Consider the following 549,002-nt stretch of genomic DNA (forward strand, 5'->3'; position numbering starts at 1 on the left):
ATGTCTATCCACATTACTCTCATTACCTCAAGGTATCTAACCAGGGTCACACAACCTCTACAAAGAATTGCAATTCCCTAATCAAAGGACAACTAGGCCAGGACTTCTCAGTATTGACAGTGTGACATTTGGGTAATTCATTGTTGTGGCAGGTTGTCCTGTGTATTGTAGGTTGTTTAGGAGCATCCCTGGTATTTGTCCACTAAATGCTAGTAGCACCTTCCCAGTAATGACAAGCAAAAATATTTTCAGATATTACCAAATGTTGGGTCAGAATTATCCCCAGTTAATAACCACCGAACTAGACTAACTAAAGGATTTGAATAACTGGCAAACATACCACTAGAGATGAGGGGAAGTCATGTGAGAGTGACTGTTTAGAGTGTTAATATAGAGGAATCAGATTATAAGGATGAATAGGGAAGAATTTGTCATATAGGGCCATTTACCTGTGATTGTGAATTTAATATTTGCCGAGGACATCTGGAGTTAGTCCTAATACAAAGCATTCTCATCTCCTAAAAGCTTGGTTCTGATGAAGGCCTATGTTAAATGAGATGTTAGAACAATTTTGAACAAGTATTGAGAAAAGACTCGAAAGATTCAGGGAAGCAGGAATGTTATAATGAATTTATTATGTGAGACTAAAGAACCACCATTAGAACATTTTTCCCAGAAGTAAGGATGTTAGTAATGAACTTATTATGAAACTAAAGTATCCATTACTTGGATATGTTGCCCAGAACAGCTATGATGCAAGTTGCCTAATGCTTAGGCCATTTGTTCTAGCAGAAGTAATGGTCCTAGAGGGATCTCTGATGGATAAGAGCACTGGATGAAATTTCTGGAAAGCCCCAAGTAAGAAAGTTGCAGCACAAATTTGTAGCATTCTGCAAGTCATGCCTTTTGAGGCAGAGAACTTTTCTCCATTGGGAAAAATAGAGCTGTTTTTCATGAGCTAAATATTATCAGATCCACCAAGTCATAAGTGCATGGGGGTAGTGGTAATCAATTGAAGTATGAAATAGTATAGGGTTGAATCTGTCCAGAGCAGGTGCAGAAAACACAAATATCATGAGTAGGTAACTCAGACTCCCCTCGCACTTACTTCTATAGCAGTGACATCTCTTCCTCAACTCACTCCTATGGACTCTTGGGAGTTTCCTGTGACTACCTAACACAGAATCAAAAAATCAAGGTGGCACACACATGGCATATTATGTTGACTGTTGAGCAAAATTGGTCTGCTGATGCACTATATTCCCACTCACTGCAAGCTCTAAAGAACAAAGGTGAAGGGGAATTCCTAGTAGACAGAGCGTGGAGCAATATTCTTCATTGTTTGTTTTATGTATAGAAAATATTAACCTAAAATAAAAACATTTACAGGGTTTGCAAGAAATGTGCTGAAATGGACACCTTCTGTGTCCTTCTGTGTACCTCCTGTCATTACTTCAAATCCCTGCGGTCTCACTTCAACTACTGCTGTAGCACCTGTTCTAAACAGTTTCATGAGCTGATTCAGCAAGTGCAACACGACAGAACCTCTCCTCTCACTTCCTGCCTCTGGATTCCTTTGATATGAGAGTCAGCATGACATTCATAATTGTGCAATTTGAAGGTGTGGAGTAGTTAATATTCAGAGAAGTAACTTTTGACCAAAGATGGACAGGAAGTAACAGATAGAAGCTCTGGTAAGGCAATCGGTTAGTGAATGGTACTTACGCAGGAGCTAAAAGGTAAAGGCTTCCACCATTCCAGTTTTCAGTGGATAGTTTTGAGATTTATGTCAGAATGCTTCTCAAATGGTTGTAAAGGATAGAGATAACATTCAAACATGCTAGCAGCCAACTCAGTAATACATCCTTATATGACCTTTCCCTCTTCCTTATTTTACTATCCTTCCCTTTCTCTCACTTTTGCTCCCTTGGGCCAGTGTCCCAATGAAATTACTGCATGTAAGTTTGTTTTAACCTCTACTTTTGGGGAAATCCAGGAGGAGAAAGGAGAATTTAATTTTTAATTTTTGGACATGTAAGTTTATGATACCTAACAGATACCCCAGTGGAAATATTGTAGAGGCAGTGGATACACAAATCTGGAGTTTTGAGAAGATGTCCAGGCTTCTGAAATGCAATTCACCCCCCAACATACCGTGGGGGGAGGGAGGATCTCAAGGGTCTCTGTAGAGACAGGACTAGATACAGATCCTGCTTTTAAAAAGAAGTCATTCAATGAAATTGAAAAGCATCCCAAGCAGTGTTGACTACAGCATGTTTATCTCAATAGCAAACAGGCCCCCACTATTTCTGCTGATTTTCTCAGCATATTATATCTCAGATAAACACTGAAAGATACTTTGCATAGTTCATATATCGCTTTCTCAATGACATTTTTTACAGTGTTACTCCCTCTCTTGTATTCTCATGGCATTTAGCCTTTTTTGTTGTTGTTGAGTTTGCCTCACTGGATTGTAATTTATCCATTTAATTAACACTGTCTCCCTAAAGAGAAAGCCCTCCCTTCTGAGTGGAATTCCTGTCTTTGTATCTTCAGCAGTTAATACAGGGTTTGGCACAAATGCAGCACTGGTTGGTTGTAAAATAAATGAATGCTTGCATGAAACGATCCCTGCAGAACCCTTGCAAAGCAGAAACCCTGGAAAGGACTGTGAAGCAAAGAAAACACTCCTTTGAATTTTCAACCCTCATCTGACTTGTAACTCTCTCTGGCCACTTATTTTGTACATATTATATGTATATGTATCTACACCTTGTTTAACCCTACTGTATTGTTAACTTGTTCAGGGTTGGATTCAGTCAATTCACCTTTGGATCTGGAAGTGCCTTGCATAATATAGGTGCCAGACATATGGAATAAATGAATCACTTGCTTTGCAGCCAGCAACATCATGTGCTTTTCAAATAAATGTGCATAGGCATCATTTTTTTAAGATTCAGATTCCAATTCAGTGTATTTGAAATAAGCTCTAGTCTTTTTTGTTGTTGCAAAACCCTCAGATGATGCCCAAGCAGCTGGTTTACACTTTGAATATCAAGGTCACTACACCTTCTCAACCTTAGCTACATATTAGAATCATCTTGGACTATATAAAAAACATTGATGTCTGGGTCCCTCTCCTACAGATTTTTTTTAGATTTATTTATTCATTCATACAAGATCCCGGGTACAGGCCAGATGTGCGGGAGGGTGAGAGGATTCACCAGAGACAGAGCAGGGAACAGAACAGGCAGAAGGACCGATATACACTGCTGAGGGGAGCAGCGGGCTAGACAGGAGAGGTCTGCCGCGCCATGTGGGTATCTCCCCGGCTGGTCGGGATTCGAACCAGTGCTGCAGAGGCTGCGGACAGCTTCACAGCACTGTGCTCAACCACCTACGCCACCAGGGAAGCCTCTCCTAGAGATTTTTAACTCATTTACGCTTCCCATGACAAAAGTAACAAGGATCTAGAATCAACAAAGCTCTACATATACAAAAAAGAAAACAACTGCCGAAAAGCTCAACAAGTAACTTCTAGAGACCGTCCCGTCACACCAAATCCCCAAGGCCCCAGTCAGACTCCACGGGAAAGGCGCCCGCTCCTCCTTTACACACCCCTCCCGCGAGGACTGGCCTGACCTCGCCACGCCCATTGGGCGGAGCCCCGCCCCCTCCGCGTGTATTGGTCGCTGCCTTTTTCCCACCGCCTCCCCGCCCTTCTTTGCGGGGTCACTTCCGGCATGGAGCCCTGTCACGTGCCCGGATATGGGAAGTGGTGGCGGAACGGTCGCTTCCCGTTTACCGTTCCATTAAGGGGACGCAGCTTAGTAGCGGTGGCCGTCCCAGCCCCACCCGTTCTCCGTCTTAGAGGACCCGCCTCGGCACAGCCGGGCTCGGTCCGGCCTTGCGGGTAAGCGATGGGCCGCGGCTGCCCAGAAGTCCTGGCGGCGGCGGACCGGCGGGCGCCAGGTTCTGACGTGCAGCCTCGACGGCCCTGCTGCCCTGCGCCCGGCTTGGTGCCTCTCCGCCCGCCGTCAGGCCCCGTCCCCTTCCCCGCCGGTCTGGCTAAAGCACAGATTCCGGCGGGAGCATCCCCCGCCCCTTTGCCGCCCTGGGGGCTGCGGGGCCACCTTCACAGGTCCGTTTTCAGTTCCGCGGTGGGAGCCAGATTTCGTTTGTGCAAACCAGCCTTAAGGCGTTTGTTCTTTGATGTGGACCAGGACAGGAAGACGGGACAGCGTTTTGCCTTTTATTTTCCAAATCCCCATTTTTTTCTTAACCTCTGAAGTCCCTGTTTGCGTGCCCCGCTGTCTCTTCTGGAGGACAGTGTTCCATGCGTGAAGACGTCTCGATGTAGATACGGGGCTCAGTCCACACGGGGACTGACATTGACAGGCTATTTGTCACGCAGTGTGATGGCCCGGCTGAATGAATTTAAGGAAACAAGAACACTGGGAAGCAGTGGCTCACAGGCTCAGGAACTGGGTCAGAAATGGGTTCTTAAACCTAGAATATAGTTTTAAAGGACCTCTAGTGACTTGTTCACTGACTTAATAGAGAAGCACTGTAAAGACGGGAGAATTAATCACTGCATCCTTGGAATGCAAATGCAGAATGTAAATGCCCTTTCTGTCTTTATGAACATAGTCTGTCATACTCAGCACAGTAACCTGGAACATAGTGCTGCACACTCAGTAGGCATCAATATTTGCGGAGTGAATGAGAGTCATAGTGTTTTTCATCATGCCTTACTCCTTTGTGAGGTATGCCCTGTCCTCTTTTTTTTTTTTTTTTTTTTTTTTAACACCACCTAACATTCACCGTGTTTGCATTTGACTACTGTGTGGTAAAGGTTGGACACTATTTATTTGACTTTTTGATTCATTTTACTTTTCAGTTCAGGTTACTTCAGGAGGTTATGTTGAGTTCCTACTAATACTAAGAACACAATACAGAGCATCTTTCTCTCTGTCTCTCCTGTCACTGTCTCTCTGTCCTCCCCTACCCCCACTCCCAGGGGAGTTCTTGAGATCCAGGAGCTTGTGATCAGGCAGGAAGTGCTTGACTTTTTAGTAAATGCAGTAAGTGCTGTAGCAACTGAGAGGAGACATCAATTTTGAGTAAGGTTTTTATTGATTCCATATAAATCATGACGTGTAATCACAGTTTGGATGGGGAGAGGATGATAATCCCTACATGGAAAAGCATCTAAGCAAAGATTTAACTCCCAGAAAAAATAAGAGGGCTTGGAGTGGAAGGTTTGTGTTTGGGAACGTTTGAAAATATTGAATAACAGTGTTTTGTGATGAAAACTATATTTTAATATGTATCAAGGGATTGGGGATTGTGGAAGCTTGCAAAGAGATAGCCAGATACTTTAATGTTAGATAGATATAGTTGTGAACCTGGGTTAGTGTTTTGGTATGAGAAATAAGAAAGACAGAATAAATTATGTATAGATGAGAAATTAGCAGAATATGATAGCAGATCTCCTATATACAAAGATAGAGATTTTGAACATGGACGTACAGATATGAGAGTTGGAAAGGGAGAATCTTAGGGGAACTAGTGGTGTTATTTGGTGCTATCATTTTCATTAATTTATTAAATGTTTGCTGTGTCTTTACCAAGGAATACAAAGATGAATAAGACATGGTCCTTGCCTGAAAAGAACTATATTTAAAGGGGTGGGGAGGTTGAGAGGAAGAATATAACTGGCTAGAAAAATATGGCCTGTAAGTGTTATGTTAGCTGAGTGGAAGGAAAATGTTGGAGAAGTAGAAAAGTATTTAACTTTTTTTGTACATGTGTGACTGCTTCAAAGAAGAGGTGAGATCTTGGTAGGATCTTGAGGAATGAGTTGGAATTTCCCAGGGAGAAAAGAATTCCAGGAAGTGGAAATTGCAAGAACAAAAGCCCAGAGATGCAAAGTAAACTGGCCAGAATCCAGTGTGTCTTGAGCATAAGATGGAGCAGAGTTTATAACACAATACCAAGACCCTAGAACATATCAAGGGATCAGTAACATGAACATTTTGTGTTGGGTAGAATAGAAGTTTGGATGAGTGGAGAGTAGAGAGATGGAGAAAATAGCAAATGGGGAGAATTGTACTTATGGCTTCTATGTTTTCTGCAGGGTAGAAGGTGATCATTTGCATAGAGGGAGGAGGCTGGCCCTACATTTGGGTGCTAAAGGGGAGAAGTAAGGGCTTGCAGCAACACTGATGGGGAAAAAGAGAAGGAATCATTAAAGAAATTGTTAAACTTTTGATTAACATAAAAGTTTGGATTTAGTATTTGGTTTTGTTGTTGTTATTAAATATTTATTTATGCATACAAGAACCGAGGTACAGGCCAGAGGTGTGGTGGGGAGGTGAGAGGATTCACCAGAGACAGATTGGGGAACAGAACAGGCAGATTAACTGAAATATGCTGTGGAGGGGAGCAGCGGGCAAGTTAGGAGAGGTCTGCTGCACCATGTGGGTAGCTCCCTGGCTGGGGATGGAACTCATGCAGCAGAGGCTGCAGATAGTATTTGTAATGAAGCAGTGAACGTGGACATGGGGCCTTTTTAAGTGGCATATGATAGGTTGCCCAAGAGAAGTGGAGAGAAAAATACTTTATAGAGATTGATAAACTGGTGAACTAGTCCTGTTAGCCATAAATAAGGTCATTTTTAAAATCATAAGTTGAATAATACAAGATAGACTCATTCTAAGAATGCACCTCTTACCTGTATTTCTGAATTCTTTAGCTGAGTAAAGATGACAGCTATCAAGCATGCACTACAAAGAGACATTTTTACACCCAATGATGAGCGCTTGCTGAGTATTGTCAATGTCTGCAAAGCAGGAAAAAAGAAAAAAAACTGTTTTTTGTGTGCCACAGGTGGGTATCTAGTAAGAAAAAGTTCTCAAATTCCCTATGAGGACATTGTGTTCCTTATGTGGACATGTTTTCAACTCTTTTCGGTAAATAAATACCAAGGGGCACAGTTGCTGAATCATATAATAAGAGTATGTTTAGTTTTATAAGAAATTGCCAAACTATCTTCCAAAGTGACTGTGCCATTTTGCATTCCCATCAGCAATGTATAAGAGTTCCTGCTGCTCCATTTGGGGTGTCAGTGTTCTGGAATTTCCCTATACTAACAGGTTTTTGTTTTATTTTGCCTTTCCCTGATAGCACATGATAATGAGTGTCATTACATACGCTTAGTTGCCATCTGCATGTATTTTAGTGAGGAATCTGTTAAGGCCTCTGGCTCATTTTTAAATCTGGTTTCTTGTTTTCTTATTGTTGAATTTTAAGAGTTTTTTTTTATATATTCTGGATATAGTTCTTTATCAAATGTATCTTTGGAAAATATTTTGTCTTCATCTGTGGGTTGTCTTATAATTCTTTTGATACTGTCTTACTCAAAGCAGGACGCTTAAATTTTAATGAATGTTAATATACTTTTACAATTATTTATTGTTAGAATCTAGACATACAGTTGTTTTTTATATCAATTTCTTTATTAGTCTTGCTGAATCTATTACAATTACCTATAGACTCTGTAAGTAGTGATGTTTTCTTCCTTTATAGCCTTTATACATTTTATTTATTTTTGTTACTTTAGTCTGCTGGTTAGGACCATCAATAGTTTTGGATTTCACAGGAATGACTTCACCTTTTAGCATGACAGTTACTCCAAGGTTTTTTTTTTTTTTTTTTTTTTGTAGCTATCCTTTACAAGGCTAAGGAAGTTCCCTTCATTCCTACTGTCTTACCTTTTTTCCTTCTTTTTTTTATCAAGAGTGGATGCTAAATTTTATCTTTTTTCCAAATCATTAGGATTATCATATACTTTTCTCCTTTAATTTGTTAGTGTGTTGAATAATTACACTTGGTTTGTCAAATACAAATTAACATCCTGGAATAAGCTCATGTACCTCATGTCAGCACATATTATTTTATGTACCACTACAAATATGCTATGGTACTGCATCAGTTTTCAAACTTCTCCTGATTTTAGGGGTTTTTAAGTGTGAAAAGAAATGTACATCTTGGAATTAAAGAATTGAAATATTGTCTTTGTGTATATCCTTGCATTAAGTTTGTCAATATAGTATTTAAGATTTTTCATCCATGTTCTTTATCTTTAGTTCAAGGTCCTGTAATTTTCTTTTTCACATGATCTTTGTCTGACTTTATAACCAAAGTTATAAAGTAGTTGGGAATGTTCATTTGTTTTTGTACCCTGGAATAGTTGTGTATATTTGGCACTTTTCATTCCTTGAAAAGCTTGGCAAAAGATACCAATAAAATTGTTTGACTAGTTTTGGAGATGGGGAGGAGTTTTTTACTTAGTGACACATTTCTTTAATGTTTATAGAACTTTCCATATTTTCTATTACTTTTTTTTTTTTTTAGAAATTCAGCCATTTTATCTGAGTTTTCAAAGGTATTGGCATTCACTTCAGTCCATCTGTATTCTGCCTCCAGAGTAATTTTTTAAAAACTGAAAATTAGGGCATGTCATTTCCCTAGTGAAAAATCCTCTTAGAGCATTTCCATAACTTCAAATAAAGGTTCTTTATGATCTGACCTTCTATCTTTTTCAGTAATTTCATTTCCATCCACTTTATTACATGTATAATTTATCTTGAACTACTTAACTACTTTTCTCTGATGTGGTGTTATGCTTTTCCAAACCCCTCTGGCTATACATTTGTCATTCATCTTTTAGACCTCTCTTTATCTTACTGTTCCTTTAAAACTGGTCTGAAACTTTTACTTTTCAAGAAATCTGCCTACTACCCTCTAGTATGATTTAGGTGCTCCTATTAGTATTCTGTACATTCCTCAGTTATAGTATGTGTTATAAAATACAGCTCTGTTTTGGTATCACATAAAGCCACCTGACAGCTGTATTTGCAATAAGTGAAAGAATAAAGAATGAGTGAATAATATTTCTAATGAAATTGTATGTTTTGCTCCACAGTGACTACTGAACGCCCTGTGCAGGTGAAGGTGGTTAAAGTCAAAAAATCTGATAAAGGAGATTTCTACAAAAGACAGATTGCATGGGCTCTTCGAGATCTTGCTGTGGTAGATGCTAAGGATGCCATTAAAGTATGTTTTTCATAGTTATTTGACCTGTGTCAGAAAGTGTCTTTCATTTTATAACATAGTATTATGCCTTCTAAGGTGATCTAAACTTGTTTTGTGATCTACTGTTACACCAACTAACCAAGAATTAGTTTAAAAATGTATTATTCAATCTTTCATTTTCCCATTCTCCACTCTCAGACTATTAAAAATTAGTATATATGTATATATACTTGATTATTGATTTTGCTTTTTGTGGACTACAATTATGTTTGTACATAAGCTACATAAACTAGAGCAAAATAACCAGGATTATATATGCACACACACACACACACACACACACTCTTATATGTATATTCTACACATATAAATTTATGGATTATATATAAATTTATATATAAATTTATATTATATATAAATTTAGTATGAATTTTTTTAATTATACAATTTTAATAACCACTTTTTTTTTAAAAGATTTATTTATTTATTTATACAAGCACTGGGTATAGTCAGAAGCATGGGAGGGTGAGAGGATTCACCAGAGCCAGAGCAGGGAGCAGAGCAGGCAGAAGGACCGAAGTACACTGCTGAGGGGAGCAGCGGGCAGCAGGAGAGGTCTGTGAGCCATGTGGGACCCTCACCCAGCGGCCGCGGATCAAACCGGCGCTGCAGAGGCTGTGGGCAGCTTCTCAACCCAGTGCTCAACCGCTGCGCCACCGGGGAGGCCCTAGTATGAATTTTAAAGTGGTGTGTTATGTAAGTGGTTTTTAAAAAAAAATCATTGATTTGGTAAAACCTAGTTGAGAATCTTGTTTATACTATAACCAAAGTGAGTCTTCCTTAGCTCTCACAGTTTAATGTAGGCAACCAGGCTGACCTTTTGAGGCCATAGTTTGATGGTTGATGACTCAAGTAAAGGAAGTAATAGTAAATTACCCCCCTTAATTTAAGAAATATAAATAACAAGAGATAAGAATGTAAATCTTACACCTTTCACTTAACCTATACTCAAACCACAAAAAGGTTGGATATGATACTGCTAAAGAACTACCCTTATTCCTGATAATTTAAGGCTTTTCACAGTAATACCTTGTTTTCTAAGGTATCAGGTAGCACTCGTCTGGTTAAATTAAGTGCCTCCTCCTCCTCCTCTTAATTCTGTTCTTCATCTTCCTTTGCAGCCCAAAACACATCCAGAATTCTAGGAACTGTTCCCATGTGTACTACTGGGGGGACTAATAGCAAGATTTACATTTATGTAGTGATAGGTATACTTTGTAGAGCAATCTAGTGAAATAAGAGTCTGTCTTTACCCTTAACCTGGTGCAAACCTCTGAGGAGCTAAAAGCAGGAGAAAAATGACAAGTAGTTAAGTCAGATGTCATTTTTTAAATGAAGGAAACAAAAACTTTAGGAGAATCCTGCATATCTATAGAATTCAGATTTCTTCCAGGTATAGAGCTGTCTTTTGGTATTTTAGACAAACTGGGTTTTTGCTTTATCCCTAAAGAAATTTGGAGAGTGGAACAGGATTTGACGGGTGCTTTGAGTGTGTGTGTTATTTGGAAAGAATATGGGATTTTTTTTTAACACTTACTAAATTAGTAATTCCCGTTACCAAAAAGGAAAGTTCAAGAGTAGACACCTTTTTGGTAGATATGTGTTTAAGAGACAGGACTTTAAGGACTTTTTGGAAATGCATCTTTATTAAAAAGCCTTTTCCTCCTCAATAGTTTTGCACTTCATAACCCCATTGACTTTGCATAATTCACTAATGGTTACAGAATGCTTACTTGAATGATTTCTTACAGCTAACTTTGCTTTGTTGCTGACTTGCTTAATGGACTTTGTTTTGTTGTTGTTGTTTTTTCCTTCATTTTATGTAGACACCCTTGGGTGAGTACACTATATATGGATATAAAACATAAAATTTTTATAAGTAACCTAACATTAGCCATTTAGTATCACACATTGATTTGTGTAAGTGTTGCCACTGGAGCACTCAACTTCTTTTATGGCATTATGGGAAATATTCCCAGGGAAGAGATCATTTCCCATCAAGATTCTTATTAGTTGCCAATACTCTTAGATTTTTTTGTAAGTAATAATGCAATTACCTTTTCATTGTAAATGAGACTTTTTCATCTTTTGACACATCAGTTCTGCCTATTGAGCTATAAATTAAACTAATTAGTAGTTCCAGGCTACTGTAATACCTTATTGTACCAAAGATCAGGTCCTGATCCCTAAATTACCCCTGCCCTTCATAGTAAAAGTCTGATATAACATCCCTTTCTTTTAAGGCCTATATCAATACATTTTGTTGTCCTCAAGTAACACTTTAACGCAACATATTATTAGTCTTCTATTATTTATTGTATATATATTATATATTACAATGCATATATGTATATATAAGATATATTACATATAATAACGTAATGTTTATTTTATCCACATTAAGAACATTTGATCCTCAAAAAAGATAAATTCATGCCCTTTGTGGCAACAGGGATGGAGCTTGAAAGGATAATGTTAAGCAAAACAATCGGAGAAAAAATACTGGATGGTATCACTAGTATGTGGAATATAAAGTAACTAAATAGTCAGATAAAGACAAGCTGAAAAACTAACCTTAGATAACTGACTGTAGGACTGAGGCACAAAGGGGAGGGGTTGAGTCAGGGAAAGAACAGGTAGGGAGGTGGGCATAATGGTCTGTGGTGGTGGAATATGGCTGAGTTGGTAGTGGGTTCACTATGGTGGTAGTACTTGATGGGGATACCCCTGTGCTACCTCAGCTAAAAGTAAATATTTTTTAAAAAACATTTGATCATATTTTTCCTCAAATGTGATAGAAAGTATCCATTTATATGTATTTATCCATTATGTAATAATCAAGTCATTCTACTCAAGGGAGAATTACTAGCTTGGCATGAAATTATTACTAAGAAGTATGTGGAGAGCATACTGCAGTTCTTTTACATCTTTTTTCATTTGAAAAAACTTTTAAGGACCTCAGTATTATTATTATTTTTTAAGATTTTATTTATTTATTTATTTTTATTTATTTATTTATTTATTTATTTATGTACACAAGAGCTGAGGTACAGCCCAGAGATGTGAGGGGTGAGAGGACTCACCAGAGACAGAGTGAGTAACAGAACAGGCAGATCAACTGAAAATACACTGCTGAGGAGAGAGTGGGCGAGACAGGAGAGGTCCTCTGCGCTGTGTGGGTTGCTCCCTGGCCGCTGGGGATCTAACTCATGCTGCAGAGGCTGCAGACTGCCTCACAGTGCTGCGCTTAACCCCCTGTGCCACCAGGGAGGCCCCCTCAGTATTATTTTTACTTTTGTAATACCCTTAATCATTCTGAATTTTCAAAATTGAAACTAGGAGCAGTCCCTGCTTTCACATTATTTGTTCTTGGAAACCACATCAGGGTATAGATTGTATTTTTTTCTCATATGTTATAATTAGAATATATACTCTTTATCATGAAGTTATTATCAACTTACTGTTATTAATAATAGTACATTATTAAAGAAGAGATATAACTCTAAAACCTTATAGGCAATTTAAACAGAAAAATTAGGTCCACATTCAATACTGGAGACCACTGTCAACTTACAGAGTAGGAAGCTGATACATAAAGCAATTAAATAGATATCCTATATTTCCTCTCACAGAGTTAAGGGTATAGAAAGGAAATTACTAAATACTGTGTTTTGTTGTTTTTTTTTTTTTATCTAGCATCTTTTGCTAAGCAATCAAAGTTTTTACTATAAGTTGAATTCTTTGAATACATCTCTGCAAATAGAAATCTTTAATAGTGATTTTTCCAATAACAGTTTCAACTTCATTTTATTAAAATACAGTTTTCAGAATAATGAAAAGGATATGAGAAAAAACAGTATCTTTGTATATTTTTATTTCAGGAAAATCCAGAATTTGATTTACATTTTGAAAAAATATATAAATGGGTTGCCAGCAGTACAGCTGAAAAGAATACATTCATTTCATGTATTTGGAAATTAAATCAGCGATATCTCCGGAAGAAAATTGATTTTGTCAATGTTAGCTCACAGCTATTAGAAGGTAAAGTTAAATAAAAATGTATTTCTAAATTTTATGTATATAAATGTATATATAGTGTATATAAATGTAATCAAGTGTTTCTATACGTGAATTTATAATTTGATATTATTCATAGTAATTAGAATACTGCATTATTTTTGTAAAGGAATTTAAAATACATTTTTCTTATTGCAGAAGTGATGCTTGTTCATTATCGAAAATCAATGTTAAATAAAAATCACCCGTAGACTTAATCCTTAGAGGTAACTAGTATAACATTTTGTTAAATCTTTTTCTAGTCTTTTATCTATGTGTATTTAAATTTTTATGTAAAGAAATTTACATTCTGTTGCCTCACAGTTCACATAATATAGCATGAACATTTTTCCATGTTATCAAATACTTCTTCTATCTTTATTTTTAATGGTACCATAGTATTCCATTGTATGATATACCATAATTCATCATTTTTAATTTTCCAATCTTTGCTTATTTTAACCAACACTGAAACGAATATCCTTGTAGCTGTATTTTGTGCCAGTTATAGGTGTAAAGGTTAAGAACACAACTCTGGCTGAGTTCAAATCCTGTTTGTCACATAGTAACTATGAGGCCTTGAATAACTCCATGTTTTGGTTTTCTTTATCTCAGAAATAGAGATGATAATAGTACCTACCCCTTAGGGTTGTTGTGAGGGTTGAATTAATTAATGAATGTGATCAGAACAATGTTAAGTATATAGTGAGTACTCTTTAAATGTCAGCCATTATTATATTATCAGGGTAAAATCCTTACACATGAGGTTTTTAGGTATTTTTGATCTGTATTATGTATGTTATAAAATATTTTGTTGTTAGATAAAAATGTTAATGTTAATTATTGAAAATGTATGCTGAGGTTTTATTCTTTTGAAATATCTTTCATAAACATTGTAAGAAAATGATTCTGTATGCCGTGTGGATGCTATTTGTGTATATTCCTTATCTCAAAGAAAGCAGTTAAAATAACAATATGCAGGTGAGCAGGGTTAAAATTTAGTTTTACTGAGAAATAATTATTGCTCCTTATTATTGAGGAAAAAAACTTAAATTTGCTAAGTTATAAAAATATGCTACCAAGTTGAAACATTTTGACCTAAAAAATAACAGTTTCAGACACTTCAAGCTCTCATTTACTCATTGACTCTGTCCTCTCTATTTCGTTTTACTTTTTTCTTTTCTGTATGGCCATAGGTCTTTTTCTCTCTGTATTCTTTTCCAACACTTATTAACTGGTGAACCCATTGTTGAACTCAGGCTTTAAGCTTGTACCTGGCAGAGGCAAATCACATCTGTCAGTACCTGTGTTCCTTCTGCCAATGGGGATGGCTTTGTGTAGGAACCCTCAGTTGCCGTCTTAGCATCATATGGCCCTAAATCTGGACTACTGAGTATGTTAAAGGAATGACCTTTAAATTTGTAGTTATTTTTCATGCGTTGATTGGTGCTTTAATTTGCTTTGAGTGGTTTATATATTTTTACTATCTCAAGGTTGAATATTTTGACGAGTGAATGATTCGCAAATTTGCTGTTTAGTTTTTCAAATATTGTATTTTCAATGCTTTCTTACTGCCTAAGATGTATTTTAAGCTAGTATATTTTACTAAACTTATAATATGGAAAAATACATCACCCTATCTGTGTTTACTTCATTAAAAAATATTGCCAAAATCAAAGGGATTATTGCTGTTTTTGAGAAAAATAAAATAATTGTTCAGGATATAAAGCAAAATTGTGGGCATCTTCATAAACAACATGAGCTAAGATCACTTTCTATAAGTCTGTAACTGTTGCTAAGGTTCAGTAGAGTTTAGAAAATAGCTTTTTTATATCTACAAACTTGTTTTAATGAAATATGAAATTATGGCCATTAAGACCTATTTATAAAAAATAATAAATGTCTCTATGCTTTGGGTGATGTTAGAAAACAAATGAGAAATTACCACCATCTTTTAAGAGATCCAAGTGAGGGTGTTCGTAGTGAATGCTAGCAGTAACAGCGTCAGTGTTTTTTATTGGTAACAATTGAAGTTTCCTTCTAATAATTGGGGCTTCCCAATAGAATAAGGTTTTTAAAAGTAAACTTGTTTAGCAACTGAAGTAGAGTGAAGTTTTTGTTTGGCCTTTCATTTTTACTATTACAACCAAATGTTTAAGAAGTCTCTGATTTGAATCCTTAAAAGCCAGCTTGAACTGATATTTTGTGTGTTTTAAAATCACCTCAATCTTGTTCTTTCTAACAGTGTGTCATAACTAATCCACTGTGAAGGAATGTCTGGGTTAAGGTTTGGGGCCTTGAGTGAAAATATCTTATCTGGATTAAATGCATGAGTCACAACTCACCTAAAAATAATATCAAGGAAGTCACCTGTTTCCCAGTTTCCTTCTCCAAAGACTAGTCAGTACTGTTTCTTGAAAAGACTGAGAGAAAATAGAAATATAACTGTATTTTTCGTAACTGTCAAGAAAGTGAATTTTAAAAAAAAATATGAACTGTGGAAATTTAACCTCTATGAATCTTTCCATTTTGTACTTGATTTTGACATTGTCTTTTAGATCTTAATTTAGCATGAAGCTCAAATGAAATATGGGTAGTATTTTAAAATTATAAGCCTGTATACTTTTCTACCCAGCTAATATTCTTTGCTTACTTTCCTCTGCTTTTTTCATACCTTTTTACTCTCCAGAACTGCCTAAAGTTACTGAAGGTGCGTAACACCTTTTCTTCTTACTCTATTCCATATATTTTTATTACTTGCCATTGTTATGTACTGTCGGTTGCATTATTTTATGAATTGTGTACAGGGGTAAGTTTTATGGCTACAAAATCCATATAGTAATAAAGTTAATTCATTATTGACTTCCAAAGAACTGTGTTGTGGGTAAGAAAATACTTTGGAAGCAGTTATGATCATTTAAAATACTTGTTGATTTGCCCACTAGAAGCTAATAGCTGTCACACATGACAGTTTAACATTTCCACAATGAACTAAAATGCACTTACTCAAGGGACTAGAAGCTAGGTGATACTTCTCGAAATAATTTGTATTTATACACTGTAATCTGTAATTGTCTGCGTCAAAGGTTTTAGTCCCCTTTTTTTTCTTCAGGGATGTTATCTACACCTGCCTAATTACCTTTTTTCTTTTTGAATTATTCTTTTTTTAATAAAGATTTATTTATTTATGCATACAAGAGCTGGGGTACAGGCCAGAGGTGCAGGGGGTGAGAGACAGAGTGGGGAACAGAACAGGCAGACTGACTGAAATACACTATTGAGGGGAGCAGTGGGCTAGTTAGGAGAGGTCTGCTGTGCCTTGTGGGTAGCTCCCTGGCCGGGGATCGAACTCGTGCTGCAGAGGCTGCAGACAGCTTCCCGTTCTAACCCCTTGCGCCACCAGGGAGGCCCATCTTTTTGAATTATTCTTAAGAATAAATCTTTTGTTGCTTTGAATTAGCTTTTTTTTTTTTTTGGTTTGTTTTAGGATAAATTAACATGTCAAGTCATGCTAATTATAAAGATTCATTTTCATACAAAATAATGATAAAGCATCAGTGTTTGTGATTTTAATCATGTTCCATTAAGTTTATGAAAATCGGTAACTTTATTTTGAAATTTAGTTAGGGGTTAAAATTTATTTTTTTATCACTTTATCTCTCCAAACGTCAAGCCTTATATAAAATCCCCACATGCTAAATGTATTCTCTCAAAGAACTGAACAGAAACTTTTATCAGAAAGTACCTCAGATTTGGCCTCTTGGTCTTTCATTATGAAGCATTCAATTTTTTCATTTCAAACAACCTAGTTTCTGTTTCTCTTACTATATAGCATTATTGAGAAAACTTCAATAGCTGATCTGTAGCAATTTTAATCAATGAATGTGAAGATTTTCTAAACAAAGTGGGAGATTTCATTAATATTTTTTCAGTGCCCAAAATAAGTTGTGAATTATAGCTACGTTTTTTCATTTTAATTAAGTTATTTTCAAAAAATAGCAAAGATGGACAAAAAGAGAAAAAGTTTACCTAGGAGAAAAAGGAAAGCAAATTGTTTTCTTGTGTTTTGAATTTATAATCTGTTAGAACATTAATCACCTCAGGGAGGAAAAAATGTTAGGATTGTTTCCATGTGCTTGTTTTTGTTTTTGTATTTTAGTTTATATTCGGAGAAGTTGTAACTAACACCTGTTTTAACATTAGTCAGTGATTTAGATTGCATGCTTTTTGTTATAATAAACATATTAACATATACAGTTTATTATAAAAATAAGGATTTTATTTTTCATATATTTTGAACCATTCTTTCCTATTTTTCAGCTACTAAATTTGACCTGTGCTTATAACTGGCCTTATCTATAAGTACCATGTTTATTGTTCCTCCTACTTTTTCTTACTACTTTAATTTTTACCTTTAAGAATCTGTTCCAAGTGGAGAAAATCAGAGTGTCACAGGAGGTGATGAAGAAGCAGTAGATGAATACCAGGAACTAAATGCAAGAGAAGAGCAGGATATTGAAATAATGATGGAAGGCTGTGAATATGCAATCTCTAATGCTGAGGCCTTTGCAGAAAGGTTGTCCAGAGAGCTGCAGGTGCTAGATGGGGTAAGACTCTCCTATAATCTATGAATGAGTACTTCACAGTGGATCAAGAAGACAGGTTTTGTTCCTATTTGACTGACTCAGCTCTTAAGGCTTCACAGTGGGAATATTACTGCATTGCCATCAGTCTTTCACTGTTGTTCTAAAGACAGAGCCATTCCTATTAGTCAGCTCAGTGCAGGCAGTTGGCTGAGGAAAATTCTGGATAAGAAGTCATAGGAGAAAAAAGTGGCCTGCCAGTAACCAGCTTGGGGGTAGGTTTCTCCCAGCCTCTGAAATACCTCAGAATGTAAAAGAATAGCATTTTTGTGGTTTATGAAAAATAGGTACAAGTTAGAAAAAGACAAATTGGGCTGAAATAAATGAATCACTTGTCCAAAGGAACCAGAATAAATGTGGTGAAAACAGGAGAACCAGGAGAAACTTCTCTGCTTAAATGTTTTGGGATTGATCCTTTAAATTTGTAGTATACACAGTTTCTAGGTCTGTAAGTGTCATCTTCAGAAAGCAAAGAACTAAGAGTAGTACCACTTAGGTGAGAAACATCTAAAACAAGAACTTTGTGGTTTTGTTTCACTTTATGTAAACAAGCACTAAAGAAAAATTTTCAGAGAATATTTTTAAAGACTTTAGGAATTTTGGCAGTTTATACATGGAAGGCAGAGAAGTTATGAAGTTGAACTGAGGCCCAGTGATTACATGAAATGTCCAAGTTTACAAGTTTCAAAACTCATTGGAAGCAAAGCTTAGAAGAGACTTCAAAATATGAAGGTGGAAATTGAATCTGAACAGTTTCAAGTTTCAGCTTTACTACTTAATAGCATATTCAGTGTTTCTGAGCCCTGCTGCTCACTCTTACAGTTTGGCGGCACTTACAGTGGAATTATTATGAATAGTGTATGAAAGAACATGTGAGACTTCAGCTCAGTTGTACAGTGATATGCTTTTAATTCCTTGTATACAGTTTTTTTCTCATGCCAGTTTACCTGCCTTCTTAATTAGGTTAGTGGGTTATATTTTCTAATTAATATTGCATATATTTCTAAATCATTATATTGCTTTGCAGTTTAATTTTGGGTTTGTCAGCTTCCATTTCAGGGAATTGAGAATCAATAGAGTCATTTAGAAAGCAGTGATAAAGTGATGGTGGCTTTTTACTGCTTTGCCTGGGAAAAATGTACTTGTAAATGAAAGAGAAAAGAAAAAAGACACTGGAACCAGCTGTCCAGTGGCCATATGCTCTTCAGTATCCTGTTACATAAATAAAACTACAGTTACAAATTAGTTCCATGTAATCTTAAAAAGCTGATATGTCACTGCTGCCCTCTTAAGATAGTACATAGATGATTATGCTTCTATTTAGAATTTTACGTAAACGTTTTTAAGAAGTGTGGGAAATTCTATAGCTGTACAATTGAAAGAAATATTAGCAATGACATAGTCTAAATGCCCCTTAATTTATAGAAGTTAGATTATACAGTTCTTGATGTTATCTTTGGGGGCAGAACCCTGTTTGCACATGGTCCCTAACCATGATAGAGGCAAAAGTGTATTTTCTTGAAATACTATGTAAAAAGAAGAACTTTAACATAATAAATATTAACATTATAAAATAGATGTGTTGGTGTGTATCAATCTTTGTTACTCTGCTGCTAAAGAGATTTAGCAGTCTTTCATCTTTACATTTCTTGTACACGTTTAAATATGAAGTAATACTTTTGTTTTTTATTTCATAGGCCAACATCCAGTCCATCATGGCCTCTGAAAAGCAAGTGAACATCCTCATGAAGTTGCTGGATGAGGCTCTAAAGGAGGTGGATCAAATTGAATCGAAACTGAGCAGTTATGAGGAAATGCTCCAAAGTGTCAAAGAACAAATGGATCAGATCTCTGAAAGCAACCACCTAATTCATCTTAGCAACACTAATAACGTAAAACTCCTGTCTGAGATAGAGTTCCTTGTAGTAAGTCTGATTCTAAATTATCAATAACATAGAAACCATTTGTAAACATTTTCTTATTTTTCTCATGAAACCAAGATTTAAAATAACCCCCCACCAATAATAAAATAATTCCAAAGACCTACTGATAGAATTGAATACCGTCTTACCTATAAATATCCTAAAACTACATGTGCAAATGCTATATTTACATATATTCCAGAACCACATGGACTTGGCCAAAGGTCATATAAAGGCACTTCAGGATGGAGATCTTGCTTCTTCCAGAGGCATTGAGGCCTGCACCAATGCTGCTGATGCCCTCCTGCAGTGTATGAATGTAGCTCTTCGACCAGGTATGCTCATTGGAAATGATAAAATCTGAGACTAAGCCTGAACTTGGTATCAGACTTTAAATGAGAAATATTTGGGGCAAGAGGTTTAAAGTTCTGTTATCAATTACTCAAGTTTTATTTATTTCCATACATTTTTCTTTTGCCAATAAGTTTTTCATTTCAATTTCTCCTAATTAACCATCAATGACTAGTTAACACCATGATTCTTCTTTAGTACTATCCTTAGGACAAAGTAGATGCTTTGGTTAGGCAAAAGAGCATAAGGTTTTGCTGGACCAGTAGATCCAAAAGTTGAGTTTGCATCAGAATCACTTAGAGAGCTTGCTAAAATATAGATGGCCTGGCCTATCCCTCAGATTCAGTCTGTCTGGGCTGAGGCCTTCAAATCCACATTTCTAACAAATTCCCAGATGATACTGAATGAAGCAGGACCACACTTGGAGAAGACTGTGCTATGTATTCTTTTTTTCCCTCCTGCTTACCTTTCTTTTATTAAGCAAATGAATAAGCCAGCAAGACTAGATTCTTCAAAACTGAAATATGGATGCCAGCATAAATGTAATAAACAGCAAGGAAATCTTTTTTTTTAATTTTTTTTTTTAAGATTTTTTTTTTAAAGATTTATGCATACAAGGACTGAGGTACAGGTCAGAAGTGGGGTGGGGGGGCGGTGAGAGGATTCACCAGAGACAGAGTAGGGAGCAGAACAGGCAGATTAACCGAAGTACACTGCTGAGAAAAGCAGCGGGAGAGTCAGGAGAGGTCTGCTGCGCCATGTGAGTAGCTCCCTGGCCAGGGATCAAACTCGTGCTGCAGTGGCTGTGGATAGCTTCATAGGTCACGTCTTAATTCCTTGCACCACCAGGGAGGCCAAGGAAATCCTTTTACCCAGTAAATCAGTCAAAAAATATTCTAATTTCAGGTCATGACATGCTTCTGGCAGTCAAAGACCAACAGCAGCTTTTCAGTGATTTGAGAGAGCAATTTGCCCGGAGATTGGCCAGTCACCTCAACAACGTTTTTGTTCAACAGGTAATTTATCTTATTTTAAAACTAACATATTCTTACTATTAAGATCATTTACCTTAAGCTTAAATTCCCAAACAGGAAAAAAATTAATTTGTTTAATTGAGGTCACAGTGTATTCCTTCACACATTTATATGACTTTAAAATTTTAAGTATGTGTATGATTACTCATAGATGTATTTTGGACCTCAGCTTCCTCCTTAGGTAGTCTAGTTCCTTTCAGCTAAAACTGTTAATTCTAGAAATTAAATAAATAGCTATGCTTACTTATTGTATATACCATTTAGACATTCTTATTTATAAAAATAAGTTCAAACTTACTGCATATTTACAACTTGGCCTGTTTCATTTTTCAAAATTTTGAGGTAAAAACTAAGACTTGATTCAGTGTTACTTATGTTTCATTTACTTTGTGTACTTGCATACATGAAAAAGGAACCTTCTTTCATAAGCAAAAAAATTGAGGGAAATCTTATTAGGAAATGTTGTCTAAAACATTTGATTGTTACTTTGTTTTCATATTGCAGTATTCTGAAACAATTGTATTCACTGTATTTTATTTCTGATTAGTTTACTCAGGCCCTCCTTCAACTCTATAACAGGTCCTACTTTCTTTCCGTGCCTGTGAGTACATGAATTTGGCTCAATCTTCTCTTATTTATTTTTCTATATTATTTGCTAAACTTAACAGCAGCAGAATCTCTAGAGATTATAGCTTGCTGATTTAAACTACCTGTTAACCATATTTATAGCAGTTTTTATTTATGTCCCATGCCAAAAGCTTATTTGGGCCAAAAAGGCATTTAATATCTTTCTGCTTGCCTTTCTTCCTGTCATTTTTTCACTCACTCACTTACTCCTTCATTTATTTAGATATTATTTGTCAATTGATAGGGATGCATATCAGACATTTACTGAGAGGCTGAATCTGCCCTTGAGTAATTCCCAGGCTAGGAAAGAGAGACGGACAAGTATACGCAGGAAGAATAAATTTTATGATAGTAATACTGTGGGAACATAAAGGAAGACTACCTAACTAAGCTTGTGGGGGGATGTCAGGGAAGACTTTTAACATTTTACTTGACCTTAAGAGTATTAAGAAAAGAGTAAATTCCTGAGAAAGATTCACATTTTTATTATATTATCATTTGAGTAATATCTACTTCTACATCATTTCTTAGATTTTTAAAATGACATTGATTTTTTTTAACATTAACACTGTCAGTGATCCTGACAGTGATATTATCCACACTTACAGGTGATACAAAAATACCCCTAGTCTGTTCTGCACCCATTGTTGTTTGTTGTAACTTGCAGTTCATGATTTTGCTTCTTTGCCTTGTACACTAATGGTTTTGATAAAAATGAATGCTTCCCAGTTCTGCAAATCTAACATGTATTCTTACATGTGAGTGATGCATGTTAAAACCTGAATGTTGCAACAACCTGAGATGTGCTGAACAATGTGGGGGAGGTTTTCCCAAGCATAGAAAAGATATTTTCTTTGTGTTGAATTCATTATAAAAGTGTTGGGAAACATGGGTATTTCTTTCCCCAATTATGGGATGAACTAGCCGAAAATTTTACTTACTACATTATGGTAATCTCTTTGTCAGTCTCTGAGTTAGTTTTTTTGTGCTCACCATTGTCCTTATGTAAGAATAAGAAAGAAAGGGAAAAAAAAAAACACCAAGAATAAGAACTGTCTTCCACCCTGAAGATCCCAGCTTTAAGGAGGCATTAAAGCTAATGTACTTAAGAGCTCTACAGCAATATGTACATTAATTTGTACAAATACACATAGATAGTATTCATATGTATAAGAGAAAGAGAGATTTACCCAAAAGTGAGTTTCCTGGGGATTTAAATAGTCATATATGGCATTATAGCTAATACAGTTAGGACAGGACTGAACAGTCTGTGAAATACAGTTTATAGTAAATGCATAGATGTGATGACATAACTATGGTACAGAAGAATTCAGTGGAAATTATCTATTGAACACAGCATAACAGTAACTTAAAAGCATTGATTCCCAGACTTTTTAAAATTCACAAATCAATAAAATTAAAAGAAAATTAGTAGGCTAACCAAGTCACCATTTTTTACTTGCCAAGTTAAAACTTTCAGAAATAAATACTTGACTTTGACTCTCACTATCTTTTCATTTTTAAAGTAATATTTTGGCACTAAAAGACAGGGGAGAACATCATCAGAGTTTTAAAACTCTCTATCCTTATGAAAAATTCACTCCCATCATTTACTTTTTCTCTTATTACTATGGTCAGTAAAAACATCTCTGCATATGAAATCCCTGATCCAAAGTGTGCTATCTGTGATGCGACTCTCATTAATACTTCTATTTAGGTATATTTTAGTAAAACTTAAAATGCAGTTTTTATTTAATATTTCCTTTTTCCTATAATATAGTATGAGAATAATTGGCTAGATTCTTTTGGCTTTTTTAGCTCTTCTTATGCACTCAGCTTCCATTGAAAGAATATTTTTATCCATAATTTTTGCATTTATTAGGATTCAGATGTCTAGAAAGATATTCATCTAAGAGAATCATCAGGTCAGTCACACTAATTAGGAGATTGATGTTAAAAGCAGGCTGTCTTATTAAGGCTAGTAAATTTGAGGATATATTTGCATAGAGAATATGTGCTTTTATAAAGATTTGTCTTAAAAGGATTACTGGTCTGTACTCTTTCCACTTCCCCACCTTTTGTTCTACAGAGACCTCCTGACTTCATACTTTCCTTTAGCAACATGATGAGACTGATTGATTATGACATAACCTAAATATGTATCCAGGAAAAAACTAAAGTGGCAGGCGTTCTTTGCTATATGTATAAGTTTAGAAATTTTTTCAACATATATTTATAGAAAAATCATAGTAAAATAAAACCTATGTAACAGACCACCAACATTCAGTTTATTTCACAAAAATTCTTTCCTTAAGCACATTTTACAGTTTTTTTTAAGTGACTTTTTTTTTTTAAAGATTTATTTATTTATTCAAGCATTGGGTACAGTCAGAAGCGTGGGAGGGTGAGAGAATTCACCAGAGCCAGAGTGGGGAACAGAACAGGCAGACTGACGAAATACACTGCTGAGGGGAGCAGTGGGCAGCAGGAGAGTCTGCGCGTCATGTAGGACCCTCGCCGGTGGCCGGGGATCGAACCGGTGCTGCAGAGGTTGCACACAGCTTCGCAGCCCAGCGCTCAACCACTGTGCCACCAGGAGAGGCCCACATTTTACAGTTTTCTAAACATAGATTGGTAATCTGTTGTTAAAAGTTTGGAAAGAATTGTGGTTATTTAACATCGGTTTCTGTGATGTTTGCTGAAATTTTCTTCAAGAAAACAAAATAAGGGCCTCCCTGGTGGCGCAGCGGTTGAGCGCTGGGTTGCGAAGCTGCCCGTGGCCTCTGCGACGCCGGTTCGATCCCCGGCTGCTCCCCGGCCACCAGAGGAGGGTCCCACATGGCGTGCAGACCTCTCCTGCCGCCCGCTGCTCCCCTCAGCAGTGTACTTCGGTCCTTCTGCCTGCTCTGCTCCCCGCTCTGGCTCTGGTGAATTCTCTCACCCTCCCGCGCTTCTGACTGTACCCAGTGCATGTATAAACAAAACAAACAAACAAACAAATAAATAAAACATGCTTCTATAAAAAAAAAATTAAAAAAAAAAGAAAACAAAATAAACATAATATAGAAAGAAAGAGATTTCAGAACTTGAAAATTTATTCAACATTTGATGTCAATGTATGATTTTGCTAGAAAGTAAGTATAGCTAAGTGATTAAGGGTCTATATATACTGGAGCCAAACTTCCTGGATTTGAAATCCTGATTTTGCTACTTCCTTCCTGATGAGCTTGGGCAAGTTAATTAATCTCTTTGTGCTATCTTAGTTGCCTTATTTAAATACTGGGACTAATAAAAATAGGATTGTTATGCAGATTAATGTTCAGCACTTTGAATAGTGTTTAGCACTTTGAATAGTGTTTGGTTATGGTAAAAGTACATAAAGAATGACATTCCTTGCACATTAAAGCTCTAGATTTGATAGTTATCTATACTGTTGATTAAATTAAACAATTTAAATATTTGATTTTCCTGTAATAATCTCTATCTTAGAAGTTAATTTTTCAGGTGATGGTGATCTTAAAATACTGTTTGCAGAAAAAGCTTTTGGTAGTAAACTATTTCAAAGTTTTATATGCTATTTCTACAAATGTTAATGAGTAATTATTATGTTTTTCAGGAGAAAAGCTTTTAATTGAAGAGCCTTCTTGACACTAAATTAAATAACTCAACATATTATGGTCCTGAGTAAACAGGCCATCAAGAAAAACATACAATAACTTTTGTGTCTTGAATCGTTCAGGAAAATTAATAAGATTCTTTTGAATAATGAGAAAGTATCTAATATTGATATTAATAATGACAGAATATTTAAAAAACATCTATAAGCTAAAACAAGTCTGTCAAATATTCTTTCCTTTTAATCACTGGAACTGATTAAGACACAATTTGGCAACATGAAGACAACTAAACTATAGTATCTCTCTGATTAATATCTAATACTTGTGATTTAATGCAATCTAAATCATCCTTCTGATGTGACAATTAAAAAATATTTATAATGTAATGTTTTGACCTTTTGTAACTATAGAGATAAAGTATATAGTTCAGTGTAATTCCTATATGTTTTATTTAGTATCAATTTTATTCATATTTATTGTTTATAGTCTTTACAGAAAAGATGTATAGGTACCTAGGCATTTCAATAGGTACTAGGCATTACAGAATAGTTCCATTTTTCAGTAGTATATAGCTCTTAGACCTTCGATAGCTCTTCCATTCTTTTGGAAAATATGATCATTTGATATTCAATCAGCTCTCCAATTCTCATATCCAAAGCTCTTAGAGTTAGCTTTGTTTTAAAGACATCTTCCTTTTAGAAAAAAGTACTATAGTGCATATACTGTGCATTATATAACCATCCCAGCAGGGTCTAGAGCAGGGCTCTCTAGCCAAGCACGTGATGTCTCTATAGTGAAAAATGTGAATAGTCGCCTTATACGCTATAAAAAAACCTCTTGTCAGTTAAGGTCACTTCTGCTATCAAAATAGTTTTGGCACCAATCGTAAACTGAAGTTTCAGAGATTTTTATATTTTAGAATTGTATGCAAAGGGATTGTGGTCCTTTATACATATTATATCTTGTATGTCTGAATACTTACTGCTGTTGTCGCTACTTTCTGGTTCTTGTTATTTTGAATTAATCTAGTTTCCTATACTTTTCTTGTATCTTTGGTTTGATTTCCCAAGTTAAACTAAGTAGATATTAGTAAAATTAATCTTGTAACTACATTGATTGTTCTACACAGTTTCATATGTAATTTCTATATAATGGGTCCTTGTTTTTCTTTTTTTCATTTTAAATTGGGGATATAGTCTTACAAGAAAATTCCCCAACAGACCAATTGGATAATGTTAACGAAGAAAGAGACTTGGAAAATGTTAGTTTCACTACTTGGTATATCTTGTACTTCCATCTTTCTTACTCTAAAGATACTTCTCCATTGATAGAGAATTCTTCATTTCTCTAGGCCAGAAACTTTTCTTTTTGTATTCTATGTCTTTGAAAGAACTTGCTTATTAAAAAAAAATCTATAACCACTATGTCCTTATTTTGTGTATATAGAAAACATATTAATTAGATTGAAGAAAAAAATCTCTTTTACATTAAAAGAATTTAAATTTAAATCCAGAATTTTATAAGGTAATGCATTCCAACTAGTATAATACACATTTAGTTAACTTTTGGTAGCTTTGCCAAGAAATGAGTTAACCAACCCAAAACTCTAAGCCTGTCATTTTAACAGTTTTCACAAATGCTAACAAATAACTTCTGACTATGTAGGCAAATCAGATAGAATCAGAATGACTTATAAATAAATCTGTCTCTCTCTTTTTTTTTACTTTTTCCTTAATCTTGGGAACTTCTATTTTTAGGAGGAACCTGCTACTTTAATCTTTCCACTCCCCATCTCTTAGACACTGGCTTTAGATCCCCTGACAAATGTTGACTAAGTCACAGAGAAGAGAGCAGATTGTTTCAAAAGACAGCTAGGAGGAATTTTTTTTTTTGTAGATATTAATAACCAATAGGCAGTTGACATATTTGGTTACATTGATTTTGTTTGACATGTTTTTTTTAAAGAAAACACAAGTGAGACTCACACAATTCTCGCTTCCCCTCAGTGTTACCTGAGCAAATCAGTTATCCCTTTGAAGTTTCAATTTCTTCTTCTGTAACTAGAAAATAACTAGTTCTTCTTCAATAATTGAAAAATAGTTACTGGATCAGATGATTTACTGGGTTTGTATTTTCCAAAGGAAAAGTCAGGATAAGTCATCTAAGACTGTTTGATAACTTATTAACATGCTTATAGAGTTAAGTCTTTCAAGATTTAAAAATAAAATCAGGGGCTCCCCGGTGGTGCAGCGGTTGAGCACTTGGTTGCAAAGCGGCCCACAGCCTCTGCAGCGCCGTTTTGATCCCCGGCTGCTTCCGGCCACCGGAGGAGGGTCCCACATGGCGCGCAGACCTCTCCTGCCGCCCGCTGCTCCCCTCAGCAGTGTGCTTCGGTCCTTCTGCCTGCTCTGCTCCCTGCTCTGGCTCTGATGAATTCTCTCACCCTCTCGCACTTCTGACTGCACCCAGTGCTTGCATAAATAAATAAATAAATAAACAAACAAATAAATAAATAAATCTTTTTTAAAATAAATAAATAAAAATAAAATCAGGTGTAGTTTTTTTTTTTTTTTAACAAATTCTTTTAAAGGACAATTAAAATTGCTTTCTTATTAGGGAGTATCCTGAAAAGCCCAGGATATAGTCATCCTATAGATCTTATTTCTAAAATTCTTTTATCCTTCATATTTTTTGTCTGTTGTTCTATAAACTCCATTGGAAATAGTAAATGTAGCTGACATGTTTGAAATGACTTCCCTGTTTGGTGGTATCTTAATAGCTTTTGTATCATAATTTATTTTAGTAAAATTATTATTCTTAGTAAATTATAAAATGATAAAGTATGGGAGACACAACTTTGATTAAAAACATTCAATCGCAAGTCCTTTAGAAGATGAAATGAGTAATTGACTTAAGAGTGCCATTGTCGTGATTTTGATTATTTTATGGTGATTATGTTCATTTGATTTACACAGGATGATAAAAGATAAGTACTTGGTTTTTATTTCTCTATGTTCAGTCAGTTTTGCTTCGCCACATTTAATTGTTGTTTAGAATTTTCACTAACAGCAGTTTGTATTGTCAATGATATTTATTTACATATTTACTCATTGTAGGGTCATGATCAGAGTTCAACTCTTGCTCAACACTCAATTGAACTCACTTTACCCAATCATCATCCATTTCATAGAGACTTGCTCCGGTATGCCAAGCTAATGGAGTGGTTAAAGAGTACAGACTATGGAAAATATGAGGGACTAACAAAGGTATGGATTCAACATTAATTACTGACCATAGAGCAGAATCTTCAATAATCAAGAGGTTATATGTTCAGTTCTCCAAGTGATATTTGATATTTGTAGTACATTCTTAATAAAGCAGGAAGTAAATTTTTGAGTGCTTACTAACCAGGTAGAACATTTATTTTATTTACTTGAATAAAGAAGAGCTAAATTTTGAACTTAAGTTTAATAAATATTAGGTCATGCTGTAGCTTAAAGCATCATTCAATTTAGCTGCATACTGTGATTGTTTTCTGAGTGTCTTTATGTGCAATATAGAAACTAGGGAGATAGTATGAAAGGTGTGTGAGTGAGGCATTTTCCCTCTAAGAATGTATTATCTCTTTGGTTAAGCAAGTACAGAGTGCCTCTTTATTAAACAAGCATTCCACTACTTCAAGCACATGGGGCCTAACAAACAAGCCTCTAATTCTAAGGAGCTTTAAGCCTAAATGAAAAGAGCAGTTACACATATAAAACTTGTGCCAGTTTTATGTCAATTTGAAAAAATTCAAATTGAAATGAATTTAAGGATATAGCAATTTGAAGAAGGGAAACACTATACCCTGAAGCCATGGTGGGGAAACCTTCATTAGATATTGGACTTAAATTGAGTTTTAAATAATGAGTGAAATTAAATAAACCAAAATAAGAGAAAGGGTAAGGAGCAAGATGTGCAGACAATGGTGCAAAAATAAGCGTTTTTCCCAGGGCAAATGAGGAGGCAGGCCTAACTAAAGCAGAAATTTCATGTTCTGGAGCAGTGAGAAATTATGTTGGAAAAGATCAGCCATGAGACCTCACACATGGGAAAAGACTAGATGGAGGTGATTAATTCATGTAATAATTTAGTGAAATAAAATCTTGAGCCAGGAAGATGGTAGTAAGGATAGGGAGAGAATATAAGCAAAAAGAGAGATTCCAAAGACAGAAGGTACTGGATGATGCCATACTTGCTAGGGTTGGAGATGAGTAGAGCCATAGTATATATCACTGACTAAATATCAGCAGTTGGGGAAGAGAAGAATCATTCATTCATCCATACGTTGAACAAAACAGTTGAGCACCTGTTAAATGCTAATACTAAGTGAGTATTGGAGTTTCAGCACTGTAGGAAAAAGGCAAATATCGACTTCTCAGAATGTATGTTCTGATGGAGAAAGACTAACCAAAAAGTCAACTACAAAGTATATTAGAAGGTGCTGCTGAATGCTCTGGAGAAAATGAAGCAGGGACTGACAGAACTTGGGGTTCAAATAGGATGGGCAGCGAAGGCATCATGTGAAATTAATATTTGAGCACATATTTTAGAAATAAGCAGCAGTGAGCAGTAGTACTAGTAGGAAGTTGTAGGCACAGTGCATGTGCCCTACAGCAAGAGCTTGCCTGGAATGCTTAAGGAACAGCAACACTAGTGTAGTTGGAGCACAGCTATCTTGGGGTGTGCCTTAGAAGGCCAGGAGAAAGAGATCAGGAGAAGATTAGGCAGGGCAGATCTGGAAGGGACCGTGCACCATTGTAAGAATTTGGCTTTCACTGTGAGAGAGGTAAGGGAAAGGGAGTGCTGGTGGACTTTCAACAGTGGAATGACATGATCTGACTTAGACTTAATAAGTGGCCTTTATAGCAGGAAACCATGAGTACAGTACTTTTCTGGCATGTATTCTGTGACCTTTAGTATTGGGATTGACTATGTCACTTATGGAGCTAAAGAATTGCTATTTGACTTAAACTTAGAAATGGTGATATACATATAAATATATATATTTTTTATATATAAGATCAGTATATTTAAAATTCTGAAATATCCTGAGAAACATTTAAAATATTTTATCTATGTTTTTATGAATTTGAAATTTTAAAATACAAAATCCAAGTAATGCATAAGGTATTTTAGAAATCAGCAATAATTTAGTTAGGTGGAACATATGACCTTAAATGATGTTCTTGAATTAGAAAGAGTGATGTGGTTTGTCTCTCTGGAGTGAAAATATTGGAATGTTAATGTAAAAAGACTCTTCTGCCCCGTTCTAGTGTTTATAACCAAAATTTCATACTGAGAATTTAAATAGTAAAGTCATTTTATTTGTTGGGATTTTTTTCCTTAATTTTTGCTTAGTTTTATTAAGAAAATGGTGCTTTTTTTGAGAGTGCTAATTATTTCAACTCTTACCCAGTCTCATAGGTTTGTGCTTCATGAGAAGGCAGAGAGTTAGGTAGAAATTTATGGAGTGTGATAGTAAGAAAAGGGCAGATGGCATATTCCTATCAGTGTATCAATATCAACTTATTTGGCAATATGACTTTCACTATGTATCAGTTTTCAAGTATTCTCTCTTCAAAGTGCATTTTCCATTTAAGGTAAAATCTGGCTCCCTCTACTTCTAAACTGATGTTACAAGAAAAGGGACATAAACCTTGGTAAAATAAATTATATTTTTAAATTATAATTAAAAAATACTTTTCAAAAAGAATATAAATATCCTGAGGTGTCTATATTACATCTTATCTGGCTAGCTATTTTAGATAAGATTGTTTTTGTTCCTCAGAATTAGTTAAAGTGTTATGCAACTCTACTGTTGTGTTATATTTTGTTTTGTTTTGTTTTCATTCAACAGAATTCTGATTTGGAGATATCTTAAGGAAAAATATTTACATTACTGGAATTGTTTGCCTTTTGAAGTTTTAGGAGGATTATTATTTTGAATAATTAAACATTATTATATCTCCTTAAGAGTTTTGTGCCAGCATGTACTTTGTCCCCTAGTGAATATTCAAATAAGTAATCAATAAGCTTTTTGCCTAATTGTGTTCTCAGTGAGTATTACTGCCTATCCTTATATGTAATGCAGTATTCATGAATGTAATTTAAAGTAAAGAAATAAGATTATAGCCAACCTAGTGATAATTTATGGAATGATCTCTGCTCACAGTACACTTTTGATTGACAATATTAATGAGCTTTTTTTTTTTTTAATGAAATTGACTTTGTTTCCCAGGAATGTTACTTGATCTTGTGGTTTGAACTTTTGACAGACTATGTATTTTAACTCATAATCTAATTTGGTTGCAAAACTATTATCAAAGAGAGAAATTTTATTTAAAAAGAACAAGGAAAAAAGATATGAAAAAAGAAAACAGACAAACCAGTGTTTCTGTAGTAAGAAAAAAAAAACCAGTTAAATCTAGGTAGTTTATTTGTGCTTGGTTGGGTGTATGCAGATCACACTTCTAGGGGTGAGGGGTGGGCTTGTTTTTGTTCTTTAAGAGTTTAATCAGTAAGATTTAAATTTTATAGTTGTTTTCAGCAGAGGCACTTTCAACAATAAAAACTACCTCCAAACTGGAAATAATATATCTGTTACCATACGGTATTTCCTGTTTCATCAGCATAAACTACTCAAGCAAAGACTGCAAAGTGTGAGGCAAGACCAATGCTTTAGTTCCAAAAAGATTCTGCAATAAACTGGGGAGGGTTTGTACCTAAAGAGAGATTTAAAAAGCTGGCTTTGTTATTCATAAATCACACTTTTTGGCAGGGACTAGGAAAAGCTTGTTCCACAGTATTTAGCCAAAAGTTATCACTAACCATTGCCCCCATTCTACTTATGACTGAATCTAAGTAAGTTCTGATTTTTGGTATATGTAACTAGAGCCAATGAAAAAATAGGGGTGGCTTGGTCACGTATGAGCAGTAATTCCCAGATTATTGCCTCCCGGGACTATGACCCTTCTCCATGGTTCTGTGTTATGCATGTAGAGGAACTAATATAGAGAAGGTTCATCCTTGCTTGGGTAGGAAGTGCACGTTCCTCTCCTACTAACCTGTGGATAACAGTTAGTCTTGAAGATTACTTAGACATCTCTTAACCACGGTTCTACATCTGTGGAATTTTCCCCATGATATAAAGAAAAGGTAAAACATGGAGCTTTGGTGTAAGACTCTACAGTCCAGGGCCTCTCTGGTGGCCTAGAGATTAAGTCTCAGAGCTATCACTGCTAAGGCCTCACTTTGATCCCCAGCCAGGGAGCTAATCCACATATGGTGCAGCAGACATGTCTCACCACTGCTTCGCTTAGTAGTATATTTCAGTGAATCTGCCTGTTCTCCTCCCTACTCTGTCTCTGGTGAATCCTCTCCCCCCACTCCCCCGCTATACCCCCACCCCGTACCTCTGGCCTATATCCCAGTTCTTCTATGCAATAAATAAATAAATATTTTTTGAAAAAGACTCTGTAGTCCACAGAAAGTAAAGTTGAAAAGACTGAGATAACAATATTTAAATTCATGGTAGTTAAATTTTAAATTAGGTTAGGTGCTATATACAAGGTGCTAAGAGGACTACATATGCACACTAAGATGTATATCAGAATTTACTAAATGAATGAATGGCCACACCTCTCTGTGCCCTTTCCCACCACTGAGTTCTGTTGCATACTGAGGAAAAGGTATCCAGTCATTTGAGTCCCATTGGAAAAGGGGATGATTGTCAGTAATTTGCCCAAGTCACTCTCTACTAGATTCTAAGGTAATTTGAAATTACTCTCTTGAAATTGTTTAAATTGCTTGGGTGGTAATGTACACTTTAAACAATTAGGGTATCAAATGCAATCTCCATGTTGAGTGATTTGAGTGGAAACCATTGATGAGGATTTTACAAATGGCATGAAGCTAATTTCCCATTTATCAGTCATTTACTGATTTACAGTGATCAATATTTTTATGAGAATTTGAACTTGAAAAATTGAGTCATTGAAAAAATAAGGCAGCCCAATGAAATAGCAATTTTAGGGTATATTTTTATTTACATTTGCTTTTAAAATCATGCAAAGATCATAGAAAGAATTGCCCTTTTGATTAACTTTTCTTGCAGACACGGTTTGGGAAATTATATATGGCCTGTGATTTGAAAAATGGATCTGTATTATATTTGTTCCAAGTGCTATTTTATAATGATCTATCTATAAAATACCTAAGAATATTAGTGATGAACTAACAAACAGTCAAAATACAAATTTTGCATAGTATGCCTTTTGAAAGGAGCGCCACCAGGGAGGCCCCAGATAAATAAATCTTTAAAAAAAATAAAATAAATATTCTTCTTCATTACCATTGACACTGTCTATTCGTTTAAAGCACTGTGATAGTACGCAGGAAGAGTTATCAAGATTCCTATACTTTTTCGCCCTATAATTCCACCCTTCAGAAATTATTCCAAGAAAACAATTCATTAGACAGGAAAAACTTATTGTAACATTTTCTATCATAGCAAAACATTAAACTACTTAATTGGCTTGTATTATGGAGATTGGTTTACTAGATTGTGGTATATTAGCAAAATATAATAATATTGTGCAGCCATTAAAGTGTGAGCTAGAGAAATGTGATTGCTCTGACTCAGATATCCAACACAGTAAGGCTGCAATTATATTTAAAATATCTGAAATTTTATGCATAAAAATAAAAATGTTTGCTTATATTCAATTTTGTGTTTTTATGAGTTGTTAATATTATGATGGCTGCTCAATAGAAAATAGCGTACATTTTCTATCTTGTGAAATAGATCAAGCACAAAAATTTAAAACAGACACGGTTTGGGAGATGGATGAAATGTGGAAATTGTAATATTTGTCTAATTAATAAGAACATGTTACTTTTATTTTAAGAATTACATGGATTATTTGTCACGACTGTATGAGAGAGAAATTAAAGATTTCTTTGAAGTTGCAAAGATCAAGATGACTGGGACAACTAAAGAAAGCAAGAAGTTTGGTAAGCTTAGTCGCCTGTTATTGTTTCCTATTAAAATGGTTTTATTTATGATAATTGTAAGACTTTTTCAGCAAGGTGGAAGAAGATACAAAAAAAGATTTAATGAAAGTAAGCCTAATGCATTGGTTTGATCTAGTAGGTATTTAATAGAATAAATATTTATATGTAAGTATGGTTTTTATTAATTAAAATTCTGGTGTGTGAATCTGACAGCAGTTAGGAAAAACAGTTGGTCAGAAAATAAGTGCAACTTGTTAGAGAGTGTTAGACTAAGCGACACATGTTGAGGGTTCAGTTTCTGACATTCTAAAAGGCCTTTATTGTAGCTGAGATCAAGTCACTGATCTAAGTCATCGCTCTCCACAGGGAAATGAAAATGATTCCTGGCTTCTTACTTCACTGGCTATTTTGGTTCAAAAAAAAAAAAAAAAGTTTGCAAATATTTTCTCCCCTGCTTAGGGACTATAAAAATATTACCAAATTTTCTCCTGTAATTACACATTGTTACCTCCAAACATGTACTTGTTTGTACATGTAACATGTTTGTTAAATTTGAGTTCAAAACCTGATGTGAAAGGATAGCCAGTGAAAGTATCAAGTTGTGAGGAAGATGATTTGCTGAGGCCACATTCTGTTCCTGCATGTACCCATCTCTGGACTTCCTTTTGGATGGAGTTCTGTGCCTATTCAAGTCAAAACCTGGCCTTAAATGGCTAAAATGTGTACTCTTCAGTGTGTCTGCATAGCTCCCCTTTAGAATCATGAGTTTAGCATTTGCTTGTTGAAAGGAACCTATGCCCTAAGTAACTTCAGTAAAAAGAAATCAAGGTTGAAAATTTGCTAGCACATCTTTTCATCCTTTTCTTTAATACAAAGAGTTATTATTTTGTAAATCATTGGTGGTGGCATTTTTTTAATGCAGCACTGGATTATATTAGTCTACTTTTGAAAAAGTTCTAATTTATGTATGAATATGTTACACTTAGGTAAAGATACTAATGAAAATCTTGGGGCAATAGGCTTTTGGAAGCGGAAATGCTAACTCATCCTAAAGGTTGATTGTTCTCAAACAGCAGTGTGTTTATATCCTTGTTAATGTTTCACTGTGGATATGTTACGCTTTTTTTTTTTTTTGAGTAAATAGCATACTATTAATGCAGTTACATGTTTAATGTTTTCATTAAGTATATTTGTCACCACTTGTTAGTGAACCATTTTAAGAGAACTCTACAATTTATGAAAACTGGAGGTAAAAGAGCAAACTTTCTAAAAGAAAGTCATTAATCCCAGTATCATCATAGTTTATCAAGCCTAATATTTACATTGAGATAAATAGCATAATAACAATATAATTTAAATCAACCACAATATTATCTTAATGGTATTGTTGCATTAACCTGAAGTCCAAATTTTCTCCTCCTTTGACTTTTTGAGCATTTCTTAAATTATCTTATTAAATTATCTAAAACATTTTTAAATTAACCTAATACATGATTAAAAGGCTCTTGTATAGTTTTAAACAGTGTTAAAATAGTCCTTTGTGTATTTGTTAAATAATAAGGCATAGGAGAGTAATTTGCGATGGTTGATAGCACCAGAAAATTAGTTTCAGTTATTATATTATCAGTTATAAAGGCAGAAAAACTAAATAATGCAGAGCATTTAAAGGATTGAAAACTGTGGTTCATCTTTGAAGACTAACTTAAAGTCCACATTTAAAAATAATCCACAAATGACTTAAGTTCTAAATAAACAAGGATTTTTGAAAAGATATTTTTTCAGTGATTCAAATTATGCTTAAATTAATTTTTAATAGTAATTATAAATTAAAACTGAAATTTTAGAAAGATGACTTTTCAATGAATCAAAAGTAAGTAATTATAAATAGAAGTTTTATTTTTTTACTGGGTCTGAAAATTTTGGTTGATAGAGGTTAATAAGAATAGAAAGTCAGATTGAATGTATTTTATAAAAAGTTGTGTAGGCAGTATAAATCATAGAGGTGTAGGGGAATAATCTCTTTTGAACCGCTCTTGACTCTTTAACAGCTATTTAGTCCAAATAATTCAAAATAATGTTTAAAATGCCAGGAAAATCTTTACTTTATAATGTAGGTCCTTGCCTTTTTTTGATTGATAGGTTTACTTTGATATCCTCAGGAGTATGGAATTTTCTCCCCCACGATTGATATTTTGGTAATTTTTTTTCTCTTTGTATTCTACAAGTGTATTTTATGAAGTGGCAGAGAGGGGAAATATAGTAATTGTTTTTAAAATCACCATTTTTTTTCTTTCTATGTCTAAAATAACACAGATACAGATATATAGATATTATTTTAGTCTATTAGCATATGTAGTTACATAATTATTGCCTCCCTCATATTTAATATTCCAAATTCTTTAAAACTTATGTCAAAATCATTTAAAAAAATTTTTTTCTTCACTAAACTAAGAGATTTTGTTGATTTACATAGGGAATCTTGAATACAAGACTGAGTTCAGTGCTGACTAGAAATTAAGTCAATAAATATTTATCAATTACCTACTATATAATAAGCATTGCTGGTGATCAGAATACAGTAATGAACAAAGACCTTTGCAATGGGATACTTAAAGAGAGAAAGAAGCAAATGAAATATTAGGCTTTGTGAACACAGTGACTCTTCCAGCCACCAGTAGATACCATCAGCACTGGGAATCTGGCAGTTCCAGCACGATCTCTAATCGCCACTTTAGTGTCCAACCTTATTGTTTCATATTCCCTTGAGCTTCAGGGAGGCAAGGCTGGGAAGATAGACATTTCGCTGATATGACAAGTTAGAGCTTATATTTGGGTTTTAACCTTGACATTTGGCAAGAATAGTGAGAGCTGACACATTGTTCTCAGTTTTTATATTTTTAGGTTTTACTCTTTAGTTTTCTGTTTCATTCTATGAGTTCTTTCTTTGCTTTTCACATTAACTTCTAATTTCAGTTCAGAATGTTTCACAAAATGGTCTCTACAATTGCTCTAAAATATTATATAGTTTTAGGATAAAAGAGATGTCAAATGAGGGTCTCCTCAGTGGCGCAGCGGGTTGAGCACAGTGCTGTGAATCTGTCCGCACCCTTTACAGCACGGGTTTGATTCCTGGCTGGCCAGGGAGATACCCACATGGCACAGCAGACCTCTTCTGTCTCGTCCACTGCTCCCCTCAGCAGTGTATTTCGGTCACTCTGCCAGTTCTGTTCCCCTCTCCGTCTCTGGTGAGTTCTCTCACCCTCCTGCGCCTCTGGCCTGTACCCCAGTTCTTGTATAAATAAAAAAAAATCAATCTTAAAAAAGAATGTCAAATGACCCTTAAAAAGCTCAAACTCCTATAGTAAACTTGTTCCGGCAGCTTTACTCTTCCCTTCCTCCATCTCCTGATAATAAGTATTATTATGGTAGACACGTTTCCTTTTGGGTGTTCAAAAAACCCATTACTAAGTAGTTCAAATTGATATTTTGAAATGTTCTTAAAGCCCTATTTGTATTTTTTTAATCAGATATAGTAGAAAATCATTTAGTGCAGTGGGGATTCCCAGGAGCTTTCAGGGAATACAAGATTATTGATGCACTTAATGTCTAAATCTACAACTTCATTCTAATAAATTCCCACTGTATTAAATTATTTACTTGAACTATGTTTTTTTCAGAAACTAAAACTTTCAGTCTTTTAAATTTAAGTAAACAGCTTCAAACACTTTTTAAAAAGTAATTTAAAAGTATGGGGGGGTTACAAATACATTTTTACCTGAATATTTGAGTAAAAGCTGTACATTAAAAGACTTTTAAAGTTTTTTCTCATATTTCAAACCGTAGCTGACCAACTAAACATACGTTTGCACCTCTCGTTACTTGATGCTCATGGTTCTTTGCATGTGTCTTTTAAACTAGAGCTTTAACTTCCTCTTGTGCATGGTTTGTGCAAATTGCAGTTTATTAACTTGTCTTTGTCTTTGATGCTTGCAACCTAATCCATCACAGCTACACTGCCTCGAAAAGAGAGTGCTGTCAAACAGGAAACAGAGAGTGAGTATGCTTAGTGTATCAGTAGGTATTGTCAATGCATGTCCGTTTAATGTCTAGAAATTCGTTGTTTGTCTTGAAAAAAGTTACACCAAAAATATTGATTGGTCTGAGTTGCCAGGTATTGGTGAAAGAAAACCAACATGATAGCATTGGTATGGCCACAGCCAAGAAATTCATATATACACATAGTTCATAATATATGGCAGATGGTAAAACTTTTCATCAAAAATTTATGAAAGGCTTAATCATTATAGTTTTGTTTTCAGGCTGTATCTAGAAACTATAAATATCTTTTAGATGTGGTCAGATTTTGCATAAAGAATCCTTATCATCTCTTCATTTGTCCCTTATGATCATCAGCAAATAATACATGTTAACTGAGACATATTCAAGAATAATAAAAAAAAGTGTTGTTGAATTTAAATGTTGAGCAAAACATCATATTTTCTTATAAAATTTGAATCCTTTAATTCCTTGATGTGTGGAGGATATTATTCAGCCACATTGTTCTTATTTTTCCTCATGGCTATGATGGATACCTCAGATTATACCAAAACACAGATGACTTTCATATTAATGTGATTAAAAATGTATCATTTTAATTGTATTTTAAGTATAACAAGTTTTCAGTGTGTTTTTTTCTTTTCATTTTGTTTAGCTTTTAAAGAACTGTAATCTCTTCAATTACTGTAAAAGCAGAGTTTCTGTATTAAGTTGAATCATGTGTAATTGACTTTTTTTATATTTATAGAGCAAGAATGACCGAGTATTGGCAGTTTCATGTGATTCAACCTAATATATTGATTTAAAATGGCAACAAGTAATATTGGGGTATAACATTTCTTAAGGTCATGTTAGCAAATACTACTCATAGGGGGTCAGTGACCTGCATCCATACTCATGTCTTTCGAAAGGGAAAGAAACCCTCATATACTTTACTTTAGAGATAACATGTTACTGATGAGACTGGGCGGGACATAGAGTGTATGATCTTTATGGTTCCTCTCAATCCTATTCAATGGATCTGTGTGATTTCACCACTCATCACAATATTCTCAGGAACAGGACACAAATATTAATGAAAGATTAGGACACTTTATAACCTGTCCCTGTTGTAGACATGTGCACTAATATAGGCCCTAGCAGACAGTGGGAGATAACCCTGAATTATGCTGTGGCTTTTTAATTCATGCAGGTCACAACTTTCAAAGTTTTATTATTTCTTAGGTCTTCATGGAAGTTCTGGGAAATTAACTGGATCAACTTCTAGTCTAAATAAACTCAGTGTTCAGAGTTCAGGGAATCGCAGATCTCAGTCATCTTCCTTGTTGGATATGGGAAACATGTCGGCCTCTGATCTGGATGTTGCTGACAGAACTAAATTTGACAAGGTAAAATAATGAGTAATAATTAAACATGAATATTAGTTTTCTAACAGAAGTTTATTGTTAAGTGTATTCAAATGTTTGGCATCTGTTGGCTCTCTTAAATATTAACCATGTCTAACTTACCAGTTCTGAATCTGAAAAAAAAATACTAGTCACATGGCAACTAAAATGTAAAGAATTAAATAACAGAACAGCTTTATTAAAATTTGTTATAAATCATAAAGTGCTTGCACTCAAATTTCTTTCAACAACTACAAAGTAAAGAGGACATAACAGCTTTTATGAAGCCAGCTGTTCTCTACAATGCATTAAATAAATTTTAAAAATTTATCTCTGGTTCCTATTTCTAGCTTTGAAGTGAGTAATTGGTGTGGTTTTATTTTGGGTAAGTTCTGGCACTGTTATCCCCTGATAACATTGCCCTGTCAGTCATAGAAAACTTTGTCTTTAGGGTTTATTGAAATTATAGAGAATGTATCTACGGTCCCTGCAGCAAAGTGAATTTTCATTATAAGATCATTTTGGTTTTCTTCAGATCTTTGAACAGGTACTAAGTGAACTGGAGCCCCTATGTCTGGCGGAACAAGACTTCATAAGTAAATTTTTCAAACTACAGCAACATCAAAGTATGCCTGGAACCATGGTATGGTTTGAGTTTATTCGTTGGTATTTATGATTTCTAGTGTAATTAACCCAATTGATATGTTGTCACAATTTCAGTATTAAGACAAGAAAAGGAAATAATTTACAATGTAAGGATTTTTAAAATAATTTTTCATACCACAAGGTAATAAAAACAAGGATAGAGTTTGAGTATCTTATTTAATACTTCTCATTATCATAGACCTTAATATTCTCTAAATTAGTAAGGGAGAGAAAAATACCTGCATTAACTTTGGGGAAAAAATTTAAAAGCAGTTTTAACATTTGAGTCATTATCAAGAAAAAAGTATAATTTTCAAAAAAGAAAGATGTGGTTGAGAAAAAAAGGTGAGACCTCATATCTGAATCTTTTTCATGACGTTGTTACTAACTACTATGAGACTTTAACCCAATGCTTTTCCTCATCTGTAAAATGTATACAGTAATGCCTCTTCAGCATGCCTCTCTGGTGGCATAAATGTAGGAAGATAAAATAAGATTTGTGAACTATTTTAAAGAATTAAGCATAATGCAAATAGAATAGTTTTTAAAGTAAGGTCATCTCAAAAAATTAAGCCTCAACATATAAAAAGCAGTCATAAAATGAATGAAAAATTCTTATCGCAAATGGTTGGGAACTTATCAGTGGCACTTGTGGTAAATTTGCTTGCTGGCTTATGTAAAAATTCTTGATAACATTCTTTTAAATACTGAAGTTGTATTAGAGTGGTTGATGGGATTTATTTAAATTTTAAAATTCTCTCATGTTGTTTCTAGATATTTTCTAATTTTTGTTCAACTTCCTCCCAATCCCACCCTCCTCTTTTCCTCCTGTTCCTTCCTTCCCTCATATGCACACACACAAACACAACTTTACATCCCACAGTAAAATCTAAGTATTTAATGAACATTCTTAAATAGCCCATACTAAATTATATAGCTTTATAGGTAGTACCACCTTTATAAATCATTATTTTTTCATAATATATTCTCTCCTAGGAATTATAAGACTGAGCAGCCTTTTGCTGTATAAACTAGTCAAATTGTTGATCTTTTATTATGTAAAGTACCTGAATGATTTTTGCAGACTGAAGCAGAGGACCTTGATGGAGGCGCATTTTCACGGCAATATAATTCTGGTGCACCACTGCCTGTTTCATCTGAGTATGTTTTTGTTACAATCTATTGTTTCTCTTGGAAAAAAATAAACTTTAAGTGGGGTATAGAGGAGTGCTTGCCAATAAGAGTTCAGATGACTGTCAGTAACCTGAAGCACAAAGCTCTGACCAAGTCCATTATGTTTTGGAACATTTTATGGGATTAAAATGGGTCCCACTTATGACTCTTAAACTTTTTTTTGTTCATGAAATGTGTGGCAAATTCTGGTGTTTGCTAGTAGGAAGCAGTATTTGAGTTGCAGTGTATCTCTCAGAAATCACAAAGTACATTTCAACACCCACCTTTACAAATAACAAAGTTATTTTGAGTGATGAAACTTCAAAAAAAAATTTTTTTAAAGATTTATTTATTTATGCATACAAGAATGGGGGTACATGCCAGAGGTGTGGGGGCGGGGGGTAAGAGGATTCACCAGCAACAGAGTAGGGAACAGAACAGGCAGATTAACTGAAATACACTGCTGAGGGGAGCAGCCGGCAAGTCAAGAGAGGTCTGCCGCGCCATGTGGGTTGCTCCCTGGCCGGGGATCCAATTCATTCTGCAGTTAGTTTCATAGGTTGCGTCTTAACCCCGTGTGCCACCAGGGAGGCCCCTCAAAAAATATTTTATATTGAAAACTATTATAGATAATTAGTTCATCATATTTGGACATTTTTAATTGAAATCAAGAATTATTTTATATATACTCAGAGGATTAAAGTTAAAGATGAATACACCTGAAGCATATAATAACTTTCTATGTATGTCTTTTGAACAGGAAAGATATGATCCGCCAAATGATGATTAAAATATTTCGCTGCATTGAGCCAGAACTGAATAACCTAATTGCACTAGGAGACAAAATTGATAGCTTTAACTCCCTTTACATGCTAGTCAAAATGAGTCATCATGTGTGGACTGCACAAAATGTGGACCCTGCTTCTTTTCTGAGTACTACATTAGGAAATGTGTTGGTGACCGTCAAAAGAAACTTTGACAAATGCATTGTAAGTTTTTTTAAATAACTCAGAATTTTAATCATTGTAAAAAGAAAATAGGTAAATGTATTTAAATCAAGAGATTTCCAACTTTCCTTTGGGGATCTTTTGTTCACATCCACCAAAGTTTTGAAGCAAGATGTTGGCTACAATATATACATGAACTGAATTTGTTGGATGGTACTGTTTCTATTCTATTTTCTTTACTAGTTTCATAGAGCTTTATAATATCAATGCCTGTAGCCTAAAAGCCATTTCTTTTCTAATCCATATGTCATGGTTTTCAAGTTATACTTTCAAAATCTCAAAACGAGGAAATTTCAAGTAGAAGATGAAAAATCATTCAACAATATTTGCGAGTATAATTCTTGCTGTGACTAAGACTAAATTTCCCAAGAAGTATGCAGGACCATAATTGATCCCATGGATCTTTTTGAACCTCCATGTCTGGATTCTGTCTACATGAAATAGGTCTTTTACACTGTGTCACTATCCTACATAACTACTTTGTTGAACTAATATAGAATAAGTAACTAATAGGTACATGGAAAGCTGTATAATGCAAATCCATAGTAGAAATGCCTATTCTCCCTCTCCTATCTCTTCTTAAACGTCCCAAAAATATCCAGAATTTATCTATCCAAACAAATTTTAAGCTGCTGAAAACTGAAAATAGCTATTTTTTTTTTTTTTTTAATAAATTTTATTGTTATATTCCCCATACAATTGCAGCCCCCCCATTCTGACCCCAATCCCTCCCCTCCCACCCCCGCCCCCCTAAAAGTGTCTCTGGTTCATAGTTTTTTGTTGATTTTGATTTTCACTTTCTTATAGTTATTCATTTTCCTGGTCCCTTATTTAAGTTTTCTAGATTCCTGCTATGAGTGAGACCATCCGGTATTTTTCTTTTTCTTTTTGGCTTATTTCGCTGAGCATGATCCCTTCCAGCGCCATCCATGTTGCTGCAAATTGCATGTGTTTATCTTTTTTGAATGCTGAGTAATATTCCATGGTATATATGTACCACATCTTCTTGATCCAGTCATCTGTTTTTGGGCATTTGGGTTGTTTCCAAAGCTTAGCTATTGTAAACAGTGCTGCTATAAACATAGGGGTGCAGGTGTTCTTTGGAATTGATGTTTCTGTGTCCTTTGGGTAAATACCTAGGAGTGGAATTGCTGGATCATATGGAAGCTCTATGTTTAGTAGGTCCAGAAATCTCCATACAGCTTTCCACAGTGGTTGGACCAGTTTGCACTCCACCAACAGTGCAGAAGAGTTCCTTTTTCTCCACACCCTCGCCAACATTTGTTGTTGCTAGTTTTTTTAATATGTGCCATTCTCACTGGTGTAAGATGGTATCTCATGGTAGTTTTGATTTGCATTTCCCTGATGACAAGTGATGTTGAACATTTTTTCATATGCCTGTTGGCCATTTGCATTTCCTCTTCAGAGAAGTTTCTTTTAAGCTCTTCTGCCCATTTTTTGACTGGATTATTTTCTTTGTTGTTGTTGAGTCTCATCAGCTCTTTGCAGATTTTTGTGATCAGTCCTTTATCATTAGTGTTGGGTGCAAAAATGTTCTCCCAGTTGGTGGGGTTTCTCTTTGTTTTTGTTATTGTCTCTTTTGCTGTGCAAAAGCTCTTTAATTTGATGTAGTCCCAGCTGTTTATCTTTGCCTTCACTATCACTGCTTTGGGTGATGTGTCTGTAAAGATGTCTTTGATGTGCAAATCACGTAGTGTTTCGCCTATATTTCCTTCTATATATTTTATGGTTTCAGGTCTTATGTCTAGTTCTTTAATCCATTTTGAGTTGATTTTTGTGTATGGTGTGAGGTAGTGGTCAAGCTTCATTCTTTTGCATGTAGCGACCCAGTTTTCCCAGCACCATTTATTGAACAAACTTTCTTTGCTCCAATGCATATTCTTTGCTCCTTTGTCAAAGATTAGTTGACCATAAATCTGTGGGTTTATTTCTGGATTTTCTATTCGATTCCATTGGTCTGTATGTCTGTTCTTGTTCCAATACCATGCAGTTTTGATGATTATGGCTTTGTAGTATAGTTTGAAGTCTGGGAGTCTGATGCCTCCATTCCCTTCTTTTTTTTTCAGGAGAGCTTTGGCTATTCGGGGTTTTTGGTGATTCCATATGAATTTCATCAATAATTGTTCTATTTCTTTGAAGAATGACATTGAAATTTTGATTGGAATAGCATTGAATCTGTATATTGCTTTTGGTAGGATGGCCATTTTAATAATGTTTATTCTTCCAATCCATGAGCAGGGGATGTCTCTCCATTTCTTTGTGTCTTCTTCTGAAAATAGCTATTGTTCCCAATCTTAGCCACATGGCCACCAGCCAAAAGTAACCTGGAGAGATCCTGTGTGCACTCTGGTATCTGCCCTGCCCAGATGGGCAATTACCTTATACTTATCTTTCATAAATGGTAGAAATGTTTATTATTTTTATTTTGAATGAAGACTTGAGACATCTTGTTTTAAATAATTTGCTTTTTTTCCTTGACAATTATGTACTTAAATAAGACAGATGTACTTTTTAACCGATAGAAAGTTATTCTTAGTTATCCCTATTGTATTAATCTTTATTAGTAAATATCCAAGATGTTATGGTTACTAAATTGTGTCCTGCCTCTGTGCTGTATATTGTTTATAATTATAGGCTGTGTCTGAATTGCTTGACTTTCTCTCTGTCACTTTTGCCTAACCTAGAGTAACCAAATAAGGCAAATGGAAGAAGTAAAGATCTCAAAGAAGAGTAAAGTAGGAATTCTTCCATTTGTTGCTGAATTTGAAGAATTTGCTGGACTTGCAGAATCAATCTTTAAAAATGCTGAGCGTCGTGGAGATCTGGATAAAGCTTACACAAAACTTATCAGAGGAGTTTTTGTTAATGGTAAGCTTTGTTCTAAACAAATTTTGGTTGCTTGTTTTCATTATTTTTGTTAATTCAGAAGTTGTGGGGACAGATATCTTCAATTATTTTCCATATTCTGTAATCTTGTTTAAATTTTCTGAAATTAAAGACTTCTTAAATTTGAAAAAATAAAAACCCATTCATATTTGTCAAGAACCACTTATATTTTAGGGTTCATATGGGCTTATCACTGCAAAATTGAAACAGTTTCTTAAACACAAAAATGATTTCCCGAACTATATTTGCATTTCACTAAGAATCTTTTGGAGAGGATAGGCAGTGACATCTGTTTTACCTTTTGCAAATCAATTCACTTCTTTTGTTCTCAGTTTTCATATATGTCTTGTAAGATAGATCAATGCTTACTTTAATTCACTATCTTCCTGTCTTATCCTACTATTAAATTACGAAAGTGTGGACATACATGTCATTTAATTTGAAATAAATGATCTGATTGCATATATATTCGGGAATTTTTAAAGCTAAAAAATTGACATGACATGGAATCATCTTGTCAGTTACATATGTTTTCAATGGAAGCAAACCTATGAGAAAAATAGATAAATTACATGATTCAATGTTTGTATGGTCATTTCTCTTAAAATTCAAAGTAACTTTTGGCCTGTTTGTAAAGAAATGTTCATTACACAATCCCAAAAGTCATAAAACAGATTTTAAAAATCAAGAAGAAACAATGTAATTTGTAATCTCATTATACAGAGATGATGTTTCATTTTTATCCTTTCAAAACTTTCTGTATCTGTCCCTCACATATATGTATTATTTGGTTTATATGTGTGTGTTCTTCAGTATAAAATATTTTATCATATCTTTTTTTTTTGTTTTGTTTTGTTTTTTAAGATTTATTTATTTATTTGTTTGTTTATTTATTTATATTTATACAAGCACTGGGTACAGTCAGAAGCGTGGGAGGGTGAGAGAATTCACCAGAGCCAGAGCAGGGAGCAGAGCAGGCAGAAGGACCGAAGTACACTGCTGAGGGGAGCAGCGGGCGGCAGAAGAGGTCTGCGCACCTTGTAGGACCCTCCTCCGGTGGCCAGGGAGCAGCTGGAGATCGAACAGGCGCCTCAGAGTCCGCGGGCAGCTTCGCAACCCAGTGCTCAACGCTGCGCCACCGGGGAGGCCCTATTTTATCATATCTTAACATAGTTTTGGAACTCACTAGAGCTATAATCCCTCTGTTTTTTTTTTCTTGTCATTTAATATAACCATAATAATTTTAATGATTGCATAGTACTCAATGTATTATTTATCAAATTTCCTATTAATCAGCATTTAGCTTGTGTCCAATTTCTTGTATATCTCTTTCTGTATACTTGTCCAATAATGTCCTTAGAGTAAATTACTAGAAATAAAATTACTAGGCCAAAACATTTATGTGTATCTCATGGTTTTTGCTAAATTGACATATAGAGATTATACTATGAGCAGTTGGTGAAAGTGCCCATTGCATCTATTCCAATGCTGACTATTACTAGGTGTTCTCAATCTTTTCATTCTTTGTAAACCTAATCAGCTATAAAATTGATTTTGTTTAAAGTACTTTTTACTTTGCAAAAACTTTGAAATTTATGTCAATTTTATCTCTTTCCCTTTATGAGTTTTGAGTTTTGTACCATTTTTTAAAAGGTCATATGATCACAATATTTTTTTAAATTGGCTTTATTTTCCTAAGTATTTATGATTGTGTTCATTTACTTATTTACCTTTTAATAATTAGAATTTGTTTGTCTGAAAAATGTGGAAATAGGAATCCAAATTTTGTGTATTCAGAAGGACTAACTGGTTTTTCTAATGCATTTTGAGTAATTCATCATTTCTCTACTGATTTGAAAAGCAATCTTTATTACATATTGTTTCCATAGGTACATGGGACTTTTTATTAGGCTTTGGTAGATGTAAAGAACCTTCAATACACTATATTTTATTAAGCCTAGAATTGTTTTTACTTCTTAAACTTACAAATGAAAAAAATCAATCATTTAACTATTTTTTTTTTTAAAGATTTATTTGTTTATTTATTTATACCAGCACTGGGTACAGTCAGAGGCGCGGGAGGGTAAGAGAATTCACCAGAGCCAGAGCGGGGAGCAGAGCAGGCAGAAGGACCGAAGTACACTGCTGAGGGGAGCAGCGAGCGGCAGGAGAGGTCTGCGCGCCATGCGGGACCCTCCTCCAGTGGCTGGGGAGCAGCCGGGGATCGCACTGGCGCTGCAGAGGCTGCTGTCAGCTTCGCAACCCAGCGCTCAACCGCTGCGCCACTGGGGAGGCCCCATTTAACTATTTCTAAAGCAAAATATAGCCATACTCATACTCAGGATTTTATTAATTTTTTTCTTTTTGATTTTAGTGGAGAAAGTAGCAAATGAAAGCCAGAAGACCCCCAGGGATGTTGTTATGATGGAAAACTTTCACCATATTTTTGCAACACTTTCTCGTTTGAAAATCTCATGTCTGGAAGCTGAAAAAAAAGAAGCCAAGCAAAAATACACAGATCACCTTCAGTCTTATGTCATTTACTCTTTAGGACAACCTCTTGAAAAATTAAATGTATGTATGTTTTCATTCACTATTTTTTTTCCTGGTTTTAAACCTGTATACATTATTTATATATGAATAACATTTATGTTAAATTTACACATATATTGATGCAGGAGGATAATGAAGGAGAGAAACTCAATTACAGAAGCTGCCTTTGTGCCAAGACACTGCTAGATACTCTGAACACATTACTTCTTTTAATTCTTATAAGTCATGAAGAAACTGAAAATAAATAAACATGATTGAAATTATAGTAGCCAATACAGAACATAGCTGAGGGAATGGTGTAAAGCAGCTTTTCCTTTACACCAGAGTCTCCTATCTCTTAACCTTGTAAACAGCCAGCCTACATCCCAAGTTCAGATGGCAACTTCAAAAGTTTTTTTTAAGATCAAAGGAAGACCAAAATTGTTTTGTTAGTTGCCTTTTCTTTTCTCTTTCTGTCTTGACTTAAGTCATTCCCTAGAGCAAGTCTGATCTTTAAGAAATGATGATTTTAGAGAACTTCATAATATAGTGGAAGCTTAAATGGTTCCGTGTTATTGACTTTGTTTACAGTGAGATTAGTTGTCTTTCATAGGTTCATAGGTTTTTAACTTAAAATTACTGTCAAATAAAAAGTATGTATCTATTCTCAACAATTTGAAGAAATAAACATTTAATGAAATGTAGAATCAATTCCTTATAAAACATTAAAACAGATGTTCCTTCAAGGTAAAAAAAAAAAAGTCTCATAAGATACTTAACTGCAACATCAGAGGCATTCCCTTTAAAGTCAAATTTAACAGAAACATTGCTAGATCCTTTATTATTTAGCAGTTATAGAACTTTAGGCAGTGCAATAAGATGTGAGACATAAAAATACAGAGAGTCAAGATTATAATTACCTGGATTGGACATTTGATGGTGTGGTGTGATATGAAGTATGCAATTACTGAGATGAGAAATTATACCTGAAACCAATACAGTGCTGTAAAGTAATGTTGCCGCAATTAAAAAGTAGGGGGGGAAAACCTAAACTCTAAAAACATTAAAACAATTAAGAAAAAAGATTAGAATTGCTACATGTGATATGTTGAAATTATTGGTATCTGATAAAGTAGCAAGAGTCAAAGTAAATATACCAAAAAATACCAGTTTATTTCTTGTGTTTGTCAGCTATAACTAGTTAAAAACTTAGGTGGAAATAAAAACTTAAAAGCAGCAGGAATAGACTTATCAAAAATTTATTATCAAAAAGCTAATACTTTAATGAAAAATAAATAGTAATCGCTAAAAAATTCTAGAGAAAAGTAGTGAAAGGGTATTTGACTTGTCAGTATTAAATCATTATATAGTGTTCAAATAAAGGCATACGAGTCAATAAAGTGTGTATTAAAAAGATAAATATACTGAAAGGACAACCTGAGAAGATTTGTGATAATATAGCAAAGGCAGTATATTTCTGTAAAAGGTATGTTTGTGTGTTTTAAATCAGTAAGAAAGGCATTAAAATCCCTGTATATAAATGGACAAGCATTCTGAATGTACTGCTAAACACGAAAGCAGGTTAATGTCAGCCAAAGAATTGCGAACTAAAACAACAAATAAACATTTTTCACTGATCAAAATAGCAACAATTTTTCTGTAATTGAGATAATGCTGTTGATGATATGGTAAGGTAGTAGTCTGATAGGACTGTTGACAGAAATATAAATTGAACTTTTCTGGGAAGCAATCTGTAATATGAAAAATTTTCAGAATACTTGTAATTACAATCCTTAGGAATTATAGTCCTAGAAATTTGTGGCAACTGTATTTATAATAGATGTTTTTAAATCTTAGTAGATTTTACCAACTCTGAACAAGTAAAAATATTAAATATCTAATATTGAAGGAGTGAATAAATACATTGACTCAGTCATTGGACAGACTATCAAGCAGCATTAAAATTTGTATATAGGAAAAATATAGTATTAAATGGAAACCTCTAAAAATGTAAAATTATAGTTCATTTGTATATACATCAAAAGAGCAAAAGGAAATTGAAAATGTTAACAGTGGATGTTTAAGTGGTATGATGGTAGGTGATGCTTTATCCTTCATGCTACTATGCATTGTCTTGTTTTTACTCAGTAAGTATTTACTTTTTTATAATCAGATTTTTAAAAATTTAGCGATAATAAAAGCAGTTCTCAGCCATTATTTCTTTTCATTTCCTTAAAGCATTTCTTTGAAGGTGTTGAAGCTCGTGTAGCCCAGGGTATCAGAGAGGAAGAAGTAAGCTATCAACTTGCATTTAACAAGCAAGAACTTCGTAAAGTTATTAAAGAATATCCTGGAAAGGAAGTGAAAAAAGGTTTAGATAACCTCTACAAGAAGGTTGATAAACACTTATGTGAAGAGGAGAATTTACTTCAGGTATGCTTAATTTTTTTTTTAAGATTTATTTATGCATACAAGAACTGGGGTACAGGCCAGAGGTGTGGGGCGGGGGTGAGAGGATTCACCAGAGACAGAGTGGGGAGCAGAACAGGCAGACTCACTGAAATACACTGCTGAGGGGAGCAGCGGGCGAGTCAGGGAAGTTCTGCTGCGCCATGTGGTTTGCTCCTTGGCCGGGGATCCAACTTGTGCTGCAGTGGCTGTGGATAGCTTATAGGTTGCGTGTTAACCCCTTGTGCCACCAGGGAGGCCCCCAGAATGTATATTCTTAACTACTGTCCCATGCTAAATTCCTAGAATATGTCTTGACATTATTTCTACATACTTGATTATGTGTTATTTCCTAACACAGTTTAACAACTTTTATTTTCATTTTTATAATAGGTAGTGTGGCATTCCATGCAGGATGAATTTATACGCCAATACAAGCACTTTGAAGGTCTGATAGCTCGCTGTTATCCCGGATCTGGTGTTACAATGGAATTCACTATTCAAGATATTCTGGATTATTTCTCCAGCATTGCACAGTCCCACTAAACCTTATGAAAGAAAAAAAAATGATAAATGAAAAAAGCACTCCTAAGTACACTATACATCGTTCAAAAATATCAAGCAGCTGTTTAAGAACCCAGACCTGAAATCTTGTGTGTAAAGTGTCAGATAAATGAGTGATAACATACTACGAACTTTCAAGAGCAAAAGTACCAACATGCGTAGCAATTTTATTTGCCCGATAGGTTGTGTACTAACTTAAAGCACTTATCACATCATAACATGCGTTTAGCATTTTTCTATGACTAAACAGGAAATTTTTCTTTATTGCCTACCTTCTTGTATTTGAGAGTGGTTATCCTATGTAAATGTAGTAGGAATTCAACTTTCACTAATTCAGTATTGCTTACAAATCATGTAACCACTATAATATTGTACAGAATTTTTTTCTCTCTAACTCGTGTATGTGGATAAGGGATCTTGTAATGATCAGTTATAAAATTTGATTTTAAGGATTATGTGACTATGTAGCAATGAATCTGAAATAAAGAAATTTTCCAAAAAGTTGAAATTTGATAGTATTTTTAGATGTTATATGCTATCTTTTAGATAAAAGAAGTTCTTATAAAAATAAGTGCATGAAAATTAATTACATGTCTACCATAAGACATTTAAAAATATCAGAAAAATAAAGCCATTAATATTAATGTCTAGACTAAATCAATCAAAATATGCTCTGGACTGAATTGTATGCTCCCAAATTCACAGGTGGAAGCTCTAACTACCCCTGCCCACCCAGGACTGTATTAGAGAGAGGGTCTTTTTAAGTGTGTCATTAAATGAGGTCATAAGGATAGAACCCTGATCCAATAGAACTGGTACCCTTAGAAAAGACAGACCAGCTCTCTGTGCATGTGAGAACACAGGGAGAAGATAGCCATGTGCAAGTCAGGAAGAGAACCCAACCATGCTGGCACCCTGATCTCAGACTGCCAGCCTCAAAGCTGTGAGAAAATAAAGTTCTGTTTTTTAAGCCACCCAATCTGGTATTTTCTTTTGGCAGTCTAAGCTGTCTAATATAAGAGGTATAAGACCTTTTGTGGAAACAATTATATAGACAGTTAAAAAGCTGTTAAAAGATACTAAAGAGGCCTAAGAGTTAAGAGTTCTTTAAAAGAAAGTTTACATTGTTTCATTAGACTGTAACATAACTTGCATTTGCTATATTTTAAAAGAGCTCTTTATCCTTGAATGGTTTTTCTGGACCAGTAGCTCTTATTAGTTTACCCGTTGTGCTTTTGCCAAGCTGTAACTAAGCCACTATTGATTTTGTGCTGACCTACTTTGAGGTCAGCAATGACCAGTCAATATTATAGCACTTAGGGAAAGAGAACTTTCTAAAAGGATTTCTAAGTAGTGGAATGATACATTTAATTCAAAACACTTCATGTTTTTATAAGAAAGTTTGTAGGGTCTAAAATTGAATTTGAAAAAAAAAGTCTTGAAGTGGTTTGCATTATAATTTACTTTTTATAACTTTACTTGGAATTTATAAACCAAGTTTACTTTAAATTAACTATGGTTATAAATGTGCTACTTCTGGGGCCTCCCTGGTGCCACAGGGGTTAAAGTCTCAGCACTATCAAGCTATTGCCAGCCACTGCAGCACAAGTTCAATCCCCGGCCAGGGAGCTGACCCACATGGCGCAGCAGACCTCTTTTGTCTCGCCTGCTGCTCCCCTCAGCAGTGTATTTCAGTAGATCCGCCTGTTCTGCTCCCTACTCTGTCTCTGGTGAATACTCTCACCCCCCACACCTCTGGCCTACACCCCAGCTCTTGTATGGATAAATAAAATAAATCTTTAAAAAAGATATTTTTAAATGTGCTACTTCTAAGTACTACTCATAAAAAATCATTTCCATAATTGTTTATTCAGAAGTAATCTTGTAAAATTGATCAAACCATAAAATTCATCACAGTAAGTAGAAGAGAGAGGAGGTATAGTTACTGAGATACTATGTACTGAATACCTGAACCTTGATGAAGCCTGAAATGATATACCTTTCTTAGGGCATCCTCCTAAGAATTGTGATTTCTTGCTTATTCTCAGGGTCCCTTGTCTTTCAAATAAATGTCTCTTAGCCCTGTCTTCGCACCATAGTTTATTTTTATTTCCGAAAAAAAAAATGACTCTTCATCAGGGAGTATGAAATTTATTTTTAAAAATGCTCTAGAAGTGAATTGAACTGTTGTTCATTCTATATCATAGAATTGTATCAGTAGATCACTCTGGATTCTGGTGAGAACTACCCATCATAGTTTTCATGCTTTATAAGAATTAGACATACAAATATAATAAGAACTGGACCAATCAGGATCTGATTCTACCAGGAACCTGACATTAGGGATGAGACACTTGGAGCTAAACCATATTCCAATGGTCCTATCAAATGATCTAAAAAGAGCTCCAGAGTTGTCCTGGTTTCTATTCCTCCCAAGGTTAAGTGGTTCTGTTTTCCTTTGATTTTTTTTAATCACCCAATATTCTTTCCACATTGGGGTCAGGGAGGAGCGGGGAGCACTTATATTTGCTGAAATTAGCTTTAGTACCTTGTAAACAGACCTTTGTGCCTTTGATGCAGGCACAAAACATCTATATACACAAAAACCAAATAAGTGATATTAGATCATAAATGATAGATGCCAGGTAAATGACACAGACAGCAGGTATCAAGGAAAACTTTGTAAAGGAAGTGGGACACGAGTCACTGTGCTACTGGCATCCACATGGCAGCACCCACGAAGATCACCATAATAACACTGAGCTAAGTGTTCACAATAAAGCAAAACTGCACTCTAATCCTGGATGTTTGCAAAGTGTTTATTAGCACAGTGCTAACAAGCGTTCAATGTTTTTATTTTTTTAAGCGTTCAGTTTTTTTAAAGAAATGAATTGACTGCATTTCAATGGCTAAGAGATCAAACCTAATGCTCCATGGTGAATGGATGAAATGGAGCAACATCCTTGGTTCAAGAAAATGGCAACACGTGAAAGGGAGCCACCTCTCACCACAACCATGCCTCCCAACACACACACACACACACACACACACACACACACACACACACACGCTTCTCCAAGTGAGGTCTCTGTGAGACTAGCATGGTGGCTAGGTTCCAAGAGAAAGTGGAGGAGGAGAGGAAAGGGGACAGGAAAGGAGAAAGAAAAAGAAGGAAGCAGGGGGGAAATTGCTTTTTTTATGACCTACCTGCAAGAGTCACATAACCTCGTTTCTGCTTCATGCTAATAGTCAGAGAAGTGACAAACCCCTTGCCTAGATTCAAATTGAGGGAACACAGATCACACCTCTCAACAGGAGAGTTTCAGTCACTTAATAAGAAGAGTATGTGAATGGTATAGATATTGGTGTAGCTATCTTTTTATTTATTTTTTTAAGATATCTTTTTAAGATTTATTTATCTATGCATACAAGAGCTGGGGGGTACAGGCAGAGATGCAGGGGGTGAGAGGATTCACCAGAGACAGAGCAGGGAGCAGAACAGGCAGACTGACTGAAATACACTGCTGAGGGGAGCAGCAGGCAAGACAGGAGAGGTCTGCTGCACCATGTGGGTTGCTTCCTGGCTGGCCAACTGGGATCGAATTTGTGCTGCAGAGGCTGTGGGGTGCTTCACAGTGCAGTGCTCAATCCCTTGCGCCACCAGGGAGGCCCTATCTTTATATATATATATATATATTTTTTTTTTAATATATATATAAGGGTAAACACGAACTCAGTCTCCCACTATGACAAATTATGCAGTCGTGTTTCCTACCGTTGGGGAAATGGCAAGGATCAGCACTTCTAGAATACAATGGATGAGCCCTGCTCTGGGAAACCATCTTTGTGATCATAGTTTAGCTATCTTTGGAAATTTCCATTTTCTATACTTCTAATCGGCTCCTCATTGTTCTTAAAAAAATTTCAAAGTGGGCCTCCCCGGTGGCGCAGTGGTTGAGGTCTGGGTTGCAAAGCTGCCCGCAGCCTCTGCAGCGCCGGTTCGATCCCCGGCTGCTCCCCCGCCACCGGAGGAGGGTCCCACATGGCGCGCAGACCCCTCCTGCCGCCCGCTGCTCCCCTCAGCAGTGTACTTCGGTCCTTCTGCCTGCTCTGCTCCCCGCTCTGGCTCTGGTGAATTCTCTCACCCTCCCGCGCTTCTGACTGTACCCACCGCTTGTATAAATAAATAAATAATTCTTTAAAAAAATTTTTTTCAAACAATGTCTCATGGCCTGTAGGGCCCTGTGTGTTCTGGATCCGCCCCCTGCTCCTCCTAGCTCCTTCCCTACCTCCCTCCCTTATTTGCTATACTCCAATCACACTTGTCTTCTTCCTCTTTCATGAACCTACTGAATGAAACCCATTTCCTCCACTGGAGCGACTCTGATTCCAGAACTTTCTAAGTGTGCTTCTTTGTCATCACCTTAGCTCACATGCCATTTCTCAGGGAGGCCTTTCCTGGCCACCCAATCTAAAGCAGTGCTCTCCTCCTATTGTTCTTTTCCACATTGTTCATTCCACATTTTTGTACGCTATCTATCATAAATTAAAATCATCCTCTTATTTATTTTCTGTCTTCCACCCAACTTCCCATTAGAAGATAAGCCTTTGAGAGCAGGGATCTTGCCTGTCTTCTTTACTCTCTATTTCCAGAGTCTAGACCAGCACAGAACAAATATCAGGACATCTTTGATGTGAGAATCACCTCTGAGATAGTGGCAGGGAAGGAGGCAGGTACTCGTTTAGATGACTGGGTCCAGAAAGTGGAGATTTACTCCTTCACGTAGCAACCCAGAAATACCTCATTAGAAGACCAGCCTTTGTTTCCAGGTGGCCAATGGGTTGTCACTCACTTTGAACACTGCACAAAGCAACACGGTCAGAAGTGATCTAGTTTGATTCTCACAACAAGCCCACTTAGTGAGGTTAACTACTGTCCCAAGGTCACACTGCTAAGAAATGATGGCATCACAATTCCAAACCAGACCTGTCAGCCTTCACCTGGGCTTCTCTGCCATTGACCAGGACAGAGACATCTGCTTCTTGCCCACTTGGGACAAAGCAGCAATTTGTCAGCAGCCAAAAACTGGTTTAAAATTCTCCAAAATGGGGACGATCCCATCTTCAGTCCTGGAAGTGAGCATAAGCTGGTTCCGTTTTCTTATTCATAGGCCAGTATCTGTTCATTAGACTTGGCATGTCTTTCCCATTTTAATCAGACTGCCTTTTATAGCTTTGAAAAGAATCATTTTACTACCTTTTAAAACACTGACAAATCCAGTGGATCAATCACCAGTGCATCCCTTTTTATTCTATGTTAGATAGCAGAGAGTGTATTGGCTGTACTTTATAACACATCAAAAGTAAAATAAGCCATGAATGCTTTGGGCATCACTGTCATGGGATCTGATATTCACAATTAAAAACGTAAAGCTTTGATGAAATGCCTTGTCATTATTCAGTCTTCTCATTCCTTTGCTTTATAAGGTCTCTGAAGCACAATAGGAAATATTTATAGGAAAATTGTAAATAAAACCTCATAATTAATGTCTGTTTTATTTCTATCAAGTGTATTTCCACCAAGAAAGCTCAAAAAATAATGCAGTTGTATTTTAAGTTTATAAAACAGTAAATTTTTCCTAAAGATATTTCATTTACTTCATATTACCTGTTAATTCATTATTCAATCACTTATTCATTCATCAAACATCTTCTGCTGGCCTATGGGGCTACAGAGACAAGCTCAAAAAAACTCATAGTATAATGGGGCAGATGAGCACAAAAAATTTCCAACCAAATACTTACAGACATTAACCTTAGGGAAAGTTTCACATGAGGGTTGGGCAAGACAGGAGAAAAGTTAGAAGTGAAATGGGGACTTTCACCTTGAAATCATCCTCCTATATTATTTTAATTCTTCAGTGAGCATATACTAGTTGATAAGTTTGAAATATAGTAAAGTGTAAATGTTAATAAAATTAATATCTTAGACATTAGTCATGATTTTTTTTTCTTTTTCTATTAACATTTTTTTTCTTGGTTAGCATGAGATACCAACCAGTCTTAGGAGACTGAGAGATGTGTTATGGCAACAAAATAATTCTTATTTTATAATACTGGTTACTAGAGAGGATGGAGGGATAGAAGAGGGGGTGGGGGGAAGGGGATGGACTATTAGCCCAGGCATTGTGGAAAATGAAGTATGTTCACCTAGGGAGGAATGAAGTTGCATTCCCTAAATGATGTAGTTATGTCAATAATTGCCAAATTAATAAAAATTGAGAAAAAAAAGACTGTGTGACAGATTGTTCACATCACTTGCATACTCTACGTCAGACACTGTCCTGAACAATTTACATGGGATCCAAAGAGAAAGCTGGAATTAATATTCAGTTCCCAACTTTCAAAATAAAATTGTGTGGCCAAACAATTGCCTCAAAAAACCAGGCTATTGTGTTGGGTGGGGGTGTTATAAATTCTCTTATTCACCATCCTCAATTCATTAGAAACCAAGCCCCGACAATTCTATTCAGAGCGTTCTTTCCTGATGGGCGAAGACACCCCATGAAGAAGGTGGGATGGAGGTCATTCCTCTTCAGCCCCAGGATAGTGGGGAGGGCAGAGCAAGTGAGGTGCAGAGCAGTCATGTGAGGAGCAGTAGGTGACTGAGGGAGACACCAGAGCAGAAGGGGTCCTTGTCCCCCACTCCCCATTTGAGACTCAGAGAAGCAGTCTTATTGCAGGAACCTCGTGTCAGCCTAGTGGGGCCAGCATGACCAGGAGGGTGTACTTCACTTTACAGGGTCACGAGTAATTTCCACAGGGGTCCAGTAACTGAGAAGATCTGAAGATCTGACTGGGGATCTGTAGTGACAGTGAGGTGGTTGAAGGACTGCAAGATGGGCAAGGGTGAAATTCAAGTCACACCAGATGCCAGAGCCTATAGTCTGGGAGGAGCCTGAAGGCAGAGTGAGCCAGAGCAGGGGCATGCAATGGGGGCAGGTGGGTGGGGAGACAGAGATTCGGCATCACAACAGCTTCAGTTGCAATGTCAGCAAAATAGAGTGATGAGGTGGACAAAAGCAACAAGGACCACAAGCTAGAAAATGTTCCTGAAAAACAAGATTTTTCCTTAAACTACAAGGTCAGGTAACACCATGCCTCCCCACATGCATGCACCCAGTTAACATCTCGCAGCTGAAAGAGTGAGAAATCTGGGGTCTCCCCCGGTGGCGCAGCGGTTGAGTGCTGGGCTGCGAAGCTGCTCACAGCCTCTGCAGCGCCAGTTCGATCCCCGGCCGCTGGGGAGAGTCCCATATGGCGCGACAGACCTCTCTCGCCCCGCTAAGCAGTGTACTTCGGTCTTTCTTCCTGTTCTGCTCCCCACTCTGGCTCTGAATTCTCTCACGCTCCCGGGCATCTGACTGTACCCAGTGCTTGTATAAATAAATAAAGCTTTAAAAAAAAAAAAAAGAGTGAGCAATCTAACAGACTGAGCTTTTATTCTCCTACACAGATTAACCTCACCTAAAGGGATGGTTTAAATTATTGAATTAGATTATGTTTAAACCAGGAAGGATTTAAAATTTACATTGTTTTTACTCTCCACCAGCAGTGGGAACAGAGGAAGAAGGGTGGATTAGTTAACAAAGGGGTTACAATTTCTCCATACTTCCAAGATGTGGCGTGAATTAAATTTACAGTCTTGGTAAATAAATTTAAAAATCAATTACAATACGGAGTATTAAATGCTATGAAATGGAGCAGAAGGTGCTATGGGAGCTCTGTGCAGCAAAAGTAATTGCTATATTGGATCAAACCCATTAGCATCCAGCCCAGGACTTGGTCTTCCAGTAAAACCAGGGCAAGTTCGCTGAGAAGTGGTGCGAAGGAGCACAGTTGTATTTGACTTTGCATTTTGCCAACTGGAAAAGTAAGGGTATTCCTTGAAATAGCTCCAGCTTCTCATCATATCCCATTACTAATTTGGCACCCATTGATTTCTCCAGTTCTTCTTGAACATTTTTATCCCTATGTAACCTCTCGGAGGCTTTGTTTTTTTTTTTTTTTTTAGTTAATAACATATCATTATTTTACATCCTTGTAGTTTGCTTTGTTTTCCACAATAAAGGATTTCTCCCCTCAGGTGTGGTCACCACAATTTTCCCACCACCAAAGCACCCATAGTCCTGCATCATAGGCCACTGTGCTCTCCTGTCCTCCTTTAGCCAGTTCCCTAAAGCTTATCTCACGTGAGCCAAACAGTAGTGGAACCACCTCCATGAAGTTCCTGATACACAATGCTTAGCTTGCCAGTCTCTCTCTTTTTTTTAAACATTATTTGTTTCTTTTTTTTTTTTTTTAAGATTTATTTTATTTATATAAGAACCGGGGCACAGGCCAGATGCGCGGCAGGGTGAGAAGATTCACCAGAGACAGAGCAGGGAACAGAACAAACAGACTGATGAAACACACTGCTGAGGGGAGCAGCAGGCGAGACAGGAGAGGTCTGCTGCACCATGTGGGTTACTCAGAGGCTGGCGGGGATCGAACCAGCACTGCAGAGGCTGCGGACAGCTTCACAGAACTGTGCTCAACTGCCTGTGCCACCAGGGAGGTCCCCGCCAGTCTCTTGTACAGTCTTGTACAGCCCTGCAGGCTGCCCAGGGGCCCACCCCACCGTTTGAAACTGAGAACTTCTCTCACGTGCCATGCCTCTCTGGGTGAAAAGATCATATGCACCTCAGAAGCCATCCTCAACTCAGGATTCTCTCCTTCACTCAGGAGATACATACTAACTGGTCTCTTAAAATCCTCTCTCTCGATTTGAGATGAAGTGAGAAGCTCTCCAAAAATTTCTGGATCGATTTTAACATTCTGTTACACTTGTTAATAGAACACTAATTTGGTCTGGGAATAAATTGTAATTCAGGGTTCTGTGTCAGTGACTGCTATAGGGATAGGCACAGAACCCAGGTCTAGTCAATAAAGGGATTGCTACTGGGAGACATTTTTCTCTGACGGGAAGAGACTTTGAGGTTAAGCCTTTTTTTTTTTTTGCCCTTGTCATGCAATCCCTGCTTGTTCTCACTTCTTGTTTTGGGTGCTGTTGCAAGTAGAACTGTTTCTCAGAGCTGTGACAACCATCCTGTGACCTTGACCTAAAAGGTCTAAGGATAAAAACCATCCACTGAGGAATGAGTAGAAGGACAAAATGTGGTCATGGCAACCTTGAACCACAAACCAAACTAGGACCTGCTACTGCTGGTCACTTTGTCAAGTGAGACCATGAAATGTTTTTATTGCTTAACTAATTATTAGGCAGGCATTCTGATAACTTTCTGGCAATGCACATAGACTGTGAAGCAGCCTGAGTCCTTGGAACCTGTAATAAGTGGGTTGAAGCGGGAAGAGTTCTTGAAGGGGTTGGGAGAGAGTCCTCGTTTAGGCTTAGGAAAAAGATTTGACTCAGGTCCAAGTCAGCAAATGAGTATTTTCTCGTTTCTGCACAGTTAGGCTTTCTGATCAAGTTTTACTGGAATCTGGGTTAAAGAACAAGACTTGGAAATTAAATTATGACTCTGAATAGTGAGAGAACTCTGAAGAGATTTATGTCCCTGGATGTATGATTTACATCCCAAAGCAGGCAAAACCTGGAAGCAAGGAGACATCCCAGGTGCTATAAACCAGAAGATGCTTCTCTTTTCATCCCCCTGGAGATATTTATTGCTATCCCAGAAGGTACGAATCCAGGAGCTTTCCCTTCTCTTCTCAAGGAAAATTAGTACATACCAGGCCGCAAAAGTTTCTCTCCCTTCAGCAGAAGGGGATGGAAGAGAGTGATTCCTCTCATATATAAGCTCTTACTTGGGGGAAGGGAGCCTCCTGCAGTACAGAACCTGGTACAGATAAGGCGACTCCTTCCTGCCTTTCATCATATCACCCTGCAAGACTGGGCAAGGGAACTGATAGTCATTGATATAAGTAACAATAACTGATCTCTGTTCCAAAACCTCATATTTGCATTCATGATAATATAAATAAATAAAGATTTTAACAGCAATCAACCAGAGAAAGAGGCTCACGTATGCTTCTTCACTGGAGAGCGTGTGACTCAATTTGCTCAAAGGGTTACTGCAATACTGTACTGCACTGATAACATTGAATGTACTGCATATACTAAGCAAAGTAGATATATTCCGGTCCTTAGCCCCATTCTGATGCAATTATTTCTAGGAATAAATTTCAACAAGAAAACTAAGAAACTAAGTATTTCTACTCCAGAGAGGGCAGGCAGATTAGTAATAGATGTGAGTGAAGCTTGAAGGATCTGGTGTATTTATTCTGAAGGATCATCACATACTTGTAGGGAAAAATTCACATTTTAGCTTTTTATGAAGAATTTTTTTTTTCTAATAAAGATTCCAACAATGCAATGAGCTGCTTCAAAAAGTAGTAAATTCTCTCACTGGAAGTAGCTAGGACCTTCCTAGCAGCCTAGGGGTTAATTAAATAACTACTATGGCCTGTGTTGGATCCATATGCCAGGGAGCTAAATCACATCTGGTGCAGCAGACTGCTCTGTCTCGCCTGCTTCTCCCCTTAGCCATGTTTTTCAGTAAATCTGCCTGTTCCACTCACCACTCTGTCTCTGGTGAATCCTCTCACTCCTCTCCCACCCCTCCCCACCCACACATACACCTCTGGCCTACACCCCAGTTCTTCTTTTTTTAAGGAAGGAGTTAGATGTCAACTAGGCTAGCCATCATTTGGAAAGGTTGCACAGAGAATCTATGTTTTATGTGAGAGATTGGTCTAATTGAGTTTGTAGGATCCTGGTGACTCTATGACCCCACAAAGTTAAATTGATTACTATGTAAATATTCTCTGCTTTTTTGGCTATTATCCTGCAGAGTTCCCTTCCAAGAGAGTCTGCCAAATTCAGAGTTGGTTTAACTTCCAGAGTTGAAGTCACGGCTCTATCACTTGGTGACTTCTGGTAAATTACTGAATCTCATATGTAAAATGGGGATAGTTCCTACTTTAGAGAGTTATATGGTGACTCAATGTAATAATATCTGTTAAGCATGCATGACACGTGGAACAGAACCTAAAAGGCACTCAGTACTCAGTGACTGTTAATAATTAATATCTATGCTTATTGTTTTTCTCCACTTTTCACTTGGCCATCTACTGAGCCTTCACATCTCAGTTTTCATTTACATTTAAGCATTTATTTATTTACATTTATTTATAAGCATCATTTATTTACAGTAAAATTGCAAAGAAGCACCGTTCTTTTCCCATGTATTCGGCGATACATTTTCACACCTTTGCCCAAATTATATTTAGTTTCTTAATATATTCTATTATTTGTTGGTCATTTGATTCTATTCTATTAAAAAATTTTTCTTAATGTAGTCTATTATTTGTTAGACATTTTACTGTCAATTTGTAGGGACCCTTTATAGAGTAGGTCTATGATAATTGTTGTGAATATTTTTCAAACATGTCCTTTATCTTTTGGTCATAGTAGTTCTGACATGTCAAAGGTTTGTTTGTTTGTTTTTTTTAATGTATTTGTGTTTCACAATCTTCTCATTCATACAGAGTACCCACTCTCATCTCTATTCTTACTGACTCCAAATGGTGACTAAAAGGTGTAACTAGCATTATGAAAAGAACATTTCAGAAGTTTTTATAGAGCCAATGAGCTGCTAAATCATCAAAGTGCTTCAGCATTGTTCTTTTAAAGGGGACCCTTTCTGAAGATGAATTTTCCAGTGTCTCTGCTGCTAAAAAACAGCTTCTTGTAACATCTGGTCATTTACACAGCTTGAGTGTCTTTTGTACCCAAGTAACTATGGAGTTTCCACTGCCAGGCTCCAGACAGACTGGAACTGTGGTAATTTTATCCTTATCTGCCAGTAATAATCACATTGCCTGCCAAACCATACACCTGTGGCAAGAGGGAAATGGAGTCCCTCTTGCTTAAATGAAAGGACCAGAATTAACTGGCAATCATATTGACATTTTAGCTCCATCTCTGGACCAGTCACTAAAGAGAAGCAACTGAAGAGAAGCAACAATGCTGTCCTGAACTTGGTGTCTTCAGAAGGCCCTATTCACTCAGTTCAGTTGTGTTTAGTGCCACTCAATTCAATTCACTCTTCCTGGCCTTTATTAAGTGCATACAATCTGCTTGTCACAAGGTTTTTAGTTGTGTCATTTGCTGCAAGTTTCTTCTCACAAAAGCTGAAGGGGAGTTTTTCCTTCCATTCCCTTGATCAGATCATTAAACAGGTAACTGGATCAAAGTATCTTTCCCTTAATTCCAATTCTAAGATTTTTCTATATTTTAATTTTTTATTGCGGTAACATTGGTTTACCACACAGTATATTATTTAGAGGCATAAGAAGGATCATATGCTTCAGATGTATGTTACCTCACCACACTCACCCCCAGGGCACCCAGAGCCCTCTATGGTTCATTGGTCCCCTCCCCACTTTGTTTTAACGCCTTCGCTCCCCCTCTGCTAGCTTCAGTTATATATTCAGATTTCTGAGTTTGTTATTAGTTTGATTTTATCTGATTCTTTGTTTTATTTCTCTATATCTATACATAAATGAAACCATCCATATGTCTTTCTCCTTATTTCACTTACCATTATCCTCTCCAGTTCCATCCATGCTGTTGCAAATGGCAGGCGTTAATCTTTTTTTTTTTTTAAGATTTATTTATTTATTTATTTATACAAGCACTGGGTACAGTCAGAAGCGCGGGAGGGTGAGAGAATTCACCAGAGCCAGAGGGGAGAGCAGAGCAGGCAGACTGACGAAGTACACTGCTGAGGGGATTGAACCGGCGCTGCAGAGGCTGTGGGCAGCTTCGCAACCCAGCGCTCAACCGCTGTGCCACCGGGGAGGCCCTATCTTTTTTATATCTGTTTAAGTGATACTCACCCTCCTAATCCACTCATCTGTCCTTGGGCACTTAAATTGTTTCCATAATTTGGCTGTTGTGAATAGTGCTGCAATGAACATAGGAGTGCCCATGTCCCTTCAAATTAGTGTTTTGCATTCGTTGGGAAGTTGCCTAGGAATGGTGATTTTGCCTTCCAAGGACATTGGCTGTATCTATAGACCATTTTGGTTGTTATAACTCAGAGGATACCACTGACATCTAGTGGGTAGAAGCCAGGAATGCTGCTAAACACTCTACAATACCCAGGCAGATACTTCATAACAAGGAAATTACCCAGCTCAAACTGTCAAAAGTACTAAGGTTGAGAAAGGTTGAGAAACCTTGATTTAGATCATCTTAGACATATTCATTTTAAAGACTTCCACTAGCATCAGATTTCTTCATTGGTAGGTCATTTTTGTTTGCAAATTCATTTTCAGTGAAAGGTTATTTCTTTTTCACTCTATATTTAGCTCTGTATTATCGATTTTAAGGGTGACCTCACCAGGCACACCCCAATCAAGAACCAAGTCTTACCAGAGCACTTCAGACCTTTTGGGCCATAGTGATTTTGGAGAACTATGGAGAGCCTAGCAGGTTGTTTCTGTTGCCAGGCATGTTCCTTTTCCTTCTGCCTTCCTAGCCCTACAGAAACTCAGTGCCCTAGGATCGGCTTGGTGAGCAGCAGCTATTTTGTGTGTGTGTGTGATCCAGGAGCCCTCACCTGAGGTGCTAGAGTCCCGCAGTGAGCCTGACTCCCTTCCTCCAAGGCACTGGCCTTGGAGCAAAACTCTCCCATGACTTCAGTGTCTGAATCATCTTCTCACATTTCTTTTTTTGATTTTTACTTTGTCTAATAGCTATGTGTTTAAGGCAAAGGGAAGTCAGAGTCATGTGGACAACGTAGCTGTTGCAAAGTCATTTTGATATGGTATTAATTTATTCATGGCTACCTGTTTTCAAAATAGCTATGTATTTCAAATTTTTAATTTTTTTGGTATTGAATACAAAAAAGCATATAAATTATTTCATGGCTTTCTTTCATTGTTCAGCCAAAATGTGTCTGTTGTACATGTTCACGAGTACAAAACCACTTACAGAATCTAACACATCACCTTCTAGATATCTCAGAAGACAACTCTTTAGGTACACAGAAAACAGACAAGGCACACACAGTGGGAATGTTAAAGCAATAAATGAATGGCTATCAGTTATTCACAATCCATAGCGCAGTTACATGACAAAAAGTAAGTACATTTTCAGAAAGGATGGCCCAGTTGGGGGAGCAGTAAACAGAAAGGAAATGAGTTTTTCTCTAATAAAGAAATTTTTAGAGGAGAAAAGTAATTCTAGGCTTTGATCGTATGTTTTTTTGTGTGCGAGCAGGTTCTCTAGCACTAGTTTATTTCAATTTAATTCCATCCATAAATGTTTATTGTGGTAGGTACTCAGTTAATATAGCTGACTAAAATAATCTTCCAGAAATTTAGTGCTGGGGTGCCAGGGAGGCATGTGTGAACAATTCTGTTTTGATTTCATGAGTTAAAAACAAAGGTGGCATACTGTGTTGACTATAATTTAAGATTCTACACAGAGCCTCAAGGGGACATGAGTGCAGGAACAACAATTACTGTATTGAGTACTTGTCAGTGCAAGTTGCAAAGACAACAGATTCCTGACAAGTGGCGGTTGGCCTTGCGGGTGAAGCCTAAGGCACTGCAGAGACCAGGACTGGGGCGGCATTTTTTTTAGTCAAATGATGAATTTATTGCCCCAAAATTAAAATTTTTTTTTTATTTATTTGTTTGTTTGTTTTGTTTATACATGCACTGGGTACAGTCAGAAGTGCGGGAGGGTGAGAGAATTCACCAGAGCCAGAGCGGGGAGCAGAGCAGGCAGAAGGACCGAAGTACACTGCTGAGGGGAGCAGCGGGCGGCAGGAGAGGTCTGCGCGCCATGTGGGACCCTCCTCTGGTGGCCGGGGAGCAGCCGGGGATCGAACCGGCACTGCAGAGGCTGCGGGCAGCTTCACAACCCAGCGCTCAACCGCTGCGCCACCGGGGAGGCCCAAAATTAAAATTTTTTATTTAATGTTTTATTTTATATAATTCTGACATCATTTTTCATTTTGCACAATGTATACATTTTCATTTTGGTTATATTCTCCATACAATTCCATCCCCCTTATTTTGACCCTAATCCCTCCTCTTCCCCTCCACCCCACAGTGTGTCTCTGTTTTATAGTCACTTGTTGCTTTTGATTTTTTTCTTTATTACCATCAGTCTTTTTCCCGGTTGGGGCGGCATTTGAACCACGAGCACCATAGATGGTCAAAACGCGGCCCGCGGCAAAGCCCGTCGCGGGCGCCCGGGGAGGTTGGGCGCCCGAGGAGGTTAGGCTCTCGCGTTCCGCTAGGGGGCGCCCTAGCTCGCGCCTCCGGGGCTGTTTGCGTTTCCGGGTACCGGGACCCTGCGCCGCCATAGCCGTCGGGCGCGTCCCCGCTGCGCGCCGCGACCGTCCGCCGCTCCCGTTACCGAGGCAACCGCGGCGCCTCCGCCGCGCCGGCCCAGACCGTCTCTCCGCGCCATTTTCAAACTGTCCTAGCGCCGGAGCCGGTTTCTGGGGCGGAAGGAGCCTGTGCGGGAGGCGAGGCCCGAGGGCGATGCGGCCGCGGGCGGAGGGAGCGGCTGCGGGAGTCGGGGGTGAGCGCGGCCGGGCGGGGGGCCGGGCGAGGCGGGGCGCCTTCGCGGGCCGAGCGGTCCCCGCGGGCCGGCCGGGCGCTGCCGGGAGGGAGGCCGCGCGGCCGCTGGAGGAAGTGGGGCGCGGGCGGGGCGGGGAACGGAGACTCCCCGCGGCATCCGCTCCCGACCCCCCTTCTGTTCAGCACCCCATGTAAAGCTGCGGGCTGGGGGTGCTGCTTGAACCCCCAAATTTCCGGGGTCCCGCCAGCCCCCCGCGCCTGCGCGGGCCGGGGAAACCCGGCTACTGCTGATGGGTCGATTTAAAAGTTAAAATGCTTCCTGACTCTAAGCCGCACATGCCCTGGGGCAGAACAAAAATGTCGCAAAACGTAGACGAGAGCCGTTTATTAACGTTTGCTTGGCACCGCTGCGCGTACCCTTAAATTGCAGGCTCTGTTGTTGGGAGTAGGGAAGAACGCCAGGATCAGCTGAGCTAACGGGTTTGTTTCCAGGCCCCTGTGGGTGCAGAACGAGGCACGGGAGCTGATGTTAAAATAAGATTTACCGACTTCACGTTGTCAGTTTCCCAGGGTTAAGTCGGTGGCCAGTTCTCAAAACGTTTGTGTGTGTATTGGGGCGCCGGGCGGCAGTGGGCCTCCAAATCTACCCTTTTATTTTGTTTTGTTGGTAGTTTACAGTATAGCCATGTTTGGATGATGGAGGATAAGGACGGGGGATTGGGGCCGAGAGACAATATCCCAGAGTGGGAGGGCCTTACTTATTTATTTATTTTTTATCCTTCCTGGGAGGATTTTAATCTGATCTTGTCCTGAGTGTTGAAACCCAGGCCGCAATTTTGGGCTTGTTTTTTTTTTTTTTTTAAAAATATCTGTTCTCTCTTTTATCTCTCTCTTAGGATGTGAGGAAGCATTTCTTTCTGGGTAAACAAAGTTGGTGCCAGCAGGAGAAATAGTTTAAATGATGAGACTCTGCTAGTTCTTGCTATGACAGATGTACTTTTTAAAAATTTTTTTTAAAGATTTATTTATGCATACAAGAGCTGGGGTACAGGCCAGAGGGTTGGGGGGGTGGTAAGAGGAGTCACCAGAGACAGAGTGGGAAACAGAACAGGTGGATCTACTGAAATACATCCCTGAGGGGAGCAGCGGTGCATCAGGAGAGGTCTGCTATGCCATGTGGGCTTTTCCCTGGCTGGCTGGGGATGGAACTGGTGCTGCAGTGGCTACCAACAGCTTCATAGGTTGTGTCTTAACCCTTGCACCACCAGGGAGGCCTGACAGGTGTATTTCTGATGTCTCCAGGAGCGTCTCTAAAACACCCTGTGTTGGCCAACAGGAGTGGGAGAAGGAAAGATTTGTAGACAGGAGTAACCGAGGAGAGGTGCTGATATAGAAGTGACTGGATACTTTGCAGCAGCGGGTACAGAAACCAGGATGTTGGGCCTGTTCTCAGAACACTTGACAGCCCACTTGCTGTGGCTGTATAGTTTGGGGCAAGTTATTCTTTTGAGACATCCTTTCCTCATCTTTAAATAGGGAGAACATATTTAGCTCTCTTTCCCTTACAGGGTCTTTGTGAGAATAAAATTTTGCTTGTATTCACATGCTTTCATATTTTATAAATTGCAAAGAAAAATAGAACTGTAAAATAAAGTTTCTGTTTGGTTTAGATATATGAGAACTAAGACTACCTTTTAGTTGGCTAAGGGCAGAAAAGACCAAAGTTTGCAAAGAAATGATTTTTGGATAATGACATGTTAAGAAAAATTAATAGAGAATATATTTGTAAATATTTTAAAATACAAGGAATAAGCATACACAGAGATACTTATGTGTGTGTGTCATTTTTAGTGGAAGTAAAATTACATGGTGAAATGCATGGATCTAAAGTGCACTGTTGGAAATCTTTGGTAAATGCAGACACTTTTTGTGTAATGACTGTCCCATTCAGTATAATATTTTCATCACCACAGAAAGTTTTCACTGAACCCTTCCAGGCATTCTACACGCACGCCCATCTTTTTAGGTGACTCCACTTCTAATTTCTGTCCACATAGTTTGATTTGGCCTCTTCTGAACTTCATATAATGGAATTACACAAGATATGTGTCTGGCTTCTGTTGGTCAAATTTTTTGAAGTCCATCCATGAGGTTAACATGTAGCAGTAGTAGTTCCTTCCCTTTTTATTACTAAGTAGTATTACATAGTATAAATATATCATGGTTTGTTTATCTTTCAACTTTGGTGGATATTTAGATTGTTTCTAGTTTGGGACTATTATGAATGATGCTCCTGTGAATATTTTTGTAGACATTTTTATGGATGTTTATTTCATTTCCCTAGGAATAGAATTACAGAGCTAGGGTGTAGAATTTTTTTAACTTTGAAAGAAACTGCCATACTTTTTCCACATTGATTTTATTTTACACTTCTCTCAGCAATGTGTGAAGATTCCAGTTGCTCCAAATTCTTGATAACATTTAGTATTGTCAGACTTTTTAATTTTAGCCATTTTAGTTATGGGCAAAATTATAGCTCATTGTAGTTTTCATTTATATTTCCATGGTGATTAATAACTAACATTAATCTTCTCATATGGTTATTCCCATCCAGCTATCTTTTATAAGGTGCTTATTCAGGTTTTTAGCTCATTTTTGTGGGTTATCTTACTGTTGAGTTCTAAGAATTCTTTGTATCTTTCTTTGTCAGATGTTATGGATATTTTCTTCCACTCTTGTTAATCCTTTTTTATATGTTATTTATGCATAGAGGAACTGGGGTATAGGCCAGAGGTTCCAGGGTAAGAGGATTCATCAGAGACAGTGGGAAGCAGAACAGGCAGATCTACTGAATTACACTGTGGAGGGGAGCAGGGAGTGAGACAGCAGAGGTCTGCTGCGGCCATATGTGGGTTTGCTCCCTGGCAGGGGATTGAACTAAGGCCACAGCAGTGATAGCATGACAGTGCTGAGACTTCACCCCTGTGACACCTGGGAGGCCCCCCTTTTGTTTCCTTAATGGACTATTTTCAGCAGAAATTTTTAATTCAATGAAGTCCAATTTATTAAGTTTTTCTTTCATATTGAGTGCTTTCAAAAGAGGTTTTTCTAAGAATTCTCTGCCTATATCAATTTTGGGAAAATACTTTCTTCTAGAAGCTTAATTGTTTACTTTCTTCTAGAAGCTTAACATTTACATGTAGTGTTATGAAGGGATAATTTCAATACACCAATGTGAATACCATAAGCATTGGATTTAAATATTCTAGAAGACTGCCTATTAGAAGAGAAATAAAAGATAATTGCATCATATAAGAAGAAACTTTTCCTCTTATCATGAGACAATAATAACACTACAATGATGTAATGATGTTTTACTTTTTTCTTTTAGGACTTTAATATTTTTAAGCAAATCAAACTGGTTTTGGAAGACAAGATGACTACAGCTGCAGAAAGAAAGTATATTAATATTCGAAAAAGATTGGATCAGTTGGGCTATCGCCAGACTCTGACAGTTGAGTGTTTACCTTTGGTAGAAAAACTTTTCAGGTAAGGTAAACTTTTCACTTGTAAACCTGTACGGGCCTTAATCCCATGTCTAGTTTTCAATTGAACTTCTTGCTTCAGTAAAGAAGTGGTTAAATTCTTTGTTTAGTCCTTAAATCATCTGAAGTTCCTCTGCTCTTCTTTGGTCCTACTTCCCTACCATCAAGTCAGGTCCTCCATATGGACCTCTAGGGGTCACCATTACACTATTCCCCTCAGAATAAAACCTTTTAAGGATTTTTCTTTTTCTTTTTTTTTTTTTTTAAAGATTTATTTATTTATTTATGCAAGCACTGGGTACAGTCAGAAGCGCTGGAGGGTGAGAGAATTCACTAGAGCCAGAGTGGGGAGCAGAGCAGGCAGAGGGACTGAAGTACACTGCTGAGGGGAGCAGCGGGCGGCAGGAGAGGTCTGCGCGCCATGTGGGACCCCCCTCCGGTGGCCGGGGAGCAGCCGGGGATCGAACCGGCGCTGCGGAGGCTGCGGGCAGCTTTGCAACCCAGCGCTCAACCACTGCGCCACCGGGGAGGCCCCTTTTACAGATTTTTCTGAGCAGCATTATACATTTTTTTTTGTTGTCATGCTGATGTAGGTGAAAGTTCTGTGTCTATTTCCCTGACTGGTTTCTCATTACTATTATGTTAATAATGGTTCTCTGCTATGCAATTTGGCCAGTTCTTTAACTTGCTACCTTTTTTTTTTTTTTTTTTTTTTTTAAATTTATTTATTTATTTATTTTACATGCACTGGGTACAGTCAGAAATTTGAAGCCACTGCTGAGGGGAGCAGTCTGGCAGGAGAGGTTATGTGGGACCCTTGCTACCGGGGATCGAACCGGCGTAGGCTGCGGGCAGCTTTGCAACCCAGCGCTCAACTGCTGCGCCACCAGGGAGGCCCTAACTTGCTACCTTAACTGAAAAATTCTTTGTGATTTTTGTTCTTTTCCACCTGAGCTTTGTTATTGTGGTTTGAGACTTGGAGTAGGAAAGCTTAGGAAACTTTTTCAGAAGGACTGCAAGTGATAATGATGGAACAGAGAAAGTGGATAGAAGATAATTTGTGGTGTTTAGTATGGCCTCCAAAACTCTTAATGATCCAGGACCTGCAGCTGCTTCTCCTGTGTTTTGAACCACTGGAAGCTCTGTAAACATATGAGTGCTCTTTGCTCTCATCCGTGGTCTCTCCATGCACTGTTCTCTCTGCTTATAAAGTCCCTTTCGCCTCTCTCTCCGACGTGTGCTTGGCTAGCTCACTGGTTTGCAAGACTCTTGTCCGGCCTGTTACACTCTACTATAACTGCTTGCTATTGGACACTTAATTTTGTTTTCTCTTTAGAATGCAAACTACGAGACTACAGATTGACTTTATTCCTGTTTCATGTAGGACAGGTGGACTATGTAGTTGGCATTGAAGTGTATGTTGAGTTCATCACCTACACAGTATTGTAGCATTTTGACTGTCACAAAATACGCTCTGTGACAGTGGGTTCTTTGTTGTGTTCCCGGTTTAGTAAAGTTTGGTGGAGCGGATATGCCACTGCTCTGTTGTCTGAGAAGGAGCTGATCCTTATTTGTTATGTTCCTGGCACTTTGCATATTATAGCAGACATTTAATAAGTATTTGCAAAATGAACAAATAAGTTTCATCAATTCTACAGGATCAAATCACTTGTTGGCCATGGATGAGCAAAAAAGGAGACTCCAAGATGATTCTAACTGTTAGAATCTAACAAAGATGAATCTGTATTTCATAACTCTGTAACTTTTAATTAATTTTTAATTAATCTTGGTACTTTGAAAAGCTCTTAGTGGTTTTGTTTGGTTTTAGATTTGGGCTCACTTAGCATTAATATGTACTTTAAACTTTTTTAGAAATATATTTTTAGTTACTAGAAAGTTAATGGAATACCTCCTTATATTTACATTTTCTGTTCTTTAGTGACCTAGTTCATACAACAGAAAGTCTTCGGAAATCAAAATTATCTGCTGTGAAAGCTGAAAAAGAAAGTGCCAATTTTGATTTTGTTTTGGAACCTTATAAACTTGAAAATGCAAAATTAAGCAAGGAAAATAATGAATTATACCTGGAATTAATGAAACTAAAAGAGCAGTCAGGTCAACAGATTAAAGGTAAATTTTGTGATTTTTAAAATGCAATTGTTTTTTGCCCTTTTCATTTTATATGTAGCAACAATTAATCTAATTTTAAAACAATTGATTAGAAAATGTTATAATCTTCCTTCTAGTAGCATTCGAAATACTGTAGATTATGTTGAAGAATTCCCCAGATGGAAAATAAATTTGCCTTTTGCAATTATATTTATCTTCACTATATGTGGATGAAATTTTTAGAATAAAGTTACTACAGGTAATATTAAATGCTAGAACTGAAGAAATGTTCCTAAGCAGCATTTGTTTTTCTCTTACTGAAAAGGAGGAGTAAAACAAGGTAAAAACTAAGTATCATTCTGATTTTTTTATATTCCATCTTTGAACTAGAAGTTGGAATAGAATGATTTCAAAGGTATGTGGCAAAGGCTAATTATGACTATCTTACTGTAACTTCTTCTTATATTCGGTAGAAAGCCCTAGCCAATACCTGTTGTGAATTCATAATCCTCATATCAAATATTTATCATACTCAATTTACTGGATCAAAAGTCTTGATTTGTATTATACTCATGCAGTAGAAGAAAACTATAATTCCCTTTTGTGCTTAGGGAGTTATTTGAAGTTTTGTTCTTAGCAGTGGAAAAGGTAATAATGTTTCACACAAAGCATGCACAAGAATGAGGTAGACTCTTTTGGTTATTTTTATCCAAAAAAGATTTATTGATAAGGGAGCAAAATTTACAGTATAATGCATAATAATATTTGTGTTTTCATATAAAATTGTGTATGTCTATAATGGAGAAGTAGATTTTTTAAGACTTTCCGATTACGTGACTTCTTGTATTTTGTTACGTAGAAGAACTTCATAGACTTCTTGATCGATAAAATAGTCTTGTAATCTTTTTCATTTTAAGAGTTGAAAACTACTTTGAAGAAGTGTGCACGTGAAACAGCTGATCTGAAATTTTTAAATAACCAGTATGTTCATAAAGTCAAACTTTTGGAGAAAGAGAGCAAAGCTAAGAATGAAAAAATTCAGCAACTTCAAGAAAAGAATTTGCATGCTGTAGTACAAACTCCAGGTAAGCCTGTTCCTTCTCAGAACAAATTTTATACATCTTATCTTTCGAGATATTAAAATTGTTGCCCTTGGACTTTCATGCTTAGATTTTGTTTTTAAAAACTTGTGTTGAAATTGTCATGTTAACTTTCTAATTTTTTTCCTGAAGATCCACAAGTATTTTATGAATGTGCTTAGAAACATAGAGAAATAACTAGTCTAGTGACAATGCCCAGAATTATACATTATTAATCATTTTTTAAATTACTTTTTTTAAAACTATATAATTGCATTTTAGTTATATAAGTAATCCATACTCAAAGAATTTGGAAATGATGTACTTTTCTTAGTTTATTTTACTATTTTTAGCTTTATGCTCATTAGTTCTCGAGCAAGAGAAAAGAAATGATGGGGCATACCCAGAGTTGATGTTGTCCAGTCATAAGTTTGCTTGAAGAATCGCCAGTACTAGTGACAAGATCATTGAGATGTCTGAAGCTTGGGATCAAGATATGGAAGTAAGTGAGGTGTAGGGAAGTGCTGAATTATGAGACGAGATAGTGTCCAAGAGAATTGGTCAGAACAAAGATTATGAGCAAGGGAGCTGAAGATCTGGATGCTAGCACCGTTCTGTGTGCTGACGAGTCCCTGAACAGTTGCATTACTGTGTGCCTGATGTTAAGTGGAGAGGAGACCCAAGACTGTTGTGGGATCAGAAATTGATTGCCAGGGTGAGAGAACAATCAGTGCAGCTCAAGGTGGCAGGAAATGAGAGGGAGGGGCCTGTCAGCCAAAGGCAGAAAAGTGGGCAATCTTGGGAGTAACTGGAAGATTAAGAAAAACAGATAATCGAGCTTCCTAAGAAAATAGTGGACCAATTTAAGTGAGGTTTAGGTGGTATGATCTATAGAATTTAGTGACTGTGGTAGGCATGAGAAGTAGAGAATTCCCAGACTTTTATTTAAAATGAATGAATGGAGTCAATGAGGATGTTGTTTCTTAATATAGAAAATGTGGAAAGCAGGGCAGGAATCCACTGTTGGATGATTCGAGTTTGTTTTACCCACAGGACACTCACACTGAGGTTTCTAGTAGGCAGTGGGATAGCTGTTCTCAAAAGTGTTGCTGTAGGTGGAGATTCAAATTTGAGAGTCATCATAGTATCATGGGAAGTGAAGCTATGGCTGTGGTAGGAGTTACAGACTGGAAAGAGAGGAAAGCCAGAGGTAGTCCTTAGGAAAGTTTGCCTGTAAGGAACTGAGGAACAACCATGGAAGAAAATCAGGACATAAGGGGAGAACAATACAGTGTGCAGATCATTTAAAGTACTTAAGTGGCCTGCTTTTGAACAGTTTTTTATTCTCAAAATGAGAGATAGGAGTATACAAAATGTGTTGGGATTCTAGTGGAAACAAAGTTGTGGTTGCAGTTTGGTTTTTATAAGGATCGATTAGTTTTTCAATTACAGATCTAATTTTAAATAGATGCTAGAAAGAAATTATCCATGCAATTTAGACCAAGACAGCATACATCTCTTAATAAAAGGCAATTACTCCTGTTAGTTTCAAGGATAATTAAGAGAACATGCCCCACTAATCCAGGTTATAGTGTGATTTTATATTTCAGATGACACTCCATTGCATATTAATTTTGCTACTTAAAGTTTCAGTTACCTGCTTTTTTGGCATTGCTTAGTAAGCGTGTGTACATTTAAGCTCCTGGGTGATGATTTCCTGAGCTCATAACACCATCAGAGACACTCAAGTTTTAATCCTCCCAAAAACTAGTCATAATCTAGTAGAGGAATAGATTAAAGCCAGGCATATGTGCCAAGCATGGAGAAACTAAAACTTGTTTTACAGCCATGTTTTGTTGAAGTTTTCAGGAATTCATGGTTTAGTTAAAGATCCATATATATGAGGGAGAAAATGTATCAGTATATACAAACTTTATAGCCTTTTCAAATATCTAAATCTTAGGCAATGTTTTGATTCTTTTTAAGAACACTTTTGCTTTTTTAGGTGGCAAAAAAAGAAGCATTGCTTTTAGGCGCCAGCGTATGCAAATTGATGAGCCAGTCCCTCCCTCTGAAGTTAGCTCCTACCCAGTTCCTCAGCCAGATGACCCTTACATCGCAGACCTCCTTCAAGTGGCAGATAATAGGTGCATTAAATATTTTTTTGTTGGCATTAGTTAACAGTGATCTCTTAACTGTAAGTTTCTTGATAGTGGGACTTTTGTTTTCTAAACTGTTACATCTGCCTGATTCAGAACTTTGCACAGGCACTCAGTAAATACTTTCTGAAGGTATTCTGAATATAGAATGTTTTTACTTGTTTTGAAACTTTGATTTCAAATAGATCACATAACTGATGTTTCTCTCCATGTTTGCCTTAAAATAGTTTAATGCTTACCTTCTTTTGTATGTTTGACTTTTCTTACATTGGGATCTGATATAAATTTTGTTTTAATTAAAACTTCATTAAGCTCGCTGGACAAAAGCACCATGTAAGTATTTTGGGGATGTAAAGATGAGTAAGATGGTGTTGCTGCTTTTGAGAAGTTTATAACACAGTAGTGAAGATGAAACAAAAGAAATAAAAAAGATAAAAGGCTATTAAGAAAATTATAGGGGCTCAAGGAAGCGAGAGAGCCCTCAAGGAAGTGACAGCTACCAGCCAATAGCTGGACAAACGTTTCAAATAAGGAATATGCTAGTGGAAATGGATAGCACACATAACTTCTTATTTTGTAGATTATGCAGAGAAAATGGGGGAACTTTTCAACTTTATTAATCTCCATAACAACAATAAAGAGCATATTAGGTAGTGATTAGGATCTCTTAGCTCATTTCTTCTCACATAGTATTACCTACCTGTATATTTACAGTTGTATGACCTTAGACATGAAATATTTTGTTCTTCTTTTAGAAACTATATACTATTATTTCTCAGATGATATTTAGTAGCATTTTTAAGAAGTTTTACAGCTGCATATACATTATTTTCTCTCTTTTTTTCCCTTAACTTTTTTCCATCAAGCCATCACAGGTGGTATTAGTCTCTTGATTATCTTTTTTGTTTTAGTTTGGACATGCACATTTTGTCTGTATTCAGAGTTTTCATGCACAAATCTGATGGCAGTTACATGTATAAAACTAGGTTAGTAAAAAACGGTTCCATGAGTAGCAGGGACTAACTGCCTTAGCCCATGCAAAATCTCTCTTAAAAGCAGACATGGCTCCAGACTTTATCTTTTTTAGTATGAAAGTGGTTGTGTCATCTTTATGTTAATGGGTTGGAAAATTTGATGTAGTTTAAATACATTTGAGCAATTGTAGAATTCATATAATTTGGACAGATCTCGATTCTGTTAGAATTAATGGGTTCCAGAAAGAAGTGGTTTTTTTGCTATAGTTACTTGGAAAACTGTAGTATTTCTTTTTTTTTTTTTTTTTTATAGAGGCATGCTTTATTTATTTGTTTGCTGGTTTGTTTGTTTGTTTTGTTTATACATGCACTGGGTACAGTCAGAAGCGCGGGAGGGTGAGAGAATTCACCAGAGCCAGAGCGGGGAGCAGAGCAGGCAGAAGGACCGAAGTACACTGCTGAGGGGAGCAGCGGGCGGCAGGAGAGGTCTGCGCGCCATGTGGGACCCTCCTCCGGTGGCCGGGGAGCAGCCGGGGATCGAACCGGCGCTACCGAGGCTGCGGGCAGCTTCGCAACCCAGCGCTCAACCGCTGCGCCACCGGGGAGGCCCAATTGTAGTATTTCTTAATATTTTTTTTTTTCTTTCCAGGATTTCAGAGTAGTTTATTAGAAAATACTGAGTCAGTTTTGGTCAGAAAACATATTTTGGTCCTTTATTTCACTTAATACTGTTAGGGAGTTTGGACTAGAACCTCAGTTTCCTGAACCTAAGAATTGGCAACAGTAACTCAGAGAGTTGTCCTAACAATGAATGCAGTTTGCATAATATATGTGTTTTTCATTATTTATTTTTGTTTTTTTAATCTATTTTTATAAAATTAAATTTCTCAGATGATGTGTCCTAACAATGAATGCAGTTTGCGTAATATATGTGAGTTTCTAATTATTTGTTTTTTTAATCTATTTTTATAAAATTAAATTTCTCAGATGATGTGCTCTGTCCATTCTGTGGCTTTGGAACCCAGTGGCAAAGCACCTCCTATCTCATAGAGAAACAGAAAGTAGAGATTTTATAAAAGAATGCATTCTTCTTAATTTGTAATTTTTAATGAAAGTATATTGACATTAGTTATAATGTGTTTCAGAATTCAAGAACTTCAACAAGAAGTCCACCAGTTACAAGAAAAGTTAGCAATGATGGAAAGTGGACTGAGAGATTATAACAAGCAGGTAGAATTTCTGTTTACTTACATAGTAGGGATTGTGATGGGTATGCTATGATTATATATAGAACTGGATTATATTTGACATTACTGAGTTTTTATACCTCAATTACTTAATACAGTTAATAACTGAAGTGGCTTAGATGGCTCTAGGGCACTCTAGGTTATTGCTTTCATTATGCTTTGAAGTGCATAGTACTTTTTTGTTTTGGTTGTTATTTTACATATAGGTGAATAATTATCTCCCCAAGTATAATTTTATAACCATATTACTATTTCCATCACAGAAAGTATTTTATTGATGTATGCTATACTTTATTATTTTTTAAAGATTTATTTTATTTATGCATACAAGAGATAGGGTGCCGCCCAGAGGTGGGGGTGGGAGGTTGTGAGAGGATTCTCCAGAGACAGAGTGGGGAGCAGAACAGGTAGATTGACTCAAATACACTGTTGAGGGGAGCAGTGGGCAAGACAGGAGAAGTCTGTTGCGCCATGTGGGTTAGCTCCCTGGCTGGGGATCGAACTTGTGCTGCAGTGGCTGTGGATATCTTTATAGTGCTGAGACTTAACCCCTTGCACTACCAGGGAGAACCTGCTATACTTTATAATGATACTTTAAATTATTTCTTAACACTAGCAATATTACAGATTTTTATCATTTTGAACATAAGTGTTTTTGAAAGTTACTCTTCCATGTTACATATTTGTTGTGTGTTTTCTCTACAGATACTAGTATTCTACAAAACTAGTTTTCTGAGGCACGGAAGTTGATAAATGTGGAATTAAATATAACAAGCTTTGTTCTTTTATACTTTTGTTGTCTAAATTCTAATTTGGTTAATTATAGGCATTTTTTTCTTGATATGCTTACTGGAGTTTAAATTTGGGTAACATGTTTTCATTTTCTATACATGACTGCATTTTTTTTTTGAGTGAAGTGATATGTGCATACAATTATAGATGTAACTTTCATCTTGGTATAACTGTTAAGTTTGAAAAGTACTTTGAATGTTATTTGGATAAAAATGAAGTGAAAAGAAAAGGAATCATAATGTCAGCCAAAAAGCTCACACTATGGAGAGATGTTGAAAATACCAAATTTGCATGAATAGAGTATTATTGGTATTTTTCAATTTATAACCACATTTTTATCCCATTTTTTTCCAACATAAACAGACTAGTTTTTAACATCTGTGAGGGGACTCAAATGTTTGGAGAAAAATAGCCTGACCATTTTGATTGAAACCACCAATTAATTGTGTTTATCTATCTTAGTTGAGCCTACTTTGCCGCCTATAATTTTTATTTTTTTTTGGCTTGAGTTTATACTGTTTTTCTTAGCATTTATTTATCAAATTTTGCTTTTTTCTTCAAGTTCTGTCCCCAACCTATAATACCTTCCTTCTCAGGATGTTGCCTTTTCTCAACTTCCTAGCTCTACCTTTAAAATTACCAGTATTCACTTTCTGCCTCTCCTTACCGACTTAGTGGATAATTTAGCCCTGTTTCCTTCCTTTTTCTTAGAACTTTGCTTTAATCAATTTTTCTTTATTTCTTTAACAAACACTTTGCCACTTTACAGTTACTCTTTTAATCTTCATAATAGATCTGTCACTGATAATCTCCTAAAAAAAATCTCTTTTAACTACCTCTCTCTTGCTAATGCCTTCTCCTTCCTCTTTAGGCAGACTTCCTGAAAGGGTATCTTTTTTTTTTTTAATTTAATTTAAGTATTTATATATCTTTTACATTTTTTTTAACAGTGTTTACTTTCTTTTCTCAGTTGTAGAATCCCTCAGTTGTAGAATTCTCAGTTATAGAATCCTCCTATCTTATTTACCTCCAGCTCAGCCCTTAACCACTTGCAGTCTGCTTCTGTCCCCATTCCCCCCATATATAAATTGGTCTAATAATACCAGTGACTTAATTGCTAGATCCAAAAGGATACCTTTAATATTTATTCTCTTGACTCACTCTGTAGTACTTTCCATTATTGGCATTTCCTCTTTGGAACTCCTCTATGACTTCATTTTCTTTCCTTTTCTTGCTAACCTGTTAGAGTGTCTTCCTTGCTTTTTTCCCCTCTGCCTGAAGTATCACTATTTTCCAGAACTCTGTCTTTGACCCTTCTCCTTTCTCTGTATGTTTCCTCAGCTGTTCTTATCCGTTTGCTTGGTTCAGAATACTGCCTGTATATTGATGACTCTCCATTCTCTCTCTGGCTCAAACCTCTCTGCTGAGCTCCAGGTCCTGTATACCCAAATTCACAGTGGTCGTTGCTGCTTGAAGGTTTCTCATGCTTCTACGCCTAGTACTGAATGTATTATCTTCTGCCTCAAATCTGTTTTTCCTTCTATATTCTCTTCTTTAGTTAGTGGCATCACCATCTGTCCAAGACATCTTTCTGTAGCCTTTCTAGGTATCATTCTTGTCCTTTCAGATGTCACACACAAGTTCTGTCAGTTGTCCTGCCTAAGTAGTACTTAAACTTCTTTCTTCTGCTCTGTCCCATCTTACTGTTTTGTTTTTTGTATTAATTTTATCTCTCATACATTTCTACAGAAGATGTCCCTACCTCTGGTTTTCTTCTTATAATTCATTCTTTAGTTCAGTGTGATATTTCTCCTTAACAAAGTATTCAATAATTATCATAATTAGTTCCTGCTTAATTCTTCAGACTCATTTCCAACCAGTAATTCTTTTGTACGTTACAATTCAGTTATACTGAGCCATTTCTACTTCCTCAAATGTGCCATGTGATTTTATGCTTCTGTGTTGCTGCCTGAAACATCCTTTCTTCTGTTCATAGATCATATGACCATTTGGACATATTTATTTGAAAAGGCCTTCGCTAATTTTCGTGGTCATAAATATTATGGAAATGATTATCTACTTCGATGCTATATACCTGTTTCTTTATCACTAAACAACATATTATACAGCAGTCATTGGTTTACTTGCTAGTTTTCCTTATAATAAACTGTGTGTTCTAAAAGTCAGGGAATTCGTTTTATTTATCTTAGTGTATCTAGAACTGTATTGAATAATTACTGAATTTGATGGTTTGATATTTGTTTAAATTCTTTTGGAAAAGAAAACCAAAACTTTAAAAGTGCTGGGTTTTTGGTTTTTCTTTCTTTTTTTTTTTTCAAATTTTTGCATGTGAATTAGTGTAAATTCATGGTTGATAGTGATGCTGTCATGGTTGAAGCTTTTTTGCTTATAAATGCCTCTTGTTTTCCAAATAATAGATAATTAAATTCACTCCAGTCTCCTATCTTTTAATATTGAGCTTTAGTGGCAATTCACTTTTCTTTGTGTATTACATTAATTCATTTATCTACATTTACTCTACCAGGCATAGGAGTAGCGTAGTCTTAGTTTCAATATTCAATAGTTTATTTTTATGTTAACATAGGCTAGTCTTAAAGGAAGGAAAAAATTAAATTAGGAAGAATTTATTCAATAGCAATACTTATGAAAGCAGGGCTGACAGATCTTATGTTGACATTTTCTGTGTTGCTTATTTTTGCTTTGTTTAAATGCATTTCCTAATCCCATATGTTTATATATATATTGAATGTTATATCTTATATACATTGTAGGATGTAAGAAAAGTGAAAGTACATCTAAATAAATATTCAGCATTAATCATTTTGGCTCAAAATCAGATTTTTTAAATAATAGCACAACTTTATGTCTTCAGATTGAGCTAAGAGAACGAGAAATAGAACGACTGTCAATTGCACTGGATGGTGGTCGCTCTTCTGATATCCTCTCTCTGGAGACTAGAAATAAAAGCAATGAAAAACTTATTGCTCATTTAAATATTCAGGTAACTACTTCTATAATTATTTCCCTGACTGTGTAAAATCAGTAAGTGTTTATAATGATCCATGGCTTTGTAAAAGCGACAGGGCTGGTCATTGAAGTATTACTTAGAGTGGGAAAAATTTATAGAACTCTGTTGAAACCAAGGTCACACAAACTTAGCATCTCCTTCCATGCCTAAAAATCAAAATGCATGTATATCTACTTTTATTAAACTACACATTATCAGTTTTACAAATCAAAACAGTATTTTTGCAAATGTATAATACCTATGGTTTTAATTTTGAATATTTTTTAAATATATTTTGAAAGTTTAGTATTTTAAGATTATTTTCCAATTCATATATCTCATGGATTACATATTCAATTTAGGTTGACTTTCTTCAGCAAGCTAATAAAGATCTGGAGAGGCATATACAAGAGCTTATGGAAACCAAGGAAACAGTGACTACTGAAGTTGTTAACTTAAGTAACAAAAATGAAAAACTTTGCCAAGAATTAACTGAAATAGACCAGTTAGCTCAGCAGTTGGAAAGACATAAAGAAGAAGTGCTCGAGACTGCTGATAAGGAACTTGGGGAAGCAAAGGTACGTCTAAATTGTAGGAGTGTTTGTTGAGTCTTCTAGAAGATAGTGAGCTTCAGCCCTTTGATATCTGTATACAGGTCTTGTGGTTTGTCTTTCCGTTTTGTAATTCTAGGCTTTCTAAAGTTTTTATATCCTCTAAATGCTTGTGCTTGCTGTAGGTGTTTAATGTCTTTCTAAGGCACACCTTTCTTTAGGCTAGCTCTCCAGATCCTGTTAATTTTTCTTCAAGATTTTCATCTCTATTCTTTTATTTTTGCATTGTGAGCAAGTTTTAGAAGCTTGTCCTCTGTCATTTTGTGGGTATGTCTTTAAACTATGTACGTCCTTGCACACTTTAAGTTGGCAGCTAACATTTTACAAAGTCTTTGTTTAAATAGATGTAAATGATGTAATTTCCAGTTTGTTGTAAATACTGATTTCTTAAAATAGAACTGTCACATGATTCTTTTAAATGTAGCCAGTGAAATCCAAATGACCATTTCTCCTTGAAATCTTCAAAATTTTATTCTGTTTTAACATTTTATGCTTGAATATGTTTTATGATCATTCAACCAAACATCTGCAATAAAAAAATACTTAAATTGAAATTTTTTGTTTTTTTGTAAGTCCTGTGACTGCAAGGTTCATGTGTTAGTATTTTTGTCTGAATAGTGTTAGTTAAAATGATTAGTACTCAGTGGATCAAAATGACAAATATGGAACACATGTTAATAAAGACTTGCTAAATAAAAAATAAAATTTTATTGGAAATGCACCTCTTCATGAGACATAATGGGAGAAAATATATTTTAATTAAAGACTTCACATAGCACCTAACCTTTCAGATTATTTTTTTGTCTGATGCCTCTAAGGACTTTTGTCTTAAGACAATATGCAATGAAATGTATGCCTTTGTTTTGAAAGGTGGTAAAAAGGCATTTGTGAAAGAGAAAGTGGGAAAGGGGAACTCACATGATACCTAGACCACAAGCAGATTTAAAGATACTTTTTTTTTAATTAATAAATTTTTTTTAATTGAGGTAACATTAGGATATCCTTTATCAAGGATCACCATCAGGTAGACAATGTTTAAGAAAGACCGTGTATGCAAAATTAAGAATCTAGTGATTGATTCCTTAAAACTATGGTTTAACTTAATATTTGGAAAATCTTCATGTTATTCCAGGATTTAGTATAAGCCAGTTGAAAGACTATACCATTCTACATCACTGAATTAATTTTAAACATGTCACCTCTACTAATTTGTTGCATAGAAGAAAACTACCTGAACATTGAGGGGCTATATGAAAAGCTTACAGCTAACATCATACTCCGTGGTGAAAGGCTGGAAACTTTTCCTCTAAGACTAAGAACAAAACAGAGATGCCTAATCTTACCACTTCTGTTGAACATAGTACTGGAAGTCTGGCTGGAGCAGTTAGGAAAGAAAAGACATGAAAATTGGCAAGAAGTAAAATTGTTTTCTGATAACATGATCTTATTTGAGGAATTCCTAAAGATGCCACACCAAAAAACCTATAATCCTGTATTTCTGAGTCATATACAATATTGTAAACCAATGTTACTGTAACAACCTGATCCTATAGACAAATTTAGCCAAATTGCAGCATACAAAATCAGTGAACACCAAAAAATCAGGTGTATTTATACACTGATAATTAACAATCCAAAAAGGAAATTAAGAAAATAATCCTATTGGGCCTTCCCTGGTGGCGCAGCGGTTGAGCGCTGGGCTGCGAAGCTGCCTGCAGCCTATGCAGCACCGGTTCAATGCCCGGCCGCTGGGGAGGGTCCCACATGGTGCGACAGACCTCTCCTGCTGCACCCGCTGCTCCCCTCAGCAGTGTATTTCGTCAGTCTGCCTGTTCTGTTCCCAGCTAAGGTTCTGGTGATTTCTCTCACCCTCCCGCATTTCTGACTGTACCCAGTGCTTGTATAAATAAATAAATAAATCTTTAAAAAAAGAAAAAGAAAGAAAATAATCCCATTTTCAGTAGCATCAAAAAGAATAAAATGCTTCACAGTAATTTAACCACAGAGGCAATAGACTCCAGCAGTGAAAACTACAAAACATTGCAAGAAATTAAAGAAGACAAATAAGTAGAAACACAATCCTGTATTTGTAGATTGGAAGACCTAATATTGTTCAACTGTCCATTCTACTCAAAGCATTCCACAGATTGTGTGCAATTCCTTTCTAAATCTCAATGCCAATTTTTGGTGGAAATGAAAAAAAAGGTCCTAAAATTTCTATAAAACCTAAAGGGGCCTCAAATAGCCAAAACACTCTCAAGAACAAGGAACATAATTAGTGCAGTCTTAAGTCTATGTCTGTGGCTTTAGTTCCACTGCAACATTCCTGTCTCTCATCATTCTCCCTTTACTTCCTTTTACCACTCTTATGCTCATGCACAAACCATGCTGAATATGGCTTCTCATGTGCCATTGGAAGTGCTCAGGAATGACAGTGTGGTTCAACCAGAACCTTGACATTCAACGTTTTTAGTTGCAATGTGAAGGATACAGGTTGATAGTAGCAAGTGAGGGAAAAGCAAATAGGATAGTAAAATCAGGAAATGATAGTACTATAAAATGAATCCTCAAAATCAAGGCTCAAGGAATATCCTGCAAGTAAGCAGCAAAAAATGGTTTTCAAGTTGCCCTTACGTTTCAGGGGTTACAAATAGGTATTCGGGATCCCAAGAAATTGAAATGCAAACTTTGCCTCTTCATTGAAGTTGAGGCTTAGTGTGCTAAAGCCTCAGATCTCAGTGGTGAGAGGTAGGGAGTCTGAACTACTTAAAAATGGCTGATCTTATTTGTAATGTGACTTATGATATAGTCTCAACTTTCAGACGTTTACCTAATAGGCTTTTTATTCCTAGAAAGAGATTAAAAGAAAGCTCTCTGAAATGCGGAATCTTGAGGAAACAATGGCAAAACTTCAACTAGTAAGTAGATGTATAGAATTGTCAGAATTTTCAGTAAGATAATTTAATCCTTTATTTTACATTTTTTTAATTGAAGATATAATTTACACATCATCATATTTACTCTTTTAAGTATACAATTCAGTGGTTCTGTTACAGCTTTGAAGTAGTGCAACCATCACTCCTGTCTAATCCCAGGACATTTTCATCACTCACAAAATAAACCTCACACCCATTAGCAGTCACTCCTCCATCTCCTCCTCTGCCCAGCCCCTGACAACTATTGATCTCTTTTGTGTTTTTGTAGATTTGCCTATTCTGGACATTCTGTATAGATGGACTCATACAATATGTGATCTTTTGGCTTCTTTCACTTAGCATGATGTTGTTAAGTGATTTAATTATAGCCTCTATCAGTACATGCTACTTATGACTGAATAATGCTCTGTTTTATGGATACGTTTAGTTTCAATTATATTTTTATAATTCTGTAATCTCATGTAGTAGATGGCAAGTTCAATTTATATTTGGAAAACCTGTTGGGGATTTTATGTTCTTTGAATTACTTCTTCCTTGGCACTTTACAAATATTAAAACTAAGAATTGATGATTTTTTGATAAAATTGTTAACTTTTTTATTAAAAGCCCTCAGTTCTCTTTTAATAACTTTGTTTGGTAGTGCAAAAACATTTTTATAGTCATGTTGTTTATTCTGGTAGTCTTCAGATGAGAAAAATAGTAGTCATTCCAACTTAAGCCTAATCCAAGCTGGTATAGTTTAAAACTGAAGAAAGAATGTTGCTTACAGGTAGAAACTCCTGGGTAGCTACTCAAAAGATTATTAAAGATTTTTTTTTTGATAGCCTCTTAAATTGGTTGAGTTTCTTCTAAGATTGAAAACAAGGACTAGTATTAACTTCCAAGTTTTCTCATTTTCTGTACTCTGTATCGTCCAGCCGCAATGTTCTAATGGCATAAGGAGAATCAAAAAACCCTTGTGATATGCAGGCACATAGTAGGTGCCTAAATACTTAACAAAATTTTGCATGCTCACAGTGACCAGCATATCAACTGCTTTAGCAGGTATTTGGTTCAACTTAGTTCACTATTGAATAATTGAATTAGCTAAACCCGCTAAATGTTGCTCAGCCTGAATCTCATAGATATTGTAATTTTCTCCCATGTGGTCAGTAAACATCAAGTAGATGTTGTGGTGTTTTTACTATAATATAAGCTCCTTGAGGGCAGGAATTTCTGCTGTTAGTTTATGCTATTTTTATGCACACTATAGAGTGCAATATGATTCGTTATGCATGTCAGTCTTAGAACTGTAACCATATTTTGGTAGTGTGGACTGATAGTAAAATGTTGGTGTAGTTACTTTCTTATCATTTATTTTGTATTTTTAAGATAAATGCTAATGATATTTATAGCTAACATAAAGCACATGCCACATGCTGGAAACTGTAGTACCATGTTTCACATTTATCGATTCATTTTTCCTAGTGAATCCTCCGTGTCACAGCTACCGCATCCCCACAATGCTGAGGACCCTGAGAGAACAACCAGTATAGTTACAGTTATCGTGGGCAATCTTAAAGCACTGGGTCTTGCTATTGCCCTCCTTTAAATATAAACTTTTTAAAGATTTTTGTTGTTCAAGTCCATATTCATTTTTAAAAATAGAACAATATGCTAATCAAATTAAAAGAAAGGAAAAGATATTCTACTCAAAGACACATTGACATTTGAATTTTAAGTACTTTTAGTCACAGTTGATAATTTTAACAGAAACCATATATTTGACGGAAAATGTGTATGTGTACATTGTTCTTAAATGTGTTTACGAGAACACCTACTTTTGTAAGCTATAATATTTTATGAAGTTGTTAGAAATCTTAATTATGATGTTAAAATTTGCAGGAATTAAGTTTATGTCATAAAGAAAAAGAAAGACTGAGTGATGAACTTCTTATAAAATCAGACCTGGAAACTGTTGTTCATCAGCTTGAAGAAGAAAAGCAAAGACTTACCAAAAAAATTGAAAGTTTTTCAGTTACAGGTAAATTATAAATTGTTGATCATTCAAAAAGCCTGGTAATTTCTCTTTAAAGTATTCTTTTACTTGGTAGAAGATTTTTCATTCATTCATTCAGTAAATATTTGTTGAATGTTGCTCTAGACCAGCAACCAGAGTAGGCACTGAGATATAGTAGAAAATCTATCTTCACCTCCCTTATAGGATACTTGTATTATGACTGCTTTGTACAGGAACCCTGCTTGAATAGTTTTCAATAGAAGCGTATTCTTCTTTGAGGCAAACTTGTAATAGAATTAAGATTAAGAGGAAGACCGTTTTGGTTTTTTGTTGTTGTTTTTTATTTTTTAAAAGATTTATTTATTTATTTATACAAGCACTGGGTAGTCAGAAGCGCGGGAGGGTGAGAGAATTCACCAGAGCCAGAGCGGGGAACAGAACAGGCAGACTGACGAAATACACTGCTGAGGGGAGCAGCGGGCGCTGCAGGAGAGGTCTGTGCGCCATGTGGGACCCTCACAAGCGGCTGGGGATTGAACCGGTGCTGCAGAGGCTGCGGGCAGCTTCGCAGCCCAGCGCTCACTGCTGCGCCACTAGCGGAGGCCTGAGGAAGACCATTTTGAAATAGTAGAAAATTGAAGTACAGAATCTTTTTAAGGAAATGCTGTTCTGTCACCTAAACTACACAAACACACACACCATTTAAATGGACTTTCTGCCATTTAAAAGACTTAAATGAGTTAGTTTAAGGAGCATATATTCATTCATTCGTTTGACAGGTGAGTTTTGGAACCTGTTTTGTGCCAGGCTCTTTTCTGGGTGCTGGAGTATATAATGATAAATAAGATACATTGGGCCCCAACTCTTAAGGAGCCTTTAATCTAATTAGGGAGACAAACCAGTAGCACATAGATACAGAAGTTACTTTTAGTTGATAAGAGGTATCAAAATACCTGGAAATTGGAATGCATGATATTGGATATTTCCTCTTTCCAGCCTTTATCTTCAGTATCAGCTCATTTTCTCTGGAAGTAGAGTGACTGTATCTATATGACAGTCACCTCACCTCACCAACAAAACTGCTCTTGTTAAAGTTATCACTTACCTCCTTTCTGAATGCAGTGGACACTTTTCATGTTTGTTTGTTTGATTCCTTAACATATGACAGAATTTCCCATTCCTTCTTACTCTTCTTTCTTCTTCTTTTCTGGTCACTCCTTCCTTCCTACCTTCTGCCAATTTATCCTCCAGATTGTATTACATTTAATTCTTTTGTAGTGCTTATTCAACCACATTTGGAGTAATTGTTTCACCTTGGCTATGTTTTTCAGAGTTGTATTTTTAGATAGTGTGGGGCATATAGTAAATGCTCAGTATATATCTGTTGAATGAGTGAAAGAAGAGATGGGAATGAATCAGAATATATCTTTTTTTTTTAATTTTTTTTTTAAAGATTTATTTATTTATACAAGCACTGGGTACAAGTCAGAAGTGCGGGAGGGTGAGAGAATTCTCCAGAGCCAGAGCGGGGAGCAGAACAGGCAGAAGGACCAAAGTATACAGCTGGGGGGAGCAGCGGGCAGCAGGAAAGGTCTGTGCGCCATGTGGGACCCTCCTCCGGTGGCCGGGGAGCAGCCGGGGATCGAACCGGCACTGCAAGGTGCATGCAGCTTCACAACCCAGCGCTCAACCGCTGCGCCACCTGGGAGGCCCTGAATCAGAATCTATCTTACAGATCATTTCATGCCTCATGAAATGGTTGTAATAAACCATCAGTTAAATTAGGTTGAACTGTAGGAAATTGCCAATGTAACTAGTTTTTGACTCATGAAAAGGTGATTTCTGTGGTAAAAATTAGTCATTTTTCTTATTTGCTGAAAGACTTGTATGTATGCTGTGTTAAATTCAAACTTAATTTTAAAATCATGCATAGTATGACTGTAAATTTTCTTTTAGTCCATTTTCAGGTCACCAGAAAGTACTGTGTAATGACTTAACTCTTGGATTCAACAGTAGTGATTAGTACCCATCCTTGTGATAAGACAAACGCAGGACGATTTTTTAAAAACTTGAAGTTTTGTTTTTTAATTCCTTTCCTTTCAATGTTTTCCTCTTTGATACCTTTCAGTGTTTATAGGCAGTATATAAAACAGCTAATGATTTTTAGTAGCTTGCATTTCAAAAGTTATTGATATAATTTATTTGGCTAATTATATATTTTTCATGTGAAATTGCTGTAAGATTTAATTACTTTAATTTGCAGAAAGAGAACTTACTTTGGAAGTTGAGAGAATGAGGCTAGAACATGGAATAAAACGTCGAGACAAGTCACCTTCTCGTTTAGATACATTTCTGAAAGGTATAGAAGAAGAACGAGACTATTATAAGAAAGAGCTAGAAAGACTCCAACATATAATACAGCGAAGATCTTGTTCTGCAAATTATTCTGCACGTGAAAAAATGTCAATATTTAAAGCACCAGAAAAGGTAGTATCTTCTTAAATGAATAACTAACTGATAAGGCAAGATAATATCTTTATGAACAAACTTTTCTGATTTATTGTATTAAATGTAACCTTCATACTTGTTTTTTTTTAAGATTTATTTTTATTTATACAAGAGCTGGGGTACAGGCTAGAGTCGTGGGAGGGTGAGAGGATTCACCAGAGACAGAGCAGGGAGCAGAATAAGCAGACAGACCAAAGACACTGCTGAGGAGAGCAGCGGGTGAGGCAGGAGAGGTCTGCCACACCATGTGGGATTCTCCCTGGCTGGCTGGGAATCGAACTGGCGCTGCAGAGGCTGTGGACAGCTCCACAGCGCTGTGCTCAACCCACTGCACCACTGGGGAGGCCCCATACTTGCTTTTAAGTGTTTCTTAATTTTGATTTTTGTTTTCCTCAGTGACCTTTACTATAGAACATTGTGTTGCTGAGGAAAGCTGCTTGATGAATAAAGCATAACAGAATCAAATGCTAATGTTAAAGAAATTAAGGAAAAATTAAACAGCTTTTTATACATACGGGAGGAGTTTAGGGATGTATGAATTTACAGAAACTGGATCAGGAATGAGTGCTACTGGACATTATCTGTCTTTCAAAGCCTTCGCTTTTAGTACCAGCTACATTTTTTCTCTCAAAGCAGAGTGACTGTCTGCATGGCAAGCTATATGACTTCATGCCACTCTCAGCTGTGGACCAGTCTTGGAAAGGTGGTCACATGTACAGATCAGGCATCTTACATACTAACATCACAGTGGGAGAAAGTAGAAAATGGAAGCGGATATTGAGCAGATCATCCCATTTGTGCACTGTAACCACATTTACAAGTTGGTTGTCTAAAGACATAATGTAAAATTAACCATGATTCATGACAGAGTAAAATCAGGTGTCCCTACTTTAGGTCTTAGTTATTTTCAAAGCTTTATAAATATCATTTGAATTCTTAAGGTTTTTCTTTCTAAAAAATTTTTGGAGCTATGGAAATCATGGAGGCTTATATGATCTTAACATTATCTATACACTGGATTAAATTAGGGCAAGTTAGGAATAATATCATTAAAACTCAAAACATTTGGTTTAGTTTTGGTTAAATTTACCAATTCCATCTTTTTTCTGAAGGTCCTGTGTATATTGTGAAATGATTTTATCTTCTGATAGATTTTATTTTTTTTTAACCTTACTGGCTAATGGCTTAATTTAATTTATAGTTGTTAGTATAAACAGTATGCTTTGTTATCCATGTTATCTGTTATAAAGGAAAAGAATTGGGGGCAGATACAGCATAAGTTACTTTATGTGTTACTGAGTTGTCTTTTAAGCTCCATGTATTCTTAGGACTCATGAGAAAGAATTGATCACCTTGATTGTAAAGGAGAATCCTCAGCAAACTATTTGGCCAGTTGAATCAAGTATTCATTAAATAGAGCTGAGTAAATAAATCTCTCGAAGCTTTTTTTTTTTTTTTTTTTTTTTTGTGGGACCCTCACCTGCAGCCGGGGAATGAACTGGTGCTGCAGAGGCTGCTGGCAGCCTCTGCAGCCCAGCGCTTAACCGCTGCGCCACCAGGGGAGGCACTAAATCTCTCAAAGCTTTTTTTTTAATTTAAATATTTTATTTTATATAATTCTTACATCTTTTTTCATCTTTGCACAATGTATGCATTTTCATTTTGGTTATATTCCCCATACAATTGCACTTCCCCCCTTATTTTGACTCTAGCCCTTCCTTTCCCCGCCCCTCCCTCCCTACGCACCCCTCCCCCCGCCCCCCCCCCAGGGTGTCTCTGGTTTATAGTTGCTTGTTGATTTTGATTTTTACTTTGTATTGATTAGTCTTTTTCCTGATCTCTTATTTAGGTTTTCTAAATTCCTGCTATGAGTGAGACTATCTGGTATTTTTCTTTTTCTTTCTGAGTTATTTCTCAAAGCTTTTAACCTAAATACTTGATTCAGTTGTGTGATGTAGACTCATAATTGAAAGACAAATAAGGTATTGGTAAGGTTCTGGGTAAAATTAGGAAATACTTTCTACCCCCCACCCCCCCACCTTAATTACTGTCTTGAAATGTTTTTTTTTTTTTTTTTTTAAAGATTTATTTATTTATTTATACAAGCACTGGGTACAGTCAGAAGCACGGGAGGGTGAGAGAATTCACCGGAGCCAGAGTGGGGAACAGAACAGGCAGACCAACAAAGTACACTGCTGAAGGGAGCAGCAGGCGGCAGGAGAGGTCTGCATGCCATGTTGGATCCTCTCCTGGCAGCCGGGGATGGAACCGGTGCTGCAGAGGCTGTGGGCAGCTTCGCAACCCAGCACTCAACCACTATGCCACCGGGGAGGCCCACTTTCTTGAAATGTTTTGATGTTACCTAGTATACATAAATAATTTGTTCCTGTCCTCATAGCTTTGTGTGTTGTCTATGTAGGTGCATGAGTAAGTATGTTTATGTGTGTGTGTTGGGAACAATGGAGGAGTAAAGGGCGTTATTAACAATTATATTCATACTAATACAAAATATCTACATATAATATGTCTAGAGAAAAGCTATAGTTTCTGCTTAAGAAGGCTAGTCAGTAAATGTTAGGGTCATACACTTTGCAGGGTACCATGCTAGCACTGAAGATGCAGTTACTAAGATCACACACCTAGTATGTCCTACAGGGTTTACGTTTTAGAGGTAAAGGAATACATTAAACAAATGATCGTATAAATAACTTTATATTCTCACTTATAATAAGTGTTAATGAAGAAAGAATATAGGAAAGATTCAGAATGCTATGAGAGTAATATAGAGGGAGATCTATTTAGATTGGAGAATTTGTAAGAACTCCCTGGAGAAAGTAGCATGTAAGTTGAGACCTGTATTGAAAATTGACTGTCAAGTCCTTATTCACTAAGCTCTTCTTTCCTTAAATTTGTGCAGACCACCTCCTTTCTCTAAGATTAATTTTAATTTACATTATGGCTAGGTCAGATTTTCTTTTACAGGCATTTATGCCTTAATTCATCAGACCTTAATCTGTTTTTGTCTTGAAAAACATACTGTCCTTTGAAGGTGTTCAGATACCTAATCTCATCCATTATGCCCTGATTTTGCTTGTTTAATCAAGAAAATATCTTATTTCCAAGTGGGAGATAAGAGGCACCTCAAAGAGATCTATCATTTATTAGTCTACGTTGGACATTATAGTTGTATAACTGATATTAAGGAAGATAGGTGAGGATGCTTTCCATTGTATCAAGATAGGATCAGATCCCTACCTGGAACTTCTGTATTTAGTACTTTGGTGTACCATACATTCCAAGTCTACATTTACCATCTTTATTTTCCACAATGATTGTGAAATTAGTGGAACTTTTTTTTTTTTAAGATTTTTTTATTTATACCAGAGCTGGGGTACAGGTCAGAGGCGCAGGAGGGTGAGAGGATTCCCCAGAGACAGAGCGGGAAACAGAACAGGCAGACGGACCTAAAGCACTGCTGAAGGGAGCAGCGGGCGCGAGACAGAAGAGGTCTGTTGTGCTATGTGGGAATCTCCCTAGCCGGCCGGGAATTGAACCCGCACTGCAGAGGCTGTGGACAGCTTCACAGCTCTTTGCTCAACCCGTTGCGCCACCAGGGAGGCCCCGAAACTTTTTGATTTAACTAGAGCTATAGACACAATCTTGTTTTTAGAAATGTTGGAAGTAGTTGCTTACTCAGTGAACTGAACATCACTAATGTTCACTGCCTCATAGAAATATTTGCATTAATCTGATTATAAAAATAGGCCTCTCATAGATTTGTTGGGAATTGGTGTGCATGTGAAGTTATTTGGATTCAGCCACAGAGAACACAGAAATGTGCTAGATTTGGTCATGGTTGTTTGTACTGGGTGAGCAGGCATACACACACCCTTCCCTGGAAAGGGTTATAACCTAGTGGCTCCTGGTATTAATGTACATCAGAACGATCTGGAGGACTTGATAAGCCACAGTAATTGGGCCCTAGCCCCAAAGTTTCTGATCGAGTAGATTTGGGGTAGGCCCTAAAATTTGCATGTCTTACAAGTTCCTAGATGTTGCTGAAGCTTCTGGCCTGGTGATTACACTTTAGTTACCACGAGTTTAAACAATTCCAGGAAAATAACAGTTGAAACATCCAATGGGATCTGACCAAGTAGTATCACTGATACCTGGGTCACTCCTGGGAGCTTGTAGGTCAGGAAATTTACCTCAGTACTGCCAGTTCTCTCATCTCCTGCTCTCATTATAGATCATAAATTGTATTCTTTAATTACATAAAAGGAATTTATATCTTTTGTCTATTAGCATCTTTCAGTCTCATCATCAGCATCCTTGTGACAACCATGTAGTAATATTTATGACAAATGATAACTTCTATTTTTAAATTGTTTCAGGGTGATTACAATTCAGAAATTCATCTGATCACAAGAGATGAACCTCAGCATATGTTTAGAGAGATTTGAAAAACATGGAAGATATATACAGTCCAGTGTTAAATTTTTTTCAGAGACAACTTTGGCTTAATAAATAACTAGTAACTAGAGTTCTCTAGTAATAAAATAATATTATTTTGTAATGTAGTGGGTACCTTTTCACTAGAAATGTTTCAAGAGAGGCTGAATAACCATCAGTCAGTGATGTCATAGAAAAGATCAAAACTTAGATCTCAGGGGCCTCCCTGGTGGCGCAAGGGGTTAAGACGCAACCTGTGAAGCTAACTGTAGCCACCGCAGCCACCACAGCACGAGTTCGATCCCCGGCCAGGGAGCAACCCACATGGTACAGCAGACCTCTCTTGACTCGCCCGCTGCTACCCTCAGCAGTGTATTTCAGTCAATCTGCTTGTTCTGTTCTCCACTCTGTCACTGGTGGATCCTCTCACCGCCTACACCTCTGTCCTGTACACTCCCATTCTCGTATGCATAAATAAACAATCTTTAAAAAAAAAAAACAACTTAGATCTCAGGACTCAAAAAAGTTCATTGTCATTCAGCTTTCCTTCTAACACATGAATTCTTCATAAATTCCCTGCCTAGTGATCACTTAATTGATGAGGGTGCATGTCCACCAACAGAAAAGACAACTCTTTGGAGAAAGATGGAGTCAGACATGTATTTCTTACAATGTGGTTGCAGGTTATCTGCTTCAGCTTATGTGATTTGATTATCAAAAAGCTATAGATTCCCTGCCTCCCTCCATCACCAACCCCCAGGAGTCTGCATTTCTTTTTTATTACTTATAATTGACATGTGACTTTATATTAGTTTCAGGTATGCAACATGGTGGTTCAGTGTTTGTGTTTTTGTGAAACAGTCACAGCAGTAAGTCTAGTTAACATCAACCACTGTACAGTTACAAATTTGTGGTGTGTATAATGAAAACTTCTAAGATTTACTCTTTTAGTAGCAACTTTCAATATACAATTTCATGTTACTATAATGTACTGCTGTACATTACATCTCTGTGACTTATTTTATAGTACGACATTTGTGCTTTGCAACTCCCTTCACCTATTTTGCCTAGCCTGCTCCTGCTTACCTCCACTTCTTGTAACCACCAATCTTTGTACTCACGAGCTTGTTTTATGTTTGTGTTTTTTATGTTTGTTATAACATGATCACTTTTGTTTTTAACTTATGTTTCAGGGTGATTACAATTCAGAAATTCATCTGATTGCAAAGGAAAGGGATGAACTTCAGTATATGCTAGAAAGATTTGAAAAACATATGGAAGATATACAGTGTAATGTTAAATTATTGACAGCAGAAAGAGATAAACTAAGCCTCTTATATAAAGAAGTAAGTAACTGATTATAATTAAACCAGCATATTGTATACAATCAGATTAACTATAAAGGAACCAGTGTATATCCTTAGAATTACTGTACTATATGGATATATGGACCTTGTGGTATTTCTTCATAATTAGAATTATAAGTAGTAGTTTCTACTGTCACTCTGTTCCCAAAGCAGAGATTTCTCTTATTTTTCCATATTTATTCTTCCTCTTTTCCAGCCTATCTATGAGTTATATAAAGAAGTAAGAAACAAAATTATAATTAAACCAGCATGACCTTGAGCCAAGTTTATCCTAGAATTCAGGCATGGGTTATATCTATCAAACGGTGGGTGGTGCTCACTATTTGGATATACAGGATAGTAAGGACTTAGCCTCTACTGAAAAAACTCTAGAGAAAATAATCAATACAGTTTGGTCCAGTTAACAAAACTGCAGTTGTGAGAGCAGAGTCTGTGGAAACATGGTGTCTAACACTAAATTTGTGCCCGTCAATCTCCTCTTAGTCTACTGCTACTTCAAGAGGGACAGATGGATGTGAAGTTAAAAAGTCAAGTCGAGAAGTTATTTTCACTTTTGGCACTTTTTGCAGGATTCTGTAGTGCAAATTGATACACTTCTGTGCTTTCCCCATTGTTGGCTTAGATTTCAGCTTTCTTGGGTCTGCTTAGTTAATTACTAGTTGCCCATCTGCTCTCTGGTTTCCAGAATTTGGTAGCAGGCACTTTTTCAACCTCCTTGTCTTTTCTTTTTGTTGTTGCTATTATTTTAGTCCTTTTACTCTCATTTTCTGAAGATTTGGGAAGAAAGCAAAAGAACATGTTAGTTTGCCTTTTTTTTTAACTGGAGTTTATCCAGATGTTTTCTTTATATCTTTTAATTCTTTAAGGCTCAGGAAGAATTATCGGTACTAAGACAAGAATCTTCCCAAACCGCAGTCTCCCAGAATATTATTAGTCTTATGGAAAAGGAAAAAGAACTTGCAGTATCTGACTTAAGGAGGATTATGGCAGAAAAAGAAGCTTTAAAAGAAAAATTAAGAGTAAGTATTGAGATTGACTTATTTTTGAAAGATAATTTATTAAGAAAAGGGGAGGTTATATGTTTCCCTATGAAGTGACTTTACAGTGTAGTGGGCTTGACAGACAATGCGCATGAGTCAAATCTACACCAATATTTTTGCATGGCCTGTGTGCTAACAATAGTTTTTGAATTTTTAAGGAATTAAGAAAATATCAAAAGAATATTTCATGACACATGAAGGTTATGAAATTGAAATTTCATTGTCAACAAATTGTTATTGGAATACTATGCTCATTTGTTTATGTATTCTATATAGCTGCTTTTGTGCTGCAGTGGCAGAATTGAGTTACAACAGAAACTGGATGGCCCACAGAGCCTAAAATATCTATTCTCTGGTTCTTTATAGAAAATAAAAAACCCCTCATCTCAATAGAAGTTCCTCATGTGGAAGAACATGATCTTGTTTTATAAAACAGCTTTATGAAGATAGCCACATACCATACAATTCACCCATTTAAGGTGTGTAGTTCAGTGGCTTTAGTATATTCATAGACTTGCTAATCATCAACACAATCCATTTTAGAGCATTTTCATTACCCTAAAAAAGAAACCTGATGCCCATTAGCAATTATTCTCCATTTCTCCCCTAGTCTCCTCAACCCTAAGCAACCACTGCTCAACTTTCTCTGGATATATCTACTCTGGCCATTTCTTTTAAATAATATCATTCAGTATGTCATTTCTTATATCTGACTTCTCTCACTTAACATAATGTTTTCAAGATTCATCCATGTTAGCATATGTATCAATACTTCATTCCTTTTTACTGTGGAATAATATCCCATTATATGGATAGACTGGGCAGTTGCCACTTTTTGGCTGTCATGAATTGTGCTAGGAACAATCAGGTACAACTTTTATTGTGTAGATATTTTCATTTATCTTGGCTGTGTACCTCTTTTTAACAATTTGAACAACTGCAAGGCTGTTTTTCAAAGTACCTGTACTATTTGTATTCTCCCCAGCACTGGTGTAAGATTTCTCATTTCTCTATATCATCACCAATCCTTGTTACCTGTCTTTTTTATTTTCATTATGCTAGTAAGTGTGAAATAGTATCGTTGCGATTTTGATTTGCCTTTTCCCAATGGCTGCTGATGTCTCCCCTCTTACCATAATCGTGTTTGGCCTCTTGTATATCTTGAAGAATTGTCTGTTCAGATCCTTTCCCGATTTTTAAATTGGGTAATTTATATCGTGATTTTTGAGTTGTAAGAATTCTTTATTATTCTCAATACAAGTCCCTTATCTGATGTATGATTTGCAAATATTTAACCTTTATTCTGTGCATTGTGTTTTATTTTCTTAATGTGTCTTTTGAAGCACAAAAGTTTTTAATTTTGATGAAGTTTAATTTATTTTTTCTTTTGTTGCTTGTTCTTGTCGTGTGATATCTAGGAACAGTCTTTTTATGTTTTCTTTTCACAGGCTTCAAAAAAAATAATACACAGCTTAAGACACACAAAGCATTTAATGCCCAGCACATTCTAGGAACTCAGTATTAATTGTTACAGGTTTTATTATGGAGTGCCTAGTTTACTTCCAGTAAATAGTACTAGATAAATGCTTTGAAAGTAGTACCTAAATTTGGGAGTAAGAACATTTAAGCATGATAAAGATGGTCTTTATGTCATACACTTTTAGTTAAAGTTTTACTCCAATTATTCAGTTTAAGAATGCTTTTAATTGCGATCTTTTGGAATACTGTCTTCCAGAAAATGTTTTCTTATAAAAAATAAGTGTTAAAATTACCAAATGGAATAATTCTGTGCACAATATGGCAACTTTTTGCACTACTACTGATTTATTCCTTTCCATATCTGCTCAAATGACCAGGGAATGCAAAATAGAAATGAAAAATGCAATAGTACTAAATAAAAACTTGGGAAAAAGTGACATTTTCTTAGAATCTTTCTGCATTGTAGGAGACAGCATTTATGAGTTTATACTAGGTCTTTTACTTAAAAGCTGAACTAATTAGCTCAATCCATAAGCCTCCTTTGGTATTTTCCTGTTATCCCATTGTCCACCCGGTGGATCACTGACTCCTCTCTGAAAGTTAGTATATCTCTCTCAGTTAACTGCCAAATCCTAGTGATGCCACCTCTTAAATAATATGTGACATCTGTTAAACCCCTCCCATGTGAGAGGCTCTCTTCTAAGTGCATTTTACGTGGACTGTTTTAGTAAATTTTCACAGGTCACTTATCAAATTGGATTTGGAGTATACTGTGTTATATGACTGACTATTTCAAATATAGCTTTAAAATTATAAAATAGTATGCTTGAGAAGCTGTGTAACAGTGGTCTTTTTTCAGGTAGGTAATACAGAGACCTCTGAGTTACAATGAGTTTCAATAATTTAACCAATACTATCCAGCTATGAAGTTATAGGAAATCTGTATCCTGAGCTCACATTCATTTCTCTTGAATCTATTTCTTTCCATTCCCTCTGCTATCATGTTCTGGCCATTACTCTCTCTTACCTGCATTACTGTATTCATATTCTCATAACTTCTAGGCTTGCCCCTCTCAAAAATATATTTCACACTGAAGTCAGAATCATCTTTCAGAGATCTAAATCCTGTCACATCACTTACTACTTAAAATTTATTTACTGTTTCAAGGACTTCCATGATTGGCCCCTGCCTGCTATGAGGTTTAGCTTCTTTCCTACAGATCCTACCACTCTTTCTCAATACTCAACACTTAATGGACTTTTCTAGCCTGCAAATTTCAAAATAGACTTATTAAAAAATTCCTTTATTACTTCCAGTCCATTCACCTAGCTGATTCCTGTTCATCCTTTAAAGCCAGCTTAAACATCATTTCCCTCAGACAGAAAACAAATCATAGATTTCAGACTTACTTTTGGTATGTTGTTATACAGTTCCTTTTTCTAGCAGATTATTCATGGATTTTAACTCATAAGTTTGTCTTTTCTATTAAGCTATACTATCTATAAGGTCAGATACTGTTCATTTTACTGACTGCTAAATTCCTATTACCTGTGTGGTGCTTGGCATATAGTATGTGCTTAATACTGGTTGAATGACTTAACAAATGAATAAATTTGTACAGTGCAGTGACCCTTTCAACTAAATACATAATCCAAATATCAAATGTCTTTATTTTTTAATGAATAACCTGGATGGAAGTATAATGCTGCATTAGAAAACCTCAGCAAGAATTGAAAACGCTAGTATAAGCAAAAACAGCACTTGTGTTTATACTGTTGATCAGCTCATACTTGAAAGTCTGATCTTTTATATGGCGTTGTAGTATTCTGTTTTCTGTGTCTTTCTGAGCTCATTTTTTCTTCCTTATACTCTTTCTTTTCTCTGTCATGAAGGCCCATTCTTGAGCTTATTTAATTTCCTGGTACTCAAGGATTAACCTGTATAAATATTTATAGATGAACCCATACCAATCTATATGTTTTGTTACAATCATATATGAGGTTAGAGTGTAAAAGATGAAACCCCATTTTGCATTTTTTCTAATCTAAAGCATCATTTTTATAAACCATCTAATGATTTTTTTCTAAAAACATTGTTTTATGGAAAGACAAAGTAATAGTATCATAAACTTGCATTCCTTACTTTTCCTAATTCTTTATAATCTCATACAAGTAAACATCTATAAAATTATCTTTCAGAGTCTCCAGGAAATGAGTCATTTTGGAAACTCAGAATTAGAGAAAATTGTTGAACATTTGACATGTGTTAATCACCAGGTAATTTATTAAACATGGTGTGGGACTTGCACTTCTAGATATGAAGACTTCAGTGTCATGGGTGATTAGGAAAGGGTGGTATAGTGCACAGAGATTAAGAGAGAATGATAAAAGCCAGTGGAAGAAACACCCAAATATATGGACACTTGATCTATAAAGAACATAGATCAATGGGGAGAAAGGAAAGATTATTCAGTAATTATTTTGGGAATAGTTAGCTATTCATATGAATGTATATAAAAAGAAGTTAGATCCTACCTCAAATATACCATACCTAAAAATCAATTTAAGGTTACTAAAGTTCTTGAAAGATAAAACATGGGAAGACCTTGGAGAAATAATTTGTATTATATTACTATCAGATACTTGTCTCAATATTATATATGTATATATAACATTTGTTGTATTTTATGATGTTAACTCTCTCAACAACCATATAGCATATAAAATGCTAATAATATTGTCCTCATTTCACAGATGAGGACACTGAGGTGGTAGAAAAACTTGCCCAAGATCAAACAGCTCACAAGTGTTAGTGCCAGAGAGTGCTCCTAGATAAGACACAATAAGTTTATTCCTTAAAGGAAAACAGTTAAATAGTATTGCATTAACAAGAACATCTTTGCCAAATACCCATAAATTCAAATGACAAGTATTTGAGGAGATTTTAATATATTTATGATATTGTGTTATTATTCAGGGGCATGATATGTCTTTATATTAAATCAGGGGTGGTTTTTTTTTTTTTGCAGTTAAGGAAAATTTTATAATTTTTTCATATATGTCTGGCTTATTGTATGTTTGGTTTACAGTGTTTTCTGCTCTGATGTTTCTTCAGTTCAGTGCTTTCTACTTATTGCTTTTTAGGAATGCCTCAAAATTTTTGCTCTATTGATGGTTTCCCTTCCCGCTTCATTAATATTATGAATATTATGTTCTTTTTTCCCTTTTTGTGAGGGTATCTTTTCTTTCAATAATATTGAGGGAGGAGTTAAGTATGTGAATTCATCCTCACATCAAGAGCCTAAAATAGATTTTAGGCTTGACAGTATTTTTAAGTAAGTCTAACTTATTTCCTTAGTTTTCTTCCAGAAATATCAAAGACTTTTAAAAACTGAGACATATACCTATTAATTTTCAAAATTTAAATTGTAGCTTGAAAAAGAAAAATGTGAATTAAAGTCTAAAATGTTGATAATGAGAGAAACAATAGAGTCATTAGAGAATAAAGCAAAATTCCAAGCCCACAAACTCAGCCACGTGGCTGGTGACTCCTCTCTTCAGAAAACAGAGATGAACTCACTCAGGTAAGTATATTCAAAGTTTTGTTACTACACTTTTGGGGACATGTTTGTGGTTATATAAGGTTCAGAATCATGGCTTTTTAGACCAGGGCTCTGAGCAGTAATTCCCAAAGTTGGCCTTTCAGCAGAATCACCTAATTGAGCTTTTAAAAAGCATAGATTAAAGGGCAGATTGTTGCAGCTTCTTAGTCACTGAATAAATCTGGGAGGTTTTAATTATGTGTGATTTTTAAGACTTTTATAGGTTGATTGGATTGTAGGCAAGTTTTTGGACTACAAAATCTTTCTGATCAGTTGTACTCCATCATGTAGGGTTACTGAAAATTATAGAATTTTTCCCTACGTATATTATTTTCCTTCTCTTTCTTCTTTCAAAGAAATGTAAAATCAGAATATTCACATATCAGTTTAAAAAGGTGGTATATCTGAAGAATGGTAAGAGGTCAGTATGTAAACAATAGATGCTGTCAGCAGATTGGAATTAGGTTATGAAAAACTTAGCAGGATAACCCATATTATCTGGACTTATAAACATAGAGAATAAAATGAAATTTTTCATCAAGGGAATGATACTAGGAAACTGGTAGAAATAGGGAAGATGTCCTTGGAGTCTTAGGCAACTGAAGGCACACAATGACAGTGAACTTGGAGAACACAGACCAGATTTAGAAAACATTTCTTACATAAAATCACACAAACTGAATAGCTTATTATATGGGATTGAGAGAACAATGGAGTAATGCAGAACATTTGTCTTAAGGAGATTGGGTTATTGGTTAGCACATAATCAGTTTAGAATTCAAACAACTAAAGGAACAAAGAAACTATGAAGTTGGTTTTTTCCAGGACTGGTAGCTGCGTAAGCAAAAAGATGTTTAAAGATCAAGAGAATAGGGGTTTGATTCTAAAGAATCAGAAAATACTATATTTATAATAAGAATCTAAAAAAGATTTCAGCTATCACATGACATTGCATATGTGGAACTAAATCAGTCATGAAGCAGTAGCAACTTCTATTGGAAAGGATTATGTTTATGATCATTAGAAAAAGATTGATAAATTAAAACTGAAAATGTTAGTGAACAGTTAATTGGATATTGCCGAAAACTGAGTTGGTGAAATAGAAAACAAACTCAAAAAAATTCACCTGGAATTCAGACTCAGAAGAATAAAAAGAAATGAGAGGAAAAAAAAAGACACTGGTCTAAATGCAAACACTAAAAATCCCCAAAATATATAATAAAATAAACAGAAATGAAAATTGAAGGAGTGATTGGGAAAAGAAAAGTCTGAGATTATATTCAGATGGGATCCCTGGTTATCAAGCAAAGTTAATGAAATAAGACTGAGAGCTAAATATGTCTAATTAATTAAGGAATATTGTATTAGTGACTGATAGTCACTCTGATTTTTGCCCCATTGTTACTCTGACTAAACATCTTGAAAATAGACTTTAGAAAGAACTAGGGTTGAAGCTGATTTTACTGGGGGGGAGCATTGTAAGCACTGTATATTCCCTATGAAGGAGAGCTAGCTGAATAGCCAGCCCTCCTGCTGGTTCATGTCTGTGTTCAGCTCCCAGTACAGACACAGTGGTGTATTTCTGTTACCAGAATTGCTAGTCTACCCTTCTCTCTTGTGTCCAGCTGACTGGGTTCGGCATTTAATCTGTGCTTTTTCTTCAGACTATATCTGCAGCTCCCTTTTCCTTTCTTTATAGGATCTTCTTTACTTTTAAATGGCAGAAATTTCAGTGCCTTCTCTTGGATCCCCTAGCCTACAACTCTTTGGGGCATTTTCTTTCTTAAACTGATATCTTTTTGTCTTGCAAGCTCAATTTCTCATTTCCCTCACTTAGGGGTAACTCAGTCTCTGTGCTTGAGGAAAGGATTGTGAGAATTTTTCTCTCTACCTTGCATAACCTGGGAAAATTGCATGATTCTATAACTGTTTCGTTTCGACAGAAACTTGTCTCTGAGAAAAGCGTGTCAGTCAGCCACCATATCTGTAAACATTGGTAGAACCACAAGATCAAGCTGTCAGGTTCAAATCCAAAGCTAAACCCAATAAAAACTGTAATGGCATTCTGTGGAAGCAAAGCCACATTATCCAAACCTTATGTTGCTTTGGATATGCTGTTCCTTTATTCACATCAAATTCTCTTACCTTGACATGAAGTTGTTTAAGAAGCTGGTACTCAGATAGTTGAAGCAGTCCTTTCCGTTTACCCATTGAACCCATCTCCGTTTCCTTCCTGGGGCAGGCATCTTCCATCAAATTCAGCACCATTAGTCTTTTTTATATCAAGCACAGTCTCTAATTGTCCAAATAGAAGATCTTTTGTCAGGTCTTTTGGTGCAGCACCAGAGGACATAATACAGAATGCCACCACATAGTCACTTGTTAAGGGCCTCCCTGGTGGCGCAGGGGTTAAAGTCTTAGTGCTATCAAGTTATCGCTAGTCATTATGGCATGAGTTCTACCCTCTGCCAGGGAGCTAACCCACATGGACAGCTGACCTCTCCTGTCTCACCCACTGTTCCCCCTCAGCAGTGTATTTCAGTAGATCTGCCTCTTCTGCTCCTTATTCTGTCTCTGGTCAATCCTCTCACCCCCCACACCTCTGGTCTACACCCCAGTTCTTGTATGCAAAAATAAATAAAATAAATCTTTTAAAAAATGACAACTTGTTAAACAAATAACTTGAATTTTAGCATTTAATGAGACCTGGCATTTTATACCCCAAACCTAACCTTTATAATGCTATAAAGCAGCTTTTTCTCAACCAAGGAAAGATTGTATATTAGTCTTTCACACTAGCACCTAGAACTGGGGTCAGTAAAGTTCTTTAGTAAAGGGACAGAGTCAATTTGTTAGACTCTGCAGGTCGTACAGTATATTTCACCTACACAACACTGTCTTTGTAGCACAAAAACTGCTATACACAGTATATAAATGAAGAAATGTGTTGGTGGTCCAGTATAACTTTATGGACACTGAAATTTGAACTTCTCATAATATTCATGTCACAAAATATTAATCTGTTGATTTTTGCCCCCCATCATTTAAGCATGTAAACCATTCATGGTATTCATGGTACCTTACAGAAACAGTTTGCAGACCATAGATTGCTAACCCCTGCTTAAAGACAGTTTCCAGCCAACTTAGACATTAACTTTTCTCAATCAACAACCTTAATCCTCACAACTGCTAGATGTGAGACTCTAAACATTTAGATTTCTGCAGTTGAAAATACCTCAGACTGTTTTCAGTTTGCCTGAGGTTATATACTTAGCCAGAATAAAATGAATGCATTAGCAGATTTTCCAGGAAATGCCCATAAACTCTAGTTAGAGTAATTATTATGGCAATAGGTATCAGTTGTTATAGTAGGAGTTGTTTAGTTGTATTGAGAAAACCAAACTTGATAGCTGCTTCCCCTTCAATAGTATTTATTTGTTAAGGCAGTTGAAAGGGAAAGAAGGCTTGTCTCCTTAGGAGGCCTAAGAACTCTCTTCTGGGCATGCCTAACACTTTTTTCTACTAAGACAGGAAGAGGAGCCAGGGTCTAAGTAAGGACAACTGAGCTCATTGAGCTGAACTTGATAGGGCCGTCGATACAGATCATCATCCCTTTACAGAAGGTAAAAAGAAAGACCATTCCTGATTCCTCTCCCCTCTCTGACCACCAAGAGATGATACTTATTTGAAGCCTTTCACAAACTCTTATGAGCCATCTAAAATATAACAAGGACACCATATTGGTTTCTCTTTAATAGGCCATCACTTTCCAAAGCCCTTCTTAGAGCTTCAATTCTATTTTAGAGCTTGAACACTTACAAATAAAGAATGCTTTAAGATGCTGTCTTTGTTTAAAATATATCCCATCATGAAGGGAAATAATTATTTTTGTCCCCTAAAATAAGAGCATGCCTACATTTATGTAATGTAATATAACTGAGAAACTTGAAACACACAGATAGTCTTTATCCATCCACATGGTTGGTGAGTAGAGAGCTAGAACTTTGAGTCTAAGATTCTAACTTAAGTTTTATTCTTCACTCTGCAGTGAAAAGTCATCACTTCCCTTTGCTATGTTTTTAGTACTTTCAAAATTTAGAAATTGATTCATTTTCTTAACAACTTAGTTCACAAAATTTTCTTTCCAAACACCAGGATAAACAATAATATGATAATCACACAACTCTTCTTCCTTATGAATTTTGTACCTCAATTCTTCCATTGAAAAGACCTTCCTTCATCTTGATACTCTCAGAAAAGTTACTATCCAAAGTCAGCTATAGAATATGTTATTCCTTTCCCTGTCTACACTAGAATATGAAAAAGCAGAGCTATTTTTAGGACTCAGTAAAGGCCTCCTTTATATGTATAATCAATCACGTGTTATCCTGTCTTTCTTTATCAGCCCCACTTTCATTAGGAATTAATCTGGGGCCTCCCTGGTGGCGCAGCGGTTGAGCGCTGGGTTGCGAAGCTGCCCGCAGCCTCTGCGGTGCGGGTTCCATCCCCGGCTGCTCCCCGGCCACGGGAGGAGGATCCCACATGGCGCGCAGACCTCTCCTGCCGCCCGCTGCTCCCCTCAGCAGTGTGCTTCGGTCCTTCTACCTGCTCTGCTTCCTGCTCTGGCTCTGGTGAACTCTCTCATCCTCCCGTGCTTCTGACTGTACCCAGTGCTTGTAAAAATAAATAAATAAATAAATAAATAAATAAATAAATAAATAAATAAATCTATCTTTAAAAAAAAAAGGAATTAATCTGCTATGAACTTAGATGTAAGAGATCTTTCTATCTAGGATTGCAAGCACTTGATAGACTTCATTAGGGACACTGGGTCATTCCATATTTAAGAGCATCCCATATAATGTCCTGGCAGACATTTTCCCTTTCTCATAGAAATGTTAATTTCTCTGAATCTACATAGAAGACAATGTGATGTGATTGACATCTGACTAGACTAGCCTAGATTTCTATCTCCTCTTTGTCTCAATAGGTTTGTACCTTGCAATAGTTATTTGTTTCTATAAAATTGGGATGGTAGTTCTAATTATGGAACTGTTGTAGGAACAAATGAGTTAATGTATATAAAATTTTAAACAATTTGAGTATTCCTTTTCTTTTTCTTTTTTTTTTTTTAAATATTAAATTTTATTTTTATATTCCCCCATACAATTGCAAACGCCGCATTCTGACCCCAATCCTTCCCCTCCCGCCCCCCACTCCCCAAAAAGTGTCTCTGGTTCATAGTTTTTTGTTGATTTTGATTTTCACTTTCTTATATTCATTTTCCTGGTCCCTTATTTAAGTTTTCTAGATTCCTGCTATGAGTGAGACCATCCGGTATTTTTCTTTTTCTTTTTGGCTTATTTCGCTGAGCATGATCCCTTCCAGTGCCATCCATGTTGCTGCAAATTGCATGTGTTTATCTTTTTTGAATGCTGAGTAATATTCCATGGTATATATGTACCACATCTTCTTGATCCAGTCATCTATTTTTGGGCATTTGGGTTGTTTCCAAAGCTTAGCTATTGTAAACAGTGCTGCTATAAACATAGGAGTGCAGGTGCTCTTTGGAATTGATGTTTCTGTGTCCTTTGGGTAAATACCTAGGAGTGGAATTGCTGGATCATATGGAAGCTCTATGTTTAGTAGGTCCAGAAATCTCCACACAGCTCTCCATAGTGGTTGGACCAGTTTGCACTCCCACCAACAGTGCACAAGAGTTCCTTTTTCTCCACATCCTCGCCAACATTTGTTGTTGCTAGTTTTTTTAATATGTGCCATTCTCACTGGTGTGAGATGGTATCTCATGGTAGTTTTGATTTGCATTTCCCTGATTACAAGTGATGTTGAACATTTTTTCATATGTCTGTTGGCCATTTGCATTTCCTCTTCAGAGAAGTTTCTTTTTAGCTCTTCTGCCCATTTTTTGACTGGATTATTTTCTTTGTTGTTGCTGAGTCTCATCAGCTCTTTGCAGATTTTTGTGATCAGTCCTTTATCATTAGTGTTGGGTGCAAAAATGTTCTCCCAGTTGGTGGGGTTTCTCTTTGTTTTTGTTATTGTCTCTTTTGCTGTGCAGAAGCTCTTTAATTTGATGTAGTCCCAGCTGTTTATCTTTCTCTTCACTATCACTGCTTTGGGTGATGTGTCTGTAAAGATGTCTTTGATGTGCAAATCCCGTAGTGTTTCGCCTATATTTCCTTCTATGTATTTTATGGTTTCAGGTCTTATGTCTAGTTCTTTAATCCATTTTGAGTTGATTTTTGTGTATGGTGTGAGGTAGTGGTCAAGCTTCATTCTTTTGCATGTAGCGACCCAGTTTTCCCAGCACCATTTATTGAACAAACTTTCTTTGCTCCAATGCATAGTCTTTGCTCCTTTGTCAAAGATTAGTTGACCATAAATCTGTGGGTTTATTTCTGGATTTTCTATTCGATTCCATTGGTCTGTATGTCTGTTCTTGTTCCAATACCATGCAGTTTTGATGATTATGGCTTTGTAGTATAGTTTGAAGTCTGGGAGTGTGATGCCTCCATTTCCTTCTTTTTTTTTCAGTAGAGCTTTGGCTATTCGGGGTTTTTGGTGATTCCATATGAATTTCATCAATAATTGTTCTATTTCTTTGAAGAATGCCATTGAGATTTTGATTGGAATAGCATTGAATCTGTATATTGCTTTTGGTAGGATGGCCATTTTAATAATGTTTATTCTTCCAATCCATGAGCAGGGGATGTCTTTCCATTTCTTTGTGTCTTCTTCTATTTCTTTTAACAGTGTTTTATAGTTTTCTTTGTATAGGTCCTTTACCTCTTTTGTTAGATTTATTCCCAAATATTTGATTTTTTTTGTTTCGATAATAAAAGGGGTGGTTTTTTTGATTTCATCTTCTTCAGATTTATTGTTTGTGTATAGGAAGGCTACTGACTTTTGCGTGTTGATTTTGTATCCTGCCACTTTACTGAATTGATTGATGAGTTGAATTAGTTTTTCTGTGGAGATTTTGGGGTTCTCTATGTATATTATCATATCATCTGCAAATAGTGATAGTTTGACTTCTTCTTTTCCTATTTGGATTCCTTGGATGTCTTTCTCTTGTCTTATTGCTCTGGCTAGGACTTCCAGTATTATATTGAAAAGCAGTGGTGAGAGTGGACATCCTTGTCTTGTTCCAGATCTTAATGGAATTGCTTTCAGCTTTTCACCATTGAGAATGATACTGGCTGTTGGCTTGTCATAGATGGCCTTTATGATGTTGAGGTATGTTCCTTGTATCCCAAGAATTTCAAGGGCTTTTATCATGAATGGGTGTTGCACTTTGTCGAAAGCTTTCTCAGCATCTATTGATATTATCATATGGTTTTTATATTTCTTTTTGTTGATGTGTTGGATAACGTTGATTGATTTTCGGATGTTAAACCATCCTTGTGCCCCTGGAATGAATCCAACTTGGTCGTGGTGAATTATCTTATGGATACATTGTTGGATTCTGATAGCTAAAATTTTATTGAGGATTTTTGCATCAGTGTTCATTAGGGAGATTGGCCTATAGTTTTCCTTTTTTGTGTTGTCCTTATTCGGTTTTGGTATTAGTGTAATATTGGCTTCATAGAACGTGTTTGGTATTGTCCCTTCCTTCTCAATTTTTTGGAAGAGTTTGTGAAGGATAGGCACTAATTCGTCTCTGAATGTTTGGTAGAATTCATTTGTAAATCCATCAGGTCCTGGGCTTTTGTTTTTGGGGAGGTTTTTAATTACCATTTCAATTTCGCTGCTTGTAATTGGTCTGTTTAGGTGTTCTATTTCTTCTTTATCTAGCTTTGGGTGATTGTAGAGTTGTAGGAATTTGTCCATCTCCTCTAGATTGTTGAACTTGTTTCCATATAACTGTTCATAGTAGTTACTGATTATTCTTTTGATTTCTGCTGTGTCCGTTGTGATTTCTCCTCTTTCATTTATGATTCTGTGTATTTGTGCTTTCTCCCTTTTTTCCTTTGTGAGCCTGGCTAGGGGTTTGTCTATTTTATTTATTTTTTCAAAGAACCAGCTCTTGGTTTCATTGATCTTTTGGATTGTTTTTTTAGTTTCAATTTCATTTATTTCTGCTTTGGTTTTTATTATTTCTTTTCTTCTACTGGTTCTGGGGTTTTTTTGTTGTTCTTTTTCTAGATCTTTGAGCTTCGAGATTAGGTTGTTTCTTTGAGTTCTTTCTTGTTTTTTGATGTGAGCTTCTATTGCTATATATTTTCCTCTTATTACTGCTTTTGCTGCATCCCATACATTTAGGATATTGGTGTCCTCCTTGTCATTCAATTCAAAGAATTTTTTAATTTCTTCTTTGATCTCCTCGTTAGTCCAGTGGTCTTCCAGTAGTGTGGCTTTTAATCTCCATGAGGTAGGATAGTTCCTTGCCTTCTTTTTATGATTTATTTCTAGTTTGATGCCTTCGTGGTCAGAAAAGATGGTTGGTATGATTTCAATCTTGGTGTATCTGTTGATGTTTGTCTTGTGCCCCAGTATGTGATCGATCCTGGAGAATGATCCGTGTGCGCTTGAGAAAAATGTGTACTCCGTTTTTTTTGGGTTTAGTGTTCTATAGATGTCTGTTAAGCCCAAATGCTCTAGGTCCTTATTTAGAGCTTTAGTTTCTTTACTTATTTTTTGTCTTGTTGATCTATCCATTGTTGATAGTGGTGTGTTGAAGTCTCCCACTACATATGTGTTTTCTCTGATGTCTGTTTTCAGAGAGGACAACAGTTGTCTGATATATTTTGGTGCTCTTTCGTTTGGTGAGTATATGTTAATGAGTGTTATTTCTTCTTGAAGTATTGTCCCCTTAATCATAATGTAGTGACCATTGGGGTCTCTTTTTATTTTTTTGAGTTTGAAGTCTGTTTTATCTGATATAAGTATAGCTGTTCCTGCTTTCTTTTTTGGCCCATTTGCTTGTAGGATTGTTTTCCATCCTTTGACTTTGAGCCTATTTTTATCTTTTGTAGCTAAATGTGTTTCCTGGAGACAGCAAAAGGTTGGGTTTTGTTTCTTAATCCAGGCTGCAACTCTGTGTCTTTTTATTGAAGAGTTTAGTCCATTTACATTTAGAGTTAATATTGATATGTTAGCATCTGTATTTGCCATTATGTTTGTCTTTCCTTTGATTTTATTTATTTATTCTTTTAATAACTTTTTTTTTTTTTTTTGGTCTTCTTTCGTTGTTATTCGTCCCTCTGAGGTTCTGGCTTTAGGATTCCTTGTAGTATTTTTTGGAGTGGGGGTTTAGTCGCAATGAAATTCCGGAGTTTCTCTTTGTCTGGGAAGGTCCATATTCTTTCTTCATGGAGGAAAGAGAGCTTTGCGGGATAGAGTATTCTTGGTTGGCATCTGTTTTCTTGGAGTCTGTTGACTATGTCCCTCCACTCTCTCCTTGCCCGTAGTGTTTCTTCAGAGAAGTCTGATGTCAGCCTGATTGGTTTTCCTTTGAATGTTATCTGTTTCTTCCCTCTTGTCAGCTTCATTATTTTTTCCTTGTCCTGGATTCTTGGGAGCTTTACTATTATGTGTCTTGCTGTGTTTTTCCTTTCGTCGTGGAAGTTTGGTGTTCTTCTTGCTTCTTGTATATCAATTTTCAGCTCCTTCTTCTCATTTGGGAAGTTCTCTTCAATTATATCCATGAATATTTTCTCTGTTCCTACATCTCTCTCCTCTCCTTCTGGAATTCCTATAACTCTTATATTTCCTTTCCTCATGGAGTCAGATAGTTCCCGAAGTCTTTCTTCATTCTTTTTCCTTCGTACTTCTCTTTCCTTTTCTGTTTTGGTTCTTTTTATTTCTGTGTCTTCAAGATTACTTATTCGTTCTTCCATTTCATCTATTCTGCTTTCATTGCTTTTCCCAGAGTTCTTTAGTTCCTCCATTAATTCTTTGATCTCCTGCATTTCTCTTACTTCCCTCTTTAGGGACTCAATTTCCTTCTTCTGATCTATCACTTTTTTAATCATGGCAATTTTAAATTCTCTTTCTGGAAGGCTCAGAAGTTCTTCCAAGTTGCTGTCGTTGCAATCTGGGGAGTGGTTTTCTTTTTGTGGTGTGCTTCTTTCCTGAGGAGTTGTTAGGTTGCGTGTGGTTCTTCTACTCCCTACTGTCTGTTTTCTAATTTGTCGTATGCGTTGGGACACTGTGTTGCTCGGACTGACTGACATCTTGGGTGAACTTCTCCGCTCCCCTCTGGCTCTTCCAGGAGCCATCTCTGTCTTCTGGGGGAGCTTTCTGCTGGTTTTAGGCAGTTTTTACTGAAGAAATGTCCCTGTTCTCAAATGGCGAAGCGGGATGCAGTCCCTGCGCCTCCGGTTTCAGGCACACTCTTCTGCGCCCCCGGTCTGCCCCGGACGTGGGTGCCTGCTCCCTCTGTGGGCTCAGACTGCTGGTCGGAAGGGGCCTGGCGTGGAATAACTTCCCGGCTGGCCACTGGGTCCTCCAGAAACCTTCTGCCCTTTTCAAGCAGTCTTAAGAAATGTCCTGTTTTATAGGGTGTTAGTGACTTTTTTTTTTCCTGGTCGCTAGGTGGCGCCAGAGATCTCTCCTATTGTCCTTGGGGGGCTGTTTTTCGCCTCCCCCCACCCCGTGGGACAGAGAACAGAGCGGGAATGGTAGGGTACACCTCAACAGCTTTGGGGTGCTGTGTCTGCCTTGTGCCCCACCGTCGTGGAGAAACCACGCCCCGAATTTTCGTGCCCCGGGTCTCAGTTCAAAGCCCTCAGTTCCAGGACGCGGGCTGTAGCCCAGTTCAGTGGCGCGGGAATGGCGCCTTTTGCACAGCTCCCGTGCCTGGGCGCCTGGTTCCTGCTCACTCAGGGAGGGACCTTCACCTCAGTGAGGACCTCCGTGCGTCTCCCCGCAAGCCTAGGTCGCAGGCGCGGGGACCTGGGCAGCCGCGATCCAGGTCTGCACTTGCTTTTCAAGCTCCCCGAGCGAGCCGCGTTTCCGCGCCAGCTTACCGGCAGCCCGGGCTGTGTGCGCGTCTCCCGGGGTCTTTGTTCTTCTCTAATGGCGCCCGGAGCCGTTCGCTCACCGCCGCGGCGGATCCTGCAGGGTTCGCCTCAGCTCCCGTTCACGGGGTGTGGTGGCTGCAATAGTTCCTTTCCACGCACAGTCCCGCTTGCTGCGTCGTTTGTTCTTGTGGGCCGTTTTGGTTTGTTGTTTCCTCCTCTCTGCAGGTCGGAGAGTGCCGCCTCTGTGGGCGGGGGAGGGGAGCAGGGTTCTGTGCTTCCCTCCCTTCTAGTCCTCTTTTATGGCCACTTTCTTCTTCGGGTAGTTTGCTGGCGTCACCCGTTTATCTTCCGTGTCCCGGTTCTCACTGGGACCTGCCGCTTTTCCTCCCTATTCACTTTTTTTAATGGGAGATCTTACTCGCAGCCTCTCCTCGCCGCCATGTTGCTCCTCCTTTTCTTCTTTCTTTCACTCCTTGTAGTTATATTTCTCAGAGCAACAGCTGCAGCTTTTAGAAGCAGCTTAATATAGTGCAGTAATCTGGACTGCACAGGTAATTTTATGGAGTAAAATTGCCTGAACCTAGTGTAGTTCTAATGTGGGTTCTGTTTGTATACTTCTAAAGAAGTCAGTCTCAGCTTAACTTTCCTTCCTACCTCTGGGTCATCATTCACTTGCTATTAAGACATGGTCATTTCTTTTGTTTTTCAGAATACCTCAGTATTGCCAGTAAAACATCTTCATTTCTATGAGAATGTCCCATCTTCCTAGTGGCTTCAGAATCCAAACCTCCTCTACCAAGTATACCAAGGCATCCTTGGTATCTTTGTCTTGGTCTTATTTTCAGATGAACCCTAAAGGGTCCTATGGCACTTCTTGGTAAATAGCTTAAGTGAGAGCCTTGTCTTGCCAGCAAGGCAGGTTAAGAACTCCTTAGTCAGGACTAAAAGCATTTTGAAGGTTCTAGGTAATATTAGAGCAGATTCTTGTTACTTCTGAAAAGTAATGTGACTGATAAGTAACAGATTAATCTGAAGCCATCTTTATTTCCAGTACATCCCTTTCTTTTGAAACCAGTCTTTAGTCTTGAAGTCCCCCCTACACTATGAGAAATGCCTTCCTTCCCTGTTTACTGTTGTTAGGGGAGTGGATGCTTGTGGGTCCAGGTGTGTACGCCGGTTGAAGAGTAACAGCCGCCACACCAGACTTGAGAGCAAGCAAGTGTGGATTTATTGACGCAAATGGAAAGAACTCCTGACAGCAGGAGGGGGTCCAAGGGAGGGTGCCCAGCCCTGTCTATGACTATATACTGTCAGACTTCCGGTTGTCCAATGTGCCAGATTATCGATTAGGCACTAGGTGGTTGGGAAGTTTTTTAGTGGTTGTTTTCTGTCCAGAGGTAGTGGCTGCTCAACAACATTTCAGTAAAACACTTGTGTTTTCCTGGGAGCTGTTTTGTTCCTTCTGATCCTATATTGTTTAAATCACTGTCTCGTGTCTCAGCCTTTCCTGTTCTCCAAGTTCTCCTGGTATCAGTTCCTCTCATTATAACCTCCAGTTGATTACCCAGCAGAGATTTCAGAATAGGAAGCAAAGTTAAAAGTTCACTGGTTAGAATGGTCAGGATTTATGAATATTCCTTTGACGTTGTCAGGCTGTACTGTAAAAGCAGGATTTTAGAAATAGATTTTTTTTTAAAGATTTATTTATTTATGCAAGCACGGGGTACAGTCAGAAGCGTGGGAGGGTGAGAGAATTCACTAGAGCTAGAGCAGGGAGCAGAACAGGTGACGGACCGAAGACACTACTGAGGGGAGCAGCGGGTGCAGCAGGAGAGGTCTGTGCACCGTGTGGGACCCTCGCCCCGCGGCTGGAGGTTGAACCGGCACTGCAGAGGCTGTGGACAGCTTCACAGCCCAACACTCAACCGCTGTGCCACCCGGGGAGGCCCTTTAGAAATAGATTTTAAGAAAAGAAAGTTGACATTAGGATACAGAGAAGAGCTTTAAAGCTACCAGGAAGTCTCTGAGAGTATGCCATTAATTTGATGTTTATACTATATTATTTTGGGGAAGGTACAGCCATATGAAGAAGAATGAGTGGCAGTAAGGAATAATATTTAATACTATTAATTGTTTTTCTGGAAGAGCTTTAAAATAAATAAACTTTAAAAATAAGAAAAAAAGTTTTTAAGAGCTCTCATTTTTAAAAAACTATTCCTCCCAGAGATAAAGAGTGCCATTGTTTTATCTCTAGGATAGTAAATGAGCAGCTGCAGCGGTCACTTGATGATTATCAGCATCGACTTTCCGCACAAAGAGGTGAAGTTGAATTAGCCCAAGCACAAATTAAAACACTGGAGGAGAAAATAGGTAAGTGTTTTTAAATTTTGTTTTTGCTAACCTGAAGTTACTTTGTCTAACAAACAAATCTTCATTTACAGGTAAACTACACCTTAAGATGACTTCACAGAATGAGGAGGCTCATGTAATGAAAAAGACCATTGGTGCTATTGATAAAGAGAAGGACTTTCTCCAGGAGACTGTAGATGAAAAGACAGAAAAGATTGCAAACTTGCAAGAAAACCTAGCTAATAAAGTATGTAACTGTTAAATATCTTCTAGTATCTGAAAAGAAAAGATGATTTCATTCTCTGTGTCAAAAATGCCATTCTTATTATCCGTGTACAAGGTCCTAATGCCAGGACTTTATTAGAATATATTTAAATTTCATTTTATCCCAGTTATTTGAATCAAAAGTTCTTGACATATTGAATGTGATTTTTATCAGATATGATTACATTAAATTCAAGGAAACCAAGTTATCAAGGTGGGTAGAAACATGCCAATATGTGTATCTCCATCTGGGTGATGAAAACATGCTTACTTGTAGCTTTCATTATAGGGTAATTTATATAATTGGATTTGAACTATGTAAGTTTGATAAATTATGGAAATTAAACTAAAGATTTCTATGGGAATGGATTAGAATCATATTTTTAAATTTTCTGTAGGACAGAACTATTGCTCAGATGAAGATAACAGTCTCAGAATATGACTCTTCTATGAAGTAAGTAATCAATGAAATAGTATCAAACTTTTAAAAAAATTTTCAGTGAATGCTAATTTGGTCTATTTAAGTAACAGACAGCAGCAGGAAAATTTCCTTGTTCAGTTTTTCCAGTTTTGCCTATGGCAACATACTTTTCTGTCTTCTATGTGAAATTATATTATCCTTTTTAATTTTCCCTCATTCTCTCATCCCCACCTTGAAATCATTATAACTTACTAGTTATTCTTTAACATTTCTACTTGCCCTTTCTTTCTACTGTAATTACCCTTATCAGGACTTAATCATTAAAACTTAGATTACTTTAGTCATCAGTCTTGAATTTATTGTACCTCTAAACCTATCTTAAACACTATTAACAAAATTTTACATTTTTTATGTGTTGTATCTCAAGACAAGTCATTAATTTTATTTAAATACCTTTGCATTGTATGTAGTAGTGAGGAATAAAATATTAAATAAAGTATCTCCCAATTGAATTTGTTGTTTTTACTCCTAACACTTGCAAGTTTTCTGTTTTTACTTTAGGAATAATTTAATTTTTTACTTCATTTGCATATGGTGATTGGTAGAGATTTCATATAGCTGCTTTATCTAATTAATGAGTATCCTAGTTGAGTTACTAGAATTTCTTGTATTGTTAGCATGCTTAATTCCAGTTATAACAATTATCTTTTAAATGAACTAAATCCAAAAAGTTTCCTTTATTATTTCCATATCACTCATTTAACAGTCAGCTAAAGGAAACTTTGTCTAATCGGGACCGGGAGATAAACAGCCTCCGGCGGCAGCTAGATACAACTCACAAAGAACTTGATGAAGTAGGAAAATCTAAAGAAATATCTTTTAAGGAAAACAGACGATTACAAGATGATCTGGCTACAATGGCAAGAGAAAACCAAGTATGAACACAATGTATAAACTTTGACAGCTTGCAGTATACAGTTTTACAGTATATTTGTTGTTTGCTGAATTTTAAAGCTCTATGTTTCCTAAAATTTGATAACACAAATAATTACATGAGAAATAATTATCTAAGGAGAATAGTATTTGTAAGAGTCTTTTAAAATGTGGTTTAGAATGCTGCTATTATGTATTACAGGATGTCTAATGGATGCAACTGTAGTGGTCTCCTCACCATTTAGACCTTTGTTACAAAGCATCCTAAAACTGGAAGCACGGAATTCTTTTTTTTTTTTAAAGATTTATTAATTTATGCATATAAGAATTGGGGGGTAGGCCAGAGGTACGAGTGGTGAGAGAATTCACTAGAGACAGAATGGGGAGCAGAACAGGCAGCTCTACTGAAATACTGCAAGGGGAGCAGCGGGCAAGACAAGGAGAGGTCTGCTGTGCCCAAAGCATGGAATTCTTTATGAGCAAAATCATTGTTACTTTACTGGGTGAGAACCCAGCATCACTCCCAGGACCAAGTTGCCTGATTGTAAAGACCCACAATAGATTTAATTATTCATACTTATTTCTAGTGACTTAGAAATATACCTGTAAGTTAATGAGTATTAGAATGGAAAGTACTGAAAGGTACTGGTTTTTATTGTGCTAGTTTGTTAAAGGATTAAAAAATTAATTTCAGTATTCAGTATAAAGAATATTGCTGAAATATGAATTTAAAATATGTAATCCCTGAGCATAGCTAGCCCTTAATAAAAATGCCAGCATGGTCAGAACTATTGCAAGAGATGTATAATAAGGTTTGGTTAAAAAGCCGGATTCGGCCAAGAAAAATACTTGAAAATAACACCTACGAGCAGTTTTACTTTTTTTCCTATTCTCTTTTATTCCAAATTCAAAAGAAGCAATATGAATATAAATAGAACTCCTTAGGTACTGCATTCATTTTAGATTTATCTTTAATATTTGGATTTATAGGAAATTTCATTGGAATTGGAAGCTGCAGTGCAAGAAAAAGAAGACATGAAGAGTAGAGTTCATAATTACATAACTGAGGTGTCACGATGGGAGAGCTTAATGGCTGCTAAGGTGAAAAAGCACTATTTAGGTTGGATTTAAGACTGATTTTTTTCAACTTTTTCGTGTTTGTTAAATCTGTCTTCTTAGAGATTTACTTATGAGACTAGATAGAGGTCTTGCCTACTGTCTTCTAGTATTTTCCCACAGATGTTACTTCCTATTGTATCTACACATCGTTTATGCTTCCTAAATTAAAACAAAACTACCATTTTGTGTATATGTTTATGGCATGGGTATTTCAGTGAGTGACAATTACTAATCTAGAAACAATTACATTTAAACCAGGAAAAAGAAAATCAAGATTTGTTAGATAAATTTCAGATGCTTCATAATCGTGCTGAAGACTGGGAGGTCAAAGCCCATCAAGCTGAGGGAGAGAGCAGCTCAGTTCGACTGGAACTTCTTTCTATTGACACAGAGAGGAGACACCTACGAGAAAGAGTGGAACTATTAGAAAAAGAAATTCAGGAGGTAATACATTCATTTGTCTTGTGAAGATGATATTTAGAAAACACTCAAAGATACTTGAGGTTTAAGCATTGATAAAATCAATTTGATGATAATCATTATCATCAAACTTTTTTTAATTGTGGTAAAGTACATATACCATCAAATTTCAGCCATTTTATGTATGTAGTTCTGTGGTAATTAGTACCTTCATATTGTTAAACAGTCTTTACCACCATCCATCAGAACTTTTTCAGCTTCCTAAATTGAAATTTCGTATCTGTTAAGCACTAACTCTCTATGGTCTCTTCCCCTAATCCCTGGCAACCACCATTCCACTTCCTCTCTTATGAATTTAACTTGCATATATAAATGGAATCATAAAAATTTTTGTCTTTTTTTGTGACAAGTTTATTTCACTTAACCTTAAGTTTCACTCAAGATTCATCTGTGGTGTAGAATGTGTCCAATTTATTTTTTTCTCTAGTTCCCTGTATTTTTGGTGTCATCCAACAAATTGTTGCTAAAGCTTTTCTCTTGACTTTTCTTCTAAGAGTTTTATAAATTTAGCATTTAAGTTTAGTTATTTGGTCCATTTTGAGTTAATTTTTGTCTAAGGTAAAAAATTCAGTTTCTTTTGCTAGGATTAAAAATAAGCTTTTGTCATGAAGATGGTTTAATAAATACTAAAAGTTTCAGCCTGGTTTCTCCTTGCTGCTCATAATAAAATGTAAAGGAAAGATATACATTGAGGAAGAAAATGCTAAGCAAAAAAGGAAACAGGACTTAATGATTTGAAAAATTTTTAGTCTGTCCAAATAGTATCCTCTGAAGACAGGACCAAGATTGACTAGACAACACCTGGGTGAAAAGACTAGGTATGTGACTCATGAATCCAATCTGTCATCTCAACAAAAACACTGCCATTGTGAACTGAAAGGAACAGAAACAGGCTGAAGTGAAAGAAAGATCTTAAACTTTTGGGATTTTGCTAAATAAAAACCAGGCCACTTTTCTGCCAACATGCATTCTCCATCAAGTTAAAAATAGAATGACTCTGAAGGTGGCTCAGAGACTAGTAGGACTGCTCAAAGGCTGGTGAGGCTGCTTTTTGCCCCACAGACCCGGAGGGCCCACACACACAATGGGATAGGGCTACTGCTTCCTCCATTCCAGAAGACAAGGCTGGCACTATAGCTAAGGGCTAAGAAGGAAGGGCCACCCTCACAGGCCTGGAGAACAGAGCATCATGCCACAGATAATTAGTCTTAGGTCTTGAACTCTAATGGAATTTGCCTGCTTGGTTGCGAGCTTACTTTTGACTACCTACCCTTTTACTCCTTCTAGTTTCTCTCTTTCAGAACAGGGTTGCCTATTTTATACTTGTGTTTTGGAACTTGCTTTCTAGTGTCACAGATCTGTGGAGGGGGAGGAGTTTTGCCCTAGATGGACTATACCTTAGCGTCCTACCCATTTCTTATTAGATGATGTTTCTGTAAAACTTTGTGCTTAGTGTTAATATTAGAATGTTGGAAGAATGGAGTGAGTGTATTTTGCACATGGGAAGAACATGAATTTGGGAGAGCCAGGGGTAGGTAGAATTATGGCCCCCTAAAATATGTGTTGAAACCCTAACTCCCCAGTAGGTGACCTTATTTAGAAATGGACCCTTTACAGGTGTAATAAGTTAAGATAAGGGTATACACCATAACCCAGTTACTTTATATGACATGAGAAATCTGAACACAAGAAACACAAGGGAAAACAAAAGATGAAGACAAATCAAAGATTAGTATATAAGGTAAAGAATGCCAAGGATTGCCAGCAACTACCAGAAGCTGGCAGAGTCATGGAACAGATTGTCCCCCAGAAAAAAGCTATTTGAACTCTGTGGACATCTAAATTTCAGACTTATAATTTTCATATTTGTGAAGGAAAAAATTTCTGTTTTCAGCCCTGCAGTAATTGGCAGTAATTTGTTACAATTTGAGGAAACTAATACACTGTAAGTTTCTCTATTAGGAGTATAATAACTAAAGAAAAAACTAAATGCTTTTCAACTTTCAAGAATTCTCGGGAGTATTAGAAGTATTATTAGTTCTTTTGTTCTTTGTCATTGTCTGTATTCTTATATGGTATATGAAATTGACTTTTATGTATTTATATTTTGTTTCTTATAGGGAAGATTCCAATATTTTTCTGTATACATTTTCTGTATGCATTTTCACAGCACAGTATTAGATTTTTAATGTTGATAATTTCATTAAAGCCTATTAAAATATTATTTTTCAGGTGTGGAATTCTTATCAAATACTAGAAGTGTAGATTATAGTGTTTTGTATTTATCACTCACAATTTAAATTGTGAGAAATTGAAAATGTGGGTTATTCTAGGAAAAATATCTATTCAGTATTTCACACTTTATGTACTATTTCTATTAGGAATTTCATAAAGTTGGGTATTTATTTTTAGGTTAAATTAAATTTGAATATGGTTTCAGATATTTAGTTCTAAAGCAAACTCCACTTTTAAAATACAGAATTTAAAGACAATTTAATGGTAAGTATATGTGTTACATTTTCTTAAAAATGCATTATCATAGTAGAATTTTTTTTTTTTAAAGATTTATTTATTTGTTTGTTTGTTTGTTTATTTATTTATTTCTTTATACAACCACTGGGTACAGTCAGAAGCGCGGGAGGGTGAGAGAATTCACCAGAGCCAGAGCGGGAAGCAGAGCAGGCAGAAGGACCGAAGTACACTGCTGAGGGGAGCAGCGGGCGGCAGGAGAGGTCTGCGCGCCATGTGGGACCCTCCTCCGGTGGCCGGGGAGCAGATGGGGATCGAACCAGGCCGCAGAGGCTGCGGGCAGCTTCGCAATCCAGCGCTCAACCACTGCGCCACCGGGGAGGCCCATCATAGTAGAATTTATAAAAGAAAAGTTAATATTACTTCAAAGAGCCCTCATAATTCATAACACCCTAAAACAATTTCCATCTTTGCATTTCCAAATATATACATGAGTTACTTAATTACCATGATTAATGATTATACAGAATTCATTGTGTTAAGCATTAAATAGGGTCTTTAAATAGCAGACAACTTCCTGAGACTATGTTAATATATTCACAAATCGACTTATATTTATAAAGTGAGTTTGTGGCTACATATTCAAGCCTTTAAAATTGTCAGAATACTTTAACTTTTTACCTATTTATTTTTCTTTTTTCAGCACATAAATGCGCATCATGCTTATGAATCTCAGATCTCATCAATGGCAAAAGCTATATCTACATTAGAAGAACATCTGAGACAACAAGAAGATGAGAAAGCATCAACATTAAGTGATTTGTCATCTCTTAGAGAACTATGCATTAAGCTTGACTCAGGCAAAGATATTATGACTCAACAGTTGAATGCCAAAAGCCTTGAGTTGGAGAGGGTAAGATTAAAGATATTGTTTCAGGGTTTTGTTTTATTGAGTCCTACTCTTAACTGTTTTGCTTTATCAGTTACTATCCAATATATTTCTTTCCTTTTGGAGCATTTTTGACTACAGAATTTTAACAACTAGATTTGACTACTAGATTTCTCTGGCAAACAGCGATGAAATTACATGCTCTCTGGTTTAGAGTAAATGGAGAATACAAGTCCTAGTTATAGAAGAGGAACATAAACTAATACATTCTTTCTCTGTTTAAAGATAAAATATAAATGAATTATCAAGCACTATCATTACTTCCTAAGTGAAATATTTTTTTCTGATTAAAATCTCATGGCATTTAAATCTTTCTTACTTGTAAAAGTTTCCATCCACAAAGAGAGACATTGCTTTTAAATAACTTAGTATTTGTATTCAAATGTGGGTGTTTTCATTTTGTTAATTTTATACTATCTTTGTGTTCAAGTAGCTGAGAAATACTAATACTGACTTGACTGTGTGGTCAGAGATACATATTTAATAGGCTAGAAGGGCCTCCTTGCTGATAAGGTGGCCACATTTTAGAATTTCAAGTTAATGACCCTCTCTTGACAATATAGTATGAGTGAAAACTATTAGAGGGTTGTGGTAGGTCGTATGGCCAAATAAGCCCTGACTAAAATGGCAAAAATTATTTTGAAAATAAGGTGATTTTCTTACATTTGAAGTAGTAGCTCAAAATCTTAAGCTGGTCCCCAAAATAGAGCAACTGATGGGCATATAGTTCTGCAGATAATTTTGGAGCATATCTAAACTCATACTGAAGTGATCTACTTTGTTTTTCTTATAGGTTATAGCAGAATTAGAAAATGTAAAATCAGAATCAGACCTGTTAAAAAAACAACTCTTAAGTGAGAGACATACAATTAAAAACCTTGAATCATTGTTGGCTACAAATAGAGATAAAGAATTTCAGTCTCATTTAACCTCCCACGAGAAGGATACAGAAATTCAGCTACTTAAAGAGAAGCTAACCCTTTCAGAAAGCAAATTGTAAGTGTCATAAGTCAACCTACATGAGGAAATAGCTGATCAAAAACAACTTCTTGATTTGTGGAACAGAGGAGGATGGAAATGTGAAGGATGGTACAAAACCAAAATATTTTAACTATATGGCTGCTGCTTTTAGAAATTCAGGGGTTTATTTCAGGAGATACAGAGTATTTGGAGATGTATTGAATATTGGTAGATTTGTATATCTTCACAGAAAGGTGTGGTATTCCTGGAAGTGAATGAGTGAACTTTAAATAAATGCCTCAGTTTTAGGAAGAAAAAAGATGTTCAGCAAAGGCAAGAGCATTTCAGGATGGGGAATGAGTCTGCTCTCTCTCATTGTGTGGATTAGGAAAAAGACGTCATACATGCTGTGAGGTTTGAGCCTCATAAGTATATTCTTTATCTTTTAGGAGATTGATGATGGTATCTCTTTAGGATGGAGAAATGGGTACATATTTGTTTAAAAAGAGGAGGAAACACAGTAGATAGATAACACAAGTGGAATAATTACCTTTTTTAAGAAGTTAGGAATATTTTTCTGAAGCAGGAGTCAAGAAAGAGCCAATGAAAATACATATTTTCTGATGTTACAATTCATGTCTTGTTCAAATTTGTATCTCTGGCATCACTGCAGTGCCTGCCACATACTATAGGAGCTCAGTAAATGTTAAATAAATGAGATAAATGAAAAAGAAAACTTAGTGTTAGAAGCTCCAAAAGATTTGAAAATTAATATTGAAGTCTTGGTCATCTCTTTTATCATCCTTAAGGATCACTTCCACTTGTGTTTATTCATAACAAAAATAAAAATTTGTCACAGTTGACTCTACAACACAGAATATATATTTATTTAATTTTAAATCTGTTTTTCAAGAACTAGCCAAAGCCGGGAAAATACCATGCTTCGGGCTAAAGTGGCACAATTCCAAACTGATCTTGATAGTCTCAAGAGGCAGATTTCAACTGAAAGATACGAACGGTAAGAAAAATTTTTTAATACTGGAATGTGTTTTTATTTATTCCCTGTCCTATTCCAGAAAGGATTTACCGTGGCTTAAAAATAGCATAGTTCTTGGGTCTCTCCAGTGGCGCAGCGGTTGAGCGCTGGGTTGCGAAGCTGTCCGCAGCCTCTGCAGCGCCAGTTCGATCCCCAGCTGCTTCCTGGCCACCGGAGGAGGGTCCCGCATGGCACGCAGACCTCTCCTACCGCCCGCTGCTTCCCTCAGCAGTGTACTTCGGTCCTTCTGCCTGCTCTGCTCCCCGCTCTGGCTCTGGTGAATTCTCTCACCCTCCCACGCTTCTGACTATACTCAGTGCTTGTAGACATAAATAAATAAATAAATCTTTAAAAAAAAAAAAAAGCATAGTTCTTTCTAAAAAGACAAGTATTGTAGAGATAATATCCTTACAGTAAATAAAGTATGAAATATATAGGTTTTTGTTTTTTTTTTTTTTTTTTTAAAGATTTATTTATTTATTTATACAAGCACTGGGTACAGTCAGAAGCGTGGAGGGTGAGAGAATTCACCAGAGCCAGAGCGGGGAGCAGAGCAGGCAGAAGGACCGAGGTACACTGCTGAGGGGAGCAGCGGGCAGCAGGAGAGGTCTGCGCGCCATGCGGGACCCTCCTCCGGTGGCCGGGGAGCAGCCGGGGATCAAACCGGCGCTGCAGAGGCTGCGGGCAGCTTTGCAACCCAGTGCTCAACCGCTGCGCCACTGGGGAGGCCCTATATAGGTGTTTTTAATAGTCTTCAGAGAGAAATTCTTCAGAGAGAATTATTTCAAAGGTATAGTTAGGAAATCAACAAGCTAGTAAGGATTCTACAGGAGGCGTAATAGGAAAGTCCAAATACAAATCATCATGAAAGTGATGATGATCAAGTGCAGTTAACAATATGTGCCAGATATCATACATGTATCTGATTAATCTTACCAACAACGTATTATTATGTGTATTATAGGAAACCAAGATCAAACAAATAGTTAATTGCAGAGCCAAGATTAAAATCCAGGCGCACACTACCTAATTTTAAAACCTGTGCTCTTAACCACTACAATATATTCCATTCAATTTGATAATTTTTATACTGACTTATATTTTAGTTCCTTTGCTTTATTATGTTGAAAATTATAATCTCCAGGCATTACAAACAGGCATCAGATCTGCCTTTAACAGTTAAAATTGAAAACTATATGTTACTTTTCTTTGGGTGCTCTTTCCTTGTATATTAATACTATTGACACCAACATTATTGAGATTTGATTCTTAAGTAGTGGCCAAATTGCTTGTTAGGTCTTCTTTTTAGCTCTCTTATTCTTATATTTGCAACAAAACTTGAGAGTGATAGGTTTTTTGGAGTATAGGTGGACATTTCCTAGGAAATTTTTTTTCCGTGATTTCAAAGAGAAAACCCAAGGTTGTATCAATCTTGTGAAAGTTATGTTACTTCCTTGTAACTTAAAAGATTAGTTTCTTTCTTTTTTTAAGATTTATTTTATTTATTTATGCATACAAGAACTGGGATGTAGGCTAGAGGTGCAGGGGTGATGAGAGGATTCACTAGAGACAGAGTAGGGAACAGAACAGGCAGATCTACTGAAATACACTGCTGAGGGGAGCAGCGGGCGAAGCAGCAGAAGTCAGCTGAGTCACGTGGGTCAGCTCCCTGGCTGGCTGGGGATCAAACTCATGCTGTAGTGGCTGGCGATAGCTTGATAGTGCTGAGACTTAACCCCTTGTACCACCACGGAAGCCCCTAGAACATTAGTTTCTTAATGTGCTGAACTATACATATATAATGACTTCCATATCTTACTGATAACTTAAATTCCCTTCAAATCCTAAAGCAAGCTCTCTATAACCTAGGCCTATAAACTCCTTAACTTCCCCTTTTTCCTAGACCCTCGTTCTCAAAGAAACCTTGAGCCACTTGAGCATGTTCTTACCACTCTTTAAGGAGCCATAAATAGTGTGAATGAATGAAAACTTCATTGGGTAGGGGATGTAGCTAAAAAAGTTCTTGTAGGAATATAATAATGAAATGTTTATGAAACGCCGAACTAGGAAGCAGTCTGGATGCAAAAGAACTCAAGGTAGAAAACATCTAGAGATACAAGACCCTGAATACCCTACAGAGGAGATGACAGCACCGTCACCAAGCTTGTGGGGCTGACCCAGATACAGGAAAGGAAAGCATAGCAGAGAATGGATTATTCCCTATATGGCACTTAGGAGTTTAAGATCGGAAAAAGAAGAAAGATAGATTATTGTGCAAGAAGAGTGGGAAAGGATGGGGCAGAGGAGGTAAATGACCAGCTTTGAAAATCTGTACTCAGAGAACTGATATGTAGTCCTAGGATTTTGAAGAGTCTTTTTTATTACATGATCTTTTAGTTAAATCTGTTATCAGTTACTTAAAAATCATAATAGTACTGAGGATTTAAATTTAGTAGAAATATTAATTGAGTAGAGATTGCATTAATTATAATAACAGCACCTTATATTTATATCCTGCTTTTTTTTTTAAAGATTTATTTTTATTTATATAAGGAACTGGGATACAGACCAGAGGCGTGGGAGGGTGAGAAGATTCACCAGAGACAGAGTAGGGAGCAGAACAGGCAGATGGACCGAAGACACTGATGAGGGTAGCTGTGGGCGTGACAGGAGAGGTCTGCCGTGCCATGTGGGTAGCCCCCTGGCCAGCTGGAATCAAACCTGCGCTATAGACAGCTTCACAGAGCTGCGCTCAACCTGCTGTGCCACCAGAGAGGCCCTTTTGGGTTTTTTAATAGTGTTTACATATCACCTCTTTACTGATGTTTATTTTTGCTTTGATCTTTACTGACAGAGAGCGAGCAATCCAAGAGATGCGTCGGCATGGTCTTCCTACACCACCTCTTAGTTCTACTCTAAGGTCTCCTTTACATTCTCCTGAGCATATGAATTAATACTTATCAGAAAGGTATGTATGTAATACCACAGGCAGATAAAACTAATCTATAGTTATAAAAATTTAGGAAGTAATTTTCTGTGCAGGGAGAGAGCTAGTTACCTTGAAAGGTGGTCAGGAGAACTCTCTAAAATAACAGAATGTTTTATATCTTGGTGCTAATGGCTACATGGGTATAATTAATTGTAAAATCTCAATGAATTGAATAATACAACCTGTGCATTTTATTGTACATAAATTATACCACATTTCCAAAAGAAGACATTCACAACAAAACCTTAAATGGCAATATGAGATTTGATGACGTGCCAGCTTCAAGGATTAAATAACAGATAGTAGGGTGTGAGCATGGACGTAGAAACAGGAACACATGCAGCATAATATATTCAGTCTGGCAGAAATGTTAGCTTGTTGAAAAATAATGAGGGAGAAAATAATGGAAAGTAGAATGAAACATATGGAATATATTAAATATATTAGTGATTATAGACTTTATTCCATAAGTCAGGGGAACCTTTGAAGGACATGCTAAGCATAGGATGGGTGCACTTGAAGGGTTAAAGTGTAGGAACTATTCTGGCAGATTAACTTTACAGCTGTATTTGTGGGTACTGTGGGGAAGGTAGAAACCAGAAACAGGGAAGTAAGGGATATGAACTGAACAGCAGAATCAGTTCAAGATCAATATAATAATATTGAAAGCTAGGATTATAATTATAAATTATAAATTATAATATACACATAGAAAGTACCCTATCATAAATACCAGCTCAGTGAGTTTTTACGAATTGAACGCACCACTGTAATCTGTACCCACATCAAGAAACAAGACGTCACCCCTCTTAGACTCCCTTATGGTTATGACCTCTTCTCTAAAAATGTAGATTCCTTTTTGTCTATTTTTGGATGTTTTATAAATGATTTCTTTTCCTCAGCAGTACATTTGTGAGATTCATCCATATTGTTCCTCTTCTAGATTGTTTAGTCTTGTCCTGCATAGTATTCCATTATGGGACTTCATTGTTCTGCTATGCATTTCATTAAGTAATTTCTAGTTGAGCTATTCCAAATAAGTTATGATGATCATTCTAGTACCTGATTTTGGTAAACAGATGTGTACATTTCTTTTGGGTATATACATGGGAGTGAAATTGTCAAATCACTGGACATGCATTTCAGTGCACATCAAGTCATTGGACGGGCATGTGTTCAAGCTTGAGCAGATAGAGCAACACAGTTTTCCAAAGGGCTTATAAAGAACTAGGACACATTTGACTGGGGCAGGGTAAGAGGGATGGGTCGATTCTTCGAGATGAGAATAAATGGGAAAGAATTATGAGTCAGAGCCACTGTTTGAAAGGTAGTTGACTGAAAAACACTCATTGGCAGAAAATAGTTAAGTCAATCTTTTTAAAAATTATGTATCTCTGCCTCTTTTAGTAGAAGTATGTAGTAGATAATTAAGTGTTAAGCATTCCCTCCATGACTCAGCATTCTCATTATGAACATTAGTGCTGTACTTTAACATGCTGATTTCCCCAGTGTTTATTGGTGTTTGTATGGCCTCCGTTTAAATAGTTCCTGATTGCTGTACTTTTGCTTGTTTGTTGTTTTTTGTTTGATTGATTAAAAATTTATTTTCCACTTTCACTCTGAGGTCTTCTTCTCAGTGCTGGCTGCAATCACTGTGTCTTCACACCTTTTAAACTGCTGCATTAATTTGAATGTGATTAGATGGAGGTTCAGCTTCTCATTATAAAGCCTTGTAACAGTTGTGACACATTTTCTCATGCTTGACTCGTAGCTGCATTTAGTTCAGGTATTGGAAAACTAGGGTCATGGGCCAAATCTACCCTGCTGCATATTTTTGCAAATTAAGCTTTACTGGAGCATAGCTACACTTGTTTGTCTATATATTATCTGAGACTGCTTTTCTGCAGTGGTAGAATTCAGTAGTTGTCACAGAGAACTGTGGCCTGCAAATCTAAAATATTTACTAATTGGCTCATCGTACATGTAACTTCTGGAAAAATAAAAACTTATTTGAAAAAGCAAATAATTTCTTAGTTTTATGAATATAGGCTTGACCTTGTAGACCCCCTTAAAGGGCCTTGGGGAGTCCTAGGGATCCCCAGACTATAATTTAGGTACCACTAATATAGTCAGTTTCACAATCTCTAAAGCTGTAGTAAATTAAAAAATCTTTTTTAATTGTGATAGAATATATATAACATGAACGTTGACATCTTAACTATTTTTAAGTGTATACCTTATATAGATCAAATTCACAGCATTATATAACCATCAGCAACCACCATTTCCACAAGTTTTCATCACCCCATACAGAAACTCTGTGCGCATTACACATTAACTCTTCGCAGCCCTGATCTACCCTTTCTCCAGCCCTGGTAACTTCTCGTTTACTTTTCTGTCTATGAATTTGCCTTTTCTAGATTTTCATATGAATGAAATCATACGTATTTGTCTTTTTTTGTCTGGCTTATTTTACTTAGAGAAATGTTTTTAAGGTTCATCATGTTGTAGTATGTATTAGAACTTCATTCCTTTTTTATGCCTGATGATATTCCATTGTATGTATATACCTCATTTTGTAAGTTGATGGACATTTGAGTTGCTGCTATGAACATGGATGTGTAAATAAAAATCACTTATAATCCTACAACTCAGAAAAGATATCAGATAGCACTTGGTGTATTTCCTTCTCATATTTAATTGATAATGGGCACATACATACTTGTATATACAATTCTAATAGTGCTCATACTCAAAGTAACTTTTATCCTGTCTTTCGTTTGTTGGGATTTTTCCCTTTAATATTGTCATAAGCATTTATTCTTGTTATTAAAAGTTTTTTCAAAAATGTCATTTAAAAATAGTGATCTAATGGTTTGTCATATTAGATCACTATTTCTGAGACTACCAGAGGGGAGGGAAAAGGGGGAGAGCAAAGTGAGGATGCACAGTCGACTAGGGTAGAAGATTATAGGTGTCTTCATGGTGGTTGTGGTGTGCTAACAATACGGCAGGGGACATGTAGCTTGTTACTCTTTTTTTTTTTTTAAGATTTATTTATTTATTATTTATACATGCACTGGGTACAGTCAGAAGCGTGGGAGGGTGAGAGAATTCACCAGAGCCAGAGCGGGGAGCAGAGCAGGCAGAAGGACCGAAGTACACTGCTGAGGGGAGCAGCGGGCAGCAGGAGAGGTCTGCACGCCATACGGGACCCTCCTCCGGTGGCCGGGGAGCAGCCGGGGATCGAACCGGTGCTGCAGAGGCTGCGGGCAGTTTCGTAACCCAGCGCTCAACCGCAGCGCCACCGGGGAGGCCCTAGCTTGTTACTCTTTTTCCCCTTATATTTTACAGTAGTGTTGGCAGCATATCTGATAATTTCTTCTGTAGCATGTCTTCCTAGGTACAGAAAAATCTTTTTTTTTTTTTTCATTGTTTCCATTGTGAAATTTTTCATATTTGAATTTGTGTATGGTTTAATTGGTAAACATATCAAAATCAAAATATTTGGCTATCCATAATATGCTATTTTTCAGACTCAGACAAGCCTGGATATTGTATTGTCCATTCTTCTATGTGATTTTTCTCAATTAGCATACTATATTATTCCATTCTTTTCACTTTAATTCATTTAGTTCTCATGTACTTTGATGTACTTTGGTCGTTTGAGGGGACTATGTCTTCGAAGTATAAAGCAGTACTTAACTATTAAATAGAACTTGACTGTGGGTAAAGATTTTATTAGAGATTGTAATTTCAGTTAGTAAAACACTACTGCATTTCAGGTTTTTTGTGAACACATTGAGTGATTTTGTTTATCATTTTTCTCTTAATTTACCTTTCTTCGCCCTTTTTCAGAATGATGGTTTTTCAGTCGTTGGCTGTGTGGATTTTTAAAAGGACAGAACAGTAATGAAATAATTCAAGTACTTGTTCCTGAAAATCATGAACATTGACACAAATTCTACCTCTGTCAACTTTTATTTAAATCAGTGAATATTTATGTAAAAAATTTTGGTTTTAAAGAGCTATATATATGTATATATGTGACAAACAAAATACGCATTAATATTGCTAACTGATATTATATCTGTGTTTTTATTATTCCTGACTTAACTTACTCCTCGAAGTGTGTTTACACTGTGAATTGACACAATGTATTGTTCACATTATGCTTTAGTTTTCTTTTTCTTAATGAGCCATGATATGTATGTGTAAATATTCTTACAGTACTTGTTTTTTACATGTATTTAGTTTTCATACCTATGTTTATAACCCATATCCTTAATACATTAACAGGAATTATCAATTTGGATACTATGCTGTCATGCTTAAGTTTTTCTTGTTAGTCTAAAATTAATTTTTTACCAGTTTGCTATCACTGAGGGGAATATATTTAAGTCAGTCTTACATTCAAAAAGAGCTTTACAAAATAATGGCTACCACATGTAATTTATTGTCAAGTAAGAGAACTGTAATGGGAAAGATACATTTATATATTATATACAATATTTTGGCTGTCACATGGACTGTTTTCATAATACAAGTTCTATCAAATTTATAATTTTGTGGAAAAAAAGAACAGAAATTTGGTACATTTTTTCAATAAATAAAATTTCTGAGTGTATTAATCTAAAATTTCAGAATATGAAAGTATACAGGTTAAATATAGTAAAACATTTTGTTAAAATTCAAATACATATTCAGTATCAGTTTTTTGCTTCGTAAAGCTGAATGTTGTAATTTATCAGTCTTCCAGAACAGTATGTAAGCACTAAACTATGGCATCTAAAATAGAAAACAACTTTTTATAATTAATTTTCAAACTTGTCATTTTGAAGATTTTAGGCATATGTATTAATGAAAGAATAAAAGTACAAAATAGAATGTCACCTACAAAGACTAATCGTGTTTGAACTGAACACAGGTGAAAATCCTATTTTTAATAGATTTCATTATGATTGAAAAAGAATTTAAAAACTGACTAAAGAAATTGGAAGACCAGTTATTCAGAATACATTTTGGTTCCCCCTGTGGTTTTATAAAGTAGTATATTTGTGTGTGTGTGTGTGTGTGTGTGTGTGTGTAGTGTATACATACATATTGGGGGGACAGTGCTCTTTTTCTAAAACTAATATGCCTTATATTTCAGGTTATGCCCTTTGAATAATTCAGGGTGTATTTGGGTATGATGTGACTTACTGTTCACCACCTTTGTAATTTAATGTATTACACTTCCTATGTGTGAATTCATGTATTATAGCGAAGTATAAGAGAATGGGACTATTTGCAATGTCATGTGGAAAATCTTTCAATAAATATTTGTAAATAAATTTAAAAATATTTGTTCCCACCTTTTCCCCCAAAGTAACTACAAGTCATTTTGATACTGTTTTCAGTCTTTCTATAATTAAAAAATTTATAGCTCACCATAGTTGTTATTTTCATAACCATGATACTACAATTTTTAAAATCAGTTTTATCATAAACTTCTGAATGTTCTCATTTGGATAGATGTCTTTAATTTTTTTAAATAATTTTAAATTGTGGGGCTTGATACAGATTTTCCAATAAACTTTCCAGTTAATTTATCTTCTTTTTCTTACAAATAGTTTTTAAAATAATTGTAATAGTATACTTCTACAATTAAGTAAAAATTTACTCAAATCAAGATTTATAGTGGAAAGATAGGAGAAATCACTGAACTTAGATACTAAACACTTTTTTTTAAAAACTGACATCTATTTATTTCCATTTAGCTCAAAAATATAAGGAAATCAAAGTTTGTGATCTGTCTACAAAATCCAAGTTTTTCTCACTTGCAGATGCACTTTGTTGACATTAATTATCATTAACTGTGCCACCTGTTGTCCCAGTTGCTGCAGTTTACCACACGTCTGAACTCAACCCCTCTCCCCAACTCTTAGAAGATTTTAGTTCCTGATTTACATGACTGTCACCAACCTTTGCATTTCAGTATCTGCTTGGACCAGTGGTTATTGACCAGGCACGCACATTGGCATTATCTGGACAATTTAATTGAAAAAAATTGATGTCTGAATGCTACAGCAGTCCAAATGAGAACCTCTAGGAGTGAGGTGTGGGCATTATCTTTTTTTAGATACTCTATTATAATGTGTTGCCAGTGTTTTAAAATACTAATTTAGAAACTGACCCACCAAATGGATTTCATGACCTAGGACTCAACCTATAGTTTGAAAACAAGAAAGATCTTGTCATAACGTCCAAAAATCCGAACTGCTAGCTTCCCACTCATCCCTCTTTCTAGAACTCTAATTATTAAATCTATCACAGTAGCCTTTGACTCTACTAGGATCTCCAAACAATGTATTCTTTCACCTATCCCTTTGTAATTTCATCACTCTCACTTTTCTCTTTATCTGGCGTAGACGTTTCCTCGCATGTACCCTTTATTCTCTTGTCCCTCTGAACTTAGAATTCAAGCTACTCCAACCACCCTGCATCTGTATCTAAGCAGCTGAATATGGCTGGAGAGAAAACCACCATGTCCATTTCACTTTACATTTATAGCCCTGAAAATCTAGGGCTTGCAGCATTGTGTGACAATTCCTATCCTTGACCTCTCCCCAGGTACTTCACACCTTCTCTTGACTGAGACCTTCTAATCCCTCCTCACTGTTTCTTTTTACACTGAGAAAATGGTGACAGTAAGAACTCTCACCATCCAAATCTTTTAACATCAAATCTATGTCTATAATTTCCTTCCCTCCTATTATAACATGACTATCTCTGACCTCTAGCCATTCCATCTAGTTGTGACCAGTTATCTCCTCAACTATTCAAAATACTCCTGTAATTCACGCTACATTTCTGAATCATTTTTACTATTGACTTGGTTCTAGTTTTATGCATACCTCCCATTTTTGGCTCCCTGTATTGCAAAAATTTCTCTAAAAGTCATCTATGCTACCTATTTCATCCCCCACCTTCCAGCCCTTTCCTCCTTAAACCACAGTTATGGGCCTCCCTGGTGGCGCAGTGGTTAAAGACAGCGCTATCAAGCTATCCCCAGCCATTGCAGCACTAGTTCAATCCCCGGCGGGTCAGGGAGCAACCCACATGGCACAGCAGACCTCTCCTGCCTCGCCTGCTGCTCCCCTCAGCAGTGTATTTCAGTCTGCCTGTTCTGTTCCCCACTATGTCTCTGGTGAATCCTCTTGCCCCTCACAACTCTGGCCTGTACCCCAGTTCTTGTATGCATAAATAAACTAAATCTTCAAAAAAAAAAACCCAAAAAAAACCAGGAAAATGGGATATTCCTGGGTTAGAGACCAAGACATTTCATGGCAGAGCAAGTAGCATAAGCATTGTGCTTGTATTGGTTCCCTTGACTCCAGTCCTCTGGGGCAAGTTGAACAGGCTTAGATGAATACCATGCATGCAGACGTTCATGTCACAGCCTAGAAAGACAGTGCTTAGGCAATCACCTGTATTATTGCAAGTAATAAATAAGGCCACTCTTTGTCCTAGAAGGAGACATTACCCTCATTCCTCAAGACTTACCATTTCAAACATAATGCTGAGAAATAATGTGAATAAAGATTAATCAGGTCCCTGTATTGTTGGCATACCCACAACATAAATGTATGGGGATGCTTGGGCTCCCTGGCAAATTGCCTATACCATGCCATGCCTTTACCCTTGTGTTTTTATCCAAACTTAAGTTTTCAAACTTGAGTGCCACTCCATTGGCCACCCTGCTTAATCTGACCAACAGAGGCTGGGACCAAGCCTGTTTTACTCGTCTCAGACAGCATCCATTAATACTAAAATCAATGGGATGTCAATAGCAGAAGACGTTGACCAGCAAGACTGACCTCAAATATGGCTCCAAGGATCCCAGACACAGCCAACTGTGAGTACCTATCATACGGTGCAGTGGATGTAGTGATGTAGTCTGCAGCCAATTTGTCATCCATTAGGTCTCAGACAATTTAGTATCGCTTGCTAATCTCTTGTGTCATTGCCAATGGCTCAATAGAAGAGGCATAAGCAACCCTTATCTCCCCCCTACATATAGACAGACAGCTGAAAGGCACACAGGTCACTCCAGTTTGGGGTCGCTTGTTAAATTGAATTTGAATCATTATTACATTGGTTTGGTTTAAGAGATACTTACTGTGTCACTGAGTAGTTGCAGCCTGAGAGCCATGTGTGGCATAACTCAAGGCTGCTCAGCCTTCAGGAGAAGCATATGAACTGGCATCAATCAGATTTTTACAAGTTGTGCTGGTCTGTGTGTTAATACATGTTCAAGGCAGAACCCATGTTCTAGAGCTGCCACCGACAGCATCAGGCAAAGCAAAATGATACGCCCTCATGAGGTTTTTTGTTTCCAAACATAGCATGTGGACAGGGATGGCAGCAGGTCAGATTGCCAGCCACTGCAATTTCTGGACTCAGGCAGACGTTAGGATGCTTTCATCAGGCTGCTATATAGGTAGGGACAAAGAGTATTCATGGGTATCAGTTTGGGTCCCACTCAAAGAATGCTAATTTATGGGTTAGCTGATAGAAAAGTCTAAGAATGTCCAAGTGAGGCACATACTGGCATCAGATCCTAAAATGTCCAACAAGGAGCTGAACTTCCCTTTGGGTGGATGTCAGCAGGAGGACTTGAGTACTGTGAATCTGCCCACTTCACCCCACGAAACTTCATAAGGCAAGCAGAGCTCTGAATTTTGTTGGGGCTTATCAGACACCCCTGATTATCAAGGAATTTAAGGCTGAGGCTTCAGATTTGTCAACCAACAAGACATTATCTATTATCGACAGGGTGAAGTCTTTGAAATTGGAGGGCAGAGGCTCACGTGCTCACTTGTAGCCCATCCACTGCTAACATATAGCAGGGAGTTTGTCCCACTAGTTCTTCCCTGATTGGCATGATCCCCTCTGACACAGGATTCGAGCATGAGCATATAACATGTCAATTCCTACTATATATTTAGATATATAAGTAACAACAGTACAAAGATTCATCCAAAAGTTCCCACCCATAGGGTCATATTAGCTTCTCATCACACACTTTGAATCCTGTCCAAATCCCATCAGTTAAATCCAAGACCACTGGACCAGATAAGCTGCCTATATCAGAGGGAGCCATAGAAATTTAAGTCCAGTCCAGCCAACCCCCTAGAAATTCCCCAATGTATTTATACAGTCCATATGGTTTTCAGTCCTCCTTGGGGACAGGGAAACATTGACTCAATCATTTGGTTCCATACAGTTGCAGGATTTTTGTGGAGTCAGGAAAGTGAGAGGGGGGCATGGAGGGGGAGGTTAACAGGTGTAGCAGGAAAGGTCAGCTTCTCCCCAGTAAACAAAGCTTGGCATTGACTTTTGATTTTAAGTGGCTGACTGTTGGCCTGTTGGCCGGATTCAACTAAATGTTACCCAAATTCTGTATCCTTACGGTTGACACCATTTCTTTCAGCTTTGGAGACCCATTGACTCAGCAACCAGAGTCACGTTATCTTGTGACTAGGACCCTAGGGCTGGCAGGCCCCTTGTCATGAAGACATCACTTTCTTATCCCACCTGAGGAGGACACCATTCACACAGCTTGTTTTAATCCTGCCTCTCTTTGCTCAGTCTCTAAATATTCCTTAACAGGTAGGACATTCGGGGACCCATTTTTCTTGCCCCTCATGCAGCATTTGGGCGAAAGCATTCACTATTACTTCACTTCCTGAACTGTAATATCATCTGTAATGCACCCTGATGCTTACAGGGTGTTGAGCAACCCTGGTGTTGAGCATCTTCTCACTTGTTAGTTGCCCATTCATATATCTACGCTGGAGAAATGTCTATTGAGATCCTCTGCCCATTTTTAAATTGGGTTTCAAGTCTTTTTAATTACTGACTTGTATGAGTTCTTTATATATTCTGTACAGAAGTCCCTTACCAGATATATGATTTACAAATATATTTGCTCATTTTGTGGGTCTTAATTTGCATTTGTATTTGCAACACAAAAGTTTTTAACTTTGATAAAGCTTTTTTTTAATCTTTTGTTGCTTGTGCCTTTGGTGTCATATCTAAGAAACCGTAGTCTAACCCAACGGCTTGATCTCCTCCCAGGTTTTTTTTTTTTTTAAGATTTTTATTTATTTATACAAGCACTGGGCACAGTCAGAAGCGCGGGAGGGCGAGAGAATTCACCAGAGCCAGAGCGGAGAGCAGAACAGGCAGAAGGGCGGAAGTACGCTGCTGAGGGGAGCAGCGGGCGGCAGGAGAGGTCTGTGTGCCATGTGGGACCCTCGCCTAGCGGCCGGGGATCGAACTGGCGCTGCAGAGGCTGCGGGCAGCCTCGCAACCCAGCGCTCAACCGCTGTGCCACCGGGGAGGCCCTCCTCCCAGGTTTTCATCTAAGCATTTTACAATTTTACCTCTTTGGCTCCATTTTGAATTAATTCTTGTATATGGCTTGAAATAACGGTTCAGTGTGAATTCTTTCCTCTCCCTACCCCCTAGTTTTTGTTCTTTTGCAAATAGACATCCAGTTTCTTTTTGCCTAATATATTTCCCATTATTTTCTTTTTAATTTATATTTTAGGGGACAGCATGAATGCAGTCTCCCATTACCACATATTTAGGGAAATTGCAGGGGTCAGCACATCCAGAGTGCAATGGCTAAGCCTCACCCTTTATTTTCAGATATCATAATTTTGTAATCTATATCTAAGATATGTGAGATACAATGATTATCCCCACTTTCAAGATCTGAGAAAAATGTCTGAAGTTCAGTGAATTATCCACAGACCATGTTTAGGGACAAAAGGTCAGTATAGAAATGATGTGCGTTCTGGCTGGATGAATGGCTGGATGGATGGCTGGATGGGTGTGCTAGGTGTTTTGATTCTCATCCTATCCTTTCTTTTAAGAAAACCCACCTCTGGGAGCCTGCCTGGTGGTTCAAGGGGTAAGTCTCAGCACTCTGAAGGTATTGGCAGCCACTGTAGCATGAATTCAATCCCTGGCCAGGGAGCTAATCCACATGGCACAGCAGACCTCTCCTGTCTCGCCCACTGCTTCCCTCAGCAGTGTGTTTCATTCAATCTACCTGTTCTGCACCCCACTGTCTCTGGTGAATCCTCTCAACCCCCCTGCCCCACCCCACCCCGCCGCACCTCTGGCATACACCTCAGCTCTTGTATGCATAAATAAAACTTAAAAAAAAAAAAAAAGAAAACCCACCTCACTCACGTTGAACCTTGAATAGAAATAATAGCCTCTCCCCTAGAGTGTCAGGGATAACCCTTGATTCCTAACTTTATGCCTGGCTAATGGAAACATTCAAAATGATGGTATACTTCAATTTTCTCACTCTGGAGGTCAAGGATGTTGGGGAGATAAAATAAGGTTCTGAAGCAGTCACAAGAGACAATTAAAATACTTCCTATACAACCATATCTTTACTTCAGCTTAATTTTTTTTTATCTACATGGTTTTTATTTGCAGTTACTTATGCTCTACTCAGTTCATTAGTCCAGTCTCGCAGTGAAAGATTTTACTGTTGTATTCTTTTCTTAAGCACTAAGAAAATGTGATGTGATTACACAGGGAAAGGAATGATAAGCAGCCAGGTGGAATATAGAATCAAGGGGTTTTGGAAGTTTTTAGTCTAAGAACAGGGTTTTTCAGTCTAGGCACTACTGATATTTTGAGCTGGATAGTTCTTGGTTGGGGGGTATCCCTTGCATTGCACATGTTTAGCAGCATCTCTGGCCTCTACCCACTAGATGCCAGTAGCAGCACCTGCCAACCAGTTGTGATAACCAAAAATGTCTTCAGACACTGTCCAAGGTCTCCTAGAGGACAAAGCTACCCATGGCTGAGAATTACTGGTGTAATTATATAATTTCTTTCTCACATGCTTTCTATAACCTGTAATAAAACTCTTAAGTGGTTAAATATTTTAAAAATTCCTAATGTTCTGCATCTTTCCTTTGGGTTGTATTATGGTCTCTGGAAATCTATGACTTAATTGAAAGGCAGTTAGCTGTTTCAAAAGTAGAATGATGTGCCACACTGTTATTATAGCCCTGTTTATAGTAATTATAAACCAGTGTGTTTAAAAAGAGAGGGGAAAAAAATAGTGCCTATCACCTCCCTGGTGGTGCAAGGGGTAAGTCTCAGCACTCTGAAGGTATTGGCAGCCACTGTAGTATGAATTCAATCCCTGGCCAGGGAGCTACCCACATGGCACAGCAGACCTCTCCTGTTTCCCTGCTGCTCCCCTCAGCAGTGTATTTCAGTCAGTCTGCCCGTTCTGTTCCCCACTCTGTCTCTGGTGACTCCTTTCACCCCCCAACACCTCTGGCCTGTACCCCAGTTCTTATATGCATACATAAATAAATAGTTTAAAAAATAGTGCCTGTCAAAAGTGCACCTGATCATTTCTGATTTCTGAGGCCAATGAGACCTAAGTCCAACTAGAATTTTCTAAGGTGAACAGAAATTCTCCAAAACGCTTTCAATATTTTAAAGGAATATTCATTGGGCTACCTGTCCCCATGAAACTAAAAGACATAGGTGCCTCCCTGGTGTAGCAAGGGGTTAAGACTCAGCACTATGAAGCTATAAGCAGCTACTGCAGCTCAAGTTCAATTCCAAGCCAGGGAGCAGACCTCTCCTGTCCAGCCCCCTGTTCCCCTCAGCAGTGTATTTCCATCAGTTGGCCTAATTCTGCTCCCCACTCTGTCTTTGGTGAATCCTCTTCTCCCCACCCCCCCACCTCTGGCTTACACCCTAGCTCTTATATGCGCAAGTAAATAAAATAAATCTTAAAAAAAAAAAACCCTAAAAGTCATAGAACTACGCTTAATTTATGTAAGTTTTGATTTTTTATAGAATGTGTTTTCATGTCGCTGGAACAACTACAATATATCAAGAAAAATATTCCAGTTACATTGTCTACATAGATTTAATTTTTGGATTCTGGAAACTTACAGTGCCACTGAATCCAATGAAGAGAACTTGCTCAACTCCTTATAAAATTCTTCATTTCTTCTTTTTTGGAATAAAGCATAGTTTAGGATATATAAGCACTGAAAAATGGAATAGTATCTTTGGTCACAAAAGGACAACCATAATTTGTACTGGTATTTGTTAAAATGTTTAGAAAAGTCTAGTTGCACTAGATTCTCCCAGTAGTAAAGTTTTTCCTTCAAAGTCATGCACCTGCATTTACTGATTAGTCCCATTTTGGGCATTGGACAACTGGCTCAATATTGAATACCTACTAGGGAATCATCTTTTGTCACTGAGGATTTTTTTTGGGCGGGCTGCTTTGTTTTAAATATCCTGATTAAATAATGACATTAAGGTTTTTTTGTTTATTTGCTTTTAGCATTTTTACATGCGTGGTGAAGGAGTCAGAAATGGGACTCAATGAGATCCATCAAAATAGTGACAGCAGAAAGTAAGGAAAAAACTCAGTAATTCCAGTTAGGTCACAAAAGAAAAAGACAATTTTCTCTCTTAAGACATCAAAGTCAATATCTAGTTTCATTATGACTGCGAACAATAATGCCCAATTGTCGATGTGACTCTGCTCCCCTGGACGGTCTCAACAAAGCAACTTCGAGTCTTTTTTTCTCGGGGCATCTTCCAGCGATTCCACTTCCAGGGGTCCCACTACCCGGGCTCGCTGCGGGCCCTCCGCTCTGCGCAACGCGGGCGTCCAGGTCGCTCCCGTGTGTCTCCGGCTCATCCAGGTGCGTCCTGGCTCGTCCAGGACCCCTGTGTGTCCCGTGGGGCGCTGCCCGACCGCCCGGTTCTCGCCCCCGCGGAGGCGCCCCGGGGAGCCCACTGACAGCCGCCGCTCGGGTCCTCCCCGCCGAGGGGGTGGGCGTGATCCACCCCGCGCGCTTCTCCGGGGCACCCCAGGGAGGGGCGCCGTCCCGGGCACGTCCCCGCGGGAAGGGACGCGGGGAGCTCGCGGCTGGGGACGGCGCGGGCGGGGCGGCGCGGCGGGTCCGAGCGCCCGAGGCGCGGGCGGAGCATGTGACCACGCGGCGCGGGGCCCGGCGCGCAGTGCCGCGCGGTGGCGGCGGCGGGGAGAGCAATGGAGGCCGCGGCCGCCTGAGAGGCGGGTGCGTCGCGGGTGCTGCTGCGGAGGCTGCCGGTGCCGGTGCCGGGGCAGCCGCGCCCGCCGCCCGCGCGGGAACGCCCGTCGCCGTCCAGCGCGCGGCCCACCCCGGCGCCCGCCCCGGGCCTCAGGTGAGCGGCCCCTCGGCCGGCGGCCGGAGCCAGACAATGGGGGGCAGCGGGCGGCTGCTCTAGACCCTCGCGACCCCCGGGCCGGGCCCCCGCGCCCCCCCGCCGGACCCCACCTTGCCCTTGCCCCGGGGGCGTGGGCTCGGCGAGGGCTCGGCGGACTTTGGGGCGGTGTCCCCGCGCGCGCGGCGCGGACCCTCCCGGAGGCGCCTGTGCGCGGCGCGCGCCCTTGGAGCCCACGCAGGGGAACCTGCAGACGGGCTGCGCCCGGGGAACTTGGCCACAGGGTGGGACCTTCTCCTCCCCGCTCGCCTCCCCGCCTCGCATCCCGGCGCGGGTCCTCGGCGCGGGCTCGGCGGCCGCGGGGTGGCCCTGGCCGGCTGCGGTCTAGGGCGCTGACCGGCCGGCTCAGCCCAGACCCCCCGGCAGAGCTGCATCGCTTTGTCTAACCTCTGCCAGGCCATTTCGTACAAACTCTTGTTGCCCCAATTCTGAGGAGCCGCCAGTTTGATGGCTGTGGCAAGACAAAGGTTTCCCCTGTTTACCGCGGGCTGGGACCGAAACACTGCGCGTTGCCAGTGGTGGGAAATGTGCTTTCCTTGTCTGCTCCCAGGGGTTCTCGAGATGCTTTTCCTGGTCCTGTAACCTTCTTTCTTGTAGAGCTCTGTAGTGGCGAGGCTGGACCTCCTAACCCTATGGACACGGTGGGTGGGGTATGACTTTTATTCATGGTTATCGGTAAATAGATGGGCAGACGTTTGCATTTTATATTAGATATTCTCAGAATAGAAGCATCGGGATCATTGTATAAATTCTGTATTTTAAGAGAGAAGATGTATATTTAAGGACACAATGATTCAGTGAATTGGGGGAGGGGGGAGAAAGCCTAGTAACTAAGACCATGTGTTGTGAAATTTTAATGTTTTTAGGAATAATGGAGCAGAAACTGATCTGGTGCTGGTAAGGGAGGGTGTGTGTTTGTGTGCGTGTGTTTGTGTGTGTGTGTGTGTGTGTGTGTTGGGGTGAGGTGGTGATGGAGAGGGAGTGGTTAGAATACAAAGGATAAGGCAGTTACTAAAAGGTTCTTAGTAAATACCCTGTAGCAAAATTTTAATTCAGTAAGTTGTCATTAAATCAATGTTTGCTTGTAAAAATCACATATAGTAGGTGTTACATTATATGTAAAACGGGTAATAATTATTTGGCATTGTATGTGACTCTTGAATCTGAATACAGCAATCACTTTTGGGTAATTAAAAAGTCAACAAAGAAAAGACACCTTTCACCACTGCCACCTTTATTCTGAGAAAACTGAATCTTTGTTCAATATATTGATCTGAGAATTGCCTGTAAGGAAAAAAAATCAAAGGCAGAGTGTTTTTTTTTTTTTTTTTAAGAAACATTTGGAAAAAAATGCATCTCTCCTATAGGCAATATGGTTGCCTTATGGATTACTTCAATTCAGAAAAGTGAAGGGAAAATAGAAGAGTGTGGCTAAATTGACCCATTCCAGTATTATTTAAAATGTACTTTATTCAAAACCTCATTTTTACAGTCACCTCTGACATCAGGGAAACTTTCATTCTAAAGACTTTATAGAACTAAGCAGCAAATTGGGAGTCAGGAAGATGATGATATTGACTTAATATACTTAGGCAAATGGTGGGAGAAATAAAAGCTACCACAAAGTTCTTCACAAACAAGAAAGCACTTTAAGTGTATGTTATCATTATTGCTAGAGAAAGAATCTGTATTTTACAATATTCTACACGATTCTGGAAAAATTACTTGAAATTGTTGTTAAATTCACCCATACAAGGCACGATCTTTTGGTCTTTTTTTTTTTTTTTTTTTTGGTAGCGTGCACCTCTAATCTGGCCTATAATAAAATTGTCATGGAAGGAATGAATTAATGAAAAATAAAATACAAGTGGATAAATTATACATATGGATCAAATTGGTTTATTTTAATGATCATTTCCTGAAGACCTACTTTCTGTCAAGAAATTTGCAAACTGTTTTTGCATACAACTTATAAAAGCCTGCTCACCTTCCTTTTTTAAATCATATTTGATGTATGTTTCTATGAAAAATATTTCTGTGAAATATGCCTTAGGTGGTATTAATGATCATCTCACATAACTGGTTAGCAGAAGAGAACTGTCCCCCTTGTTTTATGTACATATACTGTCTTACAATGGCCTGTCTGAGGTAGGGCAGATGTTACCACTCCGTTTTGTAGATGAGGAAATCCAGACCCATGGAGATTAAATGACTTGCCAGCTCCTTGCCACTGAAGCAGCAATGCCCAGGGCAGAAGCTGCCTTTCACTCCTAGTGCCTTCACCTATGAATCACACTGCCTTCTCCAGGATAAGCTGCACCTCCAGAAAATCACCCTCAAATTAGGCCTCATGAAAAAGTCTACCTTTGGAGTGACTTTTATATAAGAACAAGTTATATTTTACAAGCTACTACTTAGTAAAGTGGCTAAATGTGTAAGTTCTGTAGTCAGGTGACTAAATTTGAACTTTGGATTTACCTGTTACTAGTTCTGCGACCTTGTCAAGTGACCTGATCTTCTAAGTAAAGTGGTATAAGTAATACTACCTATATTATAGGATTTGGGGGAAGATCAGGTGAAGTAAAGTATGTATTTAGTGTCTAGCAATATCTTGCATTTTGTGTCACCTAGTTATTTTAATTTACATTATTAATGTAAAGCAGTTATTTTTAAACTTTGTTAGATTACAATAAGAGGTGTGTTTTACATTATCATCCAGAATACAGACATTTCAAATGTTTAATTTTTTTAAGGATTCATGAAACAATGCATAGACCTATTTTTCATTCTATTTTATTTATAAATACTGGGTGTGATCCACTAAATGATTACACATCCTGTTTATGGGTTAGGACCTAAAAATTGAAAAGCAGAAATGTAAAGGTTCATTGGGCTAAGTACTTTAAAGAAAATTCTGTAATTGAATCTTTATATTTTTCTTTCTAATGCATAACCATCATTTAGAATTTGAATATTAAATTATACCTGGATGGGTTCTTAAATGTTTTTAGTAATTACAGTCATATACTGAATAATTATTAATTATGATCTAGATATTGTACTAAACAGTCTGTTTATATATGTTTAGTGTTCAGAACAGCCCTATAAGTTGGCCCTGTGTTTCCATTTGATAACTGAAAATAAGACTCAAAGAGGTTTTATTAACTTGCCCAAAGTCATAAAGTTAGTGAGAGATGAAGCAGGAATTCAAACTGAATTCTGTTTGACCTCTGCTCACTTTTCCCCCACACCATTCCTTCTTTTGGGTAAGTTTGAATGGCAGTATTACCCATTGTGATCTATCTTTTGTAGTTTCCTTTGAAAGGATTCATTTGAAGATGTTTAACTTAGTGAAGCAAGAAAGCATATTAAGTATACTAGTAATTCATTTTGACTTTGGCTCTTCTTTGATGTAAACATTTTGGAATTGCTTCTCAGGTTTTTATGATAGAATCAATTAATTGGTCAGTTTTATCGAGTACTCAAAGGTTTAATATATCTTCAGAAGAGACATGAAATAGCTGTGTAACTATAAAAAGACTTCATTATGAACTAGTGTGGACTTTTGTTAAGGTACAAAATGAAGACTTAAGAGCTACAAAGAATACTTTATAGTCTATTGATTTGTTTTAAAATCACCAGGCAATAAAAATAATTTATTTTGTGAAGTACTTGTAAGAAACTGCCATTAGCTGTCCTATTATTTTTGTTTGTTTTTCTGCTCTTTGCAAATGTTTAATTTTTTGCAGAGTTTTGATTTTTTGATAATTCTGAGACTTTCTTCCCCTTTAAAATCATTGTCAGAAAGAATTAAAGGATGTTTTATGGAAATGTATTTTGTAAATAGTACTTGGAATATACAAATAGATCATTTTTAAAGTGTCTATGAGAAGGTAAATTTTAATATTTCTCTCACATGTTTATCTTTCAGAATCATACTATTATACTGTCTGATTTGGGTAATGCTGTTGACATGTAGGTGTGTATCTTATAAATAAAATGATTGCCAAGTATTAAGGATATATAAATATATACTCCTGTTTTTGCATTATAGTTTCTATGTGCATAGAGCTTTAAACTTTTAACCATATATTTAAACAGTTTATTCATTGAATTAAAGTCATTCTTTTGAAACTAATAATTTTAAAATCAAAGGTTGCATAGATAATGATGATATATTAAAGAATAACCATTTCATAGTTTGAAAATTTGTATGCTTCTGTTCATTGGTCATTTTCTACTAAGATTAGATGAAAGTGAATGTATTATTTATTTTGTGCATCAGACCTCATTAAGTTAGTCCTCAAAAAATCATTTTGCTCCTAATGAGATTGTATACAAATGTTAGTAAGCTTACATTTTATATTCATTTATTTATTTATTCCTTTTATCTAACACTTGCCCCTTAATGGGTTGGCATAGTTTCTGTGAGCATCCAAAAACACTGCAGCTATTGAATGGTCAATGTAATTTGTATGTTCAGGCAGTTACTAAATTTGGTTACCATTATATTTTCTACTAATTTTATTCTTGTGAAAATTCATAGATACAAGAATAGCAAAGTCAACTTAGATATTTACTTGTAGTAGTGAGGCAGATATACATGCATATTTTAGATTTACATATATCAATGGTTTTCACAGGTCTTAGAAGTTCAAGGTTACAAACTCTTAATCCATATGTAAAAGAATTACCTTAAGTAACTGAAAATAAAAAAAGCTGAGTACAAACACTTAAGGGATGTGAATGCCTCATAGTCAGATATTGTCAGAAATATTTAAGAAGCCAAATACCGCAGGAATATGTAATTGCTTTTATGTTCTGGTAAATTTGTGTGTGGAAATGTGATTCCATTTAAAATGTCAAAACTGAAAAGCTGAAATATTATCAATCACTTTAAAATGTTCACCAGCTCTTCCAGATGTTTGTAGACTATTTCAAATAGCGTATTTTGAGGCATAAATGGAAATTCCAATAAACTTTCCCTTGAAACTGGTACTATATCAAATATTAGGTATTTGAGAAAAAGATACAGATATTGCATCCCTAACACATGACAGATATTTAAATCAAATATAAGTACTCAGCCCATTAGAGACAAATTTTTAGACTAGAGCAGATTGCAGCTGCTAAGTGGAATTGTTCTCAGGAAAAGGAAGGAAGGACAACTTTCTTAAAAAGGTGCTGAGCTTTTACCAGGGAAGGTAAGAACAACCCACTCAAAGGCCCTTTGGCCTCACCGCTCTCACTAGGTGAAGGATTGGCTGGACCAGGAGAGGCAAGGGGTATAGCAGAGGAGGTGCAACAGAGAAATTTCATTATTGTTTAAATCTAGGATAAGCTGGAATCAAAAAATCATTTGTGAAAATTCATTTTTTCAAATTATTAATGCATGGTTTCTTAACCAGGGAGAAATGAAATGATAAGGCATTGGTCCTAAGATCACTGTTTTGCAAAAAGAAAGCTCATCAATTCCGTTGTCAGATCCTTTTATGGTCTCAGGTGGAGCCATAGCTGATGTTTTTAAGGAAGCTTTTGACAGATCAAACAGAGCTCATAAGACTGCTGGTGAATTCTTGGCTGCCCTGAATGATCACATTCAGGATTTTCTTCATTTTGAAAAGTTCTTCATACATTTAAAGTGACTTTGTCTCTACTGGAGAGCCATTGAAACAGTTGCACAGGGCTTTCTTGGTGCTATTTATAATGCAGCTGCCCAGGCATGTTTGTGATGGGTTAACTGTTTTCTAGAGTTAATGAGGTCAGGGTCACAGGTTCAGTTCCCAGGAAGGCCAGTTAGCTTTGCTTTGTTCTCTGATCTCACATTGTACTCTTAACCCAGACCAGCCATCTGGCTAAGGCAGATCTTTGATCACAAAGGGATTAATAAGCATGACAGTGTGGGAGGAGCAGCATGGATCTTTCTCAGCCCATGTTGAGTAATTAGTGAAACAATTCCAAAAGCATGTGCAAATTCGCATTTGATAGCATTATCTTAATATGCAAGAGAAAATGTGGTTATCAAATATTTTTCTTTGTCATTTCTGTTGAACTCCATTGTAAGTTTTTTTTTCTAGTTAGTTTTTTAGAAATCCCATTCATTCAGCAATTGTTCTTTGTCCTGAATGTTCTTAACCTCCTAGATTTGTAGGTCAGTGGCTTTAGTAGCAAGAATGGGTTAAGTCTGAAAGTAGTAGAGCAAACCCTAACTCAGTTGTTTATAGATCCAGCTCCACTGAATTAAAAAATGAAAGTTAAAAAAAGTAAAACATCATTTTGAATGAGAATAAATAGACTAAGAATATCCAGGGAGGCACTCTTTAGTTTTTCTAAGTTTGTTGATTTGATCTACAAATCTATTATTCTTTTTATTAAAATTCTCATGTTTGAGAAAAGTATCAGAGATTGTTTAGGCATGTTGTCTTGTATAGTAGCTACTGGTGCTGTGTGGTTATTGATCATTTGAAATGTGGCTTATCCAATTTGATAAATGCTGTGAGCTTAAAATACACAATGGATTTCAAACACTAGGTGTGAAAAAAAGAATGTCAAATACATTATTAATAATTTTTAAATATTGATTTCATGTTGAAATATTTTCGCTGTTAGATTGATGAAAACATTATTAAAATAGATTTGACCTATTTCTTTTTACTTTTTAAAATATTCCTGCTAGAATGTTAAAAACTACATGAGGCTTGCATTTGTAGCTGGCATTGTCTGTCTATGGGCAGTACTGTTCTAGACCAAAACCTCACTTTGCAGATGAGAAGGCTAAGGTTCAGAGGTTAAGTAACTGAGCTGAGTTCTTTCCATTGCTTGTACTCTCTCCTTTCTTTATTAGGTGAGATGCTTAGGAAGATGGGAACTCTTTGAATCATTAGAGGACCATTTAATACATGGCAGTTATTCTAAGCTGCAAGATCTGTGCCTGATGATTGCCTATTAGTTGTTATGTTAGTATGAGTGTGTGTGTGTACTGATATAGGTGAAGGCTTTTTTTTTTTTTTTTTTTAGGCGGAGGCTTTATATTGTCTACAATGTTCATAGGCTCAATTTTACACCTCCCTTTATAGATCAGAGATTCTATAACTTTATTTAGTCCTGAGAAAGACACATTAACATTTTAGACATCAACAGTCTAACTGTGGAATAAATGAGATATGGTGCTCATCCCAGTGGAAATTATGATTCAGCTTTTCTCTCTTTTTTTTAAAAATAATAAATATTGCAAATATTGTTACAGTTAACAACACACATTTAAAATTTTTATTTTATTTGCGATAACATTGTATTATAATAGAATGTAAATTTCAGGTGTGCTTTGTTGAGAACCCACATGTGTATGTACTGCGATTATGTTTACCTCTGAACATGGAATTGTCCTTCACAAAGATGCTTTTAGGTAATTTTGAGTGAACCTTGATGGACAAAGCAGCAAGGTTTTCAGGATGTTTCTCTTATCGGAAGGAGAGAGCAAAAGTGAATGGAAGAGAGAGATTTAGTCTGTGTTATGGAAAAAGGTCTCATGCGCTTTTAGCAAATCTTAGCCATACGACTTAGGTTCTAAGTGAGGAACAAAGAGCCAGGGTAGCTGGTATGAAAACAGTGGCCTCATAATATGTACTTCCTGTCAGTTTTGTGAGCGTCATGTTTTTTAATTGGCAAAGGTAGAAGGAAGAAAACCTTGAACCAATATTGTTGTCTGTTATTTTTAATTGAGACTTTTGTTTTCCAAATCAATATAGGTAGTGAAATTAACATCTTAGAATTGTTTCCTTTGTGCAGCTTTAGATGTAATTTTTCCTTTTGTGTCCCACAGAATTCTAAGTCACTATCAGTTTCTTACCAGTGACCTGATGACAACTAGGGAGCAACTGTGCCATTGTCAGGCAGTCTCTGACACTTTAATTAATCTCATCGTCCTTACTAGTGAGTAAAGTACATGAATTTATCCTTTGATAGGGATAGTGTGGGGGTTGAAAGAAGATATGTAATTCTAGTGAGAATGATAATTTATCTTATTATTTTTTGAAAGATTAATTTTTTTATGCATACAAGTGCTAGGGTACAGGTCAAAGTTGTGGGGGGAGGTGAGAGGATTCCTCAGAGACTGAGCGGGAAACAGAACAGGCTGACTGACTGAAATACACTGCTGAGGGGAGCAGCGGGCCAGACAGGAGAGGTCTGCTGCCATGTGGGTCACCTTCCTGGCTGGGGATCGAACTCATGCTGTGGTAGCTGTGGACAGCTTCATAGTGCTGACACTTAACCCCTTGTGCCACCAGGGAGGCCCTGAGAATGATAATTTATAAAAATATTTTCGAATTATCATTTTTCTATGCATTTTTGTCTCTTACAAATAATCCAGGCTGATTCTAGGTACAAAGAAATAAACCAGTCTCTGAATGGTGACCTTCAAGTAGGCCAAAATAAATAGCTGTCCTGTGGTATGAAACTTAATGAGAAGTTCCATGTCCATCCACATCCTGTTCAACCAGAGGCAGTGTAGACACAGTTAATCATTTGTCAACAAACATGTTGAGCCTGCTTTGTGAGCTGTGGGCATAGCTCGGATAAGACAAAGGTTGGAGAGTACAGAGTCCTTGGATGTAATGGTGGTAGAACTCTACCCGAAGTATTCGTAACTTTTTTGGAGATTATACTTTGAGAAAAGAATGGGGCATTTTTCTTTCGTTGCAAAACAAATGCATAATGATTTATGTTCTGACATTCACTGGCTGATTTTATGTGCTGTCATGTTTAATGTCATCTCATTTCCAGCAGTAACTGATTTTTTTGGCCTTTAGATTATTGGGGCCATCAGTCAGGATGCCGGGAAGCATGTTGTCATGTGAGGCATGTTACTGAACATGGAAGGGTAGCACGTGTGTCCACCCTTCTTCCCCTGCTCCCGCTGTGTATGCCAAGCATTATGGAGTTGGTAGTAAATATGAAAGTGGAGACCTTGCGGTTTAGTAAAGAAGAGAGACCAGGCAGAATGAAAAATAGAAGGCCAGTGTGCCGTGGAAACTCAGAATAGGGTGGTTCTTCTGATGAAGAAATTGAGAATGAGGAAAGATAAAGCGGAAGCTCATAGACGAGGTGGTATTGGGCTGGGTCTTAAGGATGGGCAGAACATTAACATAAGAAGATGGAGCAGATAGGTCTTCGAGAGACAGGGAGTCATGAACAAAGTTATGGCAAACCTAGGAGGCAGGATAGGCTGAGATGGCAAGAACATCAGGTGTGAAAGGTAGTGGCAGGAGACAAGACTGGAAAAATGGGTCATATAAAACTTGAAGCGATTTGAAAGGCTGTAGAATGCTGGCATTTTTAAGGCAGTGGGAGCAATCAGAAGCAAAGAGTGGCATAATTCCATTTACGTTGAATGATGAGAGGTAAAAGGCCTGGTTCTATGATCAGCTTTTCCTCTAGTAAACCTAGTGGCAACCCACTTTACTTGATGGGCCTTAAATAATCTCATTTTTAAGATAAACGGGTGGGACAGGAGTTACCTAGTCATTTAGTAACCACACCCAAGTAGTTACCAAGTCTGTGCCAGGTGGTGGTGTTAGCACTGGGATTCAGAAGCAAGCACACAGATAGGGCCCATGTACTGAAGCAGGAAGTTTCCTAAGGCTGCTGCTTGGGGGAGTCTGCTGCTTAGATTCTGCTGCTTGCTGGAGTGGAGAAGTTGCTGGGTGTACTGCACTGCTTGTCCACAATAGCAGCCAGGCTACCTTGACCCCCTTCCCAAACAATAAATGCTTATGCTATGATGGATGGGGTGACCAGTTTCCTCATACAAACTGTATAAAACCTTACCATGCCTGCAATTTGGGCCTCAGCCTTTTGGGAGCGATCCCATTGAACCCGCCAGTGTGACAAGTAAATCTCTCTCTCCACTTCTCTGAGTGCCACCTGATTTCTCTGGGAAATTGCTGTAATAGTACAATGAAGATGATATTCTGGTGAAAGAGATATACAATAAATAGTGAAAATAATATATAATACAATGTCAGGGGGTGCTTAGTGCTATAAATAAAGAGAGTGGAGTGAGAAGTAGTACAGTTTCTAGGTAAAGAAGCTCAGAGAACTTTGAAGTGGAAGAAGCCTGGGAATATTTGGAATGTCATCCAGATCTCAAACGCAAGTATAATTAAGTGAAAAGCTATGGGAGTTCCACCTCTTCAGCACTGATTAACATAAATTCCCAAATAGATGTTCATACTGTTTCCATTAGTTCTACCGATATGGTTATTGATGGGCAGAATCTTTTTAGCACTCTATCTTTTAAATAGCTCACTGAGTACAGCACATTTTCATTTTAGAAAGCAATTTCTTCCATGTTCTAAAACAGTGCCACTTATGTTGGTAATTTGGATCTTTCCCTTAGCACATTATCAATCTCAAACCTTGTGGCTTATGGAAATGGGAAGATGCAACCAGATTTAAGGCAGTTGCTCAATATACTAAATAGCTCTTCTGTGTTATCTTAATATAAATTAAAATTAAGTGGGAGCTCTGGGACAGCCCTGTTTTAATTAGAGTTGGAATGCATCTTAGGAGACCATTCTGCCAGTTATAATCATAACAGTGGTATTAAGATTTTTTTAAAAAGAATCATTAATAGGCTGGGTCTATTAATGGGTCTATTGGTAATGCTTGTCAAATCAAGTAAAAGGCTGAAGAATGTCCACTTTTCTCTTTGACCTAAACCTGATGTGAAACAGTTGAGTGGTAATCTGCAGCAGAAGGATATGGACTGGCCATTTAGTGAGGACCAGTGACTTAGAGTTTTAAGTTGCTGTCCACAGATTCTGTCTGTAGATGGGGGAGCTTGAGTGGCAGACTATACTTTCATGGAGAGTGTAAGTGAGATGTGCTCCCTGACCTGATGCTGGCACAGAATCCAAGCTATCTTCCTGTGCTTCCTTGCCTGGTAGTTCACAGCCAGTGAAGCTAGCCCTGCCTGAATTATTTAACTCATCTTATCCTAACAAGAAGTTGTTATAGAACTGAATGCCCGACAAATTTGGGGCTTGTACATGTCTTTTTGGTTCTTTATTTTCCCTTTGACCGAAGAGAGAAGGAATCTTTTGGATTTTTGGTTCTGCCTGCTGGTTGTTTATAATCCCTGCTTTCACTGACCTCATTCTGCCAGTCCCTGTCATAATATGATTTATCTTTTTGAAATTAAATTCTCTTTGTAATTCCCTCCTGTATCTATCTTCTGCAGAATCTTTAGTTATTTGATACAGAGCTTAAGTAAGGAAAGATTTAAGAAAGAAAGAAAAGAAAAGAAGAGGAAAGGAGGGAAAGAAAGAAGATGGAGAGAAAGAAGACAGGGAATTCTGTCTGGACACTGGTAGCAAGTCATGTTAGTATTTGATTTGCATATTATATCTGAATCTCCAATATACTGTTGTTTTCCCCCAGTGTTAACATATAATTATGGTAAAATTTTTTCTTACCTTTTTAACTGTTTTTAGGTGGACAGTTCATTGGCATTATGTACATTCAGAATAGCATGCAACCATCACCACTGTCCATGTCCAAAACGTTTTCATCATCCCCAGCAGAAACTCCATACCTGTAAATAATCTCTCCTCATTCCCTGCAGCCCCTGATAAACTTTATTCTCCTTTTTGTCTCTATGCATTTGCCTGTTGTAGGTGAATTATAGGTGCGATCATACAGTATTTGTCCTTTTCAGTTTGATTTGTTTCATTTAGCATAGTGTTTACAAGGTCCGTCCATGTTCTAGCACATAGGAAATATTTATTCCTTTTTATGATTGAATAAAATTCCATTATGTATATAGCAGATTTTTAAAAACCCATTCATCTGCTGATAGCTTCTGTTTTTCTACCTTTTTTTTTTTAAGATTTATTTATTTATGCATACAAGACCTGGGGTACAGGCCAGAGACATGGGGGGGGTGAGAGGATCCATCAGAGACAGAGTGGGGAACAGAACAGGCAGAGTGGGGAACAGAAATACACTGCCGAGGGGAGCAGCGGGCGAGTCAGGAGAGGTCTGCTTCGCCATGTGGATTGCTCCCTGGCTGGCCGGGATCGAACTCGTGCTGCAGAGGCTGTGGATTGCTTCATAGTGCGCTGTTTAACGCCTTGTGCCACCAGGGAGGCCCTGTTTTTTCTACCCTTTCACTATTGTGAATAATGCTGCTATGAATGTCGATGTATAAGTATTTACCTGTTTGACTCTGCTTTCTATTCTTTTGGGTAAATATCTTGAGGTGCAATTGTTCGATCATATGGTAATCCTTTTTAATAACCTGTTGTTCTTGTGACCATACCATTTTACATTCCCACCAGTGATGAACAAATGTTCCAATTTCTCCACACTCTCACTTGTTGTTACTTGTTATAACAAGCAATATTCTATCATATGTTTGTACCATATTTTGCTTATCCCTTCATCAGCTGATGAACACTTGGGTTGCTTCCTTGTTTTAGCTATTGTAAATAATGCTTCTGTGAACATGGGTGTACAAATATTTCTCCATGACCCTGCTTTCAATTCTTTTGGGTATACCTACAATTGGAAATATTGGGTCACATTTTTGAGGGTCTGCCATTTTGTTCCCCACAGTGGACACACTGTGTTCCCACCAAAGGTGTACAAAGGTTTCAGTTTCTCTACATCCTCTCCAACACCTTTTGTTTTTTTTTTTTATAATAGCCATCCTGACAAGTGTGAAGCAATATCCCTCAAGTGGTTTCATTTGCATTTTTTTTGAAGGAACAGTTTTATTTATTATTTTTTTCATTTTTGCACAATGTACGCATTTTCATTTTGGTTATATTCCCCATACAATTGCACCACCCCTTATTTTGACCCTAATCCTTTCTCTCTCCACCCCTCCCTTCCCATAGTGTGTTTCTGGTTTATAGTTGCTTGTTGATTTTGATTTTTACTTTGTATTAATTAGTCTTTCATTTGCATTTTTTTTAATGACTAGTGATGTTGAGCATCTTACCATGTGCTTATTGGCCATTCCTCTATCTTCTCGGGTAAAATGTCTATTCTATTCCCTTTTCCACTTGTGAATTGGATTGTTGTTTTTGTTGCTTAGTTTTCGAAATTCTTGATATATTCTGGGTACTAATCCCTTCCCATAAAAGAGTTCAAATATTTTCTTCCATTTTGTGGTTTGCCTTTTTACTCTGTAGATAGTGTCTTTTACTCTGCCTTTTTACTCTGTAGATAGTGTCTTTCAATACACAAAATTTAAAATTTTTCATGGTCCAATTTATCTAATTTTTTTGTTACCTGTGCTTTTGATATCATATTCATAAAGTTGTTGCCAAGTCCAGTATCAGGAAGGTTTTTTCTATGTTTTCTTACAATAATTTTATTGTTTTAGGTTTTACATTTTGGTCCTTGATCTATTTTGAGTAAATTTTGTATAATGATGTTAGGTAAGGGATCATTTTCATTCTTTTGTATGTAAATATCCAGTTTTTCTAGAACAATTTCTTGAAGAGATTACCTTTTTCTCATTGAATGATTTTAGTACTCTTTTCAAAAATCCTTTGTCTATAGATATAGAGTTTATCATTTGTCGAAGAGTTTATTTCTACATCCCCTATTTCATTGCCTATATGTAGGTCTTTGTGTTAATACTTTATTATTTTGATTATCATAGTAAGTTTTGAAGTGAAGAAGTGTCACTGCTCCAATATTTTCCTTCCTTTTTAAGATTTATTTTGACTATTCAGAGTCCCTACAGATTCCATATAAATCTCAGAGTGAGGTTTTCAATTTCTGTTAACATTGACACAGATTTTGATAGGGATTACATTGAATCTGTGGGTTGCTTTGAGTAGTTTTGTCATTTTTAAGTCTTCCAAGAATGTACATGGGATGCTTTTTCAGTTATTTTAGTTTTATTTAAGCTATGTTTTGTAGTTTTCATTGAACATGTCTTTAACCTCCTCACTTAATTCCTAAATATTTTACTCTTTTTGATCCTATTAAATGGAATTGTTTTTGTAATTTCTTTTTCAGATTGTTGATTGTGTGTAAAAATGCAGCCGATTTTTGCATGTTGATTTTATATCTGGCTACTTTGCTGAGTTCATTTATTAGTTCTAGCAGTTTTTTTTTTGTGGTGTCCTTAGAGGTTTCTACACCTAGGATCATATCATCTACAAACAGAGACAATTTTTCTTCTTCCTTTCCAATTATATGCCTCTTATTTTTTTTCTTGCCTAATTACTCTGGCCAGAACTTCCAGAACTATGTTGAACAGTTGTCTGTTTTGCCCATCCTAGCTCCTCAGGCTATGTGCAGGCTGTTCCAGGAATCATGGGCAACTGCTTGTTATGTGGCCGTAATGGGGGATGGGTAGCTCCTACTGTGCAAAGAACTGAAGTTGTCCAAAATTAAACACAGTCTATGTCTTCTCCTGGAAGTTGCAAGTCTTCTACACAGTTCAGAGTTCCAAAATAAATTACATCAGACAGATTCTGCCAGTACAAATGTTGTCAAGGTGCAGAGACAGATTCCTGGTGCTTTCTACTGTGGCCTCTTCGGCGAATCTTCTTTTTGCCCAGTTTTGATTTGGGTTATTTGCTTTTTTGTTGTTGCATTGTTGGAATTCTTTCTAGATTCTAGGCATTAGTCACTTATTAGATCTTAGATTCTATCATTCTATGGGTTGCTTTTTCATTTTCTTGAATAGTGTTCACATGATTTCTTAATTATACTAGTTACACATGAGTGTGAATATTAAATATATTTTATATATTAACATGTTAATATGAAAAGTAAACTGCAAACACAAATTTACCTATTCAGGTAAGATTGGTAAAATTGCTGCTGTTTGAAGTCTCCCAGGAGAAGGAAAATGAATAAAGTCTTGGAGACAAAGTTTGGATTCAAGTTCCCTGAGAGTTTATAAATGTTCCCTTTGGGAAGTAGGTAGACAAGGCCATGTGTAACTCCTGAGACGTGTAGAACTTCTTAAAGTCATGACATCTAACATAGAGTTAAGTTAGGTGTTGGTTACTCATATATTTTTCTTCCATGTTATCTCTTGAAATTTTGCTGACAGCCCCCCTATTTTGTTTTTCTTTCATAATTCTATCCACTTTGATTCAGCACTGATGTTCTGCCCCTGGGGTTCACCTGCTTCTCCTAACATAGCTTAATGCTAAGTTAACATTTTTCTAATTCTGCATTTATCCTGGTGTGCCCACAGCTCATGTTGGTGAGGAAAAAGCTACCCAGCAGTTCAGTGAGTAATCAGATATGCTTTTGTTTTGTTTATTTTTGTTTGGGACATGAGTATGCATTACAATTCCATTTACAAGATGTTTTACATTATTATTCTTCTGTTTGTGACTGCTGTATCCAGCTTTCTCACAGTTTTCCTGTTTGACCACAGTTGCCATTGTTTGTTTACAATCTGGAGCGGCAGTGGTGTGCTTAGGATTTTCACATTGTCAAAATGAGCAGAATTGCCTGCCTCGCTCTCCCCAAACTTATACTTAGGACATTGAGAAGAAAAACACCAATATTTACTTACTTGCTCTCTCATCTGGTCAGATGACTTTGTGGTAATGAAACTGAGTAAGTCAGCAAAAAAAAAAAAAAAAAATCTTGCAACACAGTTTATCTGAAAGTCTTTACCATGCGATAAATGGAGAAACAGCATGAAGAGATAGCGTAAGAGCTCAGTAAGTGATCCCTTGTCTTCACCTCTGGGAAGTAAAATGAAACCAACATATTCTATAGGAGTATGAGGATTATTAAAAAGTTTAGAAATAGCACTTTCTTGTCATGTTTCTGAGAGAAGCAAAAATGGAATATGGAAGCTAACCTCTGTAGTTCTGTCTTTCATTGGGAAGGGGAGTGTATATAAGAGCCTGCTTTTTGAGTGTTAGATCACATCCAAGTGTAATAAATTGTAGCATTAACATTGTAAAATATCAGAGCAGGAATAGAGCTTATCTGTCTGTCTTTTCCCACCATCCCCCCTTATGCCCTTGATCCTTCTTCTCTCCACCCTCTTGACCTCAGAAGCCTCACTTTGTTAGTGTCCACTAATTTTTTTTAATAGGGATTTTGCTTTATCCAATTGTCTGCTGTATAAATATCTAATATTGCCTTTATCATTCTGTCTTGCTTTGCTACACCTGATTCTTTTGAACTACCTTTTTGTTGTAAATGGCAACACTTCATCTTTTTTATGCCTAAGTAATACTCCATTGTATGGGTATACATGTCTTATTTTTAATTTTTATTAATTAATTAATTTTTTTCTTACATCATTGTAGTCCTCACAGTTCTCAATTCAATTCTTTATCAGTTGGCACTTAGGTTATTTCCATGTCCTAGCTATTCTAAATAATGTAGTAAGCATTGTAGAATACATAGTTTTTTGAAACAATGGTTTCATGTTCCTCACATAGATGCTCAAAATAACTGCACCAGTTTACATTCCTTAGCAGTGTAATAGGGTTTCTCTTTCTCCAAATCCTGTCTAGCACTTGATGTTGGAGACCTTTTTACTATGTGCTATTTTTTGTGGGATTTGGCGATATCTTATGGTTTTGACCTACATCTCCCTCATTAAAAACATTGATGAACATTTTCCCCCATGTATCTATAGACCTTATGGATGTTCTCTTTGCTGAATTGTCTGTTCAAATCTGTTGCCTATTTATTAATTGGGTTGTTTATATATATATATATATATTTTTTTTTTTAATAGAGGCATGTTTTTTTTATTTATTTAGTTTGTTTGTTTGTTTTTTGTTTATACATGCACTGGGTACAGTCAGAAGCGCGGGAGGGTGAGAGAATTCACCAGAGTCAGAGTGGGGAGCAGAGCAGGCAGAAGGACCGAAGTACACTGCTGAGGGGAGCAGCGGGCAGCAGGAGAGGTCTGCGTGCCATGTGGGACCCTCCTCTGGTGGCCGGGGAGCAGCCAGGGATTGAACCGGCGCTGCAGCCGCGGGCAGCTTCGCAACCCAGCGCTCAATCGCTGCGCCACCTGGGAGGCCCTGTTTATATTTTTTACTGTTAAATAAATTTTTTGTCTTTCTCTGATGTTAACTCCTTGGTTGTATAATGTGTGAATCTTTTTTCCTATCCAGTAGTAATGTCTTTTTAGTATACTTATATTTCTTTTGCTGTATATTTTTTTTAATTTGAAGTAATTTCAGTTGTTTATTTTTGCTTTTATCTTCCTCGCTGTAGGAGTTGAATTTTCAAAAATATCTTTTTCATTTGATGTCATGCGAGTGCTTTCTTCTCTATATGTTTTATTGTTGCAGGTCTTATATCATAAGTCTTGAATCTGCTTAGAATTTATTCTTGTGCATGGAGTTAGAGAGTGAGCCAACGTCATTCTTTTACATGTGACCATATAGTTTTCCAGCACCATTTGTTTAAAAGACTCTTCTTTCCTCACTGTATAGTTGTAACTATATAATGGTTGTAAATACTTTATTATGAATCAAATGTTACTATATATGTAGATATTCTTCTGGGCTTTTGCTAGTGTTCCTTTGGTCCATGTATCTATTTTATTTTAATTGCTGTTGTTTGATAATGTAGGTTAAAGTCATGTAGTGTAATGCTTCACTTCTCTCATTTTTTTAGAATTGCTTTTGCTATTTGACACCTTTTACGGTTCCATGTAAATTTTAGTATTTTTTTCAATTTATTTGAAGAATATTATTGGTATTTTAATGGGGACTGCATTAAATTTATATATTGCTTTTGGGACTGTATTGATTCTCCCCATCCATGAGCATGGAATGTCTTTCCATCAATTCATAATTATATCCTTTAAGGAATAGAGCTATTTAATTATGTCTTCTTTCCACTCCCAGGTTGCCACCTCAGTTTTCAAGAGTGCATAAATTATATGACTCCTGTATTGGCCTGAATAGATTCAACCATTGTAGAATTTGTGGGCCATTTTCTGTTATGAGAGAAGTGTTTTCAGATGATATCAGGTACATTCTAGGTGGTATGGCTATAGACAAGAAGTGTTGTTTTCACTTTGCATCTTTATTTTTTGTTAGTGAAATAATGACATAAACCTGCTTTACTGGATAATTTTATCATTGTTAATGAAATTTTTAGATGTTTAAATGTGTGCATGTACGTATAGCTATCATTTGTTTTATGCAGTCTTACTGTTTCCAAAATACAGAATTTGCATTTGATTAGTTAGAAAACCAGTATATTTTTAAAGGTAATAAGGAAACAAGTATTTCCTCAGAGGCTATTTCAGGGTTTTACTGCATCAAATAATGTTTCAGAATAAAAGAATGAGCCATTTGTGTACCTAGCCTCAGGTTATAGAGTCTTGAAGTAATTTTTGGCATCATTCCTTTAGTTATAACCAATGTGCTTGCATCTGTCCCAGAGCTAAAATAGTTTAATATAAATTCCATACTACCCACCATCCTTACGATAAGAGGAGAAATGAATAAGGACTTTACTTTCTCAGTAGATTGAAATATTCAGAGCTTGGTCCTAGTAGATCTTATTTTATACAATAACTCTAAATATTTCTGCCATGTTTAAAGGGTAGAAATAACATATTTGGAAAACCAAGGATTCAGGACTGTACTGAGCATGTGGGACTCATCTCTACCTGCCAGCATACTGTGAACTTTTGCTCCAAAACTACAGATGGAGCTTAGGCTGAGCATGAGAGTAGGTAAAGCTAGGAAACTTGCCATTGAGAATGGGTTAAAAAAAGGGGAAAGAGTCATAATAAAGGCAAAACTGAAAAGCCACACTATGTATAAATGGTGGAGTTGAAAGGCAAGATGACTATGGTCAGAGGGAACAGGTGTTACAGTACTCTGTCCTCTCCCCTTCTTCTCCTTTTGTCTGTCTCTCTTCTAGTCTCTGCCTCTGTCTCTTTTATTGAGGTTACGTTGGTTTACAGTGAAATATATGACCTATGGGTGTACGCTCACCCTCCACCAAAGCACCAGCAATCCTTTTCCACAGATGTTTGGCCCCTTCCATTCTTTGCTCCTCTCCTCTCCCCTGGAAGCCACAGTGCTGCAGTCAGATTATGTTTGTTTTGGTTTAGTTTTGTCTGTTCTGTTATTTATTTGTATTTCACATGCGAACGAAATGATCCAGTATTTGTCTGTTTGCTTAGTGTAATGCCCTATGTTGTTGCGGATGAGAAGATTTCATTTCTTTAGAGCTAAGTAGTGTTGCATTGTGTGTGTGTGCGTGTGCGTGTGTACATATGTGTGTGTGCTTATCTGTCTATCTATAACATTTATCCATTCATCCATTGATGGGCACTTAAGTTATTTTCACAACTTGGTTATTGTAAGTAGTGCTGCAGTGAACATAGGAATGCAAGCATCTTTTTAAATTAATGTTTTTATATTCTTTGGGTAGATACTTAGGAGTGGAATTGTGGGATCATACGGTAGATTTATTTAATTATTTATTCATTTTTGAAATTTATTTATTTATTTATTTATTTTAAAGATTTATTTATTTATTTATTTATTTATACAAGCACTGGGGTACAGTCAGAAGTGCAGGAGGGTGAGAGAATTCACCAGAGCCAGAGCGGAGAGTAGAGCAGGCAGAGTGACGAAGTACACTGCTGAGGGGAGCAGCGGGCGGCAGGAGAGGTCTGCGTGCCATGTGGCACCCTTGCCCAGCGGTCGGGATCAAACCGGCGCTGCCAGTGACTGCGGGCAGCTTTGCAACCCAGCGCTCAATCGCTGTGCCACCGGGGAGGCCCATGGTAGATTTATTTTTTACAGAAACCTCCTTATTGTTTTCCATAGGGACTGCATCAGTCTACATTCCCACCAACAGTATAGAAGGGCTTCTTTCTTCATCTCTTCACCAGCACTTGTTGTTTCTGGTCCTTTTTTTTTTTAAGATTTATTTTTTTAAAGATATATTTATTTATTTATGCACATAAGAACTGAGGTGTAAACCAGAGGTGTGGGGGGGTGAGAGGATTCACCAGAGAGTGGGGAGCAGAACAGGCAGATTTACCAAAATACACTGCTGAGGGGAGCAGCAGGTGAGTCAGGAGAGGTCTACACCATGTTGGTAGCCCCCTGGCCGGGGATCGAACTCGTGCTGCAGTGGCTGGCGATAGCTTGATAGCACTGTCTTTAACCCCTGTGCCACCAGGGAGGCCCCCTCTCTGGTTTTTTGATGAGGGCCATTCACACAAGGTGTGAGATGGTATCTTCTGGTTTTGATTTGCATTTCCCTGATAAGTGATGACGAACATTTTTGTATGTGTCTGTTTGCCTTCTGTATGTCTTCTTTAGAAATAGTGTATATTTAAATCTTTTGCCCATATTTTCATTGGGGTTGTTTTGTTTTCTTCCTGTTCAGAGTGTTTACCTTTCTAGCACCCTTGAACGCTCATCCAGAATCCCAAGTGTGAGCACCCTCGAGCACGTCCTTCTACCCCCTGATTGCTTCACAGGCCTGTTACACGTTTACACTATCTGTCCTTGACTGAGCTATCATTTTCCAAGACTAAAAGGTTTCCAGTAAAATACCAAATCAAAATTGCAATGAATTATTTTATTGCCTTTGACTCCTTAAAGCAGTCACTTCAAACCTTTCGAATACACTTCAAATACACTTTCTTTTTTGATTGATTTAGCCTCTTCCTTTCCTCAAGAAAGTCTGCATAGGCATCTTTCTCTTCCTTCTCTCCTTCTCAAGTATTCCTGTTCCCATAACAACCTCACTATCTTAGGTTTTTTTTTTCAGATCTGTTATTGTAACAAATTTTTTGAACGTTTGGTCTATTGAGATTTGGTCGGTGATGCATAATACTAATTTACATTAAAGTGGATCAGTACGCCTTTCAGGGGGCTTGAATATATATTATCTCATTTAATCATTCTTCAAACCCTTCTTTGGTGTTCAGAAGGAAAAGCTTACCTTTCCCAAAGCCGTACTTTCTGTTTGTTTTCTTTAACCTTATTACTTCCTACCACCTCAGCAACTTTCATCTTTGTTATCTACTTTCTCCCACTGATTCATTCCCTTCTTGATAGAAATATCCTTAAGCCTGGCCTATTATTAAAAAACAAACAACAGAAATCTCCCAAAATTTACTTACTCTTGATACACCATTTGATTTTTTTTCTTCTACACACCCACAGATTTTTCACAAGTATACCCTCAAGTCTGTATCTACCTTAATTTTTAAATTTTCCACTAATACCTTATCTTGTGCATTTTGACTTCCTGTTCACATCCTGAACAGAAAATGCTTTTTACAGATTCACCAAAGATTTCAATCACAGCCAGAAATGTGCTGTGCCCTTTTCATAGTCTGGTCACAGACATCTGAAGTGATTCTTCACCTGGGAGAAAATTGAAGTTGTGTAACATTTTGCCATTATTGCCTTATTGAAAAAGGATATTACCTGAATATTACTTGGCTTAATATCCTTATTTGTACTGACAATGTGTAAGGATAGCTTACTTCTTCTGGTAAGTCTTTTATTCTCCTAAAGTTTTTGCACTAGGATTAATTTAGGATAACCCAAGAAAGAGAAAATTGTTCCCTTGCAAGGAAGGTACAGATAACAGTGATGTGTGCCTACGGTAACTCTTACCTTTTCTGACAGACATTTTCTTACCCTCAGGTCTGAGGAATACCAGAGCTTCCTTGGTGACAGTAATGAAGAATCAGTCCCCTTGGATTTATCTTTGTTCTTCTGTCTACAATTATATTTACTGTGTCAATAGAAGATCTGAGGTGTTTTCCTCTACCTTAATATGTATTTACAGTAATAATTACTCTTAGTGTAGGTTGTGTTTATTTAATTTTTATAAAAGTTTCAGAATTGAGTTATCTGTATCTAGATAAAATTTGAACTCTGGCGAAGGTTCATAGTATTAGAAATATGAACTATGTTTCTGTTTATACTTTCACTCTCCATTATTTTAAATAAGCCTTTCTGTCTTGCGTGCCATAAAACACCTTTATGGGACATAAAGGTTTTCATGCCATAAAGGCATTCCTTAAAACATTGAATGAATGCATGCATACTTTCATATTTTTTTCTGAGTGCTTGTGTACAAATTTCTGTGTGGTATACATATTTTCATTCTTTTTTTTTTTTTTTTTTTTATAGAGGCATGTTTTTATTTATTTGTTCGTTTGTTTCGTTTATACATGCACTGGGTACAGTCAGAAGCGCGGGAGGGTGAGAGAATTCACCAGAGCCAGAGCAGGGAGCAGAGCAGGCAGAAGGACCGAAGTACACTGCTGAGGGGAGCAGCGGGTGGCAGGAGAGGTCTGCGCACCATGTGGGACCCTCCTCTGGTGGCCGGGGAGCAGCCGGGAATCGAACCGGCGCCGCAGAGGCTGCGGGCAGCTTCGCAACCCAGCGCTCAACCGCTGCGCCACCGGGGAGGCCCCATATTTTCATTCTTTTGGGTATGTTCTTAGGAGTGGAATTGCTATATCATATTGTAACTATGTTTAATTGAGGAACTGACAGATTTTTTTTCCCCACGTAATTTTACCATTCTATATTTCCAGCAGCGTATACTTAGGTTTCTAGTTTCTTCATGTCTTTCCCAAGACTTTTTAGGAGGGAAATTTTTGAATTTTAAATATCCTCGTAGCTGTGACGTGGTATCTTAGTGTAATTTTGGTTTACATTTTCCTCAGGGCTAATGATGTTATGTATCTTTTGATGATACTTTTTAGGGCTCTGTTTGTGTATCTTCTTTGGAGAACTGTCTATTTAGATTTTTTGCCAATTTCATATTCATTCATTTTTTAAAAAAAATTGTTTTGTAAGTTCTTTATATGTTCTAGATGTAAGTTCCATAACAAACATGATTTACAAGTATTTCCTTCCCTTCTGTGAGTTGTCTTATTTTCTTGATGAGAAACACAAAAGTTAAAATGCGACATAGCCTAATTTATTTAATTTTTTGTCACTTGTAAAGCTTTCGGTGTCATATTGAAGAAATGTAAGAAATAATTTCTCTCCTCCCTTCTACTTTTCCTACTCTCTCTCTTTCTGTTTTCTGCCTTTCAAGATCATGAAAATTTATGCTTATGTTCTAAAAACTTTAGTTTTTACGCTAACTTTAGGTCTCTAATACATGTTTCCTAATTTTATATGAATGAAGGGTCTGACTTCATTGTTTTGCGTGTGGATATGCGGTCATCCTAGCATCTTTTGTTAAAAGGACTATTTCCCCGCCACTCTCCTTGCATTTTCTCAACCCCTTGTTGAAAATCAGGTGACCCTAAATGTGAGGGTTTGTTTCTGCACCGTCAATTATATTCCATTGTTCTTGGAGCCTACGCTGTCTTGCCTAACGTGGCTTTACTTCCTTCCTTTTAATACTTATATCACAGAATGAGGCATTTAAATTGTAAGCAGTAGAGTTGTCTCCTAATGAACTAGGCAATAAAACCAGCGGGAAAAGCAGTAACAAGCACAAGTGTGGTTAGCCTTGAGCGTCATTAGGAAGGCTCAGCCTTGGAGATCGAGCACCACTTTTCATTGGTTCAGCACAGCCAGCTTTTACCAGGTTGTTTCTTTGGAAAGAGCACCAGTGGAGGAGTTGCCTTCCATTTAGGGATTCTACTATATGAAAAATACTTTTAAGCATAGAACTACAAGAGGCAGAAATTGGATTCAAAGCAGATTCCCATCTCCTTTCCTACTGCTCCGTCATTCATCTCACTGGTTCCTTTCTCCCCTCACGTCCACTTTCCCTGCTTTCCCCCTTTGGCTTCTGCCTCTTCCTACTTCCTTCCTTCTCTTCCCTCTCTCGTCTTTTTGTCCCCCCCCCCATTTCTTCCCTTTTCCCTTCTCCTCCTCTTCTCTTTCTTTCAGCCCCCCTCCTAACCTCCACAACATTTTGCTGAATTTCTCTATCTTCGTGTGACAGTGATGTGATTTATTATAACCCCAAAGTAAAATGCAAGATGAACCAACCACTGTCTCTTACAGTTTTGATTTGAGTAAAGTAACATGTGGGGCCTCCCTAGTGGCGCAAGGGATTAAGTGTCAGCACTATGAAGCTGTCTGCAACTACTGTAGCACTAGTTCGATCCCGGCGAGGGAGGTGACCCACATGGCTCATCAGACCCCTCCTGTCTTGCCCGCTGCTCCCCTCAGCAGTGTATTTCAGTACATCTGCCTGTTCTGCTCCCCGCTTAGTCTCTGGTGACTCCTCTCACCCCCGCACCTCTGGCCTGTACCCCAGTTCTTGTGTGCATAAATAAATAAATCTTCAAAAAAATAAAGTAACTGTGTGGCGTGCAGTCAGAAGTCACTTTAGAGTACAATAGATACTTCCAAGGGTCTTTACTGTTGGGTGGGACGTGAGGGTGACGTTTGAACCATCTAGTGCTGTTAGGGAAGTAAACTCTAGGATTTGTGTACACACGACTAGCTGATGAGGGCCTGCTCCTCCCTAAACGCATCCCGAGTGGCCATTTGTGACCTTGTTCCAGTTGATGACCTTGTTCACTTACCTATTTCACCGGGTGAGGATTTTTTGAGAATGTGGGCAGGGGTACAAGAGTGTACAATGTGACTTCTCTATCAACATAACTCTTATTTTAAAAAAAAGTAAACAATTGTTTATAATTGAACTGTTTTCTAGAGTTTACTTCTGTTAACATTTATTTGGCCAGCATCAGATGACCAAGGTCTTCAAGAAGATTCTTGGCTAGTTTGCTTATTTTCCTGTTTGAAATGGATATAATGTAATCATTATACGAATGTATGAAACTTGGAAAAGTATTAACAAAAAAAGTGAAAAACATCCTGTTATCCACATTGGGATCACATGAAATTTTAGTTCAGAATTATTTACTGTCATGCTCTTTAGTCTGGTTCTGTTTTGAATGTGGCTCAAGCATTCTCAGCAGGGGTGACATTGCCCCTAAGGGGGTCTAGGGTGCTGAAATCCTAGACATAACAATGGTTTGTGACTCTCTAAAGGGCCAAGGTATACAAACAGATATTTAAATTTCATGTGGAAGCGGCAATTAAAAAATGTTTTAGAGTCTCCCAGGAGGGTGTGCTTCCCCCTCAAATTTACATGTTGAAGTCCTAGCCCCTAGTAACTCAGCATGTGACTGATTTTGAAGGTAGGGCCTTTCAGAGGTAATTAAGGTAAAATGAGGTCATTAAATGGGCCCTGATCCAATATGACTGGTGTCCTTATAAGGAGAGGAGATTAAGGCAAAGATGACTACAAAGGAAAGAGCCTGTGAAACATGGGGAGAAGATGGTTATTTACAAGCCAAGGAGGGATGCCCCAGAAGAAACCACCTCTGCCAACACTTGTCTGGGACTTTCAGCCTCTAGAACTGTGAAGTAATAGATTCCTGGTGTTTCACCCACCCAGGCTTCTGGCACTTTATTATGGCAGCCTTACCTTAGCAACTAACAGAGGGGGTGATGATGACAAAAGGATTGAGAATACCCATGTAGAATAACTATAGTTTTTGTTTTTTTACTTTAGGTAAAAAGTATTATGTATATATACACACACATATGTGTGTACATATACATATGTGTGTATACATGTATATACATATAATATGTATATATAGTATATATTACATATTATATAACATGTGTGTATGTATATTTTTCATGATTCTCTATTATTGAAAAATTTAAGAAATAGGTGTTCAGTTTTATAATTTATTAGTAAATACCATTCTCAAAGGAATTTTCCCTTCCTCATCAGTAACCAATTTGAACCTCAAAATTGCTCTATAAGGTAACTAGATATTAAGAGTCTTATTTTATAGTTACCTCTGGGCCTTTATGTCATTTCCTCTGCCCAGAAAGACCCACCAAGTGCTGCCCATTTTCTTTGTTAATCTCCCTTGGGTCTTAGCTTCCTCCTGCAGCCTTTCCCTGACCCTCTTCCATGCTTCCTTAGCACTCAGCGCTTCCTCAATGTGGTGCCAACCATACTGTGTTGTGATTGCCTGTTTATCATCTGTTTCCTCTACCAGACTGGCAGCCTAGGGGTGGGAACTCTGTCTTTCATCACTGAATTTCCAGCATCCAGCAGAGTGCCAGGATATTTTGTTGATGGATGTATCAGATCATAGAGCTAATAACTTGAACTTCATTTTTTTGAGCCTCTACATCAGTTCTTTCTCAACTGTACCATGCCTCTTCGTCAATAAGTCATTGGAATTACTTGTCCAAAAGGGCATGGCTTTGTATCTGAGTGCAGAAGAATGCGAGCTAGTGGGGTCTACTTTCAGTGCTGGGCTGTGGCCCCCTTACACAGTCCAGCAGTGTGGCTTGTGTGAATGTGTGTGCATGTGTGTATGTGCATGTATGCACACATTTATGTGTGTGCGCCTCTGTATGTGTGGTGGACTCACAGCTTAACTTGTTACTCAAAGCATTTGATGCCACCTGGCATTCTGAAAATGTCTTGTGTTCGTCCTTTATAATCTCCTAGTAGCCTCTTATTAGAGATTGTGATGCACATAAATTTCTTCTTTCTTTCAGCAGGCACTGGAGAGGGATATTGGAAAATACTTATGATAAAACATGAAGTTAAAGCTGGATTCAGAATATATGTACTCCATGATCATACTTGTTTCATTCCTTTTTTTCACATAAACTTGGCAAGTGGCGTGTTAGGTCCTAGGATATAAAGATGAATAAGAAAGGCCTTTGCTCTCATGGAGAGTACAATTTATTGAAGCCTTGTCATGAAAGGTGAATTCTGCCATAGCGGCGTTAGCCCTGCAACTGAGAGAACAGAACAGGATGCTGTGAGGCCTGCAGAGCCCAGCGGCTGCCCTGCTGAGAGGTATTTGGGGAAAGCATCATGCTTGGGCTCGGTTTTTAAAGGAGACTAATGAAAAGTGGAAAAGAAATTATACAAAGACACCAATGTGTGGACAGATCTCATCTAAAAATGGCTGGGTAAATGGCAAAAAAGCAATATCCCAAATCAATAGTTGACATTTGCAGTTATGGGTAGATTTCTTCTTTTTCAGAATTTCCTTTAATATTGTTCATTTGTTGTTTCCATAACTTAAAAGCCAGCGACAGTGGTATCTGAGCAGTAGAATGAATTAGTTTTATTGCCTATATTTTTACTTGAACATCCAGATTAAAAACTAGTATTGCCTAATTTGACTCAATTGTTACGAGGTTTTTAGGAGAGGGTGCAGAACAGGATCTCACTTGGTTATTTTTAATAAGCAAATTGCAAGTTTCTTTTTCCCTTGTGTTTCCTTTGACCAGGTCTCATCTAGGAGGCCAGGATAGGTCTCGCAGGTCTGACCCTTTGCTGAAGTGTGTGGAGAAGAGGTGTCTTCTTATCTGGTTGAGCATAGAGTTTGCCTTGGATGCAGTTGGTGACGTGCGCTCAACCAAGAGGGCTGGACAAAAGGGGGGCTGGGGGGACCTGGAAGAGAGTGGGTATGTTAGTTTCAGGCTGGAACTCTGGAAGGCACTGCAGAGGCGGAGCCTGGAGCAGGAGACTCTGAGCAGGTGAAGCTGAGCCGTTCAGGAAGTGAGGTCTGCAGACACTTGGCTGGTGGTAGAAGGTCCCCTTCATGTGGAGCCCAGCATGTCTTGCCAGGACGGAAGCCTGCAAGGGTACCAGGCGGGCCCAGACACCAGCTCTGGAGGCTTTCCCAAAACAACTTTAGAATGAGGCTGAATACACTTTCAGTTCACAGTGTGTATGAAAACTTATGACCAACTCCAGACTTATGTATTTAAAGTGGCCTCCTTTCTATTTTATTTGTGGAAGGAAGATTTTTAAAACAGTTTTAATTACTTCATACTTGAATCATCACGCTGTTTTCTTTCCCTTTTCAGCAGATATTTTTCTCTCTCTCTTTTGCCTAATAGTGGTTCATTTCATCTGGGTCAGAACCAAACTTATATCTGACATCTTTTAATCTTCTTTCTCTCCTTTAAAAATGTAAAACTCGCCGTATATTGTGCAACAGCAGATTTGTTATTTTCCCAGTAACAGAAGGCGAGTGTAGGTTTACCATTGAGCAGCTTAAGAATATGAATAATCAGAACATGGGTGCTGGGTGAGAATCTGAGACAGGCCAAGAGAAATTGCAAGCTAGAAATGTCCTTTTCTAATGTCTTATATTTGTATTATTAGCTGAATATTTAATATTTTAAAATGCCTTCCAGAAGTATGTTAAGAGAAATGATGTTTACATAAAAGCTGAAAGAAATTATCTCAAGATAGTATGATTTTCTAGAAATGTGATTATTTATCTTGCCCACAAAATACTGTTTTTTACAGTGGTGGTTTAAACAATTCTAATTTAATGTACATAAATCATCTTGCATTACTTGTGGGTAACCTAGTGCACTGGATCAGATATTAGATTGCACCAGATTTTCACTTGTCTTAAGGACCTGTTGTGGCTGAAGGCCAAAGATCAGATGTCAGCTCTACCTAAGAAATCCTACATAATTTTTAAACTTTTCTTACTGTGCTATTACAACACACACATATACACACTGTACATGGGTGATTAGAGAATTCTTGTTTTATTTCTTGTAAGATAATGTCTAACTATCGGCCAAAGAGTGACTCCCATTTTATGAAGCTCCCTTGAACTTGAGTATTATGCATGCTGTGGTAAATGGTGGTAGCTTGCCAAGTCATTAGAGAGGTTAGTTTTCCAGAAGATATAGTTACAAAATAAAGGACCCTCTCTCATCAACAGATAGTTTCAGTGGCAAAGTCAAGGTGACACGACTTAAAATATTAATTACTTTTAAAGTTATCCACCCTTTAGTGACCAGCAACCAGGACATCTGACCTTTATTAACAAAGATGACTAAGTTTAGATTAGGGACATTCGTCCTTCTAAAAATAAAGTTCCTAAAATATATAATTTCTCAAATTACCTTAGATCTAGCCCACTCATTTTCTCTGACATTCTAGTTTTCCTGTTACCTTAGATAAAATTAAACATGACTTTCATTCAAGTTCTTTTATTTATTTTTATTGATTAAACTTTATTTTCTTACATTGTTGTTCATTTTTGTATAATATTTGATTTCTTCCCTCAGGTGTAGTCCCCGTGAATCTCCCACCCTATCACCCATGAACCATCACCACAGTCCCTTGTGCTCTTCCCTCCCCTGTTTTGATCCTTCTCCCTCACCCTCCCCTCTTGTATGCCTTAGATCTATAGTTTGCCTGCAAGTTTTGTCTTTTTTTTTTTTTTTTTGGCTTGGTCTTCCTGTATTCCTGCTATAAGTGAAACCATCTGATATTTTTCTTTTTCCTTCTGGCTTATTTCACTGGACATGATCCCTTCTAGCTCTATCCATGTTGCTGCGAATGGCATGAGTTTATCTTTTTTGATTGCTGAATAGTATTCCATTGTGTATATATACCACATCTTGATCCAGTCATCTACTTTTGGGCATTTGAGTTGTTTCCTTATCTTAGGTATTGTAAATAGTGCAGATTTCTTTTCATCATTCAAATTCTTTTATATCAATAACACTTTATGCTTAGTATGACTTTGCCTGACAGCTGCCTGGATATCCTATGAATAATGCAGCACGTTTATTTTATTTTTAATGATCTAGGCACCTATACAGCATGGCAACCAGAATATAAAGATCTCATTGAGGTAGAATGTTCAGGTGAAAGGTCTAATTAATTTTCCAAATAAGAGCATTTTTTTTTTGTTTTGTGCTTTTCATTTAACTATAGGAGGCTTATAGTTAATATTTCAATTCGTTAACGTTTGTGACTGATAGCACCTTGGAAAGCTAAATAATATAGAAATTTAATGCATCAGTATAAGAGATACAGCAAGACACTGAGAGTCAAATTAATGCTGTGAAGTTATAAAGAAAAAATATTTTTTAGTATTTTATTTTATATAATTCTTACATCATTTTTCATTTTTGCACAATGTATGCATTTTCATTTTGGTTATATTCCCCATACAATTGCACCCCCCCCCTTATTTTAACCCTAATCCTTCCTCTCCCCCCACCCATAGTGTGTCTCTGGTCTATGTTGCTTGTTGATTTTGATTTTTACTTTGTATTGATTAGTCTTTTTCCTGGTCCATATTTAGGTTTTCTAAATTCCTGCTATGAGTGAGACCATCCAGTATTTTTCTTTTTCTTTCTGACTTATTTCACTGAGCATGAGCCCTTCTAGCTCCATCCATGTTGCTGCAAACTGCATGTGTTTTTCTTTTTTGATTGCTGAGTAATATTCCATTGTGTATATGTACCACATCTTCTTGATCCAGTCATCTATTTTTGGGCATTTGGGTTGTTTCCATAGCTTAGCTATTGTAAATAGTGCTGCTATAAACATAGGCGTGCAGGTGCCCTTTGGAATTACTGTTTCTGTGTCATCTGGGTAAATACCTAGGAGTGGAATTGCTGGATCATATGGAAGCTCTATGTTTAGTAAGTCAAGAAATCTCCACACAGCTCTCCTTGGTGGTTGGACCAGTTTGCACTCCCACCAGCAGTGCAGGAGAGTTCCTTTTTCTCCACAACCTCGCCAACATTTGTTGTTGCTAGTTTTTTTAATATGTGCCATTCTCACTGGTGTAAGATGGTATCTCACTGTATTTTTGATTTGTATTTCCCATATTACAAGTGATGTTGAATATTTAGAAAAAATATCTTTGTTGGATAGAGTGGTAAGGGAGGGCTTTGGGAAGATTGTGGGATTTTCATTCATCTGTTCACTTGTTAAATGTTTGTTGAGCACTTACTAAGTTACTGGCAACTCCCTATATATCTGGTCTACAGTGGTAGATAAGACCGACCAGTTCTGCCCTTGACGTGCTCACATGCTTGCAGAGAACAGCACAAAATGAGAGAAAAAACCTGTCAAACAAGAAATGCCTGATCTAGGGTGCCATCAAACATTAAAACAGATGCTGCGACAGTGCCTCAGGAAGGTACTTTCCTGCTGTTGGTCACGAAATCCTGCTTTGAAAGACTGTCTTTTAAGCTGAGGCCTGAACATAAGGAACCAGCCACGTGGCCATCTGGGCATGGGACAGAGGGGCAACCAGTGGCCAATCCTTGAGGCAGGAAGGAACATGATATGTCCGATAGAACAAAAGGATGAGATCAGAAAGGTTGGTCGGGGCCTGGTCATGTAGACATGTAGGTGTTTGATAAGGAGTTCGGACTAAATGCTAATTGAAACGTAAGCCATGAGAAGGCTTTAATCAAAGGAGGACCATGAGCTGGTGTACATACAAAATTTCATCTGGATGTTGTAAAAGAACGGATTTAGGAAGGTAAGAGGTGGAGCAGGGGTACTAATTAGAAGACAACTGTGGACGTCTAAGCAAGAGATTAATGGTGTCTTTCTGAATAAGGGTCATAGGGGATGTGGGGTGAAGTCTACAGATTTGGATACAGAGCCTGTGGGGCCTGCTAATGGATTAAAAGTGGGATATGAGGGAAGTAGAAATCACAGATGATTTCTAGATTTCTGACTTAAGCAACTGGGTAGATATTGGTGAGCTTTGAAAAAAAGGATGAGATTTGGAGATCAAGAGCCAAGAATTTCAGTTATGGAGAAGGATAGACATGATTTATGAAGTAAGATTTTAAGGTTTGGTAAAAACAAAAAGCTTCTTGGAAGCTTCTCAGTGCTTCCAAGATCAGGGAACATAAAATTCTATTTGATAAATTTAAATAAGTTATAGTTTTTCATTATGTGATGGTTTGTCAGGATAAGTGGAGCAGGAATGTTGGGAAAATAAAGAATGAATGGAAAACAGAACAAGAGGAATAAGTAGGTCAGAGAAAGAGCTGGAGAGATATAGAAAGAAAAATTTACAACAAAAGATACAAGATTAGAGACACAACTTCCCAAATAGATTCTGCATTCTACACTTTGAGCCAAAGAGAGATGCTAGAGGCAGTTGTAAAGAGGTCAGAACATTTTTTTCTTTATTGTAACTAACTGAGGAAATGATACTGAGATACCCTCTGTGAGATCAAGTCATTTTCAGATGTGGGAAAATTGCCTTTATTCTACTTCTTGTTAGTAGAAAGGATCTTGCACCCTGAAATACTTCTAGGCTGAAAATGGTTTTTACACTTATTTATTAGCTATGTAGCAGGTTGAATGATGACCTGAAAAATGTTTCAGTAGCAGTGCTTAATGATTTCCTTTTGTAAAGAAGAGGAGAGACTCTCTCCCAAAAAGGGATTCTTTCTCCTTAATGAAAAAGTAAGAAATTAACTATCAGGTAACTGATTACATTGAGCTTAGAGAATAAACACATAAATACACAACAAATTATACCCATATTCTATACTATAACATACCATCCCATACTTTAAATTATTTGATAAATTAAGTAGATTCCATTTAGGGTGGAAAACCACTTTGAGTTTTGTTGTTGTTTGATTATTGTGAATAGGATCTACATTCATTCCTAAGCCCACTGTTAATTGTTAAAAATTTGCTATAGGTTAAAATCAATTACTGAGTTTACTAGAAATCAAGAACTTACAAACAAATCAACTTATCAGTGAGATTATGCAACAAGTTTTACATGAGTGTATTAGATGACTAGAAAACGTGCTAGGTGTACTACAAGAGGACATACATTATTGGGGCCTCAACCCTACTTCAACCCAAAAGGGCAGTGAAACTCTACTATGGCTAATAATAAAAATAACAGAGTTTAAAAGCTATGGAAAGACACAGGGCTGAGAATTTTTCTTTTTATAAAACCTCTTTCCTCTTTACCTCCATCCTTTCTTTCTTTTTTTTTTTTTTTAAGAGAACATGGGAGGTACACTCACTTAAGAAATTATACCAGGGCCTCCCCAGTGGCACAGCGGTTGAGCGCTGGGTTGCGAAGCTGCCCGCAGCCTCTGCGGCGGCGCCTGTTCGATCCCCGGCTGCTCCCCGGCCACCGGAGGAGGGTCCCACATGGCGCGCAGACCTCTCCTGCCGCCCGCTGCTCCCCTCAGCAGTGTACTTCGGTCCTTCTGCCTGCTCTGCTCTCCACTCTGGCTCTGGTGAATTCTCTCACCCTCCCGTGCTTCTGACTGTACCCGGTGCATGTATAAACAAAACAAACAAACAAATAAATAAATAAAACATGCCTCTATTAAAAAAAAAAGAAAGAAAGAAATTATACCAGGTGCTGTTATTATCACGTCCTAGTATTCTGTGAAAAATCCATACTAGATTTTTAAAATATTTTAATTTTACATTCTAAAATAATACTTAATGTGGAACTTGCTTTGCCGTCTTGTTCCAACTTCTTGCCTTTTAGGACGTATTTATGATGATGATTTATGATTGGGTCAGTTCTGGTCACTCCAGGATGGATAGAGGCCATTGGCAATGAGAGATGTCTGAAGAGACAGCTGGAGCTGTGTTGTGATTTATAAAGACAGATACATTATAACTTCCTTCCTTAGCAATTGATAGTAAATATCTGCAGAAGAGAAGTTTATGAATGGTCATTCAGGCTAGAGAGTAAAACCAAGTCAGCATGGAACATTTTATGCAGGGGATTTTACCATTTGAATTTTCCTTGGCAGTGTCAAGGTGAGCTTTGACTGTTAGATATAACTTCATCAAAGGCTAGCTGAATGCAGTAATGTGAAAGTGTTTGAAGAGACGTTTTGACCTGGATTGCCATTTCAACCACAGGAAACTTTCTGGACACAGCCTTCACTGCAGGTTGTCCCTGTAGGTTGCCCCAGAGCTGCAGTTTGACTTTATGGGCGAGGGCAAGTGGTTAGGTTGAGTGCTGGGGCTTGGTCAGGAACAAAGCACATTTTCAGACAAACCCTTTTTGCAAATACTCTTCTAAAAATTATGTTTATTGCGGTAACATCGATTTATAACACAGTGTATGTTCTAGGAGTATACAGGAGTGCACCACTACCCCTGTGTGGTATCCCACCACACCCACCACCACAGCACCAGGGAGCTTCCACCCTAGTCCATCAAGCGTCAGTTCTGCAATTATATTTCAAGTGTTTGTTCTGGTGGTCCTTTGCTTTGTTTATTGTACATATGAGTTAAATCGTCCCAAATTTTCTTTTTCCTTCTGACTTAGCATAATCCCCTCAAGCTCCATCCATGTTGTCTCAAATGGCAAGAGTTCATTTTTTTTTAACAGCTGAGTAGTATACCATTGTGTATATGTATCACATCTTAATCTACTCCTCTGTCCTAGGGCTCTTAGGTTGTTCCTATAACTTGGCTATTGTAAATGGAGCTGCAGTGATCACAGAGGAGATCCCTTTGAATTTAGTGTTTTTCTGTGTTCCCCATCATAAATTATCTTCTTCCCATTTGACATTATTCAATAAGGAGTCCTTAAAAAATATCAGGAGCTTTATTTTAAAGTTTACTTAAACTGTGGGTCTCATGGAAACCATGAAGACTCCTCCTTTTACTCTAAGTGGGAATTACTGCCAGGCCCTGCGACACTGACAGCATTAAGTGTGCTGGTGGGGGAGTCCCCTGGACCTGGGCCATGGCTGACTTGTGCTTCTTGTGTGGCCTCAAGCAAGTCTCTCCTGCTGGGCACCCAGGTCTTCATCTGCACCAGGAGTTTGTCACCTTTTTCTGTAATGAGCCAGTAAGTAAATATTTTAGGCTTCTCAGGTCACATTTGATCTCTGTTGAATTTTCTACTTTGGTTTTGTTGTTGTTTTTTTTTTTGTTTTTTTTTTAATATATATATATTTTTTTTTTCTAGAGGCATGTCTTATTTATTTATTTATTATTTGTTTGTTTGTTTGGTTTATACATGCACTGGGTACAGTCAGAAGCGTGGGAGGGTGAGAGAATTCACCAGAGCCAGAGCGGGGAGCAGAGCAGGCAGAGGGACCGAAGTACACTGCTGAGGGGAGCAGCGGGCGGCAGGAGAGGTCTGCCGCCATGTGGGACCCTCCTCCGGTGGCCGGGGAGCAGCCGGGGATCGAACCGGCTGCAGAGGCTGCAGGCAGCTTCGCAACCCAGCGCTCAACCACTGCGCCACCGGGGAGGCCCCCGGTTTTGTTGTTTTTTATTACCGTTAAGCGATGTGAAAACCATTCTTAGTTACTGGGACATACCAAAGCAGGTTGTGGACTGGGTCTGGCCCTCTTGGTTTGCCAACTCCTGATGTATATAACAGAAGCAGGGGAAAAAAGTGAGAAAGAGTTTGAACTGAGGGTTTTAGATATTGGACCCCGATGTGTTCTTTGAGGAACACCTGGCTAAAGAGTAGATTCTGGAGGCAGGGGCTGTTGTTTATTATTTGTTTTATTTTAAATAGTATGTATTTATTTGTAATAGAGTTTCTTTTTGTAATTTCCTGGGATTTTAAATTTGATTTCATTTCTGGGGCCTCCCTGGTGGCACAAGGGGTTAAGATGCAGCCTATGAAGCTGTCCACAGTCTCTGTAGCACGAGTTTGATCCCTGGCCAGGGAGCTACCCACATGGCACAGCAGACCTCTCCCAACTTGCCCACTGCTCCCCTCAGCAGTGTACTTCGGTTAATCTGCCAGTTCTGTTCCCCACTCTGTCTCTGGTGACTCCTTTCACTCCCCACACCTCTGGCCTGTACCCCAGCTCTTGCATGCATGCATAAATAAATCTTTTAAAAACATTTGATTTCATTTCTGTCTCCTAGTCCTCCACTCTCCGGGAATATTACTATTTTCCATTGTTGTGCTTCCTGAATTCTTACTGCTTACAGAGTGCCCTCAGAAGCAAATAGGTTAGAGGACTGGGTTTCTTTGCAGATGATATGACCTTTCACTTACTGCAAGGGAAGCAATTACTTTATTGCTCTGTAGGCCAAAGCAAAGAAAGGAGTATTAAAGCAGTCAAATTGCAGCAACTCTGAATTCTGGGAATGGCCTCAGGAAATGGGGAGTGAACTTTAAGAAACACCCAATACTTCCCTACAGGTATGGTTGAATCCTGTTTCCACTTTTAACCAACAGCCCAAAATTCCATTTAAAGCATCCTCCGAGCCCATGTTGAAATGTGCAGCATTTTGGTTTCCTGGAGGATAAACCCAGAAGCTTGTTTATGGCCATGTACCCCTCATTCCCCTTCATCTCTCCCCCCAGGGATACATCCATGCTCTGTGCCCCCTCCCATTTTTCTCCTCTTCTCTGTCCCCGTGTGACTTCCATGGCAATGAGAAGTGGTCCATCCCCTGAGCTGCTGCCTATCTCTTCCCCACTGTTGCTATGGGCAGATGCACTTTGCAAAATCGGCCTGACCCCACTGATGCCAGGGGCTCTGAGACATATTTGAAAAGGAAGCCTACTGTATACTCTACTTCTCCCCTCCTGTTCACTTCCCACCACAGTAATGTGCGAGTAGCCCCCTTCTCCTTACAGAACTGCTCTCTCTGCCTCTTCCTTCGGAAGGATCACTGGTGCTTTTGGCATTGACAGATGGAATGGATACTCAGCCATTGCCTAACTGACGATCCTTGTGTCAGGGACACTGTTGGTCACGGACATATTGAAATGCTTTATGACAAGGTTTCTTGGATCCTTCTCCTGCCTCCTCCTGATCTTCTTCTACAGTCTCCTCTCTCGGCGCACTCTCTGCCTGCTGCATGACATGCGTGATTCTCTGAGTTCTCTCCAAAACCCTCTTCTCCTTTACTCTCTCCTGAGCTGGCTTCATTCTTCTTGAGGAGTTAACTGCCCGTTCCACCTGTGTGGCTGCTGGACGTGCATCTCCATCCCACTCTTTGCTCTAAACATCACACTCCTTTTCCAGCTGCCTGCTGGACATCTGGATTGAATAGCCCTAGGCACATGACATACAGTACTGCTCTAGTACCTCTGGCTCCAGAGGGGGGATCAAGCTAGTATGCTTTGTGAAGAATGGAGCTTGGATGCAGGAGAGGCCTTGGGCTGGGAAGGAGAAGAGAACAAATCTACAAGGCTAGGGACTAAATTTCTTTCCAGGCCTATTTTTTTGACATTCTTTGTCCACTTTACCTTCCAGTAAGACCACATTCTCACAGTTCCTGGAGCAGCCCATACTCTTTCACCTTTCCATGCCTTTTCTTGCGCTGTTCCTTTTGTCCTGGGTAACTCAGCTCAGATTTGCTCCCACACCCTGTGCACCCCTCTCTCTTACCACTTTTCGTGAGGCTATTTGTTGATACCTGCCTCCCTCTTAGACTGCCCTCTTCCAAGAAAGAAAATCTTGCTTGTTCCTTGTTGAATCTCAACTCTCAGGACAACCCTGTACAACTGGCATTGTTATACCCATTCTATGGACAAGGAAACGAGAGCTCAAAAGAAATTAATCTTGCTCAGTGTCAGTAGCTAGTGTGGCTGGGGATCAGAGGATTTTGCCAGCATTTACACATGTTAGTTATGCATTCAGAATGAAACAATACTTGCTTTAATTATAAATTTGAGAGGTGCTCACTTTAACTAAAATTGCCTTGTGCTTTTTTAGGCAGTAGAAAGAACATTGAATTTAGTATCAAAGACCTGGGTTGACGTTATGTTTTAACCACTCTGGTCAAACTGACTCATGCTAAGTTAATTATACCATCTCAACCTGTCTTCCTCTTTAAAACAAAGTAATAATAATTGAATAATCCATATACTGCATGTGGAAATATACCTAGAAAAGTAACACAGATGACTTACTAATTAGTTTTTCATTTGTGTTTGCCTATGTAGAGACACCTCAGAGACCACATTCTGGCAAATGATTTTAGTTTTTGTACGGTATTGCACTTCTGCTTCTTTAAAATTTACAGATATTTTCTTTTGGGCTTCAAGAGTAAGCAAGTTGATAGATGGCATCACCAATAAAGTGCAACATTCAAGATGTCCTCCAAAAATTTGGGAGTGCAAATATGCATGCCCTTAACTTGAAGTAGGAGTTCATGTGCCAGCTGAATTGGGTCACTTTATTAGTGAAAGGAGCTTGTGTTGCTCCAGTCACAGTTCCTCCCTTTTGTTAAGCAGTAAACACGATGCTTTCCTTTCCCTCACTGCCCTGCTGCTGCTTTTGTTACCTGCGGGTTCACTTTGCACATTTTTTTCCCTGAGCCCTATCACTTTTCTTGATAGAATGTCTGTTTGTTGAGCTGCGGCCCACGGGCATTATGTGCTGTAGGGAACCTCACCGGTGTGAGCAGGGATCACACAGGCAGCGTTGCTCCGGTGAGGGTATTATGGCAACGCTGGGTTCCAAGTGCTCCACCTGCCTTATCTGTAAAGGAGGAAGAAGTATTTCATGGGCTGATAGAGTTTCCAAGTGTCGCTAATTTTATAAAAATTTCTAAATGAGTTTTACATTTACTCTGTTCCTCACCTATAAGATCTCATTTTAAAATAGTTTCCTTTATTTAACAGATGTATTTAACAGGGCATCTGTGTGCCAGAAAGTACTCCCTGTGAGGAGGCAGTGTAGAGATGAGATATACATTCTTGGGGTTAATCGGAAAGGTAAACCTTAAACAGATAGCAATGCTCATTTGTGATGAAGATAACGAAAAGGGCAGTGCAGGCTGTGGAGGAGCTTTGGGCCATCTGCCTGGAACTCCTGATCTGGGATTTACCCCATATTCTCTGTCCTCCACCTGGTTATTATTATACAAGCTGGCCAAATACTGGGGTCATGGTTGATGGGTTCAAAGGTGAGTGCCTGCCAAACTGAGCCAATGACTCTTTTTCCCCAGGAATTTTTGAAATAGAAACAGGCAGGAAATACATGAAATTTCTGGTTGTCTAAACAGTATATTTCTGGTTGTCTAAACAGTAATGTGGAAACGCTGGGGCTTTTAGGATACCATAAAGTCTGAAGGAGGAGAGGAAGCTGCAGGAAGAGTACCAGAGAAGTGAATCCCATGTTCAGAAGTGCGGATGCCAGAGAGAAAGTTCTGGCAGCATTTGGATTTCTGGTTAGAGTTCTTCATGAGATTCAACCAGCATACCCAGAATTTTACAACATATTTCCCTTTTATGCTTACAGTAGTTTGAGTTGTATTCTGCCGCTTGATACTAGAGCAGTTTTTTTTTTCCTAATACGCTTATAGCACAGGAACCTAACTTAAATAAGGACTCAAGGAATGTCACTTAAAACATGTTTTTACATAGTGTTGTAATTGTTGGTTAGAATCCCAGAACAGCCAGCAAATGATCATGTCACCCACAGTGTAGCTGAAAGTGGTTTTTGTTTTTCCTTTGAATTGATTCAGTCGTTCATACTGAAGACCTACTATGTTCCCTAATTACAACCAGAAATTCAAATGCTTTGGACCTTCAAGGAGCTTTTCTCTCTGCTAAGCCGCTTGCTGGCTTGCTGACGCTGTTATATATTCTGTAATTTCTTCCTAGGTTTCTGTTACTTTCTGGGTTAAGGAGACTTTGGTGGCCTAGTCTGTGTCACTTAGTTCCATATGACTTTGTTTCTGTGCAAATGCATTTCCTAGTTTGTGGAGAGGAGAATGTGTGCCCTTTGGCTATAGTAGTTCATTCATGCAAGAGATATGTTTTGAATACCTCCCATGTGTCAGGCACTGTTCCAAGCTTGGAAACAGTGGTGAAAAATATAGAAAAGGCTTTGCTGTCACAGAGCTTAAATTTTAGTGGGGAAGGTGGACAATAAACAGTAAACAAATAACTAAACACATATGAGTGATATGAAGGAAAATACACAAGGATGCAGTGAAGGAAGGTGATTGGGGGTGGAGGTGTTAAGTGACTGTGGGGCAGAGAAGGCATCACTTAAGATGAGACAGTTTAGGTGAAATGTGAGGTGCAGTGAACTCAGAAAGAAGGAAATGCCGCCCTCAGGAACATGCTTTTGTCACTGCCTTCCAGTGTCAAGCACCGAGGAACTGCCTTTGCTTGCGGGCATCAACTTGGTACAGCCTGGATTGCCATGGTGTCATGGCACTTGCCACAGCTGGCTCTTGAGCACGTAACATGGCTAGTCCAAGTCAAAATTATCTGTTAGTGTCAAATACATACCAGATTCTAAAGACTTAGTACCCCTCCCCAAAGAAGAATGTTAAAGTTTTCAATTTTTTAAATATTGGTTACACAGTGAATTGATAATATTTAGGTTTACTGGTAATGTAAGATAAATGTTTCACTAGCTTCTTTTTGCTTCTATTGTGACTATTAAAAATTCAAAATTACCTCCAGGGCTTGTATTCTGCTTCGTTGGATGGCATGGGCAGAGATGAATTACTTAGTGCTTTGGAATTCAGCTAATAGGGATTCCAGTATTTACTAGGGTTTTGTTGTGGTTTCTCTGTTTTGTTTTGGTTAATTTATTTGATTCTTCTCAGTCTTCTTTCAATCTATCAAATGGGGCTAATGTTTCTACTGTGTAAGGTTGTTTTGAGGATTGAATCAGGTTTGGTTGTGCTCCTGCTGTGTATCAGGCACTGAAAATCTGGCAGTCATGATGGATTGGCTTGGAAAAGGAAACTTTGAAATGTTATCAAATGAAGCACTGAGTTTGGTTCCTTGTTGAGATGGTCACCAGAAGTTGAATGTATAGCGTGGAAAGATTTGCTTATCTTTTAGTTCAATTCAAGTAATATTTGTTAAGTCCAATTTTGGACAGAAGATTTGATGGTTTATTAAATATCTGAGTGACTTAAAAATTGCATTTGAAAGAAAAGATTAAGAATGCAGCAAAAACTGAAATCATTTCCATGTATCTCTTCTTTCAATAACTACTAGTGCCTTTTGAATTCTTATTTCTCAAGGAGTTATACCTTCTCTCCTACAAGTCCTTATAATGCTTGTGACTCTACTCCATTGGCTATTACAGTCTAGGGTGTCGCCAGCATTTTCTGTCCAAGCCATGGGAAGGGTGACATTGCTATTAGGGGGAGATTGTGGAAGGAGCAAATTTGGAAAGGAAGATCAGAGGTTCATTCGTAGACATATTGAAATTGGGATGTCGGGCCTCCCTGGTGGTACAGGGGCTAAAGACAGCACTATCAAGATATCGGCAGCCACTGCAGCACAAGTTCTATCCCTGGCCAGCCAGGAAGCAACCCACATGGCACAGCAGATTTCTGTCTCACCCTGCTGCTCCCCTCAGCAGTGTACTTCAGTAGATCTGCCTGTTCTACTCCCCACTCTCTCTGGTGAATCCTCTCACACACACCCCAACACCTCTGGCCTGTACCCCAGTTCTTGTATGCATAAATAAATAAATCTTTAAAAAAATTTGGGATGTCAATTATACATTCGAATAGAGATGCTGAAGAAACAGAGGAAGATAGGAAGTTGGAGCTCAGGGGTGAGATTTGAGTTGGAAACACACATTTGTGAAGTGTCAGCATATAGTTGGTCCAGACTGGGTAAAATTACCCAGTGAGTGTGTATAAATTAAGAAGAGATTCAAGAAATTTGCCCTAGCTAGAGGGTTGGGATGTGGGGAGGGCCTGAGAAAATCTCCAGTGAAATAATGATGATAAACTTTGAAAGTTAACAGAAGACAGTGTTTCAAGGAAGGGAGAAATCCATTGTCTCTAATGCTTCTGAAAGGTGAAGGCTGGTGATGACTGATGACAGATTGTAGCAATTTGAAGGTCACTGGTGACAACAACAAGAGCAGTTTAATTAAAGGTGTTAGTGACAGACTGAATAGAATAGATTTAAGGGATGATGAAAAGAGTTAAATTGAGACAACAAATGAGATAATTTTTTTGAGTTTTGGTATAATGTTGAGCAGTAAAGGTATAGAAACTATAAAGGAAAACAAGGGTCAAGAGAGTTATGTATTTTTTAAGATGGGAGATACAGCATGTTTTTATGCTTCTATGGATAGAAGCATATGGATGCTTAAGTATAGTGGGAAAATTATTGACAAAGGAGACCATATACAATTGCTGAGTGGCCTCCTTGAATGACTGAGTGGATGGAATGGGATTTAGTACACAAAGGGGGATGGTTGGCCGTAGACAGGGAATTGGACATGTCATCTATAATGATAGTAGGGAAGAGAATACTGTACAGGTGCCCATTTCCAGGTAGGTGAGTGGATGTAGAAATGAGAGTTATGGTAATTCTCGTCTGATTGCCTTTATCCTATCAATTGTGGGGGTGGGGTGAGGAACGGAGTACAGGGAGGCCCTTTTGGAAGTTTGGGAAGGAGGGTAAAGCATGGAATAGTGTCTAAGACAGTAGAAGAATAGATAGTATGGTAGAATGTCATTATTGTCTGTGCTAGGGCATCTGCTACTTGAGGTCTGTGATCATGAATTGAAAATGTGAGCAGTCAGTCTAGTTAAGTTTCTTAGGCATGTTCAAAAACACTTCTACAGATGTGGAAGAATTAAGGATAGGATTTAGCTGCGTTTAGTGTTTTTACACATGAATAGAATGAAATGAGCAGAGAGGCTAGGGAGGTGAAGGTGTAGGCAAGGAGGTGATTATTATGATGGTTCATGGTCCTAAGCTGGTTAAGAATTTTGAGGACAATAAAATAGAAAATGATAGTGGGAAAGTTATGGGATCAGTGGCTTGTGGGTCCAGTGAGGTCAAGGAATTGTTAGAGGTACTGGAGGGGAAAAAAGGAAATGATAGAGAATTGGCTAGAGGAGTTGCTATTATTGATAATTTAGAGAAGTAACATTTTCATTTTAATCTGATTTTAGTCACAATTATTTTAAAATTAGAATTATTTTTGATTATTCTCCACTCAGTGTTTAATGTTCTGCAAATCAACAATTACCTTTCTTTAAGGGAATCTTGAAATGAAAGAAAAAAATTTGTATTTATGTCATGTCTAGTTTTCAAAAATTTTTTTAAACCATAAATGCCTTCCTGGGGTTTTTCTGTCCTTTAAAATATTTTCAAAGTGCCCTTTGGCAAATCCAGTAAATTCAAACTTCCTCGTTTGAAGTTCTGGTGCTTTAAGCTATGCACGTTGTCTTGAGGACTCCTTTAGTCCAGGGTATGTAGATACATAATAAAGTTGCTTTGAAATTGAAGTAAAATGCCTGGCACCAAAAGCATAATGTGAGAAACATTAAGGTTTTCTGGGGGGGCGGGCAGCATGAATAGCTCTGGAAAGCTTGTAAAATCTGCCTTGATTTTTCATATATGAAACGTTGAAAAACATTTTCAAGTTTTTCATCTTAATATATGTTGTTTATGTATGTGTATACTTAATGCTGTGTTGGCAATATTATTATGATCTTGGGGAATTCTACAAATTGTGATCAACTTTATAAAGAATATTAATTACTGAGGTTTATTCCAACCTACTCTTTTTTTATTTTATAGAATTCTTACATCATTTTTCATTTTTGCACAATGTATGCATTTTCGTTTTGGTTATATTCCCCATACAATTCCCACCCCCCCCCTTATTTTGACCCTAATCCCTCTCTTCCTCCCCCTCACCTCCGGTAGTGTGTCTCTGGTTTATAGTTGCTTGTTGATTTTGATTTTTTTCTTTATTATAATTAGTCTTTTTCCTGGTCCCTTATTTAGGTTTTCTAAATTCCTGATATCAGTGAGACCATTCGGTATTTTTCTTTTTCTTTCTGGCTTATTTCGCAGAGCATGATCCCTTCCAGCTCCATCCATCCCAACCTACTCTTTTAGAAAAATTTTAGATGTCACAGATTTAGTGCACTCTTGTTTCATTTTTAGTGACTGATACAGTTAGCACATCATCCACTTAATAATAACATGAACTTAAGATGTCAACAGGATAAGTCCCAGAGCCAACAGCTTGTTTCTCAGGAGACCTCCACATTTAAACTGCTACTGCCACCAATGTCTAGGTAAACAGTGTGAAAACTCTGCTAAATCCCACCCTGTTAATTACATAAGAAACAGCATTTGCTTTAGTTCATGACCATTCATTGAGGAGCAGGTAACTGTTAAGTTTCCCTGAAAAGTATAGGTAATTGTAGTCTTCTGTCTGAATCATCAACATTGTTTTTTAGAATGTGGACATGCAGCACTATAGATATCTTCAGAGTCATGTTGGAGGCTTTAGATTGGCTGGATTAGCATCTCTATGCTAGTCATAACTTTATTCAAGCACAAGGTTTTAGGGCCAGGATCTGACTGTATGTTTGATGTTCTCTGTTTCTTTAATTTTTTCAAATCACTTCAACTTTATAAACTCTTGCTTTTGGGACATGCTTTGATGATGTACTCACCTGCTTTTGGTGTAAGGTATAACTTAGCCAAAATCACAGTTTCCCCAAGTTAAAAATAGCCGTGTCTGTGACTTAAGGAACAGTGTTCTTCAGCTGCCCACACTAGGCATTTTAGGTTTTGGTGTATTGACTGTTCTGAAGTGGCTTGTTTCCATTTTCCCCAGTGTCCTTTGATGGTTTTGCCCTAATGAGACCTGGCTCTCTTTCCTAAAACTTACAGGATCAAGAAAGGAGTCTCTGTGTGGGTTAGCAGACACAGAGACTTACGTAGACCAAGCCAACAGAGTTCAATTTGTCACTCACTGGGCTAAATTAAGTGAGCAGCGTGCTGGAACTGGGACAAACTAGCCAACTGTACATCATACAATACCGTATGTGTTGCTATGGACTAGCTCCGAAACAGGGGTGCCTCTCTCTTAGTGGAGCCCATTGAAATAATGTGCTGGAGAGATCATATGTGTGTCATTTTGGACACCAGATGTTAGTCCTTGGAAACCAGTTGTGTGGTGTTTTCCAACTAAATTATTTTTACATAATGAACACGTTTTTGTTTAAATAAAAAAGAGCCTCCATGATTATTCATTTTCAACATCAGAAAGAATTAACCTTGCTTGAATAGTATAAATAGCTAAACCTAATAATTGATTTACTCAGTTTTTAGCAGTTCTATACACAGATTATACTAGGTTAATTAGGAAAAAGTGTGACATTTTAGTGGTAGGAAATAAAAGAAGATTTTATATATTTGTGAAAGAATTAGAGTGGTTAACAAATTTAAATTAGTAATTTTACTACCGCCTTCCACAAACCAATTGCTAGGATGACTTAGGGGTTGAATGTGTTTCTATCAAATTCATGAAGCCCTATCCCTTATAGCTCAGAATGTGGTACGTGTATTTGTAGATTACATCTTTATAGAAGTAGTTAAGATAAAATGAGATTATTAGAATAGCTCCTTCCCCACTGTGATTAACGTCCTTATAAGAAGAGAATATAAATACATGGGGAAAATACGACCATTTACTTGCCAAAGTGAGAGGTCTTCAGAAAAAAACAATTCTGCTGACACCCTTGATATTGAACTTTCTGCCTCTGGAATTGTGAGAAAATCAATTTCTGTTATCGAAACCACACAATCTAGTGGTACTCTGTTATAGCAGCCCTGACAAATTAGTTCACGTAAGTGTGAGCAAGAGAATAGTGACTCACAATTTTATAGATAAATAAATAAATGCAAGTTTTAAAATATTATTTTGGAATACATATGATTTGAGTGGAGAAAATCAAGACTTAGTCCCACTGCCTCCTGTGCCACGCCCAGTGGCGTGGAGGAGAGAGGTGTACAGAAAGCCATGCAAACTTCTCATTTATAGAGGAGGAAATTAACAGCTGGAATGCTTGGAGGATTCATCAGAGAAAGTTAGTTATTGGCATGCCCAGCCCCAGCTCTTATTTTCTGGTTTAAAGCTATTTCTTTTCTCCCAAAGGCTATGTACCATTCTATCTGTATCTTCTGTCTGTCTACAGATTAGGTTCTGCTGTTTGGGAAAAATTGATTTAAAGAAGCAACCTGTGTTTCTTCCCTCCCTCATGCCCTTTTTTTGGTTGAGAATATTTTCCACATACAAAAAGGCATAAAGAATAACATCATAATTATGTTATGCACCTACCACCCACTTTAAGCTATTAAAACATTACAAATCAAGTAATTTTTCTGGTCATATTTTCCTCCACTAGGCATAACTATTATCTTAAATTTGGCATTTATCTTTTCCAGGTATATATCTGTAATTTCATTTAAAATGAATATATTGCTAAAATGAATATATTCATTTAAAATAAATATATATTATCAGTATGCATCTATTAAACATTGTATAAAAGATATCACATTAAATCTAGCCTTCTCAACTTATTTTTATTCCACCCAATTTTGTGAGATTTATCCTTGCTGCTATAAATATTGTCCCATTTCATTCAATGCCACTGCTCTGTCACACCCCATGTTATGAATATACATTTCTCTATTCTCTTGATGATATTTAGGCTGTTTCTCATTTGTTAAAAACTGCAGCTGCTATGAATATTCTTACATGTCTTCCCTGTGCGTATGTGTGAAAGTTTATTTAGGGTACATGTCTGTGGGTGGAATTGCTAACTTGTAGATTTTATATGCTTTCCGTCTGTCCAGATTCTGCCACATTGTTGTGCAAAGTGGTTGTACCAGTTTACACTCCTCCTTAATAGTAAGAGTTACTTTGTTCCACACCCTTGCCTGCAAATGATTTTTGTTCCAATCTGTTTTTTTATTTCTCTGATTATGAATGAATATTGGCATCTCTTTCATGTTTATTGGTTACTTGGGTTTTTCAAAGCTTGTCTTTTTTTTTTTTTCTTTTTCTAATCAGACTCCCAGACCCAGAATGAACTGAGTGATTCCAATGTCTAGCTCTTCATTTATAGAAGCTGGAGAACTGAGGTGATTAGTTCAAGGTCCCCAAACAGACAGAAAGTCAGGACAATGATTCCCTGGCCACTGTTCTTTCTGTTATGCAAAAGAGTCAAATCATGCACTTGGATGAGATACTTTTTGGGCGTTAAGGACAGGGCACAGGGCTAAACAGAGTGATTAATAGAGTTTGATTGGTGAGTGTGTGAGGATTATATATGTGATTTTGTAATATCTGAACTTTCTGAAAGCCAGAACCATCACCTCCTCGTTAAAAACAGTTCTAGGTTTTCCACTGCTTGCTGGAATGTCAGAACTGCTTAACAGGGTCTGGTTGGGCCTCTTAGGGTTCTTCAAGATCCCTTATTGTCTCTCCTCCAGCCACAGCTTTCTTTTGCCTTCATCCTTGCAGAGTTCCTTCCATTCCTCAACAGGGGCCATACCTTTTCTCTGCCTGCAGCTCTCTCTGACTCATTCAAGAGTTTCAGTGCTGGCTGTCACTGCCTCTTGGAAGCCTTCCCGAACTCTCTTAAGTCTTATACCTTACTTTCTTAGCTCTCATCACATTCCCTGATCTCCATGCTTAAAGTAAAGGGCAGCTCTGGTGTTCCAAGAATGTGGAGTAGGAATATTGATGTTAATCAAATAAAACGACCTGCCCTCAAATAAGTAGGATGTCTAATGCTATAAAACTGAAGGTGTGTGCCTGTAGTATATTGTTCATCTTTCACATAACTCTTTAAGGTACTTAAGAACATTCAGTTTTTTTGATTTTTGACAGAGTAAAATTAATAAACACATGAGCAAAATGCAAACTTAATTTTGCTCTCATTTTTAATGAAATAATAGAACCTGCTAATCAGTAATTAAGGAACCTACCTTAGATGGTTGTGTGAGGGTTAGAAGAGGTTGTATAAATGAGTTTGTTGATTTAGAGCTTGCCTCCCATCCAATAATCTCTATGTTAAATGTTAGCTATTGTTAATTATGTTATTACTATTAACCGATTCCTTTCAATATAGGACGCCTATGTTGTCTTTTTTCTTTCTTTTTCTTTTTTTAAACGATTTATTTTATTTTTACGCATATAACAACTGGGGTACAGACCAGAGGTGTGGAGGGGGGGTAAGGGGATTTACCAGAGATAGAGTGGGGAACAGAATAGGCAGATTGACTGAAATACACTGCTGAGGGGAGCAGCGGGTGAGTCAGGAGAGGTCTGCTGTGCCATGTGTGTTTCTCCCTGGCCGGGGATCGTACTCATGCTGCAGTGGCTGCGGTTAGCTTCATAGGTTGTGTCTTAACCCCTTGCACCACCAGGGAAGCCCTGTTGTTTTTTTTTCAATGAAGAGCATCCATTCCAACTTTTTATATCCTGGTTTTCTGTCAAAATTCATTGAGTCTGTAGCTCTGCTAACATATGTTTCTAAGTGTAAAGTATCTGTGATATTTATTATATTTAGTTCTACTCCCTTCTTTCCACTCTTGCAACATTACAAATCCATCCTTGAAAAAACATAATTGCACCTTCTTCAGTTTGGCTTAGATGGCATGCCCTTGGCAAACTTATAAGGTAGATGATTTTTTCTTAGTGCCTCTAGATAATCCTTTTTGTGATCTCTAGCTTCCTTTAGGATTCTCTTTCAAACCCAAGTTCTTATCATCATTAAAGTCTGCTTTCTAGAAGGTGGCTAGGCATGTACTGCAGTTACTATACTATAGTTTGGTTTCATATTGAAGGATGAATTTCCTATTTTCATGTGAATGGTGCACAGGACATTTTTCAGGGTAGCATCCTTTCAGAATCTCAGACAAGGGCCTTGATGAGGCAGATTGTACCTGAAAAGGTGGGTTTCTTGTACCTGCCTTCTTGTCTTTTAAAGCTTTCTAAATTCTCTCTGTCCTTTAGACTTCTGCAGGAGTTGAAAAAGGCCTTAAGATTGTCAGAATTATAAACTGTAAACAACCAATAGGGCTCAGTAAGAGGAGACATAAAGTCCATGTCCCAAGAGTGTATCCTACTCTAAAAATCTGCTAGATTATAAAAGCACTCATCCTTATTGATGGAGATTTGTACTTTTCTTGACCCTTCTGATCCTGCCAATCAGAATAGCGTATTTGAGGTGTTCCAAGGCTGGCAAGATTTAGTCCAGTCTGCATACCCTTTCAGTGTTCGCTGTGTGGAAATTTTCTTATCAGTCATAAGAAAGCTGTTTTATAGTCAGAGCAAGTCACTGAGTTCCCTAAAGCAAACAGCAGACCATCTTATCTGAACACAGTGAGGGAAATCATTATTCTTTCTCTCTTTTTTCTTGGTTCCTCTGTAGTAGCTTGGTTTTTAATAATCAGATCTCATTTGGGCTTTACAAGAACATGAGAATATTTAATGAAGTTATTAGTGAACTATAATGGCTGTTCTGGTGGAGAGGCACAAATATATGTACTACAAGAGCATGTGACATATTTAAGGCCAAATTCTCTGTTTCCACACTAAGGTTAGGCAACTTGGGTGGCACCGTTGCTAATTGGTGAAACTTACCATAAACTTTCTTTTTTTCTCTCATTTTCACATACTTTTTAATGCCAATGTTATACATCTTTATTTCAGTTTTATGCATACATGCATACATATATACATTTTTTAATTGCTATAATATTGGCTTGCTTCGTTGCACATGACCTACTAATGGAGGCAGTGTGCATAATATTGCAAGAGTACCATTGCCTAAGTCAAACTGCCTAGCTTAATATCCTGGATTTGCCACTTACTGTGTGACCTTGAGCAAGGTTTTACCCTCTGAATGCCTCCAGTTTTTCCCTCTATCCAGTGGGGGTAGTGATAGTACCTACATTGTTGTGTTTCTAACCCACTTATAATAGTGTTTAATATGTGTGCAGAGTAAATTTTCGTTGTTCTTATTCCTTTTCTTCTCTCTTCTTGCTTCTATCCTGACACTCTCTTCATCTCTTCTTTCCCTCTTTTCAGTTTTCCTACCTGTCATTTCCTTAGCTTTGGGGCGCTCTTGGGGGCCCAGCAGCCCTGGCAGACCCAGTGACTTATTCAGGTGGTGGAAATGAGGTGTCCTTCTTTCTATTTGTGAAGTTTCTAAGTTAGAGCTTTCTCTTTGGAACCTTCATTATACCTGAGGGAAGGTGAATGTAATTGGTGTAGCAGCGGAGATGGGCTTACTGCTGGGAGGCAAGAAGAGAATGTGTCGATTCAGATGGAGAAGATATTATAGGCCTCAGGGCTGGCGCGATTGTTTGTGAATCCTTTTCTCTTCAGGAAGGTAACTGAAATTTTGTCTAAGTATAGATTCAAACATTAGATAGTTGCTGTTGCTTGCCAGACCAGTCTCATTTAACAAAAGGGACTAGAAACAAATACTATGTATGGTGATCCCTAGATTATGTTAAATCTAAGGATGCTGAGAGCCTGTTGCCTTGAACAACTCCTTAGTTTTGAAATTTTCAGAGGGAAAAGAACTCTTTCTGTTTGATTTAGATGGAGTATGTGAAAATAGTATCTTGTTAATCCAGAGCAGTTGCTTTTGGTCAAAATGGGTCAGTTACCTTAGTTGTCTGCCTACATGCTGCCATTTTTCAATGACAAAGGTAAGCTTTATATATATCATTGAGAACTAAGGCAAACACTACCTTAACTAAGTAATCAAGATCATGAAGTCTTCAGAACAAGGGAGTAAACAGGTTATATACCCAAAGTTAGGAATCAAAGTGGCATCAAACTTCTCGACAGCACCATTGGAACACACGGAGCAGCAAAGCAATAGGAAGGCTGCAGCCAGAAAATGGTGCAGCACCTTCTGCATTATAAGGGAAGTCCTTTCAACCCAGGTTCTATCTTTAGGTAACCTGAATAGGAAGATGGAGTAAATACATTTCAGACATTCAAGGTCTCAAAAATTTTACTTCTCAGGAAGTTACTAGGAGATAAGCTTCATCAAAGTAAGGATGTTAGAGAGGTAGAAACAGGAAATAAGAATTTAACACAAAAGTGAGGCAAAGAGAATCCTCAGTCACTGTATTAATGAAAATTCTTGTTTCTGATGTGTGTTGTTTTAAGTTTTTATCCATTTTATTATCTTACTGTTCTAATTCACTATCGTTCAAGTAAATGTTTAGGAATGAAAATATCAGTTATTTTTTGTTGTTGATCTTTGCAGAATGCTAAAATAGAAGTCAATTAACACCAACAATTGCATCAGTTTAACTGACAAATGCGAAATAAATGTGATGTGAGATGATATGCAGAAAGTCTTTTTTCTAGCTTGCAAATGTTAACTGAAAAGACAAATTCTTTTCCATGGGACATTTTTAGTGATCATACAAGGACCTTCATTGAACACCATGGAAAGCTATTTCTCCACATTATTCCAATAAAAATGAAAAAAAAAATTTAAATGCATTTTTGGAGGAGAAATGAAGGAGTTAATACAAGTAACAAAACACATTAGTTTTCATTACCTGTAACACTTTGAAATGCATGTGAATGCCTTCTGCCTCATCTTAGTCCCTTCTCAGTGTCCTGAATGCACCCTGTCATTAAACTTATCTCCTGGTATTGTAGAAGCCTGTTATTTCTTTTTTTTTTTTTTTTAAGATTTATTTATTTATTTATACAAGCACTGGGTACAGTCAGAAGCACAGGAGGGTGAGAGGAGTCACCAGAGCCAGAGCGGGGAACAGAACAGAAGCCTGTTATTTCTTTGATTCTCAAACCAGCCTATAAACTATAAACCTCTTAGGGATAGTAGTTGGGTTCTGTTTTTTTTAGAGTATCCTTAGGGCCTACCACTGTGCCTGGGGATGAAAGTAAATGAATACATGATTAAAATCTTTTCAAAAATATTATTTTCTATGAACTGATTACTGGAAGCATTTTCCATACTGGAGATACCCACAGCCTTTCTTGTATAATAAAAGCATTGTTGGGTTTCCATAATAAATTCTTAGAAAAAGGCTCTTCCAGTTTTAAAATCTTGCCTCTCATGGAGGATCATTGAATCCAAAAATGTTTATTGAGTGCAGGATTGCTTTGGAATATCTCCAAATGTAACTGACCAAAAACCTATCAGTGAATGGCTTAAGTAAGGACTTTATTTGTTTCACATAGTGAAATATCTAGGATAGGCAGCCCATGGCTGATCTGGTGGGTACATGATATTGTGGACTTAGGTTCCTTCTGTTTGTTCATTCCTCCTTGTAGACTTTGTTCTCATGCTTGTCAGTAGGTACTGGTTTTACTGACAGGTGTAGTCTCCACATTTCATGCAAAAAGAAGGGGAAGCAGGGCAAAGGGATAAAACAGCATGCCAGGAGAATCTGGCTCCTTTAAAAAACTTTCCTAGAAGAAATGTCAGTGGCTTTTGCTTACATTTTATTTGCCAGAAATGGAACATGGCTGTGCATAGCTGCAAGAGAGTCTAGGAAGATAAGTATTTAGCTTTTCAGCATTTGTGGGAAGGTGAGAAGTAAATGGACTGGAAAGGCTTTTCAGTCATCAAATTATAATTGAATTTCAGAAAATAGGTCTTCCTTAGTTTTCTTTTTCATTTCAAATAGTTCCTCTGCTGCACTATTTTTATTTACTTAATATTTATTTATATACATATATATTTTTTACATCATTGTTCATTTTTTGTAGAATGTTTGATTTCTCCTCTCAGGTGTAGTTCCCGTAAAATTCCCACCACCAAGTCACCCATAACCCATCACCATAGTCTCTTGTGTTCTTCCCACCCTGTTTTAATCCCTTTCCCTCCCCCGCCCCTGCTGAATGTCTCCAATTTATAGTTGCCTAATTTTTCCAATAAAGTAATAGGAAAACTGTTATAGGAATATAAGATTGGTATTGCCAATAAAATTAAACAAAATTCATTCAAAAAACAAAGTGTTTCTAGATCCATAGCGTTTTGTGTTGGCAAATACTTCAGAGATACATGGTCTACCTTTACCTAATTTACATGGAAGAAATGGAGAGTCAAATAAATTAAAGTAATGAAGCATAAGGGAGGAACCCAACCTGGATCATCATCCATGACTGTTTTTTTTTTTTTTAAAGATTTATTATTTCTTTTATTTATTTATACAAGCACTGGGTACAGTCAGAAGCGCGGGAGGGTGAGAGAATTCACCAGAGCCAGAGCGGGGAGCAGAGCAGGCAGAAGGGCCGAAGGACACTGCTGAGGGGAGCAGCGGGCGGCAGGAGAGGTCTGCGCGCCATGCGGGACCCTCCTCCGGTGGCCGGGGAGCAGCCGGGGATCGAACCGGCGCTGCAGAGGCTGCGGGCAGCTTCGCAACCCAGCGCTCAACCGCTGCGCCACCGGGGAGGCCCATCCATGACTGTTTTTAAGTGTTCTTCAGTTAGTAATTTTAAGAGAGATGAGAAAGTAAGAACCCAGGAGAATGTTGTTTGGCACTTCTGTTCTAATTAGAGACGAGATGATTTTACACCATGCACATTATTTGATACTAGTATAGTCAAACTACCAGAGTTTTTTGTTTTTATCTCCACTGCTGTATTCCTCTGCTTGGCACTCTCTGTGTTATAGACTGGGTTTTACAGTCATTAGAATTCCGAGGTTACTGCTAAGGATACAGTGACCCATTTTCAGAATCAAACGGATCAGCTAATCTGTCTCCTTGCCAGTCAGTGTTAGGTGTTTGCCACTCCTTGTTTTTCTCTGCCTGCACTCTTGAATAATTCCTTTTACCAACAAGCTTCTCTGTGTGGTGCAGAAGATAATAATAACTTGCACCAGTCCTATCCTGGTAGACATGATCATATGTTTCTCATGTGCCTCTAGATCTCACCCAGTTCCATGAATGTCATTACCCCTGCTCTGACGCAGGAATCTTAGCACTCATGTTCTGATTTCTTAATGGAATGGTAAGAAAAACAGTGAAAGGAGAACATTTTATTTTGAGCATAGACATAGCAGGGTGGACTGTTCATATAATCAATTCCGGCACTATTATTTTAATTTCTGCGGGATAGACATTCTTGTCCTTATATTACAAGGTCAGACTAAGTAATGGAACTGTAATTCAATCTGATGTCCTTCTAATTCCACTGTACAGTGGTGATCACATAGGATGTCAAAAAGGAATCTTTGCTTCATAGTAGATTTATGAAAAGGATTGGAGATCCACAAGGTTTGGTGCAGCTATTTAAGTTCTCATCATTAAGTTTGTTAAACCTCTGCCCTAACTTTTTTTAGCTTCCTTATTGTAAGTAAATTTATGCAGTTTTAAAATATGTGCCACAGTATATTTTATTTTTGATTTCTTCCAAGTCAGTGGATTTTTAATTTGTAAAATTACTTTTCCATAAAAGTAATAATACTTTATGAATATTGTGACAGCCAAAACAAAGTCTACCCATTGAGACAGATTTTCACAATTAATGACAATGGACATATGTCATGCCATCATAAGATAAATCAACCACAGGCCGATCACTAACTGAGCCAGAAGGAACTGCAGAGATCATCTGGCAGCCCATCTTCCTTATTTTGTACAATCTGAATTGTCCCTTTCCTTCCCCTTCATGTTCCTGAGTTCTTACATTGGTTTGTTCATTCATTCATTATTCATAACACTTCCTGGGTATCTATGTACTGCACTGGCTCCTGAGCTTACATTGATGGAAATCATACATTGTTTGACTTCAAGGTGACTTCAGAGTTGTGGGGAGGAGGTTACTAGCATCTTGCTAACTATGATGCAGTTTTTTAAGTGGAGTAGTGGCGCCATAAGGACTACAAGAACTTTGAGGATGCATTGGTTACATCTGTCTAAACTTTTTCCTTTTGTTGTAGTATATAATTAGGAAAATTAGGCTTTTGTTTGTTTTTCTTCATCACTTAGAATGTGTAAAATGGGAAAGGATCAGAGGCAACAGACTGTTACTTAATATCAACAGGGAAGAAATATAAGTGCAGTCATTTCTCAATCAAGTTATTTTATATCGTGACCATTGTATGTACATAATCAGAGAATGAGCTCAGTCTGTATTATACAGTGAACTATTTTTTACTCATATCAAGAAAATACTCTTTATATGGGTCATCCATGGAAAGATGAAATAGGTTTTAGAAACACATAGAACCACGCAGCCAGTATTATTTAGGTTCCTGCCATGTGGTCAAAGACAGTAAGTTTAGTCATTGTCACCATCATAGCTGCTAACATCTATTGCATGCTTTCTCCATGCCAGATACTGTACTAAGCACTGTAAATGACATTCAATGTCAAACTCATGTCATCTAATTCTCACACCACTGTTTATTATGATATCCCCATTGTACAGATAAGGAAACTGAGGCCCACAGATATTATTTAACTGCTGTGATCATCCAGCTCCTGAGTGGCACAGTTAGGACTTGTCTGTCTCAGAGCCCAGGTTCTTAACAGCTACTGTGGATGAAAGACATAAAAATCGGGGACTTCTGGATTAAGAAAGTTTAAAATTTTCTCCTGACAAGGTAAAAAGTTGAAGAACAATAGGAGACTATATATAATAAAGTTGGTTCTCAGCTTTTTTCCTTCCACTTACCCATACTCTCCCTAGCCTGTCTCATCCAGCTCTATGATTCAAGTTGTCATCTCTCAACTGATGACTTCTAAACCTTTCAGCAAGTGCCACCTTTCTGATGGTTCTGAGCCTGCTTCCATTTCTCCTGGGCATCTGCATGTAGCTGTTCCCTAGGTATTTCATGTACAGTGTGTCTAGATAATCTCATGAGCCTCTCATCTGTGTGAATTCTGTTCCAGAATTGGCTGAAGACATCACTTTCTCCCCAGTATGAGCATCCAGGTGTTGCCCTGCCTGCCTCCCACTCTCCCAAAGGTGACACCACTCTTCATCTATGATGTTACTGTCACCAGTCATTGATTTAAAACTTTTTTACTTCATAATTTTGTGGTGAAATTCTCATGAAGTTGGAACTAGCCAGACTGCTTGGATGTGAAGAAAAAGTCGATACTAAATCAGTGTTCACTGGTGAGGGTCTAGTTCTGATGAGCATGTCAGAATTTTGTCTTGATTTCAAAGTGGTTTCAGGTTTGGAGATGATCTTGCGCTACTTCACTTTGCTCCAGTAGTACTTGGTATATTTCTCTATTGTCTGGTTACATTTTCATAGTTATTTGTTTATTTTTATCATTCCATCAAACAGCAGAGATTCTGGTCCTGTATGTCTTTGAAGCCCAGCCACAACCAGGAAGTACAGTGCCAGACACAGAGTAAACATTTTCTAATGTTTGCTGCTTAAATGAGTCATCTAATTTGAAAATAGAGAATTAACCACAGCTAGATAGGAGAGCATAATTTGATTTCCTAAGGAGCTACTAAATTGTTCTCTATTAATAAGCAGCCAGTCAGATAATTTTAGAAAATCTTAGCCTTCTTCACATCAGTTCGTATATTATAAGTTGCTACATCTCAGAACATACAATTTCTCTGCTTAAAAATCTTGACTGGCTACTGGTTATACAGTAATCAAGTGTCCTTTCAACTCTGACTATAAAGCTCTGGTTTGTAATTTCTACCAGAGGGTCTTAAAATCTATCAGATTTAATAGTGAAAATAAGATAGATAGTAAGCCATAGCAACCAGAAGAAATATTCAGGTCGTCATTCAGTAGCATTAATATCAGTAGTTAGCAATTTGGATCTTGTGTCATATTAAATTGTTTTCTATAATTATTTTCTATATAATAATCCAGAAACTAATTATGAGTACATAATCATTTAACAAATTATTATATTCTTTAGTATAAAAATTATAAACAGTAATAACTTCCAATTTTAAAGAGATTTATATTTGGTAAAATATTTCCTATATAAAATTTGTACTTAACAAAAATACTACTTCTTGCAATTTGAACTATTTAATCTTTTTTTTAAATTGAGATTTGGTGAGATATCTCTCACCAGAGATAGTGGGGACCAGAACAGGCAGATCCACTGAAATATACTGCTGAGGGGGGCAGCGGGTGAGAAAGGACAGTTCTGCTGCACCATGTGTGTCTGCTTCATGACTGGCTGGGGACTGAACTCATGCTGCAGTGGCTGGCAATAGCTTGATGATGCTGTGTCTTTAACCCCTGTGCCACCAGGGAGGTCTACATATTACAATTTTCTTCTTATGTTAAGCCTTTATTTTCAAGGTCTACTTTCTCAGCAACATTCAAATATGCAAAACAGCATTATTAACTATAGTCATGATGCTGTGTATTATATCCTCTTGATTTTTTTTTTTTATAACTGGAGTTTGGACCTTTTGTTTACCTTCACTCATTTCCCCCCCCCACTCTCACCCCCAGCCTCTGCCAACCAACAATCTGTTCTCTGTATCTATGAGCTTGTTTTTTTCTTTTTTCTAGATTCCACATGTAAGTGTGATTTACTTCACTTAGCATAATGCCCTACAAATTCATCTATGTTGTGCCAAATGGCATGATTTTCTTCTTTATTACGAAAGAATAATATTCTATTGCACCCCCCCCCCATTTTCCTTATCCATTCATCCTTAGGTTATTTACATATTTTGGTTGTTGTAAATAATGCTGTAGTAATATGGGGGTGCATATCTTTCGAGCTAGTGGTTTTTTTTTCCTTTGGATAAAAACGTAGATCATGTGGTAGTTCTATTTTTATTTTTTGAGCGATATCTATGTTGTTTTCCATAGTGACTGGATCCATTTATATTCCCAGCAGCATTGTACAAAGGTTCCTTTTTCTCCATCAGCACTTCTTTTTTTTATACATCACTCTGACAGATGTCAGGTGATACCTCAGGGTGTTTTTGATTTTCATTTCCCTGATGATTAGTGAAGTTGAGCATTGTTTCCTGTACTTCTATTTCATTGTTTTATTTTTTTTAATAATAAATTTTATTTTTATATTCCCCATACAATTGCAACCCCCCCCATTCTGACACCAATCCCTCCCCTCCCATCCCCCACCCCCCAAAAAGTGTCTCTGGTTCATAGTTTTTTGTTGATTTTGATTTTCACTTTCTTATAGTTATTCATTTTCCTGGTCTCTTATTTAAGTTTTCTAGATTCCTGCTATGAGTGAGACCATCTGATATTTTCTTTTTTTTTTGGCTTATTTCACTGAGCATGATCCCTTCCAGTGCCATCCATGTTGCTGCAAATTGCATGTGTTTATCTTTTTTGAATGCTGAGTAATATTCCATGGTATATATGTACCACATCTTCTTGATCCAGTCATCTATTTTTGGGCATTTGGGCTGTTTCCAAAGCTTAGCTATTGTAAATAGTGCTGCTATAAACATAGGGGTGCAGGTGCTCTTTGGAATTGATGTTTCTGTGTCCTTTGGGTAAATACCTAGGAGTGGAATTGCTGGATCATATGGAAGCTCTATGTTTAGTAGGTCCAGAAATCTCCACACAGCTCTCCATAGTGGTTGGACCAGTCTGCACTCCCACCAACAGTGCAGAAGAGTTCCTTTTTCTCCACAACCTCGCCAACATTTGTTGTTGCTAGTTTTTTTAATATGTGCCATTCTCACTGGTGTAAGATGGTATCTCATGGTAGTTTTGATAGGGGCCTCCCTTGTGGCACAAGCAGTTGAGCACAGTGCTGTGAAGCTGACTGCAAAACGCACCCTCTGCAGCGCTGGTTCGATCCCCACTGGCCTCGGAGCCACCCACATGGCGAGCAGGCCTCTCCTGTCTCACCTGCTGCTCCCCTCAGCAGTGTTTTCGGTCATCTGCCTGTACTGCTCCCTGCTCTGTCTCTGGTGAATCCCCTCATTCTCCTGCGCATCTGGCCTGTACCCTGGCTCTTGTATAAATAAAAAAAATAAAATGCAAATTTAAAACTTCAAATAGACTTAGAAGTGAAATGGTTAAAATTATATTTCTTCATTTTAAAACACTGGACTGTCGTTTATTTGAACCTGCTGTGTGAGTGCAAGAATATGTGGCATGACAGATTATAGGAACAGTGACGCCAGATGTAACAATTCTGAGCTATTGCTGTGAGGCTGAATCTACTTCACATATATACAAATGGGCATTCTCCAAACTAACTTCCTATAGAATTAATGTTTATTAGACACAAAATTTTAAATGCTAATTTGAAGCTTACATATATATATATATATATATAAAGTTATATAAAATTAAACCTCGGCATCACAGAAATTGTTTAGAATTTAGACTTAACAAAAGACTTTTGGGGAGTAATATTTTCTCACTGTGTGATTTTATTGCCGACAGTGTCTTGAAGGCATGATGATAATAAAAAGCAGACTGCATTTTAGTCAGTTTATTCGTGTTTTAAAATTCCTCACAGACATCACATCCCCTCATTGTGTATGCCTCGGGCAGACCACCCTCACTGCTCTGCTCTTTAGACACCACTGATCAGAGTCTTGAGTTGTGGCTTTGATTTCTTTTTCGTGCTTCCATCTATCCTAACGTAGACTGGTGACAATGCATGATACATTCTCCTTAGATGGAGGCTGACCTCTGTTCTGGATCCAGCAGCCTCTCACTGCCTTCTCTTCTCAACCTCTTTGCCCATCCTCAGTAACATCAGCAATTTCCCCAAATGCTTCCTGTCAGGAGAGCGAGGGGGTCATCTACTTTATTAAACTTCAGCTTTATTATATTTCAAAATCTCAATAGTTGGAAATAGCTACTGGTGAATCAACTTGATTTGCATTTTCCAGCTCTGCTCATGGTGGTGTGACCTTCTATACAAAGATGAATATTAGTGATGTATTGCCTCAGGAGAAAATGTGTTTCCAAATAAATTGCTTCACTAAAGGGCAACTGGGGTGATTTCTTCCCATTCTGTATCTTGGCATCTTTTTTTTGTTGGTAATGTGAAGGAACATAATGTTTCCTTAAGCAGTTATAGGCATAGATTGTCACAGCCAAATGCCATATCCATTAAATTTTAGGAAATCTGGAATGGTATTAGAATTTTCAATGGCTATCAAAGTAAGACTGTTTTTTATGAGATTTTCAATGGCCTGTATAAATCAGAGATTTCCTTTTAATATGATCAAATGATGAACACTAATAATAGCTAGTATTTGTTGAGCACTTATTTTGGATGAGACACTGATGTATAAGCACTTCATGTGGGTTTGCTGGAGTAGGCACTCTTATTATTCCCACTTTATAGATGAGGAAACTGAGCTTAGATCAAGCAATTTTCTTCATATCACACAGCTGGTAGATTGCAGTGCTGGGGTTCAATCTGGCTGATTTGACTCTAGAGACCACACTGTTAAGCCCTGTACCCTCTATGGTATTTAAAACCACCTTGTTTATCACTGAGACACCTACAGGCATTCAGTAATTTGAGTAAAAATAAATCATTTTTACATAAATCCAGAATTTAAATAGCCATCTGTCCTGATTAACCACTATTTACCAATAGCTATAAATTATAGGGCTTCATTACTCAAAAAAATTCTTTAATCATGGAGATTTCCAAATATATGCAGAAGTTGAGAGGAGAGTATAATAAACACTTGCATAACCACCACCCAAATTAGACAATTACCTACACATGGCTACTCGTTTCCTCTCTATCCTCCCAATACCAAACCCACTATAATATTTTTAAGCAAATTCCAAACATCATATTATTTTACCTGTAAATTATTTAGTATGTATCTTATCATAAAAGAACTCTTTTTAAAAAATATGATTTCAATTGTATTATCATGCCTAAAAATTAAAGATAATTAATATCTATAATCTAGTCAGTGTCCACATTTTACTATTTCATAATAAATGTATTTCTATTGTTGATTTGTTTGAATTAGGATCCAAATATGATTCTTATATTGCTTTTGGTCAGTATTTTTCTTAGATCTCTTTTAATCCATAAGCATTTTCCCCTTTCCCCCCAAGCCATCCCTCTCTTGCCCTGTATTGAAGAAACATGGTAATTTACCTGATAGAATTTTCTGTGTTGTCTCACTCTATCTTTGGGTGAGAAAGAGTTACTGTTCATTTCTCCAAAGCCTAAGAGAGAATAGTAGAGTAGCTGTGGACTGTGATATCCTTACATGGAAACCACTGGCTCCTGGGAAGGCAGTGAGGCTACAGCTAGCTGGGTGCTGTGTGGGGACCTGTTTTGTGTGGTGATCCTTGTATCTTTTATGTTCATATTGATATTAAAGATGATTTGTCAGGTACAGGGGTGCCTTCTGAAATAATTATTAAATAATCCTCAAATATTAAATAATGCTGAGTATATTTTAGGTGATATGTTCAATTTTTTTGAAAACTGAGAAGCTCACATATATTCAATAAAATTAATCTCCATAACTAGGATATAATTTAATTAGAATATTTAGTGCTGTGTTCATTCTTAAAATCTAGGTTGAAGGAATGAAACCTTGAATATGCTGGGTGAGATCTACTTTGAGACTGTCTGAATACCTTGTTCCCCAGAATCTTCACAGCCATGGGTGATCTTGCCTCCATCAGTTATTAAATGGGGGTTGCAAAATGGTGATTCCCCACCTAATTTTTTTTCTTCTACTTTTATTGGTTGACATTTTTCTTTCAAAAATCTTTCCTTGTTTTTTCCCATTGTCTTTTATTTGCTTTCTGATTACACTCATCATTTTGTACTTGTGGATTTAAAATTTTATGTAATGTTTATATTTTATTACTGTCATTATTCTTTTTGATGTTCATAGTGGCCAAAGTTGGCAGAGGAAGCCCCTTCCAACCACTGTGAGCTCTTCACATAACCCATTAGTCTGTGAGCATGTATTTGCTTTCTCGCCCAACAAAATATCCCAGAGTCATCATCTCATACTTCCTTTGCCCCAGCCTATAATTCAGCCATATCTTCAAGGATTCCCACCTCTACAGCGGGGAATGGTGTTTAAAAACCAAATCTGGGCACTAAGTGAACTCACTGCTTCTTGCCTTGTCCTTTTTGACATGGCACTAAGTCTTTGAATGAGGACAGAGGGAAGTATTAGGCCCTTCCTGTTTGTCTCTTGCTACCATATTTAAAAGGCAGGAAACACTGTTCTTATACCAGATAAAATAAACCTGGATCATAAGGTAGTTCTATTTTTAATTTTTTGAGCAGCCTTCATACTGTTTCCCATAACCACTACGCCAATTTACATTCCTATCAGTAGTACACAAGGGTTCCCTTTTTCCACATCCTTGCTAGCACTTGTTATTCCTTAAGCTTTTCTTTTTATTCTCATGAAAAAGAACCAGGTTGCCCATACTTCTATCTCACAATAAGTTCTGAAATGTAATGAGAAGACTCAAAAGAATGACCTTGTGGCTTGAAAGGAGAAGTGGATTTTTATTTTAAGAACAAGAGTCTATAGAAGCAGAGCACCTGAGTCTTTCAGTTTAAAAAGAACAGGATTCTTTGTTATTCAAAGTATTTTTTCTAGAATTCCTCATTCTTGCTTCTTTCACCCTAATAATTAAGGTGCAAGGTCGTTGATATTTTTGGAGGTAGTGACCACATGTGATGTTTTAGAAAACAGATTATGGAACTTTTCTACCAATGAATGGACACTCTCTTTCTCTATTGTACAGCACCTTTTACCTTAGGGTCTCATGAGATAAACACCTGGTATGTGTGGCTGGCTTCATAAAATACTGTCATAGGTTATCAGGTACCTTTCATTAGGGAGTCTCAGTTGCCTGTGAGACATACGCAGCTTTTTAGGAGTAATGGGTGGTTCTCTGAGGAAACCCTGTTATTCAGCACAGCATTGTGACCTTCCATCTGCAAAGCCTCATTAAATCTCAGCCTTCCTCCAGGGAGCCAAAACCAGTTCCAAGGCAGCATATCGAAGCTGTCTGTGCTGGCTTTGTTTGCACAAAGGGGCACTTATATTACTCTGTCCTCAGTATCACAATGGGAGGAAGAGGAAAATGTTACTGTCTTTTCTCTAGTGTTTGCTTGTAGTGTAAGAGATTGATTGAAGTATAGGCAGGCACTAGAATTTGAGGAAAATAAGATGTGCATTGCTACTAGATACCATCTCATCGGTGTTTCCTGGTGTGTGTGTGTGTGTGTGTGTGTGCGCGAGCGCGTGTGTGTTGGAATGGGGTGGGGTGTGTGAAGAAAGTGTCTGTAAATTAAATAATGCTGTAAAAAATAAACTACTCAAAATGTAGGCAGGCAGTAATTTTTATCCAAACTGGACAGAATGAGAATCTATAACATAATAGATGACTTTAATTTATGGCTTTTCTTCAAGTATGAAATAGTCTGTAAAGCATGACTTAGATCCTCAGAGAACACTTATCAAAAGCTTTTTATCAAGATGAAACTGAGTCCTCATTTCTCTCCCTTTGTGCATGAAGGAATCCTTAGTCACTACTGATTCTAGAAGTCCTTAGTCTGGGGCCTGGTCTTGTAATTAATTTGTTCACTCAGTGGTAGATCCTTTAACCTGTCATTGTAAATGCTTTTTGACAGGGGTGATTGTATCCTTTTCTGCTGTTTTGAAATGCAGCCAAATTGGAAAGGCATTAGGAGGGTTTTTCAATTTTGATTTTTATGAAATAGATGAATAAACAATAGTTCCAATGAAATATTCCTTAGGTTTCTGAACTTCCACATGAAATGTTCTTTTGTAGTCAAAAACAAAGACAATATTTTATGATATCTGGAGAACTAAAAATAATTTAGAGTAAATGATATACTTTGCTATTGACTAATTATGACTAATAATGTTTGACTAATAATGTTTGAGTCAACAAGAAAAAATATTTCCTCAGTAAAATTTCTTCTTCTTCAGTAGTCAGAAGATATGTCAAACATAGTGTTGGGAATCTTTTTTTTTTTTAATTTAATTCTGCAAGTAATCTTTTTTTGCCTGACTTTTTATTAATTTAAAAAAAATTTCTTACATCATTGTTCATTTTTGTACAGTAATTGGTTTCTTTTTAAAAACAGCCAACAAATAAAAATTTCACCAATGACTTATTTTATATGCATAAATAAAATTCTTGTAATGTTCTTCACAAGCATTAGATAGACTCTGAGAAAACAAAGCATTAAGACTTTGTATAAACTGACTTTTTTGTGTGGATTTAGATATTTAGGGGGTAGAAGAAGAGAAGGGAAAGCAGATGACTTTGGAGTGTCTGCAAACTGACTACTGCTTAACACATTTTGAAGCTTATGAGACTGCACACTGTTGACGTCATCCTGGGTGTGCTGTACTGTGGGGCTGCAGCCACCAGGTGGACGCTGCTGCCCAGGGATGGCCACATGGTCCAAACTGGAAGGTGTCACAGTGATTCAGCATATTAACGGGCCTTTAACTTCCTGTGTCTCAGGCACTGTACTAGGCATTGGGAATGCAAAGATGAATAAGACACAAAACCAGTTAAGGGCTAGTCTTATGTATGCAGTGCTACAGATGAACAATGTAAAAACATGTGACTAGCCTTGATTTTAGGCAAGATGACCTGAAAAGATCTTCCATCTGAGCTGCACCTTGAGGGATGATTGTAAGTTAGGTTAAAGTGAGGATAGTCTTGTAGATAACTAATTCCAGAACATAACTTACTACTGTAAGTTATATAACTTATATGTTATATTTTTCTATAAAACTAACCATAAGCCCAAATTAACCTAAATCTCCAATTACTAGAAATGATAATGCACGTAGGAAAATTTAGAGTAAGATTCAAAAGAATATAAATGTCTTAATATGTTTAATTAATCTTTTGTTTAATCTCAAATTGTTAACCAGTTCTTTTTCTAATCATGTTTTAAACCCATTTTAAAATTATCCTAAATTGGGTCTCCCTGGTGGCGCAAGAGGTTAACCTATAAAGCTGTCTGCAGCCACTGCAGCACAAGTTCGATCCCCAGCCAGGGAGCTAACCACATGGCACAGCAGACCTCTCCTGACCTGCCCACTGCTCCCCTTAGCAGTGTATTTCAGTCAGTCTTCCTGTTCTGTTCCCTACTCTGCCTCTGGTGAATCCTTTCACCCCCCCCCACACCTCTGGCCTGTACCCCAGTTCTTGTATACATGAATAAATAAATCTTTTTTAAAAAAAAATTACCCTAAATTGTTTGAGACCAAAACTCAAAGGATCTCTCTTCCTTCCTCCTTTTTTAAAATTTTTTTTAAAAAAGATTTATCTCATTTTTATGCATACAAGAACTCAGGTACAGGCCAGAGGTGTCGGGGGTGGGGGTGCGGAGGGGGTGTGAGAGGATTCACCAGAGACAGAGTGGGAAACAGAACGGGCAGATTGACTGAAATACACTACTGAGGGGAGCAGCGGGCGAGTCAGGAAAGGTCTGCTGCGCCATGTGAGTTGCTCCCTGGCCGGGGATTGAACTTGTGCTGCAGTGGCTGCAGTTAGCTTCATAGGTTGTGTCTTAACCCCTTGTGCCACCAGGGATGCCCTCTTCCTTACTTCTTTATTTCTATTTTATTCATCTATTTCTTTCTCTCTATCATTTATCACTCATCACTGTAATCTATCTAATCTGTCCATCTATATCTACCTCATTACCTGTCTGAATTAAAGACTCCCAGTAGCTTGGAATAAAAAAGAAAAAGAAGACTGCATTCTCTTTCATTTTCTCATCCATTGGTTGGTTAACACATAATGGGCAGTAACAGCATGGTTGTTTTCTGTTTCATTGCCTCAGACATAATTGGCTTTCTGCCAATTTGCGTTCCACCCACACATGACTGTCCTTGTCAGGTCACTAACGGCCTCCTTGTCACTGAACCCAGTGGTCACATCTCAGTGTAATCGTTCTTGAAAAGACTGTAACTTCTCTACTTTAAGCATTAACTTTCCTCATTGCTTTTAGAATGAAGAGTAGACTCCCTAATCTGACTGCATTTGACCCCACTCATGCCTCCAGCCTCATCTCTTACCACCTCCTCTGTTCACTGTGAATATTCCAAACAATCTTCTTTCAGTGATTTCAATATATCATGCGCACTCTCACCTCCAGGACTTGCTGCCAACTCTTATTCATCCTTTGGGCTGGAGTTGAGAATTACGCTTTCTTTTTAAGGGAACCAAACCCTACTTATACCCTAAAAGAGTTCCCCCACTTCCTACAATCAGTTTCAGCATCAACTGTCGTCTAAATAATGAAGTCAGTGTTAGGGCCCTCCCGCCAACTGGCGTTGCAGCTTCCTCTGCTTGTCTCCTTACATAAACCATTGGCTATACATTCATAAGAGTGATCTCTTTAAAATATACTTCAGATCATGTCGCTTTTATTTAAAATCTCTAGAGACTGAGCATATAATTCACTTCAGTGTATGATTTGTGACTGCATATCCCACTCTTGGCCTTGCCTGTCAGTTATATAAGGTGGACTTTTAGGTGACCCAGAATGTATTAATATTTTTACAGAATATTACTAGAATAAAAATACACAGCTAAAAAATTATTTCAGAAAATGCTGAGGCTTTGGGGGCACCTTCTCTCTTTAAGAAACACCAAAAAAGCTTTCTCCTGGAAAACTTCTAGCACCTTTGTCTCACCTCACCCCCACCACTCTGTGATGAATCTCTTTTCAGTGCTTTTTTCCTTAGTACTTACCAATTTGGAGATGGGGTAATTGGCTTTTAAACTTCTTGAAGAGTCCTAGATAATAGTAGTGAAAAAACTGATTGCGATTCTCAATTACATTTAAATTTTAAAAATTAAATCCAATAGTAACCATAGACATTTGGGACATGGTAATACCTCTGTGTGAAATATGTTAATAGTAATGTATTTACATGGTGCTAGGTGCCTATCTGAATTTACTGGGACTGTTGGAATAGCTCCATGTTTCCCACAAATTGGGTTCCGCTGTACTAAAGAACTAACTTAGCTATGGACATTCTGTACAGACCTGTCACCCAGAGGTGTCCAGCTCACACATAGCTGACATCTTGCAAAAAATCTTCCATAAAATAGTAATTATCTGAGGGCCATAACAAATGCTCTGTTAGGTTGGTATCAAAGATGAGACACCCATTTCACCCTTTAATGATTGCAGCAATTTTAGTGGCTCTTCTAAAACTGGCACCCACTCAGAAGCCACTAGAAAAATTCTAAATTAGGTTTGATTTTGGAGTTCAGATGTGTCAATGGACTGTTATTATGCCCTGAAGGAGATGAGCTTCCACATGGAATTCTGAAAGTATTTTTGTTGCAAATAGATTGTAAGTCTTAGAATTTGCCCTCTTTCCTGAGTGTCCCTAGTCATCTTTGCCAATTTAAATCCTAGTGTTTTCCTTTAAGACTTTGCTCGTCTATGAAACATTGCTCTATCCTTCTCTGTGCTGATTGTCTGTAGCACAGTTTTTCTCCCTTGCTTATATTCTACTTCATATTATTCAATGATGGTTTCAGTACAAGTCAACCATACTGTAGTTTTCTGGAGGGATGGGCACTTTCTTTCCAAAGTACTTCTCATAAGACTGGACTATTAGTAGTCACTGCATACATATTTACTTGTTTAAGTTATTGGTTTTATTCTCTTAGATTTTATTATTCTTCCCTTTTATTCAGTTAGCTAATAAATCTAAATTTGAATATCTAAAATAGGTGTTTGCTATAGTACTACTGAACTCTTGGAGGAAATTCAAGGGTTCTCTCTGAGGCCAAGACACACCAATTGCTATTGGCCCTATACAGCAGAGAGCCTGAATATCTAACCCATTTTGTAAACGCAAACAGCATAGCAGGAAGCTGTTGAAGGTCTGGGTGCCCTTGTAGCCCGCACTCCTTTGCTGATTCATGCTTTTGGAATTATATTAGGTTAACTAGATTCTAGTTCCAGGATTTCCTTATATCTGCAATGTGAAAAACCTATTTTCCATTCAAAATTGATCATTCAGAAAGAGCAATAAGTGATGATACAAATTATTTTTTACCCTTTGTATTGAGTATACTAAATAGATTGTGATTTATAGGTATGAAAATTCCACAGGACATGTGTAGCTTGGGTAAAGAAGTCGTTTTCACAGTTAAACTTTTTTTTACAGTTTCAGTGTTTTCTTCAAAGGAAGTGCATATTTGTTGTTTAGGACATTTAGCATTTAGCTATTCTGGAGTTAAATAAGATGACACTTTGGTTTAGATTCATCTTCCACCTCTCATCCTGCCCCTGTCATTGAATCAATCAGTCATTCAACAAATATTTATTAGGCATGGATAAATGGGCAAGAGAACATGCAATTTAGTTCAACAAATATTTACAGAGCATTTATTCTGTGTAGAGCTCTGTGCCAGTGTAAAAGATACTACGCTAATGAAAAGTGACTGTCTGCTATGTTGAATTTATAGTCTGCCTAAACAAGAAATTAAACAAGTAAACAAGAAATTAAAAAGGCGATCCAGATAAAACATTAAGCATGTATTAGTATTATATTATTATAATAATTAGTAAATATTATTATATATTAGTACGTAGTATAAATAGTACATAATATAGTATTATATTAGTATTATAGAGAATTAGTATATAAAATATTAAGTGTATAAATATGAAATAGAATTGATTGATGCAATGATAAATGTAATATAGCTCCTTCTCTTAAGAAGCTTATAATATATGTGTCAAAAGAGAGAGATATGACTTACTAGAATGCCAGGCAGAAAAAAATATTGTCAAAATTGTACAAAAATAATACTTTAGAACAAAGACTTGAAAGTGACTAACCAGGACTTCAGGAGTTACAGAACACTCCTCAAATAAGTCAACCTATAGGGGAAGGCATTTTAATTATTAAATAAAGGAAAGAAAAGGCATTCTCGTTGGTGGACTGAGCACACCCCTCATGGACTCTGGTTAATGGTGTATTATTAGCTGTATTGCTGATCAAGCTGGATTCAGGAATGTGGCTTGGAGGAGTCCTCATTTTCATGTGTCTACTCCGTTGGAGGCACAACAGCTGGAATGTTACAAGCTGACTTCAAAAGGAGGATGTGCTCTGCTTATGGCAAGCGTCTCTCTCTCAGCGGTGACCTTCTCCCCAGTCAGATTGTTTATGCCTTCCCCTTCCCTAAGTTTCAGATATTTATTAATCAGTATAATCCCAAACACAGAACACCAGCATGATTGCGTGCATTTAGAGGGGAAATATTTCCTAGTTAAGTGGAAAATTATGTGGATGGCTTCTGGCAAACTTCATTTTCGGCAGCTATACAGTAAAATATTTCGTTTAGCAGTCTGGACCTTCTTTCTTCCGTTTGCTGTAATCCACATTCACCGAGTAAAATTTGTACTGACTGTTGCTGTCCAATTTGTTCTCGGCTCTGTCCCAATTCTGACCCAGATGACATCCAGATTGAACGGCACCAGGCACACAACATATAGCTCTGTCCAGAACCTTGAACTCCAGATCCCCTTTGTAGAAGGGGATCAAACTAGGATGCTTGGCCTAATTGAAGATCTAGCAGAGCTGGGCTGTGGGAGAGGCCTTAGGCCGGGAAGGGGAGGAGGACCAAATATCTGCAAGGCCCGTCACTAAGTCTCTGTTTATTTATTTATTTTTTTAAAGATTTATTTATTTATTTATACAAGCACTGGGTACAGTCAGAAGGGCGGGAGGGTGAGAGAATTCACCAGAGCCAGAGCAGGAAGCAGAACAGGTAGACTGACGAAATAACACTGCTGAGGGGAGCAGCGGGCCGCAGGAGAGGTCTACGCGCCATGCAGGACCCTCCTCCGGTGGCCGGGGAGTGGCCGGGGAGCAGCCAGGGATCGAACCGGCGCTGCAGAGGCTGCGGGCAGCTTCGCAACCCAGTGCTCAACCGCTGCGCCACCGGGGAGGCCCACTAAGTCTCTGTTTATGTCTCTTAAGGGGAGGAAGTATAAGTACTAGTAAAGTGAAAACTTCCTTATTTGTCCAAGAGGGTTTCTGCCTATGTGTAGAAGTTCTCACATTACAGGCAAAGCTGGAAATGTGGGTAGATAAATAGAAGAAATCCCCCTGCGCTAGGTAAGAAAATGGATAACTATAATGCAGTGTGTGATATAAACTGAGAATTTTTCCTAGGCCAGAGGGCAGGGGAGAAGAAATGTAAGCAGGTTCAAGACTGACCAGGGCAGTCTGGTTCCTGGAAGGGGTAGAACTTGAGCTGTGTCTGTAATTCAGATGGAAAGAACGGAGTCACAATGGTTTTTCTTTTCTGAAGAGCATGTACAACATCAGTAGAAAATAGGCTGCTTTGTGTTTTTGCTGAAAGCCATGTGGCAACGCAAGCAGTTTCTTAGAACAGGGCATCATTTGGCAAAGAAAGACAGGTTGACTTAGGGAGCTCCAAAGCATTCCAGGTGAGGGGTACCCAGGTAGCATAAAAAGAAGCAAGGAAATGTCAAATGTCTACTTCCATAATGCTTTCTACCCTCCAATTAGTGCTAAGTATCTACTCTGCTATTTTCTGACTCTTTGCCTCCAACTACATTTTCTGGTAGAGGAAAACATACATCCTATTGTAAATAGTATTTCATGGATCTGTGCCAACACTATGATGACACCCCCCTGGTCCTTCTTTTAAAAGGTGTTGTTGAGTGGATTGGGAATAAGAAGATGTGAAATTGCAGGTTAAAGGATCTGTGAACAGTTGATTGCCTAGGGTACTTACTTTTTAACAGTTGTATTGGAATAAAATTGGCATGCAATAAATTGCACATATTCAAAATGTATAATTTGATGAGATTTGACAGTGAGTACATCTGAACTGTATTTTGCTCTTTTAGGGAAGTAAGGAGGAAATCATCTCCACAATCAAGGTAAAGAATACTTCATTCTGCAAAGCATATTCCCGCTCCTTTGAAACCCAGCCCTTCTTCTACCCCTATCCCAAGACAACAACTGAAATGCTTTCTGTCAGCAAAAGGTAATTTGCATTTTGTAGAATTTTATGTAAATAGATTATCCATTTATTTCTCTCAACATAATGATACTGAGATTTATCCATGTTGTTGTGCAAAGCAGTAGTTTGTTCCTTTTTATTGCCGAGTAGTGTTCTATTGAATGGGCATACTATTTTGTTTACTCTCCCACTGTTGGAAATTTGGGATGTTTCCATTTTGGGGCTATTAAATTAAAGCTGCATGAATACACACATGCAAGTCTTTGTGTGGACATGTGCTTTCATTTCTCTTGGATAAATACACAGCAGTAAAATGACTAAATTGTGAGGTAGGTATGTATTTAAGTTCTAATAAACTTTTCTAAAGTGATTATACCATTTTGCATTTTCACTAGCTGTATATAGGACATCCAGTTGCTCTACATCCTCACCAGTACTTGCCATTGTCAGTCTTTTTACTTTTACCCAGAAAAGAGAGTATTTATGGTGGTTTTAATTGTATTACTATTAACATTGAACATCTTTTAGGTGCTTTTTACCATCTAATATCTTCTTTGGTAAAGTATCTGCTCAGATCTCTTACCCAATTTCTTTTTAAACTTTTTGCATTTATTTTTGTACATCATTGTTAATTTTTGGACAGTATATGATTTCTCCCTCGAAGAGTGGTTCTCCCCGCACTACAGCACCTGTGACCTATCACTGTAGTCCCTGCTGCTCTTCCTTCCCCTATTTACTCTTCACTCTCTCCCTCCCTTTGACCCACTTTCTTATTGGGGATTTTATTTTCTTGTTATTGAGTTGTAATGGTTTGTTTTGCACTCTGGATATAAGTAATTTGTTGGACTGACATTTTACGAATATTTTTCCCACTTTATGGCTTGTCTTTTCACTTCTTAATATATTTTGAAAGAGCAAATGTTTTTAATTTTGAAGTCTATAGTATGTTTCTTTCATAGTTTGTGTCTTTCATGGCCTATTAAGAATATTTACCTAAGCTTAGTGTTAGGTAAGGTGTTTTCTTATAGAAGGTTTATATTTTTAGTTCTTACGTTTAGGTTGCGATCCATTTCAGTTTAACTTTTTGTTTACGGTGTGAGTTAAGGGCTGAAGGAGGTATATTTCTTTATTTATACATAGCCCCTTTGAATTGTCCTTATATCTTTCTCCAAAGTCAGTTGACATATGTGTATGGGTCTCTTTTGGGTTTCTCTATTCTGTTAAATTTCATCTTTAGGTCTATCTTTATATCAGTTCTACACCATTCTGACTAATGTAGCTTTATAATAATGTCTTGAAAATACATGGTTTATATCCTTCAGTCTTGTTTTTTGGTTCAAAATTGTTTTGACTCTTTTATGTTCTTTGCATTTCTACAAACACTTTAGAATCATTTTCTCATTTCTACAAGAAAACGTAGGAATTTTGGATTTTCATTGTGATTACACTAAATGAACTAAATCACTAGATCAGTTTGCAGAAAATTGGTCTCTTTCTAGTATTGACTCTTCCAATCCATGAGGTAGTCCAGGGGACTTTTACTTCTTGGAGGTCATGTGGACCGTGCCATCTCCCACTCTGTTGCTGTAGCTAAATTCTTTGTCAAACCAGGAAATGAGCTTGACAAAGTGGTCATTGAGGGCAATGCCAACCCAGTATTGAGGGTGCAATGGGTGTCACTGTTAAAATTGCAGGAGACAATCTAGGATAGATCCTTGGTCTATCCTAGGATGCCCCTGAGGGGATCCTGTCATGTCTGTTTGACTGCCTCTTGGTGTCATATATAAAGACTCAAGGGTAATCCTCTGTGGATCTGCTGACCTCCCCTCGTGTATGGCTCTCTCCTCATTACTGCCCTGCCCATCAGTTCCTGCTGCCTTGGTTTCCCTAAACTCTCAGCTCTACCTCCTCATCTCAGTGATGTCCCAGGGCAGCTCTTTGTCTCTTTTCTCCTGCGTTATAGCCAATGATTCTCCAGTTAGTAACTGGGTCAATTGTAGGTCTTACCCCTTTTATTTCCTCTTTCACAGGAATCACTATTATCCATTGACTGCTATCTAGTGTCTGAAAAACCTTGTCTTCATATATTTTGTCCAGTTTTTTGTTGTTGTTGTTTAAAGCTAAGAAGGCAAATCTTGTCCCCCTTACCTATTTTTTTAATATGCAAAAGGGCAGGTTTGTTATAACAAAGGAAGGAAAGTGAAGGACACTTGCACAGACACAAGTGGGCAGAAAGTGCCGCCCCTGTAAAAGGGAGGGCTTATAAAAAGAGACCCTGTGTAGTCACAGGTGGGCAGTCTCGGGGGGAGAACTGCATCTGCTGCTTTGCAAAGGGAGGAGGTTGGCAAAAAGAAACACCTGCAGGCAAGAGAGCTGTCTGATCCCTCTTCATCATGGCCAGAATCCAGGTAACATTAAAAAATGAAAAAAAATTGAAATAAGCAAATGGATTTAAATAGTGTGGTGATTTCAGATATTCTGATTAAGAATCAAGGCAACAAATTAAATAAGATCGTTTCCTCCACTAAACTTAATGGAAAGCCTTTGCATTATGCCTATGTCAGTGAGACATCTAGTCTAGGTTTAGGTGACGGTGACCCCCAAATGGCCTGTATTGGCCTTGGTGACTTGTGCTGAGATTTTGATATAAAGGTTTAAATCATTGATTCAAGAAATAGATGGGGTGAGGAAGGAATATTAAATCACTAACACTTCAGTTCTCTGATTCTAAATTCAGACTTTATCTATTAACTGTCTTATACTGTGTGATTGCTTTTGAACTCTGTGTTGTTAAAGTACAGTGTATCATCCTCTAATCAGAAGAGTCTGAAACATAAGATCTGAAAAGATTTGACCCGTTGAAGACTAGAAGAAACTAGAAAACTGAAACAACGTGCGTCTCTTTTAGTCAACAAAGAAGACACATTTGATGATTCCTGTTTTCTATTCTTTCCTGAAGATATCTTCCTTTTTCTCTGTAGCTTTTTTTTTTTTTTTTAATTTATTTATTCAAGCACTGGGTGTAGTCAGAAGCGCAGGAGGGTGAGAGAATTCACCAGAGCCAGAGCGGGGAACAGAACAGGCACACTGACTGAAATACACTGTTGAGGGGAGCAGCGGGCCTGACAGGAGAGGTTTGCGCGCCATGTGGGACCCTCATTGGTGGCTGGGGATCGAACCGGCGCTACAGAGGCCGCGGGCAACCTCGCAGCCCAGCTCTCAACCGCTGCACCAGCAGGGGAGGTCCTTCTCTGTAGCTTTTTAAAAGCTTTGATTATTACAGCCTCCAGTAGTAAGGGTACCTTTAGCAGGTTTCAGAATTAGGTCAATGCGTATAATAATTCTTCTGATGAAAGGCCTACTGATCACATGAGGAAAAGTGCTAATAAAGTTGTTAATGTCATCTGTCTATTGGTTTGTCCAAATTGAGCTAGAAAAGTCATTTGGAAGTTTGTTTTTATCAAAAGGTGTTTCCATATATTCAAATATCTTTAAGTGGTAAAATCACTTCTTATGATACTTGACTTGTAAAATAGGCTCAATATTTAATAATCATCACGTCATAATAATTACCATCATGCCTCTAAAGTCTGAAAATACAGTTTCTCTCTCTCTCTCTCTCTCTCTTTCTCTCTCTCTGTATATCTGTCTCTGTCTTTTTCAAGACTACTTGGGAAAGAAGCCTTGTTCTTTCCTTTTTTTTTTAACTACATCTCCAGAGGCAAGGATGTAGACAAGAAAAGTAATCCTCTTTAAATCTTGTACTGGAAAGCTTGGAGTGATTTCTTTGTTCTTGAGTACATAAAGAAAGACGAGGTACTGAAAGGCATGCTGAGGTGTGTCTGCTCAGTTTTAGTTTCTATCACAGCTCCCGAATCTTTGACTTACCTCAGAAGGTATGCCTGAAAATGAAGCAGTGACTATGGGAGAGGAGAGAAATGCTGCAGTGCTAAAGATGATTGACATAGAAGAAGAACATGGATTTACATCCCTGGGAATACAGTGAATGTGAAAAATCTTATATAAGGGGAAAACAATAGGTTGCTTTGCATTTTTTGTGCAACTATAAGTACATACATATAGATGAAAAAGTCCATAACTGTCCCCACATATTTAAATTTTTCTATTCCTTAATATTTGTAGCTTGGTATTCAAGTTCTTTTTTTAAAAGTCAGCTTCACAAAGAACAAATTTTGTATACTTTCTTTTTTTTAAGATTTATTTATGCATACAAGAGCTGGAGTGCAGGCCAGGGATGCGGGGGGTGAGGGATTCACCAGAGACAGAGTGGAGAACAGAATAGGCAGATTGACCAGAGTACACTGCTGACGGGAGCAAAGGGTTAGTCAGGAGAGATCTGCTGTGCCATGTGGATTGCTCCCTGGCTGGGCATGGAATTTGTGCTGCAGAGGCTGCTGACAGCTTTATAGATTGCGTCTTAACCCTTGCACCACCAGGGAGGCCCAAATTTTGTGTACTTTCAATAGTTTTTACTGGATTACTCTAAACTTGTTTAAGTTTGCTTTACTATGTCTATTTATAGAAGTTCAGTCATCAGAAGACAGAATCAATTTTCTTCTGTTTTTTGGAAGTGTGTACTTTAACACCTATTTTAGCATTTTGTGCCTCAGGTGTCTTGCCCTTTATCCCTTCTGTTCACAGATACTCTCCAAGGTTCATTTTAACTGAGATCTAGAAGGACTGGAAGCCTCTGAGGCTCTGTCACTGTTCTTACCTTGTTCTTTAACCTTTACTCTAGATCATAGCAGCGACTGCAGATGACTGCGTGTGTTTAGGGAAGCCACATTGTCCAGTAAATACAGCTTAGTTAACAGCATGGTCTTTTCGATGTCTCATACACCTTCTGCTATAGTGACCCTTTGCTGTTTGTGTTTGTTTTGCTATTTTTTTTAAAAGATTTATTTATTTATTTATTTATTTATTTATTTATACAAGAACCGGGGTACAGGCCAGATGCGTGGGAGGGTGAGAGGATTCACCAGAGACAGAGCAGGGAACAGAACAGGCAGACTGAGGGGAACGGCGGGCGAGACAGGAGAGGTCTGCCATGCCATGTGGAACCCTCGCCGGCTGGCCAGGATCGAACCAGCGCTGCAGAGGCTGCGGACAGTTTCACAGTGCTGTGCTCAACCACCTGCGCCACCAGGGGAGGCCCTGTTTTGCTATTTTAATAAATTTAGTCTCTCCAAAGCATGCCTTATATTTATAGTAAAGAGGAAAAATCTTTCCTTTATAAGTGTGTTTGATGGAACTTCCCCTACTATTAATTTCTTTTTCTTATTCTTAGTAAAGTGACATAAATATTCCTTTGTAATATAGATACTTGTACCTACAAACATTCCTAGTTTCTGAAAATGTGCATTTCATAGGCCTATTTCTTTGAAATACTCACTTTCACCCATCTGTCATTTCTTTCATTCTTGTTTTTAGTTCACCCCTGTCAAGAGTCCATAGCCTATTCTGACACTCACTCTTTTCATTTTCACTGCCTGGAGCCCCAGTGGCAAACTTGATGTTTAATTATGACATGCAGAATTGTCTCTTTCATTTCAGTGGCCTTGAATTTTCACTCTCACTAAATGTTTTTCCTGCCCAGATTAAAATAATTCTTAATATCTTACTGTTATTGGAGTACACATGTATTTGCTAAAAGTCACCCCAAATCCTAATGGAATGAGACAAATTATAAATAATTAGGCACACATGTGTGCATTTTTTAAAAAGATTTATTTATTTATGTATACAAGAACTGGGGAACAGGCCAGAGGTGTGGAGGGTGAGAGGATTCACCAGAGACAGAGTAGGGAACAGAATAGGCAGATTGACTGAAGTACACTGCTGAGGAGAGCAGTGGGCTAGTCAGGAGAGGTCGGCTGCACCATGTGGGTTGCTCTCTGGCCAGCTGGGGATCGAACTCGTGCTGCAGTGGCTGCGGAGAGCTTCATAGGTTGAGTCTTAACCCCTTGCGCCACCAGGGAGGTCCCCACACATGTGTGCATTCTTAAGGTCCTAAAACCGTTTGCACAAACACCTAAATTTTGCTGCTGACATTTAGAAGAATCTCTTTTCCACAGATCAAGTACAGATACCAAATGCTCTGTTTCTCTATGTTGTCTCAGTGGTTTCTACAGTATAAATATGTTCTTTAAAATGTTTGGGTCATATAGGTGTAGCTTTTTATAAATAAATGACCTGTTTTTGTATTCCTTCAGTTTGCTATAGTAGTGTTCCTTCTGAAAATCTTTTGGACTTTACAGAAAATTTTATAACTAAATTAATGTTTTTTAAAATAACTTCCCAAAGGAAAGAACAAAGATCATTCAGTAAGTTCTTGCTGCCTTGGGTAAAGGTAGAGCTTGTTTGTACTCTGCCAGTTATTCACAGACAAAGACATTTTATTTATTTATTTATTTATTTATTTTATTTGGTTGTTGTTTTTTTTTCCTTGCTATCTCTTTATTTTTTTTTAAATAATAAATTTTATTGTTATATTCCCCATATAATTGCAGCCCCCCCATTCTGACACCAATCCCTCCCCTCCCGCCCCCGCCTCCCTAAAAGTGTCTCTGGTTCATAGTTTTTTGTTGATTTTGATTTTCACTTTCTTAAAGTTATTCATTTTCCTGGTCCCTTATTTAAGTTTTCTAGATTCCTGTTATGAGTGAGACCATCCGGTATTTTTCTTTTTCTTTTTGGCTTATTTCGCTGAGCATGATCCCTTCCAGCGCCATCCATGTTGCTGCAATTGCATGTGTTTATCTTTTTTGAATGCTGAGTAATATTCCATGGTGTATATGTACCACATCTTCTTGATCCAGTCATCTATTTTTGGGCATTTGGGTTGTTTCCAAAGCTTAGCTATTGTAAACAGTGCTGCTCTAAACATAGGGGTGCAGGTGTTCTTTGGAATTGATGTTTCTGTGTCTTTTGGGTAAATACCTAGGAGTGGAATTGCTGGATCATATGGAAGTTCTATGTTTAGTAGGTCCAGAAATCTCCACACAGCTTTCCATAGTGGTTGGACCAGTTTGCACTCCCACCAACAGTGCAGAAGAGTTCCTTTTTCTCCACACCCTCGCCAACATTTGTTGTTGCTAGTTTTTTTGATATGTGCCATTCTCACTGGTATAAGATGGTATCTCATGGTAGTTTTGATTTGCATTTCCCTGGTGACAAGTGATGTTGAACATTTTTTCATATGCCTGTTGGCCATTTGCATTTCCTCTTCAGAGAAGTTTCTTTTTAGCTCTTCTGCCCATTTTTTGACTGGATTATTTTCTTTGTTGTTGTTGAGTCTCGTCAGCTCTTTGGAGATTTTTGTGATCAGTCCTTTATCATTAGTGTTGGGTGCAAAAATGTTCTCCCAGTTGGTGGGGTTTCTCTTTGTTTTTGTTATTGTCTCTTTTGCTGTGCAGAAGCTCTTTAATTTGATGTAGTCCCAGCTGTTTATCTTTGCCTTCACTATCACTGCTTTGGGTGATGTGTCTGTAAAGATGTCTTTGATGTGCAAATCACGTAGTGTTTCGCCTATATTTCCTTCTATATATTTTATGGTTTCAGGTCTTATGTCTAGTTCTTTAATCCATTTTGAGTTGATTTTTGTGTATGGTGTGAGGTAGTGGTCAACACAGACAAAGACATTTTTAAGGAAGTGGAATCCTTTCAGTCCAATTGGCAATTACTTTAATAGTATTTTGTAAAAGATAATGAATCTCTGCATAAGACCCATAACTTGTCCACTTGATATTTGTTGTAGGGGAAAACAGTACCTTATCTTTATGGTGACCCGTCACCTGTGCAGCGTGTCCACATGTGGATCACACTATGGCAGCAAACTGCAACCTCCATCAGGGTGGTGTCACCGAGCTGGCACCACCATCAGTCAATCCTGATGGATACTGGCTGAATTCTAATTTTGCCTATCGATGAAAGAGAACTATTCCAGCACAGATCTTTGAGTACAACTTCTTTTTCAGTGTTGTTTTGTGAACCCCCGAGAAATGCAAGTTTGCATTTTTGCTCCCCTGAACCTTTAAATGCTCTTTTCTCCTTCCTTGCTTCCCCATCTAGGAAATATCTAACTTCACATCTAGTCCAAAGCCAGTTTTCTCTATGGAACTTTTCCTACCTACTTCCCCTGTGGGTTGTATGTTATTGTGTGTTGTATGTTATGTGATGCAGTTATTACTATTACAATAACTATTCCTCTATTTTTTCTTAAATAATTGAAAATTTTAATTCTTTTATTATTACTATAATAATGTTGGGATAGCTCACCCCTCTGGGGAAGAATCACTCTTAAAGTCCTGTTAGGAAGGTATCATGGAAAGGAAAAAAAAGCTATCATCTGTATTCACAGAGGAGAATAAAATTCTAGCACTTTCTGCTGTATCTCTAGTACATTTTCTTCTACTTTTTGAGAGAGACATCTCTAGTAAGGCCATACAGAATCTTTCCAAACAGTCACACTGTTCAAATGTTTCCTCATCAATGCTCCCCAGTATCCATTCTCCAACCTGCTGGGCACTGCGCTACATAGACTCTCGACTTTAAAAATATTCAAATGTTAAAAATAACTTAATGAAATTTTCCTTTATATAAATATTAATGTGTTTAGTATAGAAAATTTAATAAAAGGAGCCATGCCAGAAAGGCATGGCTACATCATTCCCACATTTTGATACTTTGACTCCTATTTTGAGTAAGGAAAGGGTGCATATTATTTTGCTGCCTGCTTTTTTTTTTTTAATAATAAATTTTATTTTTATATTCCCCATACAGTTGCAACCCCCCCTTTCTGATCCCAATCCCTCCCCTCCCGCCCCCCACCCCCCCAAAGTGTCTCTGTTTCATAGTTTTTTGTTGATTCTGATTTTCACTTTCTTATAGTTATTCATTTTCCTGGTCCCTTATTTAAGTTTTCTAGATTCCTGCTATGAGTGAGACCATCCGGTATTTTTCTTTTTCTTTTGGCTTATTTCGCTGAGCACGATCCCTTCCAGCGCCATCCATGTTGCTGCAAATTGCATGTGCTTATCTTTTTTGAATGCTGAGTAATATTCCATGGTGTATATGTACCACATCTTCTTGATCCAGTCATCTATTTTTGGGCATTTGGGTTGTTTCCAAAGCTTAGCTATTGTAAACAGTGATGCTATAAACATAGGGGTGCAGGTGTTCTTTGGAATTGATCTTTCTGTGTCCTTTGGGTAGATACCTAGGAGTGGAATTGCTGGATCATATGGAAGTTCTATGTTTAGTAGGTCCAGAAATCTCCACACAGCTCTCCATAGTGGTTGGACCAGTTTGCACTCCCACCAACAGTGCAGAAGAGTTCCTTTTTCTCCACACCCTCGCCAACATTTGTTGTTGCTAGTTTTTTTAATATGTGCCATTCTCACTGGTGTAAGATGGTATCTCATGGTAGTTTTGATTTGCATTTCCCTGATGACAAGTGATGTTGAACATTTTTTCATATGCCTGTTGGCCATTTGCATTTCCTCTTCAGAGAAGTTTCTTTTTAGCTCTTCTGCCCATTTTTTGACTGGATTATTTTCTTTGTTGTTGTTGAGTCTCGTCAGCTCTTTGCAGATTTTTGTGATCAGTCCTTTATCATTAGTGTTGGGTGCAAAAATGTTCTCCCAGTTGGTGGGGTTTCTCTTTGTTTTTGTTATTGTCTCTTTTGCTGTGCAGAAGCTCTTTAATTTGATGTAGTCCCAGCTGTTTATCTTTGCCTTCACTATCACTGCTTTGGGTGATGTGTCTGTAAAGATGTCTTTGATGTGCAAATCACGTAGTGTTTCGCCTATATTTCCTTCTATATATTTTATGGTTTCAGGTCTTATGTCTAGTTCTTTAATCCATTTTGAGTTGATTTTCGTGTATGGTGTGTGGTAGTGGTCAAGCTTCATTCTTTTGCATGTAGCGACCCAGTTTTCCCAGCACCATTTATTGAACAAACTTTCTTTGCTCCAATGCATAGTCTTTGCTCCTTTGTCAAAGATTAGTTGACCATAGATCTGTGGGTTTATTTCTGGATTTTCTATTCGATTCCATTGGTCTGTATGTCTGTTCTTGTTCCAATACCATGCAGTTTTGATGATTATGGCTTTGTAGTAGAGTTTGAAGTCTGGAGTGTGATGCCTCCATTCCCTTCTTTTTTTTTCAGGAGAGCTTTGGCTATTCGGGGTTTTTTGTGATTCCATATGAATTTCATCAATAATTGTTCTATTTCTTTGAAGAATGACATTGAAATTTTGATTGGAATAGCATTGAATCTGTATATTGCTTTTGGTAGGATGGCCATTTTAATAATGTTTATTCTTCCAATCCATGAGCAGGGGATGTCTTTCCATTTCTTTGTGTCTTCTTCTATTTCTTTTAACAGTGTTTTATAGTTTTCTTTGTATAGGTCCTTTACCTCTTTTGTTAGATTTATTCCCAAATATTTGATTTTTTTTTGTTTCAATAATAAAAGGGATGTTTTTTTTTTATTTCTTCTTCTTCAGATTTATTGTTTGTGTATGGGAAGGCTACTGACTTTTGCGTGTTGATTTTGTATCCTGCCACTTTACTGAACTGGTTGATGAGTTGAATTAGTTTTTCTGTGGAGTTTTTGGGGTTCTCTACGTATATTATCATATCATCTGCAAATAGTGATAGTTTGACTTCTTCTTTTCCTATTTGGATTCCTTGGGTGTCTTTCTCTTGTCTTATTGCTCTGGCTAGGACTTCCAGTATTATATTGAAAAGCAGTGGTGAGAGTGGACATCCTTGTCTTGTTCCAGATCTTAATGGAATTGCTTTCAGCTTTTCACCATTGAGAATGATACTGGCTGTTGGCTTGTCATAGATGGCCTTTATGATGTTGAGGTATGTTCCTTGTATCGCAAGAATTTCAAGGGCTTTTATCATGAATGGGTGTTGCACTTTGTCGAAAGCTTTCTCAGCATCTATTGATATTATCATATGGTTTTTATATTGCTTTTTGTTGATGTGTTGAATAACGTTGATTGATTTTCGGATGTTAAACCATCCTTGTGTCCCTGGAATGAATCCTACTTGGTCGTGGTGAATTATCTTATGGATACATTGTTGGATTCTGATAGCTAAAATTTTATTGAGGATTTTTGCATCCGTGTTCATTAGGGAGATTGGCCTGTAGTTTTGCTTTTTTGTGTTGTCCTTGTTCGGTTTTGGTATTAGTGTAATGTTGGCTTCATAGAACGTGTTTGGTATTGTCCCTTCCTTCTCAATTTTTTGGAAGAGTTTGTGAAGGATAGGCACTAATTCGTCTCTGATCTTTGGTAGAATTCATTTGTAAATCCATCAGGTCCTGGGCTTTTGTTTTTGGGGAGGTTTTTGATTACCATTTCAATTTCGCTAATTGTAATTGGTCTTTTTTTTTTTTTTTAAAGATTTATTTATTTATTTATTTATACAAGCACTGGGTACAGTCAGAAGCGCAGGAGGGTTAGAGAATTCACCAGAGCCAGAGGGGGGAACAGAACAGGCAGACCGATGAAATACACTGCCGAGGGGAGCAGTGGGCGGCAGGAGAGGTCTGCGCGCCATGTGGGACCCTCGCCCCGGTGGCTGGGGATCGAACCAGTGCTGCAGAGGCCGCGGGCAGCTTCGCAGCCCAGCGCTCAACCGCTGCGCCACCAGGGGAGGCCCTGTAATTGGTCTGTTAAGGTGTTCTATTTCTTCTTTATCTAGCTTTGGGTGATTGTAGAGTTGTAGGAATTTGTCCATCTACTCTAGATTGTTGAACTTGCTTCCATATAACTGTTCATAGTAGTTACTGATTATTCTTTTGATTTCTGCTGTGTCCGTTGTGATTTCTCCTCTTTCATTTGTGATCCTGTTTATTTGTGCTTTCTCCCTTTTTTCCTTTGTGAGCCTGGCTAGGGGTTTGTCTATTTTATTTGTTTTTTCAAAGAACCAGCTCTTGGTTTCATTGATCTTTTGGATTGTATTTTTAGTTTCAATTTCATTTATTTCTGCTTTGGTTTTTATTATTTCTTTTCTTCTACTGGTTTTTGGGTTTTTTTGTTGTTCTTTTTCTAGATCTTTGAGCTTCGAGATTAGGTTGTTTCTTTGAGTTCTTTCTTGTTTCTTGATGTGAGCTTCTATTGCTATATATTTTCCTCTTATTACTGCTTTTGCTGCATCCCATACATTTAGGATATTGGTGTCCTCCTTGTCATTCAATTCAAAGAATTTTTTAATTTCTTCTTTGATCTCCTCATTAGTCCAGTGGTCTTCCAGTAGTGTGGTTTTTAATCTCCATGAGGTAGGAAAGTTCCTTGCCTTCCTTTTATGGTTTATTTCTAGTTTGATGCCTTCATGGTCAGAAAAGATGGTTGATATGATTTCAATCTTTGTGTATCTGTTGATGTTTGTCTTGTGCCCCAGTATGTGATCGATCCTGGAGAATGATCCGTGTGCACTTGAGAAAAATGTGTACTCCATTTTTTTTGGGGTTTAGTGTTCTATAGATGTCTGTTAAGCCCAAATGCTCTAGGTCCTTATTTAGAGCTTTGGTTTCTTTACTTATTTTTTGTCTTGTTGATCTATCCATTGTTGATAGTGGTGTGTTGAAGTCTCCCACTACGTATGTGTTTTCTCTGATGTCTGTTTTCAGAGAGGACAACAGTTGTCTCATGTATTTTGGTGCTCCTTTGTTTGGTGAGTATATGTTAATGAGTGTTATTTCTTCTTGAAATATTGTCCCCTTGATCATAATGTAATGACCATTGGGGTCTCTTTTTAATTTTTTGAGTTTGAAGTCTGTTTTATCTGATATAAGTATAGCTGTTCCTGCTTTCTTTTTTGGTCCATTTGCTTGTAGGATTGTTTTCCATCCTTTAACTTTGAGCCTATTTTTATCTTTTGTAGCTAAATGTGTTTCCTGGAGACAGCAAAAGGTTGGGTTTTGTTTCTTAATCCAGGCTGCAACTCTGTGTCTTTTTATTGAAGAGTTTAGTCCATTTACATTTAGAGTTAATATTGATATGTTAGCATCTGTATTTGCCATTGTGTTTGTCTTTCCTTTGATTTTATTTATTTATTCTTTTAATAACTTTTTTTTTTTTTTTGGCCTTCTTTCGTTGTTATTCGTCCCTCTGAGGTTCTGGCTTTAGGATTCCTTGTAGTATTTTTTGGAGTGGGGGTTTAGTCTTTTTTTTTTTTATAGAGGCATGTTTTATTTATTTATTTATTTGTTTGTTTGTTTGTTTATACATGCACTGGGTACAGTCAGAAGCGCGGGAGGGTGAGAGTTCACCAGAGGCAGAGCGGGGAGCAGAGCAGGCAGAAGGACCGATGTACACTGCTGAGGGGAGCAGCGGGCGGCAGGAGAGGTCTCCGCGCCATGTGGGACCCTCCTCTGGTGGCCGGGGAGCAGCCGGGGATCGAACCTGCGTCGCAGAGGGCGCGGGCAGCTTTGCAACCCAGCGCTCAACCGCTGCGCCACCGGGGAGGCCCGGGGTTTAGTCTTAATGAAATTCCGGAGTTTCTGTTTGTCTGGGAAGGTCCTTATTCTTTCTTCATAGAGGAAGGAGAGCTTTGCGGGATAGATTATTCTTGGTTGGCATCTGTTTTCTTGGAGTCTGTTGACTATGTCCCTCCACTCTCTCCTTGCCCGTAGTGTTTCTTCAAGAAGTCCGATGTCAGCCTGATTGGTTTTCCTTTGAATGTTATCTGTTTCTTCCCTCTTGCCAGCTTCATTATTTTTTCCTTGTCCTGGATTCTTGGGAGCTTTACTATTATGTGTCTTGCTGTATTTTTCCTTTCGTTGTGGAAGTTTGGTGTTCTTCTTGCTTCTTGTATATCAATTTTCAGCTCCTTCTTCACATTTGGGAAGTTCTCTTCAATTATCTCCTGGAATATTTTCTCTGTTCCTACATCTCTCTCCTCTCCTTCTGGAATTCCTATAACTCTTATATTTCCTTTCCTCATGGAGTCAGATAGTTCCCGAAGTCTTTCTTCGTTCTTTTTCCTTTGTACTTCTCTTTCCTTTTCTGTTTTGGTTCTTTTTATTTCTGTGTCTTCAAGAGTACTTATTCGTTCTTCCATTTCATCTATTCTGCTTTCATTGCTTTTCCCAGAGTTCTTTAGTTCCTCCATTAATTCTTTGATCTCCTGTGTTTCTTTTGCTTCCCTCTTTACGGACTCAATTTCATTCTTCTGATCGTTGATTATTTTTCTCATATCATTGTTTTCCTTTATGACTTCTGTCAGTTTTTTAATCACAGCAATTTTAAATTCTCTTTCTGGAAGTCTCAGAAGTTCTTCCAAGTTACTGTCGTTGTAATCTGGAGGGTGGTTTTCTTTTTGTGGTGTGCTTTTTTCCTGAGGAGTTGTTAGGTTGCGTGTGGTTCTTCTACTCCCTACTGTCTGTTTTCTAATTTGTCGTATGCATTGGGACACTGTGTTGCTCGGACTGGCCGGCATCTTGGGTGAACTTCTCCGCTCCCCTCTGGCTCCTCCAGGAGCCATCTCTGGCTTCTGAGTGAGCTTTCTGCTGGTTTCAGGCAGTCTTTACTGAAGAAATGTCCCTGTTCTAAAATGGCGACGCGGGACTCAGTCCCTGCGCTTCTGGTCTCAGGCACACTCTTCTGTGCGCCCGGTCTGCCCTGGCCGTGGGTGCCTGTTCCCTCTGTGGGCTCAGACTGCTGGTCGGAAAGGGCCTGGCGTGGGCTAACTTCCCAGCTGGCCACTGTCTCCCCGGGAGCCTTCTGCCCTTTTCAAGCAGTCTTAAGAAATTTCCCTGTTCTATGGGGTGTTAGTGACTTTTTTTTCTGGTCGCTAGGTGGTGCCAGAGATCTCTCCTAGTGTCCTTGGGGGGCAGTTTTTCGCCTCCCCCACCCCGTCGGACAGGGAACAGAGCGGAAATGGTAGGGTAAACCTCAACGGCTTTGGGGTGCTGTGTCTGCCTTGTGCCCCACCGTCGTGGAGAACCCACGCCCCGAATTTCGTGCCCCGGGTCTCAGTTCCAATGCCCTCAGGTCCAGGACGCGGGCTGTAGCCCAGTTCAGTGGCGAGGGAATGGCGCCTTTTGCACCCCGCTCCCGTGCCTGGGCACCTGGTTCCTGCTTACTCAGTGAGGGACTTTCACCCCTGTGAGGACCTCTGCGCGTCTCCCCGCAAGCCTAGGTCGCAGGCGCGGGGACCTGGGCAGCCACGATCCCGATCCGCGCTTGTTTTTCAAGCGCGCCGCTTTTCCGCGCAAGCTTACTGGCCGGCCCGGGGCTGAGTGCAGGTCTCCTCCAGAGTCTCTTTGTTCTTCTCTAATGGCGGCCGGAGCCGTTCGCTCACCGCCGCGGCGAATCCTGCAGGGTTCTCCACAGCTCCTGTTCACGGGGTGTGGTGGCTGCAATAGTTCCTTTCCACTCACAGTCCCTCTTGCTGCGTCGTTTGTTCTTGTTGGTCGTTTTAGGTTGTTGTTTTCCTCCTCTCTGGTGGTCGGAGAGTGCCGAGGGGAGCAGGGTTCTGCGCTTTCCTCCCTTCTGGTCCTCTTTTATGGCAACTTTCTTCTTCAGGTAGTTTGCTGGAGTCGTCCGTTTATCTTCCATGTCCCAGTTCTCACTGGGACCTGCCGCTTTTCCTCCCTATTAACTTTTTTTAATGGGAGATCTTACTCGCAGCGTCTCCTCACCACCATGTTGCTCCGCCCCCTTCCGCTGCCTGCTTTTTAATGGAAGCTCCTTAGAAAGTTTATAAAAATGAGAATAGACCCCCCCATAGATGACAAATCCCCCTCTTCTACAGAAGACAGGTGCCACATGATAGATCATTAAGGATACCCAATTAAAAAATCACAGTGCACTGAATCCAGGCTTGAATCCTGCTTTTGCCCTTTGTTAACTGTATAATTTGGGGCAAACTGCTTAAACCTTGGGAGTCTCAGTTTCTTCACTGGAAAAATGAGGACAATTGTGTCTACCTTTCCTAAGCACAATAAAAATGAAATGATTTGATGTGCATATACTCAACAGTTACATAACACTGGTTGGCCTCCTTGTTGCTGCCTGTGGGCCCAGCTTCCCTGTGGGTACTCCCCACCCTTTGCTCCTTCCATTTGAACTCCCTGCAGTTCCTCAAGTAGACCAGAATACCTTGCGGCTATTCCCTCATTGTCTTTTATGGCAAATCTGTGCCTCACTGTGGGAGGGAAGTGTAGCAGAAGTTAAAGGTCTCCAGACAAGGGCTTTACCTGGGGGTTCTGGAGGTAGTAAGGAAACTACAGAGATATTCCTCACGCTAAATGAGGGTTGTAGTTAAAAAAACAACAACAACATGTCTATAAAGAAAATAATTAGCTGAAAAATGTTCATTATGCCTGGTAATTGTAATAACTAGGTCTCAGTTTTTGAATTTGTAGTGGTAACACAGCATGAGATGTTTGTTTTTATAGGAAGATCACTTAATGAAAGTGGTTCTATCAGGAAGGACTAAAATAGCATTTTGCTTTGGCATAAATTTACATGTTTAGGCAGCTTGTAAAGTTAGGAGGCACTGTGGAAAGGAAACAATGTTTTCTTCTGACATGCGGAGATGAGAAGAGCCACATATTGAGGTAACTTAGGGCCCAAGAATGATTTTGTTGCATATACTGACCAGATTCCTTGCAAATGAAATCTCTTTTTATTTATATTTTTTAAGATTTATTTATTTATGCATACAAGAGCTGGGGTACAGGCCAGAGATGCGGGGGGTGAGAGGATTCACCAGAGACAGAGTGGGGAACAGAACAGGCAGACTGACTGAAATACACTGCTGAGGGGAGCAGCGGGCAAAACAGAAGAGGTCTGCTGCGCCATGTGGGTTGCTCCCTCACTGGCCAGGGATCAAACTCATGCTGTAGAGGCTGTGGATTGCTTCATAGTGCGGTGCTTAACCCCTTGAGCCACCAGGTAGGCCCCTGAAATCTCTTTATAAAGCATCGACCGCTATTTTGTGTTTTGGCTTGCTTCTGCTCACACATTCTTTTCACTGATACTAACCACAGCCTAGCCAGTGTAGGTGCAACTGCAAATTTAAGTACCTTGTTGAAAGCACAGTTTTGAGTCACATGTATGTTGCTTTTTTTTAATTTTTAAACTTGGATTTCTAAATTGTATAGCTAATAAATATTATAAATTTATAAATACTTTTTACTGCAATATTTTTGTTACACATTTTTCATGTTTTAGATTATTTCCTAAAGATAAAGTCATATGAATTGAAAAACTAGATTAAAAGGAATAAATATATTGGTGAGTCAGCATACAACCTACCTGTCAAGGGCCTCCCCTGGTGGCGCAGCGGTTGAGCTCTGGGCTGTGAGGCTGCCCACAACCTCTGCAGCACTGGTTCGTTCCCCGGCCACCGGTGAGGGTCCCACAAAAAAAAAAAACCTACCTGTCAAACAATATTATATTTCCATTAGCCATACATTAGTCCTCGCCATCTCCATGTGAACTCTCTTATTTAGATTTAATAAGTAAAATATTAAATCTGTTTTCTTTTAGTTTTATGTCTTTGTAAGGTAGACATTTTTCTGTATATATGTTTGTTAGTGTTTCTTTTTTGTGCAGATAGTCTATTAGTGTTATTTGACTGTAGGGTGAGGAATGGACACGGAGCAGAATCTCTATGATCCCATGCAGACCAGGTAAAGGAGGAGTCAGAGTCCTCAGTGGCTTTTGCAGGTCTTTTATTTAGATTTACCAGGCATATCACAGGCAAGGGTGCTGGGGGGCCGGGAGGCTGGCATTTCTCCCAGCCCTCAGCAAATCCTCACTCTATCTGGACTCTCAGCTTCTCTGCTCTTCCATTCGTTCTGCTGCTTCTCGGCTTCTGCTGGCGTCCCTGTAACGCCGCCCTTAAAAGCCCAGTCTTAGCCCAGGTGAATCCCATCTACCTATGCCCACATCCTACTCCCGGTGCCCGCCATCAGGCATGCATTCAGGACCGCAAGGATCCATTATCTATCCTGATGGTGGGAGGGCAGAAAAGCCTGACATTTTTCCTTACCCTACATTGACCTTATATCTTATAAGGTAATACTGTTGCTGTGTAAATAGAATAATTTTATTTAATCTTAAGGATATTTTCTAAAGCATTAAGTACTGATAGTGTGGGACCCTATGAACACAGTGTCTTTGCTGACTTGTACCCAGCTCATCAGAGAAGCAACATAGCTATGAGCATGGATGGATGATTTGGCTTAGGTTACCCAGGACACAATGCTAATACACAACAGAATCTGGATTTAAACCTAGGCCAAATCCTCCGTCCATGCTTATAGCTATGTTGTTGGGTAACCTTGTCTCCAGGCTTCAATTTCCACACCTTTAAATGGGAATGATGATAGTGTCTGCACTCAGTGGTTGCATGAAGTAAATGAGCCAGTCCCTGTACCACCTGACGCATAGTAAGCACTCAATGACTGAGCTGTTAGCCATCCTTTAGAACCTGTGCTCCAGGAGAGCAAGGACTTCTGTCTTGTTTGCTGCTCTGTCAATGCCCAGCAGATAGTAGATGCTCACTGGATGTTCTTTTTTTTTTCCCAGTTGCTATGTATCACATTTACTTTTCCTTTTTTAATGATTCTGTTCTATTGAGGTATTATTGGTTTATAACATTATATAGGTTTCAGGTGTACAATATCTATATATAGAACATTATGTTCACCACCATAAGTCTATCTTTCACAATGTAATTGACTCCTTTTACTTGATTTATCTGTAACACTGTTGCCTTCCATTCAGGTAACCATTGTTTGTTTTTTGTTTAGCTTTTTTTTAAAGAGTTATTTATTTATTTATTTATACAAGCATTGGGTACAGTCAGAAGCGCGGGAGGGTGAGAGAATTCACCAGAGCCAGAGCGGGGAGCAGAGCAGGCAGAAGGACTGAAGTACACTGCTGAGGGGAGCAGCGGGCGGCAGGAGAGGTCTGCGCGCCATGTGGGACCCTTGCAAGTGGCCAGGGACCGAACCAGCGCTGCAGAGGCTGCGGGCAGCCTCGCAGCTCAGTGCTCGACCGCTGTGTCACCAGGGGAGGCCCTGTTTAGCTTTGTTTATTCATTAGTTTTGTTTTATTTTCTAAATACATATGTGTACGATCTTCATGTGTGCCTTTCTCCATCTGCCTTATTTCACTGAACATAACACTCTCTAGGTCCATCCGTGCTGACACAAAGTGAGGGTTCATCTTTTTAATAGCTGAGTAGTATTCCTGTGAGTGCCAGTTAGGTTGTTTCTAGCTCCTGACTATTGTGAATAATGCTGCAGTGAACATATATAACGTTTCAAGTCAGTGGATATTCTTTCAATGACTAACCCTTAAAACATGACTGAACATGCTAATATGAACACTAACGTGTCTACAGTTGGCACTTTTCCTTTCTTTGGCAGTTTGAGATAAAAATGGATAAGACTAGAAGGTAGCAGAAAGTGATAGAATTTATCGCAATTTTCTCCACACTATGAAACAAGAGCTCCTTGGGAGTCTATGAAGAATGGCTGGAAACTGCCATGTGGGTCAGGATAGCCCAACTGCCTATGTTGTTTGTCTTTCCTCCCAGATATGGGTTCTTTTTTTAAAAATTAATTTATTTATATATATTTAACAAGTGGCGTGCACCTCACCCAAATCACAGTATCTGTTCCTGTTCGGACTTTAAGCTGAACAACACTTTATTGTAATCTTTTTTTTTTTTTAAAAGATTTATTTATTCATTTATACAAGCACTGGGTACAGTCAGAAGTGCTGGAGGGTGAGAGAATTCACCAGAGCCAGAGAGGAGAGCAGAACAGGCAGACTGACGAAAATACACTGCTGAAGGGAGCAGCGGGTGGCAGGAGAGTTCTGCGTGCCATGTGGGACCCACGCCGGCAGCCGGGGATTGAAACGGCACTGCAGAGGCTGAGGACAGCTTCGCAGCCCAGCGCTCAACCGCTGCACTACCAGGAGAGGCCCACTTTTTTTTAAGGAACTCTACAAAAGTTTTAGATATGTTTATCGGGGTCTAATATACATACAGTAAGCAGCACCATTTTTTTTTTTTAAGATTTATTTATTTTTACACAAGAACCGGGTACAGGCCAGATGCGCAGGAGGGTGAGAGGATTCACCAGAGACAGAGTGGGGAACAGAACAGGCAGACTGACGAAATACACTGCTGAGGGGAGCAGCGGGCGAGACAGGAGAGGTCTGCCACGCCATTTGGGATTCTCTCCGGCCAGCCAGGATCAAACCCGCACCGCAGAGGCTGCAGACAGCTTCACAATGCGGCGCTCAACTCCCTGTGCCACCAGGAAGGCCCAACAGCACCATTTTTAAGTGACAATTTAGAAATATGGGTAGCCATGGCACAGGATATTTCTGTCACTCCGAAAGGTCTTCTCATGCCCCTTTACCTTCAGTCCCCTCTACCTGTCCCCAACCTCTGGCAACCACCAGTCTGATATGTGTTCCTGCAGTTTTGCCCTTTCCCTAATGTCATATAAGGGCCAGTACCTGGCCTTGTGTACATCTTTCACTCAGCATAATACTTCTGACATTCATCCACATTGGTGCAGGTATCAGAAGTTCATTCCTTTTTATTCCTGAGTGTGTAATTTTTTTTAGCAATTTAAAATGATCTTCGTTAGCCCCTAAAAGTAATTGATTTCTCCATGTGTTTTTACAGAAGCTTTATGAGAATGCCCATGAGATACATGCAAAGGACTTTTACAGCTCAGAAAATTTAAATAGCAAGAAGATATTGTGGATTTGTAACTTGCTGAATGCATATCACAGTGTTTCTGAATTACATAGATTTTTTTTTCATATTATGTTTAAAAATATGAAAAGCTCTTTGGTCCCAGTAGAAAATGAATTATAACATAAATTTTAAAAGTGTTTCATAAAAATGCAGTATAGCAATCAAACTAGGTAAAAATTGATAGTTTAATAATCTAAGGGGACGCCTGTGTGAGCAAAGGATAGATTGGTTTATTTACTCATCTCCTTTGGGACTACTAAAGAGCCAACATCAATTTAACATTAAAAAAATTGATACTCAGCTGAGTAAATCACAGTGTCTAAACTGTCTCATTAATCTTCACAACATCCAAACTATGTGAGGAAAAATATTATTTATCAATATTTGGAGCTTTCAAATTGGGTCATTGACAGAGGTTAATGTGACTCAAAGTCATATTATCTTTACTCATTTCGGCCCTTTTGGGGAGCAGAGACTCATTTTACTCATTTTGCAGCACAGGAAAGACCGATTGAGGCAGCACACAGTACCCATTCATTAGAATATTGTCTACGATGCTGTCACTCTGCAGGAGAGAGTTCAGTCCTGGCCTCAAGGACCCTCTGGGACTTTATAAGTTTGCCAGTTCTGCCTTAGAGTCTCACTGTCCAAGTTAATACCTCAACTTTTCTACTCACCATGTGGTGATGGGTGAGCTGCTTGCTTACTCTAAGCCTCAGTTTCTTCATCTGCTAGCTGTCATAAGACAACTCAAGCCTCTACCAAGACCAACATATTAAAATGGAACTTTGGTGATTATATCTTGATTGTAAGATACTTACTAGATTTTAAGCTCCTTCAGAGGTAGAGTCTTGAACCTTCATCGTTGTTCCCCAGTGTAGCTTGGACATGGTGAGCTTCAATAAACGTGTCTAAATGAAAGTAGAGTTATATTAGGTGTGCTCTAAATGAATAATTTGTAAGTATTAGCCTTAGCTCTTAATTCCTTACTTGTTTCAAAGGATGATGTGAAAGAGGGAGAATTGTGAACAACCCTGAATGTCCAACAACAGAGGAACAGATAAGCAAATTAAGAAATGACTCAGTGGAGTATTCTGCAGAAAATTAAAATGATGATGTTGAGGACAGATTTGTAACATGAAAAAATGCTTCATATTAATGCATTAGCTTTAAAAGTTGAAAAAAGTAGGAATTCAAAATTACTTGTATATTTTTAAGGTAGAATAAAGGGCCTTAAATTTATGTTTTCAAATGTTCACTATAAATCTTATAGTGCTAAGGCCCCATACTCAGACTTTCTGATTTGGTACGAGTGGGGCAGTGCACTGGAATCTGCCTGCTTGACAGGCATCGGAGGTGGTTCTGATGAACAGTCAATCCACCAGATTTAAAGAGCATTTTCTTCTAAAATGTGATAGTACAATGTTACTTCAATTAAAAAAAAATAATTGCAACATATGAGAGAAAAAAAAAATAAGTTCTGTCTTGAACTATACCCAATTAGTTTTAGTGTGATTGCAGGTAACTTTTTTCACTTATTGATATTCTTTTTGTGCTGGTTGTTATTTAATGCATGGAAAATTTTAAATTTATCTTAGTTATATAATTTATTAAATAATTAATAAATTTAAAAACTATTTTAACTTTTCTTTTAAAAAAAGGAAGCCATGGTGTCTCTGCAGAGCTATGAAAGAGGACATAATCTACTTTGTGCTGCTATGCAATGGTCTCCAAGATATCTTATTAAAGGGAAACAGATATGTGTAAGACAGTGTATTCTATCTAATTTTTAAGTTAAGGAAAGAAGAGAGAGAAGGTTGAAGGTATATACATGTATAGTTGCATGTATAAAGGATTCCTAGAAAGACACAGAAGAAACTGGAACCATTCCATACCCTCTCAAGGGGACTCAGGAACACAAAAAGACTGCAGATTCCTTTCATGGAAAGGAATCCTTTCATGGAGTGATGTGGACAATTAGGTGTGAGAGCTAGCTGGAGAACTTAATGGCCATTTATCACAATTTCTATAGGAAATTGTGCTTAAAAGCACATTTTCATTTTTTTTAAAGATTTATTTATTTGTGCATACAAGAGCTGGGGTACAGGCCAGAGATGCGGGGGTGGGGGGAGGGGTGAGAGGATTCACCAGAGACAGAGCAGGGAGCAGAACAGGCAGATGGACGAAGACATTGCTGAGGGGAGCAGTGGGCGAGTCAGGAGAGGTCTGCTGCGCCATGTGGGTAGCTCCCTGGCTGGCCGGGGATCAAACTCATGCTGCAGAGGCTGCAGATTGCTTCATAGTGCGGTGCTTATACCTTTGAGCCACCAGGGAGGCACCGATTATCAGCATTTTCACAATTAACTTCACAAACTGTCATATAGAACAAATGACATTTTTTTAGGTGGAAGACTAGCTGTGTTAATAAGACACCCAACAGAGGTATCATTGAAACTAAGCTTCATCAGGGACTGACTGGGAGGATGAGTGATTATTCCCACTGCTAGAGAGTAAACAGACACAGAGTATATTGTTTCTTTGTAGCTAAATCAGGGAACATTCTCTACTATATTCTAAAATCTCAGCAAAGGAGATCAGAGCTGAGTTGAGTCAAAAAGACAAATGAAAAGTGAAAAAGACATGAAAAAATGCAAACACCGAAAAGCCTCCAACATTGCGTATTTGAAAACTATTGTTTTCACATCATGGCTGAAGTACGAGTAATTTTTGTCTGGTAAAGAGTCTTAGGTCCTGAGTATGAGTTTAGGGACTAACCCGCTCACAAGGTAAGGATTGTTGGCAGTCTGTTATCAAGGTGCTGCCTTCCATTCCTGGTGAACTGGTCAATAGGCGCATAACCCTCCACCAGGCCTGTCCTTTCATGCTTGAACCCTGGATTTTCCTTTAAGAATATAGGAAATTAATAGCCATTTATTCTCCAGCCATGTCCTGGGGGGATGCAACTTGTTTCCTCAGATGTGTTTGTGAATCCTTGCTTTTAAGCACTTGAAAATAAACAAACAGATTCGCTTACTCATCTGTAATCCGAACAACCGGCAGAAGTATTTATCTGGTGAGCTACTTTACTACAAATAATGAAAGGAGCTCATCTGTGATGCTCAGGTTGTTTGTACTTTCATTGAGTGGTGGGACAATAAAACCGTCTCTTCCGCTGCTCTTCCTCCTCCACCCAGTAATGGAATAACCTCCTGATGCCAATATTACAAACAGAGAACCCTTCATTTCTCGGTTGGCCACTCCCTGCCTATCACTTGCTTTCTGGCTTGAGGGCTGTGGTAGTTTCTGGTTAGATTCTAGTTGTCTCTGAAGACCACAGACTGTGGGCATTTGCACGTGCTCCTACTCTGTTGGAAATGGTAATCACGAATCTCAGTGGTAGAGTGAATAAGTGGAAGGTCCAGGGAAAACCGTGGTTCCTCTAGCTGTTCATTATAAGTAAAGAGGATTTAGAGTTGAGGATGTTTATTGGCAGCAAGGACCCTGATTTGTCCAGAGGAGACAGTTTGTGAAGGAAGGTGGTAGGTTTGGATGATAGAGAAAGCTCGGGTAGGTTAAGTGGAGCCAGGTTGGGGAAGAACTAGAATGCTAGACACAGAATTCTGTGAATAGTGAGAAGTCATTGCGTGTTTTGTAGAAAGGGAATGATGTAATGCAAATACATTTCTTGACGTATTCATTTCTTGAATTCATCTAGCAGTAAAGTTTAGGGCACAGCAGAGGCAGGCTGACAAAATACTAGGTTATTGCACAAATCAGGTATGAAATATGGTTTAAGAGAAACAACCAGATGTGGAGAATGAAAAAGCAGAATGATAGATGTTAATATTAGAAAACCTGTGTTGTCATTACAGCTGGCGAGGAATAGGTATTTGCTTTGCTTTGAAGATTTATCAATGGAGGAGTGAGAGTATGTAGAGGATTAAAATCACAGTTACCAATGAAACAGCTTTTCAAATAGTGGTGTTTGGTTAGCTGCGTCCTATATAGGCGGGGAGAGGACTGTGAATGGAAAAGTGGTGAGCATCAAAACAAATGTCTTTTATTTGCGATTCAGAAGTCATTGTCGAATACATAAGGACAAACTCAGTAGTGATTTAGGGGTTTAAGGAGAGAAGTATGCTGAAATGAAGGCGACCTTACCTCTGAAGTTTAACTGTGAAAGAAGAGAAATGAAAATGAATAGTAGCAGCCACCTTATAGACTACCAAAATTTGTAGCCTGACAAGAGGTATTTCTGCGCTGAGAAATAGTAGAAAATTATAAGGTCTGAATTGGGGTAGGGATGGATTTCAGCCCCTAAACCTCAGTCCTATGGATAAAGCACCTGTGCCTGTGTTTCTAGGGGATTAATGGCTTTAGAGTTTTCTCCTTTGTGTGTCCAGCCACACAGCTTAAGGTGGATCTTTTGCACCTACATGTTCCCAGAAGTTCTGGTGAGTAAGAAGTTGAGGAAGGCACTAGATGAAGGAGAATTTCTGTACTCCTCCTGCTAGTGGATGGAAGCATAGAAGAAAGGAAAGGGGGTGATTCATAACCTTCTTTTTTCAACTTCACTGTATCATTGTGGTCTAAAGTCCAGATCATTCTTGCTGTTATGTTGGAAGAAGAAAAGGAGAACAGCGTCAGCTACTCATGTCCTGCTGACCACAGAGATCCTCTAAAACCATGTCATGACCTCTCTTTCTAGTTACTATTGGGAATGCACTGGCCAAAGTGACCATCTAGTGTCCGCCTGCAGAACTGAAGTCACCCAGATAGAAACATAATTCCAACTGGCCAGACCAGCAGCAGCTACTGCTGCAAGGCAGAAACCCTCCCAGTAATCCAGCTGTAGTTACTCTGTTATAGTCTGTTCTCAAGTAGCAGGTCACTGCTAAGACTTGCAGAAGTAAATGAATCCTGGAGATGTGGTCCTGACACCCAGTCTTTCTGACTGCTAGACTGATTGCTTACAATACTGGCAACTGGTTTTTAGCTTGTGGTTTTTAGGGCATACTCCATGGATAGCAGGGGCTGTGAAACATCCTATACATGGCCGTGGAAAAATGGAAAAAGGCTACTTTTCAACATATTCAAAGAAGTTTACTTGGATAGACATTTTCTGTTTCCACTGAGGGATCCCCAGGTTGCGGAGCCAAACGTGCACTGCCTCATTATTGTTGATTTGATTTTGTTCTTATATCTGGACCAAGTGCCCGGGTATAGTGATTCTTGAATTGCAAACTGACTTTTCAGTTATTCAGCAGAGTTCCCTCTGCAAGTCATGGGATCTATTTGGCCTCTTTTGCCTAAATTAGAAGATATTTTAGAATGAAAAATTAGATTTTGGACTTGGAACCATATATGCAAATATAGTTGGTCCTCATAATTTGCAGATTCTGTATTGACTAATTTGCCTAGAGTCTTATTGACAGTCCTGGCATCTTGGGGACTGATTGCACATATTAGGTCAACATTGTTTTAACTTCATAATGTGCTGGCAATGAGTTCATATTCAGAAACTTTGCAATGGTCAGCATCTATTTCCATTATTCTTTGTCTGTAAAGAATAGAAGTAAAACTCTTACAAGTAAAATAGACCCTGTGCTTTTAATGACAGTAAGGGAAGTGAAGAGTTAAACTATTTGATTCAGTAAAAAAAGGGATGGTTTTTTTGATTTCTTCTTCTTCAGATTTATTGTTTGTGTATAGGAAGGCTACTGACTTTTGCGTGTTGATTTTGTATCCTGCCACTTTACTGAACTGATTGATGAGTTGAATTAGTTTTTCTGTCGAGTTTTTGGGGTTCTCTATGTATATTATCATATCATCTGCAAATAGTGATAGTTTGACTTCTTCTTTTCCTATTTGGATTCCTTGGATGTCTTTCTCTTGTCTTATTGCTCTGGCTAGGACTTCCAGTATTATATTGAAAAGCAGTGGTGAGAGTGGACATCCTTGTCTTGTTCCAGATCTTAATGGAATTGCTTTCAGCTTTTCACCATTGAGAATGATACTGGCTGTTGGCTTGTCATAGATGGCCTTTATGATGTTGAGGTATGTTCCTTGTATCGCAAGAATTTCAAGGGCTTTTATCATGAATGGGTGTTGCACTTTGTCGAAAGCTTTCTCAGCATCTATTGATATTATCATATGGTTTTTATATTGCTTTTTGTTGATGTGTTGAATAACGTTGATTGATTTTCGGATGTTAAACCATCCTTGTGTCCCTGGAATGAATCCTACTTGGTCGTGGTGAATTATCTTATGGATACATTGTTGGATTCTGATAGCTAAAATTTTATTGAGGATTTTTGCATCCGTGTTCATTAGGGAGATTGGCCTGTAGTTTTGCTTTTTTGTGTTGTCCTTGTTCGGTTTTGGTATTAGTGTAATGTTGGCTTCATAGAACGTGTTTGGTATTGTCCCTTCCTTCTCAATTTTTTGGAAGAGTTTGTGAAGGATAGGCACTAATTCGTCTCTGATCTTTGGTAGAATTCATTTGTAAATCCATCAGGTCCTGGGCTTTTGTTTTTGGGGAGGTTTTTGATTACCATTTCAATTTCGCTGCTTGTAATTGGTCTGTTAAGGTGTTCTATTTCTTCTTTATCTAGCTTTGGGTGATTGTAGAGTTGTAGGAATTTGTCCATCTCCTCTAGATTGTTAAACTTGTTTCCATATAACTGTTCATAGTAGTTACTGATTATTCTTTTGATTTCTGCTGTGTCCGTTGTGATTTCTCCTCTTTCATTTGTGATCCTGTTTATTTGTGCTTTCTCCCTTTTTTCCTTTGTGAGCCTGGCTAGGGGTTTGTCTATTTTATTGATTTTTTCAAAGAACCAGCTCTTGGTTTCATTGATCTTTTGGATTGTATTTTAGTTTCAATTTCATTTATTTCTGCTTTGGTTTTTATTATTTCTTTTCTTCTACTGGTTTTGGGGTTTTTTGTTGTTCTTTTTCTAGATCTTTGAGCTTCGAGATTAGGTTGTTTCTTTGAGTTCTTTCTTGTTTCTTGATGTGAGCTTCTATTGCTATATATTTTCTTCTTATTACTGCTTTTGCTGCATCCCATACATTTAGGATATTGGTGTCCTCCTTGTCGTTCAATTCAAAGAATTTTTTAATTTCTTCTTTGATCTCCTCATTAGTCCAGTGGTCTTCCAGTAGTGTGGTTTTTAATCTCCATGAGGTAGGAAGGTTCCTTGCCTTCTTTTTATGGTTTATTTCTAGTTTGATGCCTTCATGGTCAGAAAAGATGGTTGATATGATTTCAATCTTGGTGTATCTGTTGATGTTTGTCTTGTGCCCCAGTATGTGATCGATCCTGGAGAATGATCCGTGTGCGCTTGAGAAAAATGTGTACTCCGTTTTTTTGGGGTTTAGTGTTCTATAGATGTCTGTTAAGCCCAATTGCTCTAGGTCCTTATTTAGAGCTTTGGTTTCTTTACTTATTTTTTGTCTTGTTGATCTATCCATTGTTGATAGTGGTGTGTTGAAGTCTCCCACTACGTATGTGTTTTCTCTGATGTCTGTTTTCAGAGAGGACAACAGTTGTCTGATATATTTTGGTGCTCCTTCGTTTGGTGAGTATATGTTAATGAGTGTTATTTCTTCTTGAAGTATTGTCCCCTTGATCATAATGTAGTGACCATTGGGGTCTCTTTTTATCTTTTTGAGTTTGAAATCTGTTTTATCTGATATAAGTATAGCTGTTCCTGCTTTCTTTTTTGGTCCATTTGCTTGTAGGATTGTTTTCCATCCTTTAACTTTGAGCCTATTTTTATCTTTTGTAGCTAAATGTGTTTCCTGGAGACAGCAAAAGGTTGGGTTTTGTTTCTTAATCCAGGCTGCAACTCTGTGTCTTTTTATTGAAGAGTTTAGTCCATTTACATTTAGAGTTAATATTGATATGTTAGCATCTGTATTTGCCATTGTGTTTGTCTTTCCTTTGATTTTATTTATTTATTCTTTCAATAACTTTTTTTTTTGGCCTTCTTTCATTGTTATTCGTCCCTCTGAGGTTCTGGCTTTAGGACTCCTTGTAGTATTTTTTGGAGTGGGGGTTTAGTTGTAATGAAATTCCGGAGTTTTTGTTTGTCTGGGAAGGTCCATATTCTTTCTTCAAAGAGGAAGGAGAGCTTTGCGGGATAGAGTATTCTTGGTTGGCATCTGTTTTCTTGGAGTCTTTTGACTATGTCCCTCCACTCTCTCCTTGCCCGTAGTGTTTCTTCGGAGAAGTCTGATGTCAGCCTGATTGGCTTTCCTTTGAATGTTATCTGTTTCTTCCCTCTTGCCAGCTTCATTATTTTTTCCTTGTCCTGGATTCTTGGGAGCTTTACTATTATGTGTCTTGCTGTATTTTTCCTTTCGTCGTGGAAGTTTGGTGTTCTTCTTGCTTCTTGTATATCAATTTTCAGCTCCTTCTTCACATTTGGGAAGTTCTCTTCAATTATCTCCTGGAATATTTTCTCTGTTCCTACATCTCTCTCCTCTCCTTCTGGAATTCCTATAACTCTTATATTTCCTTTCCTCATGGAGTCAGATAGTTCCCGAAGTCTTTCTTCGTTCTTTTTCCTTCGTACTTCTCTTTTCTTTTCTGTTTTGGTTCTTTTTATTTCTGTGTCTTCAAGAGTACTTATTCGTTCTTCCATTTCATCTATTCTGCTTTCATTGCTTTTCCCAGAATTCTTTAGTTCTTCCATTAATTCTTTGATCTCCTGCATTTCTTTTATTTCCCTCTTTAGGGACTCAATTTCATTCTTCTGACCATTGTTTTCCCTCTTTAGGGACTCAATTTAATTCTTCTGATCGTTGATTATTTTTCCCTTATCATTGTTTTCCTTTATGACTTCTGTCAGTTTTTTAATCACGGCAATTTTAAATTCTCTTTCTGGAAGGCTCCGAAGTTCTTCCAAGTTACTGTCGTTGCAATCTGGGGGCTGGTTTTCTTTTTGTGGTGTGCTTTTTCCCTGGGGAGTTGTTAGGTTGCGTGTGGTTCTTCTACTCCCTACTGTCTGTTTTCTAATTTGCTGTATGCGTTGGGACATTGTGTTGTTGGGACTGGCCGGCATCTTGGGTGAGCTTCTCTGCTCCCCTCTGGTTCCTCCAGGAGCCATATGTCAGTTTCAAGCAGTCTTTACTGGAGAAAGGTCCCTGTTCTAAAATGCCGATGTGGGGACACACTCCCCTGTGCGCCTGGTCTGCCCCGGCGGTGGGTTCCTGCTCCCCCTCTGGGCTTGGACTGCAGGCCAGAGGGGGTCTGGCGTGGGCGAACTTCCCCCGCTCACCTCTGGCTCCTGAGGAAGCCTTCTGCAGGTAGTCTTTACTGAAGAAATGTCCCTGTTCTAAAATGGTGATGTGGGACACACTCCCTGTGCGTCCGGTCTCAGGCACACTCTTCTGCGCGCCTGGTCTGCCCCGGCTGTGGGTGCTCGCTCCCCCTGTGGGCTCAGACTACTGGTCGGAAGGGGCCCGGCGTGGGCTAACTCCCCAGCTGGCCACTGGCTCCTCCAGGAGCCTCTGCTGGTTTCAAGTCGCTAGGTGGCGCCAGAGATCTCTCCTAGAGCTCTTGGGGAGCTGATTTTCCACCCCGTGGGACAGGGAACAGAGCGGGAGTGGTAGGGTAAACCTCAACGGCTTTGGGGTGCTGTGTCTGCCTTGTGCCCCACCGTCGTGGGGAACCCACGCCCCTAATTTCGTGCCCCGGCTCTCAGTTCCAAAGCCCTCAGTTCCAGGACGCGGGCTGTAGCCCAGTACAGTGGCGCGGGAATGGCGCCTTTTGAATCCCGCTCCCTTTTGAATCCCGCTCCCGTGCCTGGGCGCCTGGTTCCTGCTCACTCAGTGAGGGCCTCCGCGCGTCTCCCCGCAAGCCTAGGTCGCAGGCGCAGGGACCTGGGCAGCTGCGATCTGGATCCGCGTTTGCTTTTCAACCGCACTGCTTTTCCGCGCAATCCCGATCCCGATCCGTGTCTGCTTTTCCAGCGCGCCACTTTTCCGCGCAAGCTTACCGGGAGGCCTGGGGCTGTGTGCTGGTGCTGGTCTCCTCCCGGGGGGGGCGGGGTCTCTCTTTAATGGTGCCTGGAGCCGTTCGCTCACCTCTGCGGTGGATCCTGCGGGGTTCTCCACAGCTCCCGTTCACGGGGTGTGGTGGCTGCAATAGTTCCTTTCCACTCCCAGTCCCGCTTGCTGCGTCGTTTGTTCTTGTTGGTCGTTTTAGGTTGTTTTTTTTTTTCCTCCTCTCTGCGGCTCAGAGAGTGCCGCCTTTGTGGGCGGGGGAGGGGAGCAGGGTTCTGCGCTTTCCTCCCTTCTGGTCCTCTTTTATGGCAACTTTCTTCTTCGGGCAGTTTGCTGGAGTCACCCGTTTATCTTCCGTGTCCCGGTTCTCACTGGGACCTGCCGCTTTTCCTCCCTATTAACTTTTTTTAATGGGAGATCTTACTCGCAGCGTCTCCTCGCCGCCATGTTGCTCTGCCCCCCGAAGAGTTAAACTATTTGAAATTGATGTTGTAGGGAAAAGAATCTTAGATAATAGAGTTGATACACTTTAGCTTTGCTTTTTGAGGGCCTACCAAAGGTTTGATATGTTTCATTAGTCTTTTTGAAAGAACCAACTTTCCACCTTTGTTGATTTTGCTCTATAATTATGGTTGTTTTTTGGTTCATTTATTTCTGCTTTTATTACTATTTACTTTTTCTTTGGATTTATTTCTCTGTTCTTGTTCTATTTCCTTGAGCTGGATATGTAAATGATTTTCAACTGTTTAAACTATAGTTCTAACCACATTTCATTACTTATTGTCATCATTTCATTATGATTTAAGTCAAAAATTTTTTTCTGATCACCCTGTGATTTCTTCTGTGATCCATGTTATCTGGATGTGCACTACATAATTTTTCAAACATTTGAGGAATCTCTGGTTATCATATTGACTTCTGGATTAATTGAAAACATATCATGACATACATCAGTTAATCTTCGTTGGTGGTATGCAATCTAATGAGGAAAGGAACCTTTTAAAAAAATGTTGCTGGAACAAGTTGGGGAAAAATTAACTTCTTGCTTCTACCTTACACCATAGCCAAAAATTAATTTGAGATAAATCATAGACCTAGCCATGAACTAAAACTATAAAACTTAGAAAAAAAGTAGATGGCTGTTTTTTAGGTTTTGAAGAATGCAAAGATTTCATAAAGGACACCAAAACCACTAATGTAAGGGGGAAATGTGATAAATTGAAGTTCATCAATATTAGAAACTTTTGCTCATAAAAAGGTTGTGAGAAATTGGAAAGTCAAACCACAGACTAGAAGAAAAAATATATAACACTTGTATCTGACAGAGGCTAGGCATCATAATATATGAAGAACATCTATAAATCAATAACACAATTTAAAAATGGGCAGAAGACTTGAAGAGGCACAGCACAAAAGAAGACACTCAAAGAGCTATCATCATTAGTAACCAGGGAAATGCAAATCAAAACTTCACAGAGGAATAGTTCAAACTGAAAGTCAGCCAACACCAAATATTGATGAGACTTTGTAAACTGGAACTGTCACATCTTATTGATGGGGAGTGGAAAATAGTACAGTTTTTGTAGAAAGTGTTTTGCATTTCCTATGAAGTCAAATATTCTTCAACCCTATGACCTAGCAGTTCCCTTCTAGTTCATTTTCTAGAGAAATGAAAATATATGTCCACAAAAAGACATGTGAAAGCATTATAGCACATTATTATAGCAGCTTTATTAATAACCCTAAAATGGGACAACCAAATGTCCATCCCAGAGGAGGGTGTATTTAAAAAGTTGTGTCATTTTCATGCAATGGATTATTGATTAGCACTATTTAACACTAGGAGAACAAACTACTGATGTACTCAACAACATAGATGGATCTTAGAGGCATTATGCTGAGTGAATAAAGCCAGATACAAGAGTTTATTTGGTGTGAACCAATTTGTAATAAACCCAAAACTAGGCAAAACTAATCTATGATAATTGAAATGGAATGATGATTGCCTTTGGGATGTGGGGATTGACAAAAAGGGGCATGAGGGAATTTTCTGGAGTAATGGAAATACTCTGTATTTCATTTTGTTTGCAGTTACAGAGTTGAATTCCCTTTTCAAGTGTACTAAATTATACACTTAAAAGCAGTATTTTTTTTTTCACTTTCCTGTGACTATATTAATTCAAAAGACGTTTTAAAAACTACTCTGTGATCTCCATTTGTGGACATTTCTGAAACTTACACTATGACCCACATGTGGTTAATGTCTTTAAATATTTTTTGTGTACCTAAAAAGAATATGTAATCACGGTTGTTGGGTGCAGCATTCTATATAGATTACTATATGGATTTCTTAATTGTGCTGTTCATATCTTTTATATCCTTACACATTTTTTGCTTGTTTATGAATTACTGAGAGATGTGTATTAAAATATTTTACAATTTTTAGAATTCTGAATATATTAATCATAGTTATTTTAAAGATCATATCCTACAACTCTCTCTGGTTTATCTTTGGGTTTGTTTTCATTATTTCTCTCTTGAACCTATGTCCTGTTATGCTTATCCTTTGTTAATTGAATGTAAAACATTATGTGTAAAGAATCATAGATACTACAGATGATGGTATCTTTCTCTGGGGGGGGGGTTACTTTTGCTTTTGATATGTAGTTAGAAAAGGGTAAATCTTCTTGATTCAATGAGGGACTGAACTGATTTGATCATTGGATGTAGCCCTTCAGAGGTCCTAAATCAAAGTATGAGACACTTACCAGTTTTTTTTTTTGTGGATCCTGAAACTCTATTTAATTCCTCTTGCTTCACGAAACTGTCAGAAGCTCTTTCAACTCACCAGTGTCTTAGCTGCTTTCTGTTTTGGTTAACTTGTTTCTCAGTTAACAAATACTTAAGAAAAAATGTTGAGCTCACTTTCTATATTTCCTTTCTCTTGGGGATCTCCTCAGCTTTGAATCTGCCAGAAGGGTCCCTCCATTTTTGTGCCTCTAAGCTCGATGTTTCAGCAGTTTTGCCTTGTTCCTCTAATGGGTCAGTAGATGCCTGATAGGAAGAATTTCATGACTTACCTCCATTTTATTACCCTCTTCTTCACCTTGGCATCTCATGTGCTGGCCACATTGGTAGCACTTTAATGCTTTTAAATAGGTTTTAAAAATAATTTTTATCCAGTTGTGTTCAGTGGGAAGTTAAGTCTCACACAACTAGTCCCAAATTGCCAGAACTGGAAGTTTTCTAAACCTACACAGTGAATTCCTCAGAAGGGCTAGAGATCCGTTGGTATCCTGAGATTTTCAATGATCGCTTCCTGTGTCATGGCCCCAGAAAGCTGTCTTCTTTTTTCTGGGCTTTGCAAAGGGCATATTTGAATCTGGGTTATTCCCCACTGGACATTCCCCACTGTCAACCCAGTTAAAATTTACAATCGTTAAGTCACAGTTTCCTTCTGGCTTGTTCAGAAGGGATTGTGCTTGTCCTACCCATAGGGAGTTCATCAACCCCTTTAACTATCTCATTGGTATTTGAATAAAAAGGTGCCTTTGCCACCTCTAGGGAAGGAAATAATCTAAAGATTACTGCCTTTACTTCTTTGCTAGGTTGAATTTGTGTCTTTGAGCTCCTTGAAGTTTAGCAAAACTACCATGAAGAATAAATGTGTGGATTCTGTGTAGCTCCAAGGATTGGAGTCTTGATATTCATGGATATGATTCTTTTAGTTTCTTCAAAAGTGGAAACCGCTTATCATAAATGCTTTTACATTCCTAAAATAAATTTAGGCTAAGAAATGCAAATTTAATATTACTAAGCCTAATTGGAAACCTCATCAAAAAAAAACTTTTGTGCTGACTTCTGCCAAGAAATGGAAAAGAGACTCATTTTGAAGTTGTGCCTAGAGAGGATTGGAGATCTAAAACCGTTGATACATATTTTTTCTCAACAGTTCACGAAAGCATTGATTCCCGGACTTTCTCAACAATGTACTCTATTTCATGACACACTTCACTGAAGGTGAATTCTCCTGTTATACCAAAAGAAAATTTTGGTAGAAAACTATCCAATAACCAAAGGACGTGTGACTGTCAAGTCAGGTAAGTCATTTGCTTGGAGAATGGGGAGGGAAATTGCTTCTAGGGAAAATTCTAGAAGATTTCATTATTTTGAAATCCTAGGAATTTTGGGATCCTAGGAATGGGTAGTATGCATCTCACTAGATAACATCTTAAAAGATCCTTATTAATGATCTTCTAATTCTAGATTTAACTCTTAGCTCTCACTACTTACCAGCTGAGTGACTTGGATGAATCACTTAAATTCTCTGAGGCCCAGTTCCTTCATCTGTTACAGAACATTTCATATGAAAATTTGTTCTACAAGTGGGAGATTATAATATAAAAATGCAGTTTTCTTTTTGATTGTTTTGTTGTTATGAAATTCTGTGGAATAGTTAATGGCTTTGTGTCTTGTGGTGCATTTGGGGCCACAAAGCTTGGAACTATATGGGCCTCCCGGTGGCGCAGTGGTTGAACGCTGGGTTGTGAAGCTGCCCACAGCCTCTGCAGAGCCAGTTCGATCCCTGGCCACCGGGAAAGTGTCCCACATGGCGCGCAGACCTCTCCTGCCGTCCGCTGTTCCCCTCAGCGGTGTACTTCGTCAATCTGCCTTCTGCTCTCCCCTCTGGCTCTGGTGAGAGATCACCCTCCCATGCTTCTGACTGTACCCAGTGCTTGTATAAATAAATAAATAAATCTTTAAAAAAAAAAAAAGCTTGGAACTATGAATTTGGGGAATTCATCTGGAGTGCTAGGTGTGGGAGGCACCCCCACCCCCACCCCACAAGACCACTACATCATACCATTCTACTACCTACTTTTTTGGAGGTTGGAGGAAAAGATAAAAGTTATAGACAAAAGCAAAGGCAAGAAAAGAATGACTTCCTGTATTAGTTGCTATTATGGCAAGCCTTATATTAAGGGCTTAGATACATTATTCCATTTAATCTACATACCAAGCCTTGCATTTGGGTGTTATCCTTCCCATGACATTTTTCCTCAAAAGATAGGATTCCATATGGAGTTGCTAAAAGAAGACAAAACTCATGGTTTATAGTAATTTGGGAAATATTGGATGGTGGGTATTTGAAATTTTAAATTGTTTCTAATGTTTTATAATGTATATGTACAACTTCTGTAATTATAAAGTGGTTCATATAAAGTTGCTAAAAATCAACATAGATTAAAAAAATTTTTTTTTTAAATCTTTGTTCAGCCCTTGTTCTGAACTACATACTATTCTAGATGTTTTTCATATCAGTGTACAAAACAAGTGAGACTCCTGCCTTCATGGGGTCTATGTTCTAGCATGGGGGAGGACAGATAATAAATAATGCACATAATGGAGAAGTACACAAATACTATGATCTTAGAAGCCAATAAAAATAAATATGGGGGGATGGAGTAGAGCTGAGTAAAGAGTTTGGGAGCACTGCTTCCTTGGGGTAGGAGGATAAGTTGTTAGCATTAAATGGAGTGGCCAGTCTCTGCCTCATTGTGGAAAGACAGGAAGTCAGAGGTTAGCCCTGGGTGTGTTTCTGGCAGAGTTTGCAGCCGAGGGGGGAACATGGTTGGGGGGTTTGGGGCAAAGCCGGAGGTCTGAAGCTTGAGTGAGTGGGAAGGAGAGTAGTGGAAGGTGAGTTTGGAGAGGCAAAGTCAGTGTCTGCAGAAATATTGTCATTTCCTTGGTTTAGATGCATAAGAAAACTTTTGTTGCCTATGTGTACCTTATGTCTACTTTGTTTTCTTCTTGTCTACCCAGTTTATTCTAAGCTGTTCTTCCCCCATCCCCAGATAAATTACACTTTTACTTTCCAAGCTATTGAAACAAAGTGGCTTTAAGAACAGAAAAGTATTGTCTGACATTTTTGCAGGCAGGCATTAAAAATCAAGGTTAGGACCATACTCCCTCTGAGCCATGGGGGGACAATGCTTCCTCACCTCTCACTAGTTTCTGGAGGTGGCTGTCAGTCCTGGCTTTCCTAGGCTCACAGCTGCATTCCTCCAGCTGTTGCCTCCATGCCATAGGCATTTTCCCTATGTGTGTATCCTCACCTGGCAGTTTCCCTTTACCGTGTAAGGACACCAAACATACTAGATTAAGGGCCCACTGACTCCAGAATGACCTCATCTTAATTATCATATAAACAGTGACCCCATTTTCGAGTAAGGTGCTGGGATTCTGAGGTGCTGGGATTAAGACCACTATATCTGTTGGGCTACACAATTCAACCCGTAACAACTGCCTGAAGTAGTAAATAGTAGCTATTACTGTTCCCATCTTACAAGAGGAGAAACAGACTCAGGAAGCTTCAAATGACTTACCCAGGATCAATAAGTAGAAGAGCCAACTCTGAGTCATTTCACCTTGCTGCTCCTGTCTCCACGGTGGCCATGATTATGGGGATGTAGGTGACAGAGAGTCGCCCCAGCTCAGGACAGGAATTTCACACATAACATTGCAGTGCCTGCCTTGTACTGCTTAACGCCAGGATCTCGCACAATTGGTGCTTATTTCAGTATGCGTCTCCGAGAGAAAGTCCCTCTATAACCATGTCCCTCTATAACCCACTCTCCACTTTGCATTACACTCCACAGCGTGACAGACGTGTAGGGCAGATGCTTTTTCTCTCTTTTATAACTTTTTCCACTATACTACAATTTCTATAATGTGTAGAACATTTTGTGATGGGACCACATGTTTTTCCCTCACACACCGTGGAGCAAAAAAATATGACTCTCTGAGTCAGTTGGCATACTGCAACAGACTTAGGGATTTTGAAAGCTTTTCATGTATTTTGTGCTCTCATTATATTTAAAAATTCTTAATTTGAAGCATTTGTGAGCCTGAAATCAACACCAGAGTCTTATTTTAGACTTAGTCTTGGGGAATACACCTGAGAAAAGGAAGATGTTTATGGTCCTTTGAGCCCAGTTTCCAAGGGGGCGTGTGTGTGTAGGGTTTGCCCACAGCAACCAGCAATGCTAAGACACCAGCAAGGGGTCCAAGAATTCAACTCAGTTGTGACAGTTCTCAGGGATCACGTCATATTCTACAGATAAAAGACTCAGTCTCCCCAGACTGCCCTCACTTCAGACATCAGGCTGTGGTTCTGACACCTGGCTACAGATTGAAGGTTCCTGCCACCCTCTCCTGCTGAGACTGCAAGTGACCGTGGGAAGCCAGGTTATCATCTGTGCTCTGGTCTGTTGACTAGAGATCACAGGTTCCCAGGACACCCTACTCAGGTTCAGTTATTTTGCTAGAGCAGCTCACAGAATGCAGGAAACATATTTCCTCACAGGATTACCATTTTATTACATTACATTTACCAGTTATTATATAACTGAGGAGCAGCCAGATAGAAGAGAGGCATAGGACAAGGAAGGGGGAGAGGTGGAGCCGCCTGTCCTCTGCAGGCTTACCACTCTTCTCAAATCTTCACCTGTTCACTAATTCAGAAGTTCTTTCCCTTGTTAACTGAGATAACATTGGTTTACAGCACTGTATGTGATTCAGAGGTATGAGATTCTACCTCAGCAGATGTCTGTGATCACACCATACCTCCCACCAAGGCACCCACAGTCCTTCACCAAACCCAGAGGATCTCTGAAAACCCCCTCCTCTTGGGACTTTATGACTGATTACATCATTGGCCATTGGTGATCTGTCTCAGCTTTCAGGCCCTCCTCTCTTTGCGACTGAAATCAGGGGTCTGCACTACAAGCCCCGTCCTCTATTCCTGTTGATTTCTCTGGCAACAGCCCCCATCCTCAAGTGTTTTTAAAAACTTAACTTTATTAACAAGATGCGCCTTTACTGCTCTCAGTACTTAGGAAGTTCCAAGACCTTGAGAGCTGTGGGCCAGGAACTGTTGATAAAGACCAAATATATACGAGGAACTTATTTGGTCATTTAAGTGATCAAATATATATTTCTTATAAATGACAGTATCACAGAAATATACACCAACACAGAACTGAACACTTTCCATGTCTTCTAGGGCACAGTGAGGAGGGATGTATCCCTGGGCCAGGCTGAATGTGAATGAAGCCACCACAGGCAGCAGAAGAATGTCTCAATCTTGGAAAGAAAAAGCTCAAAGCTAGCCATTAAAATATGCCATAAGGTCAAGCCCGGGAAGATAGATGTCAAGTAGTAGTGAAAATTATTTAATGAGACAAATTGAATGGTTCAGAAAATTGATTGGGTGAGGATTTGGGGGGACCTGTTTACCTGTTTGTCCATGGTCCTGACTAAACAGTGCTTCTCCTAAATAGGGTTGTTAGCTTTGTTTGTTTTGTTACACCATCTTGTAGTTTCTTTTAAAGTTCCTGTCTCTTTACCTCTATTCTCACTATATTCTTCTCCCTTCTAAGTTCTTGGGCATCTCTTTCCATTTAACAGCTGACTGCTTTTGATCCCTGAATTGGAGTATTATCAAAAAACAAGAAAAAGGAAAAAAAAGATGCTTCTTTGTTAAAATTTGTTTTCTTTGGTCATAAAAGTATGTAGAAGGAGTAAGGTCTTCATATATTTTCTACTGAGCTAAGATGACCCAGTGTCTTTGTCTGGAGTGACCGCCACAGAAAGCCATTCCCCAGGACACAGCCAGGTCAGACAATCTGGTTGGGGTGTGGAGACTGGGGTGCATAGGTGCACCCTGTTGGCATGCCATCACCTAGCCGGCACTTTGTCACTGCAGATAATCATTGCTGATCTTGCTATTACGGTTGCTGCTGACTGTAAAAGACCCAGCAAGTCAGGGGTCATTGGTTGAATTGCTTCCATTCCTCACACATGCTAGTAAAATACTTGGCTTTTTGCAAGGAAGGTCAAAGGTGGCAAAATATTAGAATTTAGAGACCTATTTAATCCCTCTTTATCACTATGAACTGGGAGTAAAATCCTCCCTATTTCACAGCAGAGGCAGATTGTTGAGTAATGAGAAACAATGTAGCCTTTCATTGTAAAACATTTGTTTTTTTTATTCAAGTGAAATTCATATAACAAAATGAAGCATTTTAAAGTGAACAATTCACACCTATCTCTTCCCAAAATATTTTCATTGTTCTCCCCCCCAAAAAAAACCCCACCATACCCACTAAAGCACTTACTCTGTTTCTCCCTTTCCTCAAGCCCTTCAAACACGTCTGTTTTCTGTCTCTGTGGATTTGCCTCACAAGCTATTTCGTATAAATGGAATCATATAATATGTGACTCTGTGTCTGGTAACACATTTCCTTTTAATTACAAGTCATTTATGTTTTCAGACTCCTCTTATCATTGTGCTGGGAGAATTAGGTGCTATGAGAGTGTTAACACCCCCCTAACCAGGACCTCCAGGAAGAAAACCGCTTGCAGAATACCTGCTTCACTTTAGTTGCTGGTGGATTTTCTTCATAAGACAAACCACAATTTAAAATTAAGGTTCATAATTTTTGTTGAAGAATTCAACATTATTTTATTTCGATCATGAGACTCAATCCCTCCCCCTTCCCACCCCACCTCCAATTTAGTGGTCTAAATACCAATTTATCCCATCATCCAGATGAACCTGTAATTGATATTTTGGCAGCGGGCTAGCTAGAGATTATATTGCTAGCCTAAGCAACAAAGCATAGTCTCCCCCCAGGGAGGTAAATGATACCAGTAGTTGAAGATGAAAATTTGAGAAATACTTTACACTCTCATCTCTTGGGTGGCAGATCCCCCTCCCTCCTCCCTTCTCTCCCACAAAATAGAGGCTTCTCAGGGAGGGCTCTGGGACACAGACAGCAGAGACTTGAAATGAGATTCCTCTCCCCATCTGCCAGACGTTACTCAAGATGAGTTGCAGATATAAACTGGCAGAGAAATGGGGAACTAGATGGCAGACGAGGTTCTGAGGGGACTGACATTCTAGTTAAATCCTTTTGTAGAGGCAAAAGAGCCTGCTGGCCTAATAATGCAGAACCCAAGAATTAAATTGGTACAGTGCTAGTGATTTCAGCAGATGCAATTTCTGAATTGCTTTTCCTGTAGACCCCCTGGGAGTGTTATTAACATGCGCTGTGGGATGACAGCTAAATACAGGACAAATTATGGGTTTCCTCCCTTGGATGGTGATTATCATGCACTGTATTATGTGCTAGGTTAGACTGAATCATCAACTCTCTACTCCAGAATATATTTTCCGGGAGCCACCTTTAGAGTCATGAATGGCTTTGACCACAGACAACAGAGGGCTGAGAATAGGGTGGGGTATCTTTCTTATTCCCCTCTCTTCTGTCCCTCCCCTCCAGGAAGTCTCAGTCATTGCCTAACCTCTGATCCCTCTGCCAGTTCTCTGCAGAGAAGTGTGAGTAGCTGCACACTTGTCTGAAACCATAGTAAGAAGTAGCTCCTAGAGGCTGAAGTCCTGCCTTTGAACTGTTGAATTGCCCTAGCTGAACGTCACTGAATTCAGATATGTAAGTAGATATCCGGGTACAATGTGATTAGCGATATTTGAGAGAGTTTTGCACAGAGTGCCCGGAAGCACAAAGGGCAGAGTAAACAACTGCCATTGGGAACAGGGGGCCTCCCGAGGTGTCATCTGAGCTGCCTTGAAAGATGAGCAGGTGTTTGCCAGACAAACAAGGGGGGCACACAATCTCCAGAGGTCACACCTACATGAGTATGTTTCTTGGGAGAAGCCTTTGTTCCTCTAAATCCTGCCCTTTCTTTCTTTAATGAAACTTCAGGAAATAACAGCTTGATTCACCAGTAACTTTGGATCAAATTCAGGGGCAGTACAGGCATCTTTTCCAGAAAGTGATAGCCTTGTTTCTTCCAGGGGCTGAAAACTACTGCTCCACAAAAAAAAATATATATATAAATAAAATTCTGTTGAGTTCCTTACTCCTAAAATGCCACCTGTTTTAATCTTCCTTTTCTTTACAGAAATAAATAAAACCTTTTCATTTCCTTTTCTAAATTGGCTCAAGCACAGCCAAGATTGCACTTCCATGACCCCTTCACCATTTCAGCAAAGCAAATGCTTAACTTCTCTCACAGAAAAGAGAAGGCACCGCTTTGGAGTGTAGGTTTACAAAGAACAAACAGTGAGAGAGTTTTTGGGCCCAAGGAGACTAAAATTAACACCAAACAGGAAGCTAACATCAGCACAGAAATGGTCCTTCTCTGCCTCCTCTGTTAAAACAAAGTCTTTTAGTTACATCTGTGCACACAGAATTGGCATTGGAAGTTTTTGAAAAAGATGACTGTTTCTGAGTCAAGTTCGGAGGCCCAAAGAACAATGAAAAAAGCTACTTACCACTAGGAGATTTACCAGGAAAAGGAAAAAAGCATCCTTAGTTTAAACTTTACTGAGTACACATTTCAAGAAGCCACAGAAAATCTATTTCATGCAGAAAAAATATCCCCCAAAGAAACATTTAAGAACTTAGAATTTATTTTAATTATTTAGTTTCATATACTTACGTATTTTAAGTGCATCTGTCTTATCATTTTACTTCTCTTTATTTGTGATAAATTTTTATATTTAATTTCGATATTTTTATGGAACCTAAGAATTATCTGAACGTGGAACCCCAGTTTCCAACTCCAGTATCACACAGATGATGAGCGGCTTACCAAAGTCTGTCTTGCTTTCCTAATCTAGGAATAACCTAATTCTTGACTTGGGCAGGGCCTGCGATGGGTAAGATTGCTCGCCCTGCTGCTACCACTTCATAGTCTTCTCCCTCTCTTCTCTCTCTGTCTCCTTGTCAACAACCTAACTGGCCTTACAGGACAAATCCAAATGCCAGCTCTTCCATATTCATTCTCTGACACACTCTTCCTTCCCAGAAATGATTTCTTTTTTCATACAAACTTCCACAGCAGCTGACTCCCACCCCTGTCCCATATACACATTATGTTTTATCATTTTTGGTAAATATATCATATCCCCGACTAAATGATTATCTCTTTGGACTGTCTGTTATTTTCTTCATATCTTTAATTTCTCATTCCTTCCTCCCTTGCCCCAGTATCTATTACAATGAAAACACATTACAGGGGCCTCCCCAGTGGCGCAGCGGTTGAGCACTGGGTTGCAAAGCTGCCCGCAGCCTCTGCAGCGCAGGTTCAATCCCAGGCTGCTCCCGGCCACCTGGAGGAGGGTCCCACATGGCGCGCAGAACTCTCCTGCTGCCCGTTGCTCCCCTCAGTAGTGTACCTTGGTCCTTCTGCCTGTTCTGCTCCCCGCTCTGGCTCTGGTGAATTCTCTCACTCTCCCTGCGCTTCTGACTGTACCCAGTGCTTGTATAAATAAATAAATAAATAAATCTTTAAAAGAAAAAAAAAAAAACATTACATCACATAGCACATCAGATAAGTTGTATGATAGAACTACCCAGTGGGATTCCGTCCCCCCGTCATAGTCTTGCACAACCTTGTAAACTGCATATAAATATGTACCTATTATACATTGAAAAAGGTGAAAGTTGATCATTTTATAATAACTTACTCTTCTCAAGAAAATGTACTGTGCTGGCAATTTTACTTTTAACCATGTGGTGCCCACTGCCCTGGAGAAGTCAGCAGCCTCTGCCCAGTTCTGTGACTACAGAAGGGTGGGGTGCAACTGTTACAATAGAAGCAGGACATGAGGGGGTGAATATTGTTGTAAAGGCTAATGGGAAGAGGTTGACCCTGAGGAAGAGTCAAGAAATGCAATGAGAGATGAAAACGACACTCACTAAGGAATAGGAAAATGACTTGGTTTAATGTATGTCATATTTTTAAAGATGGCGGCTGGGGAACACATTATCCTATGCAGAAAAAAATCAGGTAATCTAAGGAAGATATTTACTTTCAAACAAGTAAAGTGAAAATATTTTTATGGTTTCAAAAAAGTGAACTTTTTACAAAATGCAGGCACAAAAGATCTTTGAATTAAGATAACAGACATTAAAGGGGAATAGCATAAGGCTGATTAATATCAGCCACCCCTCAACAACACAGATACACATCTAATAAGATGGTGAGTTTTTCCAGCACAGGGACAATGTCTGATTAATCTTTGTGTCCCCAAACCTCGCATAGAGTTTGGCATATTGCCATCATGTTTGTTGAACACCCAGTAAATGATTGTAGGGTAAGTCCCTTCCTGCATATCACGACACTGATTCACTTTGGGGAAAATACTTTAAAAAAAAAAACAAACCAATAAATAGGAGAAGAGTGCATGAAAAAGAAAAATTAAAGTATGATAAAAAGTAGACTCTAGAGGTTTTCAAAGTTTTTCTTCATTCCCAAATTGTTCATTTCACTACAGCTTATAATTTTCTGCCAAAAAAACATGCACTATGAGTAGAGAGCAATCAGAATATATTGAGATTAAGTAATGACAATTGTTCTTCAACTAAATTGCAAATTGCTAACCTAACAGAGGCATTTGTGAGTCAGGCCCAGGAAACTGTATTCAAAAGCATGCACAGCAGTATGACTATTGGAACAACAGCAGCAAGAAAGTGGTAAAGATTCAAGTATTAAGCTCTTCAGTGATGATGGGATGGAAGAGTAATTAATATAAGGAAGCAGCTAAGAGATTTGTAAAAGGAATCAAAAGTAAATAAGAAATCATTAGTATTATAACTTAGATCTCAGAGGTAGGCAAAAAGAGATGTGAAAACTTGGGAAATAGGCATAGTTCTCTGCAAGTGCGTTGACCCCCTTAGTGGCTTGAACCTCTTGGGTAGAGCTGGCTGGGTCTAGCAGGACAGGTGATATTTATGCTGAGGCCATGTTCATTGTCACAGCTACACATTCAGTAACATTAAAAGAGCGTGAAAGTGACAAATCGAGGACCTTTTAAAAAAGGAGACTTGTGGTTGTAATGTTGATAAGAGTGTAAGGGAAGTATTTGGTTTTATCTTTCTACTTGAGATTTTTTGTAGGTGATATGATTCCTTTAAAAGAAGATGACCTTGGGAAGAGCAGATCGTGAAAAAGATATTTTAAGTTTAAGGAACTACTTTATACTGTGATGTGGAAGTAGGGAGACTATGTAGCTTGCTTAATGCATCCAGGGTACCAGGGTAAGGAAATTTTAAGGCATAGACGAACCAAGTTAAAACATGACTATTAATATGTAGGAAAAAGATACAAAAATGCTTCATGATAAAATGTTGTAAGAACATCTGATAAAAGTATACAACTTACAAGGGTGAAAAGTCTATGGAAATGCAAATAAATGAATACTTCAAAAATGTGATTGGTAATTGAACAAGTATAAGATTTAAAATAAGACATTATGGTATTAAGACAATTTATGTGATTATTTACAGCAAGCAGAAAGTAGATGCCAAAGGAACCTATGGGCATAAGTTAGAAAATTGAAATTTAATTACTTAAGGTGGAAATATTTCATACCTACCCAGGCTAACTTAACAGAGCCAGGCAGGGAAATAAAAATTGACTTCATATTAATTTAAATGTTACAAAAAGTATTTTTATCTTAGTTTGTTAATCCAGGATAATTTTTTCCCTAATAAATAAACTCTGTGAGAATGAAATCTGCAAAGAATTTTGATTTACTTAGAAAAAATATACAGGAACAAAAACAAACATCACCATCTTCACTGGTAATATTTTGTTTTATAAACCTATTCACTTATCTGAAAAATATTACAAAAAATTAGAAATCATGATAGAATACAAATCTTTGGATATTAGGGAGCATTTTGCAACAGGAGAGATGCGATGTGAGAAAATTGTAAATTTGGCAAGATATTTTTTTTATGCATAGTTTGGAAATCACATGGTTTCATCCAGTAGAAACATTTGCTCTATTAATATTAAACAGGACAGAGTTCCTGAACTAATCCAACCTTTCCTTTGCAGGTATGAAGAATACAGTAAGTTTCTCCCTTGGGCCAGGGGTCAGCCATTTGAAGGTGACTGTCATTCAGTGAATGAGCAGCTTTTATAGACTGTGAAATGCAATAATAATTTCAATGTTTTATTACAAGTGTCACTTTGTTTCCTTCATAGCTCTCATTTTATTACACATTGTATTCATCAATATGATGAAAGACAATGTGCTTCCTTTCACTGAAATGGAAGATACAGGACAGAATTGATTATATAAGTATGGGGCACTTTTTCCCCCAATTTCAAAAACTTTGTGCTTATAGATTGCATGCTGTACTTTTTATTTCAGTACCCTTTAACAAAATCATGGCCATGGAGGAAATTAAACTTACACAGAATGTCCATAATGAGGCTCTGAGTGCTGATGTTTCAGGTATGGTACCATGTGACTGCTCTGGGGTGCAAATTAAAGAGACAGAAGCCATCTTTTCCCTGTTGTTTTTAGAGAATAAAAATATCTGGATTTAACCATAAATAATTTGGGCAGTAACTTACATGGTCAGGGATACAAAGAAGCATCCAAAAGTAAACAAAGCAAAGCAGGAGCAGCTAAAATGGGTGCCATTCACTCCCTAAACTTTTAGCGGGGAGCATCACAGGCTTTTGTTCAGCACCTAGTGATTCTGTCTTTACATATACTTCTGTCATGACTGAATGGTCTAATTTCCTATCCCTCAAGCACAAAGGAACAACAAATTGGAAAGGAGAAATATTTGTGAGAATTAAACTCATTGACCTAGTAAATAGTGGAGTTAAAAAATGTGAAGGAAAGAGGCAGGATACTTATAAAATAGATACACAAAAGGACAACTGATACAGAGAGAACAAGCTGGATACTTCATTCCTCCTTAAGCCATTTTATTGTGTCTAAGCTTAATAGTAAGGCCCTGAGACACCCCAGTAGTCAATTGTATGTATAATCTATTGCAGAAAAATTTTCATGAAAAATGCTTTAATTTTTAAAAATTGTGATTACTGACAGGTGTAATATTTAGTTAAACTTATACTTCACTAATAAGATATAAATAAGAATAATCATAACATATTGCACTGAATGAGTCCTAACATACATCTGTTTTTAAACTAGTAATGAGAACACTTTGATTTTAAACTCCCATTTCATTTTTTTTTTTTTTTACCAAAATTCTTTCAAATGAGTTGCATGGAAATGACCAGTGATTGGGGCCTCCCTGGAGGCGCAGCGGTTGGGCGCTGGGCTGTGAAGCTGCCTGCAGCCTCTGCAGCGCTGGTTTGATCCCCAGCCACCGGCTACCAGCGAGGGTCCCACATGGCGCGCAGACCTTTCCTGCCATGTCCGCTGCTACCCTCAGAAGTGTATTTCATCAGTCTGTCCTGCTCCATGCTCTGGCTCTGGTGACTTCTTTCACCCTCCCACGCTTCTGACTGTACCCAGTGCTTGTATAAATAAATAAATTAATCTTAAAAAAAATATATATAAGCTGATAAAAAAAAAGAAAGAGAAATTACCAGTGATTGGACATACCTACCCTTTCTTGGCACAGATAAAAAGGAAATGTGTATACTAGAGGCTGCTTGATTTTCCTGGGTTATATATATTTTTGTTTGTTCTACTTTTTTCAGAGCCAAGGTTCCCTTCCCTTAAAAAAGGCTTAAAATAGCTTATTTGGATGTTTCACACTTTTCACGTTGGGAAAGTAGAAATTAAAATCACGGTAAATGAGAGCTTTGAAAGACATTCTACATCATGCCTTCACCAAACTTCTCTTCCTGCTGTCCCCCACCAAGCACACATCCCAGGTTCTATGTGACTTTACAACCTACTTGTGAAAGCCTGGCCGCAGAATAATTTTCTGTGACTCATGCTATGAAGCTTATACATCTCTAGGGAGGTTAGAGTCTTTTAGAGTTCCTTATTTCTTTAGTGTGTAGAATGGATGTTTTTTCTTTTTAGGAAATGCTTTTTATTTTTCCTTGATGATAGGAATTCTTTGACCAAATTATTATTTTTCCTCATTAGAAATCACGAATTTTAGTCGTCGTGTGATTTATCTGCACAATTCTATTTGTTTATTGTTGTTTCAGGGAATAAAGGAGTTGACATCTCAAGAATCTTTTATCTAAACCAAATAAGTAAGATTTCATTTTTGGATTAGGGAAAAATGTATGTATTTGTATATACAGTGCACTGCCATATATTTTAAGCTACCATTCCTTTGAGACGTGAGAAATTGTGTAGCCCATTGATCATGATCCTCAAAAAGAAGAGAGGAGAAGGCTCTTATCCTGAGGGAATTTGTGTGACACTAGGTCTTTGACATTAGAAGTTGTTCTGTAGCATTTAATTAGGGGAGAAACAACCCATAACGATCTCATTCCTATTCTCCTGTATACAGCAAGATATTTCTCTCTGTATTCCTTGGATGGCATAGGGAGTGATGTTTAGTATGGAAATAGGAAGAAAAAAAAAGGAGATATGCATCCATCTGCTTAGTTCCTGTGAAGAAATAGACATAGAAACCCTTCAAAAACAAAACTCACATTCTTTATTTACAGGAGATTTTTATTACCTGCTGTGTTTCAGGCGCTATGCTCTTTTACTTCACAAGTATTAGATCTTGCTGTGTCCTTTTAGTGTCCACAGTATAGAAAGAGAAAATTTGTCCTTTCCTCCTACTGATTTAAAAAAATAAAATATTTCTGCCCTTAAAGTTGACAGAGAAAATAAATGGCATAAAGAAAATCTATATATACTTAAAAATGAAACCAAACTATTAACCTGAGGCCACTAGTTATTATTTTGGTGACTGGTGACTCAAACTTAGTAAAACCTGAGCAGTTCTAGATCACTTACATTCATTCTAAAGTGTACATTTTTCTTTAAAAAAAAAAAAAAAACTCATGGGCCTCCCTGGTGGTGCAGGCAGTTGAGCGCAGCGCTGTCAAGCTGTCCACAGCCTCTGCAGCGCTGGTTCCATCCCTACCGGCCTCGGAGCAACCCACATGGCAAGCAGCCCTCTCCTGTCTCGCCCACTGCTCTCCTCAGCAGTGTACTTCGGACAATCTGCCTGTTCTGTTCTCCACTCTGTCTCTGGTGAATCCTCTCACCCTCCTGCACATTTGGCCTGTACCCCGGCTCTTGTATAAATAAAATAAATCTTTAAAAAAAAAAAAGTCATGTATTTCTACTGAGGCAAAGTTGACACAGAATGCAAGGTTAGTTTCAGGTGTAAAACATGGTGATTTGATATTTGTTGTCCTTCACCTTCCTTCATCAAGAGGAGTCGCTTGTATTTATCAGCTTTCAGGATTTTGTTTGTGTTTTAGTAGGTTCCTTCTCACCTTTTCCAGAACAGAGTGGCGTTTTGGGAAGGTTGGCCCCCATAGCTTGATGCTTTGCAGGCAAGCCAAACCCTAAAGGAAGTTGTCTCTGGTCACAGTCTTCTAAAATTTCCCTGTCACGGGAAGGTGATCTAAAAACATCGTCCCTTGAATGAGGTGGAGCTCACAGAATACAACCAAGAGAGCAATCAGAAAGTAAAAGAAACACTGAAACTTGGTGGCAAATATTGTTTGAAGATTTTTCATACTTTTAGCAGTCCATTAATTTAGGTGGGAGGAACAGACTCATTTATAAAGAATTAATGTTTCTTTATGCCCTTAGTTTAAGGTCTAACCAATATTGGCCTATTTTCTGCCTCACTTCCTACGAATTTCTCAAGTTTCTTTCCCTATGCTTCCAAATCACATTTCACATCACTAAATGTTAACTTAAACTTCTGACTTTTAGGATTCTAGTTTGGAGCCAGTAGCTCTTTTTTTTTTTTTTTTAAGATTTATTTATTTATGCATACAAGAACTGGGGTACAGGCCAGAGATGCGGGGGGTAAGAGGATTCACCAGAGGCAGAGTAGGGAACAGAACAGGCAAATGTACTGAAACACACTGCTGAGGGGAGCAGCAGGCAAGACAGGAGAGGTCTGCTGCACCATGTGTGTTACTCCCTGGCCGGCTGGGCATCAAATTTGTGCTGTAGTGGCTGCGGATAGCTTCACAGTACTGTTCTTAACCCTTGCGCCGTCAGGGAGGCCCTGGAGCTAGTAGCTCTTTCCATAGATTAGACCTCATGACATGGAAATATTCTTTTGCTCTCATTCATCTCTTGGGAATAAAAATAGACTTTATTTTTATATTTGCTTTCAAAGACTAGATACTTTAAGATATCCATAAAATCTATTTTTCTGCAATTGATTACAATAAAAACAGTTTCACATGTATCTTGGTGATTACATTGCCTTCTTGTGTAGTATCCTTGATGCAGTATTTGTTGCAAGTTCTCCCTTTCTTTTGGCTTAGCATTCAAAGAGAAAGTTCTAAAAGAATAGCCAACTCCCAGAGTGCTCTCTTCCATTACATTACAGTGCTGGTAAGTGGAATTAATTTATTCTCTGCAGCTTTTTAATTAACCTGAAACTTATTTTTCTATATAAGATAGCTCAGCACAATGAAATTTTCATTAATCGTCAGCTGTGTACCCAGAAGCTTAGCCAGAATAGAAAAGGAAGGTATGGATTTGGCTAACAGTACCCTCTTTTTCAAGTACAGAGTCCTCATGTGTCCCCTACCCCATACAGTGCAGTGTTTAAACTTTATTTTAAAAAGTAACAATTTTATTGAAACATAAAACACATATCATGAGGTTGGCCTTTTTAAAGTGTACAATTCAGTGCTTTTTAAAATATATTTATGAAATTTGAGAACCATCACTACTCTTTAATCTCAGAATTAAAGTCTTTCTTTATATGATGAAATTAAGCTACCATTTAGAGAACACAAAGGAACAAAAGAAAAGTATCAATCAACATTCTAATCAAAGATTGCTGTTCATTTTTTGGTGCTTTTTGTTCTTTAACATCCAGATATTTTTACAAAGAATATGAGCGTGTTCTATGCACTCATTTTTAATTAACAATTTTTGTTGTGAGGGTGGCCCTGTCTCTTTAAGTTGCCTCAGGCGACAAGGTGTGCTGTGATTCTTACTGCTGTGTCTTCACATGGAGTTATCCAAGGGAAGAAAATAACTTTGTGGCTGTGTATGCTGTGGTGTGATGTCTGCACTGAGCCAGCTCTCTTGGTGTTTGCTGAAGTTTAGACCTTTGGTCATTAGTAGCAGGTGGATATCTTTTATTCCAGATAATAGAAAAGTAAATGTATCAATTAAGCTGATTCCTTAGAATATGCTGTGCACACTTGGCTCTGGGCATTGTGAAGCAGTGATTTCTTTAGTGTCACCGGAGATACTGACCAGTGAGTTTATAAGAGTGAGCAAGAGAAAGACAGAAACACAGAGATGAATATGAACACATTTACGCAAGTTTCACAGCAAAAAATATATGAAAAGGTCCTCTGGGGATGTCAGTGAAAGCATTTTTGTCTAGAATCAAAACAAGAACAATTGCAAGAACAATTGAAGAAATTGATAATGTTAAGTACAATAAAAATGTGGGAGATTGGGTACATATGAGAGTACAATTGGTCACCTTTTTGGGAGCTAATTTGATAGAATTTAAGATTTAAAATGTCTGTCTTTGTTAGAAGAATAGTGTTAAGGATTTTGCAGAAATAATTGCAATACATACAAATGTTCATTGAAACTATATCTGTAATAGTAAGAGACTGAAAACAATCCATTGCTCAACTAAAGGAAAATTGGCTAAAAAGTCATGTTACGTTTAAAAAAGGATATTAAAAAGGGCAAGGGGCATAGATATGCACTGCCAGTGCAGGTGAGTGTGATACTTTTATGTGGAAAAGTGGAAGTATTATAGTACAAAAAGCCTTTTATTTTAAAAATATAGTTATATTAGTAGGTACGTTTGTTTATGTGTTGGAAAACTGGAATTGGAGATATTTGACTTTTTATTTTATATTTTTTTCAGTTGATTGCATTATGAGTAATTTTTACTTTTTTTCCTCTGTGTGTTTTCTAAACCCCAAATCTAAAAAGTTAAGTGACATTCTTAAGGCTTTCAAAAATGGCAGAAAGTGGCAACTTGAGCTAGGTTCTCAAATACTGTTAAATCTTGTAAGGCTGTCAAATATTGCCAACTAGAAGTCCTTAAAGAATCAACTTTAATGTATGGATAAAAATGATTTCTAATTAGTTGATTAAAAGGTTTTTAAAAAAATTATTTATTTTTGCATAGCAGAACTGGGGTATAGGTCAGAACTACGGGGCTTGAGAGGATTCATCAGAGACAGAGTGGGGAGCAGAACATGTGGATATACTGAAATACACTGCTGAGGGGAGCTATGGGCAAGACAGGAGAGGTCTGCTGCGCCATAGGTGGGTCAGTTCTCTGGCCAGGGATCAAACTCCGGCCATTGCGGTGATAGTGCTGAGACTTAACCCCTAGGTCACTAGGGAGGGCCCTCGATTAGAAGCTTATATGAAAAAAAGTTTCTGAAGTATCTGGGGATAGTTTTACTCAGTTTTTACTTTTGAAATAATTACTTTTGAAATAATTTACTTTTGAAATAATTCCCTTTTTTGTAATCACAAATATTAAATATCATTACAAAACATTTTGAAAAATAAATGAGAATATGAAGAAATAATAAAGATAACCTATTATTCTATCATCTAGAGGTAATAGTAGGTCAAACATTAAAACCTCAATTATGCTATCCATTTGAAATGTCAAAGATTTTACTTTCACTATGATAGTACACTTCACCCTGATCACTTGTCTAATTGCTGAATTAGTGGGAGGACCCATACAATCTGATTGCAGTTTCCTATGGAAAATCAGATTTGGTATTATTGCACAATATAATGAGAATTAAAGGAGGAGAGAAATGCCCAAAGGTAGACAGAGAGAGAGGAGGACAGATAAGTATGACAATCAAATCCTAAATTTTCACATGATTAGAGAAGGGAGTAGAAGTAAGTGTCTGTGATCAAACCAGCCAGTGAAGAAATTGCTTTGTTTCTCTCCTCCTGCTGGCAGCCATAGGGGCTGACAAGGATAGGAAGAAGTACTTGTGCTATTTTATACCTGGAGAGGAGTACTTCTCCGAGCAGCTTGAATCCTCACAATATATTCATAACTGTCAGAGGATGCATTGGATTAGAGTTAACCACCCTAATCTTCTCACCCTGGCAATATAACTGCAGTCCGAACTTTTCCCTGAAATGCCCTGCATGCTCTGTCATTATCAGCCCACAGGCTGCTGGCAGACCTGGTGGGTGGCTTCCTAAGATCCCTTCCTCCCTTTATCCCGGACTTCAGAATCACACATTCAACTGTGCTCCGAGGGGCTGCAGCCTTGAGCAGCCATCTTCACTGAAGGAATCGTTGCATAATTGGCTAGATCCAGTGCAAATTGAAAATGCTGGGCCCCTTATTCAAAAGTCAAGGATTTTAAGACAGTACAAGCAAAGCATTAAACACAGCACTTCGTGACTGCACGGCTTGCATGTCCACAAATCTGGTTCTCTCACCTTAGACTCACCTCCTGACCAGGGTTATCCTGTTACACCTGGAAAAAGGGCCATGGAAAGCCCCTCTGTGCCTTTTCTTGAGTTCATCTAGTACTTATCTCTGCTCTTATGGTCCTTGGCACAACATTGCTCTTTGAGAATGAGGGGCAGGTGTGGTAGGGAAATAAAAAATAACTTTTTCCTGCTATCCTCCAATGTTTGATAAATTGGCCTAACAAAAGATTACCAAGAGAAAACACTAACTTGTATATTGTGCTTACATACCTGGGAGTTTCCAGAGATGAGTAACTCCAAGGGGTAGTTTGAACTTGGGCTCATATAGTGTCTTAGTAAAGGAGCAATAAATTTGTAGAAAAGTGATAAGACAAAGTTTGAGTTTCTTGGGGCAGCAAATTATGGGTTGGCAAATATATGGGAAACTAGTGGAAGATGAGGACTAGTTAAAAAGGCTTGTTATGTAGATTCCCTTGATGCCATCTCCGGGCTAATCCCTGTCTAAAGTTGTCCCTGCTGGTTACCTTTTGTCCTTTCTGGTAGAGAAGGGAGTAGGACATGTTCATAAATATATGTCCTGCTTTTAGGCAGTAGGGAGAGGGCAGAGAGCTTTTCTTGTATCTGCTTTTTCTCACTTGCCTTCAGGTCTAAAGAAGCCTGATGCTGAAATGGCATATTCTGGGGTGATATGTTCTGGCATATCCTGCTACCTAAAGTGTCCTCTTTGAGAGGATGGGCCATGACTTGAGAATCTGTGCATGTCCAAAAAAGACTGCCCTTCCTTCAGGCAGACATAGCGAGATGGCTAGTCTCACTGGGTGAGTGGCAGGCGAGCTGGATTCCACCTGCCTCCAGCGTGCTTGGCTGGCCATCTACGTGCAGGAAGCAGCCTGTACAACCCCACACCATCACCGTGCCCAGGGCACAACCTGGCTGCTGCCTTGCCACAGAGGGCTGGATTGCTAGACCAGAATGTCTTTTTTCTTAACAGTTCCCGCAGAACAATCCAAATCCCTTGATTTGAGACCCTTGAGTGCCCACACTCCTCTGGTTTACACCCAGGGCTGTTGCTCTTTGCCCTTTTTACTGGCTGGTTTTTTTTTTTAATATTTTATTTTATATAATTCTTACACATTTTTCATCTTTGCACAATGTATGCATTTTCATTATGATTATATTCCCCATACAATTGCACCCCCCTTATTTTGACTCTAGTCCTTCCTATCCCCCCTCCCCCCCTGTAGTGTGTTTATAGTTTATAGGTTTATAGTTGCTTGTTGGTTTTGATTTTTACTTTGTATTGATTAGTCTTTTTCCTGGTCTCTTATTTAAGTTTTCTAAACCACTATGGAGAGCTGTGTGGAGATTTCTTGACCTACTAAAGATAGAGCTTCCATATGATCCAGCAATTCCACTCCTAGGTATTTACCCAAATGACACAGAAACAGTAATTCCAAAGGGCACCTGCACGCCTATGTTTATAGCAGCACTATTTACAATAGCTAAGCTTTGGAAACAGCCCAAATGCCCAAAAATAGATGACTGGATCAAGAAGATGTGGTACATATACACAATGGAATATTACTCAGCAATCAAAAAAGATAAACACATGCAGTTAGCAGCAACATGGATGGAGCTAGAAGGGATCATGCTCAGCAAAATAAGTCAGAAAGAAAAAGAAAAATACCAGATGGTCACACTCATAGCAGGAATTTACTTGTTGGTTTTAATTGCTGATTGCAAGCTTTTCTTATAATTTAAAAAATCTTAGATCTCAGCAACACCTACCTCGCTGCATTGAATGAGGTTAGAGCAGGGCACTTCTTCTATTGTTCTGTGCTGGGCTTTTAGTCTGACTGATGAGATAAAAAAAAGAAAAATGAAGCATTGAATTTTTCATAGTCTTACATGATTCCTGGCTGGTTTTACCTGAGAGGAACCAGGGAAGGCTAAGGACTGAGGCAGAGAAGACAGGAACAAGGGAAAACAGGTTCTTGAGAGGGTCCTTGAGCTGGGCTCTGACATTAAAATTTCAAGTCCCCTTCCTTTCCACACTCACCAAAAATAAATAACGCAAAGCCCAGAAGGTGCTATGGGAAATGGAATTCTGTTCATTGGCCTTTGAAAACCCCACGTATGTTCCTGCCCTGAAATTATATCAGAGTAGCTCAAGAGCCAGGCTGAGTTGCTCCACCACCACAATGGGGTATTCAGGCTGCGGCAGTCAGTGCCAGAGGGGATTGGGGAGGGCCAGGGACCATGGGATGTGGGATATAGTGGAGAAGAGCTGGAATCATCCAAAACAAGCTAAGCACCCATGAGTGTTTTTAAATTCTTATTTATGTTGTGTGTATGAGTGTGTGTGTGTGTGTGTGTGTGTGTGTGTGTGTGTGTGTGTGTTGGGGAGGAGGGGGAAGTTTAGAGGCTAATACTCATTACAGGAAAAAAATACATACTTTATTTACTAGCTTAGATCATCAGATTTGTTTTATATTTGTTTGTCATTTCTGAGGCAGAACTTCTGGTCTATGGTTTTGAAATTTCTCAGTATCCCATGATTCAGTATTGTAATATGAACTCAGAGATATTTTGTGTAAATAGATTTATGTGCAAAGATATGTAATAAGTGTGTGTGACTGCTTGTACACCTTTTCTCTAGAATAGATCCAGTATTTGTGGATGCATGTGATTCTCACCCTTAAAAATATTAAAGGCAAAATAGAATGTTTTCTTTGGTTTTTTTTGGAATCTACCTTTTACTTTGCCATGTGTATGTGCATGTATATATATAGTTAGTGCAAATTAATATGTGCTTATTTTGCTAGTAAGGATATAAACATTAAAGAGCAGAACTGAAAATGGCAGTGCAAGATGACTTGCTACTATATCCTTGTTCTGGGTATAGGATGGAGCCAGGGAAACGAAACAACATATACATACCTTCCTTATATTGCTCACATCCTGGAAGTGGCCTTTTATGCTGTTAGCCAAAACTTAGTGGTCAACTTTATAAAGGACGTGGGTTGGGGAGGTGGGGTTACCCAGCTGAAAATCATGGAGTTTTGCATCATTGAGGAAAGGCAGAATGGATACTGAGGCATGGCTGCCAGTCTGTCACACTTACCTTTGAGGTGATATTCTGCTCATCACGTTTTGAACCCAGAGCACTAAAGATTGTATGACAGCTTATTAAGAAGCTGGATACGAAATCTCACATTAATTGCATGTGGCTTCCATTACTACAAGTCAGTTTTGATCATTTGCTAGTGGCTGCCTGTGGAACTGTGTTAAGGATTATAGGACTGTATTGGCATTGAGCAGGAAAATAATTACATGATGGACATGAGAATAGGAGACTAGTATGTATTTGCTATCCTTAGTGTTGATTCAGAGCACTTATAAATAGAAGATAGAATTCTATAGTCATATAAAGAATGAATATAAAATCCATAAAGTCATATCAGGAATGAATACCAAATCCCACAGTCATAGATTTTATTGTAGGTGGCACTATTAGAGAGCTTTCCCTCCCTGGTGATTCATTCCACTGCCACCAAGCAAGGATTTCAATCAGGGAATGGGCTTGAGACTTAACATATGATGGAAATACCATAGATGAATGAAAAGGAAGATTTGATTAAATAACCAATTGAAATAAAATTCTAGTACACTAAGTACGGCAGTAAGAAGGCCACCATTATGGGATTGATTGTAGTCAGGGAAGAAAGGATGAGAAAAAGATTGGTTAGAGTCAGTTAATTTTCTACTGGCTCTGAACTCACTTGTAAATTGAATTAGTAGTTTATCATACTATGTATGTATTCTATTGTTTTATGTTGTCTTTCTATATGTCTTTTCTCTTTAGCTTGTCTGTGGGCTCTTGAGAAACTAATCTAAATGGGACCCCTTCCTGTGTCCCTGACAGTCTCCAACCAATGTCTTATACAAAGAGAGAGTGTGATGGCTATTTGTTGATTGCTGGATTGAAACATGCATGGTGATCTAGTTAGTTGGTGTTTTTTGTTTGTTTGTTTGTTTGTTTTGTATTCAGGGAGCTTGCTTACTACATAGACATTGCTATCCTCAATTTTGGTTGCTGAGGTTGAAGGTGAGTAAGTGAATTGTACCATTTTCCTGGTGGTTCTGAGTGCATTATTGATTAGTAGCAAAACTGACAAGCATAAGTGGCAGATGAAGATTTTCTCCCTCCCCTTTTACTTCATGTAATTTTGGCAGGAGAAGTGAAGGACAATTTTCAAGCCTAAGAGCTACATGGTAAATAATTGCTGAATAAATTAATATCCTCTTTTAAATGAGAACTAAACAAGGGGCCAGATCTGGCTCTCCTGATTTTGCTCCCCTATTCAGCTCACTCACAGGAGGCGCCCTTGCTCTTGGTTTGAGTCCAGCTCCTCCTTTGCTGTAACTGGGTGAGTCATGGCAACCTTGCTGGCCCTCCTTTTCTCAGTTGTGAAAGAGAGATTATTGCCACCAGATGATATTTTAAAGTGCCTCTGACTTCTGGAATGGAAGACCCTTGGGAAACACAAAGCCTTACTGTTGCAGTGGGTGGGTTCTTGCCATAACTAACTCATCTTCCTCTCACTCCTCAACCCATTTCCTGCTGAGGTAAAATTTCCTGCTGAGGTAAGTGATATGGAGTGGATTTTTGGTTTTTCTTTCTTCAGCTTTTAGTTCCTTTTGTGTGTGTCTGGCCTTGTAAATGTGTTGAATAAATGCTATAATTATAACCCTTTTTGACAGCTCTATAATTTAATTGTAATTCACTCTGAACATCTTTTAAAGACAATGATGTGTATTGAAGATGCAGCTGTTCCAATCTCCTCTGCTAAACTGACAGGAATTGTTGCAATCTTTGTCCTCAAAACTATGGGGACTTCCGATCTATTCAAGACCAAATATAGGGATATACCCTGTGTGTGTGTGTGTGTGTGTGTGTGTGTGTGTGTGTCCACTTTCTGTACCCCAGCTTGGTAAAAGTCACAGTGTGGCATTTAAAGAGAAGCATCATTTAAAATTGGCTTTTGCATAAGTATGTAAATTATTCTGAAGTGGAATATCTCTTGGATTTATTTTCTGTGGCAAGCTAAGCTACCTACCATCTCTTAATATTCAGAGATAGTCCCTCTGTTAACCTGAAGTTGATTGATGCCAGCATTGGCTGGTGGTTCTTGGAGACCCATTGCTCATCAGATGTATTCATTTTGTAGAGGAGGCCACCAAGTACCACAGAATGGGTGGCTTAAACAAGTGAAACTGATTATCCCACAGTTCTAGAAGCTAGAAGTGCAAATCAAGCTGTGAGAGGCTGTTGATAGAAGTGCAAATCAAGCTTTTGCCTCCTGAGGATTGTAAGAGACAATCTGTTTTATGCCTCTCCCCTAGCTTTCTGGAGCCTCAGGTGTTCCTTGGCATGTGCGTAATGTTCTGTACATTGTCTTGTCTCTGTCCAAATTTCCCTTTCTCATAAGGACACCAGTTGTGATGATTTGTTTCACTTGATGACTTCCGTGACGACCTGTCTCCTAACCAGCTCACATCATATGTACTGGGGGTTAGGACTCCAACATCACTCTTATAGGGGAATATTATTTGACCCCTAATAAATGTCTCCTTGAACATGCTGGCATTTTCTTATAATGACTACAAACAATTTATACCCTAAAAGGCTTTTGGATAATTTCAGGAAGACTCTCACAGGAATTATTTATCCTATGGTGAACAGGAATTATTTATCCTATGGTGATATTGTTCCTTTTGTTTATTTTTGGCTATAACAGAGAAATTAAATCTACCAGGTTTTTCTTGATACTTTGCCAAGTAGGTTCAATGGAGTCTGGTCTGTCTGTTGACATTCATTGTCCTGAATACAGAGTACTGAAATCAAGATGTTGTGAAAGAATGGTTAAGAGAAAGTCACCTAAGAGCTCTCAGATAGAGGAATTGAAGGTGAATTCACCTAACTGAAGATGAGTAACATTAGTCTCCCCAATAATACCCCCCCCACACATACACACACACACACACACTTCTAGTCCCTGTTGCAAAAGGGAGGCCTAGAAATGGTTGGGTGTCAGAAAATACAAGTCTTAAGCCTCAGGCCATCCCCCTGGTCTAAACCTATTCCTGGAAGGAGATTAGGCAAATTGCTTTTTATTTGTGGTCTTTCCTCAGAATGGTAATTTTTTGAATAAAGACATCTTGATTGAATACTCCTTTGTATTTCTTTCTCCTCTTGGTCACCTTTTTTCTCTGGCATCGATTTCTCTCCACTTCCCTACATCCTTTTCTTCTTACCTCATTTATTCCTCTTTCCTCTCTTTTCCATCTTTCTCTTGCCCCAGGCATCCCATATTCTTTGTACATTTAAATTTGAGTCTTGGGGTAAATTCTTGGAAGGGAAAAATCTTATAGCTGGACTTACCATACTTTATAAGGTAGAAATATTTAAACTTTCTTTTTGTTCCTCATTGTGAAACTGAGACAGGCATTTTTGGTTAGTGCCAGGGAGCACCGCATCAAGATCCACCTCATGTCTTGGACCTTTAGGAAGTAATTCAAGATCCGAAATTAATTGTTATAAAACTACATTCTTTGAGAGATTACTGTCTAATGCAAGGAAATCCATATTTTTAGCCAGAACTCATCCTTGGAAGCAACAGTGTAACACTCTTATTGTAAGGCAAACTCCTGATCATGTGAAATAAGTGTTCTGACTGTTCATGAACCTTTTCCTTATCTACTCAGACATTGTTCAGTGTCGTCGGAAAATATAGTAAACATGTGAGTGGAGTCCTGAAAGCAAAATTTGGGCCTTAGCACATAATCGTGAATGAACAAAATGGCCAATATAAAGTTATAAGTAGCCTTCTTATCCACATACAATCTTGTCCAAGAATATTGGACTTTCTACCAAGACTGGACTCTTGTAAGGACAGAAACTGTTAGGGGGAAATGATGTCCTGAGTTAATCCCATACAGGCTTTGTGGACTCCACCCCCACTCCAGACTAAAGCCATCAAGACTCTGGGAAAGACAAATCCCATCACCACCAAGGGAGGGTGGCTGGGACCTGAGGGTGGAGTTGGGCAGCCAGGTTGGATATAAAAAACCAAACACGTGGGCCTTGGGCTCTCTCTGGCTCGCGATCGCTCACCTCCTGGCTTCACCGCTCCTGGCTGGCGGCCAACTCTGAGAGCGCCATTTTGGGATTCCTGATCGGCGGATTGGGTAGGACTCATTTAAAACTTTGTCTCCCACTTTTCTCCCAGAGCTGTACATTTCCTCATTTCCCCTTCCCTTGTAAATAAACCTTTTATTAACCTTTCACGTGTGCCTGCAGTAAAGCATTGATAAGTCCTTTTAAGCGCGCGGGTGAGGACCCACAGTCAGGCACCCCGTTTTGTATCGGGGTTGCTCTACAACAAAACCATGTCTTAACCATCTTTGAACTGAAGACTATGACTGACCTGCAAGAGGTATATTATAAATAAGTATGGTACGTATGTAAATATTTGATGATTTGATGTAGCAAACTAGACCAGACTGCTATGGCTTGAATGTTTGTGTCTCTTCCCCACCTCCAAATCCATATAATGAAATGCTAATGCCCTATGTGATGGTATAGGAGGTGAAGCCTTGGGGAGGGATTAGATCATGAGGACAAAGCCTTCATGAACAGATTAATGCCTTTATAAGAGACTCTAGAGAGGACCCTTGCCCCTTCACCAAGTGAAGGGTACAGTGTGAAGTCTGCAGCCCAAAGAGAAGCTCTCACCTGACCATGGGTTTCAGCCTTCAGAACTGTGAGGAATATATTCCTGTTGTTAAGAAGCCACCTACCAAGTCTTGGAATAATTTGAGTCAGCACAATCTGTGAGATTGTGCTGAGTCTTGAAGGCTAGATGGAATTTGGTAAATGACAGGAAGAGGGACTTACTAGGTGAAGGTATCAGTCTGAGCAAGTAACTAGTGTGTGTTCACGAAAAGCAAACAAGAAACTTAGAAGGAACTAGAGAGCCCCACTGAAGCTGTGGAGCTTATCACATGAATGATAGGAACATCTGATGATATTTTATGTGGTTTACTAGAAAGTAAGTTGCAATGAAAGAATGATGGACTTAAAACCACAAGTTCAAGGTTCTTGTTTCAACCTTGCCACTTACTATGAGAACTTAGAGTCATCACTGCACATTCCTTGAGCCAATTTGGCTTATCTGTCAGATAGCAACTACATATCAGAGACTCATGAGGGTAAAATGAGAAAATAGATGTGAAAAAAATTTTCAGAAGCCCTCAAAAATTTTCTCAGAAATTGCAGTGATATTATGCCAGCTTGATGAGTATGCTTACAGGTCTGAGCAAACTGAACTGCAGCAAGAGAAATGAGACATTAGAGGCCAGATTGTTTCAGTATCATGAAGCTACACAGAAGAGAATTTGTACTACGCTGTGTGTGGATAACCAGCGGAGAAATACTCAACACAAAAAAAATCCACAAAAATGTGTCATTCAACACATACCATGATGCTTGGTTCCTGATGCAGATGCCACCAGATTGTCATCATTATAAACATCAATTCTGAAAGTGCTTGTACGCCACCTTCTCACAAGGGAAGCTCTGTCTTTCATGAACTCAGGGATGAGGCACACACCAGAATTCGGAGCTCATTTTTTATCACTGCTGCTTCTCTTGATGTCTCTGCTCTGTGATTTGTTTTCTTTCTTTCTTTTTTAAATGTGTGTGTGTAGAAGAACTGGGGTGAAGGCCAGAGGTGCAGAGGGTGAGAGGATTCACCACAGACAGAATAGGGATCAGAACTGGCAGATCTGCTGAAATACACTGCTGAGGGGAGCAGCGGGTGAGAGGTCTACTGAGCCATACGTGGGTCAGCTCCCTGGCTGGGGATCAAACTCAGGCCACAGCAGTGACAGCACTGAAACTTAACTTATAGGCCACCAGGGAGGCCCTGTGATTTCTTTTTTGAATATCTTACTCTGTCTCTCCAGAACTCAGTTACTTATAATATGAAAAAAACAACTAAGAGGGTATAACATTGAGCCATTACTACTTAGCAGTAAAAATATCTTTTGAAAAAGAAAAGAATATGCCCTTGTGTTTGCTCCCCGCTCTGTGGACTTAGTACTATTATTTTTTCGTGTCTTTTTATCTTCCCTTTAAAGTCTGAAAATAGGCTGCTTTCCTTCCTATCTGTTCACCACATTAATTGCTGTGGGCAGAAAGAACTTTCTTCAGTGAAGGTCTTCTTCCTTTGTTTGGTTTTCAACCTTTTATATACCCCAGATTATTTAACTTCTTAATCTTCCTCTTATTGGTATTGAGAGATGTCCTTAGTATTACTCAGGTGGTTAGATATGGAGACTGAACTGATCCTTGGCTAATGTTATAAAAACATGCATAGTTTTTTGCATACATTAACCTTGTGCTGTAATCTGGCCTTTTCCAATTGAATAATGGGTGCATATCCATTGCTTGATTAAAAAAGATGTTCTGAGCACTGCGATCTCTGTGTGTTGGTGTGTTGAAAATCACAGACTTGAAAGCATTGATGTGTTGGAAAACACTTGACTTCTCGTCAGAAGATATGGTTCTGCAGCTAACTCATTTAATGGCCTTGTTTTAGGTTGTTTTGGGGTTTCTGATACAAAATAAAAGGATTGAATTGGATCAGTGGTTTTCATACAGCATCTCTTAAAGATTCTGAACACTTAGGACCTGACTGCTTTAGATGGCTAAGAGGTAGGACTCTGACTCCCAAGGTATCTTGCAGGTGCTTCAAGTTTCTTGTTTCTATATACTAGGTTTCCGTATAAAATTTCAAACAAAGTCTTCCAGAATTAAAAGTGTTTGAAAGCAAGTGAGCCAAATGAGTCTTAATATCTCTAGGGATTTTCTGTGAGCCTAAGACTCTGCAACAAGAAATAAGAACATGTATAAGCATGGGCTAGATGTGTAATATCGGGTTCTGTATCAGTCATTCAACAGACATTCACCAAATTCTTTGCAAATGGCGCACAGACCTCTCCTGCTGCCCGCTGCTCCCCTCAGCAGTGTACTTCGTCAGTCTGCCTGCTCTGCTCTCCCCTCTGGCTCTGGTGAATTCTTTCATCCTCCCGCGCTTTTGACTGTACCCAGTGCTTGTATAAATAAATTTTAAAAAAAAGTATGTCAAATTGTTTGGTAGTCCTAGAAAATGCAGAAGAAAAAAAAAGAGCACCCAACTCTTACACTTCTGATTTATTTTCCTTGTATGTTGTTCCTTCCTGTATACTGTGATATTTTATCATAGTTACACATAAACACACACAGTTTTATGTTTAGACTTTCCATTTAACATTAGAGCATAGATATTTTCCTAAGGGCAAAATCCAGTATATATTGTACAATTATACATAATTGGCATATAGCATGGTGCCTGGACAATCATAGATGCTCAGAAAATATTAACTATCAAATTATTTATTAAACGAATACCATGACAATGTAAAAGTTCTGTTTCTACCCTTTCTGTGATACTAACACTCATTGCCTATCTTCTATAGATGAATGTATGTTTACCATAGTATCCATCAACTCCACTCCTAAATGAATCCCCATCAGAAACACATACATATACACACCAAAAGACAGGTTTAGAATGTGATAGGGACAGTAGTAATAACAGACCTAAACTAAAAATTACCCCGATGGCTCTCAATGTATGTTGAGAGATAAATGCAGGTACTCAATTGCTCGATGAGTGAATGAATGGATGGTATGTGTGGGGACATCTGTGAATAGGGGGGCTGTGTGGGCTCCTGATGGTCATTCTGGCATTTTCTTTATGATAGTCTGCTAAGTGGATGCCTTCTTCCTGAGTTCTTACACAGTTTTATAGAGGAGAAAACCACAGTCTTGTACTTTAAATTACATTAAGAATAATTCTGTAGCAACTGCAGAAGAAATTGTATCTGAATAAGTAAAATATTTCCTATTTCGCTCATAACTAATCTTGTTGAACATCTTCTCATGTGCTTAATTACTATCTATATAGCTACTTTGGTTAAATGTTCAATTCTTTTTCCCATTTATTCATTGGGTGATTTGTTTTCTTATTAGCTGTGAGGTTTGTTTTTTTTTTTTATATATATATACTTCCGACACAAGTTCTTTATCAGAAATGTGATTTGGACATATTTTCTTCCAGTCTGTGACTTATTTTTTTCTTATAACAGCATCTTTTGAAGAATAATTTTTAATTTTGATGAAGTCCAGTTTATCAATGTTTTCTTTTATATATATTGATTGTGCTTTTGGTGTTGCATAATCCAAATTCTCAAAGGTTTTCTTCTAGAAATTTTACAGTTTAGGTTTTATGGTAGGTCTATATTCCATTCTGAGCTCATTTTTGCATATGATATGTGATGTGGATCAAAGTTCTTATTTTGCACATGAATCAATGTTTTCTAGTAATATTTGTTGAAAAGACTAATGTTTATTTACTAAAATACCTTTATATCTTTGTCAAAAATCATTATCAGTAAATAGACTCTGTTCTGTTCATCTTTTTATCTTCTTATTTAACTTTTTGCCAGTACTGCAGCTTTATAAGGCTTGAAATCAGGCAGTGTTATTTCCATAGTTTTGTTTATCTTTTAAAAAATCATTTTGGCATTCCCATATTAATTTTAAGACTCATTGATTTCAGCAAAAAAGTCCTGATGAGAATTTGTGGTTGTGTTGAATCCATAGGTCAATTTAGGAGAGAATTGGCAATAGTACTTTGTCTCCCAATCTGTAACTATGGTACATCTTTTAATTATTTAGGGCATCCTTAATTTCTGTTATCAATGTTCATAATTTTTCAATATACAGGTCTTTTATAACTTTGGTAAGATTTATCCTAAATTTATTGTATTTAACAAATGGCACTGTTTTCATAATTTCAATTTGTTTGTAATTATCACATAGAAGTATAATTGATTTTTAATGTTAATCTTGTATCCTGCATTCTTGCTAGAGTAATTTACTAGTTCTAGTAACTTATTTGCAGATTCCATAAATCCTTATATTTTATTAAGATAATTCACATACCATAAAGTTCACTCTTTAAAAGTACACAATTCGGTGTTTTGTTTTTTAGTATACAGAGTTATGCAACTGTCACCACTGTCTAATTTTAGAACATTTTCATCATCCAAAAAGCAAATTAATACCCATTAGCTATTAAGCCCCATTCTTCCCCTCTCCATAGCCCCTGGCAATCACTTTTTGTCTGTCCTGCTGATTTTTTTCTTTTCCAGAATACCACATAAATAGGGTCATACAACATGTGGCCTTTTATTACTAGCTTGTTCACTTAACATAATGTTTTCAAGGTTCACCATGTTCTGGCATGAACAAATACTCATTCCTTTTTATGGCTGAATAAAATTTCATTGAATGGCTATAAATCCCATTTTGTTTATTTGCTCGTCAGTTGTTGGTCATTGCATTGTCTCTGCTTTTAAACTGTTATCCATAATGCTGCTGTGAACATTTGTGCACAGGCTATTATGTGACGATTCCATCAATTCTAAATGAGTTTGTTATAATAAAAATATTATGTCTGTGTAGAAGGAAAATAGATGCAAGCTTAGAGAAGAAGCAATTATGGAGAGATAGGATTATCGCTTTTTGGAGAGATAGGATTATCACTAAAGATTTATAGATGAAATGAGACTAGAAAAGGACCTTATAAGATGGGTCAGTTTATATAAACACATGAATTTGGGAGGTGGGGGAGTGGGATTATTTTGGGTCACAGGAGACCATGAGAGAAAGAAGAATGAAGTCAAAATTCATGCCAGAAAGTGGTAAAAAGTAGACACTCTAAGCACATCAAAAGCAATGATGAAATGTCCTAAATGCCAAGCAGAAATGCATGGACATGATTAGTGAGGACCTCAGGAGTACTACAGGTCTTTAATCCAATGAGAATCCAATAAGAATAAATGTGATGTCTTAGGAATATTTATCTCACAGCAATATCTACATTTTATTAAATGTGGAGAATTTGTGAGAAGAATACAGTTCTAAGAAACAATTGCAACATGTTCATAAGGTAACTAGTGAAAATGTAAAGAAAGAAATAAAGACAGCATAAGGACAGACAGACCAATAGGATAGAATAGTGGGCCCAGAAAGAAAACATTGCATATATAGTTAAGTGATTTTGAACAGGAGCACCAAGACCATTTAGTGGGGAAAGGGCAGTCTTTTTCAACAAATCATGCTGGGAAACTGTATACCCACTTGCAAATAAATGAAGATGGACTCTTACTTCCTACCATATATGAAAAGCAATTCAAAATGAATCAATAGCTTAAATATAAGAGCTAGGGAGAGTAATTTCATAATCTTGAATTTGGCAGTGATTTTCTTTTCTGGATATGATGCCAACAGCAGAGCAACAACAACAAAAAAAATTAGACTTCATCAAAATTAAAACTTTTGTGTGATAAAGGATACTACTGGGCCTCCCTGGTGGCACAAGGGGTTAAGCACAGCACTTTGAAGCAATCCGCAAAGTTTGATCCCCAGCCCCCAGCCAGGCCAGCCAGGGAGCAACCCATATGGTGCAGCAGATTTCTCCTGTCTCACCCACTGCTCCGGTCAGCAGTGTATTTCAGTCAGTCTGCCTGTTCTGTTCCCCATTCTATCTCTGTGCATCCTCTCACCACTTGCACCTCTGGCCTGTACCCCACTTCTTATATGCATAAATAAATAAATAAATCTTTAAAATAAATAAAGGATACTACTGTATGAAAAGATGAGCAAAAGAAGGGGAGAAAATATTTTGCAAGACATATCTGATAAGGGATTGTTATCTAGACTATATACAGAACCCCTACAATTCCTCATCAACAACAGAACATGATTTTTAAAAATGGGTAAAAGACTTAGACATTTCTCTAAAGAAGACATACAAATGGCCGATAAACACATGAAAAGATGCTCAACATCACTAGCCAGTGAAATGCAAATCAAAATCACAATGAGATACTACTGCATTCCCATAGGGTTACTAAACAAAACAAAATAAAAACAAGCAAAATACAAGTAGGGACATAAACAGGCATTTGTATACCCACGTAGCAGTGTTAGTCACAGTGGCAACCCAGATGCCCATTGAGAGATGACTGGATTAACACAATATGGAATATACATACACAAAAGGGAGGAAATTCTGACACATGCTACAATGTGGAGGAACCTTGTAAACATTATGCTAAATGAAAGAAACCAGTCACAAAAGGACAAATCCATGATTTCACTTGCATTATATACTAAGAATAGTTAAATTCATAAAGAGAGAAAGTAGAATGGTAGTTTCCAGGACCTAGGAGCCTGGGGCAGGCTCTGTGAATGCACTGCCTCTGAACTGGACACTTGGAAGTAGTTAAAATGGCAAATTTTATGTTATGTATATTTTACTGCAATTGAAAAATATATAGTGCTTGTGCAATAAGCATTTGCTCAATGACTATATGGTTCAGTCAACAGGATTTGATAGGGTGTAGGAAAGGTAGGGGCCAATGGGACTGGCAATAAGGTGTAAAATCCAGCACTATCATTGACAGGAATTGGAAAATGGTAGATATATTGAGTCATTTGTTTTCATATGACATAATTATACGTAACATAACCAAAGTGGAAAAGTTTTGGTTGAAAGTTAGAACTTAGGTAGAAGATTAAGACTGAAAATAGACATTACCATAGTAGATGGGGAGGATTATTGGGGCTTTGGTGGTGGGCATGATGTTATAACATACATTTATAGAGGTGTGAACCTGTACCCCTAAAACAGATGCCGTGTTGTAAACCAACATTACCTCAATAAGCATAAATTTAAAGAAGGAAAAATTACTATAGTACTACTAAAACCAAGAGGAATTGTGCTGATTTTTCCCTGACATAACAGGAAATTAAGCCATGCTGCCTTTTTGGTCCGCTCTGGAATCTTCTTCACAGGGTGAAGTCCTATTGTGTTTAAGGGCATGTTTTTAGCAATTCTTTAACATTTACATGGGTTCTTGAAAACCTACTAAGCAAACCAAGGTATGAAAGCACATCTTGGAATAAAGTTACTTTTTGCAACATTGACTGGGATTTTTTCCCTATATATTTGTTATGAAAAATATAGACATTTTAAGCAAGGTGAGTTTCATAATAATTAAAATGTGTCACTCTGTTTTCATTAGATAGATAAAATGGCAAGATTATGTGCTTGAAAAGATACAGTAGAAGTATGGGAAGAGACTGTAAAAGCTTATTCACGCCTATCTGACCAGATGTGTAAAGCAATAAATCTTGGGATTTGTCAAGTTAAGACTTTTATCAAAACCAGATAAGATGGCTAAAGGTGGGGCGACCTGAATTTGCATAAATCACTTAAAGGATTCTTCTGTTTAGGAACAATTAAATATTCTTGAACTTAGAAACTTGTATTTTGTGAGATGTTGATAGATTATTTGAAAGTTACTTTTACTTCTTTGAAGGAACAAGAAATAGATTAACATGTTTTGTAGTTGTACAGACTCATTAAATATCTGGTCACATCTCCATAGTCAAGCTAAGTTCTTTGAGGAATGAAATTGCTCTATTTTGAACAAAGGTATCAGATAAACCACTTGTAAAGAACTTACAATCACAGGAATACGGTCTTTCTGGACAGTGATAGCAAAATACTAATTGAAGGTCACATTTAAAGTGCTCAGTGTAGAAAGGACAATTCTACCCAAATGAATCTATTTAACCACTCCCATGCCCACAAATACTGTATTTGTGGAATACATGTATTCCAGAACAATGTCAAATGAATATTAAAATTAAATACATAAATTATACAAAGGCCTGTATATCACGAGTGAAAACATATAGATAAATCAAACAAATGAATGAACAAGTAAAACAAAAATAAAAATAAATCTTTAAACTATAAGACCAGTTAGTGGTAACCAAAAGTGAAGGGGGGAGGGCAATTGGGTGAAAGGGGAAAATTATGTGGTGAAGGATAGAATTGAACTTTCAGTGGTGAACTTAATGTAGTATATACAGATGTTGATTTTTATTTTTTTTATATTTTATTTTATTGTATTTTTTTAATATGCTAATCTTTCTGAGGAAAATAAAATGACTGTAAGGACACTTTGCCAATGTGAACTGTCACTGTCAAAAAAAGTACTACTGCTTATACATATTTTTTTTATTTTTTTTATTTAAATAATAAATTTTATTTTTATATTCCCCATACATTTTCAGATGTTGATTTTTAAAAATGCACACCTGAAACCTATGTAGTGTTATAATTCTGTTACGACAATAAAAGAAAAGAAGAAGGGAAGGCAGGAGAAAAGAAGGAAGGAAGACATTGTTAGTTTCAATCATTTAAAATTTAAACCTTTTGTGCTGCAAAATATACAGAAAAGATATTTGCAATATATGACAAGGGTTTATATTTGTAAATATGTAAAATGCATAACATTGAGACTATTTTCAATCAGAGAGAGAAGAGAGACAGAGAAAAGAGTTAAGGAAAGCATCTGATATTGGTGAGGGTGCAGGAAAATCTCACATATTGCTAGTGAGAACTGAATTGCCATAGCCCTTTGGAAAGTAATCTCTCAACGTTTATTAAAATTTAACCATTCAACAACCCAGCAATCCCACTCTTTGGAATTTATGTTGTAGAAATAAAAGATACTATGCACCAAAATATTTATTTTAGCATTGCTTGTAGTGTTGTAAAAAAAAAAAAAGCTGTAACAAATGAATGTCCATTAATACTAGAAAAGATGAAATAAATTATGGTACAACTATTAAAAAGAATGAGGTAAATTCAAGTCTAGGACCTGGAGGTATATGCACAGATTAGTGACAGGGATACTGTCTGAGAAATGTGTGGTTAGTTTTTCCTTTGTTGTGCAATGTCATGCACGGGCCTAGGGTATGGCCCAGTACACAGCGGGCTGTGTGGTGTGGCCTGTTAGGAACACTGTCTTTTCCGTGGCTCATCATCAACCACAACATCAGTAAGCAATTCATGCCTATAATATATCTATGCTACATAATGAAATGAAAAAGCAATTACAGAATAATTTGCAGATATGATCCTTTTTGTTAAAATACATTAACAACCAGTATACTTTAATACCTTTGTATGATTAATTTACAGAAAATCAATGATGAATATGATTAATCTATTTTTTTACACCTAAGGTCCATTGATTTGCACACAAAGACTTACAGAAAATTAGTAACAAAAATGGACATTAGGTGTGAAGAATTGGATTGATGATAGTATTTTTTTTAAGATTTTTTTATTTATACAAGAACTGGGGTACAGGCCAGAGGCACGGGAGAGTGAGAGGACTCACCAGAGACAGAGCAGGAAGCAGAGCAGGCTGACGGACAGAAATATACTGCTGAAGGAAGCAGCAGGCAAGACAGGAAAGGTCTGTCCCGCCATGTGGGTATCTCCCTGGCCGGCTGGGAATCGAACCCACGTTGTAGAGGCTACGGACAGCTTCACAGCATGGTGCTCAACCCGCTGCACCACCGGGGAGGCCCGATGATAATTTTTCATTCATGACTCACCACCTTGTCAGTAAATGCATCCTCGTATCATTTCTTTTGTGGCTTCCCAGTAATTGATTGTATGAATATAAACTAATATGTTTAATCAGTTGCCTGTTGCTGAACATTTTAGATAGTTGCAAAATGTATAGTTTTGTAAATGATTCTATGTAGCCATTTTTGTGTACTTTCCAGTGTTTTTTTAGCATAATTTTCAAGAGCTGAAATTGCTAGGTTAACAATTTCATGCATGTATATAAACAGGCATATGTATATTGATAGATATAGAGTTATACAAATATATAAATATAGGTACCTTTTATATTGTTATATACTATATATTATTATATTATTTATATTATTTATAATATATAATTTATATTATATTATATTATTTATATTTATATTATATATTATTATATATACACATATATAATATATTATGACATATCATGTTGCATATATAATGTTCTAGTTATTTAGTATTGTATAACATACTACTGTCAGAACTCTCTACTTTTTTTTAACCTAGCAGTATATATACATTGTTCTAGTTATCTAGTGCTGCATTGCAAACTACCCCAAATCTTAGTACTTCAACAACAACTTTTACTTTTCTCATGAAAAGTCTAGACTGCGCACACTTACGATGACTTATTTATGTGCCATTTGGCTTTGACTCGGGAGGCTGTACTATGCTATTTCACTCATGTGTGTAGTTCCAGGGCTGGGAAGGGTCAAATAGCAGGGGGTTGGGACAACTGGGACCCCCTGGGTAGCTTTCTCCATCTACATGTGGTCTCTGGTATGTTGACTTCCAGGTAGCCAGGGCCCACAGCAGCTTAAGGCTTCAAAGGATTGTGTCCCTGTAGAGCTCCAGATAGAAGCAACGCTACCCTTTCTTACTCAGCCTTAGTGACCAAGCTGTGCGCACCACTGCTGTGACTGAACCAGCCCACCTGGTTGAGGAGGGCACGTGGACTCACACCCCCCAATAAAGGAGCATCAGTGTCACATTGTGGAAAGAGTGTGTGAGATGTGGGTGGTATTGCTGTGACCATTTTGGAAAATCCAATCATACATTTTTAGGACTTTTGCTACATACGGCAAAAAGCCACTCCAATTATGTACTGTGATGAGAATGATTTCTCCTGAAACTCTTAAATAAGGATATTATTATTCTCTGACATCTTTGCCAGTCTGGCTGGCAAAAATGGTGTCAGATGGTGTCTTATTTTTTTAGTTTACTTTTCTGGTTAACTACTGACATTTATTGGCGATTTTTGTTTCTTTTGTGAGCTGCTGGTTCACATCATTTGCAGAAATAATAAGAGGGTCGTAATATCTGAAATTTTGAGTTAGAATCTTAGATAACAACTAGTTCAAGCCTCTCCTTTTACTACTAGGGAAACCAAGTCACAAAAAGCCCCAATTTCAAGAATCTATAAATTCATTCAAATTTTATGTCAGATAATTCAGAGCTTCATATTGCTAGTAAATGCTTTAAATAGTTATGGAGCAAGTGATTAAAAAAAATTTTCCAATTGGGACTGTAGTGAGTTGTAGAAACCTTGTGAAATGGAACCCTGGGCCTTCCCTATATATGTAATATCTCCTAGGAAAGGCTTCAGAACTACTCCACAGTACATTTCCAATGCAACGGTATGTGGGTAATGCTGGTTTTGCTTTCACATACTCAATGATTCAAATGCCGTGTAGGGTCCTGGATACACAGTGCCCACAAAGCAGACTGCCCTCCTGGGGCTTCTCCTCCTCTGCTGCTGTGATGGAGATTAAACAAATAGCCACAAAAATAGATATAAAAATCACAAGTGGCAATGATTATCCTCAAGAAAAAGTTCAGAGTGCATGCAGCACAACATCGGGGTCTGTTTAAACATCACTGAGGAAGTATTGAGCAATAACAGGTAAGCTGAAACCTGAAAGTTGAGTAGAAGATAAGCAGGCAAGAGTTAGGGGAGGGTATTCACTGAGGAGGCCAAGAATTAAAGAAAGGAGGGAACTTACTGTGTTGGAGAAAATGAAAGGAAACTAGTGTGTCCTGAGGGGAGTGAGCCAAGATGAGGCGGGAGAGGCAGGCCAGGTCAGAGCAGGTGAGACATAATAGAGATCTTTGCTCTTATCTGACCTACTTTGTTAAATGATCCCTTGGGTAGCAAAAAAAGAAAGGGCTGGAAGTAGGTAAGCACATAAATGGGTTTTGGTTATCCAATGTCTTGGACAAAGGTGATAATGGTGGGTAGGCAGGGATGTGACATATTTTAAGGTAGTTAGGGCCTCCTTCACATTTCAGTACTGCGTGATTCCTCATGTGTCACAGGGGACAGCAGTGTTTTGCCTTTCTTGATAGTGTCCTCTTCTAAATGTGTCCCAAGCCTGTCACGGTGACTTCAGTGTGGTCACGTGGTACTGAGGCGGCCCAGGGTGAAGAGTGTTTTCCAGTTTGATGCTGCAGCAGGTGAGGAAAAGATGCTTCCTGACTCCTTTTTGGCTTCTCACTTCTCCCTGAAGCAGAGGAGAAATAGCACGAGGCAGACCTAGGATTTCTGAACAGAATAGAATTGAGTGGTTGGAAATGTGGTTGGGATGGGATGACATCTAGGTCCTTGTTTTTCAGAGAGACTATGTTCCCCACAGTTATGCCAGAATTTCATATTTTCTCTGCTGCAATTCCCTGAGAAATTCTTTGCAAGAAAAGTTGCCTTACATGAGAAAAAATAGGTAACAGTGTCATTAAGCTTATTTAATTGAATTGATTTTATGCACAAATATGTATTGAGAAGCCACTGTGTACTAGGCAGATTTCTGCTTTCATTGAAAGAATGATGTGTCATCAAAATCACTTTTTCCCAAAGTTTAGCAGAAATGAGCCTAAAGTACCATCAAAATGCATTTCAGCAAGACTGAACCTGGAGCAAATTCAGGTTATCTTTGCACCCTCCTTTCCCTTCCCCCTAAAAAGTGTCTAAATCTAGCAATAGGATGGATATTGTCAGGTTAGGTGGACCTTGTAAAAAACAAGTTCATCTCACACCAGTGAGAATGGCACATATTCAAAAAACTAGCAACAACAAATGTTGGCGAGGGTGTGGAAAGGAACTCTCTTGCACTGCTGGTGGGAGTGCGAACTGGTCCAAACACTACGGAAAGCAGTGTGGAGATTCCTCAACCTACTAAAGATACAGCTTCCATGTGATCCAGCAATTCCACTCCTAGGTATTTACCCAAAGGACACAGACACATTAATTCCAAAGAGCACCTGCACCCCTATGTTTATAGCAACACTGTTTACAATAGCTAAGCTTTGGAAACAACCCAAATGCCCAAAAATAGATGACTGGATCAAGAAGATGTGGTACATATACACCATGGAATATTACTCAGCATTCAAAAAAGATAAACACATGCAATTTGCAGCAACATGGATGGAGCTGGAAGGGATCATGCTCAGCGAAATAAGCCAGAAAGAAAAAGAAAAATACTGGATGGTCTCACTCATAGCAGGAATCTAGAAAACCTAAATAAGGGACCAGGAAAAAGAATAACTATAAGAAAGAAAAAAATCAAAATCCACAAACAACTATGAACCAGAGACACACTTTGGGGGGGGGGCGGTGGGGAAAGGAGGGATTGGGGTCAAAATCAGGGGGTTGCAATTGTATGGGGAATATGAAAATTAAAAAATAAATTAAAAAAAAAACAACAAGTTCAGCCACCATCGGTGAGTTAGCATTCAGCTTCAGGATGTCTTGGACTCAGCCCCTCCCCCAAACCCCTATGTGTTAAGAACACCAGACCAAGATAAAAGGCTTATCTTAGAATTATTCAAAACTTACAGACTTCTGGAATAGGAACACTTTAGAATGGACATCAGCTCTACTGATGTTTGTATGTAAAATAAATCAGGTAAAAGTCATGCCCTACAGAACTTTTCAAAGAGAATTAAGTTTCATATAGTTTAACTTCATTTTTTCCATTATTCATTCATCTAACAAAGCATATACTAAGTTCTGAGAATACAGCTCTGAGGTATAATAGTCATTTATTAAATATGTATACCCTTCCTCGTGCCAAGATATCTCAGTGACATCATTTCCCAACCTCAAGAAGTACGGAAGATTGACAAGGATGCAGGCAGTCAGTACCCCGATAGAGATAGAACAAACATCTGTCATAGCAGGTGTTTGCTAGGGGGGCATCTAGCACAGACTGGAACTGGGAGAATAGGGCGCCCCCAGACACATTCCCTGGAAGAGTAAATACACTACACAAAAACCAACAACATCGTTTTGCTGAGCTCAGTATGTATTTTTTATGTTTTGCTTTATTTGCCTCTTTCCCTGATGAGTTGGTCCTAGGACACCACCAGAATTTCAAGAAGAGTGTAGTGGCTGAACTGAGTCACAGAGTTGTTCTTTCATATAGTCAACCACACTCCTGATCTTTAAGGAGATTTTTAGGCTGTGTCTTCTGCTCCTTTAGTTCTTTCCTCTTTCTCTTAGAAGCTTTTTCCTAAGTATAGGTGTGTTTAGCTATGTTGTATCCCCAAGAGTTAGCACAGCTGTGTTTAAACCCATCAGCACATCCATGATGGTTTGGGAGACATCCTTTCTAAATGCCAGCCTAATGGGTGGACCTGCAGTATGCAGATGGAATGGATGAAAGCAGTGAAGTTTTCCAGTCGGCTGGTCAACCATTGTGACAGCTCATTATAGAACTTTTATGTCTTTCTGGGTCCTTTAACCCTGTCTTTTAACCAGGGTGGATTTCTGCCCATTGCAACCAGAGCATCGTCTCTAAAAGAGATACTCAAGGCACAACTTTATGCATCTTTTTATCTGACCAGCAGTGCAATGGCTTAATTCCCCATGGTGAATTTCTATTTCTGCAATTCCATTTAATACATTCTTATAGAGGTTTTCCATTTTTGAGCCACTGAAGGGATGACTGAATAAAGGTAACTGAGGTAAATTACCCTTTGATTCAGCTGTTCCTGATTTCATCAAGGAGCTTTTATTTCCGGTTGCAAACCAGCATTTCTCGTACTCAGTAAGTAAATATATAACTAGCTACTGCTCTGGTCCTAGCATGGTTTATAGATGCTAAAGATGTGAAGATATTAAGACATGAACCTTGTCCTTTAGAAGTTCACAGTTTACTGGAGAGATTGACAAATAACCCAGGGATCACAATATAGTAAGTACTGGTAGGAGCAATACTGGGTGTTAATGAGACATGCAAGTGCAGCTCCTAGTCAGCCTTTGGAGAGCTCTGGGGTGTGGTAAAGAAAGCCTTCCTATAGTATCTGATACCTGCAGTGAGCCTTGCAGGTTAGTAAAAGTTGGCCAGAGGAAGAAGCTGAAGAGAGTTTACCATGCACATAGCCAAGCATGAGCAAAAATAGAAAGAGTAACAGAGTCCAATTCTTTCATGCTAAATTACAAAGTTTTTATATAAAGTTTTGTTCCCTGAAGTTATTTTTCAGAAGAAAGAGACTGCCTTGTGTTTCAGATATTTAAGTGTTTTATTTATAGAACACTTCAATTATTTTATTTTGAACCACAAAGAATTGTTTAGGAAAGACACAATAGCCTGAAACTGCCTTTGTCACTGATGGTTTGTATGCTTACGGAGGTCATCTGACAAAGGAAGCAAAGAAATTCAATAAAGATTTAGTAAATGTTTGGGGGTGGGGTGGGAAATGACTTCACAATCACAAGTCTTGGATATCATTACAAATAAGCCTTTTAAAGATCGCTTTTAAATGAAATGCAATTAGTGGTTACTTTGTGCAGATGATGAGTATACACCCACAGGATGAACGGAAAAATAAAATGGATCGTATTTTAAGAAAATGAATTTTTGTGGCTTGAGATAAAATTTCCAGTGATAGCATCATGTACAAATGAGGAAAATATTTCCAGTTTCAAGATAGTAAAGCCATTTTCACTTCCTTCTCCTTTTGCAAATTCCCTAAATAAAGAGAACAAGAAACAGAAATGTAGACTTCATCTTTGATGATGCTAGGAGACGTGTGTAACCCTAAGCTAGAATTTATGAAGACTGAAAAGCAGTGGAATAATATAAGAGATCAGGAAGGTCAAATATAAGTCCCACAGTACACGCATCCAAGGAACCTGTGAAAAACTCAGAAATAAAGGCCTCAGGGTCCAGGAGCCACTTGGGAGGCTAAGAATAGTGATTTATGAGACAGTTTGTTCCAGGATAGTTGCATCCTTGTTCCTCACCCCCTGCCACACAGATAGGTAAACAGCTTCCTTTACTCCCACAGAAACTCAGAAGTTTATTCTCTGGAGGAGGTAAACCTGAGGACCACAAGACTCTGAGCTATGAGCTATAGAGGAAATAGGAGTGAGGAGCTCTACCTTTGACAGTGAATACCTGCATGCCAGATAAGATCTACCTCTAGAGAGAATGAACCACCTTGGAGATACCAACATTTAAGAGTCCTTAATCTGGAAAGACTCCAGGGTCCCCTAGAATCTATTCTCTCCTCCATCCTTTTTTTTCCCAATAGAATGCCCTCAAGTATTGGCAAGAGACATGGCTGCCTGAAAGGAGACTACATTTCCCAGGCTCTCCTGCATCTGGGTATGACCACTAACTAAATTCTTATCAGTGGTGCTAGCTGTTTCTACTCACTCTTAAAAGAAAACTTCCTTTCCTTCCCCTTTCTCTTGCTCCTTTCTAGAGCAGGATGTGGATGTGGTGCTGGTGAGGCAGTCTCACTATGAGGACAAGGACAAGGCCCCACAGCACCCAGTGAACAGTGAAATAGAGTGGCATTATTCACTTGTCCAGCACCACCATTAATGATGGGATGTTAAAGAGAAATGGACTTCTGTACCTAGGGGTCTCTTTGTTGTAGCAACTTAGCCTATCATCTAACTAATACACTAAGAGTATAAAAAAAGGAGCCAACTGGCTTTTGTCCAAATGGTATAGAGAAACGTTCTAGTTCATATCATGTGGTAGCTTCAAATCAGCTTTTTAGTGCCTCATTATTAAATATGAATGAACAGTTAAGAATTGTTAGACATTTGATTAAAACATCCAGTGTGACAGATGGAACCAGAGTGAAGACAGGAAATGGGAACTCAAAGGAATCAGAAGCAGTGCAGGGAGCAGAAAAACTTCAAAGAAAATGTAGTTACATCCTCAGCGAGATAAGCACAAGATACTGCATACATGAAAAAAGAGCAGGATGAAGCCGTTCATCCAGAGAATAAAGAAGAACTCTTGGAAATTAATCTTTTAAGAAGCAGATAATTCATTAAAAGGGTTAGAAGGTGAAATTGCAGAAATTTCCCAGAAAAAGGATAGACGACAATAGGAAGAAAAAATAAGAAAAAAACTATTTCATTAAGTCCCACATAACACTGCTATAAAATCCCAGAAGAGTGAGAAAAAAGAATAATAGTGAAGGGATTCTCAAACAAGTTGTATATTATTGATTTATAAATCATCAGTGTTGAATAATGCAGTATTTTTAGATTAATGCATTAGTTAATTAAATTAATGTGACCTCTTTTTCAGAACACATTTAACTCTACTTCAGCTGTGTCCCTAGATTATTAAAGATGCAAGCTGTCCCCAAGGTCTCACAAGACTTGAGTGCTAGAGGCAGTAGCCTAACTGGGAAAGTGCTGAGATTTAGATCACTTTATATTTGATGTGTTCTGGATACTTTAGAAGGTCCTGAAAGCAGTGTGAAAGAGAGAGTAGCCTAGTTCCTACCAAAATTCACACAGTGATGGTTTCCCCAAACTCAGAAGGGGGTTTTCATATTCTGGAGAAAATAGTGTTGACCTCATGATTCCCAAATTTCATATGTGAGTGCCGAAGCAGTGTATGATGTCATTTCCTGAAATAATTATAAATGTTATATGTTTAGGAAAGAATACGATGGGTTTAGTTTTAGACATAATGAGTTTGAGGCATCTATGATAAATCCAAGTAGAGATCCAGTGTACAGTTATGAAAAATAAAAGTTGAAAAGCTTTTGACATTTTTTTTTAATATTTTATATAATTCTTACATCATTCTTCATCTTTGCACAATGTATGCATTTTCATTTTGGTTATATTCCCCATACAATTGTACCCCCTCCTTATTTTGACTCTAGTTCTTCCTCTCCCTGCCCCTCTCCCCACATAGTGTTTCTCTGGTTTATAGTTGCTTGTTGATTTTGATTATTACTTTGTATTGATTAGTCTTTTTCCTGGTCTCTTATTTAGGTTTTCTAAATTTCTGCTATGAGTGAGACCATCCGGTATTTTTCTTTTTCTTTCTGACTTATTTCGCTGAGCATGATCCCTTCTAGCTCCATCCATGTTGCTGCAAACTGCATGTGTTTATCTTTTTTGATTGCTGAGTAATATTCCATACTGAAACTTAGCTAATAAACATTTTGGTGTGGCTGAGTCCATTGCTAAAATTCTGAAATACTCTATACTCATTGGTTAGTGGTGCTTTCTCCCAAACTCCAAATGCATCTACTCTTTTTTATCCTAGTGGTTGTAGTCCTTTCTTGCTCTTCCCACCCTACCTCATAGTCCACCAACTGGAAGGTTAACACCTGGCCCAGACATGGGCTTCCAGGACCCAGTCCCAACCCTGTAGTTCTCTCTGCTCTGGTCACTAATGTGTTTAATTTAGACCCTCTTGCATCTCATGAAACCCGAACATATTTCCCACATATCCATGACTTGATCTGTTTCATGACCTTCCATAATCTGTTCTCAAAATCAGGCACCACTGCTCTCTCAGTTCCCTCTGATTCTGATAATCTGAACTACTCTCTGCTCCCTGATTCCCTGCATTTCCTCACCTTTGTTTTTTTGAGTTCATTACTCAAAAAGACTCCCCTGATCTTAGAGCATTGGGTTTTTTATTCATCCTTCCAGGCCAGATCATTTTTGTCTTCTACTAGAAGGTCTTCCTCATCTAGAAATGACGAATCCCTCCTTAAAACAGCTATCTCCTGCTCAGAGATCATACCACACTCAATCATATGTTATGGGCATCTTAGTGCTTTCTATAAATTCCTTCTCATAATTTGTTAAATGAGTGAGAATATGAATCGAAATTAAAAGACTCCTACCAGTTACTAATGGTATGCAGTTGCTTGCAGTTTCAGTCGCTTCTCTAGAATGTCTATATAGAATAAGTGCAGATTTCTCCCAAATCTCCTGGGTCTAATCCCTATAATATTTCATGACAAAAAAACCAAAACAAAACAAAAAAAAAAAAACAGAATAAAATGACGACAACCATGAACAACCAAATATGGAAATATTTGCTGATTTTCCTGAACTAAAACTTTTGTTACTTTCAGTTGTGTTTTGGTCATCTCTTTTTAGTGGAATATGATAATAGTAATTTTCCATTTTCTGTACTGCCTTTAACTTAATTAATCTTTTAGAAACACTAGAGTGGAGCTTTTCTTCCAAAGGATGTTGCACTGTTTGCTGCAGCAAATCAAGTCCTGTTGTGACACTGGAAGCAAAGGATGAGTCATTGCTTTGGCTGCAACCAAGTATTTCCTGAAGTCAGAGACAAGAGCAGAATATCTAATGATGTCTTGCTACCCATAATCTCGCTCACTCACTCAGTCTCCTCTTGTCCTTCATCAAAGTGAAATAAAAATCAACTTCCAACATTTGGTTGAGGTAGCAAGTAATGTGCACTTAAGGTCATTGATAGGGAGACACATTTATTTTCTTGGTATTTATCTAATTCCTCCTGCCCACTTCTTTGAAATAAGACTCAGGCAAAATGCAGGCTGTGATGTGTACCTGATGTGCTGGCTCTGTCTTGCATGTGCCCTGTGCAGACACCGTGGAGAGGCAGTTGGGCAGGAGGCATTGGCCAAGATCTGCAGGACACATAAGGCCAGTCCCAACCTGCCAGGCTGAGCATCCAGCCAGATTTCATTGCTCCACCGCACAGTTTTGAGCAAATGTTCATTTTTGTCAGACATTACAGAGGAAATCAAACTTCCTTGAGAGGCCATTTCTCTATCCTTAAACTAGAAAAAGCTGAAGTCTCTAATCTCTTCCTTCTTATATCCCTTCCTTTTTCATTGATAGCTGTTAATGAAAAGATTATCTGTCCTCACCTGAGGCCAGAGGTGAATGCAAGTGAAGGACAGAAATGTTGGGGCCACGGGGGAGAGCAGGACTCGGGGGACAGTTACCTGCCCCATACAGCATTTCATGGAGCAACTGTCAGGGCAGAACCCTGAGTTGGATACTCTATTGACCGTTTTCTCCCTACTGGAATTAGAACTGTGCCAAAAGCCAACCCAATTGGGGACATTTTTATTTATAACATATCAAATGCCCCGCTGAGCCCATCCAGTAGGCCTTGCACCCCTACATTGCAGTGTCTCTCACTGGGATAATTTGCCAGCTGGAGGATCTATATAGTTTGACTGGGTGACTTCACACTTCAGTCAGCCCAGGAGGTAAGTGTGTGGAATGTGAAAGAAGGACCTTTTGGACTTGCCCTCTGAAGTGGGGCAAAAGGAGAAAAAACAGGCAACCAATGTTACCTTTCCTTATCTCAGAGTACGACCTCCAGCCTCTTGCCTCTATGGCACTGTTTTTCTACACTCGTGTATCCCCTACCACTGTTATTATTAGCAAAGTACCTAAATTCTAAACAAAAAGTTAAGAGTGCATTCAGAGTTGGCCCTCCGAGCTCTCTGCCCTGGGTCCATCATCTGCTATTGAGGTGGTGGGAAAATTAAGGTGAAAACCCACTGTGATGTGAGACCCTCTTGTACACCCTGTCCTCTCTCCCTCATGAGCAAAGAATGGGGGCCCAGGTGGATCAGTGCTTCGTCAAGCCCTTGTGTCTTCCTTGCTCGGTCTGTCCTATACGATGAAGCACTCTTCTCCTTTTCTCACCTGGCTTTGTTTCCTACTGTTAATCCTACCTGACACCATATCTGTCACCTTTCTAGCTGTGTGATTTAGGGATTAAGGGGCAGCTGACAGTAACTCAGCATCTGAAGAAAAGACCTTTTGACTTTCAGAGTTACCTGAAGGATCTCAACCCCTCTCCTTCCCCCCAATGGGTGACTTCCATTTAATAACTGGAAAGAAAACCCTTCTGGAGAGTTCTATTGTGAAGCTGGTTGAAAGGGGATTTTGCATGAGATACTTCATATTTACAGCATTCCACAGTGTTTTGTCAGGATAAATCACATGGGAGGGTGGATTCTGTGAACTGAGGATCCCATATGATACTGTTAGAGTACAAACTGAAGGACACTCCGGGGACCCCAAACCTTGCGTGCTCTGAATAGATTCTGCCATCCACCACATAAAGACAAAGAATATTCTTATTGTATAAGATCTTTAAGAGAAAAGAACTTTTTTTTTAAGATTTATTTATTTATACGAGAGTTGGGGTACAGGCCAGAGGCACGGGAGGGTGAGAGGATTCACCAGAGACAGAGTGGGGAGCAGAACAGTGCATCTGCTGAAATACATTGCTGAGGGGACCAGCAGGCGAGACAGAAGAGGTCTGCCGCGCCATGTGGGTATCTCCCTAGCCAGCAGGGAATCGAACCCGTGCTGCAGAGGCTGCAGACGGCTTCACAGCACTGCGCTTAACGTGCTGTGCTACTGGGGAGACCCTAGAAAAGAACTTTAATGAGAGAAGAGAAGAAAAGATTATAGTTTCCCAGTGAAACACCCAGTGTTACACATCCCCTTGTAGGTAAATGCCCAGCCAAACAGGGCCAGCCTGATATGAGGCTGCTGAGGCCCAAAAGCTCACCACAAGTCTAAGACACCTTCTGGTGGGGACCCTTAGGAAAGAGGCAGGAGGGACCAGGCAAGTGTGGAAGGAAAGGAGCAAAACCAAAGCACAAGTCAAGATAGAGGCTGCCATTGTCAGCCTCCCCACTGGTCTCTCACACAGGTCTTTTCCAAATCCCCAAGCAAGTCCAAGGCTCAGAAGCAAGTGTGGCTGCTTCTTCACATGTCTTTGCTCCATGTGTTCTGCAAGTCTTCTCTCCAAGACTCTTCCCAAGCTTCTCCCCTTCGCTCATTTCCCCCTTTCTTAGGTGGGGCAGAGAATCTGGAAGCTCCCTTCCTATGGAGATTACACTGTCACAATACACCCCTTCAACCCCCTAAAAATAAATGAATAAAACATCACAGCAGGGCCAGAATGTGGAATTAATCTTCCAGCTGGCAGGGTTGTGGGATCCCATTAGAGAATTCCTCACCTGTCGTCCCGATACAGACTCTTCTTGCAGACAGACCGGGAACGTAATTTGTTCCCACTGGGCAGGAAGGCGCGTGTGGAGGGCAGCACACCGCAATTTGGTCTCACAGCTTCCTTCATGCAGGCTTTTAGAAAATATTTCTCGAAATAATTCCTCCTGAGTCAGCTCACTGACTTACTAGGAAAACTGTGGCTCATACATGAAAGACTCTGTTTTGAACTTTGGAAAATCAATCTGCTCACTTTTAGTGAGTTAGAATTATAACTCAGCAGGAAGTATTTCTTTATCAAGTGTTCTTTTGCTCCTGCCACTACTGGGTAGGACACATAAGGGGTGCTAGAAAGCCAGGGCCAGGTACCCTGCCTTCATGGAGAGTATAGTCTGATTGGAGAGATAACATGAATTGGTAAAAATTAAAATGCAATTGAGGTTCCACCATGCATTATTTTTTCCCTTTTAAAAAAAAATTTATTTATACAAGAACTGGGGTATAGGCAGATGTGTGGGAGGGTGAGAGGATGCACCAGAGACAGAGTGGGGAACAGAACAGGCAGACTGACTGAAATACACTGCTGAAGGGAGCAGCGGGCAAGACAGGAAAGGTCTGCTGCCCCATGTGGGTTGCTCCCTAGCCTGGGATCGAACCCGCACTGCAGAGGCTGCGGACAGCTTCACAGCTCTGCGCTCAACCTCCTTGTGCCACCAGGGAGGCCCTCCCTTTTTTTTCTTAATTGAAGTACCATTGCTTTACATCCTTGCTAGTGTTTCAACAATACAGGATTCCCACCTCAGGTGTAGTCACCGTAGCACTGCCACCATGGAAGTGCCTATACTCCTCCACCAAAGTCCATTTGTGTTCTCTGACCCCTCCCCCTCCTCCTACTCCTCTGGATATCTCAGGTCAGCTTTCAAGAGTTGGTTTTAATGTTTGTCTTTGTCAGACCCTTTGTTTGGTTTCTCTGTATTCAATCAGTGGCACCATGCGGTATTTTATCTTTCTCCTTCAGGCTTATTTCGCATAGTTTAATCCTTCCAGATTTATCCATGTTGCTGCAAATGACATGAGTTTATCTTTTATGCATGCATTATTAAGAGGCACTAACTTTAACTAAAACACCAGGCACACCTGCCTTGGCAGTTATCTTTCAGCGTCAACTGAAGCCTCCATCTCCACTATAGCCTTTTGGATCATGTTGGAGGGAGGATGGTGTGTCTCTCAGAACATTCTGTTTGTCCTTTTCCCCAGAGCCTTGCACATGCCTGCAGAGTTTAGTACCTTTATTAGGAGATGGGTTGATTTCTAGTCCTCCTAGAGAAAAAAGTCTGCCTTATCTTTGATCTCTGATTTCATGTTGTATTTGTCTCTTATTGCCTGTATATCTGCTGCATTACAAAGATTACCTGCATGTGTGTGTGTGTCTAGGGTTGAAGACAACTTGACAGAGGGGTAGCACTATACAGAATACTCCCATATGCCAGTGAGATTTAATGTCTTCCGAGATTGGATAAGGACACCTTATTTACATTTTCAGTGTAAATCTGAATTACTGTGGAATATCTAAAGCTCCGTAGCTTTCTCATTTCATACTTCTAACATTCTTTTTGTTGCTTCTCTTCTCTTTTTGTATCCTAATTTGTTTCCATATTTGCAACCCACTCTTCTCCTTTTCCTTCTCCCCCCATCATCTCTTTTTTAATTTTTCACAGTAACTGGAATGTGCCACATAAAGGCCCAGACATACCCATTTGTGGAGTCAGTGAATTCCTTACTACAAGCTAGCACTATAGTAGTGGAAGGTTTAGCGCGGTAAAGAAAGAGAGCCAGGCTAAATTTCTCAAAGGGTGGGGGGGGGGCGGAATTTCTTGCGCCCCCAGGTGGGATTCACTGCCACCCCAAAGTGGGGATCGGTGAAGTTGCTCACGTTGCCAGGGGGAGGCAGGCTTTTATAGGGTGTGGAGAGGTCAGGTGGGAAACTGGGTTTGCGCCGTGGGAAAAGATTTGTAGGGCTGGGAGAGGCTTATTGTCTGAATTTTCTAGGTGGTCTTCTGCATTCCTGCCCCCGGGTAGGCTTCCTGGTGGGCTTTTGTATTCAGGCCTCCAGCATCGACCTTTCAAATAGCTAATGTTTTTGAGTGTTTACTATATCCTGGGCATTCTGCTAAATGCTTTTATTAGCAGTTTTTAATCATTAAATGTCAGTTCCAAATGTATTGTGATTGTCCCAATATTATGGACAAGAGAACAGAGATTATGAAACTTGCCCAAAGGCTCATAGCTTATCAGTAAATTAATTGAGACTCAAATTCCAGAGCTTCTAGGGCTCACATAAGAGTAAGCAATCAGTTGACTGGTATCATTAAGACCCTTTCAGAATACAGCAAAATGATGGAGAGCATGGTATTTGCATTGAGACTGACTCAGCGCTGACAATTAACTGGCCTGTAACCCCAGGCAAATCTTTTCACCTCTCTGAGCCTCCATTTCCTCATCCATAAATGTGGAAAATAGTAACTTACAGAGGGGTTGCGAGATATTATGTATAAAACTTTAATCTTGGCATATAGCCAAAATTTAATAATACTTACTAGTGGTATTATTTGTGGGAAAAATCATATTTGCCATCTCTGCTACCAGCTTCATTTATTTTTTTTAAACTTTTTTTTTTTAAGATTTATTTATTTATGCATACAAGAGCTGGGGTACAGGCCAGAGGTCTGGGAGGTAAGAGGATTCACCAGAGACAGAGTGGGAAACAGAACAGGCAGACTGACTGAAACACACTGCTGAAGGGAGCAGTGGGCGGGCGAGTCAGAAGAGGTCTGCTGTGCCATGTGGGTTGCTCCCTGGCCAGCTGGGGATCGAATTCATGCTACAGAGGCTGTGGATTTGCCTCACAGTGTGGTGCCCAACCCCTTGTGCCACCAGGGAGGCCCTACCAGCTTCATTTAAATGCAAACATATTTTGGGCCTCCCCTGGTGGCGCAGACAGTTGAGCACTACGCTGTGAAGCTGTCCACAGGCTCTGCAGCACTGGTTCGATTCCAGCCGGCCAGCGAGGGTCCTGTCACGCCTGCTGCTCTCCTCAGTAGTGTATTTCATCTGCCTGTTCTGTTCCCCGCTCTGTCTCTGGTGAATCCTCTCACCCTCCTGCACATCTGGTCTGTACCCCGGTTCTTGTATAAAATAAATAAAAATAAAATCTTTAAAGATAAATAAATAAATGTAAACATATTTTGAACTGTCTCTGTGTCTGAGTAACCACAGGGAATTTATCATTAATGAATGGGTGGTAAGAGTCCTTAAATCCTTTCATTTCTTCATCCTGTAAAGCTTTTGGAGGTTAGTTGAAAGTTCTAAAATTTTCCACATGATGTGTGAAGGAACATAATACAACACTTTCCCTTAGCTTCCGGAATGACTGCTTTCAGTCCTTTGCCTCATACCCTGGTACTTCACACATCCTTTGGATGCTTTTCTAGGGAAGGAATCCCTGAAACAGTAATGGAGAGACTTAGAGTTTTCTTCAACAGTCTGTCTCTGACCACTTTGGCTGGAGATCAGGCTCAGAGTTCAGAGAGCTGGTTTCCTTGCTGACTTATCATCTAATCTTGTCCTGCCAGCTTCATTTCTCTGGTCTCTGACACAGAAAGCAAGCGATGACTTTACTGTCACTCCCAACTTCTCGAAATAATGTGAAGGGCACTTGAGAAATACCAAGTGATACGATTCAGTGGAAATGAATCCAGGGTGTGCAGATTTGATTTCCTGCATGACATTTTATATTGAACGAATTTCATATTGAAGTCAAATGTCCATAAAAGGTAAAGCATAATATCTTTTAGAAGTTATGACCTAGGGGCCTCCCCGGTGGTGCAGCGGTTGAGCACTGGGTTGCGAAGCTGCCCGCGGCCTCTGCGGCGCCGGTTCGATCCCCGGCTGCTCCCCGGCCACTGGAGGAGGGTCCCACATGGCGCGCAGACCTCTCCTGCGGCCCGCTGCTCCCCTCAGCAGTGTACTTCGGTCCTTCTGCCTGCTCTGCTCCCCGCTCTGGCTCTGGTGAATTCTCTCACCCTCCCGCGCTTCTGACTGTACCCAGTGCATGTATAAACAAACCATCAAATAAATAAATAAATAAAACATGCCTCTATAAAAAAAAAAAAAAAAGAAGTTATGACCTAAATTGTGAGTTTTAAATTGAGGCCCCAAACCAAGTTCAATAACCATAGGGCTCAAGTTTAACAAAGCTTTCTTCCTTCTTTAATTAAGAAGTGGACATTTTGCTTAACTTTGAGAATAGGATTTTGGTACTTGAGAAGTAAAATTATCAAAGCCAGGGTCTCCCTGGTGGCCTAGAGGTTAAGTCTCAGAGCTATCACCACTTTGGCCTGAGTTCAATCCCCAGCCAGGGAGCTAACCCAGAAATAGCCCAGCAGACCTCTCCTGTCTCACCCACTACTCCCCTTAGCAGCATGTTTCAGTCAATCCACCTGCTCTTTTCCCCACTCTGTCTCTGGTGAATCCTCTCACCCCCTGTACTTCTGGCCTATACCGCAGCACTTCTACACAACAATAAATAAATAAAATCTTTAAAAACAAAACAAAATGATCAAAGCCAAAGTAGAGATTTCAGCTGTATGCATGTCCACTCAGGCCCTGGCGGGGTCAGCCTATGTAGCCACTCTGACAGCACCCAGCTTGCTTTGCGCACAATGCTTTCTCGTCTTCATATAGTCAAAGTGACTGCACATATACACTTGCTTGTGTCAATGAGTAGTTGTTGATTCCTGCTTTAGTGCCTAATGGGAGAAGTGATTTTTCCAGATTAGTGTTTATCAGATATTTTTAGTAGATTTACCATGAGAATTCTATATCAGAACATGTGTGTGTATGAAGTTGTGCATACTTGTACACATACATGTAAACTAGAAACAAAAATTTCTGGAGATAATACCATGTCATAAGTATCCCAATCTCTTTTTCTACTTAGTTTGGAAAGGGCTTTTGGTTAAAAACCACTCAGTTGATTGCAGGGTTCACTAAACGGTCTGTCGCTCACTATTTGAAGGACACTGACCCTAGGTTTCCTGTTAGTCTGATATGCCCTTGAAGGAATTCTTAACACCCTCTTTCCAGCTCACCCCCAGTACACACACACCATCGTCACACCAAACTCTGCACCCTCAGCTAGAGAGAGCCATATCAACTGTTACTAGGGTTTTTTTTCCACCTAATAAATCCCCAGCTTTTTCTGATAGAAGACCAAAAATTTTGAAAACTTTGAAAAATAACCTATTTTCCTCCTAAGTTTTGAGTGTTGACTGTCATCGGGTACTCAAGAGTAACTATAATATGCCACTGTTAGATCAATGTTTTGCACACAGTAGGAGCGCAATAAATATTACTTGACTGGTCATAGTCCCAAATCCACTTGAATGCAAAGGAAACAGGACTCTTGCAGAGGTAGTGCTGACCTGTGCTAGCTTCTCTAGAGATGGGTTGAGCTTAGTGCATGGCATATAGAGTTGTAGGATTATTGAGTGAAACAAAAGTCCAGGCAGGGCATCTGTTTCTGAATGTACAAGATACCAAGAAAAATAGAAAGGCAATTGTAGGGTTAGCAAAATATGGATATATTGGAGTAGAGTTGGTCTGTCACTAAAACCATCACCATTTGTATTCTGGACGTGTAAGTCTGAAGCCCATCTGACCTTGCCCTTCAGGATTTACAAGGAACCCTAGATAGCTGTTGTAATCGCTGATATCTTAGAAGTGTGTCTGATGACAGGTGCCCATGTTTTGCCTATATTTGAGGCTCACACACTTGTCGCTTTTCTCAGAAAACTTCACTGAGTCTCACCTCAGTCCGACCTGAAAGTAGGGTCACGGGGCATTGGGAACTCAGTGTCTAGGGCTGTCGCACTGGTTTCCATTAGCATTGCTGCATTTAAGAAACAAAATTCAAACCGTGATTTTTTTTTTTTTAACCTCTTGTCATCACCTTCAAATTTATTCTTATAGGATATATGGTATGTGGTAGGTTTCAGTTACAGCTCAATATTCTTTATTTTTTAAATTTTAAAAAAAATTAAAAAATATGTTTTTACATCATTGTTAATTTTTAAACACTATTGGCCCCCTCCTCAGGTGTAGTCCCCAAAGAATTTCCTTCACCAATGCACCCGTGCACCATCACCACAGTCCCCTGTGTTCCTCCCTCCTTCCTTCTGATCCCGCTCCCTCCTCCACCCCCTGCCAGCTGCCTCTGATTTGTAATTGTCTGTCAGACCATGATTTTTATGGTTTGGGAGCAAACTTTCTGAGAGTAGACTTTATGAGGTTTCCTGATGTGGTCGTGGGGCTTCTAGGACACTCTGAGGACTTTGGACAGTGAGTTGTATGGCAGACGTATGCATTTCAAAGATCCTTGTCACCACAGAACCTTGATGACCTCACAATACTGGTTCCCACCCATAAAAAGACAGAAGACAGTTTTGGCCCTCCCACCTCCTCTTCCATATCACACAAATCCTGTGGTTACTAGTCAGAGGTAACACCTCCAAGATACTGGTGGGAACTTAAATCAGTGACCCATAGAATTTCAGAAGTGGAAGTTATATGTTCCACCAATGTCTGGTGCACAAAAGTGATAGCAAAGTTCTACAAACAAGTGGCGGTTTTGTCTTTTTATTTCTCTCTAGAATAGGACAGTGCCAAAGGCCTCTGTTAATGGCTGAGCTATTGTCCAGGAGTTAGTCTGGGAATGAGAAATCTGGTATGAGAGTGATTCTTCAAGACCTGCTTCATCCACGCTTAGTGCTCTCCAATGAGAACTGAGTAAGGAGCCTAAATAAACTTTTCAGTTCACAAGAAGAGGGTTCAGATCAAGGGAGAATAGTCTGACAGGTCTGCCTGACACAATCTAAAAATCCGAGACCAGGCTATAGAATTTCATTTGAAAATCTTTTGGAACAATGTATTTGTTCTATTCTCAGAAGTGACATAAGTGTAGCTCTCTACCCATAGCTGAGCACAGGGCACTAGGGGAGTTTTCCTTTCCTTGATCACCTGAACACTGATGGTTTCATTCCACTGCCACCTGTGTCTATTTCATCCACTAGTGGAGCAACAAGCACTTTGCCTGGTGGGTCTAAGACACAGTAGTGTCACTTTGACCTTGGTTCACTTCCCATCAGTCCCCTTGAGAATTCTTGCCCCATTTATGACAAACGGTTGCCCACAGAGTAGAACCAGTGGCTTACATGTGTAGTACTGTCCTACACGTCCAAGAACTTTCATATACTCAGGCACAGTTTGAGAATATGACCCTGAAATCACTTTTTAATCCAGTGGGAACTAAAATCGCATCTGCCCCAGGTTTTAAAGAAGTCAAATCATTGTGAAATCTGTAAATAATTATTTATGTTTTATGAGGTCAGCAATGATGACAGTTTTTCCTCATGACCTCCAGCTATCTTAACCACTGAGCTTGTTTACAGTTAGACCAGGTATAGCCACAAAAGTTACTCAGTGTCCTCTAATCAGGAAACCTCAGGAAGTATGAAAGTCTCCAGGGCTTGTTTCTGGTTTATCATCTGCTCTCAATTTAGTGAAGCTTCCAAGGTAAAGACAGTCTCATGTTGACAATTCAAGCCTGCAAGAATGCCAGACTGAACCACTGAATCTTAAACATCAGCCAGCTTGTTTTTTAAAAGAAATCAGTGACACGTGGTGATATCACAGAGGCTACAAACTTACGGGCATGTTTGGAGGTGTAGAGTGGAAAGCAGTCATTACTCTAGACATACAGGTGAGACACTTTCCTGCCAGAGGATGGGCAGTTAATCCCACTAAGATTTGGGGGCCTGTCACATGAGTACAATTTCTAGGGGCCCAGTGGGTTGGAGCATGTAGCCGTATGCCTTTAAGGTGAAAGATGGGCTGTTGAATCTGGCTTTTTCTACCACCAGAAGAGAGACACAGCACCTAGTGGGTCTCTTTGTATTTTGGAGGCCCCATTGGGGTCACCAATTCACCCAAACAAAAAAAGGTTCTGCAGCAAGTTCAGGCCCATACTGGTGAGCTGCTGTTTGGACCATGTGATCCAGCAGATCGAGGGGTGCTTGGGTTGTCAGTAGCAGATGGGAGTGTTGTCTGGAATGTCTGGCAGCCCCTCTAGGGGGTACTCCCTTAGGACTTTGGAGCAAATCCTTGCCAACCTCGGCAGATAAATTCTCTCCTTTGGAGAAACAGCTTTTGACTTGCTAATGGATGTTAGTAGAGACTGAATGCTTAACCATGGGCCACCCAGTTACCATATGACCTGAACTACCTACCATAAACTGGGTGTTGCCCAGCCCACTAAGCCATAAAGTTGGGTGTGCAAAGCAGCACTTCATTATCAAAAGGAAGTGCAATATATGAAATCAAGTGGGGCAGTCCCTGAATGTATAAGTAAGTTATGTGAAGAAGGTGCCCAAACACCATGGTCCTCACCTTTGCTGCACTTACTTTCTTGTTCCCATCCTCTACCTGTGGCCACATGCAGAGATTCCTAGGACTAGTTGAATGAGGAAGAGAAAATGTGGGCCAAACTGGTGGATGGTTTTGCACAATATTAAGGCACCACTCAATATCTGTCATGTATAGCCCCATTGCAGGATAGTCCTGAAGGAAGTGGGGAAGGGAAATCCTCCCCATGGGCAGACCTTCAGTCGGTGCATCTGGTGGTTCATTTTGTTTGAAGGGAAAGGAGTGGCGCAAGTCTATAACAATTCACAGTTTATGGCCAGTGGTTTAATTGGATGGTCAAGGACTTGGAAGAAACATGATTGGGAAATTGGTGACAAAGATCTGGGAAAGAGGTTTATGGATAGACCTCTCCAAAGTGGCAAAGGACTTTAAGATGTATGCCTCACATGCATGCTCACCAAAGGTTGAGGATGATTTTAATAATCAGATAGATAGAATATGGCTCATTCTGACAACCTGACAACCCCTCCCCTAGCCACCCTTGTCATGCTTTATGGGTAGGAACAAACAGTCCTGGGACCTTCTCGGCCTGCAGTGCTGCTTTTTTTTTTTAGATTTATTTATTTATGCATACAAGAACTGGGGTACAGGCCAGAAGTGTGGAGGGGTGAGAGGACCCACCAGAGACAGAGTGGGGAACAGAACAGGTGGATTGACTGAAATACACTGCTGAGGGGAGCAGCGGGTGAATCAGGAGAGGTCTGCTGTGCCATGTGGGTCACCTCCCTGGCCGGGGATCGAACTGGTGCTGCAGTAGCTGAAGATAGCTTCATAGTGCTGCGTCTTAACCCCTTGTGCCACCAGGGAAGCCCCTGCCTGCAGTGCTTCTGACAAAACTATCATTCATGGACTTACAGAATGCCTTATCCACTGTAACTGTGTCTCACAGCATCACCTCTGATCAAGGAACTGGATAGGCCCATGCTTATGGAAGTCATTCGTCTTGTACTCTTCTCCCGACCCCCTATCATACTGAAGCAGCTGGCTTGACAGAATGACGGAATGGTCTTTAAAAGACTCTGAAGGCTTCTACAGTGCCAGTTAGGTCCAATAGTTTGTGGAGTTGGGGTATTGTCCTTCAGGTACAGTCTGTGCTCTAAGCCAGAATCCAAGCTGTTGTTTCTTCCACAGCCAGGCTACATGAGTCCAGGAATCAAGGGGTGAAATAGAAGTAGCTCACTTGCTATTATTACCCCTGGTCATGCATCAGGTGAATGCTTGCTTGCTTTGACATGAGGTTCTGCTGATCCAAAGTTCTTCCTTCCAGTGGGAGGAATGCTCCCATCAGGAGATACAATAGTGATTCTGTTGAAATGATTGGTAATTGAGACTCTCTCCTGATCACTTTGGGGTCTTCATTGCCTCTCAGTCAACAGGCAAAGAAGGAGTTAACTGTATTGGCTGAAGTGACTGATCCTGATTACCAGGGGAAATTGGGCTGCTACCATACTATGGTGGTAAGGAAGAGTGTGTCTGGGATATAAGAGCTCCCTTAGAACCTCTTATAGTCTCGGTGTCCTGTAGGGTAGTAGAAAATTACAACAAGTCAATTCAAAACAGTTTATGGTCCAGGTTCCTCAGGAATGCAGCTTTGGGTCACCTCATCAGGCAGAGAACCACAGGCAGCTGAGGTCCTTGCTGAGGGCAAAAGGAATGTGCAGTAGGTGCAGGAGAAGATGGTTTAAGACCAGTTATGACCAAGTGACCAGGAGGCAGTTGCAAAAAAAAAAAAAAAAAAGGACTCTAATAGTTATGTGCCCTTCTTCCTTATTTTGTTATGAATGTTTGTATGTATATATATATATATATATATATATATATATATGTAATCAATTTATAATCAATTTTTGTTGTTTTCTCTGTTCTATTTTTAATCATCTAACATAAGATGTGCTGATAATAGTTAATTTATATAGCAGTGTGTAAGTTACAGAAGAAATGGGCACATTACCCAAAGACTTTGTTTCTATCCACTCTGGGTAACAGTTTAGAGTATTTTCAGATATGCGTGGGATATTTCTGTCATGTCAGTGGAAGTACGACTTTGTTATTGACTTTATTTGGGGGGGGTTACATATGGTTTGAGTGATGTGGATGTGAATGTGATGGATGTGAATGGGTGCCAAGAAGATAAAGGATGGCGTGTCAATGATCATTTTGATGTGTCACCATGGCAAGGTGACAGTCTCCAATTATTTAATCAAAAATAAAGATTATTTAAGTGAGCTGTCATTGTGAAGGTATTTTGCAGTTGTAATACTAACATTCAGGGCATCCCCTGGTGGTGCAGCGGTTGAGCGCTGGGCTGCGAAGCTGCCTGTAGCCTCTGCAGTGTCAGTTCAATCCCCGGCCGCCGGGCGAGGGTCCCACATGGCGCGCAGACCTCTCCTGCCACCCGCTGCTCCCCTCAGCAGTGTCAAGTCTGCCTGTTCCATTCCCCGCTCTGGCTTTGGTGAATTCTCTCACCCTCCTGCGCTTCTGACTATACCCAGTGCTTGTGTAAATAAATAAATAAATCTTTAAAAAAAAAAAGAAGAAGAAGAAGAAAAAGAAAACATTCATAATCAGTTGACTTTGAGATAATCTGGGTGGATCTGATTTGGTATGTGGAAAAGTCTTAAAACAGGGCTGAGGCTTCCCTGAGTGAGGATATTCCACCTTTGAGCAGGTGCCCGCTCTTCCTGAGGACTTGCCTATGGGATTCAGACTTCTTAGCCAGCCCCCACCTAACATAAGCCAATTCCTTGCACTAAATCTCTTAGTGATCGTAACAGGTATACGGTGTACACATGTGCACACAGGCAAACATGCACACACACTTCTTACTGGTTCTCTCTCTCTAATTATATCTGACCCCGCAGCCTCTCAGCTGTGTCTGAACTTGTTTCATCCATCAGTGCTGCCAACCAGACCCTGCACTGACCCTACATGTGTCAGTTGTTCAGTAACTGTGTGTTGGAGTGAATTCAACATGTTCAACCTTTGTGTTCAGGTATCCCTTGTTGAGGTTTTTGCTACAATACTAAACCGATAGGGCAAAGAAGCAGGCGATTTTCCCAGCCAGTATTTTCCACACAAAGTTAGCACCCTCTGAAACTCAAGTGGCAGAAACTGGCAGTGAAAAGAACCACCACCCACACACCACACATCTTCTAGTATGTGGGAGAAATGTGGCCAAACATTGAGGTTTCACATTAAAATCATATCTGCCTCTGCTACTATTTCTAAGTATTTTTTTTTTTTTATTTCTCTTGTGAATTGTGAAGTTTATGTAAAAGGGGATTCGAAGGAAGACCAGTGGGGGTGGGAAATAGAAATTTTAAAATCAATGTGATGAAAACCATTTTGCTCTGTTTACCTGGATTCTCAAGTGTGCTGGTCTTTGATTAACAACTTGGAGCTAATCCATAGATCACCTTCTGAGAAATCCCAGACTAAGACATCTGTGAAGCTTAAAATGAACTCTATGATCAGAAATTCAGTTTCCCATTTGGAAGTGGACCATATAAATCCAACACAGAGAATTTGTCTGCTTTTAGTATTTTATATTTACAAATGAAAATGTAAGAATTGCATCCTTATGACAAATGGAAAATAAATCTGATATGCTTGTCTTGCCCAGTGATTTTTAATTTTTAGAATCATCTATATAAACTAGCAATTATGATGCAGTCATCAAATGGTGTGTAATTATATCCATGAAATAATGGATAATGAGCACTTTTTTAAATGAAAAAAAAATCCAAATCCCTAGAGTAGTTGTTGGCTGATGAAAATAAATTAATTCGGTACTTAAGGAATGAAAATTACTGTGATCCCTGAAGCAGTATATATGCACATGTAGGTTTTCCCATGTGAAACGTTACAACAGTAAAATACTGAAATATTAAGAAAATGTGGTTTCCACTCCCTTTTCTCTATAAATTCACTCTTAGACTTTATGATGGTAAATTTTCAAAGAAACTGGCAAACAGATAATTCATAGCTGGTAATAGATGGCAGGATTTGGGGCCAATACTTTGTCTCTGAGGCCCACACACTTACCCCCTGACTAGCTTTGTGACCTCAGCAGGTACAAAAATCAAATTTAGCAGTAGTTATGTTTCTGCCTTCTCCAACCACCCAACAAAAAGTAAATTTGCTTTGTAAATACAGCATCTTAAATACTGTAGTGTTGGAGAATACTTTGCTAAACTACAGTCCTTCTCTATGGTAGTTGTATTTTGGAAGAGTTCACGTTAGCATTGCAGGAGTGCTTTTCCTACAGTGTTAAAATTGCTTTCATCCTTGAGGCTCCATCTGCACAGAAGTAGTCGCTATAACAGTTGGTGTTGTTTGTCAAGAAAGTGGCTTCTGGGGATGATCATGCACTTGATGGAGTTGATTCTGTAGAGGCAGACTGTTAATTCAGCCCCCCAGTCATAAATGGATCATAGAATGGTTCATTTGATGGATATTTTATAGACACAAGCTCAGGTTTTCATAATGGTTGTTGTGGCATAGAATTGCAAAATGTTTCATAAAATGTAGGTACTTACTTTTTTTGGCGTGAGAGATCTTGTTCCACACTTTGAGAATAAAGTTGCCTAATTTAGGAGTGAATGCCTTCTCTGATTTACAAATTTTCATTTTCTGTTAATGTTGCTTAGTCAGTTTGCTGTCTAAATGTGGGGTGGGATTTAATGTAGTTACTGAGTTTTTGCATAGAGTTAAGCCTAGAAAACTATTTAATTGCCACCATCAATAATAAGATTATCATAAAAATTGTTGGAATTTTATTTAAAATTTAGAGAGATTTCTGATAGGCAACATGTATATTAACTTTGAAAATGAGGGAGGGGAAATTACTTTTTGTAACTGAGATATCACCAAATACTTAGATTTTGGAGCAGACTTATAAGCTTTTATGTCCTGACTCTTCCTCCCAAGAGAGACTGGTTTTCTTAGGTCTTAGAATCCCTTTTATCTCATAGTAAGAGGACTTGGTCGCTGGATAGAGTTCTGGTAGGTTTAACCGTTCTCTTAGCTTCCTTACAATCACTGAGACAGCTTTTCCCAACAATTTGCGGGGCGTGCCCTATCTGACTTCTGGACTTTGAGACATCTTCCAGAATGATGTGTGTGCTCATCTAGGTGTTTGCCCACATCACATGCAGCACAGAGGACTAGCATGCCGGGTTCACCAGCAGTCCTCAAGTTCCCAAGCAGGCCTGTTCAACAGACCCCTGACAGAGGCCATCCTGCATGAAGCCGACCACTTCTCAGAGCTAAGGCATCCACATCCTGGCACCTTCTTTGGCTCATCCTTGTGTTTGTATTCAGCTCCACCCAGGTTCTGTTTGTTTTCTGTCTTCTCCAACAATATGGCCAGTGCAGCAAATATGTAATGATGGCTGCCCATAAGCTGGACACTGAAGTAATATAATGCAAAGGACCTCATCAGTCTTCTTCACTAGCCCAGTCTAACCTTAATTAAATACATAAGTTTGTTCAAACATTTTTTTCAAGAAACTAATTTAATTATAGTTATCTCCCTTGGCCCAGTTCAGCTGAACACCTCCACGTTCACCTAACTTCATACACATGATGATTTTCTTCCCCTTTCCATAAATTCTATCATCTGAACTTCTCTACTTAGCTTACAAAACTAGAACTGTGGGCCCAGGCTGCGGGTAATAATGCCATAACTGATATTTTTAGAATTTTGCTATGGTTACTAAAAAATTTCTGATTGGAGAATTTAGAGTTAGATATGGCTGCAGTGAGAAAAAGGCAACTGATATAAAAAGAAAATGAAAGAATTCTACTTCAGAAATAAGTGAAATTAACATAAACTCTTCTTTGACTGTTTACTGTGTATGATGCCACCAAACGTAGGAAACAGGTGTCGTTTGTCATGCACATACTGTCAACACCAGACAGTCATAAAGTACTCACTTATTTCATCAGACAGTGCCAGAGATCAATAATATGATAATGTAATGATCCCTGTGGCACCTTACAGAATTTTTAAAATTTAATTTTTAATTGATTTGTTTTATGGATGGTCAGTTCTTTTAACTGTGTGTCTAATGTTCTTTGACGATCTTCAAACACTAGTTATCATTTCGTTTAATTATCCAATGGAGGTTTTCCTCACTGGAACTAATAGTAGGTGTCATGCATATCTCCACTCTGTATTCACTCCTGAATAAATAACCGCTGAAAACATCCGAACATTCTGAAATCAAACCTTCCACTTTTCTTGTGCTTTCGCCGTATTTAAATGATAGGATCTCATTTGTTTTGCACTCTCCTTTTAAATAATGCAGAAGTGAAAGTAATTTAATCCTTTTGGGGGGGCTACATCCTTACTGACACAGTGCCTCCTGTGTGGGAGACATCTGAAATGTTACAGCTTTCCTTCCTTTTTAAATGTGATATATAATAAAAGGTGGTTTCGAGGACTGCCAAAGTTTGAAGGTCGGCTTGCACCCATACTAAGAATCCCAGACTGTCACCTTGTAGTTGGTGATTATTCTGTTTGCTTCTTCTCTGTATTATGCCAGTGCTTGGGGCAACATGGTTTAACACACTTCTTCCTCACTTCACATTTTCTATGAACTCTCTGTAAGGCCAAAACTGAAGGTGACCACGGGAAATGAGTAGAATCATCTGAACATCACTGACATCCCTTTTATGCCCAGATCTCGATGCAGATTCCAGCCCACAGAGGTCTGGGGGCTGTGAGGCCGACTGGAGGCTCCTGCCTGTGTATTTGTGCAGTTTTTGCACACACTGTGAGTTTTCAGATTTCTTTGCTTGCAAAGCTCTTGATTCCAGCTTTGAAGATGTTTCCTGTGATAGACAAGTGATTTCATCCCTCTGTGCTTCCAGTTCCTCATCTATCAAATGGGGATTTAATAGTATCTGCCGTAGGGCTGTTGTGAGGATTACCTGGGTTAATATTTGTACAGTTCTTAGAACAGCTAAGAACTCTTAACTATGATGCATGGAAGAGTTAAATAATTAAAAAAAGAAGATTGAGAACTGGATAAGGAACTCTTTAAGTTTCTTAAAGAAAAGATCTGAGAAGATGATCCTTCTGGTTTGGGGTGATTTACACTTCCTTTTTGAGGTGGGGGTGGAGTGATGTCTGTGAAGCAGCAGAATGGAAGGGTATTACTTACCATGCATGTGGGAAATGCTGTCAGCCAACATAGAGCCTGACTGCATGAAGTAATATATAGAAAGATGTTCATAGCAACTTCTTGGGGACTCTTTATAATAGATTTTAAAAGGTAACAAGAGAAAGAAACTGAACATATATGGGCTCGAAGGGGCTGAGGGCACACTTATGCCAAGACTTAGCAGTTACCATCTAACAAAGCCTGAAAGTGATTCTCGAAGAGATTTTATATATCTATAAATATATATATATATATATATGTGATATTGTGTGATACTGTCCGGTCATATATATATATATTTATATATATGGTTACTACTATAACATTATATATGTATGGTTACTACTATAATATATATAATATTATATATATAAAACATATATAATCATGCACATATGTACACACATATAAACATATAAACACACATACACACACATGTATTTACATTTTTTAAATGTCTGTCTGACTTAACGTATTTTTCTCAGTTTCCTCTTTGGAAAGAGGTGTGTTCCATCTGCTTTGTTAAAGAAAGCAGGCCCCGCCTTTGTGTGGCACATGCCAGGGGGTGCTGTGCTGAATATCATGAAGCCCGGAACCCCCTTGGTATAATCCTCAGGTGTTTCTTGGGAGCTTGGGTGACAGAAGACGTCGCAGGCCCTTGACTCATCTCCACCTGGCTGTGCGCAGACCAGGGCCGACCCTGGATTCCTGCCACAGGGCTTGGGCTTGGTGGCTGCACTTTGCCCCGGCTCCCTGTCAGAGGCAGCTCAGTTGTAATTTGCGCTTAGGCTCTGAGGTACAGCCCTGTCAAACTGCATTATCTTACAATCCACAGCCAAGAAGAAGGGAAGCAAATTCCAGCCTTTTAAGAAGTTGTTTGGCAAACGGAAAAAGAAAGACACTTCATTGTCCCAGGAGGCATCAGCAGGGAAGAATCATTCTCCCCAAAGTGTCAGCAATGGGAACTTCTCTTCAGACGAGGAGACGCTAGAGGACAATCTAAGGTAATATACTCACACTTTTTTTTCCAACTCTTGGGCGGAGTCCCAGGGTGGGGGGAGGAAGTTTCCAAATGAGGCAGGAGGGGAATCACAGATGTTCCATCTCTGGGGGGGTGGAAGGCTTGGGGTGCAGTCTGTGTGGAGACGTCATCTCGGGAAGCTGGCAGATGAGTCTGACCTCACTTGGCAGGAAAGCACAGGGATCACCTGTCATTGGTGGTACTGACCTCCTAAACCAACAGGTTTCCTGTTAGCCCACATCCCATTACATGGCAAAGAGAACGGGTGGTCATAGGTTAGATTTTACACATGTCTTGAAGCTGCTGAGGCACAAGGGGTTATCCATCATACTCTTGCCCCCCACCTCTCTTTCCCCTTCTTACAATGCAGGCACTTCAAGATCTCAGGGAGCTAGAGTCAGAGATGATTAAACTCTGCTTCTGACAACTTAGAAGCCCCCTCTTCTGAGAAGCCCTCCCCTTACCCTCATCTGTGTTCCCCTAACATAGGGTACCCAGCTCCAGCAAAGAACTTGTCTCTCTATGGAAAATAATGATTAGCTTGCCTGTCTATCTCACTTAATTGCCTGTTCCAGGACCAGGTTTTATTCAGTCTCATTATTAGGCCCCTGAAAATGTCTCCAATGAATGTCTGGCACCGCATAATCCACCCTAATACATGTTGAAGGACTGGAGGATGTAGTCTGTGGTATTCTCACTGTGTTTCCAGGATGAGGACAAAAACATCCACCTTGACATATGTCAGTCAGCAAGTTCTCATAGATAGTGCTGTTTGGGCCCAAACTGTGCACCACTGAGACCAGGGAGTGCTGTGCAGTGTTGGCCACCTGTGCCCACTGACTGCAGTTTAGTCCTCACTGACACTGACTCCTTTCTACGGCAGACCTCTGTCTTCCACTGGCTTTCTTAAATCCCACTGGAATTTAACTGAAGGAAATGATTTCCCCAAAAGGCAAGCAGAGCTAGCTCTGAATTCACCCAATTGTTGAAATGTCAGTCCTGTGATATTGTCCGGTATGACTCAGTCTTTATTTTCCTTCAGCTTCTTCACTTGTAAAATGTAATGCCAAACATTTTGCCTCACAATGTCAGAATGATGCACAGATACTATAGTCTGTCCAAGTAGCAGTTTGATGCAAAGTGAGGCCAAATCTGGAAGGTTCTCCTTTAGAAAGATTGTGCTGTGGAAACACAGCCCCCTCTATCTACACAGGCATACCTCGTTTTATTCTGCTTGACAGGTACTGTGTTTTTTACAAGACCTTCCACCAACAAAGTGGTTGCAAATCACAATAGGCTTACATGATGATTCATATTTTTGAACACTGAAGTATTTTCAAATTATGAATATTTCTTAGATACAGTGTCGCTGCACATTTAATAAACTGCAATATAATGTAAACATAACTTTTATATGCACCAAGAATTAAAAAAAAAGTGTAACTCACTTTATTGTAATATTTGCTTCATTGCAGTGGTCTGGAACTAAACCTGCAATATTTCCAAGGTGTACCTATAAGTAGGTTAGTAGGTTATGGTTTTACCAAGTCCTTGGTTTCTATGTTGGCCTCTTAGAGGAACCTCTGTAAGAATGGAGTTCTCTTCTCATGTCAGTTCTATTCCATTTACCTCTTGGGGTTTTCCTTAGGTTTTTAAGTTTTACAAAAGTTTTGGAAAATTCTGTATTGGATCACACAGCACATTTCTGTAAAATATAGGTAATGCCACCCATTCTTGTTACTGAATCTTGTTGATAAACCTTCACTTATTAGATACATGTTATATTTTCACTATTTAACACATGTTTTTTATAGTAAAGGAAGTTATTAGATACATGTTATGTTTTCACTAATTTTTTTAAAGATTTATCCATTTATGCATATAAGAGCTGGGGTACAGGCCAGAGATGCAGAGGTGGCAGGACTCACCAGAGACAGAGCGGGGAGCAGAACAGGCAGATTGACTGAAATACACTGCTGAGGGGAGCAGCGGGCCAGACAGGAGAGGTCTGCTTCGCCATGTGGGTTGCTCCCCAGCGGGCCAGGGATCAAATTCGTGCTGCAGAGGCTGCGGATTACATCATAGTGTGGTGCTTAACCCTTTGTGCCACCAGGGAGGCCCTGTTTTCACTATTTAACACTTGTTTTTTATAGTAGAGGAAGCTGGAAGTATAAGCTTAAGCTTGGGATAATGAGTTAAAAATATCCTAAATATTTTTAAAATTAAAAAATACAAGAAAATTAGATGTAATTTAAACTATGTATTCCCTTTCATATAAATTGACAATTGCAAAACAGTTCATCCTACAGAGTAATATTCCATCCTTTGCTTATAGTATTGCTGAAATTCTAACTATCCACCTTAGAGATGGAAAAATTGAAGATATTGTTTCCAACAATTCTACTTTCAGTTCATTTCTCAATTAATAGACACATTACTTTACATTGTATCATGATTCACAAAATTTCTGTGCCATTTATTTGCTATCTCCAAAATGGATAGATCTCACAAAAAGCAAATCTCAGAATTCCATTACCATAATGTTAGGTAGAAGTTTTAGGAGGCAGGCTTCAGCCAATGTGAGGAAGAATTTTCTGATCATTAGAGCTGCCTAAAACATTGGAGGGGTAGGGATCTCTGGGTATGTGCCAGTAGACTTCAGAACTGATGAGGGGGGAATTTGTGCATTGGTGGAAGTGAGGGGGGTGGTTTAGAGGGGCTGAACTTTAACATGCTGTTCAACTCCAAGAAGCTGTCATTCTAGAAGTGTCTCCATGGCCAAAAATAGTGCATTATTTATCTGCCCCTTCTGCCTGGAATTTCTCATTTCCTTTGAACTTTTAAATCATTGTGTTCTTTCCCTAGGTTAGAAACCTTTATTTTTCTTAGGCTGCTTTTAAATTATTCATATCTGTAGGAAAAGCAAAAGAGTGAAGCATGATAAGTTTAGTTAAATATAGCTAATACTGTGTTTCCTAAAGTGTGTTAAATAAATGTTAATTTAAACAGGGTGGGGGGTGGGCCTCCCCGGTGGCGCAGCGGTTGAGCTCTGGTGAATTCTCTCACCCTCCTGCGCTTCTGACTGTACCCAGTGCATGTATAAACAAACAAATAAATAAATAAATAATAAACAGGGTGGGGGGGTATGGAGGGTCATCTTGGCAAATAGGTTTGGGAAATTCTGGGTTAAAACAAATTATATAGGATCCTTAGCATAGGACTGTTCAAAGCTTTTACTATGCTGATGTGCCCTGGGAATCTCCAGAGAGGGGAATGTACTATGGAATATTCCCAAGATTCTTTGATCCACAAACCCTTTTTTTTCCCCAGAGATTATCCAATGGCATATATTAAAGCTACCACTCATTTTGAACTTAACACAAAGTGATTTGTATAGGTCAACTCACGTAATATTTACCACAACTCTCTGAGATTGACATCGTTATCTCCATTTCAAAGATGAGAAAACTAATGCTAGAGAGTGACTTGCTCTGTATTGAACCATACAGCGTGCATCTTAACCATCCACTATTCTGCCTCAAGGAGGCTACAGCCTTACTTGGGAGCTGGTCATATGGCCCCGAGTTGTCCTGCTGGTCCTGGGTCACCAGGCTCAGATAGCTCGCAGCCTTCAGACATCTTGGCTAAGGCTCTGCTACTTACTAGGGTTCTAGCTGTCCTGCTTCAGTTTCTAACACCCAGCATTTACTACATCCTGAGCAACTACAGAGTTTTATACTAAATGCCAGCCATAAACACAGTGAGAACTGAAGGACTCCAGGGAGTGTGAGCTCACTCTGGAACTAGAGCAGTCAAGAAAGGTCAGGTGTAAAGAGTCTTTGAACTGGCTCCAAATACTGGGCAGGACTGGGAGTGCTGAGAGGCAAGGCACAGACATTTCAGATCAGGGATGACCTGAGCAGAGTCTTTCATTAACAATGAATGTGGGGGCCTCCCCGGTGGCGCAGCGGTTGAGCGCTGGGTTGCGAAGCTGCCCGCGGCCTCTGCAGCGCCGGTTCGATCCCCGGCTGCTCCCCGGCAACTGGAGGAGGGTCCCACATGGCGCGCAGACCTCTCCTGCCGCCCGCTGCTCCCCTCAGCAGTGTACTTCGGTCCTTCTGCCTGCTCTGCTCCCCGCTCTGGCTCTGGTGAATTCTCTCACCCTCCCGCGCTTCTGACTGTACCCAGTGCATGTATAAGCAAAAACAAACAAACAAACAAATAAATAAATAAACATGCCTCTATTAAAAAAAAAATACAAGATAAAAGAACTCTACAAAATAAAAAAAAAAACAAAAAACAATGAATGTGGCAAGTAGAATAAGAGGGAACTTTCCAAATCACTCTGTGAGACCAGTATTACCCTAATAACAAAACCAGGCAAAGACATCACAAAAAAGTAAACTGCAGGGCCTCCCCTGGTGGCGCAGCGGTTGAGCGCTGGGTTGCAAAGCTGCCCGCAGCCTCTGCAGCACCAGTTCGATCCCCGGCCACCGGTCGAGGGTCCCACATGGTGCGCAGACCTCTCCTGCCACCCGCTGCTCCCCTCAGCAGTGTGCTTTGTCAGTCTGCCTGTCCTGTTCCCTGCTCTGGCTCTGGTGAATTCTCTCACCCTTCTCACGCGCTTCTGACTATACCCAGTGCTTGTATAAATAAATAAATCTTTAAAAAAAAAGTAAACTACAGAACAATGTCCTTTATGAATATAAACATAAACATCCTCAATAAAATATTAGCAAATGAAGTCCTGTAGCAGAAAAAGAATTATCCGCTGTGACCAACTGAGATTTATCTCAAGAGTGCAAGGTTAGTGTAACATACAAAAAAAGCTAATCAATGGGATACAACAGTGTTATTGATAAATAAGCCTTTATTAGCAAATAAAGGACAAGACCCACATGATCTCAATAGAAGCAGAAAAAGCATTTGACAAAATACAAGACACCTTTTCATAATAAAAAGACTCAAATAGAATAGAAGGGAACCTCTTCAACTTGACAGGAGGCATCTACAGCTAATATACTTAGTGGTGAAAGAATGAACAAGATATTACTGATCTGCTCATACATTAGGATATAACTAGGACAATAGGCAAGAAAAAGAAATCGATCTTGAAAGGAAGAAATAAAACTATTTATACATGTCATGATCTTACATCTAGAAAATCCTAAGAAATACACACCCACACTCACAGTGATTAGATAAATAAACTAATAATACCTAATGGTTACCAGTAATAAACTTAATAGTAAAGGTTAAGCAAAGTTGCGGTACTTGTGCTGCAACAGTATTTGTACAAGATTGGAGTATTTGTACTTCTGTTGTATTTCTGTACACTAGCAATAAACAATCCAAAAATGAACTAAGGAAAACTATTCCACTTACAATAGCATCCAAAAGAATAAATAATTTAGGGATAAATTTTAACAAAAGAACAACGAAATTTGAACACTAAAGATGACAAATGTCATTGAAAGAAATCAAAGACAAGAAAAATATGATCATGGTCTGGAAAGCTTAATATTGTTAAGATGGCAAAACAGATCTTCCTTGACTTCCAGAAGGGTGATATTCTGAGAAATCCATTTTAAGTTGAAAATAATCATAAGTTGAAAATGCAGTTAATATTCCTTAATGTACTGCACATCATAGCTTAGCCTAGCCTGCCTTGAATATGTTCAGAACATCCTTGTATCCTGGCATCCTTGTAAACAAGCTAGTTAAGGACCAGACTCCTGCCAAGAGAAATCATGTATGTATGATGCTCATACATGCTAAGAACTGAGATAGCTTCCTGAAACTTGTGAAGGAAGATGATCCGAAAAGAAGGAAGTCAAAGTGAAAGTTACTCGGGTTCAGCTGAAGCGCCAGCTTCTCCACCAAAAGAAGCACACTTTGTGAGAAGCGATGGAAATGGCCCGAGCTGCTGTAGTCGGGTCCCTGTGAATTCCTGGCATGATGGTGTGAAAAGAAAAAAAAGCCTATGGGTTGACCCCAAGCATACCCCCCTGTAAAAAACTAATATAAATCCAATTTTCTACTTTATACCCTAAAACTAATATAAATCCAATTTTCTACTATAAAAGGTATACCCTTTATACCCTTAGACACACACCAACATTAAAGGTTTTAAGGTAATTTGAATCTTGATCCAATAGTTCGCTTTGCAAATTGGGAAACTGAGGCACCAAGAAATCACAGTGCCGTTAGTATTAGAGATGTGATTAGAATCCAAGTCAGGGCCTCCCCTGGTGGCGCAGGCAGTTGAGCGCTGGGCTGCGAAGCTGCCCACAGCCTCTGCAGCGCTGGTTCAATCCCCGGCCGCTGGGTGAGGGTCCCACATGGCGCGCAGACCTCTCCTGCCGCCCGCTGCTCCCTTCAGCAGTGTACTTTGGTCCTTCTGCCTGTTCTGCTCCCTGCTCTGGCTCTGGTGAATTCTCTCACCCTCCCACGCTTCTGACTATACCCAGTGCTTGAATAAATAAATAAACAAACAAACAAACAAATAAATAAATAAATCTTTAAAAAAAAAAAAAAGAATCCAAGTCAGCTGATTTTGCACAGTCATTCTTTCTTCTGAAACTCCCCATCACCAGTTTCGACTCCCTAACCTAATTTCTCTTCATCCCTCAATATTCTGCATAAATATGCCTTCTTGGGGTGTCACGGTTTCTGTGACTCCTCACCCAAGACCAGGGTGTCTTTCTACCACTTGGTTGCTTTTCTCTCAGGTTCAGCCTGTATGGCTTGTCTGTCATTCTTTTTCCAGCCTCAGCACTGTGTCTGGCCATAAGAGGCATTCGATCATGATTTATTTTATGAATGAATACAGGAATTACTGCTCACTTTACCCTACTGACTCCTCCCACTGTACCAGTGTTTGCTTAATTCATTCTTCAGTTTCTCAAAGTGGCAAAGAGTATGCTGTCTCTCTGGACCACTGGAAAAGGGAAGTTACATGGCTGGTGTAATGAGACAACATGTCACCAATGAAATTACAATTACACTTGGACCTCTGGTTACCTGTGAGCCTTAGGTCGCTTGGCCTTGTTGCCTTCCAAAAGATGAAGCTGGACAAGACTTATTTTACCTGACTATTCATCCTCTGTCCATAGGACTGTGGGGTGTGCTGAAATTGAATAGAGTCTAGAGAAGTGGTAAGAAACCTGTGAAATAAATGGAAATTAGGAACTAACTTAGCAAGAGAATGAAACAAACTGGACTGAGTAAGTCTAGGGGGAAAGAAGATCGATGAATCAGTTACAGCAATTATTAGAAGCACAGCAGTGGGAGGGCAGCAAATCAGGAACCAGGGTCCTCTTGTGCTTTTTCACTCATGCATTGTGTGACCTTCACCAAGCCAGCCCCTTCATCTCTTATATGGATACGCCATCTCCAAGGATTATTATGAGGACAAAAAACATGCATGTGACATTACACTCTCTGCTATAAAATAGCACTTCACACACTCAGCGTAATATCGTTACTGAGATAAAGAGGATGTTGATAACACATTTTCTATTTCCAGAGCAAGACTGAATTGATTCAGATCTTTATGAAAACATCTTTCTCCAGGTGGGGTAACTGAGGAGTCGAGTGGATGGGGTGGAAGCCAGTGGAGTCCTACTGGGCTTTAGAGGCAGGTTATGCAATTGGTTGTGTTATGTGATGTGGACGTAGGACTGAGCCTAGCGGGGAGTAAATAATCCTTTGAATTCCAGTTCTGAGAGTCTGTATTTTCAAATTCCAAGCTTTCTTCCTCTGCTTGAAATTTCTATGACTTATCCTTTTTCTGTTATAATTATTAGGTAATTTGATATTCCATAGCCTCTTGAACACTGTATATTTCTACAGAATAGCAAAGTCTGGGATGAGCTTCCAAAATGCTACGCAAAATATAATAATATAATCTGACTCCCATATATTCTAGCAACTCTTGTTAGTTTGATGAGGATAGTTAATTGCACTTTAGCATTTCATTTCAATGAGACTCACAGATCTGTTTAGGAAGAAAACTGCTGATCAATTGCAATTGCCCCTGTTGTCATGGAAACAAGCTGCAATGGGACTATAATTATATTTCCTTATTCCTGAAGTGAATCCCTAATCATTGCTATGGTAATTACCTAATATCTATGGTCTCAAATTACATGATGCTTGTCCAAAAAAGACAAAGGATAAGGAGTAGGAGGGCTGGCCCGAGACATGTGTTAACTGCAGCTGCAGAAAGCCTTCTTTTTTGCATGGGGAGAATTTCCCTCTGTAGGCTCATATGCCTAGGTTAGGTGATGTCAGTGGGTCTTAGAATGTGTCTAATGCTTACAGTAGTGACTAGAAGACTCTATCAGCTAGGATGATTTCAGCTGTCAAGAAAACACAACTAGTGTCTTCAACAGGAGTGGTATACATTATCTGATATACCTGAAAATGAGGAGAACTTTCCAGGTTCCAAAGTCTGTTAATGAGGCATCCCAGCAGGCTCATCAAGATGCAGTCTGATTCCTTTTTTCCTCATGCTCAAGGAGCAGACTCCTTGAGAAGAAGGCCCTTCTCCGGTTTGTCCCCTCATGACCCCAGGATGGCTGCCACAGTTCCAGCTGTCACATGCAGACGACTCCAAGAACAGAAAGGGGACCATCCTGTGTTGTGTTGTGTTTTGTGAATGAGAAGAACTTCCCCAGAATCCAGCCCAGCAAACTTCTCTCACTTTTCATTATTTTTTTCCCACCAGACCCTGCTGCAGGCATTCGTTCCTCTCAGCACAACTTAAAACAGAGTTGGTTGTTCTTGACTTTTTCCTTAGCATTAATGTATAGTGGATGAGGAATGGATTAGAATGACTACAGGATCTTCTTGGTTTGTTTTGCTTTTTTTTCCTCGCCTTCTTTCTCTACTGTGACCACCTAGTGTCCTGAGCTCCCAGCCACAGATCCCTCATGAACCTTCTATCTCATCTCCACCACTTGGGCAGATAAACATGGACGCAGGCACTGGACCAAGGCTTGGACATCTGGCAACATAAGCATTGTTTGTTTGCAGGTGGAAGCACAGGACAGCTTCTTGGGAATCAAAACACCAGAGAACAGTACAAATAGTTGATAAGATGAGCTTGGTTGAAAAGGAGACTTAAGATGCAGACCCCTAAGAATGAGGTGGTTGTTTTTTTGTAATTTAACTTTTTGTATCCAGTTCCCCTTCCCTACAGCACCCAAATTTCTTTCAGGGAACTAGGTTGGCCTCACCACGTGTACCTCTAATAGAACCTATCACTGCTTCCTATGACAGAAGCAAAAAGGCCATACTTCAAAATTCCCTTCCCACTGCCGTCTGGCATGGGCACATGACCCAGTCTGACCAATCAGTCTTTCTCTCCTAGGGCTGTGACTCAGCCACTGGGTCAAGGAGAGCAGCTGTAATGGGCTCTTTCTGCGGCACCATAGCTACTGTGGTTCCTGATGCCTAGATCTCTAACTCAGATCTTTTCCCAAACCTTGACTGTAGCTTCATTTGTCTTCAAGCCCCACTTACTCCACTAAATTTTCCTCTTCTTGAGTGAGACAGCGTTTATTTCTGTTGCTTGCAACTAAAAACTCTGACACAGAATGAAACCAGGATAACTTGGTGAGAGAAAGAAGGTTTGAAATAGAGACTCAATAGGAGAAAAGAAGGAAGAGAAGGAACAGCAAGAGGAGGAGTGTGGTGGTAAGGAGAGGAGGAAATTGAGAAAAGGCAGGAAAACTGGAAGGGAATTCCTGACATTTGTCCAAAATCATGAGGAATTTTGAGGTGCAATGCTTGAAAGGCTGATCCTGGTGTCTGATTCACAGTACCGAGGGTTCCATCCACACCCTTGCCATGTCAGAGCACCATCAGGACTTATTAACTGGAGACCAGAGACTTCTAACAGGTTGAATCAGTTCTAAGAGATGGTGTATTTATTAGCACTGAGACAAACTCGGAGTGGAATTGAGGGTCCTAGTCTACCCACATCTTTGGCACAAGTTATTATGGATTTGGAAGGACAGGAGGAAGGAGATGCTGCTGTTTCTCCCTTACTCTACCTCCCTCTTTCATTTCCCAGAGTTAACAGGACTGGCTGTCAATATTTTACCCAAAAGCTCTAAGAGGCTACTTAAGAATAAATAATAGTACTCTGGGGCACACTTTGCCAGCACACAGACCAAAACATGGGGCTGTTTTAAGGGCCCATTTCTGCACTTAATGTTGTGAAAGATTTCAGTTGAAATCTGGATGAGTTACCCCAGTCTGTTGTAATGTATGAGATAGATTATTATGCTAAAAACCATGCTCAAAGCAGTATAAGAGTCCTATCGTCCTATCGAGTCTCTACCAAATATTATAATTAGTGACTGTTTCATTTGGGCAGAGAAAGTAATGTCAAATTTCATAGTGAAATGAGGACCTATGTATGGCATACTCATTGGCTCTTTCAGTCATAGGTACACATACACATATTTATACATTTGAAAAAAATCTTGATTAAAGTACCAATGTACACAGCTGCATCAGCCTAAGTAACCAAAAGGCAGAAACAGCGCAGATGTCCATCAGCAAATTAATGAATAAGAAAAACATGGCATATGCATGCAAGGGAATATTATTCACTCTTAGGAAGGAATGAAATCCTGACACATGCCGCAGTGTGGACATTATGCTAGCTGAGATAAGGCAATGCAAAAGGACTAACAGTATATCATTCCACTTAGATGAGGTTCAAGAGTAGTCAAATTTATGTAAGTAAAAGGACAGATGGCTGCAAGGAGCTGCCAGTGGGGGGTTAGTTTTTGTATGGGTGTGGCTTTTCAGTTCAGGATAATGAAAAAGTCCTGGAGAGGACAGTGATGGTGGCCGCACAACACTGTGAATGTACTCAATGCACTGAACACACACAGTAAAAGTGGCAAAATTTATGAAATGTGTATTTTACCGCAACAAAAAATTCTTAGTATTAGGTAAAAAAAAAATGAATAGATGGCTGGTATCTGATTTGATGTGGACATATTTGCTATTTAAGCTGTAAAACCGGTTCACCTTCTTTTATGTAAGATTTGCAGTTGCTAGTGAACTGGGACTTTCTTGCCTTGTCATGGTCCAGCAGCCATTGCTCACACAGCTTCTTTGTCCCCAAAGAAATCCAAACATCTCTTTACACTGTGTTCAAATGGAAAGCTCAGGCAGCTGTGAGTCAGGAGCCTGAGTTCTGGTTTCAGTTCTTTTTTGACCATGTCTCTCTCTTCACTGTGCGGGGTCTCCGTTTCTTTGTCTAACAATTCAGTCTTGGGCCTTGGTGGTCACTGAGGGCCTTTGAGCTGAGCCTGCGTGAGGAATGCAAATGCCATCCAGTACAGCTGATGCTGGATTAGTAGCTCTCCCCTTTTGTTACTAATTCCCTTGCCGAGACCCCCTAGAGATCTGGAGCGCATCAGTCCCCAATCCCAAGCACAGCCCCAAAGGGTGTGGGCAGGCAGAGTCCAGGCATGAACTGGCTCCTGGAACTCAGAATTCTCAGTCCGTCTCATTGATTTCTACATTGCTTGGAAGGACGTCTGAATGTGAGCAGACATGATATTACCTAGTAAGCCTTTTTGCTCTGTAGCTTTCCCCTAACCTGGTTCTGACCTCACACTATTGTATAGGGCAGCCTGGGGGCAACAGTAACAATGAAGTAAGAAAGATGGGAGCTCTGTGGGAAGCATTGATGAGTTTGGTTTTATTCATGTTGAATCAGCAGCGACAGTGGGATAGCCAAGCAGGGGCCACCATGTAGCTGGAGACTTGTGGGTAGAAAAAGAGAGTGTCGTGTTAGAATCTGGCGCAGTTATTAGATGTGATTGTTAAAGCCAGAGGAGTTACCTCCAATGGTTCTACCATCTAGGCCTTTGGAAGGATAACCACAGTGAAGGATTGAGGGGAAAAACAAAAAAGATGGTCTCTATGGGCTGATTAGAAGGCTCTGATTAGATGTTTGGAATCCATACCTCTCTGCAATAACAATAACATCAATGACAACAACAAAGCCATTACAGAAATATAAAAATGAGAGTTTCAACATCTCAGCTTTGCTCTTTTCTGACCATGGGGCCCCGGGAACTTCTGCTGCTTGGAACTCCTAGTCCAAAGGGGCTATTTTCCTTTTTTTTTTTTTTTTTTAAAGATTTATTTATTTATGCATACAAGAGCTGGGGTAAAGGCCAGAGTTGCTGGGAGTGAGAAGATCTACCAGAGACAGAGTGGGGAGCAGAATAGACAAACTGACTGAAATACACTGCTGAGGGGAGCCACAGGCGAGGCAGGAAATGTCTGCTGCACCATGTGGGTATCTCCCTGGCCAGCCAGGGAGCAAACTCCTGCTGTGGAGGCTTCGGACAGCTTCACAGTGTGGTGCTTAATCCCTTACACCACCAGAGAGACCCGGGGCTATTTTTCTAGCCTGTGTAAGTCATGACTAGGATTCTTCTCTGAGCCTGTGGAAACTTCTTCAGAGACTAGTGTTCTAATGTTCCAAGTGTGCCTCTTCCTCTCCTTCTAGAGTTTGCTTTTATCACATGTGCTGTTGCATTCAACTTTAGATCTTGTTTAAATTAAAGTGACTGCTAAATGATTGTATTGACAGTCTTCCCATTAGAAGTTAAAAATCTGGAGGTGTTCAGAGGTCTCTGTGCATCTCTTCTCACAATCCAGAAGCTTCTGTGTGTTGTGTGTTCTTGGTATTGGCAGAGAAGGTTTCCACACAGCAATTCCTATTTCTTCCATTGGAGCAGAAGGAATGTGAGGGAAAGTTGCAGCCATGAGGCTCAGAGACCCCTCCCTCTTGCCTCCTTTGTGATAAATGGAGAGGGGAGGATCAGGCTGCTTTGCAATCAATTGTGGAACATCTTTAAATATCAAGAATAAATAGTCCAGATGAACTCTGCTAAGGTACAATTTGTGGTCAGTTGCCCTTCCACCTCCCAATCGAGTAATTCTAGTTTCCAGCTGCCTAAAACAATGATTCCACCATGATCTTTGTTCATTAGAACATAGTTTCAAGCTGAGATCTCCACACCAGGGCTATTCAGTTTCAATTCCAGCCCAGCCTCAAACTCTGAAACTTTGGGCAACTTTTTTTAACCACTCTTTGTTTCAGCTTCCCTTTCAAAGAAAAGGAAATAATCTACATTGTAGAGTTGTTTGGAGTGAGAATTGGTCAACCTGATTATCCAAGATTTTAAATTCACAAATTGCCACAGATTTATTATTCATTCTCCTTGTATAAACTGCATTATTTAGAAAAGACACATAGGTGGCTAAAATAGTAGCATTTCAGACAGACTTTTAGATAATTGTGATTAAATATATTTAAGAAAATAGCTGACGAGTTGGAGAATTTCACCTGACAACTGGAGTCCAATAAGAAGAATTAAGCGGAAATCCTAGATTGGAAAACTGCTACCAAAATTAAGAACTCAATAGATAGTTTTCACAGCAGATTGGACACAACTAAAGAGAGAAGTAATGAGCTGAAACTAGGTCAATAGGAAAATCCAGACTGAATTATACTGAGTAAAAAGAATGGCAGATGCCGAAAAAAGCATAAAAGACATATGGCTCATGGTGAAAAGGTTTAACATTGGGGAATAAGAGGGGGATAGAGGGAAAATGGAGCAGAAGCAGTATTTGAAGAGGTATTGGCTGAGGATTTCCCAAGACTGATAAAGGATACCCGGTGACAGGTTTAATAGGTATTATATACTTCAGACTGGGTAAATTAGAAGAATTTCATATTGAGCCACAATAGAGCAAAACTGCTGAAAACCAAATGCAAAGAGACAATTCTTAAAATAAGCTGTAAATAAAACTGTCATTTTAAACATTTAAAACCCACCGTCAGCACTTCTATTCAACCTTGTGTGAAGAGCCTATATGGAAAATAGTCTGGCGATTCCTTAGAGAACTCAAAGAGAAAATACCATATGGTCCAGCAATAACACTCCCAGGTATGCACCCAAGAAATATTAAAACACTCACAAGACTTCTGCACCCCTGTGTTTATAGCAGCATATTCACAGTGGCCAAGACATGGAATCAACCTAATATCCACTGACAGATGACTAGATGAAGAAATTGTGGAATATACTCAATGAAATACTACTCAGCTATTTAAAAAGATGAAATAGTACCTTTTGGAACAAAATGAATGGATCTGTGCAAGATGAAATAAGTCAAAAAATTACAGACACTTACCCGCTGGTTTCACTCATTTGTGGAATATAAATAACAAAAGAAAGCAGAGGCTAGAAACAGATTCACACATAGACAGTTAATTTACAGCAAGTCACTCACTGTTTTCCAGCCTTAGTTCCCTCATTTATAAAATAGGCTGAATCATAGTGCCTACCATATAAGATTTAAGTATTATATATCAAAAGGATGTAGATATTATTGATATATTAAATAGGTTAGCACCTATACAAGGTATATAGCAAGTTCTTAATAAAATTTAGCTAGAATTAATATTGCCACTGTGACTGCTATCATTCCACTATTACTGCTGCTGCTGCTGCTGCTACTACTACCACTACTATTACTACTACTGCTACTACTACTACTAATCCTTTTCTTGGTTTTTCAATATGATCACCTGTAAGTGGTGGATATTAAGTCCTGGTTGGCTACAAGAAACATTTAGGATAACACAGAAGAACAGGATTGTGTCAATTCTTAGTCTGCCTAGAAAAAAATTCGTAGGAGCAGGGAGATAAAGCTCACCTCTAAGTCAAGATTGATTTAGAAACTGGAATAGGACTTGTCCTACCGCTGATGTTATTATGTACACACAACTGTGAGACCTTAGAAACTAAGAATCTAAACTAGACTTGTGTGTATACATGTTTGTATTGAATATTTGAGAATATATAAGCCATTTATGAAAACACCGTGTAGAAATGAAGTCAGCTACCTACCTTCTCCCATCTGAATCACAGCCGAATCACCTGAGAGAGAAGTTTAAACAAAATAGTAAAAGATTTGGTTATGTAATTTTGAGGGAAAAGTTGATTTCATAGCATCTGTGGGTGAACCTAGAAGTTCATTTTATAACATAGGTCGCAGAGGCACTGAGGACAGGGAGATAATGATATGTTTCATTTCCCTTCATGGTTCCTAAAACAGTGTCACTCATTTCATAGAGCAGGTTGCCGCTACGCCATGTCTTGTAGTACTTAGCTGAAAGCTTACCCATTACTCTGATGATGTAATATTTTCCGCCCTCCCATATCCTAGCCCACATGGCAGTCCATCCTGTCTTCCTCTTCCACTGACCCCATCCCTCCTCCACCCCAGGTAGCTCGCGGGAAGTATTACTTGAAGATCTTCTGCCACTTTAAAGCAGTTCAGCTGCCTGACTTGGGGTTGTATTAGCAGATCTGAATTCAGTTTCTCACTCCACTACTTCTATTTGGATGACTTTAGATAAGGTGATCTACCCCGAGAGTTTCATCTGTAGCAAGATGTTGGTGAAGGGATAGGAAGGTAATTTCTCACAGTTTTTTAATCCCAGTAAAGGGTGGTGATAGTGACCGTGACGGTGGTGGTGGTAAAGATGGTGCTTGCCTAAGATCATGCAACCAGGTGGCTGACATCCAAGGCTTGGTTTTTTTTTTGGGTTTTTTTTTTTTTATAGAGGCATGTTTTATTTATTTATTTGTTTGTTTGTTTTGTTTATACATGCACTGGGTACAGTCAGAAGCACGGGAGGGTGAGAGAATTCAGCAGAGCCAGAGCGGGGAGCAGAGCAGGCAGAAGGACCGAAGTACACTGCTGAGGGGAGCAGCGGGCGGCAGGAGAGGTCTGCGCACTATGCGGGACCCTCCTCCGGTGGGCGGGGAGCAGCCGGGGATCGAACCAGCTCCGCAGAGGCCCCGGGCAGCTTCGCAACCCAGCGCTCAACCGCTGAGCCACCGGGGAGGCCCCAAGGCTTGTTTTTTTAACTTAAGTCTTATACGTTGTCACCTGCCGCCCATGATTTGGTAAATTACATGAGAGGATTTGGTGCTTAATGTTCCCAGTTACTTCTAGGTACTGGGGTCCAGCCACGGCATTTCTGTAGTTCAGTTCAGAGGCACCTGCTGGAGGGTCTTTCCCTCAGCTCTGCCTTTTCTCTCTTGCACTTTCTAGTGAAAGGGGCGGGAAGAAGAGGCTGTCTCTCACTCTTGGGAGTGCCTGCTTGCCTGGCCTGCTGGAAATGAGCCCGCCTGGCCTGTCTGATGGAGGGTGTGTGATTCTGCCTGCCCATGAGCAGCCTCCTTGGGAATCCCTTCCCTGAGATAAGTTAGCTTCCAAGATCAAGTAAGGAGCAGTTGGCTTCTGCTGCTTCCTCTCCCTGCAGTTCCTCCCTGCCTGTGCCTGCCAGCACCTCATGGCCAGGTGAAGTCTGCACTTCCTCCATGTCCACCCCTTCAGCCGAAAGGCCATCATTGTTGAGTATCTGCCAACTCAAGCTGCTCGTGGGCATGAGACCCAGCAGATGCGCTGATACACATATCCCCCACTTCCTCTGAAGTCCTAAAGCATTTGTAGTTCCTATCAGCAGTTCTAATTCTCGTCACGTCTTTGTTTTAGAGGTATGTTTCTTTCTTCCAGGTCGATTGTAAGCTGAAAAACAGACAAAAACCTTTCCTGGTTATTTCTCTTCTCAACCTTCATGTTACTTAGAAAGTGTGGTTGACAAGGCTTGTTGGGGTAAAACTGATAGTGAAAGTTCATCAGGAGAAAGGCCCTTCCAGTTAAAATTTCTTTAAAAAAAAATATTTATTTTTTTTTGCATAGAAGAACTGGAATGTAGGCCAGAGGTACAGGAGGGGAAAGGATTTACCAGATACAGTGTGGGGAGCAGAGCAGGCAGATTTACTGAAATACACTGCTGAGGGGAACAGCGGATGAGACAGGAGAGGTCGGCTGTGCCTTATGTGGGCTAGCTCCCTGGCTGGGGATCAAACTCAGGCCTCAGTGGTTATAACGCTGAGACTTAACCCTTAGGCCACCAGGGAAGCCCCCAGTTAAAATTTCTGCAGTGCCTCCTGTCCTGGGTTCTCAGCAGATGAATGTTGCTGAGTTCTCCCCGTGTATGGCTCTGCACTGTTTTGATGGAGACCTGCTCCCTTATTCTTGTGGAACCTTCTCTCTATCCAGGTACTTGGTGGACCCTTTACTGGAAAGGACACGGTGCCAAAAACCCTTCTGAATGAGACAGGGGGTATGGGTGGAGTCCCCAAAATCAGGAAGAACAGGAAACTGAATTGGCAAAAGTAATTTTATCACCCTAATTAAATGAAGCACGTGATTTGCATTCCAGGTCCTTCAACTATTCTATGGGAACCCGTGCATTTTCCCATGACAGTATTTTTATCCCTGATGGGGGAGCAGAAAGTGAGCAGACAGTTCAAGCAATGTCACAGGACAACATCCTGGGCAAAGTCAAAACTCTTCAGGTAAGACAGCTTGAGATGACGAGGCCAGAGCCGCAGGAGGGGGCCCGGCTGTGGAGGGAAGAGGGAAAGTTCCTAATTTGGCCTTGAGCCTGGGAAGTCTGGGGGTGGCGCCCATGAGAATTCTTGCTTTCTGAAACCTTACTCAGCTCCTTGGAAGCCTTCTGTCCACCTGCGAGAGGTGCCGTGTCACCACTGTACCCACCTGCATCACACCCTCTCTCCTTTTCTCTCAGATTGTTCCCTCATTTCCAAGTGACCATCATGAGAACAAGTACCCAAGAGAAGCTGCAGGATTTGGGTGGGAGGAAAAAGCTCCTAAGTACTAAGCTTTGACTGTTAGCCCTGAAGGCAGACCTGTCTGTCAGGTGGGAGTCCTGTAGCACAGCATTCACTGTCTAGGTCTCCCTGCTTGGACCGTGAGTGGTGAGACTCTTTATTGCTCTGCTGTGTTTGTAAATCTGCTCCCCACCCCGGCCACCTTTTCTCCAAGGTAAAGCTCTTGAGCTTCCCTCCTCTTCACACTGAAGAATTGGGCATTTTTCCTACATGAACTGACTCAGATGGTAACTCTAGTAATGAAAATATACTAAAAGAATTCTGCACTAAATGTGATTGAAATAACAGGGAGTCCAGGAGATGCAAGGGAAGCAAAGACCTGGGATCTGACTCTGGGAATTGATCACTCTGAGGAAATCCCTCAATTGAGAGAAGTGCTTCCGCAAGCACTGCTCAGAGGCAGAGAGCTTAGAGGGGATCCAGATTATAAATGGGGGACTCTGGTTTGCTGGTTTCCATCTGCCTGTAGGTCCACAACAATAAATGAATAAATGGATGGATGAATGAATGAGCAAAAAAGGACAGCTGACTTGAGTAGCTACTGACACAGATGAGGCATTGTACTCAAAGACAGTTTTCTATTTTCTTGAAAGAGTCTTTTTTCTGCTGAACATTCTCTATGGTTGCTGAGTCTGTGTAGGGTCACCTATTCCCACATGCGCTCAGCTGAATATACTATATGGCAAGTGGGGGAACAGCCCACACCCCGGAACCATACCCAAACATGCCTAGATCTTACAGCTTTGCCCCTGCTTGAGGCCACAGGCCTGCGCTCGGGGCTCACCCAGGCACGGCCTTCACCTGCCAACATTTCCTAAGCAGCTTCCATTCGTGGGAACAGCTGACTGTGCTGTTAACACATTCTATAGACTCAGAAGAAAAAGCAAGGTGTCACGTCTCCTAGAATGGAGAAAGGGGAAGGGTGGTGATGCCATACAAACCTTTGACCCACCTCCTTCTTACCTTTCCTTCTTAAGGTCTTTTGATTTCTGAATTATTACTCCTGAGAAGTTCTGAAACCTTAGTTCATAATATCCCTTTGTCTAAGAGGAGTGACGTGCTGTGGATTTCATTCCATGAAGCAGCTGTATTTTACACAGGCTTTCAACAAGAGCTGGACAGATTTTCCAATTTGATAATGGTCTGTTGTCTATAACACCACACCAAGTGCCACTGGCCCCCCAGAGGTGGCTTTGGAGTTATAAAATATAGCAACTACTGCAGTATTGGAGACAGAGAAACTCAGTAAGAAATATGAGTACCTGCTAGTCCTATTCATAGTAGCACGATTTTTAAAATCTGACCTCCTAATGAATGAAATGTTCAGTAACCAACTTTCCTGACACAGAGTTTGTGTTAACACAGGAATTGTGTGAGTCAAGCAGGAATAATGTGAGTATAACACAGGGGACGTGTGGTAAGGCAGAACAGCCATCCCATTTGAGTGTTCTGCTTTGAACAGTATCTACTCATGTAAGCTCTGCCTGTGGCATGGACTCGCAGGCTTATTGCGCTGCGGTTACAGATTTTAAAATGTAACGTAAAAGGCTGTGCTCTTCAAGGAGGGACATGGGGACCATTTTCATAGAAAATGTGATTTTTGGAGTGACATGAGAAATAACTGTATCACCCCCAAAAGACTGTGCTTTATTTTTCAGTCGACTAAGCAGTATGTTCCTGGTAAGTGGCTAGAAATAGTAGCTCACTTTATTAACTTGCATGAATGCTTCGCATTTTTCCATGACAACGTTATGCTGGTATTGATGCTTAGTAAGCAGCATAAAAGACCGCCCCCTCGTAGGCTCCAGCATGGAATGAGGGTGTTTAGTTACATCAGAGGCATGTATGTTTTTGTATGTCTAAAATTGTCTTTGTGTATGTGTGTGTGTATTTATTAAAAAGAGAGGAAGGTGATAGATAACGCCTACTTAAGAGTAAATGTTCTGGCAAGCTAGCCATCATTATGAAGACATTCTTTTGAAATGAGATGTCTGCTGGAATGCTACTTAAGAAAAAAAGAAAAAGTCATTTTTCTCTTGCTTAAAAAACTTCTCAGTCCTTGGAAACCCGAGGAAGGGCGCGGGGCTCCACTGCGTTTGGAAAGGTCGCCCTCTAGTGCCCACACACAGTCATTTCCCCAGAACGAGAACTGTCTGTGGCACCCCAGCTCTTACTATCTCCCTACTGAGTATTGAATGACTGAAAAATAGCATTGAAAAGCCTCCACTTTTCTGAACAGAATGAAGCTACCGTCTGCCAAATTTTCCATGGCAAATAACTGAAACTTTAAAGGAAAAATTGCATTATTTTCCGAGTCTAAAAACTATACATGCGCAAATGAGAACAAATTTTCATTTACAGAAAATTTACAGGGACAGCGGTGGCCTCCTTGAGGACTCCTTACAGGCCAGTTAGTTGTTCCATGACCGGTGCCTGACATGAAAAGCCATGCCAGGCCTCCACCACCACCTGGCGACCTGACCTCAGGTGAAGTCATCTCACCCCTCTGAACCTCATTTTCCCCAGCTGAGCAATAAGGGGCCGTGTGTGATGGACAATCTGAAGGGCCGCCCTTCCTGTTCCTAAATGAGCCGTCTGTCCAGAAGGACTCTCTGTTCACCTGCCCTGGCCAGGGTGACTGTCAGGTCCGCGTTTTGTTGCATTTGGGCTGTAACAACCTTGGCGTTCTCATGGCTGTCCAGAGCACGGCTCAGGGAGGGTGCCTGTTTATTTGAGATCAGACCAGGCTGTAAATGAGAAACCAACTTATGCTAAAATTCAGGAGTAGCACAAGCTAAGCCTGCAGGTAATTGTTAGAATCATACCTGCCTTTGTTGGGAAATGCTTAGCCCATTAGCCCACGGGCTTTTTAGCTCAGGAGGGAAACTTCCATCCTTGATAGTTACTCTCTGCTGCTGGGCTGTATTTCACTTAAAAAAATGCCCAAGTCCTACAGTTGAGGCTTTGGCACCTCATGCAGCTGTCAAGGACACAGAACACCCACTCTTAGCCACCTCTTTCTAGAGCAGATGTCCTTCAATCTGTCTGCTTTGTTCTTTTGATTAAAAAAAAATCGTTTTAACAAAGGGAGTATCTGTGTTTCACTCAACAAGACAGCAATTTCATTTTTCCTCTGCTTTGTTCTTACAGACATGGTCTGAAGAATGCTGTGAAAAATCTGGGGAAATCTAAACACTGGCAGTATGAGAGCTGCAGAATAATACCATGTGCTTGGAATTCCCACACTATACGAAAGGCCGCCTACATAGGATATGCCTTCCCTCCCATCATTCTCCAGCATTCCATGTTGCAACGATGTGGCCCAGTTCAAATGAATAAAATCCAGTCCCTTTTAGCTGACATTCCAATCTCAACAGTAACTCCATTCACAGCCACAGCCACATGGGCTCTCGGTATAGATACAGCATTCCACACTCCCCAACACCCCCCAGCCCGAATCATATTTGCAGTGTATACAAAAAGCCAATAGTATTAAAAGATAAAGTTAAAAAGGTAAAGGGGTGAAAGTTTATGTCCCTGGAGACTTAAGGGCAAGTTCGTCTTAATTCTGGTTTCCAGTGGTTTCTTCTATCAAAATTTCTGTTATCACCATGCCTGCCTAATGGGCAGAATGAAAGTCACAAAAAAAGCTACATTTATCCTCGTATTCAATTCACACGATACCTGAGATTGCTAAAGAGGTTCGAGTAGTTACCTTTTAATTGTCGATAAACTGCACAAATATTGAGACAGCCCAATCTCAAGGTCAGCAGAAGGAGTGTTTGGAGCAGGAAGGCAGGGAAAGGGAGAGCAGGTGCCTGGGGAACCTGAGGGTCAGCCACTGTGGCCCTGGACCCTAAATCCTGCCCTGGCCTTGTTCCACTGTCTCTCCCTGACATCTGCAGGGTGTGTCCACAGGGGTGTCCTTTGTCTGGACAGAGAGGTTGCAGCCCTATCCCTAAATGGTGCCATCATTTCCTTGGTATCCTGGGTGGGCCTTCTCCTCCAGCCTGCTTCCTCCTCCTAAGCTACCTTGCACCAGCCTCAGTTTATTTTCTCTAGAAAATTTATTTTCTCTATTAAAACCAGCGACTCTGTGGACTCACGCATTGGCATTCTCAAAGACAGTGCCACTGTTTCTTTTGCCAGGGTGAATATACCTGTGGCATCAGCCAACCCTTTGATGTGCACACACATTCTCCTTCCTGCCCACCCTCTCCTCCTCCCACTTATCTCACCCCTGCCCTTCCCCCTCCCCCCAGCTGTTGTACCTGCTGTCTGAGCTGCAGCCTCCCCAGGCCCTTTTACTCTTCCTCTCTGTGCCTTTCCTCTGTGCCCTGCACCTGTCTCCATTGAGCAGTTTTCTTTACTCTCTACATTTCCTTTTAAAAAAAATTGATTTAAAAAGCATCCATTTACCCTTCATTTACAAAACTATATAAAACTGGGACTATAGCTTCCCACCTCAACATGCGCCTTGCTCACCCTCCACCAAAGCCCCAGCCACTGCCCTACCACCTTCCCTCCTCGGCCCCCCTCACCCCCAGAGCCACCATATTTTGCACAGCATCTGAGAGCTATTTTTGTCATGTTTTTCAGTTTGTTTTCTTTGGTTATTTATACTCCACCACTGTCCACTGCATTTCTTAGCAGCCTTCTTCTCTTCCCCGGCTGTGTCCCAGGTGCTTACTTTCCCTGTTCTTCCTGTTTATGCCCCACCCCCCATGTTCTCTTTCCTTTTCCACTCGTGGCCATGACAGCCATCCCATCTTTCAAATTGAATTTCAATCTAGATTTTGATGACATTTTGCCACATTCTTTTTTTGTCTCGTCAGCATTGGGGTGGACCACATTTTCTAAAAAGTGCCCTCATGAAGAACAATGTTAAACATTTTCTTTCTGTGTTGTGATGGCGACCAAAGTCCTAACTAAATGGCATTGAGTATTGAGCTTCTCCTTGGAGTTCATTGGAGAATTACTCGCCATCACGAGCAGAAACACTCATCTCAGCCATTCAGGGGTATTGGTAGGATGGCAGCCCCAGGCAGCAGGTGGTCTCGGTCAAGGGAGACTTCGAACAATTTCTAATTCTAGGCCCACACTCCTAGAGAAGGGAGAACTTGGTAAACCAAAGGCTGGGCTGGGAATCCAGAGGAAACTATAAGGCTCTCACTGGGACGCAGGAGCCATTCCTAGTCTTCTGCCAGGTTCTCATCCCTGTCCCTCGGGCAGCAGCGAGACGGGCCTGTGACTTTGCCGTGTCCTCTTGTCTAACGCCATCAGCTGTTCTAACCGTGCCTGCTTATTGATCTGCATAGCGTAGATACTAACTGCCGCTTCCTGCTAAACTTGTTTTTATCTGACACCTTTTTTTAGTCTTCTCCTCCCCGAAACCCTTTTCGGCTGCTCAAGCTGTACTTCACTGGCTGAACTTGGGCTTTGGATGTGTGCGCCTTCCTGTGGTGCCAGGGTTGCAGGCGCAGGCTGACACAGCAGCAGAGCCAATCAAAGTCCGTGTCTCTCTGTGCTCCTGACTTGGCATGCCAGGGGTGCCCGGACGCGGGGAGGGCGGCTGCGTGGGGAGCGGTCTTGGGCGCATCTCTCATGTCTCTGCCATCTCACCGTCCACCTTGCAAGGCTGAGGGGGAACTGGGTGCGGGTGGGTGGATTTGGTGCTCTTGAGGCCAGAGGGAAAAAGAGCACTTCCCTTAAGGGATCCCTCTGCCGGGCACTTCAGCGAGCTATGAAAAATGCTGCACCATCTCTTTATTTCCACCCCGACAAGAAGGAAATACAACATCCCATTTATGAGAACCCATGGAGAGCAATGAAAATAACCCTGAATGTGGTTTTATTATAGAAGCCCTGGATTCGAATTACTCCTTCGGGGCCACTCACTCTTCGCATAGGGTTGGCCCGCCGCTCCTTCCCCTGGACCTCTGGCTTTTTTTTAGTAAAGTAAGAGGGTTTAGATGTATGATTGCTAAGGCTCTTTGCAGCTCTGTATGATTAAATATTAGCCAGATGAAAGATAGCTATCAGATCACGTGTTTTCTTTCTTTCTTTCTTTCTTTTGAGGCATAAAAGGAATATTAAAACTAAATATGGATTTGAACACCCCCCTCCCACGCTCCTCCCCTGGACAGTTGTGGTTGCCTGGAGCGGGGGAAGAGGCCTTACTACTAGCATAGCATGAAGTGTCCCCAGGCCAGGAGTGCAGCTGAACCTCCTTCCAGTGCTCCCCACAACAAAGAACAACCCCGCCGCAGTGCAGGCAGAGCCAAGGCCGAGAAACCCTGATTTGGTTAAAGGCAGTAACATGTTCAGTTCCATATTTGTCTGCTTTTCCTTGCTGAATGTCATTCATTTTCTCTACCAGAGCCCATTAGATATTTGGCCCCTCCTTTAGCTGTTGTGTTTATGTATTTTCCTTCAGGGAATCTATTTCCTTTCTGATCTGGCCTTTCTCTTAATTCCAAATACTGTTTATCTTCCTAATTTTCACCCGGTTTTCCCCTCCCTTCTGCCTGGTGTTTGAAGGACCATCTGCTAGAATCAGTCCCCTCCTGGCTTTCCTCCTCCACCCTTCTCCGTCCCTTCCCCTGACTTCACAGTGCATAGTTGCTGCAGCAAGACCAGGAGAAAGTTCTAGAAACAGGACAAAGTGGTTCCTGTCCCTCCCATGATTTTGCATTCATCACAGAATGACTTGCTAGCCCTGGGGCTTTTTTCGCCTTGGCAGGGGTACCCGCTGACCAAAACGTGATGTTCACGCTGGGGATGGGTGAGGACAGCCGCTGAAGTATAAATATTCAAGGGGGATGTGTCGAAAGGGGCCGGAGGTGCCCTGGTTGCAGCAACTACAAGGGTCTTGGTTTCCCTGTGGTTCCTGCGTTTTATGTTAACGATTTTCTGTACAAATTTATACTTTTGAAAAGGCTTTTTATGGTTAGAGGACAGTCAAAAAAATTTTTGTCATAACCTGTTTCCCAACTTTTGGTTCAGAAATACAGTCTCTGTACCACAAGAATATGTGGGCATCTTCCATGTAAGAGGTAACTGAGTGGAAAAGTTCAGAGCTCAGAGGTGGAAAAGAAAGAAAAAAAACAAATTCGCTGATGAGGACCGCATCATGGGTTGCTGGCATGGTGTTTAATCTCGCAACCAGTTGTGTTCAGAATGCACCTCCGTGCCTGCCAGACACACCAGCCCCCTGCCTGTGGGTCTCGTGGGCTGCCTCACGGCTTCAGAACGACTTTCTTTTCTCTCCAGCGACAGTTGGGCAAGAACATCAAGTTTGGGCAGCCACCACCCAATGCCATTCCCATGAAGAAGGCAGACAGTGGGGAGGTGAGCTTAGAAGAGGACCTGTTGCCCCCCAGTCCCATGGAAATTGTGACTCAGCAGGACATCGTCCTCTCAGACACGGAGAACAAGGTAAGTTTCCTCCAGGGATAGCTCCTTTGCCAATCTAGGGGAGAGTGGGGGTGTCCAGACACCCTGGTTCTCAGCCAGGAATAAGGTGGGAGAAGCTTTTCCAATGAGTAGCCCAGAGCTGGTGGTAGGTTCCTTGGTCTTCCATGGGGCCAACTTGGAGGTGGAGGAGAGAGAGGCGACCAGCCCTTGGCCCACGCTTTCCCCAGTGTCTTCCACTTACTCTCTAAGATGGAGATTGGTCCTCCCCTTCTGGGAAGCCTCACCAGGCCTCACCTGTCCTACCCACTCCGTGCGCATCCTCAGTGCTTCTTACACATGTGTACCTCATCTGCCTCTGATTTCTCTCCATCTCTGAATGTTGAGTTCTGTGAGGATAAACTGGAAGTGCCACATCTCTTTCTCCCCAGGATTAACTAGAATGCTGAGTAACTACTTATTGAATTGCACTAATTTCAAGGGGAATGAGAAAAGAAAGAGGTGGGTGCTCAGTAAGACAGACTAGACCAGGCAGTCCAGGGGCAAGTCTGCTAAGTGTAGAAGAAAGTCACATTGTTCCAGCACTATCCTGCCTAATTTTGGCCCTTTTGAACCCTGGAAAGGAACACTTTGCACACAGCCGGAGATAAGAGCCCTTCCAGCAGATCAAGGGGCCCACTTAGGCCCCTTACAGTGAAAGGGGCAAAGGTCCCGCTGTGACTCGAGGAAGGAGTTCTCTGCTTGGGGCACTGAATTTTCCCATCTTTTTTAAATTATTATTTATACAAGAACTGGGGTACAGTCAGAGACGTGGGAGGGTGAGAGAATTCACCAGAGACAGAGCAGGGAGCAGAACAGGCAGACAGACCGAAGACACTGCTGAGGGGAACAGCAGGCAAGACAGGAGAGGTCTGCGTGCCATGTGGGAATCTCCCTGGCTGGCTGGGAATTGAATCCGCACTGCAGAGGTGCGGACAGCTTCACAGTGCTGCACTCAACCCTCTGCGCCACCAGGGAGGCCCTGAATCTTCCCATCTTAATCCCTTCTCCATGTTCTGCCTACCGAAGCCTCTGAAACTATGCTGGGGTTAGTAAGATGGGCAGAAGCAGGCATCTTATTATCAGTTAATATGCCCCAAGATCAGTAAGAAAGATAAATTATTTGCAGAGCCAAGTGAAGAAGGAATGTCAAGGCCGGTACCCCACTGTCTCTGGTCTGTGCCAGGGCCTGGGTCCGATGTTTCCTGGTGCCCATACCCATGGCTGGTGGTGGGTGGTGGGGTAGGTGAGGCAGGGGTGGGACTGTCCCTCCTGCTCGGTCCAGAAATGCCCCTACAGATCTCTCGACAGCAGCAAAAGCCACAGCCAGACGCAGGGACTTCCCGTAGATAAAGCTGTTCTTGATGGAAGGTCCTGTGGACTGGGCGAGAAGGCGGATCATTTGCTCATGGGATGTCCTCCCAGCTGTGGGTAGGACAGAGATGAGCAAGATTAGACAAGGAGCATCCTCGTGTAGTTTGCATTCCAGTGAGAGGAGGTTGACAAATGAGTCAACAAGTAGATAAGTACAGTGATTTTAGATGAAGAAGCGTGCTGCAGAGGGAGGCCGGAGGCTGCGGGCATCTTTGGATAGGGAGGTCAGGCCACCAGGAGCTGTCCTGGGGTGAAGGCAGAGGGAAGAGGGACCACTGAGCTTGTCTTGCAAGGGGCGCAGAAAGCAGGCCAGCACGGACACAGGGCCCTGATGGGGGGCAAGAGCAGGTCGCATGTGGTGTCACACTGACTGTGGGAAGGGGTGAATTCTGTCCTGAAGATAATAGGAAGCCTCCAAGAAATTTCAAGCTGGGTGGTGACAACCTGATTTGTAGTTCCTAAAGGCAGTTCTAAATGTGGCGCAGAAAATAGAGGCAATCGCCCCGGCGTATCTTGTTGGCAGGGACAGTGAGACCCTGTTGTAAACACTGGCGATACAAGAGAGGAAGTACAGCAGCCATCGGAAGGGAGCAGATGACCGGGTGTGGGCGTCGGGGCAGGCTGAGGTGACTTGGTCTGAATCTTTACTTTTCTCCTTTTGTCCCAGCCCGTGTGTTTTTGCTTCCGGTCTGGTAGGGCCACAGTGGCAGGGCTACTTGTTCTAGAGAAGAGGTGGCAGCATTGAGAGTGCTGAGATTAGGGGTGGTGTGTGTGTAAGCAGCCCTGCTCCCCAGGGGGGCTGTCGGCCAGCACCCCTCAGTCTCTCAGCTGCTTTGGGAAGCTCATCCAGGACCAAGGTTGGAGACTGCCGCCATGGAAGTGTGTTGAACTCGGGAACTTGTGCCCGAGGAGACCTTGTGGAGCCTGGACACCAGCAGAGTCCCTACCGTGACTCCACTGGGCTGCAGACACTGTGCGGGGAGGAGGGGCGGCCCTTCCAGGCACAGCCGGGTCTGCTTATCTGCCCAGAACTTCCTGTTCCCTGGTTTGACTTCACTGTCTCCACTGTTCCAGTCCAGTGATACGCCAAGTTCTCTGAGTCCTCCGAATCTGCCTGGAGCCACCAGCGAGATGGAGGAGAAGGTAATGTGATTTGAACCTACATACTTCGTACTTAGCCTCCTTCCTTGAGCTTCCATTTCTTCTTTCTCTCCCCTGCCCCTCCTGCTGCCTCATGTTTGTGTTCATAGATGCTGCCTTCACCCAGTACCTTAAATTTCTTTGCTTGCAACCAGTGCGAGGTGTTGAGTGGGCTGTTTCCATGGAGGACTCTACCTTTGGAGTCTTTTGACATTAATAGTTGTCCTAAATGTCTGACTTCAAGACACTGTCAAGCCATTGAAAGACATTCCAGAACGCTTGAGGGTGCCTAAGTTTGTAAAAGAGTTTCTGTTTACAGAGGCCAAAAGCGAACCAAAGCATTTATCTACTTTTACATGTTTTGTTTTTTGACTTTTCTGAATTCCTTTGCCACCTGGAGCTTCACATGCAGGGGTCTAGGGAGACTTTTAGGGACTCGGCTGCACCTCCTTTGTAGAAGCCAGTCTGCTCCCCTTGAGGGCTTTTCTCCTTCACAGGGGCCCAGAGGGGCCCTCCTGGGGGCGTGGCAGACAGTACGATGAGCAGGGTATGTCCTGGAGTCTTCTGAAAGGGAGGAGTCGAGACAGTGCCACCACCTGAAGGGTGAAGAGGCTCAGCTGGAATAACTCGAAATGAAATGTTACATTTCAATCTCAGTTTCAACTGCTTATCTGTGTCTTCAATCTGTCTCATTTGGTTTGATCGCCTTTTACTCAGTCACCCATTAGGGGATGGAACTAAATGTTTAATTTCTCTCTTTTTCAACAGTAGTTCAGGATTTGACGCCTGTTACAAAGAGAACCATAAATAAATAAATAAAAGCTAGCAGACCAACGGCTGCAATTCTTTTCCCTTATTTCCGTGCTGCTTGTCATAAATTAATATTTACCGAGCATTTAGCCGCCCTTGGAACTAGCTTGGCCCTTTATCTTTTGTGCATAAATATGGAAAGTAATTGCAAAAAGCAAACCCATCGGCTAAACCCCACTGACTCTGCACATACAGCGCACAAACAGATGAACTTATCTAACGCTGCCCTTGTGTCCCAGAGCAGCTGGCACGAGCAGATAGGGCCGCGAGCGCCCTCTGCCGCGCGTTGGCCTGTGTGACCAGGAGCCCTGGCCTCTGGGCTTGCCCGTAAATTCCCTGCTTCTTACCGGCTGACTCAGTACAGCTCTGGGTTCTGGCTGAGCCATGGTCTTGCAGACCTATCTGAATCTGAACAATTTATCCACGTCTGTGCCTTTCATGTGATCGCATCTGCGTTACAGAACTGCGAGCCATGCGCCAGCTCAGCCTTTGCAGAACTACCTTTCCCCAGCAGCACATTTCTGCCCTTCATTTTTTAATCCAGGCTTCCTCCTTTAGTTTCTCCACGCACTCAGTGCTCCATGACTTTGGAGTGAGTGAGTTGAAACAGTTTTTACTGATTAGGAATTTCATGCCCTTGGCATGATGTTATATACATTACCGTTCCTTTATCCCTTCCACAAATATTTGTCAAATGAGGTTTGCTGCTTGGACAGATCGGGGACTGATACAAAGATTAAAAAGGACACATTCCCTGCCTCAGAGGGACTAAGGAGAGAGCTGAGGTATGCAGGCATGGTGTTGGAGGGAGGAGGAAGGCCCTTAGAGTTTTAGGGTTCTTAGCATAGAGATGAGCTAGTTCAGGGCTGAGAAAGCCACTACTTATTTTAGGTTTTGTGGCCCTTAGGTCACAACAAGGAGACTCCCCTTTGTTCTGCTTTTTCTTTGTAGCTCGTAAGCAGCCTAGAAGAATAGACATGGCTGTGTGCCAGTGAAACATTACTGATCAGAACAGGCTGCAGGCAGGATGTGACACCCTGACTAGATTTTGTTGAACACCCATGTGATTCAGAATAAAACTAGTCCCTGGAAGTTAAATGACATTTACATAAACGCGTGTATCGTTGGCAGAACCAATAATCAAATGTTCTGTCTTCAATTCCAAAGACAGTACTCCTTGCGCTGTTCTGAGGCGTCCCCTCTGCTCATCAGGGCTGCAGTCTGACATCATATTTTCATCTTCACTCCAGGTTGCTCCAGCTAAACCATCTCGACCAAAAAGGCACTTCTCCTCTGCCGGCACCATAGAAAGTGTCAACCTAGATGCCATCCCCCTGGCCATTGCTCGCCTGGACAACAGCGCCGCCAAGCACAAGCTGTCCGTTAAGCCAAAAAACCAGAGGGTATCAAAGAGGCACAGGCGACTCATCGGGGTAGGTAAAGTCCATCCTGGCTGACCAGGAAGACGCCCTTCCTTGCTGGGCACTCATCCAACCCCATGGGGTGGTCTCGGGACGGACCCAGAGAAGGAACAGGCTCTCTCCCCATTGGGAACTGGGGTGTGTGGCAGGGCATGACGGTCCAGGGCATGAGCCTCCTTGACTTTCCCTCGCCCTGTCTGGAGGGGGTGGACCTCAGAGAGAGAGTCTGCCCTTTGAGGGAGTCCAGACACTTTGCATTTGCTTTAGCTGAGCAGTACCCCGCTGTTCTCGCATGGCCTAGCCAAAGGCTCTTCAGTTTGATTAGGGTGAGCTGCCAAGTCATAAATTTAGGAGACCTTGATGAGAGGCAGCTCGCATTTCTCCCTCATCTCTCTAACGCTGGAGTCTTGTTTTTCTACAGTTATTCACCCTTATTTAGAGAACAGAATTTGAGAATGACATACACAGGGGCTAGAGAGTAAACATATAGATGATGTTTTTCCGTCTGCACCCACAATTTACTCCTGAGTTTCCCTGTCTCAGTACTTGGGACAACCCCCCTTTCTCGTGAGATCAAGAGGGCCACCTCCATTGTGAATAGGGTAATGGTTGCATGTGCAAAAGGAAAAGACTCATCCTCTGTCCCTTCCCAACACCAGGATCGCCCAGACGAAGACGGTGGCCTTCTGCCTCAGCTGTCCCCGGGCCAGAATGGACACTCTGGGGAAGACAAGGCCAGCTGGCATGAGGAGGAACCGGAGCCCCTGGACTCGGAAGAGGAGAGGAGGCGCCAGGATGAGTACTGGCGAGAACTGGAGGCCAAGTGCAAGCGGCAAAAGGCCGAAGCAGCCGAGAAGAGACGCCTGGAAGAGCAGAGGCAGCAAGCCCTGGAGCGGAGGCTTTGGGAGGAGAACAGAAGGCAAGAGCTTTTGGAGGAGCAAGGAGAGGAAGAGGCGATGGAGGAGAAGCAGCACCAGCCGGCGGCAGACAAGAGGCAACATGGAGAGGAGAAGCAGAGACCGGAAGAGCCAAGTTGCCAAAGGCAAGAGCAGAGGGAGCCCGAGGAAGGGGAGCTTCTGGAAGCCAAGCAGAAGCCCCTGAAGGAAGAGGCCGAGCGACAGGAGCGGCCCCGAGAGCAGGAGGAGCTGGAGGCGTGGAGCAGGTGGGAGGCCGAGCAGCTGCGGCAGGAAGAGGAGAGAGAGTCGGAGGCACTTAGAAGACGGGAGGAGCCCGAGGAGCAGCGTCGGGAGGAGAGAAGGCTGGACGAGCTCAGGCAGCGGGAGGAGCTGGAAGAGCTGGGGCGGCGGGAGGAGGAAGAGAGAAGGATGAAGGAGCTCAGGAAGCAGGAGGAGGAGACTAAGAGAAGGGAAGAGCTGAGAAAGCAGGAGGAAATGGAGACCCAGGGGCGGCAGGACGCTGAGAAAGAGCATCAGGACGTGGCGGCGCACAAGGACGAGAGGCAGCTGGAGCCGGACTCCAAAAGGGGCCCGAGGAGCCCACTTCAGAAAGATTTGGCAGAGAAACCTGAAGACCAGCACCTAACATCTGAAAAGCAAAGACAAGACTCTGTGGAGCCAAGTCTTGGGGAGAAGCAGCACCCCGAGGCCGAACCCTTAGGAGAGCAGCAGGGAGCGCAGGGGGCTCTTCATGAGGATGATGGTTGTGAACGGCGGGGAAAGAGAGAAGCGGCTACTGTACAGCCTTCCCAGAAACAGGAGGCGCAAGTAGAAGTGATGGCGACTCCCGTGGAGACGAAAGAAGCTGCTGCCCCAGAAACAGACAGGAAAGGGGAAGAGCTCAGGTGGCAGGAGGTGGACGAGAGGCAGACCATGCCCCGGCCCTATACTTTCCAGGTGGCTTCTGGAGGGAAACAAATTCTCTTCCCCAAAGTCAATCTGAGCCCAGTGACGCCAGTGAAAGATGCAGGACTTGCCTCTGCTCCCCATGAACCAAAGGCCCCTAAAGCCAGCCCGGCCCCCCATGCCCTGTCCTCGTCCCTGAGCATCCCCCACACGGCTATTTTGGTCACGGGAGCTCAGCTCTGCAGTCCGGCTGTCAACCTGAGCCAGATCAAGGACACTGCATGCAAATCTCTCCTGGGCTTGTCAGAGGAAAAGAAGCAGGTGGATGTTCCAACTCCGGAGAACCCACCCCGAGTGCCCGCGGACCCCCGGCCAGGCAGCGGGAAGGCCAGGCCCCCCCAGGAGTCTCCAAGCAGTGCGGCTGCTCTAGCTGAATGGGCATCCATCCGGTCCAGAATCCTGAAGAATGCAGAGAGTGACCAGCGTGGCGAGCGAGACCAGACTCAGCCCAGTGACGAGCACCCTCCCAGGGGCCGCTCCGATTCCCGCGGGAACCTCCGGAAGACCCCGCCAGTGAATGCGAAGTTCTCCATCATGCCCGCCTGGCAGAAGTTCTCTGATGGGGGCACGGAGACCTCCAGACAGAACCTAGAAGCAGAAAACCTTAGAAAACGACCCGGGCTGGGACCCAGTGAAGAGGCAGCACCCCAGCTCCTGTCTGCTGGTGCTAACGTGCACCAGAAGGGTCCAGAGAAAGTGGGGGTGCACCAGGAGCCAACAGACACCACAGAAGGATGCAAATTTGCCAAAGACCTTCCATCTTTCCTCGTCCCAAGCCTCCCCTACCCTTCGCAGAAAGCAGGGGCCCATGCAGAGCCCGCGACCACTTCAGACAGTGAGACCCCCGGTGAAAAGCCAGACCCCATGATGCCAGGGGCAGAGGAAAAAGCCTCGCCATTTGGAATAAAATTGAGAAGGACCAATTACTCACTGCGCTTCCACTGTGACCAACAGACAGAGCAGAAGAAGAAGAAAAGGCATAGCAGCACAGGGGACAGTGCTGATGGGGGGCCCCCCACCCCTCGGAGCACAAATGCAGAGAAAGAAACAGAGGGCACAGCCCCTAAGCATGGCCCATCCCACCTGCCAGAGAGGAAGCTCACCCCGGCCTCCGGGAAGGACTCTGCTGAGAGCCCCTCCAGCCACTCCCCTGCCGCTGTCCAGCCCGGGCCTGCACCGGCCCACAGCCAGACCCTGGCTCCAGAGCCTGAAAAGGTGGCAAGCAAAACGCCCCTGGCACAGAAGCCAGCCCTGGCTCCCAAGCCCACCAGCCAGACCCCACCCCCCTCCCCAGTCTCCAAACTGAGCCGACCCTACTTGGTAGAGCTGCTGGCGCGCAGGGCAGGGAGGCCCAGCCCAGAGCCCAGCGAGCCCTGCAAGGAAGACCAGAGGGGCGGGGACCCCCAGCCACCCTCACCACCCCTCCCAGAGGAGAGGCAGGCCCCGAAGAGGGACGAGGAAGAGGTGGAGACCGAGAGGAAGCCCTCTGCACCAGCGCTGTCCGCGGCTCGACAGGAGAAGCCCTCCCAGGCGCCTGAGGCCGCGAGGAAAGGTGAGTAGCAGGACGTGGGGACGGGGCCTTCATCTTCCAGAGCCGTCCAGGTTGCAGCTAAGCAGAAAAGCCCGCAGCGGGAAGCGGCCCGTGGAGCCGGTGCTGGGAGTCCTTCCCTTGGAAGTGGGTTTGTCGTGCCCCAGGAGCCCTCCTCGCGAGTCACAGCGAGGCTCTCGTGCATTCCTTGAAACTGGGTGCTGCTGGGTGTCTGCAGCTCATGCCCTTTAATGATATTTAGTTAGACAAGTATTAAGAAAGGTGCCAACCAGACTAATGTGCTTTTGGCTGACAGTGGAAATGGAAATATGGGCCTCAGGAACGAAGAGGTCACGAAGGGACGGTGAGTGACGGGAAAGACTGGACTTTCCTAGCCCCGAGCCTGTGTCTCTCTGGGCAGTGACTGGCACCCCAGTGGGAGGCTGGGGGCGTGCATGGCTCCCCGGGCATGAGCAGCCTCTGTATGGATAATTGTCTCCAACTTGTGCAGGGTGCTCCCCAGCCAGCCAGCCCTTGCCCTGAAGTCCTCCCATAAAGCAGCTGGAGGGGACCCTTCCTCTTAGCTGCCCCTGTGTTTCCTCATCCTGGATAGTTGGGACAGCGCAGGGACCTGGGTTGGCTTGGGCCTGAGAACCTTCATCTCATGCTTTCTCTGTTTTACCAAGAAGGAACCGTGTGGGTTGTAGCCCAAGAAGATACATTTCTCAAAAGAAATTCTCCCCTGAGGTCTCTTTAGGGAGGCATTCGTTTCTCTTTTTTTCCATTGTTTCGGTTTGGGGTAATTTTTTTCTTGAGGAGCCTGGACTTGGTATTTTACTTAAAGAAAGTCCTAATTTGGACCTCCTTTAACAAGCCTCACCTGGTTTTCTGGACTGACACATTGACCAGAATTTTCCAGAACATTTTCCTCTAATGGTTTCTCTTTGTCCTGCCAACAAGGGACCCATTTTCAGTTTGTTTGTTTTGATAAATGTTTTTATCTTAACTTTTTTATTAAAAAAAAAAGAAAGAAAGAAAACCCACCACTTATGGGACCGCCTCTACTCTTGCTCCCAAGTATTATACTTGGTTTGGGGAAGATAACCTGATCTGAGTTCCAGAAGCTCATGAAGAATTGTCCTTCAGCTCCTTCTAAGAGCCTGTAGTTCTCTTGAACACATGTTCTAATGTTTTTCAAATCTTGATGTCTCAATGGCCCATCTCTCAGGCTGCAGGTCTTAAAGGTTGGGGTGTCAAATGTGGGGTCCCGACCTTCTACTCATCAGGGAGAAGCTAGGAGTTGAGAGTTCCTTCCTGGTTGTGTGTCACTGAGCTGAGGGTGGGGTTCATGGTGAGATGGGGTCTCAGTGTCTTTTTCTCATCCTCCTGATGTGTAGGAGTTGCTCAGCTAGTTTCTGGATTTCTTTCAGAGGGAACATTCTGAATGTAGCAGTAGATTGGGTCTGTCTATGGAAAGAGGGGTGTTTAGCTCCCTTGGTTGCCATCTTGAACCGAAACCCCCATTTTCAGTTTGGACCTTAGTTTTGGTGTTGTTTGCTTTCATGGTGTCATCAAATCCCTCTCAGAGTCTGGCCTGCTCTGTCACTCGCTTATCTTCTCCCTGAAGAAATAATGTTCTATTGGGCCTCCCTGGTGGCGCAGCGGGTTAAGTACAGTGCTGTGAAGCTGTCCACAGCCTCTGCAATACGAGTTCAATCCCTGGCCAGGAAGAATACCCACATGGCACAGCAGACCTTTCCTGACTCGCCCGCTGCTCCCTTCAGCAGTGTACTTCGGTCAATATGCCTGTTCTGTTCCCCGCTCTATCTCTGGTGAATCCTCTCACCCCCACACCTCTGGCCTGTACCCCAGTTCTTGTATGCATAAATAAATAAATCTTAAAAAAAAAGGCCTACAAAAAAAAAAAGAAATAATGTTCTATTCTGCTTCTTTTTTTTTCTTTCCTTTCCACCCCCTCCCACCTCGTTCTGCTTCTTTTTCTTAGAGCGGTCCCTTTGATTATTATAACTTTATACCAAAAACAATTGCTGGTCCTGTTTTCCTTCCCAGTATGCAGATCTGGACTGTCAGATTTTGCTAATTGAATTTTTATTTGGTAGAAAAGAACCATGAAAGCCAAGATCACCTGCCTTGTGGGTGGTCGCTGCCTGAAGACCATCAGCTAGGGCTGACCAGACTGGTGTGACTTCTGTAGTTCGGTGAGCGTGTGGAGTAGCATCTCTCCTTTTAAGTAAACGTCTCTCGTGAAATACACAAAAGACCCCATCAGGATAAAAACATTAAGCCTGGACCACCAATTTATTTGTTAACTGTGTAAATGTAGTAGCTTCACTAGCTAAGGGCCCCTGGATACACTTAGGGTGATATCCACTGAAGCAGCACACAGAAATCAGAGCTCGCCAGCTCTGCTGTTTTCTTATGCTTGCATTATTAGCAGTCTATTAGACCTGTGATTTGTTTGCAGAAATTGCTTTGTGCCTTTTGTCTATTTCATGAGAGATGTTTAGTTAAAAGGAAATATGATAGTCCATAAACTCACCTAACTGCAGAAGCTTACAATATGCTAAAAGCAAAATGGGTAGAGCCAGGACAAGATTGCTAGTTCCTTCTCCCTCTCCCACCCACCCCGCCATCACCTCCTAACACTCCCAGCTGCTGTGGGATGTCTTTAAACATCCCATTTGTTGTACATGGCCTCCGATATATGGGCTGAGTGAGGGTGTGAGTGTACCTGAGCGCTAAATGTTAGAAAAACTGGATTTTGTTTTTATATTTAGATTTAAAAATATATAAAAAGAAATTGGAATTTTTTCGCCCTTCATCCCTGATGAATTGCCTTGTGCATGCCCCCAGACACAGCTCCTCTGAAGTGGTCTTTGGCGACCACTGCTCAGCGGGAACCATTGTACAGGCCTAGCCACGGGAAGGGGTTACTCGGAATGAAAGTAGCAGCACTGACCCTATGTACCACCCTTAACACTTCCACTGCAGGCAGCCCCAGCTCTCATCTTGTTCTGGAATTTCCTCTTCCTTATGGCCTTTTGCCCAAGAACTGACCTTGGGGAGCAGTGATGAGCTCTGCAATGCCAGGAGTCCCTTGCTTCTCCCCCCAAAATCTTAAAGAAGGAACGTGAATGGGCTGTAGTTCTTCTGGTCATAGGGTAGAGAGAGAAAAGGTTTAAACAGTGTAGTAAAATATATTTTTAATCAGCTGTTTTGAATTCCTGGACTAAAAAGTTATATAGTTGACAAAGAACATCTTTGTCTTTCAAAACCTTGACTGAGTGCTTCATCAAGGGCTCCTTTTACATAATAGCTTTAAATGGAAATCATTTCGATCTTGGCAATTTTGTTTTTAAACATTTTACAGACAGGCATTACACAGCCCTTGAGTAAAAAACCAGAACTTATTAAGTTCTGGTTTTCCAGATATGTAATTGGAATATGTAATTCCAATATATGTAAACGCTTCACAGTTAAGCAGAATGCTGATGTAGTACATGATATTTTCTGGCTAACTAAAGCTTACTCAAAACCTTTTCTATTTCACCTTTTAAAAAAAATACTTCTAAAATGTGTCAGTTTCCTTTTCTAATGTTAGATCATATTTGAATCTTTATTTGATGATTAGGGATATTGCAATGCTCAAGCTTATTATAAATTTGATTTCTCTTTGGTACAGCACTACCGGTATAGAAAATGACCCAGAATCTGCTGTATGTGTGTGTGCACGTGTGTGCTTGGATTTCTTATTTGAACTTATTTTGGTCTTTCTCCTAAATGTAAGTTCAGTTACTGGCTGAATGCCATGAACTTTAGGGCAGGTTCTGGATTGTCAAAGTGTAAACTTCTATTGGGTTCAAAAGAACAGGATTGTAATGAGCCCTTCTTCAGGATAGTAAAGGACTCACACCTGAATGGTGACCTCCAGATGTGCCTCATTTTTACTTGAGGGGCAGGAAGGGAATCATCGTCTCATAGACAGAAAAAGAACAACTCACTTTCACAGGTGGTCACTATGCACCAAGCCCTGTTCTAATGTCTTTTCTAATCTCCATGCCTCCCCACGAGCCATGTGGCTTTCTCCAGTTATGGATTAGAAGACTCAGGCTTAGAGAGATTAAGTAGTTTTCCTAAGGTCAAACCAGGTCTGCTCACTCCGGAGCTCAATTACTCAGCCTTGACACCATCCACCTGTGAGGTGTTGACTCGGTTGTGCGGATGATGCAGTCAAGCCCAGAGAAGCCCAGCAGGGAGTCAGGCTTGGCTCCTTTGGGAGCTGTGCACTCACTGCCCATGATGGCCAAGCGTGCTGGGCACTGCGGGCCGAGTACAAGCAACCCTTGAACAGCTGGTAGGGTCCTCTTATAAACCGATGACATCCGCTTACAGTACTGATACATACAGCACGGTGCTGTAAATATATTTTCTCTCCCTTAGGATTTTATTTTGAAGATTTATTTATTTATTTAAACAAGAACTGGGGTGCAGGCCAGATGCGTGGGAGGGTTAGAGGATTCCTCAGAGAGCGAGCGGGGAACAGAACAGGCAGACTGATGACATACACTGTTGAGGGGACCAGCAGGCGAGACAGGAGAGGTCTGCCACGTCATGTGAGACCCTCACCAGCCGGCCGGGATTGAAGCGGCGCTGCAGAGGCTGTGGACAGCTTCACAGCGCGGCGCTCAACCGCCTGCGCCACCAGGGGAGGCCCTTTCCCTGAGGATTTTAATACCACTTTCTTTTTAGCTTACTTTATTGTAAGAATACAGATCCTAATGCATATAGGTACAAATATGTTAATCAATAAGGCTTCTGGCCAACAGCAGGATATTATTGTTTGGGGAGTCAAGAATTATACTTGGATTTTGGAGTGGGGAGTTGGCACCCTAACACCTGAGGTGAGTAGCTCAAGGGTCAGCTGTACTCATATTTATCCAGTGAGGGCATTGAACCAAACTCGAGGCTCCCTGCTGTGTTCTTAGAGCCCTGCCCTCAGCAGCCCCACTTGGTAAGCGATGCCCCTTTTCCTTGGGGGTTGAACATAGGCTGTTGTGGAGGGTCGGGGGGGGAATGAAGTGCCATTAAAAAACTACATCCTAAAAACAACTTACAAAAACAGAACAATGATGAATCAAATAACTTCCTGGGGCCCCTGTAAGTCTAAGCTTACAAAATTCCTGACACCAGGAATTTTTTTTTTTTTCTTACAAAGTAGAGTAGATTCTTCTATTTAGAGGGACGAGAAATGCTCCTGTATTTCTGTTGATCAAAGATATGTTACTTCCCACCAGGTGGACTCACTTAGGCTTCAGTGCAGCGCTTGGTAGGAAGGGATGGTTCATCTCCCATAGGCTGATTAATAATCACAAATTTTAGGGGGTGAGAGACTGATAAGCCGTTCGTTTCACAAAAGCAGATCTGCTTGATTTGTATTAATTCTGCCCACCATTCCAGTGTGTGTGGATGAGAGTGTGTGGGGTGGTTTCGGCACCACCAAACAAATCTCCAACCCCAGCTGGGTGTCCTACAATCCAGCTCAGTTCTGACACCAGCTACCTGCAGATAGCATCAGATCCCACGGGTTCAGGGCCCAGCCTCACAACACTGTCCCCACCTCAGGTGCCAATCCAAGTCGAGGTTGTCACCTGTGCTTCTGAGCTGAAATCAGAGGTTCCAAGACTCTCTCCTTGGGTTCAATTAATTTTCTAGAACAGCTCACAGAACTGAGGGAAACAGTTCACTTGCTAATTTGCTTATTGTGAAACAATAAAACTCAGGAATAGCTGGGTGGAAGAGATGCATGGGGAGAAGTATGGCAGGAGGGCAGTGCGCCATCACCATGGCGGACACACCATCTTCCCGAATCCCCACCTGGTTACCAACCTGGAATCTCTTTGAACCCTGTCCTTTGGGTGTTACGGAGCCTTCCTTATAGAGGCATGATTGATTAGATCATTGGCCTTTAGGACTGAATTCAGTCTCTGACCCCTCTGCCCTCCAGCTGGCCCCTGTAAGCAACCAGCGCCCATCCCTAGGTGCCTTCCTCTCACCTGGTTAACATAACAAAGGGCACCTCTATGATCTCCTCACTTAGGAAACTCCAAGAACTCTGTCGGAACCAGGAACATAACCACCTAGCCAGTATAGTCCTTATTATAAATCACAAGTCTTTCCTCCTGCAGAAAAGCCGGTGCTGCAGAGCAGGCACTCTTTAGACGGCTCCAAACTTGGGGAGAAAGTTGAAACTGCACAGCCATTGTGGATAACATTAGCACTGCAAAAGCAGAAGGGATTTCGGGAGCAGCAAGCAACTAGAGAAGAGAGAAAGCAAGCCAGGGAGGCCAAGCAGGCGGAAAAGTTCTCCAAAGAAAACGTGAGTATGATGGGGTTTGGGAGTTGGTTTGGAGTGCGGGGTCCTGCTCATAGCCTTTCTGTTTTAACTTGGCCTCCAGAGCTTGGCTCTCTTTTCAGTAACAAGGACTTAAAGAAAAAAAGAAAGGCAGGCTAGGTGGGAGTGCAGGAGAATACTGAGAAAAAGCAAAGAAATAAAGAAATTGACCACCATTCAACCAAGCACTTCTGCATAAAGATTTGATTTGGTTTTCTTAGGCTCCGAGGTTAGCCTGCTTTGGTAGAATCCACAGTGTAAATCAGTAGCAGTGATCCATGTACTCCACAGTTATGGGAATGTGAAAATGATTTTGAGCAGAGAGTTGGGAGGAACTGGGGAGTCTTGCTCTGTAGCCCTAAGTACGTGATGGTTTGATGGGGCGCTCCTGGGAAAGGAGCCTCCCACCCTGGCACGTTGGCAGAGCTGCTCCGTGCAAGGGGCCAAAGCTGAGCACATTGCTCAGTGTAGTCCTGCAGCTCCTTTGGGAGCAGAGCTTGGGGGCTGCGATATTTTCCATGTCCTTTTGTCAAAAACACGCCTTTCTTACCCTCTTTGCCCTCCAGGTCGGTGTCAGCAGAGCTGGTTCCCTGCACAAGTCCACTGCTCAGCCAGAGGAGAAGAAGCCTGAGACGGCAGTGGCCAGGCTCGAACGCAGAGAGCAACTGAAAAAAGCCAACACCCTTCCTACATCTGTGACAGGTAGAGAGCAGGTCCATTCCCATTGAACCGCAACTACAGGCTGTTCTCAGAGCTTGCTTTATTTCCCCCAGTGAAAACGACCAGTCCAGCATTTCAGGCATTTCGAAGCCCAGACTGTCTTGCAACTGTCATACCCCTTGACACTGACAAAACACACCCGATGAGACCGCCAGGCGCTCACCCACCAGCAGTGATGTGATGCTTACCAACCAGCTCTTCAGGGGCGGAGAAACCTCTATTTGTAGCATTTGCCATTTTCTGTGGTGTAATACTCCTGCCACGGCCAATTTCAAGCTACCAATGTGTGATCGATTGGCTGGCTAAATTCTTGAACATTTCATAAGTCATCTCCGCCCTCACTGGGTGGCCCGACAAAATTAGGTTCCTTAACTTGCTGTAGTGAGGAAGATTACATATCCTAAGATCCTTCTAGACAAGGAAAGAGAGAAGATTATCAGGGGATTTGGGTGAAAGGGTAAAGTTTAGGTAAAATTTAAGTGGAGCAGTGTTCTGAGACACTCAGGCAAAGCAGAGGTGCAGGGTGTACATAAAAGGGTTGGAATTAAGCCTAAGCTGAAAAGTGGACTCAGGATCCCGTTTCCTTTGACCCTCCAAAGCTAAGCTAAATGTGTGGAAGCAGAATCTGAAAATCCTGTTGTGGAGCTCTGCACCTGGGCTGGAAATGCTCAGATGTTCCAGGCAGGAGTAGGATGGTCCATACTCACTGATGTGGTTCCAGAAAGTCTCTCACTGGCTATGACTTTAGAGAGCATGGATTTTTTCAACTCCAAGTTCTTTTTTTTTTTTTTTAAGTTATTTATTTATTTATACAAGCACTGGGTACAGTCAGAAGTGGGAGGGTGAGAGAATTCACCAGAGAAAGAGTGGGGAACAGAACAGGCAGACCGACGAAATACACTGCTGAGGGGAGCAGAGGGCTTGGCAGGAGAGGTCTGCGCACCATGTGGGACCCTCGCCGGCGGCCAGAGATCAAACCATTGCTGCAGAGGCTGCGGGCAGCTTCGCAGCCCAGTGCTCAAGCACTGTGCCACTGGGGAGGCCCTCTAAGTTCTTGATGTTTATTAGCATTGGCAGGTTTTAAATGTCTAAGAGGTATACATTAATTTTTTTTTTTTATGTTAAAAGGTAAGATGATCCAGTAACATTTCCAACTCTCCCAGTTGCAAATCACTTAGAGGATGGATGAATCTATAGAAACTTCCTCCCAGGGGTTAACAGAACATCTGTTTCCCCACTAGGCACCCAGAGGACACCTAGCCCAGGCTTTTTTACCTGCTAGCTAAGGTCTAGAAATGTAGAAGACTCACTATTAAAGCTATATTTACTGCTTGGTGAAGAGAAAAAAAAATTGTATTTGAAAAATACTTTGGAGTACTGGCTAATTTAAGAATTTCCATGGACATTACTTCATTTGCTGGTAGAAGGATAAATTAAGGGTTCTAAATGTATGGGTGTCAGAGAGAATTCTTTCAAAATAAAGTGAAAACTCCAAGGTCAAAGAGATTACACCACCTTTCTTTGCTCGATTTCTTGGAAGTACTGAGGAGTTAATGCAATTGAGAGTGGCTCCTGCTTAATAAAACAAAGCATTGTCCTAAAGTACTTGTGTTTTCAATCAATTTCCTGCATTTTGTGTGTAGGCCATCGCCATAGGCACTAACCATGACCTAAAAATAACATGGGAACTTTCATCTTCTGAAGCCTTGAAGGTCTGGTAAAAGTGGTAAGAGGCCAAGGAATTGCTTGATGGGAATGAAAGTAGAGAGAGCTGGCAGGATTGTGTCCTTCAGAGATGGCGTGACCCAGGGTACTCTTGGTGGAGGAGGTAATTTTTGACCTCACCACCAGCTTGATCAGCTCCAACTGCTGGTTTGATCTTTTTCTTCATGAATCTGACTGGTCATACGGCTGGAATCATCAAGTTCACCATGCCCTTCTTAATTATGAGTAGCTTGTGACTGGAAATCGGGCTTCTAGAAGTTCTGGGAAATTGTTGGTGACTGTACTGTGGTCACTAGAATTCTGTACTTGTAATTCTGTACATTGTAATAGCTACAATGTCATGGTTTTTTGTTTCTTTCTCACCAAAGATGCCAAGAGTTTCAGTGGGTTTTCCTTCCTGAAGCTCATACTTCTGATCAATCAAAACGTAGCTCTGACTTATCCCTTTCTCCTTTTTCTTCAAAAACTCGATCCAGTGGAGATCTCTGATTCAGGCTCCCCGGCGCCGCTGGTGAAAGAAGTCACGAAGAGGCTGTCCACCCCTGATGCCGCCCCCGTGTCAACAGAACCTGCCTGGTTGGCTTTGGCCAAAAGGAAAGCCAAGGCCTGGAGCGACTGTCCACAGATTATTAAGTAGAGAGTGACTCTTGTCCATTCCTATTGCCAGTTATTGGCTTCTGTCCTTTTTATTTATTTATTTTTTATATAAGGTAAAGGAACCAAGCTGGGGGGGGCGGGGGGGAAGCATGTTTTATAGGCTCTAAAATAATGTTTTAGTAACTGAACTGTTGGTGTTCCTTGTAAAGAGTGTATTTGCACAACCCTAGGTCCTGGTGCCTTGAGCTCCTAGTTCTAAAGAGAAAATTCTGTCTGAAGGACCATGTGAAGCAAACTCCAAACTAAGAAATCCTCGGGAGCCTGCGGTGTCCATTCCACAGCCTTCCCACTCATTTCCACCCCAAACACCACTTAGAACATGTACTTTTGCCAATCTTTGTAATGTTTCTTTCTTTTTAATTCTCTACTGCAATTTCTTTTATCCAAAACATTTATCCTGCCATATCTTTGGGGATTTCTACCCTTTTCTATAGTACTGGTGAAAGGATCAGATACAGATAGAAACAAGAATGGTCATCCTCTTGAATGCAGTGAATCACAAATAATAGCCTGACTCTGCCCATGTCTGGTTTCCATGAATTTTCCCCAACCTGAAACTGTAACACAGGGAGCAAATCCATTCACACTCATCAGACCATTGCTCTCCTTAGCACATGCTAAACATTCGGCCTGCTTGGCTCTAGGGAACATTTTAATTTAACATGGTAAAGAATTGAAGCTCCCAGTTCTCTTTCTGTCTCTGAGAATCCCCATCTGCTGCAGAGGTCTGGGCTCCTTGTCAGACCTGCTGCCTCAAATCCTGTGAGAACAGAGCTGGGAGTGTATATTCTGGCAAAAACTCTTCAGATAAATTCTGATATATCCCAGAGGTTCGGAACCTTGGGATACACTGCCTCTAGTGTGAGGTAGTTTCAAAAATTCTAAAGGAGAGCTTCATTTCACCCAAAGAGGCAAAAGTTGAGACAGCTGTAATATAACATGGTTTTACATTACATGTCATGTAGACATGTTGTAATGTATACTATAACCTGTAAGAGCCTACTGACATTACATGTCTCTAAAAATTTCCTTAGGTCGTTAAGGAAAGTTCACAGGAAGCCAAGATTTGGAGCCTTTGTACTAAGGCTCTTCTGTAAGAAGTTTTTCTTTACCACAATCAAGTAATTCATATTTAATCAAGTAATTCATTTAGTGAAATGTTCAGTAGCATTTATAATTTAGAGCATTCACCTTGCTACCTTGAAAAAACATTTCAGAGTTTTAAGTGGCCTTGTTATATACACATGATAAAAAGAAGGGACTTGGCAATTTAAAAGCCTCATATAATAACTTTTATTTCCCTAACTTTGCTTTATATGAAACAGACATGCCAGCAAATGCACACATTGCTGATACTAACATTGTATTTCATGGTGGTTAGTATATTCTCATTGTCTTAGGTTCTGACTCCAAAATATAAGTATAAATCCTTTGCCCAGTGCAGGAGGAATTGCACCTTTTTTTTTTTTAATCTCCTAGAAAAACACATTTTATTAGTATCCATCAGTTTTCCTTTATACTCATTCAGTATGCAATGTGCTGTTATTCTATCACTGACCTTAAAGACTGACAGCATATAAAAAGCATTTTGTTTCTGGAAACAATGGTTCAGCCTCACAGTAGCAGCTGGCATGTATGATCAAGTGAATAGTTGTACTCTTGCAAGTTGGATTTATTAGTATATATACTGGACATTCAGACTGTTAAGAATCAATGTAATTTTAATTTTTTTCTATTGCTATGGGAGGCGATAAATATTCCACTGCACGTTTTCCACTGATGTCCATTTCTAAAACAAATATGTAGGCATTTGTTAGTTTCAATGATTTCCTCACTAATATAACACTTTAATGGCAACCTTTCAACCCAGAACTCTGGGATTATAGTGCTACAGTAATTCTTCTGAATTGACTTTTCTTTCATCCTATCAGCTTTGGATAATATCATAGTAATGGCAGAGAGCAGGCACCTAACAAAGAATGGTAGGTGAGTCAACTCTATTCTGGCTATCTACACCAAACCTGTAAAGGTAGGAGAAATACCTCAGTTAAAAAGTTTCTACTCAAAGTCTTTAAAAGAAGAGTATGCTGAGGGAAGTACAGTCATAGCACTTAAACTTCCAACAACTAAAAGAACATGTTTAATATTTCAAGTAACAGTTACTCCAACTTTGCACTAAATACCAATGAAGTGTTATTTTGCTTTAGTTGTGTGGCAGCCTTTCTTAACAGATATGAGGAAATTCTGTAAAACCATATTAAAAAATTCAAGGCTTTTTTTAATGAATGATTGCTATGTTAAATATACATGTTTTCTTTTTTAAAACAAACATACATTTCCCTGGCAAGGTTATAGATAATTAACCTCTGTTCATAGACTATATATAAGACTCGAGTTTTTTGTTTACTTTTTTAATTTTTCAAGTGCAATTGTTTCTTATATAACATTACTAATCACTATTAAATTATCATTTTAGCCAGTTATCAGCAAATTATAGTATGTATTCATTGTCTCTTCTTGTGACATTTAGTTTGCTTATTTTAAAGCAGAAACATTAGTTACAAGTGTCTTGCAATATTTTTACCAACAATAAAATTAAGTAGAGACTTAATGAACATACCTTAGTGTGATTTTAATATTATTTTGAGATTTGGGTTGTATAAAGTTTTAATGGAAAATGTCCATTATTGAAGGAAAAGATCTTTCAATAAAAAATACTCACAAGATCTTCAGTACTGGTGGAATTTCCTTCTCAAGTTGAAGTTTTCACTAATTTCAATGACCATCTACAAGAATGCTTTTGTTGGGCCTCCCTGGTGGCACAGGGGGTTAAGACACAACCTATGAAGCTATCTGCAGCCTCTGCAGCACAAGTTTGATCCCCGACCAGGGAGCTACCCACATGGCACAGCAAACCTCTCCTGACTTGCCCACTGCTCCCCTAAGCAGTGTATTTCAGTCAATCCGCCTGTTCTGTTCCCCACTCTGTCTCTGGCGAATCCTCTCACCACCCCCCACACCTCTGGCCTGTACCCCAGTTCTTATATGCATAAATAAATAAACTTTTAAAAAAGATTTTTTTTTTTTAAAAGAAAGCTTTTGTTGGGGGGAAAGAAAAACAACTCCAAGGCATTTTCTATAATGCCTTTTTTCACTAGATGTTTTTTAAGAGAAAAATAATAAATAGTGTCAAATAAGATATTTATCTCAATCCTAAATTGGAAGTGAATGGTCTGCCTCTCAGACAATATGACTCTTGAACACTTATTTGGAGTGTGTGGGGTTGGAGTTTACTGTAAAATATGAAGCAGCAGTGCTTCCAGCATGTACATTTCTGATGGGATAACTTCAGTGTCAAGCTAAGAAAAAACAAACCAAAAAAACAGAACCACCATGAATACCCATTAAAATATCTTTCTTTTGACAATCTGTGGTTTCCAGCTGACAGAAGAGTATCTTTTGTTGCTATATCATCCTCTCTCTACAATTTAATGGTTTTATCAGCTTCAGCTGTTAGAAACCAACTTTCAGACTGATCAAAAGCACAAGTAAATAATCCTGATTCACTATGCAATGACCCAGGCTGCACAGCAGAATGAACTCTCTAGAAGTATAGTCAGTTCTCCAGTCCCAAAGATGAATAGCACCACTACCAGGTCTGGCTAGCACTATATCAGAGTTTATCGTTAATGTGTTAACAGCATTATGACCAGAAAGATTTTGAATAAAACGTCCATCAGGGAATTTCCACTGTTTTACCTGGAAATGTATAATGTCTTGTCTGTAAAACCATAGCCCTGACTGATTTCTTATCATTTGTTAATGTTTTTCCAGTCACCAAAAACAATAATCATATTGCAGCATCCTAAATTCCAGTAATAATTTGTGGTTCTGCAGCTTCACACCTCACTGTAGCAACTGTGTTTATGTGTCCAGATAACATGTGTCCACGGGCTTTAGTTCTCACATTGCAGATCCATGCAGTTGAATCTCAACTACAGATTACCAGAACATGGATCGTTGGGTGCCCATCCAACCACATACTGCACTGAGACGTCTATGCCTTAGTGCCTTATAACTGTATATTCAACATCCCCGCGTTGGACTTGTCTGTCTTCTCCGCAGAACAGGTGTGGGCTCCTCGTGTTTACTATCACCCCACACTGTGCTAGTGTGCCCAGTTAATGACAATTTCAATTTACCAGTAACCAAGTCCCATCTTTATCGTTCTGTTGGCAGAGTCACTAACAAACCACTGATTTCCAGGTCCCACGGCAATGCGGGGTGATGCCCACTGACCACCCTGTGGAGTTTCCATGGTGGGTGCCACTGGGCTTTCAGCATGGTAGGGGTTTTTTAGTCATCAATGAAGAGCTTTGGCTTTGCCACCCTCCATAACAGCAGTCATCTCTGCAGGCTGTGAGCAGTGGGAAGCTTCAGGATGTCAGTATTTACTTTCAGCAGGTGCACTATGATCTGCATCCATCCTGGCCTGATTAGCAGGTAATGCCATGCTAAGGACTGTGCAGCTAATTCACTTGGCATTTTTTAGATCATAGTATTTGCTGTCAAAGCCACCTCTGGTCTGGTGGCTATGAAGGTGCATCTCTCACCAGATATTCGACTTCTTGTCTTTGGCAGGATGCTGCTTATGACCATATGAATCCAAAGCATTCTGAGAGCCCTTCTCTTTAAAATGTCTTTTGAAGTAGGCATATATAACATGTATGTAACGAGTACAGCTTACTCATTACACAGCTTGATTGTCTTTTTTTTTTTGTGACTCTTCAAGCAAAGGCACAGGTTTTCGATTACCAACTACAAACATGTCATGGGTCCACTTCAATGAGAATACAAGTGTGTGCACACAATGTTTCTGCACCTCCTCGACCACGATGCAGCCATGTATTCCATTGTTCGAGCAGGGAAGCTACCCTAAGCACCAGCACAAAAAATGCTGCCACAATTGTCCTTGAACACTTCTTAAGAGGCTGCTCAGGGCTCTCATGATCACAAATGTGGAGGCTGCGAGGCCTTCTTAAAGCTTAGACTCAGAAATGATAGTGTTATCACTAATATATTCTATCGATTAAAGCAGATTTTTGCATGTATCTCAGTGTAAATGAGTGAATTGTGTACTACATCACAGAGTAACCTTTTAACCCACCTGTATATTCTGATCTTTTTTTCCTCATAGGCTTTTTATTAAAAAAAAATTTGGTATATCTATAGTCTCATTAAAGGAAGTTGCCACTAAATTTGGTGTTTTGTTCTATAATTCCTTGTAAAAGAATTTGCTGTTACTACAAGAAGTAAAATATGGCAGTTCTCCAAAAAGTATAATAAACTAGCTTTTTAAGCAAAATAGAATCTTTAATGTAAAAATGTTTTATACTGGTAAAGTATTTTCAAGTGTCACAGGAATTAAGGACTACATTTGATTATTTTTCATTGCTGCTCAATAAATCCAGACAGTAGATATAATTATTTCTACATCCAATAATAAGCATTGATTCCCAGACCACAGGAGAAGAAAAGACTTCTCCCGGAAGTTCATGTACACTTTTCAATTGTCCACGCTTAGATTCCAGGATCCATAGTTTTCCGTCAGTAGATGCTGCTGCCAGCAACATTTCGTTGCTAGAACTGTGGTTACGGAAAGCAAATGGCGTTGCATACACCCTTGAAGTTGTTTCAAATTTCCATTGGAGGTCACCTTTCATACTACAACAGTATATAAAGCAGTCATGGGAACCAAAAAATATTTCTTGCTCTGATGCTGAGATACATGGAGATGAAAAGATTGGTTCACTGGTAGAGAACTGCCAAACCTGAAGGATGATGAGGCAAAAATAATTGATTCATTGAATTCTTTATTAAGGTTTTATCAAATTCTTGATAAAATGTAAGAGATGTAGGCTATTGAATGGCAGCTACAAATAGAAAAAATAATGGCTTTATCCAAAAACGACCACCTTAAATTAGACTACTGTTCCAATAGTTAAATCTGGAACACAATAAATTGGAACATTCTTATTACATGAGTTATTGCTATGTAAAATATCATAAAGTAAAATTAATTTTACTTTCAAGAAAGCCTTTTAAGGAAGTTATTACTAGTATATTCAGAGACACCAAGTTCAAAGATAAAACTGTACTGAGTTTTCAAGGTACCTTATTAAAAACTGTATTTCTTTCTACTCTCCTAACATAACAAGAAGAAAGTAATTGGGCAGAAAGGAATAGTTTATGTACATTAATTTATATTAAAGTTTTACACAAAAAACTCTTGCGCTGTTATGTCTGCTCTGTGGATACATACTATTTGCTTATTTCAAAGTTATTATAGACAAACCTGTCAACAAATATTTTGAAGTAAAGACCTGAGTCTAAAGGCAGTGTTTACAAATACACAGTAACAGCAGCATAATAAAAAGCAAACAAAGAAGAAAAAGTTTTCATATAAAAAGCAGGGGCTTCTTTAAATTCTCATAACCCCAATAGAAGTTTTAATAAAATTTGGCTAAAAACCTGTAAAGTTTTTTTTTTTTTTTCATTAGGGGAGGAGGGTGGCAAAAATATAACAATATTAGAGCAGAACCTTTTAAACTCATTCAAAAAGTAAGAAACCCAGGGCTTGACAAATATAATAGAACTAGCTTTTAACACAAAGAAATTTACCTGATTGTCACTTTGAGAAAAATACGTAAATTAGAACTAAAAATTTTTACCTGTTCTCCAAAGTGAGTAAAGCAGAGTAAATTTCCATCTACACAGCCAATGCAAATATATTCCAGGCAACACCGTGGAGAAGAGAAGAGTGGTTTTCCACAGCAATGTTTCCAAATTCTATTCCCAGTGGCCTGTTAACCAGCAAAAAACAATTGATGGCATTGAAATCATTCCACTAATCAATTACCTTTTATAAAGAAAATTGCTAAGTCCCCCAAAGGCAAAGCTATAAACACCAGAAAATGCTATAGTGTCTTGCTGACATTACAAATGAAGCTAGTACACATACATACAACAGCTATAAAATGAATCAGTGCTATTTATGAGCGCTAGGCTACACACTTGTAGTAAAACAAGGAAAGAAATAACTACCACATAAGGATCTATCCTTAGGATACCAAGTTCTTAATGTGATTGAGAAAATTCTGCCAAAGTTACAGCATGAAAGACATACATAAGAATTTAGATTTTTACATCTTTCTAGACTTCCTGCTAATCATCCTTAATGAGTTCTGGATGAGTGATATCTAATTGAAAACTTTAAGAATTCAAAGCAAAATAAAAAAATTAAAGAAAGTTGGTAATAAAATCAGTAAATATTATTTTATTTACAGGATTTACAGCCAGTAAAAGTCCTCCTAGAGTAGCAAAATACAAATGATGAGGATTCAGGCTCAAACAAGGAGAAGAAAATATAGTTCCTTCACATTTTAACTTCCAAACACACTTCTTTTCCTGCAAATAAAAAAAAAAAGCATTTTAACCATTTTTTTTGCTGACGGTTATATCCACACATACCATGATACCCTCATGATGTTATGCCTGGTTAATGGAAGCTTTTATATTAAGTATAAAATTCATGCTCATAGAGAATCAATTTAGGGGCCTCCCTGGTGGCACAAGGGGTTAAGTCTCAGCACAATCAAGCTATCTGCAGCCATTGCAGCATGAGTTCAATCCCCGCTGGAAAGCTCACCCACATGGCACAGCAGACCTCTCTTGTCTTGCCCACTGCTCCCCTCGGCAGTGTATTTCAGTAGATCCACCTGTTCTGCTCCCCACTTTGTCTCTGGTGAATCCTCTCACTCCCCGCACCTCTGACCTACATCCCAGTTCTTGTATGCATAAATAAATTAAATAAATCTTTAAAAAAAGAGAGAGAATCAATTTAGTAAAAGGAAGACAAAGGCTACCATCTAGAGATAGCCACTGTTAACGTTTTAGCATTTTCCCTTTTGATCCTTTTGGTACATACACACAGTTTAATAGAGTTGTGATCATTCTGAATATACTTGGTATCTAATTTAGCTCATTTTATAAAACCTTTAAAATATAACTTTAATGCACAAAATTCCATATGAACATGAAATAATTTATCACTGAAAATTTTTTGAAACTGATTTCTTGGTTATTATAAACAACTTGTAAACAAACATCTTGGTGCATATATTTGTTCATTCTTTTGACTATTTTGCTAAGACAGATTCTAAGAATTTAACTGAATTAAAGGCTATGAAATTGCTGCCTTTGGCCAAGTTGCTTTCCTCATTCATTATAATCTCCCACCACTCTCAACAGCATTTAATGTTATCTTTCTGAAACCCTTTGTTTCTCTACTCATAGTTTTTCATTTTCATTCCTTTAATTATTAAAGGTATAAAAAAATTAAATACACTTACTAGTCGTGGTTTTTTTTTTAGGTCCTGTGTATTTATTATTCCTTGTTTACTTTTCTATGAGGGTCTTTATATTCTTAATTTGCTTTGCTCTCTATTTTCATTTATACCTGTGGTTTTTTTTTTTATAAAGTTTTTTTTTTAAAGATTTATTTATTTTTTTATACAAGAGCTGGGGTACAGGCCAGAGGCGCGGGAGGGTGAGCGGATTCACCAGAGACAGAGTGGGGAGCAGAACAGGCAGACGGAACGAAATACACTGCTGAGGGGAGCAGTGGGTGAGACAGGAGAGGTCTGCCTTGCCATGTGGGTTTCTCCATGGCCGGCCAGGAATCGAACCCGCACTGCAGAGGCTGCGAACAGCTTCCCAGTGTTGTGCTCAACCCACTGTGCCATCGGGGAGGCCTTATATCTGTGAGTTTTAACTGTTATATGTTTAAATTTTCCCCCAACTTTTTTTAATTTTATAATTTTGAAATTTTTTTCATTTTTATGAATCAGGTCTTACTAATACTTTCCTCTGTGATTCTTTTCTATTGTTAAGCTCATTCCAAGTTCTAGGGAGTTAAAAATGTCTTAAGATATTAAGATTGCTAGTCAATCTTTTTTTTCCACAATGCTAAACTTGGGAAACAGTTGCTCTCCTAGTCAACTCTTTCATAAGCTGTCAAGTAACTCTTTCATGTTCCTTTATGGTTGTGACATGAGAGTGATGATGTGAGTCCTTACATAAATATCCAGAGCATATGCATGCTGGTCATGAGAACCGACATACAGGAGTCCAGTGGTTGGATCCATGGTTGCTGAGCTTTTGACAGCATTCTCAGTAGTAAACATCCAATATATTTCTCCACTATTACTTTTCAGAACATAAACTAGCCCATTATAACAGCCTGTAGGGAAACAAAATATAAAAGATGAGATTTGGCTATGTCACTGGAAAATAATTCTCTAGCCTGTATCATGATAATGTGTATCTGATGCTCCTTAAGTATACTTGGCTGTATGTTTAGATCAGATTTAAATTTCAGCAATGTAAAGCAAAACCCAAACAGTAATCATTTACATAAAATACCTCTTCAGGACTTTACACAAGTTAAGTACTTGCGGTAAAAAATAAAAACATTTCCATTTTTATTCAAATTCTTGTGTGGAGGGCTGACTTTCAATAGATTGCAGTGAGGGAGCTGCTCTGTAGGAACAAACCCTAATCCAGAAGCAAGTTGTCTCCAAATGGTTTAGCGCCAGATTCCCCACAAACTTGCAAACGTGTGCCTGATGAGTGAGGGGGCTGCTGCCTTTCTAGCCACACCCTGTTTCCTATGACAATTGGCTCTCCACACCCAATACTGCACTCTTTTTTTTTTTAAAGTACCATGTGCTTCACTATTGAGCAAACAAGCACACTATAGTGGAGAGGCTCTGACAGACTTCAATTACATCTCTTCAAATTACCTAGCGTTGCTGAGCCTCATATTCTTCTTCTGCAGAATGTGGACACATCTATTTCAGTGGTTATTGTGATAATACAATGTGGATAAATGCCCAGTGCATAGAAAGGTGGTCTAGAAATGTTAACATTAACAACAGCCAACATTTATCAAGCTTTTACTTTGTGAAGCATGCTATTCTACATGTTAACTCATGCAGTCCTCTCAGTAAAGTGTTATATCCACAATTTATAGATAACAAAAGTGAAGCACAACCATAAAGAGACTAAATTCCTATGGCACAACTACACAGGTATTCTGTGGCAGACCCAGGATCAGCTCTTAAGGAGTCAACTTCCAGAGCCTGTGCTAGAAACTATACCACACTGCCTTTCCTAAGTTGCTGCTACAGATAAGACGATAGGACAGGAATTCCTGACCTTGGTGTTATCAAATAATGTAGGTGGAAGTAGGGGTGGTGAAAATTTACAATAATGATGACTCAAGTTCCCTAGAGTGCAGGTAAATTAGAGGAAGTGGAATTTGGGGGTATTGGTCCACCACTCTGGATGGCTCTGCCTATGGCTATAACCATTGTTGCTTAATTGAGGTCCAATTCTAGAATACTTTGTACTTTTTTTCTGGCAGTTATCACTCAGTAATATGAGAGTAGTCTTCTTAATCACAGCTAAGAGAAATGTCCTACATATTGAAGATGTCAAGATTCAAATGGGTAATGAAAAATTTCTTTCGGATCAGCTCAATTCTAAAGAAAACATAGAAGAAAATCTTTGTGACCATGGTTTAGGCAAAGATTTCCCAGATATGACAGCAAAAGCATGGCCAATTATAAAAGTGATAAACTGGAATTGAAATTAAAAACTTTTGGGCTTCCTTGGTGGCGCAAGGGATTAAGATGCAACCTATGAAGCCACTGAAGCACAAGTTCGATCCCCAGCCAGGGAGGTGACCCACATGGCACAGCACACCTCTCCTGACTCACCCACTGCTCCCCTAAGCAGTGTATTTCATTCAGTCTGCCTGTTCTATGCCCCACTCTGTCTCTGGTGAATCCTCTCAGCCCCCCACACCTCTGGCCTGTAACCCAGTTCTTGTATAAATAAAAAAAAAATAAAAATCTTTTTTAAAAAAGATTAAGAACTTCTCTTCAAAAGAAAATTATATAGTTAAGAGAATGAAAAACATGACACATACTGGGAGAAAACCCATAAAACACATATCTGATAAAAAGAACTTTAACCCAGAGTACATAAAGAATTCCAAAAACTCAGTAAGAAGACAAACCTTAAAAAAATGGGCAAAAGGTCTGAACAAACACATCTTAATTTACAAGGCAAATAAGTTCATAAAGATACTCAGTATTTCATCAACTAGGGAAATGCAAATTAAAACCACAATGAAATGCCACCCATAATTATTTGAATGGCTAAAATACCATTTTATCATACAGCAATTAAATGCTATAAACCTCAAATTCAGAAACTTACCCACTATGATAAAATTTCCACACTTAGATACACATGCTGAGGATTCAATTCGATCTCCCAAAATCTGTTCCCATTTCACCGTCCCAGAGTAAAGGTCGACTGCCGTCATTCGATGAGAATGGGAGCCAATGTACACAGTTGCAGATGACTTAGCAGCAGCTGGTATTATAATCAGAGGTGAAGCATCTACACATTTGCCTGTGTTGGACATCCACCTCACACGTAACTCCATTTTCTCATTTCCTTTCACAGGTATTCCCTTTTCAGAAATTTCTGCAACACAGGATGGGTCCTTTGTCTTCCCAAAAAGAGCTGAAGATTTTAAACTTTTCACATTTTGAATGTTAGTCTGTAAAATTACATCAGAATAGGCTGAAGGGCAATGTTCTAAAAAGCTAGTAGTATTCAGGGATAGTATCTGACTCCCTCTATTTACTGAACAAAAAGCATTTATCTTATCACAATTTAAAGGCATAACTGATTTCTGATGTGAAGATTTTCTACTGGTTTCCTCTTGATTGATGTCACAGAATTTTCTTTTAATAGCATAATTTTTGCTAACTATCAGGTCTTTATCTGGAAACACTGTTTGAACAATGTGATTATAAATTTCTAAAATGGAACTGCTAAGAATAATTTCCAGAAGCCCAGGTACTGATGTGCCAACAAGTTCTTCAATCTCATTAAGGAGCCGTACGGACTTCAAAGAATCTCCACCACTTTTTAAGAAGAAAGACTCATCAGGAAACTTCAAATGATCTTCTGAGAGATTCAGAATAGACTACAGAGAGAAGGGGAAAATCTGGTGAACTAAAGACCTATGACAAAAAGAATTCAACATTTATAGGTAATATAGAGAATAATACCTACAACAATAATATGAACATAATACACACCAATGTTTCTGACAATTAAAATAGGATTATTTTTAAAAAATAGGATTATTTTATTTATTGTAAAGGAGACTATCACAAACTTACTCTAAAATTGCAAAACAGACTTCCCTTTAAGAAGTTTTCTTACCCATAAAATAAGGAATGGAATTACAAAAACATCTCATTTACTAATAAGTGATATTTCTATAATATAGAAATAATATTTCTCTTCATTTCTTTGCATAAATTAAAATTATATTCTAAGAATCCAAAAATGAGGAGGACAAGGCTTTTATCAAGCCTTTATTTTCAGAAAAGACTATACAATTACACCCTCTTTTTAGTACCCTTGAGAGAACTTGACATTTAATCTAAGAAAAATTGAATTGACCTATAGTTGTAGTAAAAATAAATATTTCACAATAAATTATAAAAAATTATTTTTATATATGTATGTACATGTGTGTATATGTGTGTGTGTGTGTATATATATATATATATATAATTTATATAATTCCCTTATGTGGAAATACATGTTACTAAAAATTCTTATGCAATAATAATGTAGCCGCAGACTGTAGTATAGCAAGATTTGGCTGTTTTCCAGCTCTGATAACTATTGTTGCATACACAATGGAATACTACTCAGCTACTCTTGCTGTCTGTGACAACATGGGTGAAGCTGGAGGGGATTATAGTAAGCAAAATAAGTCAGAAGGAGAAAAACAAATACTGGATGGTATCACTTATATGTGAAATTCAGAGAAACAAAACAAAGTATCAGATAAAGCCAAACTTTAAACAAATCCTAGAAATCTGATGGTAGAACTGAGGCTATCAGAGGGGGATGGGGTGGGGCAAGAAAGTGGAGCAGGGGTGTAATGGACTATGCTGGTGGACAGTGGGTGTTTGGTGGTGGGTGTGGTGTAGCAATAACAACTAATCGGGGAGATCCTATACTTCCAAAACACAAAAAATCTACCTTAATAAAAGAGTGTTACAATACTCCCCTCTTTTAGGGAAAAGTTGGGCCAAAATAGGCTTTGTCTGCTCATGCCTTTCATGACTACCTCACTAGCAATAAATTTCTTATGGAGAGTATAACCTCTGCTTACAGCAGAGAACCTAACTCTTGTTTTAACACAAAATGAATAAATGAAGCTATATTATTTAACATCTTGTAAGCAGTAACATCCTTATAATTCCCCAAAGTTATTAAATATCACTTTGTTGTTATCTTTATCTTAAGAGTTATACCTTCCACAAATGTTGTAATTTTTCCCATAGTTCATCTTTTCCATTGAGCTTTCTCTCAGACTTCAACTTTATGGAGTTTAAATAAATCTTGTTTAACTCAGAAACATCAACTTTGCCTTAATATAAAAAGAAATAATTTTAAAATTTTAGTTTAAACTTTTTATATCTTCATTAGTCATAAGCATATACATATTTTTCATTGTAGATATTAGAAATCCTATAGAATAGTTTGTCATAGGTAAGCAGTTTTAAAGAAAGTAGTCCCGTGTGACCAAGAGTATGGTGGGTAACAGATAAGAGGAAAGGAGGAACTTATGTTTATCTCACTTAAAGAGCTACAGAAATGATACTATTAACTGAGCAATTACTGCATTTTAATTGCAGTAACTAAATATTTATTTAACTAAATATTAAATAAAGATGAAACGGGGGATACAATATAATATGGTGATTAAAAGCGTATGCTTTGAAGTCAAATAGTGCTAGACATAATTTTTACTTGACTACTAATCAAGTAGAAGATCTGGAAAATTACTAAACTTCTTTAAGCCTTACTTCCACATCTGTAAATAGGAATACAACACCATGTACTTACAAGGCTTTCTGGAGATAAAATGAACTAATTATACAATGCATTTAACAGAGGGTCCACCACAATAAACACTAGTATTACTAATAGTAATAAGGACGCAAGTGTCTTTTAAACTAGTTACGAGTACAATGAGTATCATTTAGCTCTGAAACATATCTGCTTCAAATCATTTTACCATGAGATGTAAATGGAAGAGACTCAATCAACACAAGCTCATCTGGGATTGCATGACTTGGAAGACGCTCCTGTAGTTCTTTAAAGATGTAATCCTTTACTAAATCATTTCTGGACACCATAAACAGAACTAATTTTTCCTGATTATACCATATAAGCGCACAAGACTCCACTTGCTGAAGTCCTTCAGCAGCCTATAAGAGAGATTATCCCAAATTACCAGTGAGGACGTTTAAAAGCAAACTTCCTAAATGCTGAAACTTATGTTCGAAAATACACTCAAATTAAATTAAGGACTATGCTAGAGATTTGCAAAAAAAATTGTTTGCTACAGTTATTATTACCAGCACTCAAAGCTCTTAGTGTCTTTCAAAAAGAATAGCTTCTCAAGCAAAAAAACCAATTTATTTTCAAAGTTACCAAAATCCATTGTGTCACTTATTTAAAAAACTCTCTTTTATGTGAAAATTAAGGGATACATTGAATTATCCATACCTTTTAATGTAATTTATCATTAATTAAACAAATCTAGATTTAAATAGAAACCTGGCACAGAAAATTGGTGGTGGCTGCCTCTTATGTATATTAATAGAAATTTAATATTTAAGTAGTTCTACCTGTTGTACAAGTTCAAGGCTAAGACGTTTGCCATGGCGTTTGATCTGACTGTCCTTTCGTCCCAAGAAAAACATCTTTCCATCTTTCACTGTCACAAAGTCTCCTGTGGCTCGCATTGTGCCAAGTGGTACTGTCATTTCATCATCAAGAAAACATACTCTGTTTTTGCCACCTTCATGAGATATAGACACCAATGTAATGAAACTACATGGAAAACATATTAAAATCCACCAAATTAAGAACATCTCCAAAAGTTAAATTACTAAGTTTCAAGTTTTGAATATTTATATGAAGAGGAAGACACTTCTAAATGTCACCTGATTAGAGAGCAAAGAGATAAATTATTTCTAAGAATATATTTGTGATTAAAAAATTCTTATACTATGATTAAATAGAATTTTGTTTGTATATAAAGGCACAAGTTATAGTTTCCAAGTTACTTTTATAACTTCTCCTAGAGTACTAAACATTAATATCTGAAATAATTATGGTAACTTACTAAATGTTTCATAACTATGTAGATGAAGTTAAAAATATCACATGAAAGAATACTGGACATAAGAAAAATTGGGGAAAGAATATAATTAACATATCAGATTTTTTTCTTGAAAATAAAAATCCCAATCAACAAATATAAAACCACCTAAATATACTTGGCCATTGCCTTCTTGAATTGTGAAACCATTAGTATCTCTGACTTCAACTAATGTTCCAAGCAGTGGAAATCCCAGTTGTACAGGCATTTCACATCTATGAAAAACACAATAATCCAAACCAGATTAAAAAATTTACATTTGAATAGAGTATTTTCCAATGTATTTAAATCACATTGTAACAAATAAAGTCTGTGTTGTTATAAAGGTTATCATATATATTATTCATTCCTGTCTAGTCACAAAACCTTCTAGCAGAGTCTGTAACACCAATTACAATAAGAAAGGTTGTGAATTCCCAACTTGAAATTCTAGATAAAATAGTGTTTCTAAAATTATTACCCTGGTACTTATCAAAAACACCATTAGTGTTAAGATACTGGTAAAATACACGTTTGCTCTACCCTACTTAGTAAGTGAAACCCTTACTTCAAAGAAGAGTTAAGAATCTTCTCTGGAATCCTATAAAAAGTTGCCCAACTTGATACTTCTGTGATACCATAAACATTAAATATTTGAGTTTTATTGTCTTCTCCTCTCCAGCTTTTGAGAACAGTCAATGATGGAAATGCTTCACCACCAAGGGCTAATACTCGAAGAGAAGTATTGGTTGATAAAACAGTAGACTTTATAAGCTGAGCTCCAAATCTTCTAAGCAACGTAGGTGTTGCCTGTAGATACATTAAAAATAATTACTTTCCCTTACATTTTTAAAAAGGCAAACACCATAATGATTACTTTAAAACTTAACTTTGGGAGCCCACAGGGAAATTAAGTCTTGTCAAATGTCAAATTATATGTGGAAAATTACTAAGGCAGCATTATCTCTTTAATGTATCTAAGCTCTTTATGCAAAAATGTTATACTTTATTATGTAATTTAGACTAAAGATAAAAAGGAGAAAAATCTGTAATCAATTCATATCTTTTCCCCAGGATCTCTAGAAAAAGTATATAAAAGGATTAAAAATGTGCCTAAGCCAAACAACATGAAGATTATTTTTTTATTTTTTTAAAGATTTATTTATTTATGCATGAATATTTTTAAAAACAGCTTTATTTAAGTATAACTGACATACAATAAACTGTAAAATATAAACATATATATTTATGAAATACGTACCCTCCAGTGAAACTATTACTATAATGTAAACATCCTTCATCCCTGAAGTTACCTATGTCCAATCACAGTTCTTTCCTCCAACTGAACCCCTTCTGCAGACAATCACTGATCTACTTTCTGCCACTAATGTTCAGTTGACATTTCCTATAATTTTATAAAAACGAAATCATATACCATGTATTCTTTTTTGCCATGGCTTTTTAAAAAAATATTTAAAATGGCAGGTTTATTATAAAAAGGGAAGTAAAAGATGCTTGCACAGACACAAGCAGGCAGAAAGAGCTAACCCCTAAAAAGGACAGGTTTGTTAGAAGACATGCCTGCATAGCCACAGGCAGGCAGGAGAGCTGCTGCTGACCTGGCTCCTTTTACTCAACATAAATACTTTGTAATTATACTCCTTGCATGATTATACTCCTTTCATTTCTTATTTTCTTAGTCTATCCAGGCTGCTAAAACAAAATACCATAGATAGGGTAAGTTATAAATAATACAACAAATTTATTTCTCACAGTTGTTGGAGGCTAGAAGTCCAAGATCAGAGTGCCAGCATGTTTGGGATCTGGTTATTTTTTAGGTCACAGACTGCCAACTTCTTTCTATGGCTTCACAAAGTGGAAGGGGCAAAAGAGATGTACAGCGTCTCTTTCACCAGGGCATCAAATTCACTCAAAAGAGCTCTACTCTCATGACCTTTAAAAAGGTCCCACTTTCTAATACCAACCTATTGAGCATTAAGATTTTAACATGAATTTGGGACATACATTTAGACCACAGGACATTTTATTGATGAGTGTTATTCATCAGGATTCAGCCCATGATAATCCAAATTAGACTATCATTAATTAGTCCACTGAAAAGAACCACTGGAATATAAAATATTCTTTAAAACACTGAAAATGATGAATAAGGAAAGACAAAACATTTCATTTGATCTTAAAATATACCTGCAAAATAGTCACTTGGTGATGGGAAAAGAGAACAGCAGCTAATTTTGATGGGAGCACTTTGACAGAAGTTGGTACAATAAGTAAAGAGGCACCACTTGATAGAGCAACAAACATTTCCACAACAGAAGGATCAAAGGTCAGAGGTGATGCCAGAAACAAAATATCTTCTTGAGTGATCTCAAAAAGTTCCCTAGGCAAAACAGAAAGAACACAGAAGTGTCTAATATTTGGTAAACATGTACTGGAAAAAATTATTATATACATTAAATTTTTGATGTTAGCCAGATTTTATTCTTCTCCCTTAGATTAACCAAAATGGTACTATTATTTTAGAACTCTTCTTTATAAAAGTAAGGATTGACAATTGATTTGCATCTTCATTCCTTATGAAGGAAAACACGTATTAAATAAATTTGTATGCTTTCTCCTGTTAATCTGTCTTATGTCAATCTAATTCTCAGGTCCATCCAAATGGACACTAAGAGAAGGAAAAAGTGTGCCTTCCCTTTAATGAGCTAGCTACTTCTTTTGTAGGCTCTCATATGTTTATGAACAAATTTTTTTTCTCCTCTTAATCTATACTTTGTCAGTTTAATTCCCAGGTTCCCAGATACTGAACCTAAGAGGATAGAGGAAGTCTTTACTTTCAAAAATAGTTATTTTTTTATATTTGTAAAAAATTTACACCTATTTCTTCCTTTGATTTCCTAAGACTACTCCCTTCTGGGAGTAGTAGTACTGGTTCCTTCCTCCTCTATTTCCTTCTTTTTTCTCAAGTTAAGAATCTTTATAAAAATTTCTCATCTCAAGCCATAACAGCAAACCAAACTCCAAAATGTTAGAGAGGTGAACTGCAAGTGAATTACAGAAGAAATGCACATCTTTTTAAAGACTTTGTCATCTATTCGATTAAGTGGAAACTTCAACAGGGCATACCCGGCTTCTGCTGCCTCAGATCACATGGCTCCTGCCTCCCTTGGTTTCCTGAGCTCTCCCCTTAGCAAGAACTTAGCAAGCCAAGTTCTTTCTTTCATATCTGGTGCCTTTTCCAGGAATATGCTTTCTCCTTTCTATTAATAATTAAGATGCAAAGCTTCAAATCATATCATTTACTTGGCTCCAGGTCTGGGTCAAAGAGGTGAAGCCCTAGCCCACAAAAAACAAGTTCAAATATAGCTGAAACAATGACATAGCACTATTGGTTTAGGAACAAGAGTTATAAAGAAGAGTTTTTTTGTATTTCTTTTTTTCTCTTAAAACACAAGTTTTGAAGGTTTCTAATGTCAGAACTCACCGAAAATGCTGGATGTTTGGCACTATACATGCATGAGGGACTCTGACAATCTTAGGTACCCCCGTGGTGCCTGATGTATGCAGAACATAAGCCAAGCAATTCTTTTGCCTCACATCTAGGTGTTCTTCTGACTTTTCTTCATTGCTCTTTTCAGAACTTGTGCTGGTTGCTATTTTTTCTTTTTCATATTTTTCTTTTCTGTCAGTTAACATCAAGCTCACCTCATCATTTCTCCAGTTAAGTCTGAAGAGTACTAGATCATTATGTTCCACTGTAAACATATCACATATCAGTAATGTTCCATAGGAAGATTTGAATTTCTATGTTAGATGAGGAAAAAAGTTTATAATATTAATGTTAAAAGACATTCTTTTTTATACAGAAATATGACATCTCCATTTACTAATTCAAAATGGCTTTTTTGTGTGTGTACTTGCTATATATTCAGGAATAAAAAGATAAATAAGAAGCTCCCAACACAAAAACACTAGCCTTATTTTCAAACTCACTTTCAAAATAGAGATGTATAAAAACACATAACAGCAGTCAATGTGGTTAATGTGATAACGAAATATTCTTGAAATGTTAACAGGAACAAAAGAGGCTGAACTTAACTCTACCTGAAAAATCAGAAATTGACTGTTCATAAGTAATATTTGTATTATAAGTAGGTATTTTCCAAATAAGGAAGAGAGAGGTACTTGAGGAAAATAGCCAATATAGAGTATCTAACCTGACAAAGCTGGTGTTAACAGAGACCATTAAGCTACTAAGCATTGCAAGTTGCAGAATTAGGGGAGAGGTAAGTGAGTTGTGTTATGGATAGATGAGCTGCTAATCCTTAATAACTTCATGACTCATTACTAAGGGGTTGAGTTACCTTAACCTGTAAGTGATGAAATTCCATTAACTAGACTATACTGTGTCACGGACAGATTGATAAGAGTCATTTATTTAATAAACCTCTGTAACAATTCAAATATGCTGTACGGGTGTGAATTAGACTTTTATGACAGAACTGGACAGAACTGGACCAAAGGGTCTGTAAGCAAAGAAATGAACAAATATAAAATTTTCTGGGTATAGTATGAGCCTGAATTTCTGGCTCAGATTTGAGTGCATGGAGATAGATTAATACATACATTTGGAAGAAAAGATGTAAAATTCAGTTTGTACATGCTAAAAGTGAGAATCCTTTGAATATACCTTTTTAGGTTCACAAAAAGCAGCTTAATGAAACAAAACAAGTTTTTTACATTAAAGAAATCAATAAATGGGGTGGATGAATTGAGTCAAGGGTGTCAATTGTATGATGATGGATAGAAACTAGACTTTTAAGTGGTGACGATGATGTAGGATATACATATGTTGAATTATAATGCTGTACACCTGAAACATGTATTGTTATAAATCAGTGTTACTTCAATCAAAATTTATTAAAATACATTACATATTATACATATAACACGTTATATAAAATGTGCATGTGTGTGTGTGTGTGTGTGTGTGTGTGTGCTTATGATGTTTTCTATTTGTTGTGTGTGTATTAGGGGTAAGGTGTGATGTGGCTTGTAATATCAAAAAATTAAGGACCAACATATTCTTTTTTTAAAAGATTTATTTATTTATGCATACAAGAACTGGGGTACAGGCCAGAGGTGTGGGGGCATGAGTGGATTCATCAGAGACAGCGTGGAGAACAGAATAGGCAGACTGACTGAAATACACTGCTTAGAGGAGCAGCGGGCAAGACAGGAGAGGTCTGCTGCGCCATGTGGGTAGCTCCCTGGCCGGGAATGAACTCATGCTGCAGTGGCTGCGGATAGCTTCATAGGTTGTGTCTTAACCCCTTGTGCTATCAGGGAGGGCCACACGATGTAAACCTTATAAGTTCCAGAGTACTAATCATTTTTCTGTGGCTACATTATGAGCAGTTGGAGGGCAAGTATCATGTTCTAGGCTTCTTTCACATATAAATGTCTTTTTTTTTTTTTTTTTTTTTTTAAATAGAGGCATGTTTTATTTATTTATTTATTTGTTTGTTTTGTTTTATACATGCACTGGGTACAGTCAGAAGCGCGGGAGGGTGAGAGAATTCACCAGAGCCAGAGAGGAGAGCAGAGCAGGCAGAAGGACCGAAGTACACTGCTGAGGGGAGCAGCGGGCGGCAGGAGAGGTCTGTGCACCATGTGGGCACCATGTGGGACCCTCCTCCGGTGGCCGGGGAGCAGCCGGGAATCGAACCGGCGCCGCAGAGGCCGCGGGCAGCTTCGCAACCCAGCGCTCAACCGCTGCGCCACCGGGGAGGCCCTCACATATAAATGTCTTACCATACAACTAATCTCACCAGGATTTCTCAATTTCTACAGTACTGACATACTGGACCAAGTCTTTGGAGGGAGCAGTATTGTGTCTTGTAGATTTTTAGCAACATCCCTGGCCTTAAACCACTTATTGCCAGTGTACCCCAATGCCTTTATGACAATAAAATATATCTCTATGCATGACTGAATGTTTCCTGTGAGGCAAATCACCCGCAGCTGAGAATCACTGCCCTTGTGGGTGCTGGCTCTACTGCAGATGCTCGATAAATATTCCGAAGTTAAGTGAGAGAAGAAACTGATACCATCATCAAAGTGATAGACCAGGAAGCCAGCTATTTTCTATGGAATACTGCTATATGATCAACTCCTTCCTACAGTTATAAAGAAAACCTTGATATTGACAATTTTAACACTTGACCTCCTCTTTCATAAAACTTTCAGGAAGGTTGTTAAAATAAATGAATGTCACATCCCCATTTTAGCTTTGCTTACATCAACAACAAAGGAATAATCAATTTAAAGAGAATAGAAAACTCTGGCCAGGAACTAAAATGTTTATTTAGAAAACATTTATTAACCAAGTGAATACTTTGTCTCTTTCTGGAGGCCTTACTCTAATTTCCATGATTCCCTAGGAAGTCTTCTTAAGCTCTTAATACTTAGAATTGCTATAAAAAACAGATAAAGTTGCATATACATATAAACACAAAGGTGCAACACATTTAAGTTACCCTCAAATATAAATTGGTTCAGACAGGAAATGGGTAAAAACAAGCTAAACTGAATATACTTTCTACAATGTTTTTCCTTTCTTTTTGGTAAAACAATATTTTACAAATAAGAAAAAAATAGTAATAAAGAATGGGCTGCATCGTACTGAACATGTAATATCAATTCTTGCTCCTAAAGCATTTCTCAGCTAGATCTTTAGTTGGTAGACACTTATAAGTAAAAAAAGTAAATAAATAAATTTAGTTTTCCAGAAAACCGAAAAAAGCTCTGGTCTAAGTGTCCTAAGTGCCAATCTTGTTTCAAAATCTAAGCTTGAATCTAATCTTTAAATCTAATTCTTTATTATTACTGACCACTGTAAATTGCCATAGATAACAAAGAGAAAAACTTCAATTATTATAAAACTTCCCTAGTATAGGGACAACTTTGGAAAGAGTAAGGACATTTAAAACAATACACAATACCTTATTATAATGGCTATAGGTTCATGCCAAATAGCATAGCTTCTCAAACTCTGTGAACGGACAGTGCCTCCAGGCCACACTTGGCAAGGTCTGGAGCACAAGCTTTATCCCACATTGTGCCACAAAAAAAAAGTGGTTGTCACAACTGGTGGGCATGGAGGGTGCTATAGGCATCTTGTGGATGGAGACCAAGGATGCTGCTAAACATCCTATATATACAGAACACTCCTCAGAACAAACGATTACCCAGCTCATGATGCCTACAGTGCTGAGACTAAGAAATCCTGCTGAATTAGTAAATTTAGAAAATGAGAAACTCTGCTGCATTAGTAAATTTAGAAATTTACCTTTCAGTTGAAAGATAAATGTAACACACACACAATTTAAGTACTTACATGAATTTGCTGTTTTTCAACAAGGATATACTCTAAGTTACATTTTTTCATAAAATGAGTTGATAATGCTGGTGGTGAATCTGGATCAATAGGAGCATAAGCAGCAGGGACTTGGAGGATTCTAAAGAAACAAAGTACAAAGTCAGCATACAGTATCTGTTGACTATAATCTAACTTGAAGCACTTTTATTTTCTTATGTATTTCACTATTGGCTTTATCAAAAATTGCAAATGCTTTTGTTGACACACCTTTGGTTATGTTTATTTTGTTTTGATCTTAAGACAGTATCTCGGGGCTCCAGAACAGAAAGGTTTTGCCTAATCCACAATGGTAAGACACCCCACATAAACTTTTTAAATCCCAGATCCAGATATTTTTAGCTCAGAGGCCACAGGCAACTGGATGGTCCTCTGTTTCTTTATCTGTAAAATGAGACCTTAATGATATAGCCTAATTGGGTTGGTGTAAGGATTAAGTGAGCATAGAAGGAACCTGACTCTTAACACTGTTAATGTCACATTTATCTCCTATGCCTTTGGATCACTCAAACTGAAGACACACTAGGAGGGGAAGAGACCCACCCATAACTCTATTCCACATTGTGCCACAAAATCCTCCTGAAGAGCCATACCATCCTCCTGAAGGACATAACATATTCACAACACATATAATGAATCTAACACACATATTATGGGATGAATATAAATTTCTCTAATTCTTTAGCAGCTCTTATTTTCCACAGAACCCTAACACAGAAATCACTATGTGAGGATAATATTCTAGAACTTAAATAATTGAACATTTTGCAAATATTTTTTGACTAGCATCTTCCTCTATTCGTATCTCAATTTTATAGACTTTATTCAAAGGTTTCATTTATTCATTTATTGAATACTTAAGCACCTAAAACTTCAGTCTCAAAGGGGAAACCATAGGCATATTATTTCTGAAATACTTGTTTTCTTTGATCTAAAAACAGAAATTATAACTATTTTCCTTTAGCAGACAAAAGATGGCCTTTTGTTTTAGAGATATTTACATGTTCTACTATTAGTGAAAATCCAGTCTTCCTCAATTAGTTCAGATTAATTAATAATTATATATAATTATAAATATAAAATTATAAATATAAAAATTATAAATTATAAAAAATTATAAAAATTATAAATATAAAGTATGTAATTAATAATAATAATTAATAATTAATACATTCTGTATATTAAAGAATTGTCAATTAGTTTAGAGTAATGCCAAATTTTTAGTTCCACAAAGTATTACCCTAAAATCCAAGAGGGTAAGTTTATTCCAGGATGGCAGTAGAGACCAATTTCCCGAATTCCTTGAAAATCACAGTGTAATAGTAGAAAATCTGATAATTCTGAAGCTATATTCACCACAGTCTTGTAGGTGTAGTAAACTGGAGCCTGGTTGTTACAGTTGTCAAAACATACAGCCGTTCTATTAGAGTAAATGGAGGCAGCCTGGTGCACCAATTCCTGAAGAGTCATTTCACTGAAGTTTACCTAAATATCAAAGAACTCTACCTATAATACAGGGATGTTAGGGGGACAGAGAGAGAAAGAAACTTCAGTATACTCCTTCAAAATCAAATTACATCAAAGATACATACTAAATAACTTCTTTATTTATGAACTATCCATGATATATTTGCAGAGCTTGAGGTTGAAAATTAATCTAATACATTAAACTAATACTGAATCAGAGCTGGAAAAAAGTTGGAAGTGTTATATACAGATTGGGATAAAACAGGTAAAACGAGAATTATGCCTCAAGTGACCATAATGAAAAAAATACATATGCAATATATATTTATATGAAATTAACCAATAAAACTAAATTTAAACTAGCACGTGTATAATTTTTTCATTTTTTGTTCTTAATCAGATTGATTAAGTGGCTAAAATCCTGTATGATAACTTTGAAAAGACCAATGGAAATAAGTTTGCTTTTAAGAACTAAACTTTGATGAAAACAAAATCAAATTTGATAGAAAAAAGGAAAACTCTACCTACATCAAATTTTAGCCCACTAAATATAAACTGCTAATAACTTTATTATAATACTTTACAGAAGTCCTAGTAAAGTCACTTATATAATTGTTAACATGTAACTTCTTTATATTCTAGTTTACTTGATTTTTTAAGTCATTAAATTAATTTAAATTTAAACTCCAAATATAGTATTACAACTCTATAAAGCATTGTATCAATACAGTGTTCTCTTGGCTTTTTAATGCAGATGGTAAAAAAAAAGTTCTGAGATAATATTTTATGGAAGAAATTTCAGAGATCACTGATAGCAAAAACCCAAACTAGTCTTTCCTTAAAGGCAAAGATGATTTTCCACCCTTTGGAAATGCTATTTTCCAGATTTCAAAGCAAATAAGATTTATCAAGTAGCCTATGTTAATTACACAAGTTTCTAAAAAATTGTTCATACTTATTTGAACTGGTTTCCCTGATTCCAAATAAAATTAACTTTCATCCCCTGAGAAAAGAAAAGCATTCCTAAAAGAAGCAAAATAAAACAGTAACTGCTGAGACACATAAGGCTTGGAAATGCTATGATTTTGTGAGTTTAAAAATATAAGAACTCTAGTCGTCACAGTGTTTCTTTTTAGTAAGCACTTCAAATACTAGCTCTTTTTTTCTGATACACAAGATAAAAATGTTAAGCTTTTTTTATATACACAAATACACTTTGCAGAGCATACACCAAAATTGTTTTGCAGGATATGATGAGTGCAGAAGAGTACCCTTTCCCCATCATGAATAATGAATTGACTAATCTACAGGATGTATTATACGAAGGTATTTTAACAAAAATGTCCATGTGCAAGAAATCCAGTTTTTAAATGCAAAGACACATGCAGTGGAAGACAATATGTTATACCAAAATTATCTGACAAAGAGGCAAGATTATACAGTGAATTCTTGAAATTTTTATGACAAATTATAATAATCACTACACCTATCTTTACTATTGGTTTTCTACTTTTAATGCCAGTTTCCCAAGTAACTGACAGAATTAAGATAAAATGTATTCTTGTCTAAAGTTTTCACTTTCACTACTTGAATCGTACATTGTCTCCAAAAGAGAGAATATCGTAGTTAGTGGATGACTAAAACATTTCTAGGAACTTATAAGGGAAAATAAACAAAATCTGGCAAGAGATTTCATGAAATAGAATCATTCAGTTTAAGCACTGTCTACTTTATTTACAAATGTAGAAAACTGCTGATTATTAGGTCTTAAGAGTCAACAAATTTTATCGCTTTGGGGATTCTCCCTAGATTATTGACTATTTTACAGACGGGTAAATGATCAAAGACTTTATTTTCAGTATACACCGGCATAACTTACATTATGCAAATACGTTTAATAACAATGCACGCTAGAGCAAGCACTTCCAAAACAATTCTTCCAGTGGCTCCTCCAAAACCAAGGTAGCGGGTAGGCCGGGCGGTCTTATTTCCATCCCAATGAAAGAACAGAAGGTGGCAGGAGACTGTGCAGAGATCACACAGGTCAGTCTGGGCAACAGACCAACCCTCCAGACACCACCGACTCCAGCCCGAGGTCAGGCGGGGTGTATGAAATCGATCAAACCTGCGCGCAATCAGCTTCAGAGCCCCGCCGGACACGGCCTCCTGCTACGACTCACTCAAGTGGTCTGGAGGGTTGCAGGAGAGAAACCCAACCCATCGCGACCTTTTCTCAACAGCCCGAGTCGAAAGTAGCTGCCGGCCCCTAATCGTTTAGCCGTCGGGACCTACCGCGCTGAGTCCTCCGAGAAGCCTCCGCGGCGCCGTGCTGATGACGTCACACGAGCGACCAGGGCCGCCCCGGAAGCTCAGGCGCCAACCTGAGACCTGGCGAGTTGCGTTTTCCCTGTCTTTGGCGCAGATGCTAGTTCTGATCTCGCTAATTTGGGTAAGAATTTGAGAGCACTTTGGAAATGATGGGCTTGATGCCTTGCCCTTTTGTACCTGTCAGGAAATTCTGGGCAGGATACTTTATAATTCTGAGCCTGGGTCTTCTCGTTCACAGCGTGGGGATATAGATTACGTTAGGGTTGATGTGAACTTGAAATACTGGCGTTGACCTCATCTCTTCGACATTTTCTGAGAACCTGGCCCAGACTGGAGGAGACTGTCGCAAAGGCCCTGTGATAACTAGGCTCATATTTTAGTTAGTTAGGTAAAATATACACCGGAATAATGGGTTTCCAAGAATTAGTACAGTTGGCGATAATGCAAGTTATTACAAGTGCTAAGGGCAATAGTGACTTTTCTAAGCGGTAGTAAAAGAAATGATTGGGGTTGTGAGAAGGACTGAAAAGGCAGCCTAGCATCGACCATACGTGGAAAGTCACAGGATGCTTTCCTGTCCTTAGGTGTTGGTGACAATAAACTGCACCAGTAATTCAAACATGTTACTCCCACTTGCCTTTGAGATTTTCACCCAAGATGGATCACAGGCTAGTCAAACTATTTATATATATATATATATATATATATTTGGGGGAGGGGAGTCTTGGGTGTTCTTTTAAACATTATATCCAATTACACCTAATGGCTCCAGCACCAGTATATTGCCTTCAAGTCTGTGATGGTGTTAAAAAATGCAGAGGGTTCTGGTTCTAGTGAGGGGCCTATAATCTTTATTTTAAAATGCTATCCCCACTACGGTGTCATTAGGATATCACATTTTAATGAAGCAAATTCAGTGATGAACGAAGAGTACAAGGTCTCCTTTGTGCAATCATTTCCCATTCTGTCATAATGTAGGGAGTACAGCATTATGGTGGATCCTGTGAGAAATTCCAGAAAGGTTAAAAGCACTGGTTAACGCTATGCAAAAGTTCAGGTACAGGAGACAATTTCTGCAGGCAAACATAAATTTACCTTGCATACGTTAAAATATCTAAGGAGCATGCAATTTTTTCCTGAAAGGCTTAGATTTTCATTCTGACCTCTTAAAAAAAACAAAGGCAGTTTTCCTTAAAGTTGCTATGTTCTATTTGAAATTCAAAGAAAGGCATTTTAGAGATTCAAGTGTTGTGCCAGGCAAGATCTTGAGAGGCATTAATATTAATATGATGGAATGGATTGTCTACCTGTTAAAGCAGAGTTTGCTAATTCCAGGGGCAGGAGAAAGATAATGTCTAAAATTGTTATGTAAGAAATAGTACAGGGCTAATTATTTAAAACATAGAGATTACTAACAGAAAGACTTAAGCGTGAAGTCACTAGAATGGAGAAGCCCACAACCTCTTTATTTTCTAACTTCTAAAGTACATATATGTATTATTTTGATTATATTTTGTTTTCTAGCAGTGGGGCCCTGGTGTTTTTATTTTTTACAGCAGTTTTAAGTTCACAGCAAAACTGGGCACAAGATATGGAATTCCCATACACCTCTTGCCCCACCCTATTCAGTCTCCCCACTAACATCCCCCACCCAGAGTGGCACATTTGTTACAGCTAATGATACTACACTGACACATCATTATCACCCAAAGTCTATAGTTTACCTTTTTACCTGAGGGTTCATTCATGATTACACATTCTATGGATTTGGAAAAGATATAATGACATGTACCCACATTATGGCACCGTAAGGAGTAGCCACAGTGCTAAAAATCCTCTGTGCTATACCAACTTAACCCCTTCTTCTCCCTAAGTCCTGGCAACCAGTGATCGTTAGTTTTGCCTTTTTTATAATGTCAGAATTGGAAAGAGAATATGTAGCTTTTCAGATTAACTTCTTTGACTTAATAATACTGCATTTAAGTTCCCTGACAACCTTCCCATTCTTATTAGTGTTTCCACAGATCTTGCCACTATCATAGTGCTTATTTAGTACTGCATTTCCAATTATTTTACTTATTTGTCTTTTCTACTCAGTCAACACTGCCTGGTTCATAAAAGATGGCCTACTTATTGAAGTGTTTGGATCAGAGAGATAGGATCTAAATCTGACCAAGCAGTGCCAAGTGAATGGATGTGACTGTCTCCGTATATCGTAATGCACTAACTAAAAAATCACTATTAAAAAAAGTATACACGTGGGCCTCCCCGGTGGTGCAGCGGTTGATCAAGAGCTGGGTTGCGAAGCTGCCCGCAGCCTCTGCAGCGCCGGTTCGATCCCCGGCTGCTCCCAGGCCACTGGAGGAGGGTCCCACATGGCGCGCAGACCTCTCCTGCCGCCCACTGCTCCCCTCAGCAGTGTACTTCGGTCCTTCTGCCTGCTCTGCTCCCCGCTCTGGCTCTGGTGAATTCTCTCACCCTCCCGCACTTCTGACTGTACCCAGTGCTTGTATAAATAAATAAATAAATAAATAAATAAATAAATAAATAAATAAATAAATAAATAAATAAATCTTTAAAAAAAAAAGTATACACGCATTTAAACATACTTATTACTTATGTCACCACACATCACAATGAAGTCACAATAAGGTAGGCATGGCTTAGTTCATAATATAAATCCTGTGAAAACATTTTTCATCTTCTTTGCACTTTCAATAATTTACTCATAAATTTAAAGCAGATACACATTTGAGATTGAATTGGTAAAAGATTATAATTCAATTCAGACTTCAGAAATTTGGAAATGAAAGACCATGATGGAGAAACAGTAACAAATTTGTAGATTAACAAACAGTCATAGTATCATTTTCCTTTATTAAAGCATTTCAATAAAACAAAGTAGAATCCATGAAAAACAAAACACAAAAGTCAAATTAGAGATTTTGGTTTAGTACTTTCCCTGAGTCTCTTATTTGTAAAATCAAATGTAAGTAAGGCCCAATCAAAATTGACCCACAGGTCTTCCCTCCTCATGCTGCTATGAGGAATACACTTAAGAGGCTATACTTGCAAATGGTCCCAGGGGGTTATTCAAATGTCAATCTACTTGTGTCAACTTCCACAGGGTTATCTGAACTTCTGCTGCCTGCCGCACAGGGCCTTAAAGAGCTGTCAAGATTTAATCTTAACCTTCTATGATGTCACATGTGAGACTATATACCAGATGATGAGATTTCAGCTGTTAATAAATATTAAATTTCTAAATGGGTTTGGATGCTATATACATCAAATACATCAAATAAAACAGAAACACTGTCATGTTTTAAAAACCTTACATAAACAGGGATGGATGGGGGCAAGTCATCTTAAAACTTCAAATCTTAGACGTTACAAGAAAAAACTTCAAAAAAGCCTAATACATTAGATCCCAGTAAGATAAAATAGAAAAAAGCAGTTAAGCTGTTGCTTGGAATTAGATGGGCATACTCACTCATTTCAAAAAGGTAGCTGTGTCCTTGAACTTTAAAACAAAATTGGCCCCTAAAGTGTTTCCACTTGGTAATTTAATTTCAATGATATGTATTTATTTATATATATATGCTTGCAAGTGATGAAGCACTTCATTTTAAAAAAGCATGTAATTAATCAAATTAAGAATAAAAGGCCTGTTAGAATCTAAAAACTGATTTTTTATTTCAAGTGACTAAGTTACTTCCTAGACTTACACAAAAGGGCACTAAGTAATATGTATCATACTTTCTAGATGAACATAGAAAATTCTTTTTGACAGACATGTTTTTACAACCATTCTTAGGGCATCTCAAAAAGAGATGGCAAAGGGCTGCCAAACTATGTCTCCATCTTAAGAGAATCTCAATTATTGACAGTCAACATCCCAAAAGCTAATAATCATGCACTATCTTAAAATTTTGGGGTAAAATGGTGGCCTTAACTACCAAATGTATATGACACATTCACTTAATTATTTAATAATGTAAGTATCCCATTATACAGGTGGGGGAAGTGAGGCACAAAAAGGCTGTTTTTTTTGTTTTTTGTTTTTTTGCCCAGGGTTAGATAGGAAGCCAAGGTCAGAACTATAATGAGAACTCCAGATGTCAAACACCTTTGAGGTATAATGGATTCAAGCTTTGCATGAAATGTTGTATTTAACTCACCTGTCCAGTTTGTACTACACAGTCTCATCTTTTGCACTCTTTAAAGCACGGACCTGGCAAGTACCATTAACCCATTTGCCTTCTCTGAACAAGTGAAAAAGGTTAGCCAATGCTTGTGTAAAAAAGAATATCAAATATTATTGTAATCTACGCAATTAGCAAGTTCAGTTATGAAAATATTCCATAACTGAATTTTAGAAACTCAAAAAATATTCTACAAAATTCTGAGAATTTTGTACCTGGCAATTCCCTCTATTCTTTGCATTACTGTTGATGATCTCAACCTAAAGATATATGATATCGTAACTGGCAGCCTCAAAGTACTAAACTACTAGATAAAACTGAAGATCCTCCAAGTTCCTAGATAATGCCAAAATATACATCTAGGATTTATTAAAGAAAGAATAGCACTTTGGTACTCTTCAGAAAAAAAAATTTCAAAAATTTATAAAGGTAAATTATACACACATGGCATTTTACACTGTACCAACTGAGTAATAAAAAATGAATAGGTGTAACAACTGTAACTTCTCCACCAGCTTTATCTTGAAACATCAAGAACCCCTCCAACTACCATTCCAGTTCCACAGGGTAGTTCCCAGTGAGACAAGCTGTACAATGACCATTGGTTTGAAAACATTCCAGACCATTCCCATTTTCTTGAATCATAATATTTTGCTTTTTCACTTTCTGTTTTTTTAATTTTATCTCTTGTTGTACAGATGAAACCAGTCCTTCTACTGACAGATATGCAACACTGTTTGCTCCTATAGGAGAAAAGGGGGAAAAACAAGAACTCATGAGACTTCCTTAGGGAAGGAAGATCTGGTTCAACAGACAATAATTACAAACATAAAAACTTAAGACAGGATAGAAATTTCTTCCTTAGTTTTTCTTTTAAAAGAAGGGGAAACATCAACATCAGGACCTTTTTTACTTTTTAAAGTCTTAACTAAGAATTTAGGGACAACATAATTTTAAATAGCAGTGAAAACTTCAAGTCTAGAATGGATTCAAAAGTCTCAGGAGTAATTTTCTTGATTAACAAAGATTTGAATTAAGGAAGATCTGAGTTCAAATTTAAGTTCAAGATCTTAAAATTTTCTAAGTCTATTTTTTTATCTACAAGCTAAGGAAAACACTGCCTAGCTCTAGAGTTTCTGTGATGTTATGATGATGATATAGGTATGTTCCTGGCAAAGAGTGCTCACAATATCCAATCCATCAGGATGATATTCAAAATATTTACCAGGTAAGTCATAAAAAGTCAAAAGCGACAATCACTAACTACCAAGGCACACTGGCTAAGTATCTATATGATGTATAGTTTACACCTCACCTGATTTTGAAAGTAAATGCCTTAACCAGGATAACCAAGATATCCAAGTCTCCTGACCTCATTACTACAGATAAGCCCACTTATGTTTTTTTATGTTTTAATCTGTACCCATATCCAAATTATTCTATTAGGATATGGGTAAATTATTTTAGTTTTTCTTGGGATCTGACTTTTGGGGTGACTTTAATTAATATGCTCGCAGTTCCCTCTCTCTGGAAAGCCTTTCTTCCTTTTTCTCTGATCTCACCTTGGCCTAGCTCTTGCTCACAGCACTTCCTTATAGTGTTTACACACAATAGACGCTCTTTACTATTAAGACAGTGTTGAAAATCTGTTTAACATGTACATCTACTTTTAACAAATACTGTTTTAATTTTTCATTAAAACTATAAAGACTGACAAGCTTTGAATTGTCTGTTAAAGATCAAGATAAAGTTTACAAAAATTTTAATACCTAGATATTCTGGAAGATGCTGAAATTCCGGTTTATTGGCAATAAGCTCTTCTTTTGTTGGTATGTTTATTCCCATAAAGCATGGATATCTAATTGGTGGTGAAGCTACTCGAACATGTACCTTTGAAAGGAATCATTTCACATATTATTTTTGCAAACCCATAGGTCTAATTTTATATTTCTCTAAATATATTTGGCTTTATTCAAGAAATGTGACATGCAAATTATCATGACATCAGTTTTTAATGGCTGCATTACTCATCATTCTTGGAGAACATACCCATGAAAAATGAAACATTCATTATTAAATACACATTCATTATTTTGACATTCACTGTAAGAAAAACTATGCAAAATTCTGTCACTGAAGAAATGCAACATAAAATTACAGAATATTTGAATCATACTTAAGCAGCCCTGCTCTAGACTCTAGCATATTCTGAACAAAAATTTCAACATATCAGCCACTTGTAAGGGTTTGTTTGTTTTTTTATTAATAACAAAGTAGCCTGTTGTCTTCTCACATCGCCTATGATTTTTTTTCTATCATTTTCTGCCTTTGGTCAGTAACAATTACATAGCTATAATTGGTGTCCACATTTATTTTTTACCTTTCTTATAATAGCAAAGATTTTCCCATGTTACATAACCTTCATAACTGTAGTTTTTAATGGCTGCATTATATTTCATTGTACTGGTGTACACTTTACTATTCACCCACCAATATATAGTAATTTCTAGTTTTGTTTTTATTACATAATTTTCACAGAATTCTAAAGAGTGAGATTAGCACAGTAATAAATAGCTGGAAAATGAATCATAATTAATACTAAAGATTTAAAGAGTGAAGTAATTATTTTGGGGTCTTATTTGCTTTTAATTAATTTCATAAAAATTTTAAACTTTTATATTGCTTTAATTTATAAAAGAATTTAAGTGTTTAACTGGCTGTTACATGTGTTCCAAGTTGCTATAGTTATTGCTAAACAAAGTTGATTTAACTTATGTTGAACCATCCATTCTGATTCCCTGCACTGAAATGCAACTTTTATGCCAGTATCATATTGTTTATTACTGACCCTTTGGGATACATTTTAATATTACTTACCTCTTTTGCACCAGACTCTTTGAGCAATTTTATTATGGGTGAGATGGTATTGCCTCTCACAATTGAATCATCTACAAGAACAATTCTTTTGCCTTTAAAGTTGTCGGACAATACTCCAAATTTTTTTGCAACACCAAGTTGTCTTAACCTCATGTTGGGCTGAATGAAAGTTCTTCCTACATACCGGTTTTTACACAACACCTCCACATATGGAAGGCTACACTGATAGAAAAAATAAAAGGACAATGAGCAGCAATACACAGAGAACTCTTGGTTCCTATTTTCTCCAAGTCACATAGTTGCTATTCTGGACTCCCTATCATAATCTGGACTCCCTATCAAACATATCCTCAGTAATTTTCCTTCACTATTTTTGAAAATTTTTAAAATCATTTTTATATGAGGTAATATTGGAATACCTCCATCAGGTATTACCGCCAACTCACCAATATTCTACCACCTCAGACCATTGTGCTTCTTACCCATTTTTTCTTTCCCTCTCTCTCCCCTTCTGTGTTAGTTCTGTAGTCAGCTATCAAGGTTAGTTTTTCAGCTTTCCTTCACTGAATTGTAGGGGTAAAAAGGTGAAAAGAAAAAAACAATTTCTTATGGTAAAACCTGTAATACTTCTCTTTTAAACAAACATTAGTTAGCTTGGAAGAGAACACTAAGCATATGATGATATGACACAGAACAAGCCACTGTCAGAAAAACTTACATATTGGAAAATTGTCAGCAAGAAAGAATTAAAACCAGAAAGCTAAGGAGATGCTTTGAGGAACAGGAGTTCTCAAAATTCCTCTAAAATTTGTGCATATTACTTAAAAAACAAAAACAAACTAAAAGAGTAAACTTTCCAACATAGGGGCTGTTGGATACCTTATCCCAGGATCTCTATATCTATAAAAATGAAATTAAGCATAGTACTAAGAACATTATACAATGTGAACATAAATGGCTTTATTATCATCTACATTTAGTAGGGGACAAATGTCCCATTGGCTTGTGGGGGTACCCCAAGAAGTAGATTTTAATTCTATACATATTCATGACATTATCTTTTTAAATGAAGAGATCAATCCTCTAGTCTTTGGGTCAATCTTCTGTGGGCTCAACTAAAATAGTCCCATTGAATTAAAAGTCTAAAAAATGTAATTCTGGTAGCCACCAATATTTCCTTTTCATTTAAAATAAGGGTCCCTATATAGGCAAGGATTTCTAATTCCAGGGACAGAACAATTCATTGCAGGATACGTAAGAAAATACCTTTGCTGCATAACCCAGAGCAGCAGGTGTAGCAGATTCTGGGACAGTGCTAACCATATCTGCATCCACAGGCGCCTCAATTGCCAGCTGCTGACCACAACGGTATCTTACAGTATAAACCATTTGGTCTGGAATATATAAAAAAAGATTATTTTAACATGATATAACTTAATATACAGTATAATTCAATATGGTATCATTATTCTAAAAAAGTAACTTGTCAGAATTCTATAGATTAAGTATAGAAATAAAACCAAGACATACAAAAACACTAAAGTGGGAACATAAACTCGGGAATTCACTGTTAAAAAAAAATTGATCTTGGGGCCTCCCTGGTGGCACAAGAGGTTAAATCTCAGCACTATGAAGCTATCCATGGCCTCTGTGGCACGAGTTCAATCTCCAGCCCGGGAGCTACCCACATAGCACAGCAGATCTCTCCTGTTTCACCCGCTGCTCCCCTCAGCAGTGTATTTCAGTGGATCTGCCTGTTCTGCTCCCCACCCTGTCTCTCCCCACTCTGTGAATCCTCTCACCCCCCACACCTCTGGCCTGCACCCCAGCTCTTGTATGCATAAATAAATAAATCTTTAAAAAAAATTGATCTTGATACACATTTGAAAATCATAAAAGAAAAACAAAGTCCAAGAGTCAGATGAAAAGGGAAAATAAAGATCCGTTGACTTGAGGCTCAGTCCAATTACCCTCAATATACAACTATGTGCCTTCAAAGACCAGATAAGCCAACCAAGAATGCTGTTTCAATAAGTAAGAGATTTATATCAATAGCTAAAGAAATCTAACTTACCTTCAAATATGCTATCTGGTCTTGCAAAATAAACATATTCAAAGATACAAAAAGCCATTGGGTTTCCTTCAGGTCTTGGTATAATATCAAGAGTTTGGACATTATATCTGGATATTTCCACAATTTCTCCAGGCAAGACTTCACGGTAATATCTTGGGGAACAATGTTGAAGAAAGAAAACTTTAAAAAAAAACAGTCCTTAAAGTTGATGATAATATCTATTATATGGTACACACATAAATACATACCCTCCCTTATAGAGGAAAACAGTTTTGCTTAATATAAAGCCCAGAGATGGCCTAAAAAATAAATAAGTAAAATTCCTCCAATAGTAATTTCTTTGAATCTGTTAAGCTTAAATTCCAATTTAGAATAATAATAATAAAGAAGCTCTAAGTTTTATTGACTTTGAAAGACTAAAGGCTATAGAGAACATTCTTATCCTGACTTTTTTTTTTCAAATATAACACCACTCCTTGTTAAGGAGATTCTGCCCTTCTAAAATAAGCCCCATGGTATTTTAGAAAGCAAGATGTGGGCCTCCCTGGTGGCCTAGGGGTTAAGTCTCAGTGCTATCAATGCTATCATCTAAGTTCAATCCCTGGCCAAGGAACTAACCCACATGTGGCACAGCAGACCTCTCCTGTCCTGCCTGCTGTTTCCCCTAGTATGTATTTCAGTAAAGCTTCCTGTTCTGCTCCCCATTCTGTCTCTGGTGAATCCTCTCACCCCCAGCACCTCTGGCCTACACCCCAGTTCTTCCACTAAATAAATAAATATTTTTTTTAAAAAAAGGATAGCAACATGCCAGTTTCAGAATTAGGAGGCATTACAGGAACATTAAAGTTAAAGTGGGGGCAATTGCTGTGCACAACGTACTTAACAAAATACATCTATAAATGTCTTCCTGTTGACAGAAGAAAATGTTCATGGAAAAAATCAAAAGAGGGGCCTCCCTGGTGGCATGGCAGATTGAGCACAGTGCTGTAAAGCTATCCGCAGCCTCTGCAGCCTGGGTTCAATTTCTGGCCAGCCAGGGAGATACCCACATGGCATAGCAGAACTCTCCTGCCTCACCTGCTGCTTCCCTCAGCAATGTCTTTGGTCCGTCTGCCTGTTCTGCTTCCCACTCTGTCTCTGGTGAATCCTCTCACCCACCCATGCCTCTGGCCTGTACCCCAGTTCTTGTATAAATAAAATAAATCTTTAAAACAACAACAAAAAAAAAATCAAAAGAAAAATTTTTAATCAATGCTAAAAAAGTTAATATGCTGAGTGAGATAAAACTTACCTTGCACCAATAGATAAAAAGCTACACGATTCTGAAGACACCACCCATCCTTCAGTTTCTGAGGATTTTTTCTCTGTAAATCACAAGATGAACAATTCCATTAATGGATATGAGAAATTTAGGCTTCTACTTATTCCAAAGAACAACAAAACACCAAATAGATGAATTTAAAAATCCACAGAATATCTATTTCTATGATTTTATGAACACATGAATCCTTATTTGACTTACAGCAAAGATAAAATGAATGATCCTAAGATTCCATCAAATGTTACAATTTCATTTCAAATAAGGTAGTTGATAAATAAGTCCAAACAAAATCATTAAAACCACAATGCAGAGGGCCTCCCCTGGTGGTGCAGCGGTTGAGCGCTGGGTTGCAAAGCTGCCCGCAGCCTCTGCAGCATCAGTTCAATCCACGGCCACTGGCAAGGGTCCCACATGGTGTGACAGACCTCTCCTGTCTTGCCCAAACTGCTCCCCTAAGCAGTGTGCTTCATTTTTCTGCCTGTCCTGCTCCCCGCTCTGGCTCTGGTGAATTCTCTCACCCTCCTGCGCTTCTGACTGTACCCAGTGCTTGTATAAATAAATAAATAAATCTTTAAAAAAAACAAACCAAAAGAAAAAAAAAACCATACTGCAGAAATGAAAAGGTTGGACAAAGGATATGAATAGCTAATTCAAACAGGAATAAACAGGAGTATCCATTAAATACATTAAAAGTGGCTCGTTCTGTAACAGGGTGGTCCCCAGGAAAGGGGGAGGTTCCAGGTTCCCTGCCCCACCCAAATGGAGGGTGGAGCTGACCAGGGAGAGAAGAAGCTGAAGAGAAGACTGAGGAAGGAAGGAAGCAGGATGGAGCCAGAAGGAGACCTGGAGGAGGTGCATGGAGCCTTGAGACACGTGAAGAAACTGTGCTTGTCTTTTGGTCATGGACTGGGTGACATAGATGTGGGTGAGACCCATGGGGAGGTGACAATGGTAGCTTTTATCTTGATTTTGATTTTGCTCGTTTCCTTCCAGGCTTGTCTGGTTGTTTCTGACCCTTTTCTGTGGGTCTCCACTGGAAGATGCTTTAGACTTGTGGCAGGCTTTGGGGCCTTGCTCTGGGCCAATCCCATTTGGATGGAGTTTTACCCACGAGGGGACGGGTAACTTTGGGTGCTTGATTTAGAAACTAGATTCTTTGCCTTTCCTGTATTGCTTCCTAGTTGTATTAAAGTTCCTTCCCATTAAAGTCTCATATGTTTTGTGTTGATGCGGCGGATGGCAGAACCCATTTAGAATAGGCAGGTTTGTGGGGTTTGGGCTGCCCTTCTCCCTGCCCTGTAACAATTCTTAGAAATACAAGGAAATCTACTTTAAAATTTAAGAAGTAATTGTTTTCTTTTTTTACCTAGCCCCCCTATCTAAAAGAATTAGGGTGTGCAAGCAATATGATGGTGAACCAGAAGCATTATGAATTTCTTTCTGAAGCTCATTACCTTTAGCATTTATATCAGAAACAGGAATAAGTCGACCAATGCAAAGAGGACGATTTCCATAAGGATCTCGTACTGCATAAATAACATTTCTGTGCATTATAAGCAGGGAGTATGCTGTGGGGGCTTCGTTCATCAAGTTTTTAATCCTGGAATTAATGAAATAATTAAATCAATTTCAGCTATAAACACATTACTAGAGCAGCAAGCTTAGCCTCGTTTTACAATTACCTTGCTACCCAGTCTGGGGTATCATCTTCTTCCTGAGGAGGGGTATATGCCAGTAACTGAGTAATCATTTCACTATCAGAACTAGTTGACAGACCAATACCACGACGCAGGAGCTATTCAGAAGGGAAAAAAGTTTATTAGAAAAGAAGCTCCACTTCACCCCTCACCCAATACCCAACCACGACAGAATTCTGATATGGATGTTCAGCCATGAAAATTCTGCATTCTACTAATGATATGTGTGTATAATAATAAAAAGCCATGACTGGAAGCAGTGGGAAGTCTCTGGGAAGTCTCAGAGGGAAAAATGTGCCTTGGGAGGTATATAGAAGTTTTTGAAAACTGAAGTAATATAGATATGCAATGGAGAAGAGAGTGAGGAAGAAGGCACGAAAATTTGTGGTTCTTATTCTACTTTGATATTCCTGACATATAGAACACATTCCCTAAGAGTGGCAACCTATGCTACACTAACTATAATGGGGACTTTTAAGTCAGGTTTGTTGGTGGGAGTGATGGTAGCTACCATCTTTATTGATTATCACTGCACTGACCCAGTGGGAGAAAGGAATTGCACTGAACAATTAAATGTAGATATACCAAAAACCTAGTTGAATGCACTCTGATGATTACAAAGTTCTGGGGCAAGACTTATCAGGACAAGAGCATGACTACAGAAATGTACAGGCTGACCTTAAACTGATAATACAGGATAATTTCACTAGGCAGTTAAAAGTATAGGGATGAAGTTTAGCATCTGGCTTAGGCTTTATGCCTAGAAATAATGAGTTACGGATTATTTGGAATTGAATTCTTTTTTTTTTTTTTTGTGGGACCCTTGCGGGAGGCCGGGGAACAAACCGGTGCTGCAGAGGCTGTGGGCAGCCTCACAGCCCAGCGCTCAACCGCTGCGCCACCAGGGGAGGCCCTGGAATTGAATTCTTAGTGGTTATCTCCAAGTGGTATCTTAGTAATTTTGATTTCCTATTTATACTTTTGGGATTATATGACTTAATCAAACATAGAAGGACAATGAGTGATTCCAGATATTTCCCACCCACCAGTTCCCCATTATTAAATTTTTCTAACTACTTATCCTATGGCAAAATGCCTGATTATAGAATGCCAGGGACATAACGGTGTGTGTATATGTGCGTATAACCATTTTATCATGAAATACCACCTGGTTTTTTATTTCTAAAGTTAGCCAATCAAGATTACTAGAATTTAATGAACTGAAAAAAGTTGGTTTCAATTAATGAACAGCAAGAATGGAAAAATAAGAAGCTATCAGGAATATAAAGACACCAAGTAACTTTTCTTTATCTTAAAGAAAGATGAAATAATGGTTGAAGGCATAGATATAAATTAACACGGAATGCTCCGAATAACATGATATGAACAAAAAGGAACATAGTAAATATAGTAAACTCTTTGCCCCTTTCCCAGGGTCAATTTCCTGTAATTATTTCTAAATCACTTTTTAAATTTATTTGTCATCTTCAAGTTTATATTCTATTTTCTTATGCTCTGAACACAGACAAAGGTAAAAGGACAGCAAGAATCTACAGACTTTGGGCCTCCCTGGTGGCGCAAGGGGTTAAGCACCGCACTATGAAGCAATCCGCAGCCTCTGCAGCACGAGTTCAATCCCCGGCCAGCCAGGGAACTACCCACATGGCGCAGCAGACCTCTCCTGTCTCGCCCGCCACTCCCCTCAGCAGTGTATTTCAGTCAGTCTGCCTGTTCTGTTCCCCACTCTGTCTCTGGTGAAGCCTCTCACCCCCACCCCACACCTCTGGCTTGTACCCCAGTTCTTGTATGCATAAATAAATAAACCTTAAAAAAAAAAAATCCACAGACTTTCATTTCTCTGTGCTAATAGCAACTGGAAATCATTTTTTCCAAATCTCTAAAGGAATGCATTACAATCACTTCAGGAGCATATAAAATACAAACTCAAGACACTCCCCTCTGCCCCCACCAAATCTGACATGGTATCTTTCAATCTGCAACTGTAAGTAATTCAGGTAACTGGATAAAGTTGTTCTTTGAATTTAGATAGAAGGTGGCAACAATTAAAAAAATATTCTTTACCAAGATCCTAAACTGGTATTAAGGGTAACTTCTTTTCATTAATTTATCTTAATCACAAATAAAGTATTAAAAACACTTACCTTTTTCCTTAGTCGAGCAGCATTTACCAACTCGCCATTATGTGCCACAGCTATTTTCCCATGAAGTGTTTCAACAACAAAGGGCTGACAATTCTCTAATTCACAGTTTCCTGTAGTAGCGTACCTTGTGTGTCCAATTCCAAGATTTGAAACATACAATTTCTTCAAATTGTCTTCAGTAAAGACGTGATTTACAAGACCCATCCCCTTACAAAGTCAAAAATAAAAGCTCATCTCAGGAAAAAATAAGACTTGTAATGCCAACAAAACACTCCTAAATTAAAAGTCCCTGTTCAGACAATCCCAAATTAGACCACATAGTTTACATAGTATCTCTGTGCTTCAGAATTTCTAATCTCCATAAGTAGAAAGGGGGGAAAGTGAGGGGAGAGTCTAACCTAACTGTAAGAATTGTGAATCACTGAGATTAAGGAAGATTCATAAAATAAAATTAACCATTATAAAGTGAATAATTCAGCAACATTTAATACATTAACAATATTGAAGCACTTGTTTTAGAAGATATTTTTCATTGAAACATTGAAGAACAGATGTACTAAGTAATAAAATTTACCAAATATAAACTAAATTACTTGTATTAAATTTAAAAAGTATGTCAAACTATTTAAATAAAGAAATGATTTAAGTCAGCTAGCAAACTATCATCCGGAATAAAATTAATCCTAATAGGACAAATGCTAGAATATAAAGTTAGAAACAGCTGGTTCGAAGAACATAAGTTCTAAATGCAAATTATGTGTTCAAGTCTCTTCCCCCCACAAGCTGAATACTACCCACACATACAATTATCTGACTATTGGTATATTTATAAGTCAGCATTTTTCTATGCTCAAAATACCTTGTGAGTTTTGAATGTTGGCACTGAATTTCCATCACTGGTTACAATGCCAGCACTTTCCTGACCCCTGTGAATATAAAAAAGGTATCAACTGTAAAATCTAACATTAAGTTTTGTAATGAACTTTATGAAACACACTTCTCTCAAAAGCAGCCATAAACTCAGGCTGACAACACATTAAATCAACTAGCACAAGCGGCGCGCCTACTCACAATGATGATTAACAAAAGCAGATTATATTGTGAGTTCTAAGAAAAGGCCAGGCATTGGCTTTCACTCATAATCCTGTAAAACAGGTACTATGATTACTATTTCCATTTTACAGAAAAGGACACTAAAGAAATGGAAGTTAAAAATCTTGCCCTTTACAGCTATAATCACTGTAAAAAATCTGCTGATGTACATGAAACTGTAACAGGGTGGTCCCCAGGAAAGGGGGAGGTTCCAGGTTCCCTGCCCCACCCAAATGGAGGGTGGAGCTGAGCAGGAAGAGAAGCTGCAGAGGAGACTGAGGAAGGAAGGAAGGAAGCAGGATGGAGCCAGAAGGAGACCTGGAGGAGGCGCATGGAGCCTAAAGACACGTGAAGAAACTGCGCTTGTCTTTTGGTCATGGACTGGGTGACATAGATGTGGGTGAGACCCGTGGGGAGGTGACAGTGGCAGCTTTTATCTTGATTTTGATTTTGCTCTTTTCCTTCCAGGCTTGTCTGATTGTTTCTGACCCTTTTCTGTGGGTCTCCACTGGAAGATGCTTTGGACTTGTGGCAGGCTTTGGGGCCTTGCTCTGGGCCAATCCCATTTGGATGGAGTTTTACCCACGCGGGGACAGGTAACTTTGGGTGCTTGATTTAGAAATGAGATTCTTTGCCTTTCCTGTATTGCTTCCTAGTTATATTAAAGTTCCTTCCCATTAAAGTCTCATGTTTTGTGTCGATGCGGTGGATGGCAGAACTCATTTAAAATAGGCAGGTTTTGGGGGGGTCTGGGGTGCACCTCTCCCTGTCCTGTAACAAAAATACCAATAAATAGTATCTCTGGGGCATGAGATTATAGGTGAGGCTTTGTCTCCTGTATCTTAATGATAAAAAATAAACGTGTACTCTTTCTATAATAAAAAAATAAATAAAATCATTATAATAAAATAAATGGTTCCAATTGCTGACAATTTTTAATAGTTCTCAAAAAACACTATAAACACTAAATATTTAATAATAAATTCATGTTCTAAAGAATATTTACAGGGTAGAAATCTATGTTACAATAATTAACACATTCATTCGGTAAAAGGGATCTTTTTCAAACTTACATAACTGTTTACACATTTTAATTGCAAGAAAAATTACATTAAATCTATCTGCAAAGTAAAAATATAAAAAATAAAATGGAAATTTTACTAAATTAGCAATGCTTTAAAATCTCTGAAAGTAAACAGGCCTAACACTATCCACCCTGTAATACTAAGTAATTCATGACTTTTGATTTATTTAGTGAAATGATGTGCTCTTTAAGTTAACATATGCTTGAGGACAAGTGATTCATATCAGATGAAAAAAATATTAAATTAACCCTAACCCTTAGGGCAGAAAGAACCTCTGCCAACGAGTTCCAAAACAATTTTTTAAAAGCAACGATGACCTGGCAAACCAGAATATATTATGTAAGAAAAGATACACACACACACACACACAAATAATTTTCTTTCCTTTTTGTCGCAATGGTACTTTTTCTTTAAAGCTGAAATCAGAATAAAGTTAAAGAATCATTTAGGTCCAAGCTTCTGTAATCACAAAATCTGCTCATTTGGCAGTTTCTCAAGTTACTCCCCTCAGGCAGCTTGAACCAGTTAAACTAGATCCTTTCAGCTCCTCTGAGCTTATTGACAACCAGCCTCTGGTTTCCTAGGAAAAAGAACCTTGGCTAGAAATAGTGAATCATTTCCAGGTCACTTTCAACATGGAGCATGCAGCAGGAAAGCAATGGACTGAAGTAGAGGTTAAAGCTTTGCTAAGTGTATGGGCAGAAAAAAATATACAAAAACAACTTTATGGAACACTGAGAAATAAAGGAATATTTATTTACATTGCTAAGAGGCTGCAAGCACTAGGAGTATATAGAGATTGGAAACAGTGCCGGGCAAAGTACAAAAATCTCAAATATGAATACCGAACAGTTAAATATGCCCACAATTCTGGAGACAGCTCTAAAACTATGAAGTTTTTCCATGATTTGGATGTGATCCTGCAGTATCAACCTGCTACACAAATAACAGAGGAAGATGCAAATGGCAGGTGCCTGGCAACGCTGAATCAAAGTACAGCCCCAGAGGCCACTGAAGGTAATAAGGAAAAGTACCATTCTTTTGTTTTTTCCTAACAAACTATAAGAGGTGGGTCTTCTGAGTCCATACAATAAATATAGCCTGAAATAACAAGGTCGAGAAAAATTACTGACCTGCTATGGTATTTTGCAGGAGGTAAAAAATTAATTTTGAGAGAGGTTAATTTAAATACCATCAGTTTTTAAATCTGTAAAATACAGGAGGAAAAAACATGACACTAACTGCTAGTGACATATGCTCCTTGAGCATATCTGATTTGTTTTTGCAAAATGGGTTGGGTTTAGAAAATAATTTTAGGTTTTAATTTATGAGTAATTGTGTGTATACACATACACACAAACACACACACATCTCAATTGTTGTTTTCCCACAGCTCTAAGGAAGACATAACTTTCTGCTGTATATCAATGTTCCCATTCTCCTAAATTTAAAATATCAAGAACTGAAACACATCCTTATTACTTGTTTGGAAGAACAGTTCCATTTAAATAAAGATGTAAAACAAAAAACAGATATAATAGATTAAATAATGTGGGTGTTTAAAACCCAGCACTATTTACATAAAATCTGCCTGCAGTTTGCAGAAGTCAATGCATCACTAGGTAAAGTGAGTAAATCAATGAAAAATATTCAAGTTAAGTCTTACAGATGCTATTTTTAAGAGCAGAGTACTCAATTCAAAACTCTTGTATCAGTGCAAAAAAAAAAAAAATGAGGTACAGGCTTTCAGTGAAGTGTATACTCAGAAATGAGGGACCCATGACTAGATGTAACACCCAAGAGAAAATGGTGTTATAATAAAAGTACCAAATTAGAAAGGAGTTAATGACAGATTATAGATGAGTTCATCTAGATTCTCTCAACTTTTCATTTAAACCTCAGTAAGATATTTAGTAAAGAAATCTACCCCCTTACACATTCCCTTCACATTTCTGATACTATAGCAAATTCTGAGAAAGGTTTACAGTCATTACCATACTGAATTGTATTATCTTGTTCAGTTAATCACCCGGTCATCTTTATCACTTACATGCTTTAAATGTTTGACATATCCTTGACCCTAGTTAGTAAGTCCTTTAAAAAAAATCTGCAAGTTTCATTTTGTCTCTGCTCCATTCCCATTACCACTATCAAGAACTTCATGTAATACTAAGATAACCTCTTAACTCCTATCTCCCTTTGCTTCCAGTCCCTGCCCATACATCTTCTACAATGTTACTAGTTGTTCATTAAATCTTTTAAATTATAAAACTACAAGCATATTTTATTTGCATTAAAATAATCTTTAAAGATTTATTTATTTATTTATACATACAAGCACTGGGTACAGTCAGAAGCGAGGGAGGGTGAGAGAATTCACCAGAGTCAGAGGCTTTAAATTATACCCAGAATTAATCAAAATTTAGGATTAATGCCACTTTTAAATGGTTCTATAATAGTGCATATAATAGTTTACTACAAATGTTGCAGAAATCAATAACTTTCACCCATATTTAACATTATTTCTTTAGAAATATCAGAAGTTCAATTATTAGTCAAGAGGGGGGTGTAGGGTAAGTGAAAAAGCATCAGGCTTTTCTGCCCTCCTGCCATTAGGATTGATGTTGGATCCCTGCGGTCCTGAATACATGCCTGATGGCGGGCACCGGAATAGGGTGTGGGCATGTGTAAGTGGGTACACCTGTGCTGAGAGACTGGGCTTATAAGGGCAGGGTCACGGGGACGCCAGAAGGAGAACCACAGGAGAAGCAGGAGAGCAGAGAAGCAGAGAGAATGCGAGAGAAGGCCGGAGAGCCCAGAAAAGAGCGAGGACTTAATGGCCCCCCTGCCTGCCGTGTACCTGGTAAAATCCCAATAAAAGCCTGCAAAAGCCACTGAGGGGCTCCAGGACTCTCTCCTCCCCATCTGCTCGGGTTATAGAGAACCTGCACTGTGCCCATTCCTGCCCTTACAGGGGGTATGATCACTATTGCTAAAGTATTGCTAAACATACTGCTTTCCAAAAGAACTTCATAACAACAATGTCCCTTTTATAGAATTGTGTCATGAGAGAATATGGAGTAGAATAGGAGGGGGAAGAGAATAAGTAATTTACTGAATTATGGAGTATGCAATCAATAATTATTTACTTTACATTTGCTAATTATTAGTGATGTGGAACATCTGTGTATTTATGGACTTTTACAAATTAACTGTTCATGTCAATCAGGGTCTAGAAATTTCCATGACCTGTTCTGCCTTCCAATTTTTGCCTATTTTTATTTGATGCTCAGAACTCAAGTTTTAAATGTAATGGAACAGTTTCTGTTCTAAGGCTTAGAAAACCCTCCTTTCTGCAAGGCTGATCCACTTACAATATCTTCTGGTTTTCCTATGGCGGAACTAGCAGAATTTTTGCTGGTGTATGGGAGACTGAGGGAAGAAAATGAATGTGCCTTTTCTACTGCTGGGATCAACCAGCCCAGGGATCCCGTGTTAGGCAACAGGTAGCCTCAGTAACCTGAGCAAAGAACCCAAATACACACGGTGTATAAGACTTCATGTTCTGGTAACTATAAACATCTTCAACCTTCAGAATACTTTGGACTAATGAAGCCATTTCGCATTCCTTTAATCACCAAGTTTCCAGTCTGTTTCCCACCTCTTTATATAAAATGCCCAAGAGCAATTATTTAAGAGCTTCCATTTACAGGTTATCTTCAGCTTCAGGCCCTTTTCTATGGACATGAAATTATGTGCTAAACCAGACAGTGGAATATCAAGCCCATCTTTCTTTACTGCCTTTACAAATCCCATTCAGGCATTAAACTCCTGAACATGTCAGCATCTTTGGCACCTTTCTCTAAAGAGAATTCTTATGTAGCCCAAATTTTCACTTTCCACATTTCCATTCTTTTTTTTTTTTTAATTTGACCATGAAATTTATTCTCCAAAGGGAAATGGGTTCTATATTCCATGCAATGACTCTGTAACCTCTGAAGGTCATGTTACAATTAATGCTGATTCAGGTTCCAATACTTATTCTCCATGTTGAGTTTGGGGGTCACCTTAATTTTTAATTATTTGTGTCTCCTTATTTCTTAGCTGGAATTCTCTAACTACTCTTTTTTTATGAATTATTTTATTTTACATAATTCTTACATCATTTTTCATTTTTGCATAATGTATCTCACTCATAGCAGGAATTTAGAAAACCTAAGTAAGGGACCAGGAAAAAGACTTAAAAAAAAACAACACATTTCCATTCTTAACTGCACGTTAGCCTCAAATGGTTATGGAACCTACTAAAAAATTTTTGGTGATTTTTACTTTGAGAGTTTTAAATTCATGTAATTATGTCATTTGAAGATAGTAGTTCTTATTTTTTTTGTTCTCCTTTAAGATTGGGTTCTTTAATATAATCTTCAAGGTGACAAACAGCATTCCTTTTCCTATTTAATGGAAATGCCTCTAATTATAACGATGAATTATGATTTTAAAGGAATGTTTATGCCACTAAAATCATACCTAGCATTTGATGTAAAATATAATACTATTTCTGTTACTCAATAAAATTGGAAAAATAAATATTGAATTCAGAAAATTACAAAGAGCAATCAAAATGTACTTAATTTCTTTTCTATCAGTTTGCAATCTCGTAACTAGGATTCAGCTTCATGTGCCACTGAATTTAAAATTCTTATGTTACGTTCCTTTGAACGATGTATTTTACTTTTTCCTCAATATCACCCTCATTTACTACTTTTAAAAGTAGTACTATGCCTCATTTTGTGAAAACCCTGTGTAAAATAACCCAAAAAAAATGAAGTACTTCATTTTTCAAGGCTGACATGGTTCTTTTAAATGAAATATTCCTTGGCCCATTTAAGTATAACTTAATTTCTGAAAAGGTAAGTATACATCAATCAAGTAATTACATAAGCTACATAAAAATGCTTATAATTTTACCTATAATGCCAAAAAACAAGATTTTCTGATCAATTCATTGCAGGTCTTCTCTTTTATATTGCTGGTATCATTAATCAAGTGTCTACTATGTTAAAGTACCTAAAATACAAATAAATACAGGCAGTTCATTAAAAAAAATGTAGTTTAATTTGGGAACTAGCCACAATTACCTCTAGAAACTCAAAGTTAGCAAATATTTCTAGTAGAAATTCAAAATAAACCATGTCAATGGAATGTAAGAAATTAAATTTCTCTGTATTTAAGCTATATTATACTACTTTGTCACAAAATGTATGTATTACAAATCTATCCTTCATGAATAGTCAAATTCACCTCAAGGTACTAACATCATAAATTATGCTATCTAATATTTGTTTTCCTTAGAAATATATCTTTAAAAAAATAGAATTTATTTCTAAAGGAAATTCTGTTCTCCTTACAGGCAAAATGTCAGTTACATTAGAAGACAAGGAAGACATCTCAAGAAATCCCTTACTCTTGGTGCCTCATTTGAGACCTTTGGAACTAGGTATAGTTTGATGGGCCAAAAAATAATGAAACTGATCCAATTTGAAACTGGAAAATAAGATTGGTTTCTGATCTGAGAATGGTTTTTCATGGCAGAAACATTTAGGATTAATTTACGTCTCACCAAACTATACTAAAAAAAAATCATTTCTGAAACAAATGATTTCTTTAACAAGCTGTAAATTAGAATGTTTGCCTTCTACTTTTTAATCTTTGTTCTTTAATAAGAAATCTGATGTTCAAAATAACATAATAGGTGATTAGTATTTAATGAACACATCACTTAGCATTCTGAGGGTCTAAGACAAAACAGAATTTCACATTTTACAGTAATATAAAATCCATAATGAGGTTAAGGACCATTTTATTCACCAATTAAAGTCAGAAATCCTACTTTTGCTTCTAAATTCTTAGTTTAATATATCACAAAATAGAAACAGCTCCCTACACCTCAGGAAAATGCTACAAAGTGTTTTTAATGACTTAAATTACAGGTCTACCATTTAATAAACACATGAAAACTGAGGGAAAAATATAACATCATTACCATAATTACCATAAAATGAGTCATAAAACTGTGCTAGAGACCTAAATGAAAGTACCATGCTATATTAAAGGATTTATAGCTAAGTGGAAAAATTCTGCCTAGGAACGGGCTTTATAAAATCTCAGACATATTTTTTTACTTTAAAAACATATACTTAAAATGGCATTAGGTCTTTGGGACATGTTTTATTTTCACAAGGAGTTAGAAGCAAAGGTTGTTCGAACTATGCCCCTTCTAAGCCCTTTCCTCATGAGTAGACTCCTCTCTCAACTCTGACTGCAGAGTAGAATCTCAATCTGGGGTAGGGAGGAGGGAGGCACTGGAGTAGTGGTTTATAAGTGTTCTGTAGGAGATTCTGGTGTGCAGTCAATGGAAACCATTAGATCAAAAAAGGTAAGCAGATAAATTGAAATCCATCTGTCCTATCACAAAAAAAAAATGTCTTTAATGGGCCATTTTCTTTTTCTTTTTTAAATTTATTTATTGTTATATAGGCACTGGGTACAGTCAGAAGCGCAGGAGGGTGAGAGAATTCCCCAGAGCCAGAGCGGGGAACAGAACACGCAGACTGATGAAATACACTGCTGAGGGGAGCAGCACGCATGGCAGGAGAGGTCTGTCGCACCGTGTGGGGCCCTTGGCGGTGGCCGGGGATCGAACAGGCGCTGCAGAGGCTGCGGTCAGCTTCGCAGCCCAGTGCTCAACCACTGTGCCACCGGGGAGGCCCAATGGGCCGTTTTCTTATGTTATATTGCTCCCTGCAAGTATTACAACTTTCATTAAATATTGATATATACCCCCCTCATAATAAAGGAGTGGGTGAAAGAAAAGGAAATGACTGAAGAAAGATAATCTAAAAATCACAATTTTATTAAAACTGATCACTGTTACAAAAAAGGACTCAGGTTCTGTACCTCATTTCCCCATTAAAACAACTAAGCTACCATTTTGTTATTCCATCTCCTATGGAGAAAACTCCTTTTTTTTAACTAATGTTGCATCCAATCATTTCTTATCTGATCTGTACCCCTATCTATCTCTTTTCCTCCCCAGCTGATACAGGTAACTCTACTCCAACAGAACAGCTTAATAACCCAACTTGTATTTCAACTGTAGCAAATGAAGGAGGAAAGCACTGGACAGTGCCGGAAGTCAGGGCTCTACTAGACGTCTGTTCTGATAACAGTATACAGGAACAACTAGAGGGAACAGTGAGAAATAAAGGGATATTTGAACAAATTGCTACCAAGCTTCAGAAATTTGGAATACACAGAGACTGGAAGCAATGCAGAACAAAGTACAAAAACTTAAAACATGAATACAAGATTGTACAAATGGCTCAAGACATACACATGACTAGGAGTATGAAATTTTTTGCTGAGTTGGATGCTATTTTGGGACACAAAAAATCAGAAAAGTCACAAGAACAGGAACCCCAGGGTGGAGAACAAGTCACAGAATGTGCCAATGTGAAAATGGAAGAGGACCAGACAGGTAGGAAGGTGAAGTCATCTTATCATGCTACACCATATAATCATACTATGAATATAGTCTAGTTAAATAGGTTTCGTTAAATACTATTCATCAAGCTAATTGCTCAATTTATCATGGAACAAATTTAATGTATATCTGATCTCCTCCAGAACAAAGAGAATAGTACAAAGCTGTACAAATAGTGGAAATAAAATTGGATTACCAGAGTGAAACGTAGCTTGAACAGCAGTGGCATGATTATGTTCACACAGTAATTGTTGGAGATGCAGGTGAAGAGGAATCCACTGCTATATGTCAGAAGACCCAACTAGAAACTTAGAGCACCAGATAGCTAGTGACCTAAGCCTGAAGGATGTTTAATGTTGGGGAGATTAAGCTGGAGAGCAGACCACCACCACAGTATTTGGTATTAGGTTCACTCTAAAATGGTAAATAGTAATATATTAATGATATATTAATATAGTAAAAATAATATATTAATTTAAAACAGTTCTGAAAGTGAGTGAAAAACCATAATATATCTCATTATGTTCATACAGTTATTGCTGGACATGCAGCTAAAGATGACTTATTCAGTAATAAGTCAGAAGGCCTGAGAGAGACCAATATAAAACGAAGTCCTGGCACAGATAAAATAGTAATAGAATAAGTTGTCATTATAAGATATTTTAAGACCATACATAAGAATGTTATAACTTTATGTGAATTACTGTTGGATAATAACTACACTTACAATATATAAAAATGGAAGGTATAAATTATTAATGAAGTTTATGTTCCCTATGGTTGCTGTTCTCAAATTGTAGCTATATAGCATAATCTGCAAATTTATTCAAAATGCAAATTTCTGGGGCACACCTGGAATCAGAAACTCTGGTCTAGCAATTGGTCAAGTCCTCCACGTGATTCTGATGCATGCTTAAGTTTGGAAACTGCTGCCCTATAACACAGGGTAAGTGGATGGAGCAAAATGAGTGCTTCCTATCTGATGGTTTGCCTTTTTTACACAAACTAAAATTGGGGGGCTGGAGTAGGGAGTGGAGAGAGACCACCAAGTCCCCAAGCAGAAGCCTGGCCACCAAAGACTTGAACGTAAGTCTTTCAGTCCAAAGTTTCATATAGCCTTGGAAAGTGAAAAAGATCAATCTTGATAAACAAACCAGGTAATCAAATCCCCATATTCATAACAAACTTCTTTCTGTGATTTACCAGCTACGACAGATCAAAGCTCAGTGGAAGAAAAGAAAAGCTGCTAGAAGTGTGACAGGTAAAAAGGAGAGAATTAAGGAAACTAACTAGATAGGAACATGCAGCCTGACTAGGATTATGGTGACAAAGGTAAACAGAAACAAAGCTCTGGTGAGGTTTCTGAGGGTACCATAGCAAGGACCCATGTCATTAAGAGTTAAAATCAGATTACTGTACTAAAATCTGTTTAATAAGACAGGAAGATTTCCATGAAGAAAGTAAAGCAGTTTACTATTCATAAGATTTTAGCTTGTTAGTCCTCTGGAAAACTCATTTAAATAGAATACCTCAAGGTAAATTTTGACATGTAAAAGGAAGATTAAGTCAGAGGCAAACTGGTAGGTTTTCATTATAGAAACTGTCATTTTATAAAAGTTTTCCAGAGGAATAACAAGTTAAACAAACTAAAATAACAGTTTCTATAATGAAAACCTACCAATTTGCCTCTGACTTAATCTTTCTTTTACTTATCCAAAATTACTTTGAGGTATACCATTTAAATGAGTTTTCCAGAGGACTAACAAGCTAAACAAAAGTATAAACCAACAAGGTTCCTAACACTTAAACACACCTGAAAAAGTTTATATAGGCTTGGATTTAGGCAAAACTGCAATACATAACTCACTACTTAGAAAATGGTTGTACTAATAAGGTATAAAGATAGGGGCATAAATTTAGCTTCAGTGAAACATTTACATCAAATGCTCTTTAAAAATAAAAACACAATAAAATAATGGATATGTTCACATAAAAATAGGTATGTTACCTCAATTTGATTTTACATATTTTACAGGTAAACTATTATAATTGCAGTTGCTATTGTTCTTTATTGTTAATATTGATGTTTGGTCATGAAACTGATGCCCCCAGAGTTATTCTTCTCTTAAATGTACACTATAAGCCTCTTTCTTATTGCAAATAAAAATCCAGTTAGAGCTAGGACCCCCTGGATTCTTCATTAAATGGAGGTTTTGGTCTAGTACAGGTAATGGTATGGGTTCAGGCACCTGTATTTTAATAGATCATCAAGCATAACCAGGATTGAAAACCTGGGCTGTCATGTTTAGAGAATAAGACCAGCAGAGGGCTGAAGAGAGTAATACAACTCAACTTGATCCCAATTCAGGGGAGAAAAATTAGCTAATCCTAATACAGTATCACTTTTATAACGCATGACTAATGCAATATGAAAGAAGTTAGTCACTGGCAGGAATCATAGTGCTTAGGCTACGATGATGACAATAAGTAAAAAGAAATGCCCCATAAAATTGAATAAATACTACTTTGGCTCTAAAATAATTTTTCTCCATGGTCTGAGGCACAGGCAAGAGAGAAGATAAAGATAAAAAGATCAGGATCATTTGCCTAAAGAGAAGTTTGTGTTTGACAATCTAGTCACTGGTGTCCTCTAATTAAGAGAAACAAACTTGATTGAATTTATCACCAAAATCAGTTACCATTTATGTGAGGTTTAATAAATACCGCAGTATCTGGTATTCCTGCAAGTCACCACTTTCTAGTACAGTCACAGATGGATCAGTTTTGTCCCAGTGGGGTGAAGACAGGCATACTCAACTAAACATAGTGCTTGCTATAGTAGTAAAATATGTCCTATAAGGGAGGTCACTCTTCAGCCTAACAACACAAATGAGAGACAACATTGTTCTTTTACCAAAATTAAAATTAGTAATGTAACAGCCAGCAGGGGGGTACTAATGTATCTATTGTAATACTTCAAAAGATAGGCCAAACACTGTTTTTACCAATTAACTTATTTCTAAAATAGGCAAAAAATTTCAAAATAAATCTTAATTGCATATTTAAGTACTTCTGCATATTTAGTGTATAATTTGAATGATCTTAGCAGTAAAATTACTATCTAAACTAATGTACTTTATCATACAAAACTTTTAAAGTTTCAATACAAATAAAGATCAAATATAGACTGAATTGTTAAAATTTCAAGAAAACCAAATAGCAAAAGCTCAGACATTAGTAAGCTGTTAAACTGAAATAAGGCAACCTGTTGATTATAAAGTTGTGATTTTTCTAATTCTTTTTTTAAAAGATTTTTATTTATACAAGAACTGGGGTACAGGCCAGAGGCGGAAGGGTGAGAGGATTCACCAGAGACAGAGTGGGGAGCAGAGCAGGCAGACAGACTGAAGACACTGCTGAGGGAAGCAGTGGGCGAGACAGGAGAGGTCTGCTGCGCCATGGTGGGAATTTCTCTGGCCGGCCAGGAATCAAACCTGTGCTGCTGAGGCTACCAACAGCTTCACAGCACTGAGCTCAACCGCTGAGTAGCCCGGGAGGCCCTCTTTTTTTTTTTTTTTAAGATTTATTTATTTATGCATACAAAAGCTGGGGTACAGGCCAGAGATTTGGGGGGTGAAAGGATTCACCAGAGAGAGTAGGGAACAGAACAGGCAGATTGACCAAAGTACACTGCCGAGGGGCACAGCGGGCAAGTCAGGAGAGGTCTGCTGCGCTATGTGGGTTGCTCCCTGGCTGGCCCATGTGGGTTGCTCCCTGGCTGGCCGGGAATCAAACTCGTGCTGCAGAGGCTGCAGATTGCTTCAAAGGTTGCATCTTAACCCTTGCGCCACCAGGAAGGCCCCTGATTTTTCTAATTCTTACTGCTTGTGTTTTAATAGGTCTTTCAAAAGCTATAACATAATAGCTTTTCTGTATTTGTCGCCAGTCCCTGGCACAGAGCTTTCAAATGTCTTTGGATTTTAAGTAATGGTGTCTTTTTTCTTTATTCTATGAGGTGACTCAAGGTCAGTCTGTAGATAGTTTCAGAGTTTGAGTTTTGAGTCACTTTGACCTCCAGGAGGGACCATGTGGTCCATGATTAAATTAATATAGCCACCTTGGGCTCAGAGGAACTTCCTGGTTGGTGAAGACATTGATGTGTTAAGAAAGTGACTCCCCTTGACTCCACATGGAGAGGGCATGGAAACTGCATCTAGGCCTCCCCTAAGCCTTCCCTGTGTCTCTTCATCTGGCTGTTCCTGTGTTCTACCTTCCATAATAAAACTACAATCCTAAGTATAATACTTTCTTGAATTCCAGGAGTTAAATTCTAGCAAATTACCAAACCTGAGGTGATGATGGCACTCCCTGAATTTGTAGCCTATAGCTGGAAGTGAGGCTGCCATCTAAGTAAGAGTAGTCTTGTGGGAGATTGTGCCTTTACAAGCTGTGGAACCTGATGCTAACTTTTCGTAGTCATCTTCAAAACTGAATTGCAGCATACACAGTTGGTGTGCAAATGTAACAGAAATTAAGTACTCCCCTTTCCTTAGAAGATACTATATTTAGGGATTTCCCGCAAATATGGTATCTCTTTTCTAGGATAATTATTCACAATTTCTTTAATTGTTTCTACTTCCCAAAAGTAGGACATGTACATAAAATTGATGGTTCTAATCACTTAAATGTTAAAAATTCATATTCTGCTGAAATAAGATTTGAGCTCATACTTCACCTTGGACTTGTTCTCTTCAAAAAGTAGCCTAAGGAGGTAAGGGGAAGAATATCTGGGCAGCAAAAGAAGTGGTAGGTGTTATGAAGGTGTAACCAGAAGAACTGTAAGTACATTAGAATCCTGACCTTGATGGTAGAGACATGAACCTACAGAGGTGATGAAACTATTATAGAACTTAATACACCTGTCCATGCATGCAAGCTCATGTGCCCACATATGCACATATTTATGAATACAACTATAACTGGGGTATGTGTGTTGGGGGGGAGGGTGTGTGATCTGAATCAGAGTGGTGAATTACATCAATGTCAATATCCTTGATTTTAATAATATATTATGGTTCTACAAATTGTACCATTAGAGCAAACTGGACAAAATATACAAGGGATCTCTCTTATTTCTTACATCTACAATTAGCTTGATTAAAATTTCAATAAAAAAGTAACCCTGGTGGCACACTGGGTTAAGTCTCAGCATTATGAATAATTGGCAGCCACTGCAGCACGAATTCGATCCCTGGCCAGGGAGCTGACCCACATGGCGCAGCAGATCTCTTCTGTCTTGCCCACTGCTCCCCTCAGCAGTGCTCCCCACTCTGTCACTAGTGAAGCCTCTCACTTCCCCGTACCTCTGCCCTATACCCCAGATCTTATACACAAAAATAAATAAAATATATATATTTATAAAACAAAAGTAGCTTACTAGGTAGTCCTATTTGGCTTCTGAGCACAACCTATTATTTGAGGTTTTGATATTACTAAAAGCTAAACTTCATCCTTGTCTCACTGTGTAAGCATGTCATCAATAGAGAAGGTCTGGTCCTATCCTTATGTAAATCTCCACATACCTACTGATTCATAGGCCCCCTAACTGGTTACCTTTTGCCTCACTGGCCTATTAATATAAACCATTGTCTAGTTTTACTATTATTACAAGCAACTGCACAGACATAGAATTAAAAAAAAAATTACACTATATTGGAAAAGTACAGTTGGGATAAAAGTATACTATCACAGCATTGCTATACTTCAACACAACAATCCAACCTATGCCTGAGTAGGTTTCCCCAAATTACAAACAAGTAACTGTAAATACCCTGAACACACACACTGGTATACCAAAATAAATCTATGCTATATTTACCTAGCTCAGCACCATCAGTTTCCTAAAATATTTATCACCTGTCTGGTGTTAAAACCACTTAATCTTACCATCTTTTATTTCTTTATGTGTATTGCAATAGGATTATACCTAGTCACAATGAGGATCAAACGAAAACATAGTCGTAAGAGCTTTTAGTGAGCATTAAAATATAACCATAAAAAGATGTTACCAAATTGGGTCCAAAGGTATTATTCTCTGAAATAGAGCATAATGCCTTATGACATTTTTAAAGGCAGAATATTTCCAAGATTTTAAAATTTGGTTAGAGATGGCACATGTTCTTGGCTTCAGGGTTAGTTTTGATGCTGGAGTCCAGTCTTACTAGTTTTCTTGTACAATTTTCAATGGAAAAAGTAAATTAGAAATTTATAAACAAATTTAAATTGCTATTCTTTCTTTTCTGAAAAAAGACAGAAGAAACCTCAAGTATGGTCTCCAAGGAGGCGGGCAGTCACCCAGCACTGAACGGTATTATTGGGTCAGGTTACAGAGTCTAAAATTTTTGATATTAACTGTTAGGTGACATTTAAAGTATAATATATTCCAGTTTAGTTATAGGTTAGATTTCTAAGGTTTATAGTCCTGAATGCCTCATTATACCTAAGCCTATAAAGATGATAGAAGGGGAGAAAAGAAAATGTCTATTATTAAAATATTTGGGAAATGCCAAGACTTCCCATAGTCATAAATATCCAGAGATTACCTATTAATGAAAAGTAGCTAAATTGTTCTCACTATTAGAGATAAATAAGCCTTATTATTTTTAAAATATTTTCTTTGGGCCTCCTGGTGCTTACCACAGGCTGTGCTCTTTACACTGACTGTATAGATAGAGGAGGCAAAGTAATCCCACCCCATATACACCCCAGTCCAGGCCCCTTGCCTGGTCTGTATTGTGAATGGGTGAACATGTAATTGTAAAAATAAAAGTAAGTAAATAAATAAATAAATAAAATATTTTCTTTGAATATGGAAATTTTGACCCTCATTTTGAAATGACCAATTCTCAGTGCTTTATGTTAATGCAGATTAAACAAATGATATTAAAACACAAGATTTGCCTGTAAGTTTATAACTGTAAATCCAATTGTTTTGTAGGTAATCATATTCCTTTAAAAGATGCTAAAAATCATTTACAGATTATAACAGTGAGTGACACAGAGGCTGGAAAACACTGGAGTGATGGTGAGGTCAGAGCACTTGCACACATATGGTCTGATGAAAAAATTAAGCAAATGCTTGAAGGAGCCACAAGAAACAAAGAAATATCTGAGGAAATTGCCAGAAGACTAATGCAATTTGGAATAGACAGAGATTGGAAACAATGTCGTGCCAAACACGAAAATTTAAAATACAAATACAGGGCTTTACAAAAGAAAAATGGCAACCCTCAAAGAAAAATGATTTTATGAGGAAGTTGGCTACATCCTAAGAAGACCAACTTTCAGAACTGCAAAATGGAAACATGGTAACCTTGGAACTTTAAAGTAAAAATCCTAGACTTTTCTCTTTGTGTTTTAACTTAGCAAGGAATTCTTCAAAAATAAATGCCTAACACTATTGTATATTCAAAGACACACAAATACATTTAAGAAAAGTTTCATTTTCTTTCCAAACCTTGTACCAAAACATTCCTAACTCTTAAAACACATTCTTCTTCATCTGCCCAACTGTGTAAATGATCTGATTACAGTGTACTTAAACGTCTGAAGTCTAATGTATTTTAGTGATGTCATATAATGATTCATTTTCCTATGTTCATTTGTTTTAAGAATTATATGATCGTGCCAAACCTCAAGAACTTTGAGCATCAAGAGAAAATCATATGAAGATGGTAAGAATGTGAGAAATGCCAAGTTTTTCCACATTGAGAAAATTTGTTCCTTTTTCCTGATAAGAGACGTCCTTGACAAATAGACTAAATATACTGTTTATAAACTGTGTGAGAACAGAAAATGCTGAGAAATATTTCTTGTAGTTCATTAGGTGTGGAAATAAAAGTAAATGCAAACTTTCCCAGAGCCAGAAATTTTTACACAACTATGCATTTCTCATGAGTCTTCAAATTATACTTTATACTATGATTGCTATCAAGGAACTAGGGTATTAAAGGAAAAAGCTCCCACAAACTATTATGTTTTGAATTTTTGTTTTCTCCAAAAATAGTTAGCAATGGTTGTGCTATTGTATTTCAGTAATTTTACAAATAAGTCAAACTCAGAAACCAATCTAACTATGTGAGCTGTAATTCCAAACTGATCATTACAGATAACTTGAAAAGTGCCATTATTATAGAACAGCATACAGAAGAAGAAAAACACAATTAAGAAGTAGTAGCACAGGATGGACAATTAGAAAACCTGGGTTCTAGCCTGTCTGAACATAGTAACTCAAACAGTAACTCTGTCATAATTCAGCTTTAGCATTTTACATACTTAAGACTTACTGAATTGTTTTAAAGAGCTCACATTTTATAACACATCCATGTAACTATTGCTCAAATCAAAATATGAAACATGAGCAGCATCCTAGAAGCCTTTCATTCATTAATTCTCCTCCTCATCCTAAAGTTACTATTCTGACCTTTATCACCAGATTAGATTTGGAATTATATCAGGATGTACTTTTTTGTTAGTATTTTTCAATGTCAAGCTTCTCTCTTTCAACAATGTTTATAAGATTCATCAGAACTTGCAGCAGGAGTTTGTTCTTTATTTTTGTAGAATATTTTACTATAGGAATATATCCCACTGCCTTTTTTATTCATTTCACTGTGAGACAGTCAATGTTTCCAGACTGTAGTTATAACAATGCTACTGTAAAAATTCTTGTGCATGTCTCCCAGTAAATCTATTTATACATTTCTGTCCAGTATTTACAAGAGGAAAGGTGAGTACATATCCAGGCACTGTTCCAAACATTTTACATATATAAAATGTAATTCCTACCACAGTTCTCTGAAGTATTTACAAAGGGGAAATGGAGGCACAGAGAAGTCAATCTTTTGAACACTGCTTCTCAGGGCAAGGATCACATTTGCCCTGTGTGGTATAGTATTCCTAATATCTATCACAGTGCCTTGCATATACACAGAAGGAGCTCAGCAAAATAGTTTCTGAATAAAATATTAGAGAATAGCAAGAATTTACTCTTTCATCTCCCCTTCCCCTAACAGCCCTTTATCGCTTGAGTTCAAAATTTTATTTTCAATTTTTGGACATAAATTCTGAGTCTGATGAAACGCCCCAGTTTTGCCTTTTCTTAATAAACCTCTAGTGGCTAGACTATTGAAAAGGGAGGCTGCTAAAGGCTAATCCAACAGAAATCATTCCCACCCCACTGAGTGTTTACACTGGACCTTAAATATGTTAGTCTAGCCCAACAGATAAGAAAAAAGACACAGAAGCAGGTAAACTTGCCCAAGGACAAACTGACATGACTGGAAAACTTGGAACTAGATTTCAAGTCTTACATTAAGGACCTGGTCCCAGAATAACACAGACGTAGTACTAAGGGACTCTTGCAGAGAAATTCTGCTTCAGACTAATGCAAAGTTCTAAATAATAGTTCTAACTGCATTATCGAAAAACGCTTATGATTTAAAACTGAGACCCATTAAATTACAAAAGTAACTGAATTGAAAGTCTTTCAAAATCAAAAACTGAACAATTAATATAGACAGTTTTAAAAGAATTCACTTCCCCAACAAATGAGCTGTAAAACACTAAAGGCATGTGACACACTGGTCATGAAAACTAGGAAATGAAAATCAGAATAAAGTTATCCTGAGTCTTAATTTGGCACCTCAAAGCAGATTCTCTGACAACCTACTTCTTGTTCTCCTACTAAGTAAATGAAGATAGTTGGTAACTAATTCTGAGAGGTCTGAGTGCCTCTGTTTCTCACAGGGGCCTTTCTAGTGATAATGTTGTATACTCCGTAGAACCAGTGACTTTATCTCCTAAGAAAACTGCTCATGAGATCATGGAAAACCTGAGTCCTCAAAGTATATCAGAACCAAGAGTCTACAGAAGATTTCTGCAAACAGGAGACTCCCTACATGACTAACCTTCATCAGGTAAATCTAACTTTTTATAGAGGTGTGAAAATGTTTATCAATTGTGTAGTTCAATTCCTAACCCAGAGAATTCCTGAAGGGAAGGGCGTTTTCATCTCCTAACTGACCAAGAAAGGCCAACTAGTTGACTGATGGGAAAAATCTATGAAACCAACAATTCCTTTTATGGGATCTTCAAATATGTCCAGATCATTCTAGTCTCCATAAAATGTGACTGTGGTTTACAGACGAGGATTTTTAATCAAAAGGGGCTGTGTGTGTGGTTTGTCTAGAACTCTGCAGATGACTGAGCAGATGTTTTCAGGACCAAAAAAAAGCATTTGATTGTATGAATACGGCATGAACATACATACATATAGCCCACACTACAAGAGGACAAGTTAAACATTGAAAATATTAAAACTAAAATTCCTGATGAACAAGCAGAGTAATGAATAAATTTGCAAACAGCCACAACAACTACTAAAAAGAAGTACTTCTAGATGAACCCATTGGGATTTACTGGTTTTGACAGTCCAGTAATCCATACTCCATTTGCTTTTTATTTGAAATACACAATACTATAACTTTGAGGCATTGTTATCCTAGACACTAAAATTTCTAGGTCAGATTATGCCTAAAACAAAAAGAACTAAATAGATGCATAAGTGATGGAAATCTCATCTTCTAGATTCCATATTTTAAGATAATGTATCTTAATAATGTATCTTTTCCTAGTAAGTTATTCCTAGTAAAAGGAATTTATAGGAGGTACAGCTTCTGCAACAGACCACTATTTGCCAGTGTATAGTATACATAACTAACTACAGTATTTTAAGCTGTGACAATCTATGCTCCTAGTTTTGCTATTCCTTGATTCAGTGCCATACAAAAATATTAGTTCTTATTCTTTGATCCCTATCTTCCAGTTTAGAGTACCAGAAATTGTATCTTCTAGACATAAAGGTGTTTCACTGTTCTTTCAATGAAAATCAGCTCCCTTGAAGAATGAGGTCTTCTAACTGAAATTGTGAACTGGATAAGACATAGGCAAGAAACAACTATCTCAATCATTCTCTCAATAAATAAGTCTATGCCTACACAATGAAAAGTTCAAATAGTTTTCCATTAGCATATCTACTCCTCAGAAGCTATAGAGTTTCTTGCCACTGTTGGTGAAATACTACATCAATTTCAAACATGAAAGTTTAAAAAAGGCAAGTTTGGCCAAAATGAGCAGCTTAACAGGATCAATTTAGTACTGCTCTATTATTATATAAACCCATCTTTACTGCCCTTATCTAATCTCCTAGTTCTTTAACAGAAAAGCAAATGTAGAAATGTTTGCTAAGAAATGTAACTAAGAATCAAGTTGTATTATTAAAAAGAAAGAAAAATCAGCCCCCTTTCCTTCACACACCTTTTAAAACAGAGATTGGGGGTGAACATTCAGTTATTTTAGCTAACAAGTAAACAGAGTTAAAAATAAAAAAATCAAAGTCTATTCCTATATTTCCCACATACCACTATACTTTCAGTTTCTACATACCTCTCCTTAGAATCCAAAATAACTCGGCTATTACCTATAAACTTATATTGCTTTGGAATACCATATAAATCTGTGTTTTTCCTCAGATTATGCATCTAAATCTATTTTTAAAAAAGATCTTGATTATGGTCAGTTCACAATAAGCCAAAATTAGTTATTCAAGTTTAAAATATTCTTTTTGATTCATCCCAGATTCTATGATACACTCAGCATTGAGTGTACAAACAAGGAGTACACAAGATGAGAAACTCACACTGAAGTATTTGGAACTCTGAAAGGGTAACATATTTGGTGAGGGCAAGTTCATCATTATGAGTGCATTTAAAATATTTGTCAGTTGTAGGATTCAATTCCTAACCCAGAGAAATGATAATTCACTAAAGGTAAAGTGCTTTGTTGCAGTCATACTACTGATAAGGAACTTCACAGTAACACTTGACTGTTCTAGAAGTTGTTGCTCTGGCATTGCCTGATGGAGATGGAACCTTTGTAATGCTTTCAGTGAAGTGATAATGTCAGGCCTAGGTTTATATTTCTTAACCAAGTGGAATTGTTCTTATCACTTCCAAACAGTTGGTAGTAAAGTAGTCAGGTACTACTACATATCCTGGACCAGCAGCCACCCCGCATCAGTTTATCTCAAGAGAAGCCCTGGACTTTGGGAAATTAAAACCAGCAACCAATCGGGGAGGATCTTCTCTACTCCGATAGCCAAGCGAATCCAACCTAAAAAACTGGAGAGACTCGTGAGGAGTGAACAAACCTTAGAAGGGGGAGATGCCCGAGTGAGCACGACGAGTTGGGGTGGGGGGGGTGGTCGAGGGGGCCCGGGAGGGAACATGCTAAATAAATCCCAGGACGCACGGAAGCTCCCGCGCACGCCTGGGTCACCTGGATGCTGCCCCAGGCGGCTTACCTTGGACTAGGTAGGACAGATCCGGCCTCACCGCCCTCAAGCGTGCACGTGATCTCCGATTCAGGCCGCGGGAACTGTTTATACAGAGAAGCACACGCGCCGCCACCCCCACCCCTCACCCTGTTGCTCACCGGTGCTGCAGCCCCACGAGTCCCAGAGTGATCACATGCGGCACATCGAGCTGCGTGGGCCACTCTCCCGAGGCGATGCACCCGAACACGCCACATTCCTCTCGGATCCCCAACTCCTCCAGCTCCATGTCGTGCCGGAAACACGTGCAGGGACCTGAGGCAGCTGCAGGGGCCTCAGCACCAACCAGTTGCACGATCGGCCCTCACGCCTCAGACGCTCGCGCCCGCGACAGCCGCTTCCTCCCGGGCCCCTCGACCCTCGCTACTGCGGCGGCGCGCGCTCACCCTAAGCGGGCGTGATTAGTTGCCCACCCCGCCAACCCCTCTACTTTCCCCGCCTCCTTCGGGGGCCGGCCTTGAGCGAGGGTATGGGGCGGAGCCCGCCACCGGAGCATGCGGGCTGACAATCTTACTGCGCCTGAACGTCCCGTTATATTCCAGCACCTGAGAGAGGGGTGATGAGGCCAGCGCGGTCAACGTCATTTCAGCGCCCACAGATGTGAACTTAATTTACCCCTCCCCGCCAGCTTTCCCCGGCCCGTCACTACTTGGTACCGTCCAACCTAAGACCCTCATTGGCCGTCCAGAGGGGCGAGGCGGGACCACCAGTGCGCGCCTTTTTTGCTGTCGCCTGGAGACTACGTCTGGCGGGGGGCGTCACTACGTGCCCGCGGGGGGCGTCACTGAGTCTGCGCGGAGGCGACGCTGCGCCTGCGCGGCGGGAATTCTGGGCGCCGCGGGGGTGCTTGGTGCGGTGCGGCGGCCTCTCTGGTGCGGCGGCCTCTCTGGTGCGGCGGCCTCGTCCTCCAACCCGAGCGCTTCTCTGACCACCCGTCTTTTCCAGGGTCCGGTCTCTCTGCCGAGCCCAGCCGCGGCGCCTGGCGCGCTTGGCCGCATGGCGGCTGCTGAGGGTGAGTAACGCGTCTCCGCGGCCCCCGCCCGGGCCTCCGGGCGCTCTGCCGCCTTTCAACCCGCCCCCAAGGCGCGTGGAACTCGCGGGCCTAGCGTGGGTGCTGCGCGCGCTGCTTCCTGCCGGGGCGACCTCCCCGAGGCCCAGCTGCTAGGCCGCTGCTGATGAAGAGCACGTGGCCCCGGAGTGCAGTCGTGCCTCGGGAATGCTCTCCCCTGCCTCTCCGAACTTTCTCAAACACCCAGTTGTGCCCTCGGGTTGGGGAAAAGGAGCAAGGCAGTGGAAGCGGGTCATTAGAGAGGCGCCTGGGGATCGCATTTGGCAGTAGGTGCTGCAAAAGCAGTCTCCAGTACCCACTGTTAACCGCGTTAGGTCAATAATAACCTCCTGCTGCAGAACGTTAATAATTACATCTTCTGAAAGACTTGTTTTCTGCCGAGAGAGTGTGTGTGTGATGACTTTGGAGCGCTCCAGCCCCGGGGGAGGGGGGAGAGGGAGGGGGAGAGAGAGTTGGTTTTAAACTCATTTGATAGCATTTCTTATATTTACATAATCATCTTATCCTCAGGAATAATTGTGCTGATAAAATGTTTTACTTCACACAAATACAGTGAGCCAAATTACTTGTATTGACTGGGTCAGACCATTCTCTTCTACACAGGAAAATTGAAGTTAGGTTTAAAAAAATTGTAGGGTAAACAAACAGATCCAGATAATAAGGAATAACAATTTATATAACATCTAGGACTGAGATAAGAATTTTGCATCATACCTCTAAAGTGATAGTTTCTGAAATCTTTACCATTGTACTTCCTTTCATTTCCTGTATTCTTGGCAGGTTTATATCCCTAAAATGTTTCTGGATAACACTTATTTGCCCGGAGATCTTCTGTGTCAACCTTGGAGCTGATAATCCACCCTGAAGACACTTCATTCACATCATGCTTCTTTCCTACCATTAAATCCTAACTGATTTTTTTTTAAGGTGAATCCTATCAATATCAGCCAGGTTAATTCACCAAGTTTTCTGTGTTTGTTATACTGTTTCTTCTAAAATACTGCTGTCTAATAGAAATATAATGTGAAACTATATGTAACTTTCCTTGTAGCCACATTTTTAAAGAAGTGAAAAGAAATAGGTGAAGTGAATTTTAATATATTTTTAAACCCAAGATGTACCAAGACTATAATTTTATCATGCAGTCAGTATAAAAATTATGAATGGCATCATTTTAAATATTGAAATCTAGTGTATAATGTACACACAAAATGTAACTCACATCTCAACTTGGAGTAGACATTTCAAGAGTGTCCAGTGGCTACTTTAATACACAGCACAATCCTAGAATGGTCTTACCCTTTTCTAAAGTTCTATACTTTTAAAGGCTTTTTTACATTTCATTTCCATAAATTATTTTCAGCCTGCATCAGTCTCTTCAGAATTTATGGATTTGTAGCAAGCATAACTAGCCAATGAACTTAAGTCCACATTTCATTGCTCTTAACCAGCTCTTTAGACAATAAAAGCGAACTCACTCACCCAATATAATATAAACCCCCTTTCCTGATAAGATTTGAGTTTTCTCTCCTATAGCCTTGCTTGTCAGCTTAGAATAAATTCTCAAAACTTGTTATAATCAGCTCATTGGGTATGAGTTAGGCAGCACTTGTCTAAGTTGGTTGTTTCTTATGTTACTATTACTTGTTAATTCCTATCCTGTTCACCTATTAGATAGTAAATATTGATTTGGCTACATTGGGAGGGAGGGGTAGTAGACACTTCTCTTAGACTTTACTACCCATGGGACTTTTTAAACATTTTTAAAGATTTAGCTAACCTAGGCAATATCTTAACTACTCTCCTCTTTCTTTCATCTCCCATATTCATTTCTTTTTTTTATTTTTAATTTTTTTTTAATATATATAGAGGCATGTTTGTTTTATTTATTTGTTTGTTTTGTTTATACATGCACTGGGTACAGTCAGAAGCACTGGAGGGTGAGAGAATTCACCAGAGCCAGAGTGGGGTGCAGAGCAGGCAGAAGGACCGAAGTACACTGCTGAGGGGAGCAGCGGGCGGCAGGAGAGGTCTGCACGCCTTGTGGGGCCTTCCTCTGGTGGCTGAAGAGCAGCCGGGCATCGAACCAGCGCCGCAGAGGCTGCGAGCAGCTTCACAACCCAGTGCTGAACCGCTGCGCCACCGGGGAGGCCACATGTTCATTTCTTAATGGAATGTTTTAATTATCTTAGGTCTTCTTAACCTTAGAACAGAACTTTTTTTTGCGTGGATTACTGCAACAACATCCTAACTTGTCTCTCAACCTCCAGTTTTCTTCCATCCACTCCTCATTCTCTATGCAGCATCCAGGATGATCTTTTTAATATTAAAAAAACCATCATTTTACTAAAATGTTTGAAAGTTCATGATTGCTCTTAGGATAATGCATAAGCTCAATTGATAGGGCTTATGAGGCCTGAAGGGTGAGTAATATATTGGAAGGGGAGTAGTGAAGAACATGTCAGAAGCCTGGGAAGGGGATGTGGAAGTTCAGGAAAGGAAGTTGGAGCTGTAGTAAAGGAATAGAGAAATCTGCATTCAGAGCACTAAGCTCTCTTGAAGGAGCTTTTAAAAACCTTTTCTGCAAGTTAGAATTTTCCGTTAGGAGAATGGGGATTCATGTCTCAAAATTAGATGCCCTGCTGCAGCAACTATTAAACTTAATTGCAAGTAGTTTAATGGTTACCTTCACTGGTTGTTGATCTGACCCATGCTGATTGGACCCATGCTGAACTCTTCTGCCATACACTTTTTCACCCTGTGGTCTTTATTCACTACCACTGCCTACCTGTTGTCATCTTCTGGCTAAATTTAGTCATTCCTCACATCTCAGACTAATTAATTACTTAGTTCTAGACTTAACTTTCTGATGCCAAGACCCGGCACTAGGTCACATTTCCTGACATAGCCCCAGAACCTGGTAGATAAACACTTAGAAAATTCTAATATTGAGAATGAATCAGTGTTCTGAGAACATAAAGAGTGATTTCTACCCTTAGAAATTTTAAGTCTTTAGACTTCTATTTAGACTGCTGATCTTATCTAGAGTATACTTTTCTTTAGGTCTTAATGACCTGTATCAAGATTGGATTCTGTTGTCCTCAGAGTTTCCTACAACTCTTAGTGGAGAGAGGATTAGGGTGGAGGAATTAGAAGCAGGCTTAGGAAATGAGAGGTGCTTCCAAAGGGCTAACTTAAGTGGGTGGAGATGCCTCTTTCACAGCAGGTGTAAATCACTTGCAGGAAATCAAGAAACCAGGGCCTCCCTGGTGGCACAAGGGGTTAAGACACAACCTATGAAGGTATCTGCAGCCACTGCAGCACGAGTTCAATTCCCCAGCTGGCCAGGGAGGTAACCCACATGGAGCAGCAGACCTCTCCTGTCTTACCGGCTGCTCCCCTCAGCAGAGTATTTCAGTCAATCCACCTGTTCTGTTCCCCACTCTGTCTCTGGTGAATCCTCTCACCACCACCCCCACTTCTGGCCTGTAACCCAGTTCTTGTATACATAAATCTTTAAAAAAGAAATCAAGAAACCAGTGTGGTGGTTGAAATTTCTCATTTTGCCTGTCACAGAAAACAAAAGTTGGAAAAATACAGCATTTTTTTCCTCCTGCAAGTTAATTGAATTATTCTGTTCTACCTTGTATATAACACAAACTGTGTTAAAAAAAAAAAATGTACATTATGAAGCATAGAATTGATATCAAAATACTTAGGACTTTGGCTCTGCCATTTCCTCACTGCATGATCACCTTTTTGACACTTAGTTCTTAATCTCTATATAATTATCTACTTATAATTCTTCCCAAAGCTGTGTGAATTGAATGTGATAATGTGTGAGAAAATACTTTGTTTACTGTAAGGTTTTATATAGATAAATTTCTACTTAATCTCTGTGTTCATTGATTTATCATTGAAGATGATTCAGGAAATTTCGGTATTCCTGAAATCTGATGTTTCCATTTTATTTCCACAGTGCTGAATATTGGTAAAAAACTCTATGAGGGTAAGACAAAGGAAGTCTATGAATTGCTAGACAGCCCAGGAAAGGTTCTTCTGCAATCCAAGGACCAAATTACAGCAGGAAATGCAGCCAGAAAAAATCACCTGGAAGGAAAAGCTGCAATCTCAAATAAAATTACCAGTTGTATTTTTCAACTGTTGCAAGAAGCAGGTAAGTGGCTTTCCACATATCTTCCTACGTATTCTCTTTCACACACAAATAATGGTCCTTTTCATGGCAGATGACATTAAGATTAATAATGTATTGATTATTAGTTTCATTTTTTTAGTTATTATAGGAAGCAGGCAAGTGGCTCCCACCCACCCTCCTGTTCTGTTTCACTCACACATACACTCTAATCTTTTTCATGGGGAGATGACTTTATTTAGATTAACAACATGCTATTTGAGTGTGTCTCACAAAATTAGCACTTACATTAAACCAGGAACTCTTCAACTTTACTGTAAAACTTGGGAGTTGGTAATAGTATTCAGTTTGTTAAAATATCTTTCCTGCAATTTCTTTCTCCTAGGAACGTTCCAACAAGCAAAGCCATTCTAGTATTAGGCAGCTTAAAATGATGAACTGAAATTTTCTCCCTGTAATTCAGCACAGTTACTCGTTGCTCTGGTTCTCAGAGATACTCATTTTGAATACCTGTTCAGCCTGAAAGCCAAGAAAAATATTTGAAGATCACAGCCACACCTTCACTTCCTGCTGGTCCCTAAGTGAGGGATTTGAATTAGATAAAAAATCTCTGAAAAAGCATATAGTTTATCTCTAATAGAGAAACTTATTTGAAAGACAAAGGAAAGTTAAGATTTAAACATCCTGTGGAAGGCATTTGGAATAAAGGAAACGAAATTAAGATGGTGGTTTTTCAGAAAGAATTCAAGCGACAGCAGAGTGGGTGAGCTTTTCCTACAGTGGAAGAGGCATCATTGTGTTGAATCACTCAAGCTTTGTAGCCTCTGATTTCTGACTTGTAAATAAAAGGTTTTGATGTATTTTGATCCTTTTTTCCCCAGTTCTTGTTCCTATATTCCCAGCTATTTTATTTCATTTCCAGTAAGTATTAATCTTTCTTAAATCCGAGGGGAAATTTTATAGTTTGTTTGCAGTTGAAATAGATGTGTCTGCCTTCCACAAAATAACAAGGTAATACAAGTTAAATTCATTCTGCAAGGACAGAATAGCTTCTTCAGTTTTGCCTCCTCCAGGGAACCCTTCACCCAGGATATACCTCTAGGGTGAAACACAGGTTTATCAACTTAAATTGTCATATATACTAGAAACTCTTCTTTATACATTGAAATTGAGCATATTGCTGTAAATTTAAAGTACCTCCCACTTAAAATTCATAAGTAAAAGAATTTGAAATTTTATTTTAAAGCATCCTTGGTTGGTGTTTTCCACCAATGACTGAGCAGATGGCTAGTGAAAGCATCAGAGTAATTTTAGGTTCCTTTGGCAGTACAGATAAATGTCTGGTCCATTTTTTTTCCATTATAAGGCACGTTTTTACTTACTGGAAAAAAAATGTTTATTGGAGGATTGTGTTCCCCAGGATCACATAATTCATGAAAGCAAGTGTCCGTTTATTTTAATTTTTTTTAGAGTAGTATGGCGTATAATAACTGCATAGGTTTCAGGTGTAGTTTCTCACCTCAGCAGCTGTATGTATCACACAAATGTCTAGTCACCACCTGTTACCAGCAATACCACCTCGATTGGTTCCACCCACCTATCTTCCTCTCTTTCTCTCTGGTAACCACCATTCTATCTTGAGAGTTTCAGGGTTGGTTTTTGTTTGTTCATTTGCTTTTTTATATTCTACAAGTGAACGTAATTATGCTGCATTTTTCTTTTTTATTTCACATAGCATAATTGCTTCAGAGTATGCCCATGTTGTTGCAAATGACAAGATTTCACCCCCCTTTTTAAATAACAGTAGTATTCCATTGTGTATACCACATCTTTATTCAGTCATCTGCCATGAGCATTTGGGTTGTTTCCAAACCTTGGATATTGTTGATCGTGCCACAGTGAACATAGGGTGCATACATCTTTTTTAATTAGTTTTTCATGTTTTTCCCATAAATACCCAGAAGAGGAATTACTGGCAGGCTGTTCCATTTTTAACCTCCCAAGTTTAGTCATTCTCCTCATATACATTAAAAATTTTCATTTGTTTAATCCAATAAATTGTTAATGAAAAAGTTAGCATTTGTATACCCATACTAATTACACATAGCTAATTACACATGTAATGGAAAATTAGTAAAGACCCACGATTTTATTTATTCAGTACAGCATTACTGAGTGTACTTTCTTTGACTTAAGGACAAGTAAATTGGGGCCATCCAAGTTATCTGTTGTGAACTTTCCCAGGTTTGACTGAAGTTGGGTCTGAGGAAACTGGGAAAGTTATTTATCTCAAATGAAATATTCCAACACTTGTCTTTAAGTTACTGTATTTGGCACACTTAGCACAGCTAAAACTTAACTTGGTTCATAGGAAATCCTGAAAGATGTTTTCCAAGTTATATATGCTATGAAAATAAAGAAAACTTAAGTTTTTAAAAATTCTTAAGCAGAATAGTTTTAGGGTACAGGTTAGGAGTTCTCTTAAGTCTTATTTGATTTTTACTGGGTAATGTCAACAGTTGAATAAATACTGTATAAATGCTAGATGACTAGCAATTGTCTACTTAAAAGTACTTTCTTTATAACTAGGGTTACATGTTCCAAATTAAAATATTTCTAGTATAAATTAAGAAAGGAAGAGCACCAAAATAAAAATCAGTAAGTCAGGATTCTAGTTTTTTCGTTGTCCTTTTTTTTTTTTTTTTTTTTTTTTTTTTAGATTTATTTATTTATTTATACAAGCACTGGGTACAGTCAGAAGCGTGGGAGGGTGAGAGAATTCACCAGAGCCAGAGCTGGAGCAGAGCAGGCAGAAGGACCAAAGTGCACTGCTGAGGGGAGCAGCGGGCGGCAGGAGAGGTCTGCGCGCCATGTGGGACCCTCACCTGCAGCCAGGGATCAAACCGGCACTGCAGAGGCTGCGGGCAGGTTTGCAGCCCAGCGCACAACTGCTGAGCCACCAGGGAAGGTCCCATGGTCTCAATATTTTAAAATCAAATTTTAACCTTACAAGTCTTAATTCTCCATCAGAAATGCACTGTAATTACATTTTTTTTAAAATAATTTTTTTTTAATTTTTATTTTTTACACAAGCTCTGGGTACAGTCAGAAGCATGGGAGGGTGAGAGAATTCACCAGATCCAGAGCGGGGAACAGAACAGGCAGACCGATGAAGAAGTACACTGCTGAGGGAAGCAGTGGACGGCAGGAGAGGCCTGCGGGCCATGTGGGACCCTCACCGGTGGCCGGGGAGCAGCCGGGGATCAAACCAGCACTGCAGAGGCTGCGGGCAACCTCGCAGCCCAGCACTCAACCGCTGCACCACCAGGGGAGGCCCTGTAATTACATTTAAATGTGATAGTAGTCCTATAAATCACTTTTTTTTTTAAGATTTATTTATTTATGCATACAAGTACTGGGGTACAGGCCAGAGAGGATTCACCAGAGACAGAGTGGGGAACAGAACAGGCAGGCTGACTGAAATACTCTGCTGAGGGGAGCAGTGGGCGAGTCAGGAGAGGTATACTATGCCATGTGGGTAGTTTTGGCCGGGGATCAAACTCGTGCTGCAGTGGCTGCACACAGCTTCATAGGTTATGTCTTAAACCCTTGCGCCACCAGGGAGGTCCTGTAAATCACTCTTATAGCTGATGAACAACGCATGGGAAGCTGGGTAGCCATAGAATGGCCCTATGGATAAGTGGACTGATTAGCTGTCACACATGGTAATCATAATTCACAGTATGTAAGTGACATTTACATTTTCCTAATACTTTGGTTAGAGTTTTGAATTTTACGTATGACTTAGACAAATGGTAGAATTTCTCTTATTGTGTGCAGTCACCAAATTTGCTTTCATGATTAGTGTTAGAACCAATCATATCTGAACTGAATCTTTTTAGAAGCAATTTGTTTTTCCTCAGTAAAGGTCACTGCTCTTAAGTTGATTTTGTGCTTTTGGTTCCTTTAGATGTGAGGGTGGATTGTCTTCTAATTAAGGAAAGTGTATATCTAAACAATAGATTTAGATACTCCTCTGTTAAGTGTGGTACCAAATGAGCAAATGTGACTGACTGACAGATCCCAAAATAGAAGAGCTCCTAAAGCCAGACACCTTAATTAAGGATTGATTTAAATTTCCTGCTTACCCATTAGGCAAGTCATCACTGAAGATTAAAATGATTATTTTACTTACATAAATTCTGTCCCAGAATTTCTGTTCATATGGCATACCACAATTTATTCTTTTCTCCTGTTTCAGTCTAACCTTACTGGTCAAACCCAGTGGGGATACAGAGAAAACAGTAAAAGTTAGGGAATTAGACAGTGGGTTTCAAGTCTAGAAACCATTACTTATTGGCAATATGACCTAATTGGTGAAATTATCTAACTTTGAGCCTCTTACAGTTTTTTAACCGCAAAATGTAAATAACTCCTACCTCAAAAATACATGGTTAAATGAGATAGCACAAAATACAAAGGGCATAGTGCAGGGTTTTTCCATAAATACAGATTTCGGTAATACTGTAGCATGTTTCAGAATTTTATTTCCATTTAGTAGTGAAAAATTGTAAATTCATATACTACATTTTGTATGTCCATTTGTTGATGTAGACTTGGGTTATTTCTCCCTTTTGGCTATTACGAATAATGCTACATAACATTGCTTTTAATTTTTTTGAATATGTCCCTAAAAGCTGAATTGCCTGATTATATTGTTCATGATACATTGTAACTGTTGCTGTTTTCTAAGGCACCACATAAAATAGCTCCCATCTCAAACATAACAAGTCAGCTCTTTAACCTAGGTTTCCACGAGCAATTTGAGTAAGAGACAAAGGAGAAGGACAGATGTTTTCTTTGCTTCTGGTTAGATTGGCACTATGTTCCTGCTGTTCCCTATTAGATGCTCTTTTTAAGGGTTATTTGCTTTAAACACTTAGAGAAAAGGGCTATCCAAAATATAAGACTGTATCTCTGATAAGTATAAGTCCCATTTAATATGGGCCATAGAATATGAGAATCTTGCAAACAAATCTGATTTAGAGATTTTAGTGCTACTCACGTAAGTTATATGCCTAATACAAAGTAAGTGATGCATTGGCAGAGGAGGTACTCTGTTCAAGTAAGTACTTTTTGAATGATTGAATGGTAAAGACAGTGGGACCCAGATATTCTAAACCAGTAATTTCTCTGCCATGAGATATTAAAATGAAATATTCCTTACTATAATAAGCAGGAGAAAACCATAGTGATAGTTTTGTTTGCCTGGTTAGATCTTTTTAAATTTATTTTTGTAGTGATTTTAAGGGTAATGCACTGAAGTAGATAGGGTTGTTTTTGGCTTTTTTTGGTATAGGGTAGAGTTTTATTGTGTCTCACTTAAGCCTTTTTAAATGCAATTGATTTTTTTTTTTTTTAACTTACCAATATATAGGTATCAAAACTGCTTTCACCAAAAAATATGGGGAGACGGCTTTTGTTGCACCTAAGTGTGAAATGATTCCAATCGAATGGGTTTGTAGAAGAATAGCAACTGGTTCTTTTCTCAAGAGAAATCCTGGTGTCAAGGAAGGATATAAATTTTACCCTCCTAAAGTAGAATTGTTTTTCAAGGTAATTATTCTATGCTTATGTGTCTTAATGCAACATGGCAACAAACTTGTAATTAAAAAAATCAAAAGATTTAAACATTGAAGTTGTTGGTGTCACACTTGTCATTGCAGATAAAGGTATCACCCTTCCGTTACTAATAATTTAAATTTTTTTTTAATTTATTTAATCATACAAGAGCTGGGGTACAGGCCAGAGATGAGGGGGTGGTGAAAGGATTCACCAGAGACAGAGTGGGGAACAGGACAGGCAGACTGACTGAAATAACACTGCTGAGGGGAGCAGTGGACGAGACAGGAGAGGTCTGCTTCATCATGTGGGTTTTTCTCTGACGGGCCAGGGATGGAACTTGTGCTGCAGAGGCTGTGGATTGCTTCATAGTGCAATGCTTAACCCCTTGTGCTACCAGGGAGGCCCATAATTTAAAATTTTTAAAGAAAATCTATTCTTTTTGTGGACCAAGATGATTAACAAAGTGACAAATTAAATTAGTAGGAAGGAGGGAAAAGCAACAATACAAATTTCTTTAAAATTTGCAATTGAAGTGTTTATACTGAAGGCTAATATGAGGATTCTTCATAGTCTAGTATAAACATAACATGATCAAAAACATACAATAAAGGTTATAGGTATCAGTAATTACGAATTTGTGTTGGTTTTCTTTATTGAAACTGCTTTTCTCTTTGCATCTTTGTTAATGCTGTTAAGCATAGTTCTTGAGAAGCTGTATCAATATTGCATTTTTAATCTGTGAACTGTGGGGCTTAAAGCATTCTCATTGTAGGGCCTCCCCTGGTGGTGCAGGCGCGGTGCTGTGAAGCTATCTGCAGCCTCTGCAGCGCCAGTTTGATCCCGGCTGGCTGGCGAGGCTCCCACATGGCGTGGACTGTGTTAAGGAAAAGTAAAAATCAACAAGCTTGTGTTTAGTTTATAGAAAGAGAAAATTCTTTGCTTTCTACACTATATTATGTTACCTAAATATTTTTAAAATAGCTATTGAAAAAAATTAAAAATAATTGATGAGTTGAAAATATTTTAAACAAATACTAAATCTTTAGAGAAAATGAGTATTTCTAAAGACTGCTCAAGGAGAAATGGACTTTATCTGAAAAATTTTAGATTGAACCTAATTATATATTCCTATGCTTTATTCTAAGGATGATGCGAATAATGATCCACAGTGGTCTGAAGAACAGCTAATTGCTGCAAATTTTTGCTTTGCTGGACTCGTAATAGGCCAAACTGAGGTGGACATCATGAGCCATGCTACACAGGCTATTTTTGAAATATTGGAGAAGTCCTGGTTGCCCCAGAACTGTACGCTGGTTGATATGAAGGTATAAATAAAAAGGAGATTGAAAGCAAATGTTATAACAGAGAAATGTCTTAAGTAGTGTAGTTTCAAATAACTTTTCCTGGGTGATACCCTGTTTCTAGATCGAATTTGGTGTTGATGTCACTACCAAAGAGATTGTTCTTGCTGATGTGATTGATAATGATTCCTGGAGACTCTGGCCATCAGGAGATCGAAGCCAGCAGAAAGACAAGCAGGTAGATAATGCTGCGGGATTTTTTTTTTTTTAACCTTCAAAATATGAGGATCCAATAGAAGAGAAAGAGATGTGAAAGAAAAGCAATTATTTTCCTTATGAACTGAGTTGTTGATTGCTTTTATTTTTAAAGATAAATGCCTCACATTTCCTATATCCTAAAGAGAGAAATGGTAGCAATAATACTTTATATTTACAAAGCAGGTTTCTCATTGTTTCAGCAGATTCTCAGAGACTTTTTTTTTCCCCCTAATTAAAAACTAAGACATCAAGAGGATAGATGATCTTCACATTTATAAGAGTTAAGAAGTGAATTTGTGGGAGATGACCAGATCAGGAGGGAGCCCAGTGGACAATGGTGGTGGATACTTGGGGTACAGGCTTGCTGGTGGGTGTCGTGGTAATATGCATCTGAAGATGTGCGGTCCTAGACCTCTGAATCGTAAAATGTTATCAATCAATGTCATGTCAAAAAAAAAAAGAATTTGTAGGCTCATACAGTTTCAGATCTGTCCCTTGCTGTGCACTCTTCACAATCTGTACCCAAAACTCAGAAACCAGATAATTTCAGATAGGAAAAAAAATTGCTGATAATAGGATACTTGTATTCTAAAATTTTAATTTTATCTTCTAGTCGTATCGTGACCTCAAGGAAGTAACTCCTGAAGGGCTCCAGATGGTAAAGAGAAACTTTGAATGGGTGGCAGAAAGAGTAGAGGTAAACAACTTTATACTAAATCCATACTGTATTATATTTTTCTCTAAGAAAATCATGGTTAGAAAAGGGGAAAAAATGTGAGAGGGTGCAGTGCTTTTCATTTTTTTAATTTTAAACAAAGGAGTACCTTAATTCAGATCTACCAACTGAATTATTCTCACTGCATATTAGAACTCCTTGGTGTTACACTCACTAGTACACTCCTTCCAAATTCTGTTGGGGAAACTGAGTCCTTGTCTCCTCATTGTCCCTGCTGGAGTAAGAAGCCTTGAATTTTCTGCTCACTTGTCATTGCACTCAGATTCCCTTTCGCATGGGTTTCATAAGCAGAGTTCAGAAATGGAACTCCAGGTGACATAATGTCTTTGTAGGATTTATGGTCTTGCTATAATTCCATGAAAGTTGAATGGGGTTAAGGTTATCTAAGAGTCATAACAACCTTTTAAAGCATCATGTATTTTGAATTCCAAGCAGTTAATAACAAAGATTTATAACGTGGTCTCCATATTTTGACTGCGTTAAAACCTCCACTAAACAGGATGTACTAAATTTTTTTTTAAGATTTATTTATTTATTTATACAAGCACTGGGTACAGTCAGAAGCGCGGGAGGGTGAGAGAATTCACCAGAGTCAGAGCAGAGAGCAGAGCAGGCAGATTGATGAAGTACACTGCTAAGGGGAGCAGCGGGTGGCAGGAGAGGTCTGCGCACCATGTGGGACCCTTGCCCGGTGCCCGGGGAGCAGCCGGGGATCGAACCGGCACTGCAGAGGCTGAGGGCAGTTTTGCAACCCAGCGCTCAACCGCTGCGCCACCGGGGAGGCCCTGTACTAAAAATCTTAAGATGAAATACTTTATTAGTTTCCTGAGTATTAATTTGAATGTTTAAATATCCTTGCTTTTTATGATAGTAAACAATTTGATTAAAAATATTATACTATGGGCCTCCCCGGTGGCGCAGTGGTTGAGTGCTGGGTTGCGATGCTGCCCACAGCCTCTGGAGCGCCGGTTCGATCCCCGGCCACCGGGCGAGGGTCCCACATGGCGCGCAGACCTCTCCTGCTACCCGCTGCTCCCCTCAGCAGTGTACTTTGGTCCTTCTGCCTGCTTTGCTCCAGCTCTGGCTCTGGTGAATTCTCTCACCCTTCCGCACTTCTGACTGTACCCAGTGCTTGTATTAATAAATAAAAAAATCTTTAAAAAAAAAATTATTATACTAGGTGTAAATTATGAAAACTCATTAATATAGAGAGGTTATTGTGGAAAATAATCTGTGAGTTTGTCATCTCTATCTGAAATTTTTCTCTTAGGAAATACCTGTCCCGATGTAATTTTACTGTAAGCTACAGCTCTGTAAATTTAACTCTGCTTGGAGTGCTCATGCCTGATTTATCCATTTTTGTTCTTTTGCATATCCATGTTTTTTTCTTTTCCAGTTGCTTCTGAAAGCAGAAAATCAGTGCAGGGTTGTAGTATTGATGGGCTCAACTTCTGACCTTGGTCACTGTGAAAAAATCAAGAAGGCTTGTGGAAATTTTGGCATTCCATGTGAGCTTCGGGTAACATCTGCCCATAAAGGACCAGATGAAACTCTGAGGATTAAAGCTGAGTATGAAGGTATTTAAGGAGTTTTCCTGATGCTGCCAAAAAATTGTGTGCTTAGATTAATAGTGATGAAAAAGAACTTTTACCACATTTCCAAGGAGAAAGAAAAGTAATATACTAGAATTTCATGATACTCATCTTCAAAGATTTTAAGGTGCTCTAAGAGCTTTAGAAGAATGGATCAGGGAAAAGGAGTTGAAAATACAAGCCCTGAAAAAAACAAAAACTATAATTAGTCTTGACCTAATAAGAAGGCCCTCAAGCATTGTTTTGTAGATGTGCTGAAGAAAATGGACCCACATCAGTTATGGGAGTCCTCAGGTTGAAACAGCAGGTCTTAGGTATCTTTAATGTCCAGCCTCTCCCAGGAGACATTGAAACATGAAATTAAGAAATAACTTCAGAATTTAGTATATAAAAGAAGAAAATGGGATAGTATTGATTATAAAAAATGGAGCCCTGGAAACACAATCAAAAGTTTCTTATCTGGAAAAATGTTGAGTGTTCTTCTAAAAATAATTGATACAGGAGCAATTTTTAAGGGGAGGGAGATCTCAAACTCCTTTACTAAACTAATAAAATCTAGTAGTCCTTTTCCAGGAAAAAAAAAAAAAGATAAAATTCTAGATTCTAGGTTAGGAACCTCTGCTATAATCTAAAACCAAGATTACCTAGAGAAACCAAGAATGAAATGTTTAAGAGGTCTGTTAGAAAATGCATTGCAAAAACTTAAACATTTGGGTATATATTGTTGAATTTGTCTTCAACTCTCATTTCAAGAAAAGATCCTAAACCTACTAACAGGGTTCCCTATACCCTGCCAATTTAAAGTCAAGAGGACAGACACTAATTCAAGTGTTTCCATCCTTCATTTTGGCGAGCCTAAACAGTAGCAGAAGGAGTCTTTGAGCCATTCACTCAATAACACCCCAGTACCCTTATTATATACTATAGATCTTGAAGATGGCCACAGCTGTGTTGGATACTTCGTGGGTTCCTATGAGTTGGCTACTACCTGGCCAACTGTGACCTATTTGCCATCTACAAATCACAGCAGAGCAGTCCTTGGCTGCCTAGGAAGTATAGCCCGCATCATGAGGCAGGCCTGGGAACTCCTAGGCCGCTGTTGACCTGATAATGTGACTATCTCCGTGATGGTCTCAGGATAACTCTGCCTGTGATACCATCAAATGTCTCTTGATGTATGGTCACCATGTCGCCTTCTCTTTTCCTCATAAAACTTTATCCCCCATACCAGTTCCACCCTCCGGACTTTATTCCTCATACCATTGTCACAAGATCAGCTTTTAATAGCCTGTGTGCTTTCAATAAATGGCACAAGAACTTCTGCTCAAGTAGCAGAGTCTTCCCTTGGAACCTTGGAAACCTGCTCCACAATTGTTGAGTCCCTCATTGTGTTCCCGCTGCAAAGCAGCAACAAAGTTCCTGTCACTACACTACTTCATTACTTGACATACAATAAGTGGCCTAGTAAACCTTAAATTTTGACTATTTACGTACTGTTGTATCTTATTTTTGTTTTACCTCTTAGAGATTACCAATAAACCCAGTGAATGAAACACATGGGCCCTTTCTTAAAGAAACAAACCCTATCTTTAAATCTCTTGGATGTTCAGCATAATTATAAACTTGTAATTCCACAGGGGATGGCATTCCTACTGTATTTGTGGCCGTGGCAGGCAGAAGTAATGGTTTAGGACCAGTGCTGTCTGGTAACACTGCATATCCAGTCATCAGCTGTCCTCCTCTCACTCCAGAGTGGGGAGCTCAAGATGTGTGGTCTTCTCTTCGACTACCCAGTGGTAAGAGCTAATGAATTTTTAGGATGTGTATGTGTTTCAAATATGCATGATAGTAAAATAACATAATGAAATTTCATATACCCATTACCCAACTTCAGCAGTTAATATCTTATTCATCTCATCTTCTCCTGTTTATTTCTAAAGCAGAATTAATTACTGTGGTTTTTTTTTTTTTTTTTTTTAAGATTTATTTATGCATATAAGAGTTGGGGTACAGATTAGAGGTGTGGGGGGTGTGGGTGAGAGGATTCACCAGAGACAGAGTGGGAAACAGAACAGGCAGATTGACTGAAATACACTGCTGAAGGGAGCAGCGGGAGAGACAGGAGAGGTCTGCTGCGCCATTTGGGTCAGCTCCCTGCTGCAGTGGCTGGGCGATAGCTTCATAGTGCTAAGACTTAACCCTTGTGCCAACAGGGAGGCCCCTACTGTGGTATTTCATATAGTATTTAAGTGTGCCTCTCTGAGTTAGTATTCAAGTTTTTCTAATTATCTCATTTGTTTTTATAGTTGGTTCAGTCTTTACATTGCATTTAGTTGATATATTTCTGAAGTTTCTTTTAACCCCTTCACTTTCAGTTTTTCCTATGAAATTTTCCACATTTTGGATTAGTTGATTACATTCCTGAATGTTGTTTCACATCCCCTATATTTTCTATATAGAGTGAAATTTGCAGTTAGATGTGGTGGCATTTTTTTCCCTCCAAGAATACATCATTCTTGGTATTGAGGTTTTTTTTTTAAGTAAATGTGATTATGTTATTTCTGTAAGAAAATAAAATTTGTGTTTTTAAAAATTAGGGCCCACAGTAGGTAACATACCATAAACTTCTGCCAAATGACTGAACAGAATCTCAAATAATTTGTGATAGGCTCATCAAGGTGATGATCTGTTCTGCAAGTCCTGAGAGTTTTGTTTCAGTAAGATTTGCTTTGCTTACTACTTAAATCCCAGTTTGACCACAGTTGTGTACTTGTGAGTACGTAATAGTTACGTAACTGCTTGTGAGGTGTTCAGAGTTCTTATAAGTACTTCATTTCTCTGACTTCCTATATGAATTGCTTTTTTTCTAGCTGTCCTGGACTGCTTTTTTCTTAGGTTCTCTTTTTATTGTCATCTTGGACATTCATTTTGCCTTTCTCTAGATTTGGATATTTTGTTTCCTAGGTCCCATGTCTTTCCCTTCATTTTGTTTATTTTGTCAGCATTGATAGTGAACATCCTAAGAACAGGGTACAGGGAATAAACATTTTGAGGCCTTGTGTATCTAAAACATTTTTTTGTAGCCACATACTTGATAATTTAGAAAGAGAACTTCAGGTTGAAAATTATTTTCTATCAGAATTTTGAGGACAATGACTCTTGTATTCTAGCTTCCAGGGTTATTGAGAACTCCAGTGCCTTTCCACTGTTCAGATTCTGTGTCACTTAGCATTTTGTTTCCTTCTGGAAATAAGGTTTTTTTGGTCTATCCATTGTTGCTAAATGTCACAAAGTTGTGTCTTGTTGCGTAAGAGCCCACCGGGCTCCCTGTGAGCTCTTTGAATCTGAAACTCCAAATTCTTTAGTTCTGGAAAATTTTTTTTCTTTTTTCTTTTTTTTTTTAAGATATATTTATGTATGCATACAAGAGCTGAGGTACAGGCCAGAGGTGCGGGAGGTGAGAGGATTCACTAGAGACAGCAGAGAACAGAACAGGCAGGCAGACTGAAATACACTGCTGAGAGGAGCAGTGGGTGAGACAGGAGAGGTCTGCTGCGCCATGTGGCTAGCTCCCTGACTAGGGATAGAACTCATGCTGCAGAGGCTGCGGATAGCTTCATATGTTCTTGAGTCAGTTCTCTTTTCTTTTTAGCCTATTTTCACCCCTCTCTTTAAAGGTATATGGTGCCACTAATTCTTTTTCTGCACTCAGTTTGCCTTTCAGCTGCCCTTACCTCTTTGACATTGTTGTTGTCTCTCTGTGTTTTCTTTATTTCCTTTACTGTTGTTTGTATATGGTTTCAGAGCTACATCTTATGATTAATACATCTTTAACTTTAGATCATTTTAGACATCTGACTGTATCAGTTTCTCAAGTGAAAAATCTAGGTATAAATAAAGCTATAAACTCTTTTATGCCAGAGAAGTATTATCCATGAATATTAGAAAAAATGTAAATATAAGGAGTGAAATGAGACAGATGTTTCTCAAGTACCATCCAAGGACAGACAGGGAATCTGGAGAATTTTTACATTCTCATCACTAGAATTAAGAATAGTTAATCTTCTGAAGAACAGCTTTACAGTGGCCTGTGTAAAATCCTGAAAACTCCCATTTCTCTTTGTGTTATGGTATGCTCAACCTAATTTTTTGCTAATTAAGCTTTCCTGATATTAAAAAGGGAATCCTGAGAGTAGGCATACGTATTTTACATGCATGATGCATTCTACCTAGTATACTACTACTAGTAATAGTTGACATTCTTTGAGTACTTAGTATGTGCGAAGCACTGTTTCAGGCATTTTATCTGTGTTAACAACTCATATATCCTTGGCATAAGGTAGCAACAAGTTTTCTTTTTTTCCCCATTAAATATATTTATTTAAATATATATGACATTGTTCATTTTTGTATAACGTTTGGTATCTACTAGTTTTCATTCCCACCTTACAGGTAAAGACACAAAAATTAACCTTAAGTAACTTGACTGATACTACATAGTCTGTTCTGGAACTGCCTAAATTATTAATGCAAATCAGTAAATTGAAGTTTTGATTTGTAATTTCATTTGTTCTTATTCAGGATAGTAAGGGTCAAAAAGGCTAAAGAATTCTAAGAATATTGAGGTAATGGAGTTTTCAGATCTATAAGCTAGCTGGTCCTTCACTCTGTCACTAGAGCGAAACTGAGCAAATGTAGCTCACAAGGAAGTTACTTTCTTACTCTATTTTTAGATAGTATTGAACTTATAATCTGAAATTTCTTAAAATCCTTTGAATTTGACACTAATAAAAAAAGTACAAAAACAAAGAGTTGTTAGAAAATTATCAAAACAATTAACATACTTCAAGTTTACCTAAAACAGGTGACTTCTACCCACTTACCTAGTCATTGGCCCTTGTTTTACTTTTATAACCTTTCACCAAGGATTTTAAGGAATGGGGTATGTGAAAAGAACTTTGAAAAAGGTAAATGTTTTGCAATGAGAAGAGGGATAGATGATCTATATAAAATCATTGTTTACAACAGATAAATATTGCTTATCCTCTTATCAGTTTACCACCACAGCACAAGAGATATAAACTCATATAGATCCTGCTTTACATATGGATTATACAATAGCTTTTTACTGTCTTTGGCTAGTAGAACTTATCTCAGTATAAAATAGTTTGCTAAGTGTTATTTTCATTATTAACAACTCAACTTTCTGTCTTTTTCCTTCTAAACCAATAGGTCTTAGCAGTTCAACTGTACTTTCTCCAGAAGGATCAGCACAATTTGCTGCTCATATATTTGGATTAAACAACCATTTGGTATGGGCCAAACTACGAGCAAATATATTGAACACATGGATTTCCTTGAAGCAGGCTGACAAGAAAATTAGGGAGGGCAGTATATAAGAAGAAACACCATTGCATTTTTTTAGGAGAAAAACTGAATTCCTAGTAAACTGCCGGAAAAAAACAAGATGAAAAGATAGTTTTAAAAAATCAGAAAAAATAAAATTTGTTGTGAATAAATATTTCTCTAGTTTCATGGATAAATAGAATATATTTACGTGCTTATTAATATTTCTTAAGTAGTAAAATTACTATGAGGACGCTTTAAAATTAATAGCCTGTATAGACTATGTCATCATTATTGGGTAGTGACATTATCATTTCTTAAATACTAATAATGTGCTATCATAGAACAATGCAGAAATTTCAGGTTCTGCATTGTTAACCTGATTTAAAAGATCTCATTCTCAACTCAAATATGTGAAGTTGATTGTCCAAGGACAGTCTTGTTTGCAGCATAAACTCCTTTGAAAATAATGCTATAGACCCTCTTCCTAGGAAATTGCACACACAAAATTTACCAACAGATTTCATTGGTTTTGGGTTTCCTTGAATCCTGTCCATGGTCTGTAGGTTAAACCTATCAAGGGAACTTGTGTCCTCATTTGCCATTATTGATATTCATTAGTTTACTAGGACTTCATCTTTACTCTCCATGAGCTCTTCTTAATCACCAGTGCAGTGACTGCAAGTAATTCTCTTTGTTGGATTGTAACCTCTGAGAGGAGAAAATAGAATTTTACACTTTATTTCACTCATGCTGCTGTATACCCTAATGTGCTATGCCTAGCAATCTGCTAGAGTTGGAAGAATTGTAAAAATCGTGTACTGCTTCTGTTTTATGCAAAATCACAGAAGCAAGGAAAGGGTGCGGCAGGCTGCACCTCCCATGCTGTCTCTTGACATGGTCCGGGCATTGGGGGAGACTCTCGAGAAGCTGGGAGTTCCTGTGCTCCCCCGAAGAGGGAAAGTTGTACTTCCCAGAAGAGGGGAGTTCTTGTACTTCCCAAAGAAGATCTAAACTAGGGAGTCTCCATGGCAATGCCTGCTAAAGCTCTCCTCTTTGTTCTTGGTTAATGCAGAAGTTAGTCATTAATTGGCATATGAAAACCCAGTTGGACCTAGATGTTAATTGATTTGTTATTCTCACACCTGAATCAGTGTCAAAGAAAGTAAATAATGCAAAATGTATAGCTAGGAAAGAAATGTTCCGGCCCTGAGAACTATGGAGAACAAGCTGCCCTGAACCAACTGTGCTTGGAAGCCATAGCCTGACATGGGGCGGGGGGGGGTGCATGTTTGCACCAGCAGTACATTTCCTGGTGTTTGCAAAAGGTCAATAGTTCGCAGGCCTTGTGGAGGTTAGGAGTTTCTAGTTAGGAGTTAGACTTCAGTAGAACTTACATAGATTTGATGAGTTGTTTTAGACCACTTTGATGAGTTGTTTTAACCAAGTTAATTGAGTGCTAGGAGATAGAATGATTTTAGTAATTGAATATAGAATAGGAATTTTATACCCACTTAGTAACTGGGAAAGTTTAATTGTTGCCAAATGTCGTGCTGTCTTATATGACTGATCATGTTAGCAAATGAGCTGTACCTAGGAAACTAATTGTTCTTAAGGTTACCAGAGAATTGCCCTTTAGGTGTGAGACATAGGGAGTCTTTGCATGTTCATGAGAAAATATGTATTGATTGTTTCTGTTCTGCCTCAATACTTACACTGATGTAATCCCACCACTCGCCTTAAGGTATAAGTAAAGACCCGCTGAGACCCTCAGCAGGAGATACTTGCACGAACTAAGGTGTCTGTGTCTACCTCACTCCTACCTCGCTCCACTTCCCCTTCTTTTAAACTTTGGCTTCATAGTTTCTGAATAGTTTTTATCTGCTACTTCATTTCTATCTCTACTTAGCAAGAACTCTGTTTCTGTACAATAGATGAAAAATTTCAAAAATTGATTTAGACTGGTGGATATGACTGGTCATTATCAATTTTACAATTGGCTTTTTAGCAGAGTACATATATTCTCAGTTAAACAGTATAGTTAATGCTAGAGTAAATATCTGTTTGAAATTTTCAGTTGTGTTGTAAAAAGTAACTTACACTGCTTACCTTCTTTGCCCCTTTGGGTTTTTATATATTTTATGGGCTTATAGCTAAATGTAGAGGGGAAAAATGTGTAAGTGATACAGTATTTAAACTTTGTATCATAAAGGTGTGCTTAGAATTGCTGTTACTTTAATATCTACTGAAGTTTAAGCAAGACCAGCCAAGTAAAAGACAAAGATAAGATTTGTAAAGCTTTATTCGTTCATCCATTGTTAGGTACATTTTGCCTGGTTTAATTCTAAACCATAAGAAGGCATTGAACAGACGAGATCCCTGTCCTCCAGCTTATATTTTATTGGGGATGACAAGCCATGAAAGATAGATTGGAAAAATTCGGGGAAGTTTTAAGTATACAAAGTATAATCAAAGTGAATTGACAGCGATGGGGATAAGAGGACGGTTTTGGAGGGGAGCAGAGCAATGATGTGAAAGAGAAAGCCATGCAAAGATACTGGGAAACAGCTTTCCAAAGTAGGGATAGGAAGTAAAACAGCTTTGTCTTTTTAAGAGCCTACAAACATGCCAGTATTGCTGGAGCTCAGTGAGCAAGGGTACAAGTGGAAGGAGATGATGTTGATGCAGACAGAGGCTAGATCACTTAAGGCCTATAGGCTACGCTGATGCGTGACAGGAAAAAGCATTAGAAAGTTTGGCAGGGCAGGAGGGCATGATATGTATTTAAGAGTTTACTGTTTTCCCTGGCTCTTCTGGATAAGAGAAGCAAGGATTGACTGAAAGTTTATTGTAATTCAATTGAGTGATGTGACCTTCAAGTTTTACTTTTGTGTTTCACTTTCCTTGTGTAATAGGACTAGGACTCTACACCTTGTAAGGTTGTTGAGAATTAGATTTCCATGGGTCTGTCACTCTTGGAGCTTCAATTTCCTTTTGTTAGGCCTGCCTCGGTGGATAAAATTACAAGATAATGTGTATGGAAGCTTCTTAGAAACCAGAAATGGCTAAATCCATTAGTAAAAAATAAGTTTGCTATTTGCAAAACCCTAGAGATGCAACAGTGAACAAAATTGAATTTCTGCCCTTAATGAATCTTGGGAGTCTTCCTGGAGCCAACAATTAAAGCACTATATTGTCTTACTATGGAATAAAGGATAGGGTATTTGAACAAGTATGCATTGTGAGGGAAAAGGAGGAACTCTTTAACTCTTCACTCTATATGAACCCCTCTTTCATGAAATACTCTTCATAGAACTTACTATCACTCAGTATATTTGTTGATTGCTTATTCCAACTAGAAAACAAATTTCATGAGTACACTGGGATGTCTTAATTATGTCCCTAGCAACTAGTATGCTTGACAGGCTCTAAATAAACATACTCTCATCAATGAACTCTGGTTAGGGAGAGAAATGAGCAAAAATTCAGTTAAAAAGTTGAGTAGCATGTACAGGAAAGTGTGCTTGCTTCCTAGCACACGCAGTAAACATGATAAATAATCCCTAGCCTCATGGAATGATCAATCTCTAGAGGGAAAGACCTTAAAAGTATGACCAGTGCTCGTAGCTCTGAGTGTTAACAGGGAATAGTGCCCAGACTGCAGTGTCCAAGAAGTGACTTAATCTGAAAACAGGTGTATGGAAATACTGAAGGATGAAAAGTAAACTAGGTTGCTGGGCTAGAACGGGAGGGAAGTGGCAAGAGTTGGTGGGATCCTGACACGAACGAGTCCCACGTAGCCTTTCAATAAGATGTCCAGTCGTTCTCATTGAGTATACTACTCAACAGGTATACTACTCAACAACTCGTCTGACATTTAAAGCCTTAATAAAAATATTAAACGCACACCCTTGTATGTGTCACTTGAGTATTTTCTAAGCCAAAATGCACGCGTTATCTTTAAAAACGACATACCTATATTTACAGTTAAGGAAAACTAGAACGTCAATAAATTAAGCTGTTGACAAGCAGACTTAGAGTGAATCGCAGTACTACGACCTGAATCCGGGCATTCTCTCCCCACACACAAAAAATTACCCTTCCAACCTAATTGACACTGCCTCTAAACTAGACTCCAAAGGACAACCGGGGGCTTTCTGCATGTTTTTGCTCTGCGACTGGAGATGTTCTCTGAGGGAACCAGCACCAAGCACATTATTCCTAATCTCCCTTTCGAGATCTCTTTCAAATGCCTAGTCTATGAATTTCTCTCTAGCATCAGGAAATCTTTCCTCCCTTGCGATATAAAATGACACCCTACGATTCTTTCGTGCCCCCCCCCATATTTTATTTATCTTTCGTAGACGGTCGCCGGGCTTCGCACTGGTGAACCCTTTCTCGACCTTTTGCGGGACTCCAACGCCTCCTTCCTCCAGACATACTTCGCGCAAGATGTAAAGAACGTCCACGCAAAGAGGGCGGGAGATTACGGTCTCTGACGCCGAGTCTGCAGCGGGGACGCTTCCGACTCCACAACGCTTAGCAACCAGCAGCCGGCTTCCTCCTCCGCCGGGCCGCCTCCGAGATCTTCTTCCGGGGCAGAGGTCGCGCCGCCCCGCCCCTTCTCTCCTCCAAGATGGCGAGCGGCGGCAGCGGGGGGGTTTCGGTGCCTGCGCTCTGGAGTGAAGTGAACCGTTATGGCCAGAATGGCGACTTCACGCGCGCTCTCAAGACCATCAACAAGAGTAAGTGTCAGGGGGAGCCCGGGCGAGCGGGAGGATGCGGCCTCCTTGTGCGCGCGCGAGCGCCGCGGAGTAGGCGCCGGGAGGGGAGACCCCGCCGTCCGCGCCTCGGGCTGGAACGCCGGGCGGCCGTGGGGAGCTGCCGGGCTGCTCCTCCCGGCGGGCCCGGGCTTCCGAGGTGCTTTGAGCCACGTGTACGTCCCCTCTGCGCCCCACTGGAAGCGAGGGGGGGGGATTTAAAGAGACCGCATCCCCCGACGCCTTTTCCAATCTGTTTTCTTGAGTCCTGCTTTTCTCCTTACCTTTAGTGGAGTGGTCGAGTTTATGTTGTCGAGGGAGCTGGTTCTCTTGGGCCGAAGTCGGGCTGGGGGTGGGGGTGGCGGGCGGAGGAGGGAACCTGTCTGGGACACGTAAGTAAGAAGCTGGTGCTGACGACGAGGTGCACGGTGTGCAGATTCAGGGGAGAGGGAAGGGCTGATGTGCTGTCAGGCCTGTCATTCCCACAGATAGAATCTGTCCGGTGTCTTTAGACCAGAAAATGTGTGTGCAGAGCACTGTGAAATAAAGTAGCAAGACATGTTAGCTCCTAATATTTGTGAGTAAATTGCCTTCAGTGTAAGGCTCACTCACTACTTTCTTTCATCCTGTTCTGTATAAATCTAACGTGGCCATGCTTTTTAATGCACTTTGTCGTGCTCACGTCTTCACTGAAGATGCAGCCTGCGTCTGTTAGACTTGGAAATGTAATTGCCAGGACAAGGTTTGGCTTTTTAAAAGCAGTAATGACATACAAGATATGTCAGTAACATGCACGGCTCTTTAGCGAATACTCAACAACCTATTGCTAGGTTAGTGTGGAAAACAGTGATTGTACACAGTGCATTCAAACATTGAAGAAAATGCCTAGAAATTAGAATTATTTGATTTTTAAATGTGCTTTGAATTAACTTATAGCCTTTGCCTAGACCTGGAACATTGCAGTACTTCTTTAAAAAAAGATTGATTTATTTATGCATACAAGAGCTGGGGTACGGATTCACCAGACACAGAGTGGGGAACAGAACAGGCAGATCGATGGAAGTACACCACTGAGGGGAGCAGCTGGTGAGTCAGGAGAAGTCTGCTGTGCCTTGTGGGTTGCTCCCTGGCGTCAGGGAATTGATCTCGTACTGCAGAGGCTGTAGACAGCTCCACAGGCTGCGTCTTCACCCCTTGCCCCACCAGGGAGGCCCCCGTTGCAGTACTTTTCAGTAGTAATGTAATAAGTATTTTTCAGGAATTACTTGATCATTAGGGGCTGTCAGTTTATTCTCCAGTATGTATTTTCTTAGTTGAAATTCTTGGATTCTTATACAAAAGCGGAATCCTGTAGTTGCCGAGGAGCAGAGCATGGGTAGGGATCCTGGTCATTTGGGCAGCATACAGCTGTTTAGCACTGGATTCTTCTTGTACTCTTTGGTAATCTTAAGGAAAAGGGAAATTTTTAATGGTTTTGGAAATAATTGCCATCAAGATAAATTGTGTTTATATGTTTTACAATATATGGGTTTTTTTCCCCAAAATATTCTCATTTAATCTTCATAATAAACTTGTAAAATAGGTAATGTTTTTATGCTCATTTTGCACATCAAAAAATTGAGATTTGGCAGTTAAAGGACTCAGCCAAGATCTCTCGGCATTTGGTGGCAAACTTGTACCCAAACCTAAGTCATTTGCTTTCCAGTTCCCCAAGACATAAACTTCTTACTTTTCCTTGAGTACTTAAAACATGTACAGTATAGTGTGTATCCCAATAGCAGGAGGAGGCAGCTTCTTTATTTCTCTTTGATACATGTATCTTGGGGGTATCTCATTAAAAATAACTCATAATTAGGGCCTCCCTGGTGGTGTAGTGGTTGAGTGCTGGGTTACGGAAGCTGCCCCCGCAGCCTCTGCAGCACCAGTTACATCCCTGGCCAAGGATCCCACATGACAGACCTCTCCTGCCGCCTGCTGCTCCCCTCAGCAGTGTACTTCATCAGTCTGCCTGCTCTGCTCTCTGCTCTGACTCTGGTGAATTCTCTCACCCTCCTGCGCTTCTGACTGTACCCAGTGCTTGTATAAATAAATAAATAAATCTTTTTAAAAAAAAAACCTCATAATTATAACGCTCCTTATTGTCACTTAAGTTAAAAATGAAAACCAGTCATTTAAAAAAAAAGTTTTGCTAATAATTGCTACTGCGATAAAATTGGAAAAATATGTAATTTCCTGAGGCAGGAGGTGAGAAATCTTACTAAAAATGTGAAAGGGGAATGAATTGAAGAATTGTTTCCTGTAATTGTTTTCCAGTACTGCAGATAAACAAGGATGATGTAACTGCTCTGCACTGTAAGGTGGTATGCCTTATCCAGAATGGAAGTTTTAAGGAAGCCCTAAATGTCATCAATACTCACACCAAAGTGTTAGCCAAGTGAGTGATCCAGTTTTTGTATATTTATTAGAAACATGTTTACCATAGCTATAACCATTTCCATGGTTACTTCCCACCCCCACCTCCAATATTTAGTGATTTTTTTACCATTTTCTTTCCACCTTTTATTGCTTTTATTGCTTGCTAGTAACGTTTCCGAAACTTAGGGTGCTTTTTCTTTCTTTACCCCTTTTTTCCCTTTGAACCACTAAGATAAAGATAAACTGTGGAGGAACATGGTACAGAAATGTTATAAGAATTTTTGGAGGACATAGGGAGAGCAACTTACCAGAAGTTTAATTAAAAAAAAAAAAAAGAGAGAAGGCAGAACTTGTAGATTAGCAATGAATACGTATATACTTTTGAAGTCTTTAAGTTGATAGAGGGCTCTAGGATGGTATGGTGGTCTGAATCTGACCTCTGCGTTTATACCTCCTTTGAGAATCTTTTAGGTGAGTGTGACGTTAGGTCAAGCTCTTTCAGTGTCAGAATTCTTTAGCATTTTTGCAGAATAGCAATTTTTTTGTTATTCTTTTTCATTTACTATCTTTAGCACTTTGTGAATGTGAATTTACTACTGTAATTTGATTTTTTTATAGTTATGCCTAAACCTTAAAAGAAATATGTATTGAAATGAAGTTTGTAGCATATTGATTCTTTAATGAGATGCTGATTTGTAGATGCAGAGCAGTATATAGTGTACTTCCTCTTATATAAGAAAAGGAAGATACAAAAACGTGTGTGTATTTACCTGTGTTTGAAAAACACTAGAGAAACTATTAATAAAAATAGTCACTTGCTGGAGTGAGGGTGGGAGGCACATAGGTTTGAATAGCACAATAAAACCTCTTAGTGTGTACCTTTGTGTTTTTTTCATTTGAGCCATATACATGTACTACAGATTGAAAACTAATTTTAAAATTTCATTTAAAATAAAAGAAACAAAGGGACTCTGTACTAGTAGACATGTTCATGCTAAAATTCAGTATTTTGAATTTTAGATATTTTGTGAGGTAGGAATATTTTCAAATAATTTTTGTAAAGGCAAGTAAATAAGGGATATTGCCATTTCCTTTAATAAATATTTTTCCTTGTGGCTTATGTTTAAAACTTCAAATTTAAATTTCAGGTATCACAATTAGGTGAATGTTTAAGTCTGAATGTAAATTGTATTTGTGTATTCTTGTGTCTACTAGTTGCTTGGTTACAAGTACTATATTCTTTTATGATTTTTGGTCAACTTTTTTTGGTTAACCTTCAACAAGTTAAAAACGGCATTGTATGACTTGTTATTTGATTAGTAGATTTAAGAAATTTCTATGATAATTCGTTTAAAATCATGTTCAAGTATTCTTTGCATATAAGACATTCAGCTGATTCATGATTTCAGCCTACATGTTTTTGACAAAAGGCCAATAATTCTAGTAAGACTATCCATGAAAGCATTTCATGCTATAGAGATTTTTTTTGTGAAGGAGTCAATTGATGTGGCAAACTTCATTGTCTTATTTTAAGAAATTGCCACAGCCACCTCACCCTTCAGCACCTGATACCCTGACCAGTCAGTAACTGTCAATGTGGAGGCAAGATCCTCCACCAGTGAAAAGGTCATAATTTCCTAAAGGCTCTAATGATGGTTAGCTTTTTTTTTTAGCAATAAAATATTTTTTAATTAAGAAATGTTTATTGCTTTTTAAGACAATGCTATTGCACACTTAATGAATTACAGTATACTATAAATATAACTTTTATTTGCACAGGGAAACCAACAGATTTGTGTGACTTGCTGTATTATTGCACTAAACCCACAATATCTCCAAGGTGTGCCAGTATAGCAAGTGCTTAGAGCAGTATCTGTCATATAGTGGGTGTTCTGCAGTGTTAGATAATCAAATTTGTTTTTCCTTTTTCAGTAATTCTCTTTCTTTTGAGAAGGCTTATTGTGAATACAGGCTGAACAGAATTGAAAATGCCTTGAAGACAATAGAAAGTGCCAACCAGCAGACAGGCAAACTAAAGGAACTTTATGGACAAGTGGTAATTATTGCTTTAAAATACCTGTTTACTTTGAAAATATGTAGCCCTATACATCTAAATCATAAACAATATTATAAACCAATGAAACGTAATAAAAATATTATAATTTTCAAAAGAAAGAAAAGGAGGGGGAATTATCTGCCCACCCTCCCTAAAAGGGGAGATTTTCCTGTTTGATAGAATAGGAAGAGGTCACATAATCAGGGGACTTCCCTAGGGTCACAGTGCAGATCAATCCCAGCACACTCAAAGCACAGCAATTCAAGCCAGGTTTAATGAAGAGAAGACGTAAAAAAGTTTGGACATGGTATAGGGAGAAATCATAAGAGGCAGTGCAGAATCCTGTATCTGTGAAGGTGGAACTGTTAATATTTTAGAGCTGAAGCATAGCGAGAACCCGGAGATAGGACAAGATGTGTGCAAGGGGCTGTCTGAAAGGAGCTGAGAATTTTATGGAAAGACACAACCACCCCTTTGTGGTACCACAAGAGCAAAGTCAGGGAAACAGATAAGATGCCTCTGCTTCTTTTTTCTCCATCCATCTGATTTGTTGCCAGGACACTCTATCCTGCAAATTCAGCTGGAAACCAGACGTGAGAAAGTCCATATAGATCAGCCTCCTAGCACTGAGTAGGTTGGGTAAGGGTGAAAGGTGATTTGGGGCAGATGACTTCCTTCTTCATCAGTCTAAGAGGGGGTTGGGACTAGAGTTCCCTTTTCTTGAGTTTCCCTTTCAGTGTCCACATGCTTTTCCTCCACTACAGAAGGTCTCAGTTCACACCACAAAGTTTCAGCAAATTCTTTGCTATTTGATCTCATCAGAAAGCAAGAATTGGGTGGTTATGTCATTTATCAGTGGAGAATGATTATACCTATACAGATTTAACATGAACTTTGAAAAGTTGGATGTATATGTAACAATTGAGTTCTCTGACTATTAAATATGAGAATTTTAAGGGGAAAAGAAAAACCTATTCACTATCATCCTGAGTGAGCATAACTGTGCCTTTAGCAGGAAGCAGGACTGAGGAAGCCCAGCCTATTTTGATATTCCACAAAATTTACCACCTACCCAGTTCTTGACTTTTAACATACTCCCTGTCTTTTGTTCATCATACAGTTGCATATGAAACATTCTATGAACACATTATTTCCTCAGAGTAATTAGAAAATGAAAATGAAGAACAATCCTATTTAATTTATACTTTTTCAGTTTGACATGTGAAGGCTAGTGAACTGATATGCTTATTTAAAAAGTGTTGAACTTTATTTTTCTTAAGTTTTTAACGAGTATTTTATTTCAGATTTAAAATGAAGAAAGTCATGTTGGATAAGAAATTGGATTTCATTAAATCCCTGAAAATGCTTTTTCAAAAGGATTTGAGATATAACATTAAGACTAATATAAAGCAGGGCTATTAGTGATGAAAGGATAGAAATGTTACATCAGAACTAGCAAAAACCCTCTTCAGGATTTTTTGAATGTTGGTTTAGGACGAATAATGTATACATTGTCCCCAAGAGATAGTATTAGTTTAACAATATAAATGGATTGTAGGTCTGTAAAGAATTTTTCAGGTAAGATGGGTGAGTTAAGGGTAAATTCCAGAACTTAGAGACTGATGAAGGGCATCAGTCTTTGAGAACAACTTAAATGAAGTAAGCAGGTACTATGTTATGTATACTTGATATTGCTCTGTATGATAGTTGATTTCTAGAAAGATTACACTCTTTGAATAATTTGAAAATATTAAGTCCTTTTATTATCCTCTGACTTTGTTTCTGTACCTATTTACTGGGGCTTAGTAATCATTTTGTACTGTAGGAAAATATTTTCATTGTAATATGAAATATTTCGTAATATTTTCTTTGTAATAAGAAATATTTTCATATTTAGGTAACTTCTATTTCTGTAAAAAGGTTTTCTTTCACAACCCACTTAGCATCTAACCTCAAGAAGGATGTAAATAACAATGACTTTTCTAATTGAACCATGCCTGTAGATCTGCAGTATAGTAGAGATTCATTGGAAGTAAGTTTTTGAAAGTATTAGTGACTTAAGAACTAAGTGAAAAACTATAAGGGAAGATAATTATCCATGTTGTGCTGACTTTGATTTCCTTAGTGGTTCCAAGAAAGTTTATATGGCGTTAGAGATCTAACACACTGTATTTGTCTCCTCTGATTTCTTTTTTTAATATTTCTCTTCAGTTATACCGATTAGAACGCTATGATGAATGCTTAGCTGTGTATAGAGATCTTGTCCGAAACTCCCAAGATGATTATGATGAGGAGAGAAAAACAAATCTTTCAGCAGTTGTTGCAGCTCAAAGCAATTGGGAAAAAGTGGTTCCAGTGAGTATCCCTGTGTATGCACACAGCCATGAAATAATATTCCTGCTGAGTGTTTGACTGATACTTTGCTCTGTGACAGGAGAACTTGGGCCTTCAAGAAGGCACACATGAACTGTGTTACAATGCTGCGTGTGCACTGATAGGACAGGGCCAGCTGAACCAGGCAATGAAAATCCTACAAAAAGCTGAAGGTTGGAAGTTTGTTAAAATTATATGTAAATGTAATGTGCATGTAATTTTGCAAAGTATTCCCAAAATTGCATATCACTTTGATGTTTTTGAATGGAAATTATTGATGCATTGAGAATTTCTCAAGTTTCATTAGCTTTTCACATGTGTTTTTGAGCATATCTTTCATTTATTTCTAAGTGAGACTTCTTGTCCGTTTTCAACCAGACCTTAAAGTTTGGATTTTGTAGAGTAGGTTTTTGAACAAATTACTGAGTATGAAATGTACATTAAGTTAATTAATGTCAAATACTTATGGTAGTTCATGGCATGTAAGCGTTCAGTAAATATTAGCATTATTCTTACTAAAATGTGCTCAACTACAATAATAATGTGGTGTATCTGTGTGTGTGCATACATGCATGTACTACATTTATACACTGGTAGCACTATTCAGGCACATTTTAACTGCATTATGTTTGTTTCGATATGGAGAAATATTTACATGCTTTGAAGTTTTTAATTAAGGAAAAAAATTATTAGAGAACTTATGTATGGTCTCAGCTTCTGAAATACTTAAGACTTTTCCTCTGTACATTTTCCCTGAAAGCTACAAAAATGATGTCATAGGGACTTCAATGAACAGATGGGTAGGGGCAGAAGATGAAACCATCTGCTTTGCTCTTAAATGTTGAAAGTAAAAATAAGAGCAGAAGTTAAAACACCATGAAAAGAAAAATGTGTTTTAAATATTATAATTTCTTGATCATAGTATTAATATACATTGCAAATTTGAGTGCAAAAGTAGTATAGACTTTGCATATTAAAGACATTTGTAAAGCAGTGTAATAGGTTTTAAAATGTGCATACTCTTTGATCCAAGGATTTCCATTTTAGAAATTTTAAGCAAATAATTAGATAAATAAATACATTTATAAGAATAAAAATTGAGCATCATGAGTTTCTGTTCTTTGACTCAAAGAATAAAACTCACTTTATTCTTTACTCAATTTTTTCATAACCACAAGAGAGATTACCATTTGGTCATTAAAATAATATTTAAAGAATAATGTAGATCATTATTTAGTATAACATAAAGATACAGTTATTAAATGGGGAAAAGGAGGTTTCAAGATGCTGTATAGAATACCTCACTTTCACTTTAAATGCAACTGTGCATTTACATTGAAGGATAATAACTGAGATGATAATTGAGATTATTTCTGGGTGATTGTCTTTATTTTTATACTCCTATGATTAACATTTTGGAACCTGTAATCATTGTTTATATTTTTCAAATGTACCTTTAATTTTGTTTTAACAGAGATTACAAATGAAATAAAAATGCCAAAAAAGCTAGATTAATCAGAGATTAGTAATATTTATGTAACATATTTGATGTGAAATACATTTGCTTATTTTTAAAATTATCTTTCAAATCTTCTGTCCAAGAATTTAGTTCTTATTTTTTGGAATGATAAAAGCAATAAGCTACCCAGCAATGTTAATTTCAAAACATTTTCTCCTATAGATCTCTGTCGCCGTTCATTATCAGAAGATGCTGTAAGTATTCCAGTGTTACTAAACCTAAATGTTGTACCAATATAAATTTATAGGAGTTTTCAGTATAGTATTTCTTGGTTTTTTGGAGTAAATGAAGAATCATTAAATAGTAATCTCAGTGAAAACCCTCTTCAGTTATTTGAGGAAATATTGTAGTTTGAGAAATTAAAATATAAAAGTTTTTATATACCTTAACCATTATATTTTAAATTCATATAAATATAAATTTATTCTATTTTAGATGCAGGACTCATGTCCTTTGAGTTCGGATCTATTCATAAAAATTCCATGCATAGTTCTTATATAATCCACACATAATCCAACATTCGTGATTACTAGTTTTGAGGTTTTTTTTAAATGCAAAATATCTTAAAGACAATTGTAAATCAGTTTCATTATAAGAATTTATAGATGTTAACTTTTTCACCAGTCTCTTACCATTTTCTGCCTCACAAGTAATTAGACAGTTTCTTTAGGAACTCACCATTATCAAATATTTTTGAGCATTCAACATAGCTTTCATTGAAACAAGTCTCTTTTCACACTCATAGTTCTTACTATAATATGTAATTAAGTTTTATTGTTTCCTTATCAAACACAACTGACATGATGGGATTGGAAACAAACACATCAGCATATGCTCACCAGGTGAGTGCAGGAGTTCAGGTTGTGGTAAAAGAGGCTGCTCTTCCTAGCCTTGAGCTTTGGTGCTTTGTGGGCATCAGTCAATCCTTCCAGAATAAATAGAGAAAAGGGATTAATCTGGAGTGTCAGTTAAGAGAGCTGCTACTTTAATGATGCAGTTAGTTCAGTGACAGACTTTAGTTACAGGATCAACTCCAATTTTTGAAGTTCTTTGTGGAGTATTAGTTTGAACTGTAATCTTTGGATTAGAGTTCTGTTGCAATTAAGGAATGAAGCATTTTTAAAATGTGTTCTTTTGAGGTAATTATCCAGAATTAAAGTTAAACCTACATGTTAGATTAACTTTTTTCCTTTGCTTTCGGGGTTTAAAGAATATTAATGATCAATCAATGGCATTCCTGAACTTGTTGCCATGTTTTTACGGGATCCATCTTTGCCATTCTTATTTAAACTCTCTTATGGAGGCAATTGCTACATTTTAACTAATTGACTTTAAGGGAAAATTCCTGAAAATCATATTTCTTCTTTGGGATTGTGTTATTTTTTGAACATTTGGGTCACTTGGTAAATCTGGATCAATTTGGAGAATTCACAGAAAAATAAAAGTTTCTTTTGTTTAGGATGGGACTGAGGAAGATCCACAGGCAGAACTTGCCATCATTCATGGGCAGATGGCTTATATTCTTCAGCTTCAGGGTTGTACTGAGGAGGCTTTGCAACTTTACAATCAGATAATAAAACTAAAGTAAGTGATTTATTAAATTGAAGTATCATTTAAATGGACTGAGGGTTTTTTTTTTTTTAAAAAAATCTTGTTCTATTTTAACTATTGTTTATTGTCCTCAGGCCAACAGATGTGGGATTGCTAGCTGTAATTGCAAATAACATCATTACCATTAACAAGGTATGGAATATCCAAGACTTCCCTACACTTATATTTTACAGTGAAAGCAGGTTACTCCATTTTTTTTGCCCTAGGATAAGTATTTCTTTCTATGCCAGAGTTCAGTTATTGTTTAACTATTTAAGAGTATTGTTTAACTGTTTAAGAGTATTGTTTAACAGGGCCTCCCCGGTGGCGCAGCGGTTGCTAGAGTTCACCCTCCCTGCTGTATTGTTTAACATATTGAAGAGTATTGTTTAACTCCCAGTAGTGATGAGTGCAGGCTCTGGACTTTAAAATATTTCCCTTCTCCCAGTTTATAATAATGAGGACAGTCTCTATTTGTTATAAAAACAGTGTGAACCTTTAAACTTTAAATGTGTGCATGTTTTACAGGATTTTTTCATCTCTTGAATGTGAATTCAAGTTTTCCTTATGTGATATTCTTACCAGTGCTTTTTGTTTTGACTTTTATATGTTTTTTGTAAGGGGAAAAGGAATGTGAGTAAGGTTCTCTCTATTTCCTGTATCCCTTCCCCAAGCACCATATAAAATATTGCGAGCATGTGTATAGGCAGTCCTAACTTAAAGTGCTGTATTAATAAACCACCATTTGGAATGTTGTTTTAATGAAAAAACATTTCAAGTGTAAATTTTGAAATCCAGTGAGGTAGAAAACAAGAAAAATCTAGCATTTGAGTTCTTATGATATTCGATGTTATTTTTCAAGGGGCATTTTATTTCATCCTCAGTAATCTTTTTACATTTTAAGTACTACTTTTTAGGTAATACTTGTCTCCAATATATAGGAATTTAATCTGAGGCTAAAAGGTTAGAAGATTCACCAGAGGCAGAGTGGAGAACAAACAGGCAGATCTACTGAAATATACTGCTAAGAGGAGGATTGGGTGAGAGAGGAGAGGTCTTGTACCTTGTGGATTAGCTCCCTGACTGGAACTAGAACTCGTGCCCCAGTGGCTGGCAATAGCTTGATAGTGCTGAGACTTTAACCCTTTTGCCACCAGGGAGGACCCTACTTTAACATTTTTGATATCCCTTGTGCTTTTCTTCAAAAAGATCAAAACAAGTAGTTGATAATGGGAAGATATCTTGTTTTCCTTTCCTTTAAAGTTCCTCATTTATTAAGCTTTTTCATACTTAAGGTAGGAAGCAAAATATACAGATGATCTAAAAGAAGAAAAATACAGACACTGTAGATTTAAATTGTAAAGGCTTTCTTTCCTTCTGTGAACCAGGAATCCAAGACAGTTTTGTAAGCATCGTAGGCGTCCAAATCAGCATTAAAGAATTAAAGTCTGAGGTCACTTTTTTTTGTTTGTTTGTTTGTTTTTTTTTACATTTCTCAAAGGGAGGGAAAGTTTATTGCGCCCGGGCGGACCTCACAGACCCAAGGTGGGGGTCAGTGAAGCCGCGCCTGAGGTCACTGTTAATGGTTGGTGAACTTCCCTTTTTCAGGACCAAAATGTCTTTGACTCCAAAAAGAAGGTGAAATTAACCAATGCAGAAGGAGTAGAGTTTAAACTTTCCAAGAAACAATTGCAAGCTATAGAATTTAACAAAGCTTTACTTGCTATGTACACAAACCAGGTAGGTTACAGACGTTTGATTCCCTGGCTAACCCTTTTGAAGTCTGCCATGGATAGATGTATCAGTCCAGCTTTTTATTTATTTATTTATTTATTTTTTAGTTTATATTTTGTATTAAACCCATGTATTCTTCAAAATGTCATAGATTTTACTTATTAAGTAAGTAGTTTACCCAGTTCTTTGCAGTTGGCTTTTAAGAGGGAGAAAACAGTGTTCACATGTTTAAATGAGATCTTTTTCTCATCTTATTTCTAATCTTACACTAAACAAATTAAGAATCATAAAGATGCCAGACATTTGATAGATAAAACATCCTTTTTGTTTTTGCATTTTAATTTGTATATACTGATACCACGCTATGAATGTTGAAGTCATTTTTCTTAATTCATTCTAATAAAATTATAATTTCATAACTTGGAGAGAGGAGAGAGGAGAGGTGTTCGGGTTTCAGTGGGAGAGTGAAAGTCAGTTACATTTTCATTATTTAGAACTGAGGCAAGGTATTCTCAGATACTTTACATGAAATGACTATATGTTTTGTTGTTTTAAATTAAACACTGATGTTTGATGTATCTTTTTAACAAAATTCTGGAATTTAAACATCCAAATAAATGTTTGTAACTTGTCCTTTCTTAAATGTTTTTAGAATTTCTAGTTTAAATTCAGTACTTACAGGGAAAAGCAGTTTTTCATTTGCTGTTTTGTTTCAATTGATTTCCTTCTTCCTCTACTCATCTTTTTCTGTTTGGTCGTTTCATGTTTAACTTTATTAACCAGCTATTTTTTCGGGGTGGGGGGTGCATGGGAAATGCTTTCTTTTAGGCAGAACAGTGCCGCAAAATATCTGCCAGTTTACAGTCCCAAAGTCCTGAACATCTCCTGCCAGTGTTAATCCAGGCTGCCCAGCTCTGCCGTGAAAAGCAGCACACCAAAGCAATAGAGTTGCTTCAGGTAAGGGAATTACTTGGATTTTTAATGAGGAGAATCAGGTGGTTACAGCCTGTTGCATTGTTATAATAACATACATATTTGTAAATTTCATTGGAAAAATAATAGGTAATTACCAAATGTAGATAAATTCCAAAGGGTCATTTATTTAATTCTTGGGCTATAGTTTTGTTTTATATAAATTTGCATCAGTAAATATTGCTACAAATTATAAGGAAAGCATGATGTTAGATTTAAATAAAGTGAGTCCTAATCAAAATCCCAAACAATTACAGAGATACTAACTTGGTTTTATTAACCTATACCATCTCTCAAATTATATGTGAGTTACCTGAGGGTAGACTCATTGAAAAGGTGGATTAAATTAGGACCATGCTGAGGGGATGGTTGCCTAGTAGAGACTCTAAGTAAGGAAGCATTATTTATTTGAGTACCTTTCTTTAAAAAAAAATTTTTTTTACATAGTACTTTTAATATTTCTGTTAATGACTTCCTGGGAAATTGGCATTATTGTACTTAATTTCAGAATAATTTTAAAGCAAAATCAGTGTTAAGTAAGATTTTTCTTAAGTAAAATTTTGCTCTGAAACCAGAAGTTTAATATTTTAAAACAAGCTTTAAAATGTTATATAGCTGAGAAAAGTAATTGGGAAGTGTACAGCTAGTTGTGTAAATTAATTTGATCTTTCCCCCCATTAAAAAAATTTTAGGAATTTTCAGATCAGCATCCAGAAAAAGCAGCTGAAATTAAACTGACCATGGCACAGCTGAAAATTTCCCAAGGTACTAATGATAATTCCATTATGATTAAAATGCCATTTTCATAAAAACATGTTTGGAATGATTCTGAAGTAACTGTGGACTTTGCGATTATAAACTTTTTTTGTATAGTGGTGAAGTATATTTATTACTGTTTCAAACATGTAGCTAGATTTTGTGGGTTTCAACAGATTTAGTAGGGAGTTAGCCTTTAGTTATTCCTAAGTTACTAGAATGATTATCAATTTATACATTGAAAATCAATAGAAGCAAAGGCTTCCTCTGTTCCAAAAGACAAATTAAATTTCCTGGCTATGTCATGCATTGAAATGCTTTTATTTGTCACTTAGTAGCATTTGCATGAAATAAGGGTAATTTTTTATTACCCACATCTTTTGGGAAGAAGAGACAAGGGAATTTAATGAGAATTGATATTTTTGAATCTTATAGAAAATGCCATTGTTTTCATCTATGATTTTGAACTAATCTTGAGTGACTTGCAAGAACTGTGTTGCCCATATTTGGTAGCTGCTATCTAATGTAACTACTTGAAGTTTAAATTAGATGAAATTTAAAGTTGTGTTAGATAGTTCTGGTATAGACTCTGCATTCTCATTGAGAGTGATAATTGGTTTGGGAGGGGTTGAAAAAAGTCTTAGACATTATTATAGTTAAAATGTCATGAATAGAGGGTAGGAGAGTTGGGAAATAGTGAAAGAAAATGTCTAAAAAGCATCTGATTGGGGTAATGAGAAACCCAGTGGTTTTCTTGTTACCACATTTTCACTTTTGCTTACCTTCCTCCTTTGTTTCTTTTTTCCTTTTTCTATCTCCTTTTTCTTGTTCTTCTCTTTATTTTTATACTTTCTTTATCTGGTTTTATTTGTTTTTGCAAGAAGTATTTATTGTGCTAAAATTACTCAGAAAGAACTGCTCATGGGTTTGTCTTGTTTTTAAAGCCTTTGGAAGATTTTAGTTATTTAAATTTGTAATCAGTGGGAAATCAGAATTTTAACACCATAGTGTAATTTTTCATTGCACATATATCTATAGTAACATGTTTCAAGGACCTTAGGTAAATAGTCTCACCACAAAGATACAGTCTGAAAAAAGGGGGAGTTAAACTCAGTAGATTGAAAGATGGGAGACTGCTTTTCTGGTAGCAGCTCTGCCATTAACATTCTATGTGAGGTTAATGTTTCTTTGGCACTCGTTTTCCTTTCTGTCAAATGAATAAATAGAGTACATTACTCTCAACATTCTAAAGTTTAAGTATTCAGAGATCTAAAATATTTCTCTTAAACTTCTTATATTTGTTTTTTCATAATATACTTTCTTCAATGTGTTGCTAATTTCACTTTTAATCTCTTAAGGTAATATTTCCAAAGCATGTCTAATATTGAGAAGCATAGAGGAGTTAAAGCATAAACCAGGCATGGTGAGTTTATAACTAAAATATTATAAGACTAAAAAAAGTAAGGAACCTACTAATCCATTGTTATGTTTGATGTTTCTTTGTGTCATTTTAATTTCTGCTTATTTCTTTATATATTCATAATGTAGGACTAGTAGTTAAAATAGTAACCATACTTTCTGGTATAACTTTAATTTCATTCTGTACTCTACTTTGCATTGGTTCCTTATTTAGTCAAATATGCTAGACATTATTTCCACCATACCACTGAGAGTCAACCTCACATAACCTAAGAATGGTACTAAATTATTTATAATGTCTTCGGTGTGATTTCTTTGAGTTAAAAACAATTTAATGGTGGCCAACACATTTAGCTTGTAGTTCTCTGATTATTCAAGCATCACAAATGTAAATCACTAACATAGCTGTGAAAGCATCTGTTTCAAAACAGAGACTAATTTTACAGTGGTGCTATGTGCACTTGTTGAATGAGGGCTGTTTGATTCACGTTTGTTTCTCTAACAACTTATTCACAGTTGCACTCAATAAACATAGTGTTATGTTAGTACTTTCCCTTTTGAAGATTCATATTTTGAAAACTGGAATATGATTATATTAGAATCAGATATAGAGCTAAAAATAAAATGTTTCTAATATTTGTTGTTTGACCTTCTGTTACCTTTCATGTAGGTATTTGGATTAATTGGCATGAAAATGTTCAGATAGTCCCAGTTTACCCTATAAATATGAGTAGAACCTTTTCCTGATACTGGCTGTTTGTGGTTTCTCTCTCTTTTTTTTTTTTTTTTTTTTTTTCTGACTAGTCTAGCTGTAGGTTTATTAGTTTTATTGATTTTTCTCAAAGATGCAGGTTTTTCCTTCTATTTCCTTTCTGTCCTAATCTCCTATTGCTCTTCCCCCTCACTCCATTCCAGCCACCTGGGCCTCCTTACTGTCCCTCCCACACACCAGGCTCAGACTCCATGTGACTCGTTGTGGGGCTTTAATCACAGTTCTGTATACCTCACTGAACATGCAGTTGAATATCCTGGCGATGTCTCATACATAAACTGGTTTTGTCAGTGCTTAGTCTCAAATTTTATGCTTGCTTTCTTGTGAACTAGTTGTGAACTGGCACAGCATTTGAGGGAAAGTGTATTTTATACTTTTCTATTTGGAATACACTATTGTTCATGGTATTTCTAGTTTTTATGCTATAGAAACATACCAATGTTTAAGACTAATTAGGTACTGGCAAAGAGCCTAGCAACCTTTATTTGCTATTTTTTCAGTGTTTTTCATTTTCAAAAAATTTATTTGGGAGAGAAAGTGGGGTTTTATTCATTAATATATACCTTTGACTCGTTAGGTATCTGCATTAGTGACCATGTACAGCCACGAGGAAGATATTGATAGTGCCATTGAGGTCTTCACACAAGCTATCCAGTGGTATCAAAGCCATCAGGTAAATAAATAAACTGTTAGTGGGGTCATGTTTTTACATAAAAATAGACTGCAGTAGCTAACTAAAAACTTAAGAGCATTGAAACATTTCAATTCACTATTGAAAAGATGGAATGCTATTAGACTGCTACTCATTTTTTTAGTATGCCAGATCTAAAGTTGTCAGAAGTAAGAAATGGCTACAAATGAGAAAAAATAGCTCACTCATGTTTTTTAAAGCGTTCCTTTGTGTGTTTGTGGGTATAGTCTCAAGAAATACCAATATAATAATTCACAGTTGCATATAAGAGAACTCATCTTTAGTGGCTAAAGGTGGGTGTAGTAATTGGTAAAACAGTAGTATTTGACATAATTATATATCTCCAGCTAATAAGAACATCTTCATGTTTTCCCAGTATGGGTCTTTGTATAGGCCATATCTAGCTTGTAAACATCTGTACTGTTAGTGTTATTTGTACAGGCAGGATACCAGTGTTCTGGGAAATATTGTGTTGAATTAATATTTGAGAACTGTGGTGAAATCTAAGATTTGATTATGGAGAATATTTCTAATTATAAGCAATCTAGAGATGGGTTGTGTTCCAAATTCATGAATTGGTAGTTACTTGTATTAGTTTGTCCACCCCGCCACCTGGTATATATGTGCATTTATTTGTTTTTGTTGTTTAACGCGTATAGTAAAACTTAAGATGAAGAATCTAATGAATAGGTCTGTTTTAAAGGACTAGTGAATGTAACTTCAATGTCTTGCTAGATATTTAGCTTAAAACTTCTTTTGCTCTTTTTATTGAACCTGTAGCCCAAATCTCCTGCTCATTTGTCCTTGATAAGAGAAGCTGCAAACTTCAAACTCAAATATGGACGGAAGAAGGAGGCAATTAGTGACCTAGAACAGCTATGGAAGTAAGCTCTGAAAGGGGGGGGGGGTGTAGAAATCCAAACTTTATAGCTGTTATTTGATATGAAGGCGTTCTTTTGCCTATTATGTTACTTTCCCCAGTTTCGTAAACTGTTTAGTAACTTTCTTGTTTCTTCTTTTAGGCAAAATCCAAAAGATATTCATACCCTGGCTCAGCTTATTTCTGCTTATTCACTTGTAGATCCTGAGAAAGCAAAAGCGTATCCTTTTGATTGTTCCAGACTGCTATCATGTCATACACTAGATGTCTTCCAGTACTTGTTTTGACCAGGGACTTTCTGTTGTAAATTTTGACAAACAAAACCCTTATTAAGTAGTCAAAGCAAAAAATGAGTATTTATTAATTAATGTGACTGAAAAATACAGTGGTAGGCTCAAGAAAAAGCATATTTTATTTGGGTAGTAGAACATGACTCTGAATGTCATTTTGGTTGAACTGTCTTAGGTCACATGCCCATCTCAAGTAAATACTGACTATACCAAAATTCACTGCCCTGATCGACTGAGTTTGGATCATGTGATACTCCAATATGGGTGTGTTCCCAAACTGAGGTGGGGTGGTAGGAAAAGCAGTACGTCAAAATCTTTGTAATAAGCAAGACTGTTTTATAAACTGCTAGTAGTTTTATTTTTTTTTTTAAGATTATTTCTTTATTTATACAAGCACTGGGTACAGTCAGAAGCATGGGAGGGTGAGAGAATTCCCCAAAGCCAGAGCGGAGAATAGAACAGGCAGACTGACGAAATACACTGCTGAGGGGAGCTGCGGGCGGCAGGAGAGGTCTGCGCGCCATATTGTACCCTCGCCTGACGGCCGGGGATTGAACCTGCGCTGCAGAGGCTGCAGGCAGCTTTGCAACCCAGCGCTCAACCGCTGCGCCACCAGGGAGGCCCTTAGTAGTTTTATAAACTGCTACCACATTAAAGTACATTAAGTTAGGAATTAGTTGATTAGATTCGTCCCTTCTCAAGTTCTTTCAGAATATAGAATTAAAATTTGACTTTTTGACCTGCCTTGTTATTTTATGTGATGAACATTTTTTTGTTTTTGCAAAGGGCGTTAAAAATGTGTTTTTCTATTGGTATAGTTCTTTGGCAGACATATGTATATGTATGTTTATTGTGTTCCTGAACTCTCGTTCAATCCCAGTCTTAGTAAACACTTGCCCTCGTCAGATAGTATGTCTCTAAAAGTAGATGTGGACGCTCTTGAAAATTCTCCTGGTGCTACATACATTCGGAAGAAGGGTGGAAAAGTTACTGGAGATAGTCAACCAAAGGAACAAGGGTAATGTTTTTCATTGCAACATTCACTAATACTCATTTTAAATTATATAGAGAAGAAGAAGCACATTCTCATAAAAATTTTGTGAATAAAATTTAAGCCCTCTTTTATTCTTTTCCCTTCTCTTTCTGTGCTCAGCTAGCTCTTACTTAGTCCTCATTTCCCTCTTCCTCCCCAGCCCAGAATTAGTTGTGTATTAATTGTGTATCCTTCCAGATCTCTTTTTCTATTTATTCACAGTAGAGTTACAAATATTTCCCTTAGATGGTTTGTTTAGTTTTTACAGAAATGGTATTATATTGTACTTAATGTTTCTGACTTGCTTTCTTTCATTTAATAATTCTTGGAGATGTTTCCATATTCTTTTTTCTTTTTTTTTTTTTTTTTTAATTTATTCAAGCACTGGGTACAGTCAGAAGCATGGGAGGGTGAGAGAATTCACCAGAGCCAGAGCAGGGAACAGAACAGGCAGACGGACGAAATACACTGCTGAGGGGAGCAGCAGGCGCGGCAGGAGAGGTCTGCGCGCCATGTGGGACCCTTGCGTGGCAGCTGGGGATCGAACTGGCGCTGCAGAGGCTGAGGGCAGCTTCGCAGCCCAGCGCTCAACTACTGTGCCACCAGGGGAGGCCCTCCATATTCTTAATATGAATATATTTCGTTCTTTTTATGCATAGTATTCCATAGGCTGGATGTGCCTTACCTTATTTACCTGTAATTTATTGATATACTTTTAGTAATTTTAACCTGAAGTTCACCTGAGGTTAATTTTGCTGACTTGGAGGAAAGGTTAGCCAGGTTCATTAACTTACAAGGAGTCTAATTAGACTCTTTCCTTGTTTTCCTGTATTGCCAACTCAAATGCACAGTTAGCAGAGGCCTACTAATTAAGATTCTGTTTTTTATTCCAGATGAACAGAGTAACACCCAGTTTAGTAATTTTCATAATTTTACTGTTTTGTCCCTTTTATTTAATGCCTTTTGAAGTTGTTTTTTTTCCCCAACTTAAAAAAATCAGCAACAGTATATGATTGACTTCATTATAAATTCTTCGTTGTGCTTTTATTATTATGAACTCTGATTTTTTAAAAAAGGCATTATCCACAATACAGGATTTTTAAACTTGAATAAGGAGTTGGAGCTGCAGAGATAATACATTGTTCCAAATTCCATTTCATCATACAATTCCAATTTCAACCCTATCAGGAACCCGAAATGAAATAAAGCCAGATCTTAGAAGATGTTCAAATAATGCTTATTTAAGTATTTTGAGGGCTTTTTTTTTTTCCTTTTCTAAAACAGGATTGGGTAATTGGTAACAACAGTTTTTTTTTCCTAATCCCTTCATCTTTTTTTCCCCCTTAAACAGTCATTAAGATGTACATTGACTTTTAAGTTTTTAAATTTCAGCATTAGTAGTTTTAATAGTGTAATTTAGCCTGATATTCAGCAGAGTATGTGTTATTAAGACCACTTATGTTAACTTTTGGGTGCAAAGGTTTAACTTCTTTTGAGTATTGCTATTGTTGACATAAAATAAATCAGTCTTTGTCCTCAAAACAATTTAAAGTCTAGGAGAAGGAAGTATATTTAAACAATAATTTCAATAAAGGTTGCATATGTTATGATTGTGCAGGGTATATACCAGAGAGAATAGTCAGTCCTTAGGGGCAGTGGAGCTTAGGAGAGATTTCGTGGAGGAGGAGATTACATTGACTCTGAGAAGATGAGGATGGGGCGAGCAAAAGACAAAAAGTAAGAAATGGCAGAAAACTTTTGGGTAATTGCAGGTATAACTGTAGAGTGTGATTTGTTGGGAGACAATTTAGAAGACGATTGCATAGTCTGGGTGACTGATTGAAGCTCTAAGAAATTGGATGTTGCATTCCTTCTTCTTATGACCATCCTGAAAGAACCTTCACAATGAAATGCCTTAGTAAGGTGATGTTTTGGCAGAAATTGTTGCTGTGTCATCCTTCCAGTTCATTGTTTCATAGTCCCCTATAGAAGTGTATCACATGAATATTTATTGATTTTTTTAAAATGACTTTCTCTCTTCACTATAGCTATCAGAGTATTTATTTTTGAAATGTTTTGATTTATACTCTTCCCAGTGCCTTTTTTAAAAAATTGGTCAATGTACTTAATATTTTGCTTTTCCTTAAATTCAGTAAATGCATCAAGTTCAAAAGTTGAAAGATAAAAATTGCTGATTAAATTTTTGCTCTCCCTCCCAAGGAGAGAACTTATGTTACTTGTCTTGCATATCCTCCCTGAGATATTCTTTGCTTAGAATTTGCCCATATTTGTTCTTCTGGCAAAGGATTGAATTATCTGTTCTCTAGTTTTGCCAAATATAAGTTAACTTACCACCGATTGTGCAAATTTCTTACCTTTATTTAGACACACTATGTGCCAGTGTTAATGGTATTTGCTTTCTGAAAATATTTGTCACCCCTCTTTTTTAAACTGCCTTCCAAAAAGTAGTGTATGAAGTTGGATTTAACTTAATTTAATATCGTAATTATTTTATTAGCTTTGGTGAGCCAGCACCAAGACTTAAAACACCTTTATGATAAAGTTCCCAGCTCACATTAATGCTCTAAGTATTTTCACATCATGATGGTAATGATTTTTTCTTCTCTTTGTAGACAGGGAGATTTAAAAAAGAAGAAGAAAAAAAAGAAGGGTAAGATTTCTTAAAATCTTTATGTTCCTTTCTATAAGTTAATAACTTGAGTTTAGTTCTACACGGAAACCTTAGGACATAAATACACTCCTCTTGCATACTTGAGCATTGACTTTTGATTTGACTATAGCTGCCATTTAATTTTATTATTTAAAAAGTACAACTCTGGAGTTAGATTGCCTGAATTCAAATTGTTGCTGTGGTGATGGTGCTCTTCATTGAGACTAAACAGGTCACTGAACTTACCTGCCTGAGTTTTCCATCTATAAAATGGAATATGATAACATATCTCACAGTAATGCGTGAGATACTACATATAAAGCTCTTTTAACAGTGCCTAGTGTACTAGTTCCTTATATATAAGGTGCTCTTGGAAGGGGTGATACAAGTATATAGAATTCCATAAGCTGATTTAAGAAATTTCACTTTTATAGTGATGTAGAGGAAGGTTAGCAGATCCAGTAGTTTGCATCTTTTTATTCTGCAGTACACAATATTGAACTCCATTAGAGTCACTGGGTGTTTGTTAGAAACATGTCATTACGTCCAATAGGATATAGATGGACTTGTTTGGAATTAGCAAGTCTTTCCCCTTAACCTGAATGGGTCAGCATAGGTCAGTGCCCAACCTTGGACCTTTAATCAGGGGAATGCCGTACATTGATTTACCTCTAGAGTGTCTGGTTCATAGTTTTTTGTTGATTTTGATTTTCACTTTCTTATAGTTATTCATTTTCCTGGTCCCTTATTTAAGTTTTCTAGATTCCTGCTATGAGTGAGACCATTCTTTTTCTTTCTGGCTTATTTCGCTGAGCATGATCCCTTCCAGCGCCATCCATGTTGCTGCAAATTGCATGTGTTTATCTTTTTTGAATGCTGAGTAATATTTCATGGTGTATATGTACCACATCTTCTTGATCCAGTCATCTATTTTGGGGCATTTGGGTTGTTTCCAAAGCTTAGCTATTGTAAACAGTGCTGCTATAAACATAGGGGTGCAGGTGCTCTTTGGAATTGATGTTTCTGTGTCCTTTGGGTAAATACCTAGGAGTGGAATTGCTGGATCATATGGAAGCTCTATGTCTAGTAGGTCAAGAAATCTCCATACAGCTCTCCATAGTGGTTGGACCAGTTTGCACTCCCACCAACAGTGCGGGAGAGTTCCTTTTTCTCCACATCCTTGCCAACATTTGTTGTTGCTAGTTTTTTTAATATGTGCCATTCTCACTGGTATAAGATGGTATCTCATGGTAGTTTTGATTTGCATTTCCCTGATTACAAGTGATGTTGAACATCTTTTCATATGCCTGTCGCTACATGCAAAAGAATGAAGCTTGACCACTACCTCACACCGTACACAAAAATCAACTCAAAATGAATTAAAGAACTAGACATAAGACCTGAAACCATAAAATACATAGAAGGAAATATAGGCGAAACACTACGTGATATGCACATCAAAGACATCTTTACAGACACATCACCCAAAGCAGTGATAGTGAAGGCAAAGATAAACAGCTGGGACTACATCAAATTAAAGAGCTTCTGCACAGCAAAAGAGACAATAACAAAAACAAAGAGAAACCCCACCGACTGGGAGAACATTTTTGCACACAACACTAATGATAAAGGACTGATCACAAAAATCTGCAAAGAGCTGATGAGACTCAACAACAACAAAGAAAATAATCCTGTCAAAAAATGGGCAGAAGCGCTAAAAAGAAACTTCTCTGAAGAGGAAATGCAAATGGCCAACAGGCATATGAAAAAATGTCCTATTCTTTCTTCTAATGTGTTTACTGCCACTTCAGTAGTTTTGAGATAGTACAGAAACTAACGTTTGCGTTCAATATATTACATTTAACCAGAGTTTTATTCTTCACTTTTGTTACAGTATTTGAAAATTTTTAAAAACTCAGTTAAGTATTAGTGCCAGAGAACAACCTTTACCTGCTGAGTAAAGGTAGCAAAAATAAGCTCAATTTCACTTTGCTTTCTCTTTTTCTTGTGGTTTCCAGGTGAGCATATTCTAAAACTTAACAATTGATATATGCTCAGTTTAAAAACACAAGAAACAAAGACTTTCATCATTGTAGAATGACATAAAGAGTAGACAATGCCCTCCTTTAAATTCCTGCTCCCAGAGATAATTATTTAGCTTTTCTATACATAGAAACATACAGACTGTGTATTTATTCCTCAATCAATAAGTTTTTAAAAATCTCATACGAGGGCCTCCCTCGTGGCGCAGCGGTTGAGCGCTGGGTTGCAAAGCTGCCTGCAGCCTCAGCTGCACCAGTTCAGTCCCCGGCTGCTCCCCGGCCCCCGGAGGAGGGTCCCACATGGCGCGCAGACCTCTCCTGCCGCCCGCTGCTCCCCTCAGCAGTGTGCTTCGGTCCTTCTGCCTGCTCTGCTCCCCGCTCTGGCTCTGGTGGATTCTCTCACCCTCCCGCGCTTCTGACTGTACCCAGGGCATGTACAAACAAACAAACAAACAAACAAATAAATAAATAAAAATATATGCCTCTAAAAAAATAAAAATAAAATAAAAATCTCATACGAATATATCATTAGGATAATTTGTTTTAATCTTCTAATTTAGACTGTGTTGTGCAGACTTTTTTTTAGTAGTGCAGACATTTTTTCAAATTATTAAATGTAACTGTACTTATTAACCCAGTTGTATATTTGCAAGTGTAGGTATACTATAATTTTTTGAGTTGTTTTTCTTATCGATAGACATTTAAGTTTGTTATATAAGGATATCACAAAGAATATTCTTTCAAACATAACTATGGATTTTCTCAGGATAAATTTCTAGAAATATAAATTTTAACTAGTACTGCCAAATTAAACTGCTCTCTACTAAGGCTATGCCATTATATCCTTCTGCCAGAAATGTTTTGAGTTTCCTGTCACAAACACTGGGTATTACTGCTTTTCATATTTGTCAGTTTGATTGAATTTCTTTTCATTTTTAATTAGTAAGACTTTCATCTTTTCATGGGTAGTTACGTATTTCTCCTGACTTACCCTGATTACAGATATGCCCATTCTTTGTGTGATTTATCTGTTATTAAGAATTTGTTCTATATTGAGAATACTGATCTACTCTGTTACATAGTATGCAAATATTTTTTGTTTTGATGTTTTTATTAAAAATGTATTTTTTACCAAATTAAAATTTTAAATGTTTTACATAGATATATATATGAAGTCTTTTTCTTAATGGCTTCTGAATTTCATGTCATACTTAGAAATAAAGCGTTTTTTGCTGCTAGGTTATACAGATGAAACTCTTAAATTTCAGTTCTAATGTTTTTCATTCCCAGGCTTGGACACATTGTTTAGACAATCATGAAAACCTTATGGACAAACCTCTCATTTCTTATTTGTTACACAGGAAAACTGCCTAAGAATTATGACCCCAAAGTGACTCCAGATCCAGAAAGATGGCTACCAATGCGAGAACGTTCTTACTACCGGGGAAGAAAGAAGGGTAAAAAGAAGGATCAGATTGGAAAGGGAACCCAGGGAGCAACTGCAGGCGCATCATCTGAGCTGTAAGTCATTGCTCCCCAAATGAAATCACTGAGAGCGTAGTATGATTCTTCTGAGATGGATCAGGATCATTAGTCAGAAGTTTTTTTAATATATTTTAAGTATGAGAAGTATAGTCAGATATCTTTGATAAATAGCTTGCTGTGTGCTCATAAAGGAAAGAGAATGTACTTCTGGCTTGACTGTATTAAAAATACTAGGATTATAGGATTGTATTGTAAATATTAGGATTCCAATACCTTCAAAAGTTAGCCATACTGAGTCATTTAAATCAATAGATAAACAGAAATAATCAGTAGCTAGAAAGAAGCATCTAAAATGTTATTAAATAAATTATTTCTACATGGTAGTATTATAAGTTATTTTAAGTATAAATGTTGGTATGTACCATGTGTTACTTTTTAATTATAAAGCAATAAAATTCTCATTCAAAAGAAAAATCATGGGGAGCTGGGAAACCCATCTAAAAGAGATTTTATGAGAGATCTTTAGGGCTAGAAAGTGAAATCCAGACTTTTATGTTGTTGGAATATATGAGTGACCAACACCTTCCTAATCTAATTACTTCAGGGATGCCAGTAAGACTGTGAGCAGCCCACCCACCTCTCCAAGACCTGGCAGCGCAGCAACAGCATCTGCATCTACAAGTAATATTATACCCCCAAGACACCAGAAACCTGCAGGGGCTCCAGCAACAAAAAAGAAACAGCAACAAAAAAAGAAGAAAGGTGGAAAAGGTGGCTGGTGAATAGAACATTCTTGTTGCAGGCTATTTTTAAATTAGTCTCAGTGACAACAGGAACATAATAAAGGTAACACAGAAAGAAGCACAGAGCTGCTCCCTCTCTCATCCCTACACTTTCATAAAATTATTTTCTTGTGCATCAAACAGGAAAACAACTTCCTCAAACTGTCTAGTCAGATGTACTTGTACCACCTAGCTTTGCACAGATGATGAGGACTCAAAATAATTGGCATTTACCCACCTTGCTATCTGTTGTGTCCTTTCTCTTTGTGTGTTGATCTGCTGGGTGGTTGTTGTTATTTTTCCCAGTTTCACAAACAAGGCGTATTATATAAGGTTTCCTCAGATTTAAACAGAAACTACTTCTGTTTCAAATATATTCTAAAAACACTTGTTCCTGTCAAGTCCCACTTTAAATTATGTCTTAGGAGGCCTTGGGAGACAAAAAATGAAATCTTCTGAGCATTCCAAATATCTGCTTAGAAATGTCATGTGATTCAAAAAAGGGACCTTATTAATACACTACTGTTCTTTATTACATGAACGGCCACAAGAAAACTAAATGTCTTGATTAACTTGACCATAAATTCTCAGTCATGTGATACTACAATATATAATTTTTTATTACTATACATATATAAATTAGGACTCCTTTGTGGCCCCATATTATTTTCAGATTATGGAAACATTATGCTAATTTAGAACCATAAAAAATTTAAGCCAAATATATAAATATTGCAAGTAGTAGACTCAAAGACCCAGCGTTCTGAGGGCAAATGAATTTGTTCTGTCTTATTCAGAAAGAGAGAATGGCTCCTATTGAGAGAGAGCATAAACATTGACTTCCTACATAGAGAGGAAATCAGTACCCGTATTAAAACTTAACTGTTTGGCCCAGTAAATAGATTCTGAAACTAATTAAAAGTATGACCATTATCCTTCTCAAGTGATGAAGTATTTTACAGTCAGTCTGTGGTGTCAGTATTGCTCTGGTCTTTTCTTTGCTTTCAGGCCACTTTCCCATTGAACAATCATGAGACAGACACACTGGGATTGCCCAGTTACTATTACTAGTTGCCCTTGTGAGTACTCATTTGATGCTGCCCAAGATAGCATTGAATTTAAACTTAACGAGAATTTCCTTGTGATATTACTCTGTCCTTGTTAGTAAAGTGCTACTGTTTGACACAACATACTGAAACTCCTTCAAGAGTTTTTTAAAAGGCTTTTCTCCTTTACAACAGCAAGAAATGTGGTGCTGCCTCTCTCTAGCATAATCTGGTGGCACTGAAACAAGAGACCCTCATAAAATATAAATGATTTATTATGGTATAATACTTTTTGAGCTCTCAGAAAGAGTCTTTTGGTAAGAATCACATATTTATTCCTCCTGAATATATACCCAATTACAGGAGTAATCGTTAGTATATTTGTTATTGTGGAGTCCATTAGATTTCTGTAGTGAAAGATAATCATTTTTTTTTTTAAGATAACTCAGCTACAGAATTGTGAGAATTATCCATCTTTGAAGATTTTGACCCAAGGCAAGACAGTGACATTTACAGTTCTCTATTTAGTCATTGCAATTGCCATTGTTACTACCAGTCATTACTAAGCAACAGAAACCTCAGTTCAAATAAATAACTGTAAAATGAAGTTGTAAACATTACATTTACTTTCTAGTAGTTATTTCTTCTTTGGGATGGGTCTTTAACAATGACATACATACTTTGTGTGTATATATATGTATGTGATACATTTATAAAAAGCCCAATTGGATACATCCATTCACTCTGGCACCTTTTAAAATAAAAATATTGTCGTGATTATGGAGTAAGGTGTTTCAGTCTTGGCATTTTATGGAGGACTTCCTGGTTACTAGTAGATCTAAGAATAGTTTAAGGTGAGTTTCTAAAATTGTCTCCTGACTCCCTTCAAAGCCACAAAACTAATGGGATTGAGACAACCCGGTTTTTCGTGTCACTGAAAATTCATGTTGATGTGTGAATATGAACGAATTGATAGATGAATTGAGGAGCAAGCCTTTTTTTTAAAGTTATTAAGCATAGTGTTTTCAACTTTGAAACCATGAGCCTTAAGTTGTTGCATCATCCGAATCTTCCAGAACCTCCATTTAGTATTACAAGTTTGTTTTGCAACTTAGGTTCACGAAGGAAAATCAGTTTGTTGCATTGAGGTAACTTTGTTAGATTGTGAAATATACTAGCGCTCAGTTTAACAAAATAAAAAGAATCATCCATCTACTTTTCAACCAGTTGAAGAAGCCTTATGGCTCCTTTGCAAAGCCCCCGAGGGTGCCTAATTACTTACTAGGTCTTTGGGGGCAACTATTTTGTTTGAACCGGTATTACAGGTAGCCCTGATGCTGGCTGACTGGCCTCCAGGGAATTTTTAATTTTTTTAAGAGAAGTACAACCGGAATTTAAAATTAACGAGTCATTCACATTACTCGGGTTTTCCCTTAAGCATTTTGATGTGGCCGCCGCATACTCCTGCGGAGTTTAGTCAGGGTGAAGGTTTGGAGATAGGCTTGTGGCTTCACTTTCTACACTGGCGATTGTGGCTGGGAGACGGCGGACTCTGCGCCTTAAGCGTCCCCAGGTCCGAGACACGTGCGTGGGGCGGGCTCGGGGTGCCGCGAGGTTGATCTGACGCCGTGATTCGGGCGGGCGTGAAGGCCCTTCTGGGACACTGCCCAGCCAGAGGCGATGGCGCCGCTGCGCCTCCCGAGCAAGTGGCCCTGGGGGCCTTTTCTCCGCGGGTTTCTCCCTACCACACCCGCCGGCTTTTCCAGCTCCGGCGACCCAAGCTCTCCCTTCCTCTAGCACCCGTGGGCTCCCCACTCCACTCCGCTCCACTCCACTCCGCTCCATCGCGCCGCGTCGCCAGATGTAGCGAATCCGCGCGGCTCTGACCGAGCTGGCCCGCGAGCGCGAGGCGGCGGCGCGTGTGTGGCCCGCGCTGCGTGGACCTACGTCCCCCGCCCCGCCCGCGCCCCGCGGCGCCACACCTGCACACCTGCACACCTGCCGGGACCCGGCGGCGGCACCAGCGCGCGGGCGCGCGGGCGGCGGGGAGAGCGCGGGGCGGGGAGATGGACAGGGGGCGGCTGAACAGGAGGGAGAAGGGGAAGGAGCCGGAGAAAGTTCGGGAAAAGGGGAAGGATGAGAAAAAGAACGAGGCGGAGAAGGAGAAACTGAAGGGAAAGGAAAAAGAGAAAGGAAAAGAGGAGAAAAGTAAGAAAAAAGAGTATAAAGAGGAAAAGAGCAACGAGCGAGAGACAAAAAAAGAGAAGGAACAATTTCAGGGCAAAGAAGAGGAGAAGCGACAGAACATCTTGACGAAGCCCCTGCTGGAGCCGCCGGTAAGACCCGGGACCGGACCCCGCGGCCGTTACGGGCGTTCAGACCCCCGCGCCGGCTGTCACGTCGGAGGGCGGGGGGAATCGGGGTGCGTTTTCGGGCTTTTCCTCTGTGGAAGGAAGGGGCGCGCCAAGCCCCTTCCCCTGACCCCCTCCCCGCTGCCCCTGAGCGAGCCTGACCTGCGGCCCAGCCCCCCTCAGTCCAGGGCCGAGGGAGGAGGGAGCCAAGCTGGTCCCCCCGGTCGCTGGGACACCCCCTCTGACCCCACCTCCGTCCCGGGCTCGGCTCGCTCGCACCCCAGCGACAGCGCGGAAACCTCCCCCAGCTCCTGCCAGCAGCTCCCGATCTGGGCCTTTTGGTTGAACACGTTCTTCGTGGCAAGGGGCGGGGTTCCAGAACTGTCTGGGGCCGGCTGAACCTTTCCTGGGAGCGCTGTGGTTACCGTTCCCATTGTTTGCAGACCACCGGGCGCCCAGAAGGACCGGTCACAACATTTTCACACCGTCTCTCAGACACCACACGTTGCAGTTACAAAAAGAGAAGTAACCAGATTCTACTACTAGGAGGCTTTTAGTCAACTCCTAGAGGCAGAGCGTTGCCAGGGCCCGAGGAAAGCGGGGGGAGGGGTTGATGTGTTAGGACTCTTGTCCCTTTCACAGGTGACACTTGTTATGAGATGTGGTGGTGGTGATGGTCGCACAACATAGGAATGTATTTCATGCCATTGCACTGTACACTTAAAATGGTGAAGATGGTAAATTGTGTGTATTTACCACAATTTTAAAATCGAGGGGGTGGGAATAAACATTGCTTGGATCGAGTCAATGGGCTCTGTGTTCCTGGAATTCTTGAACTCAGAACTGCTTTCTGGTTCTTACAATGAGAATTATTACCAGATCTGATCTCTGGTAAAATACAGACTTCGCAGATCCACATGTAAGTTAAAGGAATACTTTTGACAAGGAACACTGTTGATCAGAATCATGTTTCATGCCAGAGGTCCTGATTTACAATCATCTTAAGAGATGATAAGCATAAGTTAAAATATATAAGAAAGCATGTATTTTAGATGAAAAAGTAAGCAAAATGTAAAGAATCAATGACTGCAGAATTTCTGGATTGGATGGACTTTAAGGACAGCAACACGGTTTGAAAGGGAGTAGGGACCCATTTTTTGCTTAAATATTTATAGGATCTAAGACGCCATTATTTTAGATATACTAGGGGGGGAAATGCTGCCAACCAAAATATGACATATAAATATTTTGCATGGACTACAAAATATTCATTTCAGATATGTTAAAATATGAAAAAATGCATGTTGTAATCGATGAACTGGATGGGGGCATACAAAGTAAGGACAGTGGTGAAGATATGAGGGGTACACAACACCCTGCAGCCCTTTGTTGGTGCCCCCTTGCTTTAAAGTAAGCAATTTAAAACCAATGAATGAAGTCTATATCAAGTGCCCCCTTCCTTACATGCAAACTCTAAGAATGACATGAAATTAAGATACAGATGGGAGGGAATGGGGTAGGAGGTGGGGCTGCAGGTAGGAAACTTCCGTGGGAATACAATTGCTTTAAGAGCCATCAAGAATTCAATCCAAGGGCCTCCCCGGTGGCGCAGCGGTTGAGCGCTGGGTTGCGAAGCTGCCCGCAGCCTCTGCAGCACCAGTTCGATCCCCGGCTGCTCCCCGGCCACCGGAGGAGGGTCCCACATGGCGCGCAGACCTCTCCTGCCGCCCGCTGCTCCCCTCAGCAGTGTGCTTCGCCTTTCTGCCTGCTCTGCTCCCCGCTCTGGCTCTGGGGAATTCTCTCACCCTCCCGCGCTTCTGACTGTACCCAGTGCTTGTATTAAAAAAAAATAATAAATAAATCTTTAAAAAAAAAAAAAAGAATTCAATCCAAAAACAATTGTACTTTTTCTAATTCTGTTATTCACCACACAGACTTTATAAATCATGTGGTCTACACAAGTCTGTGTATTTGAGCAGAGCTTAAAACTTCTTACTTTCACAAAGACCTTTTTAAAAAAATAAAAGGTGGGACATACATTCTAATTCTATTTAAGGTCATTTTTTGGTGTGATTAAACAGAAATGTGTAAGATTATTGTCATTTCTAAACCCTTGCCATTATGACTAGTGTTTTGGGTGCATAAGAAACTTCTAGGAGGCTATTTGGGAAATAGAATTGAATTTGTTTTTTGTTTTTTTTGTTTTTTTTTTAATAGAGGCATGTTTTATTTATTTGTTTGTTTGTTTGTTTATACATGCGCTGGGTACAGTCAGAAGTGCGGGAGGGTGAGAGAATTCACCAGAGCCGGAGCGGGGAACAGAACAGGCAGAAGGACCGAAGCACACTGCTGAGGGGAGCAGCGGGCGGCAGGAGAGGTCTGCACGCCATGTGGGACCCTCCTCCGGTGGCCGGGGAGCAGCCGGGGATCGAACCGGCGCCGCAGAGGCCGCGGGCAGCTTCTCAACCCAGCGCTCAACCGCTGGGCCACAGGGGAGGCCCGGGAAATAGAATTGAATACCTGTGAGCACGCTGGCTGCATTGTTGCTCACTTATTACTGTTTATATTAAAACTTTGCACCCTAGAAACCATCCTTCTGAGCATGGGGGACTTTTTCTTTCTGTCTTCACACCAACATGCTTTTGTCCCGCAATCATTGGTCATAAACATGTCTAAGACTCACTTGTTCATGGGATACTTCCTTCTGAAGTATACAACTAATCTAACAGGTTTTAACATCAGGCTTAAAAATGAACGCTCTTTTGTAATTGGAGCTGGTTTAACAGTTTTTATCACCTTAAACTTTTCATTTGATCATGATATTTATATTAAAAAGTATGAGAGGAAACTTCCCTAACATCTTTTAGACTAGTGGTCCAATTTGGAAGACACGACAGATTAATAATATGGTTTAATTAGAGGTTACGGTTTAATTGAGTGATACGGTCAATACCTGAATCCTGGAGGTTCCAAGACCCCAAACAGCAAAAGGAATTTTGGTGCAATCCCCAATGAACATGAACCCACGAAACAAAGTGAAATCTGAAAATTGTTGCTCTGACCTGTGGCACCTCCCATAAATCCTGATATGTCAACATAAAGTATATATTCCATAGAAAAAACAGGAGTGGAGAAGGGGGGTTGTATGATTAACTTCACATAATTAATGACTAATTATAAATACAAACCAATTGGTACAGTTTGTTCCAAGTCTATTAAATGTTTTATAAAATTGTGTAGTGTGGTTTATAATTCCACAAATGTGGGCCTCCCCTGGTGGCGCAGCAGTTGAGTGCTGGGCTGCAAAGCTGCCCACAGCCTCTGCAGCACCAGGTTCGATCCCCGGCCACCCCCCACCTCCCCCACCACCCAACTTCGTGAGGGTCCCACAAGGAGCGCAGACCTCTCCTGCCTTGCCTGCTGCTCCCCTCAGCAGTGTATTTTGTCAGTCTGCCTGTTCCATTCCCTGCTCTGGCTCTGGTGAATTCTCTCACCCTCCCGTGCTTCTGACTGTACCCAGTGCTTGTATAAATAAATAAATCTTTAATATATATAATATATATTATATATAATTATATATATATAATTCCACAAATGTTAATGGCTCCCACCACTGGTAGACACACTGCCAGGAGTCAGGAAAACAAAGCCTCCATAACCTAGGTTTATTGATTTGTCTTTTATTTCACAGGGTAAAGATAAGCAGATCCTAGTGTTGGGTCTGGATGGAGCAGGAAAGACCAGTGTCCTCCACTCACTAGCTTTAAACAAAGTCCAGCACAGCGTGGCACCCACCCAAGGTTTCAATGAAGTGTGCATCCACACCGAAGACAGCCAGATGAGGTTCCTGGAGAGTAAGCCTTTGTCTCATTAGTTATGGGATAGTTGAATTTTGCTTTGCCAGACAGAACGTTAACAGCAGACAGAATGTTAACTATCCTAGGCCAAGCATAATGTTAATAGCACTGGGTCCGAGTATAAAGTAACACTGGGTCAACTTTTCCTAGTCTGAGAACAGAGAACACATGTGGAGTTCAGTACTAGTGTGCACTGGGCGGGTAAATCTCATTTTGCTCTTTTTTTCTTCTTTTTGCAGTGGTGATAAAAGTAAGTTGAGAGGAAGGTTTTGGCATCCCCTCTTACATCAGCTTCCCTCCTCTCATACTGTCTCAAATAGGCATGAAATTAAAGTGAATAGTGTGTGCTTCCTTCTCTTAAAGACAATTGTAGTAAGCCCCGCTTCCTTTTATAACCAAATGATGGCCCAGAAGCCCTTCCTCCATAATAATTCTGGAGTCACCCCTCTCTAAACACTGCTTTTCCCAGAGTTGTGTCTGTTCACACTCTCCTTGCATGGTTTCAACTATCCTCTTGGCATTAAATACCATCTTTATTCTGCTGACTTTCAGATGTATCTATCCAACCCAAACGTATCTAAATGTCACCTGACATTTCTACCTGACATGTCAAATCAGTCTGTCAAACCTAACATGATCAAAACAAAGTGCTTGGTCTACCTCCACATCTGTTTCTTTGGTCAGTAAATGGCTCCTCAGTCATTAATTCATTCAAGCCAGGAAACATGGAGTCACCCTAGATTCCTCCTTTTGTATCCCCATCTCGAGTGTACAAGTAAGGCTCTGAATTTTCCTACATCTAGAACATCTCTCAGAATCATCGATGACATCCTTTCCCACTTCCCCTCTGTAAGTCAGACCCTCCATCATCTCTTAGATTACTGCAGTCACTTTTTCATTTTTTCTTTCATCCAGCTATGAAAAATATGTTAGCACAAATATTACTAACTTAAAACTCAGTAGCAATCTCATACTTGAAATAAAACCTGAAGTCTTTGTCTTAGCGTATGCAACCCTTTATCAACTGCCTCTTTAACCTTCTCATTTTACTCCAGCCCGTCTGCTCTTTTTTCTCTTTTTAAAGGTTCTTCTTGGGGGTGCTTCCCCTCAAAAATAGTTTCTACTGCCCTTTCCTAGCCCTTGACTTGATGGTTAACTCCCAAACTTCAAGTATTTGCTTGAAGTCATTTCTTCTAAGTATGTTCGAGTCATTTCTTCTAAGTATGTTCCCCCATTTTCTATTTGCTTCCTCTGTAAGGTTTTTAACATTCAGTTTTTTTTTTTTTTCATTATGATCAGTCTTCCCCACTAGACATCAAATTTCGCAGGGACGGTGACCATACTCAGTTTCTTTAATTCAGTGTGCACACTCAGTGCCCGGATATACTTGCAGGTGGTAAGAAAATCTTCCAGGCTACCTGCCCCAATCCATTCTTTCCCCCAAAGAAAAGAAAAATAAAAACAACATATGAGCTGAAACTGGAGTGGAAGTTATGACAGACAAGCAAACAGAAAAGTGTTATTATCTTCCTGCTCCCTGATTTGATGCTTCATGGTTTTGTGTGTCTTTTTTCTCTGTTATTCGCTGTAGTTGGTGGTAGTGAACCTTTTCGTCCCTATTGGGAGATGTACCTGTCCAGGGGATTGCTACTGATCTTTGTGGTGGATTCAGCAGATCACAACAGATTACCTGAAGCCAAAAAACACCTTCATCAACTAATCGAAACAAATCCAATCCTTCCTCTGGTTGTGTTTGCAAACAAACAGGTAAAAATCTGCAAATGTAAATTGTGCTCACTAGTTTTATTAAGACTAAAAATGCCTACTTTAATAGCTAGATATTCAACAGCATGCCATATAATCAATTCAATGTGTAGTTATTAGATCTACTGGTTATGAATTCCTTGAGGAGTAGAATCCCAAAAATTTGATCAGTAGAAATAATTGTCACCCAAAAAACCCACACACTGTCAAATGCTATCATCAGTAAAATACGTTATGGACAAAAACCAATTATGAATCAAATTTTTGTTGTTAAAGATAAACTAAAAGTAATTGACTATTGAAAATAGCTTTGGGGAAAATAAAAAGGAAACAAATAATAAAATTAAAAGCAGATACACTACACTGTTTAGAAAATTGATTAAGGTGTTATATTGACTTAACTTCTTTCCAGAAAATATTTTTTTGATGGTGACTCAGAGAATGCTCATATAATACTGATGAAAATCTTCCTATTCAAACAACCACTAGGATTTTAATCATGTGGTCACTTTTACTCAATTGGAGGTGGGGTCATTGAACGCAACAAATGAGAATAAAAATATTCAAAAGGATCATAAAATAACTCAGTTCTTTTCTCTTCTTTTTCCATTCCGGGTGAAGGATCTTGAAACTGCCTATCACATTACAGATATCCATGAGGCTTTGGCATTATCTGAGGTGGGAAATGACAGGAAGATGTTCCTGTTTGGAACCCAAGTGACTGAGAACGGCTCAGAGATACCCTCCACCATGCAAGATGCCAAAGACCTGATTGCACATTTGGCTGCGGATATACAGCGTGCAGCGCCACGCGCACTGTGCGGGCTGGCCAGCTAAGCGTCACCAACACGGGGGTGTGCAGGACCAGGCTTGGAAACAATGGTTTCCACTTTCAAATAAAAAATAAGCCATTTTCCATTTTTTCAATGTACCACATATACACAAACATAATGTTAACTGGTTAAGAGCATCTTTTATTTAGGTTTTGAACTGTAAAAAAAAAAAATGGTAACATTGGTAAAACAATGTATTTAGGGGTTTTTAGTCAACAAAGATAAAGTGAACATTAGCATGCATTTGCCCCATCATTTGTAGTTTTCAATAAAAAAAACTGAGATTTACATTAAAATATTTTAATAAACGCCTTTTTAAGTAAAAACCCAGGTGTCTATCCTTCAGATGGATCCATTTAACTCTGTAGGGAAAGAAAAATTGGATAGGACAGTCAGAAAAGCAAACACTATCAAACTGACAGAAATACAAATGAACAGCATTCAGAAAGATTCAGCAAAGTCTTCTCTTTTAGGAGCTGGTTAGACATGGAATATGGTGGGGATTTGTTTTTCAAATTCTTGACATTTTGCTCTTTTTATGTGCTTTTATGTACAGTGTCACTTCACTGTGCTTCGTGTGATGGCACTTCAAAGATAGTGCATTTTTTACAAATTGAAGGTTTGTGTCAATTCCATGTTCACCAAGTTTGTTGGCACCATTTTCCCAACAACATGTGCTCATTTCATGCCTCTGAGCAACGTGTTGGTAATTCTCAGCTTTTAGAACTTTTTCATTAGTATTATATCTGTGATAGTGACCTATGATCGGTGATTTTTGGTGTCATTACTGCAATTGTTCTTGAGTGCCCATATAAGACAGTGAATTTGATAAATGTTTGTTTTTTAGTGGCTCTTCTGATCAGCCACTCCGCCATTTCTCTCCCTTTCCTCAGGCCTCCTTATGCCCTAAGACCCAACCATACTGTAATTAGGCCAATTCATAACCCTACAAGGGCCTTTTAAATGTTTAGGTGAAATAGTCTCACATCTCTCACTTTAAATCAAAAGCTAGAAGGGGCCTCCCTGGTGGCTCAAGGCAGCACTATGAAGCTGTCTGCAGCCACTGCAGCATGAGTTTGATCCCCGGCCAGGAAGCTAACTCACGTGGTGCAGCAGACCTCTCCTGTCTTGCCTGCTGCTCCCCTCAGCAGTGTATTTCAATCAATCTTCCTGTTCCGTTCCCTATTCTGTCTCTGATGAATCCTCTCACCCCCAGACACACACACCTCTGGCCTGTACCCTAGTTCTTATATGCAAAAATAAATAAATCTTTTTTTTTTTAAAAAAAGAAAGCTATAATTGACTACGCTTAGTAAGGAAGGCATGGTGAAGGTGGAGATAGGCTGAAAGCTAAACCATTCGAGCCAGTTAACCAAGTTGTGTTGCAAAGGAAAAGTTCTTGAAGGAGTTACAAGTGCTACTCCAGTGAACACATGAATGACAAGAAAGGGAAGCGGCCTTGCTGCTGAGGTGGAGACAGTTTTAGTGGCCTGGATAGAAGAGCAAACCAGCCACCACGGTGTCTTAAGTCAAAGCCTGATCCAGAACAAGGCCCTAACTCTCTTCAATTCTGTGAATGCTGAGAGATCAGGAAGTCTGTGAGACTGGATCACACAGTGATTCAGGATTTCAACCTCTGTCCCAAGGATTTCCATGAACTGGGTCCTGGCCAAATTACTTGACAATTTTGTAACCTTCTTACGTATCACTCTGGAAAATGACTCCATCAAATGCAGTCTACTTCTAGCCCTAAACTTTGCCTCTATGTGGTATCTCATGTTTTCTAGCATGGTCAGAGGCATTCGTAAGTTCTTGATGCTTCTTTCAGAGGTGTGCCAGAAGCTTTCAGATAGGGCATGATATCTCTTTTCTTCCTTGCTGAGCCTTATTTTTATCACCACCTGATTTTGGATTTTAGATTCCGCATTTTGACAACTAGCGTTTGGCTAGAGTTTTCCCTTCAGTGAACAATTATGGAGTGCCAAACATGGTGGTCATTGCTTGATGCTGGGAGTGATTGAAACCGGGACTTGATGTGCTCTCTGGCTTGCAAGGGACATACAAGTCGCAGGAGTTCCAAAGGAAATGGCATACAGCTAAGATGGGATGGCATGTCATCAAAAAAGCTGGCTGGCTAGCTGTCTTCCTAGCAGGACTCAGGGGGTAGCGAGATTTACCTTGGAAAATTTAGTGCAATCTGGCCTCTCTTGCCAACCTTCCAGCCTCAGCAACTATAGACTTAGCACTCTTAGAGCGCCCATCTCTTTTCATTTACTCGTTTAGTCAACATCTTCATGCCAGGAAATTTGTCAGAACTCTTAGTTAAAAATGACGGAAATTCAACTTCACTTGTGTGTGAAAGAAAATTCAATTTGGGGGGTTCACTATACTGAAAATCTGGTTTATCCAAGATAATAAGGCTGTCTTTCCATCTCTTGATACTGATAACTTGTGCTTGGCTTAATTCTCAGATCGCCTCTGCAAGGGCCTGCCTCCCAAGATTCACATAGCTCATGACCCCAAAGTAAAGTGGACCCTCTGTTTGTTTATTATTGAGTCAACACTGGTTTCCATTGTTATTGGTATTTTGAAGTACAGGATCCCCCCTCTTCAGGTGTCATTACTGTAGTGCACCCACCACCAAAAGCACTCAGAATCCACTACTATAGTCCACTGTGCTTTCTCCCCAATTTTTTCTCACCCCTGCCCCTCCCACTCTCATAGCTTCAGTTCTATAGCTTTTAAGGGTTAGTTTTTCAGCTTGTCTTTATCTGATCTTTCATTTGTTTTCTCTATATTCCACATATAAGTGGCACCATTCAGTATTTTTCTTTCTCCATACAACATTTCACTTAGCATAATGCCCTCCAGCTCCATTCATGTTGTCCCAAAGGGCATCAGTTTATCTTTTTTGATTGCTCAGTAACATTCCATTATGTATATAAACCATATCTTCTTGATCCACTCCTCTGTTTTCCGGCATTTAGTTTGCTTCCATAGCTTGCCTATAGTAAATGGTGTTGCAATGAACATGGGAGTACAAGTTTCCTTTCAAATCAGTATTTTGTATTCTTTGGGTAGATAACTAAGAGTGGAATTATTGGGCCATAAGAGAGATCCATTTTTAATCTTTGAGTAACTTCCATACTCTTTTCCATTGTACCCTCTCTTTTAAAGCTGATAACAGGAACTGGAGGGGATTATGCTAAGTGAAATAAGTCAAGGAGAAAAGGCAAATACTGGATGATGTCACTCATATGTGGAATATAAAGAAACAAGGCAAGGGAACTGACCAAATTAAACCAAAACAAACCTTAGAAATTTGACTGCAGAATTGAAGTTACTAGAGGGGTAGGAAGGTTGCGCATGGGAACTAAGGGGAAAGGAGGCCCAATAGCTTAAAGATTATGAGTGTTTTGATGGTGGCTGTGGTGTGGTGACACACAACTGAGGAAGTGTGACTATATTCCCCCATATACAGTGTTGTAAATCAACATCACCTCAATATAAAAATATAAATAACAAAGCCATCCAGGAGATCTCCTGAGTTGTGGGTCTGCTACTCCTAGGCAGCCTATTCGGCTGCCATTTTGACACCTAAACAAGGTCAAAATGGCCCGGCCAGTTAGGAACAGGAGCCCAACCCTTCAGCCCTTCAAATCAAACAAGAGCACAAAGCTGGACCACACTGGGAAGGTTGTGCATCAAGAGGTATGGCCGGAATGCCCGGGGTGGGGGGCGGGGTGGGGGGGCTGAGGACCCATGCATAACATGTACCTCAAAAGGTATGTCCGGAATGCCCAGGGGGTTGAGGACCGATGCATAACACATACTCCCAACTTATACATCACGAGGTATGACCGGGAAGGCCTGGGGGGGGCTGAGGACTAATGTATGACAAGGGACCCCAGAAGCTGATCAGTGGACCGCCTTGTTGATAAGATTAGAACCATGGCTGGGGATTAGGGTGTATCATCAAGTAGATAAGAAGTGCCTGGAGGGCAGACTCACAATCCCTGATCTTCTACACCCTTCCCCTTTCTTTAATCTCCTTTCAACCAATTACCTGTGTCAACAAAAAGGGCCAGGATCTTGCTCTTCAGCAGCATCCTGCATTTTGCAGCCTACTCCACGGCTCCCATTTGTCAGTGCAGTGTTGTCCCACGCAACAGTGGGTGGGTACTGGATGACTCTATTGGGGTCACATAGTTATTACTGAACCAACCCTTGTAGTCATATTACCCAGTCCTGGCATGGGGAGCAGGATTAGCCCCCTTAAACTATGGAATGGGTTCTAATATAAGAACAGGGATGGGATGCTAGGTAGGAAAGCAACAGAAAAGACAGATTCCCACAGTCACTCACGGTGCTGAGCACTGAGAATACACGAGGACAGACAATATCTCTTGTCATTAAGGAACTTGCTTCTAGCTGGGGAGGCACATACAATGCACATGTGTGTACACGAATACATTGTCCTCAGAAGTTGTGCTGTTCACAAGATAATTGTAGGATCTATAGATATGATTCTTAGCTCGCTTCATTAGCCATAGTGCCCTGTAATAAGAAGCCCAGTTGTAGCAGAAAGTACTTTTAATCCACCAGTATTTCTTTGTGACTGTGTGTAGAACATCATATGCAGATAAAGTTAAAAAAAAAAAAAAACGGAGATTTTTTTGACTATTAAGTGAGGACCAAAAGTCAGGTTGGGTGGCGCCTCCTCCCACAACATTCATTCCTATTGCTGGGCATTTGCTACTGGAACTAATAGAAGTCAATCCTAGTGAAGGAGGGGCTCCGAATAGTGTGGATCTCGGCATCCCTCCCAGCACGATTAAGAGAAAAAGACTAGGGCCTCCCCTGGTGGCGCAGGCGGTTGAGCGCGGTGCTGTGACGCTGTCCACAGCCTCTGCAGCGCGGGTTTGATTCCCGGCCGCTCAGGGAGATACCCACATGGCGCAGCAGACCTCTCCTGTCTGCTTGCTGCTCCCCTCAGCAGTGTATTTCATCAGTCTGCCTGTTCTGTTCCCCCTGTGTCTCTGGTGAATCCGCTCACCCTCCCGCACATCTGGCCGTACCCCAGTTCTTGATTAAATACATAATAATAAAAAAATCTAAAAAAAGAGAATGACAAAGACCTAGGGTGCCAAGGACCCTCTGAACCCTCACGGAGACCTGGCTCTTCGAAATGGCGGGCGCTATAACTAGACTGGAAGCCGGTTGTTCTCCCCCGGGGTCCCCGTAACCGAGGGCACGCGAGCGTCCTCGCTCTCCACACAGGTCAGGAGTCCGGCACTTTCCCGGGCGCCGCGCCTCTGGCTTCGCGCCACCGGAGCTGGGGCGCTGAGGGCCCGTGCGGCCGCGCGTCCCCTTGGCAACCCGAGAACATGCGGCTGGAGGGAGGTTAAGGGGTGTTAGGGTCCTCCGGTGGCCGCGGGGTCCGGCCCAGCGGTCTGGGGCGGGGCAGCGAGCGCCCCCCGCCCACCGCGCAGAGCGCGCGCAGCTCCCCGCAGCCCGCAGAGGCGCCGGCGCCGCGCGCCCGGGAGCGTCCAGGCACCGATGGAGAACCAGGAGTTTTCGGCTTCGTCCGCAGTGTCCGAGGAGCGTGACACCGCGGCAGAGCAAGGCGGTTACTCTAAAAGCGTCCAGGAGTCCCTAGTACACAGGATCCTCGAAGCAGACAAGCTGGAGGAGTGTGAGGAGCTCCAAGAACCCGAGTCGGACCAGCAAGATGAGTTCCCAGAGCCGGACGAGTCCCGCGCGTCCCAGGAGCCCAGTGGGTCCCAGGACTACCCTGAGTCCTGCAGACCCGATGAGTCCCAGGACTACTCTGAGTCCCAAGAGATCAGCGCACCCCAGCACTCCAGCGAGCACAACGAGGCCCTCGATCTCGATCTCCGTGCTCCCTTTGAGCCTCTTGCGCCCAGCAAGCCCAGCTGCCTCCCTGACGAGCCCCGCAAGCCCCACAGGCCCCATGCTCGCTCCCGCCGGCCCCCCAAGACCCTAGAAGTCCAGTTGCAACCCGGCGCCACTGCAGAGGTCGCCACATCTGTGATGACCAGCTTTTCGCCACGGATTCCACTAGCTTCCCTGAGCGGTAGGTGTTGGGGCCCCTCCAAGGCACTGAGACTCCCTGACCCATCTAGAACTGCGGGTGGGGGTGGGGGGTTGTAGGTGAAGGCTTGCACGCAAAACTTCACCCATGTTTTAAAGGAAGCTGACCGTGTCAATACTGCTGCTTTGCAGTCCTGTCATTGGACCGCAAGGGACTCTCATGGAAAATCCACCAGATGACCTCCCAGCTGTCCTTGACTATCCATTGCCGCTTCTTTTTGAAGCCCTTTAGTCATTGCATTCCTCTGGACTGCCACTCTGATGATTAAGTCTCCTATAGCACTGAAGATTTTATCATTATTATCTTTCTTTGCAACTAAAAAGAGGGGTCCCTGAAGGGAGGGTGGTTTTGTTAGTGTTTGGCACGTGGTAGCCCTTAATACTTGCTATTACACTGCTAAAGCTATAACAAAAGCACTCATGGAGGAGCTTTCAGAGCATACTGCTGAGCACTCACTGTTGTGCTGGGTCCTCACAAAGTTCACAGGTAACAGGGCTGACAGGACTTTTATATAAACCTTTGCTCTGACCACACCAGCTTTCTTATGACCTCACATTGATGACCCAACCCAAAACAGCGCTTGGTCCACATTGGGCTCTTAACCCGTGGCTGACCACTTTTTAAACTTTCTGTTCTCCCTAACGCCTCTTCATCAGCTTCCATTCTAGAATGGTCTATCATTTCAGTTATTCTTTGCAACATCTTCCACCACCCATTGCCTTTTTGGCTGTTCATCATACTTTTCCTGGAAAAACCCCAATGTTGCTTGAACCCACTCACCCACCTGCCCACATCCGAGCGGCTGGTTCTTTTTGAACAAAATTACCCAATCATATTGACCACTTTTATTTCCGTTTCATAGCTATGAATCCCAATAGGACATTCAACACTGTCTAGCAAGGCCGCTTTTTTTTTTTCCTCCTGCTAAGTTAATTCTCTCAATTTCTGAGATGACTAAATGCCTTCTCTACAGTCCTCCAAACTTCACACCCGAGGCCTCCAAACAGCTGAACACTATCTCATATTTTATTGAGAAAATAGAAACAGTCAGTCATGGACTCCCTTATTTTCTTTCTGCTATTCTATTGCCTTATGCAAATTTGTACCCATGGATTCTTGTTCGTATTTCAGGGAAGAATAAGTACCTCCTCTATGAAAAACAGAATCCTCTACTTGTGCTTTGCATCTCACTATTGTTCTGAAGAACTTTGTTCTTGAAGTTATATCCTCCCTCTCCCACATCAGCCATTTCCCCATCCTAATGAAACCTGCCCCAGTATGAGACACATATATCTCTCGAATCTTCCATCTCGAAATAATCTTTGAGCCCGTATTGTCTTCAGATCCCTCTTCTCCAAACATGCACCACAATATTTCTGTTCTTCACTGAAGATTTGTCTATAAAGTGTTATCTGGACTCAGGAATAACTCCATTTTCACACTATCATTCCCTCCTTAACCCACATACTTAAGCCTTTTTCCCCTTTACTCCACTGAAGCCCGGTTTATTGTCTTTCTGTCACCAACCTTGTCTTCATGTCTGCAGATTTCATTATCCAAATGGATGATCCACTTGGCTTCTCAGTTCTTTGACCTCACTTGTCATGATCCTGTTCTTCACCCTAGCTTAGGTACTCACTACCCTAACCTTTGATAACATCAATTGCTGTACCATTTACAGACTTTTTAAAGCACTCTAATCTCTAAGCACTCACTCCTTGCACCCCCTCTTATCAAAGCTTCAGCTTCAAAGGGACACTCATCTACTGATGCTGCTAACTTTTCCTTACCTATCACCATCTATGTCCTTCTGTCTCTCTACTCATCGCATAGTCCATGACCACTAATGGAATCATTCCCTTGAAGATTTTCTTAGCTCTCTTGCCTATCCCTCCTTTATTCATGTTTATTTAAATCCCATTCTTGCTTGCACTTGAAAAACATGTAATGATAAGAGACAGGCAACTGTGCTAATTGATCTCAAACTTCGAGCAGGTTCTCAAGTGCTGCTTGACCATCATACTATATTTCCCAATTCATTTTCTAACATGGAATCTGCTAGCACCTGTACATGTATACAGTAGCTTTTCCCCCGTTAATAATGAACTGTCCTTGTTACTCTCAACCTGTATATTGGATATCATCCATCTAACTTTAAGTTCCTTGCTCATATAATTAGCTTCCCTCTCCTGCATCGTTGTGCTCTCCACCGGTCAATCTCATTAGCACATGAACAAGTAGCAATATCTTTAAAAACAAGACTCCTCCCTTATTGTTATTTGCCCCTCTGGATACTGCTCTTGTTTCTTTTCTCTTTAGAGAAAAATTCCTCAAAATAGTTATCTTTAAGTGATTGCTTCCACCGCCCTCTCTCCCCATTCTCTTCATAGTTCTCAGTTAAGCTTTCATCTCTTCTGCTTAGCTAAGTTGCTCTTGTAGGTCACACTGATCTGTCTTGCCAGAGTCAATGGTTAATTCATCCTTATCTCATGCCTTTAACACATTCACTTCCTCTTTCTTAGAAGTTTTCTTTACTTGACTTCACCTACCACTGCCTCCATGGTCATCCTACTTCACTGATCCTGACTTGGATTCCGTTCCTGGATCCTCCTTCTCTTTCCAGCCTCTAGATTGAAGTGACTGATGACTCAGTTCATTCAAGTTCTTTTAGAACTTTCTTTGTTCCCTGGGTGATGTCATCAGTTTCATGTCTTTTATTGTATGCTGGTAACTTTCCAGACTAGCCTCAAAGTCTCCCTTGAAATCTGGAGTTTTATACCATTACCTATTTAATATTCCTAATCGAATAGCTAGTAGGCATGTAAACAATGTCCATAAGTGAACCCTACATCCATACCCAAACTTGCTCTCCCCCCATTTCAACCAATGGCACCACCATTCATCCAGGAGTTCAGGGCCAAAAGCCTTAGAATCATTCTTGACACCTGTTTTTCTTTTACACCCTGCCTCCAAGCCATTAGCAAACCTTGAATCTGAAATGCATCAGATTTCAGATGACCATGACCATTTCTTTTTCTTTTTTTTTTTTAAAGATTTATTTATTTATTTATACAAGCACTGGGTACAGTCAGAAGCGAGGGAGGGTGAGAGAATTCACCAGAGCCAGAGCGGGGAGCAGAGCAGGCAGAAGGACCGAAGTACACTGCTGAGGGGAGCAGCGGGCGGCAGGAGAGGTCTGCGCGCCATGTGGGACCCTCGCCGGTGGCCAGGGATTGAACCCGTGTTGCAGAGGCTGCAGGCAGCTTCGCAGCCCAGTGCTCAACCGCTGCGCCACCAGGGGAGGTCCGACCATGACCATTTCTTAACAACTAAGCCTTCAACCTCATAGGAAACCACTGTCATCTCTTGTTAGGTCCACTGCAATAGCTTCCAGCTTGGCTCTTGCTTCTACTCATGCTCTACTGCCGCTCCTGTTCATTGTTCATATAGTAGTCACAGGGATCATAAAAAGTATTTGCAGTGTTCCTGCTCTCAGCTCTCCAGAGGAGAATCTCATCCCACGTAGTTTGTAATCTAAAGTCCTTTGCAGGCCTACAAAGCCCTGCATGCGCTGCCCCTGCCTACGTCCCCCATCGCTCTCCCCACTTGCTCTGCTCTCCAGCCTCATGGACCTCCTTGGCCCTCCCACTTTAAGATTATTTCACTTGCATGTGGCTCTGCTGGGACACCGTCAAATACTTGTTCTTTCTTTATGACAGTGTACCTATCACTCTGTCAGGAACACGCTTTGGCCCCATCATTTCCTTAAGTCTATATCTATTTGTTTATTATTTATATTAAGCTCCCAGAGGGCGGAAACTTTTTGTCTTTTCCGCTGTTTCATCCTCAGTGCCTCAAGCAATGCCTGGAACAAGTCAGGATTTAGCAGTTATTGTTGGATGAAAGAGCTTTTCCCTTAGCCTCTGCTACCAATTGCAATGGTGCCTTCTCTATATTAGGATTGTTAAGGAGGTAAAATGTCTGACAGCCTGTAAAGCCTTCAGAACAAATTATGGTACTTGATAAGTGCTCTGTAGACATTACCAATAGCAGCAGTAGGTTTGCTCTCTTACCAACATTTAATACAAATGGCCACTCCCATTTTGAAACGTCACTCCTTCTCTTGCCCTTTGTGACATCACAGTCTCCCAGGTTAATATCTCATTTGCTGAGCCCTCTCTTTTCCCTGACCTCTGAAGTGCTCCAGCTGACCCTTTTTCCTTTTGTACATTTTCCCCCCTACACAGCCCTACCTAAAACTGTGGCTTTCAATAGTCTCTCTATGCTGTCACCTGCTAACTTGATTATTCCAATTCCACTTGCTCTTGAGTTCCCACACTTATATATTAGACTACCCACTGGATCTCTCCATTTTGATCAATCACAGGCATCTCAAATGTAGTATACTTTAAAACAGAGGTCCGTTTTAAATCAATCTTGTTATTCTCAATATATTCTCAATATCCTCAATCTTGTTATTCTCTTAGTCTTCCCAAAATAATATAAAAATATTACAAGGACATATTTCTTGCCGACCCTACCCTCCTCTCCCCTTTGACAGGTCAGCACTCTTATTAGTTATTAGTTTTATTAGTTTCCATGTATCTTTTTTTAAAGATTTATTTATTTATGCATACAAGAACTGGAATACAGGCCAGAGGTATGGGGGGGGGTGAGAGGATTCACTAGAGACAGAGTGGGGAGCAGAACAGGTGAATCTATTAAATACACTGCTGAGGGGAGCAGCGGGTAAGACAGGAAAGGTCTATTGCTCCATGTGGGTCACCCTCCTGGCTGGGGATTGAACTCATGCTTCAGTGGCTGTGGATAGCTTCATAGGTTGTGTCTTAATCCCTGCGCCACCAGCGAGGCCCCAGTTTCCATGTATCTTTATAGAAATACAAGAAAATATTGTACAAGCTTGTGCTTGTGTATGTGTTCCCCCTTTCTTACTCAGAGGGTAATATACACTGCATTATTATTCTCTTTTTACTTGACAATGTAATTCTCCTTATAAACACACATTTTCTCATGTTAAAAAAAAAAAATAAGACAGCCTCCTCATGCCCTATTACTCCCATGTGCCGCTACTAATGTAATACCTCTTGGTGAAAAGGAACATGGAAAATAGATTTGAAAGTAGAGGAAAAATGCCACAAAAATACAGATTTAGGGGTGTAAGAGAAGGCACCCCTTAATAGTTTGGGGACTTGATCTTTTTTCCCTCTAGTTTGACGTAATAGAAGTCCCAGGAGGTGGGTTGTTAGTGGTTTTGTCATTTTTTTTAGCCAGAAGGGAAGACTTGTTATCTTCCTACTTTTGCCTTCTCACCCTCAAGCATATCCCTCTCCCAATCTTTCATCTCTTGCTCAAATGACCCTGAGGGCTAAGGCAGTGGGGAGCACAGACCAGGGGGCTGTGCAAGAACGAACAATAGCACCAGATCATGTCGCTTAACTTAGGTCATAGGATAGCCAGTATTTGTTTACACAGTCAAGCCCATATGGAACTGGGTGGCTTTAAGACGAGTCTTCAAACAATAGTATGCCTAAAACAAGCGTGGATTTTCCTTCAGACAGCTCTGAAAAGTAATGTATGTCTTACTGAATATCTTAATGGGAACATCCCATCTAATACAGAGCAAAACCTGCTGAAATGTTCACGAGGCATTTCTCTTCTCAAAGCTCCGTCACCTTGGGAGTAACACTTACTCCCAATAACACAGTTCCTGTTTCTCTCAAGCTCCAGCTTGCCTCTCTTCCCCCTTCTCCCATGGCTCCTAGATGTGTTCCGAGAGGTGCTCCTGGCCTTTTCTTCAAAGCAGCGATACCCCATTTAGTACAACCAAGGACTAGTGCTGACTAGCTCAAATGTGGACTCCTTAAGAAGTCAGGACAGAGGAGGAGGTGGGGAATAGTTTGCTTTGCCATTTCGTCCTTTATTATGTTGCTAACTGCTTACTTTCCTTCCTTGTGCAGTGGAAACAGCAGTTTAGGGGTTCTCCTTTCACTCTCCGGCACAAATAGCTTTTTAATTGTGCTTTCTCCCAGCAGATGGCAGCCTTCTCCAGCAGATGGCTTCGAGCACAGGCGGCTCATCTCATTTGTTGTCTTGAGAAGACAACTTGGGCAAGGTGGTTTGTGCGATAGAGACTAAGAAACAGACATTGACGGGGCATAGTACAGCCATAATGGTCTGATTAGCTCTAAGAGGGAGATGCTACCAATCACCTTGCGCAAACTTATTCAGGGGTTTCTTCCCATTGGCGTTAGCATAAAAGCCAGTCTTCTCAGACCCCCTTGGTGGCGCAAGGGGTTAAGCATCAGCTCTATGAAGCAGTCCACAGCTACTGCAGCATGAGTTCGATCCCCAGCCAGGGAGCAACCCACATGGCACAGCAGACCTCTCCTGTCTTGCCCGCTGCTCCCCTTAGCAGTGTGTTTCAATCAGTCCACCTGTTCTGTTCCCCACTCTGTCTCTGGTGAATCCTCTCACCCCCCGCACCTCTGGCCTGCACCCCAGCTCTTGTATGCATAAATAAATAAATCCTGGAAAAAAAAAAAAAAGTCCAGTCTTCTCCAGGGCTCTTCACCCTCTGGCCCTAGTAGAGGTCTTGCCTCCATCTGTCCTGCTGTGCCTTTCCCTGATTCTCTTTCAGGGTCTTTATTCTGAAATGGTGATTCTCTTTCATTCCCTTTTTTCTCAGGTCATCATGTATCTGGCAGCTGCTTTCCTTTTACTTCCACAGTTAAATGTCATTTTCTCTGATGCTTTCCTGACTACTCAAACTAGGTGTCCCCTTCCTCAGGCCTAGCCAGCCACATCGTGCTAATTTATTTTCTTCCTAGCAATTAGCCATCATCTTAAATTATACAATTGTTGTCTATCCATCTAAAAGGCAAGTTGCATGAGGGCAAGATGGAGACTTTATCTTGACCCTTTCTGGTCTAATGCTTGGAATAGATTAATTTATCAAATAGTTCACTCATATGGATATTCCTGAACATTTTCTAGATTAACTCAATAGTTACTGAGCTCACTGCGCCTTATGTTTATTGAATGTTCTATATTTAATATCTGATCTTTAAAACAACTTTATGAAGTACAGATGAAGAAACTGAGGCACAGAGGACTTAAGTGACTTGCTCAAAGTGACATACACAGTAACAGAGCAGAGACTGAGCCCAGGATGTGGGCCTTACAACCTGTTCCACGTCCCCTCCACCCTGGTCTTCCTGTGCTATGTGCTGTGGGGACACCAAGGGAGTGGAAGTGGCATAACAAAGGGAAATAGCTCAGCGCAATGCTTCTAACATCGAAAGTGCTCAATAAATATTACACTGTTTAGTAAATAGTACATAGTATGCTTGTTGGAGTTGGGAAAATAAGCCAACCGTTTTCCTCCACTATAGGAAAGTAGAATGTTCCTACCTGATATCATTTGATAGGCTTTTTTTGGATCTGGAAACCCTCAAAAGTTTTCCACATTAGTTAATGGTAACAGCACTTCCAAACCCAAACATAACTTACCAAGTCATACCAACTAGGAAAGTTCTAATTTTTGATGGTGAGGAAAACCTGTATGCAGCTAGTAGATATTCGTACACTATATCCTCTGAGGAGGACAAATATAAAGCATAGGCATTTAAAAACTAAAGGAAATGATAATATAGACATAAATATAGCACAGTCTATAATTAGAGCGTAGCTGAGAGGTGTGGGCGTTGGGTACAACCACAACCGGACCCTCTACGTACATTTATCAATGAACGCTCATACTTGTATGACTCCGCAACATATTTTTTGTCTCCAGTTTATAAATGAGGAATCTGAGACACAGTCTTTTGAAGGCATGTGGTTGTGGAACCAGCATTCAAGTCTATGTCACTTTGATCCAAGTCTGTGAAATATTGCAGTGACTAGATAGGTGGGTTTCAACCTGACCTTAAATAGGAGGAAGTACTGAAGTTACTGTCTAAGGAAGGAGAAGTTGGAAAATATTTGGTGACAGGGAGTGACACTGGAATGGTATTCCAGGAAGATCTGCCAGTAAAGATGGGCTGGCTGTGTGCAATCCTGTCCTTGCACCAAAGAAATATGAATGTTGGAAGCCAGCTCTGCTTCAGAGTTTTGGCTCCAACTATGTACAGGGTTTCAATTTGAGTACATCCTTATTAGAAGAAGCAGCTTGATGCTATTGGAAAAAGCACTAAATTAGGAAATAGTAGATTTGGGATTTATTTTTGACTCTGTTATAGTGGCGTGTGTATTTCCTTTGTAGTGAAATAAGATGACTAAGGCTGTGTTTAAATGCACAGGTTAACTTCACATAACAAGATACTGCCAGTTTAAAATTGCAATATAACCTCGAATGCAAGAAAAAATTTTTAAATTCTGGCCAATTTGAAAATATAAAATTTTAGGGATAAAGATATAATAGATAAATGTTTATTTATAATTGTGTTAATTTAGTTGTATAGAGAAAATTAAAATGATATTAATGTATATGATCTAATTTAGTTCTTATTTCTAATGGCATTTTATGAAAAAGCTTCATTTAATTTTTTCACATGCATATTTGTCATCATTAGAGTCACTTTGAGTAACTTGATGTTTTCAGGGCATATGATTTTTATTTCTAAGTTATTTGAGATACAAAATAGCTTCTTTTATTCTAGAGGTTTTCAAACATACACATAATAGAGTGTTATAATGAACCCCCATGTACCCATCACCTAGTTTCAATAATTATCATTTTGCTAATTTTGTTTCATCTAGGCATTCCAACTCTAAACACACACACACACACACACACTTTGGGGGCACTCAGTAGCACAAATTGAACACTATATTTGGGCACTATACAAATTGCTGTATGTGTATTATTTAACTTACAAACAGCCTTAAGAAAAATAAATAAAACTGAGGTACAGAGAACTTAGGTAACCAAGTTCCAAGGCTAGAGTCAGGATTTGGGTCCAGGCAGTTTGATTGCTGAGCCAGTGTTTTTAGCTAACAAACAATATTTTAGTAGTTTCTAAACTTGCCTACTTAAAAAACACTGATACCCGTGGCCCATCCCTAGAGATTGTGATTTAATTGTTCAGTGGCCTGGAACCTGGAATTTTAAGACAATCCCCAGGTGATTTTTATGTGCAGACACATGTGAAAACCACTGTAACACTAACACTGATTTGTTGGGGACATTAGCTAATAACAACGGCCACCTGAGAGCCATTTCCTCTATCGAATCAATGAGATGACGTCAAAAGTGTTTCTAAACTAGAGAGCAAAAGCTATGTATCTGTGGGTGACATTATAGTATGAAAGGGCAATAGAAAACAGCATTATTCATCAATATAATCAAAATTTGTAGACTTTTAGGATTGATTCAGTGTTACACTGACTCTCTGAGGTGGAAATACAATTGGCAACCAAGTTTGGTCATACACGAAAAGTCCACAGAAGAAAGGCTTTAACTTTTCATGGGTGACAGCAGGACTGGACACAAGAGGCATTTTCATAGATCTCCCTTTTTTTTTTCCTGAGATCTGAGTCAGTGTAGTATGGATCTCATAGAATTAAATTGCTGCTTAAGCCGCCATTCTGGCTATGCAGTTTAGCCTTATCAGTACAAAGTCTATTAGGCCCAACCAATTAATTAACTAATGGCCCTGCAGAAGTGCCTCTTATATAAGAGCAGGATGCTTAATCTCCTGTGACAATGAGTGTATGTCACAAGGCATGACCAGGAACACCTGGGGAGCCGTTGACCGATATGTAACTTTGCGTCCAGAGGACATCAGCAGAATGCCTTGTTAACAAGATAGGTACCAGAAACAAAGGTCAGAAAGTCTGATTCCGGTCTTCAAACTTTGGACCATAAAACTGGGCTGTAGGGCCTCCCCCGTGGTGCAGCTGTTGAGCGCTGGGTTGCAAAGCTGCCCGCAGCCTCTGCAGCGCCGGTTCGAACCCCGGATGCTTCCCGGCCACAGGAGGAGGGTCCCACATGGCTCGCAGACCTCTCCTGCCGCCCGCTGCTCCCCTCAGCAGTGTACTTCGGTCCTTCTGCCTGCTCTGCTCCCCGCTCTGGCTCTGGTGAATTCTCTCACCCTCCCCCGCTTCTGACTGTACCCAGTGCTTGTATAAACAAACAAACAAACAAATAAATAAATAAATCTTTAAAAAAAAAAAAACAACTGGGCTGTAAATCTGATTCGGATTTGCAGACTCCTCTCCCCTAAAGTGCAGATAACCGTAACATACATTCCTTCTAAACATTTTTCTCCTTGTCCTCCTGCTCTGAGTAATTGACTCTGTATAATCACTCCCTCGATAAAAAGGCCAGGTTCTGCCCTCTCGGCAACATCCTGCCAAAACAGTTTGCTCCACAACTCTTGATTCTGTCAGGTGTGGTGTTGCCTGATGCAACAGTGTAGCCTTTTAAAAGCAGTGTAATAGAAGATGTTGGATTTCAAAACTTCCATTTACTTTTTTCTTTTTTTAAGTACATAGGCTATCTCCTACTAGACGGTAAATGTCTCAAGAGAGACAACATCTTCCTCGGTTTTTTGTTCTCTCATCCCTGGTACCATATTGTACCAAAAGTTGGCTGCTTTATTTCTTCCAGTGCATGATCAGTGAAGCTGCTGATTGCTGAAATTGCTTCTAATCATTCTAACTACTGTTTATTTACTACTATCTGTGTCTATGATCTGCAGGGTGCTTTACATATATGTCATTGATCTTTACACAAACCTGCCTATTAACCTCCTTTCTAAGAAGGGAAAACTATGTCTCAGAGAAGTTACGTAATTTTCCCAGTATTGTATAGGTGAATAAGTAACAAAGCTAGGGTTTGAGCCATGTCTGTCTGGTGCCAGAATGCTCCCGCTTTCATTTACCCAAAACACTCCAAAGGGTAGAAAATGTTATTTCAGAACTCTCAGATGTGATTAAAAACTCTTAAGAAGAGATTATCTGGAACGATCTGTCATTATGAGGTCTATTATAATTGTTTTTTGGATAACTTGGTCTGGATGATCTCCTGTAATTTTCCCACATTAAAAAAAAAAAAAAAACAAAAAGAGAGAACCTCCCCGTGGCGCAGTGGGTTGAGTGCAGAGCTGTGAGGCAGCGCTGGTTCGATTCCCAGGCAGCCAGGGAGATAGCCACATGGTGTGGCAGACCTCTCCTGTCTTGCCCACTGCTTCCCTCAGCAGTGTTTTTGGTCTGTCTGCCTGTTCTGCTCCCTGCTCTGTCTCTGGTGAATTCTCTCACCCTCCTGCACTCTGACCTGTGCTCCAGTTCTTGTATAAATAAAATAAATCTTTTTTTAAAAAAAAAGGAAAGCATGTTTTTCTAAACATGCTTTTTTTATTTGCTTAGTCATTTCTTCTGTTCTGGACATTCCAGGTATACATGGTTTTTCATTATAAAAGACACTGCAGGAGGTCTGCCTCGCCATATGGGAATCTCCCTGGCTGGCTGGGAATTGAACCAGCGCTGCAGAAGCTGTGAACAGCTCTCTAGAGCTGCGCTCAACCTGCTGCGCCACCAGGGAGGCCCACACACAGAAATTTTGTTTCAAACTGTTTAATCTATTTTTATTTGTCCTCCATATCTTTGGCCAATCTTCAACTGATTGAAGTCCAGTGAATAAGTAGATATTCCCTTAAGTTTGCTCTAATTCAATTTTTAGAATTTAACTCTTTGATTTATCTGTGATTTATTTGGGTACATGATTGGCCATATTTGATGGGACATCCCTAAATAGTGATTTTTGGTATTTCTTCTCTCTGATTTGTCTTATTTTCATCTTTATCATATTTTTTATTCTTATTGAAACTAATGTTTGCTTTTACTTTTTTTTTTTTTTTTTCCAGATTCTGACCCTTGTGAATTTGTAAGGAAAAGGTAAGGCTATAGATATAGAGGTATTTTCTAAAATTTTTAGGCCAGCCTAACTGTTTGGGGTGGATTCAGTGTGAGGCATTAAAAGTGATAGTGTGTTTGTTTTTTAACTTTTTTTTAATGAATGTTTTAAAGATTTATTTATGATAATAAGAACTGGGGTAAAGGCCAGAGGTGCGGGGGCGGGGTGGTGAGAGGATTCACCAGAGACAGAGTGGGGGAACAGAACAGGCAGACTGACTGAAATACACTGCTGAGGGGAGCAGTGGGCGAGTCAGGAGAGGTCTGCTGTGCCATGTGGGTAGCTCCCTGGCAGGGGATTGAACTCGCGCTGCAGAGGCTGCGAACAGCTTCACAGTGCTGTGGTCAACCCCTTGCACCTCCAGGGAGGCCCCATGTTTTGGGGGTTTCAGGAAGCCTGCTTTCCTTTTGTCATAATTGCCCTCCTTCCCTTTCCTCACTCCCTCCCTTTCTTCCTCTCTTTTTAGGAAGGTGTAATGTCCATTCTTAGACAGGTCTTTTTTTTTTTTTTTTTTGGTGGGAAAAAGAAAGGAGAGAGAAAGTAATTCAGAAATAGCTGGGGAAGACAGGTGTACAAAAACTCTCCTTCCATTCACTCATTGTCTCTTTTTGCTAAAGACCAGTTTTGTTGCATATTAGGTCTGAACCTTTAATTGATTTAGGATTCTGCTTTGACAATCTCATGCCATAGATTTTGTGAAATGTTAATGTATCACAAGCCCCTTGCCTTTAATTTAAGTATGGTAGTTAATGAAATTTCAATGAAGTGCTCCCCAGGGCGGGGAAGAAAAAGTGTGTGTATACTTACGATACACAAAGTAAATGCCTCCTGAAAATAGATACCTGCTCTTGGTTTGGTTAAGAGGTAATTAGAAGAGCTAACAATTGAATTATTAAAGAAAAATACCAAGAGTTCCTAAGTGGTGCATCTAGATGAAAAGAGGTAAATAACTCCAGATTTTATTTTTGTCCACCCTTTCAATACGTGGACTAAAACCATTCATATTTGTTGTTACATTTATTGTTATTATTTAGACTCATTTTACAATTTCTGTTTTTATGTTTCCTAGTTGTTTTTCCCCTTCCTCTTTAAGACAGTAAATATGGCTACATTATTTTATGTAGTACTTTGCAGCTGAGTAAATGTTTTTTTCTTCCTGAGTAGGTAGAGCAGAAAAAATCAACTAGATTTTATTAAGAGTAAAATGAAATTCAGGGAAAATATGTTGCTTTCCTGAGTTGGTATGGTGGCTGAGTGGTAGAGCTGGTAGAACTAACATTTACTATTGCCAGGCAGCCACTTAAAATGCCACAAATTACTTCGAATAAATGAATGCTGAGTGAGAAAACTGCCCTATAGCTAAATAGCAAGATAATTTATACCCATTGTTTATACCTTAAGAAAGGTTGGGAAAAGAATGGGGTTTTAGGGCCTCCACGGTGGCTCAGTGGTTGAGCGCTGGCTTGCGAAGCTGCCCACAGCCTCTGCAGCGCCGGTTCATTCCCCGGCCGCCGTGCGAGGGTCCCACATGGCGCACAGACCTCTCCTGCCGCCCGCTGCTCCCCTCAGCGGTGACTTCGTCACTCTGCCTGCTCTGCTCTCCGCTCTGGCTCTGATGAATTCTCTCACCCTCCCTGCGCCTCTGACTGTACTCCGTGCTTGTATAATTAAATAAATAAATCTTTAAAAAAAAAAGTTTAAAAAAAAAAAAGAATGGGGTTTTAAAATGCTGTTGTTATGGTTATATTACTGCTTGCTTGTGTTTGTTTGGTTAATTTGGTTTGATTCTGGAGGAAACTGCTATCTCCATTATCCATCTCTGTTCCCATCCTCTACAAGATTCTTGTTTAAAAAATGTGCTATGTCTGATTATTAGGGAAGAAAATATTTTTTGAAAGTAAGCAGCGTAGTTAAATAAAAGAGCCTGAAAGACAATTATTTGGATTTTCCCATCAATTACATATCTGAAATCACTTCCATAATGGTTGTTATATAAATGTATATTTACTGCTCTACACCCAGGGTAAGGATTTCAAAAACATTCTCAGCTCTTGGCCAACTATAGGAGACTAATTATCAATGAAGACATGGAACAGTAATGTAATCCTCATTAAAAAAAAAATCTGCCGTCACAAGTTCAAATCCTTCAGCCACGTTCTTTTGTTTCTGTACAGGATCAAGACTGACATTGTGAGGTAATGCAATACCAGAGAGAGAAGGGAAGCTTGTGTTAAGATGAGGACTTGTAGGTTGTAGATGTAGCTATGGTGACAGAATGCACAAGAAGTGAATGAGAAAGAGAGGGAGTAGATCTCCACACAGAATTAGCAAATGTTAATGAGATTATTTCCAATTGACTTGACAATCAAATTTAAGTATCTATAGGAGTAAGCCAGGAAACATTAATACTCTTGTATAAAAGGATACATAAAAAACATGAGTTAGTTGGTGAGGAAAATGTAGAGAGGGAAATCTTGGCTTCGATGTGATGATGGAATAGAAAAGCTAACCTGCTAGAAACGATTAATGTGTAATTAGATGTTTTGTCTGCAGCTATGGTTTTCTCTCTCCTCCACCCACTCAGCCTCCTGGAAAGTTGGCTCTGGCTGTCTCAGCAGGGGTGATGTGATACCTGCATGGCAAAGCCATTCTCTGGTTGAATAAGGATGTAGGTTTTATTTCTGGTAATGAACACTATTATCATTGTTCTAGATATGAACAGGCATGGCTTGGAGTTGCATCATATTACATAACAGATCCCAAACATTTCGCCATCAAAGAATCTTTATTATCTCTACCCACCACAATAATCTCATGTTTTGAAATTTTTTTTTTTTTTTTTTGTGGGACCCTCGCCTGCGGCCGGGGAATGAACTGGCACAGCAGAGGCTGTGGGCAGCCTCGCAGCCCAGTGCTCAACTGCTGCGCCACCAGGGGAGGCCCTTGAAAAAAAAATTTTTTTTTTTAAAGATTTATTTATTTATTTATTTATACAAGCACTGGGCACAGTCAGAAGTGCAGGAGGGTGAGAGAATTCACCAGAGCCAGAGCGGGGAGCAGAGCAGGCAGGCGGACGGACGAAGTACACTGCTGAGGGGAGCAGCGGGCAGCAGGAGAGGTCTGCGCACCATGCGGGACCCTCCTCTGGTGGCCAGGGAGCAGCCGGGGATCGAACCGGTGCTGTAGAGGCTGCGGGCAGCTTCGCAAGCCAGCGCTCAACCGCTGCGCCACTGGGGAGGCCCGAAAAATTTTTTTTTATTATTCACAAAACACACAACATTTGTTAAGTCTTTTGGAAACTAAGCGCATATATAAGTATTAATCAGAGTCTCCTAGCAGTATGAACTAACATATAGAGAAGCAAATCTGGCATTTTGGGTAGCCTCTACAACCTGATTATGGGTAGTATAGGATTCCATTTGACTTTTCAAAATATTCTACAGGTTGTGGACTCCCATTATTATCTTCATAGATTCCCTAAGTATTTGGAAACTTCAGATTGGGAATCTTTGAATTAAGGTGCAAAATCTTGACAAAATGCAGACAGGTGGGTGGAAATAGGAAAAGGGGGAGTTATTCCAGAATCTGAGATGTTGGGGGAGGAAGGGTGGAGATGAGGTACCATTCTTGCCACCTTATTTTATCTAGCAAGTTACTTGAGTGCTAAAAAATCATAAATGTATCACTACCTGGTTTGCTGAGAGTTCTACAATTTTCCCTTATGGAGTGCTTAAGCTAAGTTTATACTTAAAACAATTCAATACAAATTTTAATTAAATTCTGTCAGCATTTAGTGAATATTTACTATACATTTACTTGCAGTGTATCATGCTAGGTGAAAAAGGAAAAAGGAATTAGCATTTACTGAGTGCCACTCCACAGTTAGAATGTGCTAGGCACACCTTGCTGTGAAATGGTTATAGTTATTTTCATTTCTAGATGTGGATAATTACACTGGTTACCTTTCAAACACATAGGAATTCTCTGTCCTGGGTCTCTGCACTTGCCATTACCACTGGAATGGGATAATTCTTCCCTGAAAAATCTGGGTTTTACCTTGAAAAATCCTTCCCTGAAAAATCTAGTGGTTGGCCAAATATAACCTGATCTGTAATGTGGCCTTTGATATCCTGCTTAAAATTACTACCTTCTCCCCATTACATGCGCCACATTCTCCTTTTATTTCATTTATTGCCTTTCCACCCCAATTCGAAGAGAAAAATGTCTATTTCATTTGACAGTATACTCGCAGGCCTAGAATATTACTTGGTATATAGTACATACTCAAATATTTGTTGGACAGATGAACTAAAGCCCAGTGAATTCAGTAACTTGTCCGGGTATAAGAAAATGACACTTCACCTAAAAATTATAAAATCCAGATCTCCATTGTTGGTACTGGGATAATAATCTCTTACATGAGAAGAGTTGTTGGACCGGGTATTCCATGCCCCTGAGACTAATCGCTGCCGCTACCAAACTGGTCCCAGGTGTAGGGTAAATGATTGTCAGGCTTTTCTGCCCTCCTGCCATTAGGATTGATGATGGATCCCTGCGGTCCTGAATGCATGCCTGATGGCGGCACATGGATTGGGGTGTGGGCATATGTAGGTGGGATTCACCTGGGCTGAGACGGGCCTATAAAGACGGCGGCACTGGGAAGGAGAACAAGAGAAGCAGAGGCCACGAGAGAACGCCAGAGAGCCCAGGAAGAGTGAAGATTTGCCGGGGCCTAGGAGGCCTGCCAACCTCCCGGCCACCCAGGCACCCCTTCCTGCTGGTACCTGGTAAACTCAGTTAAAGCCTGAAAAAGCCACTGAGGGATCCAGGACTCTCCTCCTTCACTGGTCTGCTCGGGTCATAGAGATCCTGCTCTATGCCATCCCACCACTGCACAGGGAAACTGTCCACAGTTATTAATATTGTTGCCTGCTTTGTGTGCATGGAATCCTTAAAGTTTCAGGACTGTACAGCACAGGTAAGGCTATGAGAGGCAAGTAAGTCATCAATAAAGGTTGAGGGGCAATGCAAGTGATTTAAACACAATGTAACATGGAAATAAATAATCTGATTGAAGAATTTTAGCTTGATCTTCAGGTGGTTCAGTTTTGTAAATGTGCAATATTGGGAGTTCCTATTAATCCTCTTTCTGAAAAGGGCTCATGATGCATCAGTCACCATTTAGGAAGGTTATGTCTGGGTTTTCACATGCTGTGTCAGGCTGAATCCTACCTGACACCAAGGCCAGGGCTTATTCTAACATTAATAGTACTCTATTGAAGAACTCATGTTAAGTGTTAGGCAGAACAGTATGTCTAAAATTTTTTTGTAAAATGTCTTCAGAATCCAGTGCTATCAAGACTTTGGTAAATGGAGGATTTTTTTCCATTAACTAATGTGTGTTTTACCCTGGGTATTCTGGAGAGAATGTGCTCTGGTTTGTTTTTTTAATTTGTTTTTGTTTTTGCATATCCATTGTCTTTGTTTTGTTATATAATATTAATGATTCTAGGAGTGAAAACTTGGGGCTCACAATATATATGAATACTTTGAGCTTTTTGGCACTCTTTAAATCACATCAAATATTCACCCCTCAGATGGGAAATGTTTGAGTAAGAGTCATCTACTGTAATCACATTTATTTAGCATTCTTTTTGAATTAATCAGTTGGTATTTGTTAGGTTTTTTTCTAGGAAGAGAATTCAAGATCTTTCTAGGCCTAAAAAAGATTGGGGAGTCCCAGATAGGTAAGGCAATATTCTATTGTCTTATTTGTGATGATTGTGTTCCTTACATTAAATAGGTAAGTATCACTCTTATCTGCCTATTAACCCAACATAAGATGTATCTAGTTTTTTGCTTGATGGATCCACTGAGTCAATATTATCACCTCACACATGGAGGCTGACTCTAGGTCAGTGGTTCTCAAATTTGTGTACACATTGGAATCACCTGGGGCCTGTTTGCACTCACCAGCTTACAGGCACCAAAACTGGAATTTGTGTCAATATCTGTTGCCCACAAAGTCCACTGCTTACATAATATGATACTGACATTTCAGAAAGCTCAGTGAGTTTGATGGAATAGAGAACTAAAGTCAGGAAGATTGATTTAGAGCTATTACAATGATGCAGGAGAGAAACACTCAAGGTTTCTTTTAAGGCAGAGACCTTTAGAGCTAAAAGAACAGTTTGAGTAAAGATAGTAAAGACTTAGTGATCAATGAAATAAAAAAATCTGGAGGAGAGGAGTCAAGTAGGATTTTTTGGTGTTTGTTTTTTGAAATAAGGTGGGAAATGCTTCTAGGACTGTGAAAGGAAATATTAGCAGGGTAGGCTTGGGCGGATACTGCATTTGTCATGTGGCATGCTTGTGAGACCTAGTATTTGGAAATACAGATTTAGAATTTCAGAAAATACTTGAGAATACTTGGAGATACTGTTCTGAAATTATCCGTATTTCTAACAGGTTCATTTTTGGGTCACCATGTTTGATACAGTAGTACAGAAGTCTTATTTTAATTTCTACAAGTTGTTCATCCATTACCGATGCCTGGAAATTGTAAAATTCTGTGATTGAGTTCTTGAAGTAAAGTAAAATCAGCCTGTCAAAAGCCTTTTTTTTTTTTTTTAAAGATTTATTTATTTGGGCCACCCCTGGTGGTGCAGGCGATTGAAAGCAGCGCTGTGAAGCTGTCTGTAGCCTCTGCAGCACCGGTTCCATCCCGGCCCTCCGGCGAGGGTCCCACAGATGGGGGTGGTGGTGAGAGGATTCACCCGAGACAGAGTGTGGAACAGAACAGGCAGACTGACTGAAACACACTGCTGAGGGGAGCAGCTGGCAAGTCAGGAGAGGTCTACTTTGCCATGTGGGTTTCTCTCTGGCCAGCCGGGGATTGGGGATTGGATTTAGTGCTGTAGTGGCTGTGGATTGCTTCATAGTGTGATGCTTAACCCCTTGCGCCACCAGGGACGCCAAAAAGCCATTTTTTAAATGTCCATGAGCAGTGAATTTCTGACCATTTCATTTTTCTGGTTTTTAACAGAAAACACTTTTTTTCCTCAGTGCTGCTAATAATTCATTGTTTCTGTTAGGGCCTTAAGTGAGATAATAATTTTTTAAAAGAACATGCTCTCTGTTTGTCATCACTGAACTATTAATATGTAAAGATTCTACTACACTATATCTAATGAAACATCATCTTATTTGTCATGTTCTGCATTCTAATGTAATACCATATTGTTGATGGTAAAATAATGAGTATTTTGTTATACTTTAAGTTGTTATTATTTGTTTTACTGTTTTAATTATTTGTAAAACATTTACAAATGTTTTACATTTGTTTTTTGTTTGTTTGTTTTGTTTCTTTTCCTCTCCACCAAACAACCTGTGCCTCTCATCTGCCACCAGAAAATTGTTTTGGGGTAATCAAGATCCTATTGTCCCTGTTTCCCGGAGTGCTTTGAGGGCTCAGCTAACCAAAAGACTTGACAACCTTGCCCAACCCAAGGAAGTCTCCTACCGATATGTACCCAACAGGTTAGTGTTTGTAGTTATCAGGTTTCTTAATCAGGAGTCTCTAAGGAAAAGCGCAGGTGGTGATACTCACTGCTATACTAATGAGGAGGACGCTTTAGGGAAAATGAATATAGAACACATCCTTTTAGTCCAAAACTTTCCCATCTGTTGTCTAATTTATGCAGGTAGCTGTTTCCAATCTGATACATTTGTCCATCTTTTCTAGATCAAGTTTTAATGTCTAACTCTTGCAGGCTGGCATTTTATCTTGTAATGTGTTGACTGGCCAGGATTTTTCTTTTTTTAAAAAAGTGAGGGTAGGGCCTCCTGTGGTGGCACAGTGGTTGAGCGCTGGGCTGAGAAGCTGCCCACAGCCTCTACAGCGCCAGTTCGTTTCCCCGGCCACCAGCGAGGGTCCCACATGGCACGCAGACCTCTCCTGCTGCCCGCTGCTCCCCTCAGCAGTGTACTTCGTCAGTCTGCCTGTTCTGTTCCCCCCTCTGGCTCTGGTGAATTCTCTCACCCTCCCGCGCTTCTGACTGTACCCAGTGCTTGTATAAATAAATAAATCTTTAAAAAGAAAAAAAAGAAGGTGTGGGTATTCAAGACTTAGTCTATAGTAATGAAAACATCCCTTTAGGTAGCTTTCAGGAATTCTACAGAACAAGCCATTACTTTTTCAAGTTAAGTCCTTTGGTTTTAGCATGGAAAAAATTTTAGAAATTAAAGAGATAAAGAACCATCTGTTTAGACTCTTTCAGAAGACTAGTCACTCCCTTCTCCTCTTTTTTTTTTTTTTTTTTTTTTTAAAGATTTATTTATTTATTTATACAAGCACTGGGTACAGTCAGAAGCGCAGGAGGGTGAGAGAATTCACCAGAGCCAGAGCGGGGAGCAGAGCAGGCAGAAGGTCCAAAGTACACTGCTGAGGGGAGCAGCGGGCGGCAGGAGAGGTCTGCGTGCCATGTGGGACCCTCCTCCAGAGGTCGCGGAGCAGCCAGGGATGGAACCGGCGCTGCAGAGGCTGCAGGCAGCTTCGCAACCCAGCGCTCAACCGCTGCGCCACCGGGGAGGCCCTCCCTTCTCCTCTTAGTTCTCCCTGTCTTGCCATTGGAAAATTCCTTAATGATGCCTGAAAGATTCTATAATTAATACTTTAATAGTATACAAATATGTATGTAGATAATATATAATTGACTCAAGTTTGGAGAACACACCTCTAAAAAGCTAAAATCAGGGATTTTACCAGACAGAAACCACAGAGAACAACATATACACACTAAAGATTCCCTTTGTTTAAAAACAAAAGATATATATGTGTACACACACACATATTTTTCCTGGTATAATCATAGGAAGTCATTATAGTTAATTTAAAAAGAGAAACTAGGAATATGGAAGAGTTGGTTTTTATTTTTCTCCCTTTCAGTGTTTTTTTCTCCTTTTCAGTATTTTCCCAAGGAAATACAGTCTCTCCTTTTCTGAATTCTAAGAGAATAGACTTCTTACATGTCACTTTATTCTGTCTTGTGTGAATTACCAATAATAGATGACAAACTCCTTAAAAGCAATCATTATGTATTGTTTGTTTTAGCTCCTGCAACAACTATCACAATGTATTTTCAGAATTAAATTTAATGGCAGCCTGGTCACCAAACATGCCAGTCTCCTTCATGTATTTTCTAGAAAGAAGATGAAATGAATAATGTACAACTGGGATTCTTTTGTTCAGACAAATAAAGTAATTTAGGAATTCAAAAAGTTGTCAAATTCAGATTTTTGAATAAAATTTTAAAAACAAATATATTGTTATAGAGCAACCCCGATATTAAACGGGTTTAATATCCCGTTTGGGTGTGGGTCCTCACCCGCGCGCTTTAAAGGGACTTATGAATACTCTACTACAGACACACACAAAAAGGTTAATAAAAAGTTTATTTTCAAGAGGAAAGGAAATAAGGAAAATGTACAACTCAGGGAGAAAATAGGGAAATAAAGTCTTTAATGCGTCCTACCCGATCCGACGACCTGGAAACCCAAAGTCACTCTCAGAGCTGGCCGGAAGCTGCGAGCTGGTGGAGAGCCAAAATGGGGTCCCCCAAAGCCCACGTGTCTGCCTTTTATATCCACCTGGCTGCTTAACCCCACCCTCAGGTCCCAGCCACCTTCCCTTTGGTGGTGATGGGATTTGGAGTTCCCAGTGTCTTTGGCTTTGGCCTGGAGTGGGGGTGGAGTCCACAAAGCCTATATGGAATTTGCTTTGGGACATCCTTTTCCCCCTAACAATATGAATGTTTGTAACCTATAAATATCACTCTGAAAAGTGTACCCATTTTAATTAATAACAGGTTAAAAAAGTTTTGTTTCAAACATGAAGTTGGTGGTTTTGGAGCACATTGCACTGGGAACCCAAGAAATGTGAATAAGGAGAGAGGGCAGCACCAAAAGAATGGAAGTAAAGTCCATACAAGAGAACAGACTCACCCATGGGAGGCATTTAGGCCAGAAAAAGAAAGGAGCTAAGGATGGGACACTGGGGCACATGGACAAAAAAGAAGTTACAAGGGATTTTGAGGGTTAGGTGAGGAAGAGAGGAGGGAAGTTCTAAAATCCCCTTGAAATTCATCCATGGTATGTGTCCAGCATATTTTCATACTGCCAGATTTTTAAAATTATCCTGAATCCTCTGCTGTATAACAAGGATATTTTTTAAAAAAGACAAAAGTCTCCTGTAGGTCTGTAACTCAGAAAAAACAATTATTTACATTTTGTCATATTTTCTTCTAATCACTTTTCTGTGTCTATGTACATATTTTTATATGTAACCTACTTAAATTTTCTGTGATAATAAACATGTAATTTGCATAGTACATTTTTGTGTATTACAAATTCTAAACTTTTTAAAAGAAAGATAATTTATTGAGTAGGTAGTTCTGTTATTAGACACTGTTGTGAATGAACTTATTTGTATATGAAAATTGTCATGAATTTTTAATTATTCCCATGGGTTTGATAACCAGAGGTAATTACTGCATCTAAATGTAAGAAGGTTGTTAAGGCTTTGGACCTACCCTGCCAGTTGCTTTTATGCATGTTTAATGACCAGGCTTTCTTCTGGGTTGGCTTTTTGAGGGAAGACTGTGGAGGGCTGGGCAGGCAGTGAGGGAAATTAAGGGAACAGAAAAGGTGAAGACACTATTTGTTATCTGAAATTTAGTTTCCAAAGTAATTGAAGCAGCCATTTCTATCTCTTTCAATATGCAACTTTAGTCAAAAGTCAGCAAACTTTTGCTAGAAAGAGCCAGATAGATACACTTATTTAATCTTTGTAACTGCCTTAAAATATATTATTTTCTACATATTTTCTGGGGCACTTATATACGCCTCTGTGTTGGCAGCAAAAGGCATAAGTAATATGGTCAGCACATATATTCATGACTTTTGAGGTTTGCCACACACGAGAGAATGTTGAATAAATGAGTTCTATTACTTGTGTCCTCCCATTTTCCTTTTTTGTATCTTTCACCTACTTCTTGGGCTTCTTCCACTTCCCTGCTCTTCAAGTGCATTTTGCCTTGTGCTCCTCAATCACTTCTTGCTCCCATCCTTATGGTCCTCCTTACTGGGGCTAATCTCTCTGAAGTGCCCCATTATTCAAAGTCACCTCTTCCTCCTATATCTCTAGTTCCCAAACCAAACCACCATTTCCTGCAAAAAGCTAATCCCCAGTAAGTGCTGGAGGGTCCCTGCCTGCTTGAACTTGCCTCGGTGGGTGCGTGGGTGGGCTGGCTGTCAGATAGTGGAGCTTGGACTGGGAGGTCTCGAGTGCCCTAAAGCACATGTATGGTGGGTGGCATGGACAAGCATCAAGGCCAGGTGGTTGTAAACAAAGGACATACAGCTTAAATGCAAACCAATACTTAGATTAGCAACCAGCAGCCAGTGCCTGGGCAGATGAACACAGATCCACATCCGTGAACATGCTTAAGGGGCAGAGGTCTTTTGGGAAATAATAAAAGCAGAAGTGGGACAGTAATTCGAGTTAACTCCAGTTCTGAAGTAGTCAACCTCACTTTATTTTTCACTGATGATATGTTCTGATTAAGGAAGGGTGGAGGGACAGGAGTGATAAGAACAGTATTATTTATTCTACATAAAATCTCAGTTAACAAAAACCATTATTAAATAACCTCCATATCGTGATCAAGCAGAATTTATTCCTTAACACAGAGTATGGATGGAATTCATCCTATTAACTAAAAGCATAGTAAAACTATTTAAAATTATTATATAGGTGCCAGAGAAAGTCCTGTTTTTTTTTTTTTAAAGATTTATTTATTTATACAAGAACCGGGGTACAGACCAGATGCGCAGGAAGGTGAGAGGATTCACCAGAGACAGAGTGGGGAGCAGAACAGGCAGACTGACGAAGTACACTACTGAGGGGAGCAGCGGGCAAGACAGAAGAGATCTGCCATGCCATGTGGGACCCTCGCCGGCTAGGCCATCAGGGATCGAACTCACACTGCAGAGGCTGCGGACAGCTTCACAGCGCTGTGCTCAACTGCCTTTGCCACCAGGGGAGGCCCGAAAGTACTCAGTTTCAAAAAGCAACACATTTCTCTTTTCATCAACTTATTTTTTGTTCTATTTAGAAGATGCAATGTAATTATTATAGAAAATTATCTATTTTGGAATAGGATATTAGAAGCCTCTTAAAAACTTGATGGCTGTTAATATTTCTGATTTCTTCCCATGTGGAAAATAGCTGAGCAATAAAGGGCTAACCATTCTACCTGCTCCCTCTGCCTGGGGACTCAATGCTGGAAATTACTAAGATCATTTGAATTTATGCTTATTTCATTCCTCTTACTTTCTACAACTTTCAGGGCTGAATATTACTATGGCTGTGGTAGAGAATCTGTCATCTGGGAGATCCCTTCTCCAGCACTGCTTAGTCGACCTTCTAAAAGGATCCAGGAACTGGCACAGCCCAACAGATTCAAGATAAACTATAAAATAAATAGGTAGAGTTCCTTGACAATCTCCATGAGTCCTAATTTAATTTGATTATTACATCATTCTTACTTTAGTGTGTACAGTTTCACAAACTAAAAAGTTAACTTGCAGTTGAAGAATCAAAGTAAAAAATCAAATATTGACAGCACTTATAATCAAAAGCATATCATCAGTATATTTGATTTTGGGCAAAGCTAAAATTCACCCTAAACTTACTTACCATTCTTAGATAATTAAAAGGAAATGTGAGAATGTAGCATTGCAAGTTTTTGAAATCTGTGGAATTTGTGTTTTCTTATGCCTTTGCGGGTTTTTTTTCCCAAATGCTCCTCCTTTTGCTTAGAATGCTGAATTCTTATCTTTAAAAGACAGCTTAAGTGATACCTTTTACATGGGAGCTAATGTAATGTGGTTGTTGGGAAAATTATAGGTTGTATTAATGAACTATATTCAGTGTACAATTACAAGGAGGTGATCACTACTTTAGTCAGGACCCATTAGGAGTGTGTGTGTATAAAATATACATTATATATATATAATAAATCTGAGACTATTTAGAAGGATATGAATGACGTGTTAAGGTTTTGTAAATTGTTATATGAAAAACAATGAAAAGAAGTGACATATTAGCTTAGAGAAGAGACCAAAAAGCAGTGACAGCTGCTTTCAAATGTTTAAAGGGTCAACATCTGAAAGAGGAAGAGAATGTGGAAAGTAAATTACTTTATCTTCATCTTAGAACTCGAAGAATTTACAGAGCAGCAGATGTCAACTAGGTGTAGCGAAGTCTTTCTGACCAGCTATCCAGTAAGGGAAAGGCTTATCTGGACAGTCAACTATTATCTCCAGCCCACCCCCTGAAGGTGTTTAAGCACAAGCTGGAGGGGTGACTGTACATATTCGGTCTATGTGTTTGATAGGTTTCTGAGAATGAAATAGGTGGGGAGTGGTCTCTGAAAAATGGCCAAGTTGCTGGCAACTAAGACCAGCATGTTCTCCAACTGCATTATAGGAGAGATTGGCTATCACAGAAGGCTCCTTAGTAGTAGAATTTTTTTCACAGGGATTTACTATGAGAATTTGGTAGGAAGTGAAATGTTTTTAAAACTGCAGGTCTCAACCCATCACTGAGTCATGAAATCAAACTAGTTTTTAAAAATAAAATTCAAGAAATCAGAATGCTTTGCTTAGGCAAAGCATTGTTTCAGATACAAACATACACAGATTTACATACTCAATCACAATATAAAATGTATTTCTGACTATGGATCATGATTTAAAAAATTAAGAAACATTATTCTGGTAAACAAAACAAAACAACATGATGGGAAAGGAAGTTCCTAAGAGAGAAATTATCTACCTACATACCTGCCTATCTTCTATATATGTAATTATATAAATTGTATTTATATATACATAATTGATTGGAGATTGTTTATAGAATGAAAAATACAGTTATTATAATGCTATTTTATGTTCCATTTGCTTGTAGGTCCTTGAGTAATTGCTTACCAAAAAGTTCTTTACAAATAGCTGATCCTTCTCCCCGGATATTACGACTCTCATTAGCTAAAGAGATAGATCCAAACTATGTGCCTCCAAAAAATGTAAGTGGGTCCATATGAAAGAAACAGTTTCTGATTGACTTTGTAACATGTAACTTGTTTGTAACTCCCCTGATAACTACCTGTGTGTTTTTCTTCTCTTCTTATTTATTTTCCCTTCTCATCAAATAAACTGTTCCATCTACCCTATGCCTAATGTATCAGTCAGGATTTGATCAGAGAAGCAGAACCAGTAGGAGTGACGTAGAATTAGATCTTAAGCAATTATGGAAGCTGAGGGAGCAGTTTATGGAAGGCTATTATGGCAGCCAGAACTTGTGTCTGATGACAGATTAAAGGCAATGAGAGATGGAAGGGGTAGGTCAGCAGTTCCCTGCAGATAATTTTTTAGGGGAAGCCATTACAGATTTTCCAGGCAAGGAGTTAACTTTCTCAGGCAGGGAGAAAAGATTGCTTTAATGATAAGGAAAGTTTACCTTCATTAGAATCTGCCCATATGTCCCCATTCTAATTTTCAAGGTTCCATTACTTCCCAACCATTGCCCTAACTTTAACATAGGAAATCATTTAACTTTGAATATCCAATCTGTGCTGTAACTCAAAGAATTTGACGTTAAGTTTGATTTTTTATAATTTTTAGCTCTGTCATCATACAAGATAGGATTTCTTTTAGGTAAGTCTAATAAATGCTTTTTATACCCTTAACTACACTCTAAGATGGAAATAAAAGACTGAGCTGATCATTTCTTTCCTCCAGACACTTAAAATCTCCAATCAACCCAACTGTTCATTTTTATTGCCCTAAAGTGTTCTCTGGCAGCAACTTGCTTTGTCACCCAGAATCTTACAAAATTAGATGTTATTCATTCTACAGCATAATAATTTTATTTAAAAATATCTCATTAATAAAAACACTTCTCTGATAATAAATTCAAATCATTCCCCACATTTATTTATCATATGTGTTTTTTGTAAATTTATCTTATTCATGGCTTTATTTTTCTACTAGTTTTTGTACTTATACTGATTCATCAGTTATTTCCACATTAGCAATATTAATTCTTTGTTATGTACATTGCAAATATTTTCCCCAGCTTGTAATTTAAACATTTTGAGTCCTAATTTATATAAAATGCATAACTCTTAAGGGTAAACTTATTAAAGTTTAATAAGATGTTAGCAAATGTATATACCCATTTAATAATAATCACCCCAATCAAGATTCAAAACATTATTCCAAAAAATTTTCTTAACTCTTTCTGGTCAGTTCCCTCTCTACTCCCTTTTATGGAGTCAACTAATTTTAGGTCCGTATCGCCACAGATTAATATCTCAAGCCCTCCTCTGTGGTTGGCCCTGCTCTTGAAGTTCTGGCCCTACCTCCCTGCTGAGGGCCACTGCGTCTTTTCCCTTCACACCAAGCTTAGCACCTGCCTTGCTTTGTTCTCTCAATCATGAAGATACAGGAAGAACTACTTTTTTTCGTTCGTCATATGTTCTCTGGTTTATGCTTGCCTTTTACTGTTCTCCAGTGCCTTCGAAGAGTTGGTGTTGGTTGTGTTATTAATAGTTTGTTCAGTATCCATAACTGTCCTCAACGAGAGGATTAGTTCAATACAAGCTGTTCTGCTATCCCTGGGAGCAGAACACCCTAACTTGCCTTTTAATTTTGTTCTTGCTACTTTGGAATCATTTGAGGTGTTAAAACTTTAGCATTTCAAATGTTAGTAAAATCTACTAAACTTTTTCCTTTGAATTTTTTCCCATTGCTTTATGTTTGGAAAATCCTTTCCCAGGAAGAAATTAGAAATGACCTCCAGTGTGTCCTTGTACTGGCTGGTGGTGCCCATGTCTTCCCAACTTCATAGTTAGTGACATCACCTTGGTAGTTTGAAACTGGCCATGGTGGGAATTTTTATGCCACTGAAACAGATAAGCACTACAAATAGCTCCTTTTTTTCTCTATGAAGAGCTAGTTATTCAACATTTACCAGCATAGCACTGGCAACTCTATCTTCTTGTAGTATTTTTATGATTCCTTTTTTATTTTTAAAGTAGTTAATTCCTCACTCCATTTGAAGAATGCTTTTATATAAAATATGGACTAAAAATCTTCCTTTCCATTGCCAAAGATTCCCTGGTGTTCTAGAGGTTAGGGTTCAGAGTTCTCTCTCCATTGCCCCATCCCTTTTTTGTTCACTGCCATCCTTATTACAAATTGTTAGGGGGAAAGAATGTCCTGAGATAATCTCATACAGGCTTTGTGGACTCCACCCCCACTCCAGACTAAAGCCATCAGGACATTGGGAAAGACAAATCCCATCACCACCAAGGGGAGGGTGGCTGGGACCTGAGGGTGGAGTTGGGCAGCCAGGTTGGATATAAAAACCAAACACGTGGGCCTTGCTCTCTCTCTGGCTCGCGATCGCTCGCCTCCTGGCTTCACCACTCCTGGCTGGCGGCCAGCTCTCAGAGCGCCATTTTGGGATTCCTGATCGGCGGATCGGGTAGGACTCATTTAAAACTTTGTCTCCCACTTTTCTCCCAGAGCTGTACATTTCCTCATTTCCCTTTCCCTTGTAAATAAACCTTTTATTAACCTTTCACGTGTGCCTGCAGTAGAGCATTGATAAGTCCTTTTAAGCGCGCGGGTGAGGACCCACAGTCAGGCACCCCGTTTTGTATCGGGGTTGCTCTACAACAATACCACCATGTTATTTACATTAGGACAACATTTTCCAAAACTGGTCCACATTCCCCAGGCCCCCCACAAAAAATCTGCAAGTTCAAAATCCTGTATGAATAAAAGTTTCATTCAATGTGCATAATAAACCAATAAATTTTTAGGCATGAATTTTTAGAGTATGAAAAGGTCATCAGCATAGTTTCAGGTTGTACATTACAACTAACATTAAAGAAACTACCATTTGTTAAATTTTATTGTAGTATCAAAAAAGAATATCTGTAATTGTTGTAAAGATATTAAAATATGCTTATCTTTTTGTACTACGTATCTCGGTGAGACTGGATTTTCTTCATATACCTCAACAAAAACAATAGTATTCTATTAAGCCAGATAGTAAAGAGATTTTGAAAATGTAAAATCAATCTTCTCACAATTTTTTCTTGTTATGGGAAATGTAGTTATGTATCATGAGTTATTTACATTAATAATCATGAATTTGTTATTGTTTTTAGATGAAATAATACATTTTTTAAAATCCGTCAGTATTAGGAATTCTCAGTCACTTTTCAGAGTGTAAAGAGGTTCTAGACCAAAAAACTGAGCAGAGCTGTCTTAGATCATATTTCTGAATCCTCTCTCTAGCTACATTGACTTATTCTTGTGCAATTATCATATTACTTAAATTATTATAACATTAAAAATGCTTTAGAATGGGGTAGACTATATACATACTTCTTTCATATTTTTTGGGCATATTTCTTATTGTCCTTTCCAGTTTCCTGTGTCCCTACTTCAATCTTGTTCACACATGCTGAAAAGGTTAATTTCCAGCTCTATCATGCCTCTTCTCTGGCAAAAATACTTGACAGTCTTCTGCTGGATAGGCTGACCGCCTCTCACACCGAACCTAGTTTCAAATGCATTTACATATCCAATGTCTCTGCACACCAGAGACAGTCTGCTCCCTGCTTTGTTGATTCCACGTTCAGACTTTTCCCCGTCTTCCTTCCTACATCCTCCCTACTTTTCCTTGTCCCTCTGCTTGTCAGAAATCTGATTCTTCCTTCAAGGCCAATCTAATGTCTCATAAAGGGGATAAAGAAAATCCTTCTTGTACTTTTCCACTCTTCTTCCAATCTCTCAATACTTTATTCTCTTTTATAGTTATCAAATAACCTTAATTACTTACCCATAGGTCTGTTTCTTCTAGCTGACAGTTTCTTTGAAGAAAAGGACTGTTTCCTTATTTTTTTGTTGTGTTTTCATAATATAAATGCTTAAGTGTTATTTGTCTAATGAATTAACAAATACTTGTTTATTTCCCTTTCAACTGTAAGCCTTACTTGAAAGCAATGGTTGTAATGTATTTCTTTAATTTTCCTCAACACCTAGCAAGAGACAAAGCTTCATTCACCAAAATGGTTAAAATGTTTAATTAGTACTTCATGGTGTTATAGAGAGACATATGACCTTTGGTTGGAATTCCAGCCATCTACTGCTTGCTAATTATGTAAATTTAAACAAATGATTGAATTTCCCAGTACCTTGGTTTCTCCATTAGTGAAATAGAAATAAAAAGGATACCCCAGATGAGGAATAAATTAATTAATGCATGTAAAACACTGTCAGTGTTAGTATCATCATTTGTTTTAAATAATACAGAAGGGGATTTGGACTATACCTTGTCTATTATTTTTCCACCCACAGTTAAAACCCTATTTTATTTGCAATTTTCAATTATATTTCCCCTCAACCTATTGTAAGTTTTGAGTTTGGATACAGTAATTTAAATAGAAGACCATGCAATCTGAACACATCCCCACAATTAAGATAGTGTGAACTACCTTGGGGAATTAGGACCCATTGTCTATGGACATAAATGGTTCTGTCTCTCGTTTTCTTGGTTTGTTTTTCTTATCTCTTCCAGTTAGATGAGAGTCATTTCAGTTCACTTTTAGTACAGTGATTTATGATAATGTAAGTTCCAATTTCCAAAGAGAAAAATAGTTAAGATCAAAGCAGCCTCTCCCTCCCTTCCCATGTTCACAAGTGGTAGGGCTAAGCCAGCCTTCACTCTCGGCTGAGTTTATTGCTCCATAAATCTGCATCACCATTTATCTCTTGGCCAATGTGTAACATTGCCATTTCCTCCTCATCTTTGGTTTAATAGTTATGAAAAACTGGGTAGAAGTCCATACAAGCTAGTTTGAAAAGGGTGGAAATTGATCCTTTCAACTATAATCATGGGTTGCTCCATGATCCTCATCCTTTCTGTTGAGTTTGCTGAGGAGTCTGGTTCAAAGTCAGACCATACTTTGTGACTTTGATTTAAACACAGCTTGTTATTTGATATTTATAGGTACTATTTTTGTTTTCTCCCTTAGATTGACACCAAGATATCATTTTCTACCCTAAATGCTATTGCAACTCCAAGAACTATAGACCTTGCCCATCCAAGGATCAAGATAGAGGGTCTGTGCTATGAAAGAGAAAAAAGTGAAAGGCCCATCCGACCTGTAAGCCAGCACTGCCCTGCACTCCTTCAGTTCACTTTCTGGTTGTTCCTGGGTGGTTGTTTTGCCTCTTTGGGGCATAAGTCAAAGTCATTGGAAAAGAGAACCTTGAAAGAGTGGTCTGTGGCTGGAAGAAAGACCTAACTCCAATTTTTTGCAGAGGGATGGGAGTAGAGAGTGAAGAGCATGGACTTTGGAATCATTGAAAAACTGGATTCAAATTCCAGCCTCCCAACTACTAGCTCTATGAAGCTGTGACAACTTTTCTGAGCCTTATTAATTCAACAGGCATTAGAATGCCTACTGTGTGCCATCCACCATGCCCAGTGAACTAATGAGAGGGCTCCATGCTAGTGAAAGGTGACAAAATATAAGTAAACAGATAAGATAATGTCAGGTAATGATAAGTGCTACGAGGAAAATAACATAGAAAATGAATGGCTATGCATAGGGATGTGGAATTAGCTGCTTTGCACATAGTAGTCAAGGAAGGCCTCTCTGAGGAAGGGATATTTGAGCTGAAACCTGAATGATGAGAGTCATCTGAGTGAAAAGCTGAGAAGTGAGGGTCTAATCGAGAGGAGATGAAGGCCTAAGTCCTAAAGTTGGGATGGCCTTGAAGTTGGGTGGAGCAAAATCAAGATAATACTTCCTATTGGAGAACTGTTGTGACTTATACTTACAGATAAGGCAGGGGCTCAACAGAGAGCCTGCCATGTTCACTCCCTAAATTGTAGTGGCAATGAGGTGCCCATTAACAGTTGAGTTTTCAGTATATATTTAATGATCATGTTGACTAGGAGGTTGGACCACTTTCACCCCACTCTGGGAACCTGAAAATTTGATATGGAATTCCATTCTTTGATATGGAATTCAAAGGATGAATTCAAAGGGAGAATAGTAGCTGTATTTCATTCTTCCTACTTCACCAATAGAGCAGCATAATAGAAAGTCAACCTAGGATGTATGTGTTTCAGAGAAAAACCAAATGGAATTGATCCCTTAATCAGTCAGCATATATTTATTTAGTGCCATTATGTACCAAAGCCTAATCTAGCTTATGGAAAACAAGTGTTTCTTGTTTTAAATCCTTTTAATAGAGGCATGCTTTATTTATTTATTTGTTTTGTTTATACATGCACTGGGTACAGTCAGAAGCGCGGGAGGGTGAGAGAATTCACCAGAGCCAGAGCGGGGAGCAGAGCCGGCAGAAGGACCGAGGTACACTGCTGAGGGGAGCAGCGGGCGGCAGGAGAGGTCTGTGCGCCATGTGGGACCCTCCTCCTGTGGCCAGGGAGCAGCTGGGGATCAAACCGGCGTCGCAGAGGCCGCAGGCAGCTTCGCAACCCAGCGCTCAACCGCTGCGCCACCGGAGAGGCCCAAGTGTTTCTTGTTTTAAAGCAGTTTGTATTCTAGGGCCTCCCCTGGTGGCGCAGTGGTTGAGTGTTGGGCTGCATCGGTTTGTTCCCTGGCCACTGGGAAAGGTCCCACAAAAAAAAAAAAAAAAGCTGTTTGTATTCTAATGAGAAGAAGCAGACAATAGCATGTAAATGAAACAGATGAGCTAACTTGGCTATTGGTCAGTGCTTTATGAGGAAGATTGAATAAATACTGTAGGAGATGGTAGTTAGAAAGGCAGATTTGTAGACTAGTCCAACCCCTAAGGAAAAAAGTTTGGAAGTGTCTCAAAATACTAACAATAGATCTACCATATGATCCAGCAATTATACTCCTAGGTATTTACCCAAAACATGCAAAAACACTAATTTGAAGGAATATTTACACTCCTATGTTCATTGCAACTATTTACAATAGCCAAGTTATAGAAAAAATCCGAGTGCCCAAGGAAAGAGGTGTAGATTAGCTAAATGTGGAATACTACTCAGCCATCACAAAGATGAACCCTTGCCATATGTGATGACATGGATGGAACTAGAGGGGATAATGCTAAGGGAAAGAAGTCAGAAGAAGAAAGACAAATACTAGATGGTTTCACTCATATATTTGGAATACAGAGAAACAAAACAAAAGGATTAGATAAAATCAAACCAATAACAAACCCTAGAAAAATGACTGTAGAATCAAAGCTGCAAGAGGAGGAGCGGTAAAACCACAATGGTGGAAAGGGGGCACAATGGACTATGGTAGAGGACTATGGGAGCCTTAATGGTGGGTGTGCTGTGAGGACAGTCATCTGAGGAGGTGGGATCCTGTGCCTCTGAATCACATACTGTGTTGTAAACCAATATCTCAAAAAAAAAAAAAAAAGAGGGAGATTTATCTAGAATGGTCAGGGAAGCACTTCTTCAAGATGTGATAGTTAAGTCTAGAGATCTGAATGATGAAGAGGCAGCCATACCAAGATGCAGGAAAGAGTATTTCAAGCAGAGGAACCAGCAAATGCAAAGGTTCTGGAATGGAGAGAGCTGCGCCAGCGGGGCCTGGTGATGCTAGAACCATAGAGACCAAGGTGGGACAGGAAGAGGAGGAACATGAGATCAGGAGTGGGATAGTAACCGGGCCATGTAGAGACTTCCAGGTCACAGTAAGGAGCCTAAATGATATTTAAACAAATTAGGAAGCCACTTCAGAGTGGCATGATCTGACTTGAACTTAGAAAATGTTTATCTCATTGAATTATTCTGATGATTAAATGGGAATGATGCACGTAAATCACATAGAGCTCTCATTCTTTGCTTATTTGCTCCCTTGTTAAGTGCCACTGAAGGCTGGGCAGTACAGGGGTGAGAATGAAGGCAGGAAGACCAGCAAGGAGTGTTCTTACTACAAAAGTAGTAAGAAAAGAAATGGGAATGCAGTTATAAAGATAGAGAAATGTGAAATTTGGATATATTTTTGTGTCCTTTGTTTTTGCTTTAGATATCCCGTGCTGCCTTGCTAGCTAAACCTAGCCCTCGAACAGTAACTCTAGCTCAGGCCAAACCTCTTCATCAAGATTTTTTACCTGCCCGTGACCCCTGCTGGCAGGTATCTCCTGCTGCTCTGCATTCCAAAGTATCTCCCAGGGTTCAAGAACTTGCTAGTGGAAGTAGAAGGTATGCCAATTAAGGTTAAAATGGGGTGGGAAAGGTTGGGATTGCTAGGGAGAGGGGAAAGTTGACCTAACAAGGTCAATTTAAAGAATTGTAGCAATACAAGAAATATTCAGAAAATCTCTCTCACTTGTTACATGTCTTACTACAAATCTATGATCTTCTTACCATAATGAAAAGGCTACAGTTAGAGTTAGTAGACTAGCTTTTAACTGAAATTTAGATCTTGGAGATAACGCCATAAGTTTGGACATGGGACTATATCTAACATATGTTGTTAAGTGAAACAAGTTGCAGACCAAAGCCCATAATATGTTGCAGTTGGTAAGAAAAAAATACATACCTGCCATGTATGTTCTTGCATATGCCTATAATATCTCAGAAGAGTGTACAAGAAGCTAATAACACGTTACTTTTGTTGGCCTAGAGAACAGGGATGGGAGGAAGAGTTGCTTTTCACTAAACAGGCTTTCGTAATTTTCAGTGTTTTGGTATCATATACATGTATGATCTGTTTCAAATACATAAGAAAATACATTCAACAGGGAAATTGCCTGTAATTCCTGTTTATTTATTTATTTATTTTTAGACGACCTCTTAACTTGCCTGAATCCCAATTCATTGTGTTACCCTCAAGGGATAATACCTGTGCCTATTTTAAGCATCATCAGGGGACACTGAAAAAGGGTAGCAGTCTTGAACTCAGGGCACATGAACTATGTTACTTCTTATGTAATGAAATATTTTTTTTAATTTATAATGTGTTTTTTAATAAAATTAAGTTCAGCATCAAAGGAAAGAAAACTGATTCTTTGTTCATTAACTAATGGACAAGGAAGAGTTAGATCAGGTGCTCAATCTATATTCCAGTGGCAAAGTTATAATTTGGTGATAAAATGCTGATGGAGGAAAATTTAAAAAATTTGATTTCTTTAAGTCCACCAGAGGATTAACTGGCTTATTTTAATATTGCCAAATTATTGAGAAATTTCCAGAATTTACTTAGTGTGGAAAGAAGAAACTCTTTGGAATCTCATAGGTACAAAATCTGGATTTGACCACAGATCATTCTTTTAACTTCTCCAAGCCTTCATTTCCTTATCTGTATAGCAGAGATTGTGATGCCTGTTTCCTGGGGTGCTAATGAAAATCAAAACTGGGCAACAGCACGGTGCCTGCCACACAGCAGATGCTTGAGAAATGTTAGTTTCCTTACCTATTCATCTTATTTCAAATTGATTTCCTTTTTTCTCCCATTTCAGGACTCCTGTGCATATTGTATATTATGATCCAGAAGTCTTTAAAGTCAAGCCAGCTGCTTTGAAAGCACAGTGTTCTCCAAGGATCCTCGAGTTGGCAGAACCTATTACTCGTTAATACAGACGGCTGTATCAATCAAGCTCTAATTATGTGTCTAAAACACCAGTTAGATAGTTTAGTGACTTGCTCTGGTACAGTCAGTTTCCATCCCTGCCCCCCATCCTTCCCCCCGAAATATGTGTAACCTGCAGGAACACATTGTGGCCATCAAGTGCTGCTGTTACCTATAATCATGTCTTTAGCAGGTTGGGGGACTCCAGCTTGCAATAAAAGAGAAATGATAGTCTACCTTGTTTTCCTTACTATCCCCTGATAGTAATACTATTACATCTTGGCTCTCTCATTGCTATGATCGATTTGAAGAGACACCACCTGATATTTGCCAGTGTTGCTTTTCTTTGCTCAGTGACATTCGTGTTTCCAGTAGCTGATCTCACCTCTTCGCCAATAAGGCCTGAGAATGGATGGTGCTCCTTGTGCTGCTTTGCCAATCTTCCCTCGTTGCCAGGACATAACTGAATGAAACCCTTTTGGTTTGGAAAAAGGAAATGTTTTTATAATCTATGGGTGAAACTTAGGGAGCAGGTCACCTTAGATGATCATGGCTCCACCAAGCTCTGTTCCTTCATTCATACTCAATGTCATTTATCAACAATGACAGAAAAAATCATGGTGTTTGGAATGCATAATTCCTTGTCAATTCATTAATATTTATTTTATTCTTTCCATGGATCAGTATTTTACCAATGAAATGAGCTTTTTTGACTTATCTAGATTACATGAAAATGAACTTATTTGAAAGTCAGTTTTACAGATGAATGGGTTCAATATCGAAAGGCTTTGTATTAAGGCGATAGCCAAATGTTATGTAGAGGCAATACCATGTAGTAGTTTTGACTTTGAGGTTTTCAATTAGGCAAACTTAGATTTATATCTTCCATGGATCAAATTTACCAGTTATGTGATTAGAAGAAATTTCCTAAGTCCCTGTGCCTCAGTTTCTTTATGGGCTAAGTGGGTTTTTGCTGAACTCTTGTAAAAATTAAATGATAAAATTATGTAATGTGGTATGAGTTGGAAAAAAGTTGCTTAAAAATACACCTGCTTTAGCCTTTCATGGGAAGGATGACATGTTTCTTATATGACTCATATTAATGAATGTTTATTGCATGTCTTTGTTTTTCCAGGCACTGTGCTGGGCACTGAGATAACACGGTGAACAAGCAGATACGAGTTCTGCTCTTGTGAACTATTTAGTCAGTTGAGAGAAGATGGATGTAATTAAAACAATCAACAGTGTAAAATTACAGCAATAGCAAGTGCTATGAAGGAGACATGTATGGAACTGTGGGGTAACAGAATAGAGTACTTTGACTTCCTTGGCAAGGTAGAGAGAGGTTTCTTTAATGATAGGATAATTAGGCTGGAATCTAAAAATTGAGTAGGGTTGAACTAACCAAAGAGGGAACAGGAAGGCAATGTAGGTAGTGAGAACATATACTCGGTGGACATTGGTTGATTTGGGGACCAGCCTACATCCACTCCTCCTCTTCTTCCTGGTGAGAACTCCAAATTTGGTTTGGGGTATTCTTTTCATTGTTTAAAGTTTTGTTGGGACTTTTATTCAAGGCATCCTAGCCAAGGGACGGTATGGTATACCTGCCAAATCCACTACATTTTCCTCTGGACTTTGGATTTTAAGTAGAATCACTCAAGCAGTGGGTATAGTTGGAGCTGATATTTCCCAATAGAAGTGCCTTAGTTAGACTTCATTTTGTTCTATTGCCTGGTCCCCAGAGCTGCCTTGGCCCCTATCCTGGCTTTTCACCTATTTCTTTCATTCAGGAGCTGCCACAGTCTTCCAGCAAATCCTTGGTGTAGTTTGCGTGGTGCACAAGAAGTCAGCATGATGGGAGCTATGCAGGGCTCTGGAGGCCACAGTAAGATTTTAGTCTTTATACTAAAACCAATGGGAGTTGTTGATATAATTTAAGCATCATTTAAGATGCTATAATTGGGGCTACCTTTTGAAAAATTTAGTAAGTTGAAGAGGGAGAAGTAGAGGTTGGCAGAAAAAGTTAGGAGGCTATTTAGCAGATCAAAGGAAAGATGAAAATAGTTTGGTGGTGCCATGCTGGAGAGGGAAAGAAGTGGTAGACTTGACAAATATCCAAGGAGGTGAATTTTTTGGTGATGGTATGAATTGGGGTAGGAGAAAAGGAAGCATTAGGGCAATTCCTGGATTTGTAGCTTATGAAACAAGACCTCTAGTGAGACTCTGATGATATGTGTGAATGTACATGCCTGTAACAATACATAGACTCTGACTCTCAATCCCTGCAGCAACCAGAATGGGCAGTATCTGGTCAGTGGTCCTTATTGGGGTCCATTTTTTGTTTCCACTTTCAACTCAGGGTCAGCCAGAGAAAGTCAGATATCCTCCCTAAATATAAGTTATCCTGCTTCTAGCTAGCCCCTCACCAACTTCCCCCTGCCAACAGCCTCTAATCAGAGCATGCCTGAAGCTCTCCCTCTCTGCTTCACCATGAAGGTGTCCACTCCTCTGTCTTTGCATCTCTGCCAAATGCAAGCGATGACTTCCTTGCCACAGCAAGCTCTGGATAAACAGCCTGAGTGTGTTCTCTCTGTTTCTACAATAGTAAGCCCTTCAGTGATTCAGAGAGCTGACAGAAGACCTGACGAGGAGAGTGAAGAAGCCTGTGTTTCAGAGCCTCTCATAGCCTCCTCCTTCCAGAGGGTTTGATTCCTCAGGACCTGTCTGAGGAGGCCCTGGCCTGTGGCCACCCTTGGCAACAGAGACATGGGCAGTAAAGAGAGGGAGCCTGAAGATACACGTTCTTTCATGGTCTGTGTGGATTTTTCCTTTCCATCAAGGAGGGGCTGGCAGATGGGAACACTTCCCTCCCATGCAGCATGCATCTACCTGCCTGGCTGTTCCCGCTGCCAAGGTGTGGTCTGCTTCGAACTTCCAGGATGTTGGGCATCCTGGGCTGGATTGCAAGGCAGGGTAGGCTCAGGGCTGGGGACAGGAAATGGTCACTTTGGTGGGCAGGGGAACAGAACCAAAACAGGGGTCCTCAGTGTGATTGGGGAGCAAAGTTACCCAGTGAATCAAGGGACACAATGGTAGGGGCCGGCAGCTGCTCTGAGGAAAGTGCAGGCTGGCTGTGGCTCAGGTGGTGGACATCAAAGGAGCATGATAACAGACTCCTGGTAACTCCCTTTGTGTGATGCTCTAAGTGGACAGGAATGCCCTGGGGCTAAGGCAGTTTGAAAGCATCCTAGTCCTGGCATCTACATTTTTTGTGCAAACTTGCTGGGAGGAGCACAAGAAGAAACATCTAGATACTTTGGTCATCTCAGCATTTTCTAAGAAGTGTTCAGAAAAGTGGAAGATCACATCTGCCAAAGAGAAAGGAAAGTCTGAAGACACAGCAGAGGCCGCTTTGCAGTCTGTTATAAAAGAGAACTGACAATTCACATCGCCCCAGAAGGGAAACCAATTCAAGGGCCCCCGTGCACCCAAGATCCGTCCTTTGGCTTTTTCTAGTTTTATTCTGGGTATTGTCCCCAGATGAGAGAACATCCTGGCCGATCCATTGGTGATGTTGCAAAGGAACTGGGAGATGTGAAGTAGCACCGCTGAGGATGACAAGCAGCCTTAGGAGGAGAAGGCCGCTCCGCTGTGGGAAAAGAATGATACAGCTGTCTGCCAAGTGAAATGTAAGCCTGATGCGGACAAAGTGGGAGTTGCCAAAGCTGAAAAATGCAGTAAAAAGAAGGAACAGGAGAAAGATGAAGAAGATGATGAATAAGTTGGTTCTAGCAGGGGTCTTCTCTCACATATAAAGTATTTAATGCCCCCTGTACACTTGTTTTAAAGAAAAAAACTGAAATGGAAGCCTTTGTAAGTTTTGTTTGTAAACCCTACACTTTTTTTGTACAGTTTTGAGTATATCTTTAGACAGCCCTGTCCTGTTGGTATTTTTAATAGCCACTAATCTTACCTGGTACAGTAGGGAAGGTTGTAAATTGACATGGAAATTTAAAACAGGTTCTTATTAGTACACAGCACAAGTTAGTTATAAATGGATGGGGTTTTTTTCCTGTTCAGTTGTCTCTAATGCAGCTTATATGAAGTAATTGTTCTGTTAACCGAATCCCACTCTGTAATTGCAAAAGGAAAAGAAGGCAAAGTCTTCTTTTGCCTTAAGATTTGTGACAAGATTAGCGATGATGTGCAGCTTGCACTTGCACATGGAAATAGATCTATGAAATAATGATTAAAAACAGCCAAAATTCAAAATTGTACACACATTTCTTATAGTTGTAGAAAAAAATATAAGCTCTCTACTGACAAAGATGGGGGCTTAATTTAAATATAGGTAACAATGCTTATATTTATTGGATCCTCATTTTCTCCAAAGTCATTGTATGACTAATAAAAGTAAATTGTCAGGTTTGGGAGGACTTGGGAGGGAATGATGAATTGGTGGAGCACAGGGGATTCTCTGGGCAATGAAATTATTCTACATGGTATTATAATTGTGTTATGGGTCATTATAAATTTGTCAAACCTCATAGAATGTACAATATAAAAAAGGACCCTTAGGGTAAACTATGGACTTTAGTTATAATGATATATTAATATTGGCTCATTCATTATAACAATTGTACCACACTAAAGCAAGATATTTGTAAGATAGGGAGGGAAAGCAAGATAGGGAAAATTGGGCATGGGGTGGGGTGGGGAATTGTGCTTTTCACTCAATTTTTCTGAAAATCCAAAACTGCTAAAAAAAGGTAAAGTCTATTTATTCTTTTATTAAAGTATAAAAGCAAATGGGTAGAAGAGAAAATTGTTGCCTGATACATTCCCTAAGAATGTTCTTGGGGAAAACTTGAGTCATCCAATGCAAATCAGGTCACCACCTGCTTTCCATTGTTTGTTTTGCATTAAAGTGTGTTGTTTATTTTGCAAGGGCATAATGATTAAGAACAAAATGAGGGCAAAAAAAATATCTTGTACACCTATTGCCAAAATAAACTTTCTCATTTGGTTGACTATCATGAACATTGAATCAATCTACTCAGGGGAATACCTGTATAGAAAAAGTTCCAAATCTCCCTCTGTTTAATAAGTAAACATTGTATCTTAGCAATTCTCACTATAGGAGTCATCCAGTCGACAAACATATGAAAGTGTTTTAGTGCTTTATTGTTAGTATTTTGGTGATCAACAATCACACTTTTAACTGCATCAGAACACATGCTTTGGGAGCCCAGAGGCTCAGGAGGCTAAGCTTAGTGTGAGGAAGGCAAGGACCTGGTTTTGGAGTCAGGGGTAGGTATAGGTGCAGGGTTGGCGGTAGGGTGAGTAGTAGGGAGGGACTCCCTGAAGTGGGGGTGGGATTGTGATACTCTCACCAGAAAATATGCACACAGATCTTAGGCAGAGTAACTTTCTGTTTGCAATGGAAATTTGATAATCTAGGAGAATTCAAACTTGCTTTCCACCATCCAAGCTCAAACTCCTCTACCCTGGGGCCGTTGCCATCCTGTCCCTGGTGCCACTTACCACCTTCTCCATTTTGAATCATGGGCATAAATTCAGGCCTCCGGAACCACCTTTATTCTCTATCACTCAGCTTGCTTCCTCATGGAGCCTTATTCCACCAAGTCTGTGAAAACACAGCTCACATCTATCTGGGGTTCCAGGTGCCTCCTTAGTGCACGATGTTGAGCATTGGGGCTTGCAGGTGGGTGGGGAGAATCCTCTGGAACTTGGTCCATGATGGGAAGTGTTCCCATCTGCCATAAGACTTGTCACCCCCTCTTTATGCTCCCTCCAGCTCCTACAGCTTTCTGCTGCTTTTCTGCCACGCCTGCTTGCAGGTATCTTTTTTAGATCTGCCTGGGTCTTTATCTGCCTAGACACAGCCATTTTCTCTCCAAGGTTTTCTTTTCTTGGTAGTGACCATATAGGCAAAACTCTTTCTGTTCCAGGAGCTCACTCCCTCTCGTTTTCTTTCCTCCTAACTCCCACCTGTAGAAAGCGTTCCATTCAGGGGATGACACAAATTCTCTTTCTTTAATTTCCTTATAATGCCCCACCCCTAGGATTTCCTAAGGACTTAAGCTTCTGGAACAAACAGCAAAAATACTTTCCAACTATTTCTTCTTTCTCCCTTGCTACATCCATCCCTTAAGGCAATGAGGCCATAGCCTGCTGGGATGGAAGGAAGGGAAAGGAGATCTGCAAAGAAAAAGGGAAGGAACTCATGTCTTACATTAGTACATGGTCATATGTATTATTTACATAGAGGCCTAATCACACATAGTATATATATATTTTTTCTTTTTTTTTTTTTTTAACGATTTATTTATCTATTTATACAAGCACTGGGTATAGTCAGAAGCGCGGGAGGGTGAGAGAATTCACCAGAGCCAGAGCGGGGAGCAGAGCAGGCAGAAGGATCGGAGTACACTGCTGAGGGGAGCAGCGGGCGGCAGGAGAGGTCTGCGCGCCATCACCCATAGTATATTTTAAGGGACCTAATAGCACAGGTTGGTTTCTTTTGCCCTCTTCGGTAAGAAGTGAGAAGTGAGAAGATGTGTCCCCTGATGCTCTCTGGTTTTTCTCCCTTAAGCTTCACCAGCTTTGGGGAAACTTCTGGAGCTACCCTATGGGGACAAGATGGGCACATGCCTGCTACTAAATCATTGAACTTCCTTTCCCAGTCATCCCAGCTATGGCATGTTTGCTCACGTTTGGAGATACTGGTACTGCTACACACAGTTCTCCAGAATGAAACTTTTTCATTGAATGGAAAAGTTTTGGTTCCAACCATTAGAAGGTGCTGAATATAAACGATCAGAATACCATGGCAAGGGAAGAGAAAGGGGTAGAAACTTTTATACATAAAGGTTTCTACTCGAAATGTCAGTGTTTATCCAAAATTCTGATATTCCCTACCTCTTCAAGCTCAATATGTAAATGTGCTCATTGATGATGCTCCCAGGTCATCTTAGTGGTTACTCAGCAGAGTGCAAACCCTGAAAGAATGAGACTCAGGGCGGGTAACATGGAAGGGTCTTTTCATGGAAGAAGGTGTGGGAAGGAGAAGGAAAAGGCTCCATGGGAGACTGGGATGGGAAATGGAATATGAAGGGATCTTAGCAACCAGCCTGAAAGTGTGTGTTTTTGTCTAGGACAGGTAGGCCCAGTGTCTATGAATAAGGGGATTGTATGACCCATCAGCTTTCTTTTCTTAGTTGTCCAATGAGGCTTTCTTCACTTTCCACTGCACTTGGCCAGGATCCTGCAGCAGCATCCCTGAGTGGGCTAGAGTCCAGGGCTCTGGCTTAGTGGCTCACCATCAGGAGGTGCCCCAGTGACAGAGAAGGGAGACTAAGCTTTTTGCTTCAACCACCCAATCTTCCACTGCTCCTCTCCTGCTCTGATCGTCCATAGCTGGAGGTACTCTCTCTAGTGCTCCCCCACTCACATGGGCTTAATCTTGTCAAAGGACATTAACTATGTTATTCTAAACCTGCCAATTCTCTAATATTTCCTGTCTAAAGAGAGGTCCGTTCATCATCTCAGACTCACAGCTCAGCCACAACAAGCCTTCTTTCTGTTGCTTCCTGGGAGTGGAGAATGGAGTGGTGAGAGTCAGCACCTGCTTCTCTCCAATTCACTTTTTTTAAAAAAATATTGACTTATGCATACAAGAGCTGGGGTACAAGCCAGAGGTACGGGAGGTGAGAGGATTCACCAGAGACAGAGTGGGGAGCAGAACAAGCAGACTGACTGAAATATACTGCTGAGGGGAGCAGCGGGAGAGACAGGAGAGGTCTATGGTGCCATGTGGGTTGCTTCCTGGCTGCCAGGGATCAAACTCATGCTGCAGAGGTGTATTGCATCATAGTGCTGTGCCTAACCGCTGCACCACCAAGGAGGCCTTCTCCAATTCACTTTTAAGTGACTCTGAGCTGTGCGCTGACCTCAAATGTGACAACCACCCTGCCTCATGTCAGACAAGGGGCTGAGTTTATACACTGTTGGCTTTGTACCTTTTAGGAACATTGTAAGAACACATAGATCTTTGTTAACACCCCACCTGAGCTTCTGCATGATCCTTACCTGAAATTCAGTTCTGAAGGTGTAAACAGACTGGGAGCGACTGTACTGTATAAGGCAGGAGTACATGGCCCTACAGCTGAAAGGCTGAGGCTGGGTGCTGATGATCTGCTCAACGGGAGCAGGCTTAAAGCCTCATTCATCCCTGCACCCCAGTGCCCCTTCTGCACCTGCCATCTTAGAGTCACTCAGGCCATGTTTACTGCACTGAAATGAAACTGCATTTAATCCACAGTGGAATTTCGGGCTACCACCCCAAGCTTCTTAATAACTCCAAATGAGTCCCCGGCTCTAAAAATACAGACATTATTTTTATTAATTGATCCACAAGAGTCTGAGTCTCTCTTTTCTTTTTTTTAAAGATTATTTTATTTATTTTGGCATCCAAGAACTGGGGTATAGGCCAGAGGTGCGGGGGAGCTGAGAAGATTCACCAGAGAATGGAGTCCAGGGATCGAACTCTTGTTGAAGTGAATGGCGATAGCTTGATAGCGCTGAGACTTTAACCCCTGCGCCACCAGGGAGGACCCTCTCTTTCTTTTCTAACTGACCTCTACTCTGTGCCTCTGTTCCCGCCCACCCCCACCCCAGGCACTAAGGAGTGCAGAGTGCAAAGGAGCAGAACAGACAGGGAGAGACTGCTTCTTTTTGTCTGAACAGACATTCATGTGCTTTTATGGAATAAGTATTTTGTACTAAGACTGGACAATACAGCAGCTTCCTTATGAGAGAAGATGAAAGGAATGAGAGCTTTGGCCAGGGCAAGAATACCAAAGGTTCTCTCTTTCTTCCAGCCAACTGCTTAGTTCCCCGGAGCAAAACAACCCCTCTCTCTAGGATTTGTGTTGGACCTGACTCCCCAGAGAGTGTAGGGCAAGTGCCTTGATTATTATCCTTGTCTAGACTCAGCTAAATCTATAAACAGGACCTCTTAGGTTGGGGCCATTGTTTTGGAAATTTCTTGGCTCTGGACACGGGCTATGACATTTATTAAGTGTAGTATCTCGAACTCTTGGTAAGGATTTCACTCATTAACCCCACAGCTCCCAATTGTTGGTGCAAATGGAAACACCTCACTGAAATGGAATTGAATTATCTAACCCTGCAAAAGATTCCAAATGGCTACTATTTGACCTTGTTGTATATATCTGGCAAAACTGTTTTCTGAAGCCCAAATAAGATACATTTGGACTTGAGCAAGAGATTTAAAATCAAGACTATCTTGGAGGCAAGACACTTTATGTATATTGCAATGTTATTTGGATAACAAGATCATCTTACTAACCTTGTTTTGCCTAGACAGCTATTATAATAATTTGTATTCTGTAGCCCCATTCAATTTAAAGTTAGCACCAGCAGCTGTGGGTAAGGAGAAGGAAGGAAAAGAAGAAAAAAATAGGTTCAGATGTTCTAACAGGTATGCCAGAAGTACAGGTGGTACTGATATAAAATTAGTTATGTACAGTATATTATTTTTACTATGTGTACTATATATTAATATATTAAATATAGTAAATATGTGTATTAAACATGTAGTAAATATATTAATATATAGTAAAGTTATATGTCTATGCTTAGAAATTCGTTTAGTAACTGAAATGACTGTACTGTGATGCCTCAGTGAATACTATTTGATTAATCAGGTGAATTCCAGTCACTTCACCTTTCTAAAGGCAAGAATGTTTTGCTGTCAGACTTTTAGTTTAGCTAACTATGGACCTTGTTTTGACTTTACAAAAAGTCATTATGTGAGTTATCTAGACTGTGTAACAAACTACTTAAAAAAAAAAAGACCCAGTGGCATAAAATAATAAGGATTAATTGTTTCAGTTTCTGTGGGGTCAGAATCTGGGCCAAGCTTAGTCAGGTACTTGAACTCCTTGCTGACTGTCAGCTAGAAGTTTCCCTCAGTTCTTTGGGATGTGAGTCTCTCTTCAGGGCAGCTCATGACATGGCAACAGATGCCCTCTGACTGAGCAAAAGAGAGCCTGGCAGAGGTGATAGTCCTTTTTGTAACCTAATTGTAGAACTGACATCCAATCGCATTTGTCATAGAGACAATTCCCTCAAGGGGAGGAGATTCCACAAGAGCTTGCATTCAGGTAGTAGGGATACTGGGGCCATCTTTGGTGCTGCCTACACAGCTAAAGAGAGAAAATTGATCATTTTATTTACTATCAAAATTTACTATGACTTAGGTATGACAACCAAACACACAAGCAAAGGGAAAAATGGATAATTTGGAATTTATTAAAATTTCAGACTTGTGTGGATCAAACACTCTTAAGAAAGTAAAAAGACAAGCCACATGCTGCGAGACAATATTTTCAACTGTATGTGTGATAGGCCCTAGAATCTAGAATATATAAAGTGCTCTTACATCTAAACAATAAAAGATAAACCAATTTTAAAATAGGCAAAGAATGTCAATAGATATTGACATTTAGATACTCTAAAGAAGGACTACAAATGATCAATAAGTATATGAAGAGATGCTCAACACTATAAGTCTTTGGAAAAAAGTCAAGACCACCATCAGTGCTTCATATACACTATGTTAAAGAAAATAATAAGTGTTGGCAGGAATAAGGAAAAATTAGAATCCTCATATACTGCTGGTATGAAATGGTGCAGCCACTGTCAGATAATGTCAGTTTCTCAAAAAGTTGAATATAGATTATCAGATAACCTGCTAATGCCAATCCTAAATGTATACCCAAGAAAACAATGACAGTATGTTCACAAGAAAACTTGTATGCAAATGATCATAGCCACATTACTTATAGAAGTCAAAAAGTACAATCAACACACATGTCCATCAATTCATGAATGGGAGAACAAAACATGGTATATCCATATGATGGAATGAAGTAATGATACATGATACACCAAAGATGAACCTTGAAAACATTGTGCTAAGTGGAAAAAGCCTGATGCAAAAGGCAGCATGTTGTAAAATTCCATTTAATTAAAATGTCTACTATAAGTGCATCAATAAAGTCAGAAAATAGACTAATGATTGCCAGGAGCTTAGGGGATGAGGAATAGAGACTGACTACTATTAGGTATAAACTGTCTTTCCAGGTTAATGGAAATATTCTAAAATTATATAGTGGTACACAACTCTGTGAATATGGTAAAAACCACCACTTTAAATGGTGAATTTTATACTGTGAGTTATAACTCAATTAAAAAAATGATCTCTTCTTCAATTACTATAACCAAACAGCAATTTATTGAACATTTGATAGTCTGCTAAGCACCCTGATGGATTAATGTTCTGGAACCTAGATCAGTGGTTTTCAACCTCAGTTCATGTGAGAGCTTTTAAAAATCTTGAGACCATACCACACCCCAGACAAATTAAATTGGAATCTCTGGGGTGCCATCCAGGCCTCAGTGGTTTTAAAAACTGCATGTCATTTCAATGTGTGGCCAAGACTGGGAACTACTGGCCTGGAGCATCTTGACTTGCCAGCGGGATGGGTTCACTTAAGAAGTCACGGTCCTCCTGCCCTGTCTATTTTCTTTCCATTATGAACCATCAGCAAAGAAAGGTCAGGTTCTCTAGGACAGACTCCTCTTCCAAGTCTAGATGGCTTCTTCATTCCTCCTAATTCACTGCTATTTTCCTCCCTGTGAGTGACTCAGAATGTTCCTCAGGCATATTTTATGCGTTACAGTTTTTTTTCTCATTTGGATTAGGTCGCTATGATTCAACTAATAGCAGATGATCATTTGTTCCACTTTGGATAAAAGATAGATCCTACCTTAATGGGTTGGCATGTTTACCCTGGAAAACTTGGGTCTTATCATCTGTAATGTTCTGAGCGAAAACTGAATATTCAGGAACTAAAAATGTGAAAATGTTCATGCTTTGTCTTTTGTGCTTGTCATCTAACTGTGATTCTCTAGTTTACGTTAACTGTCTTTAATCTTGGCCTTCCAGGGCCTTAGTGGTTGATGTTCTAAATCCTCTGTTGCTAACAGTTTACCAAGTCACCACATTCACTCTGGCAAACTCTCTGGCTGGTACCCAAATCACAGAGGTCCTAATTAAATCCACCAACCATCACACTAACTTTTTTTTTGTTATTATTGTTACTATTCATCCCCTGCAGCTAAAATCCATTTGTGAAAAAGACAGAAATTGGTGGGAAAAAGTAGAACTTAGAAGACTTAAAAGAACCATAAAGGATTAGCAACAGTTACTTTAGGCTATAGCTAGGCCAACCTGCGAGTTCCAGCTGGTCTTTCATCCTGGTGTAGGCGATGGGAGTAAACACACAGGACCTGGTGCCATTCATAGTAACAACGAAGAGAAAACTCTAGACGCGCAACTGAGCAGACTGGCAGCTGCAGAAAATTTCTGGTAAGTAAGCACACAAAATATTGTTAGAGGCCTGTGGAGTGGCGGAAACTCAAACAACAAAGGGTAGAAGAGACTTGTGGCTCTGTTTCATGTGAGGAGTGAATATACCACCTTTCTAGAATGAAGCAAACAAGGATGCAAAGATCTTAAATGTATACTCAATGAATTTTTACATATATACACCTATAAAATCATGACCAATTGAATAGTTAGAGCATTTCCATCATCCATAAAATTCTCTCATGTCCCTTTCAGGTCAATGGTCCCTTCCCCTCACCCAGAAGTAGCCCCGTCCTTATTTTCACTTCACAAATTAGATTTGCCTCTTCTTGAACTTCATATGAATGGAATTATACATGTGTATGACTTTTTTTGCATGACATAATTTTTTTGAGGTTCATTCAGATCATTTATATATATTAATAGCTTGCTCTTTTATTATTGTTGTGTGGTATTTCATGATATACAAGTGCCATAATGTTTATCCTTCTGCTAATGGACATTGGCAGACTTAGTCATGGTGTATAATCCTGTTAATGCATTGTTGGATTCAGTCCTATTGAGGATTTTTTGCTTCTGTATTTTTTGGGGCTGTTGATCTATAGTTTTCTTTTTTTGTGTTGTTTTTGTCTGGTTTTGATATTATAATAATGTTGGTCTCATAAAATGTTTTAAGTGTTCCTTCTTTTTCAATTCTTGGGAAAAGTTTGAGGCAAATAGGGATTTGTTCATTTTTGAAGGTTTGGTAGAATTTATTTGAGGCCATCTGGTCCTAGACTTTTGTTTTTGAGTAGAGTTTTGATGACAGTTTCAGTTTCCTTCCTTTTCCAGGATTTCTATTTTTTCCCTAAGCAGTCTCAGATGATTGTATAATTCTAAAGTTTGTCCATCTCTTCTAGGTTATTAAACTTGTTAGCATCTATATGTTCATTATAGTCTCTACCTTCTGAATTTCTGCAGCGTTGCTTGTAGTTTCTCCCTTTTCATTTTGATTTTTTTTAATTTTTTTAAAAGATTTTATTTATTCATTTATACGAGCACTGGGTACAGTCAGAAGCACGGGAGCGTGAGAGAATTCACCAGAGCCAGAGTGGGGATCAGAACAGGCAGACTGACGAAGTACACTGCTGAGGGGAGCAGCGGGCGGCAGTACACTGCTGAGGGGAGCAGCGGGCGGCAGGAGAGGTCTGTGCACCATGTGGGACCCTCACTGGCAACTAGGGATCGAACCGGTGCTGCAGAGGCTGCGGGCAGCTTCGCAGCCCAGTGCTCAACTGCTGCGCCACCAGGGGAGGCCCCTGTTTTTTTTTTTTTTTAATTTGAGGTTTCTTCCTTATTTTTTTAGTGAGCCTAGCTAGAGATTTGTCTATTTTATTTTTCAAAGAACTAGTTTTTGCTTTAATCTTTCAGACATTTTTTTTTCAACATTGTCCTTTTGTTATAGGACAGGGAGAGGGGCAGCCCATGTCCCATGTGGGGTGCCAAATCTGTTATAGGACAGGGAGGGGGCAGCCCAAACCCCGCAAACCTGCCTATTCTAAATGGGTTCTGCCATCCGCCGCATCAACACAAAACATATGAGACTTTAATGGGAAGGAACTTTAATACAATTAGGAAACAATACAGGAAAGGCAAAGAATCTAGTTTCTAAATCAAGCACCCAAAGTTACCCATCCCCTCGTGGGTAAAAGTCCATCCATATGGGATTGGCCCAGAACAAGGCCCCAAAGCCTGCCACAAGTCTAAAGCATCTTCCAGTGGGGACCCACAGAAAAGGGTCAGAAACAACCAGACAAGCCCAGAAGGAAAAGAGCAAAATCAACATCAAGATAAAAGCTGCCATTGTCACCTCCCCATGGGTCTCACCCACATCTGTGTCACCCAGTCCACGACCAAAAGACAAGCGTAGTTTCTTCACGTGTCTCTAGGATCCATGTGCCTCCTCCAGGTCTCCTTCTGGCTCCATCCTGCTTCCTTTTTTTCTCAGTCTCTTTTGCAGCTTCTCCTCTCCCTGCTCAGCTCCACCCTCCCTTGGGTGGGGCAGGGAACCTCCCCCTTTCCTGGGGACCACCCTGTTACACTTTCTGACCTTTAATTGTCTTTTTAAGTGTCATTTTAAACACAAAAACTGAGGGATCTCTTCTACCATTCACTTCATTCTGCAGGGTTCTTCTTTCCAACAATACAGGTTATTCCTTATTGCCAAGGAGGACAATTACCTCCAACTCCTTTTAAAGGGGTTTATTGTCAGTTTCAATGTTGAGCTACGAAGAGATATAAAAAATAACCAACATGGCATTACAAAGTTAATGCTATTTTGGCACATAATAGGTATTTGACCCAGGTTGAAAAAAATATGTTTATTTAATTAAAAACATATTAAGTATTAAGGGCTTACTGCACAACAAGCATTAGGTCAAAAATACCATGGTGAATAAAATTAGAGAACCTTCTATTTTCAAGAAGAGTTCATTCTAATAGGGAGCCCTATTAGTCAGGATGGGGAAACTGCTTTAACAAAACATACAAATGAACACCTAATTCTCAGTGACTGCGCATAATAAAAAAATGCACCCCCGCAGTCCTTTCCACTTCTTTGATAAGAAACTTCCAATTTTCTTCAGCCATCAAGCAACAGTAGATTCTAGGAAATGGACTGTAATTAGGCTAAGGCAACCATGGTAATCCAATTCACCTTTCATTCATCCATTCATTCTTCAAGCAAATTCATCATTTAATGAGCTCCTGCTATGTGCTAATCTATTCCAAGGACTGCTTCTCTTTGCCAAATATAGTCATGCGGTGGGCAAGTGTCCCAGCTCCAGACAATGAGGGGTAAGGGGAAGACTTCTGGAGGCTTTCTGGGAAAAGGCTTTTCCTCCTTGATAAAATAAAATGAGAGCTGTCTGAGGAGAAAGCCAGGGTTTGTCTTTCTGCTTTTGGATAATGACATGTGGGATGTGATGCCTCGAACCTTCTGACCATGGGCAGACAGAGAAGAGAATCTCAGGGACAATGATCCCAGTGAGGGCTAGTCAGGCTGCTGAATTAGCTAAACCTGGAGTCACCTACTTTGGTTCTATGACAAAAATCAAAAGCTTGAGAAGCCACTTTTTACTAGAGAGTCAGCCATTTGTAGCCAAAAGTGTCATAACAAATAGGTATGACTTTGTGGCTACTGTTTATTTGGGATTAGAATGGGTGAATATTTTAATAAATGGTGAAAAATCTGAAATTTTTCATTTTTTCCCAGCTCTGAAGTTTGATTATAGAGGAATTTCTTTTTTTTTTTTTTTTTTATAAAGATTTATTTTTTATTTTATTTTATTTATTTATACAAGCACTGGGTACAGTCAGAAGCGCGGGAGGGTGAGAGAATTCACCAGAGCCAGAGCGGGGAGCAGAGCAGGCAGAAGGACCGAAGTACACTGCTGAGGGGAGCAGCGGGCGGCAGGAGAGGTCTGCGCGCCATGTGGGACCCTCCTCTGGTGGCCGGGGAGCAGCCGGGGATCAAACCGGCGTCGCAGAGGCTGCGGGCAGCTTCGCAACCCAGCGCTCAACCGTTGCGCCACCGGGGAGGCCCAAGGAATTTCTATTTCAGGCATTTGTGTGGATAAAAATTATTTTCCATGATCTTATTTTTTTTTAAAGATTTATTTATTTATACACTGGGTACAGTCAGAAGCACGGGAGGGTGAGAGAATTCACCAGAGCCAGAGCGGGGAACAGAACAGGCAGACTGATGAAACACACTGCTGAGGGGAGCAGCGGGCCCAGCAGGAGAGATCTGTGCACCATGTGGGACTCTCGGCCGGCCCGGGCAGCTTCGCAACCCAGCGCTCAACCACTGCGCCACCTGGGAGGCCCCCATCATCTTATTGACTCCTCTTTTGGCAACTGCAGATCTTCCATTGGAAGGTGACATGTTTGAAAGCAAAGACACATTTTCTTCAAGGTCCTCTACCTGTGTGCCCCTGGGGGAACACTTCCAAATCAGGGTGCTTTTTGTAAATATTTTGTAAATATTTACAAAATAGAAGAGGGGGCCTCCCTGGTAGTGCAAGGGTTAAGACACAGCACTATGAAGCAACTGCACCCACTGCAGCACAAGTTCGATCCCTGGCCGGGGAGCTAACCCACATGGCACAGCAGACCTCTCCTGTCTTGCCTGCTGCTCCCCTCAGCAGTGTATTTCAGTCAATCAGAACTGTTTTGCTCCCCACTCTGTCTCTGGTGAATCCTCTCCCCCTCTCCCCCACATCTCTGGCCTGCACCCCAGCTCTTATATACATGAATAAATAAAATCTTAAAAAAAAATAGATGTAGAAGAGGCAGCTCCTCATCTGAAGACTCCTCTCTCTCTCCCTCTCTCTCTTTCCCCCCCATCCCCCAACTCCTCATGGGACCTGTTGGGCTATGAGCTATACTATTTGTGGTCTGTGAAATTCTTGGAGTCTCCTTGAACCTTGTTCAAACAGACACCTGGCAAATTCCACATATGAATTCAGAGCTTCCTGGCTGAAGTCAGTGGAACTCCAGCTAAGGAATTAAGTTGGTAAGCCAGTGATATTTGAAATGAATAATGGGAATATTTGGGGATAAGCTTCAATTTTTGGAATAAGTTATCAAATAACTTTTTGCTAGAATAAAATTGGCATAGAATCACAAAATGTAAGATGTCACTTGGCTTCTCAACATCAAGAAGACACCAATAAAGAGAGTGTCTTTCCCATGCACTGTGAGATTTGGGTGCCAATGAATGTTTGCTCTGAATGTTCCATTGTTGATCTAAAAGATCATTATCATACTTTTGGGACTTTCATGTCTTGCCAGTTCTTATGCCACTGTTTTCTCTAATAGTTATAATTTGAGAGAGAAGTATTGTATTAGGGTACTGACAGGAACTACATGGCAGAGGTAGTGAGAAAAAGTTAATGAAAGAATTCTACAAAGATGTGGGGAGTATTAGGGAATGCCAACAATGGGTAGTAAAGCATTGAGATTAATGAGAGTTATTGCTTCAGGCTTAGAATAGATCAAGGGGAAAGAGGGGTTACTGGAAGTCAGAGATACCTGCAGCTATGGAGAAGGCCTCCTGACAGAAGCTTTTGTTAGGGGGGAAAAGGATGTCCCAAAGCTAATTCCATATAGGCTTTGTGGACTCCACCCCCACCCCAGGCCAAAGCCAAAGACACTGGGAACTCTAAATCCCATCACCACCAAAGGGAAGGTGGCTGGGACCTGAGGGTGGGGTTAAGCAGCCAGGTGGATACAAAAGGCAGACACGTGGGCTTTGGGGTTCCCCATTTTTGGCTCTCCGCCAGCTCGGAGCATCCGGCCAGCTCTGAGAGTGACTTTGGGTTTCCAGGTCGTCGGATCGGGTAGGACGCATTAAAGACTTTATTTCCCTATTTTCTCCCTGAGTTGTACATTTTCCTTATTTCCTTTTCTCTTGTAAATAAACCTTTTATTAACCTTTTGTGTGTGTCTGTAGTAGAGTATTCATAAGTCCCTTTAAAGCGTGCGGGTGAGGACCCACAGCCAGGAACCCATTTAATATCGGGGTTGCTCTATAACACTTTGACTTGCCTCACAGAACGTAGTCATTGTCAAACCATGACTCGGGATGGACACAGACAGGGGAAAATACCCTGACATACTCTGCTAGTATCCTCAGCCTCCTGCTGTGACTATCTGGTTGGCTAAACCCAACTAGAAGTCAGAGGGCAAAAGGGAATGTGTAAATGACACCCTCCTTGGCCACAGAGTAGGTAAGGATGGATAGAGGATCTGGGAGAGGAACTAGATCTATCCGTTTGGGTGCCTTTGCTTTTCTCATCAGTATCAGTAACCTGAGAACTAATTAGTAGATAGGCAGTTGCTGGGTCTATTCGTTAACAGCTGTATGCCGTCATTGCTTAGGTTATAGGCTAGACTCTGTAATAGGCTAGACTCTGTAATAAGAGATCCCTGAACACTGTGCCTTAACCAAGATAGAAGTTTGTCTATTAGGTGTCTTCCTGTGTAGAAATCCAGCGCTGGTGTGATGGTTTGATGGTTTTGAGTGTTTAGGGTAAGGTGAAAAAGCATCAGGCTTTTCTGCCCTCCCGCCATTAGGACTGATGATGGATCCCTGTGGTCCTGAATGCATGCCTGACGGCGGGCACCTGGAGTAAGGTGTGGGCATGCATAAGTGGGTACACCTGGGCTAAGGCTGGGCTTATAAGGGTGGCGTTACGGGGATGCCAGCAGAAGCAGAACCACGAGAGAAGCAGAGGGAATGTGAGAGAAGGCTGGAGAGCCCAGACAGAGTGAAGACTTGCTGGGGGCTGGGAGGCCTGCCAGCCTCCCGGCCCCCCAGAACCCTTGCCTGCTGTGTACCTTGGTAAATCCCAATAAAAGCCTGAAACCCACCAAGGGCTCCAGGACTCCTCCTTTACTCCGTCTGCTCGGATCATAGAAAATCTACACTGTGCCCATTCCTGCCCCCTACTGAGTGCTTTGGTAGATATTAACTCTGCTGAGAAAGAATTTTCAGTCTCCTCCCTCTGAAAATAAGGGAGGGTTATATTTCTCCATTCCTCTGAGTTTAAGACACAGTCACACGACTTGCTTTGGTCAACGACTTGTGAGTGTGAGGTGTGTCACAGAAGCATTCAGTTGGCAATTCAAGGCTCTCTCGTTCTCATTTTTCCTTTGTTAAAATTTGCAGAAGCACTGTTGATATGAAGGATAGCCGTTCTGAAAAACTGCCCAGAGCTGCAACAGATTTGTGGCAATGAGAAATAGAGCATTGGAGATTGGAAGCTGATTAACACAACTAAAACTGTTATATCCTGTCCAGTACAGAAACCTGGGTTCCGTTTTGTTGCCCTCCGAACCCTAAGGTTTGCTGTCATCTACATGATGGAAGACAGCTCATTACCACAGTCACATCTGAGCTTGTGGGAAGTAAGAAGACAAAATAAGTGAATCCACATAACTCTTTTTAGAGGCATGACCCTAAAATATCATGCATCTCTTCCTTAGCAACTCCCAGTTCTTTAGTTACCTATCAAGGCATAACGAATTATCCCAAAGCTTAGAAGATTAAAATGGCCAACATTTATTATAGGACATCATTGCAGGAACAGCTTAGCTGCTAGTTATGGCTCAAGGGCTGCAGTTATTTGAAGACTCAACCAGGGCTGGGTGATGCACTTGCAAGCTCACTCACATGACTGGTGGCAGATGTCTGTCCTCACTGACTGCTGTCCAAAAGTCTCTGTTACTTGTCACATGGGCCTCTCAATGGGGACACTTAACATGGCAGGTGGCTTCCATCAGAGCAAGTAATGATAGAGATTTAGAGTATCTTTTAGAACCTAATCTGAGAAGTGACATACCCATTATTTCTCCTTTTTCCTTTGGTCACACAGCCCAACCTGGTACCTGCTGCAGTGTGGGCAGGGACTATGCAAAGTTACAGATACCAGGAGGCAGAGAGCGTTGGAGGCATCTTGGAGGCTGGCTAACACACCTAACATAAGAGAGGTAAGAAAATTTAGTATTTAGCTAGACAGCCAAGTCCTCAGATAAAACTGCAGGAAGGAGAGAAGGGTTCAGAGGCAACCTGAATCTTCTGCCTCAACTGTCCCCTCTGGCCACATCAGTATATATGTGAACTCTCTTTCTCATATATCAGTATACATTTTGTATCCTGAAAAGATGCTGTGCTTTTGGATTCTAACTCTTATGCCCCTGAGATTTCTTATCTTTAGGGTCATTATCCCCAGAAACTTTTCTTCTTCAGTCTCAGACATTGCCAAGTTCCCATATAAAAAGTTTTTTAAAAAAGGAATGGTGAGAGGGAGCTCCCATCTGGAAGAGAGAAAAAGAAAATCCTTCTGTATTGCTAATCTGGAATTCTAAAGTGAGTCATATGAACTATGAGTCAGTTTGTCATTGCTTTTAGTGGGATGATTTACATAGCTGAGATTCAAACTCAATGTTTCTGAGTTTTTCTGGGTTAAGGTGACAAACTCGTGTAAGAAACCACATTGAGATTTATTTCTAGCAGAGCAGTGCTCAAAAACTTGTAATAGTAAAACTATGATGAAGAGGAGGGTGGAGGTTTTAGAAACCTTCGTTTCTTCATGCCTATAATTGTTTGTATAGCACACAACTTCATAGCTCAACTTATAAAACTGAAAAATCTTGTTCTCTTACCTTGCCAGTATAAACAGTGGCTGGTGTCCCAATCCTTGCCGGACTTATGTCTACTTTTTAGTGCCATCATGGGAAAAGAATGTGAAATTTCACATTTTTTTTTTTAATTACCATTACTATTGCCAGATACTTTGGCATTGAGTTTGAACAGGGATACTGTTAAAATAGTTGGCCTGAAGTTGTTACATGAGCCTTTAGTGAGGAGCAAAGAATATGCAATGGAGCAAAGAAAGTTTGTTCAATAAATGGTGCTGGGAAAACTGGGTCACTACATGCAAAAGAATGAAGCTTGACTACTACCTCACACCATGCACAAATACCAACTCAAAATGGATTGAAGAACTCGACATAAGACCTGAAATCATAAAATATATAGAAGGAAATATAGGCGAAACATTATATGACATACACCTCAGTAACATCTTTAAAGACTCATCACCTAAAGCAGTAGCAGTAATAGTGAAGGCAAAAATAAACAGCTGGCAATACATCAAATTAAAGAGCTTCTGTACAGCAAGAGACAGTAACCAAAATAGAGACACCCCGCCGACTGGGAGAAAATTTTTGCACACAACACTAATGATAAAGGGCTGATCACAAAAATATACAAAGAGCTGATGAGACTCAACAAAAACAAAGTAAATGATCCAGTCAAAAAATGGGCAGAAGAGCTAAAAAGGAACTTCTCAAAAGAGGAAATGCAAATGGCCAACAGGCATATGTGAAAATGTTCAGCATCACTTGCAATCAGGGAAATGCAAATCAAAACTACAATGAGATACCATCTTACACCAGTGAGAATGGTACATATTAAAAAAACTAGCAACAACAAATGTTGGCAAGGACGTGGAGAAAAAGGAACTCTCCTGCACTGCTGGTGGGAGTGCAAACTGGTCCAACCACTATGGAAAGCTGTGTGGAGATTCCTCAACCTGCTAAAGATGGAGCTTCCATATGATCCAGCAATTCCACCCCTAGGTATTTACCCAATGGACATAGAAACATTAATTCCAAAGGGCACCTGCACCCCTATGTTTATAGCAGCACTATTCACAATAGCTAAGCTATGGAAACAACCCAAATGCCCAAAAATAGATGACTGGATCAAGATGTGGTACGTATACACAATGGAACATTACTCAGCAATCAAAAAAGATAAACTCAAGCAATTTGCAGCAACATGGATGGGGCTGGAAGGAATCATGCTCAGTGAAATAAGCCAGGAAGAAAAAGAAAAATACTGGATGATCTCACTCATAGCAGGAATTTAGAAAACCTAAATAAGGGACCAGGAAAAAGACTAATTATAATAAAGTAAAAATCAAAATCAACAAGCAACTATAAACCAGAGACATACTACGGGGTTGGAGGGGGTAGGAGGGATTAAGGTCAAAATAAGGGGAGTGGGAATTGTATGGGGACTATAACAAAGATGAAAATACATATATTTTGCAAAAATGAAAAATGACGTAAAAATATATAAAATAAAAAAATAAGACAAAACAAGAGAAAAAAATAAATGACTCTTTAACAAGTAAAAAAAAAAAAAAAGCCTTTAGTGGACAGTGGAATATGCAGCACAAGAATTCTATGGCATGGGGAGAGACATTAGCAAAATGTCTCCAAGAAGATGACAAACCTAGATCTACTGTACCTTTGCACTTTGTTCAGAAAAATAGGTAACCTCAATGTCCAAATATTATCTACTTGTTGGTCATCTTTTCCTTTAATAAGCAAAAATATTTTTTAAATTTATTTCTGCATATAAGAACTGGGGTACAGGCCAAAGGTGTGGGGGGTGAGAGGATTCACCAGAGACAGAGTGGGGAGCAGAACAGGCAGATCGACTTAAATACACTGCTGAGGGGAGCAGCGGGCAAGACAGGTGAGGTCTGCTGCACCATGTGGGTTGCTCCCTCGCTGGCCGGGGATGGAACTCATGCTGCAATGGCTGGAGATCACTTGATAGCGCTATGTATTTAATCGTTGAGCCACCAGGGAGACCCAGCAAAAAAAAAAAAAAAAAAAAAAAAAATCAAGTCCTCATTGACTGAATAAAGGCTTGTACTCTGCCCAATTATTTTCAATATTTCTTGGGTGCTGTTATCCCTTTGCAAGAGAAAACCAGACAGAAAGTGTTAGGGGGAAATGATGTCCTGAGCTAATCCCATACAGGCTTTGTGGACCCCACCCCCACTCCAGACTAAAGCCATCAGGACATTGGGAAAGACAAATCCCGTCACCACCAAAGGGAGGGTGGCTGGGACCTGAGGGTGGAGTTGGGCAGCCAGGTTGGATATAAAAACCAAACACGTGGGCCTTGCTCTCTCTCTGGCTCGCGATCGCTCGCCTCCTGGCTTCACCGCTCCTGGCTGGCGGCCAACTCTCAGAGCGCCATTTTGGGATTCCTGATCGGAGGATTGGGTAGGACTCATTGAAAACTTTGTCTCCCACTTTTCTCCCAGAGCTGTACATTTCCTCATTTCCCCTTCCCTTGTAAATAAACCTTTTATTAACCTTTCGCGTGTGCCTGCAGTAGAGCATTGATAAGTCCTTTTAAGCGCGCGGGTGAGGACCCACAGTCAGGCACCCCGTTTTGTATCGGGGTTGCTCTACAACAAAAGGAATACTTTCACAGTCCACTTTCGTGCCACAGACTTGAATTAAGCAGCTCCATCCCCATCCCCCAAGCATCACCAGTGCATGGTCATTTTATGTAGGAGAGCTTTCCTGAAGGTTGAGAATAGCAAAGAGAAATTGCAGCATAGCAACAGCAGGCCCCGTGCTGAACAGCTGATTTAAAATGGAATATTTGACATTTTTAAGTCCCAGAGCCAACTCTACCAGCCTTCTGGATCAGCTGACCTGTGGCTGGAGGCTGCTCTCCCTCACCAGAGTGGTGTTCTCCATTTTCCCTCTATGTGCGGGGGATTCCAAGTATCCTCCTACCTCAGCTTCCAAGGGACGAAATCCTAAATTCTGCACTTTTTGTGCATTCTTACTGAGTTCTTACTTTCCCCCTCCTTATATCTGTGTTTCACAGTCAAGAAAAACTTATCAAGATGTTTTCCTAAAAAGATAAGTATTGGATGGTATTGATGTGGTTTTTGGAGTCTGTGGGTGTGGAGTGCAGGGTCCTTGGGTTCACTCTGGGAAGGTTTCACCAGAGCTCCCATTTCAGCGGCTCGCGGTGAATTTCCTGGCGAGTTTCTCCACGAGACAGAGACATTGGTTATATTTAAAGGGCAGGTTTATTAGGGAAGGGATAAAACAGTTAAAGACACTTGCATAGACTCACGTGGGCAGGAAGAGCCGCCCCAGAAGGGACAGGTTTGCTAAGAGAGGACTGCATGGTTGCAGGCGGGAGGCCTTGACAGGTCACGGGCAGGCAGGAAGGCTGCTGCCCTGCAGAGGGAGAGAGTTGGTGAAAAGGGGTACCTGCATAGTCAGGTGGGCAGTGGGATTGCTGCCCCAAGCCTGTGCATCAACTGCACTGCATAGTCCTTTTCTCTTTGGGAGGGGTCACTCCTCCATGGAGTGGCCTTTTTGTTGCTGATTTTGGATAACTAGGCAAAACTAGAAAGGCATCAGAGATTCCAGGGTGGGTCCAATCTCCATCTTTCCCCTCAGGCTTGTGCTCCACTCCCTATAGCATCTGACCCTGCTTGGGTCTCTTGCCTTGTGATAAGGCTCTGGTGCCTAAGGGTCACGACCTCTACAGCTGGATTATGTTATTCCCCTCGAACCCCACCTCCTTGTATGAGTCAGGTTCTGGTCTTGGGGCACTTTCTTTCCAATCTTTCTACTCTTGACCTCCACCAGTATCACTTATATGCAGAGACACTGAATATAGAGACACCAAAAAAAGGATCAGAAAAGACAGACTGTGCAATCTGACCATAGATCTGAGGCATACAGCAGGGGAGGGGTGGAGGAGGGAACAAAACAGGGAAGAGAAGAGCACAAGGGACTATCTTGATGGGTTGCTGTGGTGGAGGGGGGGGAACTACAGGGACTACACCTGAGGGGAGAAATGAAATACTATCCAAAAATTAACTAAGATATAAGAAAATTCATTCTCTCTCTCTCTCTCTCTCTCTCTCTGATGCTTCCCTAAACAAAAGAACAAATGTTCTTAGGAAGAATCATTCCATCCTGTAATACAAAATACTGTGATTTAGAATAAGCAATACATATTTGATGTTTGTCCTGCTCCTGGCATATAGCTCCTGAAACCCTGGTAATGTCCTAAGTGATAAGTGCTTTCAAGAACATCTTTTGTTCTAATAGTTGGTCTTTTGTTCTCAAATAGATTCAGTTCCTAAAGTTGCTCTGAACTGATAAAGGTGAATGGAATGTCTTGTTATTCATAACAAGTCCTTTCAAGCATACCTGAGTTTATGTTAATGAGGTCACCTTTGGAAAGCCCCTAGATAAAAACAGGACAGGACCTGGTTGCCATGAGAACCAACCCTGTGATTACAGGGTTAGAACTTCTAGCCCCATTCCCATCAGCCCTACCTCCAGGGAGGGGAGAAGGACTGGGCTTTAACCCTGAATGGCCAATGATTTAATCTACTATGTCTACATGAGGAAGCCTCCAGAAAAATCCCTAAAGTACAGGGTTTGATGAACATGTGTGGGTGCTGGGAGGGTGGCGGCGTGCCCAGAGAGACCCCAGGAGCTGTGATCCCCTTCTCTCACATCTCGCCCTATGCACCTCTTCCAGCTGGACGTTCCTGAGTTATCTTCTTTATAATAAACTGGTCACCTAATAAGTAAACTGTTATCCTGAGTTCTGTGAGCTGTTCTAGCAAATTAATCCAACCTGAAGAGAGGTTCATGGGAACCTCTGATAAAAACATCAAAAATGTGCCTCCCCTCAATATGGTATAACATGATATTAAGGGTAATAAATGGGTGCCTCTGGGTGATGGGATCATGGGTAATTTATGGTTTTTGTTGGCTTTATTATATGCTTCATTTTTTATGTCTGTTTCTACAATTAACACATGAAACTGTTTGAGGCAAGAAAGGAGAAGAGTAGAGCCTGCTGCCCCTGTGCTTTTTACCAAGGGACACAAGACCTTTCCCCAAAGACCACCCCCTCCCCAAATCTTCATCCTAAGCCTTGTTGATTTTTTTCCTGCTCCTGGTATAAAGCTTCTAAAACCCAGGTCATTTCCTAAGTCATCAGAATAATGGGAACCTTTTTTTTGTTTTAATATTTGGTCTTTTGTTCTCAAATTGTTCCTGTCCCTGAAATTGCTCAGGAATGATAAAGGGGTTGAAAGGAATGAAAGGGGTTACCTCACCACCACTGTTCCACGCAGGATGGAGAAGGGGGTATTTCGTTGTTTCCAGGCTCTACAACCTCACTAGAGAAAGGTGGCAACAGAGAAAAGGGGTGGTGATAATTAGCAGCCTGAGAAAGCAGTTCTCAGCACTTACAACAGCAGAACTAGGCCACCATGTCCTCGTTCAGGCAGAGTTTTCTCAGTTTGGGGAGGATATTATCACTTTTGCATGTGACCCTGGGTGTCCAGAAAAGACTTCTGATAATAAAACCTAGAGTTCTGGACACTCACTAACACTTCCATTGAGCATCAGAATGAATCTAGTCCTGTTCTCACAGGCTTTCTGTGGCAGTAGTAATTGTTATTACTATTTATGAAGTGCGTTTTTTTAAGAGTATTGCTATCCTTGTACTACAGTTGAAAAAGTAAACCTAAGGTTAGTGTAGTGGGAACAAATTCACAATGAAGAGGACAACCCCTGGGCCTCCCCTGGTGGTGCAGGTGGTTGAGCGCAGTGCTGTGAAGCTGTCCGCAGCCTCTGCAGTGCTGGTTCGATCCTGGCTGACTGCGAGGATCACACATGGCGCAGCAGACCTCTCCTGTCTTGCCTCAGCAGTGTATTTCGTCAGTCTGCCTGTTCTGTTCCCAGCTCTGTCTCTGGTGAATCCTCTCACCCTCCCACACATCTGGCCTGTACCCTGGTTCTTATATAAATAAATAAATAAATAAATAAATAAATAAATATTAAAAAAAAAAAAAAAAGAAAAGAAAAGGACACCCACTCTTTCCTTGATGCTTTCGAATCAGCTTGGGGACGTTCAAGATTTGTTGGCGCGACCTGGAAGGGCTGAGCCCTGCCTTGCCTCAGTCCTCTGATGGCCAGTGCGGCTTCAGGCTGGTCCAGCCAGAGTGAGGGGCGGCATTCTGCCCCTGACATCCTGAGCAAGGGAAGTGCTGGGGAGGGGGCAAGGCCGAGTGGCCATTTTGGGAGTCTTTAAAAGGGAGCAATTTCCATGGGCTCACTCTTATTGTCCTTACAGCCGCTGTGGACCATAATGGTCCCGCCAGCTGGTCAGGCAGCAGACATTTCCCACTTCTCCAAGGGAGTGACCTCAGGAGGACCAGGCCTCTGCTGCACCCTCCCACCCTGTGGGGGTGGCAGGACTTGGTAAGACTTTGCCACAGGCTGCCAAAGACCCTGGCTCTAGAAGTAGCAGACCTTGCTGCCCCTGCTGGCTCCTGTAGTTGTAGCTCCATCTCACACAGGGGGTTGGTACCTGGACCTCCTCACTCTCCCTCTACCCAACTAGTTCTTCCTCTCCCTCTCCCCTGTTGGCTAAAATAAATCTTTTTTTTTTTTTCTTTTGCTGCACCAAAACCCCTTTTGTTTGCATAGGTGGTGAGTGGCCTTACCTGAATGGTGAGGGAAGTTCTGACCTGGTGACAGTTATAGAACCTTTGCCTGGTAACAGATTCAGACCCACCAGGAATCCATTGTTACAGCCAAATAAGGCATTGCTGCTGGAAGTGTACAAGACATAATGCTGCCTTACGAGAGGTGTTGAAGATGGCTTCATTCACAACGGCCTAGCAGAATTAGCAAAGCTGCCAAAGGCTTAGACAAGTACCAAGCTCATCTTTGTGTACTTGCATCCAGCTGTGGTGAACCTTGTATGTCATGTTGGTGGAGGCCCTTAATGCTGAGCACATCAGTCTGCTTGACCTCACTAATGACCTAAAGTTGATGGCAACAAGAAACTAGGAAAGTGAGCAGGCCCCTGTAATACAGAGGGAAAACCTTGTGAAGTGGTTGGCTGCAGTTGTATAAAGTTAAGGACTATGTTAAAGTATCTCAGGCCAAGGATGTCATTGAGGAGTGCTTCAGAAACAAGAAATGAATGACTAAAACAATTTGATGCTTGTTAAAAAATCATTCAATCAAAGAACACTCAATCCCAATTCCCTCCTAACATGTGCCATTAAAGACTTTTGACTCTTGGACCTGATAAACACATGATCTTTTAAAACCACAAATGATGCTTCTCAACCCCAAGCTAAAGGCATACTCTCTGCCCACCTGATTAACTCTTCTTGTTCTAGATGGATTGTTCTTGAGTCATGTCTCTGGTATGCTGGGAGGACTTCTGGCCTACATCTTAGAGCTGGTGTGGCAACTCTTTCATTGCCCGATATGGGCAAATCCTGAGCTCTGTGTTTGCTTAGTTCACAGTCATATTAGCAGCATGTTTTTTTCCTCCCTGTTGGCTAACCATATCAATGAAAGCACAGAAATGTCAAGAATGCTCTTTCTAAGCAGATATTTATGATGTGCATGCATTCCTGCCTTGTCCGCATCTTCTTTCTTTCCTGAAAGTGATGTCAGCATCCAGCCCTGGTTGCTGCTGAATGCTCAGACTGCCACTGATTAGGGTGCAGGGGAACATGCCAGTTGAGGCTATTCTGCTCAGTTCTGAGTTCACTGTGTATTGTTTACAGAAGAAATGTTTTAAGGTAGAGGAAAAGGAAGCTTGCCAAGGATGTTTAATAGCATTCCCTCCCAGAATAAATGTAAATATTTGTATTCTGAATAACTGTTAGTGATTCTTATCTGGGACTCTTTATTTTAAAGAACTGAAAGGACTATGCTATGTAGGTAAGCGTTCAGAAGCACATACCACTGTTATTCCAGGCTATGTTGGCAGATGCGGCTAGCAGCCTTTCCACTGTCCATCCCCTGCCCCTTCTTTCTTACCAAGGGATCCTAATTTTACTCAAGGCATAGTCTTCCCAATTAAAAATATCCACTTCCTGGGCCTCCCCGGTGGCGCAGCGGTTGAGCACTGGGTTGCGAAGCTGCCCGCAGCCTCTGTGGCGCCGGTTCGATCCCCGGCTGCTCCCCGGCCACTGGAGGAGGGTCCCACATGGCGCGCAGACCTCTCCTGCCGCCCGCTGCTCCCCTCAGCAGTGTACCTCGGTCCTTCTGCCTGCTCTGCTCCCCGCTCTGGCTCTGGTGAATTCTCTCACCCTCCCGCGCTTCTGACTGTACCCAGTGCATGTATAAACAAAACAAACAAACAAACAAATAAATAAATAAAGCATGCCTCTATTAAAAAAAAAAAAAATCCACTTCCTGGTTCCCTTGCAGGTAGGAATGGCCATGTAACCCAACTCTGGGGTTGGGGTATAGGTGGAAGTTTTTAGGTCAGTACTCTAGGAATCCTTTTTTAATGAGAAAATCTTAGCTAGCATTTGCCCTTTGCTTTTTCTTTTTTCTTGAAATGTAGATCAATGCCCAACCCTCCAACTTGCACCCACAATCACAAGTGCCCCTTGCTAAAGAAGCAGCAAGATAGAATGACCAAAGGTCCCTGACAACATCAGGGAGCCACCAAGTTGCTGATGTCATATGTAAAAGCAATCCATCAATGAAACAAACAAATGAAAAGTCTTTTGGTTAACCCACTATAATCAAGTTACTGTTCCATGCAATCAAAACTGATGGATGATTAAAACATTTAATGTACTTTGCTAGAAAATGGAGGCAAATTGATGG

General features: G+C 39.0%; 8 protein-coding genes, 1 non-coding gene and 1 pseudogene across 26 annotated transcripts; 7 read left to right on the forward strand and 3 right to left on the reverse strand.

The window, feature by feature from the left end:
- Nucleotides 1-3,756: 3,756 nt before the first annotated feature.
- Nucleotides 3,757-51,675, forward strand: EXOC1 (exocyst complex component 1). Of its 6 annotated transcripts, none has more exons than XM_037529133.1 (20): nucleotides 3,757-3,913; nucleotides 6,758-6,891; nucleotides 8,990-9,120; nucleotides 13,041-13,200; nucleotides 15,905-15,925; nucleotides 17,635-17,822; nucleotides 19,556-19,783; nucleotides 19,983-20,115; nucleotides 21,038-21,147; nucleotides 28,526-28,675; nucleotides 34,358-34,463; nucleotides 38,472-38,516; nucleotides 39,744-39,907; nucleotides 40,440-40,547; nucleotides 41,634-41,710; nucleotides 42,483-42,711; nucleotides 45,435-45,618; nucleotides 48,011-48,210; nucleotides 50,407-50,601; nucleotides 51,010-51,675. In XM_037529133.1, the coding sequence occupies exons 2-20, from the start codon at nucleotides 6,768-6,770 to the stop codon at nucleotides 51,160-51,162; spliced, it is 2,706 nt and encodes a 901-aa protein (XP_037385030.1). In that variant the 5' UTR covers nucleotides 3,757-3,913; nucleotides 6,758-6,767; the 3' UTR covers nucleotides 51,163-51,675. The 6 variants fall into 6 exon arrangements, with proteins under 6 accessions (XP_037385030.1, XP_037385034.1, XP_037385033.1 ...); XM_037529135.2 differs by lacking the exon at nucleotides 3,757-3,913 and adding an exon at nucleotides 3,996-4,141; XM_037529134.1 differs by lacking the exon at nucleotides 3,757-3,913 and adding an exon at nucleotides 4,814-4,855.
- Nucleotides 51,676-67,009: 15,334 nt separating this feature from the next.
- CEP135 (centrosomal protein 135) lies at nucleotides 67,010-132,151 on the forward strand. The gene is made up of 26 exons (XM_054687931.1): nucleotides 67,010-67,326; nucleotides 70,238-70,395; nucleotides 72,331-72,521; nucleotides 73,418-73,585; nucleotides 75,585-75,726; nucleotides 77,858-77,942; nucleotides 81,645-81,773; nucleotides 82,142-82,357; nucleotides 85,243-85,308; nucleotides 87,211-87,349; nucleotides 89,589-89,812; nucleotides 95,479-95,631; nucleotides 96,519-96,671; nucleotides 100,371-100,448; nucleotides 101,604-101,755; nucleotides 115,013-115,128; nucleotides 115,200-115,354; nucleotides 115,770-115,825; nucleotides 116,559-116,727; nucleotides 117,716-117,826; nucleotides 118,103-118,288; nucleotides 121,497-121,706; nucleotides 122,536-122,738; nucleotides 123,616-123,720; nucleotides 126,593-126,706; nucleotides 130,586-132,151. The coding sequence occupies exons 2-25, from the start codon at nucleotides 70,283-70,285 to the stop codon at nucleotides 126,690-126,692; spliced, it is 3,420 nt and encodes a 1,139-aa protein (XP_054543906.1). The 5' UTR covers nucleotides 67,010-67,326; nucleotides 70,238-70,282; the 3' UTR covers nucleotides 126,693-126,706; nucleotides 130,586-132,151.
- Nucleotides 132,152-140,953: 8,802 nt separating this feature from the next.
- CRACD (capping protein inhibiting regulator of actin dynamics) lies at nucleotides 140,954-354,442 on the forward strand. Of its 8 annotated transcripts, none has more exons than XM_054688270.1 (12): nucleotides 140,954-140,992; nucleotides 211,458-211,597; nucleotides 246,318-246,465; nucleotides 311,265-311,433; nucleotides 328,804-328,939; nucleotides 336,548-336,712; nucleotides 339,176-339,244; nucleotides 341,302-341,484; nucleotides 342,132-344,886; nucleotides 351,069-351,259; nucleotides 351,841-351,976; nucleotides 354,196-354,442. In XM_054688270.1, exons 5-12 carry the CDS (start codon nucleotides 328,820-328,822, stop codon nucleotides 354,354-354,356), a joined length of 3,780 nt encoding a protein of 1,259 aa, XP_054544245.1. In that variant the 5' UTR covers nucleotides 140,954-140,992; nucleotides 211,458-211,597; nucleotides 246,318-246,465; nucleotides 311,265-311,433; nucleotides 328,804-328,819; the 3' UTR covers nucleotides 354,357-354,442. The 8 variants fall into 8 exon arrangements, with proteins under 8 accessions (XP_054544245.1, XP_054544246.1, XP_054544248.1 ...); XM_054688271.1 differs by having other exon boundaries at nucleotides 211,458-211,490; XM_037530666.2 differs by lacking the exon at nucleotides 140,954-140,992 and adding an exon at nucleotides 141,447-141,693.
- A 3,119-nt stretch (nucleotides 354,443-357,561) lies between these two features.
- LOC119260297 (pleiotropic regulator 1-like) lies at nucleotides 357,562-359,571 on the reverse strand (annotated as a pseudogene).
- Nucleotides 359,572-359,731: 160 nt separating this feature from the next.
- AASDH (aminoadipate-semialdehyde dehydrogenase) lies at nucleotides 359,732-381,007 on the reverse strand. Of its 5 annotated transcripts, none has more exons than XM_037529443.2 (16): nucleotides 380,971-381,001; nucleotides 380,558-380,702; nucleotides 378,452-378,717; nucleotides 377,173-377,293; nucleotides 373,258-373,577; nucleotides 371,961-372,153; nucleotides 370,321-370,562; nucleotides 369,882-369,988; nucleotides 369,238-369,410; nucleotides 368,622-368,814; nucleotides 367,855-367,970; nucleotides 365,723-366,503; nucleotides 363,514-363,677; nucleotides 361,721-361,843; nucleotides 361,108-361,239; nucleotides 359,732-360,207 (listed from the first exon to the last, which is right to left on the reverse strand). In XM_037529443.2, the coding sequence occupies exons 3-16, from the start codon at nucleotides 378,679-378,681 to the stop codon at nucleotides 359,818-359,820; spliced, it is 3,285 nt and encodes a 1,094-aa protein (XP_037385340.1). In that variant the 5' UTR covers nucleotides 378,682-378,717; nucleotides 380,558-380,702; nucleotides 380,971-381,001; the 3' UTR covers nucleotides 359,732-359,817. The 5 variants fall into 5 exon arrangements, with proteins under 5 accessions (XP_037385340.1, XP_037385339.1, XP_054544250.1 ...); XM_037529442.1 differs by having other exon boundaries at nucleotides 380,804-381,001; XM_054688275.1 differs by lacking the exon at nucleotides 380,558-380,702 and having other exon boundaries at nucleotides 378,452-378,713; nucleotides 380,967-381,007.
- A 2,600-nt stretch (nucleotides 381,008-383,607) lies between these two features.
- Nucleotides 383,608-418,239, reverse strand: PPAT (phosphoribosyl pyrophosphate amidotransferase). Its single transcript, XM_037530572.2, has 11 exons — nucleotides 417,615-418,239; nucleotides 396,202-396,268; nucleotides 395,343-395,549; nucleotides 393,166-393,278; nucleotides 392,938-393,083; nucleotides 391,454-391,526; nucleotides 390,163-390,314; nucleotides 389,355-389,482; nucleotides 388,089-388,310; nucleotides 386,981-387,101; nucleotides 383,608-385,954 (listed from the first exon to the last, which is right to left on the reverse strand). The coding sequence occupies exons 1-11, from the start codon at nucleotides 417,740-417,742 to the stop codon at nucleotides 385,758-385,760; spliced, it is 1,554 nt and encodes a 517-aa protein (XP_037386469.1). The 5' UTR covers nucleotides 417,743-418,239; the 3' UTR covers nucleotides 383,608-385,757.
- LOC119261518 (small nucleolar RNA SNORA51) lies at nucleotides 411,742-411,874 on the forward strand. The gene has a single exon (XR_005129052.1). It is a non-coding gene; the product is annotated as a small nucleolar RNA SNORA51 (small nucleolar RNA).
- A 23,966-nt stretch (nucleotides 418,240-442,205) lies between the features above and the next one.
- Nucleotides 442,206-468,075, forward strand: SRP72 (signal recognition particle 72). Its single transcript, XM_037529097.2, has 19 exons — nucleotides 442,206-442,338; nucleotides 444,667-444,787; nucleotides 446,701-446,824; nucleotides 449,036-449,179; nucleotides 449,259-449,370; nucleotides 450,879-450,910; nucleotides 452,176-452,300; nucleotides 452,402-452,459; nucleotides 453,915-454,046; nucleotides 454,869-454,997; nucleotides 455,705-455,777; nucleotides 457,127-457,191; nucleotides 458,537-458,632; nucleotides 459,431-459,534; nucleotides 459,673-459,750; nucleotides 460,701-460,838; nucleotides 463,487-463,524; nucleotides 466,928-467,087; nucleotides 467,656-468,075. The coding sequence occupies exons 1-19, from the start codon at nucleotides 442,230-442,232 to the stop codon at nucleotides 467,831-467,833; spliced, it is 2,016 nt and encodes a 671-aa protein (XP_037384994.1). The 5' UTR covers nucleotides 442,206-442,229; the 3' UTR covers nucleotides 467,834-468,075.
- Nucleotides 468,076-470,929: 2,854 nt separating this feature from the next.
- ARL9 (ADP ribosylation factor like GTPase 9) lies at nucleotides 470,930-477,991 on the forward strand. Its single transcript, XM_037529643.2, has 4 exons — nucleotides 470,930-471,215; nucleotides 474,922-475,084; nucleotides 476,679-476,854; nucleotides 477,473-477,991. The coding sequence occupies exons 1-4, from the start codon at nucleotides 470,946-470,948 to the stop codon at nucleotides 477,686-477,688; spliced, it is 825 nt and encodes a 274-aa protein (XP_037385540.1). The 5' UTR covers nucleotides 470,930-470,945; the 3' UTR covers nucleotides 477,689-477,991.
- A 5,212-nt stretch (nucleotides 477,992-483,203) lies between these two features.
- On the forward strand, nucleotides 483,204-520,099 carry THEGL (theg spermatid protein like). Of its 2 annotated transcripts, XM_037530320.2 has the most exons (9): nucleotides 483,204-483,781; nucleotides 495,685-495,715; nucleotides 501,416-501,481; nucleotides 503,145-503,273; nucleotides 508,142-508,279; nucleotides 509,764-509,878; nucleotides 514,907-515,038; nucleotides 517,916-518,091; nucleotides 519,351-520,099. In XM_037530320.2, the coding sequence occupies exons 1-9, from the start codon at nucleotides 483,244-483,246 to the stop codon at nucleotides 519,463-519,465; spliced, it is 1,440 nt and encodes a 479-aa protein (XP_037386217.1). In that variant the 5' UTR covers nucleotides 483,204-483,243; the 3' UTR covers nucleotides 519,466-520,099. The 2 variants fall into 2 exon arrangements, with proteins under 2 accessions (XP_037386217.1, XP_037386218.1); XM_037530321.2 differs by lacking the exon at nucleotides 508,142-508,279.
- The last annotated feature ends 28,903 nt before the right edge of the window (nucleotides 520,100-549,002 follow it).

The sequence above is a fragment of the Talpa occidentalis genome, unplaced genomic scaffold (assembly GCF_014898055.3).
Source record: "Talpa occidentalis isolate TD23 unplaced genomic scaffold, MPIMG_talOcc4v2.1 talOcc4.6, whole genome shotgun sequence".
In the NCBI taxonomy this organism is placed as follows: Eukaryota; Metazoa; Chordata; class Mammalia; order Eulipotyphla; family Talpidae; genus Talpa; species Talpa occidentalis.

Bases quoted from the DNA above. Each gene is read 5' to 3' on its own strand.
- PPAT (XM_037530572.2), bottom strand. From the start codon at position 417,742: ATGGAGCTGGAGGAGTTGGGGATCCGAGAGGAATGTGGCGTGTTCGGG. The intron at 393,279-395,342 runs GTAAGTGTTTTT...CCTTCTGAATAG, and splicing joins CTGCTCGACTAAGGAAAAAG to CTCCTGCGTCGTGGTATTGG. The intron at 391,527-392,937 runs GTAATGAGCTTC...TGTGATTTACAG, and splicing joins TTCTGATATAAATGCTAAAG to AGAAAAAATCCTCAGAAACT.
- EXOC1 (XM_037529133.1), top strand. From the start codon at position 6,768: ATGACAGCTATCAAGCATGCACTACAAAGAGACATTTTTACACCCAAT. The intron at 39,908-40,439 runs GTAAAATAATGA...GGTTTTCTTCAG, and splicing joins ACAGAACTAAATTTGACAAG to ATCTTTGAACAGGTACTAAG. The intron at 42,712-45,434 runs GTAAGTTTTTTT...TGCCTAACCTAG, and splicing joins GAAACTTTGACAAATGCATT to AGTAACCAAATAAGGCAAAT.
- CRACD (XM_054688270.1), top strand. From the start codon at position 328,820: ATGGGAACCCGTGCATTTTCCCATGACAGTATTTTTATCCCTGATGGG. The intron at 328,940-336,547 runs GTAAGACAGCTT...TTTTCTCTCCAG, and splicing joins GCAAAGTCAAAACTCTTCAG to CGACAGTTGGGCAAGAACAT. The intron at 341,485-342,131 runs GTAGGTAAAGTC...TCCCAACACCAG, and splicing joins GGCACAGGCGACTCATCGGG to GATCGCCCAGACGAAGACGG.
- CEP135 (XM_054687931.1), top strand. From the start codon at position 70,283: ATGACTACAGCTGCAGAAAGAAAGTATATTAATATTCGAAAAAGATTG. The intron at 100,449-101,603 runs GTAATTTATTAA...TTTAAATTGTAG, and splicing joins TGACATGTGTTAATCACCAG to CTTGAAAAAGAAAAATGTGA. The intron at 115,826-116,558 runs GTAAGTAATCAA...CTCATTTAACAG, and splicing joins GAATATGACTCTTCTATGAA to TCAGCTAAAGGAAACTTTGT.
- SRP72 (XM_037529097.2), top strand. From the start codon at position 442,230: ATGGCGAGCGGCGGCAGCGGGGGGGTTTCGGTGCCTGCGCTCTGGAGT. The intron at 455,778-457,126 runs GTACTAATGATA...TAATCTCTTAAG, and splicing joins ACAGCTGAAAATTTCCCAAG to GTAATATTTCCAAAGCATGT. The intron at 459,535-459,672 runs GTAAGCTCTGAA...TTCTTCTTTTAG, and splicing joins GACCTAGAACAGCTATGGAA to GCAAAATCCAAAAGATATTC.
- THEGL (XM_037530320.2), top strand. From the start codon at position 483,244: ATGGAGAACCAGGAGTTTTCGGCTTCGTCCGCAGTGTCCGAGGAGCGT. The intron at 509,879-514,906 runs GTAAGTGGGTCC...TTTCTCCCTTAG, and splicing joins ACTATGTGCCTCCAAAAAAT to ATTGACACCAAGATATCATT. The intron at 518,092-519,350 runs GTATGCCAATTA...CTCCCATTTCAG, and splicing joins CTTGCTAGTGGAAGTAGAAG to GACTCCTGTGCATATTGTAT.
- AASDH (XM_054688275.1), bottom strand. From the start codon at position 378,681: ATGACTCTTCAGGAATTGGTGCACCAGGCTGCCTCCATTTACTCTAAT. The intron at 372,154-373,257 runs GTGAGTTCTGAC...TGTTTTGCCTAG, and splicing joins CCAAACATCCAGCATTTTCG to GGAACTTTTTGAGATCACTC. The intron at 361,844-363,513 runs GTAAGGACTCAC...TTTTATTTGCAG, and splicing joins CATATGCTCTGGATATTTAT to GAAAAGAAGTGTGTTTGGAA.
- ARL9 (XM_037529643.2), top strand. From the start codon at position 470,946: ATGGACAGGGGGCGGCTGAACAGGAGGGAGAAGGGGAAGGAGCCGGAG. The intron at 475,085-476,678 runs GTAAGCCTTTGT...TATTCGCTGTAG, and splicing joins CCAGATGAGGTTCCTGGAGA to TTGGTGGTAGTGAACCTTTT. The intron at 476,855-477,472 runs GTAAAAATCTGC...TTCCGGGTGAAG, and splicing joins TTGTGTTTGCAAACAAACAG to GATCTTGAAACTGCCTATCA.